The 576,716-nt window shown below is 35.6% G+C and overlaps 1 protein-coding gene, 1 long non-coding RNA gene and 2 pseudogenes across 3 annotated transcripts; 2 read left to right on the forward strand and 2 right to left on the reverse strand.

Moving 5' to 3' along the window:
• Positions 1–22,070: 22,070 nt before the first annotated feature.
• Positions 22,071–303,359, reverse strand: GBE1 (1,4-alpha-glucan branching enzyme 1). Of its 2 annotated transcripts, none has more exons than XM_053903223.1 (16): positions 303,073–303,359; positions 248,999–249,168; positions 214,659–214,774; positions 174,073–174,198; positions 173,125–173,260; positions 170,870–170,960; positions 167,190–167,399; positions 121,065–121,180; positions 116,580–116,707; positions 112,178–112,276; positions 106,708–106,818; positions 102,640–102,811; positions 66,836–67,020; positions 65,066–65,198; positions 44,790–44,905; positions 22,071–22,171 (listed from the first exon to the last, which is right to left on the reverse strand). In XM_053903223.1, exons 1-16 carry the CDS (start codon positions 303,204–303,206, stop codon positions 22,127–22,129), a joined length of 2,088 nt encoding a protein of 695 aa, XP_053759198.1. In that variant the 5' UTR covers positions 303,207–303,359; the 3' UTR covers positions 22,071–22,126. The 2 variants fall into 2 exon arrangements, with proteins under 2 accessions (XP_053759198.1, XP_053759197.1); XM_053903222.1 differs by lacking the exon at positions 22,071–22,171 and adding an exon at positions 36,290–37,060 and having other exon boundaries at positions 303,073–303,358.
• A 3,154-nt stretch (positions 303,360–306,513) lies between these two features.
• LOC109254336 (uncharacterized) lies at positions 306,514–361,675 on the forward strand. Its single transcript, XR_002074761.2, has 3 exons — positions 306,514–306,641; positions 357,747–357,783; positions 359,446–361,675. It is a non-coding gene; the product is annotated as an uncharacterized LOC109254336 (long non-coding RNA).
• LOC109254335 (quinone oxidoreductase-like) lies at positions 319,540–320,600 on the forward strand (annotated as a pseudogene).
• A 40,007-nt stretch (positions 361,676–401,682) lies between the features above and the next one.
• On the reverse strand, positions 401,683–403,029 carry LOC109254321 (tubulin beta-4B chain-like; annotated as a pseudogene).
• Between the last annotated feature and the right edge of the window lie 173,687 nt (positions 403,030–576,716).

Raw genomic sequence — 576,716 nt, forward strand, 5'->3', positions numbered from 1 at the left:
GCCTTTGACTTCCATTATTTTCTAACTTCAATAGCTTTCCAACCAGGGAAGATAAAGCTGAAAAAAAAAAAAAAATTAAAGGGGAAAATTAGAGGCAAGGAGTAAGTTAAGAAAATGCATTTTTCAGGAGCCAATGATGCAATAGACTTGAGCAGGAGAAGTTAAGCAATAGTTTGGGGTTATTACATTTAACAACTGCTTACTGGACACTCACCATTAACAAGGCATTTGTGCAGCACTGGACTCATGGCTGGGACACAAAAGGATTCCTGCAAATTTAAGGATTATATCTCAAATCATATTTTCTATTTATTAAAAATATATCTTTAAAGCTATAGGTACAGCACCTTATTTGTACAGCTCTAGCATCTTCAACTCTGACAGTTAAAGGACTTACATGCTAAATTCTAGACTGTGTTTCTCTCCCTCGTGACGTCTGGATACAAGCCCTCTGTCATTGGCTGACTCTGCAGAAGCTGAAAAACCACTTTTGAATGAACATTGCCAGCTCTTGCTTCTGGGCTGATTTCTAATAGATTGCCTCCCCTTGTGAATCCCTGTCTTAACTTCTGCTGCCCTCCTTTGCACTAATGAAAGGAGTCTCACGGCCACTGAATGTATCTGTGGAAAGCTATGTAGATCAGTAGATGAGAGCACATCTGTATTAGGATGGACTTTCTCCCCTGCCATACAAATGCAAGGTACCTCATTGCAGCTTACACACTCTGCTTCCAAGGTGCCTACAAAGGACCTGGCAATTTGATAGATTTAACACAGTGACATTCTAATCACAGGACCACAGGACTGAAATTAGGGCATTAGTTTGGATATAAGCTGTTACCATTAAAAACACTTCACAAGTGGCCACAAAAAAAAAAAAAAAAAAAATGTACTTGGGATAAAGTGTCCTAGTAAAGAGTCTGAAACATTGAACAGTAAACCACCTTTGCTCCCTTTGGGATTATACTGTACCCGCAATCAAGATTCTGATTAAGACTGACTTCAAATACCCAGTTTTAGGAAGTTCTCATTATTCTCACCAATGGTGGGCAAAAGGGTAAAATAACACATGTTTATTTCAGAGGGCAAATAATTTCATCTGATAAATGCTGTGTTCTCACACAGCTTTTGTACAATAAGTACAAAGCTAAATAAAAATGGAAATTATTTTGCAAGCTTTCCTACAACTTGAAAAAATGAAAGAAAGATACCTTGGGACTTATTTTCGAGATACAGATTCTTGAAATTCTTTATTCTTTTATCAGCTCTGTTGCCCAACGGGAAATCTGTACAACAGGCATCATATGTCTTTAATAATGAAGCAAACTACTGTAGCTCAAATCTTTGGAGCAGCTAAAAAACCCAATTGTGTGTAGGAAAAGCCAGAAGAGTTTGTTTTACTAGAGCTATAAATTCCGCAACATTCAAGGGCTAGGCTCATTTCAATTGAAGGCAGAAAGGCAAAACTGATGAAAACATTTTAAAGGATAATCCATATGGACTGAGTCTGAGGGAAATTTCCCATGAAGCAAATTCCTTCCATATAAACCGGAGATTTCTAGAATCCTCCCCTTACTTTCTTTTGTTTAGAGGCTCAAACTCCACAGGACTTCACAAAACAATCAAAGTTTCATCCTTCTTAAAAAAGGAAAAGAAAAAAGATATCTGTTTTTAAAGCTTCTGGTAAAATTTCTCCAAGTGAAATGTTTTCTCTTTGATCCAATTTACATCTGCATCTCAGATCAAAAAGTGTAAAATTGGAGTTAGCAAATTAGATATTAAAGATTTTGCTTCTAATAACACTTTGTTACACCAGACAGCACATTATATTCCTTAGCTGGAGCAAAAACAAGGACTAAAGGCTGCTATTAAACAAAGTAGATACATTAAAGATAACCATAAAAATAATTGTATTTAAAGCTTCGAGTAAACATTTTAGTCATCATTTCCATATGGTCTTCCTGGAGCTTCAAATTGATGTCAGAAAAAATACTATCCATTGAGAGCTAAATTCAACCCAAAGATGTTAATTCAAAGTGTTATAGATTTAAAGAGTATTTAGGCCAATAGTTCACTTTTCTTTCAAAAATATTCATTCAGCTGAAAAAGTGTAATTTTAGTGAAAGAAAAGGAACACTTTTACTAGATGTTTTTGTGTGGGAGATCAGAACACTATGAACAAAATGGTACTGATAACAGACCAGCTCTGTCATTAGCTGGGAACAACTAACGAACCCCATTAAAACTTAGTGTGCATTCAGTAATTTGAAGGATCATATGACATCTTGACTAATGGGCCTTCTAGCTCAAGATTCATCACAGATCCAAATTTTACATGTCAGTTGGCAATAAGCCTACTTCAGGGCAAAATCCAAATTAATTCAGTGTAAATATTACTAAAAACAATCCCTTCAATTTTAAGAGATTTAACAGAAAAATCCCTTCCACACACAAGTGAACTCTTCATTTTGTAATTAGCAAATGGTAAGATAGTTTCTCCTGACTCCATCTGTCCTGAAGTATTTAAATAGCCCACATGAAAAAACTCAATGTCTTTATTCCAGAATTTGGTATATTAGACAAATCCCTTACTAAAAACTCTTGACTTCCTTTTTAGACACAGTTCTAAAAGCCATGCATATTTGATTTTCTAATCTAGAACAGGTTAAAAGTAGAGTGGATATTTAAAAATTTATTTTCCACTAATCTTTGGTTGGTTACTTATATTGTTTGTAATCACATTGTAATTAAAGCTCCATGTCTCAAGATTGTTTGTAACATAAGTAATATAAGAAAAGATAATAAATAACTTAAGTTTGAAGGATACATATTTGTTTAGATAGCTGTATATCCAAAAAAAAAAAGAAAAGTTTCCATTGACTTAATACAATGGTGCTGATTCCATTTCTCTGTAATTCCTTAGCTTGTCCTTCCAGGGCCATTGGCTACAGGACCAGTTTCTTTCATGTTTTCAAAATGCCTCCAGTAATACCAGGCTTCACATGTCCGAAAATCAAGATGGGTGGCAGGGCAGAGAACATATTTTTCCCTGACTTTTCTCACATAAAGACTCAGTAGACCTGTTTTCTGTCACTCCCAGGAAAACTCTGTCCAATTTCATGGTCATGAGTTACATTAATCCTGGTACCTGAGCCCTGTGGCCAGCAGAAGGCCATCACTGACTGACTTCAGTCAGGGTCATTGAAATAATCGCTGGGGAATTTCGCTGATAAAATCACCTTAACTGCAGAGGAGTCAATACCCATATAAAAATTAGATTATTAAAAGGATGAGGGAAAAATGGAATGTTAGGTGGTAATGAACATCGACTGTTACATTAAAATGGACATTTTATGTAAAGAACCTTCTCTCTTCCTTGGATTTCTTCTTTAGTATAATTTGTTATACATGATAAAAACCTTTGATTTGATGATTTAAACCCATTTGGTCACAATGACTGGAACTCTTTTGAATTTGTTTACACAAATGAGGAAATATTTTGGATTATGTGAGATACATTGATTGTCTTGTTTTTCCAAAATAGTGCTCTACCTCCTTCGTTGGAAAGTGTTTTGAAGGGAGCAGGATTATTTGTTGTTTGTGTGCTTGTACTTTCCTGGCAACAGTGACTTGTTGAAGAATGAGCACCTGATCCAAGCTCAGCCTGTCATAGTTCCCTACATCCCTAGCTAAACTGTGATTCATCCAGGGGATAGACACATGGTTCAAGCCAGATTAAGACATTTTCCCAAGAGCTTTGTAACTGGGGATTGTGGAAGTCAGGGAGGGGTGGTTGCAAACTGATTTCATTTCATCTTTAAAACCCATATGCCCAGAGCTACTGGTGACCACAGTCCCAGTCTTGTGGGTTTCAGGGAAGCTAGAACACAAAGATGAGCAGAAAGAGAAAGTATAAAAGTCTTGAAGGCATTGACAAAGATTCTCTTCTCTAACAAACTCTACTCGGGCTCCCCTGAACTTTTACAATGAGGCCTCCACTTTTGGGCTTCCATGTTTGTTTCTGCCTTGTCTATTTTTCACAAGAATTCTGCTAAGTTGGTTTAGCTAGAGTCTCCCATTCTCTTCATCTGATCATCTTCATTACCTCAATGAATTTCTTTATCCTCTACTATCCCCCAGAAAATATCTGATCACACTGGCCTGCCTTTGCCAAGACTCCTTTTAGGTTAGTTTAGCCAGAATCTTCCCCTACCCCTGATGTTTCCTCTTAGCAATTTTCCATACACTGACCCACACTATGCTCCTTGCATATAGATTCCCAGTTGCCTATGCTGTATTTGGGGTTGAGGCCAATATCTCTCTTCCATTGCAAGAACCGCTCACAATGGTCCCTATTTCTATCCTAATGGCATCTTTTGAATAAAGTCTTTCTTATCTTTAACAAGTGTCATTGACATTTTTTTTTTCTTTAGCAACATCCAAGCACCTAATTCTAATTGTGTCCAGCAACATTCTAGCCTTTCCTATTTATTGGGCTAGACAGTTTCCAGAAATTCTGTTTTCAGTTACTTCTATAGGTATCTGCTACATATTGCCAATTTGCTTTCCCAAAATGTTGTGACTTACAATGTATTTTTTTCATAAATCAGCATGTATCTGTTATTTAAAAGATCACACAATGAATACCTGTGAAATGCATATAGAATCATAGAAAAGTAGACATAATAGAAATCAGTTATAGTGGAAGGAGTATAGTCTTCAGGATCAAGCAAACCTGAATTTATTTTTTTTTATTATTTTTTTTATTTTTTAATATATGAAATTTACTGTCAAATTGGTTTCCATACAACACCCAGTGCTCATCCCAAAAGGTGCCCTCCTCAATACCCATCACCCACCCTGCCCTCCCTCCCACCCTGCCCTCCCTCCCACCCCCCATCAACCCTCAGTTTGTTCTCAGTTTTTAACAGTCTCTAATGCTTTGGCTCTCTCCCACTCTAACCTCTTTTTTTTTTTTTTTTTTTTTTTTTTTCCTTCCCCTCCCCCATGGGTTTCTGTTATGTTTCTCAGGATCCACATAAGAGTGAAACCATATGGTATCTGTCTTTCTCTGTATGGCTTATTTCACTTAGCATCACACTCTCCAGTTCCATCCATGTTGCTACAAAAGGCCATATTTCATTTTTTCTCATTGCCACGTAGTATTCCATTGTGTATATAAACCACAATTTCTTTATCCGTTCATCAGTTGATGGACATTTAGGCTCTTTCCATAATTTGGCTATTGTGGAGAGTGCCGCTATAAACATTGGGGTACAGGTGCCCCTATGCATCAGTACTCCTGTATCCCTTGGATAAATTCCTAGCAGTGCTATTGCTGGGTCATAGGGTAGGTCTATTTTTAATTTTCTGAGGAACCTCCACACTGCTTTCCAGAGCGGCTGCACCAATTTGCATTCCCACCAACAGTGCAAGAGGGTTCCTGTTTCTCCACATCCTCTCCAGCATCTATAGTCTCCTGATTTCTTCATTTTGGCCACTCTGACTGGCGTGAGGTGGTATCTGAGTGTGGTTTTGATTTGTATTTCCCTGATAAGGAGCGACGTTGAACATCTTTTCATGTGCCTGTTGGCCATCCGGATGTCTTCTTTAGAGAAGTGTCTATTCATGTTTTCTGCCCATTTCTTCACTGGGTTATTTGTTTTTCGGGTGTGGAGTTTGATGAGCTCTTTATAGATTTTGGATACTAGCCCTTTGTCCGATGTGTCATTTGCAAATATCTTTTCCCATTCCGTTGGTTGCCTTTTAGTTTTGTTGGTTGTTTCCTTTGCTGTGCAGAAGCTTTTTATCTTCCTAAGGTCCCAGTAATTCACTTTTGCTTTTAATTCCCTTGCCTTTGGGGATGTGCCGAGTAAGAGATTGCTACGGCTGAGGTCAGAGAGGTCTTTTCCTGCTTTCTCCTCTAAGGTTTTGATGGTTTCCTGTCTCACATTCAGGTCCTTTATCCATTTTGAGTTTATTTTTGTGAATGGTGTGAGAAAGTGGTCTAGTTTCAACCTTCTGCATGTTGCTGTCCAGTTCTCCCAGCACCATTTGTTAAAGAGACTGTCTTTTTTCCATTGGATGTTCTTTCCTGCTTTGTCAAAGATGAGTTGGCCATACGTTTGTGGGTCTAGTTCTGGGGTTTCTATTCTATTCCATTGGTCTATGTGTCTGTTTTTATGCCAATACCATGCTGTCTTGATGATGACAGCTTTGTAGTAGAGGCTAAAGTCTGGGATTGTGATGCCTCCTGCTTTGGTCTTCTTCTTCAAAATTACTTTGGCTATTCGGGGCCTTTTGTGGTTCCATATGAATTTTAGGATTGCTTGTTCTAGTTTCGAGAAGAATGCTGGTGCAATTTTGATTGGGATTGCATTGAATGTGTAGATAGCTTTGGGTAGTATTGACATTTTGACAATATTTATTCTTCCAATCCATGAGCAGGGAATGTCTTTCCATTTCTTTATATCTTCTTCAATTACCTGCATAAGCTTTCTATAGTTTTCAGCATACAGATCTTTTACATCTTTGGTTAGATTTATTCCTAGGTATTTTATGCTTCTTGGTGCAATTGTGAATGGGATCAGTTTCTTCATTTGTCTTTCTGTTGCTTCATTGTTAGTGTATAAGAATGCAACTGATTTCTGCACATTGATTTTGTATCCTGCAACTTTGCTGAATTCATGTATCAGTTCTAGCAGACTTTTGGTGGAGTCTATCGGATTTTCCATGTATAATATCATGTCATCTGCAAAAAGCGAAAGCTTGACTTCATCTTTGCCAATTTTGATGCCTTTGATTTCCTTTTGTTGTCTGATTGCTGATGCTAGAACTTCCAGCACTATATTAAACAGCAGCGGTGACAGTGGGCATCCCTGTCGTGTTCCTGATCTCAGGGAAAAAGCTCTCAGTTTTTCCCCGTTGAGGATGATGTTAGCTGTGGGCTTTTCATAAATGGCCTTTATGATCTTTAAGTATGTTCCTTCTATCCCGACTTTCTCAAGGGTTTTTATTAAGAAAGGGTGCTGGATTTTGTCAAAGGCCTTTTCTGCATCGATTGACAGGATCATATGGTTCTTCTCTTTTTTTTTGTTAATGTGATGTATCACGTTGATCGATTTGCGAATGTTGAACCAGCCCTGCATCCCAGGAATGAATCCCACTTGATCATGGTGAATAATTCTTTTTATATGCTGTTGAATTCGATTTGCTAGTATCTTATTAAGAATTTTTGCATCCATATTCATCAGGGATATTGGCCTGTAGTTCTCTTTTTTTACTGGGTCTCTGTCTGGTTTAGGAATCAAAGTAATACTGGCTTCATAGAATGAGTCTGGAAGTTTTCCTTCCCTTTCTATTTCTTGGAATAGCTTGAGAAGGATAGGTATTATCTCTGCTTTAAATGTCTGGTAGAACTCCCCTGGGAAGCCATCTGGTCCTGGACTCTTATTTGTTGGGAGATTTTTGATAACCGATTCAATTTCTTCGCTGGTTATGGGTCTGTTCAAGCTTTCTATTTCCTCCTGATTGAGTTTTGGAAGAGTGTGGGTGTTTAGAAATTTGTCCATTTCTTCCAGGTTGTCCAAATTGCTGGCATATAATTTTTCATAGTATTCCCTGATAATTGTTTGTATCTCTGAGGGATTGGTTGTAATCATTCCATTTTCATTCATGATTTTATCTATTTGGGTCATCTCCCTTTTCTTTTTGAGAAGCCTGGCTAGAGGTTTGTCAATTTTGTTTATTTTTTCAAAAAACCAACTCTTGGTTTCGTTGATCTGCTCTACAGTTTTTTTAGATTCTATATTGTTTATTTCTGCTCTGATCTTTATGATTTCTCTTCTTCTGCTGGGTTTAGGCTGCCTTTGCTGTTCTGCTTCTATTTCCTTTAGGTGTGCTGTTAGATTTTGTATTTGGGATTTTTCTTGTTTCTGGAGATAGGCCTGGATTGCAATGTATTTTCCTCTCAGGACTGCCTTCGCTGCATCCCAAAGCGTTTGGATTGTTGTATTTTCATTTTCGTTTGTTTCCATATATGTTTTAATTTCTTCTCTAATTGCCTGGTTGACCCACTCATTCGTGAGTAGGGTGTTCTTTAACCTCCATGCTTTTGGAGGTTTTCCAGACTTTTTCCTGTGGTTGATTTCAAGCTTCATAGCATTGTGGTCTGAAAGTATGCATGGTATAATTTCAATTCTTGTAAACTTATGAAGGGCTGTTTTGTGACCCAGTATATGATCTATCTTGGAGAATGTTCCATGTGCACTCGAGAAGAAAGTATATTCTGTTGCTTTGGGATGCAGAGTTCTAAATATATCTGTCAAGTCCATCTGATCCAATGTATCATTCAGGGCCCTTGTTTCTTTATTGACTGTGTGTCTAGATGATCTATCCATTTCTGTAAGTGGGGTGTTAAAGTCCCCTGCAATGACCACATTCTTATCAATAAGGTTGCTTATGTTTATGAGTAATTGTTTTATATATCTGGGGGCTCGGGTATTTGGCGCATAGACATTTATAATAGTTAGCTCTTCCTGGTGGATAGACCCTGTGATTATTATATAATGCCCTTCTTCATCTCTTGTTACAGCCTTTAATTTAAAGTCTAGTTTGTCTGATATAAGTATGGCTACTCCAGCTTTCTTTTGGCTTCCAGGAGCATGATAAATAGTTCTCCATCCCCTCACTCTCAATCTAAAGGTGTCCTCAGATCTAAAATGAGTCTCTTGTAGACAGCAAATAGATGGGTCTTGTTTTTTTATCCATTCTGATACCCTATGTCTTTTAGTTGGCGCATTTAACCCATTTACATTCAGTGTTATTATAGAAAGATATGGGTTTAGAGTCATTGTGATGTCTGTATGTTTTATGCTTGTAGTGATATCTCTGGTACTTTGTCTCACAGGATCCCCCTTAGGATCTCTTGTAGGGCTGGTTTCGTGGTGACAAATTCCTTCAGTTTTTGTTTGTTTGGGAAGACCTTTATCTCTCCTTCTATTCTAAATGACAGACTTGCTGGATAAAGGATTCTCGGCTGCATATTTTTTCTGTTTAGCACACTGTAGATATCGTGCCAAGCCTTTCTGGCCTGCCAAGTTTCAAAGGAGAGATCAGTCACGAGTCTTATAGGTCTCCCTTTATATGTGAGGGCACGTTTATCCCTTGCTGCTTTCAGAATTTTCTCTTTATCCTTGTATTTTGCCAGTTTCACTATGATATGTCGTGCAGAAGATCGATTCAAGTTACGTCTGAAGGGAGTTCTCTGTGCCTCTTGGATTTCAATGCCTTTTTCCTTCCCCAGTTCAGGGAAGTTCTCAGCTATAATTTGTTCAAGTACCCCTTCAGCACCCTTCCCTCTCTCTTCCTCCTCTGGGATACCAATTATGCGTATATTATTTTTTTTTAGTGTATCACTTAGTTCTCTAATTTTCCCCTCATACTCCTGGATTTTTTTATCTCTCTTTCTTTCAGCTTCCTCTTTCTCCATAACTTTATCTTCTAGTTCACCTATTCTCTCCTCTGCCTCTTCAAGCCGAGCCATCGTGGATTCCATTTTGTTTTGCAATTCGTTTAAAGCGTTTTTCAACTCCTCGTGACTGTTCCTTAGTCCCTCGATCTTTGTGGCAAGAGATTCTCTGCTGTCCTGTATACTGTTTTCAAGCCCAGCGATTAATTTTATGACTATTATTCTAAATTCACTTTCTGTTATATTATTTAAATCCTTTTTGATCAGTTCATTAGCTGTTGTTATTTCCTGGAGATTCTTCTGAGGGGAATTCTTCCGTTTGGTCATTTTGGAGAGTCCCTGGCGTGGTGAGGACCTGCAGTGCACTTCCCCTGTGCTGTGGTGTATAACTGGAGTTAGTGGGCGGGGCCGCAGTCCGACCCGATGTCTGCCCCCAGCCCACTGCTGGGGCCACAGTCAGACTGGTGTGTGCCTTCTCTTCCCCTCTCCTAGGGGCGGGATTCACTGTGGGGTGGCGTGTCCCGTCTGGGCTACTTGCACACTGCCAGGCTTGTGTTGCTGGGGATCTGGCGTATTAGCTGGGGTGGGTGGGCAAGGTGCACGGGGGCTGGAGGGGCAGGCTTAGCTCGCTTCTCCTTAGGTGATCCACTTCAGGAGGAGCCCTGTGGCAGCGGGAGGGAGTCAGATCCGCTGCCGGAGGTTTGGCTCCGCAGAAGCACAGAGTTGGGTGTTTGCGCGGAGCGAGCAAGTTCCCTGGCAGGAACTGGTTCCCTTTGGGATTTTGGCTGGGGGATGGGCGGGGGAGATGGCGCTGGCGCCTTTGTTCCCCGCCAAGCTGAGCTCTGCCGTCCGGGGGCTCAGCAGCTCTCCCTCCCTTTGTCCTCCAGCCTTCCCGCTTTCCGAGCAGAGCTGTTAACTTCTGACCTCCCAGACGCTAAGTCGCGCTTGCTGTCGGAACACAGTCTGTCCGGCCCCTCCGCTTTTGCCAGCCAGACTCGGGGGCTCTGCTTGGCCGGCGAGCCGCCCCTCCGCCCCGGCTCCCTCCCGCCAGTCCGTGGAGCGCGCACCGCCTCGCCGCCCTTCCTACCCTCTTCTGTGGGCCTCTAGTCTGCGCTTGACTCCGGAGACTCCCTTCTGCTAATCCTCTGGCGGTTTTCTGGGTTCTTTAGGCAGGTGTAGGTGGAATCTAAGTGATCGGCAGGACGCGCTGTGAGCCCCGCGTCCTCCTACGCCGCCATCTTCCGGAACCCCCCAAACCTGAATTTAAAAATCTTTTCCTCCTGCTTAGTAAACATGTAATTTTTGGACAGTTACCTGAGCATCAGTCACTTCAGTTACAAAGATAGCATATTAATGCCTAGTCAGTGTCCAGTTAAAAACCCAACATTTAATAAATATCTTTTTCTATTTTTCAGGAAAGTAAAGATCTAGTCTATTCCTATGTTAACCAACAATTGCTTGGTCTAGAGAATTCACATTACCTACATCTCTGTACATCATTACCTTCATGTTACTAAGAAACTTAGAAATTTCTTTAAAATGTATTTTTGATAATTGGTTTAATCTTCAGGTTTATAAATATTATTATATCTTAACCAAATTAAGTGTGAGTAATTTATATCTATGGAGAAAGAAGAGTCTTTATTTTAAAAATTATTACTTAGAGAATAAATAATACTTGTCTCCATGGAATTTCTAACTTCTTCATATTATTCAATTGTTCTTTGAACCATTCATGTGGCTGGCTTTATTTGACTGGTATCATTAAGCCAAGTCCAAGGTGACAAACTGCAAAAGGTTTGGTATTTCTGAAAAGCCATTTCCAATCTTTGTATTCTCTGCTTCTTTAGGTAATACTTTGTTGCAATAAATTTATACATTTGGGGATTTAAGGGTACATTTAGAAAAATGGAAAATCTACATGCAAAATCACTGGCTTTGTGAAGTTCCCAATTATATACTCTCTCTCTCTCTCCATATATATATATATATATATATATATATATATACACATATATACACATATATATTCATATAAGTTTCATGTGTTAATGAACTTTTATAATAAAATCATGAATCTGTATGATTTATCAGTATTCTTATATCGATAGCTATTTTTTGTAGACTTTCTCAAGTTAATTTGCAAGCTGGATAAGAAATATTCGTTAGTATATATTCTTGAAGTTTGAATTATTTTTAAGGATTTAATGAATCATTTCAGCAAGTTCACTTTAATTCAAAGAGAATACTTTATTGCTTAGCCTTAAATTTTAAATTTATATGTATGCTCACTTCAGGAAAGCACCTTAATTATTTAAAACTTTCCTTAACATATGCAGATATAAAACAATAGTTTTTTGAAGGCCGAACTATTTTTACATCAGAAGAGACCAGAAAAAAAAAATGGATAAGAGTAGAAACACTGCTGTTTTTCATTTTCTTACATGCTTTGTCAGCTAAAGGTTACTTTTCAGGTCAAGAAAACTTGTACGTTAATCCCTTCTGATGAGAGAATCAAGGAACCATGTTGGGACTTTGGTTTTCTTAAGTAAAAGAATATTGTACTACTCAGAATGGTAGAGACATGCAAATATGATGTTACATTTAATTTAAAGTTTCTTTCTTATACTTTAGTTGGGTATAAACATCAATAATCCACAAATACACACACACACACACACACACACACACACACACATACACACATACAATGTAAAACTTATCCTTATTTTTTTTCATTTATTTAAAATTTTGCTAAAGAGGGGAGCAAAGTTTTCAAGTCCTAAATCCTTTTGTTATTCTTGCACTGCCCACACATAACCTGGAAAACCTCTAGGCATGTTTATTCTATGGGGAAAAGGATGAGACATCGCACAAAAGTAGAGATGCAAGGGGCGCCTGGGTGGCTCAGTCGGTTAAGCGGCTGACTTCGGCTCAGGTCATGATCTCGCAGTCCGTGAGTTCGAGCCCCGCGTTGGGCTCTGTGCTGACAGCTCAGAGCCTGGAGCCTGTTTCGGATTCTGTGTCTCCCCCTCTCTCTGACCCTCCCCCGTTCATGCTCTGTCTCTCTCTGTCTCAAAAATAAATAAACGTTAAAAAAAAATTTAAAAAAAAGTAGAGATGCAAGGGGAAGAAACTTGAGAAGAAAAAGGTGTTAAAGGAAATTGATTGGGGGCAGAGTGTGAGGGTTGATTTACAGTAAAATTAGCAATTGGATTCCTCTTTCACGTAATCTGTATTATTCCCTAAGAGGGAACACACACATGTATACCCATGAACATGCACCACACAGAGCTCACTATAATTAGAGAAACAGCCACTGGCAATGTGCTATTTTTTTCAGACGGTGGACAGGGATATTAGGCATATAAGATATTTGTATTTTCTTCTCTATGTGTACTCTTGAATATGAGGAACTGACTGAGATGAAAGATTGTGGGTATTCTCATAATATATCTCTTTTTTTAATTTTTCTTTACATTTATGTATTTTTGAGAAACAGAGTGAGACAAAGCGTGAGCGGGGGAGGGGCACAGAGAAGGAGACAATCTGAAGCAGGCTCCAGGCTGTGAGCAAGCGGTCAGCACAGAGCCTGATGCAGGGCTCAAACCCACAAACTGTGAGATCATGACTTGAGCTGAAGTCGGAGGCTCAACCGAGTGAGCCACCCAGGCACCCCTATAATATATCGCAAATAGGTAAGGGAACGTGGTAGATTTTGGCATAAATTCAGGATTGGAGCTTTGCTTTGTTGGCATTGTGGGAGGTCTACAAGACGGTTGAGGGTGTAAGTATGTTATTACGTACTTTTGGTAAAAGCAAAAACAGCTAACAGTCTTTGAGAAATTGTTGGTACCAGCAGTGTAGGTATGAGAGAGATTGAATGAAGACAGATTATGGTCACACAAAGGCATGTTGGATTTCAACATTTCAGGGGAGAAACAGCAGCTCCTTGTATCATATCTTAGATACAGGAAGCAATGACTAAGGTATTAATGTGTCAAAAATGTGCGAGGGTATTAGGTAATTGAAGAATAATAGCTATGAAGAGGGGTAGACTGTGGCATGAAACTCAAAGAAAGAAGGGATTCTGCACAAGGGTAGAAGAATAAATATTGGGAAATTGTAATGTTTTATATGATAATGAAAAAGATTTGATCCCTGTTTGGCAGTCACAAAGAGCATTCTGGAAAACATAATGGGTACGCATTCTCTTGACTGAGAGCAGCATCAGGTAAGGCCACTTTCCTGTTATTTGCCAGCCTCTTACATACTGGTTTGGCATTGATACATTACCTTTAATGAATAAATTCATTGGAAAGTCAAGGTGATGGGGCTAGATAAACACACCGAACATTTTATTACTCATTAGAGATATTTGGTCATTTGTAAGGTTGGCATATTGCTGACTGTGTTTTCACTTCCATTTTCTTCACCTAAGTTGTAATACTCAATTATTTTTTTTTCCTTGTATCTCTTATATTTATACATTCCTCTCCATTCCCTTTTCTCAGCAGTCATTCAGCAGTTGGAAATTTGTAACTATTTTCTCCAACTTTCACCTCTTTCCCCTTTCAAGTCATTTTAAACTTTTTTTTTTTTAAAGTAGGCTCCATGCCCAATGTGGTGCTTGAACTCATGACCCTGAGATCAAGAGTTGCATGCCTGCCAATGGAGCCAGCCAGGCACCCCTCCCTTTTCAATCATTTTAATGCATCAATCTGATTAATCTTTGCAGGGGAGTGATGTCATTTAATTCCACTGCTCAAAAACACACAATATTGATTCTCCACTGAGTACAATACTCAGTTCTTTTAAGTCCTCTGCAAATCTACATCTTCAGCCTTGTTCCCCGCCATGCCCACCAAGCACAGTTCTTTCACTCTGGCTGATGTTCTCTCTGTCCTTTGACATACAATGTTCATGCTAACATTTGTGTCTTTGTTAGTATTGTTTCATCTCTGTACCTGACCTTTCTCATTGATGACCCCGAATTCTGCCCTGCTCTGTGGCAAAATTAGAATCCAGTTTCAAAAAGAAAAAAAGTTAAATATTCAAGCCTATCATAACTTCTCCCTTCTCTCAATTTTATATATATAACCATTCTCTTATTTTGTATCTCCAAATATATTTTGAGCTATTTGAAGGAAAGTGTCATATACTTTTCATCCTCGCCAGAGTGCCCAGGAACATGATATTGGTAATCTATGGTGAATCACACCTTGCTGTCATTGTGTGCTTAGTATGCCATTAGAAACACAATACATTTCTTGAATGATTGCCTTGACAGTTTTTAAAGAATTTCATCAAATATTGACTACTTAGTAGAATACTTTTTACGTCACTCAGTTCTTCTTCATATCAGAATTTGCCGAAAGTACTGCTAAAGTCAGCTCGTAATAAAGTCACCACTAAAATTATCAAGGCCAAAGCACAAATGGACTTTGATTATAGGTGGACGTTAGCTTTCAAAAAGAAAGCTTTGACTATTCAATTCTTAAGTTTCCATTAAAAGACACCCTGTGACCTCAGCCTTAAGCCCTAGGAGAGTCAATTTAATTTGTACTTCATAACCTAGGAAGGCTAGATTCTGGTTTACTCAGTTCTGTGGCAGAAAGATATTCAGAAGCATCTGAAGGTCAATCACGAGGAAGAACTCAAGCTCAATAAAAGAAATAAAAAAAATGAATAATTTAAAGTGATGCATAACACACCATTTCGTTGCAGTTAATTCTATTTTCCACCTCTTTACTGTAAGACAGTCCAAACATAAGAAATTCTAATTCTTTTCATATGCCGGAAAACATTTTTATGAAGAATTAAGTGTGAAAGTGACTTAGGTTCAAAAGTAATGAAATTATTCCTATGCCTCAAATTTATATTGTAGAAAATCCAGACAAATTCAATTTTTTCCATTCAGGTCAGAAAACAACATATTTCAGCATAGACAATAACCCTGCATAAATGTTACGGGGCTTTTGTCCTGGTTGTTGCTACTGTTTTCCTCCATTTTCTTCAGGATGTTAAAGTCTTCTGAGTAAACATGCTTGTTTCCTCACCTGCAAAATGAAAGAGCTAAATCCAATCAGCCCTCCTAGTTTGAGCCACTGCAAATGAAAATTAGATTATCATCTCAGTATATCAGAGTCAGTGACCTGCATTGCATGAGCTTTTTGTAGGCAAAACATTGAGGAGATAAATAATATATTTAGGTGAAAATTCTCTCTTCTATTGGAAAAACTATTTTTCCATGCAAAAATTAATTGAGCATATTCTCTTGTCACTCTGCAATACATTGCATTAAGAGTTGAGAGAGGAAGGAAGGAAGGAAGGAAGGAAGGAAGGAAGGAAGGAAGGAAGGAAAGGCAGGAGGGAGGAAACCATAGCATATTAGGAATTGAGCTTCAAGGGTTTGTAATACAGAGGTCCCTGACTTATAATGGTTCAACTCAAAATTTTTCAACTTTATGATGGTGTGAAAGTAATACACATTTAGTAGAAATCTTATTTTGAATTTAAAATTTTGATCTTCCACTCTAGCAATATGCGGTCCAATCCTCTCTCATGACTCTCGGCAATGGCCTTGAGCCACAGCTCCCAGTCAGCCACAGGATCACGAGGGTAAACAAATACTACAACCATTCTGTATGTGTACAGCTATTTTGTTTTTTACTTTCAGTTTGGTATTCAACACATTACATGAGGTATTCAACATTTTATTATAAAACAGCCTTGTTTTAGATGATTTTGTCCAACTGTAAGTTGATATAAGTGTTCTCAGCACATTTAAGGTGGGCTAGGCTAAGCTATGATGTTGGGTAGGTCAGATGTATTAAAATGCATTTTTGACTTATGACATTTTCTTTAAAAATCTTTTTAAAATGTTTAGTTTTAGAGAGAGAGAGAGAGAGAGAGTCAGAGAGACAGAGTATGAGCAAAGGAGGGGCAGAAAGAGAGGGAGACACAGAATCCAAAGCAGGCTCCAGGCTGTGAGCTGTCAGCACAGAGCCCCAATGCAAGTCTCAAACCCATGAACTGTGAGATCATGATCTGAGCTGAAGTCATATGCTTAACCAACTGAGTCACCCAGGTGCCCTGACTTAAGATATTTTCAACTTATAATAGGTTTATCAGGACATAACCAAATCATAGGTTGAGGAAGATCTGTAATATGGCTAAGGAAACAAGACACAAATACATGAAATGCTCATAGTAATGAACTACAACACTTAAAAAAGAGAAGTCACTAGGAAATGTTACATGCTATTAGTTTAGGGAAATCGGTGGGTCAAGAAATCAAATTCATTTCAGTTGTTGTATTAAAAACCACTACATCCTATATGGTAGATGCTCTTCTTACGTTATCTTCTTTAAGGAAATTCAAAGTGGGTTTTGAGCAAGAAGACTTTGGCAGGAAAGGAAGATGGAGTCGGATGGGACAGCTGAAGCATCAGCAGGTTAGCAGGAGCAAAGAGAAGTCTGGAAGTAGGGGCATATGGAAATCAATCTAGAGGTGTACACAGAAATTTAAATACCTTCAATCCCTTCATTGCTGCTAAATTATTGTCTTCCTGAGACCCCTTTACCAGCTTATCCGCAAAGGTGTAAAAATACTTTTTTGGGTTTCTAAAGCATTGTATAATGAGTATTCTTTCCTTGTCACTTGACTCAGCACATAACTAGCAAGTGCCACCTCAAAAGCATTTTTTAACCGAACTTTTGATAGTTGTGAACTGCTGTGCTTCCCAGGGGTGACCTCGAGAAAAGTTTAGAGCCTACACTTAAATAACGATATTGTATGCACATATTCATATATAGATGTATTTCTTAGCCATTTCTTGTTTATGCTCAGTCTCTTGGTTGGCGGCCTCAGCATGTGTATCTTTTCTTCTCCCACTATCCTCTCAGTGTGCTATGGTCAGATTTCTTCATTCATAGACCAGACACCATATTCTGGGAATAGAGTAGTTAAATCCAAAAAATTACTGTTATAACTTTGGCAATTATACAGAGTCCTCAGGTTGATTGTGACTTTACTTATATCTTTCTTGAGTATATCAAGGTTCCAGTTTCTGATTTTTAATATATGTACTTCGAATATAATTTAAGTTCTTTGATCAGTGACCATTTAAGACGTGAGTCTATACGTAATAGAATGAATTTCTCTTTATTCTCAGTAGCTCAAAGCTTCATCCCAGTTAGGTTTCCTCTTTTAATCAAGTGTTTCCTTTTTCCAGGTGACTCCAAAGCAAGAATGGCAGATATGTTGATAGAACTGATGTGTGCACATCTATAACAGGCTCACAAACAGATATGGCTCATCCTCAGTTCATGGTTTACCAAACAACATACCCAAATGAAAAAAAAAAATATTACGTGGGAGGAAAGATACTTGTAACTTGTTTCTCCCAGCTCATGAACCAAAAGACATGAAGCTATTAGGTTCTCTTTAAAAAAAAAAAAGTCAAAAATCTCCCTTTTCACACAATAATAAGCTTTTTTTTTTCTTTTAAAGCTGTGGGAAAATCTATTTGATAGAAAAGAAACAAAAATGAAATTACATTGAATAATGTCACCAATGAGTCCCATAGAAAAAACCTTCCCAAGACAAAAGTAGAAGATCCAAGAGTCTGACATAATTTTCTGAAAAAGAGATAAACACATGCAGGGCTTGAACAGGCACCCTAGAGTTGTATGAATATAATTACGTATTTGAACTTGAAGATAAAGTATTTGACATTGGTGAACATTCACTGAACACCTGTAAAGACAAATTCTTTTTTTTTAAACAAGGAATTGCTTGCCACTGCTTAATAAACTTGACGTTCACTGTCACCTTGTCCTATAGTCAACATATATTCTCAATTCTTTCATACTGGTTTTACACTTCTCATTCAGACATCCTTTTAAAAATTTTATCCTAACACTAAAATATCACTTTCTTGCTTAACTTTCTGCTAAATCATGATCCTTTGAGAAACACTATTGTTCCTTTTTTCCAATCCAACTTTCAGGTAGCTAAGAACTGAAATAGAAAAAAAATTTCATAGAAATTCAACTTATCCGTGGGTCCAAGTCATGTGATCTGACCTACCAGATGAGGTCACCCAAGTACTGAACAATTCCTTTAGATATGTTTTACCAACTCCTATAACAAATATTATAAATGATTCTCAACTCTTCACAAGTTCTCAACTTGACATTGCATTCTTACTCTTCAAGGTGAAGAGAGGTGCTAATGAAGGCTCCACATGTTTCCATCTTTTTCACCTAAAAATCTTACTTGCTGTCTCCTTCTTTTCTGTCTCTCAAGAAAAATTACCCTTACTCATGTCCAAGTCATGTTCCATCTGTTCTCAACTCTGGCTTTCTCCACTTCTTCTGAATCTACATCTTCAATTTTTATCTTGCTACTGGCCCCTTCTCTGCAGCAAAATGTATACTTTCCTCTCTTAAGGAAAGAGACTATGCTTTTCTTCTCCAGGTGTACTACCAAGCTCTCCTTTCTTCCTGTAACCAACATCTCAAAAGTATAACCCACATTTGCTAGTCATCAATGTCTACTGCCCACTTCTCAATGTTTTCCTGTCTCTTTTCATCCTACCTCCCATCATTTCATTGATCATTTTCTCATAAAGAATCACCATGGACATTCTAAATGGGAGATCTAATAATGTTTTTTTACTGTGGACTTGCCTTGCTTCTCAGCACCATTCCTTACCATTGCCTTCCTGTTGTCATTGTTGCTGTTACTTTTGTTCTAAAAACTCATTTCCCTTTATCACATATTTTTTTTTTCCTTTCTGACTTGATTCTGTCTCTTGGGATGCTAACATCTACCATTCTGTTGGTTTCTCATTTTCTACATACCAAATATGTGTGAGGGTTTTGTATGTGTTCAACAACTATCTCCTAACTTCATTTACAACCATATTGTGGATGGTATTCAAATTTATATCTCTGGTTCCTAAATCTCTTGAAATATAGATTGAAATTGTAATAGCCTGCTGGACCCTTCCACATGGATTAGCCTCAGGATCTAAAATTTAACAGGTTCAAAATCAGTATCCTCATTTGTCCTTAACATCTCTTCCACTAGTTTCCATGTCACTTATTTGTGTTAACATTTTTCCTCTTTGAATTTTTAAAGTCATCATTGATGTTTTATTTTCCTTTCAACTGTTACTCCTGACACAATTATAGGACCCCAACTGGTCACCAAGCCAGGTAATCCTTCCCTTGCAAGGTTCCAGTATATAAGAATTTTGGTCATCATCCTTTAGTTACATGATACTAGTTCCTTTTTTTTTTTTTAGGTTTTTTTTTGAGAGAGAGGGAGCACAAGTGACAGAGGAGAAGAGAGAAAGGGAGACAGAGGTTCCAAAGTAGACTCTGTTTTGAGTGCCGAGCCTGATGTTGGGCTTAAACTCACAAACCGTGAGATCATGACACGAGCCAAAGTCAGACACTTAACCAATGGAGCCACCCAGGTGCCCCTAAATGTTACCAGTTCTAAACAAGTTTCAAATTTCAGTTGCCATGGTCTGTTGGCCATGTAATTGCATAAAGTATGAACTTTCTGATAGCTTTTTGGTCTATAAATCCTTATGTAAGTAACATCTCTACATCATGATTAGTGGCCAATAGCATCACTTCTTTCAAAGTATGTTGGTTATTCATCACTGTATGTCTGGTTTTCCATTCACGCAAATTTCATATAGTTGTGTTGACTCCTTGTCTTCCATGATAAACCCACAGGCTATTTTCACAAAAATGAATCATTGGAAATGGGAATTGGACAAGAAAAATGAAAGTATAGGAAAGAAATGGTAAGTTATAAATGCTGGAAGGAAAATTAGAATCAAATGTAAGTGAAGTTCTGGGAAACAAATCTCTGACTGTGGAAATGTTGCCACTACCAACATTCAAGAGACTCTTGATGTGTAGCTAGATACTCACTTGTCTACTGAAGGTGGCTTATTGACATAAATGAGGCAAGTGGTTTTGGGAAAAAGGATAAAGGTGTCCCAGAGGAAGTGATGCTGGCCAAAAAAACTACATTCAAGGAATCCTCAGAGATATTTCATGGCACTGAAAGTTCAAAGCATAAAATATTGGCAGCTGATTTTAACTGATAAAGGAGTACAATTCGCCAAGACATAGAAACGATGTTCTCTCCATATCGGAAGTTATAGGACAAAAAGGCAAGCACTGTTCAAACTACTCTTGACGTGTTTTATACAGAGAAATCGAACACATTCATTGTCAGTGTTTCAAGTGTTTTCAATCACTGTGCATCAAATAAATATTAGTTTTGCTACTTTTTTTTTTTTCATTTTCCTTTACATTTATCACCTAGAGTAAGAGACATTTTAGTGCTTTGACAAAAATTTTGCAAGGTTGTAAAACAATGAAAACTTTCTTCTTGATCACAAGGTGCTTTTGCATGGTTTCAGCTTGTTCAGTCATCTTTAGGATTTCTCATTACTGTGCAAGCAAGGACTGGGTACACGACCAATTCAGTTCCAACAGTGGTTGCTTGTGTCCTGTGTTGTATTTTGGTATTTTTGCTGAGGAACTTCCTCACCCTCCTCAGAGAAGGTCATTAGCAGATGGCAGGAGGGGGGTATTGCCAGGGGCTTCTAGGCATTCTCCTGAGAATTACCTACGTTAGTGCTGTAGGCAGCTGCAATAATCAACCGCAGCTTCTAGCAGTATCTGGGCATCCTCCTGAGAATCACTGGCTTTGGTGTTGCAGAGAGCCAAGTTTATTAGTAGTGGCTTTTCTGTAAGTCTTATATTTCTGGAATTTCTGAAGGCCTGAAGTAATCCTCCTTACCTTTGCTTTACCAGCCCTTTCATGTTCTTAAAATAAATCACTTTGTATTTGTAATACCTGTAGTGATGTGTGTTTTCCTGACTGCCCCCGACTGATACAATATTTGGCACCAGAAGAATATCCTAGGTAAAGAGCCACCTAAAGATGAATCTTTGCATCGGTTACCCTGCATAGTAAGAAATGAAGGTAATAGTGACTCCATCATTAGTGAAAAATGAGATGGTAGTCCATACGATACAGTGAAAAACATTATTTATCACTGGAAGTTAGCCGGAATGTAGAGCCTAATGAAAGCAAATATGGGGACTCCAAGTGACTCTTGGAAAATAATGGCAAGATATAGATGAGCACAAGGACTATAGGAAAGATGCTTACTTCTGAGTGCACTAAAATTAAGGGGGGGGGGTGCCTGGGTGGCTCATTCAGTTAAGTGTCAGACTTCAGCTCAGGTCATGATCTCGTGGTTGGTGAGTTTGAGGTCTGTGTCGGGCTCTAGGCTAAAAGCTTAGAGCCTGGAGCCTGCTTCAGATTCTGTGCCTCCCTCTTTCTCTGACCCCCCCCCCCCACTGTGCTCTGTCTCTCTCTCAAAAATAAATGAACATTTTTAAAAAGTTTTTTAAAATAAAATAATAAAATTAAGGAGGCAAATTCTCAGGGTTTAAATTCTCCAGCCAAAACATTACCAGGAAATTAGCCTGGAATAATCTTTCATCTCTTATGTCCTCAGGACTGATGAGTCCGAATGTCCGACTGAACGTTCGAGGCTACAGGTTGCAAAGTCACAGTGCAGGTTCAATTTTTGACCTCACCAGTTCTCTTCAGCAAAAAGTAGGGCACTGATCTGTGCCTAAGTCAGGATGCAACTAGAAAAAAAGAGAAACCATTGGACTATTTAAAACACAGGGAATTAAGAGCAGGAATTTGGTTACAGTGTCAATGAAAGGGGATTCAAATGCATTTAGGGTGATTGACACATGTTCCCACCTGTGCAGTGGTACTGAAGCTACTCTGGCTTCAGGCCATCCCCGTGTCTGGAGCAGCAATCACATTGGACTTTACAAGCAGTCTCCCAGTCACCAACATTTCTCCCCTAAAGAGTATACTTCAGAGCTTCCTCCCGAGGCACAGTGCTATGTGCACCATAACATAATAGAGGGATTTGGCTCATGTTCTGTAAAAGTGTGGTCAAATCTTAACTATAGTGGAATCATGGGCAAAAGGCTCCTCTGAGTCAACATTTTCCAACAAGTAAAAGGGAAAGGATTGGTATAAGTTGGTAGATTTCATACTTTTGTTTGCCTTGGAATATTCTTTTCAAAAAATACTATGTGGAATTACAAACAGGGAAAAGTAGAGTTACTCTGAATGAGAGATATGGTTTACATAGACTTAATGACCCCGAATTCTTTGCCCCAGACCTCCGACCACCTTGTAGTTCTCATGGGGATCCCTCATAGCACATTTTGAAAACCACTAGAGTAGTAGATTTTAAGGTCCATCCATTCATCTCTAAATATCATTTTTTCTTACATTGTGAATAATCCTAATGACTATATCATAAGTAAAATAGAATTCAACCTTCTTAACTTAGACACTGAAGGACACTGGTCCAGATTTATCATTCTATCATTATTCTTTATCTTTTTTTTTCTAGTTAGACTTTGAACTAGGTACTCATGTTGAATGAATTAATATGTGTTTAGAAAATGCTTAATGTAGTTTCCTCTTCTAATATACTAATATTCATTCTCTCTATATATCAACAGCCTTATTCACCTACTGGAATCTTATATATACGAGTCCTAGCTCTTGATTTTTTTCATCAATTTGATCATTTAGTTTCATTGATAAGTGAATCATTTATGTTTGGATTAACTACATGTAACAGAAAAATCTTAAATAGATTAGTAATATATAAGGGCTGATTTTTCTTTTACAAAAAATAAATCCAGGGGTGCCTGGGTGGCTCAGTCGATTAAGCATCCAACTCTTGATCTCAGCTCATGACTTCAAGCCCTGTGTTTGGCTCTGCACTGGGCATGAAGCCTACTTAAAAAATAAAATAAAATAATAAAATAACATAAAATAATTTTTCTAAGTTTATTTATTTTGGGAGAGACAGAGACAACACGAGTGGGAAAGGGGCAGCTAGGGAGGGAGAAAGAGAATCCCAAGCGGGCTCTGTGGGGCTCGAAGCCACAAAGCCATGAGATCATGACTTGAGCCTAAACCAAGAGTCGTATGCTTGAGCTACCCAGGCGACCCTAAAATAACATAAAATAAATCTGGAGTAAAGGTAGTCCATTGTTGTATGATTGGCCTACAATCATCAAGAATCTAGCATCTTCCAACTTTCTCTTCTACCATCTAGCATGTAAAGATGTCTCATGAGCTAAGAGAGATGTAGACCTCCAGCCATTTTATCCACATACCAAGCAGCTGAAGGAGAAGGTAAAGGTTGTTATTAGTAAATGCCTTAATTGTCTATTTTCCATTTTAAGGAGACTTCCTGGAAGTTCTACCCAACATCTTTGCTTGGAATTTAGTCACACGGATGGAAATATGATGTCTTTTGGCAACTAAATAATGATTCTATTATTATGGAAGACAGAAGAATGGGCATTGGATAGAAAAGTTGTAGATTCTGCCACAACAACAAATCTATTTGCTCCTTTGAGACTACAGTCAGCATACTAAATTGTGAAATTCTATTACTTATTTATCTTTACATTCCTAGCACCTGGCACAGTATCTCAATACACAAATGAACAATAATGAATGAATAACAACCTTATCTTTTTTTAAACTGACATTTGGCTAGCCAGCCAGAAAGTCAAGAAGGGGCCCACATAATACTTGTACTAGGACTATGAACAATACCAGAAATAACTGGCCAAAGGGGACAAGAATCATTTGTATTTGGGAAAAGGGGACAAGAATCATTTGTATTTGGGAATGCTCCTTCAAAAGAAAGAAACTAAAGCTGAATATTATTAACTTCATTTCTGTAACTGTCAATAAATACATATCATTTTACCCAAGTTTAATTTTTACTTTTGTCCAATATTGAGTTTATGTTAACTTTTTATATTACCTTCAGATTTCTAATATAATACATTTTGAGGTACATATGTATATATGTATTATATAGAGAGAAGTTTGTAAAGTACACACAAGAATTTATTGTTTTTGTCACACAAGGAAAATTCATCATTTTTTCATATATATTTTAATATGTTTCACACATTATAATTAGATTTAACATCCTGCTGCCACAATATTGGGTAGAAACCTTCACGAATCTAGAAAATCCAGGTTTTAGATTAATGAAATATCAAGGGAAGCCCCTGTACTTCTCATTACCTCTAAGTGGTTCCTCAGCAACTAGTCGCAGAATACAGAAACGTATAGCTACGACTATGCCATCAGAACAACAAAAACCATATTTTAAAAATTTATGCCTCTATCCATCCATCACCTATTGAATCTATAATATATCTACACATCATCTATTTACTTCCTTACCCCAAAAATGATTTCAGTGGTTTACAAATATATACTACGATAAGCAAAATAAAAATGATACTTAAATGTATAGATAACAATAATCAGGGCAAAGGAAGATACGGGCAACAAAAACCGAGATCAATTCAGAAATTAGGTAATGAAATGACACGCATACCAGGAAATCTTACTCTCTTTCCAGAGGAAGTCAGCCATCAGTCTGGTTCTAAGGTTTCTCATAACCAGGGAAGCTGGTTCCAGAGAACTTGGAGATCAGTACAGGCATGCCTCAGAGATATTGTGGCTGCAGTTCCAGACCATTGCAATACAGCTAATATCTCAATAATGTGAGTCAAATGAATTTTGGGGTTTCCCAGTGAGTATAAAAGTTATGTTTACATGATACAGTAGTCTATTAAGTGTGCAATACCATAATTTCTAGAATAAAAAGTATATGCCTTAATTTAAAAAAATAAAAAAAGTACATACTTTAATTTAAAAAATACTTTACTGCTAAAAAATGCTAGCCATCACCTGAGCTTTCAGTGAGTTGTAATCGTTTTGCTGACGGAGGGTCTTGCTTTAAGATGATGGCTGCTGACTGATCAGGGTGGTGGGTTGCTGAAAGTTAGGGTGGCTGTGGCAATTTCTTAAAATAAGACAACAATGAAGATTGTCACATCAATTGACTTTTCCTTTCACAAAGGATTTCTCTGTAGCGTGCAATGTTGTTTGACAGCATTTTACCTACAGAACTTGCTTCAAAATTGGAGTCAGGCCTCTCACACCCTGCTGCTGCTTTACCAACTAAGTTTACGTAAAATTCTAAATTCTTTGCTGTCATTTCAATAGTCTTCACAGTATCTTTACTGGGAGTTTTCATCTGAAGAAACCACCTTGTTCATCCATAAGAGGCAACTCCTCATCTGTTCAAGCTTGATCATAGGATTGTAGCAATTCAATCACACCTTCAGGCTTCACTTCTCATTCTAGTTCTCCTGCTATTTCCACCACATCTGCAGCCACGTCTTCACTGACATCTTGAAGGTCATCCGTGAGGGTCGGAATCAACTTCTTCCAAACTCCTGTTCAGGCTGATATCTTGACCCCTTTCTAGCTTTAAAAAAATTTTTTTTTAATGTTTATTTATTTTTGAGAGAGAGAGAGAGAGAGGGAGAGAGAGTGGGGGATGGGTAGAGAGAGAGGGAGACACAGAATCTGAAGCAGGCTCCAGGCTCCGAGCTGTCAGCACAGAGCTTGACCTGGGACTCGAACTCACCAACTGTGAGATCATGACTGAGCTGAAGTCGGATGCTTAACCTACTGAGTCACCCAGGCACCCAACCCCTTTCTAGCTTTTAAGAAATGTTCTTAATGACATCTAGAATGGTGAATCCTTTCCATAAACGTTTCAATTGACTTTTCCCAGATCTATCAGAAGAATCACTATCTATGGCAGCTATAGCCATACAAATAAACACTTCTTAAATTGTAAGATTTGGAAGTTGAAATTACTCCTTGATCTACGGGCTGCAGAATGGATGTTGTGTTAGCAGCCATGAAAACAACATTAATCTCATGCATCTCCATCAGAGCTCTTGGGTGACCAGGCACATTGTCAACGGACAGTCATATTTTGAAAGGTATCATTTTTTCTTAGCAGTAGTTCTCAACAGCAGGCTTACAATATACAGTAAACCATGTTGTAAAGACATATGCTGTCATCCAGGCTTTGTGTTCTGTTTTATAGAATAGGCAGAGTGGATTTAGCATAATTCTTAAGGGACCTAGGATTTGGGGGATGGTAAATGAGTACCGGCTTCAACTTCAAGTCACCAGCTGAATTCTGCCCGGAAAGCGGAGTCAGCCTGTCCTTGAGGCTTTGAAGCCAGGCATTAACTTTTCTCTAAGTATGCAAATCCTGGATAGCACCTTCTTCCAAAGTGAGATTGGTTCATCCACTTTGAAAACCTGTTGTTTAATGTCGCCACCTTCATTAATTATCTTAGTTAGATCTGCATAACTTGCTGCATCAGCACTCATTGCTTCACCTTGCACTTTCATGTAACAGAGATGGCTTCTTTCCTTAAGTCTCACGAATCTGACTCTGCTAGAGTCAAACTTTTTCTTCTGAATATTCTTCATCTCTCTCAGCCTTCATAGAATTGAAGAGGGTTAGGGCTTTGTTCTGGATTAGGCTTCAGTTTAAGGGAATGTTGAGGCTGGTTTGATCTTCTATCCAGACCACTAAAACTCTCCATATCAGCAATATTGGTCTTTCATTTTTTAAATCATTCATGTGTTCCTCAGAGTAGCACTTTTAATTTCCTTCAAGAACTTTTCCTCTGCATTCACAGCTCAGCTAACTGGTGCAAGAGGCTTAGCTTTCAGCCTTTCTCACCTTTCAACATGTCTTCCTACTACACTTTATCATTTCTAGCTTTTTAAACATGTCTATTTATTTTTGAGGGAGGGAGGGAGAGAGAGAGAGAGAGAAAAGGGAAGGGGCAGAGAGAGGGGGGCAGAGGATCTGAAGTGGGCTCCACACTGACAGCAGAGATCGCGAGGCAGGGCTCGAACTCATGAACCATGAGATCAGGACCTGAGCTGAAAGTCGGACACTTAAACCAACTGAGCCACCCAGGTGCCCCTCATTTCTAGCTTTTGATTTGAAGAGAGATGTGTGACTCTTCCTTTCACTTAAACACTTAGAGGCCATTGTAAGGTCATTAATTGCCCTAATTTCAGTATTTTTGTGTCAGGGAATAGAGTGGCCTGAGGAGAGGGAGAGAAATGGGTGAATGGCTGGTCAGTGCAGCAATCAGAACACACACAACATGTATTAAGTTCACCATCTTATTTGGGCACAGTTCATGGCACCCAAAAACAGTTACAATAGTAACATCAAAATTCACTGATCACAGATCACCATAATAAATATAATGATAATGAAGTTTGAAATATTGCAAAAATTACCACAATGTACCACAGAGACATGAATTAAGCAAATGTGGTTGGGAAAATTGTAACAATAGACTTGCTCCACGCAGGGTGTCACAAACCCTCAATTTGTAAAGAACATAGTATCTGTGAAGTACAATGAAAGGATGCATGCCTGTACTGAAGGACTCAGTTAAACACCTATCAGGAGAATTCTGAACCTAGGGAAATTAGATTGCCCACTGATGGTTAAATTATGAGATCAAGAAATGATTTTAATGGAACAATGACTCTGAGATAAGCTGACCTTGAACTGAATACACACACACACACACACACACACACACACACACACACAGATTTTGAAAGAAGAGTTATTGGTCATAGAAGCACAGAAAAAGGAGAGCCATACATTTTCAAGTTATTGTACCCAAATGGTGTTTTTTTTAATTTTTAATATTTATTTTTAAGAGAGAGACAGAGCATGAGCAGGGGAGAGGCAGAGAGAGGGAGACACAGAATCCAAAGCAGGTTCCAGGCTCTGAGCTGTCAGCACAGAGCCTGACGTGGGGCTCAAACTTAAGAGCGAGCCATGAGATCATGACCTGAGCTGAAGTTAGACCCTCAACCGCCTGAGCCACCCAGGCACCCCCCAAATGGTGTTTAAACAAATATAGTGGCTTTTTTTTCAAGATGTTTATTGACGTTCCTTGAGGATAAGAACTGAGTTGAACAATATTAAATAAGTTTGGGAAACACTGATTTAAACAATGTTAGACCAGTTTCTTTATCATACGAATTCACAGGGTATTTAATATTTAATTTGCATTATGAGCCTATAAGGGGGATTAGGTATATAAGATTTTCCAAACGTAGTTGACAATTATGGCAGATGCTATGCTATGTTTTCATTGTACTGTTCTCCCTTCCAAATATAGAGAGATCCAGCCTCTTTCACAGTGGGCAGGCCAATGTGACTGACTTCTAACAAGGTGGGACAAAAGGGGTATAAACTACTTCTAAGCCTGGACTTATTCTTGCAATTCTTCAGTTTTCTCATCTTTTCTTGTGACTTTGGAGGCCACATATTCCAGATAGCCAGCATGAATGAAAAAATACACTTCCATTTTGTCTAGTGATCAAGATTTTAGGGTTTATGTATAATTTCAGCCTAGCTTTGCCTAGTCTGCGGATTGTGGTCAAGCTCTTAATTTTTGGAGAACATTTACAAACATTTTATATCTTAACATGAAATGTTTTTCCAAGATAAATGGTTGCAAAATATATACCCGAGTATCTGAATGAATTACTTTGCATATAAGCTTGCTAATAAGTTACATGTGGAAGAAGTTTTACCAAAAATCCTGTGTATTGGTTTCATAATGTTTTTATTTGCTCATTTGGAAGTCACGACCCAAATACTAAGTATAATATCTTGGAGGAAGTAATCCAACACAGACCAACAGGGCAGAAGTTTTAGACATTTACTTCCACATAGTCATGATTTTAGACTTTTGCTTTGTCTCTTGGTCAGGAAAGAAGATGGCAAAAAGACAATTGGTCATCACTATTTCTGTCACTTTAGAAAATTGCGGTCAGGCTCTTAGGCTTCTACGCTTGGTCTCTTTTCAGTCTTGGCTTGTCTCCCTGGGAACACAGATGTGATCCGTGGTGACACTGTCTTTTCTCTGTAAGAGAGAATTGTCTGTGAAGACATCTGTCTTCTTTTACACATTTTTTTTTTTTGTAAATTATTAAGTAAACTACATCTTATTTGAATTTCACTCGTTTTCCCCTAGTGTTTCTTGTTTCAGAATTTTGGATATCACAGTACATTTAGTTGTCATGCTTAGTTAACCAACTCTGGGCCAAGATAGTTTCTCAGACTTGTCTTGTTTGGCATTCCCTTGGCTAGGCAGGTATCTCTGCGATGGTTACTCTTATATATCAACTTGGCTAGATTATAATACCTATTTTAGTCAATATAGTGGTTAACATCTGTAAAGGGTTGACTTTATAAGTATCGGGCACCTAGGTGGCTAGGCTGGTTAAGCATCTGACTCTTGCTTTTGGCTTTGTTCCTGAGTTGAAGTCCTGCATTGGGCTCTGGGCTGATAGCGTGGAGCCTGCTTGGGATTCTCTCTCTCTGCCCCTCTTCTACCTGCTATCTCTCTCTCAAAATAAGTAAAAATAAACAACAACAAAAAGGAATTGACTTTATAAGATTACCCTTGATAATGGGGGCGGGGCCTCATCCAATCATTTGAAGATCTTAAGAACAAAAACTGAGGTTTTCCAGAAAAGAAGTAATTCTGTCTTAAGGCTACAGTATCAGTTCTTGCTCAAGTTTCAGTTTGTCAGCCTACGCTGCAGACTTCAGACTTGTGTTAAAATACAACTCTTTATATATGCCTTAAATATTATGCAGATATATACACAAGTATATGAAATCTTATGCACACATATAAACACAAAAGCTTGCATGCATGATCTCCTGATATATAATCTATACACACACAATCCCTCAAATTTTTTTTATTTTTTTTCAAGGTAAGACTAGCGTTATAGATTCAGAGGATTGTTTTTTTTGTCATTCTCATTTCTTCATCACATTTTATCAAGTGTACGTGCTATCAACATGACCCCCTGATGGTGCTAACCACAATCACCTGACTGAGGTAGTTTTCCAGGTTTTCCTGCTACAACTTATTTTTCCCCTTTCCTTACTCTGTTCTTTAGAAGGTGATCACTAAGTGCAGTCCACACACAAGGGAGAGAGTTGCAGTGGGGAGAGTCAAGCTCTGCCTTTTTGAGGGGTAAAATTATTTAGCATTCTCCTGTGCCAAAGATTTCTCTCTTCTCCCCCATTATTTTACTTATTCAATCATTTATTTATTATCAGTATGAACTCATGGATATTTATTTTATACTTTATGCAGTAATACATTATTTATTTTGTTGCTCAAACTATTTCAGGTGCAGCCCTTGGGTACCTTTCAATTGATTCCTGTGTCCCTTTGACATGCTCCCATTCTTTTGATTTGGAGGCACTTCCTTACTTTCTGGCACTACACGGAGCTCCGGGCACATCTTGTCTATTCCCTGCTCCACCTGTAGAATCAGCCATCTCTCCAAGGAGTCCTAGTTCCTTTTATTGGAGAATAACATTAGAAAGCAGGAATTGGGAGCTGGGTTCACGATCTTTTAACTTTTTATTTTGATGAGATTCATGACAAAAATAATTCCTGGAACTTGAACACCATCAGACAACAACAGAGTGTGGAGCATTACATGGCCGGGTGTGGTTTCAAATGTCACCTCCTTCGTTCACCAAAGACATTCAAATCCAAAGACAAAGTAATAATACAAATGAGAGTTAAATGTTGACCCCTGATCTCGAGATTGCCAAGGATCTCCTGCGGAAGATGGCAGAGTACAGTAGGATGAGCAGGAATGGTGACTGGAACAAGGGTAATAATCATCATTTTGCAGTTTAAGAGACTCAGTGATATGTAGAAAGTGCCAGCACAGGGCAGAGTAAAAAGAAAGCACTCAGTACATGGCAGCCAATGTCTTCTAAAAAAATGCATATGTTTGGTAAAGAATTCGGCATTCTACTGCAGTTTTGGTATAAGAGTGATAGAGGCGATAGAGAGTGACCCTGTGTGTCTGTTGGGACTTCTACATCACGTGAGGTTTTAAGCAATAGTTGACAACAAGGCTAGAGGCATTCATGAAATGCAATTACGTGCGGTGTTTTTCATTGTTTATATTACTGTTGTGAATGGAAAGTGACACTACAAACTCAGTTAAAAAGAATTCCTATGGATATACATAAAGAAGTGATCGAGGTATTTCATTTCCCTCCTCTTCTTTTTCTAAAAGAAAAACAAGACTCATAGCCAAGGAGTTTGGGGTGAGAAATTCTCAAGAGGGTGTGAAACATTCACTGCATTTCATTCCAAGGTTTGAAAACTTCTTTAGATCCAAATAAAATCACATATTTAGATTTGATGTTCATAATACAACCAGGAAAGCGTCTAAAACTGGGTAGTATCACACATAGTGATCATTGGGTTCAAGACAAATACTGGAATCGGTGAACTTCATGGGTTTTCAGGTTACTTACAAATTACATATGTATGCCTACATGTCTTCATATAGCCCTATATATGTTGTAAATACATATATGCTGGATGGATTTATTCATGCATTTACAGTTTTCTACTGCCTGTATTACTGGAGACAAGCATGCACAATTTGACCACATCTCAATTTATATCCTCTGCGGTGAAGTAATTTAGGGTGATAGCTTTTTTGCTAGTTTTCTGCTGGGCACTGTCTTATTGTAAATGCCAAATGACTGGAAGTTGCAGATCAATGATTGATATCACTCCCCCTTCTTGAAAAAAAAATATTATTTAGTTGTGCAAACCTTTATTTAATGAATACGTGTATTTCTGATGAGAATACGGACTTCCAATTCGAAAAATGATGGGCTAAACTGTTTCTAACCTACGAGCTCTCCTTTGCAATTCTTGTTTCCTCTGGAATTTATTCCTTCCATTAGTGGAGTGAGCAGCAGGGGAAAAGGGAGAGAAACATGGACCCTGGGCACCTGTGGCTATTTCACTGCATATACAGTTTACCTAGTTTACCTTGCCCTACTGGTTACCATAAAGGGGTTGTTAACTTTCCCTCACAAGGCTGAGTTATAGAAGTGCAAAGTCTGAGAGTAATTGGCACATGAAAGGGCAGAACACTGACTGCCTGGGAATGGAATTCACTGAAATGTCCTCATACACTCAGAGAAAAAGCTAAAATAAGCAAATGAAAGCAGCGGTGGAGGAAGATTGACATTTTGGTCACCTGCATCGGTGGAGGAAATGCAAAATCCCCTTCTCTGTAAAGCAGCCCGCACATCCCAGCCTGGGAGAGGGTGGATAACTTAGTGCAGAAGCTTTGAAGGATAGACAGGTGATGGTGACAGTGTGTCCCTGACAACGAACTCGGAAGATGTCTCCACTGACTCACCATCCATTCGGCTATTGATCAAACAATAGCATTTACAAAACTGATGTCCCCCCCTACCTTTGTCTTATTGGTCTAAGTAAGAACAGTCTGTGAGTGCTTTCTAAAATGCGGTACTGAAAGTAAGAGCTATAACCTGAACTCAGGCCTTCTGACCATTATATCACACTGTTCTTTTAAAATACAGTGCGGCTTTCTAGGTGAGACTGTCTACACAGAGTATGTGAGGGCCAAATACCTCTCTCTGGCCCAGCACAGATCATAGGAAAAACTGGAAATCATAAGTAAAGTTCTGAATGACATGCCCTGTAGCATAAGCATATCTACCACAAAAATACATTTTTTCATGTAAATAAACATTACATTCTCTGCACAGTTCTTGCCAAGGGTTAAAATCCAGATGTAATGTTTTAAATTACAGAGAGACAAAAAAAAAAAAATACTTACAGCTACTGTATCTTAATTTCTCATACTACCAATTAAGAAATTCTGCCCTAAACTATGAATGTTTCTCTGCAATTCTCTACAAATCACCATTAATAAGATAATAGAGCAGAAAAATTAGTAGGGAGTTCATTTGATTCTTTTCCCCCCGAAGGCTGGCTTTAGTGGGAAAATTTATCTACATTTTAATTCTAACGCATCGTGAATGATAAATGAACTCTACTGCATAAAGGACATGACATTGGTATGCTTAGATTTCTATTTTCTTTCATCAAAACATTCTACCTAGCAAAGTTCATAGCTCAGTGCTTGTCTCTCTGAAAGGAATATATAGATGAATGGAACCCACGACTCTAAAGGACCCCCCGTTCAGGACATGACTCAAATAGGCAAAAAGAAATCATCTCAGAGGTGTGAGGCCAGGCAGAAAGCTGTGTTACCGTTTAGGTTTCTATAGGTATGTCTGCACTGGCTTGTTCTAAACAGGAAGAGCAACAGGAAACCTATTTTATGTTGCTTTCATCACCAGATCCAATGGCTGCAGAACCAGAGACAGTGAAAAGATATTTGCCCTGCAGCTGCAGCTGAACACGAGAGGAAAACATATTACCCTTCATCACTTCCCCCAGATCTGTCTGCGCTCTCTCCTGTATTATTTGAAGAATAGGCTCCTTATTCAGACAACCTCCTGTATGATCCCGCATAGCAATGGCTATAACCCTGATGGTTGACAAATGTTGAATTGATATTGCTAAGGGGAGTGCTCGAGTCAGAGGAAAAAATACGTGCATTCTTTCACTGTTGCCACAAGAAAAGTCCATTTATTGTCACTGGTTATTTTTTGAACTTGAGGAACATGGTGGCTAAATCCCTCATTTTATGTTGGAGATGAATACATCAGTTAAGAACAGGGCAAAGTGAAAAACATCAAATGAACAGGAAAAAAAAATATGAAAGGAGCTGACCATCAGAGTTCAAGTGTTATAAAGTGGGAAACATTCTAGGGAAAATGTTTACAGTTCGAGTTTTGGTTATCAAAGACAGGTATTTTCTGAGTAAACTAATATTAAAGGGTAAATATAAGGGCTAATATTAAGGGGTAAATTCTTTTCTGGGTAATAATTACTAACACTCATTAATATTAAAAAATGATGGAAAGAAATCTTTATGTTCTCTAGAACATCAAAGATTAGAAATGGTAAAAACACTTATTCTAAAATAGTCAACAAAGAGGACTCTTGGGGCACTTTGGTGGCTCAGTCGGTTAAGTGTGATGCTTGATTTTGGCTCAGGTCAAGATCTCACAGTTTCTGGGTTCAAGCCCCATGTCAGGCTCTGTGCTGATAGTGCAAGCCTGCTTGCGATTCTCTCTCTCTCTCTCTCTCTGCGACTCCCTCCGACTCTCTCACAATAAATAAACTTCTAAAAAAAAAAAGGTACAGGACTGTCATTTTTTTAATGCTTATTTATTTATTGTGTGTGTGAGAGAGAGAGCACACATAGGAGGGGCAGAGAGAGCTGAGTTATTACCTGAGCTGAAATCAAGACTCGCTCAACAGACTGAGCAACCCAGGCACCCCCAAGGACTCTCATTTTGATGTGAGTGATAACCACATCAGAGAAGTAGACATTATCATAAGGCACACAGAGTAAAATTTTCCATCTCTCTGTTGTGATTGTTGAAAATGTTTAACCAATAAAAAGAAAGAACTTCTCACCTAATTATATAATGAGAATGTTATTGATACAAAAATTGAGACCTAAAGTGAAATACAGTACATTACAATGTTCTAGAAAGACTGTCTATTCTGACAGGAAAAATAACAGCAAAAAGCAACAGCAAAAAACTACATTCTATGTTGGACTCCTAATATTTTGTGTGTATTTTTTATAATTTCTACAATATCCACTTATTGTTCTCTTTTTTTTTTGGCGGGGGGAAACACTTGATAAAGGCAACTTATATTACACTGTTAAATTCAAAGTTTACACTGTAGAATCTAAATATCATATTACTAAGGTAAATCACTACAATGAAAACATAGCATTGTTATTATTCTGGTCTTTTTGACTTTGCCACAGAGGTGACAAGGGAAAGAAAATGGGTTTTAGATGTGAAGTAATTTCTGGTTATTTTTAAAGAGCTATGATAGAAAATTCCCATATCTCTTCATATATAAGAAATGAAAAAGAAATTATAAAGAAGAACACAAAGCATCATGGTTGTATGTTGTGCTGTTATCCATAACAGGTACAGTGCACAGATCATGAAACTGTTAAGACATTAATAACATTCCTGTAACAGGAAAAGAATCACAGAAGGCTTTCAGTAATGTTCCCTGGTATGTATCATCATTAACTCGCATCACGGATTCTTTCAGGAAATCAAACTATTACTTTACTTTGAAGTTAAAGCAAACAACATGTTTCAGACCCAGATTCAAGGCTTTACTCAAAAAAGTTGTAAGAAAGATGGTTAATATATAATAGGTTTAGCTATAAAAGTCTCCTTCGCTAACCTTTTGCAGTACTGAATAAGTTTTTGATAGAAAGACATCCAAGTACCGCTCATTAGTCATGAACAACCAGGCTAAAAACATACAATAACAAAAAGAAGCCGTCACTATTAATGTATTAATGTAAAGGCGCAAGATAAGACCTTTAAAAAACGTGAGATACTTTGTCTTATAAATGCATCATAATTTCTCAGTTATGAATGAATTATGTATCAATGATTTTAGACTTGTGTCCTACTATTTAATGAATTGAGTGGCGATTTCATGACTGAGTGTTCCACTTAGTTTGAGATAGTTAATTCAGCTTCAAAAAGTGTTCAGGTTTATAGCTGGAGAGTAGCCTGGATATCTGAGTTAGTTAGTATAATTTCACATTACAAAATAGTACCTAAAGACAAATATTATTACCTCCCATCCCCATGCCTGGACGATTGTGCACATGTGCATATATGTGGGGAAGGTATCAGAGTTAAGATAAGGCATTTTAACATTCGTCCTAAATTAATCTTCACAACAGTACAGCAAAATAAACATTAGCAAAGGCAATTTTGAAATTTTTAATTTTATTGATCTAAAGTAAAAGACGTTTTGTGAATTGTTACACTTACTATTTCAGGCCTTCAGAAAGACTGAAATATCAGCATCCACAAAGATACTAAGTGAAGCAGAGATCATGAGATAAAACTTATGCAAAATGAAGCATGGATGAGTTTATAGATAAAGAATTTTATATTATCTTTAATTCAAGTCTTAATGTTATATTATTACTACATATTTATTACAGTATTTCTAAACACAATTTGAAAAAAAAGATAGTGACAATCTTGGCACTTTGTAATTTAAACCAAGAGATACTTAGAACAAATAAAGTCATCAAATATTCATCTTAAAAAAATACTGTATACATTCAACAGAAATAATCATACATGACACATGATTCAAATTTGAACTTTAAGTATCAAATATTGGCATGGAAAGTAAAGCTGTTTAAAGACATTACATATAATACTTCATTTGAGAATCCTAGCTGCTCAGATGCCTGGAAAATATAGTCTAGAATCCTTGAAATTGCAAAAATATTTCCCCCTCTCCTTCGATAAAAGTCTGACATTCATTTGCATAAACCAATATTAAATTACAGACACCTGATGTTTCGTCTAGACAACTGTATTTTGAAAGGCTTACACACTACAAGCTCTGTGACAATGAGAACAGGAAAACAAAGCACACATCTTCTCGTGAAGCTGAAACCACGTCTCTTCAATTGGGCATATCCACGTTCTGAAGGATGAGGCCCACTCGGTTCGGAATGTACACCTAAGTCAACACAATCGTGTCAGTGCAATGGAAAGAAATACTGAGCATGGTGACATTATATCAAAGGGACAAGATTCAGCCTCCCATTTGCTTCAAGTTCCAGTTATCTTCAGTTATAGTCTGCAGGCACCAGGGAGACAGTTCTACAGTTCCTCAGTGCTGGCAGCAACGTTGAGGCTCCTTTGAAGCAATCACCACTAGAGGGCTCCATACACTTTACAAAACCCAGTGTTCCTCAGACATAGGCAAAGAAAGGACACTGGCTGAGGTTGAGGCACCTCAACCTGACTCCCCTTCTGGCACAAATACAATACATGTTCCATCTCAGCTCAGTGTGACACTTGTCTCTTCTCCCCTCACACCAGGCTCCAGCCACAGGGGCCTTTTGGATCCTTAAACAGGTCACATCTTCCCTCCTTTGGGTCTCTCAGAACACTCTTTACCTTGCTAGTTCCATATCTCTTGCATCTGAAAAAATCCCAGCTCCATGGAGAGGTGTCCCTTGCGAACACTAGGTATGATACTTTTCCAACTTCATTATCTCTTACAGCTCCATTTATTGTGTGTGTGTGTGTGTGTGTGTGTGTGTGTGTGTGTGTGTATTTGTACAACCTTGGATGTGTTGCTTTTCCTCTCTGGGTCCCAGATTTCCCTTCTTTATGGTGAGGATGCAAACCAATAATGATAGCAGCTAAGAGTTACTAGGTGCTTAATGGGTGCTGTGCATTACTCTACCTGTCTTTTAAGTACTTGCTCATTCACCCTTCACAATGACCCAAGGACACAGTACTATTATTATCTCCTTTTTGCACATGAGGAAATGGGAGGCACAGGGCAGTTAAATAATTTTCCCATCCTCACACACTTAGTAAGTGGCAGAGAAAAGAGCTGAATCCAGGTCCTCTGGTTAAAGGGCATTTTTAATTCTTTCTGAACACTTAACACAATTTGTGATTTTGTTTTTCAAGTTTATGATCTGAACTCCCTACCAGACTATGAGCTTTACGAGGGCAGAGCCCTGTGTCTTCATATTTCTAACTCTTAGTAAGGTGCCAGTAGACAAAGTAGTTGCCAAATGATGACTAAATAATGAATAATGAATAAAAGAATAAATAAAAGTGGGACCAATATGTACATGTATCATAAACTATTATTTAATATACTTCTATCTGAAATACTTTTAATAAAAATGAGAAGTGATCTGATGTGTATCTGTCTATGTGCTATTTCACGTATAACATACTTACTGTTAACAAACAGTAAAAATAATATTACAGACTGCTGTTGTCATTGTGACAGTATCTCTCCATTTCCGACATTGCGAGTATTTTATTATTTCAGTCATTTTATCTTTAAGTGAAAGTCTGACTGATGGTTAAAAAAAAAGAAGAAAAAAAGCTTTTATAGTTTAGAATCAGAATGAAAGAGGCAAAGCAGAAATGGCATAAAGAAAAAAATAAATAAAAGAAGAGAATAGCTGATTTTTACTGAATGAGACTATTGTATATCCAATATATCTCAACTCTGAGAATGAACACAATGTTTTCCCTTACAGTTTTTGTGATAACACAACTCTTAAAAAAAAATCAGATATACCAGTATAGTTGGTTAGTTTTGAATAATAAAGATTAAAGCAATTGTAAAATGATAGCATTTTAAGAAATGTATATTATGAATGCAATAACCAGAGAACAGTTTTTCTAATCTTCAATTAATAGTGATTTAGAAAATGATCACCATCATCTGAGAAAAATTTCACAAATGCTAACAGACACTGACTGGCTCAATTTCTCACAGTTTGATTTGCTTCCAATACTTCGAAAAGATAAATATTATATCCTTGCAGTCATTAAGTGTAGGGAAACCCTTTACATCAATGCCATAATCTGTTTCCCTACAATTTTCCTATAATTTACAGGTTCAACCAATTCTCTCTCCAACTTTTATCAAAATAGGCATGAGTCAAGAGACACTTCTGCCCTTTCAAGGTTTGCCATATACTTACTCTATTACTGTGTGTGTGTAGTTTGGGGAATCATAGAAACTAGGTATAACTAATCAGTGGGACAGCAGGTTAGAACACAATGATTCTGAATTTTTCTAAGCATTTTAAAACTGAAGACCAATCTAAATTTTTCAGTAGCACCAAAGTTGGACAAAAGATTTTCAGTTCCCTTTACCTGAAAAACATTTCTCTGATATAAGACATGGGCTTCTATGCGTATAAGAGGATTCTGATAAGTCCAAGTCTCTTGGGAAAGATGCAATGAAACAAGTCAGGCCTAAATAAATGCTGATAGGCCTCTGTCAGTGTGGCACAGTGATATATCAGGACAGGTCATATCAATCTCCTACTTGAATCCTACACAGTTTTGGTATCTGCTTTGTTTGGTGTATAACCTCATAGGTAATTTCGTTAATAAAATACAATGATAACTATAAGCCTATGATTTATTTATTTTTTTTTTTTTCTTTTCAACGTTTATTTATTTTTGGGACAGAGAGAGACAGAGCATGAACGGGGGAGGGGCAGAGAGAGAGGGAGACACAGAATCGGAAACAGGCTCCAGGCTCTGAGCCATCAGCCCAGAGCCTGACGCGGGGCTCGAACTCACGGACCGTGAGATCGTGACCTGGCTGAAGTCGGACGCTTAACCGACTGCGCCACCCAGGCGCCCCATATAAGCCTATGATTTAGAAACAACCTTACTTTCTGTGATCTTTTGGCGTTTCAGCCACCCCCAATTTGAGAGTAAAACAAAAGGGACGATAGAAGAAGTTCAAGGTTTGCAATACATGCATTGAGTTTCCTGTTTTGGCATTTAAGGGTTAAAAAATGCTCCAAGAACTCTTACTAAATGATGCTGGTCATTTTATGTAAGGAACTTTATGATGCCAATTCCAGTCACAGAGACCTCTTAACACTATCTGCTCAAAAACCTTCAGTTGATAATTGTATAGTATCATTAATGGGAATATTATGTAATTATATTTTCCACTGCAGTGTTAATTACTATAATGTGTTTATGTTGCTCTAGAGTCCTTGCAGTACAGGCAACATGAGAGAATTTCCCCAAGCAAGTGATTTCTGTTAACTATGGCTATTTATGGAATTTTGAGTTTTCTTCTTTATTAGGGTTCTGAGTATGTAAATCAATTTTCTTAGTGGTTAGAAATGACTACCAATTATACTAAAGGTTTAAGATAATCAGAAGTAATCCTTATGATGAGACAATTACAGACATGAACAGTTTGGGGGCTCTATTATTTAGTGCTAAGTATTGGCTATGTAACTCTCATTTTATAATTTTAATTCTAAAAATAGTTTTGATTCATAGAGCAAGGGAAAAGAAATATGAACATAATTTAAGTAGGTTTATACATAAATGTTTACGTATACTTAAATATAAACAATTAATATTTAAGTACATGTATATAAAACTGTTTAGTAAGCACATCACAGTTAATATATGCTGATTAACATATATGATGCTGTTTTAGCCATTAAGCCTTAAGGATTTTGTAGTTAGGATCATATTAAGAACATATGAGACAATGTCATGTATGGCCATGAATTTCATGTTTTCTAGCTATATTTATAGTCAACACCTCAGAAGAAATCAGACTGCCACAGTACAATCCAATTCATTTATTAAGAGAGGCAAAATGCATGCTAACCTACCCAGTTACTTTGACTACCTTAGTGATTTAATCACTATGCCAACCACTAACATGGCCAAAAAACCCCCCAAAAAACAAAAAACACCCCAAAACCCCACAATGGAGCATACAATAATCTACTATATTATGTCATCCAGGCAAAAGTATTATGTTCTTCTAGGATCACAACTGAGCTGCAAAAAGTAATTATATATTTTTGAAAACAGGGTGTCAAAATTAGAATCACAAAATCTTAAAATAATTTTAAATAAAAAAAAGTTTAAAGACTTTCAATATTTACAGCTGAGGAAAAATAAAAGGTACATCTATGCCGAATTCCCTATTTTAACCAAAAGTCTACATTTGAATTTCCAAATTTAGAATGAGAATAAATAGACTACTTCTTAATAATAAGGAGCCTAACTGGCAAAGTAATAAATGCGAAAACTATTGTCTTACTCAAATTCACCCTTGAGACTACCTGAGTTACTGTAAAGGAAACTAATTCATTTTTGATTCAATAATCTGTTCTTCCATTTGTACCACGGAATTTGAATTTATGAACCAGAGAAGAGCAAGCAAGCCTCCCTGCTCCCACCACACTGGCTGACATATAAGTAACATCTGAACTCATATAGGTTCCTATATTAGAAACCAAAATACGGAGAAATGATTGCGCTAAAATGGAGTTTCCCAATAATTGTCAGTAAAGCAAATAGAGAAATTCTGCCCTATCACTTCTTGGCATTTGTGAATGCTCTGATCTTAGCAGATATGTTTCAATGGTAGTACACACACGATTCTCCTCCGGCTTCACAGTTTCAACTGATGGAGTACATACAGAAGACGCGGGAATGTGGTACCTGCTTATGCTGCAGCATATATGGCTATTTTAAGATTCCTTCAAGCTCTATTTGTTACTGTCTCTGAAAACAGATTTGACACTTATTCAGCAGATCCTTTGGATGACTGAGTTTGCAAATTAAGCTTTAGTAAATAAATACTGCGTAGTTGTTGTGATGGACAGAAGTTTCATGGAGAAGGAAAGAAGCCTTCTCTTCTGCCCTTTATTCAAGGCATGTGGGAGGCAAAAGTGATCTCTCACTGGTGGTGGAATGAGACCTGTAGTGCCCAAAGTCATGTTCAAGAAACCTGACTGGATCCCAGTACCTATGAACCAGTTTAATAAGGAATTCCATTATAATTGAGGCATTCTTAGAATACATTTGTCTTTTAATGCATTCCTCCCCCCCCCCCCCCCCCGCCACCCCCGCCCCCGCCCCGGCTCTTCAAAGGATAACTCTGGCATGAAGGAACATGTTTTTACTGGATTTTCTAGTCTATTTGGGCTGCTTTATTCTTATATTAAAGCCAGTGTTGTTGAATTCATCTGGACCCTAAAGACATTTAAATGAGTGTTTCCTGAAGCACCGGTAGTCATTGAAAACAAGATGCTGCTGCTGCAAAGACAGAGCTAATCTTTACCTTTTTGACAGAGTTGGAGAATTCTGATATGGGCAGTGGTTAAGCTACGTTCTCATGTGCTTATGTGGGGCTTATGTGATACTTTCCACTCCGCCTGCAAATTTAGAACTGCACACATCTTATTTGTAAGATAAATTCAATTAGTACATGCAAAATAATCTCCTGACTTTTGCTGCCACTGGTTAGTTGGCTTGTTTTAATTATGACAGGATACTTTTGCTCTTACAAAATTGAAAGGATGGCAAGATATTTTCTGCCCATTCTCAAAGATTAGGAGTCCTTGCCTAAGACTATAATTTCCTCCAAATTGGGAGAAGGTCTTATTAACTGCATGTCCTCAAAGCATCTAGTAACTTGATGTGCTTAAAATACACACAAAGATAACTGAAGAGCCCTGACAATAATAATCTAAAAATACATGTGCGATAGCATTTTGCAGTTTCTAAAAACCCTGGCCACGGTAATGAATGAGTTTATGCCTCCTAAGAATCTCTTGCTGTAGGGAGGATACCATTACTAATTCTCATTACACAGATGAGGGAAAATGCAGCACAGAGAAGGTTAAATTACTCAAGGTCTCACAGCTAGGAAATGGCAAGACAGGGGGCTTGATACCCAGTTCTCTGCTGAAACATTGTGGTTTTTTCAATGTGTTACCAGGCCTCTCTCCCCGACAGAACCTTCATTGGATACATTTAGGTAACCAATTGCATACATTTTGAATCACTGAATTCAAAATTTTAGAATGTTTACTACATACAAATTTTGCCTGAACTTTTCAAATTCCTTTCAGTCTGGTTTGATTGGTTCAAGTTCAGCGTTGTTGCAGTCAGTTGCTACTTCTCCATGATTCCTCTTTGCAAGCTGAATGATCTTCCCTAATCCCTCAGGGGCCTTTAATTCTTTCGGTTACTGCAGAACTTTAAGACAACTTTACAAATTTATTTCAGAACCTATTTTTTATCCGTCTTTACATGGCAAAACTTAATATTCTGCAAAACTACAATAATTTTTCTTTGTGGAAAGAATCTGATAGTATCATTAAGGCCTCCCTCTTAAAAATGCATATGTATCTATACTTGTATCTAAAAAGTATCGCCACCATCATTGCATACTGTTAGTGTAACACTCAAGTCTCCTGTGGCCATTGAATTTTCCTCAGAGTTAATAATCCACAGCTCAATCTTGCTCATTTCTGCTCTGCTCATTTATTTATGCCACTGTCTTTGACAAGCCAGTTCGGCATATAATATGGTGACTTACCAAGTGACATACTTGCACAACTTTAAGAGGTGGGAATATAGTAGAAAAATGAAGGAATTAGGGGTTCCTTATGAATTCTCCTTTTTGACTTATACCTAAATTTTTGAAAAACAAGAGAATTTAACAGCTATGATAACAGTGTCTATACTTTTGTTAGATATATCCTGGCTTCATAAAAGTGAAACAAATCTTAATCTAAGACCTCTCATGGTGAAAAAATTGCAGATTTGAGCCAGAAAGAGAGAGCGAGGAAGAGAAAGAGGACAAGAGGGTGAGAGAAAGCAAGAATGAGTTAGAGATAGCAACAGCATGAGAGGGAGAGAGGAGGGAGGTATATGACTGGTCAGGAAAAGGAAAAAAATAAAAAAAACAACATAATGTAGATGTATGGACTTGAGCTTACTACCTGGACACAAAGTAGACAAAGAATTCTTCCTCCAAATCTGGAGAGTTTCTAAATTCTACATTTTTAAAAGAATCTAAACCTAGTATTTTAAAGCAATATTCTTTCAGGTGCTAACAACACAAAGTAAAAATGAGTTATATAATTTAATGTTTTCCTCAGTAATATGAAGAAATAAGAAAATCTTATAATTAGAATGAATTCAGTCTTTAATTGACTACAGGGAAGAAAAAGATATTTTTTTTTATTTACCCTTTTAAGGTGTTTTAAATTACACTTCATTAGACAGTCAATAATGGAGAATCCTGCTTGATGCAAAATATTACACAGAAAGCAACAACAGAAGGGAAGTAAACTGTTGTATAAAAATAGAAAAAAAATGCCTTCCCCTTATTTTTTGAGAAACATTTTTAATCCTATTAATAAACAAACTTCCCCAATTGTCCACCAAATACCTCTTGCTATTATTTTCCAAAACTGAATTCATCTCAGTTCCACATACACTGCCTCTGAATATTTCAACTCACTTCTTCCCTATCATCCCTGACCCCATTTCTTTTGTTTGTTTGTTTGTTTGCTTTTGTTTTCTCTTTTAGCAGGTCAAAGACTTGTTGTTTCTTTGGATAAAAACATCACTTTAAAAATAAAGGGTTGGGGCACCTGGGTGTCTCAGTTGGTTAAGTGTCTGACTTCAGTTCAGGTCACGATCTCATGCACACGGTTTGTGGGTTCGAGCCCCTCGTCGGGTTCTGGGATGACAGCTGGGAGCCTGGAGCCTGCTTTGGATTGTGTCTCCCTCCCTCTCTGCCCCTCCCCCCCCCCCACACACACACTCTCTCTCTCAAAAATAAATAAACATTAAAAAAAATAAATGGTAAAATTGAAATGCAATGAAAAGATCTTAAAAAGCTTACTTACCAAAAGAGAACAGGGACGTTCATTATGTTTAAAAGGTTGAGAGAAAAACTCGGTACTATGGTCCAGTCTCTGGTGCCCTCCATACTCTGCTGCATCTGTATCTAGCACAATTCTGAATGTAAAGCTTTTAAGGAATCACAGTGGTTCAGTGGTTAAATGAGACATTATAAAACACGTTCTGAGACGGCAATTTAAAAGTGAGTATTCTGAACACTGTTAAATCATGATTTGTGTTATTACGCACTTCTTTTCTAGTATTTCAGAGATTCTTATGTTTGAAAGGGGTGCTGGAGACTATCTGGTCCACACACCCATGTGATCCTTGCTATCCTGTACCAGCTTATCACATGATCATCCAGCCTGGGACACACTATACATCTTAACAGAGAATCTACTTTTCTCTTAATGTGACCTATTCTATTCATTAGGAATTCACCTCTTTAGTAAGTGGAGATTTTTGACTCCTTGGGACTTTTCAATCCAGAAAAGCCATAGAGAACAGATTCAAAATGCAGTAACCTTTCAAATATTTAATAATAGTTATGCTATCTCCATGTATCCTCTGCATCTATTACTAAATACATACTAAATACAATCTCAGAACCTTTAATACTTCCTCATTTGATATGTGTTTTTACGCATTCCCCATCTCTGAATTCATTCCAGTTCTAGATCCTGGTTATCGAAGTGAGGAACACAAAAGTGAACCAAGTGTCCACATGTGTCTGAAGATGCAGAACTAAGCAGGCCTCCTGTGCACACACAGGATCTCGTAAACATACTCCCCGCCCATGCTACAGGTACATTCATGTTGCCATCCTGTGTTCTGTTCCAGTGTAACATCCGATTTTTCATGCTGAGCTATTAGATATGTTTCATTATTGTCTTTGCAACAAAGTAAAAGCTACGGCTATTATGTTCAAATTTATGATCAGATTTTCATTAAAAAGTATCACACTGGGGTGCCTCGGTGGCTCAGTCTGTTGAGCGTCAGGCTTTGGCTCAAGTCATGACCTCACGGTTTGTGACTCTGAGCCCCAACATCGGACTCTGTGCTGTCATGCAGAGCCTGCTTCGGATCCTCTGTCCCCCTCTCTCTCTGCCTCTCCCCTGCTTATGCTCTTTCTCTCTCAAAAACAAATAAAAAAACATTTTAAAAATATATCACATTAAAAGTATGTGTGGGTGACAAACAATGACCATAATTTCTTGCTTTGGGAACCTCTGTCTGGGTAAGAGATGCGGAAGAATTCACTAAAGGAACTGTTGCTGGGAGGGGTGGCTGCATTTCATTCAATCTAGGTCAGCCTGCTCTGACTCAAATTCAAACTGATAATCAGATTATTTGCATTTAATGAGAGAGGAACAGAGAAAGAACAATTGGTTGAGATTCAAAAGATGACAATTGGGCACAGGCACATTCTAAAGTCACTCAGTACAGCTGAAAATGACTTGAGCACACCACATCACTTAATGGCAAAACACAGATAGCGAAATTAAATAACTGGAAACATTGTAAATAAATGGAGCCTTGTGGAATGAAAGGAACTATTAAATTTAAAGTTTAGCTTTTGCTCATCCTAGTTCATTAAATACTTTACAAATCCTCAAAAAACAAAAAGAAGAAAAACAAGTACAATTTTAGAGAATAACGTCCTAGAATACTTTAAAAACTTTTGTAATAGAGTATCAATTATTAGATTACCAGTTAAAATTACATTATTATTGGTAGTAGTGTCTGCAGACAGAAAGTATCTCACCGAAAGCAGGGGTTCCCATTCAGTGGGCTGATATTCACTGGTAGCTGTGTTATTATAAGGATCTCATTGAATGAGTAATTACATTACTAGAAGGGACTGGGGATCTATATTTGCTTCAGACATTGTCTGAAGACTACATTATATTATTACATACATCTGATACTGTATTTCAAATAATATGTATTTTTTGGGGGCGCCTGGGTGGCGCAGTCGGTTAAGCGTCCAACTTCAGCTCAGGTCACGATCTCGCGGTCTGTGTGTTCGAGCCCCACGTCGGGCTCTGGGCTGATGGCTCAGAGCCTGGAACCTGCTTCCGATTCTGTGTCTCCCTCTCTCTCTGCCCCTCCCCTGTTCATGCTCTGTCTCTCTCTGTCTCAAAAATAAATAAACGTTAAAAAAAAAATTAAAAAAAACAAATAATATGTATTTTTTTGATTAATAAAATGCAGAGTCATTTAAAAAGTCACAGGACTTAGAGTAAGGTTTTGCTTATATATATATTTTTTTCAATCAAGGATGCTGAAAGAACAATTGTTATAAAATAATCCATTTCTTTTTGACATTGAAAGGGATCATCACACTTAAAATGGCTGGAATCTACTCACTTAATATATATAATTTGTAGCTATAAAGCAAAAGCTTACAAAAGCCATAATGCAACTTTCAAAACATCAGTTTGGACTTGTTTCTCTGATCTATAATTTAAAGGAAACATTCTGCTGTGGCCACTTTTGGAATTACCCAGCCCTGTGTCCATATTACTCAGGGAATACAATAACGTCCTTTGGGAAAGCAACCCTTAAACTCCAGAAATGACAATAATTTAAAACACTAGATTAAAAGTAATAATTGTGGAAGAGTCTTAGAATTGTGAATTACTACCCACATACTATTCAAGAATTAAGAAACCCATCTTTTAAGGATGGTGCTTAGAAGGACAGCAAACAAAAGCAGTTATTTGAGCAACTGGGTTGATTGACTCTTGTGCTCTCACTTAGGCATTTCCATACTCCTTCTTCCTCACATGCACATGCATATGCACACACACATGCACAAACACATGTGACAGGGCACTCATACAGCACCAGTATCCCTGCAAACCCCCATCATCCACTTAAGAACATCTCTCTGAAAATATAACTCAGAGCCAATGTACACTTATTTAAAATTATTTTTTAAATATGGCTTCCAATTCCACAGCAGACAACAAATTTAACAGGATACTCTCAGCAGGGCTTCTTTCATTCATAGCTACCTCCCGACACTGAACAGAATATCTTTTCATGAAAGCTTCTCAATACATCTTTGAAACATTCAGGACAATTCTGATTCACCAAAAAAGGCCAAATTCCATATCTTATATTTTTGTATTAAAGGAAAGTAGAATAAGTTCTCTTTACTCTCCCACTAACTTACTGGATACACACAATGTATAAGGCACTGTGCATGATAAAAAAATGACTAAGATATAGTCTTAGTTTACATACAACTTGCAGCCTGTAAGGAGAGATGATACGTGCACATGAAATGTCTATAAATAAAGCAGAAAGCAATATGCAATGAGAAGTAGAGCCAAGGAGGAAAGGTAGGATTGATTGTCTGTCTATAATGGGTTTTGAAAGCCGGGCTAGGCTGTTAAGATTTAGTTTGGTAATTAAGTATGAGAATGTTGAAGACTGGTGAGAAAGAGCTTGACAATTAAGAAAATTAACCTAGAGGTCAGGGTAGAATAAGATGGACAAAGGAAAGACCAGGTCAGAGAGAACACTCAGGAGTCTTACAAGGGTCCAAAAATAGTAGTATGGTTAAACCTGGAGAGAAGGAATGGAGAGGCATAGATACATCAATGAGATTTTGGATGGAAAAGTAAGGACACCGATGCACAATTTGGGGAGACAAAAGTAGAAGGGGAGAATGTGTGTGTCCAGAAACATGCAACCAGTTTAGTAGCAGAGCTGGGATGAATATACCAGTCGAATGTAATCTAATTGCCTTACTCTCTACATCGGGGCATCTATTTTATACAGAGAAGCAGGCAGAATCATTTTGTAAACCGTTTCTTGTTTAATTCTAAAGGTGAGATTCTAAGGATAAAGTGACCAGAATGAATAGGATATGAGAGGAATAAAAATTTAAAAAGCAGATAAAGTGATATTCATCTAAATGATTAGTCTAATTCAATTTAAAAGATTGATGTTAAAAAACTGAATTCTTAACATTCCTTATGGTGTCTGAATATCTGACATTTATTGTATTTGTTCTAGATCCATCTTTATTCATTAGGTTCATTCAGTCATTTTATTGGTGAATACAAAATATTGGACTGAAAACTTTACCTTGCTCAATTTGGCAAATTATAGTAGGAAAAAAAAAATGATAGAATGATGGAATTATTTTATGAAGATTTTTCTAAAAAAGAGATCAAATAGGTCCCTATCCATTTGAATGTCATTTAAAAATATTATGATTTCTTCTTATTTTAAATTCAATAGCTTCCTAAGTATTTGATGTATCTATCAACAGGTTGAAATAGATAAGTTTTAAGCTTTATTGTATAATCTATGTCCTTAAATTTGAACCAAGAAAGAGCCATGTTCTGGAGACCTGTACTAATAAGATTAAAGAAGAGTGAGGGCATGAAGACTCTTAAATTCAATGGCTCTTCAAATACTTCAAAAGCTGCTGTGTTTGCTCAGCCACTTGATAAAGTGTCTGTTCAAAGTATAAGGATTTTGATGTAAGAAGTACCATCATTTATATCATTCTGTACTAAACTCACTTCACTCCTGCTGATGAAGCTAAGGAAATTTATGGTAAGGTCCAACCCCCAAGGTTTCAAATTGAGCAACAATGAAAGGGGCTCTCCAGTCACTAGGTGACCATAAAAATGGCAAAGATGGTAAGTTACCATATATCTTTACATCTAAGCCATCATCAATTTTAAGGTGCATTATTTTATATATCCCCAATAAAGAGAGAAAAAAAAATCACTACCACGGCATTTATTGTAGGACATACCCCAATGGAAGACATGCTAAAATGTGGGAAAAAATGCACCCCTTAGAATATATGCATTTATTATGTTATTTTCAGATCTGATTCTTTAATCAACCCACCCACATTATTACAGCTGCAATAACTTCTGGGAGCTCAACGATCCCAGGAGAGAGAATCTACGTCAAAGGCAGGAAACATACTGTAAGAAATTTAAGGAATTGTGAACAAACATCTGGTAGAGTAAGAACAGGTGCTGGAAAGCAAAGACAAGTTTATATTTTTAACAGCCTAAAAATAACTACCAGCACAGGACTTGGCACAGTGTTCTAACATAATCCTCCCATTTTTATGTTTCATGAATTTAATTTTTTTATTGCCAGCTACATTCCACAAAATCTTCAGTTATACCTGTTGACCATCTTAAATAGACGTCCCTTTATTTTATAAATATTGCTAAATTGAGCCGAGGCAATACTCTGGGTCATACATTACAACTTTTATTTACTCTCTCTGGTCTTGTTCCAAATACAAACTAGCAAAGACTTGTGATGTGTAGTTATGTATATTATTAATCTGTATGTGTGTTAATGTGAGGTGTGTGTGTGTGTGTGCGTGTGTGAGATTTAGGCAGTCCCACAATTAATTCTGTGACCTTAAATATATATTAACTTAAAAATTCATTGTTGAAAAGGAATTTTGGTATTTTAATTATTTTTTCAAAACTATTTTACGGCAATGTGGCATTCATGACTACATTACTTTTGATGGAAAATATCCATTTTTTTTCTTTTCTTTAGTTTAAAAATCCCCAAAGATTATATTTCTAAAACAAAATTAAAACAGGGAGAAATGTGAAATACATAAAGGAATTTACTATTGAATATAACCAAAGTATATTTTAAGATATAATAAATGCCACAACACAGCATCTCTCTAAGGTGACCATCTTTTTTTTGTTTAACTCTAATTAGTTCATATTAAAGTTTTGGTATCTGCAAAAAGCACCATCTTCATGCATGAGCTACACATAAGCATTCAAGTTTGCGAGCACTGTCTTCATTAAAAGTTTAAATGACAACCACATGTTTTAATTAAGTACAAAATATATTTCTAGTATATTTTAGGATGTGCTCGTTTCATCAACAATAGGTTTCTGCAATTAACTACAATTCCTTCAAGTTTACTTCCTTGGCTGTAAAATTTTTAGAAACTGTATAATGCAGAATAGCAAATAAAACAAACTCAAAGGATGAGGGGTTCAAATACGATCTACCATATTAATTAATGGAGTGCTATGCTTTTTGAGATAAATTTTCATGCAAATTATTAGTTTATTCTTCAGCATGCATGCTTAATGACATACATCAGTAAATAGCAAATTGAATGATAATACCAAGTATCGTGTGTCACATATCTCTCTATGCAAACAGGAAAATTATTCTTAATACTTTACAGAATACTTCGACTGACCTAACTAGGAACTTTTTATTTGTCTTAGAAGATTATATAACTTGAAATAAAAAATTCCATTGTTTCTCAATAACTCAAGAAAGAATAATAATGAAAAAACATGCCCACAGTTAAAGTCTAATAATGAAAAAAAATATGCCCATACTTCTAGCCTAACCATCCTCTAAAATTGTTGCTTTTTGTCTGTGACATGAAGGATTACCCAAAGAACTTGTAAATTCAATTATTTGATGAAGCAATAGCAATTATTTAGAATTGAAAAAGAAAAAAATAAGATTTTTATTCACCTTATAACCACATACTTTGTCATCTAAATGAGTTTTGACCATGCAGATTCAACATTTTTTACAAACACATTGTGCTTTTGAACTCAAAATAATTTTGACTTAGGCTATAAAGAAACACCTTTCCCCAAACTTACTTAATACAGCCTTCAATGGAATCCAATGAAATACACATACATGGAAAAGATAATTGGAAACTTCAAAGTCCCTGAAAAATAATGACAATTATAAGCAGTAAGTAAGTGTCATCTGTGGTGCCTTGCAGACAGACTGGGATAGGAGAAATCATCCTTTAAGAGTAAAATATGGTGGGTTCATCCACATGCTTTGGGGACCAACAATTACTTTCGAATCCCAATTCTGGCAATTGCTAACTGTGTGTCTCTAAGAAAGTTACAGAACTTCCTAGAGGCTCAGTTTCTCATTGGTAAAACAGAGGTGCCATATCAGAGGCTGAGAAGATTCACTGAAGCAATGTATAACCAGTGCTTAACACTAGTGTTGGGGAAGATTCTCAAATGATTAGCTGCTGTTTATATTATTATTACAGACCCCGGACCATTTAAACTGATGTCATAACAGATGAAAAATGTAAAGAGGGTCTATTTATTCTCTATCTTACTTTTTACACCCAGTTTGGCCTCTTCTTCCTTAATGACATTTACTTTCATGCCCTTACTCCCTTGACTGTGTTCTCACTAGAATTCTAACACTTTTCCTATTATATAGAAATTTAATATTAAGGATTCGTAAGACAGTACATCAATCTCTTTGAGAACTAGATACCTTTTTAAATTTTCAGGTTTTTAAAAATTTTTTATAGGCTTTTAAAAATGTTTATTTATTTTGAGAGACAGAGAAAACACACACACACACACACACACACACACACACACACACACACACACAAGCAGGGAGGTGCAGAGAAGGAGAGAGAGAATCCAAAGCTGGCTTCATGCTGTCAGCGCCGAGCCCAACGTGGGGCTTGATCTCATGAAGCTTGCAGTCATGACCTGAGCTGAAATCAAGAGTCAGATGCTCAATCAACTGAGCAACCCTGATGCTCTGAACTTTTATTTTTTTTAAAGAAAAGTTCTCCTCAAGCTTCTGAGAAAGATTGGGAAACTACTCTGAATACTCTAACTGAAAACTAGCACCTCCCTACGCCCTCCTGTACATGTTCTAGTTTTTCACCATACCATTATCAACCTTTAATATACTATAAGCTTAACTATTTCATTTTTCTACCTTTCTTTATTAAAATGCAATATCTTTAAGGGATTTCTGTCTTTACCCACTCCTCTCCTTACTTTCCTACTACCTAAGGCCTGGATTAATACCTGACATATTTATTGAATGGATTTTCTTTTCATTAGATTTTCTTTTCATTATTGGAATATAATTTACATCCTCCTTGGGTTTTGATCTATGAGTGCTTTTGCCAAACCTGGTGAAATAATTTAATACTACTTTGGTTATTAAAAAAAACAAAAAAACAAAAACCCAACCTTGATTTTCTTTCATTGTGTTATAGAGTTAATATTTCAGATCTGTACAATATCTCTTCTAATACAATCCCATTTCATTATCTACAAAGTTTTACTTGGACATTTTAAAAGATTTATTTCCTTCTTTTTGGAGCAGTCACAATAGTAAAATAAATGCATGTCAGATTGAGCTAGTTAATTCTTAAAGTGATTGGTATGTGCCCTGGAGACAGCCATTTTATATAATTGTTAGTTTAAGTGGATGATTGATTACATATTTACTAAAGTCAGCATATAAAGACCTGTATTATCAACTTGACTGGTTAGCTTTCTTTATACAGATGACTGAACTTAAGCATAGAACATTAAAATGACTAGCCAAAAACCATACATATACATACATACATTAATACATGTATGTTTGTATATAAAACATAAAAAAAATACATAAAAAATAATTTGGCAGGGCCAGGGTAGACATCTAGGTATAATATGTTCTACCACTCTATCACCATTGCTACTGAAAGACTGAAAAGTGTATGGACATTAAAATACTTCAACATTTGAAAGCTGATTATTTAGCATTGGTAGTAAACATTTTTTTCTTTATTTGAAGTTATAACTTATGTGTGTAGCTAATGTATATTCCTCTTTCTCTTGTAGGTTTCAGACCAAATAGAAAATCATAATACCCTGGGGCTCACTCAGTGCTTTAGAAAACTAAATGAGAATGGGTTGAGCTAGTTTCCCTAGAAAAACTGTAAAGAAAAGCCTGCAGGCTTGTGTGTGTGTGTGTGCACGTGTGTGAGCGCGCATGTGTGTGTGCGTGGGCATGTACCCATACGTGCCCCATCACTCCCTGTTATTCCTGAGCACTTCTGGGCACTCAGCCCATAACTATCATAACTGTATCTAGATTGATGACTGAAAGGGAAAAGATTTGAAGTAAACATTTCCCCACAGGCACTAAAAAAATGAGTGACACAGTTTTAAACACACACACATGTGACTGCTAATAAATACATTTTCCAGGGGCATAATGAATCTGATACAGTAGTTTGCAATCATCTTTAAAACAGTCATATTGGTTAATCTTACTAGGTAGACATGCAAAATAATACAAGCAAAGAGCAAAGCTGAGAAGTTATTTCCGCAAAGTGCTTGCTTGTACAATTCAAAATGAAATAACAAATGTTTTGGTATGATAGTCAGACATGGAAATGAATTATATAATTCCAATGAACAAAATTTCTGGCAGGTTTTGAATCAAATTCTATGTAGATTTAATTATTTTTTCATAGTTATTTCACAAATGTGAGCTTTATTTGCAGTATCCAATTATTATTAAAATTCCAAAGTGATGACACTATTATGGTCATGAGAGAGTTAATCGAATGCAGTAATATGATTCCGTATACGCTTTAGGTACATTGAGGCAGCCAGTAGACAAAATGTCACCAGGAGTGGATATCCTACATTCAAAATTATTAAGGTAAGAAAAGGAAATATATACAATTACATGCTTCTAATATAAATCTACACGGAGGCTCATCTCCCTAAATCTGTCCAAGACTGTGTCTCTTGTGTGTGGCTAAAACAAATCAGAACTCCCATGCTGTAAACCTATGCCGGTGATATGGAGCTCCCATGCATGTCATAACTTCTACTACTCGGGGAAGAACAGGAGCAACAGATTATCAGGAAAGCTGATGAAAGCAGACCTCTTATCCTTCACTTCTTTGTAAGTGTCTTCTTCTGTTCTATGGGATGCTTAATCCTCAAACCCTTTTATCCTTCAGTATCCTTCAGGATCTACACTTTCCCAGTCAGCACTTGAAGCTGAAATATACTTAGGTTTATATTTTACCCTAGAAATATACTTAGGTTGATATTTTACCCTAGAAAGTTATTTTACCCCTAGAAAAGTTTACTTTTAAAATGAGTATATTTGTTAAAAAAAAAAAAATCCTATTTAAACTGATCTGTGTTTGAGTATGTTAGAAACTAGGATAGTTTAACACTGGAAAAATGACATTTAGTCAGGGTCACCATTAACTCTTACAAAGAAATGCAAAGAAAACATAAAATTATAAGTGATTAGTGAGACACCCTTTACTGATTTTAATGGCATTTTGACAGGGCAACAAAAAAAGTGAATTATCTGGTGCCCATATGAAAGACTGCTGAAATTAAGGGAAGTAGATTTAAATCACATTTATTCACTTAACTAGGAATATGATCTTGTGAAAGTTATAAATCTTTCTAGTGCTCATATTTAGGTTGAGGATAAGAGAAGTCAAGGTGAATAAAAGCATTCACACACTGTAAAGTGTTATGCAGATTTAATTTTTGGTACTAATTTAGAAACCATGTCCTAAAATATATCTTCTAACCCAACCAATTTTATCTAATTTCAATGGGCTGAACCAGGTCATGCTAGGCTTCTTCTACCTCTCAAAAATCTATGCTTCTATGCTGCTTGGTATTTCCCAGTGGTCATTAAATACCACAGAACTATAGTCGATGTAGGGTACACCTCAGCATAGGAGGGGTGATTAGGGACCATCTTCACAGGGTTGAAGCTCTGAGTGTGTGTGAGTTCTTCAAAGGAAGAGCACAAAGAAGGAAATAAAATAAAAACTTGGATTTGGACCTGAGGAAACAATAGCACAAAGTGGGTACAGAGGAAAGGGGAATCAAGACAATGCTGCAGCAGATGGAAAAATGGAGTGGGAAAGAAAGGTGAGCCAATGATAACAGAATGTGGAGAGGATTTAGCCAGGAGAAGACTGAATTCCAGGATGGTAAAAACATAGAAATGAGCTTGTGGTGGTGAACTGGGGAGCAGGAAATGAACAAAGTAGGACGTGACAATGTAGATAACAGAGGGGATTTGTAGCTACTTCTCTCATCCTTTCCTTTCCTTCCTTTTTTAAAAAAAATACATTTAATTTTTTAAATTAATTTTATTTTATTTGAGAGAGAGAAAGAGAGAGAGAGAGAGAGAGAGAGAGAGAGCGAGCATGCACAGGTGGGGGACAGGGAGAGAGAGAATCGTAAGCAGGTTCCACACTCAGCATGGAGCACAATGTGAAGCCTGATGAGAAGCCCGATGGAGGGCTTGATTCTACAACCCTGGGATCATGGCCTGAGCTGAAATCAAGAGTCAGATGCTCAACCGACTGAGCCACCCAGGCACCCCACCTTTCCTTCTTTTTATGATCAAATTTCTAATGCATTTTTAGGTCAACGATGATGCCAGTAATGTTGGCTATAGCAGGTAACACTGAGCTCATGGCACGTGGAGGACACTATCACTAAGCCTTTCACATGCATTAATGCATTTAATTCTGACAATAATTCCACAAGTAGGTGTTTTAAAGATGAGGAAACCAAGAAACAGTGAGGTTACTTTCATAACACGAATAAGCTGCAGGGAGAACTTGAATGCTTAGACAGTCTTATTCTACCTTCAGAGCACAAGGTTTTAACCACTATTCTAGTAATGAGAACAAATTTCTCTACATCTGCAAATATAAGAACTGGAAATACAACTACTGAGCCATTGGGAGATAAAAATGTTACAGTAAGAGAACAAACTGAAGAAAATAATGTTTCAGAATCAGAAAAGAGTGCTACCATCAGACAAACATATTTTTCGTGTTTTCCTTAGCTAGGAAGAAAGAGTGTTGAAAGGGAAGGTACTAAAGGGAAAATAATTGACTATCTCTAAATATAAACTGATGGAGAAAAAAAATTATATTAACGTTTATAATTTTACAGACAAAATAATTTTCTGTCTTAATGTTCCTGTGATGAAACACTTATTGTGCACCAGTAAAAGGTAATATGATTGCATTTCATTAAGTTATACGTTAATTAAATAATTATTCTCAGTAACATCTAAAGAATATTTTCCTTATTCAATAATTAATACCATATAGCAACCAAAAAGAATCAATTAATTTCACAAATAAACTTCAAATACATAATAGGAATCAATTAGATATTTTCCCACCATTTGGCCAACAAATACTATATTAATAGAATTAGAAATGGTTTTTACACATGGTTATAACTGAAGCCACTGTTTCCAAGAACACACTGTGTATAGCTCTACTTTTGCCACTCTTCTCTGGAGAAACAGAAACTCTTCTTTTGGTTGTGGCATCCATATATTTAATAAATATATTAATTGTAGTGAACTTGTAATTGTATCATGGTTTAATTTTAAGAACCTTCTGGAGTATTCAGGTAGCATTTTCACATATAAATGAAACACTGACTATTCAATTTGATCCTGTGAGATTCTCAGTTAGAACAGCTTAACAGAAAATGATGAAAATGAAAATACCTCACTTATATAAAATCTAAACAGCATTCTGGCATACAGGAGATATTTACTGAAACAAACAAACAAACAAAAACAAAAGCAAAAAAGCTAATTTCTACTGAGATCCAGAAGGAAAACGTAATTTAAAATTCAGTATTAGAAATTTATTTTAGACACAGGATGTTCTCTTAAAAAAAAAAAAAAAAAACTGGCATCAGATATAAAGAAAGGTGATGAATACAATTATACAATTTTTTTTTTTTTTTTTTTTTTTTTTTTTTTTAAGTAGTAGAGAACCATCTGTTTTGGACTACTTAAATACAGGACTATTTTAAAAGAAAGGTCAGACATGGAATTTTTCAGGCCAATGTTTTCTTTTTAGATTTTCTCCTTCTATAGTTGCAATGCTGTTCCCTATGAAAGGAAAAGGTTTACTAAGTGAGATAATAAGTGTAAAGTATTTGCAAAGTGCACTGTACATAGGAAGTTTATAAGGGAGGGTAGATCTCATTATGAAAGTCTGTTCAGCAAATATTCTGACAATATACTCTAGTGTGTTAGTTTTGAATATTACAAAATCATGATGTGTCTTCTTGACAATATTTGATCAAGTTTCCCTTTATACCATTTAATATCTACTTTAAGGGAAAAGCAATAAGTTCTAGTTAACTTTTGTGTTTTAATTATTTAATTAAAGAACTCCAGGGGTTCTTTTGCTATTAGGTAGCTGTTATCTTCCATCCATCCATCTATCCATTCATCCATATGTCTGTCCATCCACCCAGCTATCCAACACCCATCCAGTCATCCACTTCTGTCTGCCCGTCCTTCTACTCATCATTATCCATCCATCCAACAAAAATTTAGCTTTATGTGTACCCAATACATTTTCAAAAAAAACTTAAAACATTTCTTTAAGTTTATTTATTTTGAGAGACAGAGAGCACGAGCGGGATAGGAACAGAGAGAAAGGGGAGAGAGAGAATCTCAAGCAGGCTCTGTGCTGTCAGCACAGAGGCCAATGTGGGGCTCAACCCCACAAACTGTCAGATAATGACCTGAGCAGAAACCAAGAGTTGGGGGCTTAACTGTCTGAGTCACCCAGGCGCTCCGAGTACCTAATATGTTTTAGCTAAAGATATAATTGCTAATGTGCGGGTAAAACTCTTAGTCTTACATGTATCTTGGCATCAATTTCCACATACTAGTACCTTTTTTTACAGAATAGTAACAATAATCAACCTGGGCACACATGTTTTTCTGCCCATTAGCAATACAATTATTAGGTAAGTATGTATTGTTTTTAAAGGTTATAACAATGTTTCTGATTTCTTTCTCCCCCACAAATGGACAAGAAATAGAGGACAGAAATCTTGACTGAGCTATTGTTAGATGAATTTCTGGAACCAGAGGAGACCATTCCCGCACAACTGAACTATTAAACAAAAAATGCCAGAAATGCTGTTGAATATCTCAGAGCACCGAGTGAGATACTACATAGCACTCAGACATTTAAGAAAAAAAAAAAAAAAAAGAAAGAAAGAAAAGACAAAAAAACACACTTAAAACCATTTGTGTTTTAAGGGCCTGCTCATTATTCATTACTGTCTATAGTCTTATGAATATATATTAGGCCAATCTAAAATTGTTACAGCAGTGGCAATATTTTAATCATGCAAAATATTTTCTTACTCTGTGATTCATCTTAAATTCCTGGGTAGAAAAATGATGCTAAATCATAGGCTCTTTATTGCCAGTGGAGGTGGGGATATGCATCTGTCATTATCACTAAATCACAGGGACTGTTGGACAGTGTTTAACAATAAAAAATGATCAAAAGGACCTCTAGATAATGTTTAAATGTATTACTATCATCTTGAAACTAAAGAGGGCTAACCTGGCAATGAATGTACATTCACTTTGAAGCTATAAAAACAAAAGTAGGACCTATATTAAATATGAAATTGTTAGTAGGATTATCTCTGCTCACATAAAAAATAGTGTCATTAAATTGTAGTATAGAGTAAAAGCACACACACACACACACTGACACATACACACACACACAGAAAAGAAACATGCTTACATCTGTTCAAAGTCATTGTTGTAGATCTTTTATGAGAAAACCTTGTATATTTTAACACATTTTTCTTTTTTTTAACCAAAACATATATAACCTGGAAAACCAGGTTGAGATGCTCTTATTTTTTGGTCCAGAAATTAACCTTTATATATAAATTCTTGATGGAATGTGACATTTAGCTAATCCAAAATTAAGTCCTTTGTTTTTGTTTGTAGCATAAAGCATAGCTTCTATTAAGCACAGTGTTACATAACCATGCTTCAAAGTCTTCTGTAAACTAAGCAACGCACAGCAACCTCTCTGCCTTCAGCAATCACACTCCAGTGAATCATCCAAGTGACCTTATTTGCTCATTAGAAACTCTGTGTACAGGTTGCAAATGTCAGAGTCTGAATTTACATCTTAAAAAGTACATCTTGCGGCAGTTTAATGAAAATATTTCAAAGATCTCGGGTCAGCTTCAACTATTTACTCATCTGTTCCCTTCGCTTTAAATATTTTTGGCTGGGATTCACATATTTTTCACAAGCCATACTTCATGATCACTCCTCTTAACATTTCAGGATTGTAACAGTTTAAAGCGCCATGTGGAAAGGAGGCCGCCCATACACTATTGTTTCCGCCCCCATCTCAGCATGGTGACAAATAATTTAAAAACATTTTATTTTAGTGTTGTTCATGCTCTCGGAACAGTGTGAATCTGCACATCCCAAGACACGCACATTACAAATAAGGTGTGGAGGCTTCAAGTTGACTCTGAATGTTATACAATAACGTTAAATTGATGTGACGCCTTGAAGGAGTTTGTTTGGCTTTGGACATGGAAGGAGGACACATTCATATTCTACTTGAGAATACAGAAAAATTCCCTCGACTGGAGTATGTACATGTTACTCAGGGGTTGTGAGGAAGAATTTCTGGGAAAGAGCCTTTGGGGGTGATGGCGGGATGCTGAGGGAAGTTGGTTGAAGACAGAGAAGCTTGCCTATGCTGTGAATTTGTGTATAATTTTCTCATGCTACCTACTGTCCCATAGAACTATATGTAAATTATTTCAAGCATTCTAGAAATAAGTCATCATTGGCAAATACCACTATTGCTACCGCCCCTAACCACACGTAGGCACGCATGAACTGAAAGAGGCACCATGGCATAGTAGAAAGGACATGAGCTTGGCAGTCCACTGCTCAACCTTTATCAGCTGGGGGCTGGAGGGAAATTAGGCAGTTACTTAAGGGCCTGAGTTTACTGACCCGTCACACGAGGCTAACATAACCTACCTCATAGAGCTGCTGGGAATACGAAACTGGATACTTATTAAAAATGCCCAGGTAGGGCACCTGAGTGGCTCAGTCGTTACGCACCCCACTCTTGATTTTGGCTCAGGTCGTGATCTCACAGTTCATGGGTTCAAGGCCTGCACTGGGCTTTGTGCTGAGAGCGTGGAGCCTATTTGGGATTCTCTCTCTGCCCCTCTCCTTCTTGTGTGCCCTCTCTCTCACTCTTTCTCTCTCTAATAAATAAATAAATAAACATTTAAAAAAACATAAACAACTTTTTAAAAAATGGCCAGCAAACACAAGGTCCTCAAAAGAGGTCCCCTAGCATCCACTCCTTCGTATCACTCAAAATGTGGTATCATTATTTGTGTTATTCAAAATGGATTAGAAAGAACAGTTTGTCCTTGGGGGCTTAGCAGTTTTCCTTTTGATTCAATGCTGATTTGATGACATTCTAAGTGAAGAAATGTGATGAAAGACAATAATGATTCTGATAATATTAATGACATTATGGTTTTTTTTTTCTTCTTTCTTTCTCTACAGCTAAAGAATATTAAATCGCAGGCAAATATGACAGATTAAGTAAATGTTTTTTATCTTCCTAGGTATGAAATGTGTGACCTGCCTACTTGTCCGGTATATTTAGATCTGAGTTCTGCATCACCCACATTGCTATTTACTAATTAAAGAACGTTGGTGGTTAAAAGACCAATGTGAGACAGTGTGTAAGCAAAGGGTATTCACTGGTTTTTTGTTTTGTTTTGTTTTTAATTTTCTGGAATACGGCTATAGATTCCTTTTGCAGAAACATTACTATGTCCCTTAGCAGTACCATTAAGACCACATTTCAAAATCTTAGTGATACACATCAGACTTCTCTTTTAGCTTTCCGAAATGTATCATCTTATTCTGAAGTGATAGTTAAGGGCATCCTTAAAGTGTTTCTTCTACTTTGCCTGGCATTGTCCCCAAAATAGTTCACCTTCAAACAGTTTCTTGGGAAGACAGTCACCACCTATTTCTACAGATTTGAGTGAAAGTTGATGTCTTGCTATTTGATAGACACACAGGATATACAGGTTCAAAAAATGGAACTTGCTCAAGAATTCAGACATGTTACCTATTCGTGGTTTATATTTCACAGTGACAGAAAAAGTTCAAATGATGTCTTTAGAAACTTTAAGTTTGTTCTGGCACCAAATCCTACTTTGCAGGGAATTAAAAATTTGATGAATTCCTTGACTTGATTAATATAGCCAATCTTGCCACTGTGGATTCTTCACAGTGAAAATCTGTATTCAATTCACTGGCTCAGGAGTTGGAAATACCGATGGCACAGGACAATTCAGCAAAGTCAGAAAACACAGCATAGAAATCCTAATTTTTTTTTTTTTGTACTTTCCATATCTGAAATGATTCTAGAATGCTGAGCTACAATGTCTTTTAAAGGTATAGGACTAAAGTCAGAAAGATGAAAGACCAAAAAGAAATGAGACTTGTAAAATGCTAAGGATAATAAAGAGAACTCTCAAAGCTAAGCTTGAAACAATAAGAGCTGAAAGAAAGCATAGATGTATCTGCTGCTGATGGAAGATGGTATGATCGTAACATTAATAACAGAGAACTGTTGTCTTCCCCATTAACAGGTTAGAGGAAAAACCAAAACATATATTCCAGAATTCCAGAATTCTAAACATCATCATTGAAATTCTAAACATCATCATTGAAATTCTTCTAAACATCATCATTGAAATTCCATGTACCTCCATTTATTAAAATCCCAAATTAAAACTTATATTTTACATACACATATATATTTTTTTTTAAGTAAGCTCTGTGCCCAATATGGGGTTTGAACTCCCAACACCTAGATCAAGAGTCACATGCTCTACTGACTGAGCCAGCCAGGTGCCCCTAAACTTATATTTTCTATTCCCCTAACTGGTTACTCCACCTTGCTTTGCTATCCTAAATAATTATACCACTACCATTCTTCCCCTTGTTCAAAATGAAACCTTATATTTTCTCTTCTACATCCCAAGTCCAAACAACTGCTGAGTTCTTTCACAAGAAAGCAGTTCTATCCTATTGTCATTCCTTCAGCTCATGCCCTAATTATCTTTTACATGTACTGTAATTTCTCATAATTAATATCTGTACTTCCAATCTGTTTCCTCAAGAAAGCTCTCTTACACACTGGGTACATGAGAACTTTTCCTAAAGCATACATTCTTATCAAGTAGTTCCCCAGCTCAAAAACCTTCAGTGACTCACTATGAAACTATGGAAAAAAGTCTAAACTAATTAATATGGCACTGAAATCTTCTATTAGGTGATCTCAATCTATCTTTTTGGCTTTATCTCTTAGTATTCCTTTTTAAGGTCATCATTCTCCAATTAATTCATTGTGCTATTCATTAAGCATGTTCTATGCTTTCCAACAGCTGAGATGGCCTCCCTTATTTTTTTTTTCTACTACAATTTTATCCTTTTCTCAATGTCCAGGCTTAACGGTCTTTTCCTTAAATGAGTCAATCCATCTATCAATTTCTCTCTCATACTTTTCATTTTTTCTTTTACTTCTCTCCTGTTCTCTCATGGAACCTTCCCAGTCCCTTCTCATTTACTGCATTATGCCTTACAACCTAGTTTGTTTTCATACATCTCTTCTCCCCCACTGGCTTAGGGTCAAGGACAGTTGCTTAACAAAGGCTGCAGTAGATCCCAAGTGTACTGTAAATTGTAAATGTATTTTGGCTTGATTATAAAAAATTATATTTGACTGTATTTTTATTATATCACATTTTCAGGTATAGAAAGATTTAGTGTAGGGCATTAGCAGTTTGGGGCTGAGAAGGGTCATGTTATGAGTTGCTATATATCTAGTATTTATTTGCATTTCTTTACAGAAATGGTGAGTACATTTGCTTCTTGGAGCAGTATAGCTATTCTTCAGTGCAGGTAATCCCATCACATTGATGGGAGCATTTTATATGTTAACTGGGGCACATTGGGCTAGTAGTCACAGCCACAGCCATCTCTCCTATGCTCTGAAGTGATGTGGAACTGTACTCTGCTGGGAAGGAAAAGGGCAGGGAACCATCGCTCACCATACTCAATGTCATGGAATAGCACAGGGTAGTGGTAACTGCTGTGGGCTACTTAACTAGATAGCACTGTCCTGTTCTTTACTGTTGGAGAAATGGTCTGTCTGGGTAACCATTTCACTTCCAGAATCCTACTTCCCGAGTCCACTTTCTACTTCCTGGAAACCCAAGGTAGTTCTCTCGATCAATAAGCCAGTTATGGTGATATAATTCTACCTCCTAGAAATGTCTTTGAGGATGTGAGAGTGAATTCTGGTCAACAGAAAATAAAAGAAAATTTCCTAAAGTGACTTCATTCTTAAAAAGAGGAAAAAAGAAATCCATTCGCCTTATGTTGTGCCTGAAGGTTACGTTTGGAACCATAGCTGTTGTCTTATAACTATAGCAGGTACCATCCTGTGGACACTGCTGGCACCTTGAGAGTTGAAAGCAAAAAGAAAGAATGAACCAGGGAACTTCGTGATATTGTCACAGTGCAGGGGTCACACTACCTCAGGGCTTATTATGTGGCCAAATACATCTTCCTGACCGTTCGAGTCAACTGAATAGGGAGTTTCTTATACTGTAGCTAGAGATACCCTGACACATCGGACTTCATGGTGGCACCAGGCACCTGCTCAGGTGGCGGATGGTGATCACTGGTAGGACTTCAGGGAAGAAGAACGCTATTTACACTGCCTGCTTCAAAATTTGTGTTGGGTTGTTGCGAGGTCCTGAATCTTTTTTTTTTTTTTTCATGGATCTGGTAAATCATAAGGTCCTTAAAATACACTGCACTTTCCCTTTTGCAACATTTACCACACTTAAAATTCCTAACATTTTTCTTCTTCACTAGTTTAAAAGCTCCATAAGGGCAGTGAGTGTATCTGCCAGGAGAATTCCTGTATTTACAGGACCTAGCAAAGCGCTGACACACCAGTGTTCAATAAGCAGACACTCAGCAAATATCTGGGAAATGAATACATGAATGACTAAATGAACATCAGAAACATTCTCTCTGTCATTTCCTCTGCTCACACTCCTATGCCCTGGTTCCTCACTGGTTCAGGCCTTCAAAAGTGAGCTATGTCCTGCATTGGAGGAGACAGGAAAGAGAAAAGGGAAGGAAGCCATCTTTACAGCTATGGTCTGCATCCTCAGTAGATAAGGGGAAAGGAGATGATTCTCAAAGGCAACTTACAAAATATTTTCCTAGAGAAAAACTACAGTCATCTCCTGACGTGCATATGGGATCAAAATATCATTAAAAAAAAAATGTTCAGAATCATACTTTTTAGAACCAGGATGAAGCTTAGGATTGATTCAGCATAATAGAGCTGAGCAAAGATTTACCAATCAACTATTTCAAGTTCCTCATTTTTCAAAAGAGGAACTGAGAGCTACTGTCACCAAGATCAGCATTAGTCTTTCTTAGTTTCTATGATGTAATAAATAATTGAAAGCAGACAGTAACATTCACTGGCAACAAAAAGGATATTTTCCTGGCAATGTTGTTCCAACTCGGTAATCAGTGTAGCTCTTGCTTGGATGAAAGTTGAAAATAAAAACAAGACCTGCTCTCTCAAAAGCGATGATCTTATTGCCTTCGTGCTTTTCACTCACATAGGCCTGCAAGAATTAACACATACATCACATCTAAATAATACCTAGATGCTGTTATAAGCAGATTATGTATTAAAAAGTGTTTTGGTCTTTATTGATAGCCCTGTTAGCTATTAAGTCAACAAGTGAAAATGCCAGTCCATTATGTTTTTTAACATGTTGCAATAGTGTCATATCAAACTGTAACAATAGTCTCAAAAATGGCTTAAAGTATAAAAATCTCACTAGCTATAGACAACTTCAAACAAAGCATAGATGATTAACATTGTGGCTCAGGTTTTAAGAACACAGTATGTATGCTACATGTAAAATGTGTGTGTGTGTGTGTGTGTGTGTGTGTGTGCGTGTGTGCGCACGCGCACGCGCTCGTACGCATGCTGGATCTGTTTACAAGTGAATTTTCTTTAAGACTTTTAGTCTCCAGACTAATGACTTAAGCTACATAAAATTACATTTTAAAATAAAATGTAACATTGTTATTGTACTGAGATTTCTGAAGTTGTAGTTATCTTAAAAACTTTACATTATTGCCCACCTTTATCAGATTCAATGGCAACATAATGTTCTTTACAATGTATCTCTTTTTTTTCTAATAAAAGAGAAGGTCTAAAAAGAAATTATATCTACAAGGTCTCCCATGTTATACATCATGTTTTCAGTAGGCAGTGAGAAGCCTTTGCTTTTTCAACACCACCCCCTTGCAGCTCCAGCTTTGAAAGGACTTATTTCCATGCATATCAGCAGAGCCACTCTTGGTAATTTAGCAATGTGAACTAAGACTCTAGAGTAAACAGCATGCCTTTTGGTATTCAACATTGTTCCTGTTGAAAAGGAGCATCATTTTGCTCTCTCTTTTGGAAATTGCATTACTAATAAATGTGATTAGGGCATTCGTGTCATGTAGCCAATCTTAGTGAATATATAAGTACCTTTGTTCAACCATTAAAAAAAAAAAATCATAGACACCAAAGTAAAAACACATCAACAGTAATTTCAAACAGCACCAGTAAAAAGTAAATGGATTATAAGTAACACATACTATATGCTAATTTTTGCAAGGGAAAAAAGCCTGTATAAAATTTGCACCTGTTAATTACATTTTCTAAAACTTATTGAAAACGGGGACTTTAATTCCAGAGGAGAATCAAGCTCATGAAAAATACAAAACAGCATGCAGGTGTAATGGCATCTAGTGAGATGACAAGTTAGAGCAGTAAAGGAAGGAGGGGCGGGGGGAAGAATAAAGAAATCTACATGTTGTCCGAGTAGTCTCTTTATGACAGCAAAATTATTTATATAAAGAAAAACAGTCAAAACAATTAAGATGTTTCTACAGTAATTTCCAAAATGGACTCCATGCCGAGCTTTTGTCATTTATTTTAACCAATTGAAATAAAAATTACTAAATTTAAACAGCAACAAACTAAACAGGAGAGTAAACAGGGCATTATGTTTAAGATTTTCATTATTTATCGGAGAGACTTCAATGACATGTTTTGACAACCCGAAGTATGTTACAGGGCACTACACACTGAATAATAAAGTGCTGTTTAAAAGATCTGCATATAGATTTAAATCGATTGCCATTCCAAGCATGTACAACATTGGTGACTAAAACATAACATTTAGAATAAAGAGCTTACCTGTGGAGCTGAAAGCCAACCACATCTTTCTTCCAATTTATTCATATCCCTGTCAAAGTTATTTAGGAACTTATAGCGAAGGAGGTCATCATCAGTTAAATGAAACTGCCTTCTGGCATAATGGTAGCTCTCATTATTTCCTTTTCTTGGGAAGTCTAACCATTCAGGATGGCCAAATTCATTACCTGTGTGGAAGAACACATATAAGCCTCACCCAGTAATATTAGCATTTCTTCCTAAGGTGACTAAATAATTATATCTGTTAAAGTCCTTAAAATCAGTGTAGGTTATAATTTACTATAGCTGCACCCTGTGAAGGATGTACAACCCTGCTTCAAAGACAGCACAGGGCAGCACAAAGGGTACCGACCGCATCTAGACCCAGAATTTCAGGGTCCGGTGTTAGTCCGGTCACATAGCCCTTGCAACCTTTGTAACATACCTTTTCCTCACGCAAAACTGAGACCAGTTATCTCTATCATACTTATTTCATCTCTGAAATAAACCCACTAGCTCTGAGTAATTTCAAAAATCTGTTTCCATAATTTCTGTAATCTGTACAATGCTTTACAATTTCCAAAGGCTTTGAAGGCACATATTTTGATCCTCAGTGGGAATCTTTGTTATATCCATCTCACAGATGAGAAATCCAGAGCGTTGGACAGTTAAGAGAATTGCCCAAGCTCTCACAGATAATAAGTACAAAAAACAACTATTACAAGTTAGTTCTTCTGATTAAAATCCAAAGGTTTTAATGAGGTGCTTTCTACCTCATCTCCACATTAGGCAAGTACGTTTTAAACTTCAGGTGCCGTAGAAACCCAAGTCTTCACTCGTTTATTCATTTTTCCTTATTTCTTTCTCAGATCCATGTATTACCATTAGATGTATACCTTTAATTTCAACTGCGTGTGTGTGTGTGTGTGTGTGTGTGTGTGTGTGTGTGTGTGCATGTGCTTAGCTAGGACACTTGACTTAGAACTATTTAAATATTATTTCTCACTATAATGATGAGAACCAGAAAGTCAATACACTTGAAAAATGAAATATAATAGTAACACCCACATATTCTTCATTCTCAAAATTGAATTTAGATATTGGTTGTCTAATAGATTGGCCCTTATTGTTTTCCCCAAGGTGGATTTCTACTTTACAGTTTTTTTCCCTTAAAAATTAAATACTACTTTCCAAAATTTACTTTCATTTGCCACTTTAACGCTGCAATTTTCTGAGTCACAAGTTTCTCCTTTGTGTTAGAAAGTATTATAGCCAATACGAGTGTCCTACTTTAATGAAACTAATACAATGATATTCCAATAAGTAAAAACTAGGAAACCAGGATGCAATTCAAAATGATTTACTGTAGACTTGCTTTAAAATGGTAACCTCTGTTAAGAAATGCTGCAATTTACATTTAACTGTTTGAGACCAAAGTCATTAAAATAAAAATAATATCCAAACAAATATATCTATAGCAGTTTCATAACAAAGTGTCTACAAACATTTTGCTGAATTCTAGCATTTCAGTCTAAATATTTCTTACTATTTTGCCTGCTATATGAAGAGGAGGGAACTGGATTTCTGATTCTATGGGTCTATATTTACTTTAGGATATCTTCAAGTGACATAAGGAATTTTCCTCTGCTGTGCTTAGGAGTCCTGCTTAGGTCTGGAGCCTGATTCACAGCAGACCATGGGGTACCTGCTTGATCATCCATTTAGTTTGCAAACTCATGTACCTTCAGAATTGTAGTAGAGCACATTCTTTACCGATAAGGAAGATACTGCCAGCCTGGGGGAAATTAGATGTCTAAGTACTTGTGAGATTTCAACTAGGGGAGAACTTTGGAAAGACTAGAAATGACAAGATGTAGCTAAAGTTTAGTAGCCTACATATTGGATCCAGCCTTTCTATAGGCACAATATTTTTACTTTGGTATGGCCGGGATCTCTGGGTTGACTACCATATTAATCAGCAATTCCTTTAGCCTTTTCTGGGGGAGACTTTTACATCATTGCCAACATGATTATCACACAGAGGCAGCAGCAAATGCTTAATGTCTCTTATTATCTGTCAGGCACATACATTGCACATGAATTAATTCATTCCATCTTCAACAACACTAAAATAGGTAGTATTACTGTCCCAAGTTTATAAGTAAGGAAACTACAGCATAGAAAGTTATTAAGTAGAGGGACCTATGAACCCAGACAGTCTGGTGTCAGCACCCTGATTCTTAACTCCACCATATTGTCAGAAATAAATACCAGGGAAATACAGTGCAAAGAATGACCAACCTCTCCTACATGGACAGATTCCAAGCTAATGGAATGCCATGCACAGATGCATTGGAGTGAGAAGGTGAGATGTAGTGAAGAGTTGGTCTAGCCATGAAACAAGGTTAGTGGCAGGGAGAAGTGGGACAGACAGGATTAGGTTAGATTAGGACAGGCCTCATAAAATTAGGACCTTACATTACAGGCAATAGGGAACTAAAGGCTATTTTCTAAGTTGGGGAATGAGGAGTCCAAATGCATTTATTATTAAAATACCTTGACAGTGTGAAAAAAGACTCTGCATATTGGGGATAGTTGAATAGTACAAAAACTAACATGGAATCCAAAATATAAGGTAAGAGGTGACAAGAGGCAACAGGAAGAAGGAAAAGAATGATTCAAATTCATTTCATGTGCACTGTTGATGGGACTGTAAATTGGTACAGGTACTGTAAAAAACAGTATGGAAAAGTAGAATTATACTATATGATCCCATAATTCCACTACTGGGTATTTATTCAGGGATCACAAAAACACTAATTCCAAAAGATATATGCATCCTATGTGTATTTCAGCATTATTTATAATATCCTAGAAAGGGAAGCAACCTAAGTGTCCACTGATATATGAATGGATAAGAAAGATGTGGTGTGTGTATGTATGTGTGTGTGTATAAAGTATAGGAATATTATGCAGCTATAAAAAGGAAGAGGTTGTGCTATTTGTAACAACATGGATAGACCTAGAGGGTGTTATGCTAAGTGAAACAAATCCAACTGCAGAAGGCAAATACCATATGGTTTCACTCATAAGTGGAATGTAAAAAACAAAACAAAATAAACAAAAAATGCTCAAATCAACAAAAAGCAGAATCAGCCTTGGAAATACAGTAAATTAAAGATTGCTGGGGCACAGTGGCCAAAATAGGTGGCTGGAATTGGAGATAAAGGCTTCCAGATGTGGAATGAAAAAAATCACAGGAATAAAAGGTACAGCATAAGAAACATAGTCAATGATACTCTAATAGTGTAGCATGGTAACAGATGATAGCTAAGCTTGTGGTGAGCAGAGCATAATGTATACATTTGTCAATCACTATAACACCTGAAGCTAATGTAACATTGTGTGTCAACTGTACCCAAACAAAACAAAAGGAAACAAACAAAAACACAAATGACATTTACGAGGTGGAAAATAACAGGATTTGATGACTGCCTGATCAATGCAGGTTGTAAAGAAAAGGGAATTCTAAGGGTAGTTTTAAAGTTCCAAGCTCGGTTGACTGAGTAGTGCCAGCATTAACCGCACTAGAGAAAAATGGTGACAAAGGAAGTGTGTGGGAAGGAGATAATGAGTTTTTTGGCATGCTAAATTTAAGAACTGAAGAATACACAGGCATCTGTGGATATATAATAACATTGATAAAAATAAGGTACTGAAATTCAGGAGAGAATTGGGGGTGAGGACCAAGAGTAATTTGTTAAGGCCTCACTAAGAGACAGTAGATATACACACAAAAGGAAAAAGGCCTGTGGACAGCATCCTAAGGAACTGCCAGCAGATTAATTAGAAAAGACTGAGGAACAATGGTTACCAAAGTAAGAGGGACATCCAAAGAAATATATGAAAGGCTAAGAAGAGTTTCAAAAAGGATGGTCAGTGACAAATGCTATAAACTAAGAAACACTAAAAAAACAAAACAAACCACAAACCAAAACAAACCAAACAAACAAAAAAACAAAACAAACAAACAAACCCCAAAACCAAAACCAAACCAAACCAAACAAACAAAAAAAACCAAACCAACCCAGAATTTGCTATATTACCATCCATTTGGTATAGGAATAAAATAATGTAAGCCTGTGCTTTTCCATCTATAGTATGCTCCAGAGGAGGTTTATAGATTCCAAGGAAGCTTATTAAAAACGTCCATCCTCCAGATGAACATTCAGTACCTGATTCATTACCTGTGCCTTTAGGCACAGTCCCAGACAGGAATCTACATTTTCCTCAACCTCCCTGTACTGAAAGGAGGTGCGCTAAAGGCCACACCTGAAGGAGAACAGGGTAGAGATTTGAAAGTTCTTTACATGTCTAAGTAAAAGACAGTTATGCATTATGATGCCCATGGACACAGCAAGACTTGTGTTTTAATTCTAGTGAGCCGCTTGTACATGAATGTAGGCAATCTAGTCTCTCCAGTGCTCAGTTTACTCGTTTGTAAAATAGGATAATATGTTTCATAAACACTCTTTTATGATTCAAACATGGTAAATGAGGTGCGGGGCACAGGGTCTGGCAGTTATCAGCTTCTAATGTACAGAAGCTTTCATGTTACACACGTCTGCGCATTACTGATGCTGCTCAGCAAAGAATTACATAAAGGGCAACACATGAGAGTTATAATAAAGCTAAAATCTAAGTGAGGGAACTGATTCACCCTACTCTACAGCATACATACAAGTAACCAGGATGAATTCAACAGGCAAGTAATTAGTTGACTCCTCTTATTTTTCATGGTACAGACTTATTCCTTTCTTTAAAGTACTGAAATTCTACACTGATGCATTTATTCATTTTTTTTTTTTTTAAGTAGGCTTTATGCCCAGCATGGAGCCCGGTGTGGGGTTTGAACTCAGGACTCTGAGATCAAGACCTGAGTTAAGATTAAGAGTTGGACGTTTAATTGACTGAGCCACACAGCTGCCCCCTTTATTCATATTTTTAATAATACAAACCAATTTCCCTAAGCCAAGTGTTAGTGACCTTTAAATTATCTACTATTTTAGACATTTAAAAAGCAGAATTTAGTGTGAAAAAATTTTGCTATAAGACACCCATACGGATGGGGTAAACCAGATGGCTATGTTAGGAATCCCCTCTCTACTTTCTTCCTTTGTTATTTCTACCTGTTCATTTTGTAAAACCTCTGAACATGTTCTCAAGGGTTATACATATATATATACACGTACATATGTACATATGTATATATGTATATAGGGTTGTTATATAAAAAATATAATGGCATATATATTACACATATACTATATATAGCATATATATTTATATACTATATTTATCATTTACTATATAAGTATATATAGTATACAGTTGGTTACATTCCACTTAAAATTAACATTTTAGGAACCGTCTAAAACTAGAGTTCTGCTTTAGCTGGAACACTACTGACACTTGAGGCTCCCGTATCTCCTAATTTATCCCCAGCTTTCTAGAAAATGTGACCTCAGGTTATAGCCTCTGTTGCTTGTTATCTTTTCCAACTGCCTTAGGTAGACTAAGAAGGTGAAAGTATAAATTCTCCACTGTATGGTTTAGTTTCTCTCTTAGAATTCCTCCTTGGCAGCATAGTTTTCATCAGTATAGAATGGGATGGTGTTTGACCAAAACAACTGAGGATGGTATGAACCCATTTCATAATCTGATTAAAAGCTAAGTACCTGGTCCCCAGAAACACACACACACACACACACACACACACACACACACACACACACTGGATATAGCCTTAAGGGCTTATGAATTCCATTCAAAAACTGATACAATGTGAAATCACATTATCATTTATTTCTAACATTCTAGCATGAAAATCCACATCCTTATAATCTATAACATAAATAAGGATTTAAAAGTAGCACAATTACAATGAGGTAAGGTATACAGATTATTTAGAGGAATACAAGACACATAATATGTGACAATAAATATTACTTTCTTATAGTATTATACTTTCTTTTATTATGGAAGTAACACACTCATAGACACATTTTTTTTTTTTAAAACAGAATTACACACACGCCCACACACATAATCTAAAATCTTATGAAATAACCACTTGCTATGGTCTGAATATTACTGTTTCCCCAAAATTTGTATGTTGCAATCCTAATCCTCAATGTAATAGTATTAGGAGGTAGGGCCTTTGGAAGATGTTTAGGTCATGAGGGTGAAGCCCTCCTGGATAGGATTAATCTTCTTATAAAGAAGACTCCACAGAGCTCCACTGCCCCTTCCACCAGGTAGGGATAAACTAGAAGTCTGAGAACGGGAAGAAGGCCTTCATTTGACCATCCTGGGACTCTGATCTTGGACTTCCAAACTCCAGAAAGCATGAGAAATACATTTCTGTCGTTTACAAGCTACCGGCTCTGTGGCATTTTGTTATAGCAGGCCAAGTACACTAAGATAACATTGTTTTCTTTCAGTAAATATTTTATTTATTTTCATTTATATCTATAACTGTATATCTGTATATCTAGATCCATAAACATAACCATCCTCTCATCTATCTTATCTCCCTATAACTTGTTTTGAAGAAACATAGACTTCTATGCTATTTTGAATTTTAATATAAGCATTCTCCATCTCAAGAAGTATATATCTCCCCAGGATGGTACTTCCTTATGTGTATACAATGCAATTTTATTTAACCATTTTCCTCATGTTAGTCATTTTGGCTTTTTTTTTTTTTTTTTTTTTTTTTTTTTACTATTTTACTCTTATAAAATGTGAGCAATTTTATAAATACATCTCTGTACACTTGCCTGGTATTTCCCTCACAAAACTGAATATGTAGAATAGCTGTTGAGAAGGTAAAAAGCAGATATGATTCTAAGAGAAAACATTTCCCAGGTTTTGAACATGACTAATTATTTGAAGACATAGGCACAAATTAACAAGCTGTTACTGGAAATAATGTTCACCACACACCCACAATTATATTCTTCAGTGCATATGTTTAAAATTCTACTTTAAAAGTATTTTTACATTTGAATTTAAGATTTCACTTTATTGTGCTCTAAGACTTGTTAACTTTAAACATTCATCTTTTAACAGCATATTAAAAATTATTAACAATTAATAAGAAGCAGGTTACATGAGGTCAAATTAAGTACTTGAAAAAATAAAAGACAACGATGAAAGCAAGACAAATGTTTGGTGTCATAATCCAATTTAGGATTTTTTTTATGTATTTTAACTTTCACCTCATTTATCCTTTATAAGTATAAAGTCACTACTTTAAAAAAAATTGCAATAGCATATTTATATATAATGGAAAATGAAATTGAATTTCTAAGTTAGAAAAAAGAGTCATTTAAAAAAATTCAAGATTTAATGAAGACCCTATTCTAGTAGAGAATTGTTTATTAATCTCTATTAGAGACTAATTTAAATTTTCTGAAAATCTTCTGGACAGGCTTCTTTTTAAACCAAAAGATAGAGAAAGTTGCATACAACAAAGAAATAGATAGAAAAATTATGTTAGTGATTGCAGACAAAACATTCTACAGGGTGGCTTTTGAATGTTATCTCTGTTGTAAATGAGCTGACAAGGGGCAAATTAAGTTTAATGTAGACAAACGCAACATTAAATTTCATATTTGGTCCAAAACTGTAAACACAAGCATAAAATAAATGGAAGCAAATCACAGAAAGACTTTCAAAGTGACCTTGGAATAATAGTGAACCATTCTCAGACTGAACAGAGAAAACTGGAAAATGCCTGTTAGTATCTTACACTAGCTCACAGCTCACAAACCTAATGAAGAAAAATACTACCATTAAAACAAGTTAAGAATGTTCTTCTCAGCTATGGTCTACAAATTACTTAGGAAATGTGGCAGCACTTGAGACAGTACAGTGAAATATGGCCACCCAAATAAGCTTATAACTAAGGGCTGCTGTATATAAAGATGGATAAGAAATCTAAATTTATTCAGGTGATGGCACAAAAGGTAATTGATTTGTTTTAGTACAGATAACTTGATGGAATAGTAGACACATAATATGAATAAGTATTTTAATTTAATAAAGTAAAAATAATGTATGTACATATACTTCCAAATCATATACAAATGTTATGTATACATTCATATATAACATATGTATATATTCCTCCATGAATGCAACAAGCATTTGTAACTTGGAGTTCATGCATTGCTAGGGATTTCCTGATATTTCATGCAAAATGTTGTATGCATATTCCTCTGTGTGTGTTTCTGCGAAGAGAGATGTTTCCTTCACATTCTCCGGGAGTCTGAGTCTTAAAAAAGGTAAGAACTACTCACTGTATTAGTAACTAGAAGAATGGGTCATAAGGTAAGAGTTTCTAAACTATATAAAAAAGAAAAGAAAATGTGGAAGCCTAAATTGAGGGAAGCATTTTTAAAACCTTGAGTTGGTTTATTCAACAGATAAGAAGCTTAGAAAAGTCACATTTAAACTGACTCTAGCACACAGAGGCAATGACTATGACACTCAGGAACAATACTTCTAAGTCAAAAATATGCATTGCAAGTAACTTGGCATTAACCATCAAAGCATGATCTTTCTGCTTGTTAAATTATGACTATGGTCACTAATGTAACACATAGAATGTTACTTATTTCCAAATGAAGGGAAGACAGTAATTTTTTGAGCTGTCACTTGGGCTATTTTGTCAGAGAATTCACAGTTCATGCCATGATTCACTGCACTCACTATAGTAACAGAACTGGGTGCTTCCAGAAAAACTGAAAGCTCTGGCTAATAAATAAGTTTAAAACAAAAACAGTGAAGCAAGTGACTAACATTGCTATAGTTAATTAATGATTCTAGAAAATTCTACCAAGTTCCTTCTTTCCTTTCCATTTCCTCTGTAAACAGCACCATTCATGTCTGGTTAATTGTGAAAAACCTCTAGGCACAAAATTCCTATTGGGATTGCTTTTCCTGTAATTAATTTTTTGCTGTTTGATGTAAAGGTCCAAACTATAAATTGACAAGAAGCCAGCTGGTTCAGTGATGAAATTCGAGACAATACAACTAATGAAAAAAAGCCCCAGCTCTATTAGCTGAACATTTTGATTAGCAGGTTTGTGTGTTTTGTTTCTCTAAACTGTAATGCATACTAATTTTACCTAGGAATTAATTAAAGTCTATCACAGCCTCCATACTGTGGATGTTATACTGAATGAACGTAGCTATGAGAATAAGGTATAGTGCTCCTAAAAATGTAAAAAAAAAAAAAAACTTTAGTTCCTACTCCTTTTAACTGTACTGAAGACTACCTCTTAGAAGGAAGTATCTACTTTCAAATCAAACACTTTGGTCTTCCTCTAGTCTGTTAGTGATTACTTAACTCACCAAAGGATGGGGCACAACATAAAATATTTTTCCAAATAGAAAAATAAACTTTCTATTCATTCCTCTGTCCCACCTTTGGTACTGATCAATGTGGTTCTGATGGTTCTGATCTCTGGGTTCTGTGGCAGGTGCCACACCCCCTTTTTTTTTATCCCCCTCCATAGCATGCTCCACTGCACTATACCTACAACAGAGACTCCCTTAATATTTGTTAAAGTTGGATTTTTCCCTCTACAATTGTTAAAGATCTAACATCATCTCTTTTGAGGCACAGAAATGAACTATAAAAATCAGACCGAGAAGAGGGTATGTCAACAGAGGCAAGCAGAATAAAACTCAGCAGTGGTGCTGGGGATTTACCATTACAGTCCACCCCAGCCTCTGTGCTGTGGATTTTAGGTAACTCATGGTTGATGCCAAGTGTATTTATACATACACTTTAAATAAATATAATATGTGTATAAATACATACGGGAGTGCATGTAAATATGTATATATGGTACAGTCCTAATGAAAATAGTAAAAACAGAGTTCAATGTCCTGAAGACTGTTTTGAAGTCAAACGCTCAACCTAGTTTGGTCTCTAGGTCTCAGGGATCCCCCCGTGGAACCTCTCTCATGCACACTCCTCCTTTAAAAGGTACAAATCACTGATTATATTCTGAGCTCCAGGACTCGTTGTATTGGTCATATGCTCACCTACAACACAAGATTATATTTTTTAAAAATAATTTTTATAATGTGTACTTATTTAGAGAGTGAGCAAGCAGGGGAGAGGCAGAGAGACAGGGAGAGAGAGGATCCCAAGCAGGCTCTGTGCTGTCAGTGCAGAGCTCAACACGGGGCTCAATCCCACCAACCATGAGATCAAGACCTAAGCTGAAATCAAGAGTCATAGATGCATAACCAACTGAGCCACCCAGGTACCCAGATTGATTATAATTTTAAGAGCATTAAAGTGTATCCTGTGCATCAGATAACATGCTTACTGCATATCAGCATGATCCCTGTCCTCATAGAGCTCACAACCTAACAGGGAAGAAAGACAAAATTAAACAAGTATAAATATATATATTTCCTTTTGAGAGGGTATGGAGGACAGGGCTCAAAAAAGTGAAAGGATAAGAGTAAAAAACAACAGAGTAGTAGGAAAGGAAAGGAGAGAATGCCAACAAATTCCACCAAGTCCTCCACCTCCCCTTGCAAAAAGGAAACCATGGAGGCACTGAGATGGAGGCAGAGCAAGGTAGAGGACAGGCCCGAAACTATGCCAATGGACAGGCAAAGTGGGGAGTGGCCGTCTTAGAAACCTAATCTGTGAATTCTAGAAAATACCTGTGGTGTTCAGAAATAAAAACTGTCTTTGCATACTAGGCATGTATATGGCTTTCAGAAACATACAGGGTAACTGATGTCATGGGAATGGATGAAATTGCCCGGGAAGAACATGCAGGAAAAAGAGCATAAAGGGACAAAGCCCGAGGAACACTCACATGGCACCATGGGGCAAAGGAAGAGGGGTCTGGAAAGAAACCTGAGGGGGAAGGGCCAGAGAGAGAAGAGGAAAGTCATGGCTAGGGGTAGTGGGGGAGACTGGAGACTGGCCCCAGGGAAGGAGGGTTTTGTTGAGGAAATAGTGGTCAACAGCAACAGGAGTCATGGTTGAACTAAAATCTCAAGTCCTATAGCAAACAGACTGAGTAACAAGACAGAATATTTGTGAATAGAAAGGGAGCAATAGTGTGACGTATGCAGTAAAACCAAAGAATTGAAAACTGTATGTTGAGTATTAGATGCTTTATTTTTCCTCTTTGTTTATTCTAGGATATTCTGACAGGGAGTATCTAACTAAATACCTAGGAGTGAATGGTCTGCCTTAACTATACGTAAGCTTTGGACTCATAAATTTTAAATTCTGAGGTGTTTTATAGTATATAAAATGCACCATATCTTAAGACATTAAAAAAAAAAAAAAGACTAGTATACTATTAGATCTTCTTAGAATTCCTACAACAAATTTACCAACTAATATTTTGAATAAAATACATGAGAAATTCTAGTCGTTAGTGTCCTAGGTAAAGGGGACGGTGACCTGAGTCAAACACCATACGTGCTCTCCCTTTCCATCTAGTATTACCACCCACACCCCTGAAAGAGGCCAGGAATGGTGCTTAAAGTTAGAACCATTGTAGCAATGCTGGTGGATACCCTTTTTCTGTTCTGCTCTCCCCAATCTTCTCCTTGATAAATTATGCATAAAAAGTCTTGAAGAAAGGGCCAAATGAGCTCTGGGCACTTCAAAAAAAAAAAATAAATAATTCCAACTTAAACTATGGGTGGACAATAGCCAAACCCATCAATCCCTCTACTTATCTACATGATTACAATTGCTATAAAGAGTAAATTCCTATCAGCAAGGCACGGGATAGTGGATGAAGTAAATGGTTAGGTTAAGCATTTTGATAAGAAAGTTGTCAAAATAAAACAAACATAAAACACTCTTAACTATCAATGTTCATATGTACAATATAAGGATAACTTTATATTGCATATACATGTAGTAGAATAAATGAAGACACACTTATAATCCAGTCTTACTAGTTATGCTAAAGAATTAGCATTCTTATATTGAAGGGTAAGGACTTATCTCATCATGCTTTTATTTAAATCAAGAATATGGAAGAACATTTTAAATAAATGAAACATAATCATAAAACTGTATTAAGATAATAAAAGCAACAGTAATTCCTTGAGAACCCTCTGTATACACAGACTCTATGCTAGAATTTTAGAAGTTATTTCAAATAATAGTCACAAAAACCTTCAATATGGGAGGGGACTTTATTCCCATTTTCAGACAATAGTTCAGGAATATAATGTGACTTTCTAAGATTATGCATGTATTAGGTGTCAAGGTTGGTATTCAAAGTTAGATTTGTCTGTATTCTTTCTAGGGTATCTGGCTCTAGGTACTTGATTTGAGCAACATTAGCTGGAAATCTGTTATGAATGTACAGACATTAGGGAAGATAATAAAAAAGTATAGGGGCGCCTGGGTGGCGCAGTCGGTTAAGCGTCCGACTTCAGCCAGGTCACGGTCTCGCGGTCCGTGAGTTCGAGCCCCGCGTCAGGCTCTGGGCTGATGGCTCGGAGCCTGGAGCCTGTTTCCGAATCTGTGTCTCCCTCTCTCTCTGCCCCTCCCCCGTTCATGCTCTGTCTCTCTCTGTCCCCCCAAAAAAAAAAAAAAAAAAAAAAGTATAAAAGATGTGTAAGAATGCATTTCCAATTTCACTATCAAGTTTACAAAGAAAGTAAATTTATTACTGACTTGTGCCTTGCATGTTCTGCTATCTGGATGTTACTCCATGTTATAGTTGTTTGGTCTCCATGAGGCCTTTAATATCCTGCAGGAAAGCTTTGGTGCTTGAGTTTCCACTTACACTTAGATATATATTTTTCCTTATTGAAGCAATTATTGAATACTATGATTTTTTTGGTGTTGTATCCGCTGTTTTGTTTTTGCCTGTCTCCTTAATAGACGAAGGATAGATACACCATAATTTCACCTCTTATCGTTACTGCCTAATTTAAGTAATAGCAGGCATATATAATACACATTCAAGGATTTATTAAATGTGTTGAAAGAAGAAAATGAAGGAAATCATGTCTGCTTCCTATAGTAGGCTATATATTACTTAGAGTAAGTTTTAGCTTACTTTTGAATACCCAGTTCAAAGCTGAAGGACTCAAATAAAGAAAGTGGGTAACAGATGATTCCTTACTGATTGCAAAATTGGTCTTTAGGAGGGTCATAAGAAAACCCGAGGAAGCTAATAACGATGAGAGAGCTTAGGGCAAGCTGAGAGCAAAATACAGGCTGCTCCCCACCCCCACCAAGGTGGAATATGTGTGATATTCCTCAGACACTTCTGGCTACACAAGAACAAAGGAAAGGGGTTTAAGTGCTTGCCATGTGGAAAACTAAGGCAAATGAAAAATTAAAATTCCTTACTGCCTGCAGTCCATTGACAAGTCCTTGAAACCTGCAGAGTGACCTCCCTCTAGGAGCTCAGCTGCCTGGATGAAGACATTTTGCTGGGGGCAAAAGAGAACCTTGGCTTAACATTGTCCCAATCTCAAGGATCTTGTAAATGTACTTCCTTTATCCCAACTGCCCTGGGATATATGCTGGCAATCATGCTCCAAGCTTATGGACCCCCATATGCATCTGAGGGGTCTCATGACTGAGGTTTTATTAAACTATGATAAATGGTGTTTCCCTAGCAACAGTTAGCCCCTCAAGTCCTGGAAACCTCACTTCCAAAATTCCTTAGAGACTTACCCTAACCTTGACCCCCTCCCAACCTGAGGGTATATATTGAGTTAAGTATCAGCACCCCAGTGCAGCTCTTCCTGCCCAAGGGTCCTGTCCCCATGCTTTAATAAAATCACCTTTTTGCACCAAAGATGTCTCCAAGAATTCTTTCTTGGCCGTCTGCTCTGGACCACCCCACAAGCCCCCCACCACCCCGAAACTTCATCACTAAGGGGTGGGGAGGGGTAGATAAAGCAGAGCCTATCCACACCATGGGGGGAGGGGGAAGAGTGGATGTAAATCAGGAGAGAAAAGATAAACCATGTTTTTATAGCCCTTTTATTATCTTACCTAATTGTACTTTGGCTACTCTGAAAGCCAAGTCAATAAGAATTTCAAATGGTTTCTGTTGCTATGTATACTTTGACCTACATGCAATTTTTGTGGCACAGTTTTGATTTAAAATAAATAATAAAGGTGTAATCAAACCAAGAATAAAACAATGAACAAAACAAATAAGACTAAATAGAGAATAACTGTCACTTTTAGGCAAAAATACAAAAATATTTAAAAAACTAGACATTATTTTCTTAAGAAAATTCATAGCAGCAGGTAGTGGGCTTTGACATTCATTCTGAAACCATTTTGAAGCTGCAGGAAGCAGAGGACCCAACATTTTCTGTAAGGGGGGAGAAGCAGGGGAATAAACCACACTAAGAAAGAGATGGGAAGAGTTTGAGTAATGCAATCTTAGCTGAATTCAGACTTTTTGCAAGCAAATTACAAATGCCTTAGAAAATGGTTTGTTAATGGATAGGATTGTAAACAGTGTTAACGGTTTGCATGTGAATAGGGCACCAGCTGAAAGACTCCACACCTTTTTAGGTGGTAGAAAACAAGTCAAGAAAACAGGAATGTGAAAAATAATATATTGGCTGATTACAAAATTGATTATACACATGCGATTTTGTGGCTATTCTAACTTTAGGTGTAGACTCAAAAGTTTAGTAATGGAGTCAAATTGTGCTATTTTCCCCTACAATTTGCCTATAATTGGGATATGCTACCACTGAGTCAGAGTTGGTGCCTTTTGCAAACATCCATAGTAATAGAGATGAACAGATTTCCCGAATGAATTACCGAGAGCTAAGTAGAGACATTTCAAGGCGAAGCATATAACCACAGGAAATGAGACTGGAAAGAAACCGCTCACTGAAATCCTCATGTATGGCACAACTGACATAAATTTAATTCAATCCTGGTTTCATTCCAGGCTAGATGAGCACAAGAACCTCAGGCTCTTTCAAGGCACAGCCTGCTGAAGCTTTCCAAGGTTTCAGTCTCCCCTCCCCACAGCCTTTTTTCTGCAGCCGGCAACTCCAACCCCCTAATAGAGACACTTAACTACCTGCTTAACTTAATCAAAGGACCAGTATCAGTTTGCCTTTGGAAGATGCTTCCCTTGCTCCAAGTTCCTGCCAACAGCCAGTTAGCCTTCTCTGCTTCCCTGCTGTCAGCTCTTGCTTCCTCTCAGGCCACTGGTGCCAAAAAAAATGAGAAAAAAGTTCCAGAGCAGCATGATGGCTTGCGGGGAAACACTATGAACTTCCTCCCCCAGTAAGAAGAAAAGTTCTCAGTCTTTGCACTGACTGGCTTCAGGTGTCTCTGTCTCTCTCTCTTTCTTTGCTCTGGGTAACACTGGTTTTGAATCAAAAAAAAAATATATATATAATGACAAGGTTGTGAATTAGTCTATCAACTGTCTTGAAGGAAATTAAAAGAGAGGGTTCAAAATTACATAAGTCATTTTAATGTCTTAAAAGTAATATTTAAATTATCATACACAAATGTCCCAGAGAGGATTGATACAATGTACCCACCACCTCCATCACTCTCCACATAAACCATAACATTTTCCATTGGTCTGAATCGTTCTCTCCATTTCCATACAAGTTAAAATTCTAAATGAGGGAAACAATTTGGTAAAGAACATAGAAATGAAGCAATACCCATTAGTAATTTAATTAATTTTGTGTTTAACTTTTGTCATACCCAACAATTTCATGAAACTATTCCATTTAGAAATGCTCATCACTATTATTTGTCCCTGGATGAGTAAAGTTTCTGTGCTCTCCTTTGACTTTTATGTCCCAATATTACAGATACTGCTTCAAACAGATGACACATGGTAATATGATCGTGGCCAATGTTTCCTGCCTGTACATCTTCTTTCCGGTTAGTCCTTGACTTGTAATGCTTGTTTTTGCCTCCAGAAATCCTGTCTATTCTTCAACAACCAGCTTAAGTATCATCTCCCGTGTCAGAAATGTATGTCTCCTTCAGTCAGAGAAACATTTTTTTATTGTTTTCTTTCTTTTCGTTTTTTTTTTTTTTTTTTTTTTTTTTTTTTTTAGCTAGATAAACTGCTTTAAAGAAAAGACACATTTTGTAAGTTCCATTTATGGCTCTGTGTCTAAATTTTGTCCAATAATATACAAGCAGAACTGTTATGAGAAGATTGTTTGAAAAGAGCTAATTCAAATGGGAGATACTCACTTTTTGTTCCTCTTCCTTCTTCCTTGTGTGGGAAGTGTGTTTGGTACTCTGACTGGACTATATAGGAAGGGCAGCATTTCAGTTTTGTGCCTTTCATTCTATACAGTGAAATGTTTCTACATATAGATATACAGTTAAGTGAATTTAACGTAATTGTACCAAAAGGCCAAAGGGTGTGACAGATACCTAAGTAAACTTCCATTTGTCAGGTTAGAAAGTATTTGTATAGTGCAGAGGGAAACAATATAAAGTATGCTATTTGCAAAGAACATATTAAAGTCAATCTGAAATAAACATAGTGTATTAAATTTTAAATAACATAAAGAAAACTATTCAGAAATAATGCTATAGTTTGCCTAAAGGGTAAAGAAATATCCAAGAGACTCTAATTATACTAAAAACAAGATTAAAATAAGCAACCAAAATTATGGCATAATAGTTATCTGGGTCCTTCACAAACTGTCAAAGTTTTTCCAAACTTCTTGAAGTTTTACAAAGAATCATTAAATGTGTCAGGTATTTGGGGGGAAAAAAGAAACTTTTAACATTCCAAGTGACAGATGTCAAGACTCATGAATATTTAAATATTCATAAGTTATCAGACATTCTAAACAACTGTCTAGGAATATGTACATATTTGCTTTAATATTATTCCTGGGATCCATTAAAAAAAAAAAAACCTTATAGGAATAGTGGGAGCACAGAATGAAACATGCGAAGAAAGTAAACTCTACTGACTTACAAAACTACATATTCTATTGCTCATTTTTATGCTTTCAAATAATTTTCTGAGTATAAATTATGCCATCCAATAAATAAAGAAATTATCTTTAGAAAATAGGCAAAATTGTGTCATGCAGCAGGGGAAGCATGGGATATAGATATAAAAGACACAAATTTTCGGACTCTGTTTTCCACCTATGATATATAACTTCAAGCATATGACTTTTCCTTACTTGCAACATAGTTAGAACTTGGATTCATCAGGGGTGCCTGGTGGCTCAATTGGTTAAGTGTCTGACTTTGGCTCAGGTCATGATCTCACGATTCATGGGTTTGAGCCCAGCTTGGGCTCTGTGCTGTAAGTGTGGAGCCTGCTTGGGATTGTCTCTCTCTCTCTCTCTCTCTCTCTCTCTCTCTCTCTCTCTCTCAAATAAATACACTTAAAGAAAAATAATAACTTGGATTTATCAAATACTTATTACATGTGTGACATCACTGAAAACTCTTATCATCATTAAATATTTTAATTGTTACAAGGGCCCAGTAAAATAGGTATCATTACTGTAATCTTTATTTTTGAGATGATAATGACAAGGCACAGAAAGATTAAGTAATGGGCAAAGATGACACCGATAGGAAGTAAAGCAGCCAGAATTAAAATTTAGGCAGAGTGTCTCCAAACCTAACTCTTAACCATTATGTTATACTGGCTCAAAATCAACATTATAAAAAGGATACTGACTCTGCAGTTTTCACTAAGTGAAATCATGCATGTGAAAATAAGTTAAAACTTTAAAAGTCTAAATAAATGCCACACACATAGAAAATGATGTGGGAGTGCATATGGGAAAAAGGACACGAATAAAAAGGATGCTGTGACTTGGCCACTGGCTGAATGTTAAGAACAAGCAAAAGGAAGGAACAACTAAAATGGATCTTACAGTTTAACCACCTGCTACTGGAAAGAGATGATAATACTAATAGTAATAACAATTCTAAAAAGGCATCAAAATTTGTTCAGGGAGGATTTCAGTTTTGGGTCCAGTGACTTTGAGGAGTTGCAAGACACCACATAGAGATCTCAGGCAGGTAGCTTCAAAATTTGTTTGTAGCTTACAACAAAAGGTTGAATTTTGAGTTGCTGGTTTCAGGATTATCTACATTAAAAAGATGTCCAAAGTCTCAAAGTAGATGAGCTTTCTGAGAAATAAAGACTAGGGAAGACATAAAAGAGGCCCAGGACAACAACTGGGCAAACATGAACACTGTAGGGAGAAACAAGACGAAAAGGAGCCTGTGGAAGAGACAGAGGAGGCACCACTGGTTGAACACAGAAGGCAGGGAAGATAAAACACAAGGAAAGCCAACAGAATCAGGTGAAAAAAAGTTCAGGGAGTGGGTGCAGAAATCTGCAAGCCAATGATGTCTTTGGAAACCAGAGTTTCCCCATTGTATAGAGGGTGGCAAGACACCTGAGTGTGAAATATGAGAAAGCAGGGTTAGCACACATAACTACATCACGAAGTGTCGCAAAGTAGTAGAGGGAAAACAGATATTAGCTTCAAAGGTTAGTAACCTATTCCTCAATTTGTAAAACGTGCATTTATACATTTATTTATTTATTTATTATTTATTATTTATTTATTATTTATTTATTTATTTATTTATTTATTTATTTATTTATTTTTTGGAGAGAAACAGAGTGCCCGTGGGGGGTAGGGGCAGAGAGAGAGATGGGGACACAGAATCCAAAGCGGGCTCTGGGCTCTGAGCTGCCAGCACAGAGCTTGACACCGAGCTTGAATCCACGAACTGTGAGATCATGACCTGAGCTGAAGTTGTACACTTAACTGAGCCACCCAGGCACCCTGTAAAACGTGCATTCTAAAGCAGTGTTTAAATTTGTTCTGATATTGTCTCAGATTCATTTCTTATTTTATTATAACTATCAAAACAGTTTTAAAAAGTGTGTATCAAAATCATGGTGAAAAGGACTACTCCAGTCCAATGCTTACTATGGATATTGCATGTTTCCAGGCACTGCAAATGGAAACATTTTATTTAAGAACAATTCAAAAACAAAAACAACTTGGGTGTCACTAATGTGTATCATCAATTTCCAGAGGAAATGCTGCTTGGTATGAAATATCTTGTGCTAAGGGTCAGAAAAGAGCAAATATACTGATAATTATTTTTAAAATGCAAAAAGAATTTTTTTCTACCAGTAAGTCATAATAATTATATTTGCCTTTTACAATTAATCTTTCCAATATAAAACAAGGTATCACTAGGAAAATACTCCTGACTCATAAGAAAACAAGTATTCTGTGTACCCAAGTTTACATTAATAGAAAATATTGGGAAACAAGACTGTTTATACAAATGGATTTCAATGTTAAATGCTAATGTGTATAATGATTATAGTATTTTCTTCTCTAAGAAACTAATTTTCACAATATGCTTATAATAATATAGAGATATTAGAACTGTTTCTAATTTAAACATGTGACCTACAGTCAACTGATTAAATATGAATGGATATCCTTGTCTTTTACTAAAAAAATGATGGGTGTCTACAGGAAGGAAAATTAGAATTTAAAAATTGTCTCTCTTTATCTTAAGCTGTCTTGGCCTTTGATGTTATATTTGCTCAGGCAACTCTTGCCCTCGTTTAGTCAGGGGCAGCATATACTGGCTGGGGAAGGAGAAAAAAAGCAAAGAATAAAAGAATTAAGTTGGAAGTAAGCTGGCAGCAACTGAAGAATTCCTCCCCCACCCCTCACTTTCAAAAACATTTAAAACTTAAACCTGTTCATTTTTAGCTACTTGAGAAATATTTTCCAAGGGAATAAGAACTCATCAATACCTGTTGGGAAAAATAGGAAGCCAAAGTCTTCGTTTTATTTTACACAATAGAACATTGAGTCACACGGGAATGGCTGAGCTGGGACTCAAGTCTTACCTGTCTATCCTACATGTAGAATGTACACATCAAACCAGAAAACTGAAATGATTATCTTGGAGACAGTTTTAAGAAACAGAACCCAGTAGACAATACTTGAGTAGGAGGCCCCAGGGGTGACAATGAATAATACAGCATTTAGTGTTTTTCAACCTTTTTGTCATTATTGCCCCCCACTCCACACTCACTCTGGAGCCTTTTCAGACATTTTTTTTTTTTTTTTCTAATTGCTTCCACCTCACAAAATTTAAATACTACAGATCTACCGTGTATGTGTTTATATGCTGCGATGCTCTGGAGGGCAAAAAAAACTATCGTAATATCTAAGATTATTATTAATTATATTTTGCCCTCCTCTAAAATCAATTTTTACCCCCTTCAGGATGATATCACTCCTACTGAAAATGACTGAAAAATGCATGTGTATGAAACCAGGCAGCTAGACACATTGCTGGAAATGGGTATACATGGTTTCTATGTATAAAAGGTGCACATTGTCTGTGTAAGGTAGTCAAGGAATTGTTTAATTATATATCTTCCAAGAACATATAAAGAGATCCTACCTTGCCATGTGATTGCCACCCCCTGGAATTTAGTTCCATCAAGCTCTCTTCAGGAGCTGTCCCAAAGATCTGGTTCCAACAATATTGAGATCAGCTAGCAAATATCATAGTAGTAGCTTTCTAACTTTGTAACCAAAAGAACATGTTCGACTATTTTTATTTATTCTGCTGACATTTATTTGGCCTCATTTGTAGGAGAACCCACATACAGAAAGAATGTCTCCAAATTAAAAGACACACACACAGAGATTACTATTAGTTCATAGAGCTTTCAGAAGACTCTTGCTTTAATAAATAAAATGTCTTTCAACAAGCCAACAAGTGGATTTTTTAAAATGTACCAGGGTTATAAACTTTTATATGTTCAACATGTGATAATTAAGTTCTCATGCCATACTACTATTTTAAGGTTAAAGCTAGGGATAAAATAAGCTGATCCTCAAAACAGTATTTTTAAGTGCACAACATTTTTACATTATAATAAAGCAGAAGGAAAGTTAAGAAAATACAAGATGTGGAGTGACTTTTTAACCACATACCTTAATTAACTTTTTTTATTAAACCATAGATAATTTATTGGAATGATAATCCACGATATCTGGATGTTTTCTTTGTGGAAAGGTGCTATTAAGGCTGACTAGTGTGGTGGGAAGGCAAGACCACAAAAATAACTCAGTGTGACAAGCACATATTAAATTTATTTACCCACATTATCAGTTTGTTACTAAATATAACATGAAACTTTAACTCATGACCCATACATAATGAAGCATGACATCTATATGATTAAAGGATCGAAAAGGTATGGATTATCTAGATTTTGAAACTTTTATTTTTCTCATCTCATCTCCCCATCACAAAATGGTCATCTCAGCAAATGTCAAAATGAGACCTTTCCATGAGAGTAGTTTTGGGTGTGTTGGTGAAGATCAAATACCTATCATCTTATGTTATTGAAAGTAATTCATAAGAGCCCATTTAGACCATGGTGTGCAAACAAAATTGCAAAGCTGTTTCTGGGTGATTTCTCCCAAGCTAAAATTCCTCTATAAAAATTGAATGTTGACTTATATTTTTAATAATAATAGTTTAAGATTTTTAGTTAAATGTCAATGGATTTCTTTAATGTGTTTTTAAAGGGAAGATAACTATTGCAGAAATTTCTACAATATAGTTATATAAAGTATAGTTATGCTTTAAAGTTACACTATTATTCTTTTTTCATTTGTAGTTTCTGCTTCTACAGGTACAACTTACTTACACAACTTTATTATATGAAAATGTTTCCATGAAAGATAAATCAGGTGATAATTCTTTACTATATCACAGCGCTCTTCAACAAAGCGTTTTCAATTACACCCCAAAGTATTCATTTTCTGAACTCTAAATTGAAGAAAAATTTTCCAAATGGTAGTTACAGTATAATGTGAGTTATACCTATACTACCACATATTTTTAAAACTACATAAATCAGGCACCTGGAGCATTTTTGAGTTATGAAATAAAGTGCCCAGGTTGATTCAAACTTGCTCACCCAAAGAAACACATCTCTTAAATGGTCCACATAGGACAAAAAACCCTAAATGTTTGGTTACAGAGGATGCAGTGAAAATAACTTACCTAAGTAATATAATGTTATTTTTATTTAATATTACATAACTTAGAGAGAGTTGACCATTAAATATCTCTTTCATTTCAGTTAATAATCTGAATGATGCTAGTATCTGTGTGGCCCTGAAAAATGTCCACTTTATTTTCTTCATAATCTTCAGAAAAATATTACTCAAAAAATGAAGTAAATGATTTTGAGCCCATGCACAGGGGATACATCTAATTTACACAGTGATGTGAACAGTGTGGAAAGAATTTAGACCTACAATTTTAAACCAATTTTAAAGAATTCCGGTAGCAGAAAATCTCGCAGTGCTATATTTAGTTTGAGGTGACTGCCCCTCAAATCTATCTTTCACACTTTTAGTTGAGTAACATATCTCAACTGTGGATCTGACTCTGTCAATCTCCTATAAAACCCTTCCCTAGCTCTCTAGGACTTGGCCTCTGCTTCCATCTACAGCCTTCTCTCTTACCACTCATGTTCTAAATTAATGGGTCCCTCATTCAGTTTCACCTTCTTAGCTTTGTGTAGGTACCACTCCAGTGAGGGATCAGGATAGAGAGGAAAGGGATACTTCCAACTCAACCCCTCTCACCACAGTGAGCCTCTCCTGACAGCTCAAACCCTTCCTTTCCTATCATTTCAGTGTTCTTCCAGAACTTGCTCTGTGCAGAATGTTCAGGTAACAGATGTCACCTAACACACCTATCTCCGTCTGCTTTGTCTGTAAGCAAAGGGGACTAACAAGTGATTTGTAAAATTGGCCCACAATTTGGAAATAGGTCACTTTCTCCCTTGATTTGTGTTATAGATCACCACACAACATGAAATTTGGTGTGCTGTTTTCCTCTTTGATTCATGTCCTCTGAATGAATGTCTCTGGTCAGAGATCTGCCAACACTACCACCCATCTCAGCATTCATTTCAGATAAAGTAATAATACTGGCTTGTATGGGGTAGTGTGTTTTAGAGGCGGACAGAGCTGGGTTCAAATTCTGACTCCTGTATTAAAGATTTAACCTTTCATTTTCCTCATGTGTGAAATGAAGGGAATCATTCCTACTTCTCAGGGTTGCAGGGCTGCAATTCAGACTTAAATGACATAAGTAAAACATTTAGCATACTGCCTTGCTCAGGGTAAATGTTCAAGATGTAGCTATTTTAAGAACAGTATGCTCAAAGACACTAATGTGACAATAACATGTCAAATGAAGACAAGTCACTCAAATAATCCGCATCCCGCAAACCCTCAAGGAAAATATATTCTCAAAGAGAAACCTATGTTTCTCTAGTGAAAAAAATAAAAAAGACTATGTTTTCCAAAGAACTTAGAAAATATAAATTACTATTCTTTACTATTAACGGAGATTATTGTATATGGTTCACCTTCCTGCTTTGTTTTGGGAGTAAGCTGGGGTAAGGTAAGACTCAGAAAATGATTTAAAGTTTTAGACAAAGGAATTTATCTTTTAAATTCTTGTCTCCTTTTGGCAAGTAGCTTAGGAGAAAGGGTGCCACAGCAGATTATTTGTGTTTAGAGCACTCACAACCACATAGCTCACCAGCTCTAGCAATGCAGAATCAATCACATTTTGCATCCTATGGTCATAAGGTATTTACAATCCGCTTGAATAGTACTGGAAGAATCAGCATTTACTCTTTGAGCTAAACAACAACAACAACAACAACAACAACAACAACAAAACTTTCTGATCAATTCTTTTTGGAAGGAAGATCTACAATTTCATAAAAACCTCTAGAAACCTATGGAAAATGCTAAGAGACTATGAGCCAAATAATAAAACTTACCATGTAATAAAACTGGAAAGGAGGGAATTAGTGAAGGTAGCAAATAATTCAAGAGCCTAACACCACAGAAGAACTATTTTGAAGCATGAAGAAAATACATACCATGGGATGGGGTGGGTTGAGTGGGATGCTATTCATTTACTGTCATCTCATTTGGGAAGATTCCATCAATAAGATGGGGTTATCACTTAAATAGATCTTTGGGTTGGATTGGGAGAAGGCTTAATTGAAGATATAAGACTAAATTAGAAATTCAGGGCTAGGTATAATGCCCATTATATATTAATTTATCTTTTCTCACATCTCCTAGGATAACATCCTATTCGTCCCTTCTTAGAAAGACAAGCAATGTGATAGAGGATCCTGGACCTAGCTGATTTTCTGAATTTAGGGGAAGCTCTGGCGAGACACTGAAGCTCATGAAGTGAGGTTTTGGAATTGTTCCGAAATGTTAGGTAATACAGTAATAAAGAAGGTTTGATACAATTTCTGTATTTATGAAAATTGTTAAAGTAGATAGTGCTGCAAACTCAACCATCTACAGCTCAACAATGGAGCTGGTGAGGTTTATATACTAGGGGTCTCCTTCTAATCCAGGGCTATGTAAATAGTGAGTCCATTCAGTGGTATGTATATGTTTATCCATGTGTGTTTACATATACATATGTGTATATATTCAGTGTGTGTGTGTGTGTGTGTTAGCCTAAGAGCAAAGAATTCAGATACTCATTTTATTTTTTTTTATTTTATTAAAAAAAAATTAACGTTTATTTATTTTTGAGACAGAGACAGAGCATGAACAGGGGAGGGTCAGAGAGAGAGGGAGACACAGAATCCGAAACAGGCTCCAGGCTCTGAGCTGTCAGCACAGAGCCTGACACGGGGCTCGAACCCCCGGAACGCAAGATCATGACCTGAGCCGAAGTCGGACATTTAACCGACTGAGCCACCCAGGAGCCCCTCAGATACTCATTTTAGAAGAAAAAAAAAAAGTGCTCCTTTCACCGGGGCTTATTCTAAGATCCAGGTCTACTGTATTATTTTGTTCAATTAGGAAATATGCCATGTGGCCTCCAAGTTGAAATTCCTATTTGTGATTACCTCACCTTGAGGAGATAGAGATGAAAAGAAAAACAAGTGCCTTCCTATACACAGGAATTTTCTTTTTTTATGATGATATGATGATAGACCTTCACTAGGAGAAAGATCAATGTCCTCGATGGTAGGTTCTGGTTTAAAGTTCATAACACATGAGGGATAACATTGCACAGATTAGCATGTTGTGCACGGAAAAAACTTTATTTTACCAACAAGTCTTTGTAATGAAAATAAACAAGTAAACTGATGACAATAATTAATATCTGCACTTTTCTGGCAGGGATTTGTAGAAATAAACCAAAGAGAAAAGTTCCTGTCTGGTATAAAGGGCTTAGAGGAAAAGGACCAGATAGCAGTAGACCTTGCAGTGGATTCCACCCCACTGCTCTCTATCTGGAACTTCAGGAGGAGGTCAGCCCAGCTGAACAGCAGTTCAGGGAGAACCACTGACACCACACACACGACAACCACCGACAACTACACACATCCCCAAAGAAGAAATGCAGGGACCATATAAGTATCCTACCCTGAGAACAAGGCTGAAAGAATTAAGAACAGAGAGTTAGGTTCAGTTGGTTCTTTGTTCCTCTCAAAATCCAGATTTCTAGTAGGCTCTTTTCCTATTGTAAAGGTGTGATGTACTCAATTTGGTCAATGTGAGTAGGCAATAGGAAAAATGTGCACTAAGTTACATTAGAAGCATTTCCCATTAAGCGAACACGTAACGTTTCTTGAAAGTGACTCTTCTCCCAGGTTATGATCCCCAGTGAAGATTTGAAGGTTCTTTTGTGAAAAGTAACCTGGCAGAAAGAACATGTCCAGGACCGAGGAGGGCATTTAATTCCATGGGGAGAGCAAGAAGAGATTCCATCTGCTAACTTCCAGGGATTCTGGATCTGTCTGTTCCATAGTATGGACCTATCTCTGCCCCAATCTTTTTTTTTTTTTTTTTTCCATTTCCCTCAATCAGTTGAGTGTATCTCTATGTTGTATCTCCACATATTAAAACCACTTGGTGAGTTTTATAAAAATTATTACTGTTGGAAACTCACACTCAGTGACTCTAGCTCAAATAGTTGGTATGGGGCTCAGGCTTCACTATTTAAAGCTCCCTAGGTAACTGTAGCTGTACTTCCTTAACTCTTAGCACAATGTCAAACTCATGGTAAGTTCTCATCGAATACCAGCTAAAATTGGTTATCAGTGTGCTGTGAATCAAACTGGAGCCATTACTTTCAAGTCTATGCCATTTAAAATAGATGCTATTTGTGTCTCTGAGCATTTAAACAGGGCTTCGTGCCATTCACAACTGCTCATATTGAGAATTTTGCAGTTTTTCACAGCTCAGTTTTAGAGACATCTACTAGTCTTGTTACATTCAGTAAACTTGCCCCAACAAGCTAGGAGAAAATGCCAAAAATTAGCACTCCTACTGTTCAGGAGAGTGTGTTTTGTCTTCCTATAACTGCTTCAATTCCAGCGCTTAGCAGGAAGACATTTAAATTTTTATTGTATTCCTATCTATCAGAAAAAAATAAGAATTTACAAGTTTGACACTAAACAATCACAGATGGAAGATTTGAAGTAAGATCACACATTTTACACTGAAGTATAATGTAGCTATCAGTAAATGCAGACTGACAGGACAAAATCCACCCAACTTTCCCCGTGACTTTAGGGAGAATGTAGCATCTTCATTGAAGAATGTCCCGCAAAATTTCAAATGTCAAAATACAATATAATATGTTGAGAAAATTCTTCAAATTTAGTAATAGAAATTTCATGATACTGCTGAGAGAGAAAATTGCCAGTTTGTAATTATGCCTCTTTCTCCACAGGTATCACTCATTACAGAAACTATAATAACATCATGGTAATGGGATTCCTAAACAAGAAAGTAGTAAAAACACATGCACACATATCAGATGACCCACATTATGGACAAAATATAGTTTGCTCTCTATTGTCATGATTTTAGTTTGTTCATAAATAGAGCAAACCATGTGAGAGAAAAGCAGAAAAAGGCTCTGATTTAAATTTTACCTATTGATATAAATATATTGGAGAAAGCTTCTTGATACTAAGCAGGAAAATTCCAGGAGCACCCTCAATCGTATTTGCTTTGCTTGCTTACAGGAAGTCCAAGTCCAGCCTTCTGGTCGTTAACTTACAGTTGGACTCACTACCCACCATCATCTGTCCCAACTATTCTTCTCTGCCCCCAATATCCTTCTCTTGTGCCTTCGATGATTTCTGTTATATAAACAGAGAACTTTCCCATATCTTGTACATCATCTTAGAATTCTCTTTACTTCCTAGCCTTAAGAATCACCTGAGACTCTTTTAAAAATTCCAAAGATCAAGCTATGCCCAAGACCAATTCAATCACAATTTCTAGTATTTTTTTAAACTCCACACGTTATTCCAATGTGCAATTTTAAGAACCAGTGATTTATTGGTTCTCTATTATATGAATTATTTTCTAATACTTTCAAAACTTGTCCCTCTTTTTGACAGATGCCTGACAAAATCCTTCATGATTAACCATGCCTTCTAGAAAAAGAGTCACACAATCAAAAGGCTGACTCAATTTATAGTCTTGACTACAAATCTGAAAAATATCATTCAATATTACCTGTATATCCTACTATGGTTCCTTCGTATTTGCACACCTGGAGTGATGTATTTCATGCTTCTACTTTTTTCTCAAATGTCACTTATTCCTTCCACACTCAGATGATGACCTCACTTGAGAGTATAAAGCTAGCAAGCCTGAACTCTTTGACTTCACACAACTCCACTTACAAACAACTTACACTTCTATCCAGAAACTGACATGGAAATAATGAATTTAACTTGAATGAATGAATGAGCAAACACACCAACGAGTTCGAGTCTCACCGGTTCCAGATTATTTCTGACATTTCAGTTTATGCATTAACATCTGATGTCATGGGGAATATTGTGTTTTATGATTACAACATCGGTTTTCAGTTTTCTAGACTATTGTGCTGTGTTATATTAGTGAAACATTACTAGTTTTGTTGATTTAACTCTGCTAGTTCAGTATTTTTTAAATGAGAAATTTGAATCATTTATGTGTTGAGATATACCCAGAGAGTTATATGCAGCATTAATATTTCAAATTGAATGAAGGTGTACTCATTTAGAAAATGTTCTTCTATAACACTATCCCCAAGAGGAAGAAAATGACAACCGAGAAAGCAAAGCTTCTGTTGCAAGAATAATTCTTACTTTAGTTCAAAGGCTTTCTGAACAAGTGGAATACTTACATGCCAGTACTGAAAGTGATGCATTCACTCTGCATTTGAATCTCTATCTATAGATGATAAAACTAAAGTAGATGAAGTCAAATCAGAGGGGAAAACAAAACTTCCTTTGAAACAAAACTGGCAGCAAGCTCCCAATAAAAAGATTTGCAGTCCCTATCCTCCCCACCCGCCCCCCCCAAAAAAAAGGTATTTGAAAAGATTTTCTTAAAGCTATTCCATAAGACACCTGATTACCTGAAAATGAAGAAAATATTTGGAGTTAGTCGTTTCAGGTAACTTTCTCTTTACCACTGCCTAGTCTAGGACAGGGTTACAGAGAGCTTTCTGAAAATCCACAACATTTTTCACCAAAACCAGCTTGAAATTCAGTGATGGCAACATTTTAATGCAATTTATTTTTGAAATTTACATTTAAAAAACTATTAAATGATATTATTTCATTTTCAAATTTAGGGTTAAATTTTCTTCATTTACATTGTATAGCTGATTCTTAAAATTACATTCTGCCAATATTTTAAATCTGCAAGGTATGTGGTTAATGCTTAGATTTTAATTTATGTTCTACTTGATATGGTGAAATGTTTATATACATTTATATTTAAAATTAATTACTTTCTTTTCTTTTTCTAAACAGTCTTTAATAAAAAATACTATCAATGATATTATTTTGGCATTATATGAAATTAATACTGTGGTAGTTCCCCTTATCTTCAGGGGATATTTTCCAAGAGTCTTAGTGGATGCATGAAATCACAGATGGTACCAAATCCTACATCTACTATGTTTTTTCCTATATATACATACATACATACCTATAATAACATTTATTTCATAAGTTAGGCACAATAAGAGATTAACAAGAATAACAAATAATAAAAGAGAACAATTATAGCAATATATTCTTCATATATCTTTCTTCATATATCTTATTGTACTCTTTCTTCATATAGCCTCTTCTTCATATATCTTATTGTACTAACGCTTTTTCCTCTTGTTATGATGTGATATGATAAAATGCCTACATGATGAGATGAAATGAGGTGAATGAAAGTAGGCAATGTGACACAGCCTTAGGCTACTATTGACTCTGACAATAGGTTCAGAAAGAGAATCATCTGCTTCCAGATGGAACTGGGTGGTAAACTGAAACTGTGGAAAGCAGAATTGCAGATAAGGGGGGGGGACCACTGTACCCGCATTGAGGTTTTTCCCTAGTGTTGTGATCACTGAACATAGTAGCACATGTACTTGCCTGCCCACACCTCTTTATAGCAATTCCTGATAAGTCACATGGTGAGGTCATGTGACTACTCCCTCTCCTTCAGAAGACTGGATTAGGAAACAATAGTACTTCCAAAAGAACCAAATAGTCACCAGAAAACTGGGCAAAACATATCCTTATCCTCACTTCTCCTTTGAATAGCTTTAGCAGTTTATCTACATGCAATTAACATATACTTACTGAGGTTATCTTATATGTATAGCAGATATTTTTTATATTTATTTTTAAACTATCTATTAAGCATTCTTTTTTTTTTTTTTAATTTTTTTTTCAACGTTTTTAATTTATTTTTGGGACAGAGAGAGACATAGCATGAACGGGGGAGGGGCAGAGAGAGAGGGAGACACAGAATCGGAAACAGGCTCCAGGCTCCGAGCCATCAGCCCAGAGCCTGACGCGGGGCTCGAACTCACGGACCGCGAGATCGTGACCTGGCTGAAGTCGGACGCTTAACCGACTGCGCCACCCAGGCGCCCCTATCTATTAAGCATTCTTAAACAACCAATGATTATAATGGTAGCAAAGGTTTATCCATATAGATTACCAATAATCTTATATCTTATTTTTCTAATCTGTATTCTTTCAGTTATATTATAAACAGAGGGGAAAAAAAAAAAATTAAACCATAAAGCCATTCAATCATGAATACCGGGTCTTCCTTGCTGAAGAATTCATGATAATTTAAAGTGATGACAACCATATTTTTTCATTAAAATTTCCAATCAATGAATGATCACTCATTTCATTTCCTTAGACCCCAGTTTTTTCATTTATTTGAGGTTTACTATTCCAAAATGACCTAGTCCTACTTAGACTTACTGATTTCATTATAGAGCTTTCTTGTGCCTTTCTATTCTAATCTAACTGAAGTAGCTCATAAATTCTACCGACAATCTTTTAACCCAGTTTCCTACATATTTATATGACATTTTCTACTTATCTCTATCACTGTATCTAATACATGTGGTAGTATAAAGACACTTGTCTGTTTACTTGTCTGCATTCCCTTTTGAGTTTTGAGACCTTGAGGGCAAGAGCTATTTTTCAACTCAGAATATCTTCCACTTAGCAACACTTGGTACATAGTAGATACATATAAACTTTGAAGAATGAAGGAATTTTATAAATTGTGTTAAAACACATTCTAGAATGTGTTATGAATATGTTAAATTTATAGTTTAAATTGATACATATCTCAAATTTACTAACTTTTAAAACTGAATTTGCTTTAAGTTAATCTGCCTTCTTTCTCTCTCTTTCTCTCTGCTTCTGTGTACATAGAAATTCTCTGTACAGGCATGTCAGAAAAACGTATTAAGTTTTATCTAATGCACAAGCTAACATGCAAACGCCATACAAGAGATAATAATAAATGCTAACCAATCAATATATATCCTAGAAATCATCCTAGAAATTAAAACTAGCTGAGGTTACCCTCAGACCTCCTCATACATGAAAGATAAGGTATTTGGGTAGCAATATTCAATGAATGTCACTATGAATTGAAAACAAAAAAAAATATATTATTTAGTCTTAGTGAGACTAACTACAGAAATGGCTTAATTTACCACATATATCAACTTGGAAAATGTCATTTGATTTTTAACAAAGAATTCTTATTTTACTGATGTTTTAAAGAGGAAATGAATTAAACATTTTAATAAACTTTTATATTAAACAACGTACCATCAGGCAAAATTATAAAACAATACTCTTAGATGAAATTGGAACATCAGTATCTGGGACCTATTTATTTAATGGAATAACTAAAAATATTAAAAATAGCTAATTAAAAATAGTGAACTAAAAATAGTTAATTTAATTTAATTTTATTTTTTATTTAAAAAAAATTTTTTTTTCAACGTTTATTTATTTTTGAGACAGAGAGAGACAGAGCATGAACAGGGGAGGGGCAGAGTGAGAGGGAGACACAGAATCTGAAACAGGCTGCAGGCTCTGAGCAGTCAGCACAGAGCCCGATGCGGGGCTCGAACTCACGGGCCCCAAAAATTGTTAATTTTAATTGAAACTTAATTTAAATAAAAGTTAACTATGAGCTATGTGCCCCTGGCAATATTCTGAGTCTTGTATCTATATTAAATCACTTTACCTTCAAAACAATCCTCTGTGGCAGGCGCTGCTCCATTTTACCACTGAACAAAGGCCCAGAATGGTAATGCGTCCTACACAAGTCACACAGCTAGAAATCTTGGATCCCACTCAGATAGTTTTCTTAACCACTATGATCTACCTCTTCCTAAAAGATATTCATTAATTATACTTTGGTGGCTAATCTACATATTGACATAGATTCTTTTTTTTTTTTTTTTCTTAAATATTCTCAAACTGGAAATCAGAAGAAAGAGACAACTGACAAGCTGCTGTCATTTTCTGGCTGTACAACATTAGTTGTGTCTCTTTACCTTCGTTAATTACAGTTGCAGCAAAATGGGACTTGTGACATTGACCTAGCACACCTTAATACTTGTCTAACTTTCTCTCCAGGTTTCTTTTGAACTAAGAAAGCGCTAAGTTAGATGATGCATATGAAAATGCTTTAGAAAGTATAGAATGTTATGCCAATATAAATTTACTTTTATTCATATTTATTATTTTATCTCTTGTATGATCAGTGATATAAAAATATAAAACATATGAAAATAATTTAACCATCCCTGCTCCCCTCTCCTGTATTTGATTCTTTCATGACTGCATTGTAGAAGAATAAGAAATATAAATGTATTTATTCATAACTAATTAAAAAATAATCTAGCAAATAAAAAATTCACAGCAAATATTGTTCTGCTTTAAACAGAGTGAAAGAATTTGTTGAAATTCAAAATTGTTCTGCTTTAAACAGAGTGAAAGAATTTGTTGAAATTCAAAATTGAAGTATATAAGGCAAAAAAACAAGCAAAACAAAACAAGTCAGCCAAATTGGTATCATTCTGAAAAAAGTCACTATTGGCCTTGATGATTTGTGATGAATAGAATACATATCTAAGTGCCTAATGAATTTATGTACAATGTTTTAATAAAAAAACTATAAAAATGTGTTTTCTTTTCTTAATTCATTCTTCTTCTACTAAAGGAAAATAAAAAAAAAAAAATTCCAGAAAGCTAACAAGTTTAAAAATGCCTAAAATATGAATAAACAACCAGATTGCTCCTCAGTCTTAAAAAAATTTCTTAAATTGATCTTTTTAAATATTAATTTCTTATATGCCACTTGAAAAAAAATTACTCTACTTACAACTACAACTGGTGATTGCAGCTAATGAACTACTGCTAAAAATATTACAAGGTAATATTTTATTTATATATACATCTACCTATTTATTACATACATATACATCTACCTGATATCCTTTTTTAGAAAAATGTGGAAGCCTTGTGATGTGCTGCTAGATATTATGCCAGAGTAGTTCCTGGAGATATAATAGTGAATAAGATACAGATGACCCCTATTTTCACTGAGTTTTAAATTTACCAAGGGAGTCATATATTTAATAGTTTTTCAAATGTAATTTTGTTAAGTGCCATGAAAGGTAAGGATGGGGTAATATAAAAATGTGTAACAGGGGAAACTGGTGTAGCATGAGGCTTTAGGGAATGCTTCCCCAAGGCAATGAGATTTGCAGAGGAAGGATTTGGTCAGGTATGGGAGGGGGTGTTTGAGTGGAATGATTTCAAGAAAGGAGAACTGCAAAATGTATAGAGCTCAGAGTGGAAGGAGGTTGGTACATTCAGTGAACTGAAAGAAGGCTTGCTTGGCTGGAGCAGAGCAATCAACAGGGAGACCCACAGGAGACCATTCATGCGAGACTTACAGGTCAGCTGGAGGGCACTAGTCATTGAAGCCATTAAGCAGGACAGTGACATGATCAGGAAATGGAAAAAGAAAATATTTGAAGTCATGATAGCTCATAGGGAAAGATTTCATAAAACAACATCAATAATCAGAAATTATAGAGCTACTCGGAGATTATTGATTTTAAAGTTTGCACAGAAATGCTAGATTTAGATAATAAGACAGATGGAATAAAAAAAAAAATAGGTGTTATACTGGTGTTAAACATTAGAAGCCATTTGTTTTAAGGACACAAGAATAAAACGTCAAAGATCTTAGTTCTCTATCAAAGAATAATTTCAAGATTAGATTTGATACCACAAATATGCTCACTTTATAGGCCTTATAGAAAGAGGTGTTAGAAACAATTATGTTTCTTTATTGTTACTATGGGAAGAGTTTCCAAAACAGAACAGGTGCTCAGCCTGTCTTAGGAGGGATATATATTTCACAAAGCTTATGAGTTACTGAGATTTGTTAATGTCCTGGCTGTCCAAGACCCATTTTTACCATTATGGAATATACACCAAGACTCAGGAAATCATTCTTATTACGAATTTGCATCAGACCTTTCTTATTTAAAAGTTATCAACATTTATTTAACTAGGACCATTAAGCTCCATCATCTGTGGATAGACCGTTTTACTCTGAAATTTGCCTGAAGGTTCTGTTATGCGCTTCAGGCTAGAACTGTCTTTGGCAAAGGATAGTCTCAGGTAAAGGACTTTATTAAGTACTTCAAACTACTGACACTCTCTACTCAAAGGTACAGCCTCTGAGTTGACAATGCTTACACAATTTCCAGACTAAAGCAGTAAACTGAGTCAGGTTACTAGAGTTCTCGAATGCAGTGGGTTTCTAGAATTAATGACATAGGACCGAATTAATGACATAGGACTGGCTGCATAAACTCAGAGATGTTCTTTTATTTCGGTTCTCTGTTTGGAAAACTGTTTCATTTCCGCACATACAAGGAAGCCCTCTCAGTTTCTATTTAAGCTTAGACTGTAACAACTTAATTAACTGTTTTTATAAATGAAATGAAACATTAAAAAAATCTCACACTAAAACCTCAGCTCTCCTTACTTTACATGGTGACACAGTTATTTACATACATTCATGGATTCTATCTTTTTCTCAGGATATAATTGAATGAATTGACTGCAACTAAGGCCTTACTAGGATGGCTATATTTGTGGACAATGTTCACAGAGTCAGGGAGGACCAGTTGCTTTTAAGCAACTGAGGATGATTTTACTTATGGATATCATGCCTGCAAAGTCCGCTCAGGAAACCTGGCCTGTGGCATGGCTGACACAATGCAGTCCCTCAGGTCAGGAAGGTCACTTCCAGACAGTTTAGGAATATTAACAAATTTCTGTGATCCTAAGAGGAGAGGAATACACCCAAGGGTACAGTCCATACGGGTGAAATCTGGTGCATAAAGGGTTGGGCTTGCTAACCTCAAGCTAGCAAACAATAGAGACTATTTATTTATTTAACAATAGAAACTTTTAAAAGTCCAACCAGAGGTTCCTTACAAAAATTTCCAGATAGAAATGAATTAACTTGAAGCTCTAAGGCTTTTACTTTAGAAAAATAAGTCAGCCTCCCACATACACTTCCCGTCTAAAAATGATGAAATCTCCTAAAACTCAAATTCTCAAATAATCGTTGTTGACCAAACAGAACAGAAAATATTAGTTGATTTCTATATTGCAGCATTCAACATCCTTCAGACAACAATGACCTTGGAATATTCTTATTTTTAAAATAATCTTCTATTTTTAATATTAAAATATTAAATATTTTAATAAAAGTCTTCCTATTTTTAAAATAAATACACATTTCATTTTTGTACATCACATATTCTTAGTCTTGGTTTTCACATTTATCATAGAAACATGCTGGTGTACAATTACCTCAAAGACCAATAATCTTAGCTGAATATGTTATGATATGACAATGATATCTTTCTTATGTTCAATATGTGTGAACACTAAAGTAATAAATAAACTCAAATGATGAAATTCAGAATAATAACTCTAAGCTTTAAAAATAGTTCATGCCACTTGTTGACAAACCATTACATAAAGTGCCAGCTATCGCTGTACTTTTGTATTGTATATGAGTATAACAATGATCATACAGTAATTTAATTTCTGCAGTTTATATGTGAGTGTATTAAAAAAATAAAGTTGTAATTTTTTATTTTAAATCTGAACAGCCAATTCAAAACATTCTACGTGATTTATGTTATAGGTAATATTAGTTAACATTCTGAACACAGATGGGGTATGTGTTCAACTCCTACTTACCCATGAAATTGAGATAGCCTTCTCCACCGAGAGCATGAGTAATGAGTCGAATCATTTTATGAAGCTGTATTCCACGATCAATAACTGGAGTAAACGGGGTCAGAACACTCATGTTGGTATACATTTCAGCATCCATCAACCAAAATGCCAGTGTCTTATCCCCAACTAGTGCCTATAGAAATAAAAGTCACTGAGATAAATGCAAAGAATAGGTACTAAGCAGTTTTAATTTGCACTAGAGTAACACGTGATTACACAGGATGGGAAACAATCTAGGAGAGGGTGTTAGAATTAGTATTAATTTCATGTATTTTCCAATAGTTGCTTTCTACACTGAAGGTGAACTGGTATAATCATGTGAGCTGGTCAGAGATCAACGCATCTATTTTCAGGACTGGTTTTTATTTTTAAAGAGCTTAGTGAAAACTCAGGATAAGCCGCTTAAATATTTGTTATATCTGAACTGATGCTTCGAGTTTTCTGAAATTGGAACAAATATTTATTATAATTGTTGAGAATACTAAATAAACTTTAAAAATAGTTTGCATTACCATTTTATTTGTTTTGAAAGAATGGAAGATTTTCTTAATCATTTCTATATATTTATATTTATGTTTATGTATTTATATACATAAAATATGTACATAAATATACTAAAATGGACCCTATTCTCCTTCAGCAGAGGGTTGACAGCTTTTTCTTAAAATGTAAAATTTGTTTTCTCATGGAATCTGCCATCTAATCTAAAATTAGTTTGCTTTATTTTATTTAAAAAAATTTTTTTTAACATTTTATTTATTTTTGAGACAGAGAGAGACAGAGCATGAACGGGGGAGGGTCAGAGAGAGAGGGAGACACAGAATCTGAAACAGGCTCCAGGCTCTGAGCGGTCAGCACAGAGACCGTCGCAGGGCTCGAACCCACGGACCACGAGATCATGCCCTGAGCCGAAGTCGGACGCTTAACTGACTGAGCCACCCAGGCGCCCCAAAATTAGTTTGTTTTATATGAAAATATAACAGTTGGTAAATGGGGCAGGCAACTCAGAAACATAGTAGAAGAGAGGCCTCTTAATAATCCAAAATTTTATGGCTAAAAATGGCTAACTAACACAAAATGTTTTTTACTGACAAAAATAATTTATAGTGAAACATACAATAGAGCATAAACTGTAATCTCCTTATCCTATTATAATAATTTTCATTTTTAGAAAAATATTTTTACTTATAAACCTATTTTAATCTCAAATCTATTTTGATTAAAATGATTTTTCTTTAAAATACTGTTTCAAGACTATCTACTCATTCTGTCAGTCTTGTCCTTATTTTGAGGGCCAAGAAAGAATTAGCTCAGAATATGGCTGCTGGCACAAGAATTCTGAAAGTTTGATTAGATGGTAATTGTCGTCTATCTTACTCCAGTTCAAATTATTTCACTTTATCAAAGTAGACTCTTTGTTCTCTGACTCAAAGGTAAATATTTTAAATCTAAACATATGAAGTGGAATGTGTACAGTTACAGACTGAATTGTGTCCTCAAATTCATGTTGAAGTCTTAACCTCCAATGTGACTATATTTGGAGAGAGGGTCTATAAAGAGGTAGGTAAGCAAGATTAAATGAGGTCATAACAGTGAGGCTCTAACCCAATGAGTGGTGTCCTCATATAAAGAGAAAGGGTTACCAGGGATAAGTGTACAGAAGAAAGACCACGTGAGAAAAGAAAGATGGCCATCTGCAAGCCTCCGGGAGAGGCCTCGGGAAAAACTAAACCTGCGGACACCTTGATTTTGGACATCCAGAGCTGGGAGAAACACATGTCTGTTGTTTATACTGTCCTGTGGGATTCGGTTATTGCAGTCCTAGCAGACTAATACATGTACCAATAAAATGCAGTTTCAATCAGACATACAACTCAGAGCGCTGTACAAACTTAGTTCAAAAATAGGCTCCATCGCTAAAACAGTTTGAAGATAACGCATAGAAGATATACACATTAGTTAATAGATAATACTGGTTCTTAAACAATTTTGCCCTTTTCACTTGTTTTAAATTGCTTTGTTATATTCTTATGTGTGACTGGGTTTATTTCTTTAAGTTATGATTATATTACAAAATTATTTTGATAAATTCTGATTAGATTTTTACCAGGATGTCGATTTTTCTATAGTATTCATCTTATAAATACACATCTTTATAATTTTATCAGATTTAAGATTCAATGTATTTTTGCTTTTAGAAAGAGATACAAAACTTGCATCTTTTTGTACATTACTGACAATTTGTCATACCGGGCAGAATTACATCAATCTTTAAAGTATGAAATAATTCTTGGTAAATCCATAATTTTCTGTACATTTTGGGAGTAAAACTACGAAAATAGTGTAGGTGTTGCATCCTTAATTTATTTAACCCATTCATTTACTCCTTCGTTCATTTATCTAAAATAAATATATCTAGGGAGCTCAAATATGTTAAAATTGCTAGGAGTTTGCAATATAAAGAATTTATGCATTTATTTTAGTTTTCATTATTGTTATATATCTGGTGAGAGTTCCTCCACACTTATTAATACCTGTTTTTTTTAATTTTTTTTTAAATTTTAGTTCTCCTTTTTTTGGTAGGTATTGATTTGATCTGCTTTACAGCCAATTTAAGTTGAAAAGAAAGCACTGCTCTGATTTGGAAGATACAAAATTTAATATACATTTACATCATGAATCAGCAAACTTTTTGTAAAGACTGCATAGTACATATTTTAGGTACTGGGGCTACTTTCTCAGTCTCCACCACTTAAATCTACCATTATGCCTCAAAAGCAGCCGCAGACAATACATAAGTGAATCAGTATGGCCATGTATCAATGACTTTTACAAAAACAGGCAGCAAGAAGAACTTGGTACATGGGCTTTAGTAGCTGACCTCTGGTCTACTTAACTGTTTCTTAATAATTAAAGGAGACAGCTGAAAATCTACCTGTTTACCTTAAATGGTCAAATTCTGCTAAAATAACAAGATTATTGTTTGAGCTTCAATTTCCTTGATGCACATACTGCAAATAATCTCAGAAATGTTTACTGTCTCCTTTATAATGCATACATGTTGTTTATGTTTATGAGGATTAATATGGCTTTAAATAGCTAAATGGCCTTTGTTCCTACCTTTACTTATGTTTATTGAATGACTACTAGGAGCAGTCACAGTGCTAAGGCTGGATATATAAAGTTAATGGAAACTAATGTTCTGCCTAAAATGTGATGAAAGCATAGAGAATGAGGCCACTATTTTTCCCCATACAACTAGATGAAGACTTCAGGGAGAATATGACATCAGAGTCAGGGCAGGAGGGCTTCATAGGAGCTCCCAGGTACACTAGGCATTTTCAGGTGTGTGGGGAAAGTACCTGATTGGAACAAGGATGACCTAGTCAGGAATGGGTGGGAATTTTATAGTCCTGAAGAATAAAATGCTTGGAGAGTTGAGCAGAGAATAAAGGTGGAAACTTTGGCTTGGGACAGAATATGAGTGGCCTTGAATAAGAAGATCTAATCAAAAGATGTGGGTTGACAAAATGAGCTTTGCTCTTTGGAAAATATCTCAGGCTGAGTTAGAAAGGATGGGCTGAAGCCGGAGAAACAAGGGTCAGGGTGATTACTTAGCAAGAGAATTCAGTGATTGCAGGAAAAAATGATGAAAGCTTGTCAAAAGGCATAAAAGAAAACCTCAAGAAGGAAAACTAAAATTGAAATTAAAATTAACCTGGATCAGAACCAATATTCCTCTTGTTACAACAAAGGAAAACATGTAGGAGAACACTTGCAACTGTCATTTACAATTTTTTAATTACAGTTTTGCTTAGTAAAAATAGTACTGCGTTTTGAAGCTAGAATTTATAGATCTGTAAAATATTTTTTAAATGTTTTCTAAGTCTGAGCAGTTTTCACATAAAGATAGCTATAAATTATATTAACTGTACTAAACCTCAGAAATTTGTATTTGGATATTTTTGTATTAGATATGTTAATAAATACAGAGAGAGACACAATTAATTTATATACATATTCATTTACCTGATCATGGCTCTCTGCATAAGCAATGCATTTTTCAAGGTAGCGTCTGTTTGTGAGTGTGTATACAATATTGCCCATATTCCAATCTTCATCTTTAAACTCTTTAAGTAGCTAAATACAAGAGAGAAAATAATTTGAATAAACCATTATAGTTCTTACTTTATTTAAATCACTATCTGAGGGCATCCATCGCAAATCCAAATTATTTGACATATAGATACAAGTGCACCCACATAGCAAAAATATCTTAGGTTAAACATTTACTAAAATCGCAGATTTTATACAGATTGTCCAAATGACAGTGATGTGGTGTGTATGTGTGTGTGTGTGTTTGCTTTTGTGCAGATGGTTTGATCAGTGCACTTTAGGATTTTTTCAACTTTTTTCCCCCGTAACAACCGCTACCTCTTGATTAATGACCACAGTGAAGTGTTATTGTGCAATATATCTGTAACTTTCAAAAGGGAGAGATATTCTTGCTACATTTTTAGGTTTGAATAAAGAAAATTTTAGCAGGAATAATGTTTTGTTCCATTCTTTTAAAAAAGTGATAACTAAAGGAAAAAAAAACAACTTGAAAGTTTAAAGGCTAATTATCATGAAATAATTACCATCTTAGCAGACCACACACCTCTCTCTACTTCAGTCTCCAATCTGGTTTCTGCTGCATTTTGATGCAAATGACCTTGCCAAGACTGCAAATGACTAACTCTTAGGTAATATTTTCTCTATCTTAGGCAAATATTTGCTGTACATGTTGAGTGCTGACTCTATACTTTCCCAAGAATGGCTTTTCTTCTTAGTCTACCAGAGTGAAACTCTGGATTGTTTTGTTTTCCCACCTCTCTAGGCATCCTGCAGGCTCCCCCCTCTGCCTATCCTATAAAGTTGATGTTCCATAAAGTTATTCCTAAAAATAGCCTCTTTCTTCTACTCAATACACTCTTTCTGCATGGGCTCATTAATCTGTCCAAAGTGTCAACTGTACTCTGATATGCAGAATTCCAAGACGGTCCCCATAATTCTTGCTCCCCCATATTCACATTTCTGTGCAGTCCTTTACCTAAAGTGGAGGTGGAACCTTGTAAAATATGATAGATGTCCTCTGAGGAAACCATGAGGTAGCAAGTGAGTAATGTTTTAAGTTATCAAGATTGTGAAAATTTGTTACACAGCAACTAAAGCAAAACTGCTGCAGATTTTGGTACAAGAAAGAAATGGGATTCAGGCCTGTTCATATCTTCCTTTGCTGACTTTTGTTCTATGGAAGTCAGAAGTGCTTATCCATGTCTCATAATTTCAGTGTGAATTGTTGGGCACCAGACAGCAGATTGTGTTAGGCAGAATAATGGTCATCCATAGGTTGTTCACATCCTAATGCCCAGAACCTGTGAATACGTTCCCTTACATGGAAAAGGACTTTAGAAATGTGATAAATACATTGAGGTGGGAAGATTATCCGGGATTACTTGAATGGGTCCAATATAATTGCAGGGACCTTTGTAAAAAGGAGGCAAGAGTGGTCAGAGTAATAGAGAAATATGAAGATGCTACTCTCTTGGCTTTGAAGATGGAGTAAGGGGCTATGAGCCAAGGAGTATAGGTGGCTTTTAGAAAACTAGAAGCCTTTAGAAAAGGCAAGGGAACTAGACCACCAGAAGAAATGCAGCCTTGTCAATACCTTAATTTTAGCCTAGTAAGACCCATTTCAGATCTGTGACCTAAAGAACTTTGAGAACTATATAATGGCTAATTGGTGTTGTTTGAAGACATTGTTGTGGTAATCAGGTACAGCAACAATTTGACACTAATGTATTGACCTACAAAAATATGCTCACTTAAATTTGACTAATGTGCAAAGATAATTCAATGGAAGGATAGACTTTTCAAGAAATCATGCTGGAAGAGCTGGAAATCCACAACAACAACAACAACAACAAAAGGAAACTTGAAATAAGGAACTAGGTCTTACACATTTGTTGCACAAAAATTAATTCAAAATGGGCCATGGACTTCAAGTGCAAAAGTACAAGTATAAAATGTTTAATAGAAAACATAGGAGAGTCAAAGAATTTTTAGTCTTGATACCAAAAAAGGTCCCTGTAAGAAAAAAATGATAAATTTGCCTTCATCAAATTTATTATAGACAAAGAACTTTTACTCTGTGAAAGTCCACATGAAAAGGATAAAAAGATTAAGCAACAGACTGGGAGAAAACATTTGCCAACTTTATATCCAACAAAAGAGTTTAATCTAGATTATATAAAGAACTCTCAAAACTCCAGAGTAAACAAATGATCTAATTAGAAAATGGTCAAAAGACACGAATAGACATTTTATCAAGGAGGATATAGAGAGGGCAACTACACACATGAAAGATGTTCATCATCATAAGCCACTAAGAAAATGCAAATTAAAACCACAGTTAGATATGACTACACATCTATTATAGAATAACTAAAACAGGTGCAAGGATGTACAGAAAGTGGATCTCTCCAACATTCCCAATGGGCATGAAAAATGGTACAGTTATTCTGGACAAGTTTCATAGTTTGTTAAAAATTTAATTATCCATCTACTTAAACATCCAACTACTATATGATTTAGTAATTGCACTATTTGTCATTTATCTTAGAGTAATTAAATTTTATGACCATACAAAATCTGTACACAAGTGTTTATAGCATCTTTATTTGTAATAGCCCAATCCAGAAACAATCCAGATGTCTATAATGGGTGAATGATCAAACAAAGTATGGTCTATCCATACTATGGAGTACTATTCAGCAATAAAAAGGAATGCACTACCGATACGTGCAACAACCTATATGAATTTCCAGAGAATTTTGCTGCGTGAAAAATGGCAATCCCAAAAGGTTAAATATTGTATGATTTCATTTATATCAGATTCTTGAAATGAAAAAAAAAATTACAGAAATGGAGATCAGATTAGTGGTTGCCACAGGTTAAAAAGTGATTGGGAAAACATGAAGGAACTTTATGGTGATGGAGTATTTTATATCTTAACTATACCAATGTCAGTATCTTGGTTGTGGTACTACACTATAATTTGCAAGGTGTTACCACTTGAAAATACTGGTTTTCTCACTGTATCACAACTGTTCTTACAACTGCGTGAGAATCAACAATTAAAAAACCTTCTATAATAAAAATACAAAGTGCTCAGTAATTTTTGGTGGAATTAATGTATAAATGAATGAATTCAATTAACCACTTATCTCAATTTAACATAAAACGGTAATAAAAGGTAGGTAGGTAATAAAAATGATAAAATAAAATAAAAGGGATTTCAGCAAATTTGGCATATTTTAGATAGGCAAGTATTTGTTCAGTAAATGATTAAATATGATTAAATGTGGTATTCCAAACTACTGATTTTGAACAATACAAGTAGAAATAATTTGCTTTTGAACAACAAAAACATGAATGAAATCTAGCATTCTGATTTAACTCAGACCCTATGGGGAAATAACAATGAATGCCATATATTCTGAGTACAGCTACCATTTGGATTAATACTCCTGTGTACCTTTTGAGGAAATAATAGTCATTTATGAGATTATTTTTTTAAATGCACAAATTACAAAAGTAGGGGATATCACTGAGCTTTTTATAATATTATTTTAACTTTCTCTTGTCTTACTAACTAGGGTTCCCACTTTGGTGATGCAAAAAGATTTTTAAATAATTACATAAAACAGAAGATAACATCTGCCTTTAGACAATTCACAATCTAAGAAGACATGATGGTCCTAAACATAGGACAGTATACTTTTCCGTTTGTATGAAGTACTAACTAGTACAGTACCTTGAGCATACAAGGTACTAAATGTTTTATAAATTAAATTAAATTAAATTAAATTAAATTAAATTAAGTATTTTTTAAAAATGTCGTCATTGGTAAGAGAAGGAAATACCCACTGTGGGCTATGAGTGATGGGAATAATTCTAGGTTGATGTACCCCTTGAAATATTCTTAAATCTGCACAAAAACTGATGGAGGCTTTTCAGTAGGAGGTGAGAAAAGTAATACTTGGCACTTGTGAGGGGAAAAAAGTCTGCATGGAAGATTGGAAATCCTAAAAGATGGTGGGTAAAGACCTTTAGACCAAGGTGAGAAAATTGAAGACCACACCATTTTTTTTTTTAAATGACAGATATAAAGCAACTTTCCCAGGTATTAAAGCTAGAATACATATTTGTTTCTTTGATTTTCAGTCTAATCATCTCTATGAAACATTTGCTTTTTTGACTTGACAATGTTTAGGAATCATTATAAATGGAGAAGCAAAAATTATGTTGGTAAAGATTTAATGTCACAGTTGTGTATTGCACAAATTGCCTGGAGAGTACAGGGAAGAAAGTTAAGATAGGATTACAATAATTAGTTCCTTCAGAGCAGGCTCCACGGTTTTTCTATCCAAGGTTAAACACATCTACAGTTCACGGTGTACTAAAGGGCTCATCAGAAAACTGATTATTTGATACAAATATGATTATTTGATACAAATACAAAGCTGACTCCTTATGCATATTCAGCCTGTCATCAGGGACATAGCCACTCAGAGTGTTCTATGTCAAATCTAAGTCTACATAAAAACAATGGTCTTTTAGGCAAATATTAAATAAAACAAAATATAATCGAAGCTATTTAACTATAATAAAATTTAATACAATTTTATTACAAATAATGTGCAAGGTGTCATCTACAATTATGCATTCCTAGTGCTTGGCACACGGTAAGGATTTCTTTTTTTTTTTTTTTTAATTTTTTTTTTAATGTTTATTTATTTTTGAGACAGAGAGAGACAGAGCATGAACGGGGGAGGGTCAGAGAAAGGGAGACACAGAATCTGAAACAGGCTCCAAGCTCTGAGCTGTCAGCACAGAGCCTGACGCGGGGCTCGAACTCACAGACCGCAAGATCGTGACCTGAGCCGAAGTCGGCCGCTCAACCCACTGAGCCACCCAGGCGCCCCTAGGATTTCTAAATGTCAAATAAAGGAATGGATGAATCCAAATCTGCTGAGGTAAAAACATACTATGAAGCAAGTAAGGGGAATTAAGGAGTAACTTTTACATTGATGAATTGCAGGCAGAAATGGATGCTTGATGAAGCTGAATGTGTTTTATACAGAGAGCAATGAAGTTTCACAAAACTGCAATGATAATGCAAAATTTCATATACAGAGCTCACGTTATGTTAATATTTTCTCCTTGCCTAAATAACACAAGAATGAATACTTTAAACTAGAACTTTTAGAAGTTTGTGAAACATCTTATTAAAAAGCATAAGAATCAACACACTAATGAGAAAATTTTTTAATACTTCAATTATAATGATTATAACATTTATAACTAATGATCACAAGTTAAATAAATCAAAGAGATAAAAAATAAACCAACAAAATACATAGTATTTTTAGGGAAAAAAATGCATAAATCTTACCTGGATCCATTTATCTGGAATTGCCATAGCTAATCGATAGTCAAAGCCGACTCCTCCCTGGGAAATCGGAGAACAGAGAGCTGGCATTCCTGACACATCCTAAAACAACGTCATCAATAGTATCAGTTCACATTGTTCAACTTCTTAGGAAATATTCTTTTGACAGTAGAGAATAAATAAAATAAATAGCCCTATAAATAAAAACAGTAAATGGAGGCATATCTTTTTGGAGTGTTTTGGTAGCATAATTGTAAAAGTAGTTAAAACTATAATGGGAGATTTCATTTCCCACTAAGTTTTTGTGTAATTCTTTTCACTGCAGGACAACTTCAATCTCATGAGGCGTTTTTTTCATTTTTTTTTCTTTTCCTTCGTATGACAAAGAGAACAGAAAATAGTAAAACGATTACTGCTAAAACATAGTATCTTAGACTTACTTTTGAGCCACTGTATGAACACTTAGCTCTTGCTTTCAAACACAAAAATACATGTGGCATATATCTGCTGTACTTGCTCTCTGCATAAAGTACTGACATGGAGTGTATTTTGTGAGCATCTAGCTTCTGATGAGACAGAAGACTTAGTATATTAAGAATGAAGCAATAAGATGGCTTTCACTATAGTCAGTCACACTTGAAATGGATCTAAAGGATATCTAGTGGACCTTCTTCATCTAGAAGACACAGAAACTGAAGCTCACTCAGGTGAAGGGATTTCTAAAGATATGTTTCTCGATAGGGTCAGATGGCAGGCACTTCAACAAAGTATCTTCCTCCTCTGTCATGCCACCACTAGATTACTGATAATTGGGAAGTTAAAAAAAAAAAAAAAAAGATGGTATAAGGAACCAGATGTAGTAAAATATATTATAATAGCAACTCTGGTCTCACGCGAGACATGTATTAGCAATTCTAACTCTACAATATCTTTGAAATCAATTCTTCTCCTTTGCTCCATTTCTACGACCATCATCCTTCTTATTTAATCTTCATTACTCCTTGCTTAGACCATTATGCTCCCAAAAGGAATTCCCATCTCCAGTTTCCCTTCACACTAACTGCTGCCAAAACAACAGTTTATGAGACAGCCTGCTATCACTGCCCAACAATGGCTTTCAATAGCCAACAATCAAACACTCAAATTCTTAAGCTAAAGATTCAATTCAACAATCATCCTTTAAACACTGACAAAATAATTTCCTATTTGATTATCTGCCTCCTTACGTGTTGTTAGAATGTAGGATCCATGGGGCAAAGGTGTTGTTGTTCACTGATACATGCCAAGAATTCAGAGCAGTAGGAGAGTAACTGGCATGAAGCAGGAACTCAATAAAATTTGATGAGTGAATGAATAAAGGCACTGTCAGGAATTTAAAGGTAAATAAGGCAGAATATTTGACCTTTGGGATTCATAAAGACCTAAATAAACATATACACACTTATTATCATGAAATGATAATGCCATATAGTTGTTACAATTGTTAACTAAAGTACACAGAAAGCAGAAGGGAGAAGCCTACATCTTTCCAGAATAATTTCTAGTATATTTCAAGTACTAAATACATCATCCATTTTGAAATATTCACTCTTCCCTGTGCTTGTCACAAGCTTTTCTATGCATGTCACTGCACAAACTCTTCCTTGTATTATTATCTTTACTTTCTAAAAAGACTGTTATACACTCAGAACTCTCTGAAATTTAACTCAAATACTTTTTCATCTACAACACCATCCCCAAATTCTTCCCACAGAAAAGGTGGAAAAAACAAATATATAATCTCTCCGGACTTATAAAATACTTTATTAATTGCTTTTTAATGGAAGACAGATACACTTAAATATAGTGCATAGTGAAATACATTCTGTAAGAAAAAGAAATATTTGTCAATAAAATCTTAGTTCTACATAATATTTCATAGGTTATAAATGTAAAAGGAGAAAAAAGTGAAAGGGATGCATGCTTAATAGAAAAAAAACATTTTCAGAGAAGTTGTATCTATTATATATGTCACATTTTCACTGATACAGTAGGTATTTAGTTTGATTCCTTACAAACATTGGCTGTATATGTTTTAAATACCAGGTACTCATGTTAGGCACTGGAATTATAAACAAAAATGCCTTCACAGAAGAGTTCTCATGAGACTAAGTTTTCCTAAGACTGGTGATAGGCTGGTATTAAAGATCAAGATATTTTTTTTCTCAAGAAACATTAAGGTGCATTCTATATTTTCTCTAAAGGTAGTTTTAGGAAATACTTTGATAGGAAATAGAATCTGCTAAGAAAAATATTTGGACACCACTTGGTCTTGACTTCTAAAACTGAATCCTTAGAAAGCTACTCCATTAATATATATGAGATATTTGCAGTTCTCTTTTGAAAGAGGAGAGTTAATGACTATCCTTTTAAAAATCTTAAAAAGAAAAAAAAAAGGTAAACATAAAGGCCACTAAAATAAATATATTTTAAATATAAAAAAGTTGATACCTACCAACATAGAATATAAAAATGATTATGTGTTCCAAATAAAGTTAAAATAGTTTTTATTTTTATATTTAAGGATCACTTATGACTATGTCAAAGGGAGAGAAAACCTCAATCAAAAAAACATTTTTAATTAATATACCAAATAGAACCATGGGAAATGGTAGGTATATTCTAGGAAAAAAGGTTTCAATTTTAATAACTGTCATTGTAAATAAATTTAAATTTCTACTATAGGACTTTATATAAATTGCATTACTTATTTGTTACACCATATTCCTTTCTTAAAAAAAAAAAAAGTTCATGAGGATCAATTTCACATTTTGAAGAGACTCCCACTAGACAGAAAAGTGATGTACTGAAATTGAAGTAGTTTTCAATTTAAGTAGAATAAATTGAAGACACATCTTGTTAAAAAAAAAATCTAAAACCAAGTAATATAAAGTAGACTAAAGTCTCAAAGTTTCATTGGTAGAAACACTGATAATCAGACAAGGGCTCCCTAGATGATGAAACTATTTTACTTGAAATGAACGGAGAGATCAATGTAACAATTTTACATTTCATGTATTAAATAATTGCTTCTTTTTCTTCAGTACCCAATTTTGATTTGTGCTGTCATTAATTGTTTATAGTAATTTTTCACTTAAACTATCTCTGCTTTGAATTGCCATAAACATAATCGACAAACTTTTTTGATGTTTGACAGATAAAATAAAACTATATAAAAGACAAAATAAAAGTTTAAAATACACTCTGACATTAAAAGATATTCAGTGCATAAAGTATTAGCAAGATTTGTAAGATATGACTGAATTTAAGTAGGTAGGAAGTGTGGAATAATACAGGATAATCAAAATGGTATTATAATTGCGTGTTTTAAAATTCTATATAAAAATTTATTCCAGAAATTTAGGATCCACTGCTCTGGTCCTAGAACATATTTAGAAGGCAAAATGTCTAAAGGAGGTAACTGTTCTCTATCCGGAGATAAACAAGGAATCATTCCACCTAGTTGAAGATTCGGGGTTTTGAGAAGACATGGATAGAAATAAGTCTATACAAATAATAAATACCACAGGAAGAAGGCTGTCATTACTACATTTCACGCCCATGAACTAAATGCCAACAATGTGAAAACACAACTGAACTCTGACTCTTCTAACGATATTCTTGCTATTTTTATATGCCAACCGCCACACTTTTTACAGAACAGTTTTAACATACTAAATTCAATTTTAATAATAATTTCTAGTAAGAGGACTCAGAAAACCAGAGGGATTTTAGAACTAAATCTAAATTAGCATAAGCATTTAACAAACTTCTTAATTTATCACATTTATCACCAAGAGGGGAATTGTCAATTATGCATATACCGAATTATATCATTACAGTGCAGCTTTGGGACAGTTAATCATGAACCTTCAGTAATCATGAATAACTAGTGAACATTTGGCAATCCAAGAGCAATAACGTAAACAAGAAAGGTAATCGCATCAGAACAAGAGAGACTTCAGAGAAGCTTGCAGGCAGCGATCCATGCCATCTCTAATGATTAAACCAGGAAAGAAAAAATAAATAAATAAGCAGACACACATTAATATTCAATTCTTTTCTCTGCTGAAGGTCTCACGGTGGAAGGACCTGTCCACTGATGAGGATATTTTACTTTCTAACCATTGGCATTTTCTTTTTTAACAATGGGATGATGACAAGTAATTAGTGCACACTATCTCCTAATAGAAAAACACTGAATTCTAAATAATGTGCCACCCATACAAGATAGCTGCACTATGGTCAGGGTCCAATTTCAGTTATGCAATTATTGACAACATGAGATTAATCATTCAAATATTGTATGCCAACAAAATGTTCTATATTAAAGGGGTTCAGAGGGTAGAGATCATTATGGCTTTACCTCAGCTACTGTTATAGAATCGGGATACAATGTGTGAACCAAATGATTTGCCAACATGAGATAAATCAAGGCATCTTCATCAACTTGAAGTCCAAAATATTCATGGTAATCACCTGAAAAAGCTTGACCTAGAGAACAGAAAATCGATACAGATGCATTACGTTAACATGCAAGTCTCAACTCAGCACAAATGCCCCCACCAATTAGTCTATTGAGATCAGTTTTGTTATCATACCAAAGTGTAATGAGCCTTAATAGCACAGAATATTATCATCAGCAAATATATGTTCTAACTTAGAAGAGTACTCCGTATCAAACATTCAGAATTCAGACAATCCTGCAAATCAATTTTTGCTTTTCAAAAGCAAACAAAGCACTTTAATTGAAAATTTGAATTTAATTTTAACATAATTTTGAAGGAAAAACATGAAATGCTACCAAAGGGAATTCTAGATTTCAACTTTTAGATATATATTTTTTTGCATGTCAAGAGATCCCTGTGAAGTAAAGAAAAGCAAATATGAAAACCATCATAAAATTGAGACAAAATGTTTATATTATTTTAAATATGTGCTTCAATTTATGCCATACAGATTTCTTATGATGACAAAAAGATTTTAACATCCTCCAACTTCCTTTTACCTTCTCTTCCCCCACATCCTAATTTTGGTTGCTTATAGTATGTATCACTTATTGGGGTTATACTATTTGCTTTCTATTCTTTGAATTGTTACTCATTTTTCATTAAATCGAATTAGTGTTCAACACCTGCCTTTCCCCCAACCCCCCACCCCCCCGGCTTCCCTACATCAAATTTTTTATTTTGACTCATTGTTTTTTCAGTTTGCTGGATTCCATCACTATATGGTATTTTCTGGAAGTTTTATTCATCAAGCTCTTTCAAATTTATACCTGAATGACAATTCAATTATCAATTTTCGAGTCAAACTTTGTTTCCCTAAGGATTTTGTAGACATTGCTGTTAGCAATAGAATAGTATGAGTTCAGCCATTGTTTTCATCTATACAGGTAAATTGCTTTTTCTTCCTAAGATGTCATATGCTGAACTTCTTTTTATCACTGAATTTTATAAATTAAACACTTTGTGTCTTGATGTTAATTGCTTTGCCTCATTTTTCCCCCCAATTCATTTCCCTAACTCCACAATTCCTTGGAAGATACCAAGGCCTCAGAAGAGAGAGGTTCTACAGGGAAATGCAGGAGTTGCATATGTAATCTAGAAGGTGTTGTAATCTAGGAGAGACTCCTTCTTAAATTTTGCCATGTTTTCCTTTTTCATTCCTTAAGTCAGTTTCTCTCCAAACTGGAAGATATCAGTGAAATCTATCATGTTTTAATAGATACAACTTCTTTCCTAGAAACATTTCATGGGGGCAATACCATGCATGATTAAGAGCAGATAGCAACACACTCTGAATATAGCTTCATTTCTTGGCAGCCACTTTTCAAAATTTACAAAGTCCTTGTTTCAGACTGGTTGTTGCTTGGTAATATTTGGCCATTAAAAAATAATAATTATTCTCCATGTTATCTACTAAGCGATTAGGATTCCGTGATCCCATTTCTTTGTGCAACTTTAAATTTTTTTTTAATGTTTTATTTATTTTTGAGAGAGAGAGAAAGACAGACTACAAGCAGGGGAGGAGCAGAGAGAGAGAGGGAAACACAGAATCTAAAGCAGGCTCCAGGCTCTGAGCTATCAGCAGAGCCTGACACATGGCTCACACGGCTCGAACTCACCAGCCATGAGATCATGACCTGAGGCGAAGTTGGACATTTAACTGAAGAGCCATCCAGGTGCCCCTCTTTGCACAACTTTTAAACTGAAGGTCTCTGATCAATGATTTTAATTACAAATTCATTTATAATTAAATTTGAACTGTGAACACCTCTATCTAAAATATACATATTTTCTACAGTGTTTAATATGCAAATGAATCCACACATTCACAAAGGTTCTCATTTTTTTGTGTTGTTGTTGTTATTTTTTTCTCATTACAATTGCTGTCATGTTCACATCCTATGGGTGCTGCAATAAACTGTTTGCTTAAAAATATTTTATTTCTTTCACTAGGACTTCTAGTGCTGTGTTGAATAAAGTAGTGAGAGTGAATCTCCTGTCTTGTTCCTGATCTTAGGGGAAAAGCTCTCAGTTTTTCACCACTTTTAATATTTGCAGATGACATGATGCTATATATAGAAACACAAAAAACTATTAGAACTGATAAATGGATTTAGTAAAATCACAGGATACAAAATTAATATACAGGAATTTGCTAAATTTCCATATACCAATAATGAATAGAAAGAGAAATTAAGAAAACAATCCCATTTAGAGTGGCAGTAAAAAGAATAAAATACCTAGGAATAAACGTAATCAAGGAGGTGAAAGACCTGTACTCTGAAAACTATAAAACACTGATGAAAGAAATTAGAGATGACATAAACAAATGGAAAGCTATTCCATGCTTATGGATTGGGAGAAACAATATTGCTAAGGTGCCCATACTATCCAAAGCAATCTACAAATTCAATGAAATTCCTATCAAAATATCAATAGCATTTTTCATAGAACTAGAACAAAAAAACCTAAAATTTATATAAAACCACACATTACCCCAAATAGCCAAAGCAATCTTGAAAAAGGAAAACAAAACTGGAGCTATCACAATCTCCCATTTCAAGGTATACCACAAAGCTGTAGTAATCAAAACATAGCAGTGCTGGCACCAAAATGAACACAGAGATCAATGGAACAAAATAGAGAGTCCAGAAATAAACTCAGACTTTTATGGTCAATTAGTCTATGACAAAGAAGGCAAGGATATTCAGTGGGAAAAAGGCAGTGTGTTCAATAAATAGTGCTGGGAAAACTCAACAGCTACATGCAAAAAAAAAAAAAAAATGAAACTGGACTCCTTTCTTAGATCATATGCAAAAATAATGTCAAAATAGATTAAAGACCAAAATGTGAGATCTGAAACCATAAAACTCCTAGAAGGAAACATAGGCAGTAATCTCTTTGACATTAGACATAGAAACATTTTTCTAGATAGGTCTTCTTTGGCAAGGGAAACAAAAGCAAAATTATACTACTGGGACTACCACAAAATAAAAGGCTTTTCACGGTGAAGGAAACCATTAACAAAACAAAAAGACAACCTACTGGATGGAAGAAGATATTCGCAAATGATGTGTCTGATAAAGAGTTAAATATCCCAAAAATATAAAAAAACTTATACAACTGAACCTCAAAAAAACAAATAATCCTATTTAAAAATAGGCAGAGGACATGAATAAACATTATTTCAAAGAAGACATACAGATGGCCAACAGACACATGACAAGATGTTCAACATCACTAATCATCAAGGAAATGTTAATCAAAATCACAATGAGATATCACCTCATACCTGTCAGTACGGCTAAATAAAAAACGCAAGAAATAACAAGTATTAGCGAGAATGTGGAGAAAAAGGAACCCGCGTACACTGTTGTTGGGAATGTAAACTGGTGCAGCCACTGTGGAAAACAGTATGGAGGATTCCACATTGCCCCCCCCCCCCCCCCCAATTAAAAACAGAACTACCATATGATCCAGTAATTCCACTACTGGATATTTACTCAAACAATACAAAAACACTAATTAAAAAGATATATGCACCCCAATGTTTATTGCAGCATCATTTACAATAGCCACGATATAAAAACAACCCAAGTGTCTACCCAGAGAAGAATGGATAAATAAGTTGTGAATATACATACATATATACATACAAACAATGGAATATTACTCAGCCATAAAAGAGAATGAAATCTTGCCATGTGCAACAACATGGATGGGCCTAAAGGGTATAATGCTATGTGAAATAATTCAGTCAGAGAAAGACAAATATCATATGATTTCATTCCTATGTGGAATTTAAGAAACAAATCAAATGAACAAAGAAAAAAGAGATAAACCAAAAACCAGACTCTTAAATACGCAGAATAAACTGATGTTGCCAGAGGGGAGGTATGTGTGGGAACAGGTGAAATAGGTGAAGAGGATTAAGCATACACATACCATGATGAGCACTGAGTAATGTATAGAATTGTTGAATCATTACTTTGTACACCTGAAACTAATCTAACACTGTACGTTAATTACATATGAATAGAAAAAAAAATGAATGAAACATATTTAAAAGAAAGCTACATAGTAAGGATAGCATATTAAGTAGATATATTTCACAGAAAGCATTATCTTTTATTTACTTATAAAATGTATTTATTTCTGACCTCTTGCCAAAAAGGGATCAGAAGTCTCTAGAGAAAAGACACACATTGGAACTAATAAAAATCAAGCTAACACTGATGGTCATTGCAAGCTCTGAAACTGAACCCCAAACCTGGTTTTAATCTACCAGTAAAAAAAAAAAAAAAAAATCATTATTTGCATCTGTAATATATCAGTTTACCTACCCATTCCATGGTGATGATACAGCATGGATGTAACACCATCAAAACGAAATCCATCAAAGCCATATTCTTCTAACCACCATCTTATGTTTGACAGAAGGAATCTTAAAACTTCCCAGCTATAGTATTAGAAAAAAATATATTTAAACACATTGTATATTGTGGTTTCTTTAATTGTTATACATTGTTTGCTAAGAGTATTAATTATAAATTTCTATCTTAGGAATCATGATGTTCAAAGAAATATATCACTTAAAAAACAGAAAACCACTAATATTTATCACATTTGTTTGATGAAATTCATTCTAAGGATTATTAAATTTCAATAGTTGCAAAATCACTTAATACCTAAGAAAAATTGAGGAAAAAATGTCTAAGTTGGGTCCAAAGTACAGGGCCTCTCTTGTTCATACCTATGTCCTCAGTAACCCTATAGTGATTACTCCATAGTAATGTTTACAACAACAACAATGAAAAAAATCTATTACTCATCTCTAAATTTTCAAGATTTTTCATGTAATACATCCAGTACATAGTTCTTCCTTTCAGAAGATATGTCATTATCATTAGAAAAACTGCCTTCAATAAGAGACTCTTAAAAACTGAGAACAAACTGAGGGTTGATGGGGGGTGGGAGGGAGGGGAGGGTGGGTGATGGGTATTGAGGAGGGCACCTTTTGGGATGAGCACTGGGTGTTGTATGGAAACCAATTTGACAATAAACTTCATATATTGAAAACAAATAAAAATAAATTTAAAAATATTGAAAAAAAAAGAAAAACTGCCTTCAATGGTTGTCTGCTTAAAATATTTCCTCCTTCTACAATTTGAAACAGATACATTAAGAAAAAAAAAAAGACTTAAAGTCAACTACATGATAACTAATATTACATTTACTAGAGTATTGTTTTGTGAGAGTAAAGAAAAAGAAATCTAATTACTAAAACACACATATATAATAAAGTAAAAAGTTTTACTAGTTGGAATCCTACAACCATAAAAACAGAAGGAAAACAAAGAACTGTTATAACTCAATTAAAAACGCCACACGAAACAAGCCTATTTCGGACAACTGAAAAGAAGGCATCAGCAATTAGTACTTTCTTTAGTCATACAGTTATGGTTGAGTTCTTTATCTTATTATAACTCTGGTTTTAAGACTTTAATACCTCATTTAGCTTAATGACAAAGCAGTTATAGTGAACACCAATCTTTAACCCAGTTAAAATTTATGTATTTTTTTTAAACTGTCCATATATTAAAGAGCAATCTGACATAAGTAGAGATTAAGTCATCACAATCAACTTTGGAACAGTAAATCCAAACTTTGGGGAAAGATGAGTGTTGGTAGTAATTAAGTGCTTTAAATAAGCTACTTTGAGTTTTGAGAATTTACTGAAAGTTAAAAAAAAATGAAAAAAACAGAAATACATGTAATCTGGTAGATATGAAAGATAGCCAGGAGGTTTTAGATTGCTAGGTCCAAGCCATGATGAAGGTAGAATTTGCTAATGTTTCTACAAATGCATATTCATTTCGGAGTTAAGTAAAAAACAAAAACAAAACAAAACAAAAAAAAACATGTTCAACAAAAATAAAATAATAAAAACAGAGGTATTCTACACCTGAATGAGATCAAAATTACTCTATTTTGCATAGGACTAATTTCTATACACTTTTTGAAGTTTTATTTAAATTAACAAACTTGATTTTTAGAGCCATTTTGGTTCACATTAAAACGGAAAGGAAGCATGTCTATACTTTTCAACCAAGTTGCTATAGGAATACCTCAGAAAGAGGATGTGAAGCAATTTGCAATCATTAACACTTTGTAAACAATACTCTGAAAAGGATATACTTTTCTAATTTGGTTATTCAACTTGTAATGTATATTTTAGTCATAAAGGTAAACTGAAAGATATTTTTAGTCAAAAATACCCCAGAGTAGAAACAAAAACTTGTTTAAATGCTATATACCTTGGGTAGATGTATGAAGATACGAATATGCAAGCCAAAGATCGCAAGCTGTCCCTGGGCCTTGTCTGTCACGCACTACTATTCTGCTGCCTTGCAGAGTACTTTAAGTTCTTACTTTGAATGCCTGGAGATGGAACATGTTACTCCCAGCTCTTTCCAGTCTTTACTACTCTGCATTTTCTAGTACCAGCCCTATTTACTGATTTATATCACTGGCTTGGGTTTGTAGACCGTTGCTGTCAATTTCTAATATAAATACTACCGACTGAGTGTTTTCTAGGTAGACACAGGTTCAAATGTAAAATCTGTGTCCCAGTATCTACAAAGATAAAAGAAAAAAGACAATAATAGTGCAATCCAATAAAAATGAAAAAGGGAGGTGATGTGAATTTCATAACTGAAAAGAAAGCATTGCCCAATATCACAAAGTTGATTAAGGGCAGCATTATTAAATGGCCTATTGGTTCCTGTTACTATATTATTTATTTTCTTCTTGACCAAAAACAGTAATAAAACTTCACATAACATATTAAAAGAAAAAGACAAACTTAGTTGTTACTACATGGTTAGACAGATTCTTGGCATGGATGAACAGGAAAAGAATTCCCTGTGATAATCTGAAAAGAAATGACAATGGAGCATCTAAATTAACAAAATCTAATGGGTTAAAAAAAGAACTAAATTCTAGATTTTATTTTATTTTTTAATTTTTTCTTTAACATTTATTCATTTTTTGAGAGACAGAGAGAGACAGAGTGTGAGTGGAAGAGGGGCAGAGAGAGAAGGAGATACAGAATCCGAAGCAGGCTCCAGGCTCTGTACTGACAGCCCAGAGCCCCACACGGGGCTCAAACTCATGGACCGTGAGATTATGACTTGAGCTGAAGTCCAATGCTTAACTGACTGAGTCACCCAGGTGCCCTAGATTCTATACTTTAGAGTTTAAAATACTCTTAACCTGGGGCACCTGGGTGGCTTAGTCGGTTAAACGTCTGACTCTTGGTTTGCTGTTCAGGTCACGATCTCACAGTTCATGAGTTCGAGTCCCACATCTGGTTCCATGCTTACAGTATGGTGCCTGCTTGGGATTCTCTCTCTCTTCCTTTCTCTCTGCCTCTCCTCTGCACATGTGCAAACTCTTCTCTCAATCTCCTGAGACAATGTCTAAACAACATCAACAATGCTAGGGGAAAAAAAAAATCACTGCAAAGTTAAACTGACAGGAATAAATCAAATTTGTAGTGCTTTCAAAATAATTTATTTTGTTATGTTTTATAAATCATGGATGAAGCATAAAATAGATGTGTTATCTGTAGAGACAGAAAAGAGATATACAAAATTTTATAGGAGACCAAACTAGAACAAAAACAGTAAAGAAATAAAATCTAGAGAGTTTTATTTTGTATTAACACAATCTCAGGAAATACATTCAGAAAAATAAAGTTGGTGGCAGCAAATGGAAAGCAAGTTTATATACATTTTCTAAAACTAGGATATTAAGAACAGTAAAAACAACTAGTCGTGTAAATCTTATAGTTATTTTATAAATAATGAAATTTTGTTGATTAAGAAAAAAATGAACTATTAGTTCAGGAAATAGGGGGGGAAGGATGGACTCACATATATTCCTAATAGTTCTGTGGTCCCAATTTGGTGTGTCTTATCATCTTACATGATAAATCTAGACAGACTAATTCACTCTTTGTAAACTCAGTATCCTGATGCAACTAACTTTAAAACACAGACTGCTTGTACAGAATCAGAACTTTATAGATCAACAAGACAGAGAACCAGGAAGACTGAGATGTGAGTCTCTAAAATAACCAGACCATACACATGAGTACTTTCACAGACACAAATCTGAATTCAAAGTGGAGAAATAGTAGGTGATAGAGTGTTTATATTGTAATTGGAATGAAGATATAGCTTCCCCCCCCCCCCCCTTTTTCTTCCACTATGCAAACATCCAACTTGATATAGACACTGTATTTAGCTATTACATAAATACATTTATCCCAGATCACTGAACTTAAATTATAAGAAGAAAGCTATGCCAGGAATTCTCCAGAACCTCCAGGTTCAGTGATTCACTAAGAGGACACACAGGACTCAGCATATAATTGTGCTCACAGCTCTGATTCATTATAGCAAAAGGATAAAAAGTAAAATAAGCAAAGGAAAAGGTGCATGGGCAAACTTCAGAGGAGTCTAGACACAAGCTAGACACAAGTCCTCTCCTGATGGGGTCGCACGTAATTCTTCCAACAACAGTCACAACACTAGTGAAATATCTGCTGGGGAAACTCATTAGAAACTCAGTTCCCAGTGATTTTTTTGGAGGTTGGTGACCTGGTATATCATATCAAAATCTAGATTTTCAGAAGGCAATAGTGTTTAATATAACACATATTGTTTATATGAAGAATATAGGTGCAGTCGCGGCCAATATTGTAGGCAGGTGTTTCTAAGATTAGCAGTCTTCTCCTCCTCCTCCACTCCCCCTCCTCCTCCTCCTTCATTTTTTTTTTTTTTTTTTTTTACATTTATTTATTCTGGTGGGGGAGGGGCAGAGAGAGAGGGAGACACAAGATGCAAAGCAGGCTCCAGGCTGAGAGCCATCAGCACAGAGCCCGACGTGGGGTTTAAACTCACAAACTGTGAAATCATGACCTGAGCTGAAGTTGGACACTTAACCAACTGAGCCACCCAGGCGCTCCTAAAAATAGCAGTCTTAATTGTGCTATAGTAACTCTTTTCTTCACAAAGCAGAGCCTAACATTTATTACATAATTATAAAACACTTACCATAGGTTTTTGGAGATAAACTTCTTCTAAAGTCATTTTATCTCAGAAGTACTCAGATTTCAAAACCAAGTGGAACAATCTAAATACACTTTAAGAATCTAAATATGTGGGTCACCTGGATGGCTCAGTCAGTTAAGCGTTGGACTTTGGCTCAGGTCATGATCTCACCGTTTGTGGGTTTGAGCCCCGGATTGGACTCTGTGCTGACAGGTCAGAGACTGGGGCCTGCTTCTGCTTCTGATTCTGTTTCCCTCTTTTTCTGGCCCTCCCCCATTTGCTCTCTGTGTCTCTCTTTCTCAAAAATAAACATTAAAAAAATGTAAATAGGTAAGGAGCCCAGGTTGAGGTGTTCTGTCTGCAAGCTTACCTTCCAGTAGTCCCATGGACAATGAACTCATTCAGCATGTACATGAGCGCATTAGTTCACTGAATCTAAGATGCCTTTTAACTAGAACACCAGAACAAGCTTAAAAAATAGGTACCAGTGAAAACACAGATTTTTGGAAGATGTCTATTTCTATTTCTACTGTCATATTTTCAAATTCTGCACCCATAAATTCCATTTTTCCTTCTTTTGAGGCAAGGGGACTGAGAAGAGGGGTTATGATGTATTCTAAATTATGACTGAATTAGAAATATTACTCAACATGCCCTGCAGTAGTAAATGAACTGAATCATCTCAACTGTATGGTTTGATCAAAGTATGAAAATGTCTGGCAAAGGGTACGATAAAAAATGCAATTCACATTTTCTACCTCAAAATGTCATCAGACAGCCCATAACACAGTTGATATATCCAGTTGATTAGAGTCCCATAAAATATAAAGCAAAATTTAGGAGCACAGTTTTATTCTGGTGTGTTCCAGCAGACTAGGTAGGACTTTGATTTTTAAGATTTCTGCACTGACACAAGGCTTTCAAACTTATTCTTAGAAACCAAAGCCTAGTTTCCAAATAATTAGAAGAGTTAGATGCTAAATTTAAGAAGGTGATACCACCATAATATATACTTTGGGGACCAGGAAGAATGTGTATGAGAAGTAACCTATGTTAGTTATTAGCTTTATATCTTAAACTAATTAACAGGTAAGTTAGAAACTAATACTATGTCATCTACACTGCCAAATTAATTGATTAGTTTACTCATATTTTTTTATTAAGCAAAAACAAAATCGCTATAATCCAGAGAAAGCTAATAAACTTCAGCTTTCTTGTGAATCATAAACCACTAAAAATGTTTAAATCGCAGGTGTCTGATGTAAAAAATGAATATTGGCTGTATAATATATACATTTAAGAATTTCTGGCAATCAAAATAGTCATGATTCTAATTGATTTAGATGTCTGAAATATTCAACCTGTAATCAAGTAATGAAAATTTATCAAGGAAATTTTGTTCCACAGATAATTCCAATATTAAGGTTTTTAGAAAATATCCCTAAAATCAAAAACTGTTGATTGTCTCACATTCTGCCAATGAACTTTACGATGAAATAAAACATAGTCCAATTTTCTTAGTGAGCAAGTATAATCAGATATAATAACATTTATTAGCTGAAGTTACACTTTGTAATTTAAACCTATTTGCATACATGTTTTTATTTTTGGTCCTGAGTAACTTTTGAGATTTTCAAAGTAAGCAACTTTGTCCACTGGATGTTATTAAAACTACTGGTATTGTATAATTAGTAGGAGATATTATTGAAGAGTAGTTAAATATAAAAATATAAATAAAATAATTTTTTCTTAGTTATTCTAGAAGCTTTGAAGCTGAATAGCTATCAACAGTACATCATAACACGATGAGACAAAAACAACATTTTTATTTTAATGTGCGTGTGTGTGTGTGTGTTTTTGTTTGTTTGTTTGTTTGGTTTTTTTTTTGAGAGAGAGCACAAGCAGGGGAGAGGTAGAGAGAAGGGGACAGAGGATCCCAAGTGGGCTCTGAGCTGACACTGTGACAGCAGTAAGCCCAATGTGAGGCTCAAACTCGGGAACCATGAGCTCATGACCTGAGCCAAAGTCCAGATGCTCAACCGAGTGAGACACCCAGGTGCCCCTAAACCACATGCTTTGATCTGGGTATTTCAACTCTGGCAGTAAATCTAACTTGAGCAGAGAAGGAACTTTAAGACTTTCTTTTATGAAGAAGATATGGTATATCAAATAAAAGGACAGAGTCTGAAGTACAATAAAAATAACATTTTCAAAAGGAAGATACTCTATTGAGGCTACTGCCATTGAAAAGCAGGTAATATCTACCTATTCCATTTTTTAAAATTAAAAAAAAAAAACACCTCACATGTGAATTTAAATTTAATTAATCACTAAAGAAAAAAAATGTATTTTTTTGCTTATACTTTGTCAAAGAAATTATACTTTGTCAGTCAATAGAAAATGATTAAGTGAGAAGCTGGAAATGATCAATATAATCTAACGATCCTATCCAATACTAGACAGTAGTGTCACCAATGATAAAATGTATCTAGATTTTCAGACACTGAGAATTATATTGAGGCTATTGTATACATTAATTTCAAATAGAATTAGGTAGCAAGTAGCACAAAATGTTAGTGAGACAGATTGTTAATTCAACTACTAAAACTCTGTAATAATATAAATTTCAGAACACAGGTGGTTATTATAAAATATGATTTTGAAGATTTCAATATCACATTATTTTCTGTATTTCAACCCACACAACTTTATTTTATATGAATTAATATGTTGTTTAATCATATTATATCCACTGAGCCCTGGTTATCTACATTCAATATTACAACACAACGTTTCTTTCCCTGAAGGCCTAAATTGTACTTAGCTTATTAAATATTTTATAAAACTTACCTCTATTTCTATTACTTATAAGTCTAATCAGTTATTCTCTAGGAAATAAGTAGGAAAAGATAGCATATCGTACCTTTATATGCTAAATGCTTCCAATTATACTTTTGCTTAAAAAAATACTTGAAAAATTTCAAGTCTCTTTTTTCTCTCATTTTATCTATATTCTTAACAAGGATGGTTACCTCCTCAAGTAAGATTAGGAAAGGCAAACTTGAAGGGGCTTGTGTTTTTACCTGTGTATGTATGTGCATGTGTGTGTGCACATACAGGTGTGTGTGTGTGTGTGTGTGTGTGTGTGTGTGTGTGTGTGTGTGTGTGTTTGGGGAGTAGTACGGGACCGGAGGGACTAGCAGTGAGAGCAAAAGTGAAAGTTTTCAGTCCGATATAAAAGAAAGAGACAAATATAAATCAAATAATAATCCACTCTGATAATAATTAACCTTTGTGATTAAGAAATTAATATTCATATCATTTGTTTGTAAATTGCTCTATATTTTTCTGCTTCCTCACCAAGATTGTTACCAAAAGTGATTTTTTCAAAGCATTAATGCCTATAAAATATCCTACTAAAGTTTGGAGAGAACTTAGGACTTTTTCAAAGTAGAGGCTCCAAAAAGTTGAGCAGGTCAAGAAACCAGAAAGCCAAACTAAGTCACTCTCTTTGGTGAAACATAGGTAAGGTATTATGTGAAATTATTACACATCTCATCTGAACAAAACATTGCTCTTCTCCAGAAGAAATCACCATAAATTAGCTAATTATATTTAAATACATATAGACAAAAGTACCTAGATACACACATATCCATGTCTTTCAAACAAGATTAAAAAATCCTCCCTTACTTCTAGAATGAAGCTAATTTCTGCTCCAGATCAAAACAAGTGACAGTGACTTGAACATATATAAATACATATTATTGACAAAGACTAAACCGTAATAGGTAGTCAGCTTTTAAAAACTTATTTTAATAGTAAAAGTTTAGAAACATTAACTGTTCATATGCTTCTGCTTTTTCATTTTTTCCCTTCTAATTGATTTCCTTTTTATTTTATGGTTTATTTATTTATTTTTTGAGAGGGAAGGAGGGAGGGAGGGAGGGAGGGAGAGAGAGAGAGAGAGAGAGAGAGAGAGAGAGAGAGAGAGAGAGAGAAACGCAGAGACAGGGAAAGAGAGAATCCCAAGCAGGCTCCATGCTGTCAGTGCAGACCCTGATGTGGGGCTCAATCTCACAAGCCACAAGATCATGACCTGAGCCAAAATAACAGAGTTGGACACTTAACTGACTGAGCCACCCAGGTGCCCCTAATTGATTTGTTTCTAATAAATTAATATTTAAACAAGCTATTATAATACTTGTATTATACACAAATACATTCCTGAACTTGATAATTTCCCACCATCTATTCAGATTTATAATTAGGTATAAAATACTTGTTTACTTTTATTTAGCCAGTTTCATTTCAAAAGATAGTTTGAGGCAACTTATAGATAAATACATCTGAACAGCATCAAAAATAAATGAGAAAAATACAGATGAAAGAGAAGAAAGACCTTGCAGATATATAAGCATAGGCATCTGGCAATTAGTTTTCATTTCCAGTCCAAAATAATTATAATTTCACACATCATAGTGACTACAAGAAGATTTTCCTTGACTATCACCCCCAAATGATGAATATTTTTAGGGCAACATTTGAGGAAAATACTAGTATTGTTTATATAAAGATATAAATAGAACACTACGGAAGTTGTTTCCAATATGCAATAATGTACTCTAAGACTAAAAATGGATAAGTAATCCAGATAGGAGGTGAACTGGGGACAGAATTAAGGCAGGGTGTAAAAAGAAAAGTACCTAGTTCCTCAGGAAATGTGTGTGTGTGTGTGTGTGTGTGTGTGTGTGTGTGTGTGTGTGTGTGTGTGTTGGGGTGGGAAACCAAGTAAAATAGTACAAAGCTGGTTTTAGTCATATTTAAATTTCAACCATCCTTCCTTCAGCAATTTTCAAATTCGCCTTGAACTTACTAAATAGCAGATAGCTCTCTAATGTGTATTTGTACACATTCTTACAAAGGGAACTGGCTTTTGGTAGGCTGGCTAGAGTAGAATAGAAAGGGGAAATGTAAATATTAAATAGGAAAGAAAAAAGGAATTCAAATTCCCTGAGTCTCTACTGGCTTCCAGACTCCACATATTATATAGTCTCACTTTAATGAGACTATGATATCAAGTATGTTTTATGGCTGAGGAAATGGAAATTTAGAAAAGTTAAATAAAATACTCAGGGTCACGTGGATAACAGGTACAGATGAAACTGAATCTTTTAAGTAAGTCCAAAACCACAATTCTTAAGTATAATCTTATACTACCACATTCAGCATTACCAAGAATATATTAATTCTTGTTTTGGGCAATTTCCTTGGTACATACCCAGTGCTCTAATACACAGTCATATTAATTGAATGAACGTGAACAAGGTATTTAACTTCTCCAGGCCTCAGTTTTTCAACTGTAAAATGGAAGATAATTTTAGCACCCTCCTGAAGGGGATTAAATGAGATAATGGAATGATCATACTATTAGCAGTTTGACAATAAGGAATTAAAGAGAGCTTCTATTAGAAAATAAAAAAAAAAAAATTAAATGTTTATTTGTTTAAATAATAGGTTAACTATAAATTAGAATATGCCAGTGACTTCTAATACTACCTTTTTATATTGAAAATGAATCTTTGGGGCACCTGGGTGGCTCAGTCAGTTAAGTGTCTGACTTCAGCTCAGGTCATAATCTCACAGTTCATGAGTTTGAGCCCAGCTCTGGGCTCTGTGCTGACAGCCCAGAGCCTGGAGCCCACTTCAGATTCTGTGTCTCCCTCTCTGCCCCTCCCCTGCTCATGCTCTGTCTCTTACTCTGTCTCTCAAAAATAAACATTAAAAAAATTAAAAAAAAAAAAAAAAGGAAATCTTCGTGAAGGTAAGAATGTTTGGGCTAATATCAAAGAAAACAAACCTCACATTTTAATTTGGTATTTATTTTTTTCTCAGGAGTGGTGTAGTATTTACTTATTGATGCATTCAACAATTATTTCTTGAGTATGTACTTTCTGCCAGGCACCATGCTCAGTGCTGGGGTTAGAATCATGAATGAGAAATACACAATACCCATTTTATTGTTTTTTTAATTTTTAAATTTTTTAATGTATTTATTTATTTTGAAAGAGAGAGAGAGAGTGTGAGCAGGGGAAGGGCAGAGAGAGAGAGGAAGAGGGAGAATGCTAAGCAGGCTCCATGCTGTCAGCACAGAGTCCAATGTGGGGTTGATCTCATGAACCTGAGCCAAAATCAAGAGTTAAACACTTAACAAACTGAGCCAAGCGGTGCCCCAACAATACCCATTTTCATGGAGTTTGAAGTCTAAAGGGAGAGACATACGTTTTCTAAGTAATACCGGAAATATATTTATTTACAATAGTGATTAATAATACAGATGGGGCGCCTGGGTGGCTCAGTCGGTTAAGCGGCTGACTTCGGCTCAGGTCATGATCTCGAGGTCCGTGAGTTCGAGCCCCGAGTCGGGCTCTGTGCTGACCGCTCAGAGCCTGAAGCCTGTTTCGGATTCTGTGTCTCCCTCTCTCTGACCCTCCCCCGTTCATGCTCTGTCTCTCTCTGTCTCAAAAATAAATAAACGGTAAAAAATATTTAAAAAAATAAAACAAAATAATACAGAGAAAAATATGGTAGTATGACACTGTATTTTGAGACGATCTGTTAATCTACTCTTGGGAGGTGAAGCTAGGCTTCTAAGATAGTGGTATTGAAGACTGAGGTTCCATACGATAAATTAAACAATATATTGCCCACTCAAATTTATGAGAAATAAGTTAAATTTAGTTCAGAAAAGCTGCCAATCCATGTCTGAGAGACATAGCAGGAATACATTTTATTACTTACTATCAGTTCTCTAGTGTATTATTTATTTATTTTTCTTTTTTATTTTTTTGCCAGTGTATTATTTAACATAGTGCCTCCTTTAAAAATTGATGCCAATATGTGGCCAACACAATCAGATTTTGTAGAAAGGTATCAAATTAGCCGTCAAATAAACAAACAGGTGAGGGTTAAGAAAAAATAAGGTGAACATATTTATGTGATCACTTTGTGACTGACCTCCCCACATAAAGCTCAAGTATTCTTCCCTATTGTAATCATGTTTTTCCAGAATTTTTCTCTTTAAAGAGAATATCTTTGGAATAGTACTCTTTCTAGTAATATACCTTCCTGAGAAAACCCCATTATATGTCATAGCCCCTTTACCTATCAAATTTCACTATTCTCTTGACTCCTGCCCCAATTCCTGTCTCCTTCAACCCAGACAGATCTTTCATTCCATCTTGAGACTCTATTCCTTTCCTCTGTTGTTCTCTGGGGCTCCTTCATCCCTAAACTAGCTCTCCGTATGATCTCTTTTTCTTTTCCTTTTCCTTCTCTAATCTCTTCTCCTCTTTTTCTTTTCTCTCTTGTTAGCCTCTTTTCCTCCTAAATCTTCACTGAAGTAGCAAAATTGAAAGCCTATCAAACTAAACCAGCTGCTGTTCGAAATCCATTAAATATATATATATACATATATATATATATATATATATATATATATATGAATTTGGAAAATTAAAGAAGCATTTTGAAGCTGGTTTGCAGCATTTTATGAGAAAATCATGCTTACTTTATTTAATGAAAATTAACAAGACATTTGTATTCACAAAGAAACAGCAGTAAATTAGGAGTCAAGAAAACTGTATTCAAGCCAACTTTTTAAAAATCAGTATAAACATATAATTGCCCTGAATCCTAATGTGATAATTTTTAAAAGAGAGTACTACATTATTTGTTTTTATAATTTCATAATTTTTTGTTAAAGTGAAATATTAACTGAAGCTAAAAAAAAAATTCTGAGTCTTACGATATATACTAAATAATTTGAATCATTTCACTATATGCTAACAGAATTCAAACTGAATGATTTATCACATCAAATACTGTGTTTTAGACAATAACACAATTTTGGATGACCTGGAAAAATAAACATCCACATTCAAACACAAAACTAAAACTATCGAGCATACTACCCCTTCCCAAATCAAATATAAGAATCACTGCTATTTCCTTCCTATCCAAACACTACTCAATATTCAAATCCTGACATGTGCATCATAAAATCTTCCTGACAATTTCTTACATTAGTGCTATATAAAAAACAACAGGAGATAAACTGGTTCATGCAAATAAATCTGGTCTTTCCAATTTAACCATAAATGTCTATGTGGTAGGAACGATGTCCTATATTTTTTTAAATTAATTTTAAACAAATTGACCTGAACTCAATTAATAGGGTGCACAGAAACCTAAAAAACTCAAATAACAAAAAGTAGCATTTACTTTTAAAAATCCAACATTAAAACACTAAAAAAACAAACCAAAAGAAACCAAATTAAACTAATACATATTACTTAAGTAATCCCATTTTCAGAGTCATCGAAATAGGAAATGGAAAATAAGAACGACAAACTCTATTTCACTGGAATGACTTAAACAATGATTATACTTTGGACACCTACAAAAGTGCCTCTGTAATTTGTATGATGTAGGCTTTTAGCAACATATTTCCATGAAGAAAACAAATTAAGAAATAATTTACTGGGGTGCCTGGGTGATTCCGTTGGTTGAGGGTCTGACTTTGGCTCAGGTCATGATCTCGCGGTTCATGAGTTTGAGCCCCACGTCGTGCTCTGTGCTGACAGCTCAGAGCCTGGAGCCTGCTTCAGATTCTGTGTCTCCCTCTCTTTCTGCCCCTGCCCTGCTGGCACTCTGTCTCTCTCTGTCTCTCTGTCTCTCTCAAAAATAAACATTTAAAAAAAAATTGTTGGAATACTCAAATAGAAGATTATCCCCTTCCTTTTTCCCCACAGTTTATAATCCTTGTTTAGGGGATTTTACAACATGTTTACCACTATGAAAAGTAAAATTGTTAAATTTTTCATTAATCTTATTGCCTTATCAATGCATGTATTTATTAGAAATTTTAATACACATGGGCATTTATGCAAACATATACCCCAATTAAAAAAAAGAAGTAATTTGTCCAGCCTCTAGTTTAGAGTGGCCTGTCTGTATAGCCTACAGTGGAATAAGAATGCTTATGATTAAATATTGAAAATTTCCCCAAATGTTATATAAATCTCTGGTGATGACAACAAAAAGAAGAAACCACAAAAACATCAGTATCCTTAAGGAATCATCAGTTTCTTTTTGTTTGCTCCAGTTATAAATTTTGCATTTGCACATTGCTGGCTAGATTTTCAAAGGATTCTGCAATGACTAATTTAACAATCTACCCAGATTGCTGTAATATATCCAAGGACTTTTACCTATATATAATTTATAATATCCATATCAAGGACAGATTAGTGGGCAAAATAAAACTTCCAACATCCAGGAGTATTATTAATGCAGAAATGGGCAAGTGTTGCCAAAATACTACTACTTAAAAACAGACTTCTCAGAGTTGGATTGGTATCCCCAAAGATGTACATAAACAAAGATCCATCTTCAGAACAGTCAATTTGGCCTCACGATTTGGAAGTAAACAAAATGGATTTTTAAAAATTCTAATAATTACAAATATATATTGAATACTTACTAAATGCCAGACCCTACACTAAGTGCTTTGCATGAAGTGCTCAGAGGCCATAGTTTGTTTGCCTATGTTTGTATTTAAAATTCACATTTTCCCAGTGTCAGTATGTAACTTTCACAGAGCCACAGAGCTGACTAGTGAAGAAGGAAGAATTTGAACTCAGGTCTCTTTCACTGCAGAACCAAAACAGCTTGACTACTAGGAGTATCTGTCTGTTGATAGCAATTTAAATAACTATTTAGGAGTAAAATAAACACAAATATATTTTAGAATAAAAGATAAAACAATAGAAGAACTTAGCATTTGGAACGGATGCAGCCCCTTGGAAATAAAAACTCAGAATATCAGGATATCTGGTGAAAAGTTTGAAAATTTAGCCTATGTTTACAAAATGAGCTTTTTAAAAAAAAGTCACAAAATTATTTTCAAGTCTCATGGTATGGTTTAGGATTCCTTTTCCCACATAATGACACAGAATGAACTGTTAAAACCATCCACTTAGAAATATCTATCTATCTGTCTATATGTGAAAAAATATATATATATATCTGATATATATAGTTACAGTTATAGTTACAATATTATAGTTATTGCTATTAATGCCCAGGCACTTTGCAAATATAGAGTGTGATGCCAGATAGAGAACAATGACACACAGTCGGTCCAAATTCCCGCCTATTCAGAGTGACACTGCCCTATTAAATCAAGTCTCATCTCACTTGGAATAAAATCTAGTCTGTAGAGCTGGTTACAAGATTCAATATGATCTTGCACCAGTCTAATATGACTTCCTTCTCTCCACTAAGAACCAGCTACAGTGGCCTTCTTTTTGTTCCTCAAGGACAATCAAGCTCACCTCAGCAATAGGGACTTCACACCTTTGCCTGGAATTCTCTGCCCCGGAATGGGACTCCAGCTTAACTGTCAAGTAGATTTCCCTAATTAGGACATCTGAGAGGCCATCTTTGGATGCCAGGCTACTATAGCAACAACAACATCCTCATTCTCAAATAATTATGTTTTGCTTACCTTATGTGATACTGTGATCTTTTTTCTGTTTTAGTATTTGAGTTTTTGTTGCTATTGTTGTTGTTCCTTTATTTTCTATGTAGCAATTATATAACAGCATGTAGTTTCAAAATTAATTTATTATTTATCTTTGACATAATACATCTATGCTTCTGAAGTAGAGGTGCCCTGTTTCATTGCTACTGTATCCCCGAGCTTAGCAGAGTGCCTGGCACTTAAGAGACACATGGTAAATATATGTGAAATGAAAGAATAAATGAGAGATGGGAGAGGAAGCCCAGACTTAGACATCAGAACTTCCAGTCCTTTGTTGTGCACATTGTATCACATGGTCCCTCCTGGTTATTTACTCAACCTTGGAGAACCACGCATAGGAAAGAGGGCAAAAAGCATCTAAGCCTCATAGAAATTACAGAATTTACGCTATGCTTTAACTCTTTGTAATTAAGTTTCTTAAAAGTGAAGCTTTGTTTTAATTCATTAACTTTTATGATAGACTTTTAATCATTTCTTACTATTATTTTCATATTTGTTATCGTTTTTAGTTTATTGTAGGACAGCACAGAGAGTACAGATAAATGGGGATTGCATATAAGAAGAAATTATGTCTTGAGCAAGGAATTTTATAATGCTGTTCATTTATGATTAGTTTTGTATTGGCCCCTCAAGTTCCTTAGAATTAAATCTGCTATTTTTACCAAAATTAATTCTTGTTGCTAAAAATCACTAAATTGGACACTGGTTGAATATCAGCATGTCATTATAACCACTAACGGTTTTCTGGATCAGTGGTCAACTTTCCACACCAACCATTTATTTCCACTAAGAGGGAATCTGCAACCCATGCACTATGGTTTTCTCCTTTGTAATCACTGGTTATGGGCTATGCCACATAACATCACCTTTGCACAATACGGAAGTAAAGTAACGGCCTGCCCTATGTAGTTAAATATACTATGCTGCTTCTACTGAATATTGTTCTCAAGAGAAATTTTATTTAAGAAATATAAATGCTGAATGTTATTCTCTTATTAAATGAGGCATTTAGGAAAGCTCTTTATTTGGGCTACAGCATCTTTTTCCCTTTCAGAAAAGCCCTCCCAAACTATATTTTCAACACCTTTTTCAACATCATGCACTGAAAGTCACTGAATAGGTTTCTGATATTTGCTTTTTCATTGGCATATAGAACTGTCACTGTGAACAGTTCCCACTACATTACTCAATGACCCCCAAACAATAAGCAGGACAAGATAACTGGCAGTCATGATATATTGTATTAACTCCTGAAGATGATTTCCTCTCCCCTTTGGCTGCTGGCAGTTTGTATGCTGGGGAAACAGAAAGAATAGAAAATGACCCCTAAGTTTACTAAGGATCTATAATGGATCAAATGCTTTATCCACTTAATTATACTTAATGTTCTCACTATATTTAGAGCAGAGATTATTACACTCTAATTAGAGATGAGGAAACTAAAAGAAGAGAGGCTACGTGATTTTCCAAAATCACCTGGGCAGATAGGTGAAAGACTGGGACACTGGTCCACATCTGTCGGACTTTCCCTCTTCCAAAACAATGTTCACAGACAAAAAATGATAATGTCAGATTTTCTTCTCAGACACACCAAATATACCAATGATTACAACCCACAGGTTCCCCTGCCACCCAAAGTATTCTGACATTTTGCTTCCTAGGTTTTTTGTTTTGTTTTTATTTTTTGCTGTCTCATGTTATTTTGCTTGTTACGATTACAGACAAAGTTAATACAATTTTAGGTATAATACAGGAAGCCAATGGTGTTTTACCACAATGTGCCATTTTACCAGTCATCCCAACATGCCTTTTCTCGAGGCTTCTTGCTCACAAATGCTTTCTACCAACTTACTACCACCATACTGTATTTCCTTGTTGACACTGTTGATTGCTAATTTTCGAAACTACTTTAGAAATAATTATAATATTAGAACAGTTTAATGCAGATGTCAGATATTGTAAGCACAAAAATTTCTCACAAATGAGCCTCAAACAGCTAAAATTTGGCATTCTGCCTTTTCACTAACATAAAAATGTGATTTGAATTCATTCATAGTCAGTTACATGAGGGATAAAGGAGGAAAAAAGAGAAAAAAAAGGATGCACAAAGTTAATAAAGATATAAATGTGAGCAGAGAATGAAATAGGCCTGTAAATAAGTGGAAAGGTCAAAAAAATAATGGCCATACGTAGAAATCAGTATTGCTCTCAAGTATTAATTCTTGTGATAATTTACTGATTTTTTTTCAACAATTATGATGTCCTGTGTTACATGTCTACCCCATTAGTTCAAAATGCACCTTCTCTAACACTAGAGCAACATCAGTATTAGGCCAGCAAAAGCAAGTCTGAACACGATGTTTCCACATCTCTCCATTACCATCCTGGGATACAATTCTATGAACTTTGCTTGATATAGCAAGTTAATTAAAGAAATAATTTGAAAGATGCTTTGTTTTATAGTTTTGTTTTATAGTTCCTTGTTAGTCTTTGGCAATGGTTTATTTGATAAAAAGCAGTCTCTTTAAAGATAAAATAGAGGAATATGTAGTTGAAGACAAATACACTTTTGTGAATAAAATATTTGTCGTGTTGCAAGATAAAACGCTTGCATTTGTTTCTCATAATTCCTAACACTTCATAAGCAAAGGCTTCTTTGACAGTTTATGATCTTATTAAGAGAGGAAATAAAAAGTGATTTTGATAAATTGGAGGTGGGATATACATTTCTAATGTGGCTTTTCAGAGACAAAAGTTTGAAAGTGGCCCAGGAACTTCAGAAAGGCTATTATCACAATGGCTGGCTGAAGCAAAAATAACAATGGCTTGTTGATAACACCTGTGATAGCAGGTGGCTCTGCTTGAAAAGAAACTACCACTTTCCTCTTCAGTGGTGACCACTGTGTTCCACAGTGGGTCAGAGGTGACCAGGGTGCTTTCAAGTTCAGTTTTATAATTCTGAAGAACTGGACTGTGAGCACAGACAAGATTTCAATTTAGCCTGTTGAAAACATATACGTGGTCTGCTTTTCCTCTTTTAACATATTACCTTCATTCACTAAGTATAGCAGGGGATTTAATCTAGCGATCTTTTGGAATTCAATTCAAATTAAATGATTGGTTTTAAGATTTTGACTACATATATATTGAGTTGTTTTTTTAAAAAAAGGTAATCTTTACAATATTCTCAGTGGAGATTAAATGAGGTTAAAAAACAAAACAAAATGAAACATTGTCGCTAAAGAGTGATTTCCCCCCCCTTACCTTGTTTACAAATTATTTAGAAATCTAGAAGACAGAACAGCACCAATTCTTTTATAAGACTAGCGTTTTGACACAGTTGTAGTTTTGAAGTATAAAGTAAGGGGTAAATAACAAGAATACAAGTTATGCCTGTGCTGGGCAATGGCTAAGACATTCCAGACTAAAATATACTATGATATAGTTACAACTCATCTGGTATGTGACGTTTAGTTTAGAATTCCACATTTCAGAGGGATATATATAAATTTATACTTGCTAAATAAATAAGAACTCAAAACCCTGTAATACAATAGGAAAAACAATTGGGAAGAAAATGAAAATACTTGCTCTGGAAATAGAAAGAACCCCAGTCTATAATATTCAAATACACACACTATGTAGAAAAGCAACTGGATCTCTTTTGTGAACTTTCATGGGTTACAAGCTGGTAGACAGGTTTTTTAACTCAATATGACAAAAATTTTTTTCTATTTGGGAGACTGGTCCAAATATGGAATGGCCTACCTCATGAGATAAGTTTCACACTAAGGAAGACAGGCAAGGGCAAGCAGAATGAAGGATACTGAAGAAAGGACTAAAGATTAAACTATGATGCTGAGGCCTCTTTAAAGTCTTGTGTCTACGAACTTTCTAGTATGAGAATTCTCTACAGTGAGACAGCTCGCAGACTGAGAAAGAAAACATCTCAGAGTAAAATAAATACCAGCATATAATGAATAACATTTGTAAGCAGAAGAAATAAATTTAACTAAGATATAGTTTATAAATAACCATCCCCCTTTTTCTTTTTTGATGAGGAGTTACAGAATACCCAAATACAATCACGGCAACAAATGTGAATTGTCAAAACCAGCATGTACTGAGGAATGTGAGAAAAATCTCAAGAAAGTTCACGTATTGATGAAAGAGCAATGATCTGTATTAGGCCTAGTAAAAGCAAACACTATTACTAATCTTAATAATATGTATTTAAAAACATTTTTTTTTAAATGTTTATTCATTTTTGAGACAGAGCTGAGCTGAAGAGGGTAGAGAGAGAGAGGGAGACACAGAATCCGAAGCAGGCTCCAGGCTCTGGGCTGTCAGCAGAGAGCCCGACGCAGGGCTCAAACTCACCAGCTGGGAGATCATGACCTGAGCAGAAGTCGGACACCCAACTGACTGAGCCACCCAGGCACCCCAGTAATATGTATTAATCAGTACTAAGCTAGGAGTGGTGGGAAGAAAGGAACGCTAGGTAATGAACCCAACTTTCCAGTTACATAAGGATAATAGGACTTGTTAGACAGGAGTGGTTCATTAGAAATTTACTAAGATTACCCATCTTCTAAGACCATGTTACTATTATAGTGTTAATTCTATGCTCATTTAAGAAACCTTAAAATTACTTATTTGTATTAAAAAACTCTTTGGAACCAAACAAAGGTAACTTGCTTATTGAATACAAGGATCTTGATAACTTTTTAAGGCATACACTCCATCGACTATTATTAGATCCACATTTGTTTTATAGTTTTCTCTTACAAATTGAGTGTATTTCCTCTCTGGCTCATTCTAGTCTAAGGGGAAAACCTGAGTTTTAAAGTTAAGGATCGGCTTTGAACCACAATGATTTTAATTGGCATTGATGTTCTAAGACTGCATGCACACCAGATGTCTTGATTTCACTAAATTTAAACACAAGTTACTTAAAAAAAATCTATTTGAAAAGTTATCACCTACATCAGTTTTTTTAAAATGAAGCTACTGTCAAGTGCCTATGAGTGGTAATAGTTAAATAACCATTAACATTTTTATATGCTTTCTCCCAGCCACTTTGTTTCTTTTGCAAAGAGGCTTTTAAATTTTTTTCAAGTTTTTATTTAAATTCCAGTTAGTTAATATATGAGGCTTTTAAAATTTTAAATTAAACTTTTGATTTTGAGATAATTGTAGACTACCATATAGTTATAAGAAATAATACAGAGAGATCCTGTATACACTTTATCTGGTTTCCCCAAATGGTAACATTTGGAAAACTGTGGTACAATATCACAGCCAAGGTATTGGCACTGATAGTCAAGATACAGAACAGTTATGTAACTAGAAGTAGCTCACCTGATGCCCTTTTATGGTCACACCCACTTTCCTCCTGGGTTCCCACCATGATCCTTACCCCCTGGCAAGCACTAACTTATTCTCCATTTCTTTATTCTGTCACTACAAGAATGATATATGAAAGGATATATCATGCATGTGTTAAGGATAGGCTTTTTCCTCTTAGCATAATCCTCTGGAAATTAATTCAAATTGCTGTATATACCATGCAGTGTTCCTTTTTATTGCTGAATAGTATTCCATGGTATGGAGTACAATTTGTTTAACCATTCACCCTTTGAAGCATACCTGGGTTGTATCTGTTTACTGGGCATTATGAAAAAGCTGCTATGAACATTGGTGTAGCTGTTTTTGTGTGTGTGTTGGGGGGGGGGAGGCAATTTCTTTGGGATAAATATTCCAAAGTATGATTGCTGGGTTGTAAGATAGTTGTATATTTAGCTTTACAAGTATCACACTGTTTCACAGAGTGATTATAACATTTAACATTCCCACTAAGAATGATGTCTCTTGACATCCTTGCTAGCATTTCGTGTTGTCACCATTTTTAATTTTAGCCATTCAGATAGGTATGTGGTGATATCTCATTGTGGTTTTAGTTTTCAATTTTTTTAAAGTTTATTTATTTTTGAGAGAGAGGGAGAGAGACAGAATATAAGTGGAGGAGGGGCAGAGAGAGACGGAGACACAGAATCCGAAGCAGACTCCAGGCTCTGAACTGTCAACACAGACCCTCACGCGGGGCTCGAACTCACCAGTCATGAGATCATGACCTGAGCAGAAGTTGGACGCTTAACCAACCCAGCCACTCAGGTGCCCCTCTCATTGTAGTTTTAGTGGCTAATGATATTGAATGCATGAATGCATTCTCATCTGTTTATTAACCAAATACATATATATATATATATATATATTTTTTTTTTTTTTTTCTGTCCCTCCACTGATACCACAGTCTTGATTACTGTAACTATATAATAAGTCTTAAAATTGGGAAGCCTGAATCCTCCCATTTTATTCCTCTTTTACAAGACTGTTTTAGCTATTCTAAAACAATTGCTTTGCCTTTTCACATAACTTTAGAATGATCTTTATATGTATAAAAATTCTTCATAAGATTTTGATAATATTTTTTTTTTTTATTTGGGAAGAAATAACATCTTGGCTATGTTGAATCTTCTAATCTATGAGCACAGTATGCATTTCCACTTATTTAGGGTCTTTTTATTTCATTTGTTTTATAGTTTTCAGCATACAGTCCTGTATATATTTTATTAGATTTGTACCTAAATATTTCTTTTACAGGAGAAAAGAGATGGAACACAGGAGGGACAAAGAAAGAGAAGTAAAGATGAAGGAAGGGAGGTAGGAAGGAAGGGAGAGCATAAAGGGCATATTTTTAATTTTTAAAGATCATATTCACTGCTAATATACAGAAAGAGAATGATTTTTTTTTATATATATATATTTTTCTTGCATCTTGCAACCTTGCTAAACTTCTTAGATTTTGGAGGATTTTTGCTTGTATGTATGCCTTGAGATTTTCTACATATCTTTTGCAAATAGTGACAATATTATTTCTTCTATTCCAATCCATCTTCCCTTCCATTCCTTTTATTCATTGATTAGGACTTCCAACACTATGTTACATAAGAATGATGAGAGCAGACATCCTTGTCTTGTTCCCAAACTTGGGCGTGGAGGGAGCACTTAGTCTTTAGCCATTAATTATATTATTAGATGTGTGGTTTTTAGTAGATACTCTACCAAATTTAGGAAGTCCTCTATTTCCATTTTTCTGAGACATTTCATTATAAGTAGGTATTAAATTTTATAAAAGCCTTTTTCTGTATCAACGAATATGATTATTTTTTTTTTGTTAGTATAATGGACTACATTAATTGATTTTAAGTATTGAAAAGCCTCACATCACTTGAATAAAGCCTCTTGGTTATGGTGTACAATTATTTTTATGTATTGCTGAATTGTATTTGTCAATATTTTGTTAAGAATGTTGGTGTCTATATTTATAAGGAACACTGATCCGTAGTTTCTTTTTTATTATTATCCTTATCTGGTACTGATATCAGGGCAATACCTGCTTCATAAAATGAATTTAGAAGTGTTTCTTCTTTTACTATTTTCTGGAAAAGACTGTGCAAAATTAGTGTGAATTCTTTTTTTCATTTTTTAAAAATGTTATTTTTGAGAGAGAGAGAGAGAGAGAGAGAGCAGGGAAATGGCAGAGAGAGAGAGGGAAATGCAGAATCCAAAGCAGGCTCCGGGCTCTGTCAACCCAGAGCCCTATGCAGGGCTCAAACACATGAACCATGAGATTATGACATGAGATAGTGTGAATTCTTTAAATGTTTCATAGAACTAACCATTCAAAACAGCTGTACCTGTTGATTTTTTTATGTGCGTGCTTTTAAGTTACAAATCAAATTTCATTAATAGTTATATGCCATTCAAATTATCTTTTTCATAAGGGAGGGGTTGTGATAGTGGTGTTCAAGGAATAGATACATTTCATCTTAGTTTGTAATTTGAGTAAGTAAAGTTGTTCCTTGTATTCCTTTATTACCTTTTTGATGTCTGCAGAGTGACACAAAAACTAAAGACAAGGAATTTTGTCGTATTGTATTTACCTGCATTTTTTTTTATTTACCCATATTTTTACTTTTTCCATTTTCTTTCTTACTGATATTCCAGTATTCCTTTATCACTCTCCTTTCTGTTTTGAGAACTTCCCTTAGCAATTCTTTTAGGATAGGACTGCTGCCCACACATTCTCTTTCTTCCTCTCTCCCAAAATGTCTAATTTCCCTGTCATTCCTTCAGTGTATTTTCTACTGGTTTCCTGGTAATAATCTTGTGATAAATACCTTTATGTATAAAGTATTTTCTTTTCAGTATATAATAGGTTTATACAGCCTTAGAATAAAATGCCTTAATTGGAATAATTCAGTGATCATGCTATAGCATTTTTAAATATAAGTACTGACAAATTGCTTTCCAAAAGGATTGTAGAAAACTATACACCAAGAAAAATGGTGCATAGATATAATTCCCTACTCCTAAAGACAGGGTGGACTAGTTCACATCAGAAGATCCTTACAACTCCACAGTCCATGAATTGAAATGATACCGATGAAAGTCATTTGTTAATTTTTAAACATGACTATATTAGTCGAGGTTCTTCGGAGAAACAAAACCAATAAGATATATATGGGCATATATGAGTGCACTTATTATAGGAATTGGCTCATGCAGTTGTGGAGGCAGACAAGTCCCACAATCTGCCTTCTGCCAGCCGGAGAACCAGGAAAGCCAATGATATATATAATTCAGTTCAAGGCGGAGCTGATGGTGTAACTCTCAGCCCCAAGCTGAAGGCCCGAGAACCATGGGGCTACTGCCATGACTCCCAGAGTCCAATGGCCAAGAACTCCAATATCCAAGAGGAGGAAAAGATAGATGTCCCAACACAAGAAGAGAAAGAATTTGCCCTTTCTTCACCATTTTGTTCCATTCAGGTCCTAAAAGTATCGGATGATACCAGGCCCACACCGGCGGACAAACCTCTTTACTCAGTCTGCTAAATCGTATGCCAATCTCTTCTAGAAACACCCTCACAGACATACCCCAAAATAATCTTTACCAGGTATCTGGACATCTCTTAGCTGAGTTAAGTTGATACAAAAATTTAAGCATCAGAATGACAGAGAATAATGAACTTTGAATAGCAGTGAGTTTTCTTTTGCCTTTGACATTCTCAGTCAACACTGGTTTACTTCCACTCCAGTTCACTTTGATGTTATTGCCTCACTTGTCTCCCATAGCTCAGAAGTTTCACTGATAACATCTTCTACACTGAATTCTCCTTTGTAGAAACAGTTTAGCGATGAGTGTATGCCAAGCTACAATATATATCTATAGAATACGTCACTGAGAAAGTAAGATTACTTACTTACACACCTACTAGAAAAGTTATGACTAGAGCCAGAGATATTTGTGTTCCATTATTGATTTTTACCTTTTAGTAAACCTACTCATCAAGCACTTTCTGGACCTGAAAAACTGCCACATACTCAGAAACGCCTTACCTAATACACCCTTGAAAATCTTTGAACTTGTATATGAGACACTTTACAAACACTGATTCTTTCAATTATATCAAAATAATATGAATAAAATTATAATCTTAAATAATTTATGATTTTATAACAAATATTAAATATATGAGAAATATATTAATATGAATTATATTAATACAAATATAAATTAATATAAATACATGATATTGACACATTGGGCTCCATCATATAAAAAGCAGCATAAATAACCATTTTATGTAGATGTTGAGCACGGCAGCTGAACTATAACTGTGATGTTCCACATCTATACTGAGTTGACTCAAATTTATCCATCTATAGATATAGATATATGTAATTTTTCAACTTAAACTTAGAATGAACTTAGGGGTTTCATGGTCTTCTGCTATATTTGCCCATGTTGACGTCGGAATAAAGAGAAATGAGAATAATACATCTGACATATATTAAATGTACAATTCTAGGCTACTATGCTAATTAAATAAAATTGACAATTTGATCACTTATTTCTATATTTAAGTGCATATTTCTGTATTTTTATATTTATATAAATTGTTTATAAATAAAAACGATTAATTTGGCAGTTAATTATATGTCATGATAGATATGATAGATAATGAGACGGTAGTTTGGAACTTAAAAATCATTTAATACTTAACATATGTTTCATGGGGGGGTGGGTAAGAGAAGTACTTGATAAAATTATGACTATGTGGAATTGAGAAAAACTGCACAGCAAATAATTATATACATAATTGTTTGAAAATTATCCTCTAGGTCAGAGACATTCACATTTAAAAATTCTTTAGGGACTTAATTAAAATAGAGAGTTATCACTTTTCAAAAATGTGATCAAGAGATTTAATTTTGGCTTTACATGTTTTATTTTGACATTTTTAAATGCATTTTAATGTGAAGAAGCAAAGCATCATTTTACATTTAAAATAAAGTTTTTCTATTTGCTTTCTTTTTAGTAGGTCTCTTAGAGTAAAACCTTTCCATCGTAAGTAAAAAACAGTATAGTATTAAAATGTCATGACAATATATATATATATATATATATATATATATATATATATATATACATTTATAAAATAAATTATCTCCACACTTAGGAAGAAGTAGACTTTATATATCAGTTGATATATTAAAAATATATCATGATTTCTTATTTTTTAAAAGTTTCATAAATTACTCAGAGCACACAAAATTAAAACAGAACGATATAAAATATATCAGTTAAAAGTCTATACTGCATGGCAGCATGAGAAGATGAAAATATTTTTGAAATAGAAATAATTTTTAATATCAAAAGCCAAAGGGAATGGGCAGAGCATTTTGCATCAAAATATCTCAAGAAATGTACAGAGTACTACTCTCTCAAGATATATACTTTTATTTTAGGTATGATTCTAGTAGTTAATAAGCATCTGCATTGGAGAACAAACACATGATGTGGAAATAAAGTCAAAAGGCAGGTCATTGGGGGCACCTGGCTGACTCCTGAGTTCAGGGTTGTCAGTTTGAGTCCCATATTGGACGTGGTGCCTACTTTAAAAAACAAAAACAAGGCAGTCCACTGAAGTGACATGTTGTCCAGTACAAAATATTAACATGGGGAGTTTTTCAATGTTACACATTATTAGGCCTATAAATTAAGTATTTAAGAAGGGGAAGTCCAGACTACATCTGTTGAAATGAATAAGGAAGGAGAACAGTTAAGGGGCAGGTACTGAGGTGGTAATGGGAAGGCTTTCATGAAGGTTTCCTATGAGGGGAGATAGATATTTGGTCTTGAAATATAAGATACTTCAGAAAGTAGAGAAGGGAGAGCGTTCCAAAGGAGAAGGAATAATTAGCATGTGTAAAGGCACAGACTCAGTATGTGAGAGGAACTCTACATTGTAGAATTTAGAGAGTTAGTAAGAGGTCAGATATTAATTAATTAGAGCTCCTAGTTTGCCAAGAACCTAGAATTCATCATCTAGTAGAATTACTTTAAATATGTGGTCCTTTCCTCTCTGACATACCTCAGCACTCACCGGATAGGAATCAAGGGGTTGAGAGAGTAGACAGTTGAGCAAACACCCTACCTTGATGCCTCAGGACACAGGAATGACTCATTGCAACTACTGTCTATTGTTTTTAAGATTTGTGTGCTTCTTCCCAGAGACTGGCCAAGGGCATCCATACAATATAGAAGAAATGTCGCCACATCCCTATTACAAGTAACTTTTAAAAATAATGCCACATCTTTTAATATGTGTATTTTCTTAAAATTTAGAATTAGATCCTTTTATCCATCAAAAAGTTGTAATTGAATGTACCCATGAACCTAGTTTCTGACCTGGAGAAAAATCCAAGGAGTTAGGATTCTGTTGGCACACCCCATGTACTATTTCAAACACATGTGCACATGCACATGCACATACACAACCACCAGGCTTTTCCTGACATAGCTGCCAACTGGACAATAGCCATGTGTCGTCTACTACTAACTGCAATTCTAACTACCTAGCGAACAATGGCATTTTTGTGCTCAGGACCATTCGGGCAATCTAAAGGATCCCAGCTTTGGTCAGTAGGACTAGAAACAATAAGGATAATATCTGAGAAATACTTGGAGTCATATTTGATATAGATTAACTGGCATATGAAACGCTGTTTTCTATGTCTCTGGGTCCCATATTTCTATCCTATATGATCAAGTATCCAGCTATGACATAATCTATAAGGAGGAGGCAGCCTCAAGTGTGAGAGATTCTACAAGCGACAGTAGATCTCCATTTTCACCAGAGCTGTTAGCATCCATCTGTTTAGATGGCTATGGCTTACCACACAATGATTTACCTTTGTGAGTCACACACCAAATCTGCATTTGAGAAAGATCACTCCAGTAAAACTATAAAGAATGTACTTGGTGATGAATTGAGTATATTCAAATCACTTGTCTCTCAAGCTTACTTAACTTATAGTTAATTATACCCCCTGCTGTGACTGATTACTTAATAGATCTTACCTGAAAAAACTATGACTCTGTTATTAACTGGAAAAATTAACTCTACGAAAATATAAGGGAAATGGAGAAGGCAAATGTCACTCGAAAATCTATTGAGGGAATCCTAGGAGACTGTGCTTCTCCCAACTTTAAAACAGCCCTCAGAGGGATTTAAGAGAAGGCCCCGAGTCCTAGCAGAACCCTAGCCCTGATCAAATTTAACTTTTTTGCTTAGTTCAAACCTGGGTGGGTCCTCAGAATTACTCAGGAATCTCATATTTCCTTAATGAAACAACTCCCCCACTCTCTCACATGACAATTCTACACCTCTTCTCACCTGGAATTTCTAGTACCTCTCCCTTAACTTTTCACTTTCAGTGGCTTGTCCAGCTTTTTATATTTAATTGGAAAAATAGAAGCAATTAGAAGACATCATCAAACCCTGATCAAATCTACCCCCCTCACTGGTTAAAACCCAAAGACTCTGCCTCCTATTCCATCAGTGAATTGTCCCTGAACTTTTCCAAGAGCAACCCTCCACTGGTACACCAAATCCCATCTTTTCTTCCCTTCTGAAGTGGTTTGCACCTGTAGTTACCCATTCTCTGCTGACTTAGCAATTTCTCCTTCTCTATCAGTTCAATTTCATTGGCTGAAATATTCTTACCTTAAAATAAATTTTCTAATGTTAACCCTCCCTTTTAGCTCCCCGTTAAAGAATAACTCCTCATCAAATTTATCTATACTTGCTGCCTTGATTTTCTCACTTGCCATTCTCTTCTTAACCCATCTGAATCAGAACTTTATTTTTTTTAATTTTAATCCCAGGGTACCTTATATTAGTTTCAGGTGTATAGTATAATGATTCAACACTTCTATATATTACTCAGTGCTCATTGAGATAAGTGTACTTTTCCTCCTCATCACCTATTTCACACATCTCCCTACTCACTTCCCTTCTGGTAACCCTCTGTTCTCTATACATAAGAGTCTGTTTCTTGGTTTCTCTCTGTTTTTCCCCATATGTTAATCTGCTTTGTATCTTAAGTTAATAAATTAATTTAAATTCCACATATGAGTGAAATCATATGGTAATTGTCTTTCTCTGACTTATTTCACTTAGCATAATACTCTCTAGATCCATCCATGTTGTTGCAAATGGCAAGATTTCTTTCTTTTCTATGGCTGAATAATATTCCATTTTTTATATATACACCACATTTATTCCTCACTGATGGACATTTAGACTACTTCCATAATTTGGCTGTTATAAACAATGCTGCGATAAACACAGGAGTGCTAAATGTAGCCCTTCAAATTAGTGTTTTTGTAATATTTGGGTAAATACCCAGTAGTGTGACTGAATCGGAGTTCTAGCCCAACCATTCCACCAAAACTCTTTTTACTCCAAATAAACGACCATCAGTCCAAATCTGTGGTCCTGGGCCCTGCAGATGCAGTTGGCATTGGTGGACTCTACCTCCTATTTCACCTGCGGATCCTTCCCTGTCTTCTTGGCTGCCTTCCGTTTGTCTCCCTGACCTCTGCCTGGGAGAGTAACTCAGAGCTCAGGGGCAGACCATGGCTCTCCTCATCCTCACTCTTTGAGTGCCCTGATACAACCTCATAACTTGAAATAACTTCCATTAGCAGGTAACTTCTAGTTTTAAACTGCCAGCCCACCAACTGCACACTTGCCCCACACCTCTCCACCATCTACTTTATCCTAGAGTGGGCAGAATTACCTTTTCAATATTGTCACACCATTCCCATGATCCAAATCTTTTAGCAGGTTCCCATCACACAGAGAATGAATTGACTAAAATAGAAGAAAATCCAAAATCCTTATAAGGTCTTACAAGGCTCCAGGATCTGAAAACTGCCACCAAACTCTCTGGAGTTTCCTAAAATTCTCTCTTGCTTACCATCCTACATCTCTCTTGCCTTCTCTTGAAGACAGCAAGCCTGTTCATCCCCCCACACAGGGACTTCACAATTGCTTTTCTCCTCACGGTTCACAGTGGATTTTATACTGAATTTTATATTGTACCCTTCCATTCAGCTCTCTGTTTAAATATCACCTCTTTAGAAATGATAACCTTGACCACACTAAAAGACAGCTGCCATGCAACACGATACTGAACCAGCTAGCTTTGGTTTTCTTCATGGAACCCGCCACTATCTGGAAATTTCCTTTATATGGTCCCTTCCCCACAGGCAGGATTCTGAGGACTGGTGTCCTACTGTTTTTTGTTTTGTTTTGTTTTGTTTTTACTGCCTCATTCCCAGGGTTTAGACATGTTGGGTACACAATGTATTCATTGTGTAAGTACTCAATACATCTTTTGCTAAATAAATAACTTAGTTAAATCAGCATTTCAATATGCCAAAAATATTTCTGATAAGTGATTCTCAACAACAAATTACTTAATCATCAACAAGTGTCCAGAAAGTCTCCGGCTCCTAATACTTATTTACTCATTTTAAAAAGCTAAGACACTGAGAAGTTCACTTTATATACATATGCAATATACATATCGAACACACTTATGTTCTCTTAACACATTTAACAGACATTTCTAATACAGAGAAAGCATTTCATATCTATTTTTAAAACAAAACTCCCTTTGCTTTAAAACAAATCCACTTGAACAGCCTAGAAATTTATATTCTATCCTATTTTCTGCCAATCTTAGGGGTGTGGAGATTATGAGCTGTAGTGAAGTGAAAGAAACCAAAATGTTAACTAATCTATGATTAATCTGTATAAACTTTCAGATTTTAGATGCGTATACAAACACACACGTATGTAAATGATGAGAAAACACAGGAAAACAACCTACGGCATATTCATGTGAGCTAGTTAATATCTATGCAGTAATACAATTTATAAGCACATACAAGAATCACCTTTCAACTTTCTCCAGGATGTTAATGCATCCTGCAGAAAAACCTCCCTCAGGTTTGTTCCTGGCATCTCTAAATTACTTAAGTTTAGGGGTGCTTGGGTGGCTCAGTCGGTTGGGCATCTGACTCGGTTTCAGCTCAGGTCATGATCCCACTGTTTGTGGGTTTGAGCCCATGTCGGGCTCACTGACAGAACATATATTAAGGCTTTTAAAAAGAACATAGAGATAATTTTCCTTTGGCTCTTTTGAGAAATTGACAAGCATAAATAAACAATAAAAGTCTTCACTTTTTTTGGCTTTCTTCTTTTAAATATCATAAAGCTGAAATTGCTAAATGTACAGCTGAGATCTATATGGGGGGGTAGAAATACAATGAAAATAAGGAGAAGAAAGGCAGCTAGACAAACTTTTGATGCGCTGTTGCAGGAAGACTAATACATAGTATTTTCTTAAGTAAGTGCAAATCCTGAAGCAGGTTGTGCTATTATTTTCTGCTTGAGGAAATAATAATAAAGAAGTTTCATTTCTTCAAAACGTACATTATAAATAAAGGATACAACATGTTGATAGGGGTTTGGGAGTGGTAAAGAAGAGATGGAAATATAAAGGTTTCAGTGAAGTAAGTACATAATTAAAAATGATGAGCCCCCCCTTGGGAAGGAGCTGCACATAGCCTAGACACAGAAGAGCTTTAATGACAAAGCAAATCTACCCTAATTCCCTCCCCTAACTACCACATGTTACTGTCACTATACCTTTATTGGTTAAAGGATTAGTGAAAATTTTTACTTTATTTCAAGGATACAAATTTCAAGTAGGATATTCTTTACAAAAATATAGACACCATTAACAATGTTTATAATATGGAATTTTCACATGCCCAACTGATACAACGGTATATTTCCTAACTATGAGATCAAAGGAAAAATAGGTAATTTGTAACAATTTTAAAATACAGAATGTGACTATCACAAATTTTAGCCACAGATTATCATAAATAAATGACAGATAAAAAGAAGAAGCCACAAATAAGCATTCCAGGGGAATTTACACTGGTAAAGAAGGGGCTTTTACACTGTGGACTGGAAAACACATAGGAGATAGCCATACAAGGGAAATACTTGAAGCAGAGAGAGAAGCATGTGCAGAGGCCCCGATGCAGGAAAAGCACCAGAGTGGTAAGAGATTAATGAGCAATAGAAAGAATATGTTAAGATGAGAGCAGATACAGGTCCTTCAAAAACCTCTTAAGCCATGTTAAGAATTTTTTAATTTTTTTAATTCTCATCAAAGTGCACTGAAGTACTTCAAGGTCAAAGAAATGTGAGAAATAAAGTATTATTGTATAGCCCTTACTAGAAGGTTCAAAATGCACATTAGCTAATTAAACATCCCAAGAATTTTAACTATAAAGAAATGTGTTGAACTTGATTTAGTTCAAGGTTTTCCAAATTTATTTGAGCACTGAACACTCTTCACGTGACACACATTGATATCCTGCTGAACTTTCTTCCTCAGTGGATCATTTCCCACAGTTATACTGGAACAAAGAGCCAGTGAGAAACCTTGATGCTATTGTTACTTCATGAATTAACTGAAAGACTATTTGCTATTACTGGGAATAAAAGGACCTAAAGTATTACTCTGTAGAGATAATGGGTTTCATTGTTGCTCAGCTGGACAAACATTTGACAGTCTGCTCTGGTACGTTCTGAGAGAGTGTGCTAAACAATAGGGTTATAAGATGGATGAGATCTATATTGTCATTTGGGAACACTAGAAAGCATAAATACATTCATTCATTTATTTATCCATTCAATAAATTTGTGTCTAAATGAGTCAAGCATTGTTCTAGAGAGAAACAAGGCAAACATTGTCTTTGCCTTGCTGAAGCTTACATTCATGCTTGGTATACAGGAGAAAAGCTAAATTACAACAACATAATTCAATAACTGACATAAATAAAACATATATTTGCAGGTAAGAGAGCAAGGAGTGAAGGTAGATAATCAAATAAAAGCATTTAACTCAGTGCAGGGAGTAGAAAAGACAATCTTGATTTGAAAAATAATTTGGACATACTATAAATAAGAGTTGTAATTGTTAAATGGATACGCATTCAGAGTTTGTATGACACATAAATATGAGCTCAACAATTTAGTCTGGATGTGGAATAAACCATGGAAGTTTTAAGAAACAAAACTGATTCTTACTCTATTCAGGAACTATGCTAAGAATTTTACATATTTTTAACATTTAAAATCTTCCAGCAACATCATGAGGTAGGTCCCTTTAATCACCACTTTAGAGATGGATGTGGACACTAGAATATTTAAAATTAAGTACGTGGTTTACATTATATTTCTTTTGGACAGTATTATTCTATATGCTCCTCAGTAGGATTGTTGGTTTCTGTTTTGCATGATTATTTAATGTATACCTTGCCTCTCATTTCCCATTTTTCCCACTGACCCTGCCAGCCTGCAGCCTGACAGCAGACACAGCGGCCCTCAATGCTTCTCTCACCACCCCTATGGCCTGAAAGTGTTTGCTACGTTTATCCACTTCATTTCATCACTAAGCTCCCTAAATTCTCTTCTTGTACAGGAGATGTGAGATACCTTACTTCTGGAAAGGTCTGGGAAAAGATGGAGAGATAGACTATTTCTGATAGCCTTTCAAATGTAACCACACAAGTTGGGAGATGAGCTCATGGCAGAAGCAAGAAGGACAAACTGTAGGTCAAGCAAAGCCTATGCTAGCTTATTATAAGGAGACTCTGAATAATAACACTTTGTCAGAGTGCCTGGCTGGCTTAGTCTGTTTTAAGCACCTGACTCTTGATTTCGGCTCAGGTCATGATCTCATGGTTCGTGGGTTCAATCACTTGTCAGGCTCTGTGCTGACAGCTCAGAGACTCCTTGGGATTCTCTCTCTCTCTCTCTCTCTCTCTCTCTCTCTCTCTGCCCCTCCCCTGCTCACTCTATGCCTCAAAAATAAATAACATTAAAAAATAATAATAACACTTTGTCAGAAAGAAAAAGATCAGGGGTAAATGCTATTCCATACAGGGCACCAAACAACAAGCATAAAGGTATGATCTCCCTACTTATAACCATTGTCACAACATCAATGGCCAGTCAAAACAGAAAGAAAAAAAGGACTGTGGCCCTTCCTGCCTGAATTAATCTAGATACTATTACCAAAAACAGCTTAGCCATTATACTAAAAAACTCCATTACTGGAAAAGAATAAACAATCTGATTTACAATGAACACTCTGAGACTAAAAATGAGAATAGACCACCATACAGTAGTGTCCTAAAAAATATAAACATGGTCCCTGATTTAAAAGTTAATTCAGGGGCACCTGGGTGGCTCAGTCATTTAAGTCAGCTCAGAGCCTGGAGCCTGCTTCGAGTTCTGTGTCTCCCTCTTTCTCTCTGCCGCTCCCCTGCTCATGCTCTGTCTGTCTGTCTGTCTCTCTCACAAATGAATAAACATTAAAAAAAAAATTAAAGCATCTTTAAAAACAAAGTTAATTCAATAGCTGTTTCATAAAATGCCTTTTTCACCAGAAAATTTAAAAATAATAGTAAGTAGACAGATGTTTTGCTTATCCCACATTGGAAGGGAAAAAAGCAATACACACAAATGAAGTTTTTACAGTAATCCTCATTAAAAAAAAAATTGTTGACAGATAACTTTAATTTAATCCTTACAACAACTTTTAAAATTTTAACAATTTTAATGGAAATACTTTGAAATTGCATTTTCCTTCTTCCTGGCATCTTAAAAGAAAATTTTCGAACATGATAGTTTTTTTAATGACTCACGTTCATTATGATTATTCTACACTGCAGTCTAATGATGCCCAGAGAGACAACTGGAGTGTGGAACTGTTTGCTGCCGCACCTACGTGGCCTTACACTGCCGTGGTTTCACTTCTGGTTTCTGACCTTGATGGGTTTTCTCTCCCTTTAACATTGCTCTTGGCTGTGACTTCTCAACACCGTTAGATGTTGACTATCATTGGTCATTTCCACAAATGTTCCTAATTCTGTGCTTCTACTAAAAACAAAACAAAACAAAAAACAGCTTAATGTGCTTTTAAAAAAACAGTGTGAAACCACACGAACAAACGAACAGACCCACAGAGATTACGGCATGTCCTTTGGCTGATGAAAACAAAATGCTGTTCCTTGTCTTCATGCCTCTGATTCTGTTTCAGAGGATGAGGCTGGCTGGCTAATCTGCCCACAAGAAAATTATGACAATTATATGGTAATAATGGTGACAATGCAATTGTCCCGACTGTAAGTCAGACGTGGGGATAAATGTGTCACTAAACCTTCACAATCACAGGAGTCAGGTACATTTAGAATCTTATTTTATTGGGGCGCCTGGGTGGCTCAGTCGGTTAAGTGTCTGACTTCAGCTCAGGTCACTATCTCGCGGTCTGTGGGTTCGAGCCCCGCGTCGGGCTCTGTGCTGACTGCTCAGAGCCTGGAGACTGTTTCAGATTCTGTGTCTCCCTCTCTCCCTGACCCTCCCCCGTTCATGCTCTGTCTCTCTCTGTCTCAAAAAATAATAAATAAACGTTAAAAAAAATTAAAAAAAAAAAAAAGAATCTTATTTTATAGAGAGGGATATCAAATTTAGAAAGATTCATTAATCTGGCTGTATTTACATGCTAATCAGTGGTACAACTAGTATTTGAGTCTAGGCTTGTAACTAGAGTCAAGACCACTACCCATTCTCTGTATTGCCTCCAAAGGTCAATAACTACATTCACTTTTTTTTTTTTTTTTTTAAGAAATCACAACTAAGATACATGGTCTTAAACAAAGGTTACTGCATTTTAACTATGTAGATTTCTTCAATAAATGTACATTGTTTTATTGAGCCAATCTTAAAAGGCACTTATTTATTTTGTTGATTTGTCTGCTACCAAAATCAAGGAGATATTAATGCAATTTTGCTGAGTGATAATATCATACAATCAGTTTAAGTTTATGAAATTCTCACTGTTAATAAAAAAAAGAGTTACAATGTTGTGTTTAATCTATAAAAGTATCATTGTCCTTATCATATTTGATTCACTACCTAATTTACTACTTAATTTTAGAAGTTTGGTAGAATCTGATATTGTCACAGCCCAAGGCATATTTTAGGGTACAGAGATAGCCCTGGTGGCCCAGAGATTATAGCCATCTCAAATGTGTGTTCCTTTGGTCTGGTAATTTCAAAATTTTATATTAATTGCTGTTAGTTTGCAACTTCAGGAGCTTTCTAGGTATGATCTGAAACCTGAATACAGGAAGGGTGGGGAGAGATCATGTAAGAGGCAAGACAAAGACACTTCAGATTGGTAGGTGTCAGTTTTAATAAGCAAGGGAATTTACATATGAAGCTTGTTTTAGGCAGCTGCAAGATGAATAGATTCCCATACCTGCCTACCAGAATCTGAAAATTTTGTATAGAGGCCTTAACTGGCTTCAGGTACATATACTGCTAAGATAGTCTCAACAACACTTTGCTCTCTCAAGGCTTTGTCCTTGGAACAGCTCCTATTGTGGAAATGGTAGGCAGAGTGGACATTCCAAGGACAGACGAGGGGGTGAGGAGCCTCTGATTGCCTGAGTCCAGCTTGGAAGTCAATCAGTGGTTACATTCTCTTGCTTACCTCTTCCAGCAATTGTAGACATTTAAAAATGGAGAGATTTCAAATAAAGTGTGGAATGCTGACTTAAAGAACTGGACGATGTGGCGCCACAGGTTACATTCTCATGTGGGAACTGGCAGGAGCCCTGGGTGGTGGTCCCCTTAGACACAACCTGTTTGCTCCAGATTGCCAACAGCACCACCTGGCCTGGCTCCCTCAGTTACCTGCCTGATTTGTGAGCTGAGCCCTACTTTCCTTCTTTACTAAAACTTGGAAAGTACATCTCCAAACTTTCCTTAACAGTCTATATTCTAGTTCACCACACATTTTCAATTACTGTTTAAAATAGTTTGAACATCTGCCCTGTGGCACATAAATAATATCATTATGAGTTCTTTATACATGAAACAGATTCAAGTGCTAACCTACTCAGTTCAAGATCCAAGTCACCTAATTCCAAAACCATCTCTTTCATATTATACCAGATCTTATCTATTTAATTATATATATAAACAATATTATATATTATATACGTATGTAACTATATTATATATCATATATAATATACACATATAACTATATATATGTATGTGTGTATACATCTATATGTATATGTATACATATAGATGTATATGTATAGATGTACATACATCTATATGTACATACATATGTACATACATCTATATGTATATGTATACATACATATAACTATATTTATGTATGTGTGTATACATCTATATGTATGTATGTGTGTATAATCTTTTGTAGGCTCCTCCATTGAATTCAGTTTGAAAGAAAGGCAACCCCACTGAATCAATATGGTACAGTGTCATTTTCATGGAAAACAAATTTGTTAGTGAAAACCTTATAAGACAGGGAAAGCATGAGATTGGTTTACTGTAAATAAAATACATTCTATAAAAAGGAGTTATTAACTTTATGTCCATATTTAATATATAAAAAATACATATAACAAGAAAATTGAAACTAATTTTAAAATTATTAATAAAATTAAAAATATTAATTAAAATTAAATTTTAATATTAAAAATTAAAATAAAAAACAATATTTAATTAAAAATTAAAAACAATATTTAGAATGTCACAGAGTGAGTATAAGTACAATGGACAAAAATTAGACATGAAAAGGAGAGAAAGAATGGTGGGGGACGAGAGGAGTCATTTTACTTAATTATTTTTTAATATTTATTTATTTATTTTGAGAGAGGGAGAGAGAGAGAGAGAGAAAGAGTGAGAGTGAGAGAGAGAGAGATTGCACAAGCAGAGGGGCAGAGAGAGAGGTGAGAGAGAATCCCAAGCAGGCTCCATTCTGTCAATGGCAGAGCCTGACATGGGGCTGGAACTCACAAACTGAGATCCTGACCTAAGCCAAAATCAAGGGATACTTAATGGACTGAGTCACTCAGGTGCTCTTGGAGGAGTCATTTTATATCACGTAATCACAGAAGGAAGTTCAATAATATATGTAAAGTACCAACTGCCTCCAAATTGAATGTTCCTTAACAATGGCCACCACTGTAATCATCATGATTATCATCAGACAACAAAGACCAGGTGAATACACCTGGACATCCAGTTGGGCCCATTTGCTATCCCTAACACAGTACTAGGAAAAGATCTCAAGTTTCAGAACAGTTAGCTATCATGCTGTTTTGTTTCCTGAAGCACTGAGAGAAAATGTTAACTCTAACTGCCCCTGAGTTTTACTGATGCTTTCAGCAGACAGAATTTTGAAAGGCTACACAGGCAAAGGTCTAATCTTTGGGAGGCATATTATTAGCCTGGAAGGAGACAATGAAATCAATCCTGAGGCTGAGGGCTTCTCTTACTAACAATGAAAGGAAAAAAAAAAAAAAAGACAGACTGAAGACCTGAGGTACAACCAAACAGGGATATCTCACCATCACAAAATGTGGAGTGGAAATTCAGGAGTTAGAGACAAATAGGCCTGATTGGTAATCTAAATGAGTAGGGGGAAAGCTCTCAAAGGTGAATAATCTTTGTAATACTTACAAATGTGCCCTTCCAAAATTATGAGATACCTATATTTTCTGAAAATAATTGGCTCAGTGTAACATGGATTATTTATCTGCAGCTTAATGTTAAGGAAATCATTCATCTAGGAAACCATGAAATACTGCTTTGTAACTTCAAAACTGCTAGTCCATTCCCTAGAAAATAGACATGTTTAAACAAGTTGTTTTGTTACACACAGACAGGAAATAGATTTTTTGTCACCTTTTACCTGCTTGTTTATAAAGGTCATTAACAAAACCAGATATTATTATTATAGACTCCATGAAATTTCCACATTTAAATGAATAATCATTGAATAGGGACTTTTAGACCATTTTCACTATCATGGACCATTGTCTTAGGCTAAAGAAGCAGCTTTTAGAGCACAGCATTTTCAAATTTAAGGCAAATTACCAAGTAGAACTGTCCTACTTTTAAAGTGAGTTTGGACTTGAAAAAGTGAATGGTACTGGTGAGTAAGACCTAAATACTCAAGATATTTTCACAATATCCCTATGTACCTAAATTTTAGACTTGTGGGGAATAAACGGGGCAGATAATACCTGGAACAAAGTTCATACAAAGACTGTAAATCCTCACCCCTGTGCTGTGCTCTGCATCGACAGAAACCTTTCTGCTAGGCTGAATAATCTCATAAACCCTGTGAGAGAAGCTACATTTCTACTATTCACACTGAAATCCAGACAGATTAGATTGATATAGCAACTTTCTTAATCTTTTTTAAAATAGAGAATTAGCCTGTCTGAATTTTGAATCTCACTCTACTTTCTTTGAAATAGTAGATTTAACCATTTTCCTTAATCAAGCTGAAATAAGGTTCTGGCTTATACAACAAAGAAATACTAAAGGGAAAAGAAAATGTACTATAAAAGAAGAAAACAGTTAAGACTTTTTATGGCATATCCAGCATTCACTGAAGCTATTAACAACAATCTTACTGTGGGATTTTAATGTTCTTAATGAAGAATAGAGTATTATTTGTTTGTTGTTGATTGACTGTCTTAGCCATAGTTAGCTGTTTGCTATATCAATGTTCAAAACTGTCTTTTAATCATCTATCATTTGCTTCATACAAATCATTTGTTTGCTTTTTGAAAATTTATAAAGCAAATAGGACAGATATTTGTCTGTCTAAAATGATGATGTATTACCTCAGTTAAAAAAATATATAAATGTTTGGAAACCGATCCAAAGAAATTAAAAACACATATTTTATTTTAGGGTTTGTGCTACATTTAAATATATTGAAAATATCACGTCTGTAAAGGCATGATGCTTGGTAGATATTTCATGTTTGTTAAATAGTCAATAGAATAAATGAACTATTCAGAAAAAAAAGTTAATTTAAAAAAGTGTATGATGTTAACCTAAAAATAGATTATTTTTTTTAAAAAATTGTGATGTTAACCTTAATTTACCTAAAAACTGATCTAATTAAGGGATCAGTAAACTTTTTGATTGTGTGCCCTATCAGTGAAAACTTGTCAACATCCCTCCATATATGTATACATCCCTCCATTTATGTATTTCCATATGTATGTATTAGTTATTAATTGCTTTTTTTGTGACACTTTAGTAACACGTTAAGTGCACTGTTAACTCATACACACAAAGAAACTAATTTTAAAATAAAGATAAAATAGTCAAGGGTCTGGTTAAAGTTAAAAGTCACCTTGATATGTGATTTTAATGCTTCTCCTGGCTGTAACAGCTCACTAAAATACATAGATATAAATGAGATAATCAATGGCTGGGATTATTAAATTATAAAAGTTTTTTTTTCCAACTCCCTCCATCATCTATCATCTTTGCTAAAATTTGACTTGTATATTTCCACTTTCCCTGAAGTTAGGTAACCACAAGAGGATTCATTTATATTTATATTTACATTTTATATCTATATTTATATTTATTTATATTTATATATTTATAACCAATGGGCTTGCAAAATACTAAAACTGAAACCCTTTTAAAAGTTCACCAAAAACTACTTCCAAGATTTATGTGTATGAAAAGAACTTTTTAAAAATATTTATTTATTTTTATTTTAGAGAGAACGCACAAGCAGGGACAAGGGGTGGAGGGAGAGAGAGAGCGAGTGAGCTGAGAGAGAGGGAGAGAGAGAGACTGAGAGAGAGAAGGAGAGAGAGAAAGAATGAATCTCAAGCAGGCTTCACTCTCAGCACAGAGCCCCATGAGGGCCTTAATCCATGACCCTGGGATCATGACCCCTGCCAAAATCAAGGGTCAGATGCTCAACCAACTGAACCACCCAGGCACTCCTGCAAAGAACTTTTATGAATGAAATTGTGGCAATAAAATCACAACGATGGAAATTTTTTTCTTGACATTTTCCCCAAATCCACAGAAATTTCTTTAAAAACCATTATTTCAAATTAATTTTTAAAATATTATCCATACCCTGAAGAGAATGACTTTTTGGTCTATTTTTTTCCCAAACTTCTGATTAGCATATGCTCAGGAGTTTCCCAAGCATATATATTTTGCAATGCATCCTAGGACATATGAATCTTTAAATTTTCCAGATAATACCAAACTGTTAGTTGCACACATTAACTTTTCTATGCTATTTTCTGTTATTGTGGCCATTTTTACTACCATAAAAAGAGAAATTATTTCACCCCATGACACATGACTTTTTGATTTTTTTTTTTTTTTTGCTTTTAAGAAACCACAAAGAAGTACATGCCTTTTAAGTTCCCTTTAAAGTAATAATATTACAAGTTTCTAATCATGTCCTGAATACTTAGCTTTTAAAAGTCTTGCAAATCAAGATACACCATACCATATACTCGTTAGCTAATACATCAATGTACAATAATCCTTAAGATTCATCGTTAAGAACTGATTTGGTCATGGTAAAATATTATATATAAATATACTAAAATTTTGTCTAGAATATGAGCAACTATGTTCACGAGGGTTTACCCCAGGAATGCAAGACTAGCTTAACCTTCAAAATTTAATAAATGGAATTTACTATATTCACAAACTAAAAAAAGAAAAACCATATAAGATACCATAGACCACTTAAGATACAGATATCCATTCTAAACAAGAAAGGCCCCCCCATGAATTTCCTTCCACATTTTAACTTATGGAAAGGACTACCACAATTAAAAACACAATTATTATAGTGTCTGTACTAAGGGGTATTTCATTCCATGTGATTATGACGCTAAAAAGCAAACCGGATTTACTTTTGTTCCTAAAAGGAACTCTAGTAACTCAAGATAATAGTAGAATATCTTTCTACCTAATAGTTGTTTCATCATGAACCCATGCTGAAGGAATATGATTACAATACCTTTGTGCCCAAATGTAAATTTCAGAGAAAAAAAGAACATTAGCTCTACTATGTTATCTCCTTTGAGATTCAATATCTTATCTCTGAGAGAAATACTCAACAAAGAAAAGGTACTCATTTGAAGCTTTAGTAATAGTTAAGGCACAATTGTTTAAGCTCAACAAATCTGCAGTTATCTTGTTATTTTATCAAGGGCATTTACACAGTGCCAGAGGAATAAGCAAAACAGAATTTAAAACTTGGACCTCTAAATTGTATCCATTATTTCTTAACTCTAGAAACTTCAGAAACTTATGGATGACAAATTTGTCAGAAGGTTCTCTTTAGCAACTAAAGTAAGGACATCCCAACCTCTGTTATGAACTGTCATTAGTAATTTAGCAGGGCTAGAAGGCAGTTCAGCCAAGTAGACAGAAAATTAAAACATGGGCAGCTCTTGATTGGAAATTTATTCATAGCAGGTAATGAAATAGCACAGACAGATCTCTGGTATTACTCGGAGAGATTTAATTCTGATAACTTTGATGATGGCACTTGAATCAGAGAGCATAAACGGTGACAGGTTATGACATATAGATAGGATGAATAAGCATCAGCAACATATCTTTACAGAAGCTGATTCTATATAAGATTAATTTTTTTCAAACAGTAAATATAATTATTTCAAAATTATTACACGTTTTCAAAAAAGAGGCTTAGGCCTTACACAAGCCATGTACCATATTTATATATGCTTTTCCATGGAGTGTAATATTAATCAACAAATCAAAGATAAGCAGGAGAAAAGAACTTGTATTTTAAAATATGTAGCTTCTGATTTTATCTGGGTAAGGAATCAACCCAAAATAACAGGCAGAGTAGCTTTTCCATGGGGAGAGTAATAGGTTTCCATGTGTGTATACATATGTTTAATGAGTTTATAGTCATTAAATGCACTCACGTACAAAGAATATTATTTATACTTATTAAGAATAATATTTTTTTTTATTTTGCAAAACGTGGGTCTTTTTATATTTTCTAATTGACAACAATGACATTATTACTTTCATAATGAAAGGTACATATTTAAAAAAAAAAAATTCTGTTTCAGGGGCACCTGGGTGGCTCAGTCAGTTAAGGATCCGACTTCAGCTCAGGTCATGACCTTACAGTTCTGAGTTCAAGCCCCACATCGGGCTCTGTGCTGACAGCTCAGAGCCTGGAGCCTGCTTCAGATTCTGTGTCTCCCTCTCCCTGCCCTCCCCCGCCTCACATTCTGTCTCTCAAAAATGAATAAACATTAAAAAACTTTAAAAAAATTTTGCCTATTTCAGACAAAACTCTCTACCAGAGAAATACAGCTGAAAAATAATATTTCCACATAGACAAATACTTCAATATATTTTTGAATTTGTCAAGTGGTATGTTCATTGTATGCAGTCAAAACTTGTTATAGATGGGTATTTTAAAACACAGAACTAAAATTCTTTAATGCTTCTGTCCCTTGAATCTATAACTATTCAATCTATATAGTTTAGAGCAGAAATGATGCTGTGTCAGCTTCTAGATCCAGACCATAAGAAATGGCAGCCTGAATGTCATTTGGGAATTCACTATTTTAAGAAAGTCCAAGTAGCTTGTGCAGTGGGCTACAAGAGGCACTGAAGCCCTTTGGCCCACAGCCATGACTGAGCTCCTAGCTGAGAGCCAGCACCAACTGTCAGTCCTGTGAATGAACCATCCTTAAACAAAGTGGATGTTCCACCCTTGAATTAAACCACTCCAATTGACCGGACATGCAGAAAGGAAGAGCATTCCTCTTGATCTATACCCAAATTGCTGGTCTGGAACCATCTCTACACCCAACATGGGGCTCGAGCTCATGACCTGGAAATCAAGAGTCTCATGCTCTACTGGCTGAGCCATCCAGGTGCCCCAACAACTGCTATTATCTGAAGTCACTAAACTTTGAGCTGGTTAAGCAGCAATAAATAACCAAAAGAGCAGGATAAAAATTAAAACATAAATGCTGATTATAAAAAAGGCTTTAGCATTGCAGCAAAGCAATGTTACTGTCACATTGCATATGTTATAACTAATCAGAATAGAAGGAAGAAAATCCTGATAAGTTTCATCAAGCTAATATAAATTTTGTCAATAAAGTTTTTAATCAATTGTATACAGTAGTGAGAAAATAATTCAAAGAGCCCTAGAATCTTTACTATTTTATATATTGAGCAATCTAAGTATTAAAAAATTATTTGTTTAAATTTGGTGATTTAACTTGTTTAAATTGGCTTTGTAGGGTTTTATCTATATTGTATAATGGTGTCATAACCGATAGTATTAACCTATATACAAAATACTAATTCTCTTAAATTGGAAAATGTAGGTACAGTATTGTCAAACAGAACAACATATAGAATAATAAAATGCATTTTACATGGAACTATATTTACAAAGTACTAAGCCTCTACGACATAATGTAGCCAAAAGAATTAGTCATATTAAAAATTATAAGCCAGAATCATGCTATATATTATTTACCAAAAGCAAGCACCTGAGAAAGGTTAATAGTTCCATAACAAAACAAGTATTAAATAAAATGTTAAATATGTCTTAATTTCTATAATAGAAATGTTTCTTAAAAAAGTTATGTAAAATCTCTTTTCTTTAGAAAACTGGATGGCTTTTAATGGACCATGGGAGCTCCAGGTATAGAAAAATACACTATAATAAATATTTTAATAAAATAAATAATCGTTTTTGTAACATTTAAAAAATCCACCTAAAGTTTTTTTCTTTAAAGACATAGTTCTACAGAAGAATTGTGTCATAACACAAAAATTTAACTATTTAATGCATTTCTTTCATAAGGCACAGTTCTATAGTACAGAGTCTACTCATTCATCCAGATATGAACCAGAGAGTACAATTAATTGTATCTCTTGCCCACAAACTATTTTTACAAGATTTTCTCAATAGTGGAGTTATATCACAGAATTAGCATGGGTTCAGTCCTTTTTACTTGTTATACATCCATAGTATGAAAAGCAATGCTCAAAAAGGTGACACAGATACAAAATACCTTTACAAAGGGAATTGTATTAGCCCCCAAACTCTGCTTCCTCTTATAATGAAAAACCTGAGAACCAGAATGATTAATCGATTTGTTCCAGACCAAAACTAGGCCTGGAACCCTGCCACCCGCTTCTACCTCTTGTGTCTTTTCTAATATGTTATGCTCCTTCATCTGGCATGAGTGATTCCTATACAGTTACGAAATACAAAACAATGTATAACATTCAGGAAAGAGCAAAGCAAAACAATTTCCTCCATATGAAAGTCATCTAATTTATGTTGAAAAATTAGAAACCTTCATTTTGTCAAAGTACTTGCTACAGCAAGATACATCCAGATACATAAACATCCAGATACATGTATGTTTATGTATATATAATGCAGCATACAAAAGAAAATTCGTTAAATTCTTTCAAAAATATTTATTATAAAAAGTTAGTTATATGTTGATACTCTGCTACTTTTTATATTCCTGACACCATATTTTCATTATATTTTCACTTATAATCAATAATGGATACAGAGTATTTTTGATATTTTAAAATATTTTGCCCTATTAAGCTATCTAGATTTAATCACCTAAAACACACTTCTGTTTAAACAGTAAAAGAAGTCAGAGATGTGCTTAATCTTAACTGTTTCAACAATAAACTTTAGCTTACCTTTATGTAACATGATGCTAACAATAGAACTTACCAGGTGTAAGTAGAGTTGTTACGCAGAATAAGGAAAATAAAATATGCAGCTAATATAGCTAAAACACTTGGCATCATACCTGATATATTACATACTAATAAATGTTACTTGTTATTAAAGTTATGTTAATTTAGCTGTGATCAGGAATATGGCAATATTATTAAGATAGCAAAATATGAAGTAACATTTTAAAAAATTGCTTATTTTATACAATATGTATTTCTACTAAAAGGAGACTTGCTACAGTTAATTCAACTTCATAAAGTATTATTTTAGATATTAAAGAATTATTCATATAAATCATTTTAAGTGACCATATAACCAATATATTTTAAGTGGCCTAAGATTGGTAAAACTGAAATTTAATGAAACTTACCACAAATACATGGGCTATTCAAAACAAGGAAAGTCTATACATATGGTAAACATTCCTTACATAATTTTTAAAAATCAGCTTAACAAGTTATATACCAGTGAAAGACTACACACACAATGAATTTAGCAATATTCCTTGAAATATTTTTTCAGTAAAAACATTTCCATATTACATGTACCTACCTGGAGTAGATAAACAATCGACTGTCCCAAAGATCATGATTCCCTCTAGGTCCAGAATGAAAATAACAGGAATCTGTCCCATCAAACATATTCAATCCATCTTCTGAATTTTTTGAAGCATGGCTATGCACCACATCTAAGAGGACTGTAATACCCATTGAGTGAGCTGTGTCAACCAGTTCTTTCAGCTCTTCAGGCGTTCCATAACGGCTAAAGGTAAGAATAAAGCAGAAACAAAATCATATCATATTTAAATCAAAGAACCATTTACTGTGTATCATTTGTTTTACCAGTGCAGTACTAGGTACTTTAAATATGAAAACGCACTATGACATAATACTTGGGTACAAGTCAAAGTGGAATAGTATTTCTTAGTAAACAAATTTTAAGGCATTCCATAAAAAATAATTAAAATCCAGCTATTAGACATAGATTCATATCCCAATGAAAATTCACATTTTGAGTTAGTAGGTAATAAATTATTTTTCTTTTAAGTGTTTATTTATCTTTGAGAGACAGAGCATGAGTGAGGGAGGGGCAAAGAGAGAGGGAGACACAGAATCTGAAGCAGGCCCCAGGCTCTGAGCTGTCAGCACAGAGCCTGATGCAGGGCTTGAACCCACAAACCATGAGATCAAGAGCTGAGCTGAAGTCGGATGCTTAACCGACTGAGCCACCCAGGCGCCCCAGTAGGTAGTAAACTCTGTTTCTCTAAACTCAGAGTTTCTGACTTTCTTTTGCAAGGCTATTTTGCCTGGGGAGCATGGTAATCCCTGTTCATAAACCTGGCCATTCCTGTGAGTATGTATGCTTGGAATGGCAGTCTCTTGGAGTATTTCTTTCAATGTCCTTGGTATCTTGAGTGAGGTCATCCCTCTTGTACCTACTTATTCCCAAACTGGAATGCCTTCAGGTGCCAGAAGGCCAAGAGGATGGGCCATGTCTGTCACCACCCAAGCAGAAAACATGGGTAGCTCAAAGGCACACGTTTGTGTTAATAGCAGCTTTCTAGTCTGCATGAAAAAGAAAACAAAAATCACTCCTCTAAGAGGGAAGGCTTTTCTTAACCTATGTAAAATCTCAATATTGGCCTTCCATAGCATCAACTTTACTCTTTAAGTAAATAATCACCCAATCACCCTTGTGATTATTTATTATCTCACTTCCTCACTACATCATATGTCCCTTGAGGGCAGAGGCTCTTACTATCTGGTTTACCATGATGCAGTACAGTGCTTAGTATATCGCAGGTCTCCTGGTAGTCAACTACATTGGGCAGCAAGAACTATCTTTAAAAAATGAAAATGTGATCATTTCATCCTCTACCTGAAGTCATATTTATACTCCCATTGTGCTTAGGATGAAGACTGTGGACATTATCAGGACCTACTGCACTGCCTAATTTGGCTCCTTCCAATAACTTTAGATTTAGGACACTTTACCCCTTTCTCTCCTTATCCCAGCCTTTTTTCTACTCAATGAACAGCGTGTTCAGTAAATAAATAGCCTTAAAATCTCTTTCATTCATTTGTGTTTTCAACAAATACTTATTAAGCCATCTACCATGTGTCACGAAATTGTCTGTGCTCTGAGATTCAGCAGTGAACAAAATAAATATCCCTGCCCTTATGGAATTTATATTCTAGTTTGAGGATTGGAGGACTACAAATAAATAAGCAAAACATGGGGGATGTCAGACAGCATTAACTTCTCTAAAGAAAAAATGAAGCAAAGCCACTGGTGGAAAGGGCAGGTATGCTATTCTAAACAGGGTTATCAGTGAAAGTTTCATGAAGAAGGCAATGTTCAAGGGAAGACCTGAAAGAAGTAAGGAGCAAGGTATGTGAATATCTAAAAGATAGGATGTCCAGACATAAAGGGTATTGGGGACAGAGTTAAGCTAATAAGCTAGGAACACTGGAAGAATAGCAAATAGGCTAGTGTAGCCAGAGTGGAATGATCCAGAAAGAGATGAGCCCCGAGAGTCCACCAAGACCCAGAACACATGGGGTCTTATGGACCAATATAAGGCCTTTGACTTTTGCACTGAAAGAGATAGGGAATCGTTAGTGGGTTTTGAGCAAGAGAGGGACATGATCTGACTTTTATTTTAAAGTGGTTAGTCAGGTCACCATGCAGAAAGTAGCCCATGTATATGGAGGAAAGAAGGCTAGGGAAGGGGTGGAAGAACAAGAGGAAACAGAGTGACAAGTTAAAAGGCTATTGAAATAATCCAGGTTATAGATAATGGCAACTTGGAACAGGATGGCAGCAATTGAAGAAGCCAGATTTAGGATATATTTTGAAGTTACAGGTGGTTAGGTTTTATGATAGCTGAGTATAGGCAGGTACAGAAAGGGAAGAGTCCAATATAATGTAAAGTATATTTAAGGCATAAGAATGGATGAGCCTTGATGAGACCCTCAACGTACATCATACATATACAGAAGAGAATGGAACCAAGGGCTGAACCCTGGGAGGTCCAATATTTAGTGGTCAGAAAAAAGCAAAGCAAATTAAAAAAAAAAAAAAAAAAAAAGCAGCAAAGAGATAGGAAATACACAAACAGGAGAATAATAGTTTCCTAAAAACTAAGGAAAGAAAAATGTCCTAACAAGGTACAAGTAATTAATTGTGCCAAATGCTGACAGTTCAAGTGGGATAATAGCTGATCATTGGACTTAACAGTGTGGAGGTCATCAGTATACTTGACAAAAGCAATTTCAATGAAGAGGAGAAAAGCCTACTCGGAATGAGTTCAAGAAAGGAGAGGAATGAAAGATTTAGAGATCACAAATACAGGTAATTTATTCACTATATTAGAGAATATATAGAGAAACAGGTAAAAGTATCAGTATTTTTTCTCTATGCCAGAAAAACTATCTCCTTATTCCTACTTTACTCCTCCCCCAGTTCACTCTTACTTATGTTTTATATGTCAGTCTCAACATCAGTTCAGATCTAATCTAAACTGATCAGACCCCTCATTCTAGGCTTTTATAGTACCCTGTCATTTTCTTCCTAGCTTTTATTACAGATAGAAATCAGTATGTATGATTATTGGTGTCTATATTAAACCAATATGTATGATTATTGGATTGATGTCTATATGCCACAACAGTGTAAGTTCCATGAGATGGAGACAATGTTGGACATGTTCAGGTCAATACCTCTTCAATTACATAGGACTCTTTGGTGTCTTTCTGCCCAGAGATCCACATTTTTGGATTTAAGCCCAGAAAGAAGGACAATCCTTCTGTGGGCAGTAATATGTCCTACCAAGAGCCTTCTCAGTAATGTTCCTACATGAGCCAATCTCTTTCCAGTAAAGGATGTGAGCTCTGGCAATAATGACTTCCATGAGGCATGATTTTCTGATTAAGACTTGGGCCTCCAAATGCATGACAATTTCAGCACGTTAACTGGATACTTTTTAACAGAAATCATTTCATGAAAAGCAATGTTGAATCATGGCTAGCCACTAAGGCTTGATGAAAAGAGAGTCTATGATTGTAGTTAAAAAAAAAAAAAAAATGATAAACTGTTAACCCCCAAATAGATTACAAAACAATATCACATAAAGTGTAAAAATTACTTTCATTTATTTATTTATTTATTTATTTATTTATTTATTTATTTTTCTCAAATAAAAATGGTTATAATTGAGACTTTCATTTTACCTTGAAGCTGCAAAGAAGCTTGTGATCTGGTAACCAAAACTGGCATAGTAAGCATGCTCCATGATTGCCATCATCTGAATGCAGTTGTATCCTATATAGGCACAGATCAAGTAGAAATTAAAAGCAATATTAAAAAAAAATAAATGAAAAAGAAATTATATATACACACACACACAGCATCTTTGTTCTAAGGACATTAAATTTTACATACGATCATTTACATACAAAGGATTTGATCACTTTGAAAAGTTCTACTTCTTTAACATCTTTGACTTGTCTGACCTTCTAATACGAAATTGGACAGTTAGTTCTTGAGAGTGGTACTCTAGTTATTTGAAATGTCTTCATTTTAACAAGTAATAAATGATATGCAAATATACTCTTAATTTGACTTTAGAATATTAAAGATGGCAATCTACATATGCTAAACTTCAGTTGCACTTATAATATTCACAGTGAAGATTATGAAAGCTAAATAAAAGTAACCAGTTGCATGCCATATACTTTTTATTTTACCTTTTTCTTTATATTTCAATTATTTCTACCATGTAACATAAGATATCCAGTAAATCCATGTTTCCACTAGGCAGCTATTACAAAGCCAGCATTAATTCTTCTACCTATACAATTGCTTCAAAGTTGTATGTGTGCACGAATAGCCACACAGAACCTTAAAAGTATTTACTAATGTGTTTTTTAATATAAGCCAATAATCAAAGAAGAAGAAACTTGTGATTTTTAAAATTACAACTAAATGAAATATTTTTTGCATCTTCAAATTTGGCAAAATTTTCAAATATGATTTGACTGGTTTGAAAGCTACATTTCTCTAATATACATAGAAAATACTCTGTCCTCAAAGGCCAATTAATGTCAATATAGCTTCTCATGTACATATATCAGTACATAATTAATTTTGCAACAACTGCAATGTCACATTCCGAATTAGAGATTCATGGTTAAAGAGTAACATAAACTATACTTCATAATCTGCTGAGAAGTTATTATTCCTGGCTTTTTCATTGTGAAAACAACCTCATTCACTTTATCATATTTCCATCATGACAGAAATATGTGTATAAACTGCTGCTCAGATAGCATAAATCAATTATATATCTTACAACAAAATACAGAGTTTGTAGTTTCTCTATTATAAAATAAAAATCATTCTTATGATCAAGCTCCAACTTATAGTTTTTATTATTAATTTTATGGCATTACTCATTCTTCGATTCATTTATGTTCTGAGTTCCGGGGTATTCAACTTATGCACAACAATGAGAAGAAGAGAATCCTTGTTCTGTCCAACTTTTTGCAAGATCTGGGTCATAAACAATGTACTACAGTATGAAATGGCAGCACATCTCAAATATAACAATTTAAATATAATATCTATTAAATATAATTAATATTAAATTATTCATACATTTAATTAATTTGGGTTTCACGAATTTGACTTCACTATCACAGACAATTAACAGCAATGTACAACTAAAAACTTTAACAGTGAGTTGCAAACCTTTCTTCTAGCCAAAGTTTAGACTGCCTACCAGAAGCAGAATAATTAAATGTACTTTATCTTCCTGCCTAGCTGTTGGAGCAGGTGCTAATATGCTGTGAAATGATAAAAAGTCATTACCTATAAAAAGAAAAATAACAAATTTAAAGCATACTGAATCAATAATTCAGCAGTACACTATTAACTCTCCTGGCTGTTCCCATGAAGACAAGAATCTATGTCATTACAGTCCAACATACAAACATCTAGAACGATGTATCTCAGAAAGATGTACCATAAATATCTGTCAAGTAAGTCATCCTGACTGGAGCTATATATACCTAGATTCTGATACAAAATGAGTTCCAGTAACCTTAAAAAAAAATATATGATTTTTTTCCCCTAAAAGACTAAAATGAACATGCTATAATCAATGACCACTTAAATTGATAAAAGTTCTCTCCTGTAGAAAAGTAATTATGCTTACATATTTATCTACAATTTGGAAGCCATCAGTTCACATTACTTAAAATTGAAATTGGAATAATATCTTGAATTCTTACACTCTATCTTATTCCATTTCTCTTTTCTATGCTATCACTATTACAGGGCAATTTGAGAAGCCTAAAATAAAATGCATTTCTATTACATATTTAATCTCTTAACACAAAAAAAGAGACACTTGTAATTAGCTTTTCTAATAAGAGAACAGACTCATTAAAATTTTATCTGAATAAAAATCACAGTTATTACTTACCAAGGTCTTTGATTCTTGGTAGTACATTGTATGTAAAATGTTTATAAGAAGCTATTTTTCCTTCATAGGAAGAAATTCCCACATGAGATTCATAAATTCTTACACCTCTTGGCTTCTTTGGTCTGGAATGCTTAAACTACAGAATATAAAATTACATAAAGAATTAGATCAGAAATGCAGGTATGATACTATCTGATTTAGCATGTTAAATGGAATGGTGAATCAACTCAGTCAAACAGTTTGGAACTGTTTTTGCATATAAAAGGCATTTGGCTACATCCATTAAATTTTTCTCTTAAAAGTAAATTCCTTTTTAGAACCATATTAGTGGATCTGTTTGAAAAGAGTAATCATGCAATGGCTTATACCTTATCATTGAGCCTTAAAGAAAACATAAGAGCTTAAAATGCATACATAATTATCAAATGCAAAGCATTTATCAACATGCTCCAATAACTTAAAAGACAGAGATGTGAGTTCAAACATACATAGAAACCTTGAAAATAACCCTAAATAATATATTCATGAGGTATCTTCCCTATTCCTTGTTCCTAAGGACATTGATCCTGCTTCTAACTCATGACAATGAGAAATATTACCTCACTGAAGATTCCATGATGAAACAGAAATTGTGGTTTAAAAAAAAAAAAAAAAAAAAAAAAAAAAAAGCAGTATCCCATACAGGTCAGTATGTAGAGATTTAGTTTTCTTTTTCCCTCCTCCTAACCTCAGTAACACATGATAAAACAAGAACTCACTACTATATTTTACTGGCTACAGATGATGGACTCTGATAATGTGTAGAGCATATCGGGTACACTATGATGTAAAATATAAAACTGGCAGAGAAGAGAGAAGTTGAACATTACTATAAAAGGTATAAAAATAAAAATTAATTTTCCTAGAAATATTGGAACAAGCATGTATTTAAAGATTTGTTGTTCTCACTTTATATGGGTGTTCTGGATCCCAGTGTATCCAATCATAATTCACATTTTCACCTTCACGAGTCACATACTTCGCCCATGGTGAAATACGATACAAGATCTCTCCACTTTTACTCCTAATAACTACCTAAAAAGAGAATGAGACGTTATTGCTTTAAAATACTTCGAAAGCTCTAAGATAATGCCTAAGTTTATGAGCACTGCTACAATTAAGAAAAGGAAGAATGATCTTAAGAATCTAAACTACCACACTGATGTGTGGCCTTAAAAATGTTTAAATTCCATGGAGTTTACTTTCTCATCTCATCTGTTATAGTATATGATTATTTAAGTAGATTCCAACTTAAATATTTTATGATTCTCTGGCAACTGCCAACATTGCCAACCAACCATTAGAGTGCTTAATTAAAGTAAACATAAAATAGATAGTAAAAAAAAACCAAGAATATTATTTGGAAGCTACTGTCAATAAATTAATCAACAAGAAGAAATAATCTTACTGTATTAAAAAAAAAGTAATGAGCTATATTGCCATCTCTTGCATTTCTTTTTCATAGCAATCATAACATTTTCAAGAAGCTAAAGGAGAAAAATGGATTTTGATTAGCATTTGTATTGTGCACAGGCACATATACATACACACATACATACATACATACATACATATATACATACACACAGATACCACCCTGCAAATATTTTCCACCATTTTCAACTTCCTCTGCACCCTATTCCAAGTATGCTTTACCATATTAAACCAATAATTTCCCCCTTTAAACATCCATTCCTATATTTGCCAATAGAATCACTATTATTATCACTAATAAAAAAATCAATAAAATGCAAATCCACCCTTTTAGAGAGGATACTAAATAAAGGACCTTGAATTGATCGACAAGGTTAGATAATAAAGTGAGTCACATGAGCAGAGCTTCCAAGTGAATGAAATGGTACCTTTTTAAGAAAGTTTTTTAATTAAACCTTCTAAAAGATGGTATACGATGATGAAAATTGTTCAGATTAGGAGCTATACCATTAGCATTGAGAGAGAATATATTCTTCAGTCTCCTTTAATAGTAAAAAGTCTAGTGTGCATAATTATTAGAAATTAAATATTTGTATAATACTTTACAGTTTAGAAAGGACTTTCATCATCATATCTTACTAGATTCTAGAGAAACTTTATAACCTAAATATTACATGAGATTGAATTGCCAAAAGTCCCAAAGTCACCAAGTAGCAGAGCCAAAGCTGAACACAGAGCCTCTGATACTCACTTCCTTACTCTTAACAGGTAACCACTGCACTTCCTACAGATACTAAAAAATAAATAAATAATAAATCTTGATTTATGATGGAGGGGGCAGGTTAGTGGTGAAAAGGAATATCTAACTTAGACGAACAAAATTCTTTCTCCTTCATTATTATTATATCCACTGATTGAACCCAATGACAGCCAAATATTTCTATCATTCAAATCATTATCACCAAAAAATGAATAGGATTAATCCACTTCAGTAGTAGTTCATCCCAAAAAAATATGTCCCTTGAGCCACATGAATTTCTGGTATAATATATAATAGTAATATGTTTAAAGCATATTACTTTTTTCTCACTCATCAACTGAGTACAAGCTATGGGAAAGTAAAATATTAGAAATCGGTTTTCAATAAATAGCACTTTGCCTAATCCACCCATCTATCTTTTCTCTCTTTTGGAAAATGGCTCCACAGTCCCTGCAAAGGACGATCATGAACACACAATTATTTGTAAAAGTATCTGTTGGCAGAGAGAATGTTTGAAACTTTAAGTAGCTGACATCAAGAATCTCCTCATGCAAAATACAATTTTCATTCTTTAGAACACTGCTTGTACACATGTCTTTAGACAACATCATTAGAACATTGCTTGTACACATGCCTTCAGAGGCTACTGTGTGATGTATGTTGAAAGGAACAGTCCTCTATGGGTCTCTAATATTCCTACATATTTTGCTGGGTAGGCCAAGAATACAAGGCCCTGACAGTTATTGACAAAAGCCATTTCTCAGAGTTGTGTTTGTAGCATGCTACCCTGAGGAATGAGATAATGTCTGCCTTGAAGATACAGAATAGGCTTGCTTATTGCTTGCTATAAAAGAATGGATTCCCCAAGATGAATGTTCCTGAGCTATGATGCAAACCAACTGTGTCAGCAGCATCCATCTGGACCGTGTGGTGTCACCCATGGGATTTGAAAACAAAGATAACCAATGCAAATATGATGCTCATACTGTTTACTCTGCTGTGACTAATAAAATCATTTGTCTCTGACCCAGGAGTCCTGTGCATTCTGCCAGGTTCCATAAAATAATAACAAGTAATAAGCTTGTAGGTAGGGTAAAATCAAACTCTACACCTGACAAAGGATTATTTAATCATTCACTGAGTGACCTCAATATCCTTGTTTCCAAAAGTTCTATTTCTTCCCTCACTAATAGTCTATTAGTATTGTTACTTAGGGTAGAAAATTTTAAATATCCAATTGCCTCTTTCCTTTTCAGCAACAGAATTATAACCCAGGTACTTCAATGACATGTAAAGCAAAGCTTGTCATCAAATCTGAAACACTTATCTGTGATCATTATGTAAAAGGTAAGTAAAATCTCTTCTTTAGGCCCCTGATTTGGAGGCTTCTTTCTTACAATACTTCAGTTTTTCCTAAGCACTCACCTGTAGAAGCCACCTCACCTTGTTTTTTTTATTTTTTTTTCATTTGCTGTCCTTAAATTGTTGTGGTAATCAGCTAAGAGTATTATAAGAAATCTAAATAAATCTAACTTGAGAGAAGTTCCAACGAATAAGGAATATAATCTTTCTGAACTAAGTTTTGCACACATTTGGGGAGGTGCAATACCTAGATTTTGGCTCTCATGAGTTCAGATTCAGATAAAAGGATTTTTAGATGATGAGATAAGATTTTACATCACTTAATTTATAACCTCAAAATAGCATATGGTATATAGCAAACTGAAAAGAGATAGCCAGATTGATCTTTCAAGGATAATAAGTCTAACAGCTGAAGTATAAGAATTCTCTTGAGACTATCAAATTAAAAGGCTTATACACTGCTAGTATAAGTGTAAAACAGTATAAAAGCTCTGAGGAGCAATTTGGCAATATGCCTAAAAAATTTTTTCAAAAATTCTCAATGACTCAGCAATTCTAATTATAGAACTTTGCCATGGAAGTAATCAGAGATGTGTCCAAAGAACTATATCCTTGTCTACTGACCTTCATGTTACTTTTATTGGCAAAAAGAGTGAATGACTGAAGAATGTATAGCTGTAAAAACTGTAGCAATGAATTATATTGAAGGTTGTAAGAATATTCTTTCAAGTTATGAAAAAAAATGGGCTGCATCTTCCAAATGTAAATGCATACAAACCCATGGACTGAAGTATTTAAACAAATAGAAAAAAAAATATTTAGATAGTTGGCTATGGATAGATTATTAGCAGCTTTTGTTAGCAGTTTCTATATATTACTTCATTTCATTTATATAACTTTGTTGATCAGAAACAAATAAGGACTGTCAATACATTTATACAGCTGCATATACATTTGTAGAGCTGTGCTAGTCAAGTTGCATATTATGTACCTTAAATATATTGACAGTGTCAGAAATAAAACTCCAAAAATATATCAAATTACTTTAAAGGAATATGCTAATGAAGATAATATTGTGATGAAGTTTTTATAGGGCAAATAGATACTTTTAAAAATTATAACATTTTCTTAGATTATAAAATATTAGCAGGCTCATTTTTTAATAAGCCAAATTATCTCTTTGACTTATGGGAAGCTGCCATCAAAAGATGTTACTAAACAAACAAGTGTATAAAAGAAACCTCTACCTGTGCAAAAGCCAAATTGACTTACTGACTATATGCAGTCAAATTTTATTTATAAAATGTCATTTAGAACTGACATAAACAATGTAAGGAAGTTTGGTAAAATAGAAAAGATCTTTAAAAAAAAATGTCGGGCACCTGGGTGGCTCAGTCGGTTAAGCACCCGACTTCAGCTCAGGTCATGATCTCGCAGTCCGTGAGTTCGAGCCCCAGGTCCGGCTCTGTGCTGACAGCTCAGAGCCTGGAGCCTGTTTCACATTCTGTGTCTCCCTCTCTCTCTGATTCTCCCCCGTTCATGCTCTGTCTCTCTCTGTCTCAAAAATAAATAAACGTTAAAAAATAAAAATAAAAAAAAATTTAAAAAAATGTGTGTGTGTGTGTGTGTGTGTGTGTGTGTGTGTGTGTGTGTTCATTCATTCTAGGAGTATCTGTTGAAATGCTTCTTGCCAGAGAATAATGTTCCTATGGACTGAAGAATTACTGACATAACATGCTCCTCAGGTGGTCAACAATTGCTTATAAAAACAGTGGAAGTGTTAGCATACTCTGGAGAATGGTATTGAATGTAACTCTGGGTTTCGTGAATGAATGTGTTGAAGACCAAGAGAAAAGACAGACATGTTGAATATTATAATTCAATTTGCCCAAATTATACTACTAAAATTACAACTATGTGATACATGGTAAACTTTTCCTTAAAAAAAAAAAGTGTACAAGGAGGATTAATTTAAAAGATATTTATAAAAATAACCATTTAGTGGGGCACCTGGGTGGCTCAGTTGATTAAATGTCTGACTCTTGTCATTGGCTTAGGTCATGATCTCACACTTCATAAGTTCAAGCCCTGTGTCGTTCTCTGCGCTGACCGTGCAAAAACCTGCTTAGTATTCTGTCCCTCCCTCTCTCTACCCTGCCCCCTCTCCTGCTCTCTTTTGCTCTCTCTTGCTCTCTCAATATAAGTAAATAAAAACTTTAAAAAAATAACTATTTAATGGGGTACAGGTTAAATAACCAAGCAAATTTACAAAGCAATGTTGTCTTCACTTTTAAATTATCTCTAATTTATAGAACATCTAAATTAATACTATATATAAAAATATATAAATATAATAAAATATATTGATATATTATATATTATGTTATGTATTAATATATATGGAAATGTATATTATTATAGTCATACCAATGTGCAATGCTGAATATCAGTATTCTGTCTGCATGTGTTTAAAATGTTACTCAAATATATATATATGTATATATAAATACATATAGTTGTACAGAGAAAGAAAATGTACATACATAGAAAATATATTGCAATTTATTCTTAAGTAATTTTTAGAAGTGTATGGAATAAAAATAAAAAAGACATTTTTAGAAAAGGTAATCACCATTCATAATTAAGTAGGAAAATAAGTGATATTCCAGAGAAGAATGTGATGATTCTATCAGTGAGCAGAATCCTGAGGAAATGTTTTAATGTATACAAATAATATAGTATAAATATATATCATCTTGGGGCGCCTGGGTGGCTCAGTCGGTTAAGCGGCCAACTCCGGCTCAGGTCATGATCTCGCGGTCTGTGAGTTCGAGCCCCGCGTCGGGCTCTGTGCTGACAGCTCAGAGCCTGGAGCCTGTTTCAGATTCTGTGTCTCCCTCTCTCTGACCCTCCCCCATTCATGCTCTGTCTCTCTCTGTCTCAAAAATAAATAAACATTAAAAAATATATAAATAAATTAATAAATAAATAAATATCATCTTAAACACATAGAATTATTAAAACTTTAAAATAGCTGAATATATTTTCAAAAGCAGCTTCTACATCTCATTTTAATTCAACAAAAATTTTACTAATCATTGTTGAAAAATGATGTAGGAGTATACATTTTTTTTTTTTCAGTTTTGTTTGTTCTTCCTGCTTGGATCAGTTTTAAGATTCACCAAGATTATATAAGAATGAATCACTTTGCCATTTTGGGAGGTTCAAAAATAGCCCCTCAAAAGATGTTCACAGCCTACGCTCTGGAATCTGTGAATGATACCTTATGTGGCAAAAAAAAACAACCCAAAACAAACAAACAAACAAACAAACAAACAAAAAAATAGGATCTTTTCAGATATGATAAAACGATCTTAAAATGGAGACATTAACCAGATTATCCAAGAAAGAAATCACATTTATCATTATAAGTGGGAAACAGGGATATCTACGAATAGACAGAAGAGAAAAAAGCAATGTGACCAAGGAGGCAGAGACTGGGGTGTTGTAGACACTAGCCAAACAGTGCCAACAGCCACGAAAAGCTGGAAGTGACAAGGAAGAAAGTCTCCCCAAGAGCCTCCAGAGGGAGTGTGGCCATTCCAACACCCTGATTTCAGACCAATGATGCTGACTTTGAACTTTTGGCTTCCAAAATTGTGAAAGAAGAAATTTCTACTATTTAAAGCCACCAACTTTGTTCAGCAGCCACAGGAAACTAAATTAGGAAGAAAACATTAGAAGCAATCACAGTTTAAGAATAAAATGGAATGTATTTAAATTTAGCTAAGCTTTGTCAGTGCTAGAAAGAGTTAAAAGATGAAGTTATTTTAATGAATAGTCTAAATAACACATTTTATCTTATTAACTGCTTACTCCCAAAAAATATACCAATGCATTTCAGTAACCTTCACTAAATGAGGTTTAGTCTCCTTGACAATTCCCAGGAAAAGTAAACTCCTTCAGAATAACTGCTGTTGAGTTTCAGAACTGATAGGAGCCCACAAAAAAAAAAAAAAAAAAAAGTAAAATTTTAATACACAGTTTTTATTTCTAGTCTACTCCCATGTAATTGTATTCAGAGATTGAATAAAAAGAACTATTCTACATGATGGAAATAAAAGCTCTGAATTCACCACAAGCAAAGGCTACAGAGCTATTTTTTCTACCTTGTATCTGATATATTTGCTTCATTAAACAGAGATGAGACTATTTCAATAATCAGTTGCCAGTAATAATAAAAATATTTATTGAAGAAATTGCATTCTGAATTTTCAATTAGGGATCTTAGAAACACTACCTGATATTAAACGTATTTCATTGTGAATTTTGAGTTTATATTTCAATTAATTGAGGGAAAAAAGAAGATATCAATAAAAGTATCAAGGTAGTTTTCCATTTATAATAAACCTGTAATATGCAACTATTTTATAGATGAACCTTCATAAAATTACATATATTTGATTGGTAAAATTATACAAATCAGGGTTATATATGAGCTATAACTGACATTACCATTGTTTATAAACTGAGACCACTATGGGTACCAAATAAACATTAACTTTGTTATTTGAATTTTTAAAAAGATCTTGTTAATTTTATCTGAATATTAAAGTTCATACATGTTAGATATCTCCATTTTTTGTTTGATAATTTATATCATAACTTTATTTAATCAAACAACCTTACATAAGCCATGTGCATACACGATCATCATAAAAATTTATCACATCCTAAAAGACACATGCACATTGAAAGTGAGGGTGTGGAGAAACATTTATGAGGCAAATGGATGTGAAAAGAAAGCTAGAGTAGCAGTACTTACATCAGACAAATACACTTTATTTTTTTGATGTTTTTTAAGTTTATTTATTTTGAGACAGAGACAGAGACAGCATTAGTGGGGGAGGCAAAGAGAGAGGAAGAGAGAGAATCTTAAGAAGGCTCTGCGTATCAGCGCAGAGCCCAAAGAGGGGCTCAAACTCATGAAACCGTGAGATCATGACCTGATCTGAAACCAAGAGTCGAACATTTAGCCGACTGAGTCATCTAGGTGGCACTCTTTTTTTTTTTTCTTTTTCAAAATAGACTTTAAAACAAAGATTGTCACAAGAGACAAAAAGGACACTCACATATACAATTTAAGAAACAAAACAAATGAACGAAGAAAGAGAGACAAACAAAGAAACAGACTCTTGACTACAGAGAACAAACTGATAGTTACCAGAGAGGCTGGTGAGAGATTGGGTAAAATAGGTGAAGGGAATTAAGTGTACTCTCATTTTTATGAGCACTGAGTAATATATGGAACTGCTGAATCACTGTAGTGTCCACCAGACACTTGTATAACACAGTATGTCAACTACACCGGAACTGAAATTTAAAAAAAAATAATAACTGAAAAAAATTATCATATCTTTTGATGCACTTTATATCCACATTGTTCAGAGACTGAGGTAAATGGAAAAGAGATTAAATGATTAGATTAAGTCTCGGGCTCTTATGTTATGCAGTATGAGACAATATACAAAAGACAAAAACAAAACAAAACAAAACAAAAAAAAAACAACTGTGATATCCTTCCAAGTAGCTGTACTAAGAAAAAACAGAAATCAGTTGAATTTTGAAAGCAATAACCTACTGTTTAATTTTCATTGACTCTCATTATTTTAGCTTTGTGTGGATTTTGTTATCTTAAAATAATGCATTACAATTCATTTTGTTTTCTTTCATAAGAAACAAGAAATCTTTCCAATGTGGAATCCAGTAACAATGCTTGAGTAGAAACAGTTAAAGTATTTCTGTCAAAAAATGAAGCCACTATTAAAAAAAATGTTTTTAAAAGAAAAGATTAAACATACTAGCTATGGAAAATAAATCTGTAAACTGACACAAAGTAGCATCTGATCAAATTATATCAAACTTTGACATCAATGACACCAATGTACAGAACAAAAAGAGACTATAGTCAAGGCATAACACTAATAGCTACTTTGCTCCTGATTTAGCACCAGCTGTAGAATGACAGAGATATAAACATCCATTTCTGTAATACTTTCACATGGGAGAGAAAAGACCTCAGAATTTTATAAAAAAAGAAATACATGAAGATCAGTAGTTGCTCCTTATAAAAGCAGGTTTTTATTTAGAATGATTTTTAAAGGGACAGATTCTGCTGTACTTAAAACAAGGAGTATTACTCCCAAAGGTTTCCACCCCAGATCCCCAACCTTCTAGTCTAGTTAAGAAGTATTACAACCATAATATTTTTTCTGTCTCTGCCTTTGACTGAGGCAAATCTTTAAAGAAATAAAGAAACAACGAAGTAGAACTGATAAAGTGTTCGCTTCATTTCAAGTACATTACCTGAACAAAAACCTTATAAAGTGAGGTCACTATAAAAAGACAAAATCCAAAGGGATTATGCGAGATTTAGGAAGCAGGCATTGAAAAGGATACCCCTGAGCAAGTGAGAATAACTACTCCTAAGTGAAAAGAATAGGAACAATGCTGAAATGTTGTAATCGGGTAAAGATTGATTAAGTGTCTTAGACTAGAAAACAAATGAATTACACATGATATAAAAATATAGGATTTAAACTTCCAAGATATTGAAAGATCAATAGAGTAATAAAAGAAAAAAGCTATGAAAAGGGGAAAAAATCAGTGAGTTTTCATTACTGAAAAAGTGTGCTTCAAAGAGACTCATCCATGTGCAGTGAAGGCTAGAATTCTATTAAGTAAACAGAGTTATAATCTGGTATAATGCCAATAGAAAAAAATCTGAGAAGTATTTTCAGAAGTGCTAGGATAGGGCAGGGTACTATCATAAGATGAGTTAAAGTTCTCTTTAAAAATATAAGTATAATTACAAAAGTCTATATGGTAATAAACTGAATCATTTGAAAGAAAATATGATTCTTAAGCCATCACATGAAGTGCTATTGCAATGAGGTAAACTATAAAGTGTGGGAGGAAAAGAAATAATTCAGTCTCTAGAAGGTATGTACAGAAATTCCAGAAATATAGATATCTCTGGATAGATATAAAGTTCATAATAGATGATAGATATACATAGATAGATAGATATACAGATAGATATGAAGTTCATAATGGTAAAAATTATAAGATTTGAGAAAACATACAATTATATATTTAATACATATTGAGACAAATATCTCCCAGAATGTAATTGATAACTACTAAGAAAACAGTTAATGATGAAAATAATTCTTCCTGAATATTTAACATTCTTTATATGCTAAGCTATCATAATAGAGATTACAACATTAACAGTCTTTTCTCTCTTTTCACCCACAGAAGACATGTATTTTCCTAGGTACACATGCTATCAGGGGAAGAACAACAAATAAGTATGTATAAATATTGATAAGGAAATAAGTATACCCATCAAGAAATGAGAAAGCAATCAAACAGATGATTTAAATGGGGGAATAGAAAACTACACGTGAAATGGAACTCAAGATAAACACTTGGATAATTTCTTGTCAGCCGATTTTATAGCATTTTTAAAGTTTTTATTTCAATTCCAGTTAGTTAACGCACAGTGTAATACTAGTTTCAGGTGTACAATAGTGATTCAACAATTCCATACATCACCCAGTGCTCATCTCAACAAGTGTACTTCTTAATCCCCATCACCTACATAAGCCATCCCCCCAAACGCTTCCATTCTGGTAACCATCAGTTTGCTCTCTATAGTTGAGTCTGTTTCTTGGTTTCTCTCTCTCTCTCTCTCTCTCTCTCTCTGTCTGTCTCTGTCTCTGTCTCTGTCTCTGTCTTTAATTTTTATTTAATTTCTAGTTAGTTAACATACAGCGCTATATTGGTTTTAGGAGTAGAATTCAGTGATTCATCACTTACATACAAGACCCAGTGCTCACCATAACAACTATCCTCCTTACTACCCATCACCCATCTAGTACATCCTCTACTTACCTCCCTCTGTATTAGTTTGTTTCCTTCTTTCTTTTTCTCCCCCTTCCCATATGTTCATCGATTTTATTTCTTCAATTTTACTGAGTGAAATCATGTGGATTTGTTTTTCTCTGACGGACTTATTTCACTTAGAATTACACTCTCTAGCTCTATCCATGTTGTTGCAAATGGCAAGATTTCATTCATTCATTTTTTGTGGCTTAATAGTATTGTTTTGTTTACATATACCACTTCTTCTTTACCAATTCAGCAGTCGATGGACACTTGGGCTGCTTCCATATCTTGGTTATGGTAAATAATGCTGCAATAGACATTGGGGTGAATGTATCCCTTTGAATTAGGGTTTTTGTATATCTTTCGGTAATTGCTGAATAGGGTAGTTCTATTTTTAACTTTTGGGGGCACCCCCATATACTCTTTTCCACAGTGGCTAGACCAGTTTGCATTCTACCAACAGTTTAAGAGGGTTCCTTTTTCTCCACATCCTCGTCAACACTTGTTGTTTCTTGTGCTTTTCATGTTAGCCATTCTGACAAGTGTGAGGTGACATCACACTGTAGTTTTGATTTGCATTTTCCTGATGATGAGTGATGATGAACATCTTTTCCTGTGTTTGTTGACCATCTGGGTGTGTCTTCTTTGGAGAAATGTCTGTTCATGGCTTCTGCCCATTTTTTCATTGGATTGTTTTTTGGGTGTTGAGCTCTGTAAGTTCTTTACATGTTTTGGATACTAACCCTTTATCGGATATGTCATTTGCAAATATCTTCTCCCATTCTGTAGGTTGTCTTTTAGTTTTGTTGACTGTTTCCTTTGCTGTGCAGAAGCTTTTTATTTTGATATAGTCCCACTGGTTTAATTTTGCTTTTATTTCCCTTGTCTCAGGGGACCTATCTAGGAAAAAGTTGCTATGGCTGATGTCAGAGAAGTGACTGCCTGTGCTCTCTTCAAGGATTTTTATGGTTTCAGATCTCACAGCTAGATCTTTAATCCATTTTGAATTATTTAAGTGTATGGTGTAAGAAAATGGCCCAGTTTGATTTTTTGCATGTAGCTGTCCAATTTTCCCCATATCATTTATTGAAGAGACTGTGTTTTTCCCATTGGATATTCTTTCCTGCTTCATTGAAGATTAATTGGCCATATAATTGTGGGATCATTTCTGGGCTCCCCATTCTGTTCTTTTGGTCTCCGTGTCTATTTTTGTGCCATTAGCATAATGTCTTGATTACTGCCACTTTGTAATATAACTTACAGTCTGGAATTGTCATACCCCCAGTTTTGTTTTTCTTTTTCAAGATTACTTTGGCTATTCGAGCTCTTTTGTGGTTCCACACAAATTTTAGGATTTTTCAGTCCAGTTCTATGAAAAATGCTGTTGGTATAATGGATTGCATTATATACATAGATTCCTTTGGGTAGTACAGACATTTAGAAAAATTTTGTTTTCATAATCCATGATCATGGACTATCTTTCCATTTGTTTGTGTCATCTTCCATTTCTTTCATCAATGCTTTATAGTTTTCGGAGTACAGGTCTTTTACTTCCTTTGTTAAGTTTATTATGAGGTATTTTATTATTTTTTGTATAACTGTAAATGGGATTATTTTCTTAATTTCCCTCTCTGCTGCTTCATTACTGTGTATAGAAAAGCAACAGAATAGGGGCCCCTGAGTGGCTCAGTTGGTTGAGCATCCGACTTTAGCTCAGGTCATGATCTCGTGGTCTGTGAATTTGAGCCCCGCATCAGGCTCTGTGCTGACAGCTCAGAGCCTGGAGCCTGCTTTGGATTCTGTGTCTCCCTCTCTCTCTGCCCCTCCCCTTCCCTCAATCTCTGTCTCTCTCTCTCTCCCGAAAAAAGAAAAAAAAAAAAATTACAAAAAAAAAAAATAATAATGAAATGCAATGGATTTCTGTAGATTGGTTTTGTGTCCTGCAAGTTTACTGTAGTTTTTTGGTGGAGTCTTTTCACATAGAGTCTCATGTCATCGGCAAATAGTGAAAGTTCTACTTTTCCCTACTGATTTGGATGTCTTTTTTTTTGTTGTCTGATTGCCATGGGTAGGACTTCCAGCACTATGCTGAATAAAGTGGTGAGAGTAGACATCCTGTCTTGTTCCTGACCTTAAAGGAAAACTCTCAATTTTTCCCCATCAAGGTTGATGTTAGCTGTGGGATTTTCAGATATATACCTTTACCTTGTTGAGGTATGTTCCCTCTAAACCATTTATGAAGGGTTTTTATCCTGAATGACTATTGTACTTTGTCAAATGCTTTTTCTGTGTCTATTGAAGTGATCATATGGTTCTTATCCTTTCTCTTATTGATGTGATATATCACATTGATTGATTTGCACTTACAACGTTTTGTAGGTCATATAATAAGGCAAAGTATCAAAGCAAAGGTGGTAACAGTAACGATGGGAAGAAGGAGTGGTGAATAATAGGAGTCTTCACAATAGAGCTACTTATATTAAACCTTAGTAGTTCAGGTGTATTTAAATTATTAAACATAGATACTCCCATGTTATGTAGAAAAGACAGGCACAGGGAAGCAAACAAGCCTTGATCTCCAAGTTCTCTTAAGAAGGAGACAAGAGCTCTGGAGAAGCAGGAAACTTCTTTGGCAGCGTAGTCTATAAGGCATAGTTTAGAGAATTGCCCATCTCACATTTTGAGTGAGGCTCAGAGAATATACATGTAGTAAGATACAATGACCTATATTTGAGTATTTAAAAAAATTATCTATCTATCTATCTATCTATCTATCTATCTATCTATCTATCTATCTATATCTGTCCATGAGACTTTTTTTCCCAGTCAGAGCACACTGAGTCACGTGGAGAAATTTATAGTTACTAGCATATTAGCATAGGTAAAGATGAACAGACTGCAGAGTAAAGAAACCAAACAAACAAACAAAAAAAAACAACAAAGAAACAAAACAAACAAAAAAAATCCCACATTAAATTGAAGAGAATTAAACATAAATGTTGACACTTAACATATATTTGACTGTGCTGCTCAATAAAATAACTTACTTTAAAGGTAAATATTTAAATCATAAAAAGATTATATAGTATGTGCTTTACCATGAGAAAAAGGTTATGTCCTGTAGGCATACCTATATTCACTAATATTTGAAGGCATACTCTGCCAACGTGCAAATACTTCTATTAAATATAACCAAAAATAATACCTACCTTAATAGTCATAAAATGCAATTTCCTTCCTTTTTCTGGCACAGCATTAAGGGATCAAATACTAAATAAAAGCCCTATAAAAAAAACTGATGCCTACATAATTTAGAGGACAAAAGCATGAACTACTTTTATTAAAAAAAAAAAAATACTCCTAAGGAAAAATGACAGTGTTCAATTCCCCAGACTTTATAATCATATTTAAAATCTAGTATGCCCAGATTGAAGGACAAGAGAAGGTTATAAGTGTAAGATATTTCACAGTACTTGGATATAAGGAAAAGAAAGTCTGCTAATGCATTTAAAGTATTTCTAGAATTAGTGTTGACATAAAGAAAGCAATCAGGCAACAGATATTTATGGACAGTCTGATTTTCTAAATACCTGTGTGATTCACCTTTATAAGCACTAAAACTGAAAGAGGAAAATAATATATATATTTTTAAAGGTAGCTCTCTAAAATGTATTATACATTCCCTTGTGGCTTTAACAGAGGGAATTAAACACTTGTTGAAATTGATTTGTATATGCTGAACTGTGACATGTTTGAAATATGAACATTTTCCTCCTGAATTCAGTAAAGAGAATATTAGACTTTTTTATATGTGTCTTTGGCAGCAGTTTTCAACCCTGGATGTGCAATGAGGACTACCTGAGGAACATTTTAACATAAAGATGACTGAGCCCTATTTATATCCAGTTACCACCACCACTACCTGTCGCCCTTGATTCTGATTCTGTGGTCTGCAGTCTCATGCCTTAGCAGATAAAAGCCAGACCTGAGAAAGCAAAAAATAAAGTGGATACAAGAACCAGTGTCCCACTGATGAAAGGACAGGTTTTTATTCAAAAACCGAAGGAAAGGAGAAGGGGAGGAAGGAAAACTCACATTAGAGTTATATGGAACGGATTCTCTAAACCTTGATAGTAACGAATACCTTTTACAGATGATAAAATATATTTTGCAATGAAATTTGTCTCAATCTCTATTTTTTAAAAAAAAATTAATGTTTTTATTTATTTTTGAGAGACAGAGAGACAGAGAGACAGAGCACAAGCAGGGGAGGGGCAGAGAGAGAGAGTGAGAGAGACAGAAACTGAAGCAGGCTCCAGGCTCTGAGCTGTCAGCACAGAGCCTGACACAGGGCTCGAACTCATGAACTGTGACATCATGACCTGAGCTGAAGTCGGACACTCACCGACTGAGCCACCCAGGCGCCCCTCAATCTCTCCTTTAAATTTCTAATTTATTTCTTATTCAGTACTAATTTATAATGTTTTCTCATTCTTCATAGTCCAGTCTCCCTACTAGTTTCTTATTCTTATTTTGTAAACTTAATCTCACTTCAATTACTAAAGGCATCCATGCCGGCTCAAAATTTATTCATTTGTGGTCCTGAGAATGTCTATGAATGTCTTCATACCATCTACTTTTCCTATGTTTTCCACTGTAGCTAGGAATGGCTTTATTAAAGGGTATGGTGAACCTACTCAAGTTTCTGATCTTATCCTATAGTTGTTACCCATTATTTAAAATATTTCACAATTTCTCTACCATGTATCCACACAAATCATTTTTGCAAAACAAAATTTATCATTGCTACTTTAAATGTCATTAGTAAAATTGGGTGATTGTCTTTTCAACACTATTTTCTTGGGAATTCTATTTATGATTTTTTTTTTTTTAAGTTGTAGCAGATATTAGCTCTTCAGTCAGTCAAACCCCTTTCTGACATTCCTTCCTGTAACACAGAGGATGTGAAGCTTAAAAATCACATTTTCCACACTCCCTTGCAGCTAGGTTTTTGCACGTAGAAGACACACCTATAGGTGCTTTGGGAAGAAGAAACTAGTGCATGAGATAAATCATGAGAAGATCCATCTTCTTTGACTAAACCCCAAATGATGCTTAAACTAATCAAGTGCCATTTTCTCCATAGGCATGAACAGTGGAAAACTCAAAGGTAATTGACATGCCACAATTAATTAGCTCACACATTCATTATTTTCATTTGTACCTTTCTACACATAATTACATACACATTCAGAATCACCCTGTTGATGAAACACAATCACAAAAAAATGTTTGACCTGGAGGTAGTTCTTTGCTCCCTGCATTTGGTTTCAAAGTTGAAATTTGAAAATTCAGATTTTGTATTCAGACTTGATTATCACATGAAAAGAAACAGATGTTGACAAAACATCAGAATGCTAGGAGGCAGAGAGAGGATTGAAAGGTGGGGATAATCTGTACCTAAACTGGGATTGATGCAGTACTCTTTCTATGAAAAATTAGAGGAGGATGTTCTGACCTAAGACAGGACATGACTTTAAAAGAACACATCAAATTTGGAATATGATACATAGCAGAATCAAAGTAAGTTTGAGAAAATAAGTGGAATAAACAGGCTCATAAGAGGAAAAGTTGGAAGTAGAAATTGGCAACTAGTGGCCTAAAGAATTGGGGAATGGACTAAACTTCAAAATTAGATGGGCAAAAATAGAAAACTCCTAAGATGTGTCAAAAAAGTGCCAGCACTAAGACAAATTTCATAATGGTTCCCAAACCTGGACCTAAGACTGATGCTGCCTGGGCCCCTCTGGCCAACCTGAAGTCTTATAAGTTTTGGCAAGCACCCTTAGCCCACATGATTGATGAACTAAACCTTTTTTTTTTTTTTTTTGTATGTTTATAGATCATGCGTTATCTCCTATAAAGAGAAATTTGACATGACACCAGGCTCTCCTGCACCGCCCTGGACACCAAAGAACCAGACCCCCTTGCGCAACCTCTGAGCACCGTGATAAAGTCTATAGCTGGCACCATTGAGGCTGCAAGTAATCAAGAATTGTCACAGACCACTGCACTCCCTTAACCGATTAACTGCCCTAAATCCCTTTCAAAATCTCTGGGCCAGGCAGAAACCTCAGAGTTGGCTTTTGGAGAAAAGTCCACCTTCTCCCCAGGTGGCTAACCTCCTGAATAAAGCTCTTATTCCCTTCCAATCAAAACTCATCTCTTGAATATTGGCCTTTTGAGAGATGGTCAGCCAAACTTGGGTTTCGGTAACAAGAGGACCAAAAAGCTTTGAAAAGAAAAATAAAACACCTACAAGATTAATTTCTTCAGATGTTAAAATTACTTCTGATATAGCCCTGACTCAGGAACAAATGGAATGGGTTGCTCCTCAGCTGAGAAGCAAGCGTTTATGAGACAGCTTATAGCTGTTGCTCAAAGAAAAGACCATGTTTATGGGAAAGCTTCCAGTTGCTTTAATCATCAACCAAATATTTATTAAAAGTAAGCACAGTAAAATTATCTATTTGTTAGAAATAGTGTTTCAAGATTTACAGGTGAGTGAGGTGTTACTTTCATGTCTGACTTACAGATTCATTTGAAAGAACAGTATAAATATTCACATGAACAAAGACTTGCAAAAATCACCCACTTGCAATTACCAGTGTAAGACATTATGAATTATTATTTCATTATTACTATTATCACAAACCTCGACATGACTGTTTATGAATGTGACTTCTTAAGTCAATGACATAGAATTAATTGGCCATCATACACTAACAATATTTAGCATAATGATAGAGTAAATCCGGTTTAATTAAAATATGCAAATGTCAATGACATTGTTATTTACAAAGGTAACAAACAAAAGGCATTACCTGTATATTCTTCAACTTAACAGTATTTTATTAAATCCTGATGTGTATAGGAAATCAGGCCTATTCTGAGAGGTTGTTTTTGTTTTTTGTTTTTTTGTTTTTAAGAGTATTTATTTTGAGAGAAAGAGAGAACATGCAAGTGCATGTGCAGGGGAAGAGCAGAGAGAGAATCCCAAGCAAGCTCTGCACTATTAGCACAGAGCCCAGCTCGGGACTCAAATTCATGAACCATGAGATCACAACCTGAGCCAAAACCAAGAGTTGGATGCTTAACTGACTGAGCCACCCAGACACCCAAAAGTCTTTTTCTCTTAAATTCAGGGGCAGTTTACAATCATGTTTCATTATAGTTATAGGTAACTATAACTATAAATATAAAACTATAACTAGAACTCTCTCTCTATATATATACAGTTCTGAAAGTTAATTTATGAAAATTAAACAAATGAAAACTATCAAACTGATATTAGACGTGAGACTGTTTTAAAAAAAAATTTTAATGTTTATTTATTTATTTTGAGAGAGCAACCACACATGTGAGGGAGAAACAGAGAAAGGGAGAGAGAGAATCTGCTGTCAGCGCAGAGCCAGAGGTGGGGATCAATCTCACAACCATGAGATCAAGATCTGAGCCAAAACGAAGAGTCAGACACTTAACAGACTGATCCACCCAGGCGCCCCTAGATGTGAGACTTTTTTAAAGTAAAAGAACCTACTTTGACTCTTGCAAAAATTATCTTTTTACATGACACATAAGCAGTGTTCTTGTGATATGGTAATGGTTAAATGAAAAATCTCTAAACCAGAATCCCTTTATATTTTGTAGGCAGAGTTTCAAAGGAGTACAAAACAAAATCTAAGACCATATCCACCAAGATACTCAGCGCTGGTGAACAATTTACAGGTTAAGTCAGAGCACTTCCTAAAGTGCTGATACGGACAGAAAAGAGTACAGAAAAAAGAAAATGTTCTTGTAAACAATGGTAGTGAAGGTAAAGTATTCATTTTAGTGAAGCACAAAAAAACCACAAAATTATTATAAAATTAGTTTAGCTATTAACCCATACAGATTTGTGTGACATACATTAAGTATATTAATAAGTTTTTATTTTTTTATGATAGTTTGTTATGCCAAGGTAGAATGCTATTAATTTCTAGCTTTAGGCATCACTTCATTAATATGAGTATGGAGTTGATTCAAGTCAGAAAAATACTAATGTACCTTTTCAGATTTGTAAGATATATTGAAGGGGGGGGGGTTAAATGGGGGAAAGGAGAAGTAAATTGGAAAACAATAAGCATGGAATAATCATCTATTTATGATAATGCAAAGCATATAAATACAGAGAAGCAGAGTGACAAGCAGAAAGACAGCTTATAAATGCCTAGAAACAGATCAGAAACAACACCCACAAAACCTAAAACAGTAGACGATAGGAGATGAGCGATTTTGCTGTTTTCTTTCTCCATTTCTTGTTGTTTTAAGTTCTGTTTCTTAACAGACATTATAAATCATGTTTAATAATTTTGCTTTAACAAAAAAGTAAAATCAACTCTCTAAGTAAAAATGAAAACATTTCAAATATGAAAATAAAGTTTCCCTGGATGCAAACACATATCATCAAATGGTCTATAGTTCTCAAGCTTAAACGAATAAATATATGTGCATGTGCAAACAGAAGTTTAACTTTTTTATAAATGTTATAAAATTCCAAAAGAAAACTATTCCAAAGAAAAATATTATTTTTACAACTATATGCTCAGAAAATTTTGTAAACTGAAAATCTATAAAGAATAATTTAATTGCAATTAAATGCCATGCCTTAACTTTCCAAAAGAGGGAGATATAACTCCATTTGCCACAAATGTATCTATTTGATACATAAATGATATATTCAAAGACACAACTTATTGAGTTACTTAAAAAAATAATTTTAAGAAAAAAGTTTAAATTATGTGTTTATTTTAGCCTTATGATTTTAATTGCCTAAAGAGCACAGTTAAATCTATGAAAAATATCATGATCCACAATAATAAAATGGAAGCTGTTCCAACTCTCTTATAAAACTCTCCATAAGAGGTTTTTGTAGAATAAAAACAAGACAGAAATCTTATACTGTCTGTAATTTGAAAAAAACACAAATTCAGAGACCACAGATGTTATAGTTATTAAAAATTGTGAGTTCTTATTGTTATTTGAAAATAAGATTTATTATTCAGAAGAACCAGAGACAGAATGCTGTTTCCTGTAGTTGTTATTAAAAATATGAACATTAAATGCTGTACCTGGGGGCTTCCTACTGAAAACAATGTTCACAAAATTTACTTTATAAATTAAATCAAATCTTTAAAAAAGGCACTGCATCTTTTGAAAAAAAAAATAAAAAGAAGAACCTAGTTTATAACCTAGTTTCTAAATCAAGAAAAATAAAATCAGCCAATGAATTAAAAAACTCAAAGTAAAAAAATATTTGAGTTATATTATAACCAAGAAGACATGACAGTGATGTCAGAAAGGATATTAGCATTAAATCGCAGATATTCAACTTGATAACAGCAACAGTATCACTTTCTGAAAAAAAAAAAAAATTCTAAAAAGAATGTGAAATTGTTCCAGGTTATACACACACACATATACATTCAAATAAGAAATGCAAGTAAGTAAAAACAGTTGAAAACAGGGCACCTATTTATTCAGAATGCTATTTACCATATTTCTTTATTTCATCCACTTTCTATGTAATTACAGTTAAAAATAAATGGTTTGTTTCTCTTGATCAGCATGTGGCCAAATCACCAAGTTTCCACACAATTAAAATAAAGTTTGAGCTAGCTGATTACTATCACTCTCCCAACTTCAACATAAGTCAGTATATTGCAGAGGAGAGACTAGAAGATTAACATTTCGGTTTGATTATTGTTTCAGCCACTTATGACATTGGACAAGAAACTTAATCTAGCTAACATCCACTTTCTTCAGCTAAAACTGGGAATAATTATAGTATCTATACCTCATAGGACTGTTAAATAAGGGCTATACACCAGAACAAGCTGTTAAGCAAATAAAATGCTTAAAATAGTACCTTTAACATACTGAATACTCAAAATGATACTTTTCAAAATTCCAACTAAAATACTCTAACAATTTAAACTCATAAAGGAATAATGGTATCCATTAGAAGACCATTCACGGTCAGGAAACATACTGTAAATAAAAGTAACCATACTGATAATATTTTCTTATTTATACTTTAAGCAACAACAGACAATCTATTTTATGATGAGTATGAGCTGGTATTTTGTAGGCACAGACCTTACTAACATGAAGAGGTGCATGATTTTGGGCAAGTTATAACTTCTCTGAAATTCAATTTTCCTAACTAAATCAAGCATATTTGAAGAAGATGACCTCAAAGTTTCCTTCTTGTTTGCAAGCTCTAGGATGCTCATTACAAAGAGAAAGTAATACTGTGTGTATGTGCACACACAGATTTACATGTATACAGATAAATAGAGAAAAACAGGATAATGAGAGTAATAAAAGCAGAATCTGTAAGTTCTGAGGTTATGTAAATAGGTGTTTACTCATAAGGGTTATTTCATTAAAGAAGGGACTTCTAAGCCATTTTGAAGGAGGAAATGGATGTGGAAAGGCAGAAACAAAGAAAATGGGCCATGGAAATGGAAATGAATAAAATAAAATAGGAAATGAATAAAAGGAAATGAATAAAATAAAACAGATATTCAAAGGTGGAAACAAATTCAATGAGAATAACAAAATGTGATTCTAGAAGCTTACACAAACCTCCAAATAAAAAACTGGCAAGCTGAACACAAGAAAGTTTAAAACAGCAACAATTAATTAATTAATGAAGAAAATTGAAATGCCATACTGAAGAGTTTAGGATTGAGTAACAGCTAAATAAGTACTTATGTTTCCTAAGTAATCCTTCAGAAACCAATAGTATGATATAAATAATAATGACAGATCATTAGATCATTTTTATCTTTTAAAGGTATCTTCACAAAGTCATTAGGTGGGACTGGTAAAATATATTGAGCAAATAAACTGGGGAACCAAATATAAAATCAAATAGCTAATTACTAATAGTGAAACAATACCCAAAGTGCCTGACTGACCCCAGCCCAAAATTACTTCTAAAAGGCCTGTAGTTCCAAACTTGCCACCCACCAAAATCATCTGAAGCTGTTTAAAAATACACATCCCTCTTCCTCTGTGATAGTGATACAAAGCTATCTTTGAAAACTACTGTCTGCTGTGGTGGAAAGGGAAAGCCACTGAAGTAATTCAGACAAAAGGCAATAAAGGCCCAAGCTACAAGTGAAAAGGAACAATAATCCAGAAATCCCACATAGGTAGAATCAGCTAAATTTCTCAACTGATTGAATGTGACAGTAATAGAAAACAAGAAATAAAAGAACTGTAAATTTACAGTTTTAGGGTATCAGGAGTATGGCAGACTCTTTGAGAATGATAAGGAGACTGGAAGATTATTCTGCCTCACAACTGAAAAAATTAGCTTGTGTCCTTATATTAAATGTCAACTGTATACTTGAATCTCATCAGATTTACCTCACTTAGACAGTTTTGATTCATACATGTAACTGAAAGATATATGTATTTTCGCAATATATTCAGAGATTTTTTTTGTTAATAGTAAGCGACTTAAAGACTGTATGTGCTATATGAATGTTTATGTATGAAAATACTTTGTGTTTATGTATAAGTTTACCTTTCCTCATCCCCCACCCTAGCCCAGAAGAACACAAGCACTGTTAAAATCCAGAGCTAAAAAGTTAAACTTTATTAATCTCATTATTTACTCTTCTAGATAAAAATGTTTTTTAGCTAATTAGGCCAGCAAAACAGGGCTGCCTAATAAGTCTAAATTATAAAAATCCTTATTTTCAAGTATTTGTTATTTTCAGAGTTTAGTCTAATTTTAATTAGTATCCTACATGTAAGTCTAGTAGAAGTCTTCTCATAAACAAGTAAGGATCATTTACAAACAATATAAAGCACTTAAAGTAAAGCAAACATTTGCTTGGTAAGTATACAATTTACATGTGTGAACTACTGTTTAATAAAGTTGAATCACATTAAAGCTAAGGATCCTTTTGCAAAGGCATCTTGCTTTTAGAATACATTCCTCATTAGCCTAAGAAATTTGCTTTATCTGTATATTACTTATAAGTTATGATAAATTAAGACAACTTTTATATTTTTAGGCAAATTTCAGTGTGGTTATGTTTGGACAATTACACAAAACACAAAAAATATTGTACTACATGTCAAGTCAATATATAGTTGATAATCTTCAGCAGTTATAAAAGCAGAAACAGCCAAATTTGTTCTTGTGACTTGTTAGAGGTCACTGAAAAGACTAAGGGAATTGTCTTCACCGAAATATGAAAGGCTCTCTTGGTTATCGAATGGACAAAAACGTGTGTGCAATATGAGAACAGTATCCAAATTCATTCCGGTGCTCACAGTTTAATACATTTCCTATGATATGCTTTTTCACATTGATTAGATCTTATTGATCATTCACATCCAGTCCTTGTATTTGATTAGTTTCAAAACAACTAGCTTTTCTCATTTCCAATGGTTCCTTTCTTCATTAAGGATTCTCTATCCATCTTCACTGTGGTAGTTTCATTTTGGTCTCACCGTCTCCTTGATCTCTCCCATAACATTTCATTAAGATTTCTTTTAAAGTTGTACAGAGATTTTATACATAGTTTCAAGATTCTTAAAATGTAAACTTTGAATAAAATGAATGCTCAAAAAGCACATAAAATCCTTTATAGGAATAAGTGCTGGGCAAAGCACGCGCCTTTTACAAACACTCATGAATTTTTAGACATTGGTGGGTGAGCCCATGAACACAACAGCTGAATCTCAGGAAACAGAGCATTTTGTAAGGAGGAAGAACAATGTTGATTTACAGACTCATCAGGTACTGCCTTATTTTAGATTTATAAAATATTTGGCCTGCACTCACAAAATCTGCAAAGATGTTGATTACTGAAATATGGCTCTGAGCACTTGCATGCAAAATACATAGCCGATATTACAGAGAATTAACTTACTACCAAGCATTGTTGTAAATGCTTTTATACCCTCATCAAGTCTATGGGGTACTATTATTAATCCCAGTTTAGGGGAAGGAACTGAGATATAAGAATGATTAGCTGAAGGTACCGCCATTAGTAGGTGCTGGAAACAAGTGAACACAAGCAGTTTGGCTGGAGTCCATATTTATGTGCATTATGCTTTTACCATGACTCAAGAGAACATGGAGAAATTTATCCTCTGAAATATAGGTAGTACTGGCATGGATGTAAAGCCCGAACCATCTAATAGGCAGAGTTCACAGGAGTAATGTCACATGGTATCAGCACGCAGATGTATTTGGGTATTCAGGTGAGACATGGTACTATGATGAATAATGTTATTGGGCAGTATACTCAAAAGATGATTTGTTCTATAGATGGATTATGAAAGGACAAAAATTTAAATAATTAAATATGTACCTTAAGAGAATAAAAACAATCACCATATTTCCTATTTATTATAAATACAAATAAAAAAAAACACAGAAAACTGACATCTACTTGAGTACCATTTATGTGAAAAATTTTTGAAATACAAGTTACATTTTTTTAATGCAAACTTGGGAATACCCAAACGGCTCAGATCTGTAACTTGCTCAAAGCCATAAATGGCATATAATAAACTTATACATTTCAAAGTCCTTTATCCCACCTCTATATAAAATAATTCATCATGACACCTAGTTAACAAAATAGTAAATGAACTCTTAGTAAACACTGACTTAGTTATTCCAACTTCCTCCCAGATGCTTTGCTTTTAAGAAAACTGCTATAGCAGGGCTCCCAGCACTGGCTTAATATAAAGTAACTACATGAATCCATACGTCCTAATCTTGTATTATGGGAAAATGGCTGAGGAATTCTACAACTGTGATTATATAAGTGTCACCAATTAGCGTCATTTGACGTGGAGCAGTGAAGGAGCATACTTTGGGTAGTAAGAAAAATAGGGATTTAATGGAGAGTTTCCCTGCTCAACAAAATAAAATAAAAATTCTGTTCAAGCATTCTCTTATCACCCCTCGCCCATATTCTTCAAAATCATAATTAAAACAGTTGTATATAACTAATCCAAAAAAAAAATCACATTTTTTTAAGGGACTTTGAGATCTACAAACAAACCCAAAAAAAGAAAGACAAAGAAATAAGATTTGAGGATGCAATCCTGTTTTTTAAAGCAATATCAACTAGAGGCAAATGCTACACAGTAACAGAGTCCTTTGAGCAGTTCTCAGTGTGGGCCTCACACTAGCAGCACCGGCATCATCTGGGAACTTGGCCATTGCAAATTGTCAAGTTCATCCCAGATCTACTGAATCAGACACCCTGGGCAGTGTCTTTTAACAAGCCCATGCTAACATTAGAGAACCAGTGCTTTAGGGTACTGTTACACAGGTTGTTGTGAACATGGCAGGTAGATGGCATGGAATTGGGGAGTGGAGAGTTTATGGGGGGAGACAGTATTTGCAGTGTGATCACCATGGTACCCACCCACTGACAGCCATGCAATTGAGGGGAGTGAGTTGAGAGAAGGGTAAGACCACTGAGCAGAGGAGGTGAAGGAACTGAGAGGCCAGTAGGCTAACAGGTCTCCTAGGAGGGTACTGAAATCACCAAAATTATTTTTCTTTAAAATATTCTCTCAGGGCACCCGGGTGGCTCAGTAAGTTAAGTGTCCAACTCTTAATCTCAGCTCAGGTCATGATCTCATGGTAGTCGAGCCCCACGTGGGGCTCTGTGCTAACAGTATGGAGCCTGCTTGGGATTCTCTCTCTCCCTCTCTCTTTGCCCCTCCCCTACTCTCTCTCTTTCTCTCACTTTCTCTCTCTCTCAAAATAAATAAATAAACTTAAAATACAAAAATAAAATATTCTCTCATGGGTACAACTGAACCATTTTAAAGTGTTTCTGTCCTATTTTATGATTTTTCCCTGAAATATCTTTTAGTAGATCAATTTAAGACTATAACTCTTTCTTTAGTAAGATTCAGTTTACTAATGGTTGCCTTTAAAATATTTAACCAGTATTAAATTAAAAAAAAAAAAAAACTTGACCTTTAAAAAAATAATAATAAAATGTTTAACCAATTTACCAGTTCTAAAAAGCAGTTTTCTTTCTAAAGCTCTAACACTATGTAAAAAAAAAAATTAAGTCCTTTCATTAATTACAATAATTTTACAGATAAAGGCTGACTCATACATTTTCCTTCTAATCTGATGTTCCTACAAATTTATTTCAGAAAAGGATGATTTCAATATGTATATTTAAAAATGCTCACCACCAAAACAAAAAAGAAATGATTAGAGCCAATACCTATTTAGGTTTGTTAAAAAGGGAAGGGAAATGATTCTTCTTAAAGCTTAAATTGTAGGTATCTCAAATGTACCCATCCAGCTGTCCTATGAATCCTCCATTATAGAGGCAGTCAGCTTACATGCTCAATTTTGCTATTCGAGAAAACGAGGTTAGAGCCTGGTTGCTGCCCAGTTGGAAAATCTGCTCAGTATGCTTTTACATCCCACACTGCTATATTTACATGCAGTGTTTTCATTAAAATCCTACTCTTGTGCAGAAGTTGCTGTCAAATTAAAAATAGCACAGCATTAAAAGTGAGACTAACAATTCATGATAATTTGGACATCCTTCAAAAAGTGGAAGCATTTTAAGCCCCACATAGTATTGTCTAACAAATTCCAGATCGCTTTAGGATTTTACTTTCACTTTATTTGTTTAATGTTGGAGTTTACAATGATCTAAAGTATGTCATTATAGTTGTACACTATTAATACTAGTTATATCCTTGAGTGTATATTATTATCAGCTGTACCCTGTAAATTCTTTTTTTACTATTAAGAACACCATTCTTTTTCTAAATTATAATGATTGAACTCATGAAAGTTTTAAAACTTTTTTTAAGTCTTAAAGGATAACATTATTTACAGTGGATCTGGGAAGTATAAAAAAATAAAAAGTAAAAAGTAAAATAAAATAAGATAATAAATAAAAGTTTCTAGCACAAGGTTAATTCTTCCATTTCCTTAAAAAGTTCCTTTTAAATGGCTATGACAGTAAATGCTAATTGCATTGCAAAATCAATCCTCCATTTTTTTCTTGAAGACAGAACCTGCTGAATTTTAGCTGGACAAATGGCCCTCAAGCTAAAACCACATTTTCCAACATTCCTTGTAGCTAGGATGGCCAACGAAACTAAGATCTGACCAAAGGGATGTGTATAGAAATGATGTGTTCACAACCTTAAATGGGAATGCCTTGACCTGTTTTCCTCTTTCTGTGGGAAACACAGAGATGGCAAATATTTTTTATCGTGTGAGTAACACCCCTGGCAACAGAAGACCGATAGGATGTAACAAGGAAACCCATCACAGACTATCCATAGAACACCTACTGACCTGAACTTTTACTTTAAAGAGAAATGAAATCATCTATTTTGATTAAGACACTGCTATCTTGGTGCTTGACAAAGCCAAATAACCAATATCTTACCTAATATTATAGCTGAGAAAGATTCCTATGTCCCACTGAACCAAACCTTAATAAAGTCAACCCAGTTGACTGGCCCAGTGCTGGACCAGCAAAACACATTACAATTAAAAATAAATAAATAAAAAGCAACAGCATGGTGGAACCTCACTCACCATAGCCGGCTCACATCACACCTTATTCTGTTTCTTTAACCACATTAATTACAGACTTCTCCAACCATACTCTGTCTACCCACACCAGCTTTATAAACGACTGGGTTTCTTTCATGCTCTATCCTCAGCTTTTCTTGGTAGATATATTAGTCTCTTTGTTTTTTGACTCTATAACGACACTGATGGCCTTCCAGGTACCATGTATAGTCTCACCCAACCACCAGATCCTTGCTTTCTGAAACTTGTCCCTTCATCAGAGCCCAAGCTGACAGGTCTAGCCAGAGAGGTATGACATGGATGTATGTTCACACCAGGTATAGGACTAGTCTAGATTTAAAAAGGACAAAGTAAAATCCACCTTACTTTAGAATGTTTTGGCTTACATAGCTATAAAACCAACTACACACACACCTACCAACACACATCTACACACACACACACGCGCGCGCGCGCGCACGCACATGCACATGTACCCAGTGGCTAGCAACATCATAAGATGAAACCGTTTCAATTTGTGTGCCTATCTTCCTTTGAAAATCTTCATTGTAAGCTGCCCTCACTTTGACATCATGGTGTCATCTATTAGTAGTCATGATTCCATCAAATACCTAACTTGCAGGGCCCCTGGGTGGCTCAGTTGGTTGGGCCAATGACTTTGGCTCAGGTCATGATCTTGCAGTTTGTGAGTTCGAGCCCTGTGTCAGGCTCTGTGCTGACAGCTCAGAGCCTGGAGCCTACTTCAGATTCTATGTCTCCCCCTCTCTCTACCCCTACTCTGCTCACGCTCTGTGTCTCTCTGTCTCTCAATAATAAATAAATGTTAAAAAAAATTAAAAAAAAATACCTAACTTGAAATGTATATATATTATATATAAATACATGTATATGACTAATAGCATAAGTTCTATTGAATGTTCCTAACAATTAAAAAAAGATATGATTGTTTTTTTTTGTTCTCCCAAATTTATTACAGTCATTGCCACTTGCTCATAGAAAAACATGTACTGTAAAAACATATCAGAATTTGCAAAGGTTTATTATTAAAGCCAAGGGTTATGCTTGGTAGTATTTTCAAGTCAAGTTCTCAAGGAGTCACAGGAAGTATAATTAAACTAGCAAATTATAGCAGCATAGCATAATGGTTAAGAACACAACCTCTACAGTCAGCCTTCCTGGGTTTGAATCCCAGCTGTACCAACTATCAGCTAGCTATGTGACTGGGCAAGTTATGTAATCTCTGTGCCTCATTTTCCTCATCTGAAAAATGGGAATAATGATTATAGGACATTCCTGATAGGGCTGCTATGAGAAATGAATGAATTAATATTTATAAAGTGTTTAACACCTGGCACACAGTAAGTTCTATAAAATAAATAAAGGAATCTTTTTATAAAGAAACAAACTGATTATAGCCTAGCTTAGGCTATAAATTCTTTACAATCAATCACTGCATATATTAAATTATGAAATAATTGTTTTACATATTGAATTCTTAGAAGGAAGAGTAAAACATAGGAGAAAATGAAAAAAAATCAACAGGTTTATAAGATTCTTTCTCTTGTGCTTGTCTCTGAAGGTGACCTTTTTGGGAAAACGTATGTTATTTGTTCTCTGAGCTGTGTATGATTAGTTTCTTCATCATACACAGACAAATTAGAAAGGCTGCTGTGGTGCCCAGAAATCATCCGTTAAACAAAGTCAAAATTAATGATAAAATTGAGTTCCCTTTGTGTTTGATTTTCATCTATCTGCACTCAATTATAAACGAGCTACCAAAGAACGCTACCCATTAGCTGTTAATTCATAATGACTTCAGAAAGCAATCCCTATACTGCCAGTAACAGCTCACCAACCACCTCGTCCTCTACAGGGCTTTAGCTTGAAAATGAAAAGGGAAAACAAAACTACATCATCCACGCTGCTCCTCATCCCGCCATGGAAAACTCCAATGCACAGAAATCAGGCTTAATGCAAACAAGCTGTAGTAAGATTTCATCTATATATCTAAAAAAGAAAACAGAACTAGTTTGATAATTTATTATAGCTTAAGCAAAATAGACAGAGATATAGTAATAGTACATCCCACATTTCTATTTCATTGTATCAAAAGTAAATATTCCTCAAGGTTAGAAAAAGTTTTCAATGAGGAAAATGTCTAAAACAGAGACGAGATGTGTCTCGCCAGGAGAGAAATAACATAGAATGATTAGTTTGGGGTACAATAAGAGTGACATTATCCCATAACTGGACTTTTCCCTTTTCGTAGTACTCGTCTAAATATTCGGACCTCTGGCACATCCCATAGTAAATCCATTTTGTAGCCTCCTAACTGGTTCTGAACAATAAGGAAAAAGATTTGGGCACCATCTATTTACTCACAGGTGATGTAAAATGTTAAAACAACATTTTGGGTCTTGACCTGAAATAATTTGAAGCCCTAATTCACAAATTTATATACATTTATTTTTTTCTTACTTCTAAAACAGGAGAAAAAAAACTTAAAATTAAAAAAAATATGTAATAGTTAAAAACAAAATGAAAACAAAAGAATCAGTAGTTACAATGAAAATGGTCCAAAGGAGAGGGGCGCTTGAGTGTCTCAGTGGGTAAAGTGTCCGAGTTCAGTTCAGGTCATGATCTCATGGTTTGTGGGTTCGAGCCCTGCGTCAGGCTCTGTGCTGACAGCTCAGAGCCTGGACCCTGCTTCAGATTCTGTGTCTCATTCTCTCTCTGCATCTCCCTGACTTGTGCTCTGTCTCTTTGTCTCTCAAAAATAAATAAATGTAAAAAAAAAAAAAAAAAAAAATTAAAGAAAAGAAAATGGTCAGGAGGAGAGAAAGGCTGGAGGGCAAGAAGGTGAGATAATGGTGTAGGACTCTGGAGTTGGATGGTTATTGCCATTGTATGTTTCACTTAATTTTAAGTTTTCTGACAGACAAGAGAAAAGGGGGAATAATCATGAGATAAAACCAGAGGCCAGGACATGGAGGGCCTTGTATGTCAAGCTAAGGAGTACAGAATTTAAACTAGAGGCCAGTATTGTTCAATTCTCTCAAAACAGAAAAGCTATTAAACATAATCATACATGGGAGCACAACTATAAAACAGAGAAAGGATCTCCTTATTTCAAGTGAGTACTAGGGAATCTGAAAACTCCCCAGGTCAGCTTCTAGACACAGTATAAAAACCCAGGCTATAACCAAATCAAGGACTGGGAGAGTTCATCACAAGTTTAAAGCAGATAATATGAGCAGATTTAAACTCTTAGAATGATGACTGTAGCTATAATATGAAAATGGACTGAGGAAAAAATGAGAACCACGAAGAAGATGAGTTACAAGGATAAGACCATTTCAGGAAAAGAGTAAGAAATAAAACCATGTGTTAACATAGATGGTAGTGGCATTTTTACAATAGCAAGGATATAGAAGAAATCTAAGTGACTACCAGGAGAAAAGGCCAATTACATGCACAGGAATGAGAATAAAATAATCAAGATTTTTATCAGTAACACTGGATATAAGAGAACTGCATCAATGTCTTCAACACGCTAAAAGCAAACCACTTCGATTCTATTTTTTTTTTTCAAAATTTTATTTAAGTTCTAGTTAGTTAATATATAGCATAATATTGGTTTCAGGAATAGAATTTCATGATTCATCACTTACATATAACACACAAGTGCCCTCCTTAATACCCATCAGCTATTTGGCCCATCCCACCACCCACCTCCTCTCCATCAACCCTGTTTGTTCTCTATAGTTAAGAGTCTCTTATGGTTTGCTTCCCTCTTTCCCCCCACCTTCCCTTACGTTCATCTAAACAATTCTGAATCTATATGTCCATAAGGAAATTTTAATCCTTAACGAATATAAAATACATAAGACCTCAAGCCATGGCTGAAAGAATTTCTATGGAATGTGCTTAGGAAAAAAGTGTTAACAAGTAAACTACAAAAACAATGACTTATGACAAGTTTTGAGTTGGCAGGTAGTATACAGCAAATGGATGTATTTTTTTCCAACAGAATAACTACAAATGATCCCTCAGAAACTGCAGAAGATTGAGACCCTATCATACGTCATGACACATTTGAAACTCACATCAATTTATATGAAATACTGATACAAATATACAGTTCAAATTATTTCTAATGGTAGAGGAGATTTACATTGCTTCATTCATAGGTCTTAAGTTTAAATGTGCCATCACCCAGTTATTTGTACTATTTTATTTTTTATTATTAAGAGTAAGGGAGGATAGAAACCAATGAATGGGATGTGGGGATCTGGAAAGAGCACATGCATATGGCAGTAGGTTCTTCTTTCTAGGAATCCCTACCATACAAGAGAAAAAAGAGAAAATATTCAGGGTCCACTAATAGTGGCAAATTTTTGTTAATTGAAAATGAAGTTATTTTTACATGTTATAGAAGAGAGAGTATGAATATTTATGAGGGAAAAATGAGATCACTAATGGTCAAAATGGGGGGCGGCAGAGTTAAAGAGTAAGTTGGTCATTATTAAAAATTGAGATTTAAAAAAATTTTTTTTAATATTTATTTTTGAGAGAGAGACAGAGTGTGAGTGGGGGAGGGCCAGAGAGAAAGGAAGACAGAATCTAGAACAGGCTCCAGGCTCTGAGCTGTCAGCACAGAGCCCAATGTGGGCCTCGAACTCACAAACCGTGAGATCATGACCTGAGCCGAAGTTGGATGCTTAACCAACTGAGCCACCCAGTTGCCCCCCAAAAATTATTGAGATTTTTAAGAAATGGATTAAAAAAAAAAAAGCAGAATTAAAGAAAAAAAAGCAAAAAAGTTTAGCAGTTATGTTATCCTGCACATTTTCAATGTATAATCTCCTCAAAGAGATTCTCCATTTTTTTTTTTTAAGTCTCCCTATACATATGATATTCTCATCAGTCAAACTGGTCACTGTCTCCTATATAGAACTGCTAATTCCTGCTAAATCTTGCTTGACTTCACATACTTTTATTCTCTAATTGACCCCAGACAACTATTCATTAATCTGTATCTATTAACTCCCACAAGCCCAAACTTAAAATGCATCTCTTCCCATAATCATTCCCTGACTATTAAACCTGTGACCTTTATTCTTCTCCATCTCTCCACTTCCCCCCAAATTTATCTCTAACTCTTTGTCCTCTCTCCCTGTCATGTTCTCTCTTGGGTTCCTTCTTGGCCCCATTCATATTTAGCCAAAAATGAACAGAACTAAACCACTAACAAAGAAAAAAAGAGAAACAACCATATATGCCATTTACTTACTCCTCTTTTACTGCCACGACCATCTCAAAAAAATATAAGCATATTCCTCTACTTCCTTCCCAGCCACAGAATGCTCAAGCCCACCCATTTGTTAATGGAGAGTTTTCTCGAATGGACAATAAACTCAAGGTGCAGGCATTTTATCATTTGTCTCTCCACATACATCTGGAAAGACACTACGTCATGTGCAGAAAACATGAAATAAAATATATGTTAACTAATATATTAAGAAAGAGAAAGAGCAAAATTTGATAAAGAAATTAATGTGGAACAAACTCAAAGTAGAAAAAAATACTCCCACTTTCTACCTCACCCATCTGCTCTAGGCAAGCAGAGTTAGTCTTTAGACAGGCAAACAGACTCCTCTGGAAATTTACACATTTATTTTGTGTTTTCTATCAACATTTTAGAGAACTTCAGGAAATAAAAAAAAGAAAAGAAAAATGAATCAATTAACAAGTCTTTATTCTCATCTACAGAGGAAGACCATGTCCTGGTATGCTATTTAGGTTTATTAACATTCATATTGTATTTTGAAAACACAAAGAATTAGAATCTTTGTGGTAAGGGAAGGAGTACCTAATTCTAACTATGCATTCTCTCACAAATTAGATGTTTCAGGTTCTTAAAGGTTGATTAAGTTGAACCAGGTAACAAATGAAGTGAGTAGAGGATTTTCTGTGGGTCATAAAGAGGAAAATCTTTATCATGTATAATAATATGTAAAGACATCACAAGCAAGAAATAATCAGTTTGACCAAAATCTTATAATCATGGCACACCATGAGAATATAATGACCCCAAGGCCCCAGAATTATAAAATATTCTTCTATCCAGCAGAGGTACTGTATTCTTCTTTAATTTAAAAAAGGGTGTTTAGAGGTATGAATTAAAAATGACAAGCCTAACAAATGCCTGTTGAAATCACAGCAAAGCAACACAAAAAGTATTAAAAGAGAAGGAGGCAACAAGAGACCAATAATTTCAACAAAACTTTGAAAGACAGAAAGTAGCTTAAGGGTTAAAAACCAAGGCAAAAAATTAAAATGGGGTATTGCAGAAGAAGAACCTGAATACAGCTGGTCAGCTTGCTTCACAGCACCTCTAGGAGACTCGGCATCTGTGGGCTCCTAATACTATGGAAGTAAGATGCAGTGTTAAATAAGGGGGCCGTGGGCTCTGGAGCACACCTCCCTAACCTGTACAGATAAATGTATATCCCTCCAAAACACCACCTCTTACCCCTCAAACAGGAGATTAGAGGTTCATGCTCTAAAAAACAATGAACTAGGAAGTCTCCAGAAACAATGAGTACAGCAGATGACAGAACTGACTCACATACTGAAAGTAGGAAGATTGTCTCAGTAGCATCTTTCAAGGTGGAACCCTCCTCCACTTTCCCTGTCTTCATCCATGAATGCCTAGAACCAGGTACACTCCACACCCCTTCCATCCACCCCCCCTGTAGGGGACTGGAAGATTCATCTTTGGTTAAGGGGTGAGGAGGGGTGGGAGATCCCATAGAAAAACCACTTACTGTTACCAGTTTAAAGGCTGCCTCACTTTCTTACTACCCAACAGTGAAGCTTACCATGAATAAAGCTCTGTTCATGTGCACAGAATTTTCAAAAGTTTTTTCTTGCCTCATTCTAAAATATGATTATATAGCCATGGATCACCAGGCATTTGGAAACAGCCTGCAAAATGAAAGACAGAGACTAGAAGAAACCCAAGAAAATGAAATCGAGGGGGGGGGGGGGTGGAAATAAGAGAAGAAAGTCAGGAAGTAAGAAGCAAACTTGAGGAAAAAAATAAAACAAAATATCTAATATTATTAAAAAGATACAAGTATACTCGAGGAAAAAATAAAAGAAAATATCTAATATTATCAAAAAGATAAAAGTATATTTGGATATTTAACAATAACAGAATTTATGAAAAAGGGAGGGAACAAAAACATGTTATTAGAAATGTTAAAAATGTGATTATTAAAATGAAAGTAGTTGAAAGCTAAAGTAATTACTCCAAGTGGAACAGAAAGACAAAATGATGGGCAACTTGATAGAAAAAGATAAAAAAACTTAGGAGACTCAGTATCCAGGAATTAGAAATTCCTGAAACAGTGAACAAAGACTGTGGGGACAAGGAAATTGGTAAAGAAATAACACAAGAAAATATTCCAGAAATGAAAGGTAAAGTCTTTACGAGATTTACCTTCTTCCCTCCCCCACCCCCCACCCAAGGATTTTAGGAGTTGTATGCCAAGAACTGGGACAAAGACTAATAAATACATATTTTTTTATTGTATCGGATAAATAATTCACATTCACCCCTTTAAAGTATTCAGTGGTTTTTAGTATATTCACAAGGTTTCATGGTATGCAAACATCACCATGACTTAACTGCAGAACATTTCCATCACATTAAAAGGAAACCGTATACTCATAGCAGTCAACCCCCATTCTCTCCCAGCTCTTGGCAACCACTAATCTACATTCTGTCTCTACGTTTTTGTCTATTCTGGATGCTCATAAAAACAAAACCATACAAAATTTGGCTTTTGTGACTGGCTTCTTTCACTGAGCATAGCATTTTCAAGGTTCATTCATGTATTAGTACTTCATGGCCAAATAATATACCATCGTCTGTAGATAAGTTGATGGACATTTCTACTTTTTGGCTATTTGAATAATGCAGTGGTGAGCATTCATGCACAAGTGAACATTTCCTTCTTAAGCAAATATTCAGATACAAAAAATTTTTCACTAATTTTTCACTAATTTCACACCACATCCTTGCCCCAAACTATTCAATGGCATCCTTCTGTCTAGTAAACTCATTCCAGATCTCAATTATTAGTTTCACTTTACTTAACAAATCTTATATTTTACCCCCTAAAACCCAAACCTTCTACAAATTATGTATCTCCTTTCTATTCTTAGAGAAGATCACTTCAATACTCTCTTTCACAGCATCCTGAAATTGGGGATAATAGTTTCCACACAAAAAAAGCAAATACAAATATAGTATAAGATGATTTGATAAATCTGAGACTCCAGTTTTATTTCCTGTGTATCACTTTTTTTTTTTTCCTTCTTTTCTCTGTGAACCCTTAGCCTAACAGGCATTGTAACATAATGGTTAAGAGCATGGGCTTTGCTGTGAGACAAGCCTCAATTCAAACCCACAGGTGAGTGTACTTATGTAGGAAATAAGAATATAATAACAATACCTTCTCACATGTTATTACTTTATGAGGATAAAATTAAATATGAATGTAAAGCAATCTCTTTTTTTTTTTTTTTCATTGTGTCTTATCTAAGAAAACTGCAAATATAGGTGTTGGGTTTTATTCCCCTTTCTACCAATCATTGCATAACATCTTAATATAATTAGAAAAGCATTATGATCTGTTTTGAATTGTGCTCCCCTCTAACCTCACATGTTGGAACCCTAATCCCCACTGTGATAGTATTGAAAGATGGAGCATTTGGGAAATAATTAGGTTTAAATGAGGTCATGGCATGGGGTCCCAATGATGGGATTAGAGCCATGTGAGGACACAGCAAGAAGGCAGTCAAATGCAAGCCAGGAAAAGAACTTCCATCAGAACCCAACCCAGATCTGAACTTCCAGCCTCCAGAACTGTGAGAAAATAAAATTCTTTTGGTTAAGCCACCCAGTGTATGGTATTTTGTTCTGACATCCCAAGCTGAATAACACATGAATCCTCTGAAAATATTAAAGGTCTAGGATCAAGAAACTTCTGTTCTAGTTCATTTTGTAACGGACTGGGAAGGAAAAGTTAAAATACACAAACATCCTAAACACTAAAAAATGAGAAGACAATTCTCATTGCCATTGCTAGTCATTTGAGCATTAATTAGAATGAGAAAAGAAGGGGCATCCCTGTGGCTCAGTTAAGTGTCTGACTTCAGTGGCTCAGGTCATATCGTGGTTCATGAGTTTAAGCCGCACATCAGGCTGGCTGCTGTCCACAGAGTCTGATTTGGATCCTATGTCCCCCTTTCTCTGACCCTCTAACACTTGCGCATGTGCTCGCTCATTCTCTCTCTCAAAAATAATTTTTTTTAATTAAAAAAAAAAAAAAGGAATGAGAAAAGAAAATGAGAATCAGAAGAAAAGAACAAGAATTCTTCACTGGAACCCATCTTCCAGAATTACTTTCCCTGATCTCTCATTTTTTCCTGACCTGAGGTCTTTACTGACCTCCTGAACTACTTTTTACTAGTATGGACAGATCCACTTCTCACCTAGCTCTCTGCCCCAGGATGCTGACTCATGTGGACCATATTCTCCAGAATACTGGTTTCTCATTGGGTTTGGTCAATGTGTAGCCCCAGTTAAGAGGTCAGAGAGAAGGAGAAGAATGAGACATGAGCGTATTTGTTTCCTTATTCCCTGGCTCCTTCCCTGTAAGGTTGCCATGAATAAACTATGTGTCTCACCAAAGCTCAGTGCTTCTCTCAAGATGGCCAACTCTTTTTCTGTGTTCCAGTAACCGATTCCTTATTCCTTATGGCTTAGGCAGGGTTGTTACCTGGCTGTTACTTTGGATGCTACTAGGCCCCCTCACCCCACTCTCCTTTGAACTCTGGAGTGAATCCCCTGTACGCTCAACTTTGAAAACAGCCTTTTGGAAAAATAAACAAACAAACAAAAAACATTGTTCAGGAGTGTAGTCTTCTACTCTTTCCTTATATCTCTAGAGTCTTGAAAGTTTAATTAGCCTTATATTAATTTTTTTTAAATTTTTTGTAATGTTTATTTATTTTTGAGAGAGAGAGAGAGACAGAGTATGAGCAGGGGAGGTGCAGAGAAAGAAGGAGACACAGCATCTGAAGCAGGCTCCAGGCTCTGAGCTGTCAGCACAGAGTCCAATGCAGGGCTCGAACTCATGGACCATGAGATCATGACCTGAGCTGAAGTTGGATGCTCAACCGACTGAGCCACCCAGGCGCCCCAGCCTTATATATATATTTTTAAATATTTTCTATTTGGTAAATTCACAAACATAGAAAGGAGACATTTACATGACCACATAAGCAGTTAGTATTTTCTTCCAAAGCATTCAATTGAAAAATGTTTTACAGAGAAAACAAAGCTATTATCTCAATGGTAGGTAACATTTCTTTTTTGTTAATGGTTACCAGATAATTCATAAGAGAAACATCCTCAAGTGAGTTATAAAGGTCAATCCCTTGTGAACTGAAATAAATTTTCAAGTTCAATTTAAAACAAGAATTTTAATTACCAAGATAGACTATCTAGGGATACTTCAGATAGAAAGGCCAAAAACCTCAAGTTAGTTGATTTTTAATAGAGAACCCCTCCTCCAAAGAAAATTTGATACATCATTTCCCATAAATAAAAAACTAATTATATCACCATATTGACATTATAACACCATCTAAATGTTTCCTCACCATTTGAAACATCTAAATACTATGAGTAATATTTTGGACCTAAATTTCTAGTTAATTATCTTCACTGAAATTTTAAGAGAATAATAATGAAGAAAGATTCCACAACAGTTTACTTGATACTTGTTGAACATTTATTTACATTAGATGCTGATTTTCAAAGCCAAGCAAAAAGGTAAAAGCTACTTTTATTTATTATTTTTGAGAGAGAGAGAGAGAGAGAGACAGAGAGAGAGAGCACGTGCACACAAGCAACGCAGGGGCAGAGAGAAAGGGAGACAGAGAATCCCAAGCAGGCTCTGTACTGACAGCTCAGAGACTGACAAGGGTTTGAACCCATGAACCAGGAGATCATGACTTGAGCTAAAATCAAGAGTCCAATGCTTAACTGACTGAGCCACCCAGGTACCTCTACAATTGTTTTTTTTTTTTTTTTTAATCATAGGATCATTTCATCTCATCAAAGTCAATTAAATTTTTGAAAGAAAGAATAGTATAGTACATAGTATCCTGGACAAAGCATCCTAACCTGCTTCGGCTGCTATAGCAAAATACCACAGACTGGGTGGCCTACACCTAAGAGAAATAGAATCCTCACAGTTCTGGAAGTTGGAAGTTTGAGATCAGGGTGTCAGGCTGGACGGGCGAGGGCTGTCTTTAGGGTTGCAGACTTCCTACATCTTCACATGATGGAAGGACTAGGGATCTCTCTGGAGCCCCTTTCATAAGGGCAGTAATCCCATTCAGAGGGCTGCCCCCTCATGACTGAAGCACCTCCAAAGCCCCACTGACTAGTACCATCACATCAATCATTAGGATTTCAACATATGTTTTCTTGGGAGGATACAGACATTCAGATCATAGCAAAAAGTATAACGGATTTGGAGCTGGATGGGAAAGGCAAATGTTTACCATTTATTGCTTGTATGTACCAATAATCATTCATTCTTGGTAATCAATCACTTTTCCCCACGTATAAAAACGACTTGTCAAAATTAATTCAGTCACCATTTAACACAAGAAGTAGGTAAGGTGTCAGAACTCATAAAGTTTTCAAATTTAAGAGGGCAACAAATTTAAAAAGGAAAAAAAAATTAGTAAGTTCAGTTCTTAAAAATAAAAAACAAATGTCCATAGGACCTAAAGTGACAATGACACCAGTATAACAGTTGCCTTGCCTCAGAGTTTTCTAAAATCAGGCCACATAACTATACAGGAATCAAACTCTTTGGCTTATTCTTTCAAGGACTGGGCCTAAAAGTGGCTCTAATATTTAATAAATACTTCTTGAGTGTTTGCTCTGTGCCAAGCACTGTTCCAAGAATCAAGAATAGACAGTATTAGGAAACAAAATAGCATAGGCCCCTATTCTTGTGGAGTTTATACTGACTTAGAAGGGATTATTTATATTAAATGTAAACCCCTCTTATTGTATACAGTAGCTACTTTGTCTCCTTTTCACTATAGATTAAGAAGAACCTTGGCTGCTATCCCATGTTAAAAAGTCTCTTTATTCCAGGCAATACACTCTTCTGGTAACTATATTATGTGTGGCAATATTTCAGTAATTTTCTGATATGCTTAAAATTTCATGATTTGTAAGAGAAATAAAATAAAAAGACGACCAAAAAACCAAACCAAACCAAAACTGCAAAACAACTACACAATACATTTTGGTTTTACTTTAACTGAGTTAATATTGTTAAATAACGAACACCAATAAAAATAATAATTTAGTCATAGGATTTGTCATGATAAATGCTTTGAATGCAATCATATGTCCAAAGAAGAGAAAGAAATAAGGGGACATGGAAACATTATATAATTTTATTAGCATGGGATAAACTCAAGTAAATGTTAGAGGAGTTACATAACCAAATGCCTGAAATCTGTAATCCAGGCTATCAGACCCATCCTTCCAGCTTCCCTTGAGGCGACAAGAGAGGAGAGCTGTGTGGGTTCTGTAAACCCTGAATACAGAAACATACAGTTAGGCAAAGCAGTGGGTATGTGGAGGACGCTCAGTCTGCCTCTGACAAGGAGGTCCCTAGGCCAATCCAGGTAACCTTAATACAGAAGAACAGGAGAAACAAGAGCCTTGATGTTCAAGACCAGAAAGAAGAACCACCAGGAAAATCATGTCCCCCCAAATGCATAGATCTCCAACACTCAGGATTGCCTCCCACATTCATGTGGCTCATCATAAAATCAATTTTATCAAGACTCTCTTTACAGGTAAAAATTCTCTACATTTGCTGCTTTGAAGACAGTTTTCATTTTTGTATCAAATTTTCTTTTTTTTAAGTTAGACTTCTGTAATTATTCAATCACTCCTTATATATAGTTTCCAAAGTTGATAATAATAGTTAATAAGTTTAGTACCTTACCAAACATACAGTTCCAATATAACACAATTTGTTGATGACTTCTCATAAATTTTCCTCTATTTGAATATTTAGACTGTTTCTCCCATAATTATCATGCATCAGTTTACATTCTAATATTTTCAATCAAACTTTGAAAACAGAACAAAAAGAAAGTAAGTTCACATAAAAACAGGAGGGTAGAAAGTACCTTTAATTTGGATCCATGAGGTACAAGTTGAGATTTATTCTGCTTTGGTGGGATATAAAGCTCCCACTTTCCATAATCCAGTTTCTTGTATGGATATGAAAATGGATTCCAATCATCTAAAAAAAATAAATAAAATAAAGAAGATCCGTTAGCAACAGCATGGTAAGACTAATATTTAATGGATTTCAAACAAAGCATAATATGCTGCCTACTTATACAGAAATTAAATTGCCTAAAAAATGTTAAGTTTTCTAAGGTGTTAAGCAAAATACTCACTAACCTTTTAGAAAAAAGCAGGTTATTTTTAATTTATTTTTAAGAAATGTATTTGAAAGTTTCCCTTTTGCATCTTAAAATTAAAGATTACAACTTTTTCAATTGTTCTTCCAATTCTATCAATAAATAGAATGTAAAAGAAAATGATGGGATCTTTTTTTAAGAAAAACCATCAACAAAGGGAGTTAACATGGAAAAACAGAAATGCATTCTTGGTGATTAGATAAGATACATATTATAGCGAATAAAAATGATGAAAAATAATTAAAATCATATTACATATGTCCAAATCCACAAGTGTATGACAGAATTGAGTTTAAAAGGTTGTAAAATATAGGGGGCAGAAGAAAGGTAGATTGCTGATCCTGGAAGAAAGTCAAAATGAACAACAACAGACCCATGCACACATGGAAACAAAATCAGTAAGTAAAGGACACACTGTTCAGTAAGTGGTACTGGGACAATTGGCTATCCTTATGAAAAAAAAAAAAGAAAAAGAAAAATAGATCTCTACCTAATATTATGCCCAAGAATCATTTGAGCATGGATTGATATTTCAACATGATAGGCAAAACTGCAAAATGCTTACAAGAAAATACAGAAAAATATATTTATAATCTCAGGTTTAAAAACTGTTTTTGTAAACAATATACAAAAAAAACCCATTAAGAACAAGCCTGATAAATTCAACCAGCAAAATTATAAATGTATCTTCACAGACGGATGGATAGACAGAATGAAAAGACAAACTGCCAACTGGGAGAATACTTTTATAATGAATATACCAAGAAAAAGAGAACATTCAAAGTATAAGAAAAATGTCTATAACTCTCTAAATGTCTATAAAAATGACAAAAACACTCAGCAGAGGACACACAACAGGCCAAGAAACATGTAATAATGCTCAAGCTCACTCATAATTAGGGAAACACAAATTAAAAGAACAGTGAGACGCCATTTACCACCCACCGGATTAGCAAAACTTAAGAGTTTGAAAATAACAGATAGTCAGCAAGGATATAAAATAATGCTGCAACTGAGAGTATAAATTGGTAAACAACTTGGCATTATACAGCAAAGTTGAAGATACGTTCACTTAAAAGTCCAGCAATCCTACCCCCACCTAGGTAATAGCTTAGAGAAATATGCACGAGATAGCATTCACAAATGTTCAGTGAAGAACTGTTTAGAATAGCAAAAAATGGAAGCTATCAAAATGTAAGTCAGACATAGAATGAGTAAATATGTTGTTATAATTAAACAATGAAATGCTATACAACAATATAAACTAAATGGAACAGAGCAAATATATATAGCAAATAAAGCATAAAAATTAATTTTAAAATGGTATGAAAGAATGGCATTTAAATGAAGTTCAAAAATACGCAGAAGAGTATTATATAACATTTATAGATACATGTGCGTATAAAAAAATATCAAAAGGGGGCGCCTGGGTGGCTCAGTCGGTTAAGCGGCCGACTTCGGCTCAGGTCATGGTCTCGCGATCCGTGAGTTCAAGCCCCGCGTCGGGCTCTGTGCTGACAGCTCAGAGCCTGGAGCCTGTTTCAGATTCTGTATCTCCCTCTTTCTCTGACCCTCCCCCGTTCATGCTCTGTCTCTCTCTGTCTCAAAAATAAATAAACATTAAAAAAATAAAAATAAAAAAAATATATATCAAAAGGAAAATGAGAATGTTAAACATCAAATTCTACGGGGGATTTCCACTGGGTAAAGAAAAGTGAACACAGCAAGCTTCAATAATATCTGTAACATTCTATATCTTAAGGTAGGTGGTATATAAAGAGATGCTTATTATATTATTTCCTATTTGTTTCTATCCAAATTATTTCATAGTTCTAAAAAAAAAAAAATAAGCAGCACTGTGATGCCATGCACTGTGGTGCGAGGACATTAGATTCTCAAGAAGGTAATAAAAACATCAGGAAGCCTGTTTTATGCCATGATTTCCTTCTCTACAACACCAACGCTTTCACCACAACAGTTCTAAATATCTTCACCTCCAGCCAGTCTGAATGTTGGTTGGGGATAGAGTGGGTGTAAGAAACAGTGTTTAAATAAAGATCTTTCTAAACATTCCCCTACTTCTCATCATGAAGACATTCTGAAAATGTCTTAAGGTCGTTTATAATTAAAAAAAACAGCTCAACAGGCTCTGTGTTCTTATAGTTTCCTGTTCTTAAAATCTCAAATCCATCTGACCTACATACAGTGTGACATTCCTTTACCAAAGCAAAGAATTCAGGGCATAATTCGGGGGAAAAAAAAAAGCTTGAAATATGAATATCTGGGTACTGTAACACTTCACACATTTACTGAATTTCTTTTTAAGCTAATCACTAAAGACAATTAATAAACTTAAGACAAGCAGCAGATCTTTTCCTGGTTAGTTAGATCTGAAAATAAAGGGTACAGTTCATTAGTTCATTCATTCATTCCTTAAATTTGAACTGAATGCTTAATATCGGCCCCGCTCAATGCCAAACTCAAAATTAGTGTTCAGAATGACAGTCATATCTCAAGAAAAAGTTAAATTAAGTAAGAGTACACCAAAATGAATAATAGAATTTACAATAGAGAGTCACTAAAAACTCAACTACAAATAAGATTTTATAATTTTGAAAGTGAATCTTCAATTATATGGGTAATTTACAAATGCAGATTTATGTAAAAGCTGTTTTTAGCACTGTGAAAATCAATGTCCTTTTGAATATTACTTTTTGAATTTCCGTTGAACTAGTTCTTCAACTTGCACTCAAGTTTTAAGATCTCATTAAACAAGTATTAATATTTGTATAAAGAAAAATACTTTTACTGATACACATTTTCCTTATATAGTATCTTAGAGATATAAATCTTCTAAAGCACATGCTGATTATTTGTAATTCTACATTGTGAAAAAAAAAAAAAAAACTTGTTCTGTCATCTTCAATAGAGATATAAATCTTTTTTTTTTTTTTTTTTTTTTAATTTTTTTTTTTCAACGTTTTTTATTTATTTTTGGGACAGAGAGAGACAGAGCATGAACGGGGGAGGGGCAGAGAGAGAGGGAGACACAGAATCGGAAACAGGCTCCAGGCTCCGAGCCATCAGCCCAGAGCCTGACGCGGGGCTCGAACTCACGGACCGCGAGATCATCGCGGGGCTCGAACTCACGGACCACGAGATCGTGACCTGGCTGAAGCCGGACGCTTAACCGACTGCGCCACCCAGGCGCCCCGAGATATAAATCTTCTAAAGCACATGCTGATTATTTGTAATTCTCCATTGTGAAAAAAAAAAAAACTTGTTCTGTCATCTTCAAGGGTTTCATGTTATTAGCACCCCTCCAACTCATGGAAACTCAGGTGCTTATTTTATTGCAGTTACATTTTTCTTGCCAAACCCACTTCAAAGCAAAATTTAGAGCATCTTCACATATGCCCCCAAAGAAAATCCATGCCACCAACCGCCATAAGCAATGTAGAATATATCTAAACATTTCATATGGGAAAGAGAGGAAAGTTTACAAACCATGGATGCATGAAACAACTTGAGATGTTTTCATCAGACAATTCTCCACACAAACCCCTCTTGCGCCACACCACTGAGTCAGATGAGTCTGTCATTTTCTTGACTCTTTCTCCAATTACTGTTAGCCCTGAATTTTCCTCACTCATCTCCTTCATTAGTGTGGCTTCTTTTCCATTGGAAACATGGACACCAATAATACTTCCCACTTCCATACTATAACACGCATATGAAAGACTGTTACTCCCTAAAATGGGTTTTCCAAAATAGTAATAAGATGCTTTTCTCCAGAAATAGATCTAAGGCCAAGAAAAAGAATAATAAAAAAAATGGATTTGGCCTGACACTTAGTTAAGAAGGAAGGAACCAACATTAAGGTACATCTAGGAATAACTGAAGGAACCAACTGTGAAAGTACACAAATTAAAAATAAATTAATTAAAAAATTAAAATAAATAAATAAAATTAAAAGTAAATAAATAAAAAGTAAATATCAAATGACCAATATAAAAACTTTAAATAAAATTGAATATTTTATTTGTAAATTGAATTTGCTTCACAAAAATACGGAAGGCAAAAATAACAGAGGCTGGAAGACAAATTTTAGGAAAATATTTCCTTTCGTGAAATGAGTCAGGAGACTTTATTCCTAAACATAACTGAAAATAATAGCAACAACAAGAATGATAAATGATTCTAAGCCACACCAGAGATAGTTTTAGAACCAGATTACTCAAACTTTTCTCATTTTAATCTTGCAAGGTTTATATTCGGAGTACACAAGATGGAATCAACTTTATTTAAGCAAATGGTTTGTATCCCTATGTAGGCCTCAGGATAGGACCAAAAATATCCTATTACCACATTGGACAATTATTTGCTGCTCTATCAAGCACAGAACTAACTTTGAGAGTTCTGCGGTTCAGTGATTCAGTGGTTCTCAAACTTTAGCTCATAACTAGAATAACCTGGGCTTATTAAAACAGAGTTTTTGATTCAGTAGATTTGAAGTATGGCCTAATACTTTGTATTTCCAACAAGTTCCCAGGTGATGTTGATGCTACTGGCTTAGGGACTATATTCAAAACAACTGCCTGGTTCAGTAGGTATGTTCAGTTGTGCTCCACTCCTAGCTTTGTGAGTGATTTTCTACATTAAATTAAGTTTATGGACTACCAAATAATGCTCTAAATCAATAGGTCAAGGAAATTCTGAAATAGGAAATGTCATTAATAATCCTTCAAAGTTAGTATTACTCACATGAAATTTAGGATTTAAGATTTGGAAATAAATAGGGTTGTAAAGCCCAGAAAGAAGACTAGTGAGATAAAAATTATAGAACAGAGCTAACATATTAAGGACTTTAAAAAAAAATTTTTTTTAAGTTTATTCAGTTTTGAGGGAGAGAGAGACAGAGTGTGAGCAGGGGAGGGGCAGAGAGAGCCGGAGACAAAATGCAAAGGAGGCTCCAGGCTCTGAGCTGTCAGCACAGAGCCCGACGTGGGGCTCGAACTCACAAACTGTGAGATTGTGACTTGAGCTGAAGTCAAACGCTCAACCAACTGAGCCATCCAGGCGCCCCTAACATATTAAGGAATTTTAATGTATTAATGTCAGGGAACAAAAATTAACAAATTTAAATGTGAAAAGATAACATATATTAAGACCATTATTCAATATACTGTTATTAATGTCTACATATAATGTTTTCTAGAATATTCTCATCAAGAGATTACTTGGTTAAAATGTTTGCCCCACTGTTCACTGACCATGAATAAAAATTTGGAATCTTTTATCTAGAAAAGTAGCATTAAAATTTTAAAATGCTAACATATTAACTCATTTTTCTTTCTATGCCTCATTTCCTTCCATAATGTAGACAGACACTGCCAAGTTCAAGGATTAGAAACACCCAAAACAATTTGTTTAATTGTTCTAATTTTGGTAAAATTTTAAGATCATGTTTCCTGCCTGCATAAATTATTGCATTATAACATTTTCTAGGACACTTAATATTTATCAAGTTATGATAACCTGACACATTTTTAAAGCAAACAGTTTAATAGGCATTTTATTATTAACTGGCTAAAATTTACCATCATATTTGATAATGCAAAAGATTCTATTTGTCCATAGACTCAAAACAAGCAGACTAAATTTAAATCGAGATATGGAAAAGAAACAATGTGTGATGCATACTTTAATATGAACTGCAAACACACGTTCGGCACAGGCAGCCAAACATTAACTTAAGGTCACTGCATCAGGCTCACTAACTCTATATTTATCTCAAACCCAACAACCTTTCTTTTTCTGATGTAATAATCCTCACATAAAATTCTTAAATGTCAACCTCCCTCAAATATTCCCAACTCTTTAACCCACAGTAAAGTATTTCTCTTCATCAGCACTTATGCACCTCATTGCTATAGAGTTCTTGAGTTTCACACAAAATTTCCTTATGCATGGTTGAAATCATTCCAACTTACCGTGTAGAGCCTTACACCTTTGATGCGGATGTCAGTGTGCTGAAGAACATGGTCCACATTTAGGCCAATCCCTGATGCATAGACTTCACACAGCAGTGACTTAAGATCCCTGGTGAATGCAGCAGGTAAAGCTAATACAAAGCCACTACTGACCTGTATGGCAGATTTCAGTCACTTCCCATCTGAGTGCATAACAGTTATACACTTACGTCATTACAGTTGTTCAATATTTGGAATATGACCTCCTTAAAGCAACTAAACACTCTTCATCATCATACAATGTTATTTAATTATTTCAAGCTTCATATCATGCAAACTTTATGTAGATTTATGCAAAGTTAGTTTGTCAAATGGAAGTTCCAGGGACTTCTCTCATGCCAACAAAGCATCTACTATGTTCCCAAGAAGTCATAATGTTGAGAACTGAAACTTCCCATGGCATTGCCTTTACCTAGGATTATGAGAGGAATACACAGCCTCTGTAGGTGGAAGACAGTAGTCCTTTCTGACATACACCCCTGTCAAATCTCCTTTGAGATCTCCTCTCCTTTGTTTTTTTCTCCTCCAGGAGATCTCCTTTGTTTTTTTCTCCTCCAGGTAATTCTTCCCTTAGTTGGGTAGCTGGGAATCATCATTCTTCAAATTCTGCTTGCAGCTGGTACCCTGGGAATAATCTTATTAAGACCTCCAGCATTTATTTCTTAGGAGAAATGCTCTTAACACATATTAGTTTAGGTTACCTGTGCTTTTCAAAAACAAAATCTAGAGTAAGTCAGAATGCCTCTAACTTCAGAACCAATTGCATATTAATATCTTATTATAAGGAACAATGTTCAGTCCTGTGGAGCTTTCTGGAAATTAGAGAACAAATCAAATAATCTAGAGCTTCACTCACTGAACTGTTTTTAAAGGTATGCACAGAAGAAAAGGGCTCCATAATCAAAACATGCATGACAAAAGTGACTTCATTAATCATGTTTCTTTAATTCTAATTACAGGAAAGGTATATTATGACACATTTTGTGAAAGAAAGAGGATGATAAAACTGAATATGTGTAGTTTCTTGTGATTTTCAAAAGTATGAAAATATAATCCCAAAAAATGAATAGAAGCGATTATGTATATGGGAAGGAATAATACTGATGAGTAGTTTACGGTATTATATTTTTGACTACAAAATGAGGTAAGCAACTCAAATAATTAAAAAACTTATTGTCAAAAAGAAGGATAATAAGAAAAAATCCCTTAAAGTAGAAACTGAAATAAATGAACCTATGTACTGGTATTTGGAGGTGGGGCCTTGGGAAGGTAACTAGGCCATGAGGGTAGAGCCTTCATCAATGGGTTTAGTACCTTTATAAAAGAGGCACTAAACACCAAATCTGTTGATGTCTTGATCTTGGACTACCCAGCATCCAGAACTATGAGAAATAAATTTCTGTTGTTTACAAGCCACTCAGTCTATTCTGTTGCAGCAGCCCAACAGACTAAGACAAAGCTTATCTTTACTTTTCTATATACCAAGAAATTTCCATAGTAAAAATTTAAAAACTAATGGTGTAAAGTTTCTGTGCACAAATACTTGCCTAAATCTCTTTCCTTGTTGTCAATTATGAAAAGTGATCTTATCAAACAATGGGGTATAAGTATTTTATTTATTTATGGTTCTAAATTAGATTAATAAAAACTACTTTCTAGATAGACATTTCCAGTTCATATTTCCACCAGCAGCATATGAGTATGCTTAACTACTCCTATCCTCACCAACACTTGGGATTATAATTTTAACAAGGCATGCCAGCCTCACTCAGGCAGGGATTACTAAGAGAATGAGGCCCTAATGTCCAAAGGATCCACTGTATATAACAAACTAATTTCTCTTCAATACATCTAGAATAGTACTCATTATGACCATACTCAGGAGAATTTAGAAAATAAGCATTTGAATCATTTTCTGTGTTCTGTGGATCAGATGAGGAACAGGCATGAGAAAAGTTGCCTCTCACAATTGTCCTAGCTACAACAGATAGCTTTTGATACAGTGTTTTCATTTCTTTTAAAAATAGGCTGTAATTAAAACTTTTGATTATTCTCTTCTCTTATTGTTATTTGGGAGGAACTGAGTGGTGGGTGTTATATTTTCTTTCAAGCTTTTTCATTTATTTCTAGTTTTATTGAAATGAAATAATGCGGTGTACTTTATGGCCTAATACAGTGGTAATCACTCCAGTGATTTATTTACCAATCTACTTATTTTTAGTAATATAAACCACTCAGTTACCTCAAAATAGATTTTATGGAAAACTCCATGAAAACTACATAAAACATGTGAAAGCAAAGTTGCTCTGCTTGAAGTTCCCCTGCCTAGCTGGGCTGGGTCCCCTCCTCACCAATTACTGCTTCGCTTAGAGCCCACCACTCAAGTTCTAAAAACACTCAGTTCTAAAAAGTGTTCTGATATATGTTCTACCTTTGTTTATATTCCATATCCTTGAAAATATGTAATTTGTTTTAAGATTTCAATTTATTTTTGGTTTACTTGATTCTGTACAAATTAAGAGTACACTGAATTCTATCATGGCAATTGGGTTTGAAAACCTATTTAATTTCTAGCAACTCTTGCCATCTATACTTGACCAAGAATAATTGTTACTTGGGACGTAAGGGTAATGGCATTTATCTTTGCTCTGACTCCTATTATTGATTTCTATGCCATTTTACCTGGGTTTGGTTTTGGTCTGGACTTGACTATCCTTTTATTTTATAATCTTTAAGTGATACTAAAGCAGGGAGACATTAATAGTTAAATAGCTAGAGCTATGAAGTGGTACAATATTTGCTTAAGAAAGAACATAGAAAAGACAAAATATCACCTGGGTGCTCATTGGGATGAGCACTGGGTGCCAATATATGGAAGCCACTTTGACAATAAATTTCATATTAAAAAAGAAAAGAAAAAAAAAGACAAAATAGGAAAGGGAAATAATGAAAGAAAAATACTAATGCAATATGATCAATCATCAGAGGCAGCAACAGCATTCCATGGGCCAAGAATGGCCCTCAATTATGTTTTAATTGACCAGTATATTGAACTGTATCCCTCCATGTCAACAAATATCGGAAGCCGAGTAGGGAGGCTCTCATAGAACACACACTCCAGCTCACTTTTATATGCTTATCACTATGGGTCACAACTTCATCCATTTCTGACTTCCCTGGCTTCAGCACAGATTTGAATTTAGGAATCTCCTCTACACCTTAAAATATAATCTTTTATCTTAAGATATTCTACCTAAACTGGACTCTGGGCGGTGGGGGAGTACACGTCAGAGGTCTACAGTAATCAGACAAGCAATTCTAAAGTTTTCCTCTGAACCCTATAACCACCTATGAAAATACACCAGTGAATGTAAAATAATATTTACTAATATAGCTAGCAATGTTACAACCCAGGTGTCTGTGATCAACTGATTTTTGACAAAGGAGACTAAGATCATTCAAAGAAAAAAGAATAGTCTTTTCAATGGATAGTACTAGGACAACTGCATCTCTACACACAATAGAATATATTTGGACCCCTACTCGAAAACATGCACAAAACTAATTCAAAATGAATCAAAGACTTAAATATATGAGTGAAAACTATAAAGTTCATAGAAGAAAACACATGAGTAAATCTTTGTGACCCAGTTCTTAAACATGACACCACAAGTATGAGTAACAAAAGAAAAAAATGGTAAATTGTATTTCTCCAAAATTAAAAATTTTATGTGTTAAAGGACACTATCAGGAAAGTGAAAAGAAAACTCACAGAATGGGAGAAAAGATTTGCAAATCATATATCTAACAAGGGACTTAAGTCTCAAATATGCAAAGAATATTTAGAACTTAATAATAAAAAGACAAATAACCAAACTTCTTCAAAGGATATAAATAGATCTTTTTACAAGGAAGGCATAGAAATGGCCAATAAGCACATGTAATGATGTTCAACCTCCTTAGTCATTAGGAAAATGAAAATCAAAACCACAATAAGATATCACTTCATTCACAGTGGGGTGACGACAGTCAAAACCAAGGATAATATTTATTGGTGAGGGTGTGGGAAAATTGCAAACCCCATTCACTGCTGGTGGAAATGTAAAACAGTTTGAAGGTTCCTCAAAAAGCTAAAGACACAAAGATATAGTTACTATTTGACTCAAAAATTCCACTCATAGTTATATACCCAAGAGAAATAAAAGCATACATCCATACAAAAACTTGTATATGAAAGTTCAAAGCAGCATTACCCATGATAGTTAAAGGTAAACACACACATATCCATTAACTAATAAATGGATAAAGAAAATTTTGCATATCCATTCAATAGAATGTTACTCGGCCATAAAAAGGAATGAAGTACTTATACATGTGACAACATGTGACCTTGAAAACATTATGCCAAGTGTAAGAAGCCAGTCACAAAAGACCACATATAATTTCCCTTATGTGAAATATCCAGGGTAGGCAAATTTATATAAAGTATTGGTTGCCTGGGGCTAGGGAAGGGATGGGAAGATTGTGAGATGATACCTGTAGGGTATAGAGCTTTTCGGGTGATGAAAATTTTCTAAAATTGCCTGTGGCTATGGTTGCACAACACTATTTTCAATACACTAAAAACCATGGAATTGTATGCTTTAAATAGTTAAGTTGTATAGTATGTGAATTATATCTCAATAAAGCTGTTAAAAATAAGAAAATATTTTAAAGGTCAGGTAGCCTTTATCTGCTCATTTCTACTGAGCTTTTGCCCTACACTAAAATCAGATTGTATCAGAGATATCGTAAAGGGAAAGACCATGCAGGGAGACATATATAAAAATTTAATGCTGAGAAGATAGCTTGGTCAATAAGTAAAGAGTCAAGCTGGATAGTTGAAGCCTTCTCTGAAGAGAAAATGATTAAATATTTCAAGGCTTTGCAAAGATAAACAACTTGACCATATTAGAAGATGGGAGGGGGGAAATAAGTGTATCTTCTCCTGGAGCCCAGACTAGCAGTAGATTTATGGGTGATTACCAACATAAACATACAAACTGCTGCTGTGTTAGAACTTATGCTGGACTCTAGAAGAGTCCTATAAGGAAAAGAAATCTATAAAACTATCATAAAACCCACTCTCTTAAAAAAAAAATGGTTTGAGCAGAGGCTGTCACAAATGATACAGGGATGGAGGGTTTTATTGTGATAGAAGAAGTAATAAAAGTCATTACATTAACAAAAAATAGGATGACTTGGTGACACTGAGGGCAGCAACAGTAGTTATGGGTTGTCCTCAGAGCCTGACATTCAATATATAATTCAATTACCTCAACAGTCCTATAAAGTAGTACAGATTTCATCTGATGGATGAGGAAACAAGCTAAAAAAGAGGGAGAACAATAAAGCCAAAGTCCCACAGCTATTAAATGACAGAGCTAGGATTTGAATCCATGTTAGTTTGACTACTGCTTCTGTGTGTACTCTTACTCTGTAGGACATTCATAAACCATCTGGACCCCGTCCAGCTTGTCTCTCCATTAGAAATCTGCATAACACACATTGCGCTCTTAACTAGATTTTATGTTTGTACTATGCATTAAAGCTATTCTTTTGGAATCTTATGCTTTAAGAAATAACTTCTGCATGTGGATTTTTTAATTAATAGAAAGCTCAACAGTATATGTTTTCAAACCTTGAAACTGTTAGGCAGGTCTGTGGCAGTTATCAGAGAAAGAGATACATCAGTCTGTCAAACACAGGGCACTCTGGACCACAATGCCCAAACAAGTCACCATTCCCAGTCAAGCAACTGATAGAGCACATGATTCAGGCTGCTCTTTAGACTAATTCAATGCTAACTGTCAACAATAATCCTAGCATTACCCTCTGTGTATAGCCATATGGAAGATAACTGTAGAATTAAAAGAGAGTGACAGACAGAGAGAGAGAGAGAGAGAGATTTTCCCCATGGGGCCTACAAGGTGTGCAGGAGCAGAGAAATCAGACAGTTGGATGCAGATTTACAGGGCAAGTGTGGTAGAAGGCCAGTATTCAAAGAAAAAAGAAACTTTCAGGAAGATAGTGATTGGAGAGCCTAGATCAAGGGGTCCAGAGCAAACATCAAACAGATCTAATCATGTCAGAAAGCATCATGGATCTAGAGGTCTCATTCAGCCTGGAGTAACTTTCATCATGGAGTCAGGAACAGGGAAATGTTGCTATAGCAATCTTGGCACCTTTTTTTTTCCTTTGCCCCTTTTACACAATGAATTTTGATAATGCTTTGCAACAATTCCCCCGTCCCTCATCAGCAGCCTCATCCCCCACCAAAAAACATCTTGATTGCTACCCCATCATTTTCCCTAAGTATATCTAGACCCCTAAAAACCACAGCCACCCTAGAAAATCCATAAATACATGTGTGACAAATAAATGTTACTGTTGTTACATATCGAATTTGGGATAGTGTGTTACACAGCATTACTATGGCCACAGCTGACTTGTGCACCTAGGAAGAGTGAGCATTACCCCTCTGAACATCCCACAAGTAGCCTAAACGTGTATCTGTTACAGCACTTATTACATGTGTCTATCATTTATTTTTATTTTGCAAGTGAACATAAAGAGAATTCCTTTAATAAGACTTCATTATACACTAAGATTATAAAAAATTATCTCTATTTACCAAGAAATAGAAACGATTCAGAAGCACAAACATCTAAGTAACTCCTTTTTATTAATCTTTTCAAATAATAGGTATCACTAACTAAACTATGAAGAATTAAAAGCAAAATTGTATTAATTAAAAGAAACATGAATGTGTTTACTCGTATTTGAAGAATAGATCTTGATTTTCTCCTTTATGTTCTAAACTCTAAAAATATGTGTAACTTATATAATAAACATATTTCAGAAGATCACATTTTTATGAATGATAATATTTAATTATGTATTAATTATAGATAATATACACGTAAAGAGAAAAGTTACAAAACTGTAAGGTTTTAAAAAGTATATATGTGTATATTATATATGTAAAAATATAATTAATCTGAAATATACAATTAAATATCACCATTCAAGGGGCACCTGGCTGACTCACTCAGTACAGCTTGCTCTTGATTTCAGAGTTGTGAGTTCAAGCCCCATGTTGGGTGTAGAGCTTACTTCAAAAAAAGTATCACTGCTTAAAGCTGATTTTCTAAAATGTTCAATAGGCTGTTAATCTGAAGATTCACAAAATGCCTAATTATCCCTATCTACACACAAATAGCATCTAAAATAGACCTCTATGTGTGATATCTACATTTATAACACACATAACACATAATTCATTAGGCTATGCTCCTTCTTTTCTGAAATCCCAAATCCAAGAAAATGGAATCACTTTTAAATGAACCAATGTGTTTATTAGATCTGTGGGGTGTAAGAAAACTTCAATTACTGCTCTGTGTCATGCTGATATAGGCATAAACTCTCAGGTTAAACTTCCCTCTTTGTAGTACAAGTTTCAATTTGGATTTTAAAAAGCTTGAGGCCATCAATTTTCACATCTTTCCCCACTCCCATTTCAGAAATCAGAGAGCCAATTTCAGGAAAATACTGGCAAGTTATATGGAGGTTTAACATGTTCAAGAATAAATCTGACTTCCATTAAGGCAATTCCATTAAAATAAAGCACATTGAAACCACTTACTATTACCAGGTTTTCTGGCTTCTAATTTAATAGTCATTTATCTAAAGTCAAACAAAGTGAATAATCATGTTTTTTTTAACTACTGTACTGATCAGCTTCAAAAACTCTAAAATTTGAAACAAAATCATTAAAATGTTTCTGTCACTTTTAACTACCTCCTAACAGAACCTGCAAGGCTCTGCCTTCTTATCCCATTACACTCTTCCCCCATCACTAGAGGGCAAGGCCACTGTACCACTTTTTTATTTTTTTTAACAGACTAAGCTCCCTCCATCCTCTCTTGATCACTGGCCATTTGTCCATATACAAACCCTTTGAATCAGATAGAGAACTATTTGCTTTCTCTGTGCCTGCCCCTGGTCTCTATTCACAGTAAGGAGATCTCCTCATTTATGGAAACTGCTGTCCTACCTTGTACTATGTGGACCCAGTTCTCCGATATCAGGTGGACACTCAGTATCAATGAAGGTCATATGTACATCCCTTCATCCTATCTCTATGTACATGTTTTCTCTCTAAATTCCTCCTATTAAATAGGTTCCCAAAGAAATGAATGAACTAGATCTCATTATCAATCAAGTAAAACAATAAAAGCTAGATACAGAAATAGCAATAAAAAAGTAATAAGGTAGATATCTCTCCAGCTCTAGTAGTGGATCAGGCACATAGGAGAAACTCAATATGTGCATTAAACAAATAGTTACCAAAACTAATCATTGTTTTATAGTTACATTTAACGTGCATTTTTAAAACTACAATAGTGATACTGTTCATCTTAAAGTATGGACTAAATGTTGGTTAATAATTCATTTCTTTAGCCATTATTATTTATCCTAACCGAATGAATATCTCCAAATATTCCACAAGAGTAGCATGATCATAATTTTAAATGATACAATTTTTTTAATCATCTCTGATTAAATCTATGAAATTCATCTATAAGAGCCATCTATGATTCTCTTTATTGTCCTGTTTTCCTGTACTAGATGTTATAATAGTTGTTTGGGTGATTAAGCCCAACTTAAATAACTCAGTTGATACTTACCAAAGACCCCCTCTTTCCCTAAGATAGTACACTCAAAAGTCAGGTGGTTCTTCTTCAATACCTACTACTACTACTACTACTACACACACACACACACACACACACACACACACACACACACACACACACTTCAGTACATTAATATATACTTCATACACATATATTTATACGTTATTTATTTTTATTTATGGAAACAAAAAGCTGTGTGTGGTGTATATGCTTGTGTGTGTCTTAAAATAAATGACATAATATTGAATGTTACGTCCTGTAACTTGATTTCCACCTTTCCCTCATTCACCATATTCAATCCAGTCATATCACCCAGCAAACTTTTTTTTTTTAATTTTTAATTAATGTTTATTGATTTTTGAGAGGAGAGAGAGAGAAAGAAAAGTGGGGGAGGGGCAGAGAGAGAGGGAGAGAATCCCAAGCAGAGTTCACGCTGTCAGCACAGAGCCTGACATGGGGCTCAATCTTACAAACCATGAGATCCAGACCTGAGCCAACATCAAGAGTCGGGCACTTACCCAACTGAGTCACCCAGGCACCTGGGCCAACAAACACAATTTCTTAAAGCTTTCTTCAAAACTAATTTCAAAATCACCTTGAAAGGTGAAATTCATACAATTAGAAACAATCCAGTGAAACTGTATGTGAAAGATATAGTCAAAGAAGCTGAGATTTGAAAAGTGGCAGCCAAAAATTAAAAATGAAAGTGATCTTAATGATATGAAGTTTGACTCTTCAAATACTTTGAAAAGAAATTAATATGAGTTCTCTTTCAAGTCAGTCAACTTCGAATTTTCTTGTTTCACAACTCAAAGGTAAAGAACATATACTGTTTAATTACTTATACTATCTATTGTCATATATATACACATATACATATGGAATTTGGATTCCATATATGTCACACACCCACACACTCATACACTCAACACTGATGTCTTAAAGTTTGTATGTAAAATTATCCCAAAGGTATAAATCAGCTTCTGGAGATACAAATTTCAGAAGTACACCACAGTAGTTATATGTAATTCAAAGGTATGAAATTGGGAGCCTTAATAGAATGATATGGGTAGAATACTGGTAGATAAACCTTTCGAATACTATTTACTACATATGTGACTTTGGGCAGATTATATAACTTCTTGAGTTTGAATTTCCAGGTCTGTAAATTATAGGAAGAACTCTCTGTTAAGCAACATTTCCTACACTACAAAGAAAAACTGCAAATGGAATTCACTTCCCATGAGGTCATGGTGCTCAACCCTTCTCTAGTTCAGTGGTTACATCACAGGAACAAAACGGCTTGAATGCAATCCCATCTCTAGCATAGGTTAGCTGAGTGAGAGTGCCATAGTCTAAGTCTCAGTGTACTCATCTGGATTGGGAGGACAGTAATCATATCTACCTCAATGGGCTATGGGGAAAATTTGTGAAAGTCTTTATTAAGCACTTATTGCACAGTTAAGTGTCCACTACATTTTAGATATTATGAAGATAATACAATAACACTGTATATATCCATCTTTTCCTTGAAAACCCTCTTCTCTTTTTGTGTTATGATAGGACACTCTTCTCCTTCTGTGTTATGGTTGGACACTCTTCTCATTTTCCTACTGCAATTTCGTCTCTCCTGTCTTCATCATCCTTTTACCCCTAACTGTGAGCTTTCCAGGGTTCTATCTTCAACTCGCTATTAATATTGTTCCAAAGACTTCTAATTCTAAGCAAAATACTGAAATATTTGGTGAAGGGATGAATCCAATATCCATAGGAAAGGAATTATCCTGGAGAAACTTAAGAGTAGATTTTACCAGGTACAGTCTACTTATTCCATAGAAAAGAAATGTTATGCTTTCAATTACCACCAATACCACCACCAGTGAGCCTAGCAAGAGAGTCCACAGCTTCAAAATGTAACCCGGCAAGGGCATATTTTGACAAACTAGACAATAATATTCATATTCTTCATTTAAATTGGAAAATGCCAAAGACAAAAATGAGTTAGTGAAGAAATATTTATTGTGAATGTACACAGTGTCAAGCCCTATGCTAAGAGCTCTTACATACACATTTTCATCTGATCTTACTTGCTATACAACACTGTACATAACAGGCTCTTCTTACATGGCTGATGATGAAGGTGTGGGGAAAAAAAAAAAAAACAACAGCAAAGTCTAGATGGGGATAATCTATATGCTTACAACAACAATGAACTCCCATTTTCTGTCTGCCTAACATGGCCATGCTTTCTTACTAAGCCTCTAAGAGTGAATGAATCTTTATCTTCATTGAGAAAAGATTAACGACTATATAATGTGGCAATTACCTTCTGGGTAATAATGTATATTTATAGGAGATTGCAGTTTGTGATTACCTCACCCTGTAGAGAGGAGAAAAAAGGAGAACAAATATGGACTATTTTCTATAGAAGCGTTTCCTTTAAAAAAGAAATGAAAGTTACAGTGAATAGACTTACCTTTTGACAGAGTTTATTTTGATTTAATACGTACAATTAATCTGAGAGACTTTTGTGCTAGTCAGCATGACCTACCTATTTAAAAAAAGTTTTAATTCCCAGGAAGAATAAAGTTATAAAGCATCTGAGTAGATCTATGATAATGCCCCTCTTCTGACTTTGTAACCTTTAGAAAAAAGTTGACTGACAGGAACCACAAGACTGGTGACAGACCAGAGCTGCAGCAATTGGTGTCAGTTCTGTCCCCTATCTCTACTCCTTCTGCTTTTCTCAAGTGAGAGAACCAGCATGGCCCAAAACATAGCCCAAACTTCAGTGTCTGCTCAGAACAAGGGGTAAACAATGTCCTGAAATTAAGGGATGCATTTCCAGGGCTCGGAACCATGGTCGAGATTAGTAGCTGACTACACGTTCGTCTTTATTTAACTTACATTTTTTTTTCTAATGCTTTGGATGAAGAATACACAATTAGATAAGACCGAAGGATTGAGCTTGGAGCACTCTAATTTCCTCTAATTAACCTAAAACTGATTCTGTTATCAGGGTTCATAAATCTGGCACAGATATGTATGCATATAAATGTATAAATATGTATATGTGTACATATACACATATATGCTCATTTGCTTTTCTACTTTGGTAACTTCATTCTTCAGATACTATAACTTCTAGAAAAGTATTATCCACTGGGGCGCCTGGGTGGCTCGGTCGGTTGAGCGTCCGACTTCGGGTCAGGTCATGATCTCACGGCCTGTGAGTTCGAGCCCCGCGTCAGGCTCTGTGCTGACCGCTCAGAGCCTGCAGCCTGTTTCAGATTCTGTGTCTCCCTCTCTCTCTGCCCCTCCCCTGTTCATGCTCTGTCTCTCTCTGTCTCAAAATAAATAAACGTTGAAAACAAAAAAATTTAAAAAAAAAGAAAAGTATTATCCACTGAACAGTATTATGGATGAGAAACCAACCCATCAGGTGATAACAATAAAACACTAGAAAATATGATTCATGCTGATTAAGGAGTTGTGTTGATGAGGTATTAGGAGGTTTCAGGAGGCAGAGCCCACTTTTGGTCTCAGTTTTTAGTTTGGTTTGATTAGTTTGGTTACTTTCTCCATCAGCAGAAAAGTAAACCGTACTTTGATCCAATATACAAAGTTATAACATCCTTTCAGAAACTTTCTTTATATGTTCACTGTAATTGTTCAATTAAAATGTACCTTTTTGGGGCTAAATCTTATAAAGAATCCCTATTAAAGGCAAGTCCTGAATACAAGTTAAATACAAACTAACCATAAATTTAATTTAAGATTTTAAACCTATTTCTAACTTAAAGAAAGGTTAAAGCAATCTACTTTTAATTAAATATATCTATGGCAACTTAATTCCAAACCTTAAGGTTCTGCAACCCAATTTCTCATGATAAAAATATTACTAAAACTCATCTGCACTGAATGACAATCTTCCATTCCTCTCGGCTCTCTGAATCCATTATCTCTCTCATGGGAATGAATGCTTTGCTATGACTGATGATGAATAAGATATATAGGACAAATGATGCACTTTTTCATTTAAAAGACTAAAAAGGAAATTCACTTTAGTCTCCTTTCTGCCTAGTTTCATTAAAATCTAAATACAGCTATTCTAAGAGATTTTTTCTAGCTCACTTCAGTTTGACAAAAAATGTCTCATGTATCATTTAAATCAATTACAGATTCTCTGGAAATATACCTCAAAAGTTTCATTTTCATACTTTTGGTTTAAAAATACACACAATCACCAAAATAAATAAGCAATAAAATAAATCCTTTAAAAAAGCCACTATCGTGAAAGAGTACATTATTTATTACTAAATTATATTCTAAGAGCTGTTTCAACTTTAGAAACTGCTTAGGAAAAAAAACTTTATATAATTCTTTATTTCCTAAAATATCTTTATAAAGTGCTATCTTAGAATAATATCAAAATCTCAATTTAATTTTATGACTAGGTGACCTTAGATAATTATTGCTAGTTAAAAGGACACCAGCCATTTCCCCTGCTAGATGAGAAGGTTATGTTCCCCCTTTTGCATTGGTGAATTTCCACTATTTAGCACAGTGTCTGCCACATAGAAGGTGTTCAATAAATACTGCTACTTCTGGGGAAGAAAAGTAGGGAGGGAGGAAGGTGAAATTGTTGAATTTCAATTCCACACCCTAACTTAAAGGACTCTAGCAGATATCTTTTTTTTTTAATAAACCTACTTTAAAAAAATCACTATATACTCACATACAACTATGTATTTAGTGAATTGGAATATTATTTGGGAGATTCTACAATGTTAACAAAGTAAGTACCTTATTTTAAGATTATATTCTGTAATTTCAGGGGGAGAAAAAAAGAAAACTTGGATTTTACTTGCCCAAATTTCAGATGTAATGGTAATAGTATAGACTTATTTTTATACTATTTTAGAAGCCTTGGATAAATTGCTACAAAGTTCATTGCTTGCTTTTCAGTAGATTAAGAAATAAAGTTCCACGCTCCTGGGGGGCTCAGTTGGTTGAGTGTCGACTCTTGATTTCAGCTTAGGTCTTGATTTCACAGTTCGGGACCTAGGTCCACATTGTCTCTGTGCTGACAGTGCAGAGCCTGCTTGGGATTCTCTCTCTCCCTTTTCTCTGCTCCTCCCCTATGCACACAAGCACTTTCTCTCTCAAAATAAATAACTAAACATTAAAAAAAAAAAAAAAAAAGTTCCATCTTCTTTTCCCTAAGAACCCAGACCCTTTTGTAAACCTTCAGCTTCTTAATGTTTAAGTTACTAGCCTTGTTCAGGGTTGTTGATATTAAGGATAGATCCAAGGAATAGAAGGAAGGGAGGGTGGGAAGGAGGGAAGAATGAAAAAAATGGAGGGAGGAGGGGAAGAAAGGAACAAAAGGAGGGATAGGGAAGGTGCAGGCAAGGCAGGAAGGAAGGGAAAAAGAAACCAATGCACAAAAAATGTTTTCTTCTTCTTTGAATGGAAATGTACATAATACACTCTTGTAGTTATTTAAAGAAGATGGGATTACTTAGAAGCAAATAAACTCAGAAATGTCGCTAGTGATTTGAGTTCCCTCTAAATCATATTAAGAGAACTCTGGGTAGCTATATCCTGGTGATTCTCCATTTCTCCATGCTAGGAACCACCTTAAGATCCTTCCGAATTTCTTAGACCTGCTGGAGGCCTTGGAGGCTGACGTTAGTAGATGGCAATTCCGAGACTCCCGTGCACTCCAGCTGCAAGTTGGGACTGGCCAATGGAAGATCTTGGCATAAGAGAAATGAAGATATTTAACACCCATTCCACCCCTGCTTCATTCTGGCCATGGCTGCCTTTTCCCTGGCCACAGATCCCATGATCAGATGCCTCGTTTATGACTCCAGCTCTATGTTCCAGGAACCATCCCCTCCTTTCTCATACCTACGGCAAAAGAGCCAACAGCTTCCAATTCTAGTTGTTCCCTTAACCCTCACCAGCCTTCTGTAAGGAGCCCTTCATGAAACTCTCCAGTGACAACCGAACATACCATCTGTGTCCTGCTCTATGACTGATACAGAGGCTAAAATCTTGTGACTCTCCAGAAAAACTCTTAAATAGAAGCAAGTCTATGAATAACTACCACCTAGAGATGATGGCTTTGTTCACTGGAGCCAAGCACACTTATCAGTCAACTGAGATAGCAAGAATAAAGAAAGCAAATTACAGTAGCCTGGGTTAAAAACAAACACGCAAACTTCTATAATGTGCCCAGAGTTGTGAATCTGCACATAGTTCATTCACCTCAGTCCTGATCAAGCTCTGTTGTCACTTATTTCCCCCTAATTAGGATGAATATATTTAATAAACTTCTTCATATATCCATCCATAAAGCAATGTCTAGATTAAGCATGTATGTGCCCAGCATGTCTGTTTCATGTGGTAAATATATCAGATGTATTACACTGATATATGTGTGTATATATATATATATATATATATATATATATATATATATATATCAGTATATATACATGTAACAGTATAAAAATATCTGTTTATCATATAGGCATAATTCATTTACATTTTTAATGAGTAATGTTTAATTACATGGACATGGTTACTCATATAACAATAGCCTTTTAAAAATATCTTCCTAAATGTTGCATTATTATTTTTACAGAAACAATTAAAGCACTAAGTGTTTAGTGATACCTCTGTAGGCTAATTCAGAAGTTAAAAACTAATGAACATTTCTTAAATTATAGTAAATATTGTTCATTGCAGAGCCAAGTAGAAAATTGGATTAAAGGCTTGCCCACAGTCCCATAACATGACCATGTAGGACTCTTGTTAGTCTGTCTGGCCTGCCGTAACAGGTGGCTTAAACAACAGACCTTTATATCTCATAGTTGTGAAGTCTGAGAAGTTTAGAATCAAAGTGACAGAAGAGGTGGCTCCCAGTGAGGGCCCTCTTCCTGGCTTGTAGACTGCCTTCTCACTGTGTCTTCACATGGGACAAAGTGAGAAAGAGTGCTCTGGTCTCTCTTCCTCTTATTTTAAGGGCACTAATCCCATCATTGGGTCCCCATGACCTCATCTAAATCTAATTACTTCTTAGAGACCTCACCTTCAAACACCATCATACTGGGGGTTAGGGCTTCAACACATATTTTGAGGGTGGTGGGGGAGACACAAAAATTCAATCCTTAACAGCCACCTAAAGAAGACTCTTTCCAGCATCATGTTTAAATTGAGCCTTAATTTTATTTTCTTCTGCTGAAAGCCTTGTTTCATATCCTAAAATTTTCTAACTTTCCAGATGGTTTCTCCATTCTACCATTTTCCTCCCAGGGAACCTCCTCCCAGGAAACATCATGGGGTCTTCTTCACCTGGTCCCTTGCTAATTGTCTATTTAATGACAACTTCTCTTTCCACTTTACTCTTTGCTAAACCTGAGACACTTGTTCCTGCATACCATGTCTTCCTCTTTCTTGATTCATTCCCTCATTTAGTGGGTATCCATACATAATTTCCTAAGGAAGAATGCTTTGAAGATAAACTTTCTGTATCTCTACATATCTGCGAATGCCTCAGCTCTGCCTAGGTATCCAGCTGCAAGTTGGGAGTGGCCAATGGAAGATGCTGGCATAAGAGAAATGAAGATATTTCACACCCACTCTACCCTTGCTTCATTCTGGCTGTGGCTGCCTTTCTCTCTGGCCACAGATCCTGTCATCAGACTCCTCGTTTATGACTCCAGCTCTATGTTCCAGGAACCATCCCCTCCTTTCTCATACCTACACCAAAAGAGCCAACAGCTTCCCATTCTAGTTGTCCCCTTAACCCTCACCAGCCTTCTGTAAAGAGCCCTTCAATAAACTCTCTCCAGTGACAACTAAATTTCCTCCACCCCAGCAATCTGAAATAATTGTTTCATTGTTCCTTACCTTCCACTGTAAGTGACATGCCCATCTGATTCTTTCCTAGGTGACATGTGTTTATCCCTCCTTCTAGAAAATTTTCCTAAATAAAGAATATATAGGTCACTGCTTTTAGGGTGCACATTGCCTACTATGTGCTAGGAAAAGAGAATATATCTGTGACTTCCCCATGAAGATAGAAGGGAAGAGATGAAAAGGAAGAATATAAGATATTACAACAGCCACTAGCATATAAATAATACAAATCCTCAAAAAAGGAGGGCAATGCATCATCAACATTAAACTCTACCCTAAGACTGTGACCCAGAAGATCTGTTATTTACCATGAAATCTTCATTTTACCAACATCCAGGTTACTCTGCTTCAAGTGATATATGGACCACTTACTCAGAAAACTTGTTTGAGACTTAACAAAGCATGATGAAGATGAAATTGATCTCTAGTAGAGGAAACATCAAAATCCTGTTTAAAATAAAGCAAAACTGGGGTGACTGGGTGGCTCAGTTGGTTAAGTGTCTGACTTCAGCTCAGGGCATGATCTCAGGGTTCATGAGTCCGAGCTCCACATTGGGCTCTGTGCTGAAAGGGTGGAGTCTGCAGCCTGCTTCAGATTCTATCTCCTTCTTTCTCTGCCCCTCCCCTGCTTGTGCTCTCTGTCTCTCAAAAATAAATAAATATTTAAAAATGTGAAAAAAATAAAATAAAGCATAATGATTTTGCTACAATACAGAGAAAGAATATAATAATATATCTCATTGCTGAGCTTTTTAGAACTTTGAATAAAATAACTGAAATTCTGTAATACATATCTCTTTATCACAAAAAAGACTTAAAAATTCACAAAGTTGGTAAACCTAACTTTTTAAAGAAAATGTTTATTTTTGAGAGAGAGACAAGGAACATGAACAGAGGAGGGGCAGAAAGGGAAGGAAACAGAGGATCCTAAGTGGGCTCCATGCTGACAGCAAAGAGCACAATGCAGGTCTTAAACTCATGAATTGTGAGATCATGACCTGAGCCAAAGTCAGGGCTACTCAGGCGCCCCGGTAAACTTAACTTTCAAAAAAAATTATTGAAAATACTTGAACAGAAACAAAGCCATTGTACTGAACCATGGGGTGCTTTAAAATATCTAATATACAATGTGAAAAGCGTACTGTATATTTGTGTAATTCAGCAGGCCTAATGGAAGAGAAACATTATTCTAGCAATGAGAGGCCAGAGTGGAAACCAAGCTACCGATTTCCAACAAAGAACCTTAATACAGGGAACTGGTTACACAGGAGGTCAAAGAACTAAGAATTCAAATGGAGATTAGCAATAACAGGAATCTGGTAACACCCCTAAGGGAGAGGCAGGATTACTGGAACTCAGAAGCCAGGGCCATCCAACAAAAGGTGGCAATAAGGCAACCCTGCCTGGCAGGAGCTGAGCTCAGGACAGAAAATCAACAAGAGCTACAAGGCATACCTGCTGCATGAGAAACATCCAGCCTCACTTTAGATAGATAGAAGGGTAGGCAAGGGATTGGTGGGGGGGGGGGGGGGGCATTCCTTGGCTTCTCCCTCCTCCCACCCTCAAGCTATCCATTAGTATCTCCCATCAAGCCAACTCAAGAGAAGCAGAGGCCAAGGGAGCTGGGGAAATGTGGTGCAGAGCAGGGTGGGGGAAAGAATCTTCGGGCAAATAATCAAGGCACAGTAAAATATCTGAATTTGGTAAGAACATCAATAACCAAGGCAACTCAAGAGAATTGAAAGCACATATTCATATATAATCTTGTACTCAAATGTTCATAAAAGCATATTCACAATAGCTAAAAAGTAGAAACCACCCAATGTTCTGCCAGTAAGGAATGGATAAATAAAACATGGTGCATCTATACGGTAGAATATTATCCAGCCACAAAAAGGAATAAAGGACTGTTACGTGCTACAAAATTAATGATCCTTGAAATCATTATGCTAAGTAAAAGAAGGTGGAAAGAAAAGGCTACATGTTGCATGATTCAATTTATAGGAAATGTCTGACACAGGCAAATCCACAGAGGCAGGAAAGAGATTAGGTAGTTGCCAGAGAACACAGGCGTAAAAGCATTTGGGACTAACTGCTAACAGTTAGATGTTTCTGTTTAGTAGGATAGAAATGTTCTGGAATCAGACAGTGATAATAGTTGCACAACCTAAAAGGTACACCAAAACCACTGAGGTGTTTACTTTGAAATGGTAAATTTTATGATATGTGAATTATAGCTCAACTTTTAAAATGTTAAAAAAAGAAAGAAAATAACTAAGAAGTGGGAGTATGTAATAAGCCTACAAAATTTCAGCCAAAAGTCATTTAGTCTCCTTCGTTGTTGGGCAGTGGCATTGCACAACTGTATTACTATCCAAGGGCATTGACATTTGCTGAGAAAATGTGGTATTTTCAGGTTCCTAATTTCATAATGCATCTGAGGTGCTTCTCCCACTGATTTATAAGCAACTAAGATGGCTAAGTGACTTTTTCAGGAACGCATGATGAAAGGTGGGTCTCTGTCAGTCAAAATTAAAATTAGTAAGGGCGCCTGGGTGACTCAGTTGGTTAAGCTGCTGACTTTGGCTCAGGTCATGATCTCATGGTTCATGAATTCGAGCCCCACATAGGGCTCTATGCTGACAGCTTGGAGCCTGGAGCCTGCTTCGGATTCTGTGTCTCCCTCTCTCTCTAACCTTCCCCCGCTAGTGTTTGGTCTCTCTCTCTCTCTCTCTCTCTCTCTCTCTCTCTCTCTCTCTCTCTCAAAAATAAACATTATTTTTTTTAATTAAAATTAATATTTTCAGTTTCACATGAAGGACTGCCAAGCAAAGTTTTCCTTGTTAATTTTTTTTAAGATCTATAATACAATTTGAATATAAAATGAATAGTTTAGTTGTGATCAAGAGGCAGAGATGTTGATAGATGTTATCATCGGTCGCACTTGGGGCCACATGTGACTGTTTAAAAAACAAAACAACACTTCTTTAAGGAAATATCTAACTTGATAAAAGAATAATATTAATTATGTCCCTTCCTTTTATGTAAGTGGTGAGTTTAATAAAGTCACATTAATGGATAAAATTATAAAAATTTCAAAAGACAAACACTGAAGAACAATCATAAACCAAGTAATCTTACAAACATTAACTGTAAGGGAAATACCAAAACTGAAACCTAACAAAAAGTATTGTATAACCCAAACAGCATAAATTTTTAACAGGATATTTATGAAAAAGCAAAACGAGGCTAGAAAATTATCATTTATGTCACAGAGTTCAACATCTACCTTCTAGCATTAAGGTCTCTAACAGTATTTTCCTAAAATCCCAGGAGGTAAGGATGCTTCCCTATAAAAATAATCACATTAGACATTATAGCAAAGCTCTCTGATCCAGCACAACTGGGGCAAAAGTTGGTACATATTTTGAAAATATTGGTTAAATCAGAGAATAAAATATGTATATGCATATGTATACACACACATACACACAAACAGTAAAATTTTTGTTTTAACTTAAAATAGAAATATAAATATTCACCCATATTCTGATGTAAGATTAAAGGCATATCTTCTTAGGTCCTCTGATTAGGATTCTGTAGTATCTTTCTTAAATGAACCTACACCTACAATGCAACATTTATATTTCCAATTCCCTTTGGATCATAATGGAAAGAAAGCTAAAAGGTACACACAGAGTAATCTGCATATGAAATTGTTAGATTTATATCATTTTCTCACAGTTCACTTGCGCATACTTAACTCAAAATCATTTTTTTCCAACTTGTCCTTGCTGAGATTTTCCCAATACTTAATAATTTTCTTTGCTGTCACACTTACAGTTCATCACTTTATATAATGTTATATTGCAGAATTATAATGAGAAGAATTGGCATTCACAGGATTTGAATGGGGTGGGAAACTGGCTCGCTAACAAGCACTCAAGGTAACTGGCAGCAGAACTGCATACATGTATAGACTACAGTTTACTATCCATGCATGCTCACTATCCTGGGGAAAGTTGTCATTATCATTTACAGTGAGCCTGTCAAGCAGAAGTAAATTCAGTGTGTTTGGTAAGTGGACATCAGCTAAGTAAACCTCTACTCCATGTAAACGGAACAATCTATCCATGAAAACAGATAAAAGGGGTGAGAGTATCAACATCAGGTTGGAAAGCTAGAGAAATTCTTGACAACTTCCTACAAAAAGCCTTGGCTGATTAGTTATTTTAAGTTTAGATATGTCAAAGAGGCCATGTCTCACCATGGTGCTGAATTGGCTAATAGTCCTAAAGCCTTCCACCTCTACCTCATAGTTGCCACCCTTTTGCCAAAATAAACAATATCAAGAGTCCTCAGACCAGAAATTTTCTTTTTAAAAACATCACAAATCTCTAATAAGCCAAACTTAGGAGAAGCCACATAACAAAAATGCACTCACAGAGAACCCCTTGAAGTTCCACTTGAATCCAGAGGTCAGTAGAGATTCCAGAAAAAAACCTTCTCAACAGTCAATGTAGACAAGCCAACTCTACTCTGCTCCAACCCCCCCCCCCAAAAAAAAAAGAGAGCCTTTATGATAACTAGAATATCAAAGAATCTGTAAAATTCTGTAAAATTTACACTTTATGTGTTTGTTTGTTTGTTTGCCATGGGGTCATTCATACTATTATTCCCAAATTTTCATGAGCTTCCATCAATAAAAGAGGATTCTGCTTCCATGCCCTATTGACATAAGGCTGGGCCAAATTATTTAGTTAATGAAATGGAAGTGCAAATCACATTTGTCACTTCTAAACTGAAGCTTTGAAAGCCATAACAGGTTTCCTCCATTGTACTTTCTCTCTGTCAGGAGTTCAGCATGTTCCACACAGGGGCTGCCCCATCACCCTTGATCCTGGGAAGAATTTGACCCTTGGGACTGAGCCACAACTGATAATTATAGCCTTTGTTGTTGCAAAGCATTAAGAGTTTTTTTGTTTTTTTTTTTTTTTTTTGTAACATGCCACACTACAGTGAAAGCTAACACTTATTTGAAGGAAAAGAATACAAAGGAGGTTGACATCAGAACTATACCTTCTAACCATAAAAGGCTTCTAAACCAATAAATAATCATGAATTTTCAGATGAGTGTTTCCCCAACTGTGATTATGTGAATCAGTGATTATGAATCAGTTACTTAAAATTTTTTTTTCAAATCTATTACAGACCAAATCTTATGTAAAATGTAATACAATGTATTATTAGAAAATCAAAAGAAGACTTTCAAAATTTATGGCCCAATTTTTGTATGACCATTATCAGATTCACCAGAAAAAAAAAAAAAAAAAAATTACTCAGTCAAACTGCTACTAAAATTTCTAAGTGCTTACAATCCCAATTTCTGGCAATATATCACTGAAAAAGAATTACAGTGCATGGAACCACACTGGCTCACACACTTTGAGTAGCAAACACTGTTTCAGAGCATGTGGAATTAAGAAATATAAAGGCTTTTTGTGATGACGTAAACTTCTGGGGAATTATATAACTGAAAACAAAATTATAGATAAATTTTGTCCAGGAAACAGGAAAAATTCTCCTTAATATCCTCCCTACTCTGTAAAAATATCTGTGGTTCCTTTTTTCTACAGGCATGAAAATCAGGGTTGGTTTTTTTTTGTTTGTTTTTTTTTTTTTAGTCTATCAGTGATAGACATTTAGGTTATTTGAAAAGTGCCTAGCTCCCAGACTTAGTAATTTTAAATGAAATGTTTTCAGTTATAGCAAATAGAACCCAATTATTTTATATTGACATATGTAGTTTACTACCTTTTTCTCTACTTATTATCATCTAGTGACTGGAAAGCACCTAGTTTTCTTCAATTATGTAGCAAGCTGCAATAAACCTGGTTTGGTTCCAAAACTCCAAGTATATTTTAAATCACATTTAATTTTCTAAAGAATGAATCTGTGCTGTATTGAAGATGATTCAAAGTTTTAGAAATTCATCTCGAACCTTTAAAGTAGTTTCTGGCTTGCCCAGAAATACTTTTTTGGGTGGTAAGACTCCAATCTTGATGAATGTCATTATACATCCACTGTCCTGGGCTGCTGCTGCAGCTGCTTAAAAAGCTAGTTTGTAAAAAATGACTGAAAGGAAGAGAAATGATTGTTTCATTTTCTCTCAAATAAAGAAAAATACGTGTAATATATTTAAAGTGAAGTTGCTTTCCAAGTTTTAAAAATGTGGATAGCAAAAGCTAAATCCGCCTTGGTTTGGGCAAAACAGAGACTAAGTCATCTGACTCTTGCAAGAGTCAACTACCATTTGAAATTAGTAGTAATTTGTTTAATAAGAAAAAAAAGACCATTACAAATGGGAGAGGTTTTTTTCAGTCTCATCAATTAACATTTCTATTGCACTGAATAAGGTATAAAATGTTTTCACATTACAATCTAGTTAGTATCTACTGCAACCCAGTTTAAGCAGGTAAGACAAATATCACTTTATCCCCACTGAGCCAAAGGAAGAACCATGTTTCCAGAACTCAATTATAATTTCAAACTCTTTTTTTTTCCTCCATACCAATTCTGGGCAATTTCTTTCTTAAAGATCATCTGTATTTGACTATTCTAAGTAGTTGTACCTAAAATATCGTCAAATCAGTTGGCAAAAAAATACACCAGAAAAACAAATTATTTACCAGCAATTTTTTAAGCAAGACCAGAAAAGGAACGTATAATGTGGTACATTTCTAAAATGATCAGAAGAGGAGAAAAATTCATCATAGTATTTTGATTACAGATATAACTTTTCATAATACAGAATTTAAGTCTAGACATTAATTTTAAATTCTTCTGAAAAAATATCAAAAATGTCTAGTCATTCAGACAAAAACTAAATTAAAATTTTCCTTTTCAGGTCAATTTAACCATTAGTAGAAATAAGGTTTTTGTTGCTGGTGTCTGATGATCTTTTTATTATGTTATCTTTGGGGGCTGAGAGAAGAGGTAGGTACAGAAAAGCAATGTTTTAAATTACATTTACACTTTGGTGATAAAAATAGAAACAAAATTTGTTACTTTTTAAATCTCTGACAATAGGTAAAGAAGCAATTGGATTTTTTTAAGGTGATATTTCAAGTACATATACAGAAAGTTAAGCTGTGTTACATTACATGACAAAGTAAGGAACAGAATTCTAAAAAATGATCAGTGTTATTATGGTTAGAGATTAATTCTATAGGACCTTTTGAGTTTATTGCTTTTTAACCCATCACCTGATAAATAGAAGTACAGTCATGAATACGGTTAAATGTTTTTTAAGTGTTTTTAAATTTTTTCAAAACATTTTAATATGATCAGCAAACTACCAAGAACATTTTAATCTTCATATGCATTTTTTAATAAAAAAAAGATACTGTAACTATTTAGCTAATTAATATACATTTTCTTTTCCTTTTGGTTTAGTACAAATTTATATATTAGAAGATATAACAGTAAAATTATCTAACCTATTTTTGATCCTGAGAAAAAGCTCAAAGAAAAATGACTTTCTTCTTGCTCAACTCTCCGAAAGAAAGAAAATGTAAATAGGAAAAAAAAAATACATTGAATTCTTCATGTTAAAAAAAGGTATAGTTAGTTCAGTTATTTAAGGGTATATTTTCAGCTATGTTGTCATTATCATCAATATTCTGTGCTCTACACAGTCATATCAAATTAATGCTCACTACTCGCAGGTACATTTTTTTTCTCAAAGAAATATTCTTTAAGTGCATTATTAACCCCCAATTTTGGTTCTACTCTGAATTTTCCAACTTTCTTTAAAAAGTCAAAGCTCCTTAGTGAGAAAACGTTGAAATATGTATACAAAGACCCTGAGACTATAACTTTGGGCAGAAAAGCTATTCTTTCAAGTAGATAAGAAAATAGATCAGTCATTTAAATTTTCCCAGCATACTGGGGCGCCTGGGTGGCTCAGTCAGTTGAGCGTCCGACTTCGGCTCAGGTCATGATCTCACACTCCGTGAGTTCGAGCCCCACATCGGGCTCTGTGCTGACAGCTCAGAGCCTGGAGCCTGTTTCAGATTCTGTGTCTCCCTCTCTCTCTGAACCTCCCCCGTTCATGCTCTCTCTGTCTCAAAAATCAATAAAGGTTAAAAAAATTTTAATAAAAAAAAAAAAATAAATAAATAAATAAATAAATAAATAAATTTTCCCAGCATACTGTCTATTCCTATTTTCTTTTTTTTTAAGTTTCAAAAACATAAATATTAACATATATTATCATAAGAAAAGAGCAATAAAAATAAGTTTCCAAAAAAACTAAGTAATATATTACATAAAATGAAGAAAATCAATCTTGACAATTGAAAATAAGTTGAATTATTTGGGGTTTTGGCACTATGATCCTAAGAACAATGCGTATCAATGGTGTTATCTTTGATTCTATTCCTATTTTCAATCACAATTTCACTTATATCAGCTTTCCCATCTCTCCAGTAAAAATAAATGCTCATTGATTAAATCTGATGTTCTTTGCACTCTTCTTGAACACTAAATAAATAAATATTGTTTGATAAAAATAATTCACCAAATGCTATCCCAAGGATATGGAGAAATTTTAAATTATGCGATACACCTTCACAAAGGTTAGGGTTTTCAAAAATCAACTTGAATTGGAAAAAAAAAAAAACAAAAAAACTTAACAGGACATTTTTACATTAAAACAGGAAGTAGGTAATTTTTAGTTTTCTGTTTACAAAATGTTTTCTTAATTATTCAACTTTTAATATATAAGCATTAAATTCTAAATAAACTTAAAATACAATTCTCCAAATGCACATATGGTCTGACTATATTGGTAAGGAACAATTTCCAATAAATCAGTCTTTATGATAGTTCCCAAAATCTAGTTTTCATATAGTTCCTTTCCCATGTTTTTGTATTTCCAAAACCTAATTAGTGGGTTTAATCATGAATATGTGGGAGGGGGTACCTGATGCAAGTGCCAAATTTTCACTGAGGTTCTTATAGTAGTTTTGGTATCTCTGTGTAAAAATTTAATTTTAACATTCTCAATCAATACTTCTCAATCTTATAAATGGCTGTAGAAAGAAGTAATGGAATAGAATGCCAAAAAGGGTCTTAACAATAAGTTAATATCTAAATGGTCTTTTAACAAAAAACTACTAGTCAAGGCATTTTTATAGGGTAAAACCATGTCTGTATATAAGAAAAAAAAAATTAAGGACTATTTTAACAATAATTTAACTGAGAGAGGTCTCTTATCTCCAAAATATATTGCACGATTATCGTTAGGCGAACAAAACTAAACTGAGTCAGCAGATCACAGGGTCTTTCTCAAAACTTTCCATGAAGTTCTCAATAACTCTCAAGAAACAGGCAGCTTATATTATATAATTTGGGGAACTACAAGTTCTTAAACCTGTGTTTTATGATAGAGGAGCCAGCTAGTAGACACATGTGGCTATTGAGCACTTGAAACAAGGTTGGTGCAAATGGAAAGCTGAACTTTAAATATTATTTAATTTTAACTACTTTATTAAATTAAAATTTTAAAGCTATTACTCAACTCAGTTACTAGAACTTTTAATTATGTTTGAAAAAACCTGGGTATGTATTCTTAAATTGAAAATTTTATTAAAGGGGCACCCGCAGGGCTCAGTCAGTCAAGCGTCCAATTTTGATTCAGGTAAAGATTAGTGGGTTTGAGCTCCGCATTGGGCTCACTGCTGTCAGTGCAGAGCCTGCTTCAGATCTTTGGTTCCCCTCTCTGTCTCAGCCCCTCTCCTCCCTCCCTCCCTCCCTCCCTCCCTCTCTCTCTCTCTCTCTCTCCCTCCCTCCCTCTCAAAATATAATTTTTTTAAAAAAAGTAAAGAAAATTTTATTAAGTCCAAATATAGATCAAATATTCCCAATGAAGAAATATCAGAGCTAAAAGAATACAGAAGAACAAAAATACCTCGTTAACGAACTTTATATTGATTATATTAAAATATTTTGATATATGGGGCTAAATAAAATTTATCATTATTAGAATTCATTCAGTTGTCCTTCTCTTACTTTTGTAATATAGCTCCTAAAAGTTCTGAATTACATAAGTGGCTTACATTATATTTCTATCAAACAGTACTACTTTAGACAACATATATAAAGCCAAAAGTTTTTAAAAGTCAGCTTCTTTAAAGTATAATTTACATGCAATAAATTCACTCTTTTATGAGTATAGGTCTATAAATTTTGACAAATGTATGCAGTCATGTAACAAGCAGTACAATTAGGACATAAAGTATTTTCATCACCCCCAAGAAGTACCTTTATGCTCCTCTGTACTAAGCTCACAACTCCTACCTCCAAACCCTGACAACTCTGTTTTCTGTCCCTACGGCTTTCCCATTTCTAGAATGTCATATAAACAGAATATATAACGTGTAGAGTTTTGAATCTGGTAAAATCAAGTTTTAAATACTCCAGCACTCACACGGAATTAAAGGATGATTATCATTCTGATACTTCCTTATATTAGGAACATTTTGCCAAGGCCTATTTTTCGTTATTCCACTTCCAGAACTGAGCTTTCTTTCTTGTCATTAATACAGTGATTTATTTATACTGCTAGAATAAAAGTGAAGAAATTGTATTATACTTATTTACATATAGGTCCCTCCTCCCACTAGACTGTAAACCAGAAGCCTGACTTCTAGCCCAGCTATGCTTTCCATAGGGTTAACTGTCTAATGAAATTAACAGCACAAATAATAAGGTTGAGAGGTATTTGTTAATTAAAAAAAAAAAACAAAAAAAAACTGAGAGTGTATTATAAAAAAAAAGAAACCAAAAGGAATTCAGTGATGAAGTTAGCCCTCTATATTAGATGTCTACTTTTATTGAGGTCTCAAAAAAAGAATATTGGGCTCTAGAGGATCCAAGAACTACAATGCCAGCTAACCAGGTGCAAATGCTAGTGGAGATTTAACTTACACCACTATTTTTACCCAGATTGCTATTGATTTTGTGAGGGCTTGCTAACAAAGTTGAATAAATTTGGAGCAGTCTGCCTAGTACTGTTTTTCTCATAAACTCTGTTACTTCTGGTACATGATTTTCCAGAACATAAAAGTTTTTCAGAAACACATGGATTACATTACAGCAGAGATACCAGCACCACGTGGAAGCGAAGATTCCACAAAGTCTGTGGTTCTATCTGAAGAGTCAGATACTTTTAATCATTAACTTTCATAGAGTTAAACATATGAACTAGAACAAATCTGTTTCAAGTAAATAAATAAAATAGTACAACTGACTTTAAATCTTTCGAAACACTTACTGAAGTCTCCAGTGAGAAAAACTCCTTCTGCTCCTGGGGCCCATTCTTTGCAGTACAAACCACCATCAGCACATCTGTGGACACCAAACGATTCATAACCTCTGGAAAACTTATCAATACCACCTTCGTTCTCTCCGATGTTGTTCAAAGTCTCATTAAACTTCTTATACCTTTAAAGAAGTGCAAAAGAAGGAAGTTAGAAAATAAAATTGTCTTCCAAGAAAGCTACAATAATTAAGCAAATGTGTTACTCTTATTCAGAAAAAGATTTAAAAAAAAGATATTAAAGAGGAATAACGTGAATAATTTCACTTATTGGTAGCGGTTACCTCAGAGGATAAAATCATTCTTATCTGAAATAAAATGAACGAATCTCACATTTTTGAAATAATTTCATGTATTTTGGTATAAGAGAGAAAATATGACTCTATATTCCATGAAATTTTAAAATCAACATTATAGCAACTTCTACGTCAAAAGAGGATAATGAAGGAAGATCCTTATACGTCTCTCTTCTAACGCCTAAGAAAATAAAAGTAGTCAAAAGCCAGCAAGATAAATAAAATGACCTTCCAGTAGGGTTTGGCACCCTTTTCCTGTTAAGGGGTAGATAGCAAATTGGTCCATTTTGCAATCACTTAACCATCTCTCTGAAGCATGAAAATTGCCGCAGACAATATGTAAATGAATGGGTATGGTGGTGCCAATAACATGTTATTTGTCAAGCAGTTATTGGCAAAATTTAGCCTGTGGGCTGTAGTTTGCTGAGCTCTGCCCTATAGTAACTAAGCATGGAAAGAACATACTACATCAGGTCAAACTGTAAAAGCTAGTGGCCACAAGAAGAAACCGAACATTCCTTCCCAAGCAGGACCAAGAAGAGTACATGCTGGTTCCTGACTCTCTCCCAGGTCCCAAGCCCATAAAGCTATACCAAAAACATGCTGTTATCTTCACTAACACCAACAAACCTAGGGAGAAGCTGGGACAAAACAGGTAAAACTGGAGAAGTGAAACATGTGGTAGGTACTTTCTGTCCGAAGTGAAGTCTCCAGAACAACGAACTGAGCAATTAATAAGCTTCTCTGCACTTCCCCAGACCCTGAGGGGTGAGCAATAGAACCCCAGGAGGATGGCATGAATCCAGGTAGGGGATACACAAGGAATATACAGCATGAGAAGCTGATTAATAAAGGACACTCCAAGTGAGCTGAACAGAAAATGCATCTTTCCAAAGATTTGGAAATTCTTACAAGTATTTCACACTGTATTTCAATTTTAATTAAAAGTGAACTGAAAAAAAAAAGAGAGAGAGAGAGGGAGAGATGGGGATTATATGATGAAACAATAGAATGAGAATAAAATGAGACTGTAGAGACCTAATGAAACAAAATAAGGAACAAAATCTATCATTGGAAAATAATCAGAATTGGTAAGAACCAAAATGCACACACGGTAAAAATGCAAATTATTCAATGAGTAAATAATTGGAAATTTATATAATTAAATAGAGAAGAAGACAAAGAAATGGAATAAATTAAAGACAAGCTAAGAGATACACAAAATCAACAAAAAATGATCTAAAGAAGGATAGCTAGTATAAGGACTCTGAAGAACAAAACCAAATAAAATGGATGCAAAAAATATAAAGCTGGAAAATTTTTCCTTAAGAATTAAATCTGTGTATCAAAAAGAGCATACTGTGTTTTAAGAAAAATTTGGGAAAAAAGCACACAAACACACAAGTGCAACATCTCCCAATTTAAGCTATTGAAATTCAAAGGATAAACAAACAACTCTTCAGACAACCAGCTACAAAAAAGGAAGCAGAGGGAGGTTTTGGGTTTTGTTTCCTTCTATTTTGTTTTTTCCAAAGGAACATTACATTAAAGAGCAGAAGATAATGCCAAGCCCACACATTTCAGGGAAGGAAAGGGAGTAACCTAAGGGTATTATAGGAGGCAAGTTCCTACTCACACCTAAGGAATTCTTTAAGTAGTGTCAAATTAAAAACTAATCTTAAATTTATGACACTAATGAACTATGGTTGAAGGAGGAAACAAAAACAAAACTAGGCAATTAAAAGATTAAACACACACACACAGAGGAATTAACTGTCATTGCAGCAGTGTTGCTGAACCGAGTCAGTAAATACAGAACGATGGCAAGGCGATTGTGCAAATGTGTGAATGTGATAACAAAAAAAAGAATCTCAAGGGATAAAATAAGTTTTATTATAAAAAAAAACAAAAAAACAAAAAAACAAAAACAAAATGAGTGAAAAGAAAATGGAAGAAAATACAGGAGTAGTCGGACCCCCATTTTAAAAGAGTAATTGATCACTAAAATTAAGGTTGTCTTCATTATAATTTTTAATCTCTTTTTAAAAAGATTTTTAATGTTTATTTATTTTTAAGAAAGAGAGAGACAGAGTGTGAGCAGGGAAAGGGCAGAGAGAGAGGGAGACACAGAATCCATAGCAGGCTCCAGGCTCTGAGCTGTCAGCACAGAGTCGGATGCGGGCCTCAAACCCAGACCCCAAGATCATGACCTGCGCTAAAGTCAGATGCTTACCCGATTGAAGCACCCTGCCACCCACTGGCCACTCTTTATTTTTGTTCAAGTATAATTAACACACAGTGTTATACTAGCTTCAAATGTGTAATACAATCATTCAACAATTCTATACATTACTCCGTGTCCATCACAATAAGTGTACTCTTAAACCCCTTTACTTTACCCATTCCCCGCAACTACCTCTCTGGCAGCCACCAGTTTTTCTCTATATTTAAGAGTCTTTTTATTTGTCTCTTTTCTTCTTTATTCATGTGTTTCTTAAATTCCACATAGGAATAAAATCATATGGCATTTGTCTTTCCCCGACTCACTTATTTCACTTAGCATTCTAGGTCTCTCCATGTTGTTACAAATGGCAAGATCTCACTCTTTTGTACGGCTGAGTCATGTAATATACATATACATATATATGAATAAATGTGTGTGTGTGTGTATATACATACATAAAATGATATACATATATCACTTTTTATGTATCCACTCAACTATCAAAGGACATTTGGGTTGGATCCAGACCTTGGCTTTTGTAAATAATGCTGTAATAAACATAGGGGTGCATATATCTTTTTGAATTAGTGTTTTCATTTCCCTCGGGTAAATAGCCAGTGGTAGAATTACTGGGTCATATGTAACCCTACTTTTAATTTTTTTGGGAAAACTCCATACTGTTTTCCGCAGTGGCTGCACCAGCTGCATTCCCACGAAAAGTGTATAAAGGTTTCTTTTTCTCCACCCCTCACCAACACCTGTTCTTTCTTGTCTTTTGTTTTTAGCCATTCTAACAGGTATGAGCCTTTCTGACAGGTATGACAGGTATCTTATTGAGGTTATGTTTTTCATTTCCCTGAAAAGTGATGCTGAGCATCTTTTCATGTGTTTGTTGGCTATCTGTATGCCATCTTTGGAAAAATGTCCATCCAGGTCCTCCACCTGTTTTTAAATTGCATTTATTTCTTCAGTGTTAAATTGTAGAAGTTCTGCATATATTTTGGTTATTAACCCCTTATCAAATATATCATTTGAAATTCTCTTCTCCAACTCAGGAAGGTTGCCTTATTGTTTTGTTGATGGTTTCCTCTGTTGTGCAAAAGGCTTCTATTTTGGTATAGTCCCAATAGTTTAATTAGGTTTTTGTTACCCTTGCCTGAGAAGACAATATTTAGAAAAATGTTTCCATAGCCAATGTCAAAGAAATTACTGCCTATGCTTTCTTCTAGAAATTTAAGGTTTTAGGTCTCACATTTAAGCCTTTAATCCATTTTGAATTTATTTTTGTGCATGCTATAGAAAAGTGGTCCAATCTGATTATTTTGAATGTAGCTGCCCAGTTTTCCCAACACCATTTGTTGAGGAGACTTTTTCCTACTGTATATTCTTGCCTCCCTTGTCATAGATTAATTGACAGTAAAAGTGTGGCTTTACTTCTGGGCTCTGTATACTGTTCCACTGATCTGTGTCTATTTTTGTGTCAGCACCATACTGTTTTGATTACTACAGTTTTATCTTGAAATCTGGGATTGTGAAACTTCCAGTTTTGTTTTCCTTTTTCAGGACTGCTTTGGCTATTTGGAGTATTTGTGGTTTATACAAATTTTAGGATTATTTGTTCTAGTTCTGTGAAAAACGTTGTTGGTATTTTCACCAACAACATCTTGGAATGTTGTTTCACCAACAACATTTGATGTTTTCACCAACAACATCTTGGGATCAGGGATTGCATCTGTAGATTGCTTTGGATAGTACAGACATTTGAACACTACTGGTTCTCCCAATCCATCAGCACAGAATATCTTTCCATTTTTTTCTGTCACCTTCAATTTGTTTCATCAATGTTTTATAGTTTTCAGAGTACAGGTTTTCACCTCCTTGGTTACATTTATCCTTTAGGTATTTTCTTTTCTTTTCTTTTTTTTTTTTTTTTTTTGGTACAACTGTAAATAATTTAATCCCTTTGTTGGCCTTAGATGTGAACTCCAGAAAATAACATTTTTGAGTATAAAGACATTGTATATAAATTTCACCCCTTTCTTTCATTTCACTTCAGTTTGTTTCAAATAATTTAACTTAAATTTAACATATGTTTTTCTCATGTTTCATTATATTATTTCTAGCTATCAAGATATTTCTCTGTTCTCCTACATACACATAAGCATATAAAAATATCAGGAATAATGGTCTCCAAATATTAGTGACAACTTTTTTCATATGGTTTCTTTTTACTTTCTCCCTTGCATTGTTCCAATCGTTTATAACAAATGAGCAACATTTAAATAAAAACAAATGAATTTTTTTTCTGAAACTCTATAATCTTTACATCATTAAAACATCTACATAATTCTATATAATATTCTTTAGGAATTTTACTTGCATGTACAACTATGTTTATAAAATTGTGGGAATTGAAATTGTTTGAAATAGATATATGGAACAAAATCAAGTCCCTGAAATAGCCTTTGGCATATGTAGAAATTAAACATCTAATGAAAGAGTATTTCAAACCAGTAATGAAAGGATCTCTTATCTAATAAAATATTGGAACCTATAATCATTTTTAAAAAGAGGATCTCTGAAACCAAAATAACTTCAAGAGAAATCATGGTTATAAACATTAAATTAAAAACAAATAATACCAGTAGTTCAGAGAAAAAATTACAAATGTCCCAATAAACATATGAAAAGATGTTCAAATTCATACATAACTAAAGAAGTACAAATCCTGACTTAAAAATTGTACTTTCTACCTAAAAAAAAAAAAAATCAGTAAACATGATAGTCTGTGTGAACAGAGTACAGTGCAGAAAAACATTCTCAAATACGGTTTGGTGGGATATAAATTAGAGAACTATATGGCATCACCTATGAAAATTTCAAAATCACTGAGTAATTCCAGTTTTATGAATTTACCCTATGGATAAATAGAACAAGGAAGCAATGACATCTATGGTGTACAATGATGATAATTATAGCACTATTTATGACACAAAACCATGGAAAATACCCTACCAGATCAACAATTGGGAGACTAGTTGAATAAATTGTGGGACTTCCAAACAAAAAATTACACAAGAGTTATAAAGAAGAATGAGGTAGAGAGAAATGGGCTGATAGGCAAAGGTGCCAAAAATGTACTGTTTAGGGAAAGAAGTTATAGAACGATATTCTGAAAAGCAGTTATTTGCATAAAGAAAATATAGATCTAGCTACAGGGCCTGTTCCTCAGCTCCAGGGGTTGGGGAGAGGCCTTAAGCCTTCCTAACACCACCACAGTAACCACATTTGCCTCAATGACAGAAGTATGCCACATAATCTGATCAGTGGACTGAAGTGGCCTATAGGAGTGGTAGGTGTGGGTGGAATATTTTATATATGACCCCAAATTATATTGTTAACTGAAGTAAATTTGACACAATATTACATTAGTTTCAGGCATACAACGTAGCAATCAGACAGGTCTATGTCATACTATGCTTACCATAAATGTAGCTATCATCTGTCACCATAAAACACTATTGCAATACCACTGACTATATTGCTTATGCTGTAACTTTTATTCCATAACTGGAAGCCTGTACTTCTCACTCCCCTCCATCCATTTTTCTCATCCTACTACTCCTCTCTCCTCTGGCAACCACCAGTTTGTTCTCTGGATTTATGTGTCTGTTTCTGCTTTTTGTTTGTGCATTTGTTTTTTAGCTTCCACATATAAATGAAATCATATGGTATTTGTCTTTTTCTGACTTATTTCACTTAGCTAATACCCTGTAGGTCTATCCATGTTGTAAAGGGCAAGATCTCATCCTTTTTCATGACTAAGTAATATTCCAATGTGTATGTGTATACACAGCACCTCTTCCTTATTCATTTATCTACTGATGGACAATTAGCTTGCTTCCATACCTTAGCTAGTGTAAATAATACTGCAGTAAACATAGGGTACATATCTTTGAATCAGTCTTTTTGTTTTCTTTGGGTAAATATCCAGTAGTGGAATTATTAAGTTGTATGGTATTTCTATTTTTAATTTTTTGAGGAGCCTCATTACTGTTTTCCACAGTGGCTGCACCAATTTGCATTCCCACCAACACTACACAAGGGTTACTTTTTCTCCACATCCTTGTCAACATTTGTTATCTGTCTTTTTGATACTAGACATTCTGACAGGTGTAAGATGATATCTTATGGTTTTGATTTGCATTTCCCTGATGATGAGTGACATTGAGCATTTTTTCATATGTCTGTTGGCTATCCATATATCTTCTTCAGAAAAATTTCTATTCAGGTCCTCTGCCCATTTTTTAATCATTTATATGGGGATTTTTGGTGTCGAGTTGCCCTTCTGTATCGTATATATACTTAACACACTCAAATACACACACACACATGCACACACACACACGTACATGTGCATGCACACACGTCCATGGTTTTATAAATATAAAAATTATATTTAATCCGTGATTTGAAACAAATCAGCTTTTAACAAAATGGCATAAGCCCCATCTTACTGACGCCCTTACCCCAGGGGACACAAACTGAACCTCCCTCAGAAACCAGATAGGTATCACATACATGAGGAGTTGCACCACATAAGAAACATGAAAGCTCAATCCTGATGAGAAAAAATGAAGTTCGCCTTAGAGTACGGAAAACAAAGCAGAAAGGAACTCTGGTGAGATAGTGACTACAAACCCCACTGAAAAACAAAACCTTCTATTTAGTAGCTACAGCCTATTGTTACCATGCATGATTTGCCAGACCAAATAATTGTTCAGGGACCAATAAAAAAAAGAGAGACAGATTTTTCTATGAACTCTCCCTAATTTAAATATTGGCAATGTTTCAAAACTCCTTAAAATACTGACCTGTACAAAACAAACAAACAAACAAATAAACAAGGAAACAAACAAACTAGGTCTATAGATATGATGAGGTACCAGTATGCAAACTCATATTCTTTAAGTCCTGTGAGAAAATGTGTGTGGTGGGGCGGGGGAGGGGGGGGGTGTTGTTGTTGTTTGTTTTGTTTTTGGTTCTTACAAACATCATTCAGCCATCATTCTTGGTGTATGAAAATTCTAATCCATATTAAACCACACAGTGACGACATTCAATAAAATGGTCAAACAATTAAGGAGCAATCAACAAAATTAATTTGGAAAATTACTGATTAAAAAAAGACACAAACTTGGGGGAGGGGGGGTTAAATAAATGTGGTAATAATTTTCTTGTTAATGTGAGTCAAATCTCTTAAAAACACACTTTAGATTTATTTAAGGTTTAAGTTTAAAAAATCATTCCTACGAACTTTCATAAGATATGTACAAATGTCCCATTTATTAAAAATTCAACAGAAACAGGATTATAGCGTAATATTACTTTAACTAAATATCTTGACTTCCCTCAAGGTCAGCCCTATAGCTTCTGATACAGAAATACACATTCCACTTTGAAATCGCTGCAGCTCAAAAAAGAAAATGCCTGAGGATACAGCAGACTCATCATACCCGTGCCCTCTGCTACTACACTCATCTCTCTTAATATTTTGCTTGAATTTATAGGATATTTAAAAACTAGGTCAAATTCTTAGTAACCAAAGAACATAAAATAAAGTTAGTATAGCAACTAGCATTCTGTACAGATATAAAATGCTATAAATATCATCAGATTTGATCTCTACATTGATGTTTTTAATGCTTTTTACAAAGGAAGAAACGGAGGCACAAATATGTAGTTGTCCAAGGTCAAGAATGTAACAAGCAATAGAGATGAAATATCATTCATCGCAAAAGGTATACTTAGTAAGAAGACAACAATCTTAAGCTAAGTGTCACATTTTCTTTTTAAAAGAAGTCCTTAAAGTTTCATTCATAAGACTTTTTTTTTTTTTTTTTTTTTAATTAAGAGAATCAGCTTAGTCTCTAGAAACAAAGACTAGGTTATATCCAAACCCTGTTACATACCTTGAACAAGTCACCTAACCTCCCTTTTCCTTAATTTCTTTGCGTTAAATTGAGGAAAGGAAACAATGAAATCGCACTGGGAGCCATCCTCACAGTACCCAGAAAGTGCTCAGTAATTGTTGGTTGCAAATTTTCTCCACCTCAGTGAGGGGCAATGCTGTAGGAAACTTTTTATCTTTTTTTTTTTTTTTTTTTTTTTATTGACAGCACTTGTTTACATTTTAATATACATGTTAATTATTAGAAAACATTAAGGATTTTTCCCTCATATTCTAAAAGTGTTTGAGAATCTTCACCATCTTTTTACTGCTATGAAAAATTACAAATACAGGCATACTACTAACATATAACACACACTAAGTACTCCATATGGACTTGAATACATGGATTATGGCAAGTCTGGGAAAAAAAATAAGTAGGTTGGATTGACTAGCGGTGCGGAGGGGAAGAGTTATTTTACAGAAGTAGCAAGAGATACATTTAGAAAAGAAAAAAAAAATGAAACAAACTGAAATCTTTGCTCTATTGGAAGATAGTTCATCCTAGACCAGTACCGAATTTCTAATTTCAAGCAGAGTTGTGAACATAAGAGATAAGTCAAGGGAGATGGATTGTACCTTATCTAGAAATGTCTAGGATGTAGAATCCTTTCTCACGTGTTTCTGAGTGGTCCTGAAACCTAAGGAACCCAGGAGGGGGAATTCCTTCCCAGCTAGCTTAATTTTCAAGATTTTAGATTGTTGTTTGTTTCCTAGAGGAGACATGGATTAGAGGCAAGAAAAAGCACAGAAGTAAAAGCTCAAGAGGTATTTTTTATTTTTTTTATTTATTTATTCTTTTAATTTTTTTTTTTTTAATGCTTATTTATTTTTGAGACAGAGAGAGACAGAGCATGAACGGGGGAGGGTCAGAGAGAGAGGGAGACATAGAATCAGAAGCAGGCTCCAGGCTCCCAGCTGTCAGCACAGAGCCCCACGCGGGGCTCGAACTCACTGCGAGATCATGACCTGAGCCGAAGTCAGACGCTCAACCGACTGGGCCACCCAGGCGCCCCCAAGAGGTATTTTTTAAAAAAATTTTTTAATGTTTTATTTATTTTTGACACAGAGAGAGACAGAGAATGAGCATGGTAGGGGGAGAGAGAGAGGGAGACACAGAATCCGAAGAAGGCTTCAGGCTCTGAGCTGTCAGCACAGAGCCAGACGCAGGGCTCAAACTCACAAACCACGAGATCATGACCTGAGCCAAAGTCAGACGCTCAACCGACTGAGCCACCCAGGTGCCCCATCAAGAGGTATTTTTAATAGCTAAAAAGAGGAAAAAATAAGGTTAAAAGAGGGAAGGATGGGATTTTTGAAAGAGAAAAAAATAGCTTCTTGAATCAGCCTTTAAGAAGACTTCAAAGTATTTGGTAGAAACTTCCTTCTCTGGTGAAAACTACCCAGAATATGCAAAATTGTCCATATATTAAAACTATCATATGAATATTCAGGCATCTGAGACTTTAAAGCGAAGAGTTTATGTCTCTTAATCAAGGATAAAAATTCCACAGCCACAAAAAACACAATGTTTTTACTACAGAATAAAAATCTTTATTGTGTGCTAACAATCCAGTTACATAAAACAAAATCCTTCCCTTTAGAAGTCCATCAATCCAATGGAAGAGTGTTTGACTCATGACAGGACTGGGCTGGGATAAACAGGCACTGACAGAAGAATAAGAAAGACAACAGAAGGAACTTGTAGAAAAGGAGGGTAGAGAAGGCTTTAGGGAGTAGCTGGCATTGATGCTGTATCTTGAAAGAGAAGTAGTATATTCTGAAAGCCAGAGACTGACAGAGAAGGACATTACATGTGTAAGAACTAGGAAGTCCTTGCTGATATGACGACTAATAGCTGAGTGCAGCCAGAGTGACAGAATGGGAAGGGATCTAGTGGCCAATCAGGATGGAAAAGACAGTTTTCAGCTAGACAATAAAATAAAAACCATTGAAGACTTTACAAAGGAGATAACTGATACGATCAAACACAGGGTTTTTTTTTTGTTTTTTTTTAATTTTTTTTTTTTTTTTAACATTTATTTATTTTTGAGACAGAGAGAGACAGAGCATGAATGGGGGAGGGTCAGAGAGAGGGAGACACAGAATCTGAAGCAGGCTCCAGGCTCTGAGCTGTCAGCACAGAGCCTGACGCGGGGCTCGAACTCACGGACCATGAGATCGTGACCTGAGCCGAAGTCGGACACTTAACCGACCGAGCCACCCAGGTGCCCCTCAAACACAGGTTTTAAAGGGAGGAGTTTCAAGGATGAATTTTGGTAGGCAGAGTCCATAGGTTCACGAAATCTTTATTAAATAGACTCAATATTAAAGGCACAGGGATTTGTAGACTCTTCTGTTATACAAGACCGCTCAATGAGAAGAATTTTAAAATTGGTATTATACTACATGTGGTTTCTTATTTTTAAATGTTGTTCCTTATTTTTAAATGTTTAAAATGTCATTGATCAACAAATGTGTAAATTTCCAAACACTTCCATTTAAAATCTCAGTCACACTCATAGGGCACCTGGTGGCTCAGTCAGTTAAGTGTGTGACTCTTGATTTCAGCTCAGGTCATGATCTCACAGTTCATGAGTTCAAGCCCAGCATCAGGCTCTGCCTTGACAGTGCAGAGGCTGCTTAGGATTCTGTCTCTCTCTTCCTCTGTCTCTGCCCCTCCCCTGCTCATCTGCTCACTCCCTCTCTCTCAAAATAAATAAAATTTTAAAATTAAAAAAAATAAAATCTCAGTCATATTTCCAAGCTCCATCCAATTTAGTGTATGTTCAACTTCATCTATCAGGAAACACTAGATGATGTTTAAGTAAAGGGGAGGAACAAGGAGTGGTGAAATCCATCTATTTATTCCATATGTATAACTGAACATCTAGTATATATCCAGTGCTATGCTAGTCACTACAAACACAGAGATGAAAGACATCACAAAGCCCATGACTTTAAGACATTATTTGGTATGTGTGTATGAAAAGAGTAAAGCAAAAAACAAAGGGTGAGAAAGCATCACATAAGGCACTATTAAAGGCTTATAACCAGATAACAAAAGTAGCTAGAATATAAATTCCACAAAGACAGGGAAAATTATGTTTTGCATAATGATGTAACCGAGCCCCTAAAATATTAGCACATAGTAAGCACTCAATGAACAAATTATTTAGTGAGCACTTATTACTTGTCAGACTGTAGCTAAGCAATGGTGGCACGATGGTTAGATTTAGGTTTAAGATTAGAATTATTATGCTGGGATTTGAATCCCAGTCCTACTTCTTACCAGCTATAACTAAGACTAAATTTCCTAATCTAAGAATAATAACAGAACCTACTTCATAAGGTTGCTTTGATAATCAAGTGGGTTAATATATCTAAAAATGCTTAGCAGGATACCTTTGCATGAAATAAACACACCACTAGGATAATAAATATATTAAATATGATTGCTACATTTGAGATCAACAGAAAAAAAATCTTAAAATATAAGAGAGTTACAATGCACTGTAACTGAACTGTATTCCCTTATTCACTCAGTCCCACTGGCCCTCCAGGTTTCATGCACTCCTTTGACTGGCCTTATGGAGGATATGGCTCGCGAGCCACTACCAGTACAGGTCAGACTCTACAACACAGATGTATAGAGGAATAAAGGTCCCACAGGACAAACTCTGACCAGTAAGATATAGAAAATGGGAAGGAATCCTCACAGAAATTCTTCACCCTTCCTCCTGAAGATCCTGTGTGACCAAACAGCCAGCTTTGTAAGGAAATACATTATCTCACATAAGAAGCTGATTCATCAACTTGGTGCTATATCAAGATCAAACATATGGAATCACAAAAGTAAATAGCAAACCGGGGGATGTGATAACCCAATAAAGACACCAACTGCCTCCAGGAGCCAACACACATCCCCCTCAGCAGTCAGCACTATTTAAGATGAATATAAACCATTCTGTGCTTTAGAACCGATCAAAAGTGAGTGGAAGGCAATGACTTCCCATCATCTCACTTCTACTCAAACTGATAGCATCATGCATGTCTGTGGTTTTTATTCAAGTAGTTTTTCTCACTATTATAATCCTTACCAATGCCTATGTTCATAAGACTTGGGACTAGATGTTAATTAAAGCAATTTTTTCACATATGGAATAAGCCTAAGACTATAAGTGGTATGGACCACCTACTAGGTGCCAGGGATGATGGCACACCAGAAAAGACAGACTTTAGAAACAAAAGATTAGGTTCAATCACTAGGCCCATTAGCAAACTGACCTTAGGTTTTCTGCTTCATGATCTCAGAGTTTCAGCTTGCCCATTAATAAAGCAGAAAAAGGGGCGCCTGGGTGGCGCAGTTGGTTAAGCGTCCGACTTCACCCAGGTCACGATCTCGCGGTCCGTGAGTTCGAGCCCCGCGTCAGGCTCTGGGCTGATGGCTCGGAGCCTGGAGCCTGTTTCCGATTCTGTGTCTCCCTCTCTCTCTGACCCTCCCCCGTTCATGCTCTGTCTCTCTCTGTCCCAAAAATAAATAAAAAACGTTGAAAAAAAAAAAACAAATAAAGCAGAAAAATAGTACCATTGATGTCAGGGTTGTGCTTCTGTACATTTGACCTTTGAACAACACGAGTTTGAACTGTGTGGGTCTACTTATACTGCTGATTTTTTTTCAATAAATACAGTATAGTACTGGAAATGTATTTTCTCTTCCTATGATTTTCTTAATAAAATTTTTTTTACTAGCTTACTTTATTACAAGAATACTGTATATAATATATGCAAGATACAAGATACATGTTAATAGACTACTTATAATATCAGTGAGGCTTTCAGTCAACAGTAGGCTATTACTAGTTACATTTTGGTGAGTCAAAAATTATATGCTGATTTTCAACTGTGCAGGGGTTGGTGCCACTAATGTCTGCAACATTGTTCAAGTATCAACTGGTTAACTAACTCACCAAAAAAAAAGTTATTTAGTGGCATGTCTCATATTTCTTTTTTTTTTTTTTAAGAAAAAAGAAATTAAGGGATTTCCAAGTAGAAAGAGAAACCAATAAAATTTTGAAAAAAATGAAATAGTTCTATTATGCTAATTACAATACAATCTAAATATTAATTCATTTACAAGCAAGCATTAAGTGTGTTATTTTTAACCTTTTAAAAAAATCGTATTCATTTCGTGCCATATCCAAAACACAATCTAATGCACTGAGCCAATCCGATAAATATATCCTTAGATCACATTTAAAGACAAACGATTGATCTCTTATTTTCTGATGTTGTAGAATAAAAGCTATGTAAATGACAGTTTTATTCTTTCTTGACCTAAAGTTAAGTGTAATTTGGCTACTTTGAGTTTCAAATTAATAAAATAGATGTAGAAAATCATGATTATATATAAGTCATTAAAACTTTCTTTTCAGAGAGGGGGGGAATGAGGTCATTTCAAAACTGTCAAAAATTAACTTTTAAAAGTTAGAGTTGCTACTATTTAAAATAGTGTCCTAAAGGTAAACAGTGGTTGTTATTCATTGAATGTTCTCTCCTAATTCTGGTTCTGGGCCATAGAAGTGAAGGGGGTGGGGGAAGTTGTTGCTGAGATCCTCCCGATTCTAATCATACAAAACCCAAGCCACAAAATGTTCTTATTCAATGAATGAAGATCTAGATATATCTCCTTAGTTGTATTACTTAGCCTTATACAATTCCCTATTTATTTTAATAATAAAGTACTTATCTCTAGAATTCTGCATTTAGGATAATGGAAATGACATTTAATACCTCAACTTAAAGAACTACAATATAGCCATTAATGTAAACATATTTTCACTTCTAAACAGATTAATTAATTAGAATAAATTAACAAAACGTAGCTAGAAATTAATTTTAATCACTGTGCCTTGTCTCTTGGTCGCAAACAAATTAATAATATATTGCCCTTGCATTTTACCAAGGTATGATTAATGGTCAATATTAAAATTTCTGGGGTCTTCTGGCAATGTGAAAACCTGACTGCCTGACTAGAAACAAAAATCATCGGAATGTAATAAATCAGCATTACTGAAGGTAAGCCCTGTGAGACGGCCCATCTGGTCAGGCCTGGAAGTGTCAAGTGTTGTCCCACGCACTTGGAGCAGCCAGCCTCTTTATCAGCCACTCTCTTTCCAGTCACGCTCCTGCTCACGTCTTTGCTACATGCTCTGCTGATTACCTTGGAAAAGGGCAATGCTGTAACTGTTCAACTGACCTTTCAGTTTATTTTCTCTCGTGTAATATGAAACATGAGCTAACACAGTCTTAGTCACTGATTTTCTAGGAAGAAATCTAACTCAATGTTTCAACCGCTCTTGGCTCAAATAACATTGTTCTGTGGGCAGGTTTCTCTTCTTGGAAAATGGACATGGTGAAGACCACAGGTTTGGGTTAGAGAGAAAGGGGCTTCAGGCTCTTTGTGATGTAGACCGTAATCTACAAAATAGCTATGCTCCTGAGAACATAAGGCCAACGAATCTGCTGAGAAGCAATTCCAGTCTTCCAAATCACCACCAGAATCATCTTCTTCATGTGACTCACTGTATCAATAAACAGATTAAAAGCAATAATGGCTCTGTCTTTTCATCTCTTAATATTGAATGTCACTGTTACTCGAACACTGTCAAAAATTCTATACTCACTAAGATAGAGAGGGAGGTTAAGGAGTCAAAAGACACAAGTTCTAAACGGATTCTAAGGCATTAGCCACATGAACCTCAGGAAGATAACTACCCAAAGCTTTAGATTCCTCTTCCGTAAAATTGAAGAAGCTGAACTGAAAAGTCCCATCCAGGTCTAAGAACCTGTAATCCATACTCTAATCTCCTCTGATTCAACATTGGGTCCTAATTCCAACCAAGAAAGGAAAAAATACACTTCAATACAAAGGTGATTTGGACATCTCCCACATATACCAAAAAGCATATATTTTACCATGCACAAGAGACATAATTTTAAGTATATATTTTTTTTCCTTAGAGTAAAATGCAACATATAAGCTGTCTATGAAACATAAAATGCACAGCAAATAAAACAAGAAAAATAATCTGGCAACAAAAAACATTATAAATAAATTGTAAATATCACCAATCATAAATGATAAATGACTAACACTTCATAAAGTCTTTACTATGTTCTAGGCACTGTTAAATAGTAACTTATTTAAACCTTCACAATAACCCAATGTGAAGGGTACTACTGTCATTCTTACAGTACAAATGAAGAAACAAGAGTTTAAGTTATTCTGTCAGGGTCACCCAGATCTTAAGTGGGTGCAGCTGGAATATAAATCCAAGACTTTGTTTCCAATGTATCTGACCTTAACCATTAGCCATAATATACTCAATACATTGTATGGTTTACAGTTTTCCAATTAATTTGGACTTGGTACTAAATTTAAATCATTTGTTGCTTAGAATTTGGCAAATGATCTTCATAAGCTAAACTTCTGTAGGAAAAAAAAAAAAAAACAACTTTGTTATTAAGTAAGAGTGATATAAATGGTTAAAAATAAAATCACCAGAAAACTCACATGAAAAAAAAATAAATAAATAAAACTGGCTTTATTTACACTGACTAAATAAATCCACAAAGCATTTTTTTTTCTGTTTTATTTTTTAAAGACTAAAACAGAACAGAAATCACATTAGTGCTGATTCGAATTGCCCAGAAAATGTTATCTGGGGAGTGGGTGTACCTGTTACAATGAACCTGAGTTAACCAAGCGAAGCAAAAATGCAAAAAGTACTATTTATACCCCTGATATATGTTTCAAACTGGATGGTTATTATATCAATTGTAAGATAAAAACTAACAAACATTATTATTTTATTTTTTACTTAGAACACTGCCAAAGATCAGAAAGCTTAAATACTGGCACTTGGCAAATCAACAAACCCAATCACACTCTTGAAGTTATTAAATATAGCCAGATAGCCATGGACTTTATCCTTGTGAATGTATTTAATATTAGAAACAGGATAAATGAATCAATTTTCACTTTGACAATGACATAGAACACACTATATTAATATATATCAAAGAATCCAAGAAGATATATATATCTCCAACAAAAAAATCCACATCTTTTGGACTAAATAGCCATGAAATATCAAAGGTCTATCAAATACCCTGACAGTTCTTTGCTTTTACTGAGGGAGACAAAGGTTTCAAAATTCTGTCAGCTACAAAACCAAAAGATCAAAGAGCTTTCACAGTGACTTCCAACATATTGGTAACATCTCTTTTAAGTTAAAAATCAAATTTTCTATCTATCCATCTATCTGTATATGTATATGTAACTATATTATATCATATATGCTTACATATACTTATATTTATATATTATGCATACATGTAATATATGTATTATACTCACAAGTACACAAATTTCTTTTTTCTTCTTTTTTTTTTTTTTTTTTTTTTACATCTAATAACCTAAAACAGACTGAACAGAATAGGACTGAAAGCATGGTACAACTTTGACAAGTAGAGTGGTCTGCTGTACTGTTAACGTGTCCCAGTTTATTATCTCACCTAAATTATATATTTTCTTTTAAATATTTCTAAATTAAGTATCTCATTATGACCGAAAAACATTACTCTATAGGTTTTATAATAAAGTATGAATTGTAAAATAAAATTTATAAATTTCACTTACCAAACTACCAAGAGTCCCTGTACCAAATTAAACTACTATAACCATATATATTTATAAATAAAACCATACAAATTAAACTACTGTAAGCAGATATGAAAGAAAACCCAATATTAAAGTCCATTTAAGTTCGATTAAATCTGTTTGCTAATAATGCCACCATGAATCTTCATTTGGAAGCTTATTTGACATCAGTAAAATGGAAACTAAATTCATCTAGGACTTTTATTGCTTATGGGCCACTGTTTTCCAATTTGATGTTCCTAAAATGCTCTGGCCAGATCACAAAGTGGTATTTATAATTAATGTGGCCTATTCATAATCAAAACTACTGGAATTGTGAACTCACACAGATTCCTCATTGCTCATAGGCCAACCAGTCCCAAGCCTGGGTTCACAAAGAGCTCTAGCCAAACTGTCCCAAAGGTATAATCATACAGTTTTGTATATTTTGTAAATTTCCCTGCTGCCATTTTTCTTCACCAGATTATGGACACCATAAAGCCAAGGATCATCTTTTGTTTAATTTTACATCCTCAACATCTAGTATAGCACCCATTAAGGAATAGGGATCGGACAAATGGTTCCCTCAGTTATGTTTCACCATGGGGCATTTATAATCACAGACAATGTCTTAACAACCTGGGGAGATTTCAGTGATAAGTGTTACTTATTACTGAGCACTTACTATGTACCTAGCATTGTGCTAAGTTCTCTCCTAACAGTATTTCATTTAATTCTCAATTCTATGTGTTGAGAACTCTACATTATACAAATGAGGAAGAACCCAAGGATCAGAGACTAAGCAATTTGATTAAGATCACTCAGCAAGTTATTGCAAGAACCTGAATTTAAGTTTTTAATTTTAATTCCAGTATAGTTAACATACAGTGATGGGGCGCCTGGGTGGCTCGGTCGGTTAGGCATCCGACTTCGGCTCAGGTCATGATCTCACGGTCTGTGAGTTCGAGCCCCGTGTCGGGCTCTGTGCTGACAGCTCAGAGCCTGGAGCCTGTTTCAGATTCTGTGTCTCCCTCTCTCTGACCCTCCCCTGTTCATGCTCTGTCTCTCTCTGTCTCAAAAATAAATAAACGTTAAAAAAAAATTTTTTAAAAAAATAAAAAAAATAACATACAGTGTTATATTAGTTTCAGGTGTACTATACAGTGATTCAACAATTGTATACATTACTCATTGCCCATCATGGTAAGTGTTCTCTTAACTCCCCATCACCTATTTCCCCCATCCTCTACCCCCTCTCCCTCTGCTAACCATCAGTTTGTTCTCTCTAGTTAAGGGTCTGTTTCTTGGTTTGTGTACCTGTCTCTGCCTCTCTCTCTTTTTGCTTTTGTTTTGTTTTGTTTTTTGTTTTGTTCCTGAAGTTCCACAAATGAATAAAATCATGTGGTATTTGTACAGATCTAGAATTTTAAAAGATCTATTTAATTTTATGTTAAGATATCTTTAAAAAGTCGTCATGAAAATACAGTAGTCCCCCTTTATACACAGTTCCGTTCCCCATGGGTTTGTCACCTGCTGTCAATCATGGTCTAGATGATGCTCTTTCTGACCTCAGGAAATCAGTAGCAACCTAACACTGTGTCACAATGCCTACATCATTCACCGCACTTCCATCTCATCATGTAGGCATTCTATCATCTCATATCATACAAGAAGAATGGTGAGTATAGTACAGTAACAGATTTTGAGAGACCACATTCACATAACTTTTATTATTGTTATAATTGTTCTATTTTATCATCAGCTATTGTTATTAACCTCTTACTATGCCTAAATGATAAATTAAACTTTATCACAGGTATGTATGTATAGGAAAAAGCATGGTATATATAGAGTTCAGTACTATCTGCAGTTTCAGGCATCCACTGGGGTTCTTGGAACATATCCCCAGCAGATAAGGGCAGATGACTATATGATTTATAACAGTGGTTAATCTTTTGGCTGTACATTCAATTCAATTTCAAATTCTCTATAAGAATTCCCAAAGTTCATGTGGAATAATTTAGCTGTTAGGATTAATATTCATACATAATATCTTCAAATTTTTGAGTACCCCCATGAAAATCACAGGTAAGGTTTTACTGAATATGTATGCTACATCACACATAAAGTTTAAGTATTAAATCTATATTTATTGACATAAAAAGATATTCATAGTACACTCTTAAGTGAAAAATAATAAAGATTAAAAGGTCTTTGTTGTTTAATTATAAATGCATAGAAAAGTATCTCAAGATTATACATCAAAATGTTAACCATGATCTCTGAGTAATGAAGTTATGAATATTTTTTCTGTATTCTTTGTCTTTATTTTTCTTTTTCCTACTATAAAAATGCAAAGACAATAGAATATGAAATAAATTATGAAAGGACCTACAATATAATTATCAAAGTTTATTGCTCAAAAAAATTTAAAAGTTCTAAGGTAGAGCATATTTCATTTAATTGTCTAATTTAACAAAAGTTTTAAAAGACTACTTGTCAAACAGCAAATGAGGAAGAAACAGGGAAGACAACCAAATAATGAAAACTTACATCTCATTAGCTCTTCTACTATTCAAATCATTATAATAGAAGGCATAACTCTCCTAAGTCAATAATATGATCTTCTACCCCAGATCACTCTACTGAAATGGAATATATAAGCCCCTTTAAAGCCTTAAAGCAAATTGATTCTGCCTATACACATTTCTCCACCTCCCTGTAATCCATTTATTAATTCTCATACTTTAAGTCTGAAAAAAAAAGGCAAAAAAAAAAAAAAAAAAACCAAAAAAACAAAAAAAACAAAACAAAACAAAAAAAGAGCTAAATATGATGCCTGTCTTCAAGGAAATTCAGTTTGGTAGGGTTCCCCAGTATTATTATATACATGCTTTATCTATATAATATATATAAGCTTATATATATTATATGCTTATATATATATGTATGCAGTAATATTATATATATGCTTATACAGCATCATTTCCTCAAGGATATAACCTACCACAATCTTCCTGATACTTCCTTACTCACTCTCAAAATGCCAACCTCACCCACAGCAGAAACTGACACACATTCTCCCTATTAAATAAAATTAATGGTTTTTAAAAAAGAAGACTACACTATCAAAGGTGCTATATTTAAATAAAAACTACCACCTGTAGAACAATAGAATAAACCATTCAATTTTATCACCTTATTTTTTTTCTTTAAAAACAGTGCAATACATCTTAAATTACTTCACTGCTTGTGCACAGACAGTTCCAGTGATAGATCTATTTTATTATTGTTTGCTTCAATACCTATTTCCCTCCTTTCTTCTTACTTCCAGCAACATTCTCAAAACCACGCTTACAAACAATAAATACTAAAAGCAGTGGCGCTGAAGCATGACATACACATTCTCTTCTAAGACTGGTTACCACCAGAGCACAAAAGTCCCTCTCTGCACCCTCAAGAGTAACATTATTTCTGTTTTAAAACCCCAGAGAAGAGGGAGGCAGCCACCCAATTATGTATCTGTAGCCACTCTATCTGCACTGCCTCCTGCGTATAGACAGTGTGCAGTACTATGAAAAAGCATTAGTCATTCCATCAGTCTTACAAATCAACTCCAAAATCAAAGCCTGAGCTTTGGTTGTGTGTTTGCTTGTTTTGCTTTCTCTGTTTTATTTCTCATCCCTGGAAAACACTAGGTTTCAAGTTCCTTCCCTTTAACTTGCTACTAGAAAGAACACCTAAACAATAATTGTACCCCATCAAGAACTGGGCAGTTCAACAACTGCTGAGAAAAGTATATTTGACATTTTTCTCCACAAGACTCCGTTCCCGATTCCTGTAGTGGTTCAGTGAACATGGCTATAATTGAGAGAAGTCCAAATGCAAGGAAAAGATTCATCTCACAAGAAATATATTGTGTATGTATTTAAAATATTTTATACAACTCAGTTTAAATGAAACTAGATTTGTTTCCAAATTCACACTAAAAATAGTATTTGCCAGCATTTTCTTATTAACATGCTAAATTTAAAAGATGAAAATGCTTCCAAGTATGATATGTAAATTATGATAGTGTTCACTAATTATTTCCTGCAGTTCTATGATATCAAGATGGGACTTAAAATTATCATCTTTAACCAGAATGTCCTACTCTCCAAGATATTTCTAGTCAATAAAAAGAATCACAGACAGATTTTCAGGACAGAGAAAATGTTTTCTCTTGTTCAAGGAAAAAAAAAAAATAAAAATAAAGCTAAAAGCCTCAACCAATTACAAAATAAGTATTCTGAAGTTCTATGTCCAGTTTCCCCAGCTCCTCTACAGAATGCCAAAATGCCTTTGCAGTCTTAACACCCTAGGTTAGCAAACAGTGAGTTAATGATCTCACATGTGCACATGAAAACATGGGGTCTTCCACCGGAGGGGGGAAAAGAATCTCATTCATCAGAAGCAAAAAATAATTTTTCTGAAAGTATAAAACACAAACTTAAAACACTCTAAAACCAAATAGCAATACTGATTTTAGATATTTGTGTCACATAAATTCTCTAAAGGCAATGAATGCATTTGAACTTACATATAATTCCCAAAACACGTGTTTCCGTAAGGGTTGTCCCTCCTGCATCCATCTCAACTCGGATCCTTTCCACAATCAAGATTTCTGAGATGCTTCCCAAAATGTCTGTTAACTAAACCCTATTTCTGGAGATGGGGCCCACAAATAGCCTTCTAAACAAAACTTTTTCACATCACTACTATGCATATAAATCTGTTTTAAATGCTTACTGATGGGTACATTGCTTCTTAAATAAGATTACTTAAACTGATGACCAAGAAGATACATGTTTGCCTCTTTAAAAGAATAAAATATATTAATAACCCAATTTTACACAATGTACCAATTTTGGTAAAATTCAAATACATTTATTTTTCATAAGATAGTATTTCTTATTTCAGGGTAATAGTCTCTAACAATAACTCCCCCTTCAGGATATTTTTTGTATGAAAAATGACCTTGACAGTATCCTGAGACACATCAGTATTGAGAGTATATATGAGAAATACCCCTTCTCTAAAGTAGGCCTTTAGTTCCTTTTTAAGAACAGTAAGATGTTCATTTCTGGACAGGAAGAGGCAGAGATCACTCAAAGGGTTATACATAGAAGTTGCTAAGCAACATTGGGCTTTACATAAATTGTGTTGAAAGTCTGTACCAACAAAGGGATTACATGCCCAAATGCCCCAGCAATACTTCCCAGAGTGTATGATGCACACTTACCTTTGGGCACCAAACGATGTTGCCCAGCTAAGATATGTGGCCTTATCTTGGTGACTTTGGGAAGGAGTGGCAAGAGAGAGAAATATCAATATTGGTGATGGGGTTTTGATCCCTTTTGCTCTCCTTCCTAAGGCAGAAATGATGCGTATGGGGAATCTAAATCAACCACATTACCAAACTGAGGCAGTTCAATGGGCAAGATCCTTGGTATTTTTTTAATGAAAATATGAAAATGTAAACCTACTTAATTCCTAGGCAAAATTCCCTTCAAATAGGAATTATCCTCTTTCCTTGATGCAATGTGTAACATCTTCTGAAAAGAGACTAACAGATTTTACCATTATTTGAGAAAGAGAACCACAGATTTTAAATCTATCATGAAAACAGGAAAAAATCATTAATTATGTGGTATTAGAGAACCTTTAAGCCAATAGATGGGAATTTGATCAAGGCATTCCCAGAACAAACTATTTTTTATAAAGTATCATCAACCCAGACATGTTAACTTCCTGTACTTGCATGTTGTCAAATGAGTAATTTTCAGTCCCCTGCCATTGAGCAATCATCACATAATATAAACGCAAATATCTCAATGCAATTCTTCATATGATAAGAAACTTTAACAACAATTTTCAAGCTGAAGTACAAAAGAGAATATGAATGTCATTATAAAGTAAGACTCCCAGCAAAAATAGGAAAAAAAAAAGTAGGCAGTATATTTTTAAGCTCCTTTTGGAAGATAAATTCATGCTGAATAAATTGAAGTGACATTTGGTTTCTCATAATTCCAGCCTGTCCTGATGGCCTCCAAAGTAACAGATTCTCAAATGTAGCCTTCTTTTTTTTTTCCCCACTAAAACTGACACCTAGCAAGAATTGTCAAGAAAAAGATTATTTTTAAATATTCTCATATTATGGTTATTTAGAATATTAGCTAATTATATAGAATTATGAATTAACCTCCTAAATACCACAGAGTCACCAGTAAAAAATTAGTTTCCTGCCAGTACCTATTTTGTGTACAGTTTGGCTGTTAAATCATAAACATTATAAAACACTGAAAATGAACCAAAAGATATAGTACTGAGAGGGAAAAAAGGATGATATGAAAGCATTCTGAATTTAAAAGGTCTCACTGAGGAAGAATCTGCCATTTACATACACACACACACACACACACACACACACACACACACACACACATTATAGAAACAAAAACATCCTGTCATTCTAAAAATAGCTAAATGTATTCAAAGTGATTTGAACTAAGTAAAAAACAATGCAAAATTTAGTAATAATGGAGTAGGAACTCTATAGGTGGGGGAGAGGAAGAACTCTAATAGTGCTAGAGAAATTGATTTATTCCAATGATACTCATATGCTTTCTAATTACCTTGGCCATAGACCTATTTCAACATAGATAATGAAAATAGTATGAAACCACATCATCCAATTTTTCCTCTGAAGAGCAGAAACAGGCAGGTATTAACAGAAAGAGAACTAGAAACAGTAAATCTGGCTAGCAGTGAATCACCAGGCCGACCTTTTTAGTTTAGCCATATATTGCAATGAAATATATGACTGAAATATATTCTAATTATTACTTGGCCATGTGGAGGGGGGCGGGAGGAAGGAAAGAGAAAGAAATAAGTGTTCCTCACCAAAAAAAAAAAAAAAAAAAAAAAAAAAAAAGGCACAATGGAAAAAAAAAACGCTACTGTATACTACGAAATTAAGTCTAAATTCTAATATGAAATCAAATTATTACTAATGACCTCTTATACATATATATATATATATAGTAACAAGAGCTGATTAAATATTTATCATTAAAAAGGTGAGTAAATTCTTCAAAGTGTTCAAAATATGACAGATATTTTCCCTTTGCCCCTCCAAATTTCAGTCCAACCTCCTCCACCTTGCCTTCTCACCCACAAGAAGCTGATATATGTGGGTTAAATCAAAGGGAACTTGTGACATTCTCTGCAGATGACTGCTCCCAATTTGAAAAGCAGCTCCTAGCTTCTACTACTAAGTGCTAGTAGAGATTAACCATCTAACTATGACTATGAGATCTGAATTGTCCGAGTTGAACTAGGTAGTATCTGATCCCCCAAACCTTCCATTCTGGACTTGCGGAATGGAATCCCATTACAAAACAGAAGTGGTATATACAAGTAAACTAAACTGCACGAAACAAGACCCCCAAGGCACTTGGCTCTTCACACCACTGCCTCTCCCTCAACCTGAATGTTTGGCCTCAGGACAGGTCCCAATGGCCAAGAAACAGAGGAGGAAAAAGCCTGGGCTTGGAGAATGAGTGCATGTGCATACTATGCCTGCATAAGTTAGGAGCGTACTACAATTCTATTCAGCAGTAACCTTCCCAGTGAGCAAAATGAGTTTGTACATCTGGTTTTCTACTTTGAATGGAATGGGAAGTAACTAGAAGTACAGTTTGACACTAACTTATAGGCTAGTAACTACAGGGTCTAGCCAGCAAGGCCTAAGTTTGGAAACAGAGACATTTAAAAATCAGTGACAGGTACGTTGATTGACTTCTAGGAATAATACAGAGTCTGATGATATTCGTGTCAGTCAGCCATTTTCCTCAGCCAATACAGTCCATGCTCATGTACAAGGTTGCTAGGATGGCAGTGATGGATGACTGCATTCAACGACATGGTCTTCCCCTCACCAAGTCTAATCCAGATGCTACCTATGCTGAGTATGCAGCCAGTCAAGAGCAGGCTGCCCCCACAAAAATCCAAGGATGTCACTGGTCTGAGCTGACGAACTATTTGGTAGTGCGCTAATTACACTGGACCCATCACATCAAGGAGGGACTCAATGAGGGGCAGTATTTTGTCCTCATAAAGATAAATATATTCTGGGTATAGATTTGTCTTTGATGTTTCCACCAGCATTACCATTCATGGATTTACCTTATACTTTATCAGTTGTCATTTTGGATGAAACAACAGTACCTCTGACAACAGGATACACAATGTAATGAGCTAAATCTTAGGCAATTCACCAGTATTACTACACCCTCTATTACCCAGAAACAGCTGCCTTAATAAAATGGTAGAATGACCTGCCGATGGCTAGGTTATGACATTTGGTAGGCAATAGCCTGAGAGGGTGAGATACTATCTTATAAGATTCAGTGTCTGCTTCCAACTAGCAGCCAATATATAGTATTATCTCTCCATAGACAGAATATAGGTCCTTGAATCCAATGGAGGATGTGGCGTAGCCCCTCTCATTATCATTATAAGATACAGGAAGAATTTTGCTTCACACCAACCTTAGGCTTGGTAGGTGTCAAGGTCCCAGTTCCCAAGGGAGGGGGAATTCTTCCACCAAGAAATATTGTCATACTTTTGATTAAATGAAAGCTAAGACTACTCTCTGGCCATCCTATACACCATTAGCCATGGAACCATGGAAAGATGAGGAAGAAAATGAGTTGTCGTCTCACAGTGGAGGTCAAGAGGACTATGTTTAAAATCAGGGGATATACTGTCCCAAAAAGGTATAACCCAATAAAAACAAAACTGCCAAAGACTCAGACCCTGCAGAAATGAACCTTGTGAAGTCTCCCCATAAAGGTTCACCTTGCAATCAACCCCATCCAGCCAAGGTGGAGGGTGAAGGATAGTAGACAGAGGTAGGTATGATTACAATGGCCTGTAGCAGCTATATTTTATATTACTTATTTATTTTTTCTATTTTTTTTCCTCTGTGCTATCTTATATGAAGAATACTAGTCATAGTCAATGCTTTATATTTCAGTGAGGGTAGGCCAGTTTGACATCACCTAATGGAGGCATAGATGATGGGACTTTGTGCACTGCCTACACTAGGATCACAAACATTTCACCTTGAAAAAAAGATAAGAGTACAGGCTGAGAGGCAAAAGGAGCAAACTGTTCCAGACATGCTTCGTTTGCCCCCTCCAGGCCCATTCTGCATCATTCTGCATACAGTTCTCTGCTCCAGGACCATGACCTATACGGACCGTATCAACAGATTTCTGGCCACCAATAGGGTTTGGTGACTGGAGAGATCCAGGAAGAGATGGAGGAGGGAGGTGTATCAGGATACTTACGTTCTAGGCTCCCTCCCTACAACTGAGTTTACCATGTCCCCTGACCTAAGACCACTGCTCTTCTCAAGATGGATGTCTCTATATCATATTTTCCTTCCAGATTACATTAACTTCCCCTTCCCTTATTCCTTCAGACTACCTATGGAAGCAGCTCAGAAGCTAAGCCCCCAGTCACTGAATTATCCACAGAGGCTTCCCTACTGCCATATCTTTATAAATATTCATTTTATAAATAAATCAGACTTAGATTATGCTGCTTTGATTGACATCTATTTCCTGTGGAAACCCTGACAGATATGTCTAAAAACTCATCTGTATCCCCCCAAATAAACATTAATCTCTGTATCCAATTTATAGGAAATAATGGGAAAAACAAAAACAAAACAATAACAAACAAAAGACCTTTAGACATACTGCTTATAACACCATGAAGATAACTGTCTGCTTCATATGTTTATTGCTGTAAGCCCAGCACCTAACACAATGTCTGATGCCTAGTAAATATTGAAATATAGTTGTTAAGTCAGTGAATATACATATGAGAATTGCATTGAGTCAGGTCAGTAAGCAAAGTGAAATAGAAAGTGTACTAGTAAGCAAGATAAATAATTAGCAGTCACAAATAGGACATTAGACTACAGTATAGTACCTTTTATATTAGGCAAATATATACAGCAAGCCCATTTTCATCCAAAATAAATAAAATTCCACATTCAACCATATATATTAAAAAAAAAAAAAAAAAAAAAACTCAAATAAATGTGGCCTTAAATTCTTTCCTTTTATTCCTAACAAAAATCTTGGGACTATCCTCAATTCCTCTATTTTCTCAAATCCAATCTATCAGGAGGTCCTTTTGATTCAAATTTTATAAGTGCTCCATAATCTAATCACATCTGACCACCTTCACTGCTAAGCTACTAGTCCTAACCATTCTCTCTCTCACCTGGACTATGTAATAGCTATAATCAGTCTGCCTGCTTGCATGCTTGTCTCCTAGAATCTATTTTCTATCTCCTAAAATCTATTACCCAGATATTTGGCTAAACATTATTTCTGTGTATAGCTGTGAGGATGTTTCCACAGGAGATTAGAATTTGAACCAGTAGACTGGCTAAAGAAAATTGTTTTCCCCAATGTGAGTGAGCATCATCTAATTCACTGGGGTCCTGAACAGGGAAAAAAAAAGATGAGGAAGTAAAAAAAAAAAAAAAAAAAAAAAAAAAAAAATATATATATATATATATATATATATATATATATATATATATATATATATATCTCTCTGCCTAACTACTTCATCTTTTCCTGCTCTGGGAATACAATTTATAACATCTGCACTTGTACTTCTCAGGCCTTTAGAGTTGGACAGAAATTTCCACCACTGGTTCTCCATGTTTTAGGCCTTTGGACTTTTACTGGAACTGTACCACTGGCTTTGCTAGGCCTCCAGCTTACACAGAGCAGATTGCAGGACTTTTCAGTGTACATAATCACATAAGCAAATTCTTCATAATAAAGCTTTTATTTGTTGCTTAGAGAATGTGTGTGTGTGTTGATCTATTTTCCTGGAGAACCCAGAACAATAATAATTTTAAACCAGAAGATCATATCATTTCTCTGCTCAAAACTCTCCAGTGATTCCCCATCTCACTCACAGTGAGAACCAACCAGTCTTCATAATAATCTACAAGTAGTTGCATAATCTGAGCCTTATTCAATTTATCTTCCTATGTCATTTCTTAGTACTCTCTCCTAGCTCACTGTGTCCCAAACAGACTGTTCTACTTACAGTTTCCTAAACACTTCAGGCAAACCCCTAAGTGTTTTTGCACTGGCTGGTTCCTCTGTCTAGAACATCCGTCCACCCAATATCTACATAACTAATTCCCCTTCACATCTTTGCACAAACACCAGATTCTCAACAGCTTCCACCTTAAAAAAAAAAAAAAAAGCCTATTTAAAACTGCTGCTCTGGGGGCACCTGGGTGGCTCGGTCCATCTGATTCGTGATTTCGGTTCGGGTCCTGATGTCACAGTCATGAGATTGAGCCCTGTGTCAGTCAGGCTCTGTGTTGAGCATGGACCCTGCTTAAAATTCTTTCTCTCTTTTTCTTTGTTTCTCTCTCCCTCTCTCTCTCCTTCTCTCTCTCTCTCTCTCTCTCTTTCTCTCTCGGCACCTGGGTGGCTCAGTCAGTTAAACGTCCAACTTCAGCTCAGCTTATGATCTCACTGTTCGTGAGTTGGAGCCTGGTGTTCGGGCTCTGTGCTGACGGCTCAGAGCCCGGAGCCTGCTTTGGATTCTGGTCTCCCTCTCTTTCTGTCCTCCTCCAGCTCGTACTATCTCTCTCTGCCTCTCAAAAAATGAATAAATGTTAAAAAAATAAAATAAAATAAAAAGAAGATTCTCTCTCTCACTTTCTCTCCCCTGCCGCTCCCCCAGTTGTGCACGTGCACACTCTTTCCTTCAACAAATAATAAAACAAACCTGCTGCTCCATTCCCATGTTGCTTATACTTTTCTACGTTTTCTTTTTGCCATAGCATTTATCATCCAATATTTGTTGTTTGTTGTATATCATCTGTCTCCTCCAGCCATAAAGTAAGCGCCTTAAATGTACAGATTTTAGTCTGTTTTGTTCACTAACAGTACCTAGCCTACAGTAGACACTAAATAAATTACTGAAATGAATTCTGTTTCTTTGCATGAACAAAGGGTTGGTGTTAGACAGATTTGCCTCTCTTACCTAGTCATCTGTTTCTCTACTCATCTGTTATGTTACTAAATATAAATAAGATTTTATGTAAGAGTATTAAGTATAATCAATTTTTAAAAACCTTGAGGATGGAAACTCTAGTTTATTTATAAAGTTTTCCAATTTAGGGGCATCTGGGTGGCTCAGCTGGTTAAGTACCCAGCTCTTGATTTTGGCTCAGGTCATGATCTCATGGTTCCTGAGACCAAACCCCGAGTAGGGCTCTGCACTGAAAAGCACAGAGCCTACTTGGGATTCTCTCTCTCCCTCTCTCTCTGCTTCTCCCCCACTTGCACACACACATACTCTGTCTCTTAAAATAAATAAACTCAACAAAAAAGTTTTCCAATTTAACTTATTCTTATTTTAACATACAAGTCATTCAACTCCAGAGTTATATTTTTAAATAGGACATTGATTTTTATATATGAGTGGATGCATGTGTAAAATAAATACACGAAATTCCATAAATTAATTTTCCAGCTAACAATAAAAAATAATCACTATTCAAAGACAAAGCTCAAGTCAAAAAGCTATAGAACTCCGTAAGTTTCAGAAGTTTGATATTGTGTAAGTTGTTTAAAGTGAGTGCCCTCTTTTCAAATTAATATGGAATTCTTTATTTTTCTACGTTTAATTAACACCAGTCATTTGGGGAAAGGGGAAAATTTCATAGACTCAGAAGTGTTGAGCCAATATTTGAACACTGTATTAAGTTAAATTTTGCAGGATTACCAGTTTAAAGCACAGAGTTTATCATCTACCACCTGGCATGTGTGGGTCTTACTAAGGCATCTAGACTGCTTGCTACTCCATGCTAATCAGATTCAAAAAGTATGATGTTTTTACTGTATCAGCCAAGATGATGTTTTCTAGATATCCAAGTGATTAAAATCATTAGTCTGGGTTCTTCAGAGATACAGAACCAATAGGAGATATATAGGTATTTATCAAAGACATTTATTGTAAGGAATTGGTTCCTGTGGTATACAGACTGAAAAGTCCCAAGATCTACAGGGGATAAGCAGAGAACCAGGAAGCCAATGGTTCTTCCAGTTCAAGTCTGAAGGCCTGAGAACCAAGAGAGCTGTTGGTGTAGTTCCAATCAGGGTTCAGAGGCCTGAGAACCAGAAGAGCTCATGGTATAAGTTTTGGTCCAAGTCCAAGTCTGAAAGCTGTAGAAGACTATGTTTCAGCTCAAAGACAGGCAGAGAGAGAGAGAATTCTCCCTTATTCCATTCCATTTTTGTTCTATTCAGGCTTTCAACAGATTGGATTAGGCCCATCAACATTGGGGATGGCAGCTGGCTTTACTCAGTGTACCAATTCAAATGTTAATTTTATCTAGAATGTCCCTCACAGACACCTGTAGAGTAATATTTAACTTAATATATGGGCACCCTGTGGTCCAGTTGACACATAAAATCAACCACCATAACATCACTATGAACCATATTATGACAGAGATCAAGAAAATGGTCATTGCCGTATCCTAAAAATGTGAAGGTTTTTCAGCTCTCCCTGCAAGTTGAAGGCCATCTGTCTGTGATTGTCCTTACTAATCAGCATAGAGAAAAACAACACCGCCACCAGATCAAGTGCTGTGTACCAAGGACTGTACTGATACTACATTTTAGAAAGCAAAACAACTGGAGCCACTCTAATTAGATTTACTTTAGTCCACAGTTGTTCTCTGAGATCATCCATCAAATCAGCAAACCGAAAAGGGAACGTTATAGGAATCCTGTATCTTTGCTGTATAATTCAAGTCTTTGAAAGTGACCCTACTTGCTGCAATGTTTCCAGGGGTGTATTATGATTAGAATTTCCTTTTTCGTTAGTGACGGGCAGTTCTAGAGGCTTCCACTTGGTCCTTCCTAAATAGTCCTCACACCACAAGTGGTCAGTGTGAAAACTGTGTCAATTCCCTAGCCTGTTGCAACAATGTACTCAGGAAACTGGAAACTAACTAAAGGATTTGTCTGGCAAGCCATTTGGACCCACAGTGATGAAAATCACATGCCCTAGAAGCCTCAATTCTGATATGCCATTGTGGCATTTACAACCCCAGGATTAATCCAGGTTCTGTTTTTATTAATTCTCAAAAGTCTGGGCTTTTTCCTGATAAATAGCAGGTCTCCTTGGGAAAATCCTGAAAGACTTAAAATGTGTGTGTGTGTATATATATATATATATATACACATATATATGTGTGTATATATATATGTATACACACACACACACATATATGTATGTATGTATTTTATATCTATCTTTTATATCTTATGTCCTTTCTCAAGGGAAATAAGCCTCTCTTTTAATCAAATGGCTCTAAGAGAAACTGTTCTTCATATTTCAGTGACACAGGTCAGGTTTCTACTCAACATACTTAGAATTTCCCCAATTATATAGATCAGGTAAAAATTTAGTAATCTACCAATGTATCCTATTTGTAAGGATGCTATGATCTATTAGCCACACCACATAACTCTACATTTCAAAATAATGACTGCCACTCTACACTTGAAGCTCCTTATGGCAATTATAATTACTTAATCAATGAAGCCTACACACTCTCAAAGCATTTTGCTACCAGATCCCATAATCCTCAGTAAAATCAATGAGTCTAGTTCAATGGCAGCATATCTTAATAATATTTCCAAGCCTTTAGCTACTACCAGATATCTGTTCCCCTCACCACTACACTTTTAAATTATTAATCAAAGTTGTGCCCTCATCGAGGGGAGAGTGACATGGTGGATGAGACTGTACATGATTAATCTATTCTACCATTCCCATCTTCCCGTGCCTCTCTTCTCCTTCACAGCATAGAATGTTTAGGCACCTTAATCTTATTATATGTTAGCTGTTGCTGAGCTCAAGTTCTAGTCAAATAATCAAGCCAACTGTTGGAGCCATTAAACTAAATCCACATTAAATCCAGATTCTTATTAAGAATACTCATATAGATAAATTTGGCTCAATCTGAATATACTCTTATCACTATGTTCCATCCTCCTTAGTCTACTTTTCTTAGAATTCAACCCAGCACACTATTTCCACATTGCTGCAGACATAAATTAGCTTGCTACCTAAAATGCCAATCATTCTTATAAAAGGCTAGGAACTGACTCAGCTATGGGCCTAAAGGAATTGAGAGGCATGCAGGTATCTTGAGAAGAACAGTATTCTTTTCTCTATGGAAGCAAAAATGGTCTCCATACCTCTAGTTTATTCACATTGATTTTAATACTTGGAAATCTTTTGAATCAGTATTTTTTTTCCCACTTACACTAACACCACCCCAATCTAAGCTTCCATAATCACTCACCTAGAATGCAATTTCCTCCTAAAAATGTAATTGAAAATGTAATTGTTACATACCATTCAGCCAAAGAGACTATAATAAAAACATAAAGACACTAAAAGGTTATAAGCAGACTTACTACTTCTTTTTTTTTAAGTTTCTTTTTTTTTTTTTTTTGTAACATTTATTTATTTTTGAGAGACAGAGAGGGACAGAGCGTGAGCAGGGAAAGGCAGAGGCAGAAGGGGAGACACAGAATCTGAAGCAGTCTCCAGGCTCTAAGCTGTCAGCACAGAGCCCGACAGCGGGGCTCGAACTCACGAACCGTGAGATCATGACCTGGGCTGAAGTCAGATACTTAACTGACTGAGCCATCCAGGCGCCCCTAGAAAAAAACCATTCTTGTAGATATAAGATGGGAAGTGATAAGTACAAACAGGAAGACAAGTTCCAAATTGGGTCAGACATTGATGGTGGTTTATACCAGAGTGTTAGCACTAGCCATGTAGAGATGGAAAACAATGGTGAGATTCAGTAGGAAATAAATGAACTGGTTGGGGGAGGGGCAGAGAGGAAAGAGAGGAATCAATAATAGATTTTTACTGAGTAGATATATAGTATCATTTACTAAAAAGAGAGAGATGGTCATCACCAAGTATGACTCTATCAGAGAAAAGATCTGAGTAGAAATAGAAATCTTGAAATAAATGAATATACACATTAAAGCAATACTACAAAAGAGTGTGATTTGTGGACCAATGCTGAGCTGCCAACTGGGTATTACTGGTCCATGATGAAATAAGCAGCGAACTTTTATAGCAATTGTAGAAAGTATTTTCGTATCTTTCAAATGTAATTTAAAAACTGAGGCTTTTATTTTAAAGTTAATTTTTATAATAACTTTTGTTGAATTTATAAAGGCTCTATTGAGTTAGAAAATCTTAAAAAATAAAAGAAGACATCCTTTTTCATAGGTTGGAAAGCACTGATTTAAAGCTATGGTAGTGGATGCATTCACTTAAGGAAATAAATCTAGAAAAAAAAAAAACAAACTCTAACTTTCAGGGATTGGGGATGGTTATGTATTTTGTCCTTGTTGCCCTCATCAGCTTACAGCATCATAAAAAAAAAAATGGTATACCCTGGAACGCAATTCCTAACATCACTTTATCATCCATATCTCCTTATCACCATCAATAATATTTACTGAGCATTAACTTCTTGCCAGGCAGTCTTTATATGGATTATTTCATTTAATCCTCACTAAATCTCAGCAAAGCTAGTATTATTACCCCTATGTCATAGAGTCAAAAATTAAGGGCTAGGGACATTAAGTAACTTGCCATGTCATTTAACTAATACATCAGAGAGCTAGGATTGGCTTTAGCTAGCTCATACTCCCTATTTTCAATTCTAAACTTTATCTTGCAAACTTTGGTTTGTTACTGCAGCAATTTCCCTTTGTTACAGTTGGGGTCTATGTTTACTAGGAAGAGTAATCAGAACTTTGGTAGTCTCCAACAGGTAATGGCATAGTTCGTGATTGCTTTGTTTGGGGTTTTTGTCTGTATTGTTTTGGCTTTTCTTAAGGGTCAGCATTACAGAAAGGTGGACACCAGTTTAAAATCAAAACAAAACTTGGGGGACCTGGGTGGCTCAGTCCGTTGGGCATCCGACTTCAGCTCAGGTCATGATATCGTAGTTCGTGGGTTCGAGCCCTGCATTGGGCTCTGTACTGACAGCTCAGAGCCTGGAGCCTGGTTCAGATTCTGTGTCTTCTCTTCTTTCTGCCCCCCCCCCCCCCCCACTCATTCTCTCTCTCTCTCTCTCTCTCACTCTGAAAAATAAATAAGCATTAAAAAAAATTAACAAAACAAAACAAAAATGCTCCCTGGCTGAAAGTCTCATAAATTCTCAAATGGCTGATCTTGAATCAGCCTGCGAACACCATCATTTAAAAGTATATAATATATAAGAGCATAATATTAAGTTATTGTCAGCTATTATCACTTTACCTCTAATTGGCTGATCAGCGAGAATATCAACTAAAGGTCACAGAACAGAAACAGAACTGAGGGAAAGCAAACAGTAGGAAAGGGAACAGAAAAAAAGACTCAGTTATCACAATGAGATGTCTAATATATAATGAATGCATATGTGTCTCTGAAATTACGAGTTAGCTTTTATTAAGATATTGAAATTATACTGTAGGGTCTGCACCCTTCATCTATGCATCCACTCGAGAAGCAAATACTTCCCTAATATACTCAAAAACATACACCAATTCTACTATCCTGCACTACACAGAAACATCAAAATAAAACACCAAGAAATCTAGTATAAATTATTTGCATCCTTTCCTTTTTTATAAGTTAAATGTGCCTGGGGCGCCTGGGTGGCTTAGTGAGTTAAGCATCCGACTTCGGCTCAGGTCATGATCTCACAGTTCATGGGTTCGAGCCCCATGTCGGGTTCTATGCTGACAGTTCAGAGCCTGGAGCCTGAATTGGATTCTGTGTCTCCCTCTCTGTTCCTCCTCTGCTCACACTCTGTCTGTCTCTCTCTCTCAAAAATAAATAAAATATTTAAAAAAAATAAGTTAAGTGTGCCTGCAGATTTGTAATGACTAGGCAAGGAGGAAGGTGAAAAGAAATGGTTTAAGGTCGTGTCAAAAACATTAAAATGAATGCTTAATTATTTGTATGACAACCAGTTGTTATCTGTTTAGTCCAGAGTTAGCACTATATTTATTGTTACTTTTTGTAAGAAAATCTAAAATGCAGTAAACGCTCTTAAAATATCTTTTCCTTCTAGATCTTACATAGACTTCATTTACAATGTTCTTATTTTTCTCCAAAAGAATTTCATTATAATTATTTCAACCTAAGGAAATAAATAGCTAACCTATTCCTTCCCAGTCTACTCAATGAATGAATTACATCTGCCTATAACCAAGCCTCTGCCTCACTTCCCAGGAACCCTGAACATTTAATGGTCCCAGTCTTTCCAATTTGAAGGTAACAAATTTGGGGAGACTTGCACTATTCCTTTTTTGCCTTTCACAGTATATAAAATCAATGCCCCCCCCCAATCTACCACTCCCTAATTTCAATCATGTAGACTTCATTATTAAAAATGATTATCAAATGATCAACAGCTGCCTTAGAAAATTACAATGAGCTTCTGCTGTATTGCCAAAGAGTGCTGGATGCATACATACACACACACACACACATTATTTAAAATCTAAAAACCGACTGTACCCAAAAGATTCCATCCCAAACACTAAGAGCTAGAAAATCTTAGGGAGTTGTTATGGACTGCATGCTTGTGTGCCCCTAATATTCATACACTGAAATCCTAACCCCTGTGATGGTAGTAGAAGATGGGGTGTTTTGAAGGTCCTGACAGTGAAGCCTTCTTGAATGGCAGTGCCCTTATAAAAACAGATTGGAGAGAGCTCACTGATTTTTTCTCTCTTCTCTCTTCCAAATAAGGATACAAGGAGAAGACTGACATCTGCAAACCAGGAAGAGTGTCCTTACCAAACACTCCATCTGCCGATGCCTGAATCTCAGACTTCTCAGCCTCCAGGACTTTGAGAAATAAATTTCTGTTGTTTAAGCCACTTTGGTGTTCTGTTATAGCAGTCCAAACAGACTAAAAGAAGAATCTATCAGCCAAACCTGTCAGTCATTAAACAGAGGTATAGGCCACTAATTGTTCAGCCAAAAGATTGTGTCTTTCTTACACACACGCACGCGCGCACACACACACACACACACACACACACACACATGGATGGGGTGCGGAGGGAATGTCAACAGACCCAGATTTAGAAAGTTAAGGGAAAAAAAAAAAAAAAAAAGAAAAGAAAAAAGATCATGGAGCACCCAATCTATTTGTGGCTCAACCGCGATTTTACTCTTTCTGAGGTTACAAATGAACCTAATTAAAAAATAAGAGGGGCGCCTGGGTGGCGCAGTCGGTTGAGCGTCCGACTTCAGCCAGGTCACAATCTCGCGGTCCGTGAGTTCGAGCCCCGCGTCGGGCTCTGGGCTGACGGCTCGGAGCCTGGAGCCTGTTTCCGATTCTGTGTCTCCCTCTCTCTCTGCCCCTCCCCCGTTCATGCTCTGCCTCTCTCTGTCCCAAAAATAAATAAAAAACGTTGAAAAAAAAAAAATTTAAAAAAAAATAAGGTAAAATAAATTAAAACCACAATGTAATTAATAAATAACAATTAACAATACATCTGAAAACATCTGTATGTTTCAGTACACCATATGAAAACATCTCTTCATGTCATAAAATATTAAGTACCTAAAATTTGAGTATTTATCACTGTATTTTCAGCCTGAACTTTCCATTAATGCCAAAATGGAAAAATAGTTGTTAATAATAGATAATATTGAGTAGTGTCATAAGCATGAGAATTATTTCATTCAAGAAAACATTTTTTTTTTTTTTCCAAAGAAAAAGTACTCAGACCTGGAGTGAATCACGAGGTGACAGAGCCTCCGTTGTATTTTAAAGTGTAAATTCTGTTTTAAGCTTTTCCACTCTACTTGAGAAAGAGCAACGACAGAATTCCCAAATGTCAACACAGATGGAAGTTGAGAGGCACAGCAATGAAATTTAAAATGCAAACTATAACCCAAAAAAAGAAGTACTGTATCTTTCTCCTTTTTAACACTATGATTACTATCCCCAAAGTGAAGAAACTCCCCATTTTCTGCCACATTTTGACACAGATATCAGCACAATGAATAGGAAAACCTTTATTTCCACTAGGATGAGACATGAAATAAAAGCCATTTATACACGCAAACACACACACACATATGATATGTATCTACATACAATGTTAAATACATATTTATAGCATAGCAGAGTTCAAATGTTAGTTTAGGCTGAGGTCTTTATATATATATACCCTACAATCACTTGAAAAACTTGATATTGTAATAGATATTTCAAAATCTACCCTAATATAAGCCAGAATGGCTAATGATAGGAGAAAAAAAAAAGGCTTTCTCTTGGATACTTTTGTTTACCAGATTGGCCCCATTAAAAACCTAAATCTCTCTAGAGTATTATTACTGAAATCAAACCCAAAAGCACCTTCAAGAGCCCCAACTTAGAATGCTCTTTTATCACAAGACAAAATCAAGCCTAAATCATGATCATTTGGGATGGCAATCAAGATAATTTGTTTCACTCACTTTTAAGAGACCTTAAGAGGAATTTGCTACCTATGAAATGAACCTGAATGCCCCCACCTTTTTTTTACATCAGTGAAACAGCCTCTTATTCTAGTGTTAATACTATTGTTTGAGAACGTTTTGTGGATGACTTTAAAAGTTCAGGTAGAAATAAATAAATAAATAAATGTATGTATGTATGTATGTTTAGGTGGAAAGTTAAAATTCTATTCATTAAGAAAACAAAGTCTAGTTTGCAATCTAACACAAGTTTGAAACAAAAATAAAAAAATAGGCATGTTTTGTCCTTAGTATTAAAGCAAAATAATATTTTTGTAAGCCAAAATAATATCAACAAATAGAAGGGTTACACATCCCAGCATTTGCTATGCCATAAAAAAGAAGACATTCCTAGGAAATCTATATAAAATTTCAACAGTGAAGGTGAATGAAGCCAGCAAGGATGGAAATTACTACTGGCCTGGCTGGAAAAGCATGTTGGGCCTGAGGCAAAAGAAGTTTTTTAAATAGGAGAATGTTCTGAAATAGAAAGCATGTTAAATAGAATTGCCTGAGGACTGTTAGGAAATGAAAAATTACACTAACTGCATTGGGAACAGCAACCTGATAAAAGCACAATGCACAAATTACAATCTTCTTCACGAGTAGTATTAGACGTGAGAAAGGTTAAGCTGTATGTGAGAGAGGTTTTCCCCACCACAGGCCACTACATGATAGAAGAATTATTTTCAAGCGTTTCTAGGGACTCTTCAACAACTATAGCAATAAATATTTCTAGATTTCTAATATTACAGAACAAGCTGGACCAGACCCCCAGTCAATATCAACTTGCAAAGCACCCCCTGAGTAAAAACCTCTATTCTATGCTCTGTGGAAAACACCTAAAAGACAATAATGTGTTTCCTAAATATATTCTTCTCTTCTTAAATTCAAAACACACAGGCAGCATCCCAGGGATGCACAGTGAGTCAGCATGCACTGAGCAGCTATAATGTGGAGAAAACAGTAGTAAAAAGAGAAGGAAACCAGCATTCCATGGGAAGAATCTGCTTGGTACTTCATGACGACAAGTACTTTTATAAATGGTAATGATTTTTATTGTTGCAAGGGTAACTATTAAGTATGCAAAGAGAGTAAGAGCAAAATAAATAAAAAGTATAAATACTGAAGAAACTACTGTATAAAGGAAATAAGAAAAGCAAGTCATGAAGAAAAGGGCATAAAACACAAAACACTCATGTTCGTGCATGCACACACACCCACAGTACTGTCAATAGCTCCAAGAGTGATCAAGGAACTAGCTTTCCAACCTTTCTCTCTTATAAGCAGAGGACCAACTCTGGAATAATGCAAGTCATAATGAGTCACTGCAAAAAGCAAGATTCTTAGAACAACAAAGTCAGGAACAGCTGTCATAGGCTGAGTCAAAGTAAGGCTGGCACATCCCGAAAGGTCTAGGACCGTTACAGCACAGAGGAGCCACCTAATCTCACTTTATCAAGAAGGACCAGATTTACTTTGGCTGTTTATTTTGTTTTGTTTGTTTTGCTTTATGGGATAGATGTACTGCATTTGGCAAATAAAAATTATATAAATAAGAATCACCTAAATGAAAAGGGCAATATGGACTAGCCATGTCAAATAACTTGTGGAAAACTTGACTACCCAGTAGATCCCAATTAATTAAGTACATGACATATCTCTATGTTTATATTTATGATATCATCCATTTATATTTCTGTTTAAGTATTATTTTAAAAAGTCACCAGTCAATAATTGCTGACTCTCAAGACACCTGGGTGGCTCAGTCGATTGAGTGTCCGACTTTGGTTCGGGTCATGATCTTTCAGTTTGTGAGTTCAAGTCCCACGTTAGTCTTTGTACTGACAGCTCAGAGCCTGGAGCCTACTTCAGATTCTTTGTCACTCTCTCTCTGCCCCTCCCCTGCTCGTGCTCTCAATCTCTCAAAAATAAGTAAACATAAAAAAATTTTAATAATTGCTGACTCTCTTAAGCAAAATCAGAATCACTATGGGAATACTTCCCTCTTTTATCAACAACACAGACCTGACTGAACCTCTCTCCCTTCTTAATCTTTCCCTTCCATTATCTTTATCAGTCATACCAATTCTTTCCATAAAAACTCTTCTTCCAAATGTATAATCTAAACTTGCACTCTAATATGTTAGCCACTAGCCATATGTGGCTATGGAACACTTGAAAGCTGTGAGTGCAAAATATAATCAGATTCCAAAGACTTGGTATGAAAAGCACATGTAAAATATCTCATCAGTAATTTTTTTTTTTAATGTTTATTTATTTATTTTGAGAGAGCAAGTGGGGGAGGGGAAGAGAGAGAGGGAGAGAGAGAATCCCAAGCAGGTTCCGTGCTGTGAACCCGTGCACAGACCCCAATGCAGGGCTCAAACTCACAAACCGTGAGATCACGACCTGAGCCGAAATCAAGAGTTGGACACTTAACCAACTGAGCGACTCACGTGCCCCTCTTATCACTAACTTTTAAATCATATGTGGAAACAATATTTTGAATACACTGGGTTAAAAATATATATTCCAAAAATTCATTTTTATCTGTTTCTATTTATCTTTTCCCATGTGGCCACTAGAAATTTTGAAATTACATATGTGGCTTATATTATATTTCTACAGAGTAGTGCTGATCTAGGTGAGACACTTAGGGTGTGATCAGGTGGAGAAACTCAGCATTCCTGTGCATTTCTGAGACCTTCCTGACTGGGTGACACTCATCAAAATGCTCCCCTGACTCATTCAGGAATGGATGCCCTTAGCTTACTTAAGAATTGCTTCATTGCCTCTAAAAATAGTCCACAATCCCTTCCAAAATGGGCTTATCTGTTAAAGAAACATGCTGATGTGTTATCAAATATGATTTATAAACCATTTTAGAGGCTTCAGTTCTTACACAAGATGGCAACTCTTACACAAGCATATTTTGCAACTGAGCCACTTTTGCAAGTAAACTTTCACTTAAAAGCAATAAAAGCTGTGTAGCAGTCATATAACTTCATCATAGTTTTAATGTGGATTAATGTTTTAGCGACTACATTCTGTGACTCCTTCCAAAAATAGCTCAAACTTTGTCCACATTCATTAAGACTCAATCCTTCTTTTATAGAGGGATAATTTTAAGAATTTCAGGCAATTGAAATGAACCCCTTTGTGGTATATACTCCACTTCCTTAACAGAACAGGATATGCTTTCATCTGTCTTATACTGAATTTTACGCACAAGTATCTACTATAACTGCATTTATTTGTTCATGTTCCCAGTTAGAACTCCTGTCAGGTAGGAAGCCTACCTTACTCATAATTGTTCTACTATCACATAGAGAAATGCCTGGGACAATGAGGAGGTCAAAAGTAGATTTGTTAAACAAATTAATGAAATAGCCTATGACTCAGATGCTTATGTATACCCTGGAACACTAGTGTGGCGAATAATTTTCTCTATGTAGTCCTCTTTTATATCTTATCCTGAAGACCTATATGCAGCATTGAAACTCACAATGCAAATATGAGAAAAAGTAACTTTGATAATGATAAAACTCCTTTTACCAACAGTAAATAGAAAAATCATTGTGACATTTAAAAATTAAATAATCTGGTTAACTATTTAGTGTATATGGATCACTTATTTTCAAAAAATTAGAAAATATAACTTAAATATTTATAGAATAAAATTTGGCCCATTACTAACACAGTTTTAAATTGAGTTGGGGTCATGTTGTGCCTTGCTAATCAAAATATCCGTGAAATAGCAGCATCAGCACCTCCTGGGAGCTTCTTAGAAATACAGATCTCAGACTCAATACACATAAAATTATGTATACATAAATTGTAATAATTATTATTGTGATGATGATAATTTATTATCAGTAGAGCTGGCAGAAGTCTCTTCTAGATGTTCAGTGCCTCATATTCATCATAGTGAGTAATCAGTGTAGAATGAACAAATCCTCAAAAGTTCCACTTTACTTTTCTGTTTAAAGATGGGTAAATTTTTAGCTATCTTACTCAAATTTCACAAATTTTGCCAAATAAACGTACTAATAACTTTCATCTCTCAACATCTAAGCAATTTCTGTCTCGAAATTGACATGCTCTGATTTCTATTATACTAATAATAGCACAATGAATCTGACAAACATCAAAGTAAATATTAAGATTGAAATAAACCAAAGGGTAATTTCAGTTAGATAAAAAGTCACTAATCTTAGGAAATATTAACATTACCTTACTTAAGATTTAACATATTCATTCCTAGAAGTAAGAGCATAACAAAATGGTTTTGAAGATTTGCTTATTTAAGTCAAGAAAATAAAATGAATGAAACTTATTTTTAAAAGCAATATTTTTTATAACATTGAACTGAACATTATGTGGTACTGACAAGCAAGTGGGTTATAAGTATAAGACATGAAATAAGAAGAACCTTAAAAAGTCAAATTAAAATTACAAATTCAGTCTATATGTTTAAGATATAAATTAAGAAATGTTATGGCATAAGAGAAAAAATACGAAAATTAAATATTGAAAAAAATGCAACACAAGATGACAAGTGTCATCATTCATATATTTCAGTGAGACCTAACTAAAACACCAATTTATTTTGCTCAGGTGGCTCTTCAATACAAGTCTGTCAGTTCATGATCTTAAAAAAGAACCAAATATCCATAGGCAATAAAATATACATTTCTGGTTGAAATGCAAAATGGCAAAGATACCATGGAGAGTAGTTTGGCAAGTTCTTATAAAAATACGCATACACGTGCCATATGACCCAGCATTCACGCTCATAGGCATTTCTCTCAGAAAAGTAAAATCCACATGTAAATATTAATACCTTAACTTTATGAAAATATTTTTAATAGCCAAAACTATTGGAAATAATCCATATGTCCTTCAACAGGTGTACACACTATGGAACATACATACCATACTACAACATACATACAGTGGAATACCATTCAGTGACAAAAAGAAACTATGGATCTGTGCAACTTGGGACAGATCTTAAGGGCATTATGCTGAGTGGGGGGGAAAAAAAAAAAAAAAGCCAATCTCCAAAGATTACAAAGTGTATGGTTTAAGTTTCAAATCATTCTACAAATGAAAAAGGAAATGTTATAGAGATGGAAAACAAACCACTGGTTACCAAAGGTTAGGGATGAGCAGGAAGACAGACAGCATGAGTATAAAAGAACAGGGAGTTCCATTTTGTCCATGGATGGACTAGATCCATATCTTCATAATGAAAGTGTTTACATTAACATGTACTAGTGATAAAATTGCAAAGAAGTAGATACACACAAATAAGTGCATGTAACAAAAAGCTCATGAAATCTGAATGAGGTCTGTAGATTGTATCAATGTTCACTTCCTGGTTTTGTTTGTTTTTAATTTTTATGTTTTATATATTTTTTGAGAACAAGAGAGGCAGAGCACTAGCGGGGGAGGGGCAGAGAGAGAGGGAGACACAGAATCCAAAACAGGCTCCAGGCTCTGAGCCATCAGTACAAAGCCCAGCACAGGGCTCGAATTCACAGACTGTGAGATCAGGACCTGAGCCGAAGTTGGACGCTTAACCGACTGAGCCACCCAGGTGCCCCAACTTCCTGGTTTTGATACTGTAATATAGTTATGCAAGAATACTACCACAGGGGCAAGCTTCAGAAAGGAGCCTTCTTTGAACTACTTTGCAACTTCCTATGAGTCTATAATTATTTTAAAATATTTCTTTTTTAAATTCAGTCTAGTACGATTTGCAGTTATCTAAATTCACTCAATTTTTAAATATCCTCTAACCTTTCTTTCCTTTTTTTTTTTAGGCTCATTGTTTTTTGTTTGTTTTTCATGTCTTCTAACTTCAAAGGTACTTTGGACCTGCCACAACAAAACTTATTTTAACACCCTTGTTTCTATGTATTTCCTGCTTATATGTTATACTTGTGAGTAGAAATTTACCTAATACCACATGGATAGCATATAGTTTTCAATTATGGGCAACTTAGGGAAGTGAAGCAAAAAGAGTTAGTTTCATTACATTCATATCTCTAGCAAGTACAATTTTAAAGAACAACCATAATATTGCCAACTGAAATGGTCAGGAAAATGAAAGACTCCATGTGTAAACAACAACAACGTACAAATAACAAAAGTATCAGGGATTTTTAATGCAGAAATATAAGAGCTGGAAAAAAACATGGAAATTACAAATGAACTCATTTGTGAACTTCCAGAATTCTGAAACAATAACCAGTCCTCTTGAGAGAACACTGTAAAACAATTAAAAAACAATAGTAATTCAGACATTAGTTACTCATGATCTCCAAATAATAGTACAGAAAAATCATAGATACTAGGCCTATAACCTCTTAGGAGAGAAAGTTAATATGACTCTGGACACAGCAATGGTCTTCTATTCTGACAACAAAGAGGAATCACACTCTTCCACAAATCGCTCTTTAGTCCTATTACCAAAGACAAAACCCTAACCTTGCCTATGATGATAAAATCCTATATTTATATGAAAAGTCCATGCTAGGTATGTTGTGAAGAACAACAGTAACAAGCTTTCAAAAGAAAAGCATAGGAAGGTATAAGATTAAAGCCCCATAAACATGCAAGCCGTTGGATAATAAGACAATTCATGTTTTAAAGATTGAGCATAAATTGGCATCTTTAACTTTCTTTCTAACCTCACAAATACTATCTTCTCCAAAAGACTTGAAGATATATCAGATCATTTTGTTTGCCATGTTTTAATGTTTATTTATTTATTTTTGAGAGCAAGAGAGTGTGCATGCATGTGCATGAATGGGAGAGGGGCAAAGAGAGAGGGAAAGGGAGAATCCAAAGCAGTCTCCATGCTGTCAGCACAGAGACCCACGCAGGCCTCGATGTCATGATTCATGAGATCATGACCTGAGCCATATCAAGAGTCAGACACTTAACTGACTGAGACACCCAGGCACTCCAGTCAGATCATTTTTTCATGAGCCCAAGAAAAAATATATATATATATATTATTAGTAATTGATAAACTCATTTCCTCTCAAAATACTCATACTTTTTAAGAGTAAAATATCTGTGGGGCGCCTGGGTGGCTCAGTCAGTTAAGCGTCCGACTTCGGCTCAGGTCACGATCTCGCAGTCCGCAGGTTCGAGCCCCGCGTCGGGCTCTGGGCTGATGGCTCAGAGCCTGGAGCCTGCTTCCGATTCTGTGTTTCCCTTTCTCTCTGCCCCTCCCCCGTTCATGCTGTGTCTCTCTCTGTCTGAAAAATAAATACACGTTAAAAAAAAAAATTAAAAAAAAAAAAAAAAAAAAAAAAGAGTAAAATACCTGTGAAATTAAAAGGAAAAGATGGTGGTGTTCCCAATGCTTGAGGCCAGCTGAGGGCACCTAATCAGCTCATTTGGGGCCAGAGCAGTCAAAAGTCTCTATATTCCCCTAAGAAAATAATCCAGAAAAATACAGATCAGGTTTAGAAAAGTGAAAGCCATGACTCAGGGGTTGGTGATATTGAGGATAGCTGTAGACTTTTCTTGGGAGAAATGAAAACATCCGGGTTCTCTTCAGAGGGTTTTATACACAGATGTGATATTAGGGAACTACAACACAGTCTCATTGGGTCTTTTCATCTTTAGGCAGAAATAGTGTCCTTTTTGGAGCAAAGGACAGAGCTCTGGGATGTTCTGATAGGTGAGGCCAAAGGACTTTTCTCAGGAAGGTGTATAACTGAAAGCCTTGAGTATCTAGGCTCACTTTCAGTCAAGCAAGATCATGGAACAGTTCTGATCAATAATTTGTAAACTGAAAGATGTAGATAAAGTTTATAGGAAAATTAACGTATGCTTGGTTAAAATGGACAGAGTGAGCGGGCATGAACGTGTGGGCCTAGATGCACCCAGCCATCTTCTAAGCATAAGAATATAAAGACTATATGCTAAAGATAATAGAGCAGAAAGATAAAGGATGGGTCAATGCTAAGGCCAAACCATTCATCTTCACTTTCTTTGTGAGAAATACAAATTTCTATTTTAATTACACAGTCTGTGGGATCTTCTGTTAATTGAGAGTATGCTGAGTTTTCTGTTACATAGACCTAAATGCATAACTGGTTTTATTATGTTTCTGTAACAGAGCATGTACCTGTATCATGCAGTTATTCATAATTAAATATAACCTGTGGCTAGTTGTTTATAATTTATGAAAATGAAAATAAATTAGATTGAGGATTGAGTAACATATGATTTCACTGGTAAAAGAAATATTTAATTCTCACTTGATAAATATTTGGAAAACTTCAAGGTTACCTATATAAGAAGTGTATCTGTTACCTATACCAAGAAGTGTACACTTTGTTTCTGATTATTATATTTTAGATTTCAGACCTACAGCACATACCCAGAGACTGTGACTCATTGTAATTTCTGTTCCATGGATCTACCAAGACACCCATGAATATTCCATTTCTCTGTTTTACATATCTCATTGTAAAATCAAACATATTGAAAATAACTGAAATCATCAAATAAAGAGAAAGCACAAGGAAAGATACTGAATTTAAATTTTATTCTTATTAATAGATTATGTTAAGATTCTACTGAAAAATTCTTTCATTTTCAAGCTTTTAAGCTGCTATTATATATTTTTTTTTCTCATTTTCAAAGTTATTCCTGCGTATCGGTAAACTTGATATGACCATTCTTCCAGCCATCCAGAGTTCAAGAGGAAGAAAATTCCTATAGTTGTTTGATGCCCAAGAATATGAACAGTTAGCAGTCAGATGAAAGAAGAGAAAAGATGGAAAAGGAAGATCAAAAGAAGGGTGATTCTGAGCCTCTGCAGGCTAGCATTTACCTCTCTCTCTAAAGAAAGCTTTATGCTCATTATATCCTGGAATTATCTTGCCTTCAGCTTAAACAGAGAATTGCATTATTTCCTCTCCAAATGAAGGATCAAAGTTTAAACATATTCCTTTCCTTGTATACTAGATTATGATTAAAATTACCGCCTCCTCACCTCATTCACATAATGGCTCTACTGGGAAAAAGAAGGAAGTCCCTAAAGTAAAGATGCCATCCAACAAAATGAAGAGTTGTGGAGAATTTCTGGTCGTATTATTTACCTGATAGTTGATTTCAGGATACAGCATTAAAAAAGCTAACAATAAGATCTTTTGAAAATAATATCCTAGTGAATATTTAAGATGGAAGGCTATTTTGCTTATAATATTATCATCATCAAATAACTATCATTTATTTACAGAGGATCTTTAAAATACTTCTAGTCCTCAAGACACTCCTAGAAGGTAGGTCCCGTCCATATTTTACAGAAAACGAAATTGAGGTTCACAGAGGTTGATTAATTTGCCCTCAGATTCAAAGCTCTTAGGACACATGAGAGTTCGAGTTCAAGCTTCATCTTGCTCTTATACTTTGCAACACATACACAGCAATATTTTTATATACTTTCCCCTTTTACATATTAGGAAACTAAATTTAGAATCTAAATTATTCTAATCATTTAAACATCAGAAAACAATCAGGTTTTAAAAGTTAGTCACTATAACTTAAATAGTATCAAATAAGATGCAACATAATTGCATAATAAATTAAGGAATGTAGATTGTATAATAATGTATGCTTACTGTGGAGTTTTACCTTTTATTCATGTATTTAGTTCCTGTTACTCTAAACACAAAACAGAAATATGCTGCTTTTGGTTGTTAAACACAAAAGAACCCTGGATTCAAAACAGTGGTAAGCGTCTACTGATGGGTAGACATCATAAGAAGAGAATGTACTCGTTAGTAAAAAATAAACTTACTTTAGAAGGAACTGGTAGCAATTATCTCCAATGAAAACACTTTCATGTTTTCTTTTAATATATATAAATGTATAATTGAAGTTTAACACATGCTTTCAAATAACAGCAGTATGGTATTCTTATCAGTCTAAAACTATAGCACATTTCACTGGGACTATATTAAAATCTCGCTGACTAACTAGGGCCAGCTTGGTAGGAGCCGAACGGAATCCTCTAAGAAGTTATCACATCAAGAGTCATTTCCCAGGAGGTATTACAGCAGGCACCAGAGCCTACCCAAATGCTCCACCAAGTCATTTTAAGGCACTTTGAAAATGAAAAGAGGTCAAAGCCTCTTGCCCATCGCTGTAGAAAATTCAGGAGTAACTCTGGAGTTAGTATAGATCTCAGCTGCAAAGGGCAAATAAATCTACTAGTACAGAAGAGTGAGCCAGATACATCTTGTAATCTTCAGATTTATCCCTGCCTTCTAGAATCACTGACATTTGACTTTCTTCAGAGCCAATAACTTGGCCAGGCACTGAGAAAAAAGTGCACCATGCAGCTATGATATAAAACTTCTATGCTGTGAGAATCAATTTGGTGTGGCTGCTGATACACAAATACAAAGCACTTTCCAACTCTGATTAGCTACCAATGTAAAAACTAACTTCATTTCTAACAAAATAGAGATGTTCACTGTAATTGTAATGCTTAGTATACTTGGGGTCACAAAAACCTCTCCTCCCATTCTTAGGCACACAATTTCACATCAGGCTTTCTCAAACTGAATATCCCTTCAGTGATTAAACCTTTAGTCTCTGTGTTGGGGCACCTGGGTGATTCAGTCGGTTAAGCATCTGAGTCTTGATTTTGGCTCAGGTCATGATCTCAAAGTTCATGGGATGGAGCCCCAAGATGACAGCGCAGAGCCTGCTTAGGATTCTCTCTCTCCCTCTCTTTCTGCGCCCCCCACCGTCACACGAGCACACACTCTCTCCAAATAAATAAATTGAAAAAAAAACAAAAAACAAAAAACACAAAAAACTTTAGTCTTTGTGGAAGTATCTAATTCATAATGATTTTCTTCATTTTTCCCAGTTACCTTTAGCTCTTTACTTGAACATGTATTTCCCCTTTCCCCCAGATTGTCATACATAATCCCCTGGTAACTGCTGCTGCTTCTCTCTTTATCCTAGCATTCCCAACAATTTTTAGCTTAAGGTAAGTTGACTGAGACTCATTGGTATAAAAAAGGGAAAAATATGGGGTGCCTGGGTGGCTCAGTTGGTTAAGCATCCAACTTTGGCTCACAGTTTGTGAGTTCAAGCCCTGCATCGGGCTCTGGGCTGACAGCTCGGAGCCTAGAGCCTTCTTCAGATTCTGTGTCTCCTCTCTCTGTCCCTCCCCTGCTTGCACTCCATCTCTCTCTCTCTCACTTTTTCAAAAATAAACATTAAGAATTAAAAAAAAAAAAAAAAGAAAAGAAAATGAGAAAAATAAATAGACGCAGAACACATTCATTTAAATTCTATACTGTTTCCTGTAAGTCAAGTATGTTTCTACAGATTGAGAATAGTAAACAAACAAACAAAAAACAATACAGGAAAAGTGCCCACCCAAGGGAGCCAACAATCTAGTGGGGGTACAAAAGAGCAGAAAGACAACTATATTACAGTGGATGAGCATTTTTAAGATGAGGGTGTTCAAGATGGTAGACAAGAAATGAGGCTCCTCACCTAGCCTGGAAAAAGGTGTAAGGATAGGGTGAAGTCAGGGAAAGTATACCTCTAAGCTGTTTCCAGAGGCACATATAGGAGGATATAAGGCAGAAGCAAAGTATGCATAAAACAGAACAAACAGCATGTACAGCTGGAACCATGTCTAGACCAAAACATTTGGCTTCCAACACAGACTATTCTGGACTACCTCAAACTGATATCCTTTATAAACATGTGTTAAAAGATCTATTTAATGGAATAGATGGTTATATTAATAAAGAATGTATAAAAGGGTTCACTTATTAATTCATTTCCACTAAACTAGTCATTTCTGATAAAGATTAAAAACGTTTCCAGTTCTTAATCTCCTTTGCCGATTATTCAGTGATTTTCCTAGACCCCTAACTTCTTGTGAACACACACAAATGAAAATCTTCGACATTAAAAAGGAGTACATGTGTGAAAAAGATATCATGTTTTCAATTGATTCCAGTGATATTTTAGTACCCCTTGTGGAATGGCCATCAGACATCTCAGCTGCCTCTCTATCCCTAGGCTCCCTCTGGTAACACAGAACAGAATGAGAAGGAAGGTCCAAAGATGAGGCTTAAAAGGTAGACAGAGACCATATGATTTAGAATCTTGCACATCATGAGAAGTCTGTGTTATACCTTAAAAGCTATGGGGAATTGAAAAAAAAAATTGAAAAAAGGCAAGAACTGTAAGGCTATTTTTGTAAACCAGGCTAGAAAGGCTACTACCACCTTGAGTAGGATGATGGCAGTAGGACTGTAGAGTTGGCATATAGTTGAAAAACAGGAGCCATCATTGATTAGACTTGGAGATAAGAAGAAAGAGAAGGTGAGAATTAAGGTTAAGTTTTAAGTCGTAGGCTTGAGCAGTTAGTAGATAAGGATACCACACACAGAGACAGGGTATAAGGGACAAACGTTTGGATTGAAAAACCCTAAGTTTGGCTTTAGGCATGTTGAGTTTTACTTCTAGGACATCAAAATGTAGGTATTTATAAATACGACCAAACACTCATATGAGGACTTTAAGACACAGAACAGATGAACTCAAGGGAAGGGAAGCAAAAATAATATAAAAACAGGGAGGGAGACAAAACACAAAAGACTCAATATAGAGAACAAACAGAGGGCTACTGGAGGGGTTGTGGGAGGGGAGATGGGCTAAGTGGGTAAGAGGCATTAAGGAATCTACTCCTGAAATCATTGTTGCACTATATGCTAACTAATTTGGGTGTAAATTAAAAAAATAATAAAATTAAAAATAAATAAATAAATAAATAAATATGACCGAGACCAGGAGAGAGACTGGGGGCTGAAGATAGATGTGGGCAGTGTCAGTACATAGATGGAATACATGGATGGAGGAGAATGTTTAAAGAAAGTATATAAAGTAGAAACACATAAAAGGACCTAGGGAAGAGTCCTGAGAATCTCTTGTGTTAAATAATCAGAAAGAGATAGAGGAAAAACCATCAGATGTAATAGAGGAAAAGCAAAAGATTTTCATGTCTTCAAGAAGTGGCCCAAAATGTCCAATGCTAGAGATAAAGAGGAAAGAGGTATCCGCTAAATTAGCAAAAAGTCATTGTTCATGAACTTGTTGTAAAAGGTTCTAGAAAGAAAGATTAATCCCACCTTCAGTACTACTAACCCATGTAAACTTAAGCCAAACATTTGACCAAATCTTGGGTTCTTCATCTGTAAAACAGGAAAAACAAAATTCTTCCTGCCTCATGGTTGTTATCAGGATTAAATTAAAATCTGAAAATACTCTATAAACTTTAAACAGAGAGTATAGATAAGTGTTACTGCAACTGTGTTGATCTTCAAGCTGTTCACAAATGTCACTTTTATGTTTCACACACAAGGCTCAAAAGTCACATTTGACTTACACTGGCCGATCTAATGTATCAGCAGAAATGACCCACTCATAGACAAAAGCTGTAAGAAAAGGTACATAGTTCAACATGTCCCCTACAGCAAACATTATAGAAGCATGTTTCAAAACGAAGACTTCATCATCCTATATTCTTGAGTGATTGCCACAAGGAGAGCCTGACTCATGTTAGCATGTAATATTGGCACAATTAAATGCTATTCTTTAAAACACTAAGATTTTGCAATTACACCACTGCATCTAATTGCAGTATAAATGACAGGTGAAAAAAGCAGGAAAGCCAAGAGGAAAATCCCATCTTAGGAGGTAATCAATGAGACATTATAGGGGCTATCTCACACACTAATGAACTAATTTTTATTTCATGTAACAGAGTAATTCACTAATCCTCACACTGGATCCAACATTCTTACAGTTACAGAAAAGGTAAACAAGAACAACAAATGTACATAACAGAATTTCTGATGAAGATACTTTGGTTGAGAAAGGATGAGACAGCCCATCAATGAAAAGAAACTGACTCCCCCATCACCATTCCTAAACACTGTTGTTTGTACCCTAAATTTTCTGCACTCCTCAGGAAGTTCTACTTTGCACTTGAATGTTTGACTGGTTGTATATTTGTGTTAGGCCAAAGACAAAATGCACCAGTGGGTTATTAGAAATAAACAGAGAATAGATAAAGTAACTAGAAGCAAACTTCATTAGGGAAGGATGTTTTATTCTTCAAATGTTAGCAGTAAAAGTTACTACTGCCAAATGCCAAATGACTATTTGATATGCTTAAATGGAACATGTGTGCTGGAAAATGGCAATTACTCCAAACCAAGACCAGAAGTAGAATCCAGGTCAGAGTGAGGCACAAGGGCCCAGTGGACCAGCCTTTTCACCAAGAATGGTGGTTTGCCCCCACTTTTCTTTATTGTGGCCTTTGTCTCTCTCATTAGTTTTGACAAACCATGAAAGAGCATCATAACTGCTTCAGTCCCAATGGAGTTGAAGTCAATTACATGACAAGGGATGTTTGTCTGCTGTGATCATTTTTTTTTTTTAAAGGAGGTGGGGGAACAAAAACAAAACATTCCCACAACTCTCTCCTAGAAAGGTCTTAAGTGCCATTTACAAAGCATACAAATAAATTATCATCATCAATTAACACATCAAAAAATTCTGACCACCATCTCTTTGCTCTAAAATTTGACTATTTCTAAATCAAATTCAAGTTTGAACTATGAAGATGATACACTCAGTGACTTTGAAAGTATAAACTGTAAATACTGAAAGCAATTTCACAAGGCTGCATAAGGTTCCAATCATCTGATCAACTGAGCGACAGCTCAAGGTGACTACTTTGAGGAGGGCTCATTCTTTAGGGTATACAAGCTCTGGAATGAGATGTTGTATTGAACTTGGCATCTCTTATTTTTTGTTCATAGGGACTCCTTAAGAAACAGTTGCTGGATTGAATGCAGGTAGTAGGTGACAATGCCAAGTCATGAACCTAAGTGTTTTTTGTTTTTTTTTTCCAAATTCCAAATAAAACCTGTTTCATTACCTCCAACACTGCTTCTTGGCCATAACTAAATGGCTGTTTTCTATTACTTGAAAATTTGACCATGCATATTCTGTTGCCATGGTAGTTTTTGCCCTGGAGTCTCTCGGCTAAAAGGGCTGAAACCATAAATCACAATGTGCTTATCTCACAAATGAAACTACTATAACTAGTATGACAACTATTTCAATCTTACAAACTATACCTTCGAAGTTGAGCTGCCTACTAGAATTATTATCCCGGCAACTCAATTGTGCTAAACCAATGTACTGTAGGATGTTAGGAGACAAACTGAAGCTAAAGCCCCTAAACGGGCCTCCAGAAGTTTGGCTCTCCTGGCCTTTGTCCCTCTTCGGGGTGGCAATGCCAAACACGGGCAAACTTTGCTGACAAATGTCGCTGTAAGTTTCCTCTTCAATGTGGGCCCACGGAGGGTAAATAAAGTGGCCAAGGTAACGTTTCATCTTCTCTGAAAGGAAATATTAACAAGGAGCAAGAGCTGCCTGAGAGAATCGTGGATATAAAATCACAATATTTGCAATGAAATAAACGAAACTGTAAACGCACGATTACACACGCCGAGTGTTATGCACACGCTAATTCACAGTACAACTCTGTTGAATGGAAAGGTCACAAAACCTGCAGTGGTTTTGCCTCCCTCAGTATCCGCACCTGAGGAAATCACTGCTGGGAGCCAAAGCACGTACTCAATGGCGCACACCCGCTGATCGAAAGGAAAGGAGAGGGGATGAGGCAAGTTTATTCCGCGCTTCTACGTCTAGTCCGGGGACCAGAGTTGTCATCAACCCACCACTCTGGAAGACACAGGACCCAGCGAAGTCACCCCGACGCCCACCCTACAAAGTGGCTACTCTCCAAGGTCGGGGGCGGGCCAGCGCAGGGCGGGGCGGGGCTGAGAGGCGGGCCCGGAAGGGGGCGGGACCTGCACGCACCCAGCCGAGGGGCGGTTCGACCCCGGAGCCCGCGCTGGGAAGGCAGCCAGTCCCACTCTGAGGAGAGAGGGGGGGAGGGGGAGAGCCCTGAGCGGTGTCAGGCGGTACCTGCGCTGGAAGTCCAGGGCGAAGGGCTTCAGGTACGGGTCGAGCTCCAGAAGTCGGGCTAGTTCCGGCACATCCGCCAGGGCTGCAGCCAGCGCCGCCTCGGAGCACTCGCCCCGAGCCACCGGAGCCGCCATCTTCTGCTGCAGCCCGAGTAGCCGAGCCCGAGTGGGTCGATTGGAACCTGAGCGGGAACTGGAGCTGTAGTTGGGAGGAAGGCGGCGAAGGCGGAGTCGGAGGAAGCTGAGGCGAGCTTCGGAGGCCCGGGGCCCTTTATAGCCGGAGAGAACGGCCGCCTGCCTCCCCTCCCTCCCTCCCCCCCTCCCCCGCCCCCCTGCCCGGCGGGGCGGAGCGGGACCCGTGGCGATTCCCGGACTCTCGTCCGGAGCCGGGGGCGGGGTGGGGGGGTGGCGATGAGGTGCCGAGGGACCTCCGCCCGCTCCCGCGGCTAGCACCTGAAGGCCGCAGAGACCTGCCCTTTCCTCCCCAGCCTTTTTCCCCCCCGCGGGACTGAGGCCATCCTGGCAGGCGGGTCCCGAGCCGAGGTAGCTCTGCCTTGCCCTCCCTAACCTCACCCGTATTTGGCTCCAGAGTTAGCCCTCAGCTTTTCTTCCTTTAAGCAACTCCCACTGGCGGCATCCTTTTCAAATATGATGCGTGCTTTTCTTGAAGGCGACCTTCTCAAAGTTCTGAGAATTTCTTGTTAGGGCGGTATTGCAGACAGATAAAAAAAAAAAAAAAAATCACAGTAAGAAAAGGGAACAGTCAGCGTGGACATAGTAATACCTGGGAGGATGGTCACACCACTGCCTAACCAGAACGCCTGTAGATTTTTCCAGTCTCATGAATTAACCAAAAAAGTCCCGATCCTGGAATCATCCCACGAATACTGTGATGTGCTGGGACTATTCTCTGGGTTGCCAATGGCTGAGAATTGAAACCATGTCAAGAACTTTGCCCATTTCCCATACCTCAAAAACAAACAGAAAAGAAAGGAGAAAGGAAAAAAAAAAAAAAAAAAAAAGACCTTTTTGTCTTTGTTCATAATTGCAACAAACGTTTCTCAACGGTTGAACTATCCTTGATGAGACAAATAGTATTCTAGAGAAAAACGTTAAATTGGACTTCAGCTGTACCCCTTATTGGTGAAGTGCTTGTGCAAGAAATCTCTTTTCCTCTTGGCTTAAGAATGGGGGACCCTATGTAAACTTCCCCAATGGGAACTTCTGTTTCTCCATACCCGTTAACTGGCTTGTCAACGATTCTGTTTTGAGAACACAATTTTATGTACATCCAGAGAATTGGACCCACCACCCTAGCAGTTTTCAAACTGCTTTGAACCTAGGAACTGGAGAGACTGGAGGATCTCTTTCCCAGTTAACATTTGGGTGTGGAGAATCCTAGGGACTATGGAGAAGGAAGAGTGTGGATCATCACTGGCCTTGAATTTTAAAACATTCAAAACATTTTTTGTGCAGGCATTAATAACGGACTTGATGAGAGATATCTAGCAACCGAGGACCTCAGAGTGAAAGAGTGAGGAATCTGACAACCTTTGGAAAGGCATGTCTTAATTTTCCATGAAGACGGCAACATGCAAATGTTAGTAAAATAGAAAACGCTGTAAAACGACACTATAAACTCAGAAGCAGGACACCCAATAGATGCACAAATCTGTATCTCCAATCCTAACCTTTTCTCAGAAATCCAGGTTCATATCACTATCTGCCTACTGAAATTTCCATTTAGCTGGCCAGAAGACCTAAGCCAACTATCTCCAAAATATACCCTAACGCAGTCTTCTCATCCTTTGTTGGGTCACTCTTAACAGGAGCAGCCTCTCCTTTGGACTAACACATCTAACCCATTTCTTCCATGTAACCCACATCTCTTCCATTTTTTGTCCCTTCTAATCCATTCACTAGTGTTTGTCAAGCGTTAAATGTGCATATGAATCGCCTGGGGATGTTGTTAACAGCACTTAGTCTCATTCAGTTCTGGGTGGTGCCTCAGATTCTGCAGTTGTTTCAAGCTCAGAGGTGATGCTGCTGTTCCCGACTGGGGGTGAGGTTTGAGTTGTAAGGCTCTACACAAGAATAAATCAAACAACTTAAACGACATGCTGATTCACTCCGAGTTCCAAACATAAACTTCTTACCATTCCCTAACTAGGCTTTTTAATCTGGTCCCTATCTTTCCACCACTTTTCTCATCATCTTTTCTCATTTTTTCTGGCTTTACTATTCTGTAGAAATACTGACTTTCCTGGGACTCACTCAGCACTTTGTAGCCTCTGAGACTTTTTATTTGTCCTTCTCTCTGTTGGGAATTCTCTTCATGACTCAGCCAAACATAACTGATTTCTTCCCAGCATTCTTGAGATCTCAGCATAAATGTCCACTCATCTTAAGCCTCTGCTTCCACTAAAACTTCAGTGTCTGTTAGAGCATGTTCTCTCCCACACAACAATTAACAAAACTTAGGTGTTTCTTTTTCTCTTTTATGTATTGGTCTCCCCCTTTAGAATATAAACTCCAAGAGAGCAGATACCTATTCTCTCTTACTCACTATTGAACAAGTATTTAATGAAGTCCCATGTGTCAACCCGTTCAGTTTCCTGGGTGCTGGGATTAAATTGTAAACAAGACGAGTTCCAGTTGTCATAAAGCTCACACGAGGTGGAGTGTTGTGTGCTTGTCAATTAACATATAAGAAATACTTCTCAAAGCCCAAAATCCCCAATAATAATAAATGCACTGTAGAGAATTAAAGTTAAGCAATAATGTCTGCTTTAGTTCTCATGGTAAAGGAGGGCCATTCAGAACTGACATTGAAGCTGAAGTGTGTAATGACGGGGAAGAAGCCATGAGACAAAGAATATTGCCAGTAAAGAGTTTGTGCAATGGGGAATGACTTTAGTCACAGAAAGAGACAATTCTAGTGTACCTGTTACATAGTGAGAAGAATACCAAGAAGTAAGGTGTGAGAGCTAGACAGCTGTTTGATCATATAGGGCCTCTAATTTAAGTATGATAGGATGCTGTTGAAGGGTTTTGAGCAGAAAACTGATTTGATTTACATTAAAAAAATATTTTCTCTATGGAAAATGGATTACAGGGATAACAAGAATGGAAGCAGAGAGACTATTAGGATACCACTGCAGTGCCTAATTAGATATATATTCCTTTAAATTTATCCATTAAAATGTTCTAAAACTAGATGAGGCAAAGGTTACATAATTCTATAAGTTTACCCAAAAATCATTAAAGTATACACTTAAAACAGGTGAATTTTATGGTGTAAACTGCACTCTGTAAAGCTAGTTTAAAACTTTCTTTTCCGTAAGACTGTAAGAATCTCCTTACAGTGTATATAATAGCTAGCAAGTTTTGGTATCCCAGTCTCCAAACTAATATGCACTTATTTCTGGATTAAATTCTGCAGAGGCAGTAGCCAGCTAAACTGCCCCTCTCCCACCTTGTGAAGCCTTTCAGAGGACCCTGGAGGAACAGATTGTCATTTTGTCTTCAGACTCGTTCACCATCTAACCTCTCTATTTAGACTGCCAAATGGTGAGTGTTCAATGTGATGCTGGTTGTCACTGCCTGAAAATCAGAGTTAGGCAAACAACTTTTTTTCAAGGGCAGTAGGTAATAGTTTTTAGATGATAATGATTTTCAATTACTTTTGTGGTTTTGTCCTTATAAGTTGGGTGAGAATCAGTGTCCTAAAAGTGAAAGGCTCTAACTTTTGTGACACATCCCCTAAGTATCTGGTCCCCTCCATTAGAACTTAAACAGGGGCACCTGGGTGGCTCAATCAGTTGAATGTCTGACTTTCAGCTCAGGTCATGATCCCATGCTTCATGAGTTTGAGCCCTGGGTTAAAGCCCTGGGTTGGGCTCTATGCTGTCATCACAGAGCCTGGAGCCTGCTTCAGGTTCTATGTCTCCCTCTCTCTCTCTACCCCTCCCCTGCCCGTGCCCTGTCTCTCTGTCTCTTAAAAGTAATGTATACATAGATATATACATATATACATACATAATATATATGTATATATTAAAAAAAAAGAACCTAAACAATTTTCCTTGGTCTCAGACTTACCCAAGCAAAATGGCAGTTTTTATTTCACTCAAGTTATAGGCTTCCTTTAGGCCTTTATATTATATCTCTAGTGATTATTTTATATATTTGGAATTTTCAGTACTTCTCAACTGTTCCTTATTTGAAAATTTTGCAAACCTTTTAGGCATAAAATCTTGTAAGAAAGGATCAGATACCTGAGTTCATCATACTGGACTTATTCTGAAAGAAGACTATAGTGGTTCTTTACAATAATAACTAATAATAATAACACACTGCTTTCCACAGTCTAGACACTTTTAACCATTATATGGTGGTGGTGGTGGTGGTGGTGTGTGTAAAACCCTTAGTTAACCCTATGATGAAGGTACTTAGAGATGAAGAAAATTGTTTAAGGTAATGCAGCTAGTAAGACTCAGGATTTGAATTCAAATACAGCTTTTACAGTCTGTAGTCAAACAGGATCTGAATCCAGATATACCTTTTGCGGTCTATAATTTTAAGAATTATTTTATCCTGCCTCTCAGAAAGATGAATATGAAGACAAATATGTAGAAGAGTTTTTTTTTAAAGACTTTAAGACCAAAATTAGACAAAATTTAAAACACTGTGCATCTTGCCACTTTACCTGAATGAAACCCAGGTGCCTGGAAAACCTAACTAGTCCACAGTAAAACAAAGAGCTAGGAAATAGGCAAAAAATAAAAAGTCTTTTTACATATAAAATTTAAATCACAAAAGCCCATGGATTACACCCTCATGCAGCTATCATTATTTATTATGGTGCCTTGAATCGTGGCTCCCCAAAATATACGCCCAGGTCCTAATCCCCAGAACCTGTGAAAGTTAAATTATTTGGGAAAAGGGTCTCTGCAGACATAATTAAGCTAAGGATCTTGAGATGAGGAGATCATCCTGGATTATCTACATTATCTGGTTCTTAAATCCAATGACAGTGTCCTTGGAAGAGATCTGCAGAGTAGACACAAGCAGAAGAGGTAAGTGGCCATGAGGGCAGAGATTGGAGTGACACAGACACAAGTCAAAGGTCAGTAGGCTCCAGAAGCTGAAAGAGGCAAAAAATAGATTCTCCCCTAGAGCCTCCAGAGGAAATGTGGCCTTGCTGACAACTTGATTTCAGACTACCCATCTCCAAAACCATTAGAGAATATATTTTTGTTATTTAAATCACATGAGAGAAGAACTGCTTTAGGACATTAATTGGCTTATTTATATACCACCTATTCAACAAAGGAATTCAAGGTGGCTAATAAAAATACTTGCAATAAGTAAAACAATACTTGGAAAAAGCAAAAACAAAAAGAATAGAGAAAATCTATGATATTTGAGTTCAGACCTTAGTTCCCAAGTGCCTAGTAGCAAAAGCAAAACAGGAAAGTTATCAAGTGTTTATAATTCTATAACCTTTGGAGCACCTGGGTGGCTCAGTCAGTTAAGTGTCCATCTTCGGCTCAGGTCATGATCTTGCAGTTCCTGAGTTGGAGCCCTGCATCAGGCTCTGTGCTGACAGCTCAGAGCCTGGAGCCTGCTTCAGATTCTGTGTCTCCTTCTCTCTTTGCCCCTCCCCTTCTCTCTCTCTCTCTCTCTCAAATAAATAAACAATAAATTAAAAAAAAAAAAAAAAAACAATTCTATAAGCTCAAAATTGTGCGTTCTAGTTAGAAATGCCTCCATAAGTGATAGGAATTGAGAAACATTTTGAACCATATACTTGGAAACCAATTTTAGATAAATACGAAGGCCTTCCCAGATTTTTTGTGGACAACAGTATGATAAGACAAGGACACAGACTTAAGAGCTAAGCTGCCTGAGTTTGGATCTCAACTCTCCTGCTCACTAATATGTGATCATGGGAAGTCAATCTCTGTGCTTCAGTTTCCATTTCTACAGGGTGGGAATGATAATAGTATTTGCTTTCATATTGAAAGGATTAAATGACTTAATACATATAAGATATTTAAAACTGGACATAGCATATAATAATCACTTAATAAATGGTAACATATTTCTGCACAAGCAATACTATAGCAAAGAAAAGTAATGTTTTTCATATACAATGCTCTCCAATAACCTAGATTAGTACAAAAGTAAGAAAGCGTTAAGATCTTGAAGATAGTTCACACATACAGGGGGAATAAATATTACGTCACTGAAACCTGACTTGGAATGTGATGGACACTAACACTGAGTCGCACTTTTCAAAAGGAAGCCTCTGATCAGAGACCAATATGTTCCATACATAAATGCTGGTAAACAAATGTTTGTGACCTATCCACAAACAAAAAATACAGAAATCGGGAAAACATGTTTAGAAAGTTCAATATCAGTTTGAAAAATATAATCATAAGAAATTGGGCTTTATATTTGGTATTTAATTTTTTTTTTTATTTCTTTAGAAAAATATTCTAGTTGTATTGTATGAAGCTTTCAATCCATGACTGATTACAGGGGAAAAACAAGAAAAAAAACTTTCCTTTGATTAGCCTTGTGCTATATACAACCAGAACCATTCTCAGAAAATCCTTTATCTGTGCAAATGCCCCAATGGGTACATACTGGACACTCCCAAATTCTCAGTAAACAAAACAGAACAAAAACAGAATAGGAATTGGAACTGACTTGGAACATTTTAATGAAATTATACTTATTTTACATATTCAAAGTCAAAGCTAAATTATTCAAGTAGAGCCAATCTATTGAAACTGCATTGTAAAATAACCATGCCGAATTATTTAGAGACAAAAGACAAACTGTGAAGTATGAGAAAATTGACTAAAATAGGACCCTGTTATTTTTTTTTAGGTAGAAATGTCTTCAAAGTTGCATAGGTTGAGCCAACTGACAATAAAGAAATAGGCAATGGATGACTCAAAAAACTATAAAAATGTCCATTTACTATACAAAATAATCTGGGTGCTTTACTACAAACCCAACCATGCTGTATTCTTCAGGACATGAAATTCTAACACTCATATGTTAATTTTTCACACTTTGGACTTTGAATACAGCCAAATTCTGGTCTCAGTTCTATCATTTATGAGCCATATGACCTTGGGCAAGTCACTTTTAGAAACTGTTTCATTTTCTATAATATAGATATAATAAAACTTGTCATTGGGAAGATATGACATTAAAACAATATCAAGACCATGACAAGAAGGGTAGCAGACCAGGGTAACTCAGTTAATTCAGACGGGAGGAGGCAGAGTTGTGCTATTGTGGCTGTGTCTAATGAAAGTCAGGGCAGGTAATCTTACCCAACTCTGCCTTCACTCCAATAGGATTTAGTGCAATGCTGTAATTGCCCCCACTTAAAAGACAAAGAGCTCTGATAATTTTGAGGTGAGTGAGTTATAATTATAATGGATTGTAATGCTTTAGAATACTGCTTCTGTTAAAATTGATGACAATCATCTTAAAAATGAACTTTTGCAATATTACATTTCTAAATCCCATATTGCCTATACTGTGTTTTTACTCAAGAGAATTACCTTTAAAACTACACTATTGGAGAAAAAAGGAAGCTAACCTAAATCAAATTCAGAAAATACTGTTTTGACTAGATTCTTGAAGGCCAAAAACAAAAAGAATTGTACATAAACACTATATTCTAGTTGATAAATTTATTTTTCACAGCAGTATGGACTAAGTATTCTAAAGCTACACTGCATGTATACTGCAATTTGTTGAGCAAATAAGTAAATAAATCGTAGATAATGGGAGCCGGATTTCATTCTGTCAGAGATAGAAGTTACAAATAAGCAATGGGGGAAGGGGAGAATAAACCCTGTGGTTCTGAAGTTAAAGTCAGAGATAGTGAAATGAACTCACCTACCCCCTCAAACACACACACACACACACACACACACACACACACACAGATATTTTTAACATGTATACACATGGATTTGTATTACACATATATTTCTTAGCTCTGTCTGCTGAGAGGACATGAAAGCAATAACATCACAGTAACAACAAGCATACCCAGCACCGAGATCTTAGATTCTGAAAACCATTCTCCAACAAAAAGAACCAAGGGTCCTTGGATAAATGGCTGATTCTAGGGCTGGATAGAAAAAAATCCAAGATAAACCTAGAGAATTTAATAGGACCAGAAGGAGTGTTAAAAAGGAGAAGAAAAAGAAGAAAGACGAGGTGGTGGAGGAGGAGGAGGAGGAGACTATGGGATCATGTCAAAAGGGCCCAAGGAGCAGGGTGCCTGGATGGCTCAGTCAATTAAGCATCTTAATTGATCTTAATTAAGCTCAGTCAATTAAGCATCTAATCAGCAATTAAGCCAAAATTCTTGATTTTGGCTTGGGTCAAGATCTCACAGTCATGATCTCATGGTTCACGAAATTGAACCCTGCATCAAGCTCTGCACTGAGCATGGAGCCGCTTAAGATTCTTTCCCTCCCTCTCCCTCTGCCCCACTCCTGCTTATGCTCTTTCTCTTTCTCTCTCAAAAATATATACATTTAAAAAAAAATTTTAAACAATAAAAGGACACAAACCAATCAGAAAGATTCTCAAATAGTCAAAGCAGGATCCATTGAGCAGCAAAATAAATAATTAGTATTGGACTGTTAGTAGCATAAGCATACCTCATTTTATTGTACTTCACTTTATTACACTTCACAGATACCGCATTCTTTGCAGACTGAAAGTCTGTGGCAATCCTGCATCAAGCTAGTTTATTGGCAACATTTTTCTAACAGCATTTGCTCACTTTGTGGCTCTGTGTCACATTTTGGTAATTCTCACAATATTTCAAACTTTTTTTATGATTAATATATTTGTTATGGTGATCTTTGATCAATGGTCTTTGATGTTACTATTATAATTGTTTTGGGGTGCCATGAACCACACCCATATAAAATGGTGAACTTAACAGATAAATGTGTGTGTTCTGTTTTCTCCATTGACTGGCCATTCCTTATCTGTCTGTCTCTCTTCAGGCCTCTTTATTTCTTGAGACACAACAATATTGAAATTAGGCCAATTAATAGTTCTACAAATGGCCTCTAAGTGTTCAATTGAAAGGAAGAGTCACATGTCTCTCACTTTAAATCAAAAGCTTGAAATGGTTAAGCATAGTAGGGAAGGCATGTCAAAAGCTGAGCTAAGCCAAAAGTTAGGTATCTTGTGCCAAATAGCCAATTTGTGAATGCAAAGAAAAGATTCTTGGAGGAAATGTAAAGTGATACCCCAGTGAACACACAAATGATAAGAAAGTGAAACAAATAGCCTATTGCTTATATGGTGACTGTTTTAGTGGTCTGGATAGATCAAACCAGTCACAGTGTTCCCATAAGCCAAATCCTAATCTAGAGCAAGGTCCTAACTTTCTTTAACATTATAAGAGCTGCAGAGGAAAGCTGCAGAAGGAAAGTTTGAAGCTACCAGAGGCAGGTTCCTGAAGTTTAAGAAAAGGACCTGTTTCCTTAACATCAAAGTACAAGGTGAAGCAGCAAGTGCTAACATAGAAACTGCAGCAAATCATCCAGAAGATCCAGGTACAATAATTAATGAAGGTGGCTACAGTAAACAATAGATTTTCAATGTATTGAAAAAGATGCTTCTGGTGGAAAAAGATGCCATCTAGGTCTTTCATAGCTAGAGAGAAGTCAATGCCTGGCTTCATATCTTCAAAGGAGAGGCTGACTTCCTTGTTAGGGAGCTAAATGCAGCTGGTGACTTGAAGTTGAAGCCAATGCTCATTTATCATTGTGAAAATCATAGGGTTCTTAAGAATTATGCTAAGTCTATTGTGATTATGATGTATAAAAGGAAAAACAAAGCTTGGATGACAGCACATCTCTTTATGACATGATTTACTAAATATTTTAAGCCTACTATTGAGACCTATTGCTCAGAAAAAAAAAAAAAAAGAAAAGAAAACTATTCCTCTCAAAATATTACTCCTTATCAACAATGCATCTGGTCATCTAAGAGCTCTGATGGAGATGTACAAGGAGATTAATGTTGATTTCATGCCTGCCAATATAAGATCTATTCATGCTTCCAACCCATGGATTAAGGAGTAATTTTGACTTTCAAATCTTACTATTTAAGAGGTGCATTTTTATAAGGCTATCACTGACATAGATAATGATTCTTCTGATGGATCTGGGAAAAATCAATTGGAAACTTTAGGGAAAGGATTCACCATTCTAAATGCCATTAAGAGCATTTGTGACTCAATGGAAAAGGTCAAAATGTCAGCATTAAAAGAAATTGATGCCAATCTTCATGGATGACTTTGAAGGTTCAAGTCTTCAGTGAAAAGAGGTAATCACAGATGTAGTGGAAATGACAAGAGAATTAGAATTAGAAGTGGAGCCTGAAAATGTGATTGAGTTGCTGCAATCTTATGATAAAACTTGAACAGAAGAGGAATTGCTTCTCATAAATGAACAAAGAAAGTGGTTTCTTCAAATGTAATCTACTCCTGGTGAGATAATTTGAAGATTATTGAAATGACAACAAAGGATTTAGAATATTAAATAATCTTAGTTGATATAGCAATAACAGGGTTTGAGGGTTGACTCCAATTTTACAATAAATTCTATTGTGGGGAAAATGCTATCAAACAACATCAATGCCACAGAGAAATTGTTCATGAAAAAAAGAGTCAATGCTGCAAAATTTGTCTTATATTAGGAAACTGTCACAGCCACCCCAACCTTAAGTAACCACCACCCTGATCAGTCAGTAACCATCAATATCAAAGCAAGACCCACCAACAGTAAAAAGACTACAACTTACTGAAAATTCACATGATGGTTAACACTTTTTAGCAATAAAGTATTTTTGAATTGTCACAGACTTTTTTTTAGCTATAATTCTATTGCACACCTAATAGACTACAGCATAGTGTAAACATAACTTTCATATGCATTGGGAAACCAAAAAATTCAGTGGACTCACTTTATTGTGATATTGCTTTATTGCAGGAACTAAACCTGCAATATCTCTGAGCTATGCCTGTAATAGTATTTATAACTCAAAGACCAAAGTAAATATTCACACGTACATCCTAATATATATAATTTATTGACAAAATAATGAGGGAGAAAGGAAAGTGCTTCCTTCAGAAAAATTCTAAATAATTTATTCTCTCTCCAAGAGGTGGAGCTTAATTTTCTTCCACTGGAATGTGTGCTAGACTTTATTACTTGCTTCAAAATAATAGGCTATGAAAAGAGAAAAACAGGAACTTTACAGTGGAGAAACCTGTCAGATTCCACCTTAAGTGAAAAAAATTGACACCACTGGTGATAAGACATGTTGTGATACAACCCTTGATAGGGTTTGATAAGAAACACATTTCACTTCTGATATTCTTCCAAAAATTTTTTAGAATTTCTGATAAGTAAATATCAGATAAAACTGAATCAACGATGGTCTACAAAGCACCTGATCAATATTCTTAAAAATTATGAAGGATGTAGGGCACCTGGGTGGCTCAGTTGGTTAAATGCCAGACTTCAACTCAGGTCATGATCTCACAGTTTGTGAGTTCAAGCCTCATGTTGGTCTCTGTGCTGACAGCTAGGAACCTGGAGCCTGCTTCAGATTCTGTGTCTCCCTCTCTGTCTCTGCCCCTCCCCTTCTTGCTCTCTGTCTGTCTCTCTCAAAAATAAATAAACATTAAAAAAATATGAAGGATGTGAAGAGGAAGGAAAGACTGTGATACTGTCACCAGCTGAAGAAGGCTAAGGATACATGATGACTGAAAGTTAAGTGGTATCCCAGCTCTCTTGATTCAAACTATACTACAAAGCTATATTAATAAAAACAGTATTGTACTTGCTCAAAAACAGATATGTAGATCAATGGAACAGAATAAAGAGCCCAGAAATAAACCCATGCTATATGATCAACCAATCTATGAAAAAGGAGACAAGAACATACAAAGGGTAAAATACAGTCTCTTCAATAAAGTATATTGGGAAAATTAGACAGCTACATGCCAAAGATTGAAACTAGACCACTTTCTTACACCATGTACAAAAATAAACTCATAATAGATTAGTGAAAGACCTTAATGTAAGACCTGAAACTATAAAAATCCTAGGATGAAACATAGGCAATAGATTCTTTGGCATTTGTCCTGTCAACATTGTTTTGGATATGCCTCCTCAGGCAAGAGGAAAAAAAAAAGAAAACACAAATAAATGGGACTACATCAAACTGAAAAGCTTTACACATTGACAGAAACCATCAACAAAACAAAAAAGACAACCTAATGAATGGGAGAAGATACTTGCAAATGATGTATCTAATAAGGAGTTGTTACTGAAAATATAAAAAGAATTCATACAACTCAATAACAGAAACAGCAGCAGCAGCAACAACAACAGTAATGAGCCTGATTAACAAATAGAGGACCTGAATAGACATTTTTCCAAAAAAGACACACAGATGGCCAACAGGAATGTGAAAAGATGTTCCATATCGATAGTCATCAGAGAAACCCAAATCAAAACCAAAATGAGATACTACCTCACACATGTCACAATGGCCATTATCAAAAAGATAAGAAATAATAGGTATTGGTGAGGATGTGGATAAAAGGGAACCCTTGTGAACTATTGTGAGAATGTAAATTGGTACAGCCAATATGGAAAACAGTATGGAGATTCCTCAAAAATGTATAGCAATCCAGCAATTCCATTTCTGGGTATTTATCTGAAAAAAAGAAAAGAAAAAGAAAACACTAGTTTGAAAAGATATGTATACACCTATGTTCACTGCAGCATTGTTGACAATAGCCAAGATATGGAAGTAATGTGTGCCCATCGATAGATGAATGGCTAAAGACATTGTGGTATATATATGTGTGGTATATATATATATATACAATTGAATATTACTCAGCCATAAAAATGAATGAAATCTTGCCATTTATGAAAATGTGGTTGGATTTAGAGGCTATTGTGCTAAGTGAAATAACCTAGAGAAAGACAAATAACATATAATTTTGCTTATATGTGTAATCTAGAAAACAAAACAAATATACCAGCAAAACAAAACAGAAACAGATTCATAGATACAGAAAATAAACTAGTGATTGCCAAAGGGGAGATCGGTGGAGGCATGAACAAAATAGGTGAAGGGATTAAGAAGGACAAACTTCTAATTATAAAATAACTTAGTTATAAAATAAATAAGTCACAGGGATATAATGTACAGCAGAGAGAATATAGTCAATAATTTGCAATAACTTTATGTGGTGTGGCAACAGATAGTAACTAGACCTATAATGATAATCATTTCATAATGTATAAAAATATCATCACTATCTTTTACACCTCAAATTAATGTGATATTGTATGTCAATTTAATTCAACTTAAAAATAAAGATTAATGAAAAAAATATATAATTCTGACATATAAAAATTTGTGTTTGACATTAATTAGAAGTTCATACACACATATATATGTACATACATACAGTTAAACTGATATCCCCTGGAATGGATCATGGAATTTAAGAATGTGAAATATTAACAAAATCTACAAGTTAGTTAATAGCATTGTACCAGTGTTAATTTCTTGATTTTAATACATGTGTTTGTATAAGATGTTAGCACTGAGAAACTTTCATGAAGGTATATGATAAGTCTTTATACTGTCTTTACAATTTTTCCATAAATCAGAAATTATTCCAAAATAATTCCCCTTTAATCTATAATATCTACATTTCTAAAATCTTAACATTTGTTAATTTTGGAGAGAAAATACATACAGGTTTCAAAAACTATTGTCCTATTTATTTTTCTGTAATTTTATTTTTTCTAAAAGAAAAATACTGCAATATTAATTTTCCCCCTTTCATTCAATGATATTTAGTGCTTACACAACCTTAGTTAACATTACATAAAAATATATAATAATGTTTTAATAACATCATAGTAAAAATTCTGACTCTAGTGAATTAAGTGTAATGGATTTTTGGAGCCTCTATTAACTCTGAGTTTACAAGACTGCTGCTTAGTTATCTAGTGGCATAGTGTTCTGAGAAATTTAAAGGAACTGCTACAAGTGCCTAATTAATCCTTACAAAGTTGAGATAATCTGATTCATTAAAAGAACAATGTGTGCCTGGTACTGAACTAGAAATTTTTAATTACCATTTTGTACTTTGCTGATAACTTGATCTTCAGTGAAAAAAAGTGACTGTCTCTAGGTGACGTATCAAAAAGTTTAAAGCACAAAACTTCAGGAAATATAAGAAATCTCAGATAAATGACCTAGATTTTCAGAATTTATTTTTCTCATTTTGAAGTCATTTTCCTTACACTGTATGATTCTTAGGGCAATTTTAATAGAACCCCTCTTTCTAACACAAAATTTTCGTAACATTGAGTCACTTAAGCATTGAATACCTTGAAGTTGCTTTCTAATTTAATTCTTCCACTATTTGCTTCCATCTATTTTCTTCTAATGTTAAATGTATCCTATTTTCAAGATTTTCTTTTTTTTTTTAAATTTTTTTTAACGTTTATTTATTTTTGAGACAGAGAGAGACAGAGCATGAACGGGGGAGGGTTAGAGAGAGGGAGACATAGAATCTGAAACAGGCTCCAGGCTCTGAGCTGTCAGCACAGAGCCCGACGAGGGGATCGAACTCACAGGCTGAGAGATCATGACCTGAGCCGAAGTCGGACGCTTAACCGACTGAGCCACCCAGGCGCCCCAAGATTTTCTTTTTTATTAGCAGTTGTAGTAATCCCTTTTAAACTTGAAAAGACTCACAGTGTTCCAAGATATTACAGTGAAACAAAAGTTAGTTACTTGATATTAGATTTAATACTAGGGATTTTTTTAAACAAACATCTGTCTTTACATAAAATTAATAATCTACATGTGAATTTACCTATATCAAAACATATCTTTGCATTACTTCCCTTCATGAACACCTCCTAAATTAACTTTCATGTGGAAAAGTAACAATTTCTAGGCCAATCATATTAAATTATTTCATGAGAGAGTTTATCATTTCACCTGACTCAATATTCTACTACTTATACTTTTGATCTAAAACCTGTTTGACAGATAAAAGTTGAAACTCTTCCTTAGTGGGATGAGGTTAGAAAATTCTTTAAGATCTAAGAATAGTTCTAATATAAAAGGATTGAAGGGGGGCCTGGGTGGCTCAGTAGGTTAAGCATCTGACTTCAGCTCAGGTCATAATCTTGCAGTCTGTGAGTTTGAGCCCTGTGTCAGGCTCTGTGCTGACAGCTCAGAGCCTGGAGCCTGGTTTGGATTCTGTGGCTCCCTCTCTCTCTGCCCCTCCTCCACTCACATTCTTTCCCTCTTTCAAAAATAAATAAACACTAAGAAAAAATAAAAAGATTGTAGAGGCCAAATTTGAGGTACACATTTCTATGAAGTTATCACTGCCTATTAAATAACAGATACTTTTGCAGTATCCAGGTCTTTTTTTCTTTCTTTCTTTTTAACTTTTTTTTTCTTACTTTTTAAGTGAACAGTATTTAGAATTGAATTTGGTGCTCATTGAAATTGATACTCCCCTAGAGTAAAGTAGTTTAAATTAAAAAGATATACATATGTATGTGTATAAAGAAACTTTGATTCAATATTTTACCATAAACTGGAATTTCTGCAGAACTATATATAGATTTCTTAATATTCCCATGGCCCATCTCTATTATTAAGTTCAGCTGGGACTTCAGCTTCAAATGAGATGTAGTAATAAGTACTAGATTTACCCTCCTGTGTAAAACAACAACAACAACATCAAAATCAAGGTGCTGGGCATCAAGCAACCGAAGAGAGTAATCCCTGAGAAATAGAAAACATCTGAGATGACCCCTACAAATGTAGGGGCTTTCTGCCATGAGAGATTTCCAAGTTATGGTTCAGAGAAGAAGAACACAGGAAGAACCTAGCCTGAGGAAGTGGAAGTCCAGAGAGAAAAAGCAGCCTAGAGTTTACAGGGCAACACCATAAAGGAGGGACCTGCACAGAAAAATAACCCAGACTCATGCAGAATGATCCTGCTGAATATTCCACAGAGAAGTGATCAGTGATTGTATTTGAGGAGACTGCCAGAGGTAGTAAAAAGCATCCAAAAGGATTAAAGCAAATAGTGCACAACATTGACACAGGCCAGGAAAAGTACCTGTTCCATACAGCCATACCAGAAAAACTCATAATTCATGTAGCATTGGGTAGGGTACTCAGAAGAGTCTTGTCTTAGTAGTGGGGGATAGTTAGCCCTATACTGGGTACTTTTTTGGAGCCACCTAACAAGTCATAAAAGCAAGACCATAAAGGATCTATTTCCAAGTAACCTTACTGCATACAAGAATGAAGCTTAAGGTAGAATCTGAGTGAGCCCTTGCAGAATTTGCTTCCCCTCTCTGGAACCAGGTCACCATGGCAACTGGACTGAAATTGATGAGAGCAATTAGAGTTTTTGAATTTGGTGGACCGGAAGGGCTGAAATTCCAGTCGGATGTGGCAGTATCAACTCCAAAAGACTATCAGGTTCTAATCAAGGTCCATGCACGTGGTGTAAACCCAGTGGAAACGTATATTTGTTCTGGTACTCACAGGATAAAACCACTCTTACAACCTATACTCCTGGTTCAGGTGTGGCTGGGGTAATAGAAGCTGTATGAGATCATACATCTACTTTCAAGAAAGGTGATGGAGTTTTCACTACCAGCACCATCTCTGGGGGCTATGCCGAGTATGCTCTTGCAGGAGATCTCACTGTTTACCCACTGCCAGAAAAACTGGACTTTAAACAAGGAGCTGCCATCGGTATCCCATATTTTACTGCTTATTGAGCTCTGCTCCACAGTGCCCATGTGAAAGCTGGAGAAAGTGTTCTGGTTCATGGGGCTAGTGGAGGAGTTGGACTGGCAGTATGCCAGATTGCTAGAGTTTGTGGTTTAAAGGTTCTGGGCACAGCTGGTACTGAGGAAGGACAAAACATCGTTTTGCAAAATGGAGCCCATGAAGTGTTTAACCACAGAGAACGTAATTATATTAATAAAATTAAGAAATCTGTCGGTGAAAAAGGAATTGATGTGATCATTGAAATGTTAGCCAATGTAAATCTTAATAATGATTTGAATCTTCTGTCACATGGAGGGCGAGTAATAGCTGTTGGCAGCAGAGGTCCTATTGAAATAAACCCACGGGACACCATGACAAAGGAATCTGGTATAATTGGGGTTGCTCTCTACTCATCAACTAAGGAGGAATTTAGGCAATATGCAGCAGCCCTTCAAGCTGGAATGGAAATTGGTTGGTTGAAACCTGTAATAGGCTCTCAGTCAGTATTCATTGGAGAAGGTGGCCCAGGCTCATGAAAATATCATCCATAGCAGTGGAGCTACTGGGAAAATGATTCGTCTCTTAGAATGATTAAGTCATGTATTTCTTGTGTAATTAGAAGTTTCCTGCCCCAGTTTTACTTATACTACTTTTGCTCTAATTAGCATTCATTTGATTTAGTGAGTTTCTTATATTGAAAAACAAGATTTATCTTTAGAGATCCGAGCATTGGAGTACAATTTATTTTATAGTTCACAATATGCTTTATGCCTCACACCAACCTCTAATCAAGGAATCATCATAATGGGAAGTAGAATGTTATAGCCATTTGGCATTGGGTATTACAGGAATTCCTGGTACTTGATAATTAATTCCATACCTTGGACTAAAGCAAGCTAATTCAAAATAAGACTGCATGATTTCCAAGCCTACTTGTCCTTGTAAAGGATCTTCAGTATATGTTTAGCCCAGAACTATATTGGACTCAAGATTTTCTAGACTAAACAAGACCCCTTTTCCAAACTAATCTCATTGGCAAAGTAAACAATGTCCACACAAATTTGTTTTTTTAAAAAATAGTTTTCCAATATTTACCCAAATATTAGAACATTCACTATGTTAATTGTTGATTACTAATTATCCATATATTCTGTGAAGATAACAGCCTTATCTTTGTTATAATGTGATAGTAGGTCCATAGTCTCTCCAGACAGATACTTCTTGATGATTTGATTTTCAAAGTAGATTTAGAATTATCTGTGTGATGGGAGTCATATATTTTTCTTTAAATTACTAAACAAATTTGACATATTAAGAGTGGGTGGGTTTTGTTTTCATAGCATGGTAACTTGCAGTAAATTCTGTAGAAAAATAAAAACTGTGTTTATCTATTTCATCCTTATATAATACTTGCCTTACATCACATCTCTTTTACGTTGTTCCTAATGATTAATGCCTAACAGTGTTCTGTGTTTGAAGTCTTTATCTAAACTAAATAAATGTCATTAATGTTATGTGCAAAAAAAAAAAAAAAAAGAATGAAGCTTAAGAAATATTTATAAGAACGGGTGCTTGGGTAGCTCAGTCAGTTGAGCATCCGGCTCTTGATTTTATCTAAGGTCATGATCCCAGGGTCATGGGATTGAGCCCCACATCAGGCTCCATGCTGAGTGTGGAGCCTGCTTAATATTCTCTCTCTCCCTCTGCCCCTCTCCCCTACTTGTATACACACACACACTCTCAAATTAAAATAAACAAATACATAAAACTGCTTTAAAAAAACATAAAGAATATTTATAGGCATAAGAAGACTCAGAAAGTAAAATCCACAAGGTCTGTCACCCAACCAAAGATTTGAAGACATGCAATGAAGCAGAAAGATATGATCCATACTGAGAATAATCAATCAATCAAACCTGATTTAAAACTGACATAAGTGCTAGAATTAGCAGACCCAAAGAATAAACACTGTAATTATGCCTTGAATACATGTGTCTAAAAAGTTAAGTAGAAATATTGAAGATAGGAAAAAGACCCACATCAGACTTGTAGAGATGAAAACTACAATGTCTAAATGAAAATTAAGGGTACTGAAGAAAAAGCAATAGACACTGTCCGAAATTTAAAACAGAAAATATAATTTTAGAACAAGTGCAAAGCTCAAGTGAGCTCTGGAAGAACTTCAAGCAACCTTTTAAATATGTAACTGGATCCCTAAAGTAGTGAAAAAAGAAGGGGCAAACAAAACAATCTAAAGAAACACTGGCCAATGTTTTTCAAATGTCATGAAAATTAAACACCCGTATTCCAAGAAGCTAAATGAGCTTTAAGCACAAAAAGTAAAGAAAATCACATCAACACACTTCATAATACAATTGCTTAAAACCAGTTATAAAAGGAAAACTCTTAAGAGCAGCCAAAGGAAAAGAGATATGTATACAAATAAAAGTTAGGAAGAAAGCAGAATTCTCACTGGAAAAATGCAAACAGTGGAGGAATATCTTTAAAAATGTAAAAGAGAAGACAGAAAACCTAGAGTTTAATACTCAGTGAATATATTTTTCAAAAATAAATGAAAAAACAAGGGTAGTTCAAATATATAAAAACTGGAAAATAATTTTGAGGAGACTTACACTACAATAAACTGAAAAGAACTTTCTCATGCAGATGAAAAATGATACCAGCTGAAAGTATACATCTAAAGGAATTAAGATTACCAAAAAAGGTAACTATGTGGGTAAAAAAAAAAAATTTTCCTATAATTTAAATTTCTTCAAAAGATAATTCACGACTTAAACAAATTCATTGTGTTTTATAACATGTATAAGTAAAATAAATGAAAAAATACTAAAAGACCAGGAAGTAGAAATGGAAGTAAACTATTGTCAACTTACATGTACATATAGTGATATAAAATCACTTAAAGTCGAATATGTTAAGTTAAAGATGTATACTCAGTATATATCAGTATAAACCTCAGTACAATCAATAAAATAAGAAAATAAAGAAGTATAACTAATAATCCAAAAAAGGAAATGAAATGGAATCACTAAAACATACTGAGTCCACAAGAAGACAGAAAAGGCAGGAAGTAGAACAAAGAGCAGAAAGGACAAAAAAAAAAAAAAAAGGAGATGATAGACTTAAATCTAAATATATGAATAATCATACTAAATATAATAGGTCCAGACATTCCAATTAAAAAGAGATTGTCAGATTAGAAGATCCAGATCAATGCTGCCTATAATAAATTCATTGTAAATATAAATATACAAAAGAGATGCTATGCTAAAACTATTCAAAATGAAGCTGAAGCAGCCATATTAATATCAGACAAAGTACATTTCAAGGCAAATAATATTACAGGAATAAAGAAGATTACTTCATAGTGATCAAAGGGTCTACTTATCAAAAAGACATAATAATTCTAAATCTTTGTGCATCTAATACCAGATTTTTGAAATACATAAAGTAAAACTGATAGAACTGAAAGAAGAAATAGACAAGTACAGTATTACAGGTAGATATTTCAATACCTTTCTCTCAAAATATGATAGAATAAATAAACAAAATCAGTAACAATATGGAATTTTTGAAGAATATTATCAACACACTGACCCAATGGACATTGGTTAAATGCACACTCTTCCAGTGCACATGGAAAATTTTCCAAAATAGACTATCATGGATAATAAGAACAAGTCTCAATAACTTTAAAAGATTAAAATTATAAAGAGTTTGTTCTCTGACCACAATGGAATTAAATGAGAAAACAAGAGAAACATATCTGGAAAATCCCTGAATATTTGATAATAAATAACACATGGGTTAAAGATGAAATAGTAGAATTGTAAAATATTTTATAATAAATTACAATAAAAACACAGGGTTTCTGGGAGTACTTAGGAGTAAAGCAGTACTTAGGAGAAAATGCATGCATAGCTCTAAACACCTGTTGGAGAGGAAAAGTCTCAAATCAATGACCTCAGCTTCTATTTTAAAAATTAGAAAAAGAAAGCTAACTAAACCAAAGTGAGTAGAAGAAATTAAAAGACCAAAATAGAAATCAATGAAATAGAAAACAAAATCAATAGAGAAAACCAAAAATAAACAAACCTAATTCATTGAAAAGGTTGATACAATTGGTAATCCTATAACCAGATTAATTAAAGGAAGGAAGGGAGAATAGAAGTATGTTACCAATATACCAATATGAAGAATGGAAGCAGGGACATCACTATGGATTCTGCAGATATTAAAAAGACATTAAAATATTATTATGAGAAACTTTAGCCTATAAATTCAACAACTGAAACAAAATAGAAAAAGTTTTTTAAAGACAAAAACTACTAAAGCTTATTGAAGAAGAAATAGATAATCTATAAATATATATGTATATATGCATGCATAAACACACAAATATGTGTGTGTATATATATATATACATACATATATGTGTGTATATATATACACACACATATATATACATATATATATATACACATATATATATGACATTCAATTTTACTAAGTAAACTTCCCATGAAGAAAGCCCAGATGGTGTCACTGATTAATTCTATCAAACCTTTAAAGAAGAAATTATACCAATTCAACACAAACTCTTCCAGAAAATTAAAGAATGGGAAATACTTCCAAATTCATTCTATAAGGCCATCATGACCATTAAACCAAAACCAGACAAAGACATCACAAAAAAGAAAACTAAACATGAATATCCTTCATAAACCTAAATGAAAAAAATATTTTTAGGAAACTAGTAAATAAATTTCAACCATATATAAAAGGGATAGTGTATCATGAACAAACAAGTAAGATTTATCTAAGGAATGCAAGGTTGGTTTAACATTTATGAATTAATATAATTCACCACATGAAAACAATAAAATGAAAAATCATGTGATCATTTCTATAAGCACAGGAAAACAATGTGACAAAATCCAACATCCATTTATGATAAGAATTCCCAGCAAACTGTGAAGAGAAGGGGCCTTCCTCAACCTGACAAAGGTCATCTACAAAAGTTTTTCTGCTAACATACTTAATGGTGAAAGACTAAATCCAGGGACAACACAAGGATGCCCATTCTCACCCCTTCAATTCAATATTGTTTTGAAAGTTCTGGACAGTGCATTTTGGAAAATAAATAAGTTGTCTAAGTTGGATAGAAAGAGAAAATGCCCTTAATTACAAATTCTGTGATTGTCTATATGGAAACCTGTAAAATATCTACTAGAATTAACAAGTGAGTTTAATTAATTACAGAATATGAGATCAAAATACAAAAACCAATTGTTTCTGTACACTAGCAATTAATGAGAGGTAGTTGAAATTTTAATTTTTAATTTTTATTGTTATTTATTTATTTGAGAGAGAGAGAGCACACAAGGCAGAAAGGAGGGCAGAGGTAGAGAGAGAAAGGGAGTGTTAAGCAGGCTCTACTCTCAGGGTGGAGTCTGACTTGGGGCTTGATTCCGTGACCCTTGGATCATGACCTGAGCCAAAATCAAGAGTCAGACACTGAACCAACTGAGCTACCCAGGCACCACAAGAGGTAACTGAAATATTTAAAAGATTGCAACTGAAAGAACATTAAAAAATATGAAGTACTTTGGAATAAATCTGGTAAAAAATGTTCAAGTTCTGTACACTGAAAGCTATAAAATATTGCTTCAGCAAATTAAAGAACACTTAAATAAATGTAGAGACATATTAGGTTCAATGATAGGAATAATCAATGTTGTTAAGATGACAGTTCTCCCTTTACTAATCTATAGAATCAATGCAATCCCAATTAAAATCCTAGTATACCTTTTTTTTTTTAGAAATTGCTAAGTCAATTCTAAAAAATTCACATGGAAATTCAAAGGACTTGGAATAACCAAAACAAGTGTTTAAAAGAAAAATAAATATTACCTGATTTACAATACTTATTATAAAACCATAGTATAAAGACAATGTGGTCTTGGGGAAAAGACAGATAAATGAGCTGTTGGGACAGAATTGAAAGTCCAGTAATAGACCACACCAAGCAATTACTTGATTTTTGACAAAGGTTTAAAGGAAATTTGATGCAGAAAGGATAATCTTTGATACATGAACAATTGGATTTTTACATTTATTCCATATAATCCATACTGCTAATTAAATACAAAAGTCATAAAAGAGAATCATAAAACTAAATTGTAAACCTAAAACTGTAAAAATTATAGAAGAAAACATAGGAGAAACCATTCTGACCTTGGGTTAGGCACAGATTTCTATGTTTTTGAGGTTATTTATTTATTTATTTAGAGAAAGAGAGAGAAAGCATACGCATGGAAGCTGGGGAGGGGCAGAGAGAGGGAGAGAGAGAATCCCAACCCGGGTCTTCTCAGTGTGGAGCCTGACACAGGGCTAGATCTCATGACAGTAAAATCACAACCTGACCCTATATCAAGATTTGGATGCTTAACAACTGAGCCACCCAGGCACCCCCTAGACAAAGATTTCTTTTATTCAAACACAAAAGCTTGGCCCATAAATAAATATATTGATAAATTTAACAATAAAATTATTATTTTTTTTTATTCTTTGAAAGACACTCTTTAAAGAATGAAATGACAAGACCCAGGCTGGAAGAAAGTATTTGCAAAACATTTATCTTAAAAAAGACTATAACTAGAATATATAGAACTTACAAAACAATGGTAAGGTAGTTTGACTCCTGAACACACTCTTGGCTCTACTGTCTCCTGGACAGTACAAAGAGTGTTATGGAATTACCAAGTAGACCAACTAGGCTGCAGTAGTAAGATCATATAGGGAAACTAGGCAGCAACATCATGTTAAAGCATGAGGCATGCTGGAACCAGGAAGTAACACTGAAAATGGTGGAGAAAAGTAATGCAGGATTACACAGGACTGGGGAAATGATTTAATTAGATTGTGTACATAGTATGATCAGTCTAGCAAAGCTGTTCAAAGCACAGGGTGTAAAGCTTGCTGTGCCTGGAGTAGAGGTTACAGCATGTAGTTCTACTAGGGTATCAAGATCTTTGTTCAGAGAATGTGTTTTAAGGGACTTATTCCTAATGGAAACTAAAGTACTATATATACATTTGCAATCATGTTTGAAGACTTGAGACAAATGCACCCTTAGAGGGCAGATGCAGAAAATCCAAAAAAGAAGACAAAGGAGACAGAAGTCTTAAGGTAAAAGAAAAATAATAATATTTACAGATATCAAGGGAAGAAAAAGTTTCAAAACACACCTCATTGAAAATTATAGAGAAGTCAAGAAGGCGACATTAAGAATCGATGGTTAGATGATTAGTTATGACCAGTAAGAGTGTAGTACTGGTAGACTGGTGGGATAGGGAATGGATACCCATGGGGACAAACTAGATCTGGAAACAGATTGTCCAGGTTTAAACACTGATTTCATCCTAAAAAAAAAAAACAAAAAAAAAAAACATTGCAACTTTGGCCAAATTTCTTAAGCCTTCTGTCCCAATCAAATGGGGATAATATAATAATAATCACATCATAAATTATAAAGATAAAATAAAAACTTAGTCACATAGTGTACAGTAAAACTAGCTATAAAAATCATATATTCATTTGAGAAGTTTAGTTATGTAAGGCAAAAGATAAATAGATATAGTTCTCCTTTTTCTAGGCCACACCAATTATGGAGAAAATTAAATATTTATGCTACTATAGTAACAGATACCTCGTCCTAGGTCAGAAATGGTTTTTTAATTGGGATTAGAATTCCACCTGCTTTCCTTACTTTCTGCCCTTAACTCCTGAATCAAGAGAAAGTATTTCTTAATAGTCCCCTTTTGTAAAATATATCTTCTGTTGGCTATCCCTGATACTCCCAACCCTGCACTCTTTCTTTCTTCAGCATGTATGCCACTGATTGCTAATTACTGACCTCTAAGATGAGATCATGCATGCAATGAAGGTATAAGAAAGATGTACTAAGAAGAACATATGGAACATAAGTATTCTTAAATTATATCACTGTCAAGATTTATTCATAAGTGATATATTTTCCATTATTATATTTATAAAAATATATTCATTAGAAGAATATATCTGTGAAAAAATATATTCATTCTTGTGATTATACTATCTTATGACCTCAATCTTTTTTGTCTACACCGCAGTCTTCCACTCTAGCAATAAAGAGGGCAGAGACAAAAATAAATATTTTCACAAAGACTTATATAATCACAATAAAATCTGGTCAACTAAAACTAAATAGTCAAACAAATTTGGAAACTAATAAGTTAGTGAATTGAATTCTGGCAAATTGTGTTCCTTGCTTGCCCTTGCATTCATTGAGATTTCTTTTTATCCTTGTAAGGAATTTCCTCCCTTTTTATTTAGACTAGTTTAAGATGAGTTTTTATTACTTGCTTTCAAAAAAACCTTGACTAACATATACTCTCGTATCTGGCTCCTTTCCAAATGCATGTTTCACATCTTCCCTTTCAATGTCAAACTTTTTAAATGAGTTTATAATAACTTCATTACTTCCCTTCTCAGTCATTCCTAGTGGTTTCTACCTGTACTACACTGCCAAAACTAATCTAACCACGGTTGCCAGTGAGTTCTACGTCAATAAATCCAGTAGAACAACTGCAGTTTTTATTTAACTTGATTTTTCAGCAGCATTTGACATTGTTTCACCCTGGAAATTCTTTCCTTCATTTATTTAATATTTTTTCTATATTTTCTATTGATTTAGCTGTACCTTTTTGATCTCCTTTGTCATATCTTTCTTACCTGATCCTTAAATGTCAGAGTTCCTCTGGAATTTCTTCCTCACTACTGTTTTTTTTGTTTTGTTTTGTTTTGTTTTTTTTCCTTTTTTTCTCTCTGGTTTTCCTTTTTTTTTTTTTTTTCTTTTTTAAAGAAATGTTATCACCACATACCCAGTTACTCAAGAGAGAAAATTGGGACACATGCAGTCATCCTTGATGGTTTCCTTTTCTTTACTGCCCCTATAAAAGAGTCTACCTTCAGATTGCTCTTAGGCTAACCACTTTTCTCAGCTTTACTGCCAGCCACCCTGTTCTGATTCCCACCATCACAGTCCCACCTGAACTTACTACAATGTTTTTTTAAGTGATCTACATCCAATTGATTTCTTCTCTAAACTATTCTTTAATCTCAGCTACAATGTTAAAAAAATTTAAATCATAAAATGAAATAATTCTTACTTAAGACCCTTAACAGCTTTCTAATATTTTTAGAATGAAGTCCAACAGGGCTTCCCACAGTGCGGATGGTTCCCACCTGTTATCTTCAACCTCATCCCTTACATGCTTCCTTCTTTATATTTCATTCACATTTGGTTTCTTTTGGCATTAGTAAGGTACTATTAGCTCTTTGGCCTATGGGCCCTCAAGTGGACTGACTTCCCTGAGCCTGGGTAGCCCATCCCATTCCCCACTTTCACCACATTAATATGCACTCATCTTTGAAGCCTTAAGTTGTCATCACCTTGGCTCTTATCAAACACAAGGCTGGGTTTCATGACATCCTTCCCATCTCTTTTGTAATATCTATTACACATACAATTATTTAATATCTGTATTTTCTTCAATATTATAAATTCCCTAAAGGCAAAGGCCAAAGCTATTTTATTGCTGTGTCTCTAAACCTAGCCCAGGCCAGGCTGATAACAGATGTTAAAAAAAATATGAAATGAATGAGTGACTTTTTTCCAGAATCCATTGTGTGACTATAAACTATATTATATTTGTAAACTATATTATAAGCTTTTCCTTGAGATAAAGCAAATGCTTTTCCTAAACCAAGGTGGTCCTTGCATTGATGGCTTGAAGTTGTAACTATACACTGTGAATAGATAAAAAATCCATTTGCCCCAAAATATCTTACCTACGGTAATCTATCATAATTCTCTTCCTTAGTATTTGTCCTAAAACTGACCTGCCTTCACCCACATTCACTTGGAATCCCTAATTATGGGATGAAGTATTAATTGCTTTCCAAAAAGTCAGTGTGAAATGCATATCATTTTTTTTTCCCTGGGGGCAGAATCCCACTTCCCTGTCTTCAGCCAATTGGAAGGTTTATTAGATTTGCTAATTGTTAAATGCTACCCTTGAGGATATGAGAGAAAGAACACATAGCTGTTACTAGGGACTGTAAACTTAACCCAGAAAAATAGGGCCTTTCTGACCTTTATGTTTTGGAATGCTAAGTAAGAAAATTGGCCATCAGAAAGAAGGATGACAATGAAGACTAAGTTCCTCACAAGTTTGTATAACCAGCCCAAATGCCTTTAAAATGGATATGTATTTTGAAGTAATCCTTTTAATATGTAATAACAGGGTAGTACCTAGTTATTGCGCCCTTGGGCCAGGTTTCCCTGATAGCTCTGTCATTGGCCAACTGAAGGCAGAATAAATGAAATTAACTCTCCAGGAATAAATGGCACCAAACTCCATGACATAGATTGGAAGGAACCCAAACACAGGCTTTAAACTCCATCTTAAAATGAAGGCCAAATCAACAAAATGGCCTGTACATAAATACGATTTGAAAAAAGAAAAATGAAAGAAGGCAGGTAAGTAAAATACAATGGTGCTCAGTAGTAGACAGTAAAAGTACTACAAGGGAAAAAAGCATATCAACATACAGAATCTTACCACATTTCATCAATTCTATGGTATGTTCCTTCTCTATATTTCTCATCTATGAAATGAGGATGTATTTTACAATTGATGATGTGTCAAATTTAAATGGAAATATGTTTTATTTCTTAGTGGTGCATATAATGATGTGTCTTATAATCAATGACATCTTAGAATGATTGATTGAAATACAGTATTTTCTTATAAATATATCCTGGTGGCACATGTTCATTGCCATATTTTCAATTCATGTCATAAACATTTTTATGTTTGGCATAATTGCCACATATAGCCCGTGAAAGAGAACAGGAAACTTATGTAATGGATATATTTGATGGAGAGTTAAAACATGACAAACCTCCACAGATAGCAACAATCCAGAAAGGGCAATAAATTCTTGAATTTGAATAGATCAGTAAAGACCCTGTATTCTACAGAAACAAGTCATTAGATTTATACATAGAGAGAGGAGGGAGTGTGAGGGGTGAAGGTAGAGAGAAACAGAGAGAGAGAGAGCGAGAGAGAGAAGGAGAGAGAAAACACACATGATATGCAGATATGTAAAAGCACCAACCAATATAATTTTCTTCTATTTAAAGATGACAGGAAAATCTCTGAAGTTAGGTAACAAAACTTTCTTTCCCTTTTTCTTTCTTTCTTGCTTTTTTTTTGTTATTGTTGTTACTTAGGACTTTCTTTTTTAAAGTTTACACTGAGTGATAATTAGTTGAGTTGGAAAATGCCAAATGAAAGTGAAAATCTAACACAGGCTGCATATGAATGTCTTCTCAGGAAATTCTTGTAGATTTTTTTTTTCCTTGTCAAGCAGTGTATGTCGGTGAATTGTACCTAAAGAAAGATGACTATCAGACTGGTGGCACCAAAACTAGTCAAAATATTCTTTTTTTTTTTTTTTTTTTTAATCAAAATATTCTCAGTGGTACTCAAGAATAGCAGAGAAAGGTAGAGGGCTTTATGCTAAAAACAAAAACAAAAACAAAAAACCCAAAAAACAAAAAAACAAAACAAAAAAACCAATCCTTGCACAAAAAGCAAGAACTAATCACAAAGAAACCTCAGAATTGCCTTCCCATAAATGTTCTTTACAAAGCAGTGCATTATTTTACAAGTCACTATTGATCAAAAGTTAGTTTCAATAAGGTATTTCTATCACTGGAAATGACTATTGGACTCTTATTTATTTGTATAAGTTTTTCCTGAAAAAATACAAAGATTTTAAAAATATTTGTTCTTGGGGCACCCGAGTGTCTCAGTTAGGTGTTTGACTCTTTATTTCAGCTCAGGTCATGAACTCACTGTTAATGAGTTCGAGCCCCACATCCGGCTCTGTGCTGATAGTGCAAAGCCTGCTTGGGATTCTCTGTACCCCTCTCTTTCTGCCCCTCCCCTGCTTGCACATGCACACACATGTGCTCTCTCTCTTTCTCTCAAAATAAATAAATAAACTTAAAAAATGTATTTGTTCTTGAATGTTGCAAAAAACTCCTCAATTCAGAAGAATTGAGAGCAAGTTGAAACAGATTCTTCTTCCTCTTCCCAACCACATCAGATTAAGAACTGACTATAAGCCTTATTTGTTGTTGTTGTTAAGTATAATTAACATACAATATTTTATTAGTTTCAGGTGTAAAAACATATTTCTTTAACATTTGCAACAACGTGGATGGAACTAGGAGTATATTATGCTAAGCAAAATAAGTCAGTTGGGGAAAGACAAATACCATATGATTTCATTCATATGTGGAATTTAAGAAACAAAACAGATGGACATAGAGGGAGGGAAGCAAAAATAAGGTAAAAACAGAGAGGGAGACAAACCATAGGAGACTCTTAAATGCAGGGAACAAACTGAGAGCTGCTGGTGGGGTGTTGGGTGTGGGGATGGGCTAAATGGGCAATGAGGAGGACAGTTGTTGGGATGAGCACTGGGTGTTATATGTAAGTGATGAATCACTAAATTCTATTCCTGAAATCATTATTACACCATATGTTAAGTAACTTGGATTTAAATTTTAAAAATATAAGGGAATTATAAAGTATAACATAAATATAAATTAATGAAACAAATACAAAAAAACCATATTGCTTTAACAATTCTATACGTTATTCAATGCTCACCATTGTAAATGTAGTCATCACTTGTCACCATAGAACATTATTACAATATTATTGACTATATTCCCTATGCTGTACTTTTCATCTCTGTAACTTATTTATTTTATAACTAAAAGTTTATATCTCTTTATCCCCTTTATCTATTTCATCCCCTCACCTCCCACCAACCTTCCCTCTGGTAGCCATCAGTTCACTCTTGTATTTAAGGGTGTTTTTATTTGTTTGTTTGTTTGTTTGTTTTTTTAGATTCCTCATATAAGTGAAATCATATGGTATTTGTCTTTCTGTGTTTGACTTATTTCTCTTGGCAAGTCCATCCATATCCATCCATGTTGTCACAGATGGCAAGATCTCATTCTTTTTTATGGCTGAATAACATTTCATTATGTATATAAAACTTCCTTATCCATTTATCTATCAATGGATACTTGGCTTGCTTTCATATCTTGCTTATTATAAATCATGCTATAATAAACATAGGGATGCATATATCTTTTCAAATTAGTGTTTCTGTTTTCTTTGAGTAAATACCCAGTAGTAGAATTATTTCTATTTTCTTTTTTTAAATTTTTTGAGGAAACTCCATACTGTTTTTCATAGTGGTTGTACCAACTTACATTCCCACCAATAGTACCATAAGGGTTCTTTTTTCTCCACATCTTTGCCAACATTTGTTATTTCATTTCCTTTTACTTTTCTTTCTTTCTTTCTTTCTTTCTTTCTTTCTTTCTTTCTTTCTTTCTTCCCTTCCCTTTCCTTTCCTTTCCTTTCCTTTCCTTTCCTTTCCTTTCCTTCTCTTCTTCCTTCCTTCCTTCCTTCCTTCCTTCCTTCCTTCCTTCCTTCCTTTTTCTGATTCTAACCATTCTGACAATTGTAAGGTGATTCTTGTGGTTTTGATTTGTATTTCCCTGATGATTAGTGATGTTGAGCCTGTGTCTTTTTATGTGTCTGCTAACCACCTGTAGGTCTTCTTTGGGAAAATGTCTATTTAGGTCCTCTGCCCATTTTTTAATGAGATTATTTGGGGTTTTGTTACTGAGTTCCATAAGTTATTCATATTTTTTGGATATTAACCCCTTATTGGATATATCTTTTACAAATATCTTCTCCCATTCAGCAGATTGTCATTTTCTTTTGTTGATGGTTTCCTTCACTGTGCAGAAGCCTTTTGTTTTGGTGTAATCCCAATAGTTTATTTTTGCTATTGTTTCCCTTGCCTGAGAAAACATATCTAGAAAAATGTTGCTAAGGCTGTTGCCAAAGATATTACTTCCATGTTTTCTTTTACCAGTTTTATGGTTTTAGGTCTCATATATAGGTCTTTAATCCATACTTCTAATGTTTATTTTTTGAGAGAGCATGAGCAGAGAAGGGGAAGAGATGGGGACAGAGGACCCAAAGCAGGCTCTGTGCTGACAGCAGTGTGCCCGATGTGGGGCTCAAACTCAAGAACAGTGAGATCAGCTGATATCGGATGCTCAACCAACTGAGCCACCCAGAGGCCTTGGTCTTTAATCCATTTTGAGTTTATTTTTGTGTATGTTGTGTAAAAGTCCAATTTCATTCTTTTCCGTGTAGCTGTCCAGTTACCCCAGCACCATTTATTGAAAAGAGTGTCTCTTCCCCATTATATATTCTTGCCTCTTTGTTATAGATTAATTGACCAGATAAGTGGGTATATTGCTGGGCTCTCAATTCTGTTCCATTGACCTCTGTGTGTATATTTGTGCCAGTATCATATGGTTTGATTGTTATGGCTTTGTGTAGTATACCTTGAAATCTAGGATTGTGATACTTCCAGCTTTGTTTTCTTTCTCAAGATTGCTTTGGCCATTCAGAGTCTTTTGTGGTTCCATAATGAATTTTGGTATTATTTGTTCTAGTTCTGTAAAAATAAATAAATAAAATAAAGTCCTGTTAGTTTTCACCAAATAAGCTTTATTTTTTTTTAATTTTTTGTTTAATGTTTATTTATTTTTGACAGAGACAAACAGAGCATGAGCGGGGGAGGGGCAGAGAGAGAGGGAGATGCAGAATCCAAAGCAGGCTCCAGGCTCTGAGCTGTCAGCACAGAGCCCGACGTGGGGCTCGAACTCACAGACCATGAGATCATGACCTGAGCCGAAGTTGGACACTCAACCGACTGAGCCACCCAGGCGCCCCTCACCAAATAAGCTTTAGAAAGAGCGTCTGTTTTAGAGGTGTGGGCCACCAAAAAGAGAGTGATAGTATCCACTGTCCATTATCCCTAATGTTCCAGCGTTGGTTTTAAGGTTTAACACTATCAAGATATGGTCCTATGCTCACAGTGGATGTGGCAGGTGATTGCTTTGCTGGTCTTAACTCTTCCTGGGCTTTGGATCTGCTGCTTCCCTGCAGTTTATTTGATTTTTTTCTAACTATTTTTCAAAAGAGTAGGATCACCCTATAGGAATGTACTTTGGGATAAAGATGGCAACATTCAACTTTTGTATGCAGTTTTAACCTAATTTTTATCATTGGAAGAATGAGCTGCTCCTCACAGATCCATTTTCCAGAATGTTTTAGGTGAGAAATGGGGAGAAGAGGGATTTCTTCACATTGGCTTATCTCCTCCTAAGTAGCATTTGCAGGACATGAGCCTTTATTTGTTGCCTCAATTTGTTTATTTTGCCCAGTTAAATGAAGTTTATTTATTTTTATTTATTTTAATTATGAAATTTATTGTCAAATTGGTACCATGCAACACCCAATGCCCATCCCAACAGGTGCCCTCCTCAATGCCCATCACCCACTTTCCCCTTTCTCCCACTCCCATCAACCCTAAGTTTATTCTCAGTTTTTAAGAGTCTCTTATGGTTTGCCTCCTTCCCTCTCTGTAACTTTTTTTTTCCCCTTCTCCTCCCCCATGGTCTTCTGTTAAGTTTCTCAGAATCCACATAAGAGTGAAAATATATGGTATCTGTCTCTCTGTATGACTTATTTCACTTAGCATAACACTCTTCAGTTCTATCCACATTGCTACAAAAGGCCATATTTCATTCTTTCTCATTGCCATGTAGTATTCCATTGTGTATATAAACCACAATTTCTTTATCCATTCATCAATTGGTGTACATTTAGGCTCTTTCCATAATTTGGCTATTGTGGAGAGTGCTGCTATAAACATTGGGGTACAGGTGCCCCTATGCATCAGTACTCCTGTATCCCTTGGGTCAATTCCTAGCAGTGCTATTGCTGGGTCATAGGGTAGATCTATTTTTAATTTTTTGAGGAACCTCCACACTGTTTTCGAGAGCGGCTGACCAGTTTGCATTCCCACCAACAGTGCAAAAGGGTTCCCCTTTCTCCACATCCTCACCAGCATCTATAGTCTCCTGATTTGTTCATTTTGGCCACTCTGACTGGCATGAGGTGATATCTGAGTGTGGTTTTGATTTGTATTTCCCTGATGAGGAGTGACATTGAGCATCTTTTCATGTGCCTATTGGCCATCTGGATATCTTCTTTAGAGAAGTGTCTATTCATGTCTTCTGCCCATTTCTTCACTGGATTATTTGTTTCTCAGGTGTGGAGTTTAGTGAGCTCTTTATAGATTTTGGATACTAGCCCTTTGTCTGATATATCAGTTGCAAATATCTTTTCCCATTCCATCAGTTCTCTTTTAGTTTTGTTGTTTCCTTTGCAGTGCAGAAGCTTTTTACCTTCATGAGGTCCCAATAGTTCATTTTTGCTTTTAATTCCCTTGCCTTTGGAGATGTGTCAAGTAAGAAATTGGTACAGCTGAGGTCAAAGAGGTTTTTTTCCTGCTTTCTCCTCTAGGGTTTTGATGGTTTCCTGTCTCACATTCAGGTCCTTTAGCCATTTCGAGTTTATTTTTGTGAATGGTGTGAGAAAGTGGTCTAGTTTCATTCTTCTGCATGGTGCTGTCCAGTTCTCCCAGCAGCATTGGTTAAAGAGACTGTCGTTCTTCCATTGGATATTCTTTCCTGCTTTGTCAAAGATTAGTTGCACATACTTTTGTGGGTATAATTCTGGAGTCTCTATTCTATTCCATTGGCCTATGTGTCTGTCTTTGTGCCAGTACCATGCTGTCTTGATGATTACAGCTTTGTGGTAGGGGCTAAAGTCGGGGATTGTGATGCCTCCCACTTTGGTCTTCTTCTTCAATATTACTTTGGCTATTCGGGGTCTTTTGTGGTTCCATACAAATTTTAGGATTGCTTGTTCTAGCCTCGAGAAGAATGCTGGTGCAATTCTTATTGGGATTGCATTGAATGTGTAGATTGCTTTGGGTAGTATTGACATTTTAAAAATATTTATTCTTCCAATCCATGAGCATGGAATGTTTTTCCATTTCTTTGTGTCTTCTTCCATTTCCTTCACAACCTTTCTACAGTTTTCAGCATACAGATCTTTGACATCTTTGGTTAGGGTTATTGCTAGGTATTTTATTATTCTTGGTGCAGTTGTGAATGGGATCAGTTTCTTTATTTGTCTTTCTGTTGCTTCACTATTAGCGTATAAGAATGCAACTGATTTCTGTACATTAACTTTATATCCTGCGACTTTGCTGAATTCATGTATCAGTTTTGGCAGACTTTTGGAGGAGTCTATCGGGTTTTCCATGTATAATATCTGTCATCTGCAAAAAGTGAAAGCTTGACTTCATCTTTGCCAATTTCGATGCCTTTGATTTCCTTTTGTTGTCTGATTGTTGATGCTAGCACTTCCAACACTATGTTAAACAACAACGATGAGAGTGGACATCCCTGTCATGTTTCTGATCTCAGGAGGAAAGCTCTCAGTTTTTCCCCATTGAGGATGATATTAGCTGTGGGCTTTTCATAAATGGCTTTTATGATGTTTAAGTATGTTCCTTCTATCCCGACTTTCTTGAGGGTTTTTATTAAGAAAGGGTGCTGAATTTTGTCAAATGCTTTTTCTGCATTGATTGACAGGATCATATGGTTCTTTTCTTTTATTAATGTGATGTATCACATTGAATGATTTGCAAATGTTGAACCAGCCCTGCAGCCCGGGAATGAATCCCACTTGATCATGGTGAATGATTCTTTCTATATGCTGTTGAATTCAATTTGCTAGTATCTTATTGAGAATTTTTGCATCCATATTCATCAGGGATATTGGCCTGTACTCCTTTTTTGCTGGGTCTGTGTCTGGTTTTGGAATCAAAGTATGCTGGTTTCATAGAATGAGTCTGGAAGTTTTCCTTCCCTTTCTATTTTTTGGAACAGCTTGAGAAGGATAGGTATTATCTCTGCTTTAAATGTCTGGTAGAATGCCCCAAGGAAGCCATCTGGTCCTGGACTCTTATTTGTTGGTAGATATTTGATAACTGATTCAATTTATTCACTGGTTATGGGTCTGTTCAAGTTTTCTATTTCTTCCTGTTTGAGTTTTGGAAGTGGTTGGGTGCTTAGGAATTTGTCCATTTGTTCCAGGTTGTCCACTTTATTGGCATATAATTTTTCATAGTATTCCCTGATAATTACTTGTATTTCTGAGGGACTGGTTGTAATAATTCCATTTTTATTCACGATTTTACCTATTTGGGTCATCTCCCTTTTCTTTTTGAGAAGCCTGGCTAGAGGTTTATCAATTTTGTTCATTTTTTCAAAAAACTAACTCTTGTTTTCATTGATCTCTTCTACTGTTTTCTTAGATTCTATATTGTTTATTTCTGCTCTGATCTTTATTATTTCTCTTCTTCTGCTGGGTTTGGGGTGTCTTGCTGTTCTGCTTCTATTTCCTTTAGGTGTGCTCTTAGGTTTTGTGTTTGGGATTTCTTGTTTCTTGAGATAGGCCTGAATTGCAATGTCTTTTCCTCTCAGGACTGCCTTTGCTGCATCCCAAAGCATTTGGATTGTTGTATTTTCATTTTCATTTGTTTCCATATATTTTTTAATTTCTTTTCTAAGTGTCTGGTTGACCCATTCATTCTTTAGTAGGGTGTTCTTTAACCTCCAAGCTTTTGAGGTTTTCCAGTCTTTTTCCTGTGGTTGATTTCAAGTTTCATAGCATTATGGTCTGAAAGTGTGCATGGTATGATCTGAATTCTTGTATACTTATGTAGGGCTGTTTTGTGACCCAGTATGTGATCTACCTTAGAGAATGTACCATGTGCACTCGAGAAGAAAGTATATTCTCTTGCTTTGGGATGCAGAGTTCTAAATATATCTTTCAAGTGCATCTGATCCAATGTATCATTCAGGACCCTTTTTTCTTTATTGATCCCATGTCTAGATAATCTATCCATTGTTGTAAGTGGAGTATTAAAGTCTCCTGCAATTACCACATTTCTATCAATAGGTTGCTTATGTTTGTGATTGTTTTATATATTTGGGGGCTTTCATATTTGATGCATAGACATTTATAATTGTTAGCTCTTCCTGATCAATAGACCCTGCAATTATTATATATTGCCCTTATTAATCTCTTGTTACAGCCTTTAATTTAAAGTCTAGTTTGTCTGATATAAGTATACCTACTCCAGCTCTCTTTTGACTTCCAGTAGCATGATAGATAGTTCTCCATCCCCTCACTTTCAACCTGAAAGTGTCCTCAGATCTAAAATGAGTCTCTTGTAGACAGCAAATAGATGGGTCTTGTTTTTTTTATCCATTCTGATACCCTATGTCTTTTGTTTGGAGCATTTAGTCCATTTACATTCAGTGTTATTATTGAAAGATATAGGTTTAGAGTCATTGTGATGTCTGTGGATTCATGCTTGTAGTGATATCTCTGGTACTTTGTGGTCTTTGCAACATTTCACTCACAGAGTCCCCCTTTGGATCTCTTGTAGGGCTGGTTTAGTGGTGATGAATTCCTTCATTTTTTGTTTGTTTGAGAAAACCTTTATATCTCCTTCTATTCTTAATGACAGACTTGCTGGATAAAGGATTCTCGGCGGCACATTTTTTTCTGTTCATCACATTGAAGATTTCCTGCCATTCCTTCTGGCCTGCCAAGTTTCAGTAGATAGGTCTGCTACTATTCTTATGTGTCTACCTTTGTAAGTTAGAGCCTGTTTATCCCTAGCTACTTTCAGAATTTTCTCTTTATCCTTGTATTTTGCCAGTTTCTCTATGATATGTCATGCAGAAGATTGATTCAAGTTAACGTCTGAAGGGAGTTCTCTGTGCCTCTTGGATTTCAATGCCTGTTTCCTTCCCCAGATCAGGGAAGTTCTCAGCTGTGATTGGTTCAAGTACACCTTCAGTCCCTTTCTCCCTCTCTTCTTCTTCTGGAATTCTTATGATATGGATTTCGTTCCGTTTGATTGTATCACTTAGTTCTCTAATTCTCCCCTTATACTCCTGGATTTTTTTATTTCTCTTTTTCTCAGCTTCCTCTTTTTTCCATAATTTTATCTTCTAATTCACCTCTTCTCTCCTCTGCCTCTTCAATCCATGCTATGGCCATCTCCATTTTATTTGCACCTCATTTTTAGCATTTTTTAATTCATCATGACTATTTTTTAGTCCCTTGATCTCTGTAGCAATAGATTCTCTGCTGTCCTCTATGCTTTTTTCAAGCCCAGCAATTAATTTTATGACTATTATTCTAAATTATTGTTCCCTTATATTGCTTAAATCGGTTTTGATAAATTCGTTAGCTGTCACTAATTACTAGAGTTTCTTTTGAGGAGAATTCTTCCATTTCATCATTTTGGCTAGTGTCTGCAGTAGCTCCAAACTGCAGGGCACTTCCCCTGTGCTGTCCGGAGTAACTTGTGTTGGTGGGCGGGACTGCAGTCAGACCCGATATCTGCCCCCAGCCCACTTCTGGGGCCACAGTCAGACTGGTGTGTACCTTATCTTCCCCTCTCCCAGGGGCAGGACTCACTGTGCAGTGGTGTGGCCCCTGTCTGGGCTACTTGCACACTGCCAGTCTTGTGGTGATGCTCTATGGGATATGGCCAAGGTCGTATTAGCCAGGGTGGATCCGCAAAGTGCACAGGGATGGGAGGGGCAGGCTTAGCTGGTCCCCTTCAGTGGTCCCCTGCGGGAGGGGCTCTGCAGCATTAGGAGGAAGGCAGGCCTGCCAGAGGGATGGATCCACAGAAGCACAGTGTTGGTGTTTGTGGGGTGCAAGCAAGTTCGGTGAAGGGAACTGGTTCCCTTTGGAATTTCAGTTGGGGGATGGGGGAGGAAAATGGCGCTTGCCAGCACTTTTGTCCTCCCCCGTCCCCCAGGTCTGTCCTTCCGGGACTTAACAACTCTCCCTCCCAGCGTCCTCTCGCACTCCCCACTCTCAGAGAGCAGAGCTGTTGACTTTAAGAATTCCAGATGTTAAGTCCCACTGGCTGTCAGAACTCATACAATCCGGCCCCTCTGCTTTTGCAAGCCAGACTTCAGGGGCTCTGCCTTGCCCAACAGGATGCCCCTCCACTGCCTGGCTCCCTCCCTACAGTCCATGTAGTGTGCACCGAGTCTCTGCTCTTCCTACCCTCTCCCATGGGCTTCTTGTCTATGCTTGGCTCCACAGAGTCCATTCTGCTAGTCTTCTGGCAGTTTTCTGGGTTATTTAGGCCAACGTGGGTGGAATCTAAGCAATCAGCAGGACAAGGTGAGCCCAGCATCCTCCTACACCACACTCTTCCCTGATCTCCTTGTGAAATGAAGTTTAGAAATACTAGGAAATAAAACATTTATTCTTTTTTAAAAAAAAAAAAATAATGTTAATGTATTTTTGAGAGAGAGAGAGAGAGAGAGAGAGTGCAAGTTAGGGAGGGGCAGGGAGAGAGGGAGACACAGAATCTGAAGCAGGATCCAGGCTCTGAGCTGTCAGCACAGAGCCCCAGTCGGGCCTCAAACCCACCAACCATGAGATATGACCTGAGCTGAAGTCAGACTCTTAACTGACTGAGCCACCCAGGTGCCCATAAACCTTTATTGTAATCAGTAGTAGCCAACCACACAAGATTGTCACTTTGTCTGTTTTATTATTTTTTTTAAAGTACTTTTCATCCATAATAGCTTGGTATATATATTCTCTTTTCCTCATCTCCATCAATAAGATAATATCAAATAAGTTTAAATATGCCCTATACAGATGGAAATTTTAAATTTCAAATCTGTTAGCATCAATAAAGAAGTTTAATATTTTTAAATTTTATAGTTTGATATTTTTATTCTAACCAAAACTTAGTAGGAATGATAAACAAAAAATGATATCGTGTGTAGCTATTTCTTATTATAAATAACCAAGGTCATACATACTTTCAGCTTGATTTGAAGAATTCATTTTAATGGCAATTAGTAGTAAAAAAAAATCGTAGCTAATTCAGAATAGAATTCTTTTTTTTTTTAATTTTTTAATGTTTGTCTATTTTTGAAGGATAGAGAGAGAGACAGTATGAGCTGGAGAGGGCAGAGAGAGAAGGGGACTCAGAATCTGAAGCAGGCCTCAGGGTCTGAGCTATCAAGGCAGAGCCTGACACAGGGCTTGAACTCATGGGTTGTGAGAACATGACCTGAGCCAAAGTCAGACACTTAACTGACTGAGCCACCTAGGCGACCCATCAGAATAGGATTTTTATGACATCACTTTTCAATTTGCTAAAGCTAACATAGTAGGGTGAAGTTTATCTTCAGTCAACTTTTGTAACTTTTACTTGGCAATTCTGGAAATCAAACTCGTCTTTTAAGTGTAACACCACTTCTGCATTAGCTTCTTGGATTTGTTGAGCTAATGTGTCATCAGACCTATTCCTCAAACTGTTATTTTTCCATTTTTGAAGAGTAATGGTCTTGGCCAGCTCTGTATGATATAGACTAATGATTGGACTCCCCATCCTTTAAATGTTGTATCTGTAACACATTCCTTAATCGGCAAAGTCTGCTTTTGACAATTGAAAACATAAACATAACGGATAGGATAATGATACACACAAATCAATTAAATTGATTTGAGCTTGCAATGTTGATGCATCATTTAGTTTTGCAGACAGGTATCTTTAATCAGACAGTACAGGAGCTACTTTTGGCTCCCAGAGAACTTTTTTTAGGGCACTGAACCTCAAATACACTTTAGCACTACATTCATTTTAATAGTCAGTGGTGACGCTTGGATTTACAGGTGCTGATATTCAGTTATAATTTTGTCAGCAATTTAAAGCACTTTGTGAATTTTGCTTTTGAAAAGAAGAAAGAAATGTATCAGCCGTCACAAATCTCTCATACCCTGATACCCTATTCCCCCACCAAACCACAGATCTTTTATTAAATTCCACTATGCCTCTGTAGGAAATGTGAATAGTCATTGAAACTGGTTCAATGCCAGGATTTGAAAGCTGATACTTTGAAGAATGTACCCAGTATATATTAAATGAACACCAAACTCCCTGGCAATGAGAGAAATAATATGAGACGATGACACGGTTAAATTTAGAAACAGAATTCAAAATATCCCCTGGGTTTTCATTTCAAGGTCATTCACAGACACATTCTCATAATCCTGTGGAATTTCATCCCAGTTGAAATCCATTTCACGTGTGATGTAGTCTTTTATTTTTCAGTCTATTAAGATTTTTCCATATATACAAGAAAGAAAAACAGTATTTATTAAGTACCTACTATAGTTCTGAGATTATGCTAAATGCTTCCCTGTATATCTAATGATTACAAGAATAATATTAGCTGATATTTGGAGGGGGGATACCTCCTTAGGGAAAGACAGTTTACTAAGCAATTTTGCCTCTTGGTTATACTTTTTTCTCACCAAAAGTTCATGACTTTTACAAATGAAGAAATTGATGTTTACAAAGGTTTAAAAATTAATCCAAAGTGGTTGCTGCTTTACTAAATGGCAGAGCAAGATTCGAACCTCAGTTACTTTGTCTCTAAAGCCCATATTCTCAAAACAATGACAATACAAAGATTTTGGAATCAGACTGTGTTTTAAATGTCTTCATTTGTGAATTGCTAATAATAATAATAATAATAGTACCTACAATAGAGGATTCTAGGGAGAATAAAATTAGTGAATAAAAATAAATTTTTTATAATGATAATGCCTGGAATGTAGTAAACATTCAAAAAAACATTAGCTATTAGTATTTTTGTTTAATGATAAAAATAATTATTAGGTTGCTATATTCTAAATGTTAGTAATCTTTTCTTTATATTTTTATCTTATTATTAGAAATACAAAGCATTAAAAATTAAAATATGTACATTCTCCTGTCATTCTAGCTTCCCAATACTTTAAGATAAGAAAGTTTGGGGATGCCTGGGGGGCTCAGTTAGTTAAGCATCCAACTCTTGGTTTTGGCCAAGGTCATGATCTCATGGTTGTGGAATCGAGCCCCATATTAGGCTTATGCTGAGTGTTGAGCCTGCTTAAGATTCTCTCTGTCTCCTTCTCTCTCTACCCCTCCTCTGTTTGCACTCTCTTTCTGTGTGTGTGTGTGTGTCTCTCTCTCTCAAAATACACATAAAATAAAATAAAATTACAAAGTTTGAAACATTTATGCTAAGTATTATTTAATAAATTTAGTATTTGGGGGATCTATGACCTATTATGTAAAATCAGCATGCCACAAAAAATATTTCAAAATCCCACTAAAAGCAACACCCACTAAAAGCTTTGCTATTTGATCCTCAAACCACTATTTCATTTTCAAAATGTTCATCATTCCAGAGGAAATAAGAAATTGAGTATAAGACATCATGTGAAACTAACCACTATTCATTGTTCCCACCACACAGATAATGTTCTGAGATTCACACACTGCTGTATTTTTTAAACCATCCCTAAAATTCTTTTCTCTCATATCCTTAATGGACTGGGAAAATTGTTCCTGTATTTTAAACTTCAATCTATTTCTCAATTTATTAGTTATGCATTATCTAATAGTAGCCAGTCAAAAGGTATTTTGGCAAAACACTTATCCATAAAATGACTGAGTTTTCAACAAAGCCTTGACGAAAGAACTTTAAAGGCTGAAATCAGTCTCAGTTTAAAACAGTAATAATGGTATTTACCTGTTATTCCCTTCTTTAGACCTTTGTTTCCCAGTGAGGCAGATTGCTTGCCAAGAGCTGACCACTCTTGATGAAGTGTTTTTGTAGCTGACATCACTTAACCTCTCAAAATAGCAGTTTTATCCAAACTTACAATTAGTAGAAGGCTTTTGAAGTGCACTGAAACCTTAGCAAGGCTTCTCAGCAGGAGTTGGATCCTGAGAAGGGTTCTTTTACTAGACTTGGTCAGAAAAAGTGGCCTATTAATATTACTTTCTAGTCATGGTTGTGTTTTAAAGAAGTCAACACTTAAATGAGCTATTCAATCAATAATAGTTGCCTTTACAACATTAAGGTTGGTGCTGCAAGTACGATGTGGAAATCATTAGTGCTCTTCACCAACTCTTTCTGCTCTGGCTACCTGGTGGGATTTTCTTTCATGATTTCCTTTTTACTTGGCTTCCTCAGGTGAGCCCATGTGACTAGCTCTGGCCAAAGGAGTCATGAACACGAGTAACATCGGCCACTTCTGGGCCAGAGCATTTAATTGACAGAGTTAGATCCTCATAAATCGTCTTTCCTGCTGCCACAGCATTCCAAGTAATAGCTACAACATACACATCAGCCTGGTCTCTGAAAGACAATGAACAAAACCCTCAACTGGTCTGTACTAATTGTACACAGTAAGAAAAAAAAAAATAAACATTTGCTGGGTTAACCACTGAGACATTTAGAGTTGTTTGTTACTATAGCATAATTAAGCCTATCCTGACAGATAAGCACAAGAATTACAAATGAAAATATGTGGCCATTCTAAAGGCAAGCTGGCATTTTTAGAATGTTACATGTATAGTCTTTAATGATATACTTATGCTTATTGCAATAAGCTGCCAATTTTGTTTCATAGGAACTTATATCCTAAAAGTGGATCCATGATTTATGCCATCAATACCTAATACTTTAGTAGTCACTATGAAGCAAGGAATCTCAATGAGTTTTTGTACTATCTTAAACTTTATTGTAAATATACACATGATTGTAACTAATATATTTTTTCACTAGAGGAAGAAATAGAATGAATTGTCTTATAAATCAATTATTCCTTATATTCATTCGAAGCGATACTTCTTTAGATCATTTATTTTTCATGATAACCTGTGTTGTGAAAATCAAAGTGAAAAAATGAAACATAATTACAGACAAATTGCTATTTGTCTATTTAACATTCTATTGCACAGGAGCACCAAGGTATGGTTACTCTCTTTGCTTTGATCAGAAGTAGTTCTGTCAAGATTCTTCATTTCCTGTAGTAACCCAATTGTAACTCATGCATATCTAAATCTTGCATGAGTTATTTTATATTTTTACTATATACTATATCCTAAAGTGACAAATCACCTATGTTTAGAATTTTTATGAAAGGAAATGCTTAAAAAATGTTTCTTAATTTTGTAAACATAACACTGAAGTTAGTAGAAAAGTCACACAGTTCAGCTTATTAAATACCTCCCATATTATGTATTTCAGTCTTATTTCCTCTTTATTTTAGGTTTTGCAGGCCTAACAGTGCCAGTAATTTCAGTCCATTCTGTTATGGCATCACTCTTAATCCCCAATCCTTTTCATGATCCATTTTAGGTACTTCTCCAATATTGGACTATCACACATTCAAACAATGACCAAGTTTCAGAAATGACAGCTTATAATGATGTGTGATTATGTTGTGTTCAGAAAAGAACTTAAGCTTGTTGATTCTAAAAGGACTCATATTCTTTAATTTTATAGTTTTATAAGGCCTATTGGCTTAGGTATATTTTTTATAATAACCTAAACTAACAGTTTTTCTGAGAAAATATTTTGAAGTATTTAATTTTTCTTTCTCATCCATGCAATAACATGGTATTTTGGTCTGCAAAATGGTGTAAAATCAAATTTCCTGAATTAATGGACTTACAAAAATTACTGTAGCTCATAGCAAGGTGCACACTATGAAGCAACCTATCTTTTGGTTTTTAAAAAATAAAATCACTCCATCTTGGATGAGGCAACATAAGGTGTATGAAATTAATTGATTGCACAACTAAAACTTGAAGTAAATTACTAAAATTTAGTTCTCTCATAGAAGGGTAGACAGTGATTTCCTTCAGAATATGTATCTGACTTTGGTTCAAATTCTTCCGTTATGCTGTACAGATGAAAGAAAAACCTATTTTTGTTCTAGATGATAGCACCAGATACTGAAACTGAACCCACGTGACTGGATGCAGATTTTAAAGGATAATACATATCTGTGCACTAATGCATGCTCTTAAAACTCCACACCACAAGGTCAAATGAAAATACCAGTGACTATTTGCAATTCACTGTTATGTGACAAGACAGATGATGACAGCTAATATTTTTATAATTTGTTTCTATGTAAATTTAAAATGTTAAATACAACACAAAAGCTATGTTACCATATTGACTCATTTCTACTTTTACCTACTGATTAAAAAAAAAAAAGAATCTCCCATCTCTATTATTTTTGAGTATAAATAATCCATGTGTATAAGAAATGACACCTAAGGTATATTCAGTTATCAACTACCTAGGATTTTGGAAAGTTGAAGTAACATAGATAGTTCAAAATTCTATAAAATAAAAACTTTATCATATGTTTTGAGTGGGATGAATTCTATTTTATTTACATAGCATATGCCAAATATAACCAAAGGAAGCAATTCAGAAAGGGCTAGGGTAATCAACCATGTAATACAATATTGCCATGGACAATCTACAAAATAGAGAATCTATGTACAAATAGTCATGAATGATAACTTTAGTCCACCTATTTTCAAACAATTTTGAGGTAGTTTATTGTAAAAGCATAGTATAGGAAATGTTAAACCATTAATGCAAAATTTAAATGTACAAATTAAATTGTAAAAGGTGAGGATGGGGGAAATTAAGTAGGAAATATCTGTTAGCTCATTCTTTAACCATATAAAAAGCCTTGGATATCAATCAAAAGATTGACAAATGAATATTTGCATGTGTTAATTTAAAGTATATATTTGTTCATGTGTATGTATTTTTTTTTAAATTTCCATATTTTCCAGAAATTTCAGTTAATCAATCAATTAGATTGCAGTTGTGTAAGGATAAGAGGGTACCTAGTGCATTCAGAAATGATGATAGAGGAAAATAGTAGCAGTTGGGAATAAAATTTAGGTTCCAAGCAGAAGTGGATTTGTCATGTTGTTGATAAGTCCCCAGCTTCAAAAGCCCTGAACTAGAATGAGGCTCTTCCACAGCCCTGTACCTAATTTAGTATTCATGATTTTATTATTTTTTTAAGTTTATGTATTTATTTTGAGAGAGAAAGAGGGAGAGCATGAATGGGGAAGGGGCAGAAAGAAAGGGAGAGAATCCCAAGCAGGCTGCACACCATCAGCACAGTGCCAGATGCGGGGCTTAAACTCAGGAACACTGAGATCCTGACCTGAGCCGAAATTAAGAGTCAGACCCTTGTCTGACTGAGCCGCCCAGGCACCCCTTGTATTCATAATTTTAAATTCTTTTTTCTGAAACAAGGCTCCCAAAATTATATAAGCCTGATGTCCCATAAAGCTTGGATTGGTTCCTGGCTTTAAGTTTTTGGCAGTTTAAGAAAAATGTACTTGATCACACAATACTTAATAATAGGGAAATTTCTGGTTAATCAAGACCAGTAAACATTTCTTCTAGTTGATATGCTCATACAGAAACTTACTATTAAATACTTCATGTAAAGTCACTGAAAAAAATAAAATAAAGTTATAGTCCCTTGGAAATCATGTCACAAATGGCAATATATCACAGAGATATGGAACATTATTTTACCTACGGTGTTTCTTTATATAAGCAGCAAGGGCATGCTATTAAAGCATATTTCACATACTGTTCTTTTTAAAGGATGGCACAAAGGAACCCTGGAGTCAAGTTTGCTGGAAAGTTTGTTATGGGGTAGGGGGTGAAGAAGAATAATAGCAAACTCAAGAGGTAGGACAGAAAATAAAATAGAAAGAGATGAGCTAGAAGAACAAACACATTGTGTACAGAAAGGATATTATCCAGTCACAGTAAAGTAGAAAGATGAACTATCTTGTGGAACTGCAAGATTCAACAAGTTGTGTGCAATTTTCCATTACCATCATGCATAAAATGAGAGCAATAAAATTAAAGCATTAATAGTTGTATGGAAACAAGATTTTCAGTACAACGAACTGACAAGATGATATGAAGGTAATTGGTCATGAGAATATTTAGCAATTGTAATGGTTGTCTTTAAAAAATTGCTTTACCATAATTAAATTACAAAAAGTAATTGTTTCATTGCAGCATATTCCTATATACCATATTAAAGAAAACAATAACTACTTCAAACAGTATGAATATTATTTCCCAACAATTATTATTCAAGTCAGGATTTCTTCATTGCTATGTTACTGATGCATTGAGGGTGTCTGACATATACCAGATTCTCAATAAATATTTTTGTAAATTAAAAAAGCACTCATGACACTAGAGACATTTAAAATGTAGTTTTGTTATGAAAGGCATAATATGAGTATAAATATACTTACTGTACACACTAATTATTTAAAAAGGACTCTGTGTGTAATAAACTATATATACATAACAAAATCACAACTCTATATTATAAATTTAATATATCACAAATTTTTACCTAGTCATTATAAACATAAATTGCACTATATAACCAAAAATTCGCTTGGAGAATGCTCACAATAAACGGTGATTCTGATTGTTTGCATCACTTTACAGAACCATCCAAAGTAGGGGCGCCTGGCTAGCTCAGTCAGTTGAGTGTCTGACTTTGGCTCAGGTCATGATCTCACAGTTCTGACAGCTCGAAGCCTGGAGCCTGCTTCGGATTCTGTGTCTCCCTCTCTCTCTGACTCTCCCCGGCTCACACTGTGTCTTCCTGTCTCTCTCAAAAATAAGTAAACACTAAAATAATAATAATAATAATAATAATAATAATAATAATAATAATACTAATAATAATAAAATAACTATCCAAAGAAGCTGATAATCTGGCTTCATTTTCTTGCACAGCAAGTGGAGATATTTAGAATTATTTGCTAGACTCTAGAAAAGCACTAAAATTTGGGACAATTTTTTATAGAATTAACAATCGAGGTATCTAACATGTAAGAGCTTCATCAACAGCTTCAGTTGGGAAACTCTAGAGAACTGTTTCTTAATGATAACTTTCTTTTTCTTTGTAACTCCATACTCCCAAAAAATAGTCTTGAAGGGTAAGAGAACTCAGAAAAGAACTAAAACTAAAACTACTTCAGAAGTGTGTGTAGAAAGCAGAAATGTAATGTCACAGTCATACTCATCTGTCCTGGCAATAATTGGTGTTTATGGTTATTACATGGTAGTGTTTATCTAAACATTCCCTGGCGGAGTCAGTTTGTGACCCTCTATTCTGTATTTGAGTCTTTGTCTAGTGCCAGCAGCTTGGAATTCTGCCTTAGACATTGTAGAATAAATTAAAGGAATAAGTTAAAGGTATGGAATAAACTAAAGTAAATAAATTAAATAAATAAAATAAATAAATAAATAAATAAATAAATAAATAAATAAATAAAAATGAATCGGTGCCGAAATTCAGAGACTTTTAGTTAGGATAATGATTTCCTATTTAAGTTTTTATACAGTAAAGATTTATTTATCAATCCATCTGTTTCTCCTTCAGGCTACAGACAACCTCTAGATATGATCAACAAAGAAAGAGTAGAAAGACAGAAAGTATTCTTTATCACTTGTATATCCCATTTACTAATTAAAACAATATATCATTACGTATGTTTGAGTGATAAAAACACATTAATAAATTACCACTTGATCAGCCATTTGAACTTTTGAATTTAGTTACCTCATTACTAAATTTACAGTTTGGTAAAGTGATTCTTATGCACACACCAGTTGATTTACTATAATTTTCTAATTTTGAGTTATGGAGCATGGTAAGCTATACTTTAAGTTATATAAGTAGAACATATTTATTCTTGCCTATACAATAATTAAAACTTTGGAAAATATTTTATGGACATTTTAATTACCATTATTTTAAGGAAATTATAGATGTTTGGGAATAAGAATAAATAATAACAAGAGGATTTTCTATATCTGAGATAAAATGTTTTTGGTTTAAAACAAAGAAGAACTAGAGGTACATCATTCTGTATATTATTGACCATAATTGTTGAATCTTAAAGGGAAAGATCAGGCTCTTAAAGAGAATAATCAGTGAAAGTAAAGTGCTGCTTAGGTGCAAGAAAAAAGGCATAAAAGCACAAGAGCAAGTATAGATAGGGCAGGGAGCACACACATTAGAAATAATCTAAGGGCTAAAAGTAGGTACTTTCCTGAAGCAAATACAGAATTAATCAAAAGACTGACATCTAATTATAGGAAAGTCCTGGGATAACAAATATAGAGGCCTAAGAAAAATAAGAAAATTAACATTTAATCTGAAAGGGTTAAACCTGGCCATGATTATCTTAGAAATTGAAATGGAAATTTTCCTCCCTGACTATAATGAATCAGCCCTAAAGTCTGAAGCTGTTCAGGACCAAGGACAAAGACAATTCAATACAGCCACATAGATTTTCTCATCTCACTTGTCTGAGATTCATATATAATCATATAGCTGGAAATGACTTTAGAAATCATCCATCCCAACTCCTTTATTTTACAGATAAGAAAACTGAGGCACAAGGTTATTGGTAACTTTTCGAGTCACTCTATTAATAAGGGGTAAACTTCAGTTTAGAATCTAAGTCTACTTTTATACCTGGTACAGTGTTCTCTGAATCATACAAATATATAGAATCACATGTGCAGAAGATTGTGAGTGCTTGTTTTCATATTAAAAAGTAATTTATAGTTGGCTTTTGTGGATGTATTTGTAGGTGTGTGCTCGCACGCACGCACGCACGCACGCGTGTGTGTGTGTAGAGGTTAATAGTCTAAATGAACAGAGAGACCTTTTTCTGAATACCCCACTCTAATCACAAGTGACTATGTTTCAGACCAAACATCTAATTTTGGTGTGTTCATTTGGAAATGGTCAAAAGAAAGCTGCCCAAATTCAGAATATCTCTTTGGTTTTTCCTTTGGTTAGCAGTATTTTATTTTATTTTATTTTAATTTAATTTAATTTTATTTTATTATTTTTTTTATTTTATGTTATTTTAGAGAGAAAGAGCAAGTGGAGGAGGGGGCAGAGAGAGAGAGAGAATCTCAAGCAGTCTCCATGCTCAGCACAGGGACTAACACAGGGCTCAATCCCATGATCCTGGGACCATGACCTGAGCTGAAATCAAGAGTCAGACCCTCAACTGACTGAGCCACCCAGGGGCCTCTGGTTAGCAGTATTTTAAATAGTTACTTGCTATTTTGTTCTCTTTATTCTGCAATTTTCTTGTTTGATATCTGGGACCTCTTCTTTATTTGTCATTTCTGGGTGTTCTATGTTTTTTGCATTGTTGTTAATTTGTAAATAGTTCTGAATTTTTTTTCCTTCTTTTTATCTGAAGGTTTGGTCAAGAAGAGTTAGAATTTATAAATATTAAAGTATTTTTGAGATTTTATGAGAAAAAAATCAATGAGGGAAAAGTCTACTTTTAAGCAGAAATATCAAGAGGAATTAAAGGTTAAGTTCAAGTGATAGTATAAGATCCAGAGGTTTGTTTTATGATCTATACAGTCATTCAAATAGTAAAACAAATTGGGAATTGAAATATGAATCCTAATTTGGAAACATTTTTTTAAGAAAAACTTTTACCTGCTTAGGTAAGATTACAACTACTTGGTATAGTGTAAAGATTATGAACTTTGGAGTCTGAATGAAAATGTTGGCTTGACCCATTCTATAATGTTCAGAATATTTCTTAGCTTCCCTCAGTCTCAGTTTCTCTTTTTGAAAAATAAAAATATACTTTTGGATAGCATTAAATCACACATGTAGGCATATTAATTCTCCCTGATGCAGACCCCTAAATAGCTGAAGAAATCTTATGTATGATCCAGAGTTAACTATCATGAATCTGCCCAGCTCCTGCCATTGTGATAAACTCCAAGAGCCAGGGGATTAAGTCTTATTTGAGACATAGACTCCCCCCCCAAAAGGAATCTAGTAGAATCTTAGGGGGTTTTAGACTTTCTCTTGCCCTAAATAAGAATTTGTGCCTTTTTCTCTGTGGATCTCTAAGTTTTTTATTCTTCAGCCCTTACTATCTCATCATACCTTGCTGTGGGTTTTTGGAAGGGATTTAGCTGTTGAAATATACCTGACTATTGACAAAGAAGCTTTCCTTCATTTTATACAGGGTACCATTTCTGTTTCTGCATGTCAAGCTATTACTGACTGATAGTAAAGAGACACTGTGGAAGTCACACACAGTTCACATACATTCCATAGATTATAATAAAGTTAAATAAACATTAAAATTTTAAAAATATGCATCGTTTTCTTAATGAAGAGGTTCTGGGAAAATCAAGGAAAAACCTTTAATAAGAAAAAGATACAAATATATATTATATGTCCATAAATACTAATATTTGCTTCTGTGTACTTTACTCACATATCAATTATTATATTGAAACAATTTGAGACAAAAACTTTTGTGATTTCCCTTGATTATAGATTGCATACCTACATAAACTCATTAGAATTTCCCCATAGATCTCAGTTCTCTTCTTGAACTTCACAGCTGTAATTGTTGAAAAGTTTGTTTGTTTGTTTGTTTTCTTATATTCAGCCAAAATCTGTTTCCCAGAACCTCAACTCACTGATAACTTTGACAGTCACTAAGTCCTGGGAGTCAATAAAAATGGGGACACATTATATCTTCTCTGGAAATACAATCTAGCTGATAGTTTTGTGCTTTAGTTTCCTTTTCTGTAAAATGGCAATAGCAGCATATATATTATGCTGAACGTGAAATGTAGTAATGATTTTCTACATGTCAGTTCATTCCATCCACTCCTCTTTTTTCCCTGCCTCAGAAAGTATCTCCTATTGTTGAAGATGGAAATGGCTGAAACAATTAATAAACAAAATGTCAGTATGTAATTAAGCATTAAATTGCTGCTGTATTTAAAATATACATATTAATTTGTGGGACATATAATATGCATGTTGTGGATTTAACTTAGAAATCAATACTTTTTTTGTTGTTGTTGTTTACTTATTTATTTTGAGAGAGACAGAGTGCAAGCAGGGGAGGGGCAGAGAGAGGGGAAGGCAAAGAGAATCCCAAGCACTGTCAGCACAGAGCCTGATGTGGGGCTCAAAACCACAAACTGTGAGATCATGACCTGAGCTGAAACCAAGAGTTGGCTTCTTAACTGACTGAGCCACCCAGGTGCTCCAGAACTCAATACTTTTTTAAAAATGTAATTATATTCCTCTGTGATATTTGGATGTTCTTCTGTGTTTTTTCTTTTTTCTTTTCTTTCTTTCTCTATGGACGTGTCTGTTAACTACTTCTCTCTCTCTTCTCTATATCCAATCAATGACCCAATCATATTGATTATATCCCAGTGTTGTTACACGTTTGAGCCCCTATTTTCTCTTCTAGTTGTTGTTCTAGTCCAGACCCTTGTTAACCGTTTCCTGAACTATAGCATTCTATTCCCAACTGGTCTATTTGGCATGAGTTACGTCCTTCTTCAGTTCATCCTATAGACTCTAGCTGGTTTAATTTTCCTGAGCAAAATTCTGACTAAGATATTGCATTGCTCAAATACTCTCAATATTTCATATTTTTTCATGTTCTTGAATGAAGTTCAAGTACCTTTTCTTGGAAATTAATATTATCTAGATAAAGCTTCACTCTGACTTACTCCTGTTTTACACTTTCTTCACTACCCTGCTTAACAAACACTAAGGCCCTGCCAAATTTGATATTTGCTGCTTTCCTTTTGCACTGTATAACTCTTGCCTTTGAGCAATGCTTACCTATCATCTCATATTGTCCTTCCCTCTTTATAGACTTTTTACCATCTTTAAATGCTTACACCAGATATTACCTAAATACCCCTCTTATTTGTGCTCCTACAGCTCACCGTGTCCATTTTAGAACACTCATAATCTTTTGCCCTGTTTGCATGAACACGTTTACTCTCCCCAGCTGTATTATAAACTGCTTGAAAGTTGTCTTTATGTAAGGCACCTAAGTTAGAGTTTTAAACCTGTAGATGACAAAAATATTGCTTTTGAAGTCTCCAGAGTCACTGCGATTTGGAACAGCAGAGTTTGTTTCATAAGGAAGGACAGTCTTTGAGTTGGACAGCAGGGAATTTAAGGGAAGACTTTTCCCAACAAAAGTTTGTATAATGGAAGGCAATTACCCTGAGTAAAGACTTGTGTTGAGGGTAAAGTTGGAAATAAATCCAAGTACTTATAAAGGAGTCTCATCATAGAGATCTTGAAAAACAGAAGAGTTTAAAAAGGCAAACGATGATAAAATAAAAATATTATATCAGGAGTCAGGAGACCAGTCACAATTTAACTTCTGATAGGTTAAGACCTTAATAATGATTTTTATGCACCTCAGTTGCTAGTGTGTGAAATTAACAGATAAGATTCAATAGTTTCTAGTCTCTTCTAGCTTTAAAATTTAAATTTCTTTAGCCTATAAAGAAGTAATGGGCTACATTATGTTTTTGGGCAATTAGTGGCATATAAAAGCAGTAGTTAAGGAAGATAGGAAAAAGATCAATGAGGATTAAAAAAACTTTATAAATATAATATTTTAGCTACTTTATTCTATATAAGTAAAAATATTTAATAACTTTGGAGACATCTGTAATCATATAAATAATGTGTTACAAGTTAGTGAGTGTATATCCTAATTTTTGTCAGTTTACCATTTACTAGTTGAATGTTCAAAATCCTTAATTTAGAACCATAATAGTCTGAAGGGGTCACAACTGTTATGCAGACCAACACTCAAATTATCCCAGACAAATGAGGTTCTATCTTTGATTTTAAATACCTCAAGGCAAATGGCACAGTCTTTTCCTGGCTCAAATAGATCCAATTACCTCTAATGACCCCGTTACAGTTTATTGAGTGTCTGTGATCCAGGTGCTTTTGCTGAAGCCTAGAGTAAAATTTTATATCATTTTGTGAAACTCCTGGACAAAATGAATAAAAATTACTGAGATCTTTTCTTACAAAACCATTTTTTTAAATGTGAATATTATTGAGAACCTACTGTGCGAAAGAGATGTGCTAGGCCCCACAGAGAAGCCAAAGATGAGTAAGACAGCCTTTGATCTGAGGGAGCTTGTAGTTTGCTAAGATGCAGGAAATATGCAAAATAGAGCTTCTGAAGGACTGACAGGTGGCATTCAGTAAATGACAAGTCAAATAATGCAGAAGTTAGACTATGGTGTGTACTACCAGAGAAATACAAAAAGCAATGGGAACTCGGTATCCTAGATTATATATGGAGAGAGAGGAAGACACAGAATCTGAAGCAGACTCCAGGCTCTGAGCTGTCAGCATAGACCCCAACACGGGGCTCAAACCCACAAACCATGAGATCATGACCTCACCCCCAGTTGGACGCTTAACCAAGTGAGCCACCCAGGTGCCCTAATGTTTGTTTTTACAAGTCACAGATTTTTGGGGTGCTTGTTATCTAGCATAATTGTAGCCATCTTTGACTAATACATGCATTATTTTGTAATATTTTGATAGCTATGTTTCCTAAATAATGGTAAAATATAAATGGGGTGTTAGGAACAGGAGATTTGTTGTAATAAGTTAAGTGTTGATTAAATGTCTCAAAATAAATATATCTCAATAAAGGTAATAAGATTTTAGTAACTAAAAATATAATCTTCTCTAGAAACCATTTTATTCTCATTGGACCCACAAGAAAGTTGAATCTGAAAAAGAGATTAGGATACACAGTATTTATATAGGAAAACTGTAAATCATTTGAAAGTTTCTGCTTTTCAAACTAACATTTATACATGTCCCCTTCTTAAATTAAAGCACAGCATGAAAAATTGCTTGTAGGGGCCCCTGGATGGCTCAGGCAGTTGTGCGTCTGACTCTGGCTCAGGTCATGATCTCATGGTTTGTGAGTTCAAGCCCCACATCAGGCTCCGTGCTAACAGCTCAGAGCCTGGAGCCTGCTTCGGAATCTGTGTCTCCCTCTCTCTCTGCTCCTCCCCCACTTGTGCTCTATCTCTCTCTGCCTCTGAAAAATAAATAAATGTAAAAATTAAAAAAAAATTCCTTGTATATCTATACCATTCATCACCTGTGCATTTTAATCCCTTTGTAATTTAGTTACTAGGGATCATGATGCAAGGCATAAATTGCCTTTGTTCTGATGGGGACTTATTTGGAATAAGTGGCCAAAAGATGTAACTATATATTAAAGTTTTGTAACTTTTAAACTATGTATAGATAGGGGACCATGGGTGGCTCAGTTGGTTAAGTGCTCAACACTTGATTTCAGCTCAAGTCATGATCTCACAGTTCATGAGATTGATCCCTGTTTTGGGCTCTGCACTGACAGCATGGAGCCTGCTTGGGATTCTCTCTCTCCCTCTCCCTCTCCCTCTGCTTCTCTCTGGCTCACTCTGGCTTCACTCTGTCTCTCAAAATAAATAAATAAACTTAAAAAAAAAAAACAACTATGTACAAATACTTGGCAGGAAAAAGTTGCAATGTCATATAAGGATATACTTAGGAATTATAGACCCAACTGAATAAATTCCTCAATTCTAATGGATGGCCTATGCAATTCAAATAAGCTCATCTAATTTTTTTAGCATGAGTATGTATATATATATACGTATATATATATACGTATATATATATACATATATATATATATATATGAATATAAAGTTGTGTAATTATAGAGTGAATATTTCCATTTCAGATGTCAAAGACATCCTGTCAAAAGCCAAGAACTATGAGTAAGTGGATGAAAATACTTTGCTTCATAAACAAGTTGGCCTATTTTTTTTTTATCCTACTTCTTTAAAGAGACAATTTCCTTTTATAGGTAAGATAGTAATTGTTGAATAATTAAAATATATTTCACAATAAGTCAGGAACACATAAAGCACATCAGGACCATTTTGTTTCAACAAGACTAAAACCGTTTTCTACATATTTGTCTATCAATATGTAAAAAACTCATTAAGTAGATGTTTCATTATTATGCATCTCTAATTCAAATTTCTTAGTTGCAGGAATAAAACCTTTTTGAAAATATTTTGAATAGTTCCTTAGCAAAAGATTTTTGTCTACTAAGATTTCCACTTTAAAGTTGAGGTTATGATGTAGAACTGATTTAATATAGGTTATATTTAGTTAGTTGGTTAATTCCTGGATGTAAAAAGAAATAATTATAGCTAGACATTTCACTTTTTTAAGCATACATAGTTTTCTTGGATTTGAAACATCATAGTTACTTGGGCTTTGTTTTTTTTTTTTTTTTCCTTGCAAAATCATAATAAGCTACCTCTATCCATCTTCCAATTAAGTACAAATATCTATGTAGTTTTGTAATTAGTTATACATATTTTTTAAATAAATCTTTCAGCACCTAAAACAACATAATTAGGGACAAAGAATATCAACTTAACTAATGAACATAGAGTTGAAAAATAGAATTCTGAAAAATTAAATGAACTCTTGCTTTGCATGTCAGTGAAAACCTTTTGTTATTTTCTGGCAGGTATCTAGATAGACAGAAGCTTTCCCATGTATTGACAGAACTGTGCAAAACCCAATTAGTTCTTTAGCTTTACCAACATCTGTTCTTTCCTGAGAAATTATTCCAAACAATTCTTAAGCAAGCAGAAAGTTATTCACATTATAAAAAGTTCAAGAATACTTTAGCTTAGTTTTATTTTGGGCTTTGTAAAGGCAGACAGAAACTGTCACAGACACCAGCTTTAGATAAAATCTACAGTACATTAAGCCTGGTGCTTCACCCACGTTATAAAGACCAATAGCCAAGCTAATGGAGAGAAACTGCATGTACAAAAAGTCAAAAGAAGAAAATAGATGAGAAATAAAATATCAGAAGTGTATGAACATGTGTACATTTCAGATTGCATGTAAATCTAGCATTTAATTTATATAGTTGCTGCATTATGCTGTATTGTTTCAAGTGTAATAATCATCTCCTTGACTATGATGTAAACTCCTTGAAGCAGGCATTGTGTTTATAGTCCCTTTGTATTCCTTAAAAGAGCTAAGCCTAGTGCTGAACAACCATTAAATTATTATTGATAAATTGATTAAGATCATAATTCAAATTTGATAGGACAATGCAGTGTTAGATTGTTAATTGCAAACTGCACAACTGTTAGGAATTCAAGTTGAATTGACACGAATAGCTTTAGGTTACCCCGACATTGTTTATTTATTTCTAATTTTAAGATTGCTCTAACTTTATGGCTAATGACTAAAATTTGTAAAACAGTTTTCACTGTAGTTAAAAAATATTTCCCATGTAAATGTGGTCTGTGTACTTCTTTTTTATTATATTTTATTCTTCCTTTGGTTTTGTGCAAAAAGAAAAGATACATTATATGCTCTTTAAGCATTGCTTTCCTCCCTTTCAGACACACATTAAATCTGATGAAGTCAGAAGACTCCCATTTTGATAATCCTTTTATCTTCACTCTCCAACTAAAGTTAAGGAAGAAAGAACTATTGGCATTCAATAAAGAATGATGGGAACCCCTGCTTTCACTTGCTCTAACCCCACATAGGAAGAGAAGTAAGTCAAAGAAAGTCATAATGACACATAGTTTTCATTACTATGTGATATTTCAAAGTTAAAGGAGAGAGGTAATACAGAGGGTATACTCTCTCTTAGACTCATATCTTTTCACAAGCTTCCCAACCAGGATATGGTTATAGAAGGACTATCCTCTCTTCTAGGGACCGCATTGTATTCGTAGGAAAATTCTAGTAGACGTTGACATTGTGATTCTGTGTATTTAAGTGTTGTAGCTTTGTTTTAGGCATAAGTAATTGAATCTGGCTGTAACCCAGCCTGTATCAGATTACTTCACTGGAGTTGAGTGGGTTTAGAACTCACCTCTCCTCTCTTTGGGTCCTATGGTGGGAGCTGCACACTCTTGTTGAGACAAAGAAGATGACCTAAGATACGTTTCTAAGTTGTGAGTTATTTTTACGCAACCTTGTGATAAGGAGTATGATTTTTACAAAAGGAGCAATGGTCTTTATTAAATAGGTGTCTAAGAGTATTACTGAAGAAGGATGTCTTTGGTGACTGTATTGTTGGTTATATCTGACTCTAATTCACGGGATATTGCTTTGAGAAAACTATTGCTAATAGTCCCTAGACTATCAGTGACATTTCCTGTGTTATTAATCATAGAAAAGCTGCCATAATTTCAATGTACACATCTTCCTTGACTTATGATAGGGTTATGTCCTGATAAAACCCTGATAAATGTTGTAAGTTGAAAATATCATTAGTTGAAAATGCATTTAATATACCTAACCTACTGAACAGCATAGCTTAGCCTAGTCTTTTGAATGTGCTCAGAACACTTACATTAGCCTGCAGTTGGGCAAAATCATCTAATGCAACACCTATTTTATAATTAAATGTTGAGTATTTCATGTAATTTATTGGATGTTGTGTTGAAAGTGAAAAACAGAATAGTTGTGTGGGTGCAACATGGTTGTAAATGTATCAGTTGTTTACCCTCATGATCCCATGGCTGACAGAGCTCTGACTCACTGCCATTGCCGAGCATCACTAGAAAGCATTGGACTGCATGTTACTAGCCTGGGAAAAGATCAAAATTCAAAATTCAAAATAAAGTTTCTACTAAATGTGTATCACTTTCACACTATCATAAAGCTGAAAAATCATAAGTCAAACCATTGTAAGTTGGGGACCATCTGTACAGTAAGTGGCATATAACTAACATTCTTGTTTATATGTGAATTTCACATGTTTTATCTTTTGGCTTATTGGACATAGGTCAGTGAAAAGTAAGCATTGTTAGCACTAGGGAGTTTCCCACATGTTATGTCTTTAAACTCAATGAATCACTGTAACATCCAAACTGGCATTGCACTATTTATACTGTCTAATCAGGAATATAATTTCACAACATTGAATTTGCAGCACAACCATAGCATTGCAATTTAGCACACATTTTGTTAATGTGCTTTGTATCCCATTAAAGTCTCATCTTCACAGCCCAGTGCCATATGTTACCGGTCTAGAGTAAACCTCTTAAGCAAGAGGAAATAAATGGGAGTAAAATTACAATGTGACATATGCTATTGGTTACCTACCAACAACCAGTCCTCTCTTCTTCCCTGATCAAACCCCAATTTTGTTCAAGTTTGGGAAAAATGTGCTCAGGAAAGATGAGTTCACTTCTAGCTCAGGTGTAAAATATGAAGGATATCGCCATAGTATCATTCCCCTTTCAACCAGAGATTCATTTGGAATTTGTATGTAACCGAGTTTTGGCCAAGAGGACATAAAAAAAAGTCTGTTGCAAGGCTTCTGGAAAAAGTATTTTTCCTGATAAAAGAAATACGCGCTAAGGAGAAAACTCCTCAGTTCCCTTTCCTTTCCAGCCTTTGGATGTTGTTATGAGGATTTAATGCATAGAGTTACTGCTGCCTAAGGGGTTGGGGATGAGGAAGTTTGTGACAGGCAGAGCAAGGCAAGCCAGAGGTTAGAATGAGCTTAGGTACTTTAAGGCATTGTTAGGCTGCTGAGCCAATGCTTAGATCTGTTTCTCGCTGGACTTCCTCCTGAATGTCATAATAAATGTCCTTATTTTTTAAGCCACATTTAGCAGGGTCTTCTGTTACTTACAGACAAAAGCATTCCAGCTGATAAAAGAAGTTAGTTAAAAGAATGCAGTTCGTACCATTGTGGTTGCTTTTCTCACAGGCAAAGGTAAGGCAAAGAGAAGAAAGAGCATTTCTGGCTTACTAATGAGCTTTTTGTAGATCTGGTAGTTTACAGCTTGAAATGCATTCCCCCCACAGAAAATATTATAAATGGTGTCCAGGTTCCCAAGGTAAACCCATAAGGCCTATTTAATCCAATAATACCACAAAATCTGTATGGTCTAGGAGAATTGAATCACCTTGAAAAACAATGTTTCCTTTGGGATGAAAATGTATTCAAGAAAAAAAAATGAATTCAGAGATCCAGCTTGGCAAACAGAAAATAATTACCCCAACATCAACAAAACTGAGGACTTCTCTTCGTTATGGATAGAGTAGTGGGAAGATTTATTAACCCATATCCCAAAAGGCAGTGGTAATACCTGTTGCCTGAGAGTTAGTCTGAGAGGGGTCAAAGGAGCAGGATAGAAGCTTGGCAAGGGGGAGGGCTAAATGTTTTCTTTCCCCTCTACCTCTAGTTTCAGGAATTTACCTGCCTGTTTCTATTGCTATGCTACTATTTCTAATAAAACAATTATCTTCCTTTCTTCTCCCTAGAGAGAAAAGTTATCCATAACTTGTGGCATACTCGGGCAGAATTAAGAGTGTTATATTAATATTGTTGCTTACCTGGTTCTGTTCACTCTGAACTGCTGGTTCTAGATGCAGAACTAGATGCAGTTCACTCTAGAACTGCTGGTTCTAGATGCAGCCTCCCAAAGGCTAATTGTAAGATATTGTCTACTACCTAAGGTATCTCTATATGAGTAAAGCTATGGGGGAGGGTATTTAACTTGGGATCAAGTGGCAAGACATTCTACCACTATTAAATTGTGTTCTGTTTAAACCAGTGAATGGGGAAGATGTGAGAAGTCTGTTGCTTGCTTCTCCCTAAAACTCAAGAAGTTTGCCAGATTTTGTGTTCTGAGTTCTGAACTCTTTGCTTGTGGAATTCTTGACCACTTTCATGTGTCAGGGCCAAGAACTGAAGTGTGATCAGGACCCCAAAAGACAATTTCCACCCTGTCTTTGTTGGTTTGTGTTCTCTTTAAACCTAAACTTGTAGAGAAGAAGGCAGACAAACTGGGGAGGAGATAGGCTTTCCAGGAGTTTTCTCAGAGCTTAGAACATAAATGAGGATATAGAGGCCTTTCGTTGAATTCTAGAAATCTGAGGCCTGTTCCCACCCTGAACCCTTGAGATGTGTCCAGATCTTTGATGGACAGTACAAGGATGGGGGGGATTAGTTCTTGTGATAGGCAATAAAAATAATTATAATAAGAATATATCCAGTCAATCACATATAAATTAAATATGAAAGGTGATGTGTCTGATATGTCTCTGAGGATTTCTCTGCTTTTTCCAATTTTCACTGAGTTCTGTGAATATGAACATGATTTCTAGTATACCACACTTAAAGTCTCCTTTATGCATAACCCAATATCATATGGGTTTCTTATGCACACAACTCCTTCGAGGATTGCTAAAGATTTTTAACTGATAATAACCACAAGAAGTAGGAAGTAGGGATTAGGAAAATGGTTCCTTTTTTACTATTTTAATATTAGTTTCCTTTACTTAGAACTTCACTTCTATTCTCCATGTCTCAGTCTGTTCAGGCTGCTGTGACATAAGTACCATAGATTGGGGTGGCTTATAAACAACCAAAGTATATTTCTCACAGTTCTGGAGACTGCAAGTCTGAGATCACAGTGCCACCATGGTCAGGTCCTGGTGACAGCACTCTTCTGGGTTGCAAACTGCCAACTTCTTGTTGCACTTTTACATGATGAAGAATAGAGAGAGGAAAAAAATGATCTCATGATTCTTATAAGGGTACTAATCCTATAAGGGTTCTACTGTCATGACCTCACTTAATCTTTATTACCTCCCAAAGGCTTCACCTCCTAATACCATCACATTGGAGAGTGGAGTTTCAACACATGAATTTTGAAGGGACACAAACACTCAGTATATAATACCTTTAACTCTAGGAGCTGTTAAAGAAAGAAACATGAATTTGTTCTGTGGAGTTTTGAGAACTGATAAAAAAATATCAGTCTTACTCTTATATCTTACAGAATTATGTTTTATACAGTAAGCTCAAGAAATACATTCTCACGAAAAACATGTGAGAAAATATTAGTCTGGGTAAAGTTCCCCAGTGAGGCTTCTCCAGGATCCATTTTTCTCATGGGAAATATATTTGTATCCCAGCAAGGGTCATCTGCCTGTCTATGGTGGAGCCTGGCAGGCTGGGGAAGTCCTCAGTGGGGTTTACCAAGTATAATAGTAAAATAATAGTCTATTGCTGTATAACAAATTACTTCAAACTTAGTGACTTAAAACAAACATATTTCTTATTTCACAGTTTTTGTGGGTCAGGAGTCTGGACAAGGCTTAATGGGTCCTCTGCTTAGGGGTTCATAAAGCTGCAGAGTGCCCATTGGGCTATGTTTTCATTTGGAGAAAAACCCACTTCGAAGCTCATTTAGTTTGTTGGCAGAATTGATTTGCTTGTAGCTATATGACAGAGGCTGGCTTTTCTGGGTGTCATCTGGAGGCCACCCACAGGTCCTAAAGGATGGTTGGAATCCCTACAGGCTACCCCCAGTTCTTGGTCACATATACTTCCTCAACATGACTGCTTACGTCATCAAGCCATCAGTGAGATTTCCCCGTCTCTCTGATCTGCTTAAATGGAGTTTTGTGTAATGTAATATAATCATGAGAGTGATATCCTATCACCTGTCCAAAGTTCTTTGGCTAGAAGCACATCACAAGTCCCACCCTCACTCAAAGATGAGGATTTACATAAAGGCATGGACACAAGGAGACATCAGGTGGTGGAAATTATTGGAGGGTCATCTTAGCATCTGTCCACCACACCAGGTTTCTTAAACCCTAACCATATCCTAGAACTCTAAACAATAGCATTATATGACTGTAAAAATTATTTTTAGCACATCTCCTGGATCTGGATTCTGGGCTCAATTTCTTACTATGTCATTAGCATCATCTTGTACCGTCATATTTCAACAATATAATCCTGAGCAGTCTGTACACAAATACAAACTATGCCAGGAAGACATGGGACATGCAAGGCTTTGCCAGGCCCACAAGTCAGCCCTGCTTCTGAAAGCCAGGTAGAGAGGGAATACCAGAAGGGTCCAATCAGTTCATTGCACTTTTCCCACTATAGAGTTACTATTGAATATGATTGGTTCTCTAGTGATGGCTTATTAGATGGTTTAGATCTTTGTGCAAACTATGCTGGTGTTCCATATTTGAGCCCAAAGTTCATAGCTTTCAGTCACTATTTCTACAGTCATAAACCAGGACAGTTGTAGCCTTGCCTCTTTAAGGAATCCTGCTGATCCCAGATCAAACATATTTTTCTCTTCCCTCCCAGTGAATTTCCCTTAGGGGCTTGGGGTGTCAGTGGCTGTCAGAATTTAGTCAGGGTGACCTCCCTCCATTAAATAGTTTTCCTTACTTTTTAGCCTCAGGGAGAAGTGGTTCAAATTTCCCCTCCTTCGTTCACCAAGAGTTCCTTATGTAAATTGTTGCACCCACTTCTGAGGCTCTGATTACCAAGAGTTAGGTGCAACCCTGCTAAATCTAACAGATTTGTTCAGTTAGGAATGACTGTGCCTTACATTTGTATAACTGCATAACTACACAGAATAGAGAAGAATGGCTTTAGGATGACTTTTTTACCTCTGCCTAAACAGAGAAGCAGCTGGTACTATGCTCAGTAAAACAAATTAAAGCTCTGCCTCACCAGGCATTCCAGGCACCCCATTACGCTGGTATTTTATTATACACATCTTCAAAGCAGTATTTAAGTACTGAGTCTTTATCAATTGAGTTCTATGGGAAGTTTTACTCTTCTCCATTATGCTGCCAAATGCTGACGAGATGTGACAATTCTCTGTCATTCCATCTCCAGAAATATTTGTCTGTTTTCTTTATGCATCTTGTGGCTATAGGACAAGTGTTTTAAGGTCCTTTTGTTGGGGAAAGTCCCAACTGGAAATACCTGCCCCATAGGGCAGAAACAAGGAAGCCATGGCATTTCTTATGTAGCATGTTAAACAGCCATCCCAGGTGTTACAGTTTATTTTTTTTCACATGGTACAGTATCATGTGGATTATACAAGCACATGAAACTTGAGATTTCTCTAGAGCCTTTATGGCTAGGTATAAAGAAGTAAAAAGTGGACGTTAGGTATATGCTAACGTCTTTGCTATTTGTACTTTGCTGGTCTTTGTACTGGTCTTTGCTATTTGTACTTTGCTTTCTACTTATGCCTCTCCCTGAAAAACCATATGCACCTAAATTTTAGATTTATGTTTTCTCTATTTAAATCTATGAACATATGAATCCTGTGATAAGTTTAGAGTACTGAAGTTAAATGAGTTAATATTTCAGAATTAATCTCGGCTAATAACTTCCTGAAAATTTCATTAAAGAAGAGGCAAAGACCCAGTATCTTGAAGTGAAAAAAAAAAAAAAAAAAGTAGGACAAATGTCTGAGTTTCGGATGCCATCCCTTTCCTTGTAAGAACTGTACACTAGAACTGAGTGGGGTGTATCGAATGGACACAGTTGTTAATTGTGGTCTTCCTAGCTATTGTTAACTATCCTATTATTGGCTGAACTTGGGCATAAGAGATAGTCACAGGAAGCATTAATTGAGTGGAGCAGATATTTTAAACTGCTACATTTTGAAGTGATTAGTTACACAGCTGTAGATAGATAATATAAGCCTCTTACATAGTACTATCAGGAGAGCCTCTCTAAAGAGATTATATTTGATATGACCTGAACAAAGAGTAAGAGGCTATTTGATACTCAGGATGTTAAGTGTTCCAGGCAGAAACAATAGCAGATACTGACCTTAAGGGAGGGGAGAACTTGAATTTTCAAGGGACAGAAGAAAGGTGAGTGGGTGCAGAGCATTATGAGTGCGATTAAAGGAGGATGAAGTAGGGAGAGATAAGTAGAAGCCAAATTCTTTAAAATATTGTAGGTCCCGGTAAGGAATTTCGATTTTTTCCTAAGTGCAGTAGCAGCTATTAAAACGTTTTAGTCATATGAGTGGGGTGACATTAGAGTGGAAGGTAAAGAAGTTGAGACTTCTTGATGTACTTGGTCAAGAAGTTTTGTTGTGACAGAGGAAATGATCTAGGGTCAAGTGATATTTTTCTTTTTACAAATAGGTACAACTAAGACTTGTTTGCATGCTGATGGAAATGGTTTTAGAGTGAGGAAGAAATTAATGGCGCAGGAGATCGAAGGAATAATTGCAGCACATTTGTCTTTAAATAGGCAAGAGGGATGAATTAGGATGTACCCAAGAGTCTATTTCTCTCAGTAGAAGCAAAAACAGAGAAGAGGCCAGATACATGAGGACATTGGCAGTTAGATTGATGAATCTGTAAAAATGAGGTGATTTTGTCTGATTGCATCTATTTTCTCAATAAAATGTTTGATTTAATTGTGGGTTAAAATTGGAGATGTAGCAGGTTTGAAGAAAGATGCTATAGATATTTGTGTTGCATGTCTGAATAAATGGAACACTCAGTTGCTTTCCATTTCAAGGGGAAAAAAAAAACAACAAAAATAAGAAAGAGAAAAGCAAGCTGATATGAGTTATTTAGTCCAAAAAAAAAAAAAAAAACCAACCAACCAAACAAACAAACAAAAAACAAGGCTGGTGGCAAGGAGGATACAAGGGAAAGAGAATGAACTAAGAGAAAAGTTTATCTTATTTTATCCTCCTTAGAATTCTAGAATGTTAGAGGGAAGCTTAGATCAGTAATATTTAGGCAAAAGCACACTCTGTGAAACTTTTTTTTGGGGGGGGTGGAGTGGGGTCTTTTCTGTTCTTTTTTATTTAGTTGGTCCAACCAACTATGTATTTATATTTGTAAAATGAACTGATAAGTTCTGTTTCTATCACCAGTGGATCCAGCATGATCATAACTAAAAACTTGGGACTTTGACTCTGTTGAGCGGCACCAATAATTATCTGGTGGGATTCTTTCATGCACCAAAATAGACTAAACAATTACTTTATTTACTGCAGTATTCTAGGTCTAGATGTGAGTGAATAAGACAGATTTAGCCTGCTGTGTCCCTATTCTTACATTCATTTAGCATGTAGATGATAATCAAACATGTTTTCAACCTTTCATCTACATTACACACTTCTACTATAAAATGTGCATCTAAGACATACCTAGAGACAGCATAATGTAGTGTTCAGAGTGTGGACACTGAGCCTGACAAAGTTTAAATCCCTTAAACTCTCTGTGCTTTGTTTCCTCATCTGTACTGTGGACACAGTGATAGAACACACCTCATTCAGTTCTTGAGATAATTAAAAGAATTTTTCATATAAAATGCTTAGTACAGAGCCTGGCACATAATAAGTGTTATATAAGTGATTCCTGTTAATTAATGTGAATGTATCTTCTTCATAATATTGAAAAGACTGAGACTTTTGAAATAAATTTATTTTAATATAAACCAGACATAATTTAAAAATGAAATGGTGTGATATAACCTATTCCCCACCCACACAGTAATGTAAGGACTTCTAAAGCAGATGTTTTTTGGGGCACCTGGGTGGCTCAGTTGGTTAAGCATCTGAGTCTTGATTTCAGCTCAGGTCATAATCTCACGGTTTGTGAGATCGAGCCCCACATCAGGCTCTGTGCTGGTAGTGTGGAGCCTGCTTGAGATTCTCTGCCTCCCTCTCTCTCTGGCCCTACCCCATTCATGCTCTATCAAAATAAATAAATATAAAAAAAAATGAAGTAGATGTGTTTGTACATATATATCAATTTATTTGCATATCCCACTGTTCCTGTGGGAATGATGTGTTCATGGGAGGAATCAGACGCTGGTTTTGATATTACTTTTATTCTGATAAAGTTTATTTTCATATCACAATTTTGGAACTCTATTTTACAAGTTATTGTTAAAATCTCAGTTAGTGCTGGAACTAAAAATGTCAAATCAAAATCAAGCAACCCTCACAATCAACCATTGAATAATTTAACATATATCTTGTTCTACAAAAGCAAATCACATGAACATAGGAAGTCTTCCCATTAACACTATCCTTCCAAGTATGATAAATGCTTCAATGATATTTATGCCTTTAAAACCTGCCATTCCCCCTCCCCCATTGATGACAAGGTACATGTTTCCATTTAAGCCTATACAGATCAATTATTTAGCTTTTTGCAGGTTTCTTTTTAAACATAATTACCTTGAGAAAGAAAGATGAGTTCATGAAAGCTTCTAAGGAATTTGTGCAAAAAAAAAAAAAAAAAAAAAAAAGGTGCCCAAGTTCCTTTTCATTTTTAGAGGGCTTTTTTTCTTTATATATTTAAAGACTACATTGTGTAGTCATTCATTCCGTAAATTAAACCTTTTGATTTGAGTAGCATTATGCAAAGCTAGCTTATTGTACCTATTTCCAAATACACTATATTAGTGAATGCTTTCTTTTTCTTTGCCCAAATTGCCAAAATGTGTCACAACAAAGGACATCTTAAATGTTACCAAAATAGAGAGTTTTGTGTAAGCTACGATAAGCACAATATATGGTATAGTCACTCCAGGCACTCAAAGAGATGTGAAACTTATGAAATGGAAAAAAAAAAAAAAAATGAAAGCACTGTGAAAAAGTTAAAAGCACAATAATATGAATGTCATGGAAAAGTCACCTAGGGGCACCTAATCATTGAAGCACAACTACTAACATGAAAGAAAGTTTGATGAAACTAGGCTTTGGGGAATTTTTCCCAATCCCACCCTTTTCTTGCACCAGAAGTAACCATTGGCACTTCAGATTCCCTGGGGTCTTCTACATTGGGCAAGAGATCTGTCGGAATAGATCCTTAGAAACAAAGCAGAAGAAATGCAGTAAAACTAAGTTGCTTAGATATTGCAGACTATTTTGTCACTATTTTTGAATTGTGACTAACCCTCCCTCCATTCTCTTAATTGTATTTAAATAGTTATTTACATGGGACATCACAAAATCCCAGTGATAGGACAGGATCTGAAGATATGAGATAGAATTTATAGAGCTAAGATGTTTCTGTATCTCCTTATCTACTCTTTAACCACTGTATTTAGTAAACAGAAAGTTAAAAAAAGGAGGAAGGAATTTGTTTATAGTGAGGAAGTTTGCACAGGGCCAGTGAATCAGGGAGAAAATGAAAAAGGGAGTTGAGTGTGGAAAAGAAAAAAAAAAATCTCTTTCTTCTAAGAATTTAAGAAGAAAGTGGACTTAGATTATGTTATGCATTCTACAGTGTTGTCCATTTAAAGGTGCTTTGGTTGAATCAGTATACTTTCAAATACTTATATACTGTATAGACACAGAAAATATTTGAGAGAAAACACTTAATGGCATTGTCAAATGGCCATTATTAAAATAAAAATGCACTTCTAGCTAAATAATTTTAACCATAATACTTTTGTGTCTAAATATTATAAATTAATATAAATTATATTTAATATAAATCTAAATTATGAGAAAAAAAGAAACATAGATTATTTATCCATGAAGGCAAGGAGACTGAGGAACAATCTAATATTCATATATATTTTTCATATATATGTGTGTGTTATGTATATGTGTTTTAAATATATATGTATATATTTATTTTTATTATAATTTATTCTCCTGGTGGTTTGTTCATTTGCTGTACAGTATTTACATTTCTAAACTCTCTTGGAGTTCTCACATCACCTCTGCTATTCATTACCTCACCTCCTTTAACTCTCAGAGACAGTGATGAGGTCTTATTTTGAGAAGAGTGTGAGAGGAAAATATTTAAGTTCAGAACATGATTTACATTGCCCTTGGGAATAGTGTGATAGTGAAAAAATATAAATTCATAAACAAGTCACTGATGGATGTTCAGATCCATTTAGGATCTTCAGAATTTTTTGTTTTTTACAGATTGTACATATATGTGATTTCAATATAGTTTAACAATGATCTTATAAATGTTTGAAACTAATTTTGCCTTGAAAGTTGTTTTTGTCTACAGAGAAAGAAAAAGCATTTGAGGATGAAAATAGATACTAGGTATGGTGTAACCTGGGTTCTACAGTGAGCCTGGGGTCCTTTATAGTAAGTAATACACTTGTTCATGCTAACTTGAAGGCGATGTGCAAATTTATACCCCCCCCCCAAAAAAAAATCCATTTTCAGTGAAGTCTATGGAAATGGAAGGCAAATGAAAGAAAAGTTGTAGCTTCTGGGGCCCAACTTGCAGAAATTTTGATACCCACAGGCCTGAGTATGGCTGAGCAAGGCTTTCAGTGGCCAGATCAACCCCCCTTCCCCAACTGCCCTTGGTGAGTCTTCTTTGGTCTTAAGCTGTATCTGTTTACCTTAGAGTATAATACACAGTACAAGTGTTACCATTTTCAGATAGGAAAACATTGCCCTAAGGAGCTATGACTTCCTGGGCCTGAGAATTGCTTTGCATTTGTTTTTGTAAAGGATTAGTCTTTGATTATACTGCTTGCTGTATCTGTGCCTATGTCTATGCCTATATTCTTATCTATATTTCTTCTCCATATATTTCTTAAGCACACACCATATGCCATAAACAGTACAAAAGAGTCAAAATCTGATTTTGATGCATGTTATGCAGACAAGCAATGTATAAAGTGAAAACACAATCTGCAACAGATAATGACTAGACGCTTTGTCTAATTTATACAATATTTTTATTTGTTATGAAGTGAATCTTCTGATTTTTTTAAAAAATGCATCCCGGGAGATCGTTGGAAGATGGCGGCATAGGAGGACGCTGGGCTCACCGCGCGTCCTGCTGATCACTTAGATTCCACCTACACCTGGCTAAATAACCCAGAAAACCGCTAGAGGATTAGCAGAACAGAGTCTCTGGAGCCAAGCACAGATGAGAGGCCCACGGAAGAGAGTAGGAAGGGCGGCGAGGCGGTGCGTGCTGCACGGACTGGCGGGAGGGAGCCAGGGCAGAGGGGCAGCCTGCCGGCCAAGCAGAGCCCCCGAGTCTGGCTCGCAAAAGCGGAGGGGCCGGATGGAGTGTGTTCCGAAGCAAGCGCGACTTAGCATCTGGGAGGTCATAAGTGAACAGCTCTGCTCGGAAAGCGGGAAGGCTGGAGGACAAAGGGAGGGAAAGTTGCTGAGCCCAGGGACGACAGAGCTGTTTGGCAGGGAACAAAGGCGCTTGCCAGCGCCATCTCCCTCGCCCATCCCCCAGCCAAATCCCAAAGGGAACCAGTTCCTGCCAGGGAACTTGCTTGCTCCGCGGAAACACCCAATGCTGTGCTTCTGCAGAGCCACCCCTCAGGCAGCGGGTCTGACTCCCTCCCGCTGCCACAGGGCCCCTCCTGAAGTGGATCACCTAAGGAGAAACAAGCTAAGTCTGCCCCTCCTGCCCCCGTGCACCTTGCCTACCCACCCCAGCTAATACGCCAGACCCCAGCACCACAAGCCTGGCGATGTGCAAGTAGCCCAGAAGGGCCATGCCACCCCACAGTGAATCCTGCCCCTAGGAGAGGGGAAGAGAAGGCACACACCAGTCTGACTGTGGCCCCAGCAGTGGGCTGGGGGCAGACATCAGGTCTCACTGTGGCCCGGCTCACCAACTCCAATTATTCAAGACAGCACAGGGGAAGTGCCCTGCAGGTCCGCACCACTCCAGGGACTATCCAAAATGACCAAACGGAAGAATTCCCTTCAAAAGAATCTCCAGGAAATAACAACAGCCAATGAACTGATCAAAAAGGATTTAAATAATATAACAGAAAGTGAATTTAGAATAATAGTCATAAAATTAATCGCTGGGCTTGAAAACAGTATAGAGGACAGCAGAGAATCTCTTGCTACAGAGATCAAGGGACTAAGGAACAGTCAGGAGGAGCTGAAAAATGCTTTAAACGAGATGTAAAATAAAGTGGAAACGACCACGGCTCAGATTGAAGAGGCAGAGGAGAGAAGAGGTGAACTAGAAGATAAAATTATGGAAAAAGAGGAAGCTGAGAAAAAGAGAGATAAAAAAATCCAGGAGTATGAGGGGAAAATTAGAGAACTAAGTGATACATTAAAAAGAAATAATATACACATAATTGGTATCCCAGAGGAGGAAGAGAGAGGGAAAGGTGCTGAAGGTGTACTTGAAGAAATAATAGCTGAGAACTTCCCTGAAGTGGGGAAGGAAAAAGGCATTGAAATCCAAGAGGCACAGAGAATTCCCTTCAGACGTAACGTGAATCGATCTTCTGCACGACATATCATAGTGAAACTGGCAAAATACAAGGATAAAGAGAAAATTCTGAAAGCAGCAAGGGATAAACGTGCCCTCACATATAAAGGGAGACCTATAAGACTCGTGGCTGATCTCTCTTTTGAAACTTGGCAGGCCAGAAAGGCATGGCAGGAGATCTTCAATGTGATGAACAGAAAAAATATGCAGCCGAGAATCCTTTATCCAGCAAGTCTGTCATTTAGAATAGAAGGAGAGATAAAGGTCTTGCCAAACAAACAAAAACTGAAGGAAATTGTCACCACTAAACCAGCCCTACAAGAGATCCTAAGGGGAATCCTGTGAGACAAAGTACCAGAGACATCGGTACAAGCATAAAACACAGACATCACAATGACTCTAAACCTGTATCTTTCTATATAATAACACTGAATGTAAATGGATTAAATGCTCCAACCAAAAGACATAGGGTATCAGAATGGATAAAAAAACAAGACCAATCTATTTGCTGTCTACAAGAGACTCATTTTAGACCTGAGGACACCTTTAGATTGAGAGTGAGGGGATGGAGAACTATTTATCATGCTACTGGAAGCCAAAAGAAAGCTGGAGTAGCCATACTTATATCAGACAAACTAGACTTTAAATTAAAGGCTGTAACAAGAGATGAAGAAGGGCATTATATAATAATTACAGGGTCTATCCATCAGGAAGAGCTAACAATTATAAATGTCTATGTGCCGAATACCGGAGCCCCCAAATATATAAAACAATTACTCACAAACATAAGCAACCTTATTGATAAGAATGTGGTAACTGCAGGGGACTTTAACACTCCACTTACAGAAATGGATAGATCATCTAGACACACGGTCAATAAAGAAACAAGGGCCCTGAAGGATACATTGGATCAGATGGACTTGACAGATATATTTAGAACTCTGCATCCCAAAGCAACAGAATATACTTTCTTCTCGAGTGCACATGGAACATTCTCCAAGATAGATCATATACTGGGTCACAAAACAGCCCTTCATAAGGATACAAGAATTGAAATTATACCATGCATACTTTCAGACCACAATGCTATGAAGCTTGAAATCAACCACAGGAAAAAGTCTGGAAAACCTCCAAAAGCATGGAGGTTAAAGAACACCCTACTAACGAATGAGTGGGTCAACCAGGCAATTAGAGAAGAAATTAAAATATATATGGAAACAAACGAAAATGAAAATACAACAATCCAAATGCTTTGGGATGCAGCGAAGGCAGTCCTGAAAGGAAAAGACATTGCAATCCAGGCCTATCTCAAGAAACAAAAATCCCAAATACAAAATCTAACAGCACACCTATTTCTAAAGGAAATAGAAGCAGAACAGCAAAGGCAGCCTAAACCCAGCAGAAGAAGAGAAATAATAAAGATCAGAGCAGAAATAAACAATATAGAATCTAAAAAAAACGGTAGAGCAGATCAACGAAACCAAGAGTTGGTTTTTTGAAAAAATAAACAAAATTGACAAACCTCTAGCCAGGCTTCTCAAAAAGAAAAGGGAGATGACCCAAATAGATAAAATCATGAATGAAAATGGAATTATTACAACCAATCCCTCAGAGATACAAACAATTATCAGGGAATACTATGAAAAATTATATGCCAACAAATTGGACAACCTGGAAGAAATGGACAAATTCCTAAACACCCACACTCTTCCAAAACTCAATCAGGAGGAAATAGAAAGCTTGAACAGACCCATAACCAGCGAAGGAATTGAATCGGTTATCAAAAATCTCCCAACAAATAAGAGTCCAGGACCAGATGGCTTCCCAAGGGAGTTCTACCAGACATTTAAAGCAGAAATAATACCTATCCTTCTCAAGCTATTCCAAGAAATAGAAAGGGAAGGAAAACTTCCACACTCATTCTATGAAGCCAGCATTACTTTGATTCCTAAACCAGACAGAGATCCAGTAAAAAAAGAGAACTACAGGCCAATATCCCTGATGAATATGGTTGCAAAAATTCTAGCAAATTCGATACTAGCAAATCGAATTCAACAGCATATAAAAAGAATTATTCACCATGATCAAGTGGGATTCATTCCTGGGATGCAGGGCTGGTTCAACATTCGCAAATCAATCAACGTGATACATCACATTAATAAAAGAAAGATAATAACCATATGATCCTGTCAATCGATGCAGAAAAGGCCTTTGACAACATTCAGCACCCTTTCTTAATAAAAACCCTTGAGAAAGTCGGGATAGAAGGAACATACTTAAAGATCATAAAAGCCATTTATGAAAAGCCCACAGCTAACATCATCCTCAATGGGGAAAAACTGAGAGCTTTTTCCCCGAGATCAGGAACACGACAGGGATGCCCACTCTCACCACTGTTGTTTAACATAGTGTTGGAAGTTCTAGCATCAGCAATCAGACAACAAAAGGAAATCAAAGGCATCAAAGTTGGCAAAGATGAAGTCAAGCTTTCATTTTTTGCAGATGACATGATACTATACATGGAAAATCCGATAGACTCCACCAAAAGTCTGCTAGAACTGATACATGAATTCAGCAAAGTTGCAGGATACAAAAATCAATGTACAGAAATCAGTTGCATTCTTATACACTAATAATGAAGCAACAGAAAGACAAATAAAGAAACTGATCCCATTCACAATTGCACCAAGAAGCATAAAATACCTAGGAATAAATCTAACCAAAGATGTAAAAGATCTGTATGCTGAAAACTATAGAAAGCTTATGAAGGTAATTGAAGAAGATATAAAGAAATGGAAAGACATTCCCTGCTCATAGATTGGAAGAATAAATATTGTCAAAGTGTCAATACTACCCAAAGCTATCTACACATTCAATGCAATCCCAATCAAAATTGCACCAGAATTCTTCTCAAAACTAGAACAGGCAATCCTAAAATTCATATGGAACCACAAAAGGCCCCGAATAGCCAAATTAATTTTGAAGAAGAAGACCAAAGCAGGAGGCATCACAATCCCAGACTTTAGCCTCTACTACAAAGCTGTCATCATCAAGACAGCATGGTATTGGCACAAAAACAGACACATAGACCAATGGAATCGAATAGAAACCCCAGAACTAGAACCACAAACGTATGGCCAACTCATCTTTGACAAAGCAGGAAAGAACATCCAATGGAAAAAAGACAGTCTCTTTAACAAATGGTGCTGGGAGAACTGGACAGCAACATGCAGAAGGTTGAAACTAGACCACTTTCTCACACCATTCACAAAAATAAACTCAAAATGGATAAAGGACCTGAATGTGAGACAGGAAACCATCAAAACCCTAGAGGAGAAAGCAGGAAAAGATCTCTCTGACCTCAGCCGTAGCAATCTCTTACTCGGCACATTCCCAAAGGCAAGGGAATTAAAAGCAAAAGTGAATTACTGGGACCTTATGAAGATAAAAAGCTTCTGCACAGCAAAGGAAACAACCAACAAAACTAAAAGGCAACCAACAGAATGGGAAAAGATATTTGCAAATGACATATCGGACAAAGGGCTAGTATCCAAAATCTATAAAGAACTCACCAAACTCCACACCCGAAAAACAAATAACCCAGTGAAGAAATGGGCAGAAAACATGAATAGACGCTTCTCTAAAGAAGACATCCAGATGGCCAACAGGCACATGAAAAGATGTTCAACGTCGCTCCTTATCAGGGAAATACAAATCAAAACCACACTCAAATATCACCTCACGCCAGTCAGAGTGGCCAAAATGAACAAATCAGGAGACTATAGATGCTGGAGAGGATGTGGAGAAACAGGAACCCTCTTGCACTGTTGGTGGGAATGCAAATTGGTGCAGCCGCTCTGGAAAGCAGTGTGGAGGTTCCTCAGAAAATTAAAAATAGACCTACCCTATGACCCAGCAATAGCACTGCTAGGAATTTATCCAAGGGATACAGGAGTACTGATGCATAGGGGCACTTGTACCCCAATGTTTATACCAGCACTCTCAACAATAGCCAAATTATGGAAAGAGCCGAAATGTCCATCAACTGATGAATGGATAAAGAAATTGTGGTTTATATACACAATGGAATACTACGTGGCAATGAGAAAAAATGAAATATGGCCTTTTGTAGCAACGTGGATGGAACTGGAGAGTGTGATGCTAAGTGAAATAAGCCATACAGAGAAAGACAGATACCATATGGTTTCACTCTTATGTGGATCCTGAGAAACGTAACAGAAACCCATGGGGGAGGGGAAGGGAAAAAAAAAAAGAGGTTAGAGTGGGAGAGAGCCAAAGCATAAGAGACTGTTAAAAACTGAGAACAAACTGAGGGTTGATGGGGGGTGGGAGGGAGGGTAGGGTGGGTGATGGGTATTGAGGAGGGCACCTTTTGGGATGAGCACTGGGTGTTGTATGGAAACCAATTTGACAGTAAATTTCATATATTTAAAAACAAAAAAAAATAGACCTACCCTATGACCCAGCAATAGCACTGCTAGGAATTGACCCAAGGGATACAGGAGTACAGATGCATAGGGGCACTTGTACCCCAATGTTTATAGCAGCACTCTCAACAATAGCCAAATTATGGAAAGAGCTGAAATGTCCATCAACTGATGAATGGATAAAGAAATTGTGGTTTATGTACACAATGGAGTACTACATGGCGATGAGAAAGAACGAAATATGGCCTTTTGTAGCAACGTGGATGGAACTGGAGAGTGTGATGCTAAGTGAAATAAGCCATACAGAGAAAGACAGATACCATATGGTTTCACTCTTATGTGGATCCTGAGAAACGTAACAGAAACCCATGGGGGAGGGGAAGGGAAAAAAAAAAAAAAGAGGTTAGAGTGGGAGAGAGCCAAAGCTTAAGAGACTCTTAAAAACTGAGAACAAACTGAGGGTTGATGGGGGGGGTGGGAGGGAGGGTAGGGTGGGTGATGGGTACTGAGGAGGGCACCTTTTGGGATGAGCACTGGGTGTTGTATGGAAACCAATTTGACAATAAATTTCATATATTGGAAAAAAAAATGCATCCCATCTTTCCTGTGATGTAATCTAGGTAAGTTTAATATCCTTGTGTTGTCAAAAACCAACCCATGTGCTTCGGAGCCAAAATATACATGAAGACAGAATTTGGGATAAAGAGGAACAATAGCTTTATTGGTTTGCTGGGCAGAGAAGGTTACAGCAGTTTATGGCCTTCAAAATTTGCAAGCCCTCCTGGAGGAAGGGGCTTGGGACATTTATAAAGAAATACAGATCTAGCCAGTTTCGAGAGGAATCATGTATGTGCTGCAGCCTCCCAAATTAGTAGTTTTCAGGGTGGTACCAGGTTCCTGAATCAAAAGGCTAAGACAAGAAGGGAGGAAGGGAGGTTTGCAGGGAAAAAAGTTACTTTGAAATCAATCTTCACTGAAGCATTAGGGCAGCCATTTTGATTTTTGTTCAACTTTACACTTTTAAGCAGTTTTACTTGCTCTTCTTCTAAATATGAAACTTTATTCTTGGTCTTTTCTATGAGACTGGATTATCTGTTACTCTAAATATTATTGATTTAAGAGATCCTCATCTGGGTATTTCTAAGCAAAGAGCCAAAATATACTGGTATTTCTGTTTGTGAAGATTCAAAAGCAATGAAACAAGCATTTCCCTTGAATGCTGTTATTCACAACAAAGGAGCTAACTGCTTAATTCCAGGGGTCTGTTATTATTTGTAAACTGGTTCTTAAATAAGGATACTTACAGATGCCTCTTGCTCCAGATGGTACCATTTAACTGCCTCTGTTACTCATGAGTGGTTTTCTGGTTTAGCTTTAAACAAATACTTAACAAAGCAATTCTGTTATCAAGAATTCTCTCTTAAAATTGGAACAAAATCCTAAAGTACTGCATGAAGTGACAGCAAAAGCAATTTCCTTCAGCATGGGACACATGGGTTAAAAATAAACAGAGCATGAAGGTATTGGTGGGGATAAAAAAAAGAACTGTAGCCAAGTGGAAAGGGAAAAGATCTCTGGACTTATTCTGAAGATCTGAGTGCAAATCCTTGCTCTGCTACTTAATAGCCTGGTACCTTGATAGGTCGTGAAAAGGTAGGATAAGGTCATCTCTTGCACAGGATTTGAGGACTAAATAGAATAATCAATAATTTCCCACATTATATCTGATGTTAATAGATGTTACCAGGAGAGGAAAGATATGTTTGTGACTCTCCAAAAAGACATATGTATCACTGTGTTTGCTAAGCTTGTTTGGCCCTCAGCCAGCACTCTTGTTGGAAAGATATTCATTGTATGAAACACATTTTGGGAAATACTACTCCACTCTCCAAAGTGCTGTTCAAACGTAAGCTGTTAAAATTTAGATATAACAGTAGACAGTAATCTAGGACCTGTATTTTACTAATTTGTGTTCTGAAGAGCTTGCCCATCTTATTCTCAAAATCAATCCATTATAAATAACATTTAAAGATAAAGTAGTTAGGGGTGCTTGGGAAGCTCAGTTGGTTAAGCACCCAATGCTTGTTTTCGACTCAGGTCATGATCTCCGGGTTTGTGAGTTTGAGCCCTGCTACGGGATCTGCATCAACAGTGCAGAGACTGCTTGAGATTCTCTCTCTCCTTCTCTCTCTGACCCTCTCCTGTGCGTGTACGCATGCTCTCTCTCAAAATAAGTAAATAAACATTTAAAATAAATAAATTAAATAAATTAAAAGTTTTGAAACTTAATACATTAGATATTTAAAAATAAACAAACGAAAAGCAGAACAAATCAAAAATCTTTTTGTGTCCACAGGCTCAGAGAACACTTACTATACTTCTCCACTTTATGTTTAAAACATAACCTGATATTATTTTTCCTTCTTCATGGAATTTTTACTTTAGAATTTTATTGGTACAGCTTAAACTGAAGCTCTGTGAAAATTTTAATGCTATTGTTGCATTAATTTTAGTAATACCTAAAAAGTAGGTGAGTATTAGAGAAACAGTCTAAGTACTCTTAACCTTGGATTCAAATCCTAAGAGCCACTTGTTCTGTGATCTCTACAATCCACATACCTCTTCAGCCTCACTTTTCTCATATATGAACTGGGTATATTAATAGCTGATTTTCAGAATATTTGGGAAATACAGTTAATGAAATCATCAGATGAAAGCAATTGATGTGCAACTGTTACTTTTGAATGGTAATAGAAAATCACATATTTCCCTATTTATTTATTTATTTATTTAAAAAATTTTTTTTTAACGTTTATTTATTTTTGAGACAGAGAGAGACAGAGCATGAACAGGGGAGGGGCAGAGAGAGAGGGACACACAGAATCTGAAACAGGCTCCAGGCTCTGAGCTGTCAGCACAGAGCCCGACGCGGGGCTCGAACTCACAGACCGTGAGATCATGACCTGAGCCGAAGTCGGACGCTTAACCGACCAAGCCACCCAGGCGCCCCAACATATTTCCCTATTTAAATGAAGGTGTTCATAGCACTGGGAATTAGACCACAAATTTCCAATTTTTAAAAAATTAGAAAAAGATTTATCTTTCTTAGAATGATTCTAATCTAAATGATGATGCAGTTTAGTTTCAATTTATATTGCAAAGAATAAAACAAAATATCTAATTTATGCTGCATATCTGTATCTATGAGAATCTTTCCTTAAATATCCCTTTCATATTTCTTCTCTGTGTCCCATTGCATGCTTTGTGGTTAGTTAGCTCTTATATGGGATTTGAATTTTAGTAGTTATGCTTTTAAAATTCTAAACTCTTGTCTCTTTTTATTTTATGTTTTTGATGGCCTTAGGAATAAACTAAGTATATTAATTATTCTCATTTTAATATTACTGTCTGCCTCTGGTACTGACACTTTCTTCCACTTTCAGTGCCTGTTTCATCAGTCTGGTGATCACTGGCACATATGAAAATCATAGCGAACGCTGGTTCAGATTCTAGGGGCTTCACTTCACTGAGGTAAAGGAGAGGAGGTTCATAGCTGATTGTTGTGTTTTAAGACCCAAGAAGAAGTTGCCATTGAAGCTCAAGTATTCGTCTGTTAGCAACTTAAAGTCACCTAGAATAAAACACCAGCACCAAGTCTGGTGTCTCCAGTAGCAATGCTGATTCCAGATTTCTTTTTAGAAACCTGTCCTAAGTCTTTATCTTGGAGACAAATACTATGGCAAATCTGAGAGTGAGGGGCTGGTATGGCTGTTCCATAACCCCTTGATTAATGTACACCACCATTTGCCATATTTCTGCTTCTTAGTCTGGTCTGGAGTTCAGATGGGAATACTCACTTCAGAGCAAGTCTCTATTTTTCCTATATTATACTAAAGTTTTCTCAGGTCTGTTAAATTTTCTCATCTGTGTCCAATTGCTTGGTATATTCAGAAGTTCTTTAACTTTCTGGTCAATACTGTGAATGCATTCTAATTTTCTAATTGCTTCTTTCTCTCCAATAGGATTTTTTTTGGAGACAGGGAGAGGTAAAGTCCCCATCTTAAATGGATAACTTTAAAAGATTAATGTCTTTTTAAGCCCACATTTTTCTCCCTTTGAGTCTATACATGGTCACAATGAGAACTTCTCATTCTCCTTTTTAAACATATTTGACTATAACCACCAAAGAATCTTCTTTCTTAGCTTTTGGTTTGGTTTAGTTCTTCAACCGAAGAAGTCCTTCAGAGTTGAATGTGCTTTATTTATTTATTCATTTGCTCATTCATCAAATATTTGTTAAGCACATCTTACCTACCAGATGCTGAAGAAGCACCGACAAAGCCTCACTAGCAGAGAGCTACACTCCTTTTCTGCGAACACAGAGCAAGCTTTCTTTATTTTTGCCCACGAGAAGAGATTTGCCTGTACCTTTCTGCTTATTTTAACTATTAGCATAACATATGTTTAGTTTTTGTTTAAAAAATTACTTACTCTTTGTAAAATAAAAATCTTCACTATAACTTGGCAACTGAAAAGTATATTGAAGATTAAATATCAAACTTCAAATATAACAGAAAATTAAACTGACGTTTTAATTTCACCGTCAATACCATGTATATTCTAGAGACATTCTAATAAAATTGTTGCCATCATGTAGGATATACCTGATGGCCCTTAGTGCAAGTGGCTGTTTTTAAATTAAATTATCTGAATTTATTTTTTATAGGTCTCCCAAGAAATGTAGAGTTAAAATGCATTTTGCTTCTATTGAAGAAGGAGCTTCCTGATGTTAAAATGGGATGGTTTCCAAGGTTGTTTATGGAATTCCTTCCGTGCAGAGCTTAGGGAACAATGTGTCCTCCTATGTCTTTGGTAATTTAAATGTGATTATTCTTGAGGGCCAGAGACTAGACAAAGTAGCCTCCTAAGGTCCCTTTCAATCTTATAACCTGTGCACAGCTCAGCCTCATCATCCCCACTAAGTGAAGTGTTTGTGAAAATGCCAAATATACATGAAATTACACTGTATATATGGAAATGAGTTTGTAGGTCCAGAGATAGCTTGTTGATCCTGGAGGTCTGTGCCTTTCTAACTGGGACATGCACAAGCCCAGGGGTTCAGAGTGTTATGCCATGATATATCTGAAGCTGTGGGCTGCACATGGTCCATCTTCCTGCCACGTCAATAATGCTAAAAATATTGGAGTAAACATTTTGGATTTTAGTTTTATTTTTATTATAATAAATGTAGATATCTTATGGAGTAGAAATCACAAATTTTTGCATTGATTAAAAAAATAAGACGTAAGTTTTCGAAATGATTTCAGACTACTATGGATTGTTCTCCCAGTGCCTTCCCAGGGACACTCATTCACTCTCCTTTCCTATACCTTAGTGGCAGTCGTCTGAGGGCTCCTATGTAGGTGAAATGTATGGCCTAGAATACTGGTTGCATTACCCGTATCATTATCGCAGCATGAGTCACAATGTTTTTTTAATGCAAGCAGTTAATGTATCAAGATTCAATAAAATTTTGCTTTAAGACTAGCAGATTAGAACTTGATCTTTTTACAGGTTGATAAAAGAGAAATATAAACCAGCCTCATGATTATATCTATATCTCTTTTTATACACATTAGTTATTTGTTTTTAGAGATTCAAGTATTAACGTCTGATTGAAAGTTAAATATCAGAATGCATCAAGCATGCAAAATTGTTCTTAGAACCTTTACAGGTGACACTGTCTGTGGATGGTTACTAGCCTAGCCCTAACAGCATTCTTCTTCTCCACTCTGACTATACTCAGATTCTCTTTTTTGTGAATCTCTGAATTAGCATCTCTAAACTTTCAAAACTGAAACTCTAAATGGTATTAAAATACCCTGAAAATCATGAAGAAGTTTGCGATAAATCACATGCATATTCAAATTACACAAATGACAGCTTTATTTTTAGTTAATTTTCATTTATGGATGCCTCTCAATTTTCTATCAAGTCCTGGATAGACAGAGCCATGAATTCTGGCAATTTTTTTCCATTTCTGGCATCTATTTTGGATATCTCTACAAATAGAGAAATCTGTAAATACAGCTCCACTTGTTAACCTCACACATTTCCCCCCCTCACTAAAATCCCTAACGTTTAACTCCAGAGACAGGGCCAAGGTCAGACACTGAGGAACGAGTGGGCATGTTATTTTTCTTGCTTATCCTGTTTCTCCCTTCTCTTCTCTTTAGAAGACTGCTGGGGAAAAATTATTATTGTCCCTCTAACTTTCCTTTTATTCCTCTGGGAAACATCAGACAGATGGGATGTAAGCCAGTCCTCATATTTCTAACCTTTTGCCAGTAGTAAAAACACTGAGATGTGTGCTGTCCTGCCCAGTTCATTTTTAAGCAGTCCTCTCCATGGGGCTCAGCAAAAATAATTTCATGAATGAATTTTGGCATTCTTGATTTGAAATCATGAATCATGGACCTACGAAAGCAAATATCTGAAAATCAAAATGATCATTCAAAACTTAAAGTTGGAAAGCATCATTTAGATCTAACCACAGCACTTCTGGATGCCTTTTACAAAATTGCTATCTAAGGTCATTCAGTCTCTTGGACATTTTCAGTAAAAAGTGTCATTCATATACTTTCAGTGAAAATCCGTTGCTCCAAATAGGCAATCACATTGGCAGATTTCACTGCGAAAAAGTGTGGTCTTGGGCACCTGGTTGGCTCTGTCGATTAAACATCCGACTTCAGCTCAGGTCAGGTTGTGGTCCATGGGTTTGAGACCCGCGTTGAGCTCTGTGCTAACAGCTCGGAGCCTGGAGCCTGCTTCAGGCAGCCTGTGTCTGCCTCCCTCTCCGCCCCTATCTCACTCATGCTGTCTCTCTCTGTCTCTGAAAAATGAATAAACCTTAAGAAAAAAAAAGTGTGATCCTAAAATTGATCCCAAATCTGCCATTTTATATTTTGCATTGACTGGTTTGGTAATGATCTCTGGAATAAATGCTAAAGTCTTATCTTCTCCGTGGTGTACTTCAAATATTTGAAGGAATCATATCTTATATTAATCTAGTGATTTGCTAGAGCTGGCATTCCCAGGTTATAAAGGCTAATGTTTAAATTTTCAGGAAGTTTGCAGACTGGTGGTTAAAACTAGCCATTATTAAAAATTAAATTATACTAACTTGAAATTAAAGAAATTATATTTAAAAATAATATACAGTGCATCACTTACTATTAGTTTACTTTTATTTATGATTGAGGCCATTTATATCTATAGCAACATGATAAAAATACTATAAATTGCTGTGTTACTGCATATCTCTTCCCAGTCCTGCATTCAGTGATACCATATTAGTAGCTTAAAAATGGCCATGGTGGGAGCATTTACACCATAGAAATTAACAAATGCTAAAAAATAGGGCTTTTCTCTTTCATTTTCTAGAGACCCAGTTATCATAAATTTAGACCATACTACTGCCTCATCTCTGATCTACCTGAACATTTAATGCAGTTCCTTTTATCATCTTATAACCTTTCAAAATTCATTTCTCTACAATTTTATGAGCAGCTCTATTCTCCCACATACCTTCCTCCAGATGTCCATTAGTTTCTATTAGTACCCAGATCCTAACACAAAGTCTAAATGCATTTTCAATACAAAAAAAGGCAAAAATTACAAGTTGCCCCATGCACAACACAGGATTTTTGTGGGGCTCCAACAGTATAAATAAAAAAGAACCATGAAAAACATAATGTGTTACAGAAAAAAAAAATATTAGGGGTGCCTGGGTGTCTCAGACGGTTGAGTGTCTAGTAGTAATAGGTCTACTGCAAGCTTCAATGATCAGAACAACTGTCAAATAGTATTCTTAGTCTTGGCGCCTCATTTTCATAACAACATGGATAAATTAGAGTTAAGTCCTCAGAAGGGTGCCCAAAATGGTAAGGAACTTGGCTTTGATTTTGTTATGCTATAAGAGACTTAGCTTTCTAACTATGGTTGTTTTTTGTTTGTGTTTGTTTTGTTTTTTTTTTTGGTTAAACTAATACTACTTATTTGTTTATATTGTGATTCACTAAAATTATTAAATATTATCTCATAATTAGGTAATACATACATTGATAACTACAAGTGGGTCCTCCAATAAGCTGGCTTTCTATGAATTAAAAAAATTCGGTATTATAAGTAAAACATTCTTAAAATTAGGTTAGTTTCCATCTTCATATTCTTAAGATAATCCTCCATATATTCAGAAAAAGTGAAAGAAAACAACAACCTTTTATAAGTGTGGAAACCCAAACCTTTTGTAGCAGAATAAGATCTATCAGAACCTATTCCTTGAAGTGTCATCATATATAATGAATAAAACTAAAAGTAAATATGATAAAGCATTATCAACTAGATTAATGTATTATAGAAAGATAGAGACATGGAACCGGGGCAGAAGTGAAATGAAGAAGACAAGGCAAAAAGTACTGGGGATTGTGGGATGAGGTTTCAAAGGTAGATTAGGCTGAGAGTACTGCAGATGTCATATACATTATTAAAGATAAGGAACATACTTTGTATGTAGCAGGGGTCACTAAAGATATTTTTTAAAGTTTATTTGTGTATTTTGAGAGAGAAAGAGACAGAGAAAGAGCTAGCACATGACTGGGGGAGGGGCAGAGAGCAAGAGGTTGAGAATCCCAAGCAGGCTCCACGCTGCCAACACAGAGATAGATGCAGGGTTCAAACTCTTGAGTTGCGAGATCATGACCTGAGCAGAAGTCAGACACTTAATTAACTGAACCACCACAACACCCCTCACTGAAGATCTTTGTTTGTTTGTTTGTTTGTTTTGTAATTTACATCCAAGTTAGTTAGCATATAGTACAACAATGATTTCAGGAGTAGATTCCTTAATGCCCCTTCCCCATTTAGCCCATCTCCCCTCCCACAACCCCTCCAGTAACCCTCTGTTTGTTCTTCATATATAAGAGTCTCTTACGTTTTGTCCCCCTCCCTGTTTTTATATTATTTTTGCTTCCCTTCCCTTATGTTCATCTGTTTTGTCTCTTAAAGTCCTCATATAGGTGAAGTCATATGATTTTTGTCTTTCTCTGATTGACTAATTTCACTTAGCATAATACCCTCTAGTTCCATCCACGTAGTTCCAAATGGCAAGATTTCATTCTCTCTGATTGCCGAGTACTACTCCAGGGTATATATATATACCACATCTTCTTTATCCATTCATCCATCAATGGACATTTGGGCTCTTTCCGTACTTTGGCTGTTGTGGATAGTGCTGCTATAAACATTGGGGTGCATGTGCCCCTTTGAAACAGCATACCTGTATCCCTTGGATAAATACCTACTAGTGCAATTACTGGGTTGTAGGGTAGTTCTATTTTTAATTTTTTGAGGAACCTCCATACTGTTTTCCAGAATTGCTGCACCAATTTGCATTCCCACCAGCAGTGCAAAAGAGATCCTCTTTCTCCGCATCCTCGCCAACATCTGTTGTTGCCTGACTTGTTAATGTTAGCCATTCTGACAGGTGTGAGGTGGTATCTCATTGTGGTTTTGATTTGTATTTCCCTGATGATGAGTGATGCTGAGCATTTTTTCATGTGTCAGTTGGCCATGTGGATGTCTTCCTTGGAGAAGTGTCTATTCATGTCTTTTGCCCATTCTTCACTGGATTATTTGTTTTTTGGGTGTTGAGTTTGATAAGTTCTTTATAGATTTCGGATACTAATCCTTTATCTGATATGTCCTTTGCAAATATCTTCTCCCATTTTGTCGGTTTCCCTTTAGTTTTGCTGATTGTTTCCTTTGCTATGGAGAAGCTTTTTATTTTGATGAGTTCCTGATAGTTCATTTTTGTTTCTGTTTCCTTCGCCTCTGGAGATGTATTAAGAAGTTGCTGCAGCCAAGTTCAAAGAGGTTTTTGCCTGCTTTCTCCTCAAGGATTTTGATGGCTTCTTGTCTTACATTTAGGTCTTTCATCCATTTTGAGTTTATTTTTTTGTGTATGATGTAAGAAAGTGGTCCAGGTTGATTTTTCTGCATGTCACTGTCCAGTTTTCCCAGCACCTCTTGCTGAAGAGACTGTCTTTATTCCATTAGATATTCTTTCCTGCTTTGTCAAAGATTAGTGGGTCCATTTCTGGGTTCTCTATTCTGTTCCATTGATCTGAGTGTCTGTTCTTGTGCCAGTACCATACTATCTTGATGATTACAGCTTTGTAATACAGCTTGAAGTCCAGGATTGTGATGCCTCCTGCTTTCATTTTCTTTTTCAAGATTGCTTTGGCTATTCAGGGTCTTTTCTGGTTCCATACAAATTTTAGGATTGCTTATTCTAGCTCTGTGAAGAATGCTGGTGTTAGTTTGATAGGTATTGCATTGAATATGTAGACTGCTTTGGGTAGTATTGACATTTTAACAATATTTGCTCTTGCTATCCAGGAACGTGGGATATTTTTCCATTTTTTCATGTCTTTAACTTCTTTCATAAGCTTTCTATAGTTTTCAGTATATAGATTTTTCACCTCTTTGGTTAGATTTATTCCTAGGTATTTTATGGGTTTTGGTGAATTATAATTGGGATTGATTCCTTGATTTTTCTTCTGTTGCTTCATTGGTGGTGTATAGGAATGCAACTGATTTATCTGCATAGATTTTATATCCTGCCACTTTGATGAATTCATGGATCAGTTCTAGCAGTTTTTTGGTGGAATCTTTTGGGTTTTCCATACAGAGTACCATGTCATATGTGAAGAGTGAAAGTTTGGCCTCCTCCTAGCCAATTTTGATGCCTTTTATTTCTTTGTGTTGTCTGATTGCAGAGGCTAAGACTTCCAATACTATGTTGAATAACAGTGGTGAGAGTGGAAATCCCTGTCTTTCCTTAGGGGGAAAGCTCTCAGTTTTTTCCCATTGAGGATGATATTAGCATTGGGTCTTTCATATATGGCTTTCATGATCTCGAAGTATGATCCTTCTATCTCTAACTTCTTAAGGGTTTTTACTAAGAAAGGATGCTGTATTTTGTCAAATGCTTTCTCTGTATCTATTGAGAGAATCAGATGGTTCTTGTCCTTTCTTTTATTGATGTGATGAATCACATTCATTGTTTTGCAAATACTGAACCAGCCCCGCATCCCAAGTATAAATCCAAGTATAAATCCACTTGGTCGCAGTGAATAATTTTTTTAATGTATTGTTGGATCCAGTTGGCTGATATCTTGCTGTAGATTTTTGCATCCATATTCATCAGGGAAGTCGGTCTGTAGTTATCCTTTTTAGTGGGGTCTTTGTCCGGTTTTGAAATTAAGGTAATGCTGGCTTCATAGAAAGAGTTTGGAAGTTTTCCTTCCATTTCTATTTTTTGGAACAGCTTCAAAAGAACAGGTGTTAACGCTTCCTTAAATGTTTGGTAGATTTCCCCTGGAAAGCCATCTGGCCCTTGACTCTTGTTTTTTTTTGGAGATTTTGATTACTAATTCTATTTCTTTACTGGTTATGGGTCTGTTCAACTTTTCTATTTCTTCCTGTTTCAGTTTTGATAGTGTATATGTTTCTAGGAATTTGTCCATTTCTTCCAGAAAGCCCATTTTATTGGCATATAATTGCTTGTAATAGTCTCTTATTATTGTTTTTATTTCTGCTGTGTTGGTGGTGATCTCTCCTCTTTCGTTCTTGATTTTATTTATTTGGGTCCATCCTTTTTCTTTTTGATCAAACTGGCTAGTGGTTTATCAATTTTGTTAGTTCTTTCAAAGAACCAGCTTCTGGTTTCATTGATCTATTCTATTTTTTTTTTTTTTTTTTTTTTTTTTTGGCTTTAGTGGCATTGATTTCTGCTCTAATCTGTGGTGGTATTTTTTTCATTGGCTTCCATGTACTTTTTAATTTCCTTGTCAATTTCTTGGTTAGCTCATTCATGCTTTAGTAGGATGTTCTTCAGTCTCCAAGTATTTGTTATTTTTCCAAATTTTTTTTGTGGTTGATTTCGTGTTTCATAGCATTGTGGTCTGAAAGTATGCACGGTATGATCTCTGTCTTTTTGTACTTGTTGAGGGCTCATTTGTGTCCCAGTATGTGATCTATTCTGAAAAACATTTCATGTGCACTGGCAAAGAATGTATATTCCACTGCTTTAGGATGAAATGTTGTGAATGTATCTGTTATGTCCATCTGGTCTAGTGTGTCATTCAAAGCCATTGTTTCCTTGTTGATTTTCTGTTTAGATGATCTGTCCATTGCTATAAGTGGGTTGTTGAAGTCCTCTGCTATTATGGTATTATTATCAATGAGTTTCTTTATGTTTGTGATTAATTGATTTATATATTTGGGTGCTTCCACATTTGAAGCATAAATGTTTACAATTGTTAGGTCTTCTTGGTGGATAGACCCCTTAATTATGATATTATGCCCTTCTTCATCTCTTGTTACAGTCTTTATTTTAAAGTCTAGATTGTCTGATATAAGTATGGCTACTCTGGCTTTCTTTTGTCGACAATTAGCATGATAGATTGTTCTCCGTTTACTTTCAATCTGAATGTGTCTTTAGGTCTAAAGTGGGTCTCCTGTAAACAGCATAGAGATGGGTCTTATTTTCTTATCCATTCTGTTATGCTATATCTTTTGATTGGAGCATTGAGTTCATTGACGTTTAGAGTGAGTACTGAAATATATGAATTTATTGCCATTATGTTTCTTGTAGAGTTGGAGTTCCTGGTGGTGTTCTCTGGTCCTTTCTGGTCTTTGTTGATATCGGTTTTTTGTTTTTTTTTTTTTTTTTTTTTGTCTTTTCTGCCCTCAGAGAGTCCCCTTTAAAATTTCTTGCAGGGCTGGTTTAGTGGTCATGAACTCCCTTAACTTTTATCTGGGAAAATTTTAATCTCTCTTTCTATTTTGAATGACACTTTGCTGAATAAAAAATTCTTGGCTGCATATTTTTCCAATTCAGCACATTGAATATATCCTGCCACTCCTTTCTGGCCTGCCAAGTTTCTGTGGATAGGTCTGCTACAAACCTGATCTGTCTTCCCTTGTAGGTTAAGGACTTTTTTTCCCCTTGTTGCTTTCATGATTCTTTCCTTGCCTGAGTATTTTGTGAATTTGACTATGATATGCCTTGTTGATGGTCTGTTTTTGTTGAATCTTATGGGAGTCCTCTGTGCTTCCAGGATTTTGATGCCGGTGTCTTACCTCAGCTTAGGAAAGTTTTCTGCTATGATTTGCTCACATAACCCTTCTACCCCTTTTTCTCTGTCTTCATCTTCTGGTACCCCTATGATTCTGATGTTGTTCCTTTTTAATGAGTCATTGATTTCTCTAATTCTTAAATTGTTCTCTTTTGCCTTAGTCTCCCTCTTTTTTTTCTGCTTTATTATTCTCCGTAAGTTTGTCCTCTACATAGCTGTTTCGCTGCTCTGCACATCCACCCTTGCCACTGTGGCATACATTCAAGATTGCAGCTCAGTTATAGCATTTTGTATTTCACCCTGAGTAGCTTTTACTACTTTTATTGCCACAGACAGGGATTCTAATCTATTTTTGACCCCAGCTAGTTTTCTTATTTTTGTGATTCTAAGTTCTGTTTCAGACATCTTGCTTGTATCTGTGTTAACTCCCTAGCTGTCATTTCTTCCTGCTCTTCCTTTTGTGGTGAATTCCTTCATTTTGTCATTTTGAAGGAAGAAAAGGAATTAATAAGGTAAAAAAAATGAAAATTAAAAAAGTTAAGAACAATACACACACACAGAAAAATCAAATAGACGATGTTAGATCCTAGGTGTGTTTTGGTCTTGTTATTGAAAGGGGTTTGATAGAGAAAAAAGGGGACAAAAAGGAAAACCTTTGAAAATTTGAGAAAATGAATAAAATGAAATAGAATAAAATGAAATGATGGAAGTAAAATAGAATTGAAAAATTTACAAAAAAGTAAAAAGTATAGTAGAAAAAATAATGAAAAATATTTTCAGTAAAAATTGAAAATAAAAATAAAGTTTTTCTCTTTCTGTATTGAGGAAAAAGAAAAGAAATGAAAAAGAAAAAAAAAACTGAATAGATGGACCAGTGAACAGACTGAAATGCCATTGAAGTTACATCGTTTTCCTCTAGAACTCAAACCTTGAAGCACTTTATAGTCTGTAAACTAAGCAGGTGGAGAGATTTATGGTGTTCCTGAATAGTGAGGTTGGCCCAGTTGGGTGGGGCTTAGTGTAACAACTCCGATCTCCCCTAGATGGTGCTGCTTAGCTTACTGGGGTGGATTGTTGTGGTGCTTGTAGGTATGTATGCGCATGCACGGGAGGGGTGAAAATGACGTCACCCAGCTACCCAATCTCAGAATGGGAACTCTGTTCTCCCTGATCAGCAATTGCACACCTGTTTTTTGCGACTGGCTTCAGTCCACTCCCCACTTTTACCCTTTCTGTGACCAAGCCATCAGGTTACCAGGTGTCACCTCCCTCCTGAGTTTTGTGTCAGGAAACTATTTCCTAACCCCTCATCTTTGAGGGACTGTGGCTTTGACCCACTCAAATCCTCTGGGGGAGGGTCTCACCATGCAATGGCCAGGTACTGGCCAGACCCAGGAACATTCACAGGACCGTGCTACTGCCAATGCCCAGAGGCGGTGGCTGTGTGCCAGTCTGCCCCAGAAAAAGTTCACGAGATCATGTAGCAGCAGCATTTCAGGGATTATGGTAAATCACAACACACATCTGGCACCAGGCTTCATCCTTAACAACCTTGTTTCAGCACCAGCAAATGTGGTTGTTCTCTAGGGTCTTCTGGGATCAGGTGGCTGCACAGCTTCTACCAACTGTCCTTTCAGTAGTGGAAACACTTCTCCCCGTGTGACCTGAGGACCTCCCAGACCCCACTCTGCTCCCAGGGATTCATTCTTCCCACCAGACCACTGCCAGATATTGAGCTGCAGAGTTTCAGACTCTGCATTCCCCCTGTTTATAGAGTCTTAATGGAATTAAAACCCTCTCCTTTCTCCTTTCTCCATTTTTAGTTCAGTCCCTGTGGCTGTTTTGACTTTTCCACTTTCTCTCCAGCTGCTTTTGTGTGTGAGGGTGCTTTTCCCATACTCTCCTCCCATCTCCATCCTCTCTCTGCATAAGCTTCTTCATAAATATGCCATATTATTTTAATTAACATTTTGAATTATTTACACTTACTTTAAAAAACTATATTATTATTGTAAATGGGAAAAAAACATTAATAGAAAGTAATTATAAAATAAATAGAAAACTACTTATACCAAATATGAGAATATTATATATCCCTGAAAACTGACTTTTAGACAAGTGTTTTATGCGCTATATTTCAGGAAATCCAGGACTAAGAAAAGCCACTCTATATATACAGTGAAGGAATTGAGTTTGGGGGAAAAGAATTTGATTCAAGAGACAACTGATAGTTTGTGAGCAGAATGACTATATCAGCTTGTACTTGAAGTCACCTATAGTATCTGGGATGGAGGATGTAATGTTGAGTGACAAGAACTGTGTGCTTCTTGATGCTTAAGTTGGATTTTGGATGTTCACATAGAATATCTGAGAGATGGTAACTTTCTCGTTTCAAACATGTTGCAGAATTTTGCTTTCCATATAGTTATATCTCTAATAATGTGATTTTTGGGGGCGCCAGGATGGCTCAGTCAGTTAAGAATCTGACTCTTGATTTCAGCTCAGGTCATGATCTCACGTTTCTTGAGATTGAGCCCTGCATTGCTGAGGGCTCCACGCTGACAGCATGGAGCCTGCTTTGTATTCTCTCTTATGCCCACCCTCTCCCTCTCTCTCTGCCCCTCCTCTGCTCACACTCTCTCTTTCACAATAAATAAACTTTAAAAAAATAGCGTAACTTTCCATCTCTGCTGCAAGATGTTTCTTCTTAAAAAAAACAAGAAATGTAAGCATGTTCTAATAGAGGACTAAACAGGTAAATATAGGGCAAAACAATACTTCTAGATTTGACATAACTATATTGAAAGATAATGCTCTTCTTTATTTAGTGTTAGAGGATGCAATTAGAATAAAATTTAAAAAAATTAAAAACACCTCTTTTCTCTTTTTAAATCCAAGTTGCTTTTGGTAGGAAAATAACCTCTCTTTTTATAGCCACTTGTAGCATTGAAGAGAGAAGGGATCTTTCGTGGCAAAAGGATATGCTGGAATGTACATGTCCTTCCAAATGTTAAAAACTTATTTCGATTTGCAAAGAAATTGTCTTTGTACAATGAAAACCTCTCAGGAAGTCCAACTGCTTATTTGTTTGTTCTTTGAAGTGAGACAAATCATCATTAAAAAGGTTCAGCTTCAAATTAAGACCTTTTAGAAGCTTAGAGGGACTTGCTCACAAAAGTTCAAATCCCTTAGAAAATGGCTCATTGCTGCCTCAGAGAAAGAGAAAAATAGCTACTGATGAGATTCAAATCATTCTCTATCTTCTCTTTCATTAATTTTAAACATAATTCATAGGCCATTATGCTCTGGAAATCAAAATAATTATTCCTCATTGTAGCCTACCATTTTTCATCATTATACACACACAATGTCCAATTTCACCCCACTCATTCAAAATGGCGCTTAAAGCAGGCAAAAAAGATTAACTCCAATACTTACATTTGGCTTTAATTCATAGCTTTCTAAAGAGTTTTACTAGTCTAAATATGTATTTACACAATAGAATGTGATGAGTCATTTCTAAAATGTAAACATACTAGTTTAAAAAATTGCTTAAATATGTATTTCTGCCTGAGCTTCTCTCAGGATATTCCTATGAGATTCACAGCAATAACTCCCTAATATTTGAATCATATCACTTCTCAACACATTACAAATAATTAGAAAAGAGTGGGCAAGGGGTAGAGGTACCTCTCATGCTGGTCAAAATATTGTAGTCTTTTGTCTTTCTTGCTGTTGGATAGTCAGAGGGGCCTTGTTCCTCATTTCAAATGGGATCACCTTCAATCTATTCTGACTAAGCTTTTTATGAGGTTGCCGTTTACAATCTCTAACAATCAAATACCTGGGCAGATGTTTCAGAGAATAATAGTGTTCACTTTCTATAAAGAAATATGTAGCTCAGCACTTGGGCTTTCGTTCTTGGCGAGACATACATTTCACTGCATCATCAGTGAACTCTTTGATTTTAAACAATCTGCAGCATATTAAAAAACATTCCAAATCTTATTTTCTTTTGTTGGTGAAGGTGTTCATCTGTGGCCAGTGTCAATATCATCTTATGTCTAAGGTTTGTGTCTCTGCCTTAATATGCCATTGCTGGTACCAATTTTGGTCCGAGATGAAGCAGAAGTGAATTAAGATGGCAGGGTCCATAGATATGGACATAGAAAGATAGGAAGCAGAGTAATAAGACTTATCTGGTCTTTAATCTCTATGTTATTAATGACACCCATTTCTACCATAGGGTAGTCTAATCTCAACATTGCTCCAAGCAAACTATTTTGTAAATGCCACAGGTAGTATCTCTGTCTTGAGTGTTCTCTGAAAAGTTCTATATATATCTATTTGACTTATTTGAAGATGGATGACTCCCCAACTCCCATTTTCTCTCCTCCCTCAGCAACCCCCCTCCCTGGTTTTTCTGGGAACCAGACTTTGAGATGCAGAACTTTAATGGAGTAATTTTATTTGGGAATATTCTCTAGATAAGTAGCCATTGAAGAGAGAATAAAGCAAGACTGAGCAGAAGGAGAAGTTGAACTGAGAGACACTCACAACAAAGGCCTCAGAGAGTCTCATGGAAGCTCTGGGGCTGGGATGTCCCTTCAGATCAGTCTTGTATTGAGAAAGGGAAGGATCAACTAATGCCTTGGTTAGGAGACTGAGGATTCAGTGTTTAGGATTCTATAATCATCAGAACAACTCGGTATTATATGTCAAGTTTGTTCACGAATTTATGAGAAACTGTTTTTGCAGAAATACTTATGTTGATACTTCTAAGACTTCAGGGCTCTGCCTCCTTATCTGGAGGGTGGTGGAATTTAATAGTTCTAAAAAAACATTTATTGTGTACTTGTGACCCCAATGTGTGGTATAGATGTCATCTCAATTCTGAAAGCCAGGCATTATATTTTTCCTATTTTATTTTATTTTATTTTATTTTATTTATTTATTTTTTTAACGTTTATTTATTTTTGAGACAGAGAGAGGCAGAGCATGAACAGGGGAGGGGCAGAGAGAGAGGGAGACACAGAATCCGAAGCAGGCTCCAGGCTCTGAGCCATCAGCCCAGAGCCCGACACGGGGCTCGAACTCACAGACCACGAGATCGTGACCTGAGTTGAAGTCGGATGCTTATCCGACTGAGCCACCCAGGCACCCCTATTTTTCCCATTTTATAGATGAGGAAATTGATTCTAGTGTGATGGAGTGAACCAAGGTTCACACAATTAGCAGGCTTGCATGCAAACCTATATTTTCCTGCTCAATGGAAAATTGCATTGTACTTTTTTTATAGACTTTGAGGAGATAAGGAGAAGGGGGAGGGAGAGAGATTGACTAAGCAATGCTGGGGCTGAGAAGTCCTGCAGTCTGCAAACTGGAGAATCAGGAAAGCCTGTGATGTAATTTATTATGAGTCTGAAGACCTGAGAATCAGGAAAGCTGATACTGTAAATCCCAGTCTGAGGGCAGGAGAAGATGAAATGAGATGTTTTAGTTCAGGTACTGAGCAGGAAAAAAAAGGGATGAATTCCTCCTTCCTCTGTCTTTTGTTCTATTCAGGCCTTCAATAGGTTGGATAATGCTCACCCACACTGGGGAGGGCAATCTACTCACTGTACTGGTTCAGATACTAATCTCATGCAGAAACACCATCCCAGACACACCCAGAAATAATTAATCTGGGTACCCCATGGCCAGTCAAATTCACACTGGTTAATAATAAAATTAATCATCACAATGATAAAATTAGTCATTGCATATTCATATTTGGAAATATCCATTCTTTCAGGCCTCTAGATACTGTGGTAATTGATGCTAAACACTTGAAAATTTAATGTGCCTTAAGAAGATTAAGACATTTTATGATATCAAGGATAATAATGCCAACCAAGAAAAATCAAATGCCTAATGTATTCCAGTCCTGTGTCAGTGACTTTAGACACATTATTTTACAACATGAAGACTGTTATTATTATCCCTATATTTTAGGGGGGAAATTTAGAGAAGTTAAATAACTTTCCAAAGGCAATATTACTAGTAAGTGGCAGGTCTAGAGTTAAAATTCAAATTAAAATCCGACTTTTGAGCCACTACTCAAGTTTCTCAGTGATCTTTCTGAAATGTAGAAATGTCAAGATGTAAATTGTTCACATGTTGGTTTGTCATGGAAACTTCAATTGGCTCTTTCTGATGTCACTGTAATTTATTGAATCAATTTATACCCTTCCCTTCCTTTCTGTGACGAAATGGTTTGTCTGTCACTTTTCTTAACTTGGAAATTCCATTTCTTAGAAACTCTTCCCTGTACAAGGTCAGAGTTGGCCAAAATAAAAACTTGTATGAAATTTGGGATATGAAAGTTAAGCAGCAGACACTGTCGTCTGAAGTTTGTCAAGGTTAGTTGTGGTGACAGACAATTACAGAGGTATTGACAGGTCCAGGCTTGTCCTCTCTCAACTCTGCTTTAGGTCTAGTTCTTCCTTACTGTTGACCCTGATGACCAACAGCAGCTTCAGTATTGTCACTAGTTTCTTATATGGGTATTCAGAAAAGCAAGAGCTTCCCATAGACTTTGCTGTTAGGTTCTATTTCATGGTCTTGTTTCAGTAGCTGGATATGACTGGCCTCTCAGAACTATCAGTAATTTTTCTGATCCTTCAAATTTCCCTCTTGGGTCTTCACTTCCCAAATATCCCCCACATTTGTGTGAGTTCTAATTCTTGTAATCCCTTATCTCATGTCTAATTGCTGTTCTGCTTCCCTTACTGAATGTTGAGTGATACAGAAATTAGTACCTGGGAGTAGGTGCAAACATAACAAAAACCTAAACCATGAGACTTTGGGGGCAAGGGGTGAAATTTAAAAATATTTATAGAAACTCACAACGTTTTTAGGAAAATTTTACTAGAAAACACAACATGTAGTCAGAACCACAAGGGCAGTTTAAGCCAAAAAAGGGACTGTAGGCTCCAAATTTCTAGGCAGAAAGCAGGTTGAAAGAACTTCTCAGATTAAAATATGGGCATTTTTTTTTAATGGAAAAGGAAAGGCATCTCAGAGGGAAGAGCCAAGACACCAGATAGTGAAGCCAGCCAAGAACAGTGGATTAGGGAACCATTGCCAAAAAGCAAAACGGGATGAATCAAGAAATGTTTTCTGCCTCTCATGAAATTGGGAGATCTGAAAACATGTTCCTAGTCTATTTTATTTTACTCGTTTTTCATTTCTCTCCTGTCCTCTTCTTTTTCTTTCCCTTCCCTGCCCTTTCCTTCCATCTTTCCTTTTGTTTGCCCAGTTGTAGTTTTAGAATTGCTATGAACTCATGACTATGATTTCCATTCTTCTCCTTTGTGAACAGAAGTGTCTATTAGAGTTGTTTTGTCCCTGTGTCACCATTGGATGTTGGTTATGCAAGGGTCAGATAAGTTGTATTTTTAAGTCCAGAGGTTTTTAGGTTAAAAGGAGCATTAGTACATACACCAACTTTTAATTCAAACAGAGTCTCATTTTACCTTGATCTCTTTAACAACCCCATGGAAGAACTTTAATTCATTTAACTTCTACTGATGGATATTTATCAAATTTTTGCAATTACAAATAAAACTAAAAGGAATATACTTGTAAAAAAAAAGGGAGTTGTATCTGGTAAGCCTCATCCATATCTGGACCTAATTTAAATGAGGACATCTTGTACTTTGAGCCACCTGATGCCATGATTGAATAAAACGTTGGGTATCTTGTTTGGAGATGAGTGCATTTTGCATCTGTAAGGAATGTGAGTTTTGGCTAGGCAAAAATTTCTCCCAAGCCTAGACATGCCACTCCTCTCATCAAGAAGTGGAATCTATTACCCTCTTTTTGAATCTGGGCTGGATTTGTGAACTTCAGTCAACAGAATGCAGAAGAAATAATGCTGTGTCAGTGTTTGACCTATCCTTTAATGGGGCCAGCAATTTCTACTTTGCCTTCTTGGAACCCTGAACCACTATGTAAGACATCTTGTTACTCTGCTGGAGAGAGAAGTCAGCACTTCTCAGCCATTCCAATCACCCCAGCAAATATGGGGATGGAGTCACCTGGGAGATTCCAACTCCAGCAAAGCCCCTGGCAGAATGAAGCTTCATGAGTAACCCCAACCAGATGGAGCAGAAAAACAGCCTAGGTGATTCAAGTCAATCCACAGAATTGTGAGAAATAAGAAATTGTTACTGATTTCAGCCACTAATTTTGAGGTATCTTGTTATGTAGTAATTGATAACTGAAAGATTTATAAATGAATGAATGAGTGAATGAATGAATGAAAAAATGAATTAAGGAGTCAATGACTGATTAGCACAAAATCTCTGTAAATGGATGTAGGTTATATTACCTAGAATATCACTGGATGTGTTATCACAAATGTGTGTTGCCCTTTCCTCCCACTTAGCACTTTCTGTGAAGTTTTATACCCATGATTGCCTATGGACACCAAGATGCTATGGAAAGGTTCTGAATCCTTGTATGTGTTGAGATAAATATGACGGGAAAAAAAAAAAAAAAGAGAGAGAATGCTGTTGACTTGCCCCAAAAGTTTAGATTAGAACAGGTTTTTTTTCTTTTCTACCTCTTTTCAGGGCAATATCATGCTCATTACTTAAAAAAACAAAACAAACAAAACCCACCAAAACAAAACAAAACAAAGCTCATTTCTACCAAATGTTGAATTTATTTTAAAAATGAGATAGAGAAACCTATCCTTAATAAAGGAAAAGACCTGAAAAGTAAAACTTTTTAAAATTTATTTATTTATTTTTTAGAGAGAGAAACAGAGTATGAGTGGGGGAGGAATGGAGGGAGAGGGTGACCCAGAATCCAAATCAGGCTCCAGGCTCTGAGCTGTCAGCACAGAGCCCAACGTGGGGCTCACGAACCACAAAATTATGCCCTGAGCCAAAGTCGGATGCTTAACTGACTAAGCCACCCAGGTGCTCCGAGAAGTAAAACTTTTATACTGTGGGAGAAAAGTAACTATAAGACAACAGCTAAAACAAATTCAAAGGATCTAATATATTAAACAATAAAATGTCACCGAAGGACTTCATATCAGCATCCTGTAAATAAATACAAAACATGGAATAGAAGCAAAATGAGAGAGAGTCTTAGCGACTGGAGTATGTAAATGATAGAGATAAGGAAATCCTTAGGAGGGAAATAGATAGACTTTATAGATACTACTAAAAAAGCAATAATGAAGAATGATTTAACAGAATTCAAAGGTTTCAGATCATTTGAGAGCCTGTAACAGCAGATGGTAAATATAGTTCAATTCAGACAAACATAAAAAAAAAAGATGCGTAGCAATAGAGAACTACAAAAAAAGGCTGTGGAAACACATTTCAATGGACTAATCACCCAGTACGCCAACCAGAAAATATCCAAAAACTTTTAATTATCAGCTTGGTGCAAAGAAACAGTGTTCTATGATGAAGGTCAGAATATAAAAAAGTGTTTCAGGTTTTTAGTCTTAACTATTGAGGGAGGGGTGGGGAAGAGGGGAATGAGAAAAATACTCAGAAGTGGAGAAAGATAAAGATATTCTATGAAACATGAGATTCTTAGTCACAAACTCCAGAGGATTTAATTTTCTCCATGGAAATAAAAAAGCATTTTGATATGGGTGTTAACTTATTTAATAGGGTGCATTTTAGTACCTTATGTAAGAGACTGTCTAAAAATAACCAGCACAGCTTTTTTCCAAGTGGAAATGGATTATACAGCCTGTAAACTACCAGTTGTTTACACTGATGGTCTTCGTGACAGAGGAGGATTCATATACATTTATATGGTCAAATTGGCTGGAACATTTCAAGGCATCTGTTTCCATGTGGTTTCTGTATTCAAACAGGCACTTCTCTTAGAGGAAGCTAAGTAGAACCTTCACACCCACCCTCTTAATACAAAAATCTCTTATTAGGCTGTTCTCCCAGGTTCCACAATATACTCAGAGAAAACAGAATTGGTCTTTCTAACAATAGCATTTTCAGTATGTTATTAGGTCAACAATCACATTTTTTTTTCTTTTTACCATCAACAAATATTTCGGAACAAAATGAGGCAGGCTCATGCAATCTTGTCTTTCGTTAGTGACAATTTTGACACTAACAGGATTGTTATGGGTTTCCGAATTAACCTGTGATGTCACAGTGCTTTTGTATGTAATGGTTTTGGACTGAACATAAATCTATCCTATAAGGAATATCTAGAACTAAGACATTGAAGAGGAAGATAGAAAACAATATGCCTTGGAGTTATGGAAGATTTTAAGGTAGGAAAACTGATTGGACGTCTATAGGAATATCTCTCTAGGTATGTAAAAACACAGTAGTCAACAAAATATGTTATATATGTTTAAATTTGACTCCTGTCTAAAGTCCAGAGATTAAAGTTGACGGTCTTTAAAGAACTCCTCTAGGGGGTCCTGTGTGACTCAAGAGCATCCAACCCTTGGTTTCAGCTGTCATGATTCCAGGGTTGTGGGATTGAGCCCAGCATCAGACTCAGTGCTGAGCATGGAGCTTGCTTGAGATTTTCTCTTTCTCTCTCTCTCTCTCTGTCTCCCTCCCTCCCTCCCTTCATCCCTCCCTCCCACTGTGACCCTCTCTCCTACTTGTACGTGCTCTCTCTCTTGCTAAAATAAATTTTAAAAGTAAATAAAGATCTCCTCTAAACTGATTCTTCTTTATTTTTTATTTCTTTTGATAAGAGTTTAATTGCCACTAGAATTATTTTCAAGTTAAGAAGATAAAGGTTTTTTTTTTTTTTAACTATCCAAATGCTTTAATGGTGGCGTCTATACAGCATGTGGTGTCAAGACAGGAAAAACAGCAAGTGCACACAGAGACATGGTTATCAGATAACAGGTTGTGAGTGAATTCTGAGTTCACCTGGCTTCCACATACTTTACTAGCTATCAGCTCTAGGCCACCTCTTCCTCTGCCTCCTCCTCAAACTCACCTTCTTTCTCAGCCCTGGAATCCTGGTACTGCTGGTATTCAGACACCAGGTCATTCAAGTTGCTCTCAGCCTCGGTGATCTATATCTCCTCCATGCCCTCACCTGTGTACAATGCAGGTGCCTTCACCTGTGTACCAGCACAGAAGCCCTTGCACCTGAGCATGGCTGTGAACTCCTCTGAGATACACTTCAACAGTTCCTGGATGCCTGTGCTATTGCCGATGAAGGTGGCAGACATTTCTAGCCCTCGGGATATCACAGATATCTTCATGTTAGGGATATATTCCACTAACATTTAGCATCTGCTTGTCCACCCTCTTCATGGACATGTGGCCCCTGAACACTGTAACCATGGTCGGATAGAGGTGGTGGCAGAGGTCACAGACAGCCATCACGTTCTTGGCATTGAACATCTTCTGGGTAAACTTAAGCAACCTCAGGGCCCAGTACCGTTGGCTGCCTCTGCTGATCAATGGGGCGAGGCTGGACATGAAGAAGTTCAGGCAGGGGAAGAGGGCCATATTGACAGCCAGCTTGCGCAGGGTCAGCATTGAGCTGGCCAGGAAAATGCAGGCAGGTGGTGACCCCACTCATGGTGGCTGACACCAGGTGGGTGACCTCCCGATAGGTGGGTGTGGTCAGTTTTAGGGTTCTGAAGTAGATATCATAGAGGGTCTTGTTATCAATGCAGAAGGTTTTGACTGTTTTCTACAAGCTGGTGGACTGAGAGGGTAGCATCATAGGGCTCCACCACCATGTCTGACACCTCGGTGGAGGGCACCATACTGAATGTGCTCATGATACTGTCTGGGTACTTCTCTTGTATCTTGCTGATGAGGGGGGTACCCATCGCAGACTCAGTCCCCCTACCCAGGGAGTGGGTCAGCTAGAAGCCCTGCAGGCAGTCATCGTTTTCAGCTTCCTTCCTCAGAACATCCAGCACCAGGCCGACCAGCTCTGCACGTTCTGTGTATTGACTCTTGACCCAGTTGTTCCCAATACCACTCTGACCCAAAACAAAGTTGTCTTTCCTGAAGATTTGCCTGAAGGGTCCTTAGCGCTTGGAGTCCATGGTGCCCAGCTCCCGGTCCAGGAGCTCAGCGCAAGACACGTACTTGCCACTGGTGGCCTTGTTGTAGTACACATTGATCTGCTTCAACTTCAGATCGCTGTCTCTGTGGTAAATGTCTGTGGTCGATGCCAGGCTTGTCACTGATCATTACTCCACCACCGTCCCATCCCCCCCACCGAACTTGGCACTGATCTGGTTGCTGCATTGTCTGGCCTGCAGGTGCACTATCTCCCTCATTGCGGCAGCAAGAGCCAAACATTGGGCGGCAGAGTGCTAAGAAGGACTTTTTAAACTTCAAAATGAACTTCCCTGCTATGACTGACTGTATTTCCTAATATGAAGAATTATAAGTTTTCACAATTAAAGCATAAGCTTTTAGGATACTTTGATTCTGGGCGTTATGCCTCATCCATCTGCCACATAGGCCTATTCCAGTTGACATCCTGATAATTGCTAGCATGCATACAATCTGCAGTTTAAAACTTATTACTTATCATAGGGAAGCTGACCCAATATAAATGTGTTTTAAAATTTAGTCTTATCTAATAAAAAATAGAAATGGTCAATAGAAAGAAATCTAATTTTAAGAAATTTAAAATATATTTGGAATTACTGGAGATTGCTTTCTTGTTTAAACTTTTTTAAAGTTTACTTAGAGAGAGAGAGACAGAGAGAGTCAGCAGGGGAGGGGCAGAAAGAGAGGGAGAGAGAATCCCCAGCAGGTTCCACATCGTCAGTCAGGGCAGAGCCCAAAGCGGGTCTGGAGACCACAACTGTGAGATCATGACCTGAGCTGAACCCAAGAACTAGACGCTTAAGGGACTGAGATTGCTTTTCTTTTTTTTTAAGTTTATTTATTTATTTTTAGAGAGAGAAGGAGAGAGGCAGAGAGAGAGGGAGAGAGAGAGAATCCCAAGCAAGTTCTCTGCTGTCAGCATAGAGCCTGAGGCATGGCTGGAACCCACCAACCATGAGACCATGACCTGAGCTAAGACCAAGAGCTGGATGCTTACTCGATGGAGCCACCCAGGCACCCCATGAGATTGCTTTCTTAATTAAAAAATTAAGTTAGATTAAACATTTTTTTGGTGAAATTCTCTCTCTGTCAGTTGGCATGTTGGCACAAGTAAACCCTCCTTGCTTTCCCCACTAAAAAGACTGTGGCCATGATTTCACTAAAGGCAACTTACCTATCATTCTTGTTTTTTTGTTTTTTGTTTGTTTGTTTGTTTGTTTGTTTAATCTTCTGTGCCCAAAACAGTGCTAGATGGTGGGCTAGCAAATATTTGTAGGAAAAAGGCATAAACTGCAGTTTAGTACTTTTCTATGGTTTTAAATAATGTTACAAAGACAAAAATAATTGAATAAAAATGGAAATGACTAAATATTTTAATTCACTTAATGGTATATGTATATTCCACTTTTGTGAGAGCAAAGAGAGGGTCACAGAAAAATCAGAAGATGCTAGGCAGCTACATTTTTGAAAAGATCAAGTGCCATTGAATTTGCAGAGTAACAGAAAGTTATATTTAGAAGTAGACTTAAAATATGACAGTTCATGACATGGTATTTATTAAGGAACACACTTCACATATGGGAGTTGACTTTTTGCTCTAGGATGCCTTGCCTTACACCTCCTTTATATAGAACAAACAAAAATGCTTTTGTACAGGACAGAATGACAGGGTTTCTCAATTTGGTTCTCTGATGTAGTTATAAAACGGCTTTAAGTAGTTATCCACTGCATAAGTTGCCATTTCAAAATTGATATAAGCTAATATAAAATTGGCATCAATACTGCATCATGTTACTGAAATCTATTTTTGTTTTTTTGTTTTTGTGTTTGTTTCTTATTTGAACATACCCCTCGTAACCATCCAGTGCTTTCTTCATGGACCACCATCCTCATGCTCTCTTTGGCTGATGGTTGAAATAGCTAGGTGTCAAAAATAAATTTTTTTTTGCATTCTTCCATGGATGATTTGTTGCTGGGAATATGGTTGCTCAGCTAGAGACCATATTTCTTGGACTCTCTTACAGCTAGATGTGGTCCTTTAGCTATGGGTCTTAAAATATTGGGTATGTGAATTCTTTATACTTTCCCCTTCCCATGAGCTGCAGTATGGTCACTTTTGGGATTCTAATCAGAGAAAATTCCATTTGTATTTTTAAGCTTCTATATTTTGGAGTATCTTATTAGAGCAGCTTAGCCTTCTCCCTAACTAATACAGTTGGGCCCAGCAACAGTTTTAACTCACTTTAGTCCCAATGAAACCAAACTCATTATATTAGATGCTGGCACTTTCCTTTGAAAATGAACCTCAGAACATTTAATTTTGTTACTGAAAGGTGAATCATATGAGAGGTAATATATTCATTTAAGTGGTAGTCATATAAAAACCCAGTTTGTAGTGACTGTTGGATAGAACTTCAGGCCAAGTTGGATTGAAAATATTTAGGATATTTAACAATCATCAGGTGCTGTGTACAAGTAAATTCCATTTTATAGGATACTGAGAATTCCAGCTTTACACAGTGCTGCTCTCTAACAGTGATACTAAAAAGTAAAAGCCAAAAGGAGACCTTGCACTTTTCATGATCTTCGCTGCATTTACCCTAAGGACTCTAAATGACCACTAGGCTTCTAAATCTTGATGTTACCTATCAATTCTACCTTGCTTTGTATGGATTATCTCTTCCCTGACTTTAAATGCACTGTTATGAAGTTCATTTAATGATGTATGCATTTATTCAACAGATGTGTGTTAAGTGAATGAACACATATTTATTGAGAGTTTACCAAGGGTCAGGAACTATTCTATTACCCAGAGATTCAATAATGAATGAAAGAGACAAAGTTGCTGGCCTCATGGAGCTTGTATTTCAATTGGCAGAGACAGAAAATATATAAGTAAGTGAATAAATAAAAATATTCAGATATTGATAAATAGAATGGAAGAAATAAAAGCAGGGTGCTAAATAGGTGTGACTCAGGAGGAGTGTTCTTTACATAGGGTGCCCCCAAATTCCTCTCTGAATAGGTCGTATGAAACTGAGATATAGTTGATAAAGAGAAGGCAGATAGGGTTAAGAGTGTAGGCAGAGAGAAAAATAGGTGCTAAGTACTTGGGGGATTTACATTCAGTTTTGATGCCATGTATATGGTACTTATCTAATTATTATATAATAATAGCATGTGAGTGATAGAAAAGTATACATCAAAAGAATCAATAATTCTACAGAGAGCTTAAACTAAAATATTCAGAGCTTTATCTTCACCTTATTTAGTATTGGAAGTTGTGTGAATCAGGTATGCAGGCTTTATAACTGCTGACAAAAGATTATCATCTAAAATAGATTTAGGGGTGCCTGGGTGGCTCAGTTGGTTAAGCATCCAACTTCGGCTCAGGTCATGATCTCGCAGTTCAGGCGTTCCAGCCCTGCATCAGGCTCTGTACTGACAGATTAGAGCTTGGAGACTGCTTCAGATTCTGTGTCTCCCTCTCTCTCTCTGCCCCTCCCCACTCACACTCTGTTTTTTTCTCTCTCTCTCTCAAAAATAAACATTAAATAAATAAATAAATAAATAAATAAATAAATATATTTAAACAAGGGGTCTTGTTCAGCATAATAATTTATTTTACTTATATTATTTTAATGCAAAATTTAGTTTTCAGTAAGTATTATTTTGTAAGGTTTGACAGGTACAATTAGGATGTAATTGCCTTTAACTAAATAAGTAAAATAAAAATAAATACAAATAAATAAAATATAATTAATTGATATAACTTTATTTTCAATTGTATGGCAGGAATGATTGCATAATAAAATTGAAGTGGTCTGAATGTAGATGAAAAATCGAATAGGCACAAGTGTAATTAAATAACAGGGGCGCCTGGGTGGCTCATTTGGTTGAACATCCGACTCTTAATTTTAGCTCAGGTCATGATATTGCAGCTCATGAGATGGAGCCCCGAGTTGGGTCTGCACTGACAGTTTGGATTCTCTCTCTACTTCTCTCCCTCCCTCTCTGTCTGCCTCTCTGCTGCTAGCACATGCACTCTCTCTCTCAAAATAAATACGTAAACATTAAAAAAATAATCAAATAACAGAAAGTAACTTAGCAAAAGGAAGAAAATGCGAGGACTTCCTTGATCAATGCATATTAGAAATTGTTGAAAAAAATACTGGAAATATAAAAACAATTTTTCTGTAAAAATCTCCAAAAATCTTCACTTTAACACTTCTAAGCATAAGCCTATTAAAATATGAGAAATGCAATCAATATCTTGCAGAAACCAGTAAGGACAATTTCACTGCTGAATAGAATGTCCGTAACCTGGAAAACAGTTTAAGGATTTAAAAAAAAAAATGACTCCCAACAGTTCTTTTAATAAGTTCAGGTAAATTGGAAATCAAGTATGCAAGATGGCTCTTACTCTCCTTCTATATCCTGTCTGCAATGCATGAAAAAATCAAAATAATATTTGCCATAATACGACAGGAAACAATCTATGAAATTTAATGTCCCAAAGAAGATTCAGCATGCCTGAACAAGAGTACAATGAAGAAAAAGTTCCTATAATTATGAAACTTATGACCATTAAGTTATTTATATTGTATATATTTGCTGCATCTTTTTGGAAACCTTTAAATGAGCAATGTAAGAAAATAATTTTCTGGGAATTGACTGAGATAACCACAGATAAAAAATTAAAATGAATTATTTGGCAACTACTGTATAGTAACATTAGGTATAATTCTACTGTTGAAATTGCCTCTGTATTATAAGCAGTTAGAAAACACTTTCTCAAATGATCAACATCTATTTCCGAAAGTGTAGTTATGGATAATATGCATAGTTACAAATCATCATGAACTTCCTTCAAGATTTAATCCAAGGAGAAGTATTCAGACAAACAGATACCTTTTAATAAGTTCCAGCTGTGAACTTCAAGACAATCATAAGAGATAAACATAAAGAATCCAGGCATAATACAAAATAAGTAAGTCCTATAAAACCGGAAATCTGCAGAGTTCTAAATCCTCAGGAATCCATAGGATGTCCACAAATGCTTTTAGAGGGCAAGACTTTCAGAGCTAATATAAAATCTGACTCATTATCTTTCTGTAATTTAGTATTTCCACTTATAAGAATTCTAAATAGAGGGTAGCTAGAATAGCTGCATTAATCTAAACTTCTTTTCCATCAAAAGTTCATTACAAGCGCCCTTGGCTCTGTTCTCATCCCTTCATCCTTGCACATCTCTCCTGCATGACTTCAAAGAGAACTTTCCACACAGGAGATAGAAAAGGGAGGCTAGAGGATGAGAACAGGGCCACCTCTGTTAAGAGAGAGGCTTAATTAAGTACATATTTGAAGAGTGCCTTTGACATGAAAAAGCAGTAAGAAAATTCAGTACTGTTAACACCAAATGAGAAGTGCTTGGTCCTGGGAGCAAAGCCTTATAGAGATTAAGAAAAAGTTTATATTTTCCTCCTCCAGGCAAGTATTTTTCGATGGGGTTCTTTATTGATCTGTCATCCTAAGGGAGTCTGTAAATCTAGCATCTGAATATTGATTTTTGGTTTGCATGGAGGAAGAGGAAGCAGAGAGTAAAAGATACATCTTTCTTAAATGTGAATAAAACTACAGAATGCATGCTTCAAATGTATACTCTTTTTTTTACAAAAGGACTTATATGTAAAATTTGGAGTAGAATAATTTGTATAATAAATGAGAATCTTTATTATCATTTGTTACTTAATAGAAATTTAACTGGTGTGTTATTATCAAAATGACCAATATTAACATAACAGCACATGAAAATTGGAAGCGCTGTATTCTACAGATATAAAATTCTAAAGTGAGATGTGAAATCAAAATGCAAATCATCCAAAAATAAGTAAATAACTGGCTAGAAGTCTCTAGAACCCATAATGAAAGGATTGAAAAAGAAAGTGAAGTAAGAACAGAGTATTTGTGCAGAGATTTCCTTCAAGACCTGGTTCTGGATTCTTAGTCCCACTAACAGGACTCATCCAAGGATGAGGAGTGGGAGTCCTCCTTTCTCTACCTGAAACATAGAAAGAGGAGCTTTATTAAAGTGCTTATTGGAGCATGGATATGCCCTCACAGTTTGGGGGATCCTTTGATCTGCCAGCTGACAAATGCCTTGACATTCTTTAGTGCAAGGTCATGGCTTTCTGAGGTGGCGGGGCTGAGAGAAAGAAGAGGGTTCATTTGTGAGATACGTGCATTTTCACTAGTGGTAGGGCAAAAAATTCATGAATTTTTCCTGTGGATGAGATGTAGATGACAAGAGTGGAGCCATCCTGGAGCTGTTTTGAATTCTATTCAGCTGGACTTCCAGGATGGGCAACAGGACTCTAACTGCTAGTCTCTGTCTAAAGTAGAGATGAGAGAGATGCAGGCATCTGAAGAAATGTTATTGCATAAGTAGTCACAGGTATTGTAGCCAGAGGAGACTAGCCTCCAAAAAGTCCACAAAACCTTTAAACACCTGCCAGGCCAAGTTCCTGCAATGTCATCTTGTGAAAGTAGCTGACCAAGTAAGAACTTCCCTTTCCCCATTTGGCTTCCACTCTTATTAATTGAAGAGTGGTATTTACAGGAACAGGTGAGTACAGGATGGGATGAGTGAGACAGAAAGACTGCTTTCCTGTACCCTCTACCCCCCAAATGGCCAGTCATTAACCAGCCCTGGGTGAAGAGAGAAGATAGGATAAATCAAGGTCAGAGTTTTGATTATTGGGGACTGAACAGTGCGATTTCTGACACAAGGCTTTGTTTTTGAAATAAGCTGACTGTACAACCAACGTATAACTACCAAAAACTAACAAAGGGATCATGAGAACTTCAAATGTTTCATCTAGTATCAAGTGAAAACTATTCCTAATGGTAAAGAAAAAAGGAAATGGGATGAAAGGATAGTTTTGGTTTCAGTTTGCCCCATGAGTCATGCCTACTAAATAGCAACCAAGCTTAAAATCTTTTTTTTCCCAAAAAATCTATAGCTAAGAAGTAACTGATTAAAAATGGGGCATATCTTCTATTTTGCTATGTAATCAAATTAGTCACCATAGGACACAAACTTATTATTCTTTAAAGTTAAAATGTGAATTTTTTGTACTGTACAGTATTGAAAAACTCCACATACTGTATTGAAAAAAATCTACATATAAGTGAATCCATGCATTTCAAACCCATGTTGTCCAAGGGTCAACTGTAAACTGTTTTCCTGAGTTCTGTGAACTGCTTGAGCAAATTATCAAACAGAGGAAGGGGCCATGAGAACACAGTGATTGTAATTGGTATCTGAGGTGGTAGAACGCAGTCTTGTAGGATTCAGCCCTTTACCTGTGAGATCTGACACTAAATCCAGATGGATAGTGTCAATTAAAATATGATTTTAAAACTCAGAGAGAGAAGTTGAATAAAAACTTCATCAAAGCCTTCAGCTTTATCTTAAAATATTGTAAACAAAAAGTTCACCTGTTTATAATTATACCTAGAAAGCCAACCAATTATTTAATGACACACCAATAATTAAAAGACCAGTCATAGCACATACATAGTAACTATTTTAAAGTTTGCTTAATTTTTGAAAACAGAATTATATGTTAGACAAATATAAGTTTTTCAATAGAATGGAGACCTGGCAGCCATTATCCAAGTAGAAGATATGCAACAATTTTGTGGAAGGTTGACTAGATGGCCCACTTGAAAAAAGTCTTTCAGGGTTTGTATTTGTCTGAATATTTAATGCAGACATTAATAAGGAAATGTCTATTAATGGAAACCTAAATATTTACTAATTCTGCCATAATGTTTTGGTTGCGAACTCTTAAGTCAACTGAAATTTCTCTGCCATGATCTGTCAAACATTAACCTTTTTTGTGACTTGAATGGATTTCTTTTATTAGAATCAGTTTGGGCAATAGCACTTTGGTTCTATTCATTAACTTTCTAGAAAAATGAGTTTCTATTTTTTCCTTTAGAGTCAAAGCCTAGGACAAAAGGGGATGCTATTGCAATAGTAGTAAAGAGACTGATAAGGCTTGAGATGCAAAGAATAGTTTTCAAAACAGTGGTTCTGTGCAATCTTTAGTTAGTAAATAACATCTGTGCAAATAGTTACTTATGGAACTTGTATTATTTTATTCTTTTTGAAATTTTTTTCCAGACTTATCTAAAGCTTAGAAAAATGACTGACAAATGAATCAGTTTTGAATCTGTCAGTTTCTATTCACACTGTCTAGATCAGACCTTCATCTTTCAACTGAATTTTGACAATATCTTCTTTTCCCTTTATTTACTCCCCTGACTTTGATGTTGTTCTCCCCTCATGGACCCTCCACAGCATAGACAAAATATTATTTTTTTAATGTTTATTTATTTTTGAGAGAGAGAGAGAGAGAGAGAAAGAGAGAGAGGGAGGAAGGGGCAGAGAAAGAGGGAGAGGGACACACAGAATCCGAAGCAATCTCCAGGCTCTGAGCTGTCAGCACAGAGCCCGATATGGGGCTCCAACTCACAGACTGTGAGATCATGACCTGAGCTGAAGTCTGATGCTTAACCGACTGAGCCACCCAGGCATCCGTAGACAGATTATTTTTTTAATGAAAATCCGTTGACAATTCTTTTTTGTTCAAAATAAATTGTTGGTCTCCCATTTCCTAAAGGAGTGTTTCTCAGCATTAAAAGAAAATGTCTTAACATACATATTCATACATAGGACAAACTAGGTTGGGAACAGTTAGCTTCAGTCTCATTAGCTATTTGCTCAGCTTTTTTTCCTTCCTACCCACTCAACAAAGCACATTGAAATTTAAGGGACCAAAAGGGAAAGTAGAAGTATAAGCTTTTTTTTATTAAAAGGAATAATTTCTGAGTTCAATCTATTGATATTAACAAATTACTGATATAATAGAATATCAGTATACTTAAGTTTAAAAATCCATTGGACTATAGGATAAGTCCAAACTACTCAATATGGTATCCATTTTCAGCTCCTTCCTCAGTCCTAGCTGCCTCTGACAGGGAAATAATGCAAATTACACCGGAGGGGAGAATTTTCTGGGAGGAAGGAACATATAAGAATAGGAGAGGCTAGAGAACAATAGACTTTTTAGAATTTAGTTTATCTAAGGTTAGTCCTATCCATGAATCTTCTCATACTCAGGAATCTCTTCTCATACTCAGGAATCTCATACACAGAATCTCTCATTCTCAGGAATCTCTTAACTAGGCATTGTTATATTATTGACAGCCATTCAGTTTATAATTCAGATAAAATAATAGAATTTAATATACGGATCTAGGACATAGTTGTTAAACTTCTTAGTAATTCTGGAGATTAGAACTTCATAATTTGAATTTCATAGTCATGTACATTTTTTACTAGCATTATGTTAATCTTTACAGTGGTAGAAAGTCACAAATAACTGGATTTCAGTTATTAATACTACATTTGAATATCTTATATGTTTTTAACAAATGTTAATAATTCTATACCTAGGATATTTACAAAAATAAGATTAATTATTTTATCTGTAGGTAGAGTAACTTATCAGATATGATAGTTGGTGAATTACTGTCTTTAAGATCATTTATCTTTTAATGTTCTGTTCTAAACTGAGTGAAATTTTCCATTTTGCTATCAAAAAAACACTTTCCTTAGCTAAGGATTCAGTGACACTACTGTGTCAATATTCTGTGTGCAAATTTTTAAGTTATAAAAAAAAAGTTCACATTGTTAAATTTCACACACATCTGTCTAATATATATTTTCTTTTTTAGTTTCAATTTTCTTTCTAAGCCCGCATTTCACAATTATACGCTACTTTGAGCCTACTTTTTAATGAAGTTCTCCATCTCCCTAACTAAATATTGGTTTCATTCGAGAAAGGAATATGCATTCTATCTCTTTGTATTCCAAATATATAGCACAGTGCTTTGGGGATACTAAGGCAAATTTAGTTTAAAGGAAACTAATTTTGAGAGGAAAATTTTGAGAGGAAACTAATTTTGAGAGGAGATTTTTTTTTTCGAAGTGACTCAACATCATTATCAACAAAAGTTTGGATGCAAGAACTATCCTATATATGGGTATATTTTGTAGCACTTTCCCTCAAAGAATTTACAATCTGTTCATAGACACAAGCTGCATACCCAAGGCTCATTCGTTATGTTTTTATTAAAGCACAGGGACAGGTCCCATGGGCAGGAAGATCTGCACTGGGATTGTGAGGCATTGATTATATGTTTTCAAGGCTCATTTATAAAAGAATATAGACCTTAAAAGTTGGAAGAATTCCAAAAAAAAAGATGTGACCAATCTATATAGTGTTATCAGAGAAATTTTTAGGTATCTGGGTGGAATTAAATAATATTCCATTCAATTTTAACATTTGAACTTATTTAATTCTCTGAGGTAGGAGTTCTCTTGGCAAATATATATGTGAACGTATCACTAATACCATTTTGAGAATTAGCCTCACCCCTTTTTTTTCCATTGCATGGCCATGAGTTCTAATGAGAAGTCATGCATACTTTGTAATGTGAAGTTTTATGTTTACAAAAAAATCAAATTCAGGACATATGAGTATTGCAGTCAAATTTACTGCTACATTTGCTTTGGCAGTGGAAAAGTCCAAAGGCCAGCAATTGGACAAAAATAGTGGTAAAGTCCACCATTTATAAAAATTAAGGAATGGTAAATTATTTCAATGGCAATGGGCAATATTTTAACAGTCTTGCACTATCATGACTAGGCCTTGAAAGTGAGACAACAAAAGCCTCTGATTTCCAATTTTGGTTTCATTAAATCCCAAGAGGAAACAAGTTCTGAGAGCTCTCACTCAAGGTATTATATCACTTGAACTCCAGCCTCATTCTATTTGACTTCAAAGCCCATATTCTTTCTGGTTTACCATGTTAAAATTAATCTGGTCATTTATGCATGTATGTACATGTACACACACGTACACATACACATACACACACATGTGCACACACAGAGACGCTTAATTTTCTAACAGGTTTGGGTAATGTTTTAGGCACAAGGCATTTCTCTTAGTTGATCAACAAACACTATGTTAAAAATTACAATATGAAAAAAATTAAAATAAATAAATAAATAAATAAATAATTACATAATGAGGATTCCTATCTTAATTGTTCCTGTTGCATCTTTGGATTTCTATAGTCATAAATAATATTTATTCATTTATTCATTCACTTATATATTCTGCTAGGTGCGGAGGATGAATAAGGAAGTCTCTGTGTTCTAGTAACTGTCTTGTCAATTGGGAAAAATAAATATATAAACAAATATATGCCACAGGTAATTAAGATGAAAGTACTTTCTAAATCCAGTGAAGAAATAAGAGAGGAGAGTGGACAATCATTATATGTGAGTTATAGTAAACTGGAGTCTCTATTTTGTGTGTTTCCCATCTTGTTATAAGCTCCTTTTCATAATCACAGGTTACAAAGGTCTTGGATGGTGTCCAGCATGACCTATCAAATGATGAATTTAGTTTTTATTCTTGTGCCTTCCCTTAGTATATACATAATTCTGTCATGTACCTTGAAACATTTAGGTTTTTGCTATTTGTTTAAATGTTCTAACTTGACTAGAATAGTACCTCCTAAAGCCAGAGTTTTTATTTTCTAACATAGAATCTAACATATTTCTAACATAGAATCAGAGTTACATAAGGCATCCAATGAATTTTCATGGAGTAAATGAAATAAATCTCTTCATAAAACACATAAATATATGCATATGTATTATATATGTATACATGTGTGTATGTGTAGCCACATGCTTACCTACATACAAATGTATAATGTATGTACATATGCATTTATATGCTGTGTGTATATAATACAAAATTATATATGAGGGAGAAAGTTACATAATTAAACAAAATGTAATCTAAATTTTATCCTAAAAATGATGATTATAAGATAGATCAGGGAGTAATAAATTCATTTCATATATTAAGAAACCAATGCTCAGAGAGATTGTTTGGACAAGTTCAGATATAAAGCCAGAGGTAGGACATAGGTTTACTGATCCCCAAATCAATGTCCTTCCATTTTACTATACTAGTAAATGCACTAACACAGGAAATAGGAATAATGACACCTATTTTTTCCTTTCACCCAAGGTACTCAGCATGCCTTGCTAATTGTATCTACAGTTAGAGAAAAGAAAGCTCATATACCTCCCGAATTTTGTCTAATTCATTCTGCACCCAGTGGCTGGGCCCAAAATATAGCCCTTCCTTCATTTTGATCAAAAGATCATATTGGCTATGCCAACCTATTAGTGTCTAGAGAAGCTGTGGGTTAAATTTTTGTGCTTCAAAGTATAAAAAGCATCATTTCTGTTTTGAGATGTTATTAAAAAAAAAAAGATTCTGCATGTAGGAGGTTCATTCAGCACACACTCCTAACATACTTTTAAATCTATCTTAAAATAGAAGTCTGTCTAGTTCTTCTGGATCTCTTATAAATTGCTAATGTCAATGCTAAGAATGTGTTATTTAGTTGGAACTTTTAAAAGCAGTACAGTTTATAAGTTAAAAATTATTATTACACAAGACCTCATTTATTTTAATGTAATGTCATGTTTAAGCAGTTATGTTTTTCACCCTCATATTAATCTTGGGAGGCCATATATATAAAAGATACTTGGTGTACTATAGTCATTCTTTAATTTAGTCCTTTAGAGTAGGTGATGATTGCAATCAAGTGTTTATAGATAGTATTTCTGGCAATAAGTGTACATATTCTAAGGTTAAGTAATAATGCACCTAATTAGAAATAACAACTATAATTCTAATATTATAGGAAAAGATATACATACTTGAAAGTTTCTGTTGAACATGCTATGAAATGTGTATATCAAAATAAGTTTATAATTTTGCCTTTTGAGTGTTTTACTCAAATCTTTTATCGTATCTGAATTAATTCAACTATTGCCTTTTTATTGTGTAGGTACTTTGGGGTAGGCAGACTTAAGATAGATTTTCTCTCTTCAGAAATTATCACTAACAGTCAAACACTTAATTAGATCCCCAAGGAGTATAATTTGGTTATTTTGGCAAAAATAATGAGGTAGTCATTTTTTGGTTCAGATATTGACACTATTATGTTGTCTCATAACTTTTGGGATATGTTTGAGGGATTTCCTGTTGGTAAGTTGGGATTTACTGATCTATCTTCAACAACATTTAGTGACTTTCAAAGCTGACCCCCATTGATGCAATCCTGTATCTTCTATTGAAAGCATCCACCCCAACATCAGCCCCTACTTTGCAATATTTTTCCAATGTGAGCGCATTTGTCTAATCTATTTAAAAACCTTAATTATTGAGTACCTTAAATATGATGGCATTGTGTTAATTGTGAGAATACAAAAATAAACATCACATGCTATATTCTCAAGGAACTTATTATCAGTTAGAATAGAGAACATCTTTAGTTCAACTATAGTATAAAAAATTTCATGGCAAATAAATTGAGGGTCATATAGAGGAATAGCAATACATAAAATATACTGGATATAGGATAGAGAGTCAGTATAATGTATAGATTTTGAATATTGCCTCTCAATCTATACTGCATTAGTTTAAATCTCAATTCAACCAGCTTAAAGTTGAGTGACTTTGGGCAAGTTAGTAGAACTTTCTATCAGGAGTTTATTACATTTTATTTCTTCATAGTGATACAACTAGTGATAATAATAAAGCATATATGTACTTCAAAGGCTTCTTGTGAGAATTAAGTAAGTTAATATATGTAACTATGTCTAAAACATAGGAAGGATATATGAGTGTCAGCTAATAGTAGTAGTAGTATACTAAAGAATAAGATCATAATGTAAATGAAGTGCTTAGCAGAATGCATTTTTCATAGTAGCTAATTGAAAATTTTAGTTTATTATTATCATTATGATATGTGCTGGGTTGCTATGCTGTGTTATGAGGAAAGTAAAACCAAAGCAAACTGAACCCCTGTATGTATATAAATACACCTACAAGGTTAGTAAGGACTGATATATTTGTACAACTCTACATCTAATTGAAAGAGAAATCATGTTATGTTGTGTTGTGTTTAAGGGATGGGTTTTGAAAGTTATGTGGAAAAGGGAATAGTCTAGTATATTAATACTTAGGTAAATCACAGGGTGAGACACACAAGAGTGAATGAAAAACACACCTGATATTACTTCTGTGTTCTGGCTGTGAAAAAGGACTAATCTTAATGTTAAACGTCAGTCAGTTGCCACGTACTGGAAAAATACCTCCATTTATTCCTAGTAAAATGACATAAGGGCTATTATAGTAGGATGAGTGAAAAAAAATGCCCTACACCCTAGAACTTCCTCTTGCTTCCAAAACAGAAAACAAAATAAACACTGCATCCCAAGTAAGAGTGCATATATTTGTGCTCCCATCAAAGATTTGAAAGATGCATGCCTGTTAACTTGCCAGTTTGGCTTGCACCAAAGTCAAATGGGTTTTGTAGAATAACAGTGGATTATCATATGCATATCCACTGACAATTCTAATTTCAGTAGCTATTCTAGATAGGTTTTCTTTATTTGAGCAAATCAGTACAGTATCTGGTAATTGGTATGCAACTATGGACTTTGCAAGTGCTTGATTTTCTAAGTGATTTAGTTCACCTGAAAGAGATATCAGTACCCCTACACTTTCTGACTTCAGGACTATGTCAACTTTCCAGGTTTCGTTTCACAAACTTATCTGCAGAGATTTTCTTTATCCTATTATTTCTTAACAACATTGTGCTGGTATGCTACTTTTGTGATACTACATTTATTGGATTTGGTGAACAGGATCTAATAAATAAGTAAAATATGTGGTAAGACATATGCATGCCTGGGGGTGGAAAATAAACCCACTGGAAACTTGGCAGATGGGAACTCAGTTGTCAGGGGAAGTACTTTGCACTGTGGTAGCAAGGGGAAGAATAGGTCAAGGGAGACATTGTGTGACATATGCATTTGACCTAAGCCTCAAAGAATGGATGGGATTTGTGTAGTGATAGGGAAAGGAGGACATTTTAAGTGCAGAGAAAAATATGGGAATGAAGACATGGAAGTTAGTAAGTACAGTAGCACAAGAGCTGTTTTGGAAATAGAGTACAATAACTGGAAAAAAAAAATGTGGCTGGAAAGGCAAGTTGGGCTTGACTTGCCAAGATAAGAATTTTGATGTTTATTTTTTATAGTAAAATTTGCATTTGAATTACAGAAAATGTTTCAGTGGACCTAATAATGTACAAGAGGATTCTGGACTGTAGGAAGGGGTGTTGTGACATGAATGCTCTATTTTCTTTCCCTTTCCCCAATCCACTGACCTCAAAAGTCTTATAGGCTGAGTATTATTGATCCGTAGTTTAGAGTTGTACCTTTAAGTGAACTATTAAAACAATGTAAAAAACATGGTAGATTTATTTACCTAGACTTTTAAAATCTCAAATAGTAGGAAAAAAAGAAAAATTCAAAATCACAATTGCATGAATGGTCACGTCCACTGCTATGGCAGATAATTTGCCTTTTAGTTTTTTACTCTCTAAATGACCAGTCCCATAGCAAGAGAATAGATTGAAAAGCATTGATTAGATATCTAATTTAGAAATGGTATGAAAGGAAGGAAATTATTGATATTTGCACTTTACTAAATTTTTTTTTCAGTTAGTGGGCTAAATAAAAGATGTTACTGGTTGACCCTCAGGAATACTGAGTTTAATAGATTTCTCATGGTGGCAGCAGTGAGAGTAACAGCAGTAGTGGCAGGGCTGGTATAGTAGTAATGCTGTACATTGTATTTTTTAGAAACTGGCATGTCAGGGACAGTTCTATCAATCCTTCCAACTACAACCCCATGAAGTAGATACTATTACCATCTCCATTTTACAGATGATGAATCTGTGACAAAGAAAGGTCACTGATTGATCAAGGTCACATAGCTGGAGGAAAGGGTTAAACTGGGCAACCCAGCCAGTGTGGCCTCAGAGGCTGCACCCTTAATTCCTGCACAGCTGGTGAATAGTTGTGGTATAACTTATCACTCATAAAAACCTAAGAAGCCTTGGGTGTAATTTCTCAAAACAAATCACAGTTGTTTGTTTTAATAGATGAAAACAATTAGCCTATATTTAAATATGTGATCTTTGCCTTATTAGCATTTTCTCTAATTCCAATCTTAATGAATGGTAAAGGTAAATGTGAAGTATCATCATTTATCCTTTTTTCATTAGTCACAACAGTCGCTAGTTTTTTTTAAAATTTTTGTTTAAAAAACATAAAATTTTTTAAGGCATAATTTATAGACAACAATAATTACCAATTTTGAATGTCTGATCTGATGTTTTGAAGATGCATGTACATATTGAAAAATATATATAACCATATATAATATGTAGAATATTTCTACTACCTCAAAAATTTAACTCATGCCCTTTACCACTCAGTCATCTCTCTAATCTCTCATCTCTGATGACTGGCTGCTGATAGGCTTTGTTTCCATAGTTTTTCCTTTTCTAGAATTTCATATAATTATACAGTATGATGTTTTTTGTGTCTGTCCTCTTTCACTTAGCATAATGCTTTAGCTATTTATCAATGTTGTGTACATCAGTAGTTTTATTTATATAAAAGTATGCAGTAATTTATTCATCCATTCAAAAGTTGATGGACTTTTGGGCTGTTTCCAATGTTTGGCTATTATGAATAAAACTGCTTTGAACTTTGTGAGCACAAGTTTAATCTCTCTCTTTCTCTCCCTTTTTGTTTTAAAGTTAATGACTTATTTTGAAAGTCATAGTAATTTTGTGGTGCCTGGCTGCCTCAGTCAGTTGAGCATCTAACTCTTGATTTCAGTTCAGGTCATGATCCCAGGATCCTGGGAGATCCAACCCTGCTTTGGGCTCTGTGCTGAGTGTGGTGCCTGAAAATTCTCTCTCTCTGTCCCCGTCCCCCATTCACTCTCCCTCTCCCTCTCAAAAAAAAAAAAAAAAAAAAGAAGAAGAAGAAGAAGTCATGTTTACTTTAAAATTGTATCATTTTTCTCAAGTTGAGAATTTTGGTTGATTGTTTCCAATGTTGTATTCTTTGTTAGTTGTCTGATTTGTTAGTTACCTACACTAACAACTTTATTTTAGACTCAAGTGTTTGGCATCATGTCCAATTATGTTAATAGTTTTTGTTCTTGACACTTCATGTTAATACCACTGTATTTTTACAGGTATGTGATCATTGTATTTTGTTTTTTTTCATTTTTGCATGTTCAGATATTTAAGCCACACTTGTAAATCCCATTTTAGCTCTGTCATATAAGATAGGTAGATCTGGATCCAGTTGATCTCCCTATTTGGTAGATGTATAAACTATGCCTAAAGGCCACTGGTCCTGGGCCAGAAGGAAGGACGACCAATTAGTAAATGAATAAATTATCCGTCAGTTTATAATTGAATTCCACAATCTAATTTTGTTTAAACAAAGCCGTACACCTTAGTCCTGAGCTTAGCATATTAGCCATGACTGATCTTTGGTTCCTCTTGTGCACTGTAAGACATGAGATTCTAATATATTTAGAAACTTAGGTAGTTTTATTTATTGCTCATTATAATGGCAGATAATCAAGGCATAACCTTCTTAAATAAGCAATTCACTTTCAGAATTAAAGTACATGCAGAAGAATAATTTTTGAATTTTCTAATTATTGTTCTTTCCTACAGATAATGAGTTAAACTTTTTGTCAGCTGTGATTTGTAGTCACAGTATTCATTATATTCTGATTCCTGTCTGTATACCTTACTATATTCTATCTTTCTCAAATAGGACATTTCCTGAGGATAGCATTAATAATCATTCTCATTAAAAAACAATAAAACTCAGCGAAAATACTCTGGATTTTATTACTGAGAAAATCTTAACTAGACTGGTGATTTTTAAAAACATTTAACATTCTTGTGATAATTAAAGATTTTCTTTCAGTACAATCACATCTCTTAGCATTTCTCTCTACGTAAGCATTTTGGTATTTTTAAGCTAAAAATACAACACAGTTCTGCCATATCATATCATATTTATTACTAAATGATTCACAATATTAACTGCACTTTTTACATTGGAAACCAAACATATATTGCAGAAACCTAAGGTCATCTATAAAGTTCAGAAGGCTTTTTGGAATGGTAAAATGCTTATAAACTTTAAGGAAAATGTCAATTTTATTCTAAGAAATCAAGTAAAAAAACTGAAATAGTTAGGGATAACACATTTAAAAATTGAAAAATAAAAAAGGAAAACAGAAAAGACTGATTTTTTTGGTGTGATGTTGACATTGGAATAGTCCTATGAAGTTTTTTGTCTGTTAATTTTTTCCTTCTTTTTTTAATTGAAAAAAGCACACATGTTATTATCATATTCAAAAACAGTTGCTTTACCCACAATTATATGGTCAATTAATCCTTCACAAAGCAGGAAAGAATATCCAATGGGAAAAAGAATGTCTCTTCAACAAATGGTGTGAGGAACACTGGAGAGCTACATGCAAAAGAATGAAACTGGACCACTTTCTTATACAACACACAAAAATAAAGTAAAAATGGATTAAAGACCTGAATTTGAAATAGGAAACCATTAAAATCCTAGAGAACACAGGCAATTAACATCTCTGACATTGGCTGTAGCAACTTCTTTCTACATATGTCTCCTGAGGCAAAGGAAACAAAAGCAAAAATAAACTATTGGGACTACATCAAAATAAAAAGCTTCTGCACAGCAAAGGAAACAACCAGAAAAACTAAAAGGCAACCTACTGAATGGGAGAAGATATTTGCAAACGATATATCTGATAAAGGGTTAGTATCTAAAATATGTAAAGAACTTATAAAACTCAACACCTCAAAAATGAATAATGCAATTCAAGAAATGGGAAGAAGACATGAATGGACAGTTTTTCCAAAGAAGACATACAGATTTCCAAAAGAACACATGAAAAGATGCTCAACATCACTTATCATCAGGGAAATGCAAGTCAAAACTATAATGCAGTATCACCTCACACCTGTCAGAATGACTAAAATTGACAACACAACAGTTGTTGGCAAGGATGCAGAGAAAAGTGACCCTCTTGCACTGTTGGTGGGAATGCAAACTGGTACAGCCACTCTGGAAAACAGTATGGAGCTTCCTCAAAATGTTAAAAATAGAACTACCCTGTGATCCAGCAATTGCACTGCTAGGTATTTACCCAAAGAATACAAAAACACTAGTTCAAAGGAATACATGCAACTCAGTGTTTATAACATCATTATCTATAATAGCCAAATTATTGGAAATAGCCCAAGTGTCCATCGATTGATAAATGGATTAAGAAGAGGTGGTGAATATATACATATACATATATATACATATATATACATACATATATATATATATATACACGTGTATGTATATGTATATGTATATATATGTGTATATATATATACATATATATGTGTATGTATACATATGTATATGTATGCATACACACACACACCATGGAATATTACTAAGCCATAAAAATGAGTGAAGTCTTGCCATTTGCAATGATGTGGTTGGAGCTAGAGAGTATTATGCTAAACAAAATAAGTCAGAGAAAGACAAATACCATATGATTTCATACATATGTGGAATTTAAGAAAGAAAACACATGATCATAGGGAAAAGAAGAGAGAGACAAGTCAAGAAACAGACTCTTAACTATAGAGAACAAACTGATGGTTACCAGAAGGGAAATGGGTGGGGGAATGGGTTAAATAGGTGATGTTTATAAAGGAGGGCAATTGTAATGAGCACTGGATGTTGTATAGAAGTGTCGAATTGTACACATGAAACTAATATTAACTGGATGTTAACTAACTAGAATTTAAATACAAACTTAAAAAGAAAAATAGTTGCTTCATCTTTGAATTTTTGGTTGATTATGGCTAAGCAAGAGATAGTTTTCTTCAGAGAGATAAAATGTGAGTTAGTATCATAAATTAAAAACAAGGTGGACTGAGAAGGCAAAAAAAATGCTTTAGGTCGATTAGTCTTACCTGAAAACATTTAAATTGATGAAAAGAACCAAATTCATGAAAAACAAAACAAAACAAAACAAAACAAAAACAACCATTATTCCGATTTCCATAGGCATTTTGTAGTTTCTGGTATAATTACTTAAAGGATACAGCATATATTGTTTGATTTCTCACTAAAGAGTAAAGCATTGAATGTTCTTTGACAGAAAATTTAGAAGAGCAAATGAATTTGGCTTTTTAACTTTGCTAGATCCTATGAGATTATCCATTTCCCTGTTCCTGGTTTGCCTATTTTTTGTTTCATTTTTTTGTTTGCTTTTTAATTTTTTTCCACACACCTGTGAATGAAATGACTATCTTTTCATACACTGAAATTATTCAGCATGTACTTTTCAGATAGTTGTTATAGGCCTACGGTGCACAGAGGTAGATGTGGAGAAGACAGTGGAGGTGATAAGGAGGTAGGAGAAGATGAGGGAACATGTGGGAGGAATTTTGGCATCAGAGTCAGAGTTCCTAGGTTTAAATTCATGCTGCACCCTTATGAGCAGTTTGGGACAATCTCATTAGTCTACAGGAAAAAAAACAAGACATGGAAAAAAAATGCTTGAGAGGATTGTGTCATGGTCTCACTATGAAAGTTATATCAGATATTGTGTGATGGCACTTTGTAACTTGATATGCACTATTTGGGCATTAGGGGGTGTCTGAAAATGAGTACTACAAAATTTGGAATTCCTAATAAATATTCCCAGATATCTAATGGCTTCTCTGCAACATGGTGAAAAAATTCTTATGAAACTCTTGGTACTATGTGGATAACTCTGTTTTAACAAAGTACAATTATTTTCTTTATAATTTCCCAAATATGAGCTGACTGCAGGACAGAGAAATCTATTCTCCCCCTACATCTCTAGAAAAAAATGTTCAGTGTTACCTGGTTCTTTTGTTGACTGACTGCATATATATTTCTTTTCTTTTTGTAAAGTGTATGTGAGGTGAAAACAATCTGGATTAAAGTGTGTACTTTCTTGTATAACTTTTATTTAGCAGGCAATGCTGGGTAAGGCTGGAACCAAATTTTGTGGGACTGGAAGCATGATCAATTTGGAAGGACCTTGTTGGAGGAAAAGAGTGCAAAATTACCAATACAAAAATAGATATGAAAATGAAATTTTATTTAGAATGAGAGAACAAATTAGAACAGGTCATGTCCCTTTCTCCTCATATCTTTTCAGGCTGTTTACTAGAAATGCTTTATGATTACAACTTGAATTCCCCTCCTCAGCTGAATCTTTATAATTCCCACTAACTCCTAGTAGCCATAGAAGCCTGTGCAAGGAAGGGATCTTGCAGGTTTACCTGATAAATCTGCAGGTTTATCAGACTCTGACTGTGGGGAAAGATCCATTTAACTGCATTTGTTGTTTCTCTTCACTAAGTTTATCAGGGCAACCTACACAACGCTTTAAAAAGCACAAGTCTCTCTTCCAAGGATTATAGCCTTCTCGATCAACTCTCCCTGCAGTGGAACTGCTAAGTGATATCAGGCAAAGGCCCTCAAAAAAAATTCCTCTTGTAGGTAGTTTTGTGTCTAGGAATTAAAATAAAACTTCCCAGAGGCTAGATCTAGAGGTTACTTTCAGTGACCACCTGCTTCTTACCTCATCAGTGATTTTTATTTGTTTTGTTTCCCTGTTTCCCTGTCCCTCAAGGCTGGGCACCCTTCATTGTTTTTGAGTATCTTCGTTCCACTGCATGGAGCAGTAGCCCTCTCATACTTGTCTACATCTGGAGGGGACTTTCAAAACTACTCTATTGGGGTATTATTGTTTAATTATCTGAGGTGATTTTACTGTATAGCAAAAGTTGAGAACCATTGTCTAAGATCCCCATGGCCTGTATTGTTTTTTTTTAAAGATCTACTAGCCTTTTTTATCTTTATTTTTTTAAATAGAAATGGCTAAAAATCCAGAGGTGAGCATGCATATAAGACCCCAGTAATTTGTGTACTTTTTTGTTGAAAAATAAACAGGCTGCTGGATTATTCCACATAGTTGAAAAGAATTGATATCTTATTGAATGATTCTTAAATCAGTTTGGATATTGTATATATTCTCTTAGCCATTGAAAAGATGCAGAATCTAAGGATTAATTTCATTTTAGGTCTCTAAATTTGTTGCTTTTTCAATTTTATTCAAACTAGATGGCTGTACTTATCAAGCTACAAGTTTTTTATATTTTTAAGGTTTCTTAACATTTTATCATTTATAATTCTCCTATTTGGGGAGAGTCAGTGGCAGATCATAGATGAATGTGGAATTGGGTAAACCTGGAGGAGAAGGCTGGAAGCTGTTCTATAAAGTGGAATGGCTAGAAGATGAGTCAGGCTGAATGGGAAAGTTGGTGTGTGGTGCTGAACTTAAAATCCAAGGCAGACATTGAGTCCAACTGAAGGATAGAAGCAATGTTTGAAATCTACAGAGATCTGTAGAGGGAATGAGTATACAGAGTTACCTTCTGGCACAAAACTGGCATTACAGTGATGTGACCAAGATAAAGAGAGATCTTGGTAGGCGTTCCCAATAGCTCTAGAAGACCTGAGATGTGATGCTGAACTCAGTGTTTTTGTTTCTGTTTTATCGAACTTCTTTAAAAAAAATTTAAATGTTTATTTATTTTAAAGAGAGAGAGAGAGAGGGAGAGAGGCAAGGAGTAAGCAGGAGAGGGGCAGAGAGAGAGGGACACACAGAATCTGGAGCAGGCTCCAGGCTCCAAGCTGTCAGCACAGAGCCTTATGTGGGGCTCAAACCCACGAGACATGAGATCATGACCTGAGACGAAGTCAGATGCTTAACCAACTGAGTCACCCAGACAACCCCAAGTTTAATCAAACTTCTTTATGTGAGTGGATAGTTAGGACAGAGGGCATGCTCCTCCCTAGGGTAAGGCACGGTTCTGTAGGAGCTGAAACCAAAGCAAAGGTTACACCCTTTTGTGAGAAATGTGATCAAATTAAGATGTTGTGACCAGCACTGTAAATAAATTAAATTGAGTAGAATTGGTAGAAAATGCTGTGGGTATATGTAGATTCACAGAACTTAAATAGATAAACTTGGACTCAATTTATATGGGATGAATTGCCAATTAAGTATAGTTAAGATAGAAGGGACATGTAGCAAAGGGAATTCTGATAATTTTGGTACTTTCAGTTTTAGAGTAACCTAATAAAACCTAAGAGTTGTGGGCAGGGTAGTGGGATGCTAGGAAATTATTACAAGGGTCAGATCTGGGGGTAAGGGAGAAAGTGGGTGAAGTATACTATTTTAAGACATTCAAAAGGAGAGTACTGTGGAAGTAGGGAATGGAAATAGAGTGTCTTGTGAAAATTACAATGCATCTTGGTGGGAAAAAGTGTCTTCTTATTTTCTTTTTACTTTTTTTAATGTTTACTTAATTTTGAGGGAGAGAGAAAGAGAGACAGAGTATGAACAGGGGAGGGGTAGAGAGAGAGGGAGACACAGAATCCAAAGGTTCCAGGCTCTGAGCCATCAGCACGGAGCCTGATGTGGGGCTTGAGCTCACAAACCATGAAATCATGACCCAAGCTGAAGTCGGACACTTAACCTGCTGAGCCACCCAGGCACCCAAAAGTTTTCTTATTTTTAAATGTTAATGAAGAATAAAGTCTGGTGAATGAAGCGTGAGCAGGAAAAGTGAAGGTAGCCAATAATGGAAGGAAAAGTAGGATAAGATTTGCACACTCCCAACAGGACAAGGAATAATACATGGCAATTTGGTCAAACCAACAACAACAACAACAACAACAAAATAGATAACAACAATATAAAATAAATAATAAACCTGAACTAAAATGAGAAAATAAAATTGTTTCAATCATTATATAACAAATAACAAATCCAGTACATCTATTGAAAGAAAAAATTGAGAATGGTCTTTAAAAAAATTCCAAGTCTCCCACAATCTCAGTTAAATACTGCATATAAAAATTATTAAGACAAAGTAATAAATTATGCTAATGTAAAATGTATATCTTACTGTGTGCCATGTAAAAAGAAAACCACTGATTTTGGAAGTTGTATAATTCTAACCTGAGTGTTACCCACTTGTGTGTTTAGTTGGTTGCCTTATATATTCTTACGTTTGCTCAACACATACTTATTAAATTTTCAACATTCTCCAAGTATTGGAAAAAGTGTTTGAGTTACAAGGTAAAAAAGAAAAACAGGGTCTCTGATTTCAGGGAGCTTAAATTCTAATGAAAGAAATAAATAATAAAGAAGTTTAGAAAGCCAAAAATCATTGTATATTATGATACAGGTTATGTGGGAAAGAGTCAGTGTGGTTGCTGTACAATGACAGGAGGTGACATAATACAGAAAGTGTGGTCAGAGAAGGTGACTGTGAGAAAGTGATATTTAGTCTAGTTCAGTTCAACTTCTATGAGATACAAGATTCAGAGTTTTTACATTGAAATTTTATAGCCTGTTTCCTATTTCTCAGTCATGAACCTTTAATAAAACTTATAAAGAGAGTTATTTCATTTCCCTATATAAAATGAGGTTCTGATCTTTACAGACTTATAATGGGCTCATCCACTTAATTATAATATTTGGAATTAAATCAGACTATTTTATTTGCCTTTAAGTTTAAAAATACATCTGAAAGTAAATTGAAGGAAAAGAACCTCTAAAAATTTTTCTCTAAACCAGTCTTCTAAAAATAACATCAAAAAACCAAGTAATTAGCTAAATAGGCTTCATATTCAAAGAGAAATTACCAATTAACCTTCCTCTGGCCCCCTATCAGGAAAGACAGCTAGAGAGTTGAAAAGTGAGGAATTCCTACAGAGGGAGGATCTGATCCATTTTGAGGGATGCCCTTGCTGGAGGCAATACTTACTTGAAAGAAAATCCCAGTCACTGATTCCACTTAAGTTTAGCAACCTCTTAAGGGCTGAAAGGGAGAGTTCTGTTTGCTGAGAGGAAAACAAACAAGACAGGGAGGGGGCTTGGTTGACAAAGCCTGCCCAGAGTCAGATAAGTTTTGTGTCAGTGTGTTTAGATTTCCGCTGGATATAGCCAAGAAGATTATGTTTTATTTTGGGCTCAACATTAGTGAGATGTAATGTGCAAACATTTTCTAAGCTGTATAACCTTAATTTGCTGATAAGAAGAGGATGTACTATTTTGCATTAGAATCTGAAGCCTTTCAGGAATTCGGGTACTGTGTGCTGTGCTACTGGCTCTCCTTGGTAGATTATGCTGTCTTTATGTCACTTACAGAAATAGCACATACTAAGCAATCCTTACTTACAAATAGAATATTGAAAGCAAAGATCTGGGTGTTCTCATTTCATTGCACCCATTTTCACTGTATCTACCACTCTATTTTTGTATTTAATGAAGAAGTTTGCAACCGTTTACTTACAAATGTTCTCTAGATTATGAACTCTTTGAGAGATTTTGTTTATCTTTGTAATATCAGTGCCTAAAAATGTCTGACCTACTTAGAAAACAAAACTGGGAATTCAACCATATTTAAAATGTATAAATCCACTCTAACTCGGGCTTTTGCCCCCACCTCTCTGACAAAACTATTTATGTTCTCCAGTAACCTACAAGATGTCCAATGGTCAATGCTTTAACTATTGACAGCATTTGGCACCATTGGCTATTCCTTCCTCCTGAAAATATTTTTTTGTTTGCCTTCTGGGACAACATATACCTTTGTGTTACCACTGGAATGACTCAGGGCTCAGCTCTAGGATTCCTTTCCCATCACCTCTCCCTGATGATCTCATCTAGTGTCCTACAGTGAGGCATCCACATTTAATCTGCACTCCAGGCCTCTACCTGGAATACCATATCATTTATCCAGTAGCTTTCATGTAGTAACTTAATTGGCAGCTCAATTTAATCTGTCCAACATCAAAGCCTGATTTTTCTCCCTCGAGCCTATTTCTCTGCAAGCCTTTCCCACTTTTTAATTTTTTTTCTGTGTGTTTATTTTTGAGAGAGAGGTGGTGGGTATGGGCAGAGAGAGACAGAGAGACAGAGAATCCCAAGCAGGCTCTGCACTGTCAGTGCAAAGTCTAATACAGGGCTCAGTCCCACAAACCATGAGATCACCACCTGAGCCAAAATCAAGAATCTGTCACTTAACTGACTGAGCCACCCAGGTGCCCTAAGTCTCCCACCTTAATAAATGACAACTCTATCATTCAGGTGCTCACACCTTAAATCTTACCTTCCTTCTTTGTCCTCTAGGCCAATATTTAATTTGCTAGAAAATTATTTGTCTCTACCTCAACATATATTCAGAAACTATTTTTCATCACTTCTGTTACTACTTTCCACCAAGCCAGTGTAATCTCCCATTTGTATTATTACTAAAACGTCCTGATGACCCTACTTCCACACTTGGCTTCCTGTAAACTGTTCTTCATGTAGTGGCAGGCATGATTCTGTGAACTTAATCCAGTTTACGTCACTTCTCTGACCAAGGTCTCCCGTGGCTTTCCATATCACAGTAAAAACCAACATGCCTAACATAGCTCCTGAAAGACTCTGTGACCTAAAACCCAACTTTCTCTTTGGCCTTACTACACTTTCTTTTACTCTGTCTCCTCTTGTTCAGTAAAGACTAGCCTTCCAAAGCCTCCTCCAGGCCAAATATATTCTTTGCTTCCACCTGAAATGCTCCCAGCCCCAAACAACCTCATGATTACTTATTTCTCTCTGATCGTTGTTCAAATGTCACTTTATCAGTGGGGACTTCCTTGAGAGTCCTGTTTAAAAAAATATATAGCAATCATTCCTTCTTTCTTGCTCCCCTTTTCTCTATTTTTCACATTCTATAAAGCTTGCATGTTTTATTCTTACTATTAGTATTTCTCTGCTAGAGTGTAAACTCCATTTGGGAAAGGTTTTTTGTTTTTTGTTTTTTTGTTGTTTTTGTCTGTTTTCTACATTATTTCTTCAGCACATGGAGAAAGTTTGGCATACAGCAGGCATTCAATTAATTATCATTAAATGACAGAGTTTATTTAGGTGTTGGAACATTTTATTTGTTTAAATTACTGAAAAACTCTGTTTTGTCTATCAACAGAGTATGTAGTTCCAGCCTACAGAGTAATCAAGTTCGTCATTAATGACGAGTAGGATAATTAATACCATTAATTGAAATGCTGGAAACCCAGGAGTGACAGTGAGAAAAAGTGGGTCAGAATTTAGACAACTCTTTTTCCTGAGGGTGTGGCAGAGGCTAGCAAACCTAGCCCACGTAGGCCCCAGAGGCTGACCTTGGCTCTCTGAGCATAGGTTCCAGTGAGTGCAACATTCCAAGTTTTAATTGTCAAAGTTGTTGACCCTGGCATTGATGCAAGGAGGCAGAGGGAGCATTGCAGAGGTGAATCAGGAGGTAGGTAGCACTCTATGTTGTGGCGAAGGAAGATAGAATTTAGCGCGCTCTAGTGTTTTCACCCTACCAGTGGCCCACAGGAGAACAGGATGTACAGAGGCTTCCTGAGGGAGACTGGCAAGAGTCTGGTACCATGGGTTGAGCTTTAGAATGGTGTGCTAAAGAACCAAGAAGGGAGATAGGTCAGAAGAAAAGAGAGAGGACTTAGTGCTATCCTGTTCTAGAGTCTTGGACAACAGAGGATGAAATGAGCAGAGGGGGTTAGGAGTGCTAAGCTCTGAGGATGTGAGGTTTATCATTTGTGCTCTGGAATTTAGGACATATTGATGAAGAGATTAGGAAAAAGAAACATAGAAGTCCTAATATTCAGCCAAGGCCATTAGTCCTGGGTCAGGGGACAAGGCTTTATTCTAAGTCTCACCAGACAAAAGTGGGGATTGGAAGGGGGTGGGGGTGGGGAATAACTTAGGCAAATATGTCCTATTTCCCTTGCAATTAACTCAGTAGTATCAAAATATTTATCAGACATTTCCTCTATACCATACACTGTATATTCATTTTCACTTAATCTTTACAATATTAACACTTAGTTGGCATCCAAATTTAACAGAAAACTGTCAGTGTTGTTCCCAAGGTCATGGTGTGGAAGTGCACAGGTTTGAAATCTGAACTCAGAATGGTTAAACTACAAAGCTTGTGTTCCTTTCACTATTTCTAAGTGGTTCTCAATCCTAGCTGTCCATTAGATTCTCCTGGGCAGCTTTTAAAATAACATATCCAGAAACTATCCCCAGATATCTTCATGTCTTTTGTCTACAGTGAGGCCCAGGTATGAGTATGTTTCTTATTTTGGTAACCATCCCCCTGACTTAAAAGTAGAGTTTGGATTGAGGACCATTGTTATACAGTATTGTGGGGTGGGTGGTGGATGGGGGAAATATAGAATTTAGTGTACTGTAATGTTTTTAAAGTGTGGTTTAGGATCAACAGCATCAGTCTCATCTGAGAACATATTAGAAATGTAAAAACATTGAATTACAAACTTCAGGGGTAGGGCTCAACCATCTGCATTTTAAGAATGCATGCTAAAATTTGAGAACACTTGGCAAATTAAGGGTCTTGGATTTGAACCTAAGAAGACCTAGGTTTTAACTGTCTTTCAACATTTAACAGCTATGCACACCAAATCAAGTAACTTAACATATTTAGATCTCAATTTCCCCAGGATGTGAAAAAAAAAAAAAAGGTAATGTTATTTACTCCTCTGATATATAATGCGATATTTATGTAAATCATCTGGCCCATACCAATTGTTCAATAAATAGTAACTAATACTAAGGGGTATGTATTTCAGAAAGAGTAATGAGTCAGAAATGTATCCTATAAGTGGAAGCTTTAATGAGCCCATCCTTAAAGATTTGGGGAAGACAGCTAGGAGAATATAAAGCAGGTAATCCAGAGTTGCATGAGTGTATTATGCTTTAAAGGGTTCTCAACCACTAATATTGAAAAATTGACAAAAATATCTGGCTTACTGAATACTTAAAGAGTTGTCTTTCTGAACAGAATTGAAAATGCTTATTATGTGGGGCACTTGGGTGTCTCAGTTGGTTAAGCATTCAACTTCAGGTCAGGTCATGATTCTGGGTTCCTGGGTTCAAGCCCCGCATATGGCTCTGTGCTGATAGCTCAGAGCCTGGAGCCTGCTTCGAATTCTGTGTCTCCCTCTCTCTGTGCCCCTCCCTTTCTCTCTCTCTCTCTCTCCATCTCTCTCTCTCTCTCTCCCAAAATAAGTAAACATGAAAAAAAAATAAAAAAAAAGAAAATGCCTATTATGCATAATACGGGATATACAATGGCTATATAATAGTCACTAGCATTTCCTATTTTTTTCATTTGGCTAGATAAAAATATTGCTGACTTGCTTTTAGTTTCACTTGTTTAAATACTCTGAATGTTTAGATAATAGATTTGACCATGCAAAGTACTGATGATACATGGGTTAGATTTGAACTTTGGGCTTAAGTACACTTCCTTTTTGAGCCAAAGCTCATTACGTCCACATTTTCCATTAGAGATCCAGAGTTTAAAACCAAGTGTCTTACCAGAAGGAAGTCACGTGGTGAAAATAATGTAAGAATTCCTGACACCTTAAATTAGATCTACCTGTTTACTCCTGGAATGTTTTTATATAGTTCAGTGACGAAAACCTGTGTGTATCTGTGTCTGTGTGTGTATGTGTGTGTAAAATATCTTTAAAATGTTACCAAAGATTATTGTGGACAAATAACATGGGAAGGTATGCATTTAAATCCATCAAAAAGGAGAAGAATCTCAATTTTTCATTTAAGCAGCTTTCAATAATTAATCCCTGTGATATTTATAATGTCATAAGTTCTATCTAAATCAGTACTCTAAATAAAGCAATTAAACCTTTGTGTAAATACTTGTACTTTTCTTCTGAAAAATATTGGTCACTAATTTTCTCTCTTATATTTGTAAAAAGAGATACTTATAGTTTAGTTCTACTATGGTTAACCTTAACTTGTTAGTAGATTATTAAAGATTTGCAATTCTATTTACTCTACTAATTAAAAAGTGAGGTTACCATAGTAACTAGTATGTATTGATACTCTGCTTATGTAGCCTCTGAAATTCAGAGTAGTTTTTCATCTGATTCTTCTATTAGCTACACCAATTTCACGTGCTCTCCTGCACTTTGGACTATAAAAGAAAATGCTTTCTTTACTGGTTAATCAAGTAGGAGTATTTTTAGACAATCTGTTTATAATATAGAGCAAGTGTGTCTGATGTTTGGGAAATTTTAAAGGTAGAAATAATTTAAAGGCACTTTCAAAAAGACTCTAGGAATAGTACAGAGGTGGTGGTGGAATATTTGTTTAGGTAACTGTGGGCTTAGGATTTCAGTTTCAGAAAATGCTTTGAAGTAAAAAGGATCAGTCATTTGATGAATATGTTGTTCTGAGGAATTCTTCTACAGGAGAGATCACATCTTGTTACTGGGAAACTATCTTATTAACTCAAAACATGTAAAGAAAAAGAAATCTTGCTTAGCTCCTAATAAGGTTTGCTACAAATAATATATGTGATTTTTTGCACTGAATGAGAGGACTTGGAGTTCTGGAAATTTAACACATTCTTCATATGACTTGTTTCATTGCTCTCAAATTTTTCTGTATGCTGTTGCTTCTTCTTGGAATAATTTCATCATTTCTGCACATCTCCATCCCTACATTGCTCCTAATATTTCTTGACTTACCTTTATCTGTTCTTTAGATCTTAGCTGAAATGTCATATTCTTTGGAACTATTGTTCTGACTCTGCAAGACTATGTGAAGTCTCTTCCTACATGCTCATGTAACACCTTTTGAAGATAGTTTCATGCCTAATTGTAATCACTGGTTCACTTCTCTGTCATTCACTCCCTGACGTCTTCTTGAGGAAAAGATAAAGGTATTACTATGTGCTATGGGCTCAAAGACCCACTTAGTGCCTGGCCTACAGTTTAAAAATATATATACATTATATTAAGTAGCTGTATTAGTTTCTTAGGGCTCCTGTAGACAAAATACCACAAACTAGATGGCTTAAAACAACAGAAATATATTTTCATGAGTTCTGGAGTCCAAAGCCCCAAAACAAGATGTTGGCAGAATTATTTACTGTTGGAGGTTCTGAGGGAAAATTTGTTCCACAATTCTCTCCTAGCATTTGGCAGTTACTGGCAATCATTGACATCCTTTAGTTTGTAGACATAGCACTTCAGTCTGTGCCTTGTCTTTACATGGTGTTCTCCCCTGTGCATGTGTCTGTATTCCTTCTTCCCTTCTCATAAGGACCCCAGTAGTATTTGCTTAGGGCCCACTTTAATTCAGTATGACCCTAACTTGATTGTATATGCAAAGACCCTATTTCCAAATAAGGTCACAGTCACAGGTACCAGCAGTTAGGACTTTAACATATCTTTTAATTTTTTTTTTTAACGTTTATTTATTTTTGAGACAGAGAGAGACAGAGCATGAACGGGGTAGGGTCAGAGAGAGAGGGAGACACAGAATCTGAAACAGGCTCCGGGCTCTGAGCAGTCAGCACAGAGCCCGACGCGGGGCTCGAACTCAGGGACCGCGAGATCATGACCTGAGCCGAAGTCGGCCGCCTAACCGACTGAGCCACCCAGGCGCCCCTAACATATCTTTTAAAGAACACAATTTGACCTGCACCAGTAACCATCTAGTATATTTTTACTTTAGGGTCATGTTGATATAAAAATGTGATCTTAATCATGGACAGTTCAGTTACCAAGCTGCTAACTCTCATATCATTTAGTCACTTTACTTATCAGGACAACATTCATAGAAGGAAAGTACTAATTTCAATTATTTCGATGCTCTTAATATCCAGACTTGATAATCTCTTAAAGGATTTTATTTATTGATAATAAACTCTTTGACTCAGTTGCCAAGTGTAGGAACTAGTCTTCTCTATGGGCACACCTTAAACAATTCTAGAAAGGATAAATTCATACGTAGTGCTTTAGAAAGAATTAGGCCCAAATAACTGTGCTGTATTCAGAGCATATTAATTCTTATGGGTAACTCAATATCTTATATTTCTCATTTGGGTCATCTTTATTTTATACCCACTACAAGGCATGGGGAGAGGAGGCAATAGAAAAAGTTATTTTTTGGCATTTAGCAATTAGTTGATTAACATGCAGATTTATTCAAAGTAATATAAAATATGCATCTATTATTTTTGTTTCATCAGATTAGCTTATTTTTAATTTTAATAAGATGCAATAAGAATTAAGCGATTTAAAATATATAACTTAATACTGAACTAGTTTCTCAGTAGTGATGATTGCCAGGTCACACATGAGGTTCCAGGGACATGCTCAGCTACAAGGTCCAACAGACAGCAGGCAGAGGATGGAATCTGGAAACCAGCCCATGCTGGCGAGGACTAGAGAGGATTGCAGAATCCCAGGGAGAAGAAATCAAAGACCCAAATTGGCACTAGGGAAAAGAGGGATTTGGGCATTTGTCTGTGCATGTATGTGTTATATACCTGTTTGCATGTTGTATATATATAGCCTTGGGTTAAGAGGTTAATATGATTTGGGATCCAATTGGGACTGAATGTATGCAGCTGGAAATGTGTATGAATGCTAATGGGTCTGTGCATTTGGTACATAAATGAATGTTGCTGCTACTGGTAGATGTTGCATAACTGACACAAGATATGTCTTCTAGATTCTCTATATTACTAAGATTTTACTGTTTTATTTTAAGAAATTCTCACAAGGGTCTTCTTATTTTTACTATTCTGCTAAGCCAGCAGGGGGAATTCACACATTACTTTTTGGTGGGCTTTTGAAACATTTCTTCAGACTTTTTTTTTTTTTTAAAGGTCTGTTTTCTTGCAAAGAAAGAAAGAAAGAAAGAAAGAAAGAAAGAAAGAAAGAAAGAAATTACTAAGACAGAGTGTTTATGGTATGATTCACATAAGCACACTAGTATCAATTTTTAAAGAGTACCCTTAAAGTTTCTTATTTTTTAATTAAAAAATGAAGCACCCCAATATTCCTAGTAAAAAGTAATTGCATTGTTGATGATATTCCTAATGCTTTCAAATTGCTAATTCCATCTGTGACATAAGAAACTTAATTCTAAATTTGTATGATGCTGCAAAAAGTAAAGGAAAATCTATTAGTCAATTTTTAATACTAAAAGTAAATGATTTTAATATCTGCCACTGTATTCTTTATCTACGTTTTTTTTTCAGTTTAAAAATACCTGGGGAAGAAGGGAAACATTTTAAATTTCAAGATATAAACCAGAATAGCTCTTTGCCAATGCAAAACAATATGGAGACTATGGCTATTGTTTCTGAGAAGAGCTGATTGCCTCATATTGTCTGCCTTCTATAGGAAAAACATTGTAATGCTTCCAGGACTAGTAATGGGATGATCTAAGTCAATTCATTGTGTAGTTTTGAGTGACATGGAAGGATAACACCATTATTCTTTGTATTTTAGTCTCTGTACTTAGTTAATCATGTTCACTGTTCCATCAGCGATTGTCACTCACTCATTATGTAAAATTTGAGCATCTTCATTTGTTATTGTATTGTTTCTGTTTACTACAGCTGGTTGCAATAGACTCAAATGACAATTTCACAGCTACCATAAAAGGTCACAAAAATAAACATTCAAAATAGAAACATCTTACTTTGCAACAAGTATACAATCTAAATATGAGTAAGATGTCTAAATTTATGAAAATTGGAATGAGTTTATCTCATTGTATGTAAACTCATCTATTTGAAAGATACTGTACATTTTTAAATTTTTTTAAGATAAATGGTTAGGTAACAGTTATCTTTGAAATCATAAATTCTCAATCATTATGGTTCTTCTATGTTGTTAATTACATATAAATGTTTAAAATATTACAGAGAAAGATAATAGAAAATAATGATCACATATTTAACAAATATGAAAAAAATATCCAGGAATATAATTATGAAGTAAGATTCAGGTCAAGAAATAGAGCAAAAAAAATATTTTTTTTAATGGCTCTGACTAGAAAAACAAAACTATAATTTGTATGTTGCATATTTTGGAAATTTTTATTTTTTCTACACACACACACACACACACACACACACACACACACACACACACACCAGCTAAAGTGCAGAGGAAAAACTTTGCAGTGGGAGAGCAAGCAGAATAAAAAGGTGACAAGGTAGCCATACCACCAAATTTATATCTGTCATCACCAGGACTTCTTTAACAGTGTTAACACAAGAGGACATCTAGTAACCTGCTCTCAGAAGAATATTGTTCACTACTGTTGGATTCAAATCACAAATGGCTAATAAAATAGGAATGAAGTAATTGTTTTATTTCATTGATAGGAATAGTACTGAATTATAAGCCTTTCCTCTCACCTCTGGGATTGAAATTTTAGCCTGGAAGGAGTGTATTATTCCTAAAATTTTATGAATTTTAAAATTATGAGAACAAAGCAGTTATATGTTGTTTAGTGCAAACCAGACCTAAATTATTTTCATTCATTAAAAATAATGAAAAAAATATCAATAACCTTTAGATATTGGCAAAAAGACATAGAATAAATGATAATCTTAAGAACCAAATGAGGCATCTAAATATAATGAAAAATTTGGGGGGGAACAATTAGGGGAGGTTACTCTAGTCAGATTATATTTTCTCTAACAGTAAAGTTTATAACTATCATATTTACTTTCTAATCCACTCCTCCAAGCATAACTGCCATATAATAGGTACTAAATGAATATTTTTTGAATGAATAGGTTTCCTTCCAATTTATGTAGTACTTTAATTTGGAAATGTAATAACAGGAAATCACCCCATTTTTAGCTCTGCTGATTGGAGATTAGAACTGGTATTACAATAAACATGATATATAGTAGAACCAAATGCATTGATTATATATTACCCAAGATTCACTTAAATTTTCTGTATTTTATGTTGTTACTTGTGATATCTTTTTGTCAACATGCCTCATGCTAATTTAGGAGCAGTTACATAGCCTTACAAAAAATATTAAGGCTCTTGGCTTAAAATGTTCACTTGCATTAAATATTATGTAAATTTATATGTTGGGATTAAGTGGCCTGAAGTTCAAGTATGTAAGATAAAATGGAAATAATGCAACCTACTGCAATCATATTGTGCCAATATTCAGGCAGGGCACAGAGGAAAGACACAACAGGTTTTGAAACCAATCAAATTAATCACAGCCTAAGCTGAGAAATAGAGAGGGAAAGATTGCTGCTTATCAGGTCATGCTGCGCAGATGAAGGAAACAGATCTGGTCATCTGATAACAAGGCTATAGATACAGAATTGGGGAAACTCTTCCCAAGTAACTAACTTCTAGTGATGGGTGGGTATTTCTGCAGCTTGAGAGCATGAGTTGAATCTCTCTTATAACCCATGGTATGTTTTTAGATAAGGGCTCTAAATACAACCCAAACCATGCAAATCTCAGATCAAGCCACAATTTATATACACAGCAAACAATACAGGAAAGGGAGGTAAATAGTGTGAAAGGGAAAACTAGAGGACCTGAGTAGAAGCCCTTGAGGTATATGAGTCACAGACCAATAGATAACAATTGTAAGCTTCTGCTTTTCATTATAGTGTCATGTTGACCCCTTAAAAAACCTTTTTTTGGTGTCCGATATTCATCCAACTCTACTTCAAGGAGAAGTAGGAAATGGAATTCCATGTAGGAATTGGAGGAAATTCCATTCCATGTAGGAAAATGGAATATAGCCAGCACTCTTCGCCTATCAGCTCCAATCTGCTTTCCCCGTGAGTTCAGTGGTGCCATTTAAAGAAAGCTCTGAATGACACAATGTGTTTGTTAATAATAAGAAGTTTTTACCTGTATAACAAAGCAGTGGTGACTAATAGTGGACTATTCTTAGATTCCATGTAACTTTGATTAAAATTTCTGATCTAATATTTTCTGTGTGACTTTGAGCACATTGCTTATTCTTTTTCCTCAGTTTCTTTATATAATGGAGATGTTAACATCTACTTGATATGATTGCTATATAGATAGTGAAGTGATATATGTTAACTGTTTACTGGAGTACTTTACAGGTAGAAGATGCTTAATTGGCTAATAGTATTTCTGTAGGCCACAAGATTCTCTTTACTATTTAAAATTGTTATCGTTTGGAAGTGGATGATTTCAAACTTTGGTGACATTAAATACATTTTCATGCTTTTTACCTTAAAATATGATATAAAATAAGTTACCACTAAAGAAATATTGGTAATTCACAAACTTTTCAGTCTTCAAATTCTGACTATTTTGGGGCACCACATTACATAAGCCAAGACAAATACTTGTTCTGTATTTTAATGAGTGAAGCTGATATAATAACTTTTTAATGTAATGTATTTTCATGGCTCCTGTCACTGTGAAAACCAAGTATTCAAAAGAAACACACTTAAAAAAGAAATGTATATATGAATGCTTTTGGTCCCCCTCTCTTCTAGCCATGACAGACAAAGTGAAAGATTAAAGGAGAGCTCAATATTTTGAGAAATGACACCTTAAATTAAAATGGCACTCTTCTCTTCCTTTCTTAGAAGTCCCTTTTATTGTAAGAGCCAAACACTTGTTATGAGTTGAATTGTGTCCCCTAAAATTTATATATTCAAATTGTAACTCCCAGTTCCACAGAATATGATTTTATTTAGAAATATGGTCATTGCAGATGTAATTAGTTAATATGAGGTCATACTAGATTAGCGTGGGACTCTATTTCAATATAATTAGTGTCTTTATAAAAGGGAATAATTTGGACACAGACATGCACACAGGTAAATCACCATGTGAACATGAAAGCAGAGATTGGGATGATACTTCTACAAGCCAAAGAATGACAAAAACTAGCAGGCCACCAGAAGCTAGGAGAGGCATATGGAACAGGTCTTCCCCATAACCCTCAGAAGGAATCCTGTTGACATCTTGATCTTGAACTTCTAGCCCCAGAACTGTGAGACAATAAAATTGTTGTTTAAGCCACCTAGTTCGTGGCACTTTGTTATGATAGCTCCAGCCAACTAATACAACTCCAGACTATTTACTGAGATATGAGTTTTGGAGAATTGTATATAAATCTGTTTTAGACTTCTATTGCTATGAAACTAATGATCATAACTTAGCAGCTTAAAACAACACACATTTGTCATCTGACTGTTTCTGTGGGTCCAGAGTCCAGGCGCAGGTGAGCTGGAGCCTCTGCTCAGGTTCTCACAAGACTGAATCAAGGTGTTAGCCTTGATTAGCATTCTCATCTAAAGGCGTGACTGGAGAAGAATCTACTGCCAAGCTCACTCAGGTTATTGGCAGAATTCTTTTCCTTGTGCTTATAGGACTGAAGTGTCCCCCAAGCCCCAATATACATGTATATATATTGAATATTTTGCTGTTGAATGGGAGCTATTTTTAGTTCCTAGAGGCTATCTGCTGCTCACTTTTGGATATTCTTCTCTATAGTCAGTTTACAACAGGACTCTTTTTTCAAGGCTAGCAGGCCAGTCTACTAAGACAGAATCTTACATAATGTAAGATAATCATAAGAGTAATGTCCCATTACTTTTGCCATATTCTATTGGCTAAATAAATTCACAGCTTGGGCCCACACTTAAGGGGAGGTCATTGCACAAGCAAGGAACTCATTGGAGGTTACCCTTGGGTGATTTGATCAAAATACCTAAAAAAAAAAAAAAAAAAAAATATATATATATATATATATATATAAAATTTTTAATTTTATTTTTACTCTTTTAAATATATTTTTAGTAATGAGAAAGTGTAATCAGCCTTGACACACACACACACACACACACACACACACACACACACACACACATTCAACAATGGAAGCAGATCAGTTGTCCTATTAGAAAATAATCATAGCATTACAGAGGTTGCAATTCTATAATAATCAAATTCTGCAAATTCTGAAGATAGAGATATAAAGCTATATTTACCTGGAGGAGGTGAACAAGTACAAGTATAGTCAAGATATCCTAGGATGTCCCCTTACATTTTTCAAAAGATCCTTTGGTTTTGCAATTTCTCTCAATTTATGATTGATTATATTACCATTTCTCATACACAGAAAAGATACACTTAAACATTTTTGGAGTACACTTGAAGTAAAAGTAAAATGTTTGTAATTATATGCGACAGAAAAATAAAAACATTTTAAATTCTAAGTATGAAAAGAAGGAAAAATAAAATTGACCAGAATTAGTGGTGTATTTTTAATTAATTAATTCTTCCAATGAGAGATACAACTAAATATATTTAAGACATGCTCAAAGATGCTATTATAGATGAAATTTGGGGATTTTAATTAAATATAGTTGGTAAAATATTTTCAAAGTCCTAGATTTATCTATTCTGAAAAATATATTGCAATTCAGTTATAATTTAAATATGTAGTACAAGTAAAATTGCATTCCAGTTAATACTACATTTTTCTAGGTACCCCTTCAATAGATAAAAGGGAAATTATTTCATAATTTAACTCAGTGATATGTGATTTGATTCTATGATAAGATGAAGTACTATATTCTCTTACTTTTGTTTCTTTAATCTTACAAAGTTCTTCCTGAAGTTATATATTGATTAGATTAAATAAACATTCTGCGGAGTTAAAATTAAAGTATGCCTATCATATAAGAGGGTTGGTCAACAAGGATTGGCTTCTAAATTCTATGTCCCGAGACAGCCATCAGGCAGCCAGCAGAAACATGCATTTTGAAACCATGAAGTCTTCAGTTTTTATCTCTGACATTACATTGAGATTCGACAGATGGAAGCCCAGCAGCAGACATGCAAAATGGATGCCAAATGAGGCACATATACATAGCAGAGTGGTGCCCTACCCAGGTGGTCATCTTCTCCTTTCCAAACCTTTAACATGGCTTACTCCAAACTTGACTATGCTGTAGCGATATTGACACATTCTTCAGTCATTGGTGAATGTCAGTGGGCTCTTGGCTCTCTGCATTAGGAACTTTAGCACGCTCTCTGCTCTGTACATATGTCCAAGTTGGCAGCCAGTTGGCATGGCTGCTGATGTGTCTCTATCTGTCAGATCTCCTCATCACCTCTGGGACAGAGATAGACGATATGAGTATGTCAGCAAGAATGTTACCATTGGCTGTGAAAATATGTCCAGGGAAATAAAAATTAGGAGGTATTTTAGAAGTGACTTGGCAAATTATCTTTATCGCCTAAACCAAGGATCTACTTATCTTTTAGAATACAGGAAAAATTCAATTAAGGTAGGAAAAAAATTAATGATAATTTTAGCCAAGAATTTAAATAGTCTTCAACAGTTAATGGATAAAACACACCTTGTGCAATTGAGCCAAAGAGAGTATAAATTAAGCTTATGAAGGACTAAAACAGTTTTTCTAACACAATATCAGGCAATGTTTTTAAAAACAAACCAAAACAGGGGCGCCTGGGTGGCGCAGTCGGTTAAGCGTCCGACTTCAGCCAGGTCACGATCTCGCGGTCTGTGAGTTCGAGCCCCGCGTCGGGCTCTGGGCTGATGGCTCGGAGCCTGGAGCCTGTTTCCGATTCTGTGTCTCCCTCTCTCTCTGCCCCTCCCCCGTTCATGCTCTGTCTCTCTCTGTCCCAAAAATAAATAAAAAACGTTGGAAAAAAAAATAAAGAGTAGTGCTAAATGATCTCTGAATCTATAAAAAAAAAAAAAACAAACCAAAACAAAAAACCCTACTAGCCAATCTTTTCAACTGGGTAAAATTACAATAAAAGATTACATGAAACAGAATTATACAGATCTTCTAAATATTCTATGTAATCAATTTTCAGACATTTTTAGAATGATTTGTATGTTTCTACATTCACATGCACATGTCTGTATTTCCCATTTGCCCTACACACTGCCCATCTAACACACAGCACCAAAACAATTTTGCTTCAAATTTGTCAGTTAACCCTGAAATAATTGGTTGAACTGGTTCCATTTTAAATTAATTTCTCCATCATCTTTTCATTTAAGTGATGATATCTTTAATTCATCTATGCATTTATACCAACAAATATTTACTGAATTCACTAACACCTGTCCAAACTTTTAAGCAGTTCCTCTGATTATGTGCTCTAGTTAATTTTATAAAATCACTATCCACTCACTCACTCATTCACCTGAGGCAAAAACTTGAGAATCATCCTTGATTTTTCCCTTTCACTGACATTTCACATGCAATCTGTTTTTAGTCTTCTTAATTCTATTGTGTACATACCACAGATTAGTCATCCTATTTCAGGTGTCAATAGGTATTTTTCCCTATGTTTTCAAGTGATCACGAATAGAACTATAGAGTCCAGACTTTGTGAAATATACTAATGTCACCCTGTCTCATGATAGTAAAGATAAAGTTTTCACAAAAAGGATAAATGTTATAATTTTTAATCATCCTGCAGAGATCAATAATGAAATAGCAATAGAAATAGATACTGGGATAAATGTTGGAAGAAATTTTTCCTCTTGTATCTGAATGGGGGTAGTGGACAGTCACGTCTCATTTTTAGATATGGAAAAGTTGTCAAAATGCTCTTTTTAAAAGTAAACATCTTATTTTACTGTCACCCCTAGATTAGGAATGGAAACCTTAACCTTGGCTTTTTGTAGTGGCTTTGACATCATAAAAATAACAGAAAAGAGTAACCTGAATCCAGGACAACATCTCTGCTCTGTTGCAGGTCAAGGGGATTTATCTGAGTTCCAGTTTGATGAATCATGGAAAAAAGCCAAGAAAATAAGCAAACAAAGAAAAATGAATAGCAATATAATAATTCTTTGGGGATTCTGGGGCACAAAAAAGGAAGAGAGGATTGGATTTACCTAGGCAAGTTCTGGCTCGGGATCCTGCCAACAGTTTATTGGCTTCAGTCCTATGTAATTGCAATATAATTTAGTGGTTACAAATATGAGATCTGGTGATAGATTCTGTGGGTTTGTGTTTGAATCCTCCTAATCATTATCAAATAATTTAACTTCTCTAGGTCTCAGTTTCCTCATATAAAAAGAGAGATAATAATAATGATAATACCCATTTGTGATGGTGTGATGAGGTTTAAATGAGATAACACAGGTAAGCATTTAGAATATCCTTAGACATAGAGTAAGTGATAAATAGATTGAAGAGATATATTATCTATGATTGTAATCCAGATCAAATAACTGAAAGTGTGACTTATACTGACTTTACTTCCACATTCTATCTTGCCTTCAGGTTGCCTTCTCTGAACTATCCTTCACCATTGACAGAATTGACAGAATGTGCTTTTTAAAACCAGAATTGATTATGTCATTCCCCAGGTTAGCTTTCTTCAGGCACTCTTTATAACTTTCATTTTAGATCAACATTTCTCACCATAGAATTTAAGTAGGGTGACCATATGATTTCTCATTTAAGCTTAGGAATAATTACTTTGGGGTGATAGGCATAACTGAGGTTTATTACAGGTAGACAGGGACATATCATTATTGTGGATATGAAGTCTTTTTGTGATCTTGTTTTCAACCTCAGTAGTTAGTTTCTGGTCTTCTGCTGCAGCCACTCAGACTCACTAGCAGCCTGTAAGCTATCATGCTTCTCTGTGCCTTTGAACATGGGGCCATGACAGTCTTCACTTTCTTCTCTCCATTCTGTTACCATAATTATGCTTGTCACTTTAAGCCACTGAAGAATCCTGGAAGTCTTTCTGGATTCACAAATTCTAAGTCATTTGTGTGTCTGTATATAATATGTGGGGTATCTTTATCATTATAATAATGAAAAAAAGAGTTGCCAAGTATGTATCTTCTATGCCAGTTACAATAGTACCAGAGTATGTGCTTTTTCTAAACAATCCTGCAAAGTAAACATATATTTTCTGTTGTTTAAAGATTAAAACAAAACAAAACAAAAACAAAAACATAAACAAAAACAAAGCCCTGGGAGGTTAAGTGACTTGCTGAGTTTGATAAGTGGCAGAGGCAATATTCAAGTTCAGATTGATCTGTATCTAAGCCCATCTTTTCACCGAATTGCCCTCTCACCAAAACAGTTATTACAAAGAATTGCGATGAACATATGTATCGTCTCTCCATCTATGTTACAGATTTCTTGAAGGTTAATACTATTCCTTACTCATTTTTTCTTTTAAAATTTCTTATAGGTACATGATAAGTATAGGCATATGCTAAGCATATAATAAATGTTTGATAGATGAATGGATTGCTAAATTTTGACCGATTCAATGACTCTAAACAGTAACCAGTTTTTCTCAGTTCAAAGTCATCCTTCCCAAGTTTTCTGTCTTCAGACACATTCTTAAACCTTGGAGTGCTAAAGTTCTTGGGGCTCAAGGTTTTGAAACCTGAAGCCATCACTGGATTAAAGTATTTACACACAAAAAAAAAATCAAGGCAAACTTACACATACAAGCAAGGCACAAAGGCTTTATAGGAGGATGATGGATCAAGTTAACAAAACATTTACTACATAATACAAGAGGAGTTTTATGTAAAGATTGCCTCTACTGTTTTGTCTCAGAATTAACCAGAAATATCCTTTTTCAAAAACTTTCTAAAATCATTAAGGAAATGGCAATTGTGATAAGAATAGGAAGAGGAAGAATGAGAGACAATTTTGGAGCATAAGGTTACTGTGGAGGAGGCCAGATCTTAATGGGATTTTAAAGCAGGGGACTTTGGCTAGCTAGATGACAGTATGGCAAGACTGACAGTATGGTGGCACTGGGAGTCTGGTAATTGAGGAAGAGAGTATCAGGTCATGAAAGAGGCAGTGGCACAGAAAAGTGTTTAGTAAGAAGCACCATACATAACCCTCACTGTTCAATTTTGTTTCAGACTAGTCCTTACCTCCTGTGAAAACCCAGGGGCAAAGTGAATCTGCCATTTGACTCATATTCCTGTCAACTTCAGGGTGACTGCTGCAGACACAGGTGGGACATCTCACTGTAGAAAGAAACTGTGCAAGGGTACTTTATGACATGAGCAGCTGTGCATGCCCACAGTTTGGAAGGGGCTGTGCAGATCAGTCACCTTTAATGTTTTGGGTTTAAAAATGTTGAACTCTTACTGTTCTGTCTCAACAAAATAGAGGAATCCTCCCAGTCTTTATGTCTATTTCAGTTCTATCTATATTTACCTATACATAGAAAAAGCCATGAAAACCCAGTGAGATTCAGTCCAACATGGAGAGAATCACAATTTAGATGGCTCAGAGATGACTTCCATAAATTAATGCTCGGAGTCCTGAAGCCTAGATTCTATTCTCAACCCTGCCATGTGACCTTGGGTAAATCTCTTGGCCTTTTAGTGTTTCTAGTTCCTTAGGTTTTAAATAAGGACACTGTGAGAGAAAATCCCAAAGGTACTTTGAAGTTGTTTATTTTATTTTTTTTAAATATTTGTATTATTCCTAACAAAGTTAGAATTGCTAAAAGAACATGGAATTCTGGAATCAGCTAAATCTGAGTTAAAATCCTTAAACCACCTCTGAGTGGCCTTGGGAAAGTTATGTATCCTCTCTACAGCTAATTTGTTATCTGGAAAATGGGAATAATATTGCTGACCTTGCAGGCTTGCAATGACCATCAAGTGAAATTAAACGTGAAGCTGACAGCATATCACCTGCTGCATGGAAGATATTGATAAATGGGGGTAATTATCAGAAAGTTTTTATAGGCAGAGGGAAATATCATTTCCTATGAGAGACATGTCAGATGGGACATTCAACTTACTGTTTGCATTCCTCACCCGTAAAGGTGTCCGTGAATTGAAATTAGCATTGTGTGTGAGCCTCATGGGATTCAAGTGTTGCTAAGGCAACCACTAATTTCCAAATCAGGGTAAATAGTTTCACAGAATGTACAGTTTCCTTTAACAAATTGGATTCCAGTGAAGGGCACACCTTTTCTTCCCCTGCTGCTCTGTAACCAAGTTAGGGCTGTGCACCTGCAGCTCTATGTGCCAGGGGCTGCTTTCATCTTCTGCCAATGACACTCTGAAGGGGAACAGCCAGTAACAGAGATCCCTGAGCTCTGTCAGCTTTACCCAGTCTATACCTTTTGTACTTTGTCAAGTTGTAGTCACATTTCTTGACTCACACAGTAGGGCACTGAAACAGCTCCTTGGCACATTCATGTAATAGACTTCCAAGCAAAGATGCCATGCGGTTTGCAGCCATCTCGTTCTGCCTTCTCTTCCCCACTCTGCAACTATCCTTATTTCCCCTACTCACTCATATGAATTCCTGCAGAGAATGAACCTATTATTAAGCCGGCATTGCCTCTCTTGCTATATTCTTGTGTTAAATTAGTCCTCTTCATTGTTGCAAATAATAGGCAACCACTTATATATCAATGAAAATTCACTGCACTGCTGTGGGATTATTTCAGTCCTCAGTAAACTACACATTCCTGCCATTGTTTATGGGAAGTGATTTTAAGTCTCTACTGCTTCATTTTAAATGTTTTCTTTTGGGTGAGGTGGCCAATATTCTGCATGTACTCAGCATATTTTCTCCTTTAACCCCTTGGACTAGTGGCCACTGTAACAGGGACATCCTTTTTGCAATAATTCATAGTGTTGCCTTCTGCTTTTGAATATGCCAGTAGCAAAGCATGAAGAATATAGTAAAAATTGATAGAAGTATGTTAATTGCCTTCCTTAAGAATATGAAAAAAAAATTATGATTATTTAGTCTTTTCTGGTCAAGTTTTGAAGTGAGAAAAAACCTCACTAGCTTTTTCACAGCTCCTTGAGGAAAAGGCTTGACCAGTCACTTTCACTGAAGTTGTACCTTATGACAGCCACACTGCTAGACCTCTCATGCATACTATCTCCTTTAGAATTCAAAATAACTCTGGAAAGTACACATTATTGTGTCCACTTTACCAGTGTGGAAACTGATTGGAATTTTAAAAGATCTTACATTAAAAAAAAATTCAATTTGGAAAGCTCATGGATCCTTGTAGTGTACCAAAATTGCTGATATAATCCACAAAGCAAAACATTTATTGCCATGCTAGAATATACAAACTATATTGTACATAAACAAAAATGTATATATTTAGCTTAAAGAATAATGATAAAGTGGACACACATATATATGCATTGCTGCCTTAAGAAAAACAACCTACCATCCTAATGTGCCTGTCCTGGGTTTATTGGCCCTTAGATCTACACTCTGTATCTCAAGAGGGAAGGACTTTGCAGGTTCCTTGACCCCAGTTCCCTTCCACCTGTGGTAGGGCAGTGCGAACCATTGCAGGAGATGGGAAGGCAGGAGGAAGAAAGAAACCAAGGCATTTTGTGTCCCCGACCTTGTCTTAAACACACATGTGGGGTAACTGTATATTCTCAATGGCTCTTGAATAGGTCCTGTGGTTCCAGTCTGGGGTCTGGTAATACCATCTCCCCTTTTTTCTTTGGCCTAGAGATGATAGTGGAATCCTGCTTTTTCTAGTGTCTGCCCTACCTCACTCTCTTGTATTTGGTTTCTCAGCTCTTTAATCACTGATGTAAGTAATTTCTGATTAAATTTCCTGTAATACAAATTCTTGACATGGTTTCATTTTTTAATGTTTAGATGCTGATTAATGGACTTTAATGCCCTGTGTGCTCCTCCTTGATCACACTTCCCATGGAACCCCAGAAATAACCACTATTCTGATTTTTAATTTTAGTATTTTCTTGGTTCTCATTCTTGGTTTTGTAACCTATGTGTCCTTAAATTATATATATTCTTTTTTACTTTTTCAGTTTTTCACTTTATTTATTTATTTTGAAATGTTTATATATTTTGAGAGAGAGAGACAGAGACAGAGAGAGAGAGTGAGAGAGCATGTGTATGAGTGCATGAGCCAGGAAGCGACAGAGAGAGAGGGAGAGAGAGAGAATCCCAAGCAGGCTCCATGCTATCAGTGCAGAGCGCAGTGTGGGGCTCAATCCCATGAACCACAAGATTATGACCTGAGCTGAAATCACGAGTCAGATGCTCAAATGACTGAGCCACCTAGGTGCCCCCAGTTTTTCACTTTATGTAAATGGAATCACACAGTGTGTTGTCTTATATTACTTTCTTTTTCTCCCTCAACAATGTTTTTGAGACTTGTCACAGACTTTGAGTCTGGAGTTCTCTCTTGTCCAGCAAGAGAACAGACACAGAATTTAATAAACGAGAGGCTAATGTCCGGGAGGAGACAGGAGCCCCAAGTAAAGGTCCTTGCTCTGTATTTATTAGGATCAGAAGGCTTACAAATGTGATGGGTGTGAAGAAGGAGACAGTGAAACAGTGATCATTAACTCATGTGTGTGAGAGAAAAGGGTTTTAAAAGATATGTGGTGTTAGGAGTTTGGGTCAATACAAAACAAAATCCTGGTGCCAAGCAGATGGTTGTTTACAGCAGCAGCAGGCACCAGGTGCTGTGTCTGTTGATCTTAACTTGCCTAGGGGATAAGACAGATAGACAATGCTACCCCAAAGTTGACAAGGCACTTTTTTTGCTAATTAGCAAAAAAAAAAAAAAAAAAAAATTAGAGCAATTTCACCCTGCTGTGGCAGTCTTTCACCCTGTTTACCTGTTTACCTATTCTTGAATGCTTTCATCCTGTGGAAGCGGCTTCCTGCTCTACATTTTTGTTCTATCCTGGGGGGCGCTTTCACCCTGTGGCCACTTTCTGCTCGAAGCCTTGTTAACCCGTTGGTGCAAGTTTAGGAAATTCCTAAACTTATTCTCCACAGAGACTCATGCATATTAAACATGTATCAGTTCATTAATATTCTCTGCAGCATAGTATTCTACAGTATGAAATTGCACCATTTATTCATTTTACTGTTGAAAGACTTTTGTCTGTTTCCAGTTTTCACTCTTATGAACATGTTACTGTGAACATTTTGGTATGTGTTTCCTGGTACCTACATGCAAGAGTTTCTCTAGTACAAAAAGTCTACAGGGCCATAGATCACATAAATATTCAGGCTTACTTAATAATACCAAACTGTTTCCCAAAGTTATTGTACCAATTTACCATTCTAGCAACAGTGAACAAGTGTCCAGGTTATTCTAAATCCTAGCCAGCTCTCAGGTTTATTGAGTACTAAAGATTCAAATGAAGACAAAGTCTATATAACATATCTAAATAAGCTATTTTCTATACTTTCTTACAGAGGGATGTTCTTGGATGGATAATTTTTGCCAGTCATGAAAGTAAATGTGTTTCTGTGGTTTCTATGTATAAAACCCTTGCTTATTTGTAGATTAGAAAACTCCCATAGATCATTACAGTCAACTTTTCGTGTTATAGAGGTTAGGTGATTTGCTAAAGGTGGCTAGCTAGAGGAAAAGAGGATTTAAATTTGTGACTCTCTGTAGATCATGTTTGACTAAGCCACCAAGATGAAGAGAAACAGTAAGGGGAATACCATTCCAGATTGAGATTCTAGGCCACGTAGTCATAACTTGCTGAGGAGATCCTCCAACAGGTTGTATAACTTTATAGCCCAATGCCCATTGAGAGAGCAAAGTGAAGAGATGAAGAAAAATATTTCTTTAGAGAAGTTTGTTGCATTCTGATTATATTCCCACCACCCATAGGAGAAGGGAATAAAGTGCTTTTCTGTCACCTTGTACTGAATCTGAAGAACGTCAATGGAATGCCTTGGAGAGCTCTACTTGGGTTGCCTTCACAATGGATGGCACCAACTCCAATCCTAGAAAATCATAAAGGCAGAGTTGTAGCTGGGCAGTTGCTCTGATGAGAGTGAAGAGAGGTGCTGCACTGGAAGTCACATTCACTCCACATGTTGTCAAGTCAGTGGATCTATGGACTGAAAGTGAGCTTGAGAGATAGCTTTGTGCTAGGTTTGACTTAAAGGACCATGGCACCTGGTTAGAGAGCTGAGCAGCATGGATTGTCTGAGGTTGAGGATGGAGAAGTAAGCAACACCACAAAGAGAGTCATTACTATGTCAGGTGAGCAACATTTGGAAGTTCCAAGAGTGTGTGGATAAGGAGTGGGTGGTGTTTTACAAAGAACCTACAAGAGAAGTCCACAAAGGAAATATTCATTTTTCAATATACACCAAGACTAGCGAGCATCAATTCCAGATCTCTTATGTTCCAGTAACCAGTAAGGTAAGATCTTTCTTGCTCTTTCCCTGGCTCTGCCTCTTACCCTTTCTAGTTCCTACAGGAGCTGAGGGATGGATGGTGGGAAGAGGAGGAAGAGCACAAAATGAGGAAATAGAGAAAAAGTCAACCACATGTCCTGTGGGGTCTAGCATGAAGAATGCTAGTGCTGAGACAGAGCACAACTTCAAAATTAAATGAATTTCTCAGTTTTGCTATTATAGTTACTGGACAACTTAATTACCTGAATTAAAATGTTTTGTGAATAAGAATGACAGAACTTTTGAAAGTGAGGAGAAAAATCATAGGGAAAAAATGGCAGTTTGAGTATAAATAGTTACCTCTTCTCTATCTGAAATTCCCCCCATATCTTCAGTGAATATATATATACATACATATGTATATATATAAAATACATATAATACATATGTATATTTAGGTATAATAAATATATATGTATATATAATAAATATGTAATAAAATATAAACATATAAATATGTATGTGTATACATTTACATATTTTTAAAGGCATAAACCCACTAACAAGGTGAATTAGAGTGGAGGCAATAGCAGACCCAGCAGTAAATTTTTTGAGGCTGCAAACCAGCAGAACAAGATGCAACAGACAAGGCAGAACCCAGAAAGCTGAATCCTCCACAGTGGGAGAGCTGACAATCAATTTGATTTAATTAAAGAATTATTAAAAGGCTCAGAAGTTTGACTAGCGCTAGTGACATGTAGAAGTGTAGATGAAGTTGGATGGAGTAGAATTGTTGAATGTCTGTTTAAAAACTATTAGAATCTTTAGGTCCCCTCCAGATTGCTCCATGTCCTTCCTTTATTCTTCCATAGCCCTTTTATATTATTCTATATTTCCAAATAATGTATTTATATCCTCCTTCATGACTTCTCACTTTCAGTTAGTATCTTTTGACTTCCAGCTATTTACTTCTCCATACATTTTTTATCCCTGGCAGTTTTGTGGTCATTTTCGATGATTTATATATTATGTTTACATTATAACTATGTAAATGCTATTTACTACTAAGCCTTAGTTATTTTTCCTGAAAACATTTTTGTTTTCCATGGCATTAATAAGTGACTTACTTTTTCAATTTTTGATTACTTTTGTAGGCCTATATCCAGAAGAATAAAATGATGAATCATACAGGATATTCAGTAGGATAAGAACATCCACATTCAGAGGACTAAGGCTTTGAGGAAAATCTGAATTTGGGAATAGAGCAAGAGAGTACAGAATTGGAACCACTAGGCAAGTCATACTGATTGGAGAGGTTGGATGTCATTTCGGTTCAATTTAATCTAATATGGTATATTCTTAGCACTGAGTTAGGCACTTAGAACACAAACATACTCATTTTCAATACGTCCATGCCTCCTCACCTGTCACATTAAAGTGCTGACAGAGAGATAACCGCAAGTTATATCACAATGTATTTGAAGAATCGTATGAGGATGGAGGTAATGATAATGAGGAAAAACTTTGCAGGATCATAATGCTTGATGTCTTTCATGGGACAGGTGGGGATTAAGGAGAGATAGAATAGAGTGAGGTTTCAGACAAAGTAATTATTTACAGAATTGTTTGGTATAATATTTTAGAGAAAATATTTTTCAGTGTTGTTTGTTGAAGATGAATTTGGAGGAAATTAGATCAGTTTGGAGCTATTGAAATAGTCTAGGCAGAAAACCATGAGGGCTTAACCTAATACTTTGTGCAGAAAACCAGAAACTGATTTGAAAGCTAGTATAGCATTCAAATTAATAGGACTGTGTTACTACCTGGATGTTGGGGGATGTAGTAAATTCTTGGGTATTATAGATGCTTTTGTTTGGGGCTACTAGATGGATAAACATGCCATTCACTGAGATAGGCACATAGGAAGTAAATAGATTTGGGTGGGAGATAATGACTTTTGACCTATTGAGTGTATATTATTTCTGGAAGATATGTATGAAGAGAATTATGAGGTATCAGTGATGTTTTAATTCCTTTTCTTGGAGTCTGTTGGTATTCTAGCCCGGGAAATTTAGAGTATCCCTTCTATACTGCCATGTGGAAAAAAATGATTACAATAAAGCAGATCAAGAGTTAATTCTTAGGTTTGATTTCCATAAGCCTAGGACTTGCCATAGAGAAAAGATTTAAAAAATCCTCATGAAAAAAAAAATAGATATAAAAAGATTCCTCTTCTGTAAATCTCCTTTCCTCTTAGACTAAAGAAAAGTCATGGACTCCAGGAAGGGACCTCTCATATTCAACTCCACAATATGGAGATTTGGCAAGTTACAGAGTTAATTCATAACATGCAAGAACAAGGGCAAAAAGAAATCTCCTGGTATGTCTAGGCAGATTGGCTAGGCAGAGGGCTTCATGGAATTTCCCATATCCCTGATTGGTTTGGGATCAGGAAGGTATTTTCCATGTGTCCTAGAGTGGCTCATACATGGCTGAAAATGTGCTGAACTTAGTGAAGTTGGGGGAGGAGAGGTTGCAGCACTTATTTTTGTGGTCTGATGAACAAAGTATAAACTGGGAAAAGGGACAGCTTAGCAAATGACAGGTGGGTATGTAAGCACATTGTCCTAAAACCCTACTGTGCCTCCAGAGTTTATAGAGCAAGTCTAGGGAGAAAGCAGATTGCTCCTTCAACTGATTAAAATCAAGTTTCCATTTTCAGGTGAAATAGGCTTTCAAAATGTAAGTTCAATTATTGAAAAATAAAGAAAATCCATCAAGTTAGTATCTAGCTTTATAGACTGGGATTTATATATGTTGTACACAGTAAGCAATTGGATATGTTTTCCTGGGATATGATTGATAAAGCTCTTTTGGAGGTATTGAGTTAGAAGTCATCAATATATCTGTAGTGGTTGAAAGCCTACCAATAATCAGATTACCTTGGTAACGTGCAGAGCAAGAGAAAAACAGGTTAAGGGCAAAAATCTCTGAAGAATGCCCATATTAAAACAGGTAGAAGTAGTTTATGTCTGAAAGTTTAACATTGCTGGCCTTGAATTTCAATTCAAAAGATTTATCATCTAACATGTCTTGGTTTCATGAGAAATATTATATATTGTTAAAATAAAATGTCTTTCTTGCCTTTCATCATGTACATAATTAAGCTAACTGACTTCTGCAATTCTTTGTTTTATATTAACTTTGATTTCTGTTGGAACAGAGACTTTGAGTGTTGGTATATATTAACATATCAATGAGCTTTTATTAAAAAAAAAAACAACAAAACAGTGTTTCCCTACACCCCCCCCCCCCAAAAGAGGAAAACAAGGGAAAAGAAAATGCAAGAAATAGCATTCAAATAACACAGATGAGATTATAGGCAAGCTATGATTCACCATAAGTAGCTGTATTATAGAGTAGCCTGAAAAGTTAGAGCTTGGTAGCTTGGTAATTTCTGAGCCTTTATTAGAGTTTCAAGTGTCTTCAAGTAACCCATGGTAATAAGTTTCTTCTGGTGTGCATGCTGGTATTTTTGAGTACGTTAGAGGTATAGACTCTTATTTAGAATGAAGCTGAAGAGGCTGCCAACACTTCATGTGTCAGCCTTGGTGGAAACTGATGTTCATGTGTTTCTGTCAGTTGTCACCTGGGATGAATTTCAGTTGCCATTGTGAATATAAAGAGCTCACTATCCCATTACAAATTCCCATGAGTTATTTAGTCCTGTCTTTCTTTTTCTAAAGGTTAAACTCTTATCTTTCTGCTAAAAAGTTAGATAATTAACATTCTCACTTACAATGCTTCCATAACATCTGTAGATTATGCACCATTAATCAAGTTCCTCTGCAGGCATGATTGACTTTTACAAAGAAACTTGGGGAATAAATCCTTTCTCTTTAGTAATAACTTTGTTGTTATTATGGTTTAAAAAAGTCCCTTTCTGAGAAACTCAATTTAGAGTAACAGTCTCTAGCTACTTAAAATGGGTATTATAAAACCATATAACAGAAATAAGAGTAAATGATGTATTTTAGAATCTGTAAGAGTGCTGACATCTCTGCATTAAAAACTTTAGAATCTGTGATTTCCAAAGTACTGCATATTTATACAATCATTTGTATTGACATTTAAATTCTCCATTTTCAAATGACAGAAGCAAAAATTAAGCATATATACTTTATTAGTATTTCAAATTGAATTTAGATTTTATTTGTATAGAAAGGATAATAAAGAAATCATATTTTAACATTGTAGAATTTCTGTGCCTGAATTATTTGTCAAGAGCACCTGCACAAGGCAAGTGCTGGACATTTATAGAATATATGTCCTAGAAACAATTTGTTCATGGAAAAAATCTGTTTTATATCTGTGATGTTTCCTTGACATTTTCTTTCTGCTATAGGTTTCTTATAGTACCTCCTTGATCTGTCTGAGGAGATAGATTGTGGGAATTTTTTGGAAGCTTTAGAGATCTATTAAACATAGAAATAAAACTTCTTCTTTTCCATTATAAGACCTTGTTTTCCATTCTCTCCCTCATGTTTCCTTTTTTCTTTTCCTCCTAAGTGAGCCATAGGAAAAAACAAAACAAAGCTCTTTGAAGAAAATAAATTAACATAAGATTTTGTTGTTGCTGTATAACAGAAAACATACATACATTGGGTCAATAAAACTAGATGTTGTATATTATGTCAAAAATATTAATGAAATATCTTGACCTAAAAGGCTCTTTTCCTTTTTTTTTTTTTTTTTTTTTTTAGGATGAGTTACATTTATTACTTAATTTTTTTCTGTTATTTGTGAGCTTAATTCATTTCTGTTAACCGGGAATTTAGCCATCATTGTAATGTGTTTTTTTTTTTAATTTATTTTTTAATATATGAAATTTACTGTCAAATTGGTTTCCATACAACACCCAGTGCTCATCCCAAAAGGTGCCCTCCTCAATACCCATCACCCACCCTGCCCTCCCTCCCACCCCCCATCAACCCTCAGTTTGTTCTCAGTTTTTAACAGTCTCTTATGCTTTGGCTCTCTCCCACTCTAACCTCTTTTTTTTTTTTTTTTCCCTTCCCCTCCCCCATGGGTTTCTGTTACGTTTCTCAGGATCCACATAAGAGTGAAAGCATATGGTATCTGTCTTTCTCTGTATGGCTTATTTCACTTAGCATCACACTCTCCAGTTCCATCCACGTTGCTACAAAAGGCCATATTTCATTTTTTCTCATTGCCACGTAGTATTCCATTGTGTATATAAACCACATTTCTTTATCCATTCATCAGTTGATGGACATTTCGGCTCTTTCCATAATTTGGCTATTGTTGAGAGTGCTGGTATAAACATTGGGGTACAAGTGCCCCTATGCATCAGTACTCCTGTATCCCTTGGATAAATTCCTAGCAGTGCTATTGCTGGGTCATAGGGTAGGTCTATTTTTAATTTTCTGAGGAACCTCCACACTGCTTTCCAGAGCGGCTGCACCAATTTGCATTCCCACCAACAGTGCAAGAGGGTTCCCGTTTCTCCACATCCTCTCCAGCATCTATAGTCTCCTGATTTGTTCATTTTGGCCACTCTGACTGGCGTGAGGTGATATCTGAGTGTGGTTTTGATTTGTATTTCCCTGATAAGGAGCGACGTTGAACATCTTTTCATGTGCCTGTTGGCCATCCGGATGTCTTCTTTAGAGAAGTGTCTATTCATGTTTTCTGCCCATTTCTTCACTGGGTTATTTGTTTTTCGGGTGTGGAGTTTGATGAGCTCTTTATAGATTTTGGATACTAGCCCTTTGTCCGATATGTCATTTGCAAATATCTTTTCCCATTCCGTTGGTTGCCTTTTAGTTTTGTTGGTTGTTTCCTTTGCTGTGCAGAAGCTTTTTATCTTCCTAAGGTCCCAGTAATTCACTTTTGCTTTTAATTCCCTTGCCTTTGGGGATGTGCCGAGTAAGAGATTGCTACGGCTGAGGTCAGAGAGATCTTTTCCTGCTTTCTCCTCTAAGGTTTTGATGGTTTCCTGTCTCACATTCAGGTCCTTTATCCATTTTGAGTTTATTTTTGTGAATGGTGTGGGAAAGTGGTCTAGTTTCAACCTTCTGCATGTTGCTGTCCAGTTCTCCCAGCACCATTTGTTAAAGAGACTGTCTTTTTTCCATTGGATGTTCTTTCCTGCTTTGTCAAAGATGAGTTGGCCATACGTTTGTGGGTCTAGTTCTGGGGTTTCTATTCGATTCCATTGGTCTATGTGTCTGTTTTTATGCCAATACCATGCTGTCTTGATGATGACAGCTTTGTAGTAGAGGCTAAAGTCTGGGATTGTGATGCCTCCTGCTTTGGTCTTCTTCAAAATTACTTTGGCTATTTGGGGCCTTTTGTGGTTCCATATGAATTTTAGGATTGCTTGTTCTAGTTTCGAGAAGAATGCTGGTGCAATTTTGATTGGGATTGCATTGAATGTGTAGATAGCTTTGGGTAGTATTGACATTTTGACAATATTTATTCTTCCAATCCATGAGCAGGGAATGTCTTTCCATTTCTTTATATCTTCTTCAATTACCTGCATAAGCTTTCTGTAGTTTTCAGCATACAGATCTTTTACATCTTTGATTAGGTTTATTCCTAGGTATTTTATGCTTCTTGGTGCAATTGTGAATGGGATCAGTTTCTTTATTTGTCTTTCAGTTGCTTCATTGTTAGTGTATAAGAATGCAACTGATTTCTGTACATTGATTTTGTATCCTGCAACTTTGCTGAATTCATGTATCAGTTCTAGCAGACTTTTGGTGGAGTCTGTCGGATTTTCCATGTATAATATCATGTCATCTGCAAAAAGCGAAAGCTTGACTTCATCTTTGCCAATTTTGATGCCTTTGATTTCCTTTTGTTGTCTGATTGCTGATGCTAGAACTTCCAGCACTATGTTAAACAACAGCAGTGAGAGTGGGCATCCCAGTCGTGTTCCTGATCTCAGGGAAAAAGCTCTCAGTTTTTCCCCGTTGAGGATGATGTTAGCTGTGGGCTTTTCATAAATGGCTTTTATGATCTTTAAGTGTGTTCCTTCTGTCCCGACTTTCTCAAGGGTTTTTATTAAGAAACGGTGCTGGATTTTGTCAAAGGCCTTTTCTGCATCGATTGACAGGATCATATGGTTCTTCTCTTTTTTTTTGTTAATGTGATGTATCACGTTGATCAATTTGCGAATGTTGAACCAGCCCTGCATCCCAGGAATGAATCCCACTTGATCATGGTGAATAATTCTTTTTATATGCCGTTGAATTCGATTTGCTAGTATCTTATTGAGAATTTTTGCATCCATATTCATCAAGGATATTGGCCTGTAGTTCTCTTTTTACTGGGTCTCTGTCTGGTTTAGGAATCAAAGTAATACTGGCTTCATAGAATGAGTCTGGAAGTTTTCCTTCCCTTTCTATTTCTTGGAATAGCTTGAGAAGGATAGGTATTATCTCTGCTTTAAACGTCTGGTAGAACTCCCCTGGGAAGCCATCTGGCCCTGGACTCTTATTTGTTGGGAGATTTTTGATAACCGATTCAATTCCTTCGCTGGTTATGGGTCTGTTCAAGCTTTCTATTTCCTCCTGATTGAGTTTTGGAAGAGTATGGGTGTTTAGGAATTTGTCCATTTCTTCCAGGTTGTCCAATTTGTTGGCATATAATTTTTCATAGTATTCCCTGATAATTGTTTGTATCTCTGAGGGATTGGTTGTAATAATTCCATTTTCATTCATGATTTTATCTATTTGGGTCATCTCCCTTTTCTTTTTGAGAAGCCTGGCTAGAGGTTTGTCAATTTTGTTTATTTTTTCAAAAAACCAACTCTTGGTTTCGTTGATCTGCTCTACCGTTTTTTTTAGATTCTATATTGTTTATTTCTGCTCTGATCTTTATTATAATTTATCTTCTTCTGCTGGGTTTAGGCTGCCTTTGCTGTTCTGCTTCTATTTCCTTTAGGTGTGCTGTTAGATTTTGTATTTGGGATTTTTCTTCTTTCTTGAGATAGGCCTGGATTGCAATGTCTTTTCCTCTCAGGACTGCCTTCGCTGCGTCCCAAAGCGTTTGGATTGTTGTATTTTCATTTTCGTTTGTTTCCATATATTGTTTAATTTCTTCTCTAATTGCCTGGTTGACCCACTCATTCGTTAGTAGGGTGTTCTTTAACCTCCATGCTTTTGGAGGTTTTCCAGACTTTTTCCTGTGGTTGATTTCAAACTTCATAGCATTGTGGTCTGAAAGTATGCATGGTATAATTTCAATTCTTGTAAACTTATGAAGGGCTGTTTTGTGACCCAGTATATGATCTATCTTGGAGAATGTTCCATGTGCACTCGAGAAGAAAGTATATTCTGTTGCTTTGGGATGCAGAGTTCTAAATATATCTGTCAAGTCCATCTGATCCAATGTATCCTTCAGGGCCCTTGTTTCTTTATTGACTGTGTGTCTAGATGATCTATCCATTTCTGTAAGTGGGGTGTTAAAGTCCCCTGCAATGACCACATTCTTATCAATAAGGTTGCTTATGTTTATGAGTAATTGTTTTATATATCTGGGGGCTCCGGTATTCGGCACATAGACATTTATAATTGTTAGCTCTTCCTGATGGATAGACCCTGTAATTATTATATAATGCCCTTCTTCATCTCTTGTTACAGCCTTTAATTTAAAGTCTAGTTTGTCTGATATAAGTATGGCTACTCCAGCTTTCTTTTGGCTTCCAGTAGCATGATAAATAGTTCTCCATCCCCTCACTCTCAATCTAAAGGTGTCCTCAGATCTAAAATGAGTCTCTTGTAGACAGCAAATAGATGGGTCTTGTTTTTTTATCCATTCTGATACCCTTTGTCTTTTGGTTGGTGCATTTAATCCATTTACATTCAGTATTATTATAGAAAGATACGGGTTTAGAGTCATTGTGATGTCTGTATGTTTTATGCTTGTAGCATGTCTCTGGTACTTTGTCTCACAGGATTCCCCCTTAGGATCTCTTGTAGGGCTGGTTTAGTGGTGATGAATTCCTTCAGTTTTTGTTTGTTTGGCAAGACCTTTATCTCTCCTTCTATTCTAAATGACAGACTTGCTGGATAAAGGATTCTCGGCTGCATATTTTTTCTGTTTAGCACACTGAAGATATCGTGCCAAGACTTTCTGGCCTGCCAAGTTTCAAAGGAGAGATCAGTCACGAGTCTTATAGGTCTCCCTTTATATGTGAGGGCACGTTTATCCCTTGCTGCTTTCAGAATTTTCTCTTTATCCTTGTATTTTGCCAGTTTCACTATGATATGTCGTGCAGAAGATCGATTCAAGTTACGTCTGAAGGGAGTTCTCTGTGCCTCTTGGATTTCAATGTAAAAGGCTCTTTTCCTAAAGTTTGAATATAACACAAATTTTCACAGAAAAAGATTGACAACATTGACATAGAGGCATATATATATATATACATATGTATTTGTTAACTCAGAAGTAGACATAGAAATAATTTTTTAGGCAGCAGACCCAGAGTTTTCTAAGAAAGAAGTTATAATTAAAAGAAAACAGGGGCACCCGGGTGACTCAGTAGGTTGAATATCTGACTCTTGATTTCGGTTCATGTCATGATCCCAGGCATGTAGGATCTAGCCCTGCATTAGGCTCTGTGCTGAGCATGGAGCTTGCTTAAGATTCTCTCTCTCTCTCTCTCTCTCTCTCTCTCTCTCTTTCCATCTCCTGATTGCATGCACTCTCTCTCTCTGTCTAAAATTAAAAAGAAAAAAAAGAAAGAAAACAGGGTGGTGCCAATAGATCATGATCAGTGTACTGATAACATTATAGAGTATATGTACCTTCTAAAAATTAAGAATTAATCTGATCTTTATATTAGACTAAGATCTTAAAAAGGTGATACATAGAATAATTAGCCATCAAGTAACTTGTCTTTATAAAAAATTTGCTTGTGAAAATCATTACATTTAGTATTCACATAAAGTTTGATTTCTAATCATATTGTACCATTCACAATTACCTATACCTTTAAATACCTTTAAAGATATTAAGTTAGCTTACAAATTAGCTTGTATTGACCCTTACTTCTTCCCTTTCTGGTGAACTTCTACTCATTCTTAAAGAGTCAAGGAAAATGTTTTCTCTATGAAGGTTTCATAACCCTTTTATTCTGAAATAACCCTTTTCTTTATTATGATCCTTTATTATTTGGAACACAGTGTAATTAATCACATTGCACCTTACCTTTTTGTTTGTGTGTTTTGTTTCTCCATGTTAAATGAGATCTCAGCAAGGACAAGGGGCCATATTTCAGCCATCATATTCCCAGCAATGAGCTCAGTACCTGACACTAGCAGTCATAGTTTAAAAATATATTTAAAAAGTACAGAAATGTATATTCTTAATGATAGAAACAAAAAGGGGTGCAGTTAACATTCTGAGCTTAGGAAATGCTTACTTCTTCAGCTATGAACAGCCTCCATGCATGATTTATTATTACTTCTTAATGGAAGAGTAAATTAAGAGTAAAAATGAGTAAGAACAGAGATTTAAATTGCAGATTGATAAAACTGTACAATTCAAACATTATTAGAAAAAAAGTGACATAAATATTTAATAAACTTTCACTTAAATGAACCATCATTTAGAAAAACTTAAGAGAAAAGATCATCAAAAATCAAGCATTTGGAAAAGGAAACTGTATTTCTAGACTTATTTTATGTGACCTTTAGCCAATAAACACAGTGATGTCAGAATAAGTGTTTAGGATATCAAGTACCAGTTGTACCCAGAACAAATGACTGAGCATTCTTAAAAGGGTGTTGTACTAAGAGTTCAGCAGATGTAGACACAAGTAATTCTTTTTTTTTTTTTTTTCAACGTTTTTTATTTATTTTTGGGACAGAGAGAGACAGAGCATGAACAGGGGAGGGGCAGAGAGAGAGAGGGAGACACAGAATCGGAAACAGGCTCCAGGCTCCGAGCCATCAGCCCAGAGCCTGACCCGGGGCTCGAACTCACGGACCGCGAGATCGTGACCTGGCTGAAGTCGGACGCTTAACCGACTGCACCACCCAGGCGCCCCGACACAAGTAATTCTACTTCCATATTTATTCTTATGCCTTTGAATTTAAGTGTTTGTGTTCCTTTTATTCTTAAGTATACTGAGAGCAAACTTGACGAAGGAGATAGAGTAGAAATTGTTCTTCTAATGAAACGTCTAGTGTAAGTACACATAATATCTTAGTTCTAATCCTTCTCTCTCTCTCCACCCCCCCCCATTCCACCTCTTTGTCTCTCTCTGTGTATATATTCTTGTTTATAATTTTTTTGGTGAATTTTTTCACTACTCTATCCCCAATCATTGGAACAGTGGCTGACACATAGTGGGAACTTATCAAATATTTGTGGATGGATATATATTTCCATATTACCAAGGTAGGTTACACACAGAAACAGAAGACATGGTCCTTTTTTGGTATCTGGTGATACCTAGATGATTAGAAAACCTGTACTACATATACTCTGGTTAGTTTCTCTAAACATTCTTTTTGCTAAAATTAGAAATGCCTTCATTCTGTTCTCCTGTAGTATTTGATAAAAATAAACTAATTATAAGACCTTGTGACTAGGGCCATATTGGTCTCCATCCCCAAAGTCCAGAGGCAAAATTGATATGAACATTGCCCTATTTCTTCTACTAAATCAGTTTGAACATTGATTGTAATATAATAAAACATATTTTCTAGAAGATATAAATATTTTCAGTATGTATTGTCAGAAATCAAGTGTTTATTGATCTTTGAGCTCCCATGGCAAAGAAAATGCCTATCCTTAACAATAATGTATAAGATTTATGGGTATCCAATAATTTTAACATTTAAAATTGAAATTTATAGAGTTTAGAAAGTCATTATTCCAGGACCTTCCATTTTAAAGTGATAGAATGAGATGTAGAACATTCAGGTGACTGAGCAAGGACACATAGTTAGATAATGAGCCCTCAAAAAAGAATTCATTACTTCTGGTTGGTATATAATGCTGGTTTCAGTACACCCCTATTGCTCAGTATACTCCATAATTTAATGAAATCCACATATATCCAAATGTAATAACTTAACCATTATTATAAGGTAGAATGAAATATCTTACTATAGAGCAAATCAGAGAAGGAAGCCATGTTTTTCTTAACAGAGAAAACCACAACCTCTGTATAGTGTGCATGTTGTGGAGAGCTCCATCATGTGGAAATTTTTAGAATTTCAATGTAGATGGTCCCAGATTTCACAAGCTCTAGACATTATGGTAGGCCATTATCTTCCTTGAGTTGCTCCAATTTCTCTGGGTCTTCAGTTGGATTTTTGTTTTCAATTTTTTTTTCTAAAAATTTAACAGAAATCTCTGTTTCTGAACAGAGAATTCTTCAGAATCTGTTTCTAAAGGTTATTTTGTGCCACCTTCAACTGACTGGAAGACTACATGTTTGGAAGACTGATGTGAAATGTTATCTTTGGATGTTGGAGATAATTCTTTAAAGCACTGTAGTGTTTGGAAAATGGTGTTTGAATCAATAAATAATTAAAATAATGATGATCTTTTGGGGAACGTATTTCAAACTGAATCATTGAGTTAGTCTTTCAACATTTCAAAATACCAACCAGAAAGGCAGACAATAGAACATATACAAATTAATATCTTGGTCAGGTGGAGAAGTTAAAAAAATCCTTTAATAGAACTGAAAGTGTAGCTATTGATTTCTTAGGAGATAGGATTGCTAAAGGCTGAATTGCTTCTATGATTAAATCACAAGCTTCAGCTCTGGCATCAGTGTTTCCTTCAGTCAAAATCACAGAGGATATCTGCAGATCCCTAGAGCTGTTTCTCTGAGTAAACTAGTAAAACATAAATATTTCCCTGAGGGGTTTTGATCCAGTGCTAGATTAGCTGCCTGAAGTTGATCATTTCAGTTTTTCTTGGAGAGATCTATAGAGGCTAGTTACCTACTTGACTTGCCCTTCTGTAGCTGAGAATTAAAATGGATAACAGTCAAAACCTCTGCATTTATTTAGTGCACTGCAGGGCAAGATGGGAAAGCAGGTTCCTAATGTATCAGCTTTTTATGTTTTTTACCTTCTGGGTTAGATATTATTGCTTTTGGTGATTGAAAATGCTATATTTTAGAAAGGGAAGGAAGTTCTGTATTTAGAGCTCAGAATTCATCACAAGCCACTCTTTAATCTCATGAGTAAAATAAAACACAATTAAAAAAAACAACCTTGTGAAACAAATCGCACACACACACACACACACACACACACGCACACCTCAAATCCCTAAAACCCCAAATGTAACTTTGTAATAATGACATGATTAATGGGGTGGGGTGGGAGAACAAGTAAGTTTTTTATCAAATAAGTTTACCGGACAAACTAAAGTTGAGGATATACAAACCCAAGATAATTTAATTTTCTCCAATCATTGCTTCAACAATGCTTCACTGATTATCCTTTTTCCAACCCATAATGACATCTTGGGAAATCTCATCACTTTCCCGTCACTTTCTATTATTAAAAAGTCTTGTTCAATCTAAAACTTCAATTTCATCATCTTCTGTCCTCCCAATACTGACCAAGGAGTGTTTTCATTTCCAGGGCTTTGCCCTTGCACTCTTATTTCTGGATTTGATTACCCCATTGACAGGTGGGAGGAGGCATTGCAGAAATAGGCAATAATCTTTTAACCTCACTGGTACATTTTCCCTGCTGTAAATACTTGTAAACATAGGAATGGTCAGCTGTGGATGTCCTCTGACAGGCATCGTAGGCTGCTTTTCCAGGCACAAGTGTGATCCTTTGGGAGCTATGAGATATTCCTTCCCATGTCACAATCCCAGAGGCAGGAAATTCACTGGCTGTAGTTCCTCTAACTGCTTTTCCTGTCTTCCTTCCACCTCCAAAGGCTTCAGCCCTGTTCTTACCTCACAGCCCTTCTACATTCTGTGTTCACCTTTCACTGGTGGGGGACCAGGGAGATAACTCAAACCTGACTACCTTTTCTAATTTCTACTTGACTCATAGAAATCTGCTGCATTCTCCATGGATATGCAGGCTCTTCTATTGTTCCTATCTCTTCACATTGTCTTTTCTAGACTATTTATATTATTATTATTATTATTATTATTATTATTATTTTGACTGCTCATATAGGCCCCAGAAAAAGACTAGTGAGTTCATTGCATAAACTGACTTCCTTCCAGGAAACACAATGCCAATCTCCCATCTGGAAAGTGTTACTCCTTACTTGGCTATTGAGTAGGATGACCATACATTTCATTGTCTATACCAAGTTGCTTTTGACAATAGAAGGGTCTAGAGGCATAAACCAGGATATTCCTGGGCCAACACAGGGATATGTTACCCTATTAATGGGAAGATAGAGAGTACTTTTGTTTGTAGGCCTCCCCCTTGTAAGCAGAGTAAGCCATAGCACTCTCTTCCTAGGATAAAATTTCAAAACTAAGGATATTCACCTCCCACTTTCCCTAGTATTCACTTTAATGGGGTGGATGGGGCGGGGTATAGGGCAGTGGAGGTTAGTGGTGTGGGTTGCATAGTGAATTTGGCTACAAGCAGGGTGTTTGGCTTTGAATTTTTTGTGCTTCAGTTTAGAATGTTAGGTATTTGATGCCCCTTTGTTCTTAGCTTCCAATCCTTCATATCAGTTATAGGCAAGAGGAAACAAAGCATAACATCACCTCAAATATAAAAATGTAATTGTTAAAATCAGATATTTCAGGAATCATGATTTAATATAGGATTAATGCAACCCAATTATTTTCAACTAACCATGTGGTAAGTTGTGTGGTTTTCCAATAAAAGGATCCTAACACTCTTAAGACTATTGTCTTCCAATAACTTCCATTCTACAAATATATCATCTATCTCACATAGCATTGATTTTCTCCTCTTTACTGGATAATTCTCCTCAGCCTACATATATCCCATAATACATTATCTGTCACCTTACCAAAAACTCTGTTTGATTCCACCTTCTGTGCCTACTACTATATATTTTCTTTGCTCCTTTTCATTTCAAAACTTCTCAAAATAATTGTCTATATGTTTTTGAACTTATTTTTTATTTCTTTTCAACCTTCTAAGCTTTATTACTTCTTCTACACTAAAATTGTTCTTGTTGTGGTTACCAGTTGCCAAATCTAGTGCTCACTTCTATGTCCTTATCTTGACCTCAGCAGAACTCAATAGTGTTCATCCTCCCTTCTATACATTTCTTTATTTGGGATCTGAGACATAAACACTAGTGGCTTTATTTTTACTTCAATCATGGCCTACTTCAAACTTTTTAAGAACTATTCCAAATTTTCAAATTATAGAGTGATTCAGGGATCATTTCTGAGCTCTTTTTAAGTAATCTATTCCTAGAGCTAAAAATATAATCTCTATATAGGTGATTTTCAAATATGTCTCTACCCCTGTTCCCTCCAGACTTCTTGTATAACCATCATCTTCTCAATATCTCCACATTCTTAAAAAATGTTTATATATTTTGGAGAGAGAGAGCAAGTATGAACAGGGGAGGGGCAGAGAGAAGGGGGGGCAGAGATCCTAAGCAGGCTCCATGCTGTCAATGCAAAGCCTGACATGGGGCTCGAACTCACAAACCAGGAGATAATGACTAACTGCGCCACCCAGGTGCCCCTCAATATCTCCACTCTTAATCATCTTAAACATTTTGTTCAAGACAGAGTTGTTGTTGTTGTTGTTTTAAGTTTATTTATTTTGAGAGAAAAAGAGAGACAGAGAGGCAAGAGAGGAGAGAGAGAATTGCAAGCAGGCTCTGTGTTTTCAGAGCAGAGCTAACATGGAGCTGGGTCCCATGAATCCATGAAATCATGACCTGAGCTGAAATCAAGAGTCAGACGCTTTACTGACTGAGCCACCCAGGCCGCATCCCCCCCCCCCCCCCGCCCAAGGCATCCCCAAGGTAGAGTTCTTGATCAATTTCCCCTCCACTCTATATTCCTCAGATCAGCTATTTGATACCATAAACATCCAAGAAAAAATCTTGATACAACCTTGATTCTTTTTCTTCTCCCTTATCCCATCATATCTATCATATCTATCATATCTATCAGCATAGCCCAATAACTTTTATTCCAAAGTTTATAATAACTTGTCCAAATAACTTCAATCTTGAATGCTAACACTATAGTCCAGATAATACAGGCTATCTTCAGCTAGATTATATCCTGACATGTCTAATCATCTTAATAGGAATAGAATCATTTTTATAAATAGAAAGTTCTAAACTATTCATTTTCTCTGACATCACAATATGGATAATTTAATGCTCTCTAGGATTTTTATTTTAACTTCCTAATTTCTGCAAATTTCCAGAACATATTTCTTTTTTATCTGAGGAGGATGGCAAACAAAGCCTATAAGCAAAACTCTAAAACTCCCTAGATCTAGGTTTAGTCTTGAAAATCTTTTTAAAAATAATGGTTAACTCTCATTTACATTTCATTGTAATACTCATACTTTATCTTATTTATACTATTAAAAATCTCTTGGATGCCAAAAATGTTATGTTTTTACTTAGTAATTTTATTAACTTGAGTTTTCACTCCGACTGAAATGGAGAGGAGTGGGGTAGGGGACAAAGCTTTTAAAACATAACCACATACAAGATGGGAACCAAAGGTGCGTATGTATAATGGACATTGTGGTTCTTTCCCCAAATCTATTCTTTTGCCTCTAGGTAATTCCCTATACAGCTTCCGAAAAGCCTAAGATTTTTTGAAGGAAAATTGGCTTTATCTCTTGATCTAGAGTTAGGTCAAGTGGCTCAAACCTAAGTCCATTAGTATAAAACTATCCTTTAGGCATAGATTCAGGAGAAGGTATATGATTCACTATGGGTTAATGAGACACGAGCAGCAATTTGCTGCAAGATTTCTGGGACATAAACTATGTTTTCAAGAGAATTTCTAAAAGTAACTGTTCGTTTCTATGGGCTTAGATTAAGAAGCAGGTAGGCTTGGGAGTTCATAGTAACCATTTTGAGCTGTATAAGTCAACCTTAGGGGGAAGCAGCAATTCAAGGAGGCAAATCCATGATACGGAAAGAAACTGGTTCTTGATAAGATTATCCTGCTGTGGAATTAAGTCACTTCTGAGGCTCCCCGTACCTCCAACCAGGAAAACAAATGTATCTAATTTTGTTGTTTAAGCCAGTTTCAGCTTTGTTTTCTGACTACCTCTTAAGAAGTACAGTGATTTAGAAAAAGAGTGGTCAGCTCTGCTTCTTTCAGCGTTTCCCAAAATTTGAGAAATGAAAATTATTGCTCTTAAAAGAAATACAAGCACTAAAGAAAGGGAGAAACTTGATAACTTATAACCCCCTTTGAGTTGCAACGTTTTTACCATAGCCTCATTAGTGTGTAAAAAATTAAGCATCAATAAATCTGTGTTCATGTGTTAGTACAGACATTATTATAAAAAATAGTAATTGCTTTCCCTTAGTCCTTCAGATACCTTACTTTAAGATTTGTTTGATCACTGAATGGGCTATCCAGAAAACTGATCACAAGATAAAAGCAAAACTTAATCAAGAGGATGCTATTACCAAAGAAACAAGAAATTGTAAACTGAAGTCAAAAAGACATTTTAACTTTAACAATATGATAAAAGGACAAGATCATTGAAAACAGACAAGAATTAATTTTCCTACTTTATTGGCTTGGTTTACAGGTGAGATGTGTCAAGATCCATTAAAGGCAAGCATTCCTTATCATGTGATTTCACTCATATGTGGAAATTTAAGAAACACAACAGATGAACTTAGGGGAAGGAAAGGAAAATAAGATAAAAACAGAAGGAGGCAAATCATAAGAGACTCTTAAATACAGAGAACAGACTGGGAGTTGTTAGAGGGAAGGTGGGTGGGGGAACGGGATAAATGGGTGATGGGCGTTAAGAAGGGCACTTGTTGGAATGAGCACTTGGTGTTATACGTAAGTGATGAATCCTGGGTTCTACCCCTGAAACCAATACTACACTGTACGTTAACTAATTTGAATTTAAAAAACTAAATTTAATTAAAAAAATAAGACAAGCATTACCATTGCTTTCTTCACCTCAACACTCTTCTCCAGTCCGTTTGAACTTTATATACTTTTAGGTAAGAAAATGAAATCATATTAATATTCATATTTCTTCCTTATGATACACATTTTAATCTTTGAGCCACTCAACTCAAAAAAATTCTTTCAATAAGAAAACTGGATGTTGAAATAAAAATTTTAGGCTTTTAAAATGATTATCTCCATTTTGACAGTCAAAAATTTAGGATTCAACACTTTGTATTTCTAGTTTGGCTCTCCTATAAGGTCGACCTGTACTGGAATCTAGAATCAGACGCTTACCCAATGGAGCCACTCAGGTGTCCCCTAAAAAAAAAAAAAAAAAAAAAAAAGTCCAATTTTAACTACACAAGGATCATAGTAAAAGGCATTTCTAAGAAAAAAAAAAAAAACAAAAAAACTCCTGTAGGTTACTATTTCAAAATGTTGATATTGAATGTATATAAACCAAAGGTTTCCTTCTCAGTGTTGCTTCTCTTAATCTGCTAGGTATTTAGAATTTTAATCTTAGATATCTCATAATATTTCTTATGCAAAATATTCCTCTGTGATTATGGGTCTCTCCACTGATGCTCTTTGGGACTGCTTTTTGATGCTGTTGATTATCTCTTGTACTTGTAAGCTATAGTCCGCTTAGTGAACTAATGGCTCTTCTTGACTGGGTCTTGAAGCAAATGGATAGATCAGATCTTTTCTATTTTTTTCACCCTGTCATTCAGCCTCCAGAAGACTAATGTACCAAACTGCAGGTATATGTAGTCAGGGAAGTTTCATAAGGAAATTATAACCTAGGAGAGAAAAAACTTAAGTTCTAGTTAATTGGGGCTTCCCTTTGAACCTGGTATCCAGTTCAAATACATCTTTACAAATACATCTTAATAAGAAGGGAGACTGCCATGCCCTCCTTTCTAGATCTCTAGTTTGTTATATTCTTTATTTACCCTTTCAAGTTTCTCCATCTGAAATTTGATCTTATTTCTCTCTGAAAATGCTAACTTTCCTAAGATTTTGAGCCTGTAATGCTTATACTGTTCCTGAGTCCTACAGATTTAACAGGGCTCCCAGCTTTGGTTAAGTGAGCATGTATGTTTGCAACTTCCTAGTCTCCTAGGTCACAGTCTCAGGGAAGAAGGTTAAAGTAAATCTTTCAACTTTATGTTTCCTTTCCCCCTTCACACCGTTGTTCTCACTGTTAGACAAACTGTTAAGAAAACTAATCTTAGAATTACAAACTTTTTTTTTCCTTTTAAATACAGCATCATCTAAACCTATATTGAGGAAAGAATATTTCTTCTATTAGCAAAGCTGTGCACTGCCAGTGGGTCTGCAGTCTTGTACAATGGAGCACTTGGGGTCTGGCATCAACACAAAGAACCGCAGTAGCTTTTAATGGTTGCTTTCTCTGTTGGATGGGGAATGGCATGAGTCTCAAATTAATTCCTGGGATTTAGATTCTCCTCTGATATGAAAGGGTGGGGTTGCAAATTCCTGTCACCACATCGATGTGGGGGTTCCTTTAAAGTCAAGCCAAAAGTTCATTAAATTTTAAAAATTTCTTTGCTTTTGTTTTGACTTTAAAAGGTTTTTGACCTTAGGCAACTTATACAATGCCAAGCTTGGTTTTATAATTTAGTAAATGCCAATTATACAAGTTAGTTATTCTTCAGATATTAGGAAACTTTTAGTATATTGCATTTTGCTTGTACCTCTAACTAAATATTTACCAAAATCTGCCTTGTTTTATAACTACATAATTAGTCATGCATTAAGAACCTCATTCAAATAAGGCAATGTTCTGTGAAGCACTGTGAAAATAGAAGGATATACATACATATACATTTTCCTCTCTTCTAGCAGGTAGTGATATCCTTGAAAGAAGGGCCTTATCGATTATTACATCTTCTATTACATGTAGGACAGTGTGTTGTCCAAAATAATTCAGAGATTATTCACAATTACAGAGGATGAGAAAACTATTTTCATAAAATTTGCAAGGCTCTTACTGAAGTATATATCACAATACATTGATCTTTCTTTCAAATGGATCAGAGAATAATTCAGTTCTTTGACTCTTGTAGTGTAATCATAGACCTCAACATTTTAACCAGGACCAGAGATTAGTGTGACCTTTTTTTTTTTTTTTTTTTTTTTAATCATGGCTTGTTGGTTGTAATCAAGTTGCAGGTTCATTACGTGTGATCAATTAGAATTATATCTTCCCAGGACTTACAGGTGAGGATTATTTTCTTTAAAAGAAGTGTTTCAAATTGTTTAGTGTTTGTCTCTTTGTCTGATATGATTTGTTTGATATAAATTGTTTGTCTGATAAGAATTATTTGTTCAATATGATATTGTTTGTATGAATTGTTTGTCTGATATGAATTGTTTCTTTGTCTGATAAGATATTTTCTAGACTGTGTGTGCTTAACAAATATTAAATGATAATTCTTTATTGACCTAACTGGGCTTGGGGAGTTTTCAAAATTTTCAAGGAAGTGTTTTAAATGCTTTGTGATCTTTAAGATTTTAATATACAATTATGATGACCTTTCCAAAGCAAGAAAGGAGAAAGTTGCTCCAATCTGAAGCCAAGCAGTTAAAACTGAAATGATTGGTCTCTTTTGACACAGAGATGAAGCTTTTGTTAAATAATTGACACACTGTTAATTCCAACTTGTATTATGTGCTGGGGATGGTATTACAATAAAGCACAAAATGGCCTCTGTGGTATACAGTGGAGTGGAGAGTCAAATACTGCATGGAGAGCCAAACTAGAAAACTTGGGTTCTCCCTATATTCATAATGTGAATTTTGATGCCAATTACGATGCTCATAAGTTTCTGGTGGCTTCAGCACTGCCAAGAACACAGGAAAGTGGTCCTATAAATAGCCCTATACCATTCGTAGTTCCTATTACTGTTGTAACAATTTACCAAAACATAGTGATTGAAGACAACAAGAATTTATTATCTGACAGTTCTGGAAGTCAGAAGTCCAAAATCCAAGTATCAGCAGAGCTGTATTCCTTCTGGTGGCTCTAGGAAGGAATTCTAGGAAAGAATCTGGTTCCTTGCTTTCTCCAGTTTCTAGTGGCCAGCTACATTCTTTGGCTCATGACCCCATTCCTCTATTTTCAAAACCAGCAGTGTAGCATTTCTGAGTCTCTCTCTTGTTCTGACATTCATGTTTCATTCTTATAAGGAAGCTTATAAGCACATTGAGCCCACCTGAACAATCTAGAATACTCTTCTAATCTCAAGGCCCTTAATGTCATCACATCTGCAGAGGCAGTTTCTCTCACCATATAAGGTAATAATTCACAGATTTTAGAGATTAGGATGTGAACATCTTTGGGGGTGGGAATTATTTTGCCTATCACATGCTAAAAATAAAGATATAAATTCTTTTATTTTTTATTATGTTTTTAAAGTTTATTTATTTATTATTTTGAGAGACACAGAGACAGCACTAGTAAGTGAGGGGCCAAGAGAGAGAGAGAGAGAGAGAGAGAGAATCCCAAACAGGTCCTGCACTGCCAGCTCAGAGCCCTATGTGGGACTCGAATCCACAAAGCCATGAGATGATGACCTGAGCTGAAACCAGGAGTTGGATGCTTAACTGACTGAGCCACCTAGGTGCCCTAAATTCTTTTAAGGATAATTTTATATTATGATGCTATTTTCAGTGTAGAAGAGCAGAAGATTGTTTCAATATCAACACAATAAATGTAAAAATTGAGCAAATATGATGACTCATGTGGTGGAAAAATTGGGTTTTTGACTATTGTGGGTTTTAATCATGTCAGTGCTGAGTATTTACTGAAGATTTTGTGATCTACAATTTCATTATCTAGATAATAAGCTTGTAATGCTTACCTCACAGGATTCTTTGCAAAGCCTTATGCTGTGTTATCTATCCACACCTAGCATGGTAATTTCTTGACTTCTAATTCATTAACTATCTAAACCGGAAGAGCTGAAGTTTTAATTGTTAATTCAGTCAGTATATTGTTTGGTAAGTCATGGGCTGTTCGTTAAATGCAACTAAAGATAGTATTTGGAAAGTCTTTAGTATGGCCCTGAGAAGGAGGCACAGATGTTCTATCCTGTGCTTTTACCTACTAGGATAAGACAGACAAAGGAAAAACAATATCTGATTTGGCTAATTCCAGTACTTTCTCGAAAGTTTTGGCTTCAAAGCCTTCATCAGAAAGAAATGCAAAGCTGAATGTTTAATATCAGAGAGTATTAAGTCTAAGATGTCATGGGTTGGTGACTGGACATTAAGCTAATTAATGTCTTCAGTTAAATAGATTCTGTTGAAAAGTAAAACAAATGAGAGCCAATAGGTGTTTTAGTCAATTAATAAATAGACTGTTGTTATATCCAGAAGAAAATGGGTGAAAATTGAATTCTACATGATAAAATATTATTAGTTTTTATGTTAAGACATATTGGCAAGTACTTCTGTCAAAGTTTTTTTCTTACCCCTAATTTTTCCCCTCTTGGGTTTGTTATGTAAATACGTGGATTCCAAGTTCTCTGCATTTCCTTTGAGTTTATCTGAAGTCCTGATTTAATACTATAATGTTATTGTCACTAGATATGAAGAGTTATTAGACTTACTTTGGAAATATACATCCTTTGAGTGCCTTCCTTAAATATTCTAGAAAATTATTTTTTAAATTATTTTGGCTGGTTATGATTTGTCAAGATAAAATAGGCTACAATTGGAGAAATATACTGCCATATTTCTAATTTTAATAATGCATAAAATCATATGTTTTAGGAGATTTGATTTAGTGCTTCTTGAAAAGGTTAATATTAAATGATACATTTTGATTTTGTTACCCCATTGGTTAGATAAAATTACTATTTTTTTTTACGTTGAATACATTCGTGTAAACGTGCCATCAAATAGCTAATAAGGTATAAAGAAATCATTTAGCCTTTCTTCAGAAAGATATCTAAGCTGGTGAACTATAAAATTTTGAGTTCTTCTGAGTGTCACTTGGAATTCCGGGGGATGTCTCTCTTTTGAATTCAGAAATCATAAATTGAATATCTTGATATACTTGAGCAAGCGGGAAATGAGCACTGCTTTTGCAATTGACTCATAGATGTGATCCTAAGCAGGAGGGCAAGGATGAAGAGGGTAAGAATGAATAATAAATGTATTTGAAAATGAGATTTAACATGTAGAGAGTACCAAAATTTTTCCAGTACTCTAAAGATACAGTTGTTTTTTTTTTCTTTTACTGGGCTTCCTAGAACAGAGTTTGTGACTGATAAATTATTTCATTCATATGAATTATTATAATATCTTAAAACAAAAATAAAGACTTTAGAACTATTTATTGTAATAATATGCTCAAACAGCTTTATATTTTACAAATCTCATGTAGAAAACCATATTTCCCCTAAGACTGTCTTTCACTGATATTTGTAGTTAATATATTTTAAAATTTTTCATAGAAATTTACTTTGTTAACTTGACATTGGGGTTAAGTTATTTTAATTGCAAACAAGTGAAAATGAAATCAGAAGTGTGCTTTATGGAGTGGAAAATTTCCTTACAACTTCAGCTTCTTTTTTTCCTTTCATTTTTTTTCTTTAAGAATTCTGAAGAATTCCAGCCTCCCTACTGTTGCTTCTTACATAGATTCATGTTGAATATGTATTTCCCAGCATCTAGAGATGCTGATTCAGTGTAGTTGGTGACAGGTGTCTCAATGACAAAGGCAGGAGGCCTTTAAAATCTCCAGTTTGGGAGTGTCAGGATGGGTATGACATAGGCCCATGCTGACAATCTAAAATGAAGGCTCTTGGCATAATTGCTTTTCATTCAAAAGTTAAGAAATGCAGCTGCGTCCTCTTCACCTCCAATTCTTGCAATCTCTATGCATGGAATGGAGAACTGCCTCCTTCATTTCTGAATTTCTGTTCCCTCCTTCTTTAAAGTAACGGAAGATCAATGAACTTAGTGCTATTCTGGTTCTTACTAAACTTAGCCCGGCCAAAATAATCCATTTACCTGGAAAATAATCTAATATAAAGAGAAAGACTCTGTGTTCTTATTTATAAAAGAGTGAGTATCTCTTTTCCTTTCAGTGACAGGGGCACACAGGCAGGCAGCACAACCCCAGGCAAAATAGAAAAAGAAAGGAGAAAGCAATACCTCTCTCCAGAAATGACTCACAATATTCATTCAGATGACAGGAGGAATAGAGTAGTTGAAGTTTTATAGGAATCTATTAACTTTTGTGCATGAATGGTGGGTTAATTGAACTATAAGAATATGCTCATCCATGAATTGGTCTTAGCCCTGTGAGGCAAACTGTGTGGATAAACACACATATGTTAATCATTTTTAAAAATAAGCCTGATTTAAGATAAAACAATAGTCTGCCATGGGTTGAAAATGAAGGTATAATCAATGTCATTCTGTATTTCTTCACATTGATTAATTACTTACATATTTTCTGCCTGAATTTAACCATGCATATATACAACTCTTCAGGATTTGGTAAGGGAGCTTTTGTCACAGTGGCTTCCTACACAGTACTTTGAGTTGTTGAATAAAGGCTCTCCATAAATGAACATCATTATAACCTCAGGGCTTCTAGATAATTTCAATCGGTTTTACAATCTACAGCTGGGGAGTGTAAAAGGAGACACCGATGGCCATAGGAACAGCCTTGACAATTGTCAGCTTACCGTACACCCAGTGCAGTACCTCTGAATTTGATCACTGTCAAGAACAAATCATAGGTAAATGGATACCAATTCTGATAATGAAGCAAACTGAAATGGCCCAAGACCTTCTTACTAAATTTAAAGGAAAGCAGCATCTGAACCAAATAGCTATTGCCCAGCCAACATTTTTCTTTTTGATTACACTATATAGTAGGGTGGAAAGACAGGTAGTTTTAGGAATGTGTTGAAGCTAGCAGCGAGGTTAGCATACAAATTCATAACAAAGCAAAAAATATCCTCATGTGGGAATCTGAGGAATAAAACATGAGATAATTAAAGGTATATAACTATTTAAGTCACCATTATCATCAACAACCCGTGGGTGGGTTCAAATTACTAGCTTCTCCTGAAAGAAAAGCTCTTACCTTTGAGCAGCACATTATGTTTTGTGTTATATGAAGCAAAAACTCCAGTGTAATTCTTGAATGTTATTTTCAGGTGGTTTCTTTCCTTCCTTTCTTCCTTTCTCTTTCTTTCTTTCTTTCTTTCTTTCTTTCTTTCTTTCTTTCTTTCTTTCTTTCTTTCTCTGTCTCTCTCTTTCTTTCTTTCTTTCTTTCTTTCTTTCTTTCTTTCTTTCTTTCTTTCTTTCTCCTTCCTTCCTTCCTTCCTTCCTTCCTTCCTTCCTTCCTTCCTTCTTCCTCTCCTCTCTTCTCCTCTCCTCCCCTCTCCTTTCCTTCCTTTTTAAATTCTTTTATTTGTGGTTCATAGATATGATATCTTAAGTATTAGGACATGTGATTATGAAAAACCTGCAGATGGAACTGTTTATTTAACTAGTATATACAGATTTTGATAAAGTAAATCCAGAAAAATAATATTGTTCGTGACCTAAAATGATTCTTGAAAAGGCCTTTGAAGAGTTAGTGTAAGCTCTCCTCTTGGTAAATATATTATCCTGTTTAAAGATAGTGAAACTCTTGGGGTGACTGGGTGGCTCAGTTGGTTAAGCGGCCGACTCGGTTTCGGCTTAGGTCATGATCTCATGGCTTTGTGGGTTCGAGCCCTCCATGGGGCTCTGTGCTGACAGTGGGAAGCCTGCTTGAGATTCTCCCCTCTCCCTCTCTCTCTCTGCCTCTCCCCCACTTGCTCTGTCTCTGTTTCTTTCAAAATAAATAAATAAACTTTAATTTAAAAAAGGATAGTGAAACTCTTAATTTGCTTTCATTAAGATGTAATATCATTCAAAATGAACTAAGCCATAGGTTGCTTAATTAGTTAACTCAAGGCTACTGTATGTTTCTGACAGCAGGTCTACAGGTTCTCCTCTTCCCTGTGTTTTTCCCATATTTTTCAAAGTGTTGATCCCTTTGGACTATGACATTTGAGGAATGCTTTTGTACCCTGTGTTTTATCAGTGTACCAGCTGTGGAGTGATTAGTGGATCACTTTAGGACATTACATACTAATTGCTAAAATGATTAAGGCTCTTTCCTCTCCTGTACTCAATCCCTTAACCCATCATTTTCCACTTTTACAATTTAAGTGCAGAGTATAGAAATTGTGATTCACTAACATGCTCATTTAGCTGAAGATAAAATTTTGTTTCTGAGATAATCTGCATTAGTTTTCCCTGATCTCTTGATTCTGAAATGGCAAATCACCACTCTTGGCCAAATGGATGGAAAGAGAAGGAAAAGGGGGAAAGGGGGGGGTGAGATTTGCTAATTGTGGGACTGACTTGGGGCTAATCTGTCTATTTCACCTAGAACTGCACTGAAATCTAAGCACATGAAGACGTTGCTGGCTTTCTGCTCCATGAAGGATAAACTTCACAGTACCTGAACACTAAGTAACATTCCAGACAGATGGAGACAAGACAATTACGTATTTTTAAAAAACGATTTGAAAGTCCATTTTGTTGCAAACAGTCTTTTTGCACAGAACCTTTTCAGAATCTGAATATCAGTGTGTATGTAACAATCCTCATAATATCATATTCATCTCCAGAGATAAGAAAATACTACCACATTCTTGAGAGCAAAAAGAAAATTCTGACTGATAAAATGGTTAAATAGGGCTTGATAACAATTTATTTCTGACCTTTTAATGCCTTCTGTTCTTAATGATTTTCTGTCATTTCTGTCTAGTCCAGACTTGAAACTCAGTCTCAGAGGTACTTAGCTTTATGTTGCCACTTAGCTTTCAACTTCCATTTTCAGCACAGAAAGGTAAATCAGTAATTGTCACTTTGGCTTCTCAAGGTTTGTCAGGCACCCGAATGGGATTATGACATAGATTTGAAGGGTATTTCATATGACTTTGACTTTAATTTTGATGTAATCATAGAAATGTCTTAGGACTTCAGGAACTTAATCATCCTGTTAGCCTTACCTCTTCCTTTGCTTGGGTGTTTGGCTCACACTGCTTTGGTCCTTTCTGTCCCCTGACCTGTGGAGAGGTGATTAAAAAAAATAAAAAGAAATCCAGGGGCGTCTTCAATGAGATGTCTCCTTAGCTGACCATCATCTCTTTCTCAATGCCTTCTCTTTCTTTTGTCTTCTTTTCCATTTCTTTGGTAATTTGTTTCAAGGGAGATACCATTCTCTAGTTTGGCTCTCAGTGGAACAGTTGTAGAGCTGGAGAAACCACCCTCTGAGAAGTTGGTGCTTTGTCCTTTGCTTCAAGATATTTTTGAGTCTGATGGTTTTTTTTTCTCTTTTTTTTAATCAGTTGGAACCCAGAATAAGACTGCAATCTATCTAGAGATCTTCTTTGGAAGAGGGGATACATGGGAAAAAGGAGTCACAAAGAAATGGTCTGTGGAGAATTTCTGTCTTGAGAAGGTAAAAACCTGTTTTGTATACATTTATCCAGACATATTTGTCTACAGATCTGTGGATATAGATTGGTGTGTGTGTGTGTGCGCACGCACACGCGTGTGGATTAACCCAAACTTCACTTACAGAAAGAAACTGAATTCAAATTGGCTTAAACCAGGAAGTGTTTAAGGATGACTGGACTCAGAAACCCCAGCAGTTTGCTAATTATTTCTTGTTCTGTCTTCTTCACCCTCCCCCTTTTTTCTCTTCTGGCTTGCCTCTGCATCTATGTGTTGCCCTTATTTTCTCCTGCCAAAGATTATCTCTCTACATATGATGGGAAAGGTGGCTAGTGGCAGCCCCAATCCAGAAAGAAAAGGTATTTCCCCACTAGAATTCATAAAATATCTTATGAGAAAGTATTCCAATTAGGTTGGAAAAGTATTCCAACCAGTAGTAGTGACTGACTGTCCTACTATATTGGATGGGAGAAGGACAACTCACAAAAAGAAGATCGGTGTCTTGCTACCAGAAATAGGGGTATAAGAAAGCATGTTAGGAAAGCCATATTAACTAGAATATAGATTTATGATATTGCTACATATATAGCAAACCAAACAATCAGCATACGTAAAGGGATTGATTATTTATTTATTTATTTACTTATTTGTAAAACTTATCATATATGCACATATGATATTATCTAGCTTTTTGCCTGTAATGTATTTGGTAGTTATATTTTATGGCCTAGATATGAGAAAATTGAACTGATTCTTATTATCATCTTTACTCAAATACAGAAAACACATTTTATTGAATATGTCCTATAGATAGAAAATGGTTCCAGGAGCTACCTTTTACTTTTTTTCCTAACAAGTAATAAGCACACTTTGCATTTTCATGGTGGTTTCATATCTATAATTTTAAGAATTCTCAAACAGATATTTTTATTTTTTTTAAAGAGGCATGAAGAGGTTAGGCAACTCGTTTATGATCACCCATGCTAAGTTTTACCATGTTTTTAAACAGCTGTTCATAAAAAATTCATATGAGATTTCAAAAATATATATATTTAACTTCATATTATAGATAATAGAAAAGTACCTTAAGATTACTGTCCTGGGCAATGATTGCCCTTGAGTCTTATTTCTAGACCTCATCGATACATTGTTAACACTTAGATCAATAAACAATTATTGTTCTTTGTGAGATGCTGAGAGTAGATTTGGAGAGTTTGTAGGTAAAAGGCATACTTTACCAGGGCTGTCAAATGTCAAACTGACAACTAAAATGTATTATGTGTCTATCTATCTATCTATCTATCTATCTATCTATCTATCATCTATCTATCATCTATCTATTATCTATATCTGTGAGTCCAGAAAGATCTGTATGTATCTATCAACCAAGTCATATAAAATACATTTGAATTTTTTTTTTCTTTCTACAGATTTCCACAGGGAGCAGGGCTGATATTACTGGCTCAGCGCCTCATGGTGAGTTACAGTTATAATGGGGACAGCAGGCTTCTATAACTCTGTTTAATAGAAAGCAGGGTACCAGCAGAGATTTTCTAACTCTGCATTTAAAATCCCCGCAATAGCTATTATTACTTCTTAAAACCATTTGAGCATTAGTGCCAAATCAAGTGGAATAGTTTCATTTAAATAATTTAAGGGGCTGACTGATATGCTCACATTGACCATAATAAATAATATTATTAATTTCAAGAGAGAGAGAAGGATCAGAATATTGTGATTTTGGTTTTCTTTCAACTGAAAAGTATTTTGAAAAGGATTAAAGGAACAGATTTCCCTCCTCTGAGTTTGACTCCCTGTGTATCCCACCTCTGGTCCTTTCATAGAAACCCCCACCCATTGTGTTTAGCCCCATTTACCTGCCCCTGCAGGGAGGCGTCCTGTGGAGGGAAGTTTTAGTCTTCTGTGGAACAAGCTTATTGATCAGCAGGGTTTGCTCACTCAAGTGTAAGGACATTCTGATTCTTTTCCCTTGGGTTTTCTTTTCCTTCCTAAGAAAACTCTATGAAGAATTCTTTCACCCCTCTTATTGTGTTTCCAGTCAATCTTCCATTTGATATGATATGAAAAAAAAATAAGCAAAAAAAACCCCCACACATCTTAAGACTTATCTCCAAGTAAAAAACTGTCTACCTACAGTAGCTACTCTCCTTTGTTTACATTATCTGTATTTTCTCTGTGTATCATCCCAGGTAGTCATCATAACTCCATTTTTAAGACTGAAATATTGAGTATTTTTTTAATCACTTCTGTGATGCCAATAAATATTTAAATACCACTGTGTTTCTCAATATTCTGATTATAAAAATTATTTGAAAGTACACATTTCTAATTTTCTCCTTGAAATTTGGATTTAGGATATCTAGGGTAGGGCTTGGAATCAGTAATTGTAGTATTTCCAGGTGATTTAAGTATTGGAAATACTGAATTATCTCCTAAATTTGACAATTTAAAGACAATTGCATCTCTTGATGTTCCAAAATGAATATCAGCATTAGTTATTTCATTTCTTCTTCCTAGTATTTTGGGCTTCATATTTCCTGAAACTACTGCTGTCATTTCCATTGAATCCTTTCATTTTAGAACTGAAGTTGCCTCTGCTCAGCTCTAGTCTTCTTTGAGGTGAAATTTGAGGGTCTTTGGTCACTTGTGATAGACTAGAGGAGAGGAGAAAGAGCTAAAAGGAAAATTACTATGATATGGCTGATCTAGCTCTAAGGATGAGGACCAACCAGGAAATAACACGCTTTGATAAATGTGTAATGAAAAATTTACTTGCAGAGGAAACAAGGCTGGAGATGGCTGGGAGCCAAGAACATCTGTGTTCCTGGTATCCCAAATGTGTGGAAGTAGCAGATGTAACTGAATATATAATAGAAACCCTGGCGCAATTCCTAATAAAGTGGAAGAGACCTCTGGATATTACAGAAAGCTTTCCAAAACCTCCCAAAATGAAAAATACTGGGGAACTCCTAAGTAATATTATTAACTATCTTTAGGAGAGATATTATTAAAGTGGCTCAAAACAATGAATATGGCTTATTTACATAAGACAAAGGGAAGTTACCCACTGAACACAACTGATAACACAACTCAGGAAATATATTGTGTGTAAATATAATAATGAAATTATGTTTAGCATACATATAGGAGGTGAAGTATAAGATATGTCACACATCATCTTTGCTTTAATAGTTCTTCATGCTTTTTATAGGCTCAGCTAATACTTCTAAGAATGACTGGACTGAGGAGGAATGAGATATTAAGAAAATAGAATAAAATATAAAGTGCAGACTAGGAAAAGACAGAATATAGCAGCTGCTGTTTTGCTTAGTCCATTACATAAAGAAAATTTATTTTATTTATTTTTTATTTTTAACTTAAATTTTTTTTAATGTTTATTTGTTTTTGAGAGAGAGAGAGAGAGAGAGAGAGAGATTGAGAGAGAGAGAGAGAGAGAGAGAGAGAAAGCATAAACAGGGGAGGGACAGAGAGAGACAGAGACACAGAATCTGAAGCAGACTCCAGGCTCTGAGCTGTCAGCACAGATCCCAATATGGGACTTGAACTCACGACCTATGAGATCACGACCTGAGCGAATTCAGTCACTTAACCCACTGAGCCACCCAGGTGCCCTGATAAAATTTATTTTAAAGCTCTTATTAAAAGAGTATCTGGGTAGGCCACAGTAGTTGGCATACTTTTAGTATTATATATGTGGTTAAAGTGGATACACAACACCTTTTTCTTTACTACCTTCTAGCTAGGATTGACTGTGTGACACAATTCTGATTAATGAAATGTAAATGGAATTATGTTGGGTCAGTTTTTTTTTTTTTTCTTGATAAAAGTAGATAGATCTGGCTGGAAGGCCCCTTGATCCTTCCTTCTTCCTGCTTACAATGTGGACATGATGCTAAAGATACAGCAGCCATACTGTGATTATGAGGTGACAACCATAAGGATGAAAGTGGGCCATGTAAACAAGACAAGGTGCAAGGACCTATATCAATACCCCAATGGCCACTGTGCCAACACCGGACTGCTATCTCTATATTTTTGGTTATGTGAGACAAAAAAACTAATTTGTTTGTGCTACACTTGGTTGGGATTTCTTATACTTGCTGCTCAACCTGTTCCTAATGGATGTAGTAGTTACAAATTATTAGGACTGTCAACATTGTACAAAGTTTTAAATTAAGTTGTCAGTATCCTTAGCCTCACTTTTCTACATAATTTCCTCAGAATCACTACTGGTCAGTGCTATCTGTCTTCAATGAACAATTAATTATATAGGTCTCAAGTATCCTCATCTGCTCTATCCATTATATTTTCTTATTTAAAAAAATTTTCTTTTAATGTTTAATTTTTGAGAGAGAGAGTGAGACAGAGCGTGAGCCAGAGAGAGGGAGACACAGAATTGGAAGACACAGAATTGGAAGCAGGCTCCAGGCTCTGAGCTGTCAGCACAAAGCCTGACGCGGGGCTCGAAACACAAACCGTGAGAACATAACCTGACCCGAAGTTGGATGCCCAACCAACTGAGCCACCCAGGTGCCCCCCATTATATTTTCTTATTAAGAGTTACTAAAATATGTTATATTTAATTTAATATATATTTATCATTGATATATATACATATATATGTACATATATGTACATGTATGTACATATGTACACATATATACATATATGTACATATATATGTATACACACACACACACACACACATATATATATGGGTGGCTCATATCAGTTAAGCGTCTGACTTCAGCTCAGGCCATGATCTCACACTCTGTGAGTTCGAGCCCCATGTAGACCTCTGTGCTGACAGCTGAGAGCCTGGAGCCTGCTTCAGATTCTGTGTCTCCCCCTCTCTCTGCCCCTCCCCTGCTCATGATCTGTCTCTCTCTGTCTCAAAAATAAAGAAAAACATTTAAAAAATTAAAAAAAAAAAAGAAAATGTGACCTCAATTTAAAACACCCTGCATGTGCATTATATGACATGAAAACTTTGTCAAAAATGGGAGTGTTAATTGTGGAGTTTTGGACATAAGCTAGAAATGGGAGGATTCCAGCAGTGAGTGGAGGGTGAGAAGGAAAAAGTCTTAAGTAACTTCTATCACATTCTGTTCTAAGACTAATGCTGAATAAAACTTCTTACCTGGTTTAGATGGATCAGCTATATTAAATGTTTATTTTATGTGCCTTCCTTTGTCATCAATCCTAAATTTCTTTTCTTGCCATTATATTGGGACCCACATCAAATTTGTTTAAAATGATTATTATACTATAATAATAATTTCCTTCATTCACATGCTTAGAGAAGTCACCAAATTCCCTAAATACAACTAGATCAGATTATTGGTTGAACTTACATGGTTACAAGTATGACTGAGTAAAAGAAGAAAAGAATGTGAGTGGAAATTTTGTGGCCTGCCATGCCACTGAAGGACAGTTCTGCAAAGCTGTTGGGGACTTCTTCAGACAAAGTTGGCTGTCAGAAGAATCTCTCAGGTAAGAGGCTGTGTCAGTATTTCCATCATGCTTAGTTACTGCTCTGAGCAGTCTATGGAAAACATTTGCCTCAGTACAAATACAGTGATGGATTTCAGAACTCAGCAGCTGTGGTTCTTGGGTTATTTACACTCCTATAGATGGAAGTTGGAAAGTTACATTCTCATGGCTACCAAAATAGGCTGTAAAATATCAACTTCTAGGGAAAATCACTTAAGAATTTTTTCTTAGAATTTTGAAAAAAACAGTCTCAGGTAATTAATTACTACAGAATAATCTTTCTTTCAAAAAAAAAATACTCATAATGGTAAACAAGACCTTTAAAAAAGTGAAAGATCTTTCAAATCAATTGCTTTCTCCACAATATCTTCATTTCATTTTCTTCTTTTAAAATCACTTCCGATTTTAGGCAAAGCTACTTTCGAGAAGATAGGAAAGAAGAATATCTCAAGTTGTGATGATTTACTCTAGAAAAATATGTATAATATTTATTAAACACTTATTGAACAACGTCTATATATATTTGGTATTTTTATATTTGATAAGAATATAGCACTGAACAGAAAAAAACACAAAGTATCTCTACTGTGGAGTTTATGTTCCTTATGTTGATCAAAGAATGGCTAGGTCATTGTCAGAATAGGCTATGCATGTAATTTCCAAACTTCAGTGTGCAATAGAATCACCTGGAGGACATGTTAATATACAAATTACTGAGCTCCATTCCCAGAGTTTCTGATCTAGTCAATAGATGTAGAATAGAGCCAACTCACACTACTGTCAAGGTCCCAGGATATGAAAATGAATGAATGGAATATTTGGTGAACATTACTTCTTCTGCCACAAGTATGAAAGGTAGAGAGGGAAGAAAAAATTTGAATAATTATTAATAGGTATAAATATAGGCAAAGCTACTTGGTCAAGCAATTCAGATATCGTTAACAACTCAAATGAAGACATGGAAGACATGTCCAATGTTGTGGATAACATATAATTAGGAAAAATAATTAAGATTTTAATTAACATCTGAAATTATATACCAAAACCAAAGGACAAAAATCATTACAAGTCATGCATACATTTAAAAAAAACATCAAATATAGGATTCAAAATTTATTCATTTACTCACTTAACAACTAATTATTAATAACTAGTATGTGCCAAATATGAATTTGTGTCAGGGATATAGTCATTATTTATTTCCCCTCTGAATTTACTGAGATATTATTGACATACAGCATATGTAAATGTAAGGTATAAAATATGATGATTTGATACACATATATATCATGAAATGATTATCACAATAAGATTAGTTAATTCCATTCCTTCACATAATTACATGTTTTGTGTGTGTGTGGTGACAAAATTCTCTTGCAGTAAATTTAAGATTTATTCTCTTAACAATTTCTTTTTTTTTTTTTTTATTTTTTAATATATGAAATTTACTGTCAAATTGGTTTCCATACAACACCCAGTGCTCATCCCAAAAGGTGCCCTCCTCAATACCCATCACCCACCCTGCCCTCCCTCCCACCCCCCATCAACCCTCAGTTTGTTCTCAGTTTTTAACAGTCTCTAATGCTTTGGCTCTCTCCCACTCTAACCTCTTTTTTTTTTTTTTTTTTTTCCTTCCCCTCCCCCATGGGTTTCTGTTATGTTTCTCAGGATCCACATAAGAGTGAAAGCATATGGTATCTGTCTTTCTCTGTATGGCTTATTTCACTTAGCATCACACTCTCCAGTTCCATCCATGTTGCTACAAAAGGCCATATTTCATTTTTTCTCATTGCCACGTAGTATTCCATTGTGTATATAAACCACAATGTCTTTATCCGTTCATCAGTTGATGGACATTTAGGCTCTTTCCATAATTTGGCTATTGTTGAGAGTGCCGCTATAAACATTGGGGTACAGGTGCCCCTATGCATCAGTACTCCTGTATCCCTTGGATAAATTCCTAGCAGTGCTATTGCTGGGTCATAGGGTAGGTCTATTTTTAATTTTCTGAGGAACCTCCACACTGCTTTCCAGAGCGGCTGCACCAATTTGCATTCCCACCAACAGTGCAAGAGGGTTCCTGTTTCTCCACATCCTCTCCAGCATCTATAGTCTCCTGATTTCTTCATTTTGGCCACTCTGACTGGCGTGAGGTGGTATCTGAGTGTGGTTTTGATTTGTATTTCCCTGATAAGGAGCGACGTTGAACATCTTTTCATGTGCCTGTTGGCCATCCGGATGTCTTCTTTAGAGAAGTGTCTATTCATGTTTTCTGCCCATTTCTTCACTGGGTTATTTGTTTTTCGGGTGTGGAGTTTGATGAGCTCTTTATAGATTTTGGATACTAGCCCTTTGTCCGATGTGTCATTTGCAAATATCTTTTCCCATTCCGTTGGTTGCCTTTTAGTTTTGTTGGTTGTTTCCTTTGCTGTGCAGAAGCTTTTTATCTTCCTAAGGTCCCAGTAATTCACTTTTGCTTTTAATTCCCTTGCCTTTGGGGATGTGCCGAGTAAGAGATTGCTACGGCTGAGGTCAGAGAGGTCTTTTCCTGCTTTCTCCTCTAAGGTTTTGATGGTTTCCTGTCTCACATTCAGGTCCTTTATCCATTTTGAGTTTATTTTTGTGAATGGTGTGAGAAAGTGGTCTAGTTTCAACCTTCTGCATGTTGCTGTCCAGTTCTCCCAGCACCATTTGTTAAAGAGACTGTCTTTTTTCCATTGGATGTTCTTTCCTGCTTTGTCAAAGATGAGTTGGCCATACGTTTGTGGGTCTAGTTCTGGGGTTTCTATTCTATTCCATTGGTCTATGTGTCTGTTTTTATGCCAATACCATGCTGTCTTGATGATGACAGCTTTGTAGTAGAGGCTAAAGTCTGGGATTGTGATGCCTCCTGCTTTGGTCTTCTTCTTCAAAATTGCTTTGGCTATTCGGGGCCTTTTGTGGTTCCATATGAATTTTAGGATTGCTTGTTCTAGTTTCGAGAAGAATGCTGGTGCAATTTTGATTGGGATTGCATTGAATGTGTAGATAGCTTTGGGTAGTATTGACATTTTGACAATATTTATTCTTCCAATCCATGAGCAGGGAATGTCTTTCCATTTCTTTATATCTTCTTCAATTACCTGCATAAGCTTTCTATAGTTTTCAGCATACAGATCTTTTACATCTTTGGTTAGATTTATTCCTAGGTATTTTATGCTTCTTGGTGCAATTGTGAATGGGATCAGTTTCTTCATTTGTCTTTCTGTTGCTTCATTGTTAGTGTATAAGAATGCAACTGATTTCTGCACATTGATTTTGTATCCTGCAACTTTGCTGAATTCATGTATCAGTTCTAGCAGACTTTTGGTGGAGTCTATCGGATTTTCCATGTATAATATCATGTCATCTGCAAAAAGCGAAAGCTTGACTTCATCTTTGCCAATTTTGATGCCTTTGATTTCCTTTTGTTGTCTGATTGCTGATGCTAGAACTTCCAGCACTATATTAAACAGCAGCGGTGACAGTGGGCATCCCTGTCGTGTTCCTGATCTCAGGGAACAATTTCAAGTATATAATAAATACGGTCACATTAGGTCCCTAGACCATATTCATATGACAGCTATAAGTTTACACTCTTGACCAATGTTTCCCCTGTTTCCCCATCCCCCCAACCACAGGCAACCCAATTCTATTCTCTATACGTTTGGCATTTTAGTTTTCAAATATAAATAAAAACATACAGAGTTTGTCTTTCTCTGTCTGACTTATTTCACGTAGCATGATACACTCTAGGTTCATCCATGTTGTTGCAAATGGCAAGATCTCATTCTTTCTCATAGTCAAATAGTGTTCCATAAAGTATTCTTTATTATCTAAAGAAATACACACACACACACACACACACATACACACACACACACATATGTGTGTGTATACACACACACACACACATACACCACTTACAGTAGTGTGAGTTGGCTCTATTCTGTGTGCATATATCTTCTGGAATCACTGTTTTTGTTTGAATAAATACCCAGTAGTGAAATTACTGGATATGGTAATTCTATTTTTAATTTCTTGAGGAACCTCTATGCTATCTTCCATAGTGGTTGCACCAGCTTGCATTCCCACCAATAGTACATGGGTATTACTTTATCTTACACATCCTCATCAATACTTGTGTTTTCTTGTCTGTTTGATTCTAGCCATTCTGACAGATGTGAGGTGATATGTCATTATGATTTACATTCCCCTGACTATTAGTGATACTGAGCATCTTTCATGTGTTTGTTGGTCATCTGTATGTCTTTTTTGTAAAAAAAAAATGTTCTCTGCTCATTTTTATTATTTTTTTTAAGTTTATTTATTTATTTTGAGAGAGAGAAACAGAGAGAGACAGAGAGAGAGCATGCGTGAGTGGGGTAGGGGCAGGAAGGGAGAGAGAGAATCCCTATCAGGCTCTGTGCCTGCTATCAGCACAGAGTCTGCTATGGGGCTCTATCCCACAAATTGTGAGATCATGACCTGAGCCGAAACCAATGCTGAGCCAGAAGTCCAATGCTGACTGAGCCACCCAGGCCCTTTTCTGATCAGTTTTAATTAGATAATTAGTATTATTATTCTGTGTTGAGTTGTATCAGTTATATATATATATTGGGTATTAACCCTTATTGGATATATCATTGGCAAATATCTGCTTCCATTCAGTACATTGCCTTTTTGTTTTATTGTTGGTTTCTTTTACTATGCAAAAGGTTTATTTTGGTGTGTCCTAATAGTATATTTTTGCTTTTGTTTCTCTTGCCTCAGAAGATATATCTAGAAAAATGTTGCAAAGGCGAATATCAAGAAAATGACTGCCTATGTTTTCTTTTTTTTAATTTTTAATGTTTATTTACTTTTGAGAAAGAGAGAGCAAGAGTAGGGGAAGAGCAGAGAGAGAGGGAGACAGAGGATCTGAAGTGGGCTCTGTGCTGACAGCAGGGAGCATTACATGGGGCTCAGATCCATAAACCATGAGATGATGACCTGAGCCAAAGTCAGACGCTTAACTGACTGAGCCACCCAGGTGCCCCTATGTTTTCTTCTAGGAGTTTTCTCACACTTAGGTCTTTAAACAATTTGTTTATTTTTGTATATGGTATAAGCAAGCGGTCCAGATTCATTCTTTTGCATGCAGTTGTCTAGATTTTTTTAGCACAGTTTATTGAAGATACTGTCTCTTCCCCATTGCATATTCTTGCCTCCTTTGTCATAGATTAATTGACCATATAAGCATGGGCTTATTTCTGGGCTCTCTATTCTGTTCTGCTGATCTATGTGTCTATTTTTGTGCCAGTACCAGACTTTTTGATTACAACAGCTGTGTAGTATATCTTAAAATCTGGGATTATGGTACCTCCAACTTTGTCTTCTTTCTCAAAATTGCTTGGCTATTTGGGGTCTTTTTTGATTATATACAAATGTTATTATTATTTATATTTGTAGTATTATAGTGGTTTTTAATTGCCTTTCCCTCATGCTGGGACATTTCCATGTTCCATCCTTTGTATGCTTCTTTGGAAAAATGTCTATTCGGTCCCTTGGCCATTTTTTAAATCATATTGTTTATTTAATTATTTATTTTTTGCTATTGAGTTGTAGGAGTTTTTTTTTTTTTTAATATATATATATTGGATATTAACCCCTTTAGATAGATGGTTTGCAAATATTTTATTCCGGTCTGTAGGTTGCCTTTTCAATTTGCTGATTGTTTCTTCTTCTCTGCTGAAGCTTTTTTAGTTTGATGTATTCCCACTTGTTTATTTTGCTTTTGTTGGTTGCACTTTGGGTGTCACATCTAAAAACATAATTCCCAAGACCAATGTCAAGGGACTTTTTTCCTATGTTATCTTTTAGCAGTTTGCAGTTTTGAGGCTTACATGTAAGTATTTAATTCCTTTTGAGTTGATTTTTGTGAATGGTACAGGTAGAAAATAAATTTTATTATTTTACATATGTGTACGTGTTTTCCCAACACCATATTTTGTAGAAACTATCCTTTCCCCATTCTGTGTTCTCTTATCAAATATTAGTTGGCTATATACATGTGAGATTATTTCTAGGCTTTCTATTCTGTTCTGTTGGTATATGTGCCTATTTTTATGACAGTACTCTACTATTTTGATTACTACCACATAGTAATATTGTTTGAAATGCAGTTTGAATATAGTTTGTGATGCCTTCAGTTTGTTCTTCTTTCTCGTGATTGAATTGGCTATTCTTGGTCTTTTGTTGTTCCAAATAAATCTTAGTATTGTTTATTTTATTTCTGTGAAAAATGCTATGGGATTTTGATAGGATTTGCATGGAATTTATAGATGGCTTCAGGTAGGATGAAAATTTTAACAATTTTATTCTTCTAATCCATTAACACGGGATTTCTTTATATTTATTTGCAATTCCTCAATTTATGTCATCAAAGCTTTCAGTTTTCAGTGTATAGATATTCACCTTTTTGGTCAAATTTATTCCAAGGCACTGTATTGTTTCTGATGCCATTGTAAATAGAATTGTTTTCTTCATTTCTTTTCAGACACTTTATTATTAATAGGTGGAAACACAACTGATTTTTGTATGTTGATTTTGTATTTGCTACTCTACTGAATTTATTGATTAGTTCTAACAGTTTTTTGGTGGAGTCAGTAAGATATTCTGTACATAAGATCTGATCTGCAAGACAGTGACAATTTTGTTTGTTATTTTCAGATTTAGACGACATTTGTTTCTTTTTCTTGTCTAACTGCTCTGACTAGGACTTCCAATATTATGTTCAATAGGAATGGTAAGACTGGGCATTCTTGCTTTGTTCCTAATCTTAGAAGAAAAGTTTTCAAACTTTTGCCATTGCATATGATATTAGTTATAGGTTTGCCATATATGACCTTTGTTATGTTGAAGTAAGTTTCCTCTATCCCTAGGTTGTTGAAAGTTTTTATAATGAATGGATGTTTAATTTTATCAAATGCTTTTTCTGAATCTACTCAGATAATTATATGATTTTTAAAATATTTTATGCTGTTAATATGGTGTGTCACATTTATTGATTTGCATATTTTGAACTGTCCTTATACCTCAGGGATAAATCTCCCTGATCATGGTGTATTATCCTTTTAATATAATGCTGAATTTGGTTTGATAGTATTTTCTTGAGAGATTTTGTACCTATACTCATCAGGCATATTGGTCTGTAAGTTTTTATATATGTGGTGTATTTATCTGGCTTTGGTATCAAGACAATACTTATTTCATAAAATGAGTATGAGAGTATTCTCTCCTCTTCAGTTTTTGGAAGAGATTGGAAATGATTGGTGTTAATTCTGTAAATGTTTAGTAGAATTACCAGTGAAACCATTGGATCCTAGGATTTTCATTATTGAGGAGTTTTAGATTACTGATACAATTCTACTTACTTGATACTGGTCTTTTGAAATTTTCTATTCCTTCATGATTCAATCTTGGTGGGTTGTATGTTTCTAAGGAATTTATCCATTTCTCTAGGTTATCCAATTGTTGTCCTTTCATTCTTTGTAGTAGTAGTCTCATGATTCTTTTTATTTCTGTGGTATCAGTTGTAATGTCTCCTCTTTCATATCTAATTTTATTTATTTTAACCTTATATCTTTAAGTTAATCTATCTGAAGTTTTGTTACTTGTGTTTATATTTTCAAAAACCCAGTTATTTGGGGGCAGGGGTGGGAAGCGCCTGGCTGGCTCACTCAGTTTCAACATATGATTCATGATCCTGGGGTCTTAAGTTCAAGCCCCACATTGGGCATAGAACTTACATTAAAAAAAAAAAAAAAACAGGTTTTAGTTTTGTCATATTTTCTGTTTTTGTGGTCTCTATTTCATTTATTTCTCTTTTTTTAATGCTTATTTTTGAGAGAGACAGAGCATGAGTGGGGAGGGGCAGAGAGAGAGAGAGAGAGAGAGAGAGACAGAATCTGAAGCAGACTCCAGGCTCTGAGCTGTCAGCACAGAGCCCTACACAGGGCTTGAACTCACCACCTGTGAGATCATGACCTGAGCTGAAGTCTGATGCTTAACCGACTGAGCCAACAAGGAGCCCCTCTATTTCATTTATCTCTTCTCTGACCTTTGTTATTTCTGTCCTCTTGATATCTTTGGGCTTAGTTTGTTTTTCTCTCTGTATTCCTTGAGGTGTTAAAGTTATGTTGTTTATTTGTGATCTTTATTTTTTCTTTATGTTGCCATTTATTATTATATACTTCCCTCTTAGAACTGTTTTTCCTGATTCCCATAAATTTTGGTATGGTGTGTTTCCGTTTCATTTGTTTCAAGGTATTTTTTTAATTTTCCTTTTGATTTATTGTGTGACACATTGGTTATGGAAGAGTGTGTTGTTTAATTTTCATACTTACATGAATTTTTCCAGTTTTCCTCATTTTATGGATTTCTAGATTTAAACCATTGCTGTTTGAAAAGATACTTGGTATGATTTTAATCTTCTTACATTTACTAGTTTGATGACCTATCATATGATCTATCCTGGAGAATGTTTCATGTGTACTTTAAAGGAATGTATATTTTGCTGCTATTGGATGGAATATTCTGTATATGTCTGTTAGATCTATTTGGTCTAAGGTATAGTTCATATCCAATGTTTCCTGATTGATTTTATGTCTAGATGACCTATCCATTGTTGAAATTGGGTTATTGATGCCTGCTACTATTATTATATTGTTGTCTATTTCTCCCTTCAAAATTATTAGTATTTGCTTAATATATTTAAGTGCTTCAATGTTGGGTGTATATATATATTCATAACTGCTATACCCTCTTGATAACCTGACAACTTTATCATTATATAATAATCTCCTTTGTCCCTTTTCTTTTCTTTTGTTTTTTTTTTAAGTTTCAGGTATGCAATTTAGTGATTCAACACTCACATACAACATGAGGTTCTCATCATAAGTGCACTCCCTAATCCTCATCATCTATGTAACCCATCCACACACTCACCTCCCCTCTGGTAACCATCACTTTGTTCCTGATAGTTAAGAGTCTGTTAGTCTATTTTTTGGCTTTCTTCTTTTTTTCTCCTATGATCCTTTGTTCTGTTTCTTACATTCAATACATGAGTGAAATATGGTATTTGTCTTTCTCTGACTACTTATTTCACTTAGCATAATACTCTCTAGCTCCATCCACATCATTGCAAATGGCAAGATTTTATTCTTTTATGGATCAGTAATAAATATTCCATTATATATATTATATTCCATTATATTCATACATATGATTCCTCTTCTTTATCCAATCATTAGTTGGTGGACATATTTGGGCTCTTTCTATAATTTGGCTATTGTTGACAATGCTGCTATAAACATCAGCATGCATGTATCCCTTCGAATTAGTATTTTTGTATCCTGGGTAAATACCTAGTAGTGCAATTGCTGGTTCATAGGGTAGTTCTATTTTTAACGTTTTGAGCAACCTCCATAATGTTTTCCAGAGTGACTGCACCACTTTTCATTCCCACCAACAGTATAAGAGAATTCCCTTTATGATCTTCTTTGTCTCTTGTTATTGTTTTTGACTTAAAGTTCATTTTGTCTAATGTAAGTATAGCTACCCCTGCTCTCTTATGGTTTTCATTTTCATGAAATATCTTTTTCCATCTCTTCACTCAAGTCTGTGTAGATCCTTAAAGTTAAAGTGAGTCTCTTATAGGCAGCATATAACCGGGTCTGTTTTTTTAATTTATTCAGCCATGCTATGCCTTTGCTTGCAGAATTTTGTCTCTTTATATTTAAAGTAATTATAATAGGTAATAAGTTACTAATGCCATCTTATTAATTGATTTTTGTCTATTTTGTGGTTCCTTTGTTTCTTCCTCTTTTGCTCTTTCTTTGTGAATTGGTGATTTTCTGTAGTGGTATACTTTGCTTCTCTCTCTCTCTCTCTCTCTCTCTCTCTTTTTTAATTTTGTGTATCTACTGCAGGTTTTAGCTTTGCGGTTACCCTAAGGCTTGCATAGAACATCTTGCACATATAATAATTTAAGCTGATAACAACTTAACTTTGATCTCATATAAAAACTCTTTTTCTTTACTGCCCTCATATTTTATGTTTTTGATGTCACAAATATCTCTTTTTATTGTGCATCCATTAACAAATTATTGTAGCTGTAGTTATTTTTAAAACGTTTGTCTTTTAAACCAGTATACTAGAGGTAAGTGATTAACACACCACCATATTACAGTATTAAAGAGTTTCAAATTTGACTATATGTTTACCTTTACTACTATGTTTTATATTTTCATATATAAACTAGTATGTTTTATATTTTCATGTTACTAATTAACATCTTTACAGTTCAACTTGAAGAACTCCTTTTAGTATTTGTTGTGATGCATATCTAGTGGTGATGAACTCCCTCAGCTTTTTGTTTGGTGAAAGTCTTTTTCCTTCTCTCCTTGTCTGAAAGATAACCTTGCTGTATAAAGTATTCTTAATCATCCCACTCTTTCCTGATCTGTAAGGTTTCTGCTGGGAAATCCGTAGATAACCTTATAGAGTTTTCCTCATTTGTGTGATTTTTTTTTCTTTTGCTGTTTTTAAAATTGTCTCTTTGTCTTTGATTTCAAACAGTTGTAATGCAATGTGTCTTTGAGAAGATCATTTTGGTTTGACATTTTGGGATGACCTATTAGCTTCTTGATCTTTAATGTCCAATTTTATTGGGAAATTCTCAGACATTATTTCTTTAAATAAGCTTTCTGCCTCTTTCTTCCTTTCTTCTCCTTATAGGACTCTAATAATATATAGAATTTTTTTTCCTTTAATGGTATCCCATTTTTCATGTAGGCTTTCTTCACTCTTTCTCATTCTTTTTTCTTTTTGCTCTTCTGACTAGATGATTTTAAATGACCTGAAAGTTTACTAATTCCTACTTCTGCCTAGTTGAGTCTGTTGTTAAAGCTCTCTATTAAATTCTTCAGTTTAGTTATTGTATTCTTCAACTCTGGAATTTCTGATTTATTATTATTATTGCTATTGTTATTCTTGGTTTCTGTTTCTTTGTTGAATTTCTTATTTTGTCCATGCATTGTTTTCCAAATTTCATTTAGTTGTCTACTTATGTTTTTTCATAATTCACTGAATTTCTTTAAGAAGATTATCCTGAATTCTTTGCCAGACTATTGATCTTCATTTCTTTAGTATAAGTCAGTGGAGTTTTGTTAGTTTCTTCTGGTAGTCTTATGTTTTCTTGATTATTTATGATCCTCATGGCCTTATATTGATATCTGCACATTTGAGGAAGTAGGCACCTCTTGCAGTCTTTGTAGACTGGCTCCAGTAGGCAAAGCTCTTCACCAGTCAACCCATCCATAGATCCTAGGTGGACCATCTAGTGGTGTCTGTAGGTTGGTATGTTGCTGAAGTCTTTGGGTAAGCAAGTCTGGTGCTTTGGTCAGCAAGTGGGCAGCTCTGTGCTGGGGTATGTGGTTACCAGCCTACTTCCTGTGTCTGCAGGGTTGAACCTAGAGCTTGAGTTCACTGGGTGGGCCTAGTGAGTGTGTCTGTAGTGATAAACCTGGGAACTGGGTTGTCCTGGGTTCACATAGACCAAATAGGTGCTGAGAAACTCTGGAGTGGGCCTAGTGTTTGGTTTCCCAGGGGCCATTCCAGTCCTGGGATGAGTTAGGAATCAGATTTTGCAGGAATTGGCTTACAGGTTGGGTCCAAAGAGGCCAGCCTGGTGCTAGGGAAAGCCTTGAGGCTGAGGTTGTGAGTCAGGCATCCTTAAACTTGGGACCTTAGAGGCCTACCAGGAGGTTGGTCTGGGGCAGAACAGGAGTCTGAATCTTGGGGAACTGGTCTTGAGATGGGGATCATGGAGGCTGGCCTAAAGCTGGAGTGGGCTACAAGCCTGGTTTTGCAGGTCTGGTCTGGAGTTTAGGTTTGCAGGCACTAGCCTGGTGGTGGAGTGAGAGCTGTGCCAGGCACTGAGGGAGCTGGCCTGGTGCTGAGGTGGATTTAAAGCATGGGTCTGTGGTAGTAGACCCGATGGTGGGCCTGGCCAGGAACTGGGTTTGTGGTGTCTGCATGGAGCCTGGGATTATTGGAATCTGTCAGGATCCCAGGGCCATGGGGTTGCAGGAACTGGCTTACACCTGGATGAGTAGGGGTCTAGATTTGTGGGAACCTGTGGGTAGCCTGGGGACATGGAAACCAAATAGAGCCACTGCAGTCAGCAGGCACTGGGCTAAGCCTGGTGTCTGTGTTTGAAGGAGCCTGCAGGGAGCCACCTAGGTCCATGAGTTGGCCTGCTGTCAGGGTGGGTCAGCTCTGGGGTTTGTGGTGAAGTCAGGGTACTTGCTTCACTCTTCTTTCACAACAAAGGTGTCTCTGTCTCTCTGTTGGGTTGCCCAGGTTTGGGAGAAAGTGATGGGTCTAATGTGATTTTATGTTTCCACTTCTCAAAGCTCTTTTTCTCTTTCTGTGTTTCACTCAGGTGAAGTAATCCACCACCTGGAATCCTTAGCTCTTTTGAAGGTATTTTCATGCACAAATAGATGCTCAAATTGATGTTGCAGAGCAGTAGGTGGGGACAAACACAAGAAATTCCTTTGTTGCCATTTTGCTAATGTCCTCAAGGGGAGATTTAGAGATGTTCTTGTTTTCAAGAATTTTCATTAGTCAAAGACACAGTGGGAGTCAAAATATCGCAAAGCCATTTAAAAACGAATGTTCTTATAGGTCACGTTAAAAGAAATGTGACTGTGCATAACACATTCAGGATTAGGGCTCTACTGACAGACTAGAATCCACATGGAACACTGCTTTCAATTCTGGATAACCCCAAAGAAGGACAGTCATATGTCAGAAGAATACAGAGGTGCAATCAGGATAGTAAGGGGTCTGAAAAGCATTTGAAAAACCTCAAATGATTACTGAAAATTGGGGAGTTTCAGCACTAAAAAACAAAAACAAAATTAAAAATGTATAGCCATGACATAATAATAATTTTCAATGGTTGAAAGGGTTTCAAGTAGAAGAAATAAGTTTCTTACTATCTCCTCCAAAGGGTAATATTAGAAGAAATAAAAATAATGGGGAGGAGGATGACTGCAAATTAGAAAGATTATTGCAAATTCCTGATAGATGATAAAGAAATATTTTCTGAGAGTTAAGCCACCTAAAAAGGAATGTGCTAAGCCAGCTTTTATTAATTTATTAATTTATTAACTTATTAATTTATTAATTAATTTATTTTTTATGTTTTGATTTTTTTAAACCATCTTTTTAGATAACACTTCCAGTGGATAAATTTTCACTGTAGGAAAAGAGAATGCGTTTCATTTACCTTTGAAAACTTAGGACCCTGAACATAGACTCTCCTTATTACCTTATTACCTATGTAATGAACACATTAATTCTATTCCGTTCAAATATCCTCTGAATTTCAATTCCTGTGCAGTTAGAATATATGCACACTACATGTGAGATCCCTCCTCCATTCTCTAGTTGCTTTGCCTTACATGGGTATATAGGACATGGCGTCCAGCTGGGCTAGTGAATAAACACATGCTGACCACTCAGGAAACAGCACTGCAGATATGCCACTCTTAGTAAGGCAAGCTGTGGGACTAAAGACAGTACAAACTCAGAATGTTAAAGCAAATCTAGAAGACATTTTATCTCTTAGAGGCCAGTACTCCCATATATCCATTATGGAGATTATGGCTCATGAAAGGATATAAAAATGATTATTTTTTCTTCTAGCCTCTATTGGATGTGAAGCACAAGCTTAGGTTGCTGCAGCTAGTCTCAGAAATTGATTCAAAGGGTTACTTATGCTTTCAGGACATAATCCTCTGAAACAGTTCTAGCATCAGTTTTTGCTATTGTGAGCTGTCTATTATTTGGTTTTCTGTCAACCAGACAAGATGTCAAGTCATGTTTCCTTGCTTCAAATTGCTGCATATTATCTATCCCCTGGTGAACTTCTTTTTCACATGTTCATATTTAAGTAGGAATAGAGGTGAATACATAAAGTTGAATGCCTGAATTGTTTTTAAAAGGCCAATTCAGAATATTTTTAAAAGTATTTTAGTGTGTCAAATGTGAATTGACACACAGTATTTTGCTCACAGCAAGCTGAAAAATCTTCAGAATATGAACTTTTTATATGACTTAGTAACTAACAATTCAAAAAGGTAAACCTGACTGTTTTGTAATAAATGTTTTTTAGAAACACAATTGAAATCTATTCTTCACCCAATGAGCTTGGATTTGTATGTCTTGGGCATTATCTTTTCTTCACTTGGCAAGCAGAGCTGCAGAAAACATTTCCACTTGTCTAAAGAGTTTCTTTGTTGGTAAAACTTTACTCACTTTTTAGTGAGAGAATGATATTTTCGAAAAGAAACCCTAAAAGAGTTTTAAGCTGCTTTGTTACAATGCTAGAGTTTATCATTAGTACTCATTATCTGTGTATTTGGCAATGCTGTATTTATGTTTAGGATAAATAATTTCATTTGGTTCAAATATAGTTTTTGACATTTATTTAAGAATGCCAATTCTCAATTTCTCAGAGTAACGTAGAAAAGCCCAGTCATGGATTATCCACATAATGTATTGGAATATGGAGATTAGGCAGTTATAGTAATTAACATATGCATCTTTCAAAGTAGAAACTGATGTTCTGCAGTTTTGTTCATCTATAACTGGAAAGTGCTGAAATTTCAAGCAGTTATAACCATCAGTGTCATATATACAGCAAAATATATTTATATTCATAAGAATACAAAAGTAATGTCAAATATACCAGAAAAAAACAGTTCTTAAAAAAAAAAAAACAATTGCTGTTTATCTACTCTTTTTTTATTCACTTGTTTTACACATAGCTGCTAGTTGGGTTTGGTGGGTGAGGAAGTAAGTAGGAAGATGAGTGGCATCATTATTTCCTGGGTGGTTGTATAGTTCCTTGTGAATGAGAGAATAGGGAACCAGGAAATAAGACAGGTCCATAAGGTAGGGACAGGGAAATGGAATGATCTGGGAATGAATGGAAGGAATGAGACAGAATAAGAAGGGAGGAAGGACATCAAGAGTCACTGAGTATCTATTATGTGCCAATTCCTATCAGTACTGGCTATTTTATGATCATAAGCTCATTTCATACCAACATCAACCCTTTAAAGTAGATAGTATTCTCCCCAATTTGTAGATAAGAATACCAAGACTCAGAGAGATTAGGGAACTCACCAGGACTATACAACTCAGTGGACAATTTAGATTAATTTTGATGTCTGTAAGAAATAAAAACAGAAATGGTGAATGGGCAGTGGATTATATATTTGGGAATTAAAGGGAGAGAGATAAAGGCTGGAGGTAGAAGTTTGGGAGATATCAAATTAAAGATACTAATTATGTCCCGTGTCTTGATGAAATAACTTAAGGCAGAAGTAGAGATATACAGAGGAGACCATAAACTCTTTCACTAGGTTCTAATAATGAATAAGCAATTCTATATAAGTGTGGTCTTGGCTTGATGGCATGAAGATCCTTATTATAAATATGTAGAAGATTTCATTTTTTAAATTCCTCTATCTTAGCCCTGTCCCCCCTTTTCCTGCTAAAGAGAGAAGTATAAAAAGGTGAATATCATTATGTCCCGTATTGTGTTTGACAGATATGAGGGTTGGTGGTGGGCAGGAGACTCCAGTATGAGGTTTGGTGTCAAACAATTGTTTTCATTGTGACATGGGTAAGAATTAATTATAAATGCAAAATCAAGAGATGAGGCAAAAGATGGGGGAAAATAAGTGACACAAAACAGGGTATTAGTATCAAGGCATAAATATGGTTAAAAGCAAAAAAAAAAAAAAGGACAAATGATTGAGGACACATAAATACACTTAGTAAGAAAAAATTTCTAGTATGTTGCATGACTCAGTACACAAAAAGAAATCAAGAAATAAACCAGCTTTTCTCAGTATAACTCTATTAAACCTATGTCTCCTACTGTGGTTTCTCCACTTGTTCAAACAAGTTGAAAAATGGGAAAGGAAATAGGTAAGACAAAGAAAACTTTGTGTCTTGCAAGACAAGGTAAATTAATTATGACAATATCATTTCATATAAAAGAACACTTAATACTGTATTTGAAAGGTTAAATTTGGCAGGATATGAAACAATTATTCATCATATTACTAGAAAATGGCTTACATTGCCTGAAGTCAGAGCCAGGGGTAAAAAAATACTTTCTAGGAGCCATTAGGCAAAGATTTGATAGCCATGTCCTGAAGTACCCAATGTAACCCATTAAATACAGTTATATTTGTCTGTCTAATTTCTCTTGCCATTGTTCATCTTGAATGCCCCCATCCTTAGTCGTTTCTCTTTTTCCCAGATCCTTTATTCTGTACCTCGTTTTTGCCCACATAAACTGTCAACTAATTTCTCCTAAGATGTTCACTCTTACATTATTAGAAACAGGGACAATAAATGGAAAAGTACTGGAGCAGAAGACAACGGTCATGTTTATCCAGTCCTGGCTCACATTAATTTTCTGTTCCTTGGTTTTATTAACTACAAAATAAGAGAGATGTAGTAGACTCTCTAAGGTTAAATTAGATCTCTAGGGTCATTCCAGCTCTAAGAGATTCAACTGCATTCTTTTTGTTGTGAACTTTTATAGTTTTTGCCTTTAGAGGTAGAAGTGTTATGACTTCTGGTGGTAAGGTTCCCTGGAAAAAGTACTGTGGAAAATATTGAGACTTTCAGAGAAATTCTGTTGGGATTCTACTGTGCAAAGCAACCATAACATATTGTCATCTTTTACTCTTTTTCTTTCTTAATTTTTCTGAGTTGTCCATTCTACTTCCTAAGGGTGTCTCATTCATTCCTACATCCCTTCCTGCTGCTACTTGCCCTTGTTAAAATCCTCTTTCACTTAAACTACTATAAATGATTCCTTTTTAGAATTCTCATCTCCATTTTAAACTTTCTCCAATCTGTTTGATATACATATTGATTTTCCTCAACTTGGGTCTTACTCATTATATATTTCTGCTCAAAAAGTTTTGATGCCTTCTTCTGTCTACAAAGTCCAAAATTCTTACTAAGACAATTAAGGCCCTGAACAATCTTTCAAACCTGATCCATGGTCCTGATACTACTGCTATCTTCATCTACCCACTAGTCTCTGAGTGTATCATGGACTCAATAACCACTGCCTTTTCTGGTGATATTCCTACTATCTGGGTTATTCCCTTTCCTTCCTCATTTCTTTCTGTCAAAATCTCACATTTCCTTTAAATCTCAATTCAGCCACCTCCTCTGTGAAGCCATGTTATGGCTGACTAATCTGTCAAAACACTGTATTTCTATGTGTATTTTAGAACAGGACTCATTCTAACTTTTATAATTGTTTGTATTGGGTATCCCAAAAGACTCTTTAAGCAAGCTCCATGAGGTGGAACCTAAGAGCATTATTCATCTATGAATTCCCACATAGTGTCATATATCTAGACAGATATTCTAAAAATGGTTTTTGGATTGAATTCTCCCAAAGAATGGAAAAGTTGATGTAGGAAGAAATAGTCACTTGACTGGCAAATGTTGTGATGTTAATGGTTTTGATGAGAGTAAAATGCAGTTTAAGTGGAGCACAAGGGGTTATAAGAATGCCCTAGCACCTCTGTGGAAATGAAGGAAAGTGGGATGAGCCGATAAGAATCACAACTGATCAAGAAGCAGCCAGAGAATGACTCCAAAATCCACTGGAGGTACAAGAGGATAAATAGAATTTCAATTATGAAACATGAGGATATAGCCACCTTTTCTATACAAAGAGACTTGTTAGCTATGTGAGGAAAGCATTTATTTTAACTGGCTTGGCAATGGTGTTGATAAGCTTTCAGTTTCTGCATATGTTCAGGGACATCTCCTGCTGAAGGAGAGAAGGTAAGATTCACTGGGGCTTTAGGAGAAAATAGTCTAATGTGAAGAGATGATATCTTTCAGATAATATAAGAAAAACCAAAAAGGCTGAAGAAGCTTAAGTATCCTTCTACACAATAATGTACCCCAGTCAGGTCCCAGGGTGTTCATATTTGAAGTTCTTTCTACTGTTGGCAACATGCAGACTTAAAGTCATATGTATGTCTTCTAAGTGTCAAACCTCCTTCCGCTAATGATTCTAGGATCAATGAGTGTTTAGAAAGATAGAATTCCAGGACAATGTGCTCTTATTGTATACCATATCTATGGGGTGCTGGCCTCTGAGCAGCGAGTGTTGTCATTCATTCAAGGAATATTGAGTGCCTACCATGTGTCAGATGAGCAAAACCAGACACAGTCCTGCTTTGAGGAAGTATAGAGTATAGTAGGAAAGGCACACATTAGCCAACATTAAATACCTAAATGTATAATTACAAAGTGTGATAAATGTCAAGGGGCATAGTGTCATGAGAATATTCTGGTCTCATCTAATAATGATAATGTTGACTTATCATTTAGTAACTTTATTGACTACTTGTGTTCTCAGGCAATTACTTGACCACTTGTTGCCTCAGTTTCCTCTTTGGTAATATGGGAAAAATATAACCTACTTCATAAGGTACTTCTAATAACATCTGGCATATGGTAAATGTTCAATACATTTTAGATATTATTATTATTATTATTATTATTATTATTATTATTTTAGTGAATCAGAGCCCTAGTCATGGTAGTTATTCCCTTTCAGTAATAAAAGAGGTTCATTCTCTCGTGCTCCTTTTGAGCAGATTCTGTGGTTTAGTGTCACACAGAAACCTGGAATGAATAGCATAAAAATAGTGGAAGTTGATATATTAATTATATTCTAGTCATTTGTCATATAATAACAAAAGCAGGAGAAAGATTTTCTTAGTTATCTGCTCTTACTCTCTCATTCATCCCTTCACCCACCCATATATCAAACATTTCTTGAGAAAATAAAGCCAGGTGCTAGGGAATGAAAAGACAAATGAGCATCAATTTCTGACCTGCCTTCCAGTCTAGTAGGGCTGACAGACAAGTACACAAATAGTTACAGTGTAGTCAGAGAAGTATTGTAATTGAGAATTGTACCAAGTACAGCTGAGGCACAGTGTACCACTTCTACTCAAGTTGGGGAGAAGAGGGAAGGCAAATGATAGGCAAATAGGAAGCCCTCCTATTATTTTCCTTATCTTATACATGGAGGTTGTAAGAAACTAACCTTTTCATTATCATTATCATCCATGGGATATACACTAGAGAAGTCTATGAAGATTTCTAATGCTATTCTATTATCATAGTATAATTTTATTAAGGAAATAAGTATAACAATATACTTTCAACTTTTGACTGACTGTAGCAATCATATATAGTGATTCTTGAAAAGTTTACATTATACTATCCATTCAGTTTATCAGCATGACTCTCTATTCCTGGTCTTATTAAAAAAAAAAAAACTAATGACACTTTAATATTCTTGGTTTCTAGTTTTATACATATTTTCATTAAGCTACCCTCTTGCTCCTTTTTTCCCCCTTTTCTCCTTTGCTGGCAGTTTCACTGCTAATCCTATCTGACTGTCAGTTTCCAACAAAGAGCAGAAGATGGTCCATTTCAAAAACACTCTAGATGTATGTCAACTATATTTCAATTTAAAAACATACAATACAAAATAAAAAAACACCGTGGAATCACATATCATAGGATTTGGAAAAAAATAGCAAGAAGTAGCATATTATAATAAAAGTTGCTAGTGACGATTTTTAATCTACATTATAAGAAGAAGGAGGAAGAAAGAAAAGATATGAACCGAGAAGCACAAAAAAAATATGATTTAGGCAGTTTCTGATGCATATTTCCTATTACATCCATTTTGTGAAGTTTCTTACTGCAGATGGTAAACTGACAGTAGAAAGCCAGTATTTCTTAATTAATCAAGAACTAGGTTTCACCAATACAGATTTATTTCACAGGTAAATATTTTTGTATTTCAAAGGTAGGTGAGCAGAGTAATATATTGGCTGTGTTTAAAAGTTTCATTACCTGCTGGGAAAGGGCAGAAATAATTTTTCAAAAAATGAGAAGGAGCAAGGTACAGTAGATGGTAACTTGGAAAAGAAAGACATGGTCACTGAAAGGAAATGTAAAGTTAAAAACAAGTTATAAAGGGTGGCCTGTGGCTTACTAAACTTGACATAGACAGAAAGGATGACTATGATAATATCTATTATTTTAAGAGGCAGAATAAAATGAAAAGTAGACAAAACAGTGATGGCATGTGCCTTGCTTTGCAATAAGAAGCTGCTGGTTAAAGTTACTATAAATGTCTATGGCAGCTGTAAAACACCTTTTCAGAAAATGTTCACAGAAGAGGAGGCACCATAATATTTATTTACTGAAAGAGTCATGGACAAAGACATTTGGTTGAGATGGCAGCACTAAGGGGAAAATGTATAGATTGTCTATAGTTGCAAAACCAATCAAAGCAAAAGGAAGACAATAGAGATAAATGGGAAGGGGAAGAGAAGAAGAGAAATGTACTTGAGAAAGCAGAAAATCTTTAGGGTTTAAGCAAGTAAGTGCTAGGAGGATAAAAGAGTATGAAACAAAAAGAAAGAAGCAAATGAGAAATTATGGAAAAAATATGTGTATCACAATTGACCTGATTTCCAGCCCCACTCACAGCCATTCCTTCCTGGGACACCAGTCATGTACCATCAGAAGTTGGCTCAGAGTCAACACTGAATAAAGCTGTATTGAATGAGTCTTGTTATGCAATCAATCTAGCTGTGGGGGGAAAATGTAAATATGGAGGGTGTAGGAAGACCTTGTAAAATGAAATACTCATGGTGATTCCTTGGAGATGAACAGAAAAAGGATTCTGCAAGGATAAACACCTAATGCACTGTTGTAACCTCTAGGAATCTGAAATGTGGGACTTGGGCAAGGGGGAATTTCAATGATTATTTTCACCAGTCTTGTTTGATTTTTTATAGGAATTTGTCATAATTTCTTAATTCAAAAATTAAAGATTTTTCAAAGCTAAAAATGGACTAACTGTTGTTTACACATTGTTTAGATAACTTTGTCAAGGCTATAGGACCAACTAATTGGTTAGACAATGAATGATGGATCCACTATACCTACTTTCTTTTGTAAAAGAGAGAAGGCAGTTGAGCCTGAACTAAATCAGATGAGTTATGAATTTTTTTCAAGGTATTATTATTTTTTTGTGAAGACGGTCCCACCTTTCCCAGTGGTATCTCCTTTCCTAGTTTATAACTGTATGTTTTCTTTTGAAGATCTTATGCAATAGTTGCTGAAATACAGATTACTAAATTCTTTTTAACATTCTATAGCAAAGGATTGGATCTGAAGACCCACATTTTAAATAAGTAACTTCTAGGACAGGGGTTGGCAACTTTTTTCTGTAATAGTAAATTATTTTAGGCCTAGTATATCAGTAGATCTCTTTTGTAATTCTTCAACTCTGGCTGTGATGCAAAAACAGCTATAGACAACATGTTAAATGGGCATGTCTGTTCCAACAAAACTTTTCTTTTTTTTTTTTTTTTTTTTTTAACAAAAATAAGTGGCAGAGTGGATTTGGCCCAAGGGCAATATTTCCCCCCACCCCTCCTACTCTCTCTATAGAAGATTCTTTTCAAATGGCCTTAAAAGACATTTTGAGGACATTTAACATTAATATACAATATTTTACTTAAGTAAAACTCACACAATTTTACTTAAATAAAACTCACACAATTGTAAAACTCACAAAAGGAGCAAAAGATTCAGGGCAGTGAGATGTAAAAGGTGTCTTCTCTTTTTTCACAGGGATAGTGTTACATCAGGAACTGGAAAACTTAATTGCATGTGTAATAATGCAATTAAGGGGTTTAGTATACTGATTGTCAGCACTGAGCTATTACCACCATAGCCTGCCGTTTTGATAAAATGTCAATGATGGAGCACTGCATGATGAAATGCCCTTGACAACATTAATGATAAAATGTCAGTGTTAAGATGCTGTATGGAGAAATGTTCCTACAATGAAAAGTTGTGTAAAAAGGTGTCTTTACAATAAAGTGGTCAGGCAAATGTCCCCACAACAAATGAGTATACATATATGCACATACAAAAATGCACAGCAAGAAATGATATGGTGACTTGTCTGACTAATTGCTTTCAATATAATTTATATTGATAGAAAGCCTTTTTCCCTTTTAAATCAGAGACTGCTAGCACATTTAAATGCCAAAAAGTTTTTTTTCTTTTTTCTTTTTTCTTTTTTTTCCCTGGGACACTGCAGGTGGCCCCTTTCATCTCTGTGCTTCACACTCCGCAGAATGTTGCCGAGCAGGTGATCCTGGCATCTCTGAGTCAAGAGAGCTAGTTCAAACGCCTGCTTTGCGTTCCCCACCTTTCCCACCTCCTTCCCAGTTGGAACAGTAAGTTCTCTGTGAAAGCTTCTGCAAATGATGACAAGAAGGAGAGTTCTCGGGGAAAGCAACTGAGCTTTAATGCAAGTAAAACTGTTCCAAATGTAAAACACATTTGAAAATCTAAATGTGTGCCCCCTAAACCACATCAATAGAACCTTTAATGATCTTCAGAACCAGCCTTTTCTCTTCCAGTCAGTAGGAAGATTGTTTCAAATCTGTTTGTGCCTGAAGCACTTTTGATTGTGACAGTCTTCTCATTCATGGGCTAAACATGGCGTCCCACTGGAAGTGCCATCCAGGTTCACAGCAATACAGTATGATATGAAAGTATAAACAGAAGTCGGAACTGCATTTCTCCTCTGAGATAACAAGTGCAACTAGATTTTCAGACCACCTATTATGCCATAAAAAATAAAAAGGAAAGAAAAATAAGACCTACTTTATGTCAGCTGCCTGGTTCGTGGCAATGAAACTTAACCAGGTCAATATGGAGCCCTTTAAATGACTTCTGTAGACAGCATCTCCATCCTTGCTCCTGGACAGTTATTAAAATTTTTCATAAGATAAATGCAGAATTATTGACATCAAACTGAATTGCTTTTTGCTTTTTGTGGGTTGGTTAATCATAATTGATTAAATAGTGGATTGTTTCACAACCTGAGTTTTTCTCTTTTGCTTTGAGTCCCTGACCAAAATAAGGCCTCAGCCATACATAATGTTTGGGCTTCCCGACATACAGATTAAGATTTAAGATTCTTGTAACCCTGTTTCTCATAGTAATGAGCTGACTGGATAAAATAACACTGGTTTTCTCTATAGATAAATATACTCCACCCTCATTATAGAACTATTTTCAAAAGCCAAGGATATTGAAAGTTATAACAGTAATGTCAGCCCTCATGATTAAATCATGAGGCACATGAGTTTTTCGTTTAAATTTGATGTTCTCATGATCTCAATATTTTTCATGCAAATCTTGTTATTTCTGCATCCTTTCACACTCCAGCTTAAATTGCTTGTCAATCGCCGTGCTTTTCTTGAGTGCAGCACTTCTGAGCTTCTCCAATACGATTTTATACATCTATTTATTCTATTTATATCTACTTCTTTAGTATATTTTCCCTTAAAGAAGACATTGGTACAGCATTCCAAATCACATTTAACGAAGTCTTTTGAATTGGAAGCAATGACTTTGGAGGCCAAAGGAGATGAGGCAGGAGGATTGGTTTGGCCAGGATATGTGGGGGTGAGAGGGTATTATAGGTTAAGAGAGGAAGAAGCTCTTTTATATTGTAAAATCTATAACATTTTTTCACATTATACCTAAAGTGCTTATACTAGGGGTTGATTAGAGCAAAGGCAAAGCTTCAAGGTAGCAAAGAGAAAGACCATAAATAGGAAGATCATTACAAAGTCTGGCAATAAAAAAGGACCTTAGAAAAAGCCCTCACAAATAACCCTTGAAATCTCAAATCTTGCAAAGGATCCTAATTTTTCAGAATCTATAGGCCTTTAAATTTTAATTTTTATCCACATGTTCTTTTTTTAGTAAATACTATTTTTGATTTCTATATTTTCTGGTACCGTCATCTGCTTTGATCTTAGATATCTAAGGGAAAAGGACCAGAGCCAAATATGCTTCAGTCAAAGTCAGTGTTCCTTCCCTTTCTGAATTTTATGAGACTTGCACTATGTATATCTACAATTGCACAGGCAAGTTTTAGTCCCCTGTCACCAACCGCCCTAGTGCTCCATCTTGCTTTCTCATACAGGGGAATGTATTACTGTGTATCTTGTAAAAGCAGTTACTGTGCTTGCACTGGGCTGGAATGCCACTGGTATAACAAGACATGCACTAATGTGCACTCATGTAGTTGAGGACACTTCTAATTGATTATACATTTATTTGCCACACCACTATTCTCCTTGGAATATCGCTTAAGAAAAAAAAGTGTTTGAATAATCTCATACTGTTTAAGGGATTCCTGCTGTTTGCTAATGAATACACTACAAAGCTTTATTTTTCAAATGTGTTCTCAAATGTGTAACCTACTTATTGCTTTTTCCATGCATTTTTATATTCCAGAGGATCCTCTAGTGACAGAACATTTTCAATCATTACTTCTCTTTGGTGGAATCAATTACCTCCTGATAGATTCTCTTTCCAAGTTTAAAATTGCATTTAAAAACTCATCTCTTTTCTGAATTCTAATTGGGTATACTTTGAACTCTAGATTCTTCTGGTGAATATTTGTTTATAAATCTTTCTATGACTTAAAGGGCTTGCTAACACATTTATGGGTTGAGTATAATAACCAACATATAATATGTAATTTTGGAGAGGAATTACATTTATTAAACAAAGATTTTATTTACTCTTAAAGGAAAAGCCAAAAACATAGTCCTGATAGGGTAAAAATTGAGAAGTGCCAATATATTTTAAACATATTTTATTCTGCCTACACAATTTGCCTAAAGTCTCATTTGAAGACATCAAAAAAAGAATTGCTTATAATTGTCTCCCTCTTACAGAATCATATATAGTGGCTCATTTATATTCTTTATGTATAAAGGAGCCCATCAGCTTTTCAGTGGTTATTATTTTGCAAATTTATTAATCTGCATTATAACCAAGAGGTGAGAGAGTAGGCAAAACATAGACTCTTAATCATTATTCTACTATGTGTGAACATTTTATTGGCAACTGTCATGTACAGAAGACTCTACATTATGATATTTGTTTTTTACAATAACCCTATGAAATGGGAAGTTTTAGTCCTGCTGTTCAGATGAGGAATATAGGAATAGAACTAAAATGACTTGTTTGAACTTCTATAATTAATTAGTGGCAGAGTTGGCAGAGTTGAACATAGCTATAGCTTACTCCAAAGTTATTCATACACTTCCTAATATGGCATCTTATCTCTCAGAGTAGACTGTAAAACATTCTTGATTTAAAACATGTGCAGGGTGCCTGGGTGGCTCAATGTGTTAAGTGTCCGACTCTTGGTTTCAGCTGAGGTCATGATCTCACAGTCATGAGCTTTAGCTCTGCAAGGAGCTCCACATTGGGCTCCATGCTAAGCTCTCCCATGCTGAGAGCAGAGCCTGCTTGGGATTCTCTATCTCCCCCTGTCCCTGCCTCTACCCCCCTACAGTCTCTCTCAAAATAAATAAATAAACATTAAAAAAATGTGCAATTTTATTGATAGAAGGAATTTTCAGGGCTTGACTTGGAACCACTTATTTTACTTAAAAACAAATCTTATTGCTTGTTTAACAGATCTTTTTAAATCCCTAATATGAGATACTGAGTAGAAAGTGGATAGAGGAAAGACATTAATGCTGAATACATACCTGGCAACCACTTTTAACTTAAGATCACATGGAAGACACACAGTGACATGCAATGGAAATAATGCAAAACTTAATTCCCAACCTCAGCACTCTGGAGGATTTAGCACTATTCCAGGAGGGGTGAATCCAACTGCTGAAGCCAAAGAGAAAATTTGATCCCAGTTTCTTCTGACTTTAGGTGAGTGCAAGACCATTCTTTTAAGTCAAGGTCACAAAATCTCCTCCTTAGTCTTTTTAATTGGGCTGGCTGTGTCTTTAAAAATATGAATTTGAATGCCTTTAGATTTTCAAATGTTTGCTTTAATCACAGGCCCTATTACACACTGCCATTTTACTCCAAACCTACTGGAAACACTTATATAAACATCTTAGCCCATGAAAATATTTGAGTTTGCAACTCTTACCCTGATATGTCATGTACAGATAGGCTCCTTTTCCTATTTACTCCAGTTCCACCCATGGTTCTTCTAGAGTACCCAAGAGGGCTAGGATTAGGGTAAGATGATTTTACCTCGGGCATAAATTTAAGATGGCACCAAAAAGCTCAGTAATCCAAATAAAAGATATAATAATGCAATATTAAAAAAAATCAAAATTAAATGGCACCTGGGTGGCTCAGTTGGTTGAGTGTCCAACTTCGGCTCAGGTCATGATCTCATGGTTTGTCACTTCAAGCCCCCCGTTGGGCTCTGTGCTGGCAGCTCAGAGACAGGAGCCTGCTTCAGATTCTGTGTCTTCCTCTTTCTCTGCCCCTGTCCTGCTCATGCTCTGTCTCTCTTTCTCTCAAAAATAAATAAACATTTTAAAAAATTCATTTAAAATAATGAACATTTTAAAAATATTCATTAAAATATTAATGATAAACAAAATAAAGGCATCCCATCATTCTTACTCTGGTATCCAAACTGTCTTCTAGAGATTATGTTTTTGTAATAACCGCCTCAAATCTAAAGTCCTCATTCTTACTTGGTTAGTTTCTGCTTCTCCTGTCCCATAACCTAATCTGAAAAAAAAAATGGAGAGTAGCTACTGATCCTGATTGGAAGAGAGGAACTCAAACAGTAAACCCATATGGCTTTATTCAGAATATGAGCCTGCATTCCATACACCTTGAAGAAAGTCTCTGTATAGTTAATAATTTTAAAACAGGAATAGCTAACAATTATTGAGGATTTTTGTGGAGGCTCTGTGCTAGGCACTTCATTTGAATTATTTTGCTAATTCCTGACAACTATGTTATGTGATAGAGATTGCTATTATTCCCAGTTTACATATGAACCTAAGTCATTTGCCAAGTTAATACATGGTAGAGTAAGGGATTAAATTAGAATAGCATAATTGCAGAACACACATTTTGAAGGAGATAACTAAAACTGACTCTGAATCATAAATAGGAGGCTAAATAATTTTACCTGGAGAAGCAGGAACATGCTACTCTAGGAGAACTCATTTAAAACTGGTTATCATGTGATAATATTTGGAGATTTCTTTCCAGCTTCTCTTTTTTTCATCATCATCATCATTATTTTAATAACTGCATCGCAGTTCTCCCCCGGAACTAGGAGTATTCATTGTCTAAGCAGAAGGACAGATACAGTCTAGGACAGAACAAAGTAATTTTTCTGTTTTAAATTTTCAGATTGATTTTGTTTTTAATTCTCCAACAGAGATTATGAACTTGAAAGCCCTCCAATTTTTAATTGTTGTATTTGATAAAGAAATGGGCACTTTTGTTTCTAAAACCTGGGCCTAAAATACCAAGAGCCATGGCATGGAAGACTCACATCTGGTTATAGCAACAACTAGAGTGAGGAGAACTCCAGGATGATGTTAGAACTTTCAGATAGGTAAGAATTTGACCATCAAGAGTAAGAGGGAGATTTAGAGATGTTAAGTGTGGTGACTTTCTGCGTGCAGGGAAACAAGCGTTGCGGAGAAACCCCACACTCGATGTGGTGCTTAACAGGTAAAGTACACTGACTGTTTTGCCACTTAAAAAAATATTTATTTAAATTCAAGTTAGTTAACATACAGTGTAGTATTGGTTTCAGGAGTTGAACCCAGTGATTCATCACTTACATAAAACATCCAGTGCTCACCCCAACAAGTATCCTCCTTAATGCCCATCATCCATTTAGCACATCCCCCACTCACCACCCCTCCAGCAACCCTCAGTTTGTTCTCTGTATTTAAGAGTTTGCTACTCTTTTAGTGGGACTGTAAGTAGTGTCACATGGTTTGATATTGTATGTCTCAGTAGTGTGCGGGGAGGACAGCCAAAACTATTGAAGTGAATGCATTTGGAATAAACAGGTTGCAGAGTGAATGTACTGGAAAGGAAGAGGCCATAGCAGGACCTCTGACATCTTCAGTAGGTAAAAAGGGATTAAAAAAAAAAATACTCAGAAGAGGCCATAGGGAATGGAGAGGACCATAAATTTGTTGCAGCACCCTTTTTTTTTCCCCTTACCCCTTGCTGTCCCTCTGTGCCCCGATGTTTTGTCAACCTTCCTTGGAGCCAGAGTCATCCAGGAAGAAGGCAAGGCAAAGAGGGAGGTAGGAATACTGTATTGACTGCATAATGATAACAAAGAGATTGCGATTTAAATCAGAAGTGATTGTGTCTACTCTTGAATTTGCAAAGTTGAAGTTTCCTTAATCTTCAGAAATGGGGAACATTGAAATAAAAGTACTTGTGAGAAATAATGGAAAGATATTATTGCATATCTGAGTGTTGTAATGGTAAATTTATAGCAGCTGTAGAAAAATAATTTAACAATCTTATGGTACTTTAAGCTTCAGTTATCTAGAAAATTAATCTATGTGGAACTCTGTTCTCTCACTATGATAGAAAGTTAGAGCATCATTTTGTGTATAAAATATCAATTAAATTTAGTTACCCATCTAACAATAGAATCTGAACTGTAAATTTTAATATTCTAGAGACTTTAGTATAATTATCAAATGCCTTTTATGACTATTATATCTTGGGACTTAGAGATGCCAGATTATACCAAAATCCAATAAAAAAAGTAAGATATTTTTATGATCACACATCAGCACTGATCTACCATTTTCTCTGGTGTTTTTCAGTTTATCAAATTAAGTTTGATGATTTTTGCTCATAAATCCATATTCATCTCCTATATTAAAAAAAATCCTGTAGTGTATGTTTTACTGGGGTTTAATGTATTTCACAGTCTAAATTCAGCTCATATTTAAATTGTAAGTAGCACACTAGAAATCAGCAGAGGAAAAATGAAGAAATTGGAGTTCAAGACAGAGTCTGGCAGCAAAAAGAAAAGCCACTTTTTTGGTTATTCTTCCAAACCTTAAAAAATTATGAATGTGACAACACTGGACTCTGAGCTGCTTGCTATAAACTTCTTTTAGCTGCATGCTCAAGGTGAAGTAGAGTTTCATTTATATAAGGGTATGTGCTTCTGGGATTCATGATATCTACTAGAGAAATATCAGACATTCTTATAAATCACAGGGAGAAATGTGAGGATTTTAAGGAGCCCCCAAAATAGAAGTTCAAAGAAAATGCTATGTCTTTTTAAAGACATTTCAGACATTAAAACTGAATTTTTGTTTACTGGGATATTTTTTCCCCAATATGCTGCGAAGGAGAGCTAAGGCTACAGTGATATGATATGAAAACTACAAATATTAGGAATCAGTAAACACTTTCCCTTTTCTGAAGTCAAGGTGAGCTATCTTAGCAAACTTTACCTACCTTAAAGTAAGGATTCTCCTACCCACATATTTCTTTTAATAATTATTTGATAATATAAAGTGTTAAACTGTATAATTTCTTACTTTGAATTAACCATCATATTATTTCAACTCAAAGTAGCAAAAGAAAAACATCCCTCTCTACCATATATTTGGAAACATCACCTGTTATCTGATAGAATAATTATTGTTATTTTGGTTTCTAGATTAAAAGCAAATGGCAGGTAGAATGTAAGTAGGGATTGCTGGGAAGAAGGCCAGAGGAAATTGGAGTTAGAAATGTAAAATGTGTGCAGGAGTTTGTCTAAGGAAAAGCAAAGCCACTATGTTTGGAAAAGGTTGAAATCTCATTATTTTGCAAGAGGTACATTAACAACTGCAAAAGCTTCAGAAATTCCAGGTAATCAAGAGTCTTAGAAGCTCACTGAGCCAGCATGCTTCTTCCCATGAGTGCTGCCTCTATAAAGCAGATTTTTCATTTTCACATTAATAGCATGGTTGAGAAGCTCTTGATAGAGTAGCTTCTGGGGGAATGGAATTTGTCTGAAGAAGAAATAAGCCTGGAAAAGCCAGAGTAGCCATAACTAAAGGCTGAAATTTACTTCCCTACCAGGCCTTCTTTGGGGCGGGGGTTGGGGTGGAGGAGCTCTGTTTTTGAAATCATGTTCTGTTTCTAACAATTTAGAATTCCTGGAATTATTGGGCATAAGAAAGAAAAGTATTTTAAAAGTATCTTGTAGGCAGGTTTTATTTCTTTAATTATATAAAATGTTTAAAGAGACAGAAAAGATGCTTGACGTCTCCCCGGATTTCACTGAACAGTTGTATTCATGATAAATCTGTAGCACCTTTACCCTCTGTCTTCTATTACTCTGCTAGTTACTGACTGTAGCCCGAGGTAAAGTGATTGCTGTTCCCTCTCTCTCTTCATTTCCACCTCCTAACTGTGCTCCTTGATCACTGCTCTCCTACCTTCACACATTTTCTCCCTGATGTCCTCATTTCTTTATAGCACAATTTCAAGTGTGGATTTCCCTGGTGGAGAAATATAGCATGGTCCGAAAATGAAGCAGAACAGAGTTCTATATTGATGTAGATGACCCAGACAATACAGAGAGTTTTTTTTAAAAGGAAAACCCAAACCTGAAAAGAAAGCAAACAAAAATCGCAAGTAAATGGGAAATAAAGCAAAAAGCCAAAATCCAAGGGGCACCTTGATTTTCTTCACACCACTCATTACAACCCTGAGCAGTTTACTCCATAAATATGCAAAGGAAGGTTTTTTATTTACAGGAGTGTTTGGTTTGACATGGCTAAAAACATTTCCCAGGTGCACTGGAAAATTATTAAATTTGAACACATCCCTTTTCTTATCCTATTTGATACACTATGTTGAGGGAAGGGCAAAAAGTCACCTCTGGTTTTATAACTCCTAATACTAAAGCTTTACTACTGTGTTTAATTTTATAAAGTTTTCATAAATAAAATTAATGTCATATATACTATTTTGTAGATTAAAAAAATAAATTAAAACACACATAATTAATAAACAAAAAGTTATTAAAATCTTATATCAGGAGGTGCCTTGGTCACTCAGTCAGTTAAGCATCCAACTCTGGATTTTGGCTCAGGTGATAATCTCATGGTTCATGAGATCGAGCCCTGCAACAGGCACCATGCTGACAGCATGGAGCCTGCTTGACATTTTCTCTCTCCTTCTCTCCCTGGCTCTCTCCCACTCATGATCTCTCTCTCTCTCTCAAAATAAATATACTTAAAAAAATCCATTCTTCTCTTCTTTAAAAAAAAGTCTTATTTCTAAAAAAATAAACTTCTCTGCCTTGCTCTGTATTAGTGTTGTTCTCAACTCTTTTTAACTTTTTCTTCTGTGTATTTGTTCTCATATTTCTAAATAATATTATAACATTGCTAACTCTTGATTTTGTATAATTTAGGCCTCATCCATTGACGTATGGCAGATGAGGAGTTAGCTCTCTGAGATCTCCTTCTCTGTTTTCCCTTCATTATCCCAATATCATCATGTCCCAACGTGAAGTTAAAATTATATTTATGTTTTATATCGTTGTAAATAAATACTATTTACTGTTGAGGAAAGGAACATACTAAATTTATTTTCTTGAATATTTTTTTTCCCTAGAGTCAGAAACTTCCTTATTGTTCTCAGGTGTCTAGTTGTCTACCAGTTCTTTCCATACCCTCCAACAGCGTGCAGTAGAGCTTTCACGTGATCAGATGTATCCAATTATTTTTCCATTGCATTTTGTCTGTCCACCAGGTTCCGCCCAGAATGGATTATTATCTACTGCTTGAACACAGGTTCCTAATGTTTTAGGCCAGCTATGGCAGCTATGATCCTGGAAATTGCTCTCACTAGACTTCTATTGCTAGAGCTCTATTTCTTGATTTCATGTCTTCTTTATTGGTTGCCTTTGCATATTAAAAAATGACTTTGATACCAATTAATGAAAATTTTATTTATTTATTTATTTATTTATTTATTTATTTATTTATGAATTTGTTGAAAAAGCCTATGGCATTTTTCCACTGCATTGTGCTTTGGAAATAAGAATATCTAAAGGCTCTAGGTATACAGTATAGTAACTGACCCCTAAGTTTCTTATTGTTTTTAACCTAGTCAAGTGCCTTCATAAGGCACTTCATAAGGCACTTTTTAACTTAAACAAATTGTTTTAATGTTTATGTATTTTTGAGAGAGAGAGACTGAGTGTGAGCAGGGGAGGGGCAGAGAAAGAGGGAGACACAGAATCTAAAGCAGGATCCAGGCTCTGAGCTGTCAGCACAGAGCCCGACGTGGGGCTTGAAACCATGAACTGTGAGATCATGACCTGAGCTGAAGTCTGAGGCTCAATGGACTGAGCCACCCAGGTGCCCAAAATATTCTTTTTTAAAAATTTTTCTTTAAATGTTTACTTTTGAGGGACAGAGTGACAGAGAATGAGCAAGGCAGGGACAGAGAGAGAGGGAGACAGAGGATCCAAAGCAGACTCCAGGCTCCGAGCTGTCAGCACAGAACCTGACGTGGGGCTTGAACTCATAAACTACAAGACCATGACCTGAGCTGAAGGCAAACATAACCGCCTGAGCCACTCAGGCATAATAATTTGTGAATATAAATGTATTAAATTTCTGTAATAATCTTTAAATTATACTAGTGGGAAATTTTATCTCTTAGGTTTATCTGATTTGAGAAATAACATTACAACATTGAAATTTTCTAAATGAACTGGAAGATTTTTTTTGAGAGGGCACTGACAAGCCACACACACACACACACACACACACACACACACACACATGTATATGTGTATATGATATTATATATAATACATATGTATAATGTACATATATGTATGTGTACATGTACATATATAAATACCATTTGAAATGGGGAGAGAATGAGCACTGAGTGCTATGTTTACACTGATTTTATTTTTTTGTACTTTTTTATTATTGAAATATAGCTGACATAGGATATTATATTTGTTTTGGGTGTAAAACATAGTGATATGACAACGCACTAAATTCTTTTACCTACATGATTGCGTTTAGTTCTCTGAGAGGCTATATGGTATACCTGATGAAATACGGAATTTGAAGTTAATGGTCATGGTTTTTGAATCCTGGTCCTGATAGATAATATGGGTAAATTGACTAGCACATACTACTGCTTCCATTAATGCTACTTTTATATGACTATCACATATTACAACAACAGCTACTACTGCTACTACATTTTATAGGTAAAGAAACTAAGAGCTTATACAGGTTAATAAATTGAATCAACATCATATTCCTGGTAAGGTGGAAAATAGGGATTTGAGAAAGGATTTCTTTTTCTTTTTTTCTTTTTCTTTTTCTTTTATTTATTTTTTTTAAAGTAGGCTTCACACCTGTGTGTAGACCAATGTGGGGCTTGAACTCACAGCCATAAAATCAAGACCTGAGCTGAGATTTAAAAAAATCAAGCACCTAACCAAGTGAGCCACCCACAAATCCCTGAAAAAGAATTTTTCTGAATGACTCTTAAACCTTCTCAGTACGTTACACACTCTATATCAGAAGCAAACAAAGCTATCCCCATCATTTGAGACCTTTTGATTTACAGAGTAATAAACATCCCACTGACCTCTGCAAAGGACAAGGTAGTTCAGAAGGACAATCTAACTCTGCTTAGAAAGCTAATCATTGTATGGTTTGGACCAGAAGAGTAGAAATTTTTTTGTTGGAACCTATAATAAAACATTTGTCTCTGGTTTTCCAGTGACTAACTGTAGGACCAATTACCAATCGCAAATTACAAGTTTTTTTTTTTTTAATTGTATCCTGGACATTTTGTATATTATGTATGAGACTATTGGATCATGCTCAAATCTTATATTTGAGCAGGCTTTCTTGTAATACCATGCTGATGGGCACAGGTTGGGGGGCACCAGGTCACCTCATCACTGCCAAATGGAGGTACAAACCCAGGTATTCCTTTGTTGGCCATCTAGAGCGGGGTGCTTCCTTACTGCTGGGGATGGGGGTTAAGTTCATGCTCCTTATTAAGGCATACGCTGACCCCATCAGGGCTGGGAGGGGGAGGATCTCCTTGAAATTCTCCCCATGTGGCCTGCATGGACATCATAGGGTAGTAGGTAAGACTTGTTACTGTTGGAAAGTAGGGAAAGTCCAGGCTTCCCACTGGGCCTCTTGGGATACCACTTTGGTAGGGAGATTATCTTATCAATAAGGGATCACCTTATCACCACCTGTTGGAGGTGGGAGTCCTGGATCCCATGTGGTCTCCACCAACATCATAAAATAAGGAAGCTTTTTTATCTCAAGGCAGGCATGTAATTCCCAGCTCTGACTCCACTCTGACAGGGATGAGCACTTCATTGCTGCTGCAGAGGAGCTAATTTTAAGCTTTCTACTTGGGCTTTGTTGATCAGAGTGGAAGTGGGCCATGGATTTTATCTTTTTTTTCCCGGTTTTACTGAGATATACATGACAACATTATGTAAGTAAGGTATACAACAGTGATGATTTGATATCATTGATGAAATGATGCTAACAGTAAGATTACTTAACATATCCATTACTTCACACAGTTACTAATGTGTGTGTGTGTGTGTGTGTGTGTGTGTGTGTGTGGTAAGAACATTTAAGATTTACTCTCGTAGCAAAGTTCAAGTATACATTATTGTTAAGCATAGTCACAATGCTCCACTTTAGAACTTACCTATCTTATAACTAAAATTTTGTACTCTTTGACCAACATTTCTCCATTTTCCTCATGTCCTATGGTTTTTCCCCATGGTGCTTGGCTGCACTAGATTAGTTATCATCTAAAAATTTTTTGTCTTGCTGTGCTGCCCTTGCCTGTTCCTTTGTCTAATGAGAGCAGGTTTTAGTTGGACTTTTTTGGTTTGCACCCAGTGGTATTTCTGGATTGCTGCTTCTCCAGCATCTCATCTGGGATGTATGAGGCCTAAAGAAAACCCAGTGAGTTCACTACCATGTCATTTCTCAGGTCCTGAGATCCCCTGTTGGTCTGCCCTTCTCCATCCTCCCTTTATAGTCTTGCTATGTTTGTTTTATATAAAATGTCCAGAGTTTTAGTATTTCTTAGTGGGAACACTAGAGAGAAGGGCATCTACCCCACATCAGATAAGGTATTTTGTGAGAAATTCCTTAGACCATGTTATCACATAGAATATTTTACCTTGTCAATTTGTTTTTCTGCACATTTTCTATATGTTCTTACTGTATGTAGCTCACTGACATATTGCTCATTGTTTCCCTAAATGTATGCTCAATAAATATGGGAGCTAGAGAGCAGCTCCGGGAGACTTCCCTTAGCCTCTCCTCACCTCTCTTAACTTGCATGGAGTCTTGAGTAATCTTTTCTGCCATCTTTGTCTTTGCTGGACAAAACCGAAAGCTGAACCCACAGTATTTAAAACTGGAAGTCCTTTACCCACTTTCAAGTCCTATGGTTTTCATTGAAACTAATAATGAAATTGGTACACTTTACTCATAGAACTATTTAAAAAACATGAACACAGAATTTTTTTCTTAGACACTACTGTTAGTTCTGAACCTCATACATTACATATCATTTCTGTGTGCTCCTCAGGGTATACTAAATAAAATTGTTGGGAAGTATGGGAAATACAATGTTTGGGGGGATAGGACTATTGAGCCATAGTGTGGTCCCTTGACAAACAGCATTAACATCAGTTAGACATGTGTTAAAATTACAAATACCCATCCCCACCTAAGATCTATGGATTAAAGAACTCTGAGAGTAGGATCCAGCAATCTGTTTTTAAACAAGGTATTTTTAATTTGAGCTACGGTTTGAGAACCACTGAACAAAGGGAATACCTGAGGACTCTTGCAGTTTAGTATGGTCTGCTTGTGGGAGAATGCTCCAGAGCCCCGACATTAATACTCTGTGCTGTACGTGTATGACTTATCCTGAAGGCTTCTCACGCAGCCTTTTCTACTTCTTCCTTAATTCTATGGGTAAGCAAAGGGAAAGAAAGTAGGCATGCTTGATGCTGAAGTTACAAGTTGCCTGTACAGTCTTGGAGTAGATAGGAACTCAAATCTACTTATTTCCACATGAGAGATATTAATATAGTCAGAGCCTGCCTTCCATTTAAGTCTCAGAAAAAAAAAGAAGAATGTTTAAGGGTTTCTTGTATAAAATATGCTTAAAATTCCACTACGGAAATTATTTTAAAGAAATTGGCATTTCCCCAAAGGAAAAAGCAACACATAAAGCTGCCTTTTCCTTAGTAATAGAGGAGGAATAAATTGAAAGCTAATAGACTCTAAGCCTCTGTGTGAAGAAGATCCAAGATATGCAAAGAGGCCATAATGAGAGGGAATGCAGTTGGGGACTTAAGTAGGAGTGTGCCAAACCAGCTTGGCTGCCCTGCAAGTTCAGGACTCATGGAAAGCAGCATCAGTGCTTTGGCATGCCATGGGTGCCCATCTATAAGTGGCCCATTCTGACTGAGTTGGTTATTGTCATCCATTATTACTAACAGCACTTAGGGGAACTTAACAATAATCCTATATGTTTGTAGGCAGAGAAGCATCTAGCTTTTCAGTGAGACCGTTTTCTCAGTTAAGGTGAAATACAAACTATGCATGGTAAGGGACATTGTTTAACTCAGTTGAACATTATCTTTCTTATTATTTCTTAAAGACATCATGATTCCAGGTGTCTTTCGACACCATAGTTCATCATCATCTACCTTAAGGATTCTGTAATGTTTGAAATCTCTTGGCCCTCAGGGGTGGATGGAATCACATCTCACTTGCTCCCCTAAAAGGCACAAAATCAAATTACACCAAAAGGCTCCTTAGAGTACAGCTCTTTGCCAATTACTTGAATTATTTTCAGCCACTTTGGCACATTTCCCCTCCAGATGAAATGGAAATCTTTTAGTCTGCACCAGTGAAGGATTTCATATTTCTTAGTGCTTCCACATATACAGTATAATGAGAATAAAAGCTTCTCTGCCTCACAGATCTTTCCTATGGTGCCATAATGCAGGGAAAATAACATCCATTTCTAACACATGAAGCCCACATATTTTCTAAGGAGGAAGAGAAAGACATTAACATTACACAAGAAAACTATTTGCTCTTTGCTTTACATTTCCAAATTTGAGCACACCAGAGATTTCAGACTTCAAAACTACATACATCTGTGCTGAGATATGGACCCTCTAAGGTGCTTCATTATTGGCACTGAAAGCTGGTTTCATGAAACACCTGCTCTGAGTAAGCAATGTGATCAGAGAGTGTCAGCAGGGCAGACAGATTTTAAATGGAAGATTGTTACTTACCCAAAAGCCATTTGGAAGCTAAAAAACAGCAATATCAGCAAACCAGTAACAATACCTTAAATATCCCCAAGTACATTATTAACACTTCCAGCCCTCGAAAGATCAGATGACTTCTTTTAAAAGTTTTTGTGTCTCAAGAGAACAAATCTTTCCTCCACATTTATCATTTTATAAAAATATTATTTTGCACTGATAGCCTTACTTTTCTTTTATTATTTCCACTTGGCCCTTTATTTTCCCTTTTGATTTGTTATTTCTTCTCCACCAGTGCCAAAACAGCGTTCACTGAAATCAGTCCCAGTTGCTCAGTATTCTTCCCTGTTTTCAGTAGTACAGCCCTTAAGGATTGAATCCCTTGCCTAGAGCATTAAGAACTGGGGGAAAAAAATTCACTACTCATTGCTTTGCTTGCAGTTCTCATTTGGACTAGCGCTTGCAGAAATGGAACTGAACTTTCTTCACTGTTACTGCATCTGTAAGGTAATTGCCTAAACTTGTTGAGCCAATCGCAATTGCTGTTCTGGAGTTTTGCAAACGTGAAGAATCCGATGAAGCAATTTGTAAGCCATATGGGGTACATCCCTCTTTCCCCACTCAAAATCATATTGCTCTCTATAGGATTTTGTATGACCCTTATGAAACATTACAGTCCAGAATTCTATTTTAAAAGCTCTAAACATTAGCGTTTTTTTTTAAATCATTCTTGTTTATGGTATCATTTTCATTGCCTAAATCTTATATTAAATGAAAGGGGCTTGAAACTCTTTAGCACTCTCTGCAAAATTTTGGGTAACTCAAAGAAATAGCATTTAATAAGAGAGAGAACACACACACAATATAGCCCTGTAAAATGAGAGGAGGTGTAATATGTCACATGCTTGCAGCATATTTTTTTTTCCTACTACAACATTTGTGTTCAGTGTAGACATTCCAAAATGCCTCATTACTACTGCATCCTGAGTTGGAAAAATGAAATATATATGATATATAAAGAGAGAGACAGAGACAGAGAAAGAAACAGAGAGATGGAGAGAGACAGAAAGAGCTTCATACTTTAAAAGAAGCTCAGAGAATTTAAAAGCTTTATGTATTCTTTAGCTCAGAGGCATAGTGAATAAACAAATTATGTATTTCCTGGACCATATTCCTATGCCTGCTTGTAAAATTTAAAGTACTTCCCTTCAGAAGGGAAGGTATTATTTCTGACCCAGTTGAATCCTCACTGAATGCCTGAAGAACTAACTTAGCCCTTCATATTTGATGCCATACAGGTCATTGTCTCCTCAAAGAGACAATTACTGAAAACCAGTCCAATATTGAAAATTTTAAACCTTTTTCTGTCTCTTATAGATCAATCATTGGAAAGATAAAATAATCACTTAAAAGTAATTCTGCAGGTCTTAGTACACATATTTACCTTGTTGTCTCATTGTTTTTATAGCCATGTTATTCACAAATCCTTGATTAATGAAATGTACTGACTTGGCCTAGAGAAGCATTATAGTGAGACTCAAGGCAAATGCCTAAGAAACTTCAGTTAGCTTAGGACAGTGCAAATGATTACACCTGCAAAACAAGACAGGGTGTGTTGTTATGCAAGAGCTATAAATGTATAAATCTTGTAACACTTGAGAGTTCACAAGAATCGAAGTGGGATGGAAATTGTACAGAGCATATTGTAGTGTCATCAGGCTATCTATCCGCAGGAAGCAGTGGAACCATTTCAGTGCAGTGTGGCAATTATAATGATTAGTAAAAATCATAAATGGAAAACTGTACTTATATGGATGTGTGACATAATAATGACTGATAGAAAAATACTTGTGAGCCATCTGAAGAGAGTCAACATTGGGGTTTGAACAGGAGCTATGTACTTGAAGGAGGCCATAGCGGTTGTGTGGAAATGGCGGGGTGGGGAGGAGAACAATGGAGGTCACACTTTAGATGAATCACTTTAATCATTAATACTTCTTTGTCGATGACATTATTATAGGTGCTAAGTGGATTGGCACAATATAATATGGCCTTTATTTTCAATAAAATTGTGATGTGAGGAGCATCAAAGAGCAACAAAGTTGTATTGTACTTATCAACAATTTATCGACGAATAAAACACATGCGTATGTGTACAGATGGTAAACTCAGATGATGAAAACACGTGGATGCCCATAAGCAGACATGCTGCTGAACCAGGTACCATTAGGATGTGAAACGGAGTTTAAAAAGTCAGTGAAGTATTCCAGTAAGTGATAAAAATTGTTTCCAAATATGATGAAGAGAACAGGGTCTATTTTGAGAAGATGGAACATTTTAAGAAAAATCTTAAATATTCAACAGAAAAAAGTTGAAAGAGCATAAAACTCACACAACAGCTGGAAAATCGTATAAAAACTGAGTTGTTTTAAGGAGGGTAGAAGAATTTGTTAGATGTTTTGGAAATCTGGCCAGGAATTCTGATGTAAAAATTCAGGAAATTAAAAGCTTTTCGGAGATTTAAGGAAACAGGAACGTAAGCATGCTTACAGAGGACAAAGCTGCCCATCAGAAGGCACAATATGAGGGCACAAAATAGAAAAGTACCTAAGAGTTTTAAAAAAGGGGTATAAGTTTCTTCTACAAATCACTTCATTTATAATTGGAAGATTCTCAGTTCTGGATAACTAAAGAGATTTTAACGCTAATTAGATTGTTGCAGTGACAAGATCTTATTTTTTTCACATAAACATACTTTTTCCTCCATTGACTACAAAAATATTTTCCTTTCACTTTATCACAGTAGCTCATTTTGATTATGCTCAGACCTCAGTGCATCACCTACACCTACCCAGCTAATCTGAGTAATTAAAGAAAAATGATGCATGATGCATTTATAGTTAAGTGAAATGAGTATAAATCTCACATAACAGCTGGATTCCTATACTTGGCAACATGGCACAGTTTGAGAAAAGCAATCATCTTCCTTTCCTGTTGGCAAAACACTTCACTGATCTCTCCAATTTGAGGCCTCTTCAGGATTTAGTGTCTTCTCACTTTGTAATGCACAGAACGCGACTTCCAGATGGACAGCCTTGTCATATGCTATTTTTAAGCTGCACTTTCAAATTTTCAAGTGGGAGCAGTTATTCACCAAACATGAAATGTATCACTTATTATATACATTTTCAAATCAGCATGCTCAACCAGCTGCTGATGAGCTTAATACACTCAGATGAAAGAAAGCATGGGTAAGTCAGACAGTCAGCAGACATTGAAGTTCTTATGTTGTGTTGAGCTGATGAGGACAGAGGACAACTCAAAAAAAAAAAAAAAGGCAAGATTCCTTCCCTTGAGTGGTTTCCAATCTAGCATGGAGATTAACAGAAACATATACACTTGACAAGCATTTGAAGGAGGAAGGTATCCTGGAAAATGTGTTATGCATATCTCAGTGCAGAAAAAAAGAGTGAGAGAGAGAGAGAGAGGGAGAGAGAGAGAGAGAGAGAGGTGGAGTTATCAAATTATTAAAGTCAGACTGCCATAAAAGCAGAAGGCCTCCAGAAGCAGATGAGTTGTAACTGGGTCTTGAATGAGATTGTATATCTAAATTTTAATAGGAAAACCTTCATTTGTGGTATGAAAAGAGGTTAACGGAAAAATGCAAATATTACTTAGAGCAGCTACATAATTGATTTGGCTGGAATATAAAAGTGATATATAAAGAACTGAGATAGGACATTAGAGAAATGGATTGAGGATTAGGTGTTTGGAATTGATACAGAAAGACAATAAGGAGATACTGGAGATGATAGAAAGCATGAAAAAGGTGTGGAAAGAAGACTAGTTTAGTAACTACAGAAATATGGTCAGGGATACCACATGATCAACAGAGTAATTCAAACCTTAAAGGGATAAGAGCCTAGTCTGTACAGATGGATAGGAACTGATCACTTCTCATTCAAATTTTAATTCTATGAATGAGTTCATTTTTTTAATATAAATAAACAGTATTTTAGTATCTTTTCTGGACAGTGCCTTAGGAAATCAAATCAATAAGAGATATAGCTAACTAGGGGCGCCTGGGTGGCTCATTCGGTAAAGCGTCCAACTGTGGCTCAGGTCATGATCTCACGGTTTGTGAGTTCAAGCCCCGCATTGGGCTCTGTGCTGACAGCTCAGAGCCTGGAGCCTGCTTCAGATTCTGTGTCCCCTCTCTCTCTCTGCCCCATCCTTGCTTGTGCTCTGCCTCTCTCTGTCTTTCAAAAATGAATAAACATTTAAAAAATTTAAAAAAGAGAGAGATAGTTACCTCTGTAAGCAGGACTTTGGGGTGCAGAAATGCTTGCTCAATTGTGTGGGGTTAGAGGAAATGCAAACTTCTAGGAAGCATCTCATTAAAATAAAAATAAGTCTTTATTGTTTCCCATGTACAATACACTCTGAATAATAATCAACTGGCATTAACTTAAAATCAGATTATTGTCCACACTTTGAGCGTTAAGTAATTTTTTCCCCAGAAAATAGTTTGAAATGAGTTTGAGAGATACCTCATCTTTCAGTTAAAAATGGTGCTTAATGATTCTCAAGCATTTTCTGCTTAGTACAGCTGAAGAATATGATAAACCCTCAAAATCAGTCTGGCTGTAAATGTGACTCTGTGAGTCTGGGGGTGGATGGTGAGTGATAGTGAGGGTTGTATAGAGGAGGGAGCATAAGGCAAGCTGATACCCTGCAAACCCCTTCCCCATTTCAGGTGTGACATTCCTTAGCCATTCCTGGCTGCCCTAAAGCTAAAAAAGGGAAAAAAAAACCCAAATGATTAAGTGATAGAGATCACAGTCCTGCAGGACCTGAGTCTCTGTCAGTTTATAAATGTCTTATTAAATTATAAGAAAAAGGCAATTATCAATTACCTAACCTCCACAAACCCGTAGACTCAGCCCCAACATCACCGTCTCTCCATACTGATGTGGGGAACAAAGGCAAGAAGGAAATGATAGATAAAATTAAATTTCCTTATAAACTGCAGCCCATTGACAAACACTTCATGCAAATACAGAATATAACATTCCTCCAGGAACTCCCTACTGTCTTTATATAAATGCTTTGCTAGAGGGAAAAACAACCTTAGCTTGACAACAGCTAGGCCTCCAGTATTTTATGAGTCCTCTTTAGTATATGAAAGTCTTTTTGGAAACTTCCATTTTATCTTTACCCCCCCCCCCCCCCCAACTATATAGTATATCATCTGTCACTCCTCATAACCCCAGTGCAGCTCTTTCTGCCCAGGGGTTCTGTCTGTGTGCTTTAATAATCTTTTTTCACCAAAGACATCTCAAGAATTCTTTCTTGGCTGTTGGCTCTGGACCTCCACCATCACTGCAAAACCACATCAGTATCATTTCGGAAAGTTTTGCAAGTATTAATTTGGAATCCTGACTGCCCCCCCTTCCCCCCCCCCCCCCCCCCCCCCCCCCCCCCCCCGCTAAAACCACAATCATGAAAATCATTGACTTGACTGATGGAGTTTTGAGGAGGGGTGGTGAGAGGGCATTTCTCTATGTAAAACTTAATTGTGTGCAAATAAATGAAGGCAAACCAAATGAGAAAAGGGAAGGCTATTTATTCTGAGCTTCCTCATAGCAAGGAAGTTAACCATTATCACTTGTGTTTTGGCATAGACTTGAAGGCAGTAAGAGGACTGGGAAAGCTTTATAGTGGAAAAAGGGAAGGCTTCAGGTGTGCTCTGATTTGGAGGTTGTTGGCATGGGGAAGCTGTTGACAGGCTAACTAGAAGTAGATCATCCTTTATAACTGATTAGGGATGCATATTTAGTTTTCTCTGGTTGGTGCTAAGTTGGAAATGGGAACAAAAACTAGGGAAGCTATCAGTTATTAATAAAGTCCTGGCCATATTGGGCTGACTGTTACAGAAGTTCTTGTTTAGCTTCCTGGATTATCACCTGATAGCAATCTGGCTTCCTGCAAGTCTGACCTACAGCAGACTGGCTTCTTGGGCTGTTTGTTGTAGATAAGGGAGTTGGTTTCCTGGGCATGTTGCTGCAGGTTGTAGGTCGGAGCTCCGTTTTTATATGTGGTCTGGCCATGGTCCATTTGTATATTCATTCTCTCAGATGTTATTGACATATCCCCCCTAGAGATCTATCCTGTCACCACATAATGTTGTTGTATCCTATCCCTTAGTATATATGCAAATGTGTATAGTTAAATGTGCACAGATAGCTAGATGGCTTTCTCTTAATGTTTGTATTTAAAATCTTGCCAGTTTATGTTGTTTAGTGAAAGTGTCTGTGTTTGTTTGTTTTTCTAATTTGTTAATATGAAAATACTTTATATACATATCAAGAAATCAAGTTGCCACTCACTAGAGAAGTCTTAATCAGTTGTGATAACAAACCCAGTCTTTTCAAAATTCACTAGTCTCCTTCATCACATCTCATAATTGAAGACTGGACTGTAATAGTTAATACCTATCCAAAATACTCAGCAGCCTGGCTGCCTTACTCTCTTGCCCTCTGTCTATAAAACCTTCCCTCCTTCATTTCTACCTATTTCACAGTGCCAGGATTGCTTACAATCATCTCATTTTCTGACCCAAAGAGAAGAAAGCAATGCCAATAATTTTGACTGTATTTATGTGGACAGTGAAATAAAATATTTGAAATCAGGATTGCTTTGACAAATACAGGCTATATTATTTTTGATGCTTTTGGTTGCAAGTAACAGAGGACAGTGTGTAAAGTTGTTTATGCAGTAAGAGGATTTATTATCCCAGGTAAGGAATCCAAAGGTATAATTTTAGATTCAGTAAACTCAGTGGGTCAGTATATCCTCAGTGTGCCATCTCTCCTTCTATGTCTTGTCATCCTCAGCGTGTTGACTATTGTCTTCAGCCTATTTCCCTCATGAGTAAAAGTTGCTGCAATGACTCTGTATTAGTTTCATGGGGCTGGGTGACTTAAACAACATAAATGTATTTTCTCATAGTTCTGGAAGCTGGAAATATGAAATCAAGATCTTGACAAGGTTGGTTCCTTCTGAGGAATGTAAGGAAGGGCCAGTTCCATGCTTCTGTGTTACTTGCTGGTGATTTGCTGGCAATCTTTGGTGTCCCTTAGCTTGTATATGCATCACTTCAATGTCTGCCTTTATCACTACATGACATTCTCCCTGTGTCTCTGTTTTCACATGGCCATCTTCTTAAAAGGACAATAGTCGTATTGGATTAGGGTCTCACCCCACTCCAGTCTGACCTCATCTTACATAAATTATATCTGCAATGACCCTATTTCCAAATAAAGTTGTATTCTGAGTCATGCCAGTTAAGACTTCAACATATATTTTGGGGGAAACACAGTTCAATCCAAAACAAAGCCCTTGCATCATATCCTTGTACAACAATGTTCGAAGGCTGAAAGGACAAGTGCTTCTTCCTTATTTTTAAAGACTATACCTCCTCATGTGTTCCTGTGAAACACACGATAGACTATCCCCAAGCATCACAAGAAAAGTGATGAAGAAAAGTATCACCTGCTTTTGTTCTGAACCAATGACAGTGAGGGAAATGGAATTACTACTAATGGCTTAAACTAGGGATTGACAAACTTTTTCTTGTAAAGAACCAGATAGCAAACAGTTTCTATGACAACTACTCATTGTAGCCCCAAAGCATTGATAGACAGTAATGGATGGGCAAGGCTATGTCCCAATGAAACTTCCAAAAATGTTTTTATAAAAATAAACAGTATCTGAATTTTACTCAAGGGCCATAGTTTGCCCTTAGACTAATATAAATATATTATCTGGAGCAAGTGACTGACCCAGACTTCCTGAGAATTTAAATCTGAACTTTTTTCCCCCCCTTTTCTTTTCTTTTCTTTTATTTCTTTTCTTTTCTCTTTTCTTTCTCTTTTCTTTTTTTCTTTTTTTTTTTTTAACGAAGCTTGATATTTGTTGGAAGGGAACATATGGTCAATATAAGTATAGCACTTGGCTTCTCTAGTCTTGAGTTGTTTAGGGTACAGCTTGTCATGACTACTCACTTGGAAATGTTGCCTTGCAAGACAGGTTTTGAGGGTAAGAGCATAGCATGGTAATTAGGATGCCTGTGTTCAAATCCTTGCTTTCCAACTAGCCAGATGGATGACCTTTATAAAAAAATTACTAAGCCTTCTTCCTCAAATTCTTATCACTAAAATGGTGATGATAATAATAGTACATACCTTATATCTAATATATCAGAGGGTTGTTGTGTGGATTAAATGATAAACTAGGAATAACCATTCATTTACTTCAGCAGTTTTTAGTGTTTTACTTTGAGTACACGGTCTGTTTTTAAATTGTGGTGGAATGAGAACTTGAGCGAAAAACTTTATACAAACTTGCTTTTCCCAGTAGTATTTTGTCTTAGACTACCATGGTTTAACATTCCCTTCATGACTAATGAATTAATTCACATCATTATATATATGAGTGATTAATAGATACAAGGATCAGTACAGTACAAGAAGTGATAAGATTGCCAAGTTCAATTAACGGTACTCATGGTCACAGCTGGAGAAAAACAGACCTTAGGACAATAGATTCAGTCTATAGATTTGGGTAATATTGCCTTCTATAATCAATACAGATCATCCTAGGATGGAAAGAGCAGTAGTGATCCATATTGATGTTGATGCGTGGCAGAGGAAACTCATAGGGTTTGTTCCTGCATTGCTTTGGTTTGTTTTTATTGTTTCTATTGTATGTATACAGATGCAGTTTAACTTGGAGCTACTTCCCCCATGCTTACTGGGTTTGTAGCATTATTGTTTTCTCAGGGAGAGAGAATTCCTTAGAATGACAAACTTAACTTTGATTTATTTTCTTCTCCCTAAGACTCACATTAGTGATGCCTTTCTACAGGATACTAATTTAACTACTACTCACTTCTTTTTTTCAGGATACCATTAATATCTACTAAATATGACATGACTGAATAAGCCCTCTTATCCTTCTATGCATATTCATACTTATTTTCATTCTAATAAAAGTCAGGCTCAACTCTCCTTTTGAATTTCAGAATTTTAGAAAGGGAAGGGGACTTCGCCACCACATGGAGACCAGTGGACTCTATAGAAAAGGGGTTGACCAAAGTCATATTGCCATTAATACCAGATAGTTAATATTCCTTATGCTACAGAATTTATATTATGGAAACATTCAAAACATACTCAAATATAATAATATAACGAACTGCCTATGTATCCATAACCTAACTTCCACAATTTTCGATTCTTGCCTTTTTTCATTTCTGCTAAAATTAGGCTGATCACGTTTCCTAGTTTAAATCAATAAATGACTACTAATTATTTTAACTTTCCACCACTTCCTCAAAGGTGTTCCAATTTGCACAATGAATTATATGGTCATCTTATCTATATACCTTATTAATTGCTCTCTCCACCTCCCTCTCATTGGGTTATTTTGAAGCAAGTCCCAGGCCTCCTATCATCTCATCTTTTAATATTTTTACATGAACATCTTTCTTAATAAGAATTCGTAGCTTGTCATATGTCCATTTTCTCCACAGCCATATTAAAAATTCTGATCAATAATAAAATATTTTAAAGTACAAAATGCTTAGATCGATGCTAGATAATCTCCTTCTCCTCTTCTTCCTTCTTTATTTTTGAGCTGTGTTTTAATACTCCAGATGGACCATTTTGACTAAATTGACTGATCAATGTCAACCTGCATGACTCATTATTTGACTTCAGGGACTGCTTAGTTAATGGTTTGGCCAAATTCACTGGTAGCTTTGGCACCTGCAGGTGTACTTCAGTTGCTGAATATTTGATATATGGGATGTTGTTTAGGGCTTTGGTAAGACAAAATAAATTAGGTCTGATAAATATCCTTTCTGTATGACTTACTAATTATGAAATTAAATACATAGAAAAAACCTTCAGTTTTTGACACCTTTCAAAAAATTCTAGTAATTATTTTTCTACCACTGTATAAAATATTTACTGAGAAAATGTGTATAGCAATAAAAAAATCAAAACATGTGCAGTTTGATTTTAGCTAGTTTGAAGCTTTCTTCTAATGTGTTATTCTGGAGTTGGGGGAGGGATTTGTTTACGTGTGGCACAGTATTTTGTGTAATAAACTATAGTAATTTAAATATGCCAATTGTTACCTTTTTCTTAAGTTTTAAGAGATATGACAGTAGTGAAACTGGAACAGAAGGATCAAAATGATTAACTCTTAGTTAATAATTACTTTTAGCTAAAGCAGATAGTACCTTCCTTTCTCTACTATATTATACTATAAAACTTTCTCTGCACTTAGAATTTGCTCCCTAAGATTCCAGGTTGAGCTGTTGCAAAGACTACAACCACATGGGAATATTCACTGCAAACTGATAAAGTCCAGGTAAATTTCCAGCTGGGACATTTTGAGCAAATTGTATATAAGGTTTTGTGTGTTGTAACAAAAGTGGTTAAGACCTTTTGACAAGTTCTGAAGCTTTCAGTTCATTTAAAAAGGACAAAATGAAGACAACTAGTTTCTCTCTGTGTGTGTGGTGTGTGTGTGTGTGTGTGTGTGTGTGTGTGTGTGTGTGGTGTGTGATGTACTTACTATTACTGTATGGAGAACTTTGTCTTAGATTTCTCCATAGAGCAGGATATGAATAAAAAGTTAAAAAGTCATTTCTTTCGGACAAATACATAAAATCAAGAGAAGAGTGGTCAGTCGGAAGTTTTTTACATTAAAACCCAGGATTCCTATTCATTTTCTGTCACTAAAACATAACCCATCTAATTTAAGCACAAGCATTATTGGTCTTAGAAATGAAGATACTGGGATTGGTATCCAGTCTTGATCTATTTCCTGATTAGTTTCTCTCTCTTGCTTGCTCTATTTCTTTTAAGGTTCTTGGTTTCTCCTGAGGTCTCTGCCTTTGGGGTGTAACAGCTATAAAAGTCTGTGTTAGAAGTTACAATGCAATTCACTTTGCTTGGCTCTGTGTTTATGACATGATTGGTATCTGTGAGCAGGTAGGGAATTGAAAAAATGTTCCATCTCATTCTGAATGTGGCATAGTCTGATTACAGCACAGACTACGAGGCAGATTTCTTTGCTCTGATCCTAGGAACATCCTATTGCTCTTGTACTGACACCAGGAATAGTTCTGTCTTTTTTAACCTTTTCCAAAGATGAGATTATTCTGGGTTCTGGGCCTTGACGATAACTCTAGCGTGTTATCAGTTGTCAAGGCATGCTCTCTATAACCTTAATACATCCTGACAATCACTATACTGAATGACTCTCTGCCCTAACCTCTAAGAAATTCCTTATCCTTGCCAAATATTGCAAAAATTTGCAAGTTCATATGCAACTAATGAAAGGAGGTTAAGCCCAAAGCTTTTAGCTTAATTGTGCATGCAGTCAAGGTAGAAGAGTCAGAATACTGCATCTTCCAACTGTAGTGACTTGTATTTTCTTATAGTTAAGCCTCAAACCTTTCTAGGCTGGCATGCATAAATAAAAAGATAAGGGAATTGAGCATGTGTCCTGAAAATGGAACTCTAAATACTTAGAAAAGAACCTTCTTTAAGAGTGGGCAGAAATCTGTTCATCTTCCACAAGCCTGAAGAACAAGGCAAAGGTCTACTAACTATAAAAAGATGGAGATAAGAACAGCTGGAAAAAGCTTAAATAGCACTTTTTTTTCTCATTTACATCCTCTTCATGGTTCTGATTTCCCTCTAAGGAAACATTTCAGAAAGCAAATGAAGAAATGTACCTGGGAATTCCTAATATGCTGAAAGAACTAGAGAATGAAGATAGTTTGAAAGCGAGGAAAAATCTTTGTAGATGCCACTTTTTTTTTAAATGGTCACCCTGACTTAACTGATATTCTATAGATAGGTCTAATGTAAATTTTGGAAGGGATTTTTTAAAAAATATCTGAACATTTGTTTTGGCAATGTCAGAGTGTCTTTTGGACTGGAAATACCTTTGTTAGTTTCAGAGGATCAGAAAGAGTTTTATACGCAAAATGACTTTCTAGAGAAACAAGCATTTCATTAGGCAGCTGCCTGGAAATGTTAAGAGATGCTAATTGCTTGGCAGACTTAGATGAGCAGGGAGCACAGAGGGATGCTCTTGTTACCCCAATTTGTGGAAAGCAGAAAGTGACACCAAGCTGAATCTAAGAAATGTATTTTCTGGTTGAGATACTACTTCTTTTCTGCTTTAAACAAGTTTTATTTACTTATTTATTTATATACTTATTTTTTGTAGCAAGATATCAGGTAAAATTCAAAACAGAGGAAAATAATTTAATTCGTCAAGTTATAGAAAGTCTCAAACAGTGATTGTGCTTGAAGGACTAAATGTCTCTCCCAAGAAGTTAGCATTTTTATAAGGAAAAAAAATCCTCAAATATATCATTATTCAATTATTAAACAAATAATATCACACTTAGAGGTAGAGTTAATTATGAGTCACACTAAAGAAATACTAGAAGGTCTCTACTAAAAACAACAACAAAAAAAGTCTTCATTAATTGAATATTTCCGCCTTAAACATCCATGATTTTAGTTAAGATATTGCATCCCCCTCCACCGTTGTTTAAAAAATAAAACAGCCTTCTGAGTAAAAGTCTTCTAATTAAGTAAGTTTAGGGGCATCTTGATGGCTCAGTCACTTGAGTGTCCGATTCTTGATTTTGGCTCAGGTCATGATCTCACAGGTTCGTGAGAACATCCCTAACTAGTACATTCTCTCTCTCTCTCTCTCTCTCTCTGCCTCTCTCTAAAAATAAATGAACGTAAAAAATAAGTTTAAAAAATTTCAGGAGTATTTTGAATAGTTTCAAGAGTTATTTAGGTCTTAAAATAAAACATGGAATTTTCAATAACTATTTATGCCTTTTGAAATTAAAGCACAAATTTACTGAGTGCTTATTCTGTGTCAAGAACTGTCCTAGTGTTTAACATATATTAACTAACTTAATCATTTTTCTTTTATTAACTAACTTAATCCTTACAACAATTGTATCAAGCAGCTATTTTCATTATCATTACCTTTTTTTTTTTTTTTTTTTACAAGAAGACAATAAGCATACGGAATTCTGATATCTCTCCCAGAGCCCAGTCAGGAAGCAGTAGAGTGATAATTGAACCCAGTTGGGTCTCTGGGCCCCTATACTGGCCCCTATACTGTAAACACACCAGTTGTTCTCAAACCTCATTTTGCATCTGAAATCATTGAAAGGTTGTTAAAATGAAGATTGATAAGCACCAGTCCCAAAGTTCTTTATTCAGTAAGTATGCATTAGGGCCCAAAAGTTTGCATTTTAACAAGCTCTCAGTTAATGCTGATGCCACACTTTAGGAGTCTACTCTTTGTTAACCTGTATGCCATGCTATAGTATTTAATTTACTTAGAATCATAATCTCTTCTATTGGACCAGATGGTTGTCTTTTTGAGAGCAGAGGGTTTGTGTTGCATTTTCAGTTTTCCACAGCTGGTCTTCACAAGTAGCAAGTGAGTATTTAATACATGTTTGTTCCAAGTATGAATGAATGAATGAATTTCTAGAATCCCCTTTTAAAATAGGAAAGGCCCTCGGAGTGATATTTAATTAAGCTGTCATCTTACAAATAATTTAGTATGAATTCATTTATTTGGAATTAACAAATTAACCACCTACAAAGCCCTAGAGGGCTATATGGCAGGGCTCTCCGATGCAAATTATGAAGAGTGGTTGGGAAGAAGCCAAGGAGCAATGTCCTGGGTGTAGTACTGCAATGTAGGACCCAGGCATGGAAACATGAGTCTAATTTAAGCTTGGGTGCAAAGATGGAACCCAATGGTGGGAAATGGTCATTAAAAAGAGATAAGGTTGAGTGGCACCTAGATGGCTCAGTCGGTTAAGCATCTGGCTTCAGCTTAGGTCATGATCTCATGGTTTGTGAGTTCCAGCCCTGCATCAGGCTCTGTGCAGACAGCTTAGAGCCTGGAGCCTGCTTCGGGTTCTGTGTGTCCCCCTCTCTCTGCCCTTTCCTGCTCATGTCTGTCTGTCTGTCTCTCTCTCTCTCTCTCAAAAATATACATTAAATATATATATTTTTTTAAAGAGATAAGGTTGTTCCTTTGCTTAGCAACAAACCTGGTGGGATAAGTTTATGGACTCGTTTGAAAACGTTGTGAAATGTGGTAGAAAAAAACAAGGCTTTAGAGGCAGCCAGATATGGGTTCAAAATGCTGGTTCTGCTACTAACTAGCTGTATGCCATGGACTTGTATTTTCTCATCAATAAATATTATTTGACCTGTATTTTCTCATCAATGAAATCACTTAACTCATAAGATTAACATGATAAGATTAATAAGATAAAGCAACTTAATATTTATGAATCATATACCATCAATGATTGGTACTCACCAAGAGTTAGTTTTCTTCCTTCCCCAACATTTCTGATTCATGCTACATATTAATGCTACACTTTCCACGTTGGTGAGAAGTTGTTAGTAAAAGAATAAATATGTACATTTCTCTCTCATCATATACTATATAGAATACACCTAAACTTTTCGGACTATTCACTAAATCTGCTTATATTATTGTTGTGCCTTTTATACTTGACTAAACTGAAACGTACAAGACACCTTTCTTTAATTATCAGATTTTGCTTTATTCTCTTAGACCAGATATCAAGGATAATTTATAATTGGTTCTGCCTGATTATCAAAATCAGTAATATTTAAAGTATCACTTCTGTAGTCTTTGTCCTTTAGTATCCTCTGATTACTCTTGGAAAAGGTTTATCTTTTCTATTTTTAAAGAAGAGATGTTAAAGCACAAACACGTGAAATAGAAGAAAAAGTCGTATGTTGTTAGAATGCAGTTTCTCAACACCTACTTCAGTGCTTTGTTAGGTGTTGCTGCTTCATTGAATTACAAACAATAGAACTGACATATTCCTGTGCATTGTATTAACCACACTAAAAGTTTTGTTACTATAATGCTGGAAGAAACTTTTCACATCTTAGAAATCACCTACTCATATGTTTTAAGAAGACCATTTGCTACAACTCCTAATTTAAAACCATGTTTCTTTTATAACCATTGCATTTAGCTCTTCTCCCCTCATCCCTTTTAGAAATGAGTGAGATGGAAATGAGAAAGAGGTTTCTAGATGCTCACACAAACTCTGTGATCATATTTACCATACTTGGTGAGTTTATGTTCACTAGTTTATGTGTCATGGCACTCTTTCCATGCTTTCCTGGTTGTCAACAACTCTCCAAGCACATTCTAAGATTTAGAGATTTTTTTAAAGCTCTATGCCTGACTTGGGGCTTGAAATCATGGCCCAAGATCAGGAGTTGAATGCTCAAGGGGAAAAGAAAGAGAGACAAAGGCCAGCCAAAAAACAGACTCTTAACTATAGACAACAAACTGATAGTTACCAGGGGCATGGTGGGTAGGAGGAAAGAGTAAATAGGTAGTGCCCTTGTGGTGAGCATCAGGTGTTATATGCAAGTGGTGAATCACTCTATTGTACTCCTGAAGCTTATATTACACTGTTAAATGGAATTTAAATAAAAACTTAAAAAAAAGAGTTGCATGCTCTACTGACTGTGCCAGCCAGGTGCCCCTATAACCAGTTTTAAACAATAGCATCTTTTGCTTTAAATGCTCAGTTCATTTTTTTTTTCTGAAAAGCAAAACAAAATTCACAATAATGATCAAAATGAACTGTTTAAAACATTTGCTGCATTCCACATAATTATTCAGATAATACCCTTCATCCATAAAATGTCTCATTTGCCTTGAAAACATCCCCTTCCCTCTGGCTGCTTTGGTCCCCATTTTCTTGTTGTACACTATGCACTGTTACAGAGAGCAGAGCTGGGCAGTGTTCTAAGAATGTTGTAGAGCATTTCAATCATAGCTTCCACAGTTGCGGTTGCACATCCTCATAGTCACAGATTTGTTAGGAATTCAGATGCACGTGCCTTTTTGTGTTAAATGATTAAAAATACTCTGTGTGACTTTATATTTTTAATGACCCTTGCTTAAAAACCCTGCAGTCTTATGAAATGTCATTCATAATGAGACCCCCCCTCCCTTTTAAGTGTCAACAGAAGAAGATGTAAATACTCTAAGACACTTGATAATAGGCAATAAAAATTTCACCTTTAAGTAACTAGCTACAAGCTAGTTTCAATTAAGACCATTATTTATTATCAATATAATAAATGTATCTCTATGAAGCAAAAGAGTTTAATGACTGTAAGAAGAATCTAAATAGATATTCCTTTGTCTTCAGTGACTGCAGGTCTCAGTCACTGGTTCTGAACCTTCATTTAATCCCAGTAGACCTGAGGTCTATGACACAATCCCATTTGTAACACAGGCTCCCTTTTGCAGTGTGGTGGAGAACTGGGTGGTATCTGAAGTGGGGACTAATTAATTAACTGATCAAGCTGGTCATTTAACAAGACTGAGTACCTACAATGATATAAGCATTGTTCTAGATACTGGCAATAAAGCAGTGAATGAAACAAATTCACCACCCTCTTGGAACTTATATCCTATTGCTGGGAAATAGACAATACAAAATAAATCATATAATTTCAAATAGTGGTAACTCCTTTGAAGAAAAACATCAAGCAGGATAAGGGAATTGAGATTGATTGGGGAGAAGATCCAGTTTAGACGGAAATAATGTGTAGTGTTAGAATCTGTGATAAATAATATGTCTTAAAAGATCCTTGGAAGTTATAATATGAAGAGTGGACACAAAAATTATTTTTTGAATAAATTAATGAAGCATTATTTCCTCTATAATATCCAAGAATCATTGTTCTAGAAGGCTTGCTGTGGATTCTCATTAAGAGGTAAGAGATTTCAAGGAGTTAAGATGGTGGAGTAGTAGGAGGATCTTATGCTTGCCTCATCCCTTGAACACAGCTAGATAAATATCATTCATTCTGAACACCCAGGAAATCAACCTGAGGAATGAGAGGACACTGCACAATTAGAGGGCGAAAAGAGGTCACATCGTGGAACGTAGGGGGTACGGAGACATGATTTGGGGGAGAAAAGAATTGCTGGTGCTGTGGAGCGGACAGAGTCCTGGTCAGGGAGAAAGGAGAGAGAGAGAGAGAGAGAGAGAGAGAGAGAGAGAGAGAGAGGTGCACAGGGCATTACACAAGAAATACACTTATCTAAAACCATTGATGGAGAACATGAAAGGGGCTGACAATTGGAAATTCTTAGAAGCAGCAGAGCTCACACTCTGAAGTTTTAGAAGTCTTTGCCATCACTTAGGTGGAGCCTGGCAGGCATAGAGGTGCTTCTCTGGAGAAGGAGGGCAGAGGCCCAGGAGCAGAAAGTGTGTCTTGGGAACCCCTGGGTCACACTGGGAGAGACAATTCCTCTTCTTGGAGTGTATTTGGGAGAGGTGGCACTGCCTCTCCAGGGACAGAAGAGCTGGTGGGTGCCATTAAGGTGCTCTGTTCATTAGTATAGGAGCAGAGGAAGTTGCTAAAGGCATCTAACCAGGACGCTGACTTTTGCTGTGATTTACCATAAACTCCAAGCCCCTTCACCTTCCTGTGACTGCCTTTCTAGAACAAACTAGCGCTAGCCATGGTGAGGCAAGACCCTCCCCCAGAGGATCAGTGTGGGTCCCTGCAGTGCTAGGTCCCTAATATCTGGAGTTTTGAAACCCAGCCAATGCACCTGAGATAAAACACAGGAGCACTGTGAGGCTGGGTAGAAATACAGCTTGGACACGGATAAGGTGAAGGCAGGGACCTGAGGAAAGCCTGGGACAAATGAGGAGAGATCGTTTGCTCATGTGTGAGGACTTCTTGAACTGAGGCAGGAGCAAACCCCCCTCTCTGGGATGAGGGGATGATAGAGCCAGCAGAAGCCATTTTTATCCCCACCCATCAACATGGATGGACTTCAGTGAGCAGCATAGCACCTACAATGGAGACTTGAGCTGCTTATACCGAGCCTTACCTCCCTGTGCTCTGAAGGTGCTTTTTAACTAGGGCAAGTGTGCCTGAGAGTCAAAGTAGCAGTGGACCACTCACTCAGAAGACCAGCACAAACCGCAACCCCCCCCCCCCCCGCCCATGCACCAAGTCCACTGACCATAGAGTGCTGCAAAACTTCTGCATAGACGAAATAGGATGTAGCCTTGTTTAACAGGCAGACCAAAACATACCTAGTTAAAACTCATTCCACCCTGGATAAGGTCCAAATACTCCCCACTGTGGACAAGGAGAAACTCTGCAGAGAACTGACCTGAGATAAAGAGCAGCCAAAATACAACAGCAGAGTACATACAGCATATACTAGAAATACTTCCTGAAGCATCAGGCCCTGGACAGGGTGTGACCACTTCTTAATACAGCATTACTCTCAGGAGCAGGGAATGTAACAGATTTTCCTAGCACACAGTAGACAGAGGTCTAGGCAAAATGCCAAGATAGAGGAATTCATTCCAAAAGAAAGAACAAGATGTCATGGCCAGATATCTAATCAAAACAGATATAAGTGATATGCCTGAATCAGAATTTAAAACAGCAATCATAAGGATACTAGCTAGGCTTGAGAAAAGCACAGTACCTTATCACAGAGCTAAAAGATCTAAAAACTACTGAGGCCAAAATAAAAAATGCTATAACTGAGATGCAAAACCTACTAGATTTAAAGACAAGGATAGAAGAAGCAGAGGAATGAAAAATGGATATAGAAAGTAAAAATATAGAAAATAATGAAGCTGAAAAGAAGAGGGAAAGAAAAATATTGGATCATGAATGCAGACGTAGGGAACTTAGTTACTCTACAAAGCATAATAACATTTGTATCATAGGAGTCCCAGAAGATGAAGAAAGGGAAAAGGGGCAGAAGGTTTACTTGAGCAAATTATAGCTGAAAATTTACCTAATCTGGAGAAGGAAACAGACATTGATATCAAGAGAACTCCCATCAACATGAACAAAAGCAGGTCAACACCAAGACATATCATAGTAAAATTTGCAAAATACTGAGATAAGGAAAGAATCCTGAAAGCAGCAATGGGAAAGAAATACCTGCCTATAAGGGCAGACAAATAAGGTTAGCAGCAGATCTCTTCACAGAAACTTGGCAGACTACAAGGGAGTAGCATAATATATTCAATGTGCTAAATGGGAAAAATAAACAGCCAAGAATATTTTATCCAGCAAGTCTGTCATTCAGAATAGAAGGAGAGATAAAGAGTTTCCCAGACAAATAAAAACTAAAGGGGTTCATGACCACCTGAACCAGCTCTACAAGAAATTTTAAAGGGGACTTTTTGAGTGGGAAAGAAAGACGAAAAGCAAAAAGATGGAAAGGAACAGAGAACATCACCAGAAACACCAACTTTATAGGTAATGCGATGGCACTAAATTCATATTTATTGATAATCACCCTTAATGTCAATGGACTAAATACGCCAATCAAAAGACATAAAACAAACAAGCAAGACCTATCTATATGCTGCCTACAAGAGACTCATTTTAGACCTAAAGACACTTACAGATTGAAAGTGAGGGGATGGAGAAACATCTATTGTGCTAATGGACATCAAAAGAAAGCTGGAATAGCCATGCTTATATCAGACAAACTAGATTTTAAACCAAAAACTGTAACAAGAGGTGAAGAAGGGCACTATATCATAATAAAGGGGTCTATCCAAAAAGAAGAGCACCCAAATATCTAAATCAATAAATAACAAACATAAAGAAAATCATTGATAAAACTATAATAAATTGGGGACTTTAACACCCAACTTACAACAATGGACAGGTCATCTAAGCAAAAAATAAACAAGGAAACAATGGCTTCGAATGGCACACTGGACTGGATGGACTTAACAGATATATTCAGAACATTTCATCTCAAAACAGCAGAATACACATTTTTTTTTTTGAGTGCACATTGAACATTCTCCAAATTAGATCACATACTAGGTCACAAATCAGGCCTCAACAAGTACAAAAACTGATATCATACCATGCATATTTTCAGACCACAACACCATGAAACTTGAAGTTAACTACAGGAAAAAATTTCAAAGACTACAAATACATGAACATTAAAGACTATCTTAGTTCAGAATGAATGATTTAACCAGGAAATTAAAAAAGAAATAAAAAATACATGGAAGCAAATGAAAATGGAAACATGATAGTCCAAAACCTTTGGGATACAGCAAAATTGGTCATAAGAGGGAAGTACATAGAAATACAGGCCTAAATCATGAAGCAAGAAAAGTCTCACATACACAATCTAACCTTATGCCTAAAGGAACTAGAAAAGGGACAGCAAATAAAGCCTAAAGCCAACAGAAGAAGGAAATAATGAAGTTTAGGGCAGAAATAAATAATATAGAAACAAACAAAAAAAAAACCCCAGTAGAACAGATCTATAAAAAGTAGGAGATGGTTCTTTGCAAGAATTAATAAAATTGAGAGACTCCCTAGCCAGTCTTATAAAAAAGAAAGAAGAAAGGACCAAATAAATAAAATCATGGATGAGAGAGGAGAAATCACAACAAACACCACAGAAATACAAATAATTATAAGAGAATATTATGAAAAATTATGTGCCAACAAATTGGGTGATCTGGAAGAAATAGATAAATTCCTAGAAATGTAATAACCACCAAAATTGAAATAGGAACAAATAGAAAATTTGAACAGACCCACAACCAGCAAACAAATTGAATCAGTAATGAAAAATCTCCCAACAAACAAAAGTCCAGGGCCAGATGGTTACTAGGGGAATTCTAGTACCAAATATTAAATACCAAATGTTAAATACAAACATTTAAAGAAGAGTTAATACTTAGACTTCTCAAACAGTTATAAAAAATAGAAATGGAATGAAAACTTCCAAATTCCTTCTATGAGGCCAGTATTACCTTGATTCCAAAACCAGACAAAGACCTCACTAAAAAGGGGAATTACAGGCCAATATCCCTGAATAGCATGGATGCAAAAATTCTCAAGGTACTAGCAAATCAAATCCAACAATACATTAAAAGAATTATTCACCATGATCAATTGGGATTTATTCCTGGGCTGCAAGAGTGGTTCAGTATTTGCAAATCAAGCACACAATACACTACATTAATAAAAGAAAAAGTAAGAACCATATGACCCTCTCAATAGATGAAGAAAAAGCATTTGACAATGCTTTCACTCCGGAATACTATATCCATTCTTGATAAAAACCTTCAACAAAGTAGAGATAGAGGGAACATACTTCAATATCATAATGGCCATATACAAAAGACCCACAGCTAAGATCCTCAATGGGGAGAAACTGAGAACTTTTTGTCTACGGTCAGAAACAAGACAGGGATATCCACTCTCACCATTGTTATTTAATATAATACTGGAAATCCTAGCTTCATCAATAAGACAACAAAAATAAATAGAAGACATCCAAATTGGCAAGGAAGAAATCAAACTTGGACTATTTGCGGATGACATGATATTCTATGTAGAAAACCCAAATGACTCCACCAAAAAATTGCTAGAACTGAAACACCAATTCATAAAAGTTGCAGAAATAGGTTGTATTTCTATACACCAGTAATGAAGCAGTAGAAAGAGAAATAAAGGAATTGATCCCTTTTACAATTGCACCAAAACCATAAGATACCCAGGAATAAACCTAACCAAAGAGGTAAAAGATCTGTACTCCAGAAACTATAGAATGTTTATGAAAGAAATTGAAGATGAGATGAAGAAATGGAAAAACATTCCATGTTCATGGATTAAAAGAACAAATATTGTTAAAATGTCTTTACTACACAGAACATTCTACACATTTAATGCAATTCCTATAAAAATATTAACAGCATTTTTCACAGAGCTAGAACATGCAATCCTAAAATTTGTATGGAACCACAAAAGACCCTGAGTACACAAAGCAATCTTAAAAAAGGAAAGCAAAGCTGGAAGCATCACCATTCGAGACTTCAAGCTATATACTACAAAGCTGTAATCATGAAGACAGTATGATACAAGACACATAGATCAATGGAAGAGAATAGAAAACCCAAACCCAAAAATGGACCCACAACTCTAAGGCCAATTAATCTTTGACAAAGCAGAAAAGAATATTCATTGAAAAAAATACAGCCTCTTCAACAAATTATGTTGAGAAAACTGGACAGCAACATGCATAAGAATGAATCTGTACTACTTTCTTATACCATGCACAGAGATAAATTCAAAATGGATGAAACACCAAAATGTGAGTTAGAAACCATCAAAATCCTAGAGGAGAACGTAGTTAGGAATCTCTTTGACATCAGCTGCAGCAACTTCTTACTAGGCACATCTCCAGAGGCAAGGAAAACAAAAGCAAAAATGAACTATTGGGACTTCATCAAGATAAAAACTTCTCCACAGTGAAGGAATCAATCAACAAAACTAAAAGGCAACCTTTGGAATGGGAGAAGATGTTTGCAAATGACATATCTGATAAAGTGTCAGTATTCAAAATATATAAAGAACTTATCAAACTCAACACCCAAAAAACAAATAATCCCAGTAAGAAGTGGGCAGAAGAAACAAATAGACATTTTTGCAAAGAAGACATGAAAAGATGCTCAACATCACTCATCACCAGGGAAGTACAAATCAAAACTACAATGAAATATCACCTCACACCTGAATGGCCAAAAATAACACCACAGGAAACAACATATGTTGGTGAGGATGTGGAGTAAGTAGAACCCTTTTCCACTGTTAGTGGGAGTGCAAACTGTTACTCTAGAAAACAGTATGGAGTTTCCTTAAAAGTAAAGTAAAAAATAGAACTATCAGCAATTACACTACTAGGTATTTATCCAAATGATACAAACATATTGATTTGAAGGGGCATATGCACCCCAATGTTTATAGCAGCATTATCAATTATAGCCAAACTATGGAAAAAGCCCAAATGTCCATAGGCTGATGAATGGATAAAGAAGGTATGGTATATATATATATATATATATATATACATATATATATATATATATATATACATATATATATATATATATGTATATATATATATATATACACACAATATATATACAATGGAATATTACTCAGCCATAGAGAAGAATGAAATTTTGCCATTTGCAACTATGTGGATGGAGCTACAAAGTATTATGCTAAGCAAAACAAGTCAGTCAGAGAAAGACAAATACCGTATGATTTCACTCATACGTGGAATTTAAGAAATGCAACAGATAAACATAGGGAAGGGAGAAAAAAAGATAGGGAGGAAAAATATAAGAGACTCCTCTTTTTTAAAGTTTATTTGTTTATTTTGAGAGAGATGGGGGAAGCGGCAGAGAGAGAGGAGTGAGAGAAAACCTCAAGCAGGCCCCCATGCTGTTAGCATACAGCCTGACATGGGGCTTGATCCCATGAACTATGAGATCATGACCTCAAGAGGCCATGATGCCTTTTGAGGCCATGATGCTCATCCTCAAGATGATTCAAAATCAAGAGTTGGATGTTTAACAAACTGAGTCACCCAGGCACCCCAAGAGACTCTGAACTATAGATAACAAACTGAGGGTTGATGGACGGATGTGGGTAGGAGATGGGCTAGATAGGTGATGGGTATTAAGGAGGGCACTTGTTAGGATGAGCACTAGGTGTTACATGTAAGTGGTGAATCCCTACATTCTACTCCTGGAACCAATATTACACTATATATTAACTAAATAGAATTTAAATAAAAACTTGAAACAACAACAAAACAACAAATAGGATGTAATAGATTTCAACCTCAGGAGATGAGAGTATTTGTGAAGGTGGTGGGTGCTGTACAAAGCAAAGTGCTTAAGTAGAGAACCCTCTCAAGCACAGGAAGTCTTTGACATCAAAAGTGTTAATTAAGCTTCTATATCCATAGATTGGGTCCTTAAAAGACTTAATAGTGACAGTCTTTTGTATCATAAGCACTTGAGTTCCATGAAATCTGACATCAGTGTGGGTGATGATAAGGAAGAGAGAAATATAGATAAATAGAATACTATTCAAATATATAAATCAAGGCATTTTTCATTGTGTTGGGTAGCAATCAATAAGATAAGGAATGAATAGGTCTCAAAGAATCCTTTATTGCTGAAAAATGTACTTTAGAGAAAAAAAAAACTTAAATTACTTCAGTGTATATAAATCTAGGAGTATATAAAGAGCCTGAAGACTATTCTAAATTCCCACCAAGTGCTCTCTACAGACATAATATGCTACTGCATCGAAAGTATTTGATGGATAGAAAATCTGTGTCTTCCAAGAAGAGCTCCCATTAGTGTATGAAAATTTCTCAAAGGCATTCCATGGCCTGAGTTCCTCTTCAGAAAAGTGACTATTGAATTTGAAATGTTCCATAAGTTAATATTTTACCCCTGCCAGGTGATATTTTCATTTGTGTGAGGATTAAAGCCCCTTGAGAAAGACAGGAAGCTTCTAGAGGGGGTTCAAGGCATCAGGCATATAAGGGAGATCTTTGGAGGAGATTCTTAACATTTTACCAGCTAGTCACTGCACTTAAGAGTAGTGCTGAGGTACTCTGATTACACGCACAGGCAGACAATTTCATATTTTTGCGAACTATACTCAAGGTTAAAAAAAAATTAAACTTCCCTACATTTATCTATTATGCACTCACCTCTCACCATTAAGTTTTGCACATTACTTATTTAATTAAACAGACGGAGGGAGGGAGTGGGGGAGAACTCCCACAAAAATATCACAAATAAAGCCCGAGTCTTGTTCAATATTCACTTTTTTTTACATTTAGTGTGTATTAAATTGTCAGCATTTCACCATTTTCTTCTCTTTTGTAATGCTTCACCCCAGTAGTAACTGAGAGTACTACAGCATACAAAAAGGAACTTTTATCCATAAAAGAGCTTTTCTATTGAATGAATCAGAAGATAAAACCAAGGCACTTTTTAAATATATCTCTATCCTTTTTTTTCCTCAGCTTGTTGCTCCAGACCTTGAGTTTAAACTAGTTCAGAATCAATCAACTCAACTCAGAAATAGAATGAAAGACTTCTAAGAAAGTGAGAACAGAGGAAAAAATATATTTTTAAATTGCCTATCATATACCGTGTATCTCAGAATTTATCAATGTCTCATTCAGGATCAAGGCACATGGTGAAGCCCTTGGAGAGCAAATCCTCAGGTCAGGCAGCCAGAATTGTCACATAAATTGCAAGGTTGGTTGTGAGTCATTAGACAAGATAGTAAACAAAACAAAACAAAACAATAAATGGACAGTCCATAAAAATAAAATCTACATTTCATTAGTTTTTATCTGGAATATAATGGTAGCTGAAAACAAATCTGGGTTGACCTTAGAAGAGCAGTCAATTTACAATTTTACAACTCACAAAAATACTGTAAAGTAAGAATGGAATCTCCTTGAGGAAGAAAGGGAAAGGGCTTTCTACCTTGTTTGGAACATCCATAGAGTTTATTGATGCAGGTGCCTTGGTGAACTTTTTAGGACCAAATTATTTTTGATAAAATGAACTTTCAAAACTCATAGGACTATAGATTCTCAAGATTACTGTTTTTTATATTTAGCATTAGTTCTAATAGACACTTAGTGATAACCTAGGAACATGTTGGGTGTGCCCAATAGGAGTAAATGCTTCTCTAAATTTTGAATATGCATATGAAATAGGAGGATTAAAAAGGATTCCTAGGAGATCAGACTTAACTGTTTATTGTGTACACAGGTAAAGGCTTTAGGAGTGAAGGATTAACAATGCTCATGGGCATGCTGTGTCAGGATCATCAGTTAACCAGGAGGCTCTCATGCCTTTAGTAATCACAGTGACAAAAGGAGAACCTTGGCTTGGAGGAAAGGGAAATTGATGGGAGTCATATATTACCATCAACTCAGGTAGAGCAGAACTCATTTTCTTCCAGTTTGTCTTTTGTGACTGGCCATCCTTAATTTTTTTTCCCTTTTGTAAACTTCATTTTTATGGGTACTCTGAAAATATTGGTTATTGATTTTACAGTTATCATGAAGTTGATAAATGCTCAAAGTTTCTGCCCTAGGACAACAATTTAAAATAAAATTATAAAAAAGATGAGAAGCTACTAAAAGAAAATAGTAATGCCTATAAATGTATGTTTTTTTTATATATATATTTATACCACACTGGGATGTCTAATTTGTCACTGAAGCTTTTTCAAGTCATTTACTAGCTCATTTATTCATAAACTTAAATTGAAGTCATTTACTAATTCATTTATTCATAAACTTAAATTGAGTGTTTACTAGGTACCAGACACTGTGCATGGGGCCAGAGATAAGAAAAAAAAAAAAAAAAAGATGAATAATACCTCATTCAGTTCTCAAGAATTATTTATTCTTGGGGACACTAGTCAAGGATCAGTTGGTGATCCCACTGTCATAAATGTTTTTCTGCAGGCTTGCCTAGAATATTATAGGGGAGTAGAGAAGAGTGAGATATGTCTTTAAGGAAAAGAGCACATCTAAACTTGAGTCTTGTGTTCAAATTGGAATTAGCTTGACAGAGGAAGTTGTTCCAACCAACCAAACAGTGGATCTAAGTGAACCATGGTACTTCACTATTGGTATGCCCACTTCAGGGTTTTGCATGGTAGGCCCTTGGTATATAGTAATTGGAAGAAGAAATCTGCATACGTGAATTGGTAAGGTTACAAAAACATCTCTAAAATATTTGGGTAAGAGAGGATTATTCTTATAAGGCTGAGACAGTAGCTTCTCAGGTAAAATATTAAATTATTTCTGCCATTGTGTGACAAAAATTCCTCCATTAACCAAACTCTACTCAGGTTTCTCTGAGCTTGTTTTAAACGAGGGCTGACTTTTGGACTTCCATTGTCATCTCTGCATTGTACATTTTTTTAGTAAGAACGCTAATAAGTCAGTTTAAACAGAACACCCCATCTTCCACATTTGATCACTCTCCATATCTAATTGTGTTCCTCATTCTCTACCATCTCTCAGGTGATTCTGATCATTCTGGCCTGCTTTCAGCAATAATCCTTTTAGGTTGGTTTAGCCAGAATCCTCCTAACCCCTGATGTTTTCTCTTTGTAATTTTCTACCCACTGACCCCTATCCTGGTCCTTGGCTATAAATTCCCATTTTCCCATGCTGTATTTGAAATTAAGTTCAATCTCTCCCTCACTACAAGATTCCATTGTAGTGGTCCTAAATCAACGCCCCCCTTGCATTAAGTTTTCATTGTCCTTAACAAGTGTCTTTCTCTTTCTTTCTTTCTTTCTTTCTTTCTTTCTTTCTTTCTTTCTTTCTTTCTTTCTTTCTTTCACAGGTCTTACTATACCTTTTGTTGTCATTACTGGTATTTCCCCCTTTTTCATGTCTCTTTAGGAATAACAACAATCTAGTTCTCTTACATCAAGGAGAGAGGAAAATTACAGAGCTAAAGAATAGGGGCATACAAGATATAAGTAATCAGATTAAAATAAGATAGAAGAAATTCTTATTTAAAATAAGATAGAAGTAATTCTGAAGCCTAAGTACTCTTAAAAAATTACTAATGATTTATAAAGCATATTTTAGAGTTTTCAATAGTAGTGGAAAGTAGTTTTATAATTAATTCATACAAACTCAGTGGAAGGTAGTAAAAACAAATGTTCAAAACAAACTATTGTTTGTATGAAATAAACCCATCAAACCAAAATTTGTTTACTTAAGAGGCCAGTTGAATTTCTTAATATTATCCGGTAAAATTTAGAGGGATAGGCAAATGTTGTTAATAGTGAATAATATATCTATTTAACATTGCAAATGTTGTTTCTTAAAGGGAGATGAAGCATCAATCTGATTATGGGAAAGATATTACAGAATTTTTAAAAAACTCTTCTCTTGGTTTTATAAGGAAGTAAAATATATCTTCCATGTTTTGGCTTGGAATATTGAAGTAATTGTCCTTCCTGCTTGAATAGGACTGGTCATGTTTTAATTCCACACGTTGTCATAAAAAATAATATTAAATAGTTGCTCCAGTAATAACTAGCCTTCCCCACCTCATCTCTCTCCTTATCTAATTGGGTCAGAGGTGGAAATATATAATAAGAAATCAGAAAAAAATGTCCACGTAATAGCCTTGGGAGATGTGGACTGGTACCTTGCTCTGCTCTAAATGGACAGACATCTCTTTTTCATTATCTAATAAAATGCTTGGTTTTGCTGAGGGATAAATTTGATTGAGCCAGATGGGTGGCCAGGGGTTGATTTTTAATAAACTCATTTCTACCTCACCTAACCCACGAAACTTTTAGGCATCAGTGCATAATGTGCCCAAGGCTCTGGACACCCAGCCTTACATAAATGCCTTATCTAACTCCCATCAGTCTATGAAGTAAATACATTTATTACCCCATTTCACAAGTACAGAAATTGAGGCTTATTATTAAGTAGCTTTTCAAGGACACAAAATTAATAAGTGGTGGAACAGGGATTTATTTATTTTTTTATTTTTTAAATTCCAAATTCATTGGTCTTAACTATTATGTCATATTAAGGTACACATAATTTTATTGTTTACATGTTGGCTATAGTATTTAGGTGCAGGGAAAAATATGATGAAAGACAGACCCCAGCAGCTGGATGAGTTTTTCTTCATGTATACAACCCTATGCAAGTCTAAACTACTACAACAAACGATGAACTCAGTGTTGGCATTCTCTCTAATGTGGTTTAATTCTTATACATTTCTCAACTGGGTTTTAGCAAAAACTGTATTTAGTTTGCCTTGAAAGAAATCTAATACTTTGCCTGTGACTTTCCGAAAAGGATGTGTGCACACAGTGTAAAAACCTCCTAAATTAAATTTGCAAAATAAACTCATCATTTCTAGTTGTCTCTGTTGTGCATAAAGCACAAGGAGTGCTTATGCTATTGCTCTCTGAGGGCTTTTTATACACTGTGACAGGTTGAAGAACTGCTGTAGGTAAGAGTCTGGAACATCAGAGGCTGGACATACAAGTCACCCCTTGTCTTGCCTAGTTAGTATCAGCAGAGTTTAAGAAGGTCCGACACCTGTATGCGATTCCGGGAATTAGGATCAAAGAGATTCTTCCATGATCTGACTTTGGTTTGCACTCCCAAGTGTACCTTGATCTTGCAAATCTATTTTTCATTTTCACCATCTGAAAAAAGAAGCTTTCTGCTTTAACTAGAAGCAATAAAACATGGAAGTAGAATCGATGAGTCATAAATTAGCTATTCGAAGTTTCGTTGAGTATAAGCTAGATAGGATACCTATTTAGGGCATGGTGTTATTACAAGCGGTCAGTGGTTGTGTTCAAAGATTTAGTTGTCTCCACAGTTTATTTTATGAAAAATAAACCTATCCTTTAAGAGAGTTACCCTGGTAAGCTTAGCAGATCCTCGTCTAGCAGAGATGACAATTCTATCTTTAAGATACAGAACTTAAATAAGGTCTTTGTTACAGGTAGTGTATGGCTGCCTGCCAAATGGTTCTAACTCACTGAATGGCATCTGAGGGAGACTAGCTAGAACTAAAATACACTCGTGATACAGGAAAGACATTGAAAGACTGAGGCAGAATTCTAGGAGAGGAAAGTCATTAGCAGAAACATTATTGAGCATTTAGAGAGCACTTTGCTTATAAAATGTCTTGTAATCTTTTTGGTTTTTTTATTTGCTTCTTGTAGGCTTTCAGCAGCAATGTCAATTCTGTGATATTGTTCTCTCGGACACTTAGGCTGAGTATTTTTAGTTCAGTATATTGGAGGATCTTGCTAACCTCAACTGCCTTTAAGACTGAGGCATCAAAATACTCTGAAAGGTCACATTAAAAAATTAAACATGACCTCTCAGCTTGACAGACCCAAATTGATTTTTTTTTGGTTCTTCCCTCCATTCATTGAAGGGTTTTGTGCAAATACTCTTCCCATTTTAGAGATTAATGATATGAAGCTCACATCTTTCTCATTTTACAGATTAATATAATTAATAACTTAAAAATGAATAAGGCAGTCATAGGTTAAGAGAAGGATTTACCTTTAAATTTGCTCCATTGCTTTCTAAAGTTGTTAGTAGTAAATTGTGATACCTAGTTGTATTCGTGTGTTTTGGATCACATGGACAATAAAAACAAGATTCCTTATTTTATATTTTAAGCATACCCCTATTTAAATATTATAAAACATATGAAAATTTGGACAATTAGTTTCTTTAAATGAGTCAGAAATAACTCATAAATTTTCAAAAACTCTATAGATGTGCATTTTGAATATGTTAAACAAAATTCCCTTGTGTTTACCTGGAGTTTTAGGGACAATTCTGTAGTTCAACTTGCATGTGCAATTTGAAATGGTCTATATCAAGGGTAAAGTATAACCCATATAGGCTGTAGCCTATGACCATTTAGTAAATGTTTTAGTAAAATAGAACCATTCACATTCATTTGTGTATTGCTTGTGTTTATGTATTGATTTTGTGTTATAACATCAGAGTTGATTGTGACAGAGTGTATGTCATGCAAGCCTAGAATATTCACTATCTGGACTTAAAAAAAATGCCTATCCCATATCCTATGTGATACAAGCAAAGAATCTAGTCCTCATTTAATATAATAAAAATATATATAAGGGTTTACATACTTACATATATGTGAGGTCATGCAACTAACATTTATTGAACTCATATTAGGTGCCAGGCAGAGGTTTAAAATGACTGCAAATGTAGAAATTAAAATTCAAGATTAAGAAAATGTCCTATCGAAAGTTTATCATCTCCAGAATTTTTATTGGTATGTTTTCAGCAACCTAGAAAGTTGCCAACAATCCAACATAAGAAGTAGAGAAGCATTAACTCACTAGTGATGGATTCAATTCCATTTCATTCCATTTCAGTTACACATAGGAAGCTGGCCATTGCATTTGCACATAAGCCAACCTAAGGTATTTAAAGTGAGACACATATTACTCTTCTCAGAATTCATTTATCAAACAAGTTATAACAATCAAAGAGGATTAAAGGAAGAAAAGTCTTTTACTGTATGCAATGTTATGCAATGTACTGAATCAAGGAAAAGGAGAGCAATGTTATAATTCTGTGGTTCTAAAATTACGTAGATCTTAAAGTTTTTAAAAGAATTCTGTGCTTCACAAGGAGCACACTGACAACACTTTTGAACTGCTAAAGAAAATTTAGAGGGTAGTAGAGTTCAAAAAGCTAAGAATTAACTATTATGCTTGCATGATTAAGACCCAAGTTTTTCAATGTATTTGTCTTGATTTGGTAGAAACACAAATATTAGGTAATTATCTGTACTTTCATTTTGTTTTTGTTGTTACTTTAATAATCCTTTTTAACCAGAAAACTGGACCACTGATAAGGACCATTTTAAATAAACAACTTCAGAGAACAGCTTAAGACCATAATTCATTAGAGGGTTGTTACTGTAACAAATGTGTTCATTTTCCCAACTTGCACACTCAACCATTTTGAATGTTCTATAGATTAATTCATAGCCAAGGGAAAGGTTTTCTAGACTTTAAAACTATTTATTAAGCACTATGGCAAATGTAAAATGTTATAAATAAATTTATCTTAAGTTCAACTCAATGGGCATAACATACTAAATTTAAAAAATGGAAAAAATGTTATATGGACCACAAAAGCTGTGACATAAATTATATCACACATGCATTTATTTTAAAAATCTCCTGTAAAATTTCTCCAAGCTTTTACTTGCTTTAGCCATGTTTGTTATATATAGATAAAATAATGAACTTAGATTACCAAAATAAGGGCAAGAATTTATTTTATGTTTTATCAAGGTTTGTCTTCTGATTGGATTTTCTTTTAGGTTTAGTCTTGTACTAGGAAGTATAGGCTTACACAATCAATTAGAATTGAGGTGTGAGTAAATTAGGAAGGGTTCATTTCTTCTTACATAATGACAACCATGGATATAGAGTGGGAAAATGACAATATGGCAATAAAAAGTTTTCCATACATTTTTTTTTTTTTTAATAACAAAGACCTGTTTTTTTAGATGGCATTTGCTCTGGTTATTACCTGTTGAGACAATCTTATCCTATCTTCCTTCCCCTTCCCTTCTTTCTTTTCTGTAAATCTTTTATCATCCTCTATTACTCTATAAAATTCATTCGTTATGCTTACTGTTCTTTGTCTGACTCTCCTGCTACAGTATAAACCTTGCTAGGGCAGGGATTTTGTCTGTTTTGTTCCTGCCGCATCTTACCTGCCTGGTACATACTTGCTATACAGAATTTCAGCCCCTATTTGTGGAAGAAAGGCAAGAAGGAAGAAAAGAATATCTACCATTTGAAAGAACTGTTAAGGTAAACCAATAAGAATTTTTTAAGATATAGCAAGGCAGTGAGGCACATCAACAAAACTAGTAAAGTCCTTAGGTAACTCTGCTTTTTTTCTCTTTCACCGGGATTACCCTAAATGATGAGACCTAGCTGAGAGCAGGTGGAAGCTGAAATCCAGTCCAAGCCCCACTTACCAAATCCTGAACCCAGATGTGACTTGTCTCCCCCAGAGGGAGGACCTTTTCCTAACTAACACAAAGGCCCAGTGTGGATCAGAAATAGTCTACATGTACTCATCCTTTGCCATAATCTTCATTCTTGGCCTGATGCTCTGTCACTGCAACAAAGGTTTTCCATATTCATTCTGATGACTTACCCTAAATTTAGCACTTTTTTTCTATTAAAGCAATTTTCTGATTTTTTTTTTTACATTTGAAGTTTTATTTCTGTTTTCAAGAGAAAAACATTCTGCTGTTAATTCTCATTGTAGAATTCTGCCAGATTGAATACTCAATGGATAAGGACTTTCTTTGCATATAGAACACAAGGTCTTTTTTATTTCCTTATGAAATAGAGGTCAAACTTGTACATTGCATAATTGGTCCCAATTTTTCACCCCTCCTGCAACTCACCATTTTACTATGGCCTTCTCATGGTCAGGAGAATTCCCCTGTCCTTTGACTTGGTGATATGCTTTGGCTAATGACACATTGATATTGGAATGATACTGTGTTTTAAAAGGTCTAACTAAGGCAGGGGTGCCTGGGTGGCTGTCAGTTGAGCATCCAACTTTGGCTCAGGTCGTGATCTCACTGTTTGTGGGTTCCAGCCCTGTGTCGGACTTTGTGCTGAATGTTTGCTCAGAGCCTGGAGCCTGCTTCAGATTTTGTGTCTCCTTCTCTCTCTGCCCCTCCCCTGCTCACGCTCTGTCTCACTCTGTCTCTCAAAAATAAATAAATGTTAAAAAATAAAATAAAAGGTCCAAGGCATTTCCACATACTGTTTTGTACCTCTGTCATTGCTACCAATAAAGCATGGCTCAGCCAGTCTGCTGCTATAAAGAGAATGGAAGATATGTGGAAGAGAGATTGTCCGGCTGCCCTGTAGGGCTGCTGTCTGTGGTGCATGTGGGGGTGAGAAGAACCACCAGCTGAGCCTCCCATGATTAACAAAAGCAACCAAACTGCAGGTTCACAAAAATTATCAATTTTCTTTCAATCCCCTAAATTTCGTGTCATTTTGTTATGCAGTATTTTTGGGCAATGGCTAACTGACACAAAAGCTAACTCTGTTTTTTGTTGTTGTTTTTTTTGTGTGTGAATACCTCAAATGGACAGTTATATACTATTCATGAGACATTTACTATGTGTGGACATTTACTATGTCCAACACCAAGGAAAGAAATTTTAATGTGCTTTACAATACTCTACTTAATTTTATCTAGATGTCTCTGTGCCATTTTTTTCTTAACATGATTTGTATGTATGCATTTATGTTCTAACTTATGGTATGTTAACAAAATATTCCATAACTCCTTGTCCACATTTTACATGACGGTAAAGATGTGAAAATTGGAATAAGGGACATCCATCCTATATCTTCTTTTTGTTCTTGAAAATTAGTGCTCACCTTTTTACTTGGACTTTTTTTACAACCACTGTAGCAATTATATCTGTTTTGTACTTCAGCCCGTATGTGAATTAATTGTCATCTCAATGTATTCCTATAAAAATAGGGATTCCTAGGGAAGATGCTTTCACAGGATCAACTTAATTATTCAGAGGCCAATTATCCTGTTCTAGACTCTTCACATTGTTTTTATTTTCTCTCTTTTCCCTACATTTGAATATTTCTCAGTCCATTAACAGTCTCAGTCCATTTTGCTTCTCATTAACATCTCTGGTAGAAAGTATGATGAAAGTAAAGTATAAATGAGACTTTGGGAAATGATAACACTTGAATTAACTAAACTCTGGGTGCTCTACCTTATTCTCTACCTTATAAAGACAAATAGCTGAGTTTATTGCATTTATAGATAAACCTATACTGAGAAAGGCTTTATTATGGTGGTCGTTCAGATTCATACATATGTAAGGAGGGCATCAAAAATGTCCTCTTTTCATAAGAGTATAAACTGAAATTATAGCACCATTAGCCTCTTCCAATAAATCCTTTTGATATTCTCTGGCCTTCAGGTTCAAGGTTGTTAAGTCCATGGTGACAGTTATTAAGTATTGTATTCCAGTTCTGTGCTGTGGGGGGCTCTGCAAACTACATTTCTTCTTTGCCAGCTATTTTCCTGTTCAGTCTGTCAATGGAGGTTACTAAAGAGGTTGAAATATAGTTGGAAGGAGAAGGTATTTGCTTCTTCCAGGTGTCTACTGCTCCTGTCAATCTCATCTCAGCCATAGCTTCTCACCTCAGTAGTAGCTGTTGGTTTAGCTTCTGGGTTTCTTCCATGTTCTTGGAACCAACTTCATGGCATTTCTTTGAGAAACTAGTAGCAGTCTGGTAGGACCCTCTTCCAGGTTGGCAGGACATCTCCTTTGAGCTCTTGAGATACCAGCTGTCATCAGGGATTCTCACCTCTAAGAGAGCTGAGTCAGAGCTTCTCAAGTCCTCTTCTCTAGTGTACCACCAGTCTCAAGCTCATCTCTTGTTGTTTGCATTCTACAGATAGAACCTTCCTTTAGTTACTATCCATGTGTTAGTCGAGCATTCCTTTTTTGATTGTTCTGTTGTTCAATAACTCTTTTAAGTAATTCCTTTATTTGATTCTCTCTGTTGAACTAACTAGCATATTTCCCATTTGCTGGCTGTGTCATTTGCTGATGATATGGTGCTAAGTTTAATTTTTTTTTAATGTTTATTCATTTTTGAGAGAGAGAGAGACAGAGTGTGAGTGGGGGAGGGGCAGAGAGAAAGGGAGACAGAATCCAGAGCAGCCTCCAGGCTCTGAGCAAGCTGTCATCTCAGAGCCTGACACGGGGCTTAAACTTACAAACTGTGAGATCATGACCTGAGCCGAAGTTTGACACTTAACCAAATGAGCCACCCAGGTGCCCCATATATGGTGCTAAGTTTAGATGTCAAACACCATGAAGACTGTCTTTTGGCTTGCTTCTTTCCCTGATCTCCTTAGCTCATAGCTCACTGTAAAAGTGTTTGCTGTATATATAATCACAGGAGGTTTCCCTGGCCCCATGCTCTGATCACTAGGTAGCTATTTTACATTGTTTGTACCTACTACATTTTGGTGTTGGCTAACTCATGTTAAGTAGTTCATTTACACTATTTCCCTCATCAGACACTGAGATCTCATTGTCATGCTCTCTGCATCTTTTAATTAGTCTCTCTCCCATAAGCTGCCATTATTTGGCTCATTTCTATCCTCAGGGAATGTATCCTCCTCATCCTCATCAGCCACTTGATGAGACTGAACAGTATAGTGTCAGCCTGACTCTCACTTGAGTTTTCATTATTTGCCTCCGAGTTGTCAACATTTCCTGCCAAAGGTTGATGTGAGGCTTTCACATTAGGGCTATTAGTTTTAAGTAAGGGGTGGTTGTGGCCAATTCTAGTCTAGCTCCCTTGTGCCTCCTTTCCTCGAAGCATTCCACTAGTCATTATGACATGATATTGTGTCAGAAATTAGTGCTGAGAAAATGGCCCAGAAGCAATGTCTGAGCCTTTATTCAGCATTCACTGTGCTGCTTTCCAGAATTTCAGATTTCCTTTCCGCAGTCAAACCAGCCCTGAGGCCAATTGCCTCTTCTGTTTCATCATTTCTTCACACTTACATTGTTAGTTCTGCATATTGTCACTGAAGCAGAGTTCTCTACACACCATACTGGAATTTTGGTATTGGCTACAATGTTCAAAGATCAAGTTTTTTCTTCTCCCCGTTCGCCCTCCCCACAGCTAATTAGATGAATGATGATTTCTGTATCTCAAGAAATTTTCTCCAAAAGCATAAGCTTTGGGGCGCCTGGGTAACTCAGTTGGTTAAGCATCTGACTTTGGCTCAGGTCATGATTTCACGGCTCATGAGTTCAAGCCTTGCTTTGGGCTCTGTGCTGACAGCTCAGAGCCTGGGGCTTGCTTCAGATTCTGTCTCCCTCTCTCTCTCTCTGTCCCTCCCCCGTTCATGCTCTGTCTCTTTCTCTCTCTAAAAAAATAAATAAACATTTAAAAAAAGCATAAGCTTCAAATTTTATCTATGTCAAATATCAATGGACTTTTGCCATTTATTTTTAATGTATAAAATGCACATAAGAAAGTATATCTGAAATATATAAATAAGTTATACAATTCAATAGAAGAAACAAGCAACAACAAGAAAAACTAAATCCAATTAAAAATGGGTAGAGGAACTGAATAGGCATTTTTCTGAAAGACATTCAAATTACCAACAGTTATATGTAAAGATACTCATCAACACTCAGCATCAGGGAAATGCAAATGAAAAACCACAATGAAATACCATCTCACACCTGATAGTATGGCTGTTATCAAAAAGGCTAGAAATAACAAGTGATGATGAGGAAGTGGAGAAATGGGAAATCTGTGCACCACTGATGGGAATGTAAATTGGTGCAGCCATTATGAAAAACAGTATGGAGTTTCCTCAAAAAATTTAAAAAAAAAGACATTATATGATGCAGCTATTTCACTTCTGGATATTTATCCGAAGGAAATTAAATCACTAACTCTTCATGTTCATTGTAGCATCATTTACAATAGCCAAGATATGGAAACAACATAAGCGTCCATTGCTAGATGAATGGATAAGAAAAATGTGATACATATATACAATGGAATATTATTCACCCATAAAAGAAGGAAATCTTGCCATTTGCAACATGGATGGACTTTGAGAGCATTATGCTAAGTGAAGTAAGTGAGACAACAACAAATACTATATGATCTCACTTATACGTGGAATCTAAAAAACAAAAAAACAAAATTGCAGATACAGATTATAGATTGGTGGTTACCTAAGGGAGGGGGTAGAGGGTGGGTAAAATGGGTGAAGGGGGTCAAAAGGTATAAACTTCCAATTATAAAATAAATAAGTCATGGGATGTAATGTGCAGCATGATGACTACCCTTAATAATACTGTATTGTATATTTGAAAGTTGCCAAGATTGATGTTAAAAGTTCTCACCAAAGAAAAAGAAAACTGTAAGTATGTGGTGATGGATATTAACTAGACTTATTTTAGTGATCATTTCACAGCATATACATATTTAAATCATTATTTCGTACCCCCGAAACTAATATAATATGTCAATTATATCTCAATAAAACAAAGAAAATTTAGATTTTATTTTTAACTCTAGTCTGGGCTTTTTCGTTCACTTGACTTCTCATTTAGATCCTTTGTTACTTCACAGTCTATAGATACTGTATATTAAATAGTATCTTTCAAACACCTGCAATCCAAAGAGAATTTAAAAGATTTATCAAGACATATTGAATAACCCTTGTCCCAAATCCCTAGATTAGGTAAATGAAGTATTTTAATTCAGATTTAATGGCTGGAAATAAATTGGTAGCAAATAAAATTACAGGGTTAAATTTTTTGGAGCACAGTACAGTGTCATAACCATAACTATAATCTCTTGTTTTAGAAAATAATCCAGAGGGTAGAGACAAAGTCTGTAAAATTCTTTTTAGGTTGTGCCTGGTACATAGTTACAACATTCTGAATGCTAAAATGAGAAGATTGTCTTTATGGCAATTTCTGTTTTTCCATGTCAATTGAGGAAAAGAATTCTGGAGATTATTTTAATGGAAGAGAAAATTAAACATTCTTTTAATAGCTTTGGTACACCTATGAACAAGCTTTGCCTATTTCTACTGAGCAAAGCAGTTGTGATAAAATTGGAATCATTTGCCTTGAACCAGTAGTGGTGGAAGAGCTTTGAGCTAAGAATCAGCAAACCTATTGTTTAGTCCCTGCTATGCCACAAATTCACTCTATGAATCATTACTATGAAAATTTTGGGGGGCAGATTGCTTACAAAGTCCCATCTATTTTTGTCGATCATTTCTCCAAAGTATGCCATACTTACCAGATGATTCCCCTCTTTAATTGAGGGTGGGGAGAGTGTGGTCTTTCCGGACTGTCCTCTTTCCTGCTTGGTGCACTGTATTGTAGAGCTGCTCTGCTCCTTCCATTGTGGGCACTGACAGGTGTCATCGGCCTTCTCCTATCATGATTGGCTGGAAGCCTGGAACCATAAAATGGCCCGTATCTCTGTTTCTACAAAGCTGTTGGGCCATTTCCGTTTTGCAGCTGCTTAACTTGAATGCCAAATTCTACTAGCGAGTGCTGACTGACCACCTGGCCAAGGCCATGCAGCCAGCTGCCACTTACAGCTTGAGGCTAACATGCAAGCATTCTGATGCCTATACTCAGCCTCATCGAACTCACTTCTGCTCCCAGTTCTTTTACTCAGCAACAGTTAATTCAGGCTTGATTCTCCCTCCTTACTTCCTCCCTCATTTGCTTTCTTCTTCCTTTCCTTTTTGTATAAAACAAATATTCATAAATTGCCTATTAAATGTTCTGCACTGTGTGAAGATAGAGCCCATTATTTATATCTCTGCAAATTTGTGAGAGTCGAGGTTTTACATGCAAGAAAAAATGAAATTAAATCTCTGAAACATTACAAAAAAAGAATTACCAAGTTCCATTCTTTCTCTATTCTCAAAGCTAACAAAATTTCATTTCCCCATCCTTCTTGGAAGTCACCTGCTCCCAAATGCTGCTCAGTGCATTTAAATGCTATTCAACAATCCCAACTGACAGTTGTTAGCTGACTCTGTTTCTGACATAGCTCATATCTCTCCCAGGATGTTTTTGTTTTGGTATACAGGCAGCACCGACAGTTAACCTAATACATTTCTGTCATTCTCCTGGGTGCCTTTTTGCAGCTAAAAACTATTCCATGTTGTTTCCTAATGAGAGTTTTGGTCAAACACAGAGTGGTAGTAGCAGGTCAATCCTTAGGTTTAACCCTCCAGCATTTCCCCTTTGCTTTTAAAAGCTCATTGGACAAAAGCCAAGGTAGCAGAATCCAGAGGAACCCAGGGGGAGAGGTTTATGAATGCATGGTGAGCTCATATTATCAATTCCTATTTTGGTGTTTCAAATTCTCCCCTGGTGTTTGTGAGTACCTTGATAATTAGAAGAAAATATTACCTCCTAAAAACTGCATCTTCATTTCAAAGTAAAGATTTAAAAAAGATTCCGTTTTATGTAAGTTGGATAAATTTTGCTCTTTCTCTTTCTTTCTTTCTTTCTTTCTTTCTTTCTTTCTTTCTTTCTTTCTCTTATTTACTCATTTCTTCTGTATGCAATAATGCTGATAGGGAGAAATATAAATAATTAGTTCTGGAAAAATGTGCCATCTGACCTATTTTTTTTTTTTCCTATGGCAGTGCACCTTTCCTATTTGTATCAAATACTCTGCCCTGGGATGATTTTAGCTTTGAGATCCCAGATCCTATATCGACTTGTGTAAGTCTCCAAAGTGTATATTAGAACTGAAACCAAGATCCTTATAAAATGTGAAACAAACACATTTTTTTAACACGTAAAAGTGCACTCTCAAATACTTATCGCTATAAATCTCTGATGAGGATAAACAAATTTGCAAATATATGCATTTGGTACTTGTAGCAAAACATTCACATGATTTAATGAAGTAATCCTTTCAGATGATTTTTTCATACTTTAAATTTTCACAGTAACATTGAACTGGAATGTGTGGGTCTCCTGGAGAAAAACAAAGGGTTCAGACAGTATATGCCAACATTGTTCCTTTCCAAAGTGATGCTGGAGAAGGATGCAAACGGATATATTTAGGCCTTATGGTCTCATCCCTCTTACTAGCAGAGCATTACCAGAGCCTAACATACTGCTTTGTGACATAATGGGTAAGGGTCTGACATGCCCACACAAACAGGGGCATTAAGAGGCCACTTTGGGTTTTTGGTTTCTTGCCAAATAGTGAATAATCTTATAATCAAATGTGCAGCAATAACAGGCCTAGTCGGGAGGATTAAGAACTAAGTATCTATTGGGCTGCCTGATCTCTTTGTTCTTTAGGTTTAGAGTAGGATAAATGAAAAGAGGGAGGCCAAGAGGGAGTGGTTTAATATAGAATAAATTGTCTAAAAGGATCAGTGAGAGCAGGATTATCGATGAGTTGAAGAGTGAGCTTGCTGACTTTTTATTTTAAAACTAAGTCAGGGAAGAGGTATGGGGATAAGGTAGGAAATCAGATAAGAAAAACAAAGGATGCAGGCATATTGGCCTTAAGTAGTCTTTTTCTGTTTTTGAGATTTCTTATGTTCTTTTGCTCTGAGCCAAGATCAATTGAGATTAATCAGTTGTATAGAAAGCATTGTGATCGCATTGCAGGCTTTTAAAGTTTAAATTTGTTTATTGAGCACAATTTGGTTAGCATCAGGTGCTGAAGTTATAGACACCAACACTAGCATAGAAATTACTTTATTTAGCTCCCAGTTGTAAGTTTCTATAGCAACTGGGTCCTATACCAGAAAGCTGAGATTCTAGAGCTCAAATGACTCAGTCAAAGATGGCAATATTATATTTGGGGGACACTTGCTCCCTTTTTTCCATTTTATTCCCCTCTTTTTTTGTGGGAAGTTTCTTCAATGTGACTCCATCTGCTTAGTCATACTTTTAATTACACCTTTGCCCTGAACTTTCTCCCCTTGACAGCAGTATAAATTGTCTATTTCAGTTGTGTTTCGATTTCCATTGACTAGTTAGCATGTTGAGGCAGAGGAGTGGATGTGATCTGTTTTAAATACAGTTAAAAATTTCAAAAAGTGAGGAAAGTGTCCATGGTGCCAAAGTTAGTTAGCCACCCAAGGCAGAAATTAGGATGTTAATTCAAAAAGGAAACCTAACCTAATTTCTGCATTATGCTTTCATTCTGTTCATAAATGTAATGTCATGATCCTTTTAAGCATGTGGAATGTCGCTTATAAAGTTTTCTTTGTTTAATTTTTAAGTAAACATATACTTGAAACAAAATTGATTTTATTTTTGTGTTTTACAAATGAATGTTTTTATTGTAACAAATAGGGATTTTCTGGACAGCCTTGTTATGGTTGAAGTAATATTTTATGATGGTAGTTAGGCCAATACCATAGAAAGGCTTAGGAAAAATAATTACACCTGGGTTCCAGTTGAGAGGATAATCATACATTAAAAAAATAAATAAACATAGTAGAATTCTTTCTGTCCATGTTTTTGAGAGATTTTGATGCAAATACAGACACACACACACACACACACACACACACACAAACACACACACTGAGGGAGGGAGGGAGAGAGAAATAAACCTTAGATAAAACAAACCCACACAGGAAATACATGTTTTTAAATAATGTCATATTTTTGTTGAAAACTCTTTGTTTTATAAGAACTGCCTTTCAATATTTGAAATAATCCCTACCTGGTTTAAAGTCTAGTTAGCAAAAGAATGCTTACCATATATTAGTTTGGAGAGTAACAAGAATATACTGTAAAAGCAAATATTCTATGTGTGCCCTGATAAAACAAAACAAAACAAAAAGATTTCCATTTAACGTTCACACTTATTGCTTACTTGGGGCCTATTAACATTTGGAAAATACAAATTCTAAAAGGCAGCTGCTAGTGATAGGCCAATTATAATTTCACAATTCAAAGAGAAAATCTTATTTGACTCTAAAATTCTGTACTTGTCTTCCCCTTTCATGAATGATCACACAGCCAAAACATAGCGTGTGTGAGAGGAAGGCTAAAACGGGTTTGCTTCCTGATCGTCTGCAGAAGAGCATCACCTCAGATGACCTTGGCTCTCTTTGCACTAAAAACAGAAGCTTCTTCTTTTAATTTTACAACAAATTTAATTATGATAAAATCAATTGTATGAGTAAAATAGATTGTGATTATCTCTGTTTGTTCCCTGTTTTTATGAGGAAATTTGAAATGTCACTAGACTTGTAGAGTGTTTATGCCATTTCTATTATATCACAATACATCCAAAAGTCATGTGAGACCCATTGTTGATCTCCCAGACAAGTAGTTTCCAGAGCTCTGTTAAAACTCTGAGAAAAAAAATTTGGTGAATAAAGAGCAGTTATTAGCCTATATTTACACTTGTGAATATAAGAGTTTGGAACTTTTACAAAATGGATTCTATGATGGATCACCGACTTTATTTTCCTTTTCAAATCCATCCATGATAAATTCTTTTCTTTAGGTAACCAATAATAATATTGTTTCATTTAAAACATATTGGTTGCCTAATGCAGTAACTTGATTAAAAATGTTAATCAAGTTAAATGTTAAGTCAAAATAATATTACATAGAATATAGACCTTGGAAACAGCAAGTCAGATTTCTCAGTATTTTACTGCAGAAATGAAAATAGCAAGTATTGGAGTAGATAAATAATTCATACAATTTGGTTCTGTTAGCTAAATCAAAGTAGGCTTATTTTAACACATATATTTTTGTCAGAGATCAGTTTTTATAATCACCAATCATAACTGATTCCCATTAAATCTTTGTTGGTAGCATCAACAAAAATAAATCCAAATCAAAAGATTAGACTGTCAAAAGATTTTTTGTGTGTGTTATGTACAAAAAGAGTTAAAATAGCAGACCTGAGGCTACTGTCTTCAGAGGACTTGTTTGCAAGCTTGACCGTTGGCTGGGTTCTGAGAACTTGGCTTCTGAAACATTCCCTAACTGATATGGTAATTTTTCTGGGCCTAGGCTGTTTGTGCAAACAGTGTAATTTAGTGTGAAATCTGCTTTCCTTCTGTGAGTCTGATATTTCCATATTTGTTAGTCAGAGAATGACTATGTGATAAGTAGACACTGAAACCTCTAAACTCTGAGTTTAAAATGGGCATGACTTAGACATGTTCTTGATGCCTTTTTTTCCCTAAAAGGAGAATGTGCTGTGTGTGACCTCTCACACAAGGTAGTGGGGAGAAGATATAGGGATTTCCATTGATTTCTTCTGTCTTTACATTATGTCTTTTTCTCTTTCTGATCTGTGATCTTTATTATGTCTTCGTAATGAATATTAGCCATTAGTACAACTAACTGTCAGGCATGAGAAAGCGTCTGCGTTGAGTGAATGGAGGTTTTGGTCCTGGCATTCCCCATGAAATTTATGTGGGGATCCACGCTGGGGACAAAGACAGCCAGAACGAAAGTGGCAAGCACAAAGTTTATTGAAGGGAAAGTACACTCTCAAGGTGGGGGAGCAGGCAGGTTCCTGGAGTGCCTAGGTTGTTTTGGAATTGGATATGATTGGGTTATCTCTGGGCTGGGAGAAGCTGGGAGGAACTGTGGGGTGGTCTCTAATAGAGGCTGCTTCCAATCATTTGGAGGACTCCTCCCACAGGTTGTAAGGGGAAGTTTTTGATGGCAGCCTTTCTCAATGGGGGGCGCGATGCAAATGAATTATAGTAAGTTTAGCGGTTACCCTGGGGGCAGAGGTGGAAGAAGAGAGTGCATGTTCTGCACCTGTGGCTTTTGGTCTGTCAGGCCCAAGGTCTTGGAAGCCATAAGGTTAGAACGTTGAACCCCCAGGCTTATAATATGTAGCTTATTAATTACTGTTTTTCCCTCCCACTTGTGTCTCTATCATTACTCTTCAAGGCTTGGGACTCTGCCTCTGTGCCTTTCTTCCACTGCTCATATCTAGCTTTAACCTAACACAACTATATGCCTGAGTCCTCTGAGTCTTTCTGGCAAATCATTAAATATGTGTGTGATCTTTGGGGACCCCAGGAACAGATTAATACTCTGGCTGAGTTCATCATTGTTGGAGATGAAAACGAAACCCAAACTGAGCCATGACATGAATTGGATATTCGGAAATAAATATCTGAAGAGTAAATCTACATTTCTGCAGATGTGCTGTGACAAATGTGCTTTCTACCACCTTCTCATTAAAATACTCATAAAGACTCACAATAATACAAAAGCTGGTGTCAGCTTTGTAAACAAAATTTAAAAAAAAAAGAGAGAGATTCTCTGGCAAGGTTTGGTATAATTTACATCAAGCGCACTATTGTCATTTTTGCTGTAAGTATATGTATCAAATTCTGGTGGAATTTGAGCTTCTGTTTTGGTGACTTTCTATCCAAAGCAGGAAGTCATACAGGAGACTCTAGAATAACGGTGAGTGAATAGTAAATGTGATATGCAGAAAGGCTCAAGGAGACTTGACCTCTCTAAAGCTCGGTGCTATATGGAAGTAAAATTAAAACCACCCTTAAAGGTTTATAAACGTGAGCTTACCCTCATGCTAGTGTGAGGGCCAAATTCACAAAATTGGTGTGATCTAAAATGACTTAGCAAATAATTTAATTTAAAGTGATTCTGGGTTGTTAGTGGCCATGGTGTTTGGCAAAGGCAAGTACAAGTCCTTCTCCAGAGTTGCATTTTCAAGCCAGGCCATGTTCCATTTTCAAGCCAGTTCCATTTTCAAGCCAGGCCATGAAGAAGTCCCATTTCTTGATTTCCAAAAAATTGAGATTATAAAAAACTATAAAACACATACAAAACAAAACAAACAAAAAACATGAGTAAGGGTCAGCAGAAAAAACAGACCATAAAAATAGTAAAAAACAGTTGGATATGCCTGACCTGCAATAATTATCCACAAAAAGTTCTCTGGACAATAGTGGTTTAATGGGAAAGTTCTTTCAAATGATTAAGGGGATAGATAATTCTCAAACTATGTTATCTTATCTAGACACTGGAGGGGAAAAAGAGCTTTCTAATTAATTTTGTATGTACGTATTTTGTATAATTCCCATATGAAAGTTTGACAAAGCACAGAAATAGAAATTGTAGACCATCCAACTTTTAATTGTGGATATAAATATCTTTAACCAAATACCAGAAAAATGAATTAAAAGTTAGATTTTTAAGGAAACAAAATAAAAACTTACTGGAACTACATCAAGATAAAAAGCTTTTGCACAGGGAAGGAAACAATTAACAAAACTAAAAGGCAACTGACAGAATGGGAGAAGATATTTGCAAATGACTTACCTGATAAAGAATTAATATCCAAAATCTATAAAAAACTTATAAAACTCAACATCCCCCAAACTAAATAATCCAATTAAAAATGGATAAAAACATGAATAGACATTTTCCCACAGAAGATATACAGATGACCAACAGACACATGAAAAGATACTCATCACTTATCATCAGGGAAATGCAAATCAAAACTACAATGAGAGTTCACCTCACACCTGTCAGAATGGCTAAAATCAACAACACAAGAAACAACAGGTGTTGGTGAGGATGTGGAGAAAGTGGAGCCCTCTTACACTGCTGTTGGGAATGCAAAGTGGTGCAGCCACTCCAGAAAATAGTATGGAGGTTCCTCAGAAAGTTAAAAATAGAACTACTCTACAGTCCAGCAATTGTACTACTAGGTATTTACCCAAAGGATACAACAATCCTAATTCAAAGGGATATATGTGCCTTAAAGTTTATAGCAGCATTATCTACAATGGCCAAATTATGGAAACAGCTCAAGTGTCCATCAATCGATGAATGGATAAAGAAGAGGTGATACACACACACACACACACACACACACACACACACACACATACATATACACACAATAGGATATTAACTATAAAAAAAGAATGGAATCTTATACTTGCAATGACATAGATGGAGCTAGAGAATACAATGCTAAGTGAAATAAGTCAGTCAGAGAAAGACAAATACCATATGTTGTCATTCACATGTGGAACTTAAGAAACAAAACAAACGTGCAAAGGAGAAAAAAAGAGATAGAGACAAATCAACAAACAGACTCATAACTATAGAGAACAAAGGATGGTTACCAGAAAGGAGATGGGTGGGTATATGGGTTAAAAAGGTGATGGGGATTAAGGAGTCGCTTGTGATGAACATCAGGTGATTTATAGCAGTGTTGAATCACTATATTGTATACCTGAAACTAATATTCCACTGGATGTTAAATAACTGGAATTTAAATAAAAACTTTAAAAAAGTTAGATTTTTAATTTTTTTAAGTGTATTTATTTTTGATGGAGAGAGAGAAAGCGCACACACAAGCATGGGTGAGGGAGGGCCAGAGAGAGAGAGGGAGAGAGAGAATCCCAAGCCGGCTCTGTACTGTTAACACACTGTTAGCGCAGAGCCTGATGTGGGGCTTGAATTTATGAACTGTGAGAATATAATCTCAGCTGAAATCAAGACTTGGACACTTAACTGACCGAATCACCTAGGAGCCCCTAAAAAGGTAAAATTTTTAAATCATATAAAATACTAAAATAAAGATTATTCAAGTAATAGAATGCTGATTTATTTTAGGAAATCTATGAATGTAAGTCTTCATTACATATGTACTTCCAATAAAAAATAATCCACACGGTTATCTATTGAGCCTTGAAAAACAATTCGATAAATGAAGTCCTACCACAAGTCAGCCAAAATCTCTTAGTAACCAAAGAGAGAAATATATTTCCTTATCATGATAAGAAATGGTATTTCTCCTAAATGAACAACAACAAAAAATAAATTCCTGCTGGACCATATTATTCAACAATATTGTGAAGTGTGTAACAATATTATCCCCAAACTGGGAATAAAAGTAGCTAAGGCACAATTAGCTTGACAATTTCACATGGTTGTTGCGAGGGGGAGTCAGGATTTGAATGAAGCAATGACATTTCAGAATCAATGCTAATAACTACCCCCTTCAGGAGATCAGATTCAGAATGTTAAATTTGAGTTGATTATTATATATGAAGCTAGTGCTATGCGATTGGATGTAGGAGTCCAGAGTTCAGGAAGAAAGTCTGAACTAGAGAAAAAGCTTGGGAATTATTAGAGCACAGATGTAATTTACAACCATGAGAAACAATGAGGTCACCAAAAAGACGAAGACGAAGACGAAGACGAAGACGAAGACGATGAAGAAGAAGAAGAAGAAGAAATCTAGGAAATTCATTATTCAGAGGTGATCACGCAAACCTAGAATGAACCAATAAATGAGACTGAGAAGAAACCACCTGAAAGGAGATGATTCATAGAAACCAAATGAATAAAGTATTCTAAGGAAAAAGAAGTAATCTGTGTCCAGTTCTGCTAATAGGTCTATAAATGTGACCTGAATTAATTAACGGATTTAGCAACCTGAAATTGAGGATTCATTGAGAAGGTAATACCTGGTCTCAGAAAAAGGGATCACAGAACATACTGAGATTATAGAAGATTTTGTTGTTGATAGATGTAGAGTACCAGAAGGGGCAATGGGAAGGTTATAAATGGAGGAGTGGTAGGAACTTGGAAGAGAATAGAGGATGTATGGAGCCACATGGAGAATAGAAGGAAGGAAATACAGGGTGGGGGTGATGGTGACCTGGGAATCTCCTTTTGTGGAAATAGAAAAAGGAAAAAAAGGACATAGTGGGACTCCTATTGGCTGTCTCAAGGCAAGCAAGGAGGTCATGAGGGAGGGAGAGGCATTAGAGGAGGGTGACCAAGAACCCTGTTCTACTTTTATAGAAGGTAGTATGGAAGTCAGGCTAGAGGTGGTCTTATTCTGAAGGCCTATAACTCTTTGAACTGGCAGGTGAAGGCTGGTAGATCTAAGGAGTGTTTAAATGTTAAGGGTTCACTCAACACCTGTTGGAGGTTAATAATGATCTTGAAGCATGAGAGGCTTGCTGTTGACTCCTGTAATCCTAGGATATGATACTAAGGGACAAAAAAGCAGAATGTAAAACAAGATTTTAAACTTGACTCCTCTTCTATTTCTAAAATTGAAGACATACACATACAAATCCATGTTCACTGAAAAATAGAATAGGAATGTAGACATCAAAATATTAAAAATTATATTTCTGATGTGAGATTATAGGTGATGTTTACACTCTTATTCACTGTCTCTTATATTTCCTAAAGTAAGCACCCATAATCAGAAGAAAGCCTTTCATATCAGAAAAAAAAGTTATTTAAAATGAACACATTTCCGGTTATAAGGTCCTGCATTTAGTAAATGCTTGCTGAACTGGTGATTATTTTGAATATTTGTAATGGGTGTTGTTGCTTAATTCTGAGAAGCCAGAATTCTCACTAGCAATGATAACTTTTAAATAATTAAAAAAATAAAATGTTACTAATAACAAAGAATGGGTGTTCTCACAGCTGATTTTCAGTTAAAGTGTTAGAATATGTAATTTAACCACAAGAGAGTAATTTTATATTTACTTGAGTGGTTTAAATAATTACCTGGAGACAAGGCAGGTATTCCTCTGCCAGAATACTATTAGAAAACAGTGAGGATGATTTAAGGAAAGTCCACAAGTTTGTGTTGGGGAATTTAAATCAGCATTTCAATAATTGAGAAGGATTTAATGTAAAACAGAGAGCCTTTCTGAAATAAGCAATCAAAATAATTCATTAAAGCAGTAATTACTGGTAGGCTTGGGTTTTGCTCTACTTGATATGTAAACAAGATTGGTAAATATTGTTGAAATGACACCTCACCTCAGGTAGTTTAACTTTCTTTATTGCTGAGGGGAAAAAGTGGTTCATTATCACCCTGAATCTTCTTTCCGCTCTCCCCACCCCCATCCCCCGCCCCGGTATCCAAACGGGAGAATTCAACCAAATAAAGAATTCCCAAGACCATAAATGTGAATCAAGTTATTATTTTTAGTCTACCATATAAACAGGACCAACTAAACTTGCTGAACATGATCAATTTTTGAAAGTATCAAAGATAAGTCAAATGGAATTTACAGTTGCTATAGGTTCACATGACTTAGTGCATTTAAGAACACAATTTTTATGAAATACAGGGAATGAACAAACGGATGTCATATTTGCTTCTCCATCTTTCACTCCTTTTACCTGCTCCTCCTTCTGTGCCACATGTTCCCAATTAGTGTTTTCCTTAACAAAAGTAAAATCTGTATTTTATGAAAGAAAGGAATTTCCTATTACGTATGCTTTTGACCTTACTTTCCTCCCTTCTTGGGAAGATTTTGAATCTCCCTTTGCCTGCGTCATTTTTTAAAATTCACTTTTTTCTTTTGTGAGGTTGTACTTATCTGAGATAGTAATCACTCTAACTTTTATACGTACTCTATGTTGTGTGTTGTGTGTGTGTGTGTGTGTGTGTGTGCGCGTGTAATTTGCTTTCTACCCTATGAGATATTCAAGGACAGGAAATATCATTGACATGTTTTGTGTCTAGATAAAGTTGGAGACTAGAAGCAGGTTTGGAAGAGTTAGAAGACTGTGGGACAGATCGCTTTGATAATCTACTACTACTACTAGTTATGAAATGAATGACACCTAAGTTTTGGAGATCTGACAGAAGTTTGGGTCCCTTAGAATCTAAGCAAAGCCTTTGCAAGAAAAGTGACACCCATTGAAATGTTATAGATGTATGCTATGGCACTTTTTCCCATTTTCTTTTATTTATTATTTCCCCCTCGTTGGCAGCCTGACTGAATTACAGTTTGATATTCTGAACACTATGATATTGCCTCATATACTCATTAATATGTATCATGTTTGAGGTTTTAGGTATTATCTGTTTGGATGAGGTTTCTCTTTGAGATCTGAGACCTAAGGTCCCAAGATCAAGGTAAAATAACCAAACTGATTCTAAATCACATTATTTCAAGTAATATCAGACTTACAAAGTGATAGGATGGATTAGACCACATTTCACTTTGACTTAGGGTTTGAGCAGGAAGCTGGAACTCTGAGCAAGTATCCATAATATGGATTTCTAATCTAAAGAAAGGAAACACAAGGATGTGAGTTCAGGGCTTGAATCAAGATAGAGAAGTCGTTTCTAGTGGGAAAATCAGATGGAAAGAGGTTGAAAGTAAGAGTATAGATATTCAGTTATTTGGGTAAAGCAATTGGCTTGGTTTTAAGGGCAAGAATCAGGAATGGGGACATAAACTCAGGAATCTAAAGAAAAAGGGAGCACATTTTAGGAGTTCAATGGCAGGAGCACAACTACTGGGAAATGATTCAGCTAAAAAATAAATATTAAAGTGTGCATGACCCTTGGCTTGGGGGAGTGACTAGGACCACAGGTTAGGAATAAATAGAGCATAGGGAGGATATTAGGAAGAGCTGGGAAATGCAGTATGAAGGGAGTGACATATATGAGTTTATTTACTAATTACTAGAAATGAAAGAGATACGCATAATGTTTAATAAAGCTTTGGGTCAACAAGATGATCGCAACATAGTTACTTTTAATTCCAGATTTATGGTCAGAGGACTCCTGGGGCATTGCTTCCTCTAGATATGACTCACATTGAAGATCTGTCAATAATCACCATTTTCATTTCAATATCATGACTTGGGCTAAGATTATCCAAGTAGACAGATATCTTCAGCTACAGGATAGTACTGTAAAATCTTCCTAGTTCTCTAAGAAGCTTATGCTAATAGAAATAAATTCATAAGCAATCATCTGGAATCTTCCTTTCAATCCATCTTTTAGGACTTGTACAATAAAGTAGATTAGGAGTAATAACAAAAACTATCCCTTTTCTTCATGTAAAAATTGTGAGATCTCTGGTTAAAACTCTCCATCCTGTTAAAATTAAAATTTCATGTTATGATAATTACTTTCCCTACATGAGAGGAAAGATAAGCAGTCACTGTATTATACTGATGATGTCATAATTTATCCATATAACAAACAGTGAGTTGTCTCCTCAGGTGTAGATAAAAGCATTGATAGGACCTGCTCCTTTCCTCAGGTTGCTCACAGACTAGTGAGAGAATCATGTAAGAGGAAATAATTACAGTCTATAGAGGGTAAGTACAAACAAAAAAAGGCATGTGAGTTCTATCACAGCCTAGATGGAAGGTACAAATTCATGTGGGGGATGAGGAGTACTTCTGAGATGAATCTTTAATAATGAGGGGCCTATAATTAAATGAAATCAGGGAACGACCCCAGCATGAGCAAGGCAGTGAGATAAGCCACCATGGTGTGAGCAGAGAAGTGGAAGCAGCTTGGTGTGGCTAGACTATCAAATACAAAGCATTTGTTGTGGAAAATGAGGCTGTGAGACTGAGCAGAATTTCGGAGCCAGATCATGCAGATACATATATCCCCTGTCAAGAATCTAGGTTTTATCCTGAACTGGATAAAAATAAAAATATGTTTAAGAAAAATATGTTTAAGAAAATATGTTTAGGGAGTGTCTTAAGAGAAGCCTCTGGGAAATGGATTTAACATTTGACAGGAAGCATCCTGGAGGAAGGACCATCCATCAATTAGGATTCATGATGAAGTTATCCGGTCTGTAGAGCATTAGGGTCTAAATCGTGGGTGAAAACCCTGGCTGCACATTAGAATCACCTGGGAGCCTTGAAAACTATTGATACCTGGGTTCCATCCCAAGCAATGCTGCTGTAATTGAACTGGGGGTGATGCCTAGGGATCAGAATCTTTAAAATTTTCCCCAAGTGATGCTAATATGTACCCCAGACAACAGTTTTGGGGATTAGGAAGAGGAGATGAGTTCAAGCTAAATAGAAAAGGTAAAATGTAGTGATTATTTGTATATGTGGGATAAGAATGATATCAGTATTAAGAATGGTTCTCTTTCTTGGCTTCTGAGTTGATGGTAGCACTGTAAACTCTGCTAGATAAAGCAGGTGAAAGAAAAAGTTTGAAGGAAATATGAGAAGATAAGTTTTGAATGTGTACAGTTTGGAGTATCAAGGAAATCTAGAACACAAAGCTTAAACTTGAAGAAGACTAGTGTGGAGCTATTTATGTGGTGTCTTCAAATTCATTAGACTCTGCCTCATACAACCAATTTGTGAGGTATGTAGGACAAATAAGTTTACATGATAGTAAGCTTTATTTTTTAGAGCAGTTTTAGGTTCACTGCAAAGTTGAGAAGAAAACTACACAGGGTTCTTATATAGTCCTGTCCCCACGCACGCGCAACTCCTCCACTACTGACATCCCTCACCAGAGTGGGACACGTGCTTCTCACTCTAGGCAGTCCTATGTTTCTCATCCATTCCTGTTAGCAGAACATACATACTCTGATTGTATTAATTTTACATATACTTTAAAAAATGTTCTGCAACTAAATGACAATTGGAAACCACTAATTTAAAGAATTCTAAAGTTCCTCAATTGGACTTTCCACCTGATAACCTTTTCAATTCATTGCGTATAATCTCATCCAAAGTCCATCATTTATATCGGGGTTCACTCTAGTCTTCTTACATTCCATGATTTTTGACAAATGTATAGTGACATATATCCACCATCGTAGTATCATACAGAATAGTTTCACTGCCCTAAAAAAAAATTTGCTGTGTTCTGCTTGGTCAGCCTTCCCACACCCCAACCTCTGGCAATCATTTATCTTTTTACTATCTCCCTACTTTTCCTTTTCCAGAATGTCACATAGTTGGAGTCACATAGAATATAGCCTTTTCAGATTGTCTTCTTTCACTTAGCAACACGCATTTAAGTTTCTTTTATGTTTTTAATGGCTTCATAGCTCCTTTATTTTTTTAATGCTATATAATATTCTGTTGTCTGGATATAGTTTATTTATCCATTTGCCTACTGAAGGACATCTTGGTTGCTTCCAAGATTTGGCAATTATGAATAAAGCTGCTATAAACATCTGTGTGCAGGCTTTTGTGCAAAATAACTTTTCAACTCAGTTGGGTAAATACCAAGGAGGGTGATTGCTGGAACACAGTAAGAATATATTTAATTTTGTAAGAAACTGCCAAACTACCTTCCAAAATGGCTGTACCATTTCACATTCCCACTAGCAAAGAATGAGAGTTCCTATTGCTCTGCATCTTTGTCAGCATTAAATCTTGTCAGTATTCTGGACTTTGGCCATTGTAATGAATTTGTAATGGTATCTTATTATTTTAAGTTTCATTTCCCTGATGCCATATGATGTGCAACATTTTTTCATATGTTTATTTGCCATCTGTATAACTTTTTTAATGAGATGTCTGTGAAATTCTTTGGTCCATTTGTTTAATGTTTATCTATTTTTGAAAGAGCACAAGTGAGGGAGCGGCAGAGAGAGAAGGGGACAGAGGATCCAAAGCAGGCTCTGTGCTGACAGCTGTGAGACCGATGTGGGGCTTGAACTCATGAACCTGAGCTGAAGTCAGATGCTCAACCAACTCAGCCATCCATGTGTCCCTCTTAGGCCCATCTTTAGTCAGATTTAAAAAAAAATTTCTTATTATTGGATTTTAAGAGTTCTTTGCATATTTTACATAACAATCCTTCATCAGATGTGTCTTCTGCAATTTATTTTTCAGTCTGTGGCTTGTCTTTTTCTTCTATAATAATACTTTTTAAAAGAAATAAAACACACTCTAAATAGCACCTTCTGGTCCTGCTCCTCTTCGTTTTTCCTCTCCTAGCATATGTATCTTTACCTGCACAGTTCCTCTGGAGGATAATGCAGTCAAACTCCACACATTATCAATGGTAATCAGTAAATAAACATGATAATCACAACGGAATGCTGTGGGAATATTTATGAGTATGATTAATAGGAATTTAGGTAAGTCAGTAACTATAACAAAATATGTCATTGCCGTCTTGTTTGCTAATGTTAATTATCCAGCAGAGAATAAGAAAGAGCACAACACAGCTCTAATGCTGAAGAGATTGTTGTAATGTTGTGACCTCACATATCATTTGGTTGTAAAAAACTGAAGGGATCAGAGATGTTTTATGGGATATCCTGAAAAGCTGAAAAAGTATTCCAGGAAAAAGAAACAATAAACAGACATTCTGGTAAGTCACCATTATCTTCCTCAGCCTATGTGGACACTCTTCTAGTTCCAAATGAAGAAAAATAAGTTTTAGCCTAGACTGGACTGCTCATGATGTTGGAAAGCACACAAAAACATGGCACTTATTGGAGTTATAAATCATCCCATCTGAGGAAACTAAATTATCACGAATCAAAATGCAGTTTAGGAACAAAGTGCTCCAGAGAGTAGGATGCAACTGATATTTCTTTGGTATTGATGTGTTTGGAATTTGTGGTGAAAAATAATGGAAGCCATAGTAAGAAATACTAATCTAAACAGTGATTTGTGAACTATTCCACAGGGCTTTAGAGTTTTAAGGAGGTACATGAAAGTCATTATGCACAGAAAAGGAAGGGTTCGATAAAGTAGTCCTATGGTTCTCACCCATTCCTGTTAGCAGAAAATACACACTCTGATTATATTAATTTTACATATACTTTAAGAAGTGTTCTGCAACTAAATGACAATTGGAAACCACTAATTTAGAGAATTCTGAAGTTTCTCAATTGGACTTTTCACCTGATGACCTTTTAAATTAATTGCTTATAATCACCATTAA

The sequence above is a fragment of the Panthera pardus genome, unplaced genomic scaffold (assembly GCF_024362965.1).
Source record: "Panthera pardus isolate Hobbes unplaced genomic scaffold, ASM2436296v1 HiC_scaffold_16, whole genome shotgun sequence".
NCBI classification, from domain to species: Eukaryota; Metazoa; Chordata; class Mammalia; order Carnivora; family Felidae; genus Panthera; species Panthera pardus.

Excerpts from the sequence above, each read along its gene's own strand:
- GBE1 (XM_053903222.1), bottom strand. The coding sequence starts at position 303,206 with ATGGCGGCTCCGGTGGCTCGGGGCGAGTGCTCCGAGGCGGCGCTGGCT. Across the intron at positions 116,708-121,064 it reads GTATCATCACCATGGAATGG|GTCAAGCTTTTTCAGGTGAT; the intron begins GTAGGTAAACTG and ends TCTGTTCTCTAG. Across the intron at positions 106,819-112,177 it reads TTCCAGATAAATGGATCCAG|CTACTTAAAGAGTTTAAAGA; the intron begins GTAAGATTTATG and ends TCTTGTATTTAG.